Source organism: Lissotriton helveticus, chromosome 8 (genome assembly GCF_964261635.1).
Source record: "Lissotriton helveticus chromosome 8, aLisHel1.1, whole genome shotgun sequence".
NCBI classification, from domain to species: Eukaryota; Metazoa; Chordata; class Amphibia; order Caudata; family Salamandridae; genus Lissotriton; species Lissotriton helveticus.
Window position 1 is genome coordinate 897,979,817 of NC_136069.1, and position 576,716 is coordinate 898,556,532.

Genomic DNA, 576,716 nt, shown 5'->3' on the forward strand with positions numbered 1-576,716 from the left:
GATCAAATTTCATATTTTCAACTTTATTGATCATATCTCCGGTGTCTTTTATATAAGAAGTGATCTTCAAAATATGTGGGCGTAACTGGAAATCAATACATTTGGATAATGGCTCGGTAACAGTACCAATTGTAGACACAATAGGTCTATATGATGGATCAATGATGTTTTTATGTATCTTTGGTAAACCATAGATACAAGCTGTTTTGCCTTGATTATGGTTAAGGTATTCATATTCCTTGTTATTAATCTCACCTGAAACTAAGGCCTGATGAGTCAGGACCTGGATTTTTTTCGAGATCCTAGTTAGAGGATTAGAAATAATATTGGAATAAAAAGTGTTGTCGCTTAACATAGTTTTCATTTTTTCTTCATAGTCGTTAGTATTAATGATGACTATGACACCTCCTTTGTCACAACTTTTTATTACCAAGTCATTATTATGGGCCAAAGAATTCAGTGCTATATGTTCTTCTCTGTTAAGATTGTAAAGGGGCTTAGGAATAAAACGTAGGGCATGTTCTAATTTTTGTAACACCACTAATCCAAAAGCAGCCACTTCAGGTCCTAGTTGGTCTAAGGAAGGACTAAATGTTGAGGGCAGGATCAGATGTCTAACTGAGTCAGTGTAGGTGTCTATTTCATCATGCTGGCCAAAAAACGTTTTTAATCTAAAGCTTCGAAAGAAAGAGATAATATCCTGATGTAAATCAAAGATGTTCACATGTGAATGGGGAACATATGATAAACCTTTGGACAAGAGACTAATACTGTGTATATTTAGATTAGAGGATGACAAATTGAAAATCGGGATTACATCCCTTGTTTCCAGTATTGTCGGTTGCGTGTCTCTTGCATCAGTTGAGGGTCCTGCTGTTGGTGATGTTGAGGTTGATAATTCCCTCTGTTTTGGGTCTGAAATCTCACTCTTTGGCATCCCCTTTGGTTCCCTCGGTTGGCTAAAAAAGCCTGCGGTTGGTTACGTTTGGCTTGAAAAGAGTTATAATTACTTTCAGGCTCATAATAGGTGTTACCTCAGACTCCGAATGTGAGAATAGTATCTGAGAAAGTATTAACTCTCTGTTGTTGGGCTCTACTTTTATCTATATAGTGGTTTTGTTGGTAAAAGTCCTGTCTAAGGTATGGATAGGTGTTTTCTATAGAGTAGAATCTTTTATCTTTGGTGAGTTTATCATTTTTACGTTTATTCAAGTAATTGGTAAAGGATTCTAACTCTTTATTAGACTCATCTAACTTTTTTAGGGCTTCCTCTACACTGTTGGCCTTTCTAATTGTATCTTCTATTTCATCTACTTCCGTTTTAATACTAATGGCTAGTTCTTTCGCCGTTTCAACAATTAAGATCATAAGATCTCGGGAGCACCTACTAGCGATCATACTCTACTTTTCAAGAAATTGTTTATAGTGTACAAATAATCCCGGGACATTACGTATACGTAGACCAGTTTGTATTATACCTGATCTTAAATACGCCAACATAAACTCACCATGCGCCTCCATTCGTTTTAATTTCTTTTTAAGATCTATCAAATTTTTTATGTCATCGTTATTCTGCCTATTATCATTTGTATTTGTCCCGAATGAATTAGTATTACCTACTAGAAGTGCGAATTCCTCGTCTGTGAAGCCAAATGTTTTTAACTGTGCCATATTCACTTTTATCAAAGGGACAATAAGGGGGCATATTATCAAGGGGGTTTATCTCTGCTTTTTTGGCTTTAAAAGCCAAGGAAGCGGAGATAAAATTATCTCCCTATTACCTAGCTGTCGCTAACACCAGTTAGCGACAGCTAGTAGGAGATGGCGACCATCTTGGGCCCCACATTGCATGTCAGTGATATTTATCACTAATGACATGCAAAGTGGGCGTGCCAAGATGTTAGCGACTGGAAACAGTCGCTAACATCGCTATCTCCTATTACCAACGTATGGAGATATTCGCGCTAAGCGCGAATATCTCCAAAAGCTAACACCTGCCCTGAGCAGTTCGTAGCCATGTTATCCAATGGGAGGTGGATAACATGGCTCAGAGCATTAGCTCGGTAATGCATGAATATCGCTGACTTTTCAGCGATATTCATGCATTGCGGACGATTTTTATCGCATTTGCGATAAACCTTGGTAATACCAAGGTTTATTTGCGATAAAAATCGCCGCAGCTCAGCGGTAAATTTTTGTCTCTAACCAAGCAATAGCGATAATTATCGCTATTGCTTGGTAATATGCCCCATGGTAATTTAAAGATGGATGTAAAAGGAGCACTCAAATTCGCAAAAACCTCTGATAAAAAGAAAATGGATGCAGATGAACAGCCCTACACAGACAAGCTGTGGGTAAGATGTGTGTAATTATCAAGGACCCCCTGAACAGTAAATCGTTCAATTCCTAGGACAGGGAAAACTGAATGAAGTAAAAACAATTCCTAGGCAATCTTAAATAATATCAACATGAACTGATAAGGGAGAGCAAATTAATGAAACCAAGAGTAAAAAATATATAGGCAATCATTCATTTTAATAATATTATATAAACAATTCAATTAAAAATTGTATAACAACACAATACATAATGTAAATCAAACAGACATATAACATTTCATTTAGTCTATAATCACGAAGAAAAATACATCTATAATAGGCTAGTGGCAAAAATATAATTTTTTTTATCCGACACGTGTTTCGGCGTACTAGACGCTTTCTTCAGGAATAGCCACCAGTTGTCTGAAAAGAATGACAAACAAAGAGAGAATGACATCTCCATACATTTTGTCATAATTACATTATCTCGACTCTGTATAACAAACACTAATATAACATATTAGCTCAATGGTCTGTCTTCATACAATAAAAACATAATATAAAAACTTGCTTAAATTCAACGTTTTAATGCTCTCCCTATATAAACAGTCATGGATTCAGAAAAACTTAAATCGTTCCTAATATTTGAGTACTCCTATACATCTGAAAGCCATATTTTGATTTATCGGAAGATACGACTAAGAAAGTAAGTAGAGACAGATTTTGTCTATTTAGAATAATTCTATGGATGGAAGAACTTACTTCACTATCTTCAGATGTCAACATCATCCAGAGTAGCTAAAGCTGTGATAAAAATCCTATCCGATCAAACTATTTGATATCTGTAACAAAAATTGTATATTGAGGAACATAAAAAGATAATATCTCTAGCGTAAATCTATGATGTTAGCAGGATAGTTAACTTACATGATGTGTAAATTCACAATGAAAAACAGATAAAGCTCTTATGAATGATGCCCGTTTTTCTTCCAAAATCGATTTAGACCCCAATGATTCTATGATGGAAATTGAATAACAAGGAATATAAAAAATATTTATGTTTCTGTTTTGTGGTCAACCTTATCCTTAATACAGATTTCTAATATAAATTTTAAAAGGAATAGGACTTACATAGTCTTTCCTATGTTGTATGAACCCCCAATGATACTCAGGGTAAACGAACGATGTGTTGGTTAAGGAAATCTTCCCTCTTCCATTTTTAATCCTATTATAAAAAGGTCTATGGTGGAAATCATGTAATTAGATATGAAGAGAATATTATGTCTATGAACAGATTTTACTAAGTTGATTAATAAGATAACGTTTAAAAAAACGTTATTTCGCAATTGTCATTAGAAGTTTCAAGAAGGATGTCTGTGGCAAAAATACTAGTCTGTAATAAAAAGACCATTTCTCTTAGCTCTATATTTTTTTATATATAAGACCATAGCGATTAACTTTCTATTAATGCGTATTTTATTCAAAATGTTTGTCGATTATTCGTTCCTATAATCCATGATGAGCACTTATGAAACCTTTAACAAACACAGCATATCAAGATTACCTACTTGATGTTTTTTAAAAAGGTGGCCTAAGGGGAGCTTGTATCTCCCTGTTTTTCACATGCATCCAGATATGACGCTTTTGTGAGGATATAAAATCTAAAAGAAAAGTAGAGACAGAACGTGACCAATGAAAAATAGTGTCTCATATTATAATAAGTATAGCCACTATACGACTATCATCATCAGATCAGTTACCTGTAAAATAAATAGACTATGAACGAGGCAGTGTTTCGGGATTTTCAGTCTTCTGTTGTTTAAAAAGGACGACAGCAAGCTATTTAAAGACACGAAAAATATAAACAAGGAAAAATCAATAAAGTTATCCCTAATTAAAGAAAAGGAATAGCAAAAACTAAACAAATGCCATCGAGAGTTAGCTATCCTTGGCAAAGTTACCTTTATCGATGTTCCGTACGTATCAAAACCGTGGCAGACAATGGCCTCCGGCGTCTCGTGTCACCTGGGAAGAGGAGGGATGTCTAACCTATCCCTTTCTACTGGGATTTTAAATAGTCGTTAAACTACACACGTGATTCTAAGGAAAACGTGATCGCTCACGTGATTTCTCTACGTATAAGGTTTAGATAGTCACATGATCGTGTGCCGGTAGTACTAGTAAACAACCAAATATTGGGGCTAGATTGTCTCTAGATAGTTTGAATATTAACTAAAATCATGTTTCGTAAAAATCCGGGGGCTGATATACATGTCTTGCATTGGTGACGTAAAAATGAAAAACTAATAGAACAAGTAAAGATATCTCTAAAATAAAATATCTTTACAAATTATTTGCGAAATTCGTGTGTTATAGGCAACCGGAGGTAAACATAAATTTACCTCAATGATGGCAGGACACTCGAATCTGTCCATGATAAATTGTCATGCCGGATAAAAATAGGCATGCGAGATAGAAATTGGACTGACGAGTCCGATGGTAACTACTTCTATTTCCAGACACAAGGCGTAACACAGGTAACGTGTCTGTTGTCAGAAAACAAGCAAGATCGAAAAGGGACTAAAAAGTCCGGTCATGATGAATTATTTTCCTAAATACACAGTACATAGTGTATACATTGAGGAGATACCTATTTCGATCTTCATAAAGATTAAGAGATATATAAAGGTATATATATGTAGCTCGAAGATACATCTATTCTAAAAACAGATCTAATCTAAGGCAGAAACAGAAGAAGGACAACATAGGTCCACTATCCATTCACTTAACCTGTATATATATTACCTACTGGCGGTCGCCAGTAGGTAGTTATAGTTAGGATCGTTTTCCATAGGAAATCCGCAACATTCTATTGGGAATAACTTTGGCGCCGAATGAGGGATCTGCCTGTAATTTTCCTTAACTTTGCCTCGCTGCGCTCCGCTCCTTCCCTGAAAGTTTCGGGGGATCCGTCAAGCGGGGGCCGAGATAAAAGGGGGGTCCCAAAACGTGTTTTCCCCATGTTAATTTCCATAGGGCGGTTGGACTCACTTTTAGCCCGAACGGCTGAATGGATTTCCACCAAACTTGGCAAAATTGTAGGGACTGGTACCCCGATGTGCCTTTGCTATGTCTCAAGATATATGCTCCAGTGGATTTTACGAAAATTAACTTTGAAAAAATATATATTGGGCTACATATATGTTAGAGCCCAAATGTAGCCCAATGTAGCCCAATGTAGCCCAATGTAGCCCAAAGATGGCCACCAGAGACAAAAAAACAAATGTAGCCCAAATATCAGCCAGATGTAGCCCAACTATAGCCCAATGGCAGAATGTCCCAGAGTGTTCTAAGGAACAACTAGAGTATGGCACACCTGAAGTCATCTTGATTGGAATAAAGTGTTAACACTTAAAACATTTAATTTGCAAAGGAACAAAATGAGGGGGTTCATTTTGCCATAGAAATTATGATTAGTGCTGAAGAAAGAAAAATGAGGGCACATTTTGAGTGACTTCTCAAATCCTCTTATATTTCATTAAAAAAATTCTGATATGCAGTCTCCCAAGATGGCCACCAGAGACAAAAGAGCCCAAATGTAGCCCAAATATCAGCCAGATATAGCCCAACTATAGCCCAATGACAGAATCTCCCAGAGTGTTCTAAAGAACAACTAGAACGCTAACAGTCTTACTTATGACAAAAGTATGGCACACCTGAAGTCATCTTGATTGGAATAAAATGGTAACACTTAATACATTTAATTTGAAAAGGAACAAAATGAGGGGTTTCATTTTGCCATAGAAATTTTATATATATATATATATATATATATATATATATATATATATATATATATATATATATATATTCAGAACCATAGGTTTCACACCAGTTATAGGTAGGAATTAGCATTCAAAAAACCTATTAAATTCACTGAAAAAACCATAGGTTTCACACCAGTTATAGGTAGCTGGAAATTTTACTCGCATAAAACCATTGAAATTCCCACGTTATAGTTAGTTGGACTCACTATAACTTGCGCGTGCAATGCACTGCTGATGACGTCACATATTACATCACTCATGACATGGTCAGTGACATCACTCATGACATCACTGATGACACCATCCAGTGAATGTGTGTCTTTCTGAAAAATAAATGTTTTATATATGTATATGTAAAGGTCGATGTAAGAATAAATGTTTAAATAAGTGTCTAAATGGATGTTTTTAAAAAAAAAAATTGATTGGTTAACTGGCTTATTAAGTGTATCTTAGTGAATACATATATTAGCGAGTAATGTTTAAATATTTAAATATATGTATTAGTGTTTCACTTTGTGTATAAGTGGCTGCATGGGTTGGTGAGTAGCTACATGTGTATGTATATGGGTTATTAGATGTTTTTCTTAGTATCAGTATGAGTGTTTGTATGGTTTGGTGGGGGTATTACTTAGCACATAGATGCATGAATGACTGACTCTCTCTTTGTATGTGTTTTGAAGACAGCATATGTGCAGGACTGTATGGGTGGATGAGTGTGTATATGTGTGTGTTAGTGAGTGAATGACTGTCTCACTAATGTCTTTTTCAGTAACTACATATGTTTTAATCTAGTATATGTGAATATTGATGTATATAAGTGAGTATATGTGAGAGTGAGAGATTGTAAGAGTTCCTGTTTAAATAAGTATGTGTTTTTATAAGTGATTGTTTAAGAGAGTAAGTATGTGTAAGTTTCCTTAGAAGTAAGTTGGTAGAGTGTGTATAGCTGTATATGCAAATAAATGGATGTTAAATAGTTTATTTGCATGTGTGAGTATGTGTGAGAGTATCTTTTGGATGACTGTCGGTGTGTAACAGGATGTATAGGTGTATCACTACATATGATGAGTGAGTATATGTAAGAGTGACTATATAGAACTGTTGGTGAATGAGTGGATGTGTATATAGATGGTGGAATTATTGAATTGGTTGTTGTAACTGGTATGGGTATCTCCATTTGTTTGAAAATTTTAGTTTCTATTATTGAATATGTGTTTCAAGGGTTACATTACAGTGAAAGGAGGTCTGTCACTCTGTCACAAGGATGGTGTCATCAGTGATGTCATGAGTGATGTCACTGACCATGTCATGAGTGATGTAATATGTGACGTCATCAGCAGTGCATTGCACGCCCAAGTTATAGTGAGTCCAACTAACTATAACGTGGGAATTTCAATGGTTTTATGCGAGTAAAATTTCCAGCTAACTATAACTGGTGTGAAACCTATGGTTTTTTCAGTGAATATATATATATATATATATATATCACAGTTCCCAAATCCTGAAAATGCCCAGCCGGGTCACAGGAATCAATAAGCACTCACAAGCACGGCAAAGTTCATTCGCAGGGCGGTTTATTTAAAAAACAGACGCGTTTCGGGAGAGCCCTTCCTTTCTCAATGTTTACATCTGACACAAAGTGCGCAGCGCCATTATAAATGTTTGTAAGGACTTTCAAGACAAACAAAGGACTAGTTTTTGTCCGCAGCATAGGGCGCCATCTTAGAGTGTGTACTTTCAACACAATTTACAATTGATTGCTCGCAAGTTTGCCACACCTGTATACTGCCGTGTATCGGCAAAATTGATATCTCAGAAATAAAACCATATTTTGTACAAACATAATACATTTCATGGCCAAGACAACAATAAATTGTTGAGAAATACTCAACTTCCGACAAAAACACAAAACTATAATGTGGTCAAGTCGGACAAAATCTTGCCGTGGATCGGCAATTGCAGCCCAATAGGACTGCCACAACTGTGGTGAGGTCAAAGGGTAGAGCAATTCATCTAGCCAAATTTAGCTAGTGATGATGTCATTCATCACTAAAACAACAACAAAAGCACTCAGAACATTTCAGAAAACATTGCACAAACTGTTAAGCTGTTATTGGAAACTCAGTATTCAACCTAAATAGATCTTATAGCACAGTAACATAATTGGTTAACCCAAATGAGAGGCCAGTTCTTCTCCCATATTCAAGCCTCCAGGTGCTTTAGTCTCCAGGTCAATGATGTAACGGGACTCAAATCTCCTAAGTGTGAGCAATCTATTGCCCCCTCTTGGATTCTCTTCTACTTGGTCCAAACAAAAATACCTGAGGAGATTCCTGTCACTATTGTGTTTCAAGGAGAAATGTCGGGCCACAGGATATGTAAAATCTTTGTTTACAATGGCCCGCATGTGTTCTAATACTCTCAACTTGACAGGATTGATGGTGCTCCCAACATACCGTAACAAACAGGGACACATTAGGCAATATACAGCAAAGTCTGTGTGACATGACATAAACTTCGTTATTCTCCTCCCATCCTTTCTACCCGGGATTTGATATGTCAATGTCCTTTTACTTGAAGCACAGGCTTTGCATTTACCACAAGGGAAAAAACCTTTGGTGTCTTTCAAAGTGCCTAGTGGTTTCTTTATTGGTTGCAAATAGCTATGAACTATTTGATCTCGTAGAGATCTAGCCCTCCTGAATGTAATTAACGGAGTGTTGGGAATATCAGGCCCTACAATCTGATCAGATTTCAAGATATGCCAATGTTTGGACAAGATAGATCGCAGTTTGAAGGAGTCAGCAGCATAGGGTGTTATAATGCGGAATTTACCTTCGGTGTTGGGGCCTGTCTTCTTGGCAAAAAGACTAGCACAGGGTATATTTCTAACCCTATTGAGGGTCTCTTGAAGAAGGGAAGGGCTGTAACCTCTCGTTATAAATCTTTCCATGCATTCACCAGCTGCTTTCTCAAAATGCGTATTTTGGCTGCAGTTGCGCTTTAACCGCAAAAATTCCCCGTATGGGATATTGTTAATCAATTTGCGGGGATGACCGCTGGAAGCGTGTAAGACGCTATTCCCAGCCGTAGGCTTGCAGTAAAGTTGTGTGCAAATGCGTCCCTCATTGACACTAACTTCTAGGTCTAGGTAATTGACCCTGTTCCTACTGATTTCACTGGTAAATCTCAAATGATACTCGTTCTCGTTGAGCAACTGTATATATTGGTTGGCGTCCTCAACTGTACCATTCCACACCAGGAACAGATCATCTATGTATCTGCTCCAGGTTACCACCTTGGTGTTCCATGTGGCAAATCTGGGGGCCCAGGCTACCTGCTCCTCCCACAAGCCAACGAAAAGATTCGCATAGCTGGGGGCGAAGCAGGAACCCATGGCCGTACCAGAGAGTTGACGATACATAGTGTCCTGAAAGAGAAAGATATTATTATGCAGGCAGAATGCGACGAGTTCCAGTAGCATTTTATTATGCATTGCATATTTGAGTTCTCTCTTACTCAGGAAATATTCCACTGTGTGTAGACCATGTTCATGGTCTATACAAGTATATAAACTTGTGATATCCAGGGTAATTAGTATATAAGATGATTGCCACTCCAACAATTCCACCTTTTCAATGAAATCAGTGGTGTCTCTGATATACGATCTCAAGGACAGTACAAAATTAAACAGGTGATAATCCAAGAATTTCGAAAGATTTTCAGTCAATCCTCCCATGGATGAAATTATCGGTCTTCCTGGGGGTTCCTTAATGTTCTTGTGAACCTTGGGTAGATGATAAAAACAAGGTAGTGTAGGGTTAGTAGTTTTGAGAAACAGGTATTCCTCCAAGTCTAACATTTGCTTATCATACCACTTCTTAAGCAAGATATGAAGATCGCTAATGCTGGTCGAATATTCCTGTTTTTTTATCACAGCATAGCAAGAAGTATCCTGAAGTTGGCGCATGGCTTCTGCAACATACTTGGGCCTTGACATGATCACAATATTACCTCCTTTATCAGAGGGTTTACATACTATAGTTTTGTCCTCCAAAAGTGAATTGATAGCAGATTGTTGTTCTTTAGTGGTATTATATTGCGTCTTCTGATTACTTCGTGTACTTCGCAAGGCCATCAGATCCCTGGTGACCACATCAGAAAAGACATCAATAGGATCCACAGCTAGTTGGGGGACAAATTTAGAGGCCAACTTGAAGTCACTCTTTGGTGCGACTTGATCTATGTTGACATTGGCCAGTCTTTGCGTGAGTGTGATATCCACCGTACTGACTTCCATGTCGCTTTCTCGCCTTAAGTTATGTAGTACTTCACAGGCTGTCAGATCATTCACTGTGAGAAGGTCCGTTTCCTTACGATTTAGTCTCAATTGTTGAGCTTCTTTAGCTGTAGGTTTGGTTTTATGAAACTTGTGTAATTTAACTTTCCGAATAAATTTGTACAGGTCGATACGCGTTTGCGTGTACTCCATATTTTTATTCGGACAAAAGGTGAGTCCTAGCTGTAAGACGGACTCTTCGGCTGGCGTCAAGTGTCTTTCAGACAGATTCACAATGGTGAGTTGTTCCAAAGAACTCGCCATCTTCCTCTCCTCTGGCTCCTGGTAACCCTCGTGGTGGTTTTGGTCTGGTTGGCTCCTCTGCCTCTTCCCCTTCCAGCCCCCCCGTCAGGTTTGTTGGCCTCTTCTTGTGGTTTGTTTTTGCCGTCTCTTAGCCAGCTCTCTTGTATGACCGTGAATTCCCGTTGAAAAGGGGTCTTCTGGGCCAGTGTCTCAGATGTGGTCGCCGGGCCAGTTGTTTCATCGCCTGACAATTCACTGGCATTCACATCGGAGTCTGATGTTTCCACTCTGGTTTCCACATTCGCTTTGGGCATTTGGCTTTTCCTTGCCACCTCCTTGCGTGGCTGATCATATTTTTTTGAAAAAGTTAAAATCCTTCCCATCGCGTAGTCCCGCTCGTCACGGTCAAACTTTTCTTGTTTGCGCAATTTAATTTTAGTTTCATATTTTTGAAGTCTTTTCTTCATACTAGCCCTGAGCGCTTCTTGTTCCTCTTTGTCAATATTCTGTGCTATTAAGGTTTCCAATGCTTCAATTTCTTTCACCACTTTCTCGCGATCACTCCAAGCAAATTGGATTAAGATCTCCAACATGCCTTTACATGAACTGGCTATATGGGCAGCCCAAGCTTCTAGTAGGAGGGGATCTGGATTTTCATATGCAGGGACGGTAAAGATTCTCAAACCTCTAGGTACCCTCTGTACCTCGATGTAACCCTGCAAGGAGGTCCCCTCCCACCACTTGCGAAGTTCGCGTTCGTAAAGCTTTTCCAATTTGTGGAACTGCGTTGTCAAGGCATTGGGAGTGGTCACGTTAGTGGCTGGTGTCGATTTAGAAATATCCGGGTTTTTGTTCTTGAACATGCCCCCAGCTGCGTCTCTGCGCTCTGACATATTAAACATGTTAGAATTATTTTCTTTAATTCCGTTTTTAGAGCCTGATCCCAGGATCCAACAAGCTGCCCTGCTGCGAATTAACTGCCGACTTTCGCTAAGCTACCAAAAACAAAGTTCAAACACACATATATATGTTTATACAAATTGCCTGTGGCATGAGAGGCACACTGCAGGGCTCTCCTCTCCGGGCTACAGCGTCTCAGCGCGCTTCCCCACGTGCAATGAGTAATTTGCCCGACGCGTTTCTGGGGGACTCCACCCCCGTCATCAGGGGCTTTTACCAAGTAATCCTCGGTGTACTTCACTTGATTTATGGGCGTTTTTATTGCAAGCAAATCCCTAGGCACGTATGTGGCCAGATAGAATTGTGGGATTTGTAGTCCATAGTGAGGGATACACCTCGTTTGTCTTTGATCAATAAAATGTCAATTAAAAACCTTAAGTAGGCTTGCTTTTCGTGCTTTGGCGCGCTGATATACCATGACGAGTCCTGCGCTTCTTTACTTCCAAGTAGTTTGGTTGTGAAGCTTCATCCTGCCGCTCCTCGTTTCACTTCCAAGTAGTTTGGTTGTGAAGCTTCATCCTGCCGCTCCTCGTTTCACAGCGGCAAGCGATGGTGCCCTCTCCGCGGCCAGGCAGCCGTGAGAAAATGTTTATACAAATTGCCTGTGGCTTGAGAGGCACACTGCAGGGCTCTCCTCTCCGGGCTACAGCGTCTCAGCGCGCTTCCCCACGTGCAATGAGTAATTTGCCCGACGCGTTTCTGGGGGACTCCACCCCCGTCATCAGGGGCTTTTACCAAGTAATCCTCGGTGTACTTCACTTGATTTATGGGCGTTTTTATTGCAAGCAAATCCCTAGGCATGCATGTGGCCAGATAGAATTGTGGGATTTGTAGTCCATAGTGAGGGATACACCTCGTTTGTCTTTGATCAATAAAATGTCAATTAAAAACCTTAAGTAGGCTTGCTTTTCGTGCTTTGGCGCGCTGATATACCATGACGAGTCCTGCGCTTCTTTACTTCCAAGTAGTTTGGTTGTGAAGCTTCATCCTGCCGCTCCTCGTTTCACAGCGGCAAGCGATGGTGCCCTCTCCACGGCCAGGCAGCCGCGAGAAAATGTTTATACAAATTGCCTGTGGCATGAGAGGCACACTGCAGGGCTCTCCTCTCCGGGCTACAGCGTCTCAGCGCGCTTCCCCACGTGCAATGAGTAATTTGCCCGACGCGTTTCTGGGGGACTCCACCCCCGTCATCAGGGGCTTTTACCAAGTAATCCTCGGTGTACTTCACTTGATTTATGGGCGTTTTTATTGCAAGCAAATCCCTAGGCACGCATGTGGCCAGATAGAATTGTGGGATTTGTAGTCCATAGTGAGGGATACACCTCGTTTGTCTTGGATCAATAAAATGTCAATTAAAAACCTTAAGTAGGCTTGCTTTTCGTGCTTTGGCGCGCTGATATACCATGACGAGTCCTGCGCTTCTTTACTTCCTCACTATGGACTACAAATCCCACAATTCTATCTGGCCACATGCGTGCCTAGGGATTTGCTTGCAATAAAAACGCCCATAAATCAAGTGAAGTACACCGAGGATTACTTGGTAGAAGCCCCTGATGACGGGGGTGGAGTCCCCCAGAAACGCGTCGGGCAAATTACTCATTGCACGTGGGGAAGCGCGCTGAGACGCTGTAGCCCGGAGAGGAGAGCCCTGCAGTGTGCCTCTCATGCCACAGGCAATTTGTATAAACATTTTCTCGCGGCTGCCTGGCCGCGGAGAGGGCACCATCGCTTGCCGCTGTGAAACGAGGAGCGGCAGGATGAAGCTTCACAACCAAACTACTTGGAAGTAAAGAAGCGCAGGACTCGTCATGGTATATCAGCGCGCCAAAGCACGAAAAGCAAGCCTACTTAAGGTTTTCAATTGACATTTTATTGATCCAAAACAAACGAGGTGTATCCCTCACTATGGACTACAAATCCCACAATTCTATCTGGCCAAAAGCATGCCTAGGGATTTGCTTGCAATAAAAACGCCCATAAATCAAGTGAAGTACACCGAGGATTACTTGGTAAAAGCCCCTGATGACGGGGGTGGAGTCCCCCAGAAACGCGTCGGGCAAATTACTCATTGCACGTGGGGAAGCGCGCTGAGACGCTGTAGCCCGGAGAGGAGAGCCCTGCAGTGTGCCTCTCATGCCACAGGCAATTTGTATAAACATTTTCTCGCGGCTGCCTGGCCGCGGAGAGGGCACCATCGCTTGCCGCTGTGAAACGAGGAGCGGCAGGATGAAGCTTCACAACCAAACTACTTGGAAGTAAAGAAGCGCAGGACTCGTCATGGTATATCAGCGCGCCAAAGCACGAAAAGCAAGCCTACTTAAGGTTTTCAATTGACATTTTATTGATCCAAGACAAACGAGGTGTATCCCTCACTATGGACTACAAATCCCACAATTCTATCTGGCCACATGCGTGCCTAGGGATTTGCTTGCAATAAAAACGCCCATAAATCAAGTGAAGTACACCGAGGATTACTTGGTAAAAGCCCCTGATGACGGGGGTGGAGTCCCCCAGAAACGCGTCGGGCAAATTACTCATTGCACGTGGGGAAGCGCGCTGAGACGCTGTAGCCCGGAGAGGAGAGCCCTGCAGTGTGCCTCTCATGCCACAGGCAATTTGTATAAACATTTTCTCGCGGCTGCCTGGCCGCGGAGAGGGCACCATCGCTTGCCGCTGTGAAACGAGGAGCGGCAGGATGAAGCTTCACAACCAAACTACTTGGAAGTAAAGAAGCGCAGGACTCGTCATGGTATATCAGCGCGCCAAAGCACGAAAAGCAAGCCTACTTAAGGTTTTCAATTGACATTTTATTGATCCAAGACAAACGAGGTGTATCCCTCACTATGGACTACAAATCCCACAATTCTATCTGGCCACATGCATGCCTAGGGATTTGCTTGCAATAAAAACGCCCATAAATCAAGTGAAGTACACCGAGGATTACTTGGTAAAAGCCCCTGATGACGGGGGTGGAGTCCCCCAGAAACGCGTCGGGCAAATTACTCATTGCACGTGGGGAAGCGCGCTGAGACGCTGTAGCCCGGAGAGGAGAGCCCTGCAGTGTGCCTCTCATGCCACAGGCAATATATATATATATATATATATATATATATATATATATATATATATATATATATATATATATATATGAGAGTCCAAAAGGACTCCAACCCCTTATTGAGATGCTCTCTCCGACCGCTTGAAGAGAGATTAACCCGTATTGAGCAACAACTCTCCAAGTTTGAGCATGTTACAATGGGAACTCTAGACAATATTGTTTCAAATGTGTTGGTTCAGGGTAATTCTCATTTGAATACTGTAACAGGTGGCACTGTATTGCTTAAATCTCCAACTATTGTGGCACAACCACCAGCAGATAACTCTACTGTACCGCCTGTGAGAGCTGCTGTAGCTTTAAATATATATCGTCCAATATTGCTGGTGTGGGACTCTTACCAACTTCAAAACAGGGTGGGCAGAATGCATTTGTTGTGCGCCCTAAGGAGGAGTCCAGGATTGATACAAGCCCGTATTTGGTTGTTTTGACAGGGGTTCCTGAATAAACCACTCCTAACTTGGAAACGTATACCACCCTGAAAAATAAAGTCACCTTTTGGCTTAAGAAGAACAGACCACTCCCCCTTCGTATCACCAGTGAAATACTGATGGTACGAAGGGTGTCTTGGGTGGGTCACAGCCCCAAAGCTGTAGCTGGCGACTGTGTGTTGGTGAATTTTAGAGATCCACGCACTGTAGAATATATTTGCAACTGGAGGCACCATAGTCCTGGGGCACTCATTGAATCTCGGCCGCTCTCTTATTTTTATCCTTCTAATGGTTTGCTAGACACAGAAGGTGGATGGTCCATTGTAACTCATGGCGGCCGACTAATATCTGCACAGAGCCAAATTCTTTGCCATAATAGGTACAGTAGCCTGGAACAGGTTGATTGACTACACTGTAGTGGGATGGAGGCATTAGGTCTTCAACCCAGAATGAGTAATGGTAATATTGGGGGTGATGTGGAGCCAACTAGAGGTCAACTGTCGGATGTTCTGCCAGAGACTCAGGTCTGCAACCAGAGGAGCGAGCTGAGACTCTGCAATGATGGCCTGGAGAATATAGAGCTGGCCCACGTACTGGAGTTGCCTCAAGAATCCCCAAGAGAACTATCCGAGGAGAGTTACTACCTGCTCCAATGCCAGAAATTCGAGGTCTATGCTAATAATGTCATGGAATGTGGCAGGCTTATCACATAAATCAAACTGCCCAGAGTGGGGTTCCTTCGTGAACAGACACAACATATGTCTCTTTCAGGAGACTTGGGCCAGGGAGGAACATCACAGAGTGGGATTTGCTGCTTTCCATGTTCCCGCACGCTGGGGAGGCAAGGGACGTCCTCACCACCTGGGTTGGTCTACACCTGGGTTGTATGGGTGAGTCCATCTCCACCAACTCTGATGATATCCAGTGTGTGCTCCTGAAGTGGCCCAACTCTTTAAAACTCGCTATTGTGAATGTTTATTCACGATCGGTAAGTCCGGCTAGCGAGTCTATTACTATCGAGGAGCTATCACACTTCCTGAATACCCTTCCTAGTGATCTCCACCTTGTGGTCGCTGGTGATCTAAATTGCCACTATGAGCCCCTGTGGGGGCTGAATGAGGGAGCCTTCACGGGTGAGGATGAATATTGGGCAATTCCGCCATGTCAGTCGCCCTGTGCTACGTCATGGTCACCTTTGGCGATTCAGATTATGGCCCTTACTTTAAACAATTCAATTAGGGTCTGTAATGGTCGGACTCCTTCCAACATTCCGTCAAAGTGTACTTTCAATAAAAGGGGCCAAGAATCACGTCTCGATTACATTATGATGGAAACACGGCTGTGGTCCAAGGTAATCGATTTTGAGGTAATTAGCAGGGCCGACAGCGATCATAATGCACTTAGTCTGAGGATGGATTTTTTAGGCCCTAAAGCTATTGAAAGTAAAGACCCGGTAGATCTAGGAGATGGGATGATCTTGACCAATAACAGACGCAGGGTTAAGTGGGGGAAAATTGTGGAATCTCCAGATGAATTACCTAAATTATATAACACAATTTTACCCTTGCTTATAAAGCTAGACGTGCTAACTATTCAACCACCGGTTCTAGATTTCAATGATAAATTACAGTCCCTGCACCAGGAATTGGTAGCCTGCCTAGCTGAAGTTTTTAACCGTCAGGTCCCTTCTTGGTACAACGCCTCCTGCAGGAAGGCTAAAATTGAGCTGCTCAGGGCTCTCAAGGAAGGGAGTGACAAACACAAAAGCCGCACACTGAGATCACTTTATAAGGAAATAATGAACAACGCAAAGAAAGAGTGGGCCATGGATAGGTGGACTAACTTAACCTCCGCCTTGGACTCCAGGGATGCACACAGATTTTGGGCAATAGTCAGCGCAGGGTCTGGAGAACCAAAATCTGCTATAGAACCGAACATTGCGGCTGGGGTTTGGAAGATCACTTCAAAGCCCTATACTCAGCAGAACTGGGCTTTGAAACCATCTTGGCACCTGTAATTTTAACTGCCCAGCTAGATGAGCTGGAATTCACCGTAGAGGAGGTTTGCCATGCCATAGGGAAACTTGCCCCGGGAAAAGCACCTGGCCTTGACAAACTCCCTGGTGACCTTTTCATGAACCAACCCAGGATTTGGGGTCTTTATTTACATATTCTCTTTAATGCAGTCCCAAGAGGCATGGAGGTACCCTGCACTTGGCTGGTAGCAGAGATAGTCCCAATATATAAGAAAGGTTCTCCTCTCCTCCCAGCCAATTACAGGCTCATCAGCCTCATTGACGTTCCCCAAAAAATCTTTTCACGGCTTATTTTGGATCGTATGCAGGAGTGGATGGAGGAACATGATGCCCTCAGCCCGCTTCAAGCGGGGTTCAGAAGGAACACATCCACCATGGATCAGCTCTTTCGCCTGATTTTACTATACTGGAAAACGGCGAAAACAGAGGGTGGCAGCCTCTACATGGTGTTTGTGGACCTTCGGTCCGCCTTTGATTTAAAGCCTAGGGGGAAACTTTGGGCGGTGCTCCAGGATTTGGGCGTCCCGCATGAATTACTGAGGGTCTTGATGAGGCTGCATGAAGGGAATTTTGCTCAGGTCAGATGCGGGAGGAATGGGGCGCTGTCTTCCAGATTCCTCTGCATTGTCTTTAAGGCACTGCATGGTTTAGGCCCAGTGTTGACACTGTGGTAAATAAATAATTAATTACCGGTACTATTTTTCTATGTGTCTATGCATTAACTGGTGGTTCCAGATATATCTTCCCTATTAACTGCCATTGATTCTGAAGCTACGTTCTTTACTGTTATTGATCTCAAGAACGCATTCTTTAGTGTCCCTATTCATCCAGACAGCCAGTTTCTTTTCGGATTCTGTTTAAATGGAAGACGCTATAAATTCACACATGCTCCACAAGGTTTCACGGAGAGTCCTAGTATTTACAGTCAAGCACTCAAAAGACAACTAGACAGTATTCACATGCCAACTGACACTGCCCTGCTCCAGTATGTCGATGATCTATTGATCACAGCCCGTACAGAACGTGACTGCGAACGTGCTTCACTGACAGTATTGTATTTTCTAGCCGAAATGGGGCACAAGGTGTCCCCTTCGGAACTGCAATTCTGTGTCCAGCAAGTGGTATACCTTGGACACTTGCTGTCCAAGAGGGGTAGACAGTTGACACCTGACCGTATCCAGTTAATAGCACATCTTCCACAGCCCAAGACACAGAAGGAGGTACGAGCTTTTATCGGCCTCACTTCTTACTGCAGACCATGGATTCCTCAGTATGCATATCTAGCCAAACCACTGATACAGTTAACGACACAGGAGGCAGCCACATCGACTGTCCTCCCTTGGACCCAGGAACATACACTTGTTTTTAATGAGTTAAAGAAAGCTTTATGTAATGCACCTGTGTTAGCGACACCAAACTACAGTAAGCCTTTTACACTTTTTGTTACTGAACGTGATGGTACAGCATTATCTGTTCTCACGCAAGATCAAGCAGGACAACACAAGCCTTGTGCTTATTTTTCTAGCACATTAGATCCAGTAGCCCAGGCTCTGCCTGCGTGCCTCAAGTCAGTTGCAGCCACAGCTCTAGCTATCAGACAAAGTGATTCCATAGTGTTAGGACACTCCCTGACAGTACAAGTTCCGCACTCCGTGGAAGTTCTTTTAAACCGAACACAGACTCAGCACCTGACAATTGCACGTTTAACAGGATATGAACTGACACTGTTTCAGCCACACATAGAAATCAGACGCTGCAACATTTTAAATCCTGCTACACTGTTACCCTCGATTACATCAAACCCTGCCACACATGACTGTGTGGAAGTTATTAACACCATGACGAAGCCAAGACAAGACTTGACGGACATTGCATTACCTGATCCAGACCTGACACTTTATGTGGATGGTTCATGTATGAGAACAAGTACTGGAGAGTTAGTAGCTGCATATGCAGTAACTACTGAAACTGAAGTCATAGAAACACATCGTATTGACACCCTGTCTGCTCAAGCAGCAGAGCTCATCGCTCTGACCCAAGCCTGCATACTAGCCAAGAACCTGAAAGTAAACATATATACAGATTCACGTTATGCATTCGGAGTCGTTCACGACTTTGGAGTACTCTGGCAAGAAAGAGGTTTCATGACCTCTCATGGAGCCAAGATTCAGCATGGCCCCCTCATTCAAGCTCTGTTAGAAGCAATACATTTACCGAAAGCCATTGCCATTATGAAGTGCAAAGCACATACGAAAGCCACTGACACCATTTCCCAAGGTAACGATCTAGCAGATCAAACAGCCAAGCTTACAGCTCAGACTCCAGACATTCCAGTTAACACGACAAAGACAGATGTTCCAGATCAGACTACTTGTATGACGGTTAAAGACCCTACACAAGATGTACTAGACATACAGTCACATTCTACCCCAGATGAAATCAAGAACTGGTCTGAACAAGGAGGGGTCCAGACAGATCAGGGATGGTTGACGAAGGGAAAAGCCACATGGTTTCTCCCCGACTCTATGGTTCAAGTCATTATTAATACAGCACATAGTCCAGCACATTTAGGAGAGAAAGCCATGTTAGTCAGCATCCAGAACCTTTGGTTTAACAAGCATTTACGAGCAGCTGCTAAGCAGAAAGTACGTACCTGCATGGTCTGTTGTCAATTCAATCCAGGTAAAGGTGTTCCGGTGGAACAAGGTGGATTCCATCCTCCTGACCACCCTTTTGAAGTCCTCCAGATGGATTATATTCAGATGGATCGATGTCGAGGTTTTAAGTATGTCCTCGTAGTTGTATGCGCTTTGTCCAGATGGACAGAAGCATATCCAGTCCCAGATTACACTGCCGCGACCACTGCCAGGCAGTTGGTTCGTGAGTTTTTCCCCCGCTATGGTTTGCCCAGGGTTGTGTATTCAGACAACGGCCAGCCATTCTCATCCGAACTCATGAAACAAGTATCACTTCTGTTAGGGTACCAGTGGAAGTTCCACTGCGTATGACACCCCGAGGCAGCTGGCCTCGTCGAGAGACACAATCAGACTCTGAAAATCCGCATTGCAAAGGTCTGTGCCGAGAAAGGCGTAGATTGGATGGTAGCCCTGCCAGTCGCCCTTTTTTACATGAGAATGGTTGCTCACTCCCGTTCAGGTCTGTCACCTTTCGAGGTTGTATTCGGTCGTCCCCCGAACATGTGGGGTACACCTATGCCACGTAAAATTACCGATGTTGACAGTAATATGCTGACAGATTACCTAGCTTCCTTGATGTCTGCACTACTCTCTTGTCGTTCACAGGTCGCGGCTGCCTTTCCAGACAACACCCAAGTGAAACCGCACGAGGTCATTCCAGGCGACCTCGTTCTAGTGAGGAACTTTGATCGTTCAAGTCCGCTGGAGCCCCGCTGGAAAGAGCCGAAACTTGTTCTGATGACCACAAGGACCGCTGTGAAACTAGAGGGACGCAAGGGGTGGCTACACTCCAGCCACATCAAGCGTTTTCATGGACTCCGTCCAAAGACTTTTCTCAAGGACTGCCCCGATACTGACTCTAAACTCCCCCTGTTAGAGAAAACTCCGCAGCAGGAGTATAAACTTAAACTACGGTCTAGCAAGTCAGACAGTTTAATTGTCTAAGTCCCTCTCGGGTGAAGCGGTTAGACAGGTTCCTGACATGTATGAGATAGACCCCCATAGTGAGAGAGTTAGACGAAACTCCAAGAAAATACGTTATTGTAAAATTCTGCGCAGCAGATGCGTGATTACGTTATTGTTTATGTTATTTCTGAGTCTTACGATTACATGCATAAGTTATGTTTTACATGTATTTTTTCCTCCTCTTGATTCACATGTACATCTTTCCTCTAATGATACAGTAGAGCACACTTTTAGTGAACTACCTCCTCACGAGTTATCCTATCGACTTGCCATGCGCAACAATACTTGTATCCGTATGTTACACTATTCACACCAGACTAGCAATGCCACTAATTGTTGGGTTTGTGGTCGACTCCCCCCTTTCCAGATACCGAAGGGAGTTCTGCCACTCTTTCCCTATCCGTTTTCACACAATGGTTCGTGTGGAGCATGGTTTACGTTAACATCATCCTCGGACGATAAGTCCCTTCTGAATAGAACCTGTTTCCCAGACAAGGAAGGTCTTTCCCATAGGACAGGGTTAGATCTAGAAAATGAAGTATATGATTTAGGTAATTTCTCCTCGAATTTCATGGTTTTGAATGTTCAGTCTGAGACTACTCCAGATTTGCCTGCTATTACAGTTTTACCAGTGAAAGGCGAATTATGTGTCAGAAAGAATGGTTCAGTACATCTAGGACATAGTGATTGTACTACTGTGGTCGAGTATAGTGACAGTGGGAAGTCTAATTTCAAAGCCTCACGTCATTCGTATTTCGTATGTGGTCAGACCGCATATATACGTCTGCCCCTAGATTGGGATGGAACATGTTACATTGCCTTCCTACTGCCACCAGTTTTCCTAGCCCCATCCGATTATCACAGAAATACACATCTAGTACACGTCAGACATAGAAGGGAGATCGAGTCCCCAATTGTCGATCAAACTGAAACTGCATTAGAACAGTATACAGACTTCAATAAAGGTTTCTTTTTCTTCATAGGTCCTATCCAGAATAGTAAGCTAATACGTAGGTTGACCAGAACCCTTGAGGCAGTAGTGAATGAGACTACTTCCGCTCTAGGTAACTTAACAGAAGAACAATCTGCTATGAGATTTGTCGTTCTTCAAAACCGCCTTGTTCTTGACGTCATACTGGCCGATAGGGGCGGAGCTTGTAGAGTCATCGGATCTAGTTGCTGCATTTTCATTCCTAATAACGCACCGTCTGTTTATTCAGCTATAACCAGACTTCATAAAATAGCCCATCAGTTACACCAGAATCCAGGCACCTGGACATGGTCCGGTTGGCTCTGGAGTATAATATCTGTCTGGGGATGGAAAGTACTGTCATTCCTAGGAGTAGTAGTAATGATCATATTCAGTTGCTGTCTCTGTTTACAATGTGGCCCTGCGATTTGCGGCTTGTGCGCTACCTCTTGTATTCCAAGTCCTAAGTCCCATTCCAGAAAGATAAGAGACGAGCAAATGATGCTGTATGAACAGATAGATGGTATCATGAATATTGATGTTTCTTGAAGGAAACGTAGGGAACAAGGAGGGAATGAGGAAAATCGAATTTTGCCCTGTCATGTGTCCCTACGTGTTCCCCATCGTATGTTATATGTGCATGATCGATATGCATATTTACCCCCTTGCCCGAATAAAGACGCATTTATAGTTGTGTCCAACGTTAGTATGCCAGTTATCCAGTCCTCGTGAAAGCAACAAGTATTAGGCCTATGTTGCCAACGTTTTACATTATGCACGTTAATTCATCGAGTTGTCACCTTTTCTAGGCCTCAAAGGGCCCGGACACCAGATTCAAGCCTCAAGTCTCCTGGAACCACTCCGAGGAGCGATGCAGCCCCTCCCGCATCCCTGACCCTTCACTTACTTCCTGCCAAGCAGCGCGGTGCCCGGCCTGGCCTGCCTGCCTGTCTGCCAAGAATATGTTATGCCTCTAGTTATCAGTTCAGCTCCCCGGCTTCACATTCCTAAGCTAACGAACCGCATAAACATCTTCAGCTATAGTCTAGTCTTCCTGTCTCCATGCAAGAGAATTACTGAATTAATATCCATAGAAGATTCATAGCACACGCAATATATGTAGAATATATGCATGCACTAGCCTTAGTGACAAGTAGCCTTTGCCCTGATGACTTTTAGATTCTATCAACATGTACTCCAAACACGAGATGTCAGATATGCTATAGGTACATGTCGTCCTGACATCCCAGACTTTAGTCTCCTCTTCTAGTGCTAGAAGTCAGAGCCCCCAGCTCTCCCCAGTTACACGTCATGGCCCGTTTGCGCGCACCAGTAGGTTAAAGGTTCCAGCTGCCCAGGTAGCCCCCTCCATGTATCCACCCATTTATGACACTTCTGTGATGTTTACATCACATGTCTTCGTGCACGCCCTGTGCATGCCTTCTTTTCACGCCCATATGTTCTTATCTTCCGTTTGTCACTTGTTACGCCTACTGTATTCAATGCAATTGTACTGTTTTACTATATATACTGTATGATGTTAATATGACAGGAGGCTTTTTCTTCCCCCTTGTGTCTGTCCCTTCCTGAACCTTTGCAGGTGATGGAACCCGATGGTCTATTGGCTCGAGCCATCTGATTAAAGCCCGTAATACTCAGATACCACGGATTCTGCCTCTTATTTATTGAGCTATCCTTTTCAGTTAATGCATAGAAAAATAGTACCGGTAATTAATTATTTATTTACCACATAAATGGCGCCCGAACAGGGACCAGCCCCTTCCCCACGCGCCGGCGATGTAACGCAGGCCCCCTGACCCTTCTACAGCCGTGACGGACCCCTACCGTGCACGTGCAGATATTTCTGCTTCAAGTCTCCCTCAGGCCCACGGAGGAGACGGAGACTGCGGTCCGGCATCCAGACGAGGCGGTGAGAAAGGCGGATCATCCCGACCAGAGCCCAAGCCGAGAGAGCAAGGTCCGAGGTATCCGGAGACCCACCTGTTTCCGAAGCCCGAAGCCCGAGGCGCATGCGTAGTGCGTAGCAGTAACCAGACGTCGTAGCAGTCCAGTCCAGTCCGAGGCCTTCAGTTTTGCTTCCCGGTGAGTACCGTTGCTGGGGGTATCTAGACGGGTTCATTAATTTGTGCCCGGTCCGACGGGTTTGGGTACACAGATCCGGTCCGACGTGTCCACCTAGGTGGATACGGTATGACGTGTCTCTTTAGGAGACCGGTGTGTTCTGTACTGTTTTAGCAGTGCATCCAAAAATTCCAGTAAGTCTGTTCTCGAGAAGTTCAAGTATTATGTTTTCAATGTATCAGGTAGTATTCTGTTCGAACTGTTATCTATGTGTTCTTGATGTCGTGGTATGAGTGATTGTTTTGCTATTCATTACTGTGTTCATTGTGTATTGTGTTCAAGTACAAGTACGGTTTAAATATGCCGCTGTTTTCGAAGTTACGTCAGATAAAAACCCGAAAAGGGTTACTCGAAGAATCAGTTCCTTTCCCTCCTAGGGACAGTCCTGGACATTTCATGTATCATAAGCATGGCTTAGATGCCATACTGTATCTAGATTTATGGGTTGACTACACCAAACATCTCGAAGAGAAATATAGATGGCCTGTTTCAGGAACATGGGATGCCGAGTGCATCATGAGAGTAGAAGAAGCATTATGGAAAAAGAAAGCCAGACAGTCCCAGAAAGATGCCATAGAATTATGGCGTAAAGAATCCCATAAAAGAACAGAGAAAGAATTCAGAAAAGCAGAATTAAGTAGAGAATCCTCAGAAAAAGCCCAAGAAAGGGAATTACTAGAAGAAGGTGAACGAGTTAGAGCAGAACAGTCAGACAGACAGACAAATGCCCTCATTAAAGGTATGTATCCCCTTCTCGCCGAGGGTTTGCCTAAGGCGACACCGGAAATATCCTGTAATTTACCGCCGCCCTTGGTCCCGACTAAGCTACGTCATAAACCGACTGCAGCCGAAATTTTCCTTTCTTCCTATTTAGATGACACTGTTCCAGAATATGCTAATACGAATCCTATTCCGCCAGTTATTCCGCCAGTTCAACTTCCACCTCCCGTTAATAATGTAATTCCTGTGCCTCCAGTCGTGGGTCCCGGGAATCCCGTTCATTTGCCAGTACCCCAGGATCAACCCACATTACGTACTCCTACTTTGCCAGTCACGTTACCAGTAGCCGCACATTCAGTATTAACTGACGATTCCAGTTCAGGAGGAGCAGGGGGAGGTACTCCTATCACCCCGCCTCAATCAAGGCGACGGACGCTGAGAGATGTAGCGTTACAGCGTACGCCAAAACTGACTACGTACGAAGCCCTCAGGAAGTATCTTAATGAGTGTGGATCTGATTGTAGATATGACCCGGTACCAGGCGAAGATAGTATGATAATATATTCCATACGTTTACGACGAGTTGCAAGCTTCTTGGTTACCATATCAAATATGGAACAACATCTAGACAGAATATATCACTTCATCTGTACAGGGGAGAAACCAGAAAGTATTCATGAAGCTATGGTACACAGAAAAGTCGAGATTCAAGGCATGATTTTGCAATTTTTAATAAATTGTTTAATAAGAGAACAAGATTATCCTGATAAAAACAAAGAAGATATGAAAGTCCTGACAAGATGGAGTGACAATATAGCAGAGGGAAAACACAGAACACAAAATTGTATAGAAACCATGTACAGAAAAATCCGTAAAGAAATTATAAGTATTCACCAGAAGGAGGAAGCAATGAGAGTAGCCGAGAAAGAGAATGACTCTTCAGACGAAGAGGTAGACAACGAGAATCCCACCAGAATAGCGTATGTAGGTAGGACAAGACCCTTTGATAGACACACACGCCTAGATTACAAGAAAGCTTTTCCTCCTCCCGTACCAGAACAGTGTTCTCTTGAACAAGTATTCCAGGCTACCGATAAAGTTCTGAAACTACGAATAGGTTACAGTGAGCTTAGTACCATGCATGAACAAGAACTAGCCCGTTCAGAAGTTCGATGGACTAGTGATTCTACCACGTTTCCAGACGAAGTAGTGGCTCAAATGTTTCTGAAACTGCCCCCAGCCGAGCAGCGACTGGTGGGTATGTATATGATCCAGCACCTCATTACCCTGTATGAGGATCAGCATTCTGATCCAGGCCCGTTATATAATGTATTGAACGAGTTACTCCTAAACCGATGGAAAGGTCTAGGTACCGATTTAATTAACGTCATTTTAGAACAGTGTCACAAATACAGAACGTTCCTGACTCCACATTATGTTCCTGTTTCAACCCCATTCTACATAGACAGACAGAATCCGTTGCGAGAAGTGCATCCAGTTAAGGGAACGGGGGGTAATCTCGAACGAGTATTTGTTTACACTCCTATAACGAAAATAGAACTACTAGAAATGAAAAAGTTAGTGCCCTGTCACGATAAAGATCCAGCAGGGTTCCACCGTGAATTAAAAGACATGCTCCGTATGGGAGAATACACGTATCCTGATATCATCAAAATGTTAAAGGTCCTGTTGCCTGCGGGCATTTATGAAAAACTCAAAGAAAAGGAATGGGAGGTGGGAGAGAAAAAGATTGATTGGACCGCGTTAGAGAACGAAGATAACACACGAGTCCCAGGTACTGGTCTTGGGGATAAAGCCAAAGAATTGCCCGAATTGTTAATACAAGTCTTGCCAAGATTACTAGCCACGAAAAAGGAAGATTGGGATGCCATCTCAGCCTGTAAACAGAAACAAGACGAAGACACTAGTGATTTCTATTCTAGGTTTGAGAAATGTTTCATTATTAATAGCGGTCTGAAAACAAGTAGTGAATCCTATCCACATCTTCTTGTTACCAAACTAGTTGAGAATTCTTTACCGCAAGTTAAAAATAGAGTATTAAAAGTCGAGAGTACTTGGCAAGCTAATACCCCGTCACAAATGCTCCAGATGTTACAGTATCACCAGAATAGAATCAGGGAAGAGCAGGAACACGAAAGGAGACGTATGAAAGACACGAAAATGAACGTACTAGTTGCACAGTCTGTTCCACCAGATAGTCAGAAGAGGGGTCCGAATCAAACTAGTCATTCTGCAGCTCCCGTTAAAGGGACATGCAATTACTGTAAACAGCCAGGTCATTATATAAACGAATGTGCAGTTCTGAAACACAACATAGCTACAGGTAAGACGAAAGAGAGACCGCGTCCTCCTAGACAAGAACATGTTCCGCAGAATTCGCAGCCACCACAGAACGCACAACAGACAGTTACAGTACCGCAGCCCATAGCTGCCACACAACACGTTACACAACAGATGTACCAGTACGCACAGTCAGATTATCCAGAATATCAGCAGTATTCATGAAACAGCCTAGAGAGGGAGGTTGGCTTGCCTCTCATCGAGGTTCCTGTAGATCAAGAGGGTCCCTATGTACACAGTCAAGTGTTAGGGAAAGACAGAAAGTTTCTGATTGATACAGGGGCAAGTAGGACTACCATCAGTCATGACGAGGTTCCGGGGGCTCCACTCTCAGGCTCAAGAAATGTTTCCCTGGGATTTTCAGGAAAGCCGATTGTTAATGAAATATCGAAACCAGTTTCCCTAGAAGTTGGTCCATTGTCCCGAACTACAGACTTGTTACTTACGAAATCATGTCCTGAAAATTTACTTGGTATTAAAACATTGAAAGAATTAGGAGCGGTCATATGCTGTTCTCCGGAAGGAGTGAGACTGTTTTTACGTGATTTTAAAGGTCATTATGTGTTACGTGATTTTGATCCAAGATTACTGAATGTACCGCAGCATTTATGGGCGCAAGGTCCAACTGATGTAGGTTGTATGCACATTACACCATATCGTATCGCTCTTCCGACAGTACAAATTGCCACCCGAGGCTGTAGCAGCCTTATCGAAAATTATTGACGAGCTCATTGCTCAAGGAGTAGTTGTAGAAACTGACTCCAATGTGTGTTAATGGCAGTTAATAGGGAAGATATATCTGGAACCACTGGGTACTGGGGTATGATACATTTATTAAGTTCTCGAAGGTCAATCACTAATCGATAAACTTGGGGTGCATTTGGATCAGTACGCTCAAGAATCGGAATGATAGGAGAATTACATACATTAAGGTGTCTATGCATTAACTGAAAAGGATAGCTCAATAAATAAGAGGCAGAATCCGTGGTATCTGAGTATTACGGGCTTTAATCAGATGGCTCGAGCCAATAGACCATCGGGTTCCATCACCTGCAAAGGTTCAGGAAGGGACAGACACAAGGGGGAAGAAAAAGCCTCCTGTCATATTAACATCATACAGTATATATAGTAAAACAGTACAATTGCATTGAATACAGTAGGCGTAACAAGTGACAAACGGAAGATAAGAACATATGGGCGTGAAAAGAAGGCATGCACAGGGCGTGCACGAAGACATGTGATGTAAACGTCACAGAAGTGTCATAAATGGGTGGATACATGGAGGGGGCTACCTGGGCAGCTGGAACCTTTAACCTACTGGTGCGCGCAAACGGGCCATGACGTGTAACTGGGGAGAGCTGGGGGCTCTGACTTCTAGCACTAGAAGAGGAGACTAAAGTCTGGGATGTCAGGACGACATGTACCTATAGCATATCTGATATCTCATGTTTGGAGTACATGTTGATAGAATCTAAAAGTCATCAGGGCAAAGGCTACTTGTCACTAAGGCTAGTGCATGCATATATTCTACATATATTGCGTGTGCTATGAATCTTCTATGGATATTAATTCAGTAATTCTCTTGCATGGAGACAGGAAGACTAGACTATAGCTGAAGATGTTTATGCGGTTCGTTAGCTTAGGAATGTGAAGCCGGGGAGCTGAACTGATAACTGTAAGCATAACATATTCTTGGCAGACAGGCAGGCAGGCCAGGCCGGGCACCGCGCTGCTTGGCAGGAAGTAAGTGAAGGGTCAGGGATGCGGGAGGGGCTGCATCGCTCCTCGGAGTGGTTCCAGGAGACTTGAGGCTTGAATCTGGTGTCCGGGCCCTTTGAGGCCTAGAAAAGGGGACAACTCGATGAATTAACGTGCATAATGTAAAACGTTGGCAACATAGGCCTAATACTTGTTGCTTTCACGAGGACTGGATAACTGGCATACTAACGTTGGACACAACTATAAATGCGTCTTTATTCGGGCAAGGGGGTAAATATGCATATCGATCATGCACATATAACATACGATGGGGAACACGTAGGGACACATGACAGGGCAAAATTCGATTTTCCTCATTCCCTCCTTGTTCCCTACGTTTCCTTCAGGAAACATCAATATTCATGATACCATCTATCTGTTCATACAGCATCATTTGCTCGTCTCTTATCTTTCTGGAATGGGACTTAGGACTTGGAATACAAGAGGTAGCGCACAAGCCGCAAATCGCAGGGCCACATTGTAAACAGAGACAGCAACTGAATATGATCATTACTACTACTCCTAGGAATGACAGTACTTTCCATCCCCAGACAGATATTATACTCCAGAGCCAACCGGACCATGTCCAGGTGCCTGGATTCTGGTGTAACTGATGGGCTATTTTATGAAGTCTGGTTATAGCTGAATAAACAGACGGTGCGTTATTAGGAATGAAAATGCAGCAACTAGATCCGATGACTCTACAAGCTCCGCCCCTATCGGCTAGTATGACGTCAAGAACAAGGCGGTTTTGAAGAACGACAAATCTCATAGCAGATTGTTCTTCTGTTAAGTTACCTAGAGCGGAAGTAGTCTCATTCACTACTGCCTCAAGGGTTCTGGTCAACCTACGTATTAGCTTACTATTCTGGATAGGACCTATGAAGAAAAAGAAACCTTTATTGAAGTCTGTATACTGTTCTAATGCAGTTTCAGTTTGATCGACAATTGGGGACTCGATCTCCCTTCTATGTCTGACGTGTACTAGATGTGTATTTCTGTGATAATCGGATGGGGCTAGGAAAACTGGTGGCAGTAGGAAGGCAATGTAACATGTTCCATCCCAATCTAGGGGCAGACGTATATATGCGGTCTGACCACATACGAAATACAAATGACGTGAGGCTTCGAAATTAGACTTCCCACTGTCACTATACTCGACCACAGTAGTACAATCACTATGTCCTAGATGTACTGAACCATTCTTTCTGACACATAATTCGCCTTTCACTGGTAAAACTGTAATAGCAGGCAAATCTGGAGTAGTCTCAGACTGAACATTCAAAACCATGAAATTCGAGGAGAAATTACCTAAATCATATACTTCATTTTCTAGATCTAACCCTGTCCTATGGGAAAGACCTTCCTTGTCTGGGAAACAGGTTCTATTCAGAAGGGACTTATCGTCCGAGGATGATGTTAACGTAAACCATGCTCCACACGAACCATTGTGTGAAAACGGATAGGGAAAGAGTGGCAGAACTCCCTTCGGTATCTGGAAAGGGGGGAGTCGACCACACACCCAACAATTAGTGGCATTGCTAGTCTGGTGTGAATAGTGTAACATACGGATAAAAGTATTGTTGCGCATGGCAAGTCGATAGGATAACTCGTGAGGAGGTAGTTCACTAAAAGTGTGCTCTACTGTATCATTAGAGGAAAGATGTACATGTGAATCAAGAGGAGGAAAAAATACATGTAAAACATAACTTATGCATGTAATCGTAAGACTCAGAAATAACATAAACAATAACGTAATCACGCATCTGCTGCGCAGAATTTTACAATAACGTATTTTCTTGGAGTTTCGTCTAACTCTCTCACTATGGGGGTCTATCTCATACATGTCAGGAACCTGTCTAACCGCTTCACCCGAGAGGGACTTAGACAATTAAACTGTCTGACTTGCTAGACCGTAGTTTAAGTTTATACTCCTGCTGCGGAGTTTTCTCTAACAGGGGGAGTTTAGAGTCAGTATCGGGGCAGTCCTTGAGAAAAGTCTTTGGACGGAGTCCATGAAAACGCTTGATGTGGCTGGAGTGTAGCCACCCCTTGCGTCCCTCTAGTTTCACAGCGGTCCTTGTGGTCATCAGAACAAGTTTCGGCTCTTTCCAGCGGGGCTCCAGCGGACTTGAACGATCAAAGTTCCTCACTAGAACGAGGTCGCCTGGAATGACCTCGTGCGGTTTCACTTGGGTGTTGTCTGGAAAGGCAGCCGCGACCTGTGAACGACAAGAGAGTAGTGCAGACATCAAGGAAGCTAGGTAATCTGTCAGCATATTACTGTCAACATCGGTAATTTTACGTGGCATAGGTGTACCCCACATGTTCGGGGGACGACCGAATACAACCTTGAAAGGTGACAGACCTGAACGGGAGTGAGCAACCATTCTCATGTAAAAAAGGGCGACTGGCAGGGCTACCATCCAATCTACGCCTTTCTCGGCACAGACCTTTGCAATGCGGATTTTCAGAGTCTGATTGTGTCTCTCGACGAGGCCAGCTGCCTCGGGGTGTCGTACGCAGTGGAACTTCCACTGGTACCCTAACAGAAGTGATACTTGTTTCATGAGTTCGGATGAGAATGGCTGGCCGTTGTCTGAATACACGACCCTGGGCAAACCATAGCGGGGGGAAAACTCACGAACCAACTGCCTGGCAGTGGTCGCGGCAGTGTAATCTGGGACTGGATATGCTTCTGTCCATCTGGACAAAGCGCATACAACTACAAGGACATACTTAAAACCTCGACATCGATCCATCTGAATATAATCCATCTGGAGGACTTCAAAAGGGTGGTCAGGAGGATGGAATCCACCTTGTTCCACCGGAACACCTTTACCTGGATTGAATTGACAACAGATCATGCAGGTACGTACTTTCTGCTTAGCAGCTGCTCGTAAATGCTTGTTAAACCAAAGGTTCTGGATGCTGTCTAACATGGCTTTCTCTCCTAAATGTGCTGGACTATGTGCTGTATTAATAATGACTTGAACCATAGAGTCGGGGAGAAACCATGTGGCTTTTCCCTTCGTCAACCATCCCTGATCTGTCTGGACCCCTCCTTGTTCAGACCAGTTCTTGATTTCATCTGGGGTAGCATGTGACTGTATGTCTAGTACATCTTGTGTAGGGTCTTTAACCGTCATACAAGTAGTCTGATCTGGAACATCTGTCTTTGTCGTGTTAACTGGAATGTCTGGAGTCTGAGCTGTAAGCTTGGCTGTTTGATCTGCTAGATCGTTACCTTGGGAAATGGTGTCAGTGGCTTTCGTATGTGCTTTGCACTTCATAATGGCAATGGCTTTCGGTAAATGTATTGCTTCTAACAGAGCTTGAATGAGGGGGCCATGCTGAATCTTGGCTCCATGAGAGGTCATGAAACCTCTTTCTTGCCAGAGTACTCCAAAGTCGTGAACGACTCCGAATGCATAACGTGAATCTGTATATATGTTTACTTTCAGGTTCTTGGCTAGTATGCAGGCTTGGGTCAGAGCGATGAGCTCTGCTGCTTGAGCAGACAGGGTGTCAATACGATGTGTTTCTATGACTTCAGTTTCAGTAGTCACTGCATACGCGGCTACTAGTTCTCCTGTACTTGTTCTCATACATGAACCATCCACGTAAAGTGTCAGGTCTGGATCAGGTAATGCAATGTCTGTCATGTCTTGTCTTGGCTTTGTCATGGTGGTAATAACTTCCACACAGTCATGTGTGGCAGGGTTTGATGTAATCGAGGGTAACAGTGTAGCAGGATTTAAAATGTTGCAGCGTCTGATTTCTATGTGTGGCTGAAACAGTGTCAGTTCATATCCTGTTAAACGTGCAATTGTCAGGTGCTGAGTCTGTGTTCGGTTTAAAAGAACTTCCACGGAGTGCGGAACTTGTACTGTCAGGGAGTGTCCTAACACTATGGAATCACTTTGTCTGATAGCTAGAGCTGTGGCTGCAACTGACTTGAGGCACGCAGGCAGAGCCTGGGCTACTGGATCTAATGTGCTAGAAAAATAAGCACAAGGCTTGTGTTGTCCTGCTTGATCTTGCGTGAGAACAGATAATGCTGTACCATCACATTCAGTAACAAAAAGTGTAAAAGGCTTACTGTAGTTTGGTGTTGCTAACACAGGTGCATTACATAAAGCTTTCTTTAACTCATTAAAAACAAGTGTATGTTCCTGGGTCCAAGGGAGGACAGTCGATGTGGCTGCCTCCTGTGTCGTTAACTGTATCAGTGGTTTGGCTAGATATGCATACTGAGGAATCCATTGTCTGCAGTAAGAAGTGAGGCCGATAAAAGCTCGTACCTCCTTCTGTGTCTTGGGCTGTGGAAGATGTGCTATTAACTGGATACGGTCAGGTGTCAACTGTCTACCCCTCTTGGACAGTAAGTGTCCAAGGTATACCACTTGCTGGACACAGAATTGCAGTTTCGAAGGGGACACCTTGTGCCCCATGTCTGCCAGAAAATACAAGACTGTCAGTGACGCACGTTCGCAGTCACGTTCTGTACGGGCTGTGATCAATAGATCATCGACATACTGGAGCAGGGCAGTGTCAGTTGGCATGTGAATACTGTCTAGTTGTCTTTTGAGTGCTTGACTGTAAATACTAGGACTCTCCGTGAAACCTTGTGGAGCACGTGTGAATTTATAGCTTCTTCCATTTAAACAGAATCCGAAAAGAAACTGGCTGTCTGGATGAATAGGGACACTAAAGAATGCGTTCTTGAGATCAATAACAGTAAAGAACGTAGCTTCAGAATCAATGGCAGTTAATAGGGAAGATATATCTGGAACCACTGGGTACTGGGGTATGATACATTTATTAAGTTCTCGAAGGTCAATCACTAATCGATAAACTGGGGGTGCATTTGGATCAGTACGCTTAAGAATCGGAATGATAGGAGAATTACATACATTGGAGTCAGTTTCTACAACTACTCCTTGAGCAATGAGCTCGTCAATAATTTTCGATAAGGCTGCTACAGCCTCGGGTGGCAATTTGTACTGTCGGATTCGTGGTAATACAACACCTTGTTTCAGAGTGACACGATATGGTGTAATGTGCATACAACCTACATCAGTTGGACCTTGCGCCCATAAATGCTGCGGTACATTCAGTAATCTTGGATCAAAATCACGTAACACATAATGACCTTTAAAATCACGTAAAAACAGTCTCACTCCTTCCGGAGAACAGCATATGACCGCTCCTAATTCTTTCAATGTTTTAATACCAAGTAAATTTTCAGGACATGATTTCGTAAGTAACAAGTCAGTAGTTCGGGACAATGGACCAACTTCTAGGGAAACTGGTTTCGATATTTCATTAACAAGCGGCTTTCCTGAAAATCCCAGGGAAACATTTCTTGAGCCTGAGAGTGGAGCCCCTGGAACCTCGTCATGACTGATGGTAGTCCTACTTGCCCCTGTATCAATCAGAAACTTTCTGTCTTTCCCTAATACTTGACTGTGTACATAGGGACCCTCTTGATCTACAGGAATCTCGATGAGAGGCAAGCCAACCTCCCTCTCTAGGCTGTTTCATGAATACTGCTGATATTCTGGATAATCTGACTGTGCGTACTGGTACATCTGTTGTGTAACGTGTTGTGTGGCAGCTATAGGCTGCGGTACTGTAACTGTCTGTTGTGCGTTCTGTGGTGGCTGCGAATTCTGCGAAACATGTTCTTGTCTAGGAGGACGCGGTCTCTCTTTCGTCTTACCTGTAGCTATGTTGTGTTTCAGAACTGCACATTCGTTTATATAATGACCTGGCTGTTTACAGTAATTGCATGTCCCTTTAACGGGAGCTGCAGAATGACTAGTTTGATTCGGACCCCTCTTCTGACTATCTGGTGGAACAGACTGTGCAACTAGTACTTTCATTTTCGTGTCTTTCATACGTCTCCTTTCGTGTTCCTGCTCTTCCCTGATTCTATTCTGGTGATACTGTAACATCTGGAGCATTTGTGACGGGGTATTAGCTTGCCAAGTACTCTCGACTTTTAATACTCTATTTTTAACTTGCGGTAAAGAATTCTCAACTAGTTTGGTAACAAAAAGATGTGGATAGGATTCACTACTTGTTTTCAGACCGCTATTAATAATGAAACACTTCTCAAACCTAGAATAGAAATCACTAGTGTCTTCGTCTTGTTTCTGTTTACAGGCTGAGATGGCATCCCAATCTTCCTTTTTCGTGGCTAGTAATCTTGGCAAGACTTGTATTAACAATTCGGGCAATTCTTTGGCTTTATCCCCAAGACCAGTACCTGGGACTCGTGTGTTATCTTCGTTCTCTAACGCGGTCCAATCTATCTTTTTCTCTCCCACCTCCCATTCCTTTTCTTTGAGTTTTTCATATATGCCCGCAGGCAACAGGACCTTTAACATTTTGATGATATCAGGATACGTGTATTCTCCCATACGGAGCATGTCTTTTAATTCACGGTGGAACCCTGCTGGATCTTTATCGTGACAGGGCACTAACTTTTTCATTTCTAGTAGTTCTATTTTCGTTATAGGAGTGTAAACAAATACTCGTTCGAGATTACCCCCCGTTCCCTTAACTGGATGCACTTCTCGCAACGGATTCTGTCGGTCTATGTAGAATGGGGGGGAAACAGGAACAAAATGCGGAGTCAGGAACGTTCTGTATTTGTGGCGCTGTTCTAAAATGACACTAATTAAATCGGTACCTAGACCTTTCCATCGGTTTAGGAGTAACTCGTTCAATACATTATATAAAGGACCTGGATCAGAATGCTGACTTTCGTACAGTGTGATGAGGTGCTGGATCATGTACATACCCACCAGTCGCTGCTCGGCTGGGGGCAGTTTCAGAAACATTTGAGCCACTACTTCGTCTGGAAACGTGGTAGAATCACTAGTCCATCGAACTGCTGAACGGGCTAGTTCTTGTTCATGCATGGTACTAAGCTCACTGTAACCTATTCGTAGTTTCAGAACTTTATCGGTAGCCTGGAATACTTGTTCAAGAGAACACTGTTCTGGTACGGGAGGAGGAAAAGCTTTCTTGTAATCTAGGCGTGTGTGTCTATCAAAGGGTCTTGTCCTACCTACATACGCTATTCTGGTGGGATTCTCGTTGTCTACCTCTTCGTCTGAAGAGTCATTCTCTTTCTCGGCTACTCTCATTGCTTCCTCCTTCTGGTGAATACTTATAATTTCTTTACGGATTTTTCTGTACATGGTTTCTATACAATTTTGTGTTCTGTGTTTTCCCTCTGCTATATTGTCACTCCATCTTGTCAGGACTTTCATATCTTCTTTGTTTTTATCAGGATAATCTTGTTCTCTTATTAAACAATTTATTAAAAATTGCAAAATCATGCCTTGAATCTCGACTTTTCTGTGTACCATAGCTTCATGAATACTTTCTGGTTTCTCCCCTGTACAGATGAAGTGATATATTCTGTCTAGATGTTGTTCCATATTTGATATGGTAACCAAGAAGCTTGCAACTCGTCGTAAACGTATGGAATATATTATCATACTATCTTCGCCTGGTACCGGGTCATATCTACAATCAGATCCACACTCATTAAGATACTTCCTGAGGGCTTCGTACGTAGTCAGTTTTGGCGTACGCTGTAACGCTACATCTCTCAGCGTCCGTCGCCTTGATTGAGGCGGGGTGATCGGAGTACCTCCCCCTGCTCCTCCTGAACTGGAATCGTCAGTTAATACTGAATGTGCGGCTACTGGTAACGTGACTGACAAAGTAGGAGTACGTAATGTGAGTTGATCCTGGGGTACTGGCAAATGAACGGGATTCCCGGGACCCACGACTGGAGGCACAGGAATTACATTATTAACGGGAGGTGGAAGTTGAACTGGCGGAATAAGATTCGTATTAGCATATTCTGGAACAGTGTCATCTAAATAGGAAGAAAGGAAAATTTCGGCTGCAGTCGGTTTATGACGTAGCTTAGTCGGGACCAAGGGCGGCGGTAAATTACAGGATATTTCCGGGGTCGCCTTAGGCAAACCCTCGGCGAGAAGGGGATACATACCTTTAATGAGGGCATTTCTCTGTCTGTCTGACTGTTCTTTTATGGGATTCTTTACGCCATAATTCTATGGCATCTTTCTGGGACTGTCTGGCTTTCTTTTTCCATAATGCTTCTTCTACTCTCATGATGCACTCGGCCTCCCATGTTCCTGAAACAGGCCATCTATATTTCTCTTCGAGATGTTTGGTGTAGTCAACCCACAAATCTAGATACAGTATGGCATCTAAGCCATGCTTATGATACATGAAATGTCCAGGACTGTCCCTAGGAGGGACAAGAACTGATTCTTTGAGTAACCCTTTTCGGGTTTTTATCTGACGTAACTTCGAAAACAGCGGCATATTTAAACCGTACTTGTACTTGAACACAATACACAATGAACACAGTAATGAATAGCAAAACAATCACTCATACCACGACATCAAGAACACATAGATAACAGTTCGAACAGAATACTACCTGATACATTGAAAACATAATACTTGAACTTCTCGAGAACAGACTTACTGGAATTTCTGGATGCACTGCTAAAACAGTACAGAACATACCGGTCTCCTAAAGAGACACGTCATACCGTATCCACCTAGGTGGACACGTCGGACCGGATCTGTGTACCCAAACCCGTCGGACCGGGCACAAATTAATGAACCCGTCTAGATATCCCCAGCAACGGTACTCACCGGGAAGCAAAACTGAAGGCCTCGGACTGGACTGGACTGCTACGACGTCTGGTTACTGCTACGCACTACGCATGCGCCTCGGGCTTCGGGCTTCGGAAACAGGTGGGTCTCCGGATACCTCGGACCTTGCTCTCTCGGCTTGGGCTCTGGTCGGGACGATCCGCCTTCCTCACCGCCTCGTCTGGATGCCGGACCGCAGTCTCCGTCTCCTCCGTGGGCCTGAGGGAGACTTGAAGCAGAAATATCTGCACGTGCACGGTAGGGGTCCGTCACGGCTGTAGAATGGTCAGGGGGCCTGCGTTACATCGCCGGCGCGTGGGGAAGGGGCTCGTCCCTATTCGGGCGCCATTTATGTGGTAAATAAATAATTAATTACCGGTACTATTTTTCTATGCATTAACTGAAAAGGATAGCTCAATAAATAAGAGGCAGAATCCGTGGTATCTGAGTATTACGGGCTTTAATCAGATGGCTCGAGCCAATAGACCATCGGGTTCCATCACCTGCAAAGGTTCAGGAAGGGACAGACACAAGGGGGAAGAAAAAGCCTCCTGTCATATTAACATCATACAGTATATATAGTAAAACAGTACAATTGCATTGAATACAGTAGGCGTAACAAGTGACAAACGGAAGATAAGAACATATGGGCGTGAAAAGAAGGCATGCACAGGGCGTGCACGAAGACATGTGATGTAAACGTCACAGAAGTGTCATAAATGGGTGGATACATGGAGGGGGCTACCTGGGCAGCTGGAACCTTTAACCTACTGGTGCGCGCAAACGGGCCATGACGTGTAACTGGGGAGAGCTGGGGGCTCTGACTTCTAGCACTAGAAGAGGAGACTAAAGTCTGGGATGTCAGGACGACATGTACCTATAGCATATCTGATATCTCATGTTTGGAGTACATGTTGATAGAATCTAAAAGTCATCAGGGCAAAGGCTACTTGTCACTAAGGCTAGTGCATGCATATATTCTACATATATTGCGTGTGCTATGAATCTTCTATGGATATTAATTCATTAATTCTCTTGCATGGAGACAGGAAGACTAGACTATAGCTGAAGATGTTTATGCGGTTCGTTAGCTTAGGAATGTGAAGCCGGGGAGCTGAACTGATAACTGTAAGCATAACATATTCTTGGCAGACAGGCAGGCAGGCCAGGCCGGGCACCGCGCTGCTTGGCAGGAAGTAAGTGAAGGGTCAGGGATGCGGGAGGGGCTGCATCGCTCCTCGGAGTGGTTCCAGGAGACTTGAGGCTTGAATCTGGTGTCCGGGCCCTTTGAGGCCTAGAAAAGGGGACAACTCGATGAATTAACGTGCATAATGTAAAACGTTGGCAACATAGGCCTAATACTTGTTGCTTTCACGAGGACTGGATAACTGGCATACTAACGTTGGACACAACTATAAATGCGTCTTTATTCGGGCAAGGGGGTAAATATGCATATCGATCATGCACATATAACATACGATGGGGAACACGTAGGGACACATGACAGGGCAAAATTCGATTTTCCTCATCTTCAGGATCATTTCCAGTGGTACAGACCAGGGAGACAACTTAGGTCTGCCACAATGGGACTGATTAAAACAACTCGGATCAGGAAAGCACGCTGGGGGGGTAGGAGCTTTGTTGTGGGAGCAAAAAAGGCATGGAACTCACTCCCCCTGTTTCTTAAATTAAGCACCAATCTGTTAGCGTTTAGAAAAAACCTCAAAACATGGCTCTTTACCCTCTAGTCCGGTAATATTATACTCAGGGAGTTACCACTTTAGCGCCAGGACACCGATTGGTATTTGTGTGCTCAACAAGTGTTATAAATAAATAAATAAATAAATAAATACAGTCTCAGTTGCGAGGGGGGTGAGGCAGGGGTGCGTATTGGCACCGACCCTGTTTTGCCTTTACGTAAATGGTGTAATATCACCTGGATGCGGTCCCCAATAACGATGCACCCAGGCTGGCTGGCAGGAGGGTGCCAGCGATTATGTTCGCTGACACGCTCCTGTTTTCCAAGTCCCCGATGGGGATCCAACGTGTATTGGATGGTTTCGTGGATTTTTGTCAATGCCGCGGACTGGAGATTAACACGGACAAGACTAAATTTATGATCTTTAATCCGCCGGTATCTACCCGCCCAATGCCAATTTTGGGATCGGTAAGGCTGGAGAGGGTTCTGACGTTCCAGTATTTAGGGGTCACAATAAATGAAAACTTGTCCTGGGGCCCCCAACTAGTCAAATCCCAACTGAAGCTGTCCCAATTGGTGGGGGGAATCCTCAAAATGTCCAACAAATCGTCATTTATACCAGTGAGCCCCGCGCTGGAGATTTACAAAACCCAGGTGAGGGCAGCGGTACTCTACGGTGGGGAGCTCTGGGGGCACTCATGTAGGTCCGAGACTGTAAAAACTGAAAACAAATTCATTCGGCAGCTACTGGCGCTCCCTCAAAGCACACCGCTTCTTCCACTGAGGCTAGACCTGGGATTGAGTTTCATAGAGGACGAGCTAGCACTAAAACCCCTTAGGTTCTAGCGCCGGCTCTGGACAACGCCAGAACTGCTGAACTATAGGCTAGAGCTTAAGGAAGTTTTAAGTTATAATGGTGCAACAAAAATTCCCTGGTTCAAATTTATTAAACAGGAGTTTGCCAAAATAGGTCTACACGCCTTGTGGTATGATTCTGAAAGGGCGTGCCGTGAGGTTTCTGGCAAGTCCCTTACGAGGATTTTTTTGGATAACAAATTGAACACAATACTGTATGAGTCTCATGTTGGCACCCTGACTAATACGTTTTTTATATCTAAAATGTCTTACTGTTTTGAGGAATTTATGGATGTTATCTATCCCATTGGGTCAAAGAAACTCTATATACAATGGAGATACGGTACATTACCCCTAAGGGCTTTCACAAGTAAATTGTCTGCCTCTACGAATAAAAGTTGTCCTGGGTGTTGTTGTAGCAAAGAGGATGAACTTCACATACTTTTCTTTTGCCCGGCCTACAGCAGACCCAGGAAGTATTGGCTAGTTCCGCTATGTAAAAACATGGGTTTTGTACGATGTTTACATGCTTTTAGACTCCTAAAGACAGATACGTCTGGACATATTGTATTTGCACTTTCGAAGTATTTATCAGCTATGTGGTCCAAGCGACGATTTTTAATTGCAAAGGAATGCCAGGATTGATTTACTATTTTTAAAAATTTTATGAAATGTATTATCTTGCATGTACTGTGTAAATACATGTTTTATTCGTACTCTTTTATGGCAAAAAATGCCGAAATAAAGATTATTGAATGAATGAATGAAAAGGACTCCAACCCCACTCGTATATATTACTCTATCTTTCTAAGATGGTTTTATTACTCTAATTACAAATACATAAATACGAAGTCAGTATACTAAAGCTTTATCCAGTTCATATGTACTATTCTCAATAGTTGTTTTTATTAATATTCATATATATAGGATACGAATTATCATGTAATAGCGTTTTCCCTTGGAATTTCGCAATTTAACCCATTTCTGAACGTGTCCAATGAGAAGATCCAAAAAACCTCCCCTTTTTTTCTAATTTTCAAACCTCCTTTAGTATCAGGGGTCTTGATTTTCTCTAGGATTCTCCATTGAAAATCTTCCGGTTTATGGTCATGATCTATAAAATGTTTAACCATAGGGGACAGAATTTTCTTTGTTCTGATAGCTGAACGATGCTCAGTTAGTCTCGTGTGTATAGGTCTAGAGGTTTCACCAACATATCCTAATGCACACAGGCATAGGATAAAATAGAGGATGTTCTGTGTCTTACAGTTCCACATTTGTGTGGCTCTAGTGGTGTAACCATTGTGACTAAACATTTCACCTTCTATGATCATATCACATGATCTGCAAGAGGAGCATTCATAGTAGTTCTAATTGGGAGGTTGCCATCAATTGATTTTTGTACAAAGACGTCATGGTCCGATTTTTTCTCATAGCGAGAATGAACAACAAGATCTTTAATATCTCTGTTACATCGATGGGCAAATAAAGGTTTCGGTAACTTCTGTCCTTGTGTTTGATTGCTGTTCAGAATGTGCCAATTTGCATTAATGAATTGTTTAATTTTGACGTCTAGGGTGGAGTGTCTAGTGACACATACAAGTTGAGTTTTTTCTTTCACAGTTTTTGTTCATAGCAGATGGTCCCTATCAAAAAATCTCACTCTTTTATAGGAGTCCCTCAACAGCCGGTGGAGATATCCTCTCTCTACAAATTTTCTTCTCATTAGGGCTGCTTGTCTATCAAAGTCTGCTAAATCTGAACAATTTCTTCAGACTCTCAAAAATTGAGAAAAAGGGATACTCTGCTTTTGATTACGAGGATGGAAACTCTGAAAATGTAATAGGGTATTCCTCGTTGTGGGTTTTGTATATAAATCTACTTTACGTTTTCTTTGATCATGTAGGCAGAGCAACATCAGCTCTTTCTGTAGACTCCTTTTTCGTGGTGGCATTAGCTGTGCAGCAGCTCCTGTACAAGCAGACCGAAAAAGTACTTTAATTAATACAAGACTAAGTATAACATTAAGTAGTGTAAACCAGGCCCCTTTGGCCCCTTCTGAAATAAAGATCCTTTTAAGAAGGTCTATTTGATAAATAATGAAAAGTCAATTTCTGTGGAGTTTGTTGTGGAGTTCTCAAAGCAAAACCCCTTCCAGCAGCATTTGACAGGGGGTCTGCATTAATAACATCTTTATCAATCAATCAGCCAATCAATCAAAATAAGCTTTATTCGATTTACAAAGTAGATCATAAAAGCTGCAAAATACATCCATCACAAAAATGTAAAAGCAGTATAAAAGTAAAAAATTGTGTACATCAAGCTATATTATATGTAAAACCATAATCAACGGAATGATCATACAAATTATATTTACAGTTGCTTTCTATTTTTAATAACGGCCAGCAAAAATCGTGACATTACCACACATGTATATAAATTCAGCAGCATTTGTAGATGTATAAAAGTGGAGCGACATTGCACAAAGCCCAATTGTGACAACATGGGTTTGATAAGTTTCTTTCTCAGTTCGGAAAAATATTTGCAGAAAAGCACTGTGTGCATAGTACTCTGGGGTGAAATATCATAACAAGGGCATTTCCCAGGTCAGGTGACCAGTTGTTAACAATATGGAAACTAATTAGAGGATGGAAAATATACAATCGGAAGCGGGTTAACTAAACTTATGGTGTGGGTATGCACTTTAACTAGATACGATTGCACGTAGTGGCGGGACAAAATCGTCTGATTCCTCAACACCAAAGGTTTCAAGATTTCAGAAGATAATCTAGTTTCCTCCAATAGTGATAGACATTTCAATTTCAAAGTTTTCCTTTCTACAGTAATCAAATTCTCAGGATTGTAAAAATACTCTATCAAACCAAGATCTTTCAAGATATTGTGGACTTATTTGAGTCATTGAATTTTGAGTACTTGCGTGGCTTTTAAGCAATAAGTAAATATTGCTCGATTCAGGGAGGTATATTCGACTGACCAAATTTTATGCCAAAGAATAACTGGCTGTATTCTGATCAACTCTGTTATAAACGGGGCCCGTAACTCAGCATGGCAAACATAGGTTGAACTACTTTTTGGGAGTGCAAGGAGGTTCCTTAGAAAGGCATTTTCCTCGAGTTGTAAAGCTTCAATCTTCCAATACCCCCAGAGTTCGGCTCCATACAACGCATCAGATCTACATTTGGCCTTATAAATAGTCATCAATTCCCTCGGGTGTTTGATACCAAGCTGTCTCGCAAAGTTTGAGAAAGCCATTATCGTTTTAACAAAGTGAAGCCGTCTTGAATTAATTGCCCCTGACCAATTCCCCGCTTGGCTGAACACAATACCCAAGTACGAAAATGTTGCTGTGAATTGAATTTTCGAGCCATCAATAAAAATGTGACGGCAGCGGGTGGCCTTGTTCCCAATTTTTATAGCAAAAGTTTTACTAATGTTAATTTTTAGTCCACGGATGTGCATGAACTGGGCCAACTCATCACCTGGACGCTGGAGGGCAAGTGGGGTGCGGGCAATTAATACCGCGTCATCGGCATAAAAAGTGCTGGTATTGGCCGATGGCCCACCTGTGGCTGGTCCGAGCACTTGCTTGCCAGCATCTCTCCTACACTGTTGAAGTAGAGGTTGAATAGGAAAGGGGCCAAAACACATCCTTGGCATACCCCTCATCCAATTTTGAATGGGCTGGTGCAATTGCCATTCAGGCCATAGTGAACTCTGCCTCGACCTTGGGCGTACAAATCTCTAAGAAAATTCACAATAGTGCAATCCACGCCCATGATGGTCATTATTGTCCCTAGCTTGTCGTGGGCCACAAAATCAAACACAGAAGACAAGTCGACAAATACCAAAAACAGGTTTCCTCCTTTTACATGCACGTATTTTCCAATAAGAAGGTCCAGATGAATGGCCTGATCTATAGTACCAAGACCAGGCCTAAAGCGCTGGGACACTCTTCCGAGTAGCTGCGCGCATTATGAATTACTGTTAACATAACATAAAGCCGTACTGCAGGTCCGAGAGGATATTATTAGTCTCAGCCCAGTCCTACATGTGACCTAACAGAATACACCCAGCCACCTTTACTAGACAATCCAGAAGGGACATCGGTCTGTATTGTGCCGGGTTGTTACGGTCACCCTTCTTGAATATGGGAACATTGAGAGGCCAAGCTAGCATCAAGAAGTCTGTTCCACATATCCTCCTTCAGGGTTATTTTCCGTTGTCTGATCGCCAGTTTGTATGCTACTCTACATTCCTTGACCTCATTAATAGATCTTGGTTGCTGTGCTAGAGCTATTTTTAATTTCTATGGCTTTTGGTGCAGGCTGAGTCAAACCAGCCACAATGGGCCATCGTGTTTTTTTTCTGATTTATAAGGAGCCCCTCTCCAATAATCTTTTTTTTATACGATTAAATGCTGCAATAAAATCACGCGCCTCCATAGTTTCATCGCGACATGCATCAAAAGCCTCCCTCTCTGTGTGAATTCATTTTGCTAGAAAAATAGATGGATCCACCGGGGACCACCTTAGTGTATATCCACTGCGCCGGGAGATTTCAATCTCCTCCAAAGTGGTAACATTTTGTGCATCACCCCTCTGTGCACAAAGATCGAAATTCAGTGCCACACTTTGGGGAAGTGATCGCTAATTGCTATGTCGTAAATAAAAAACTCTAAAACCAGTGCTGAGTAGCGCTGAGGTAACAATAAAAAAGTCTATCAAGCTATTCTCACCCCTGCCATTAAAAGTGTTTCTCACAGTGACTGGTGTACGAGTGAGTTCATTACAGAACCACAAATTATGTTTAAACAGCAAGTCATTTAAGGTGTTCCCGTAACCTGTATGGGAGAAGAGGGTAATGTCACAGTTATCAGGAGATGTCATCCTACATACCTTATTGGATAACTGTGAACACAGACGGATGTTAAAGTCTCCGCCTCATAAGATAATTGGGTCCCTACAGTTATTGGGGAAAACCTTCTCCGGAACGTGATCTAATTGATTGAGGACTGTGATGATTTCTGAAGCACAAGCATTGTTATAAAAGTTGACAAGGGCCAGCTTCGTGCATGCAGAGATTTGGAGGGAGACAATTTGGTAAAACACTCTTGCGGCACACTCTGTGATGTTTAGGGGGCCAGCGTATTTGATACGTAAATGCACAAGCCCCCTTTAGATTGCCCATAATTGGTCTGAATCGCTGGGCTATGGAAGGTTATAAAGTCATTAAGATGAATTGGATTCACTGCCCATGTCTCCTGCAAACAGAGAATATGGAACTTTGGAGTAAAATCGATCCATTCGCTAGTAATGCATTTATGGCTTAAACCAGCTACATTCCAATAGAAAACTGTGAGCGCTACCGTTGGGGTCCTAGCCACTGCAGATGGTAAATGTACTGTGGAATCAACAGCATCACAGGTGCCCGAGGACTCTAGGGGTTCAAATGCCTTAACTATTTCTATGTGTTGCCCTCGCCCATGGCCTAAAGAATTCCTCAGTCCTTTCTGGATCTCCCCATTCAGAGTAGGAGTAATCTTTAGTCAATCCACAGTGCTTAATGTGGAAAGACAGTCAAACCTATTATGGGTCACAACTGGGTGTCGGTAGACTGAGGATTGCCCTTGGTGGTGAGATACTTGAGGAAATGTTGGAAAGGGGACAGGGGTTCATAGAAAAAGCCAAGTGGTAGAACCGCTATCTTCTTTGTGGTAATTGATGGTAAACTGGCTTTCTCAAGGATTAATTTCACTAAATTGGGAGAGGTAAATGAAAGCACCACACAGTCACCTTCTAAAGTTTTGCTTCCCATACCCTCCCATTTCACTCTCCTAATCATTTTCAGATCTTCAAAAAGTGCCCCGCCAAGCCCTACCTTCATATTTAACCAATTTAGAGATTTGTCTCTAAGAGATTCCCAGGATTCATGTACAGGGCTAGAGACACAAGGGACGTTGGCTAGAATTATTACTTACGGAGTAACAGCTGGCGGAAGCTCTAATCGATCCATTCTTGAGATTGGGAAAGAGCGTGTGAAATCAGTATTAGAGTGGGCGGTGAAAGTTGAGTATTGAAGAACATTAGATGATGTAGTAGGGAGATTGTTAAGTTGGAGTCAAGGTGATGGAATTTGAGAGGGAAGATAGGGACCACGGTCTGGGAGGATGATGTTTGGTATGGAGCTGACCGCCTCGCCCGTCTTGGAAGGTGCTAGGTGACAAAGTTGAGAAGTACCTTGGATACGAAGAGTAAGGTCAGGCAATGGGCAGAATTGAATTGGGACTGTGTTATCACCTGTTTGAGGTGGACTTACTGATTGTAAATGTTTTTTACCCATTCGGTCCAGTCAAAAATGAATGTTGCTCTTGAACCCTTTCAATTGCTCTTTAAGTAGCCTGAATGCGTCCTTCATTGCGTCAGAAAAGGACTACACTAATGCGAACAGGGAGGCATGATCAGAAACCCGCTGTTTGGTTATTATTTTGGGGGGCTTTGTGGATGGCGGTTGCTTTTTAACTGAAGTTGAAGTTTTCTTAGAGCATTTGCCTCCGCCATGTGCCCCATTAATCACTACAGGGACTAAATATGGCGTGTTTGATGGAGATTTAAAGCGTTTATTTGGGGGTTGAATGGCGGATTGACAGTCTGGGAGAGCAAAGGTAAGGGTCTCTGAGGTAAACTTCTCTAACTCCTTGTTTTCTGGCTGTCCTGTTCCCAGTGGGCTGAGCTGAGTGAGGGCAAGCCCCACCCGGGTCGAGTCTTTGATAGTGAGTGAGTCAGTGTCTTCAGTGATTGACAGCCGCGCCGTGTGCGAGCGGCGCCGGGACTGGGAATTAAAGCCAGGGCAGTTGCAGATTGTAACATTGTAGCACCTCACTGACTCTCAGAGCCAGCGACACATATTTAACACTTTAACTATCTGAGGCAGCTCTGCCGGCAAGGAAGTCTGTGCAGTGCAGCGCCCGGTGTGCAGAGCCTGCACGAATTTCTGAGTAGCATTAAAATGCTTGACATTGCATTTCAGTGCGGTGGTGCGGAACACCGCACTGAAATGCGGGAATGTCACACCTGTTGCGTGATACTTGGCAGGACTGCAGCTCAGCAGAGGTTGCTACTGGCTGCGGACCCCGATTATTAATTGGATATGACCCATCCGGCTGCCTGCACAGGAAGTGGAGGGTCCCTGGTCGTCAGAAGTGGCGGGGGACTCGAAAGAGTCAGTCAGTGCGTCGAGTGCCTGCTGCCTCAGCCTGCGCATAAAATTAAATATTATTACAGCGCGATCGCCGACGTGGACAAGACCGTAACGGCAGCATCATCCGCCGACTCACCTGTAGTGACTCACTGTGACTCAGTCACTACAGTCTAAGTCACTACAGTCTCAGTAATGGACTCACACATCAGGCATCGTGATCCTGAGAGGCGAGCCAGGCCGGTGATCGTTCTTCACTCAATTCCCATGATCAGTGGTCCACTGCAGGTCTCCCCTCAATGCTGAATATATGATCTTAAGAGGCATTCTTTCCTGAATTAAGTTAGAACAAAATGCTTTCCGTGGATATTTAAAGACATTTTCATTCAGGAAATACTAAGTAGCTGGATGGGTGTTAAATGTATTTATCGGCAGCGAGGTGCTCTTCTCACACTTTGAAAAGTACGGAGGCTGCCGGCGTCGCATGTATAGAAATACAGCAGCTGCATATTAATTTCAAGTAAGTGTACATAGGGCTATATAAGGCGCTCTGATACTCATAGGGTCTTGTGACAGTGCGCGCTATAGAAGGCAGCAAAGATAAATAAACGTGTAACTTGGAGAGAACCTAATGCTAAACGTAAACACCGTAAGGACTGCTGCACTCGATAGCTCGAGGCCTAAAACTGGTGCTAACAGCCAGACAGAGGTCTTGTGCATGCAGAGTCTGAGCAATGGGGTTTGATGCCAAATCTGAGGCATGGTGGACACAGAATTTAAGGACTGGGCGCACTGTATGTAGTTTGAAGATTGCTACACACAGACATCCAGCTGCATGTAGGCCGAGTCTGAGAGATGAGGACTGAAGCATGCTATCCAAGAAGGTCTGCTGCACACAGCTACACCATGCACACAGACGCAAGCCTCCTGCACGCAAACAGCAGCAGACGGCAGCAGACTCTGTGGTGCCCACAGCCACACACAGAACGAACCTGCAGTCTATAATACACAGACAGTAATGCATACTGCCAAAAGGCAGCACAATACCTGCTAAACAGTTTGAGACCAAGTCAGGCATAGATCAAGAGCACACCAAACTCAGCAGTCACTAGTCTTTTTGAAAAGTTGTGTCACTTGTTTAATTTACTTTTAGAGGAGCGCGTGGGTGTAATTTTATATATATATATATATATATATATATATATATATATATATATATATATTCACTGAAAAAAAACATAGGTTGTAGACCATATATAGTTAGGAATTAGCATTTACAAAACCTTATTTTACTCACACAAAACCATTGAAATTCGCATATATAGTTAGTTGCACTAACTATATATCGCGCACCCGCAATCCACTGCTGATCATGTCACATATTACATCATTCATGACATGGTCAGTGACATCACTGATGACATCACTGATGACATCTCAAATGACATCACTGATGACATCACTGATGACATCTCAAATGACATCACTGATGACATCACAGATGACATCACCGATGACATCTCAAATGACATCACTGATGACATCACTGATGACATCTTATTTGACATTGCTGATCACATCACTGATGACATCATTCATGTGATAATACGATGAACCTCTTCAGACTCTAATATAACCTTAGATACACTCAGTGTAAACAGACACTCACAGACTGTCACTCATCCATGGAGTTACTCACACACCTAGTCAGTCATGCAAAGAATCAATCACACCTCCATTTCCTCAACTATACAGTTATACACACCTTACGTATTCAAACATATACTAACACATATTTACTCTCTTATACAATCCCTGATACAAGTTCATAATGATCCATACAGCCACTCACACATTCACTGGCTCTTATGCACAGTTATTTATATATGTCAACTCTCACATGTACTGTGTTTTACATATGTACTTACTTTGACATGTAGCACTGAGATATCCATTCACTCACCAATACACTCATGCACACAGTCAACCGCCCATACAGCTGTTTCCACATGCACTTTTGAACTCATACATCTAGTGAATCAACTGCTCACACATCTATGCACAGAGTCATACACCTCCCAGCCACCCACACACACACTCAGTCTCCCATACAAATACTTGGGCAACCAATCAATAACCCATATAGTTACTGATATAGCTACTGATCAACACATGCAGCAGTTTACAGAACAACAGACATAATGATGCACAAATTAAGACAGTTTAGTCACTAACCCATGCACTCAGTGAGACACATTTAATCACTCACTCACACAGTCAGTCATGCACCTACTAAATCCTTCATCCAGACACTTATACATCCACTCATTCTTCAATATGTAAGACATATTTTAACTTTACAGAAACATACAGTCACTGGATGTTGTCATCAGTGATGTCATCAGTGTTGTCATCAGTGATGTCATCAGTGATGTCATTTGAGATGTCATCAGTGATGTCATCAGTGATGTCACTGACCATGTCATGAATGATGTAATATGTGACATGATCAGCAGTGGATTGCGGGTGCGCGATATATAGTTAGTGCAACTAACTATATATGCGAATTTCAATGGTTTTGTGTGAGTAAAATAAGGTTTTGTAAATGCTAATTCCTAACTATATATGGTCTATAACCTATGTTTTTTTCAGTGAATTTTCAAGGTTTTGTAAATGCTAATTCGTAACTATATATGGTCTATAACCTATGGTTTTTTCAGTGAATTTCAATGGTTTTTTAATAGCAAATATCAAAAGCTGTAAAATGTATTCTTCTTTTAAAGGAAAAATATATTTTATATGTATTTAATATAATTTTTTTATGTATATAAAGTTTTTGAGGGAACGAATTTATCAACTATCATGCTGAAGAAGAGTGTGGGGAAAAAAAAACAAAGAGGAGGACTAAGAGGAAAGAACAATCAGTTCAAAAATACAATTGCTTTAAAGCATGAAGTGCTTTTCCACACATTTACATTTAAATAACCCATATTAGAACATACAAAATATCTACAGAGGAGACGGTGTACATTGAATTTTAGACTCTTCATTGGTACCTACATGTTGGTACTTACATCACCCACACAACACAACAGCTCTATTCAGAGCTACCCTACCTCAAAGCACTCTAAAATATTATTTTAATATTTCCCTTGGTTTTCCCCTTGTTACGCTTTCCGGAACGCTACCCGGTGCGCGGACCGGGCGCTAACCGTGCAAATTTTTTTTTTTTTTACATATATGGGCCTCCTCAGCCACCCTCAGAAAACCTAGGGGGTCAGGATATGTCTCCCGTGCCCCCTTATACCCATTCCCAACATTGTTTATCCTCCATCTTGTGACTAAATTCGTCCGAAACACAAGATGGCGGACTCCCGTTACGCTACCGGTGAGCTACCTGGTTCGCGTACCGGGTAGCGCTTCCACCGCGAAAAATCGAAAAAAAAATTATTTTATTTTTTTGCCCCGCGAGGCCCTTTAATAGCCCCCACATCAATCCTAGGGGGTCAGGAGGGGTCTACCTTGCCCCCTTTCATTCATTTCCCCCTTCGTTTATTTCCACCTCTTGTCTCTCGATCCTACCGAGAGAGAAGATGGCGGCCGCTCCGGACTGTTTAGAATGTTGACAGTCACCGGAGAGCCAATCCGCTTCTCCTCGCGAAGTTCCGTTGCGCGTCTGGTACGCGAACCGGGGCGCTAACCGGGACGCTGTCACAGATATATATATATTTTTTTAACGTTAATTTCTCAAAATCCACTGGAGCACATATCTTGAGACCTAGCAAAGGCACATCGGGCAAACAGTCTCTACAATTTTGCCAAGTTTCATAGAAATCCATTCAGCCGTTCGAGCTAAAAGTGAGTCCAACCGCCCTATGGAAAACTCAATGTTAAAAACACGTTTTGGGACCCCCCTTTTTTCTCGGCCCCCGCTTGCCGAAACCCCCCCCCCAAACTTTCAGGGGACGCTCAGAAACAAAATGTGCCATTTTCCTAAAAATTTCAGCCAATTCCGTCCATCAACGCCAAAGTTATTCAACATAGGATTTTCAGAAATCCCTATTCAAAAAAATCCTAACTATATATACCTACTGGCGACCGCCAGTAGGTAATATATATATATATATATATGTATATATATATATATATATATATAACACATTTCTATGGCAAAATGAAACCCCTCATTTTGTTCCTTTTCAAATTAAATGTATTCCAATCAAGATGACTTCAGGTGTGCCATACTTTTGTCATAAGTAAGACTGTTAGCGTTCTAGTTGTTCTTTAGAACACTCTGGACATTCTGTCATTGGGCTATAGTTGGGCTACATCTGGCTGATATTTGGGCTACATTTGGGCTCTTTTGTCTCTGGTGGCCATCTTGGGAGACTGCATATCAGAATTTTTTTAATGAAATATAAGAGGATTTGAGAAGTCACTCAAAATGTGCCCTAATTTTTCGTTCTTCAGCACTAAACATAATTTCTATGGCAAAATGAACCCCCTCATTTTGTTCCTTTGCAAATTAAATGTTTTAAGTGTTAACACTTTATTCCAATCAAGATGACTTCAGGTGTGCCATACTTTTGTCATAAGTTGTAGTGTAGTTCCTATTATCCCAATAGGCTCTGCGCATTGGAATAATACCTTCAATAGTATAGGCCTAGACCAGACGTTAACTAGGTCTTCTACTGTCGATATTAGACTTAAAGTTTTGGGTTTGCCAGCTAGCTCAGAGTTCACTAGAAACTTTCTCGAATAGGCAAGGAGGAGTTGAACCTCCCTGGATAGACAAGAAGGGATTTCGTTTCTGGCAACCATAGAACATGACAACTTTGCTCTCCCCTAATCAAGAGTGTATCTCTAGAGTCGTGTGAAAACAAAAGACAACTTATTTTACTCAGTCAGTACGTGCATTCTTAGTCTCACCAGATTGTAGAGAAAAGGAAGAGACGGGCGTGTTCAATAATAGATGGTATTTATTGATCAGTCTCTTTTCTCATACAAGAGAAATGGATCGATATTATCGCAATACTTATGGTTAAGTAAAGTGCATACAATAAAAGCAGAAGTATAAAATAATACTGTAAAACATTTATATGGTTTCTAAGCCATATGCAGGTTTAAAATGGATAAAATATATATATACATATATACATTTGACTAATCGTACTCAACTGGTGTTTCTAACTACGCCTACCCCGGTGTACCTGACCTAAGCCCAATACGTGGGCGGGAATAGAAAGTAGCAGTTTAAGTTAAGTTTGTTTTGCCAAGTGACTGACTCAAGAATTCTCTGCGAGGGGTTATTCAGTTCTGTACCTGGAATTTAGGATGAATGAGGGATGGTATCTCTCGTCTCTGGTCTCGATATTCCAGGCTGCCTGCGAGGGCTGCTTGGAAGCGCCGGAGCTGGATTTCTCGGCAGGAGAAAGCAGCGTCTCGTTCTCAGCGCGTCAGGAAGGCGGGGCTGCGCCAGCGGGGTCTGCTCTGCTCTGGGCTTCGGCAAGTCTGGCTGCTCCGATCTCGTCACCACCGCGTGTGTTTGCTTAAGGCAATACCGGTAATATTTATACCTGTAAGGTGCCGAGATTGACGTAAGGATGGACATAGATACGTCAATAAGGATGTCATACGACTTGGTCGTTAGCACATTCTTTTGCTGAAGTTCTCGGTGAAATCAAAACAATGGCCGCAGGGTTTTTCCCAGGTTGTCATAGGTTTGATTTGTTTTGAGAACTCCGTATGCCTTATCAGGGGCTGGAGGAATATTGCTTGTCTAATTAGATGGCAAGCGTTATGACCTAATCAGATAACACGTTCCTGTGCCGTAGTGTGGCTTAATCAGATAACGGTTTCTGCATCATGGGATGGCTGCTAGTTAACTTGTTAACCAGAACTGGGTCAGGAATAGGGGGATCGATACAGAACCTATAGGAATACATCACACCCACTCCACGCTAACTATGGCCATATTTACGAATCTAGGCATAGTAAAACATAATGTAGAGTAATGTGTATACCTTACCACCCCAAAATACATATAATGCATTTCGAATTTATCTAAAATACGAAAAAATAGTCACATGTACTATATGCACTCAAGCTGTAGAATAATGCCAAAGTAATCAAGCATATGTATACATTATTACTAATCGAATATGAGAATTTACACATGAAATGGCTCTTAATACAGAAGAAAAAGTTCGAGACCATTCCATCACAGAATAAAATAATTATGAACATACCAGCGGGCAGCTAATGTCTATAAAGTATCTAAAAATAGAAATTTTAGTTCTCTAAGAATAGTTCTTACTTTAAGCAGAAGATAAGTGTCCCGAAAAAATCGTAAAAATATTTTGGGGCTGCTGAAAAAAATTGCTGTCCGTGAACTGGAGGGAAAATTGTTCATGCTATTTTGTTGTTAAAGTTGAAGGCCAAATTCAGGGTGTTGGGAACGCCGTGTGCTAGCTTGCTCAAAAGTCTCTATTTCTGCTCTGGTGAGAACATCATATCATTTAGACTGTCGAAAAAGCTGTCAACAGCTTCCTGGGAGAGTTCCACTAACTCGGAAAAAGGTGTAACCATGCATTCGTGCGCATGATTGTCTCCATTGACGTTTTGATTAGTATTGCTGACAGAAGGTCGTACCTGATCAATGCTGCTTTCATCTTGAACTTCACTACCCCTTAATCGTAGCGGTGAAGTCTCCACGAATGCCGTCATCAGGATTGGCAGCCGTTGAGGGCAGCACAAAGCATGAGCCGTTATTGGACTCAACAATGTTTCTGCATCCATTGGCGCATCCGATTGTAGCGTCAGACAGGTGTCCAACACGCATTCTTCTCCGCACAGCAAGCACCTTAATACAGGTAAAACACATCGATGCCACATTGGTCGAAATGAAAGAAACCAAGTCATGTTCAGGTCTCTAAGCCGGGATAGTCCCAGGATTTTTGATATCCGGTCCCGGTATCCAATGGCTCGGATTGTTTCTTCCCTTGTCGCAGGTGTTTTGTCTGTGACACGGTTTGCCATAACGAAATATTAGGACCAGGAATAGGATTCCTGCAATTAGTCCCAAAATGAGGGGAAGTCCGCCAAAAATCGAATGGACGAAATCTGGAAAAATACCCAGTATGGCTTTGAATGGTGTTAATGCCATCGAAAATACTGTCTTAAATACTTTTGAGACTCCACTGGTATCAGAAATATTTAAGATTTCATTCAGGATTTCTGCGAAATGTATGGGGGAATTAGTTGATAACAATGAGTGAATCTCTGCAGTCGTCCTTGCGACTAGGAGATCATACGTTTCTTTTGATGACGTGAGTCTGGTCGGCGTCTGAAGAAGCACTGTTTTCATTCTGCTTAAAGTATCTATTCGTATAGAAGTAATTTTCAAGTTAGGCCATGCCCTTGCCTCCCTGTCTGGAAAGGAGCTGGGGAACAATGAGTGTCCACAGCACATGACCTTCACAGTCGTAGTTACGAGATAAGGAGTCCCGGGCATAAGACTACAACATCTGCGATCCACAATTAGAATGTAACTCCCATTATAGAGTCTTTTAAGGAATGGTTCTATCTCTGTTGCAGGTGCGCCTAGCTGGTGACATGAAAGGTTATTTGAGTTCCCTTCACAGGCTCCATGCAAACTAATTCCATTACACAGAAGTGTACCGCTTAGTGACATCGCACAATTATTGCCACTAAGAAACACTTTCTGTCCTTTATTACTGACACATGCATGTGAATAGGGCAAGTTCCATGTTGTCTTAATGTACCCTTTTCCCAATTTTTCGTACATGCCAGCCTGTATATATTTTTGGCAGTATTGAAACCTGAAGGTTGATATTGGAATATTAATTATCCCATGTGTTATCCATTCACTGACAGGTCGTTCTGACATTGTCACTGGTAATCTCTCGAGTTTCTCAATGCTCAGTATTGTATAATCAGCACCCTTCTGTGCCATACTGATTTGTTTATCAGTAAGGTTAAAGATATTGAATAGTGACGTTGTGTTGATTAAACGCCAAGGCACATAGCCTGAACGCAGATTTTGTAACGTCCAGCCAAGCTGTACAATAGAACGCAATTGAGACTGACCGTGTTGTAACAACAGTAAGTCTTGCGATATTATGTCGATTGCTGAAGACACAATGCTGTCCAGAGAAAAAATTCTGGAGGACAGAGTCATTAACCCATTGTCCACTACAGAAAGTGATTTTTCCAAATTAATACGGTCAATTTCCCGTATATTTTCTGCTGTCTCAATTTGAGTCACCTTCCAGGCCTCGTTGTAAGCTGCATATATAGAGGCTGCTATGAAACGTTTCTGACGCTGTTTGCGCTGTCCCATAATGAAATCACGCAAGTCAGCACCATCAGTAAGTAAAGTTAGGTGTTGCTTAATTTCTGTCAGTGTGGAAGTTTGTAGCCATTGAAGGCAGAGTTTGCCCACACTGTAGGTGGTTATTATCCCTGGGTGTTGTCTTTGGGAATATCTAGGGTCTGGCCTGGTCAATGTGAACCCCTGTGTTTTGTTCAGGAATCTATCTTGACAGTTATTAGTATCTGTGGGCCAGATTAACCATTGTTTCCAATCAGGATGTGTTCTGTTTTGGTTTAATATATAGTTTACGTCTATCTCTTCATCTGTAGAGCTATTGCTGTTCATTGTTGGCTTTGGAATAGACGGTTTATTTAAGTCTTTGATTTTGGCTAGGCCAAGACAGGTAGTTTGTTGAACAGTGTCATTCAAAAATATAATTTGTTCTGGGATCATGCAGGCTCTAAACAATGATTCTATACCTTGTACTTGCCATTCTTTTGTACCCCAAACACTTTTTACTTCAACATTTTTGTCCCAATAATCAAAACCAAAAGTATTCATTTGTTCGAAAAATGAGTCTGAATATATCAATTTCGTGTTTGTTATCATGGTCTTTGTCCCTGTCTTATTTGACAATTTGAAATAAAATGTTTCAGCATTACTTGTATTGAACCCTGAAAAGTATGAATATTTGTCATAAACGGTCCTTGAGCTTCCTTTTGGAGGGGTTGCACAATGTTCCCATTGATTATAATTTAAAACATTTCTAGGTTGTGCAGATTTATGTAGAAAATGGTTACCATAGTGGTTGTAACAGTACATACTATCATAATTAGTCGAACCCTGCAAATAATCATGTTTGGTAAATTTAGCAGACATCACTAAGTCAGACATCATATTATTAATGCTTTCAAAGTCCCAATCATCAGCAAATGAGTTTGTTTTTACAAAGTCACTCAACGAGATCTTGATTTGGTGTGGATATTTCAGGATTTCAACCGGACCATACATTTCGTAGTCAGTATTGTCCCATGCTACCCCACCCGGTATAGGATTGGCTGTGAAGTTGACTGAAGAAAGTTCTCTTTTCTCGACGTGTGAAGATGTGTGTGGCTTGAGGATCAAGTTGATTTTCTGACTTGCTGTGTCTATTTTAGCATATTTTCCCTCAATGAAGCGTCCCAAAGTTAGTACCATGATGAGCCAAAGTATGAGGATAAATGCACCAAAACCCACCCAAAATTCAATCCATGGAGAAATCAGATATGTTTCTTTCAGTTGTTTCAAAAGTTCTTTAGCTTTATCTTTAAAGGTTTTTGTTGATGGCTGTGTTTTTGATTCACTGAGGTCTTCAGAGGAATCATCGAAGTTTATGAAGTAGCCGGATGCAGTTCTGTCAATTGTTCCAATTGCTTCAGGATTACTGTTTCTTGCATATTCGTTTGTTACTTCATTATAGGTTGGTGTGTCTCTACTAAATGTTTTAATTTGGGTTTTTAGAGGTCTGAGTTCCATTGCATTGTTGCATAGTCCTTGTTGTTCTTCTGTAGGCGTTTCGAATGTGATTAGCCTCTTAGTTAGGACCTCTGTATTGGTAGCAAACCTTGGTGTTCTACTACTTATCGGGAGTCCACTTGGCCTACTATTTGTTATCGGCCACATGATTGTGGTTTTACCAGGTCGATGGATACAACTCGGTTCTCCTTTTTACCAGCAAGCGGCGGTAGTACAACTGATCTTGTCCCGTTGATAGACAAGACAGGAACTGCTTTTCTGTAAGAAGGCCCAAATTCCTTCTTTACCGCGATCTTTTCTCTGACTAGATCCCCGACTTTTGGAATCCAGACAGGTCTTGCTGGGACAGGTGGTGGTTCTTCAGTGGTTGTTGGCTGCTGTTTCAACTTTATGTTGCTCAGGTCTTTTCTTGTTTTGTTTAAGTCCTGTAAAATAGCCAAACGATCTTTGATATCAAAGCTTTTTTCCTTCACCACTGAAGTCTGACTGTCAAGATCTAAGACTAACATCCTAGTTCCAAACAATAATTCGTACGGACTGAATCCCTTCAGAGAATTTCTTGGCAAGTTATTTAGACTACGTTGGACACTTATTAGATGTTTGACCCACCCAGCTCCCGAACCTAATACCTTTGCTGTTATAGATTGCTTTATGTCACGGTTTTTTCTTTCTACAATTCCGTTCCCCTCAGGGTGAAATGGACAAGAGTACCGCAATGCAATGCCCATGCTGGTAATGGCCTCCTTATAAGCTCGAGAGCTAAAAGCAGGACCCTGGTCAGAATGCAGCATGCCAATTGCGTATGTGCCGATAAAGACTCGCAATTCTTTTATAACAGTTCTGGCGTCAGCCGATCGCTGGGGCCACATCCATATGAATCTCGTGCATGAATCCACTGCGACTAGGATATATTTATAGTTACCATCCCTTTGTAAGGGACCACAGTGGTCCAGATAAACACAGGCTAATGGTTTATCTGAGATTAGAAGGGGCGTCTGCGCTGGTCGTCTCACCGTTGATACTTTCATTCTTTGACATATTTCACATTCTAAAACATAGTTCCTTGTTTGTCTTCTCATTTGTGGCCACCAGTATCTCTGTTTTAACAATGATACTGTGGCTGAGACGCCAGCATGTACAGAAGCGAGCCCTTCGTGTGCCGCTATTATTAGTCCTAACCTATGTTCCATGTTTGGAATTGCCCTATCCCCCACTCCAGGGATTCGAGCAAAAGGAACATTGTTTGCATCAGTTATGTATGAGTATTTTACTGGAAAGCCTTTCGGGAGTGTTTCTATCGAATCCTTTTCTGTAGCGCTGACAGCCTGTAATATCTCGCTGTCTATTTTTGTTTTCGACCGTGTGATGGCAGCTACGGAAGCCGTTTGCACAGCTCGCTTCGCGGCCTCATCAGCCAATGAATTCCCTGCAACGTGAACGCCATCACGTTGATGACTCAGTGTATGTATCACGTGAGTCTTTGGTAGTTCTTTCTGTAAAAGAACTACTTGTTCCCAGAGCATTTTATGCTTGATTGTGCCTCCTTTTGCGTCCTTAAAACCATTCTGAAGCCAGATCTGCAAGTATTCATTGTAAGACTGAACGCAATAATACGAATCGCACACTATGAGTGTGGGGAATTCTCGATCGGTATTTTCAAGCGCCATCTTGAATGCCAGTAGTTCAGCTCGCTGAGCTGTACAATCTCCCAGAGATTGTGTTTTGGTGATGGCTGGTTTAAATTTCCCTTCGTGCCAGCGACCTTTAACAATCGCGCACGCAGCACTGTAGGCTTTTTTACCCCCCACTGCGGGTTGTGCTGATCCGTCTGTATATATTATACAGCCGTAATGATCTAGAGGCAGAATTTCGGTCGGCAGAGGACATTCGAATTGGTATTAGAGAAATTCTTGTGTTTTTAAATTGGGATCAAATTCATATACCACGTCTGTTGCAGCAAGAGAATTAGCCCACTGTATCCACCTTGGATGTAGTGCTTTAGCATTCGGAATGCTTGCCTTTGTTACCGCCTCCAGGGCTGGTATCGGTGTCACGATTATTATTCGTTTACCTTGTGCCAGGGCTCGTTCTTTTGCTATAGCTGTCTGTGTTGCAGTAAGAATTTTTTCCGTTGGGCTAAATTTCATTTCAGCTTTAGTGTATAAGTGTGATTTGAATGCAATTGGTACCTTTTCTCCCTCATTAGAGGTCAGGTATGTGAATCCGCATCTTCCTGGGATGACTCGAATCACAAGATTGCGTGTGTTATCACGTGTTTCTAATTTTGTTTTAATTAACATGTCTGTTTGTAAGGATCTCAGAATTTCTGTGTGTATTTGAGTCCAATTCGTTCTTTTAAAATCTGATTTTATTAGATCATAAAGGGGTTTGACCCTTTCTGCGTAATTTGCAATGTATGTTCTTCCGAAATTTAGGAAGCCTAGAATTGACTGTAGGTTTTTTAGTGTTCTAGGTGCTTGGAGTACGGCACATTTCTCTAGGAAATTGTCAGCCAGGCTTTTGCCTTCACTTGATAATTCATATCCTAAGAACAGGACTGTTAGATGGGCAATTCTAGATTTTTTAAAGTTGAATTTGTAACCCTCTGCTGCGAACCCAAGTATTATGGTGTTCACTCTCTTCAAGTGAGTATCCAAGTCATCATCTGTTAAGTATATGTCGTCGACATAAGATAATGCTTCGTCATCATATGTTTGTAGTAATTCTGTTACTCTCGCTGAGAATACTCCTGGGCTGTTCTTGTACCCCTGGGCTAACCGACAGAATTGTTTTTGAGTGCCATTTATTGAGAACGCAGACAAATATCTGCTCTCTGGTGCTATGTTTTGACAAAAGAATCCATTAGAGATGTCTAATGTTGTTTTGTATTTTTTGCGCACTATGTTATTCATTAGTGCAGCACTATGCGAGTTTTGCACTGCAAAAGTTTTGCAACATGAGTTAAGGTGTCTGTAATCCAAAACTAGACGATATGAATTGTCTGGTTTGGAGACCGGAAACAAAGGGTTGTTCATTTGTGAGGTGCAAGTTTCAATCACCCCTTGGTATTCTAGCTGATCTAGGATTTCTTTTACCTGTTTTTTAGCTTCTTGCTTAATTGGGTACTGTCTTTGTGCAGTAGGTTGTGATTTTAACTGGATTTTGTGAGGAGGAGAGTCCTCATCCCATCCTACATGATTTTTATATAAAGCAGGAGCTTGAGCTACTGCCCACTTTCTAGCAAGTGTGTATTTTTTATGAATTGGGATATGATTTGAGAAGGCAGGCATAATTATTTCTTCGCCATGAGGGCAGTCCCTGACAAACTCTGGTGGCCAGTCTTTTTCAGCTAGAAGGATGTCATAGCCCTTGGAGAGATTATCCCAAAATAGTCCCCTTATTTTTCTAGTCTTATCCCCTTCTATACGTAAAGTTATTTCATATATTTTGTGAGGTTTGCTAACTCTGGTGTCTGCAGTTTCCACTTGAAGGTATTCATTCGTGTCCACTGTCTCCAGATGATTCATAAGGACTTTGCGAGCTATGCTCACTTCTGCTGCGCTGTCTAGCATTGTCTGAGCCCATTCTCCGTTTTTCAGTTGTGTCCTCAGTATTCTCGGCATTGTTAACTACTTTAATACTGGCTACCTTCTTTTTTGGAAATTGTAATTTCTTTTTTAGATGAGCAGGTTCCTTGTCTTTGGACTTGACGTGCTCTTCTCTTTGTTCTGATCGTCCTCTTCTTTCCGATTTCTGCGAGGAAGTCTGAAAAGATTGAGAGGGACGTGTATCAATTTCTTGATATCTATCAGGCTTCTTTATATTATCCCTATTTCTAAGGTTGTATTTTTTCCCAGAGGGCTCACTTTGGGGAGACCTGTGTCCTTGGTTTGGAGATTTTTCTCTCCACCGAGGAGACCTTCCTCTGGACTGGAATTTCTTTTCTTTAGGATTGGATTGTTTGTTTCCATCCCAGCGCTTTTTTTGTGATGTTAAATTATTATTAAAAAATACTTTTTCAGGACTTTCAATCAGTCGGGGTTTTACTGGTATTCCACCTAGACTATCTCTACCTAGTTCCTCATAGGATTTTTCTATAATTCTGGCAATTTCAGTTGGTTGGTCTGCTAAATCTGTTTCTTTTAACCTTTGGCGGATCGCCACGTTTGCTGCTTCTCCCTTTGTGTTGGCTAGTAATATAGCCGAGACCTGCTTGAAGTCTTTCAGTAATTTCATACCAAGAGTTAAAGCGGGTTCTGGACCGTATTCATCTTGAATTTGTTTTAGCACATCTGGTATTACCGAGATGGATGGAACGCCATGCGTTTTTGTGTAAATGGAAGCAAAGACTGTACCCCAAGTGTCACAGTCCTCCACGTGTGGTGCGATTCCCATTGGAAGACAGATAGTCAGAATCCTGTGTTTTTCTAACGGGGTGGTGTCTGGAAACACCGCCTCTATTTGGGTGATTTTTTGTGCTAACCAGAATGGTATTTGTTCCCGTTTAGCTGGTACTTTACCTAGGCAGGACTGTATGTTCTGTGGTGTAATTTTATTTGTGTTCCCCTGATGAGGGGTCAGCTGTGGAATTTTAATTGCTGGTTTGATTGTTGAAGTCCGCATTACATATTGGACTAATTGTCTATGTACTTTTATTAATTGTTTTAGTTGTATTAAAAGGTTTGCTGCAGACATCCCATCGATGTCTGGATGTGGTGTGTATCCGGCTAGGACCGGCCACGTTGCTCCTGGTCTACCTAATGGACCGAGCCTGGTGATGTGAATATTATGTTTTAGGGCGCCATTAAACAAGAGCAGGTGCTCTTGAAATTTAAGTGGTACTTCCACCTCCTCGAAAGGAGTGTATTCTTCAGGAGGTTCCTCTTTTTTGTAATGGTGGAAGACCTTTGTTACAGCGTTTGCTGCTGGAAAGTGTATCCATGAATAGAACACCTCTGTCTGCCGATATTCGTGTGCCTCTATTACGAATATGACTGTGCCACCTCTAGGTGTCAGTCCATTTTCTATAAGTTTTAAAGTTATAGATTTCCTTATGTTGACCGGGATGAGTATTAAATCCGGGTCTGCTTCTTGCATAGTATTATCAGCTGCTACGAGTTCAGCTGCTACTCTAGCTATCCCTCTTTCTTCTTCAGTATCTGACATTCTACTGTCCAGAAGGTTATTCCGTTTGGTTGCAGATCAGGTTTCTTATGGAAACAAAGATTAGATGCACAATATTTTGGAACAGTGTATCCTTCAACGTTGTCTAAACCAAGAACCATACATAGGAGTTTCCTCCTGCGAGGTTTTGGCGGATATTACCTTTCACCCACTCCAGACGTCTTTGGAGTATTATGGGAAAAAAAGGGGTCTGAGTGAAAAAGCACGACTGAGTTACTCTAATGTCTTGCGTTAGTTTTATCGCCTTTCCAAACGTTTGGGCGCCATGTAGTGTAGTTCCTATTATCCCAATAGGCTCTGCGCATTGGAATAATACCTTCAATAGTATAGGCCTAGACCAGACGTTAACTAGGTCTTCTACTGTCGATATTAGACTTAAAGTTTTGGGTTTGCCAGCTAGCTCAGAGTTCACTAGAAACTTTCTCGAATAGGCAAGGAGGAGTTGAACCTCCCTGGATAGACAAGAAGGGATTTAGTTTCTGACAACCATAGAACATGACAACTTTGCTCTCCCCTAATCAAGAGTGTATCTCTAGAGTCGTGTGAAAACAAAAGACAACTTATTTTACTCAGTCAGTACGTGCATTCTTAGTCTCACCAGATTGTAGAGAAAAGGAAGAGACGGGCGTGTTCAATAAAAGATGGTATTTATTGATCAGTCTCTTATCTCATACAAGAGAAATGGATCGATATTATCGCAATACTTATGGTTAAGTAAAGTGCATACAATAAAAGCAGAAGTATAAAATAATACTGTAAAAACATTTATATGGTTTCTAAGCCATAAGCAGGTTTAAAATGGATAAAATATATATATACATATATACATTTGACTAATCGTACTCAACTGGTGTTTCTAACTACGCCTACCCCGGTGTACCTGACCTAAGCCTAATGCGTGGGCGGGAATAGAAAGTAGCAGTTTAAGTTAAGTTTGTTTTGCCAAGTGACTGACTCAAGAATTCTCTGCGAGGGGTTATTCAGTTCTGTACCTGGAATTTAGGATGAATGAGGGATGGTATCTCTCGTCTCTGGTCTCGATATTCCAGGCTGCCTGCGAGGGCTGCTTGGAAGCGCCGGAGCTGGATTTCTCGGCAGGAGAAAGCAGCGTCTCGTTCTCAGCGCGTCAGGAAGGCGGGGCTGCGCCAGCGGGGTCTGCTCTGCTCTGGGCTTCGGCAAGTCTGGCTGCTCCGATCTCGTCACCACCGCGTGTGTTTGCTTAAGGCAATACCGGTAATATTTATACCTGTAAGGTGCCGAGATTGACGTAAGGATGGACATAGATACGTCAATAAGGATGTCATACGACTTGGTCGTTAGCACATTCTTTTGCTGAAGTTCTCGGTGAAATCAAAACAATGGCCGCAGGGTTTTTCCAAGGTTGTCATAGGTTTGATTTGTTTTGAGAACTCCGTATGCCTTATCAGGGGCTGGAGGAATATTGCTTGTCTAATTAGATGGCAAGCGTTATGACCTAATCAGATAACACGTTCCTGTGCCGTAGTGTGGCTTAATCAGATAACGGTTTCTCCATCATGGGATGGCTGCTAGTTAACTTGTTAACCAGAACAGGGTCAGGAATAGGGGGATCGATACAGAACCTATAGGAATACATCACAAAGTAAGACTGTTAGCGCTCTAGTTGTTCTTTAGAACACTCTGGGACATTCTGTCACTGGGCTATAGTTGGGCTACATCTGGCTGATATTTGGGCTACATTTGTTTTTTTTGTCTCTGGTGGCCATCTTTGGGCTACATTGCGCTACATTGGGCTACATTGGGCTACAACATATATATATAGCTCAATGTAGCCCAATATATATTTTTCAAAGTTAATTTTCGTAAAAACCACTGGAGCATATATCTTGAGACATAGCAAAGGCACATCGGGCTACCAATCCCTACAATTTTGCCAAGTTTTGTGGAAATCCATTCAGCCATTCGAGCTAAAAGTGAGTCCAACCGCCCTATGGAAAACTCAATGTTAAAAACACGTTTTGGGACCCCCCTTTTTTCTCGGCCCCCGCTTGACGAAACCCCTCCAAACTTTCAGGGGACGCTCAGAAACAAAATGTGCCCTTTTCCTGGAAATTTCAGCCAATTCCACCCATCAACGCCAAAGTTATTCAACATAGAATTTTCAGAAATCCCTATTCAAAGAAATCCTAACTATATATAGCCACTGGCGACCGCCAGTAGGTAATATATATATATATATATATATATATTTATATATATACACATATAGGTGCTCCCGGGGACTGGACTCCGGTTTTGGCCCTCATGTTAGTCCTGAAAGTTGGCTAACGCGGAGGAAACTTGCAGCAAAACGTAGCAGTTGTAAAAGCGGTCTGTGACCACAACGAGATAAACTTTGCACCACTCATTGAAAGGTTCAAACTACGAGAAGCGCTAATGAACCACAGGTCCCACAAAGCAAGACACCCAAAAGGAAGTTACCCTCAATGGGGCGGGACTATCGGAAAAAGAATTTAAAAGAACATTGAAAGCATACCTGTGGCACATTGACGTTTGCAGTTGGAGCAGGCATATCCTGAGGAAGTTTCAAGCAGAAACGAAACATGTTGATTTTAAATGCCATTATCCCGTTGTTCCTCTGCACGAATTAAAGGCAAGAAAGCAAAAGTTTTTGTGCGACTCACCTGTCTCTCTTGGGGGATGTTTATTGGAATATGAGTCGGCTTGGTTCTGCCGAGGAGTAAACGCACAGCCATGAAAAGAGCGCCAGGCGTCCCCGCACCGAACCATTTCTTGTTGGAACCGTGACAACGGATTAGGGGATTACGGTGCTCCCGGGGACTGGACTCCGGTTTTGGCCCTCATGTTAGTCCTGAAAGTTGGCTAACGCGGAGGAAACTTGCAGCAAAACGTAGTAGTTGTAAAAGCGGTCTGTGACCACAACGAGATAAACTTTGCACCACTCATTGAAAGGTTCAAACTACGAGAAGCGCTAATGAACCACAGGTCCCACAAAGCAAGACACCCAAAAGGAAGTTACCCTCAATGGGGCGGGACTATCGGAAAAAGAATTTAAAAGAACATTGAAAGCATACCTGTGGCACATTGACGTTTGCAGTTGGAGCAGGCATATCCTGAGGAAGTTTCAAGCAGAAACGAAACATGTTGATTTTAAATGCCATTATCCCGTTGTTCCTCTGCACGAATTAAAGGCAAGAAAGCAAAAGTTTTTGTGCGACTCACCTGTCTCTCTTGGGGGATGTTTATTGGAATATGAGTCGGCTTGGTTCTGCCGAGGAGTAAACGCACAGCCATGAAAAGAGCGCCAGGCGTCCCCGCACCGAACCATTTCTTGTTGGAACCGTGACAACGGATTAGGGGATTACGGTGCTCCCGGGGACTGGACTCCGGTTTTGGCCCTCATGTTAGTCCTGAAAGTTGGCTAACGCGGAGGAAACTTGCAGCAAAACGTAGTAGTTGTAAAAGCGGTCTGTGACCACAACGAGATAAACTTTGCACCACTCATTGAAAGGTTCAAACTACGAGAAGCGCTAATGAACCACAGGTCCCACAAAGCAAGACACCCAAAAGGAAGTTACCCTCAATGGGGCGGGACTATCGGAAAAAGAATTTAAAAGAACATTGAAAGCATACCTGTGGCACATTGACGTTTGCAGTTGGAGCAGGCATATCCTGAGGAAGTTTCAAGCAGAAACGAAACATGTTGATTTTAAATGCCATTATCCCGTTGTTCCTCTGCACGAATTAAAGGCAAGAAAGCAAAAGTTTTTGTGCGACTCACCTGTCTCTCTTGGGGGATGTTTATTGGAATACACATATATATATATATATATATATATATATATATATATATATATATTCACTGAAAAAACCATAGGTTATAGACCATATATTGTTAGGAATTAGCATTTAAAAAACCTTATTTTACTCACACAAAACCATTGAAATTCCATATATAGTTAGTTGCACTAACTATATATCGCGCACCCGCAATCCACTGCTGATGATGTCACATATTACATCATTCATGACATGGTCAGTGACATCACTGATGACATCACTGATGACATCTCAAATGACATCACTGATGACATCACTGATGACATCATCCAGTGACTGTGTGTTTCTGTAAAGTTTAAATATGTTTTACATATTGAAGAATGAGTAGATGTATAACTGTCTGGACGAAGGATTTAGTAGGTGCATGACTGAATGTATGAGTGAGTGATTAAATGTGTCTCACTGAGTGCATGGGTTAGTGACTAAACTGTCTTAATTTGTGCATCATTATGTCTGTTGTTCTGTAAACTGCTGCATGTGTTGATCAGTAGCTATATGATTAACTATATGGGTTATTGATTGATTGTCCAAGTATTTGTATGGGAGACTGAGTGTGTGTGTGGCTGGCTGGGAGGTGTGTGACTGTGCAGATCAATGTGTACTTGTATCAATGATTGTATAAGAAAGTAAGTATGTGTTAGTATATGTTTGAAAATGTAAGGTGCTCTATGTTTAACTGTATAGACAAGAAAATGGAAGTGTGATTGATTCTTTACAGGACTGACTAGGTGTGTGAGTAACTCCAAGGATGAGTGGCAGAGTGTGAGTGTCTGTATAGGTGTATGAGTGCATATGATAGTGTTGTAAAGATGAGTGATTGTATGTATGAATGATTGTATGGGTGAATGAGTGAATGTGTGTGTAGACGTAGGAATCAGTGAGTACGTATGTAGTAACTAGTATTGGTGTGTCAATGGTTTCAAAAATTATACTCTGTATTTAACACTGGGTGAAACAGAGGTTATATTAAAATGTGAGGAGATGCATTGTATTGTCACATGAATGATATCATCAGTGATGTGGTCATTGATGTCAAATGAGATGTCATCAGTGATGTCATCAGTGATGTCATTTGAGATGTCATCAGTGATGTCATCAGTGATGTCACTGACCATGTCATGAATGATGTAATATGTGACATCATCAGCAGTGGATTGCGGGTGCGCGATATATAGTTAGTGCAACTAACTATATATGGAATTTCAATGGTTTTGTGTGAGTAAAATAAGGTTTTTAAAATGCTAATTCCTAACTATATATGGTCTATAACCTATGGTTTTTTCAGTGAATTTTCAAGGTTTTGTAAATGCTAATTCCTAACTATATATGGTCTATAACCTATGGTTTTTTCAGTGAATTTCAATGGTTTTTTAATAGCAAATATCATAAGCTGTCGAATGTCAAGTACGTGGTAAGTGAAAACATTTTCGTGTTTATGCACACTGATCTGCTTTGAATGGTGCCCCCCCCCCTCATTTCTATTAGGAGTACTCTCTCTTTGCACATAGTGAAGGGTAGTTAACGCAGGCCTTTGCCCCCGTTGTAATACGCCGTGCCTTCTTCTCTCTCCATTTGATTGATTGTTATCCAAGTATTTACTGTTTTAGAATTGGTTCTCTTTCGTTCATTCTCTATTTACAAACAAACACAGAGTCGCAATACTCTGTTTAGTCTTTGCAGATAACGAAAAATCGTGTAAAAAAAAAAAGAAAAGGAATCGAGCAAAATCAGTAGGCCACTAATGGGATCTCTTTTTGACCTCGCTAAAATAGAAACATTAGGAACAACCCCTCATGACAAATACAAAACTAGTGAGATGAACTGAACTCCACACAATGATGGCTGCAAAACAGCTCGGCTCCGCCATCCACCCCGCCCAAAATAACGATAAAGAGCGGCTGCCATGATTGGTTGCGGAATGGCCACGACGGAGCTACGAAATGGTGCTGCTCTCATGCTAACCCCAGCTTCAGTCTGAAACATCCAGAAACACTGTAGACTACCAATTCGATCAGTTCCGGTAGCGCCCCAATGTAACCCGGTAGAGAAGTACTAGCCCTCCCCTCTTTGACTAATGGTTCTTGTTGCCTGTCCCTTCTGTTGTCATTTAACAGAACTATTTAGCCTGCTGAAAGGGGTTGTGTTCCGACCGCTGGTTGGTGGAGACATTTTGACTATATTCTGGACCTGCGTTGTCGCGTAATGCGTCATATGACGCGCCGCGTTAGCGCATCCGGAAGTCATCCGGGGCGCGACGCGCAGCGCGTAACGTAAGCATAACAGGTCATGTGACTTGTTAATAAAACTTTTCATTGGTTCATTTTACTTTTCTTATTCTAATGATGAAAGGCTTGGTCATATGACCTAAAAATTACGCTTTTTATTACTTCCGAACATTATTTTTTCTTAAATATATGTTATAATGTTCCAGGCTAATGTACTTTCCCGGAAAATTTACAACTGTCCTGCAAGTAAAATATATTCTTTTTTCGAGAAAAAGAGCGTTTCTTCGTCCCATGACGGAGCCGTTGAGCAAAAGAGGGTCGACCTGCTGTCTTAGTCGCCGATACGCCTGAATATGAGATTCTTATCGATCACTTTATGTTGCAGGAATAGAAAACACAACAGCCCTTGACCATTTATCTTTACTGCGTTCCTTCGTATTATACCTTTTACCCTTCATGTAATTGGTCTGCTTTATTTCACTTGCCTTTTACTGATTCTAAAACAGTGACTATTATTAAAAACTTTACCAATGTATATACTACTACCATGTTTTCTTTTAAAAACCTTTATTGTGAAAATTTCATTATACAAATACGAGCCTATAACCACGTGGGCCGGCCACGGAGCAAACTGTAATCGTATATGATGAGTAGACATTTACACTGTAGAGGAACGTAACTGTGGTATATAAATAAATAATACCGGATCTATTTTTTAATGAATGAATGAATAACAGATAGCTCAATAAAATAAGAGTCAAGATTCGAGGTAGTAGGAGTTTCTGCAGGTTTATTACAGCATAAGGACAGGATCAGGACAACCTGCATAGAACAGGGGTAACAGGGCCCGGCAGGACAACCGGGGCCCAGCAGCTGCTGGGGCTTGATCTGGAATGAGCGCGCTAACTTTTAATAACAATACATCAACTTATATACATAGCGCAAACACATAGCATTACATTGCAGTAGGCGTAACAGTGGGTGGAGCAGAAGGCGTGACGCGTAGCAGTCGCGAGAGATAACAGTAAAAGTAGGTGTAACTGGGAGTATACATAGACATGTGATGCAAACGTAACAGAATATGTCATGAATGGGGCGGAAACATTGGAGGGGGCTACCTAAGGAGCCGGGACCTCTAACCTAATGGTGCGCGAAAACTGGCAATGACGTATTACTAGGAGAAGCTGGGGGCTACGAACTCTGTGCTAGGAGCAGAGACTAGAGTCTGGAGGGTCGGAGCGACATGTACCTAAACCCTATCTGGTATCTGATGTTTAGGGAACATGTTGATATAAACTAGAAGTCATGAGGGGAAAAGCTAACTTGATTCTAAGACTGGACCATGCATTATTCTACATGTAGTGCGTGATGAAGAATATTAAATGACCATTAATACAGTATTTCTCTAACGCGGAGCCGAATAGGCTAGACAATGACGGAAACTATTGATGCAGTTCAGTAGCTTAGGAATGCAGAGAAGGAGGACTGAACTGATAGCTGGAATCATAACATACTTTTGGCAGACTCAGAGGCAGAGCCGGGCTGCACCGGGCACTGCGAGGCAGGAAGTAAGTGAAAGGTCGAGGATACAGGTGGGGGCTGTATCGCTCCTCAGCGAGGCTTTCAGGAGACAGGAGCTGAATCTGATGTCCGGGCCCTTTTGAGGCCTAGAAACGGGGACTTTATTATGGAATAACGTGCACACTGGGAAACGTGGCAACATTACTTTACATAGGCCTGATATTCGTAGTATTCACGAGGACTGGAAACTAACATACTAGAGGTGGACACAACTGGAATTGCGTCATTAATCGGACATGGGGAATAACATATGCATATTGGTCATGCACACATAACATATGATGGATGAGGCGTAGGGACACAGAACATGGCAAAATTTACTTTTCCACATTCCCTCCTTGTCACTACGTTTCCATCAGGAAACATCAATTTTCATGATACCATCTATCATTTCATACAGTACCATTTGCTCGTCTCGAATTGTCTTGGAACGGGATTTAGAACGGGGCTTGGGACTAGGAATACAAGAGGTAGCACACATGCTGCAAATCGCAGGGCCACATTGTATACAGAGGCAGCAGCTAAATATGATCGCTACTGCAATACCTAAAAAGGACAGGACTTTCCATCCCCATGCGGAAATTATATTCCAGAACCAACCTGACCATGTCCAGGTGCCTGGATCTTGATGTAACAGATGGGCAATTTTATGGAGTCTGGTTATAGCTGAATAAACAGACGGCGCGTTATTTGGAATGAAAATGCAGCAACTAGATCCGATGACTCTACAGGCCCCGCCCCTATCGGCCAGTATGACGTCAAGGACGAGACGATTTTGCAAAACGACAAATCTCATAGCAGATTGTTCTTCGGTTAAGTTACCTAGAGCAGAGGCAGTCTCATTTACTACAGCTTCAAGGGTTCTTGTTAACCTACGGATCAGTTTACTATTCTGGACAGGTCCTACAAAGAAGAAGAAACCTTTATTGAAATCTGTATACTGTTCTAGAGTAGTTTCAGTATAATCGACAATTGGGGACTCCCTTCTATGTCTAATGTGTACTAGATGTGTGTTTCTGTGATAATCAGATGGGGCTAGGAAAACAGGTGGCAGTAGGAAGGCAATGTAACAGGTTCCCTCCCAATCGAGGGGCAGACGGACATATGCAGTTTGACCACAAATAAAATAAGAATGACGTGAAGCTTTGAAAACAGATTTCCTACTGTCACTATACTGGATAACAGTAGTACAATCACTATGTCCTACGTGTACGGAACCATAACTACGGACACATAATTCGCCTTTGACAGGTAGTACTGAAATAGCAGGTAAGTCTGGAGTAGTATCAGACTGAACATTCAGGACCATGAAATTCGATGAATAATTACCTAAATTATATACTTCATTTTCTAGATCTAAACCTATTCTGTGGGGGAGACCTTTCTTGTCTGGAAAACATGTACTGTTAAGAAAAGACATATCTGTTGAGGATGACGTTAACGTGGACCATGCTCCACACGAACCATTGTGTGAGAATGGATAAGGAAAGAGTGGCAGAACTCCCTTCGGTGTCTGGAAAGGGGGGAGTCGACCACACACCCAACAATTAGTGGCATTGCTGGTCTGGTGTGAATAATGTAACATACGGATAAATGTGTTGTTGCGCATAGCGAGGCGGTAAGAATATTCGTGAGGAGGCAGATCACTAAACGTGTGCTCTACTGTAGCATTAGCAGACATATTAGCATGAGGAACTGGAAAATACAGATAGAACGCATAGCTGGTGCAGGAAATCAAAATGCTGATGAATAATACGAAACTCAGGAAAACGATACATTGAATTGAGTTATTACTGACTCTCTCACTATGGGGGTCTATTTTATACATGTCAGAAACAGTCTAACCGTTTCACCTAGGGGAGGACTTATACAATCAAACTGACTGACTTATTTTACTAGACCTGAGCTTTAACTTATACTCCTGTTGCGGAGTTTTCTCTAACAAGGGAGGGGTTGTAATAATGTCTTGTGCGGGACAGTCCTTAAGAGCAATATTCTGGCAGTCCTTCAAATCCTGGGAAATGTTTTTAGAAACGGATTTCAGTCCTTTAAAAAGTTTAATATGAGAAAGGTGGACCCACCCCTTCCTGCCTTCCAACTTGACGGCAGTACGGGTGGTCAAGAGGACCTGACGTGGCTCCTTCCAACGTGGTTCCAGCGGACTTGATCTGTCGAAATTCCGGACCATCACTAGGGAGCCTGGAACGATCTCATGCGGTGCCACCTCGGTATTGTCTGGAAAGGCGGCGGCAACCTGTGAACGACATGAGTTGAGGGCAGACATCAAGGAAGCTAGGTAATCTGTCAGCATATTACATGAAACATCGGTAATACTTCGGGGTCTAGGAGTACCCCACATGTTAGGGGGGCGGCCGAATACGACCTCATACGGGGACAGACCTGATCTGGAATGTGCGACCATGCGCATATAAAACAAAGCAACTGGCAGAGCTACTAGCCAGTCCACACCTTTTTCTTTACAGACTTTTGCAATGCGGATTTTCAGGGTCTGATTATGTCTCTCGACTAGACCGGCTGCTTCAGGATGGCGTACACAATGGAACTTCCACTGGTACCCTAACAACAGGGAAACGTGCTTCATCAGCTCAGATGAGAATGGCTGGCCGTTATCAGAATATACGACTCTAGGGAGTCCATACCTAGGGAAAAATTCACGAACCAACTGCTTGGCAGTGGTCGCGGCTGTGTAATCTGGGACTGGATATGCCTCTGTCCACCTGGACAAAGCGCATACAACTACAAGGACATACTTGAAACCTCGACATCGCTCCATCTGAATATAATCCATCTGGAGGACCTCAAAAGGGTGGTCAGGGGGCTGGAAACCACCTTGTTCCACCGGGACACTTTTACCTGGATTAAACTGACAACATATCATACAGGTACGGACTTTCTGTTTGGCTGCAGCTCGTAAATGCTTGTTGAACCAAATGTTCTGGATACTGTCTAACATAGCTTTTTCTCCTAAATGTGCTGGACTATGTGCGGTATTGATAATGACTTGAACCATAGAATCGGGGAGAAACCATGTGGCTCTACCCTTCGTTAACCATCCTTGATCTGTCTGGACCCCTCCTTGTTCGGACCATTTCTTGATTTCTTCGGAAGTAGCATGTAACTGGATATCTATGACATCTTGTGTAGGGTCCTTAACTGTCATGCATGTAGTCGGATCTGGAGTATGTGTCTGATTAACTGGAATGTCTGGAGTCTGTGCTGTAAGCTTGGCTGTGCGATCTGCTAGATCATTACCTTGAGAAATAATGTCAGTAACTTTCGTATGTGCTTTGCACTTCATGATAGCAATAGATGTCGGTAAATGTATGGCATCTAACAGGGCTTGAATAAGGAGACCATGCTGAATCTTGGTTCCATGAGAAGTCATGAAACCTCTCTCCTGCCAGAGCACTCCGAAGTCGTGTACAACTCCGAATGCGTAACGTGAATCTGTGTAAACATTAACTTTCAGGTTCTTGGCGTGTATACAGGCTTGTGTCAGGGCGACTAGCTCTGCTGCTTGAGCGGACAGGGTATCAATACGGTGTGTCTCAATAACTTCGGTGTCAGTAGTTACTGCATATGCTGCGACTAGTTCTCCTGTACTAGTTCTCATACATGAACCATCCACATAAAGTGTCAGGTCGGGATCTGGTAACGGAATATCTGTCAGGTCTTGTCTTGGCTTTGTCGTAATGTTAACTACTTCCACACAGTCATGTGGGTCTGGATTCAAACTGACTGATGGTAACAGTGTAGCAGGATTCAGGACGTTGCAGCGTCTAATTTCTATGTGTGGCTGGAACAGTGTCAATTCATAACCTGTTAAACGTGCAACTGTCAAGTGCTGTGTTTGTGTTCGGTTTAAAAGAACTTCTACGGAGTGTGGAACTTGTACTGTCAGGGAATGCCCTAAAACTATGGAATCACTTTGTCTGATAGCTAGTGCTGTGGCTGCAACTGACTTGAGGCACGCAGGCAACGCCTGGGCGACTGGATCTAATGTGCTCGAAAAATAAGCACAGGGCTTGTATTGTCCTGCTTGATCTTGTGTGAGAACAGATAATGCTGTACCTTCGCGTTCAGTAACAAAAAGTGTAAAAGGCTTACTGTAGTTCGGTGTAGCTAGAACTGGAGCTTGACATAGGGCTTTCTTTAACTCGTTGAAACTAAGTGTATGGTCAGATGTCCAAGGGAGGACAGTCGATACGGCTGCCTCCTGTGTCGTTAACTGTATCAGTGGCTTGGCTAGAAATGCATACTGGGGAATCCATTGTCTACAATAAGAAGTAAGGCCGATAAAGGCACGTACCTCCTTCTGGGTTCCGGGCTGGGGAAGACTCGCTATTAACTGGATACGGTCTGGTGTCAACTGCCTACCCCTCTTGGACAGCAAGTGTCCTAAGTATACCACTTGCTGGACACAGAATTGAAGCTTCGAAGGTGACACCTTGTGCCCCATCTCGGCTAGAAAATACAGAACTGTAAGTGACGCTCGTTCGCAGTCACGTTCAGAACGGGCTGTGATCAGTAGATCATCAACATACTGGAGCAGGGCAGTGTCAGTTGGCATGTGAATGTTATCTAGTTGTCTCTTAAGTGCTTGACTGTAAATACTAGGGCTTTCTGTGAAACCTTGAGGAGCGCGTGTGAACATATAGCTCCTTCCATTTAAACAAAATCCGAAAAGAAACTGGCTGTCTGGATGAATTGGAACACTAAAAAATGCATTCTTGAGGTCTATGACAGTGAAAAACGTAGCTTCGGAATCAATGGCTGTTAACAGGGAAGAAATGTCTGGAACAACTGGGTACTGAGGAATAATACATTTATTAAGCTCTCGTAAATCAATCACTAATCGATATACTGGGGGTGCATTCGGATCAGTACGTTTCATGACTGGAATGATCGGAGAATTGCATACATTGGAGTCAGTTTCTACGACTACTCCTTGAGCCATGAGCTCGTCAATAATTTTGGATAAGGCTGCTACAGCCTCAGGTGGCAATCTGTACTGTCTGATTCGTGGTAACACTACACCTGGCTTGAGAGTCACACGATGGGGTGTGATTTGCATGTAACCTACATCAGTTGGACCTTGCGCCCATAAGTGCTGTGGAACATTAGACAATCTTGAATCAAAATCTCGTAATACATAGTGACCCTTGAAGTCACGTAGGAACAATCGTATTCCCTCTGGGGAACAGCAAATAACTGCACCTAATTCTTTCAGTGTCTTAATGCCTAATAGGTTTTCTGGACATGACTTAGTAAGTAACAGATCAGTAGTACGGGACAATGGACCTACTTCTAGAGTGACTGGCCTTGATATCTCATTAACTATTGGCTTTCCTGAAAATCCAAGGGAAACATTTCTTGAGCCTGAGAGCGGAGCCCCTGGAACTTCGGCATGACTAATTGTGGTCCTACTTGCCCCTGTATCGATCAAAAACTTTCTGTCTTTCCCTAATACTTGACTGTGAACATAGGGACCCTCTTGATCTACAGGTATCTCGATGAGAGGCAAGCCTACCTCCCTCTCTAGGCTGTTTCATGAATACTGTTGATACTCTGGATACTCTGTCTGAGCATACTGGTACATCTGCGATGTAACGTGCTGTGTTGCAGCAATGGGCTGCGGTGCGGGAACTGTCTGTTGTGCATTCTGTGACTGAGGAATCTGTGAAACTTGTTCTTGTCTAGGCGGACGTGGTCTTTCTTTAGTCTTACCAGTAGCTATATTATGTTTCAGGACTGCACACTCGTTTATAAAATGACCTGGCTGTTTACAATAATTGCAGTTCCCTTTAACGGGAGCTGCAGGATGACTGGCTTGATTCGGACCCCTCTTCTGACTGTCTTGAGGAACAGATTGTGCAACTAGCACTTTCATTTTCGTGTCTTTCATACGTTTTCTTTCGTGTTCTTGCTCTTCTCTAATTCTATTCTGGTGATACTGGAGCATCTGGAGCATCTGGGACGGAGTATTAGCTTGCCAGGTGCTTTCGACTTTCAAAACTCGGTTTTTAATTTGTGGACTTGAATTCTCGACTAATTTAGTAACAAAAAGGTGAGGGTATGACTCACTACTTGTCTTGAGACCACTGTTAATACTGAAACATTTTTCAAATCTAGAATAAAAATCACTAATATCTTCATCTTGTTTCTGTTTACAGGCTGAGATTGCATCCCAGTCTTCTTTTCTCGTTGTCAATAATCTAGGTAAAACTTGAATCAACAATTCTGGTAATTCTTTACATTTATCTCCAAGACCGGTACCTGGTACTCGTGCCTTGTCTTCAGCTTCTAGAGCTGCCCAATCGATCTTTTTCTCTCCCACCTCCCATTCTTTTTCTTTTAACTTTTCATACACCCCTGCGGGTAACAGGACCTTTAACATTTTAATGATATCTGGGTAAGTGTATTCTCCCATACGGAGCATGTCTTTTAATTCTCTATGGAACCCTGCTGGATCTTTGTCATGACAGGGAATTAATTTCTTCATTTCAAGAAGTTCCATCTTTGAAATCGGAGTGTATACAAACACTCGTTGCATTACGCCACCCGCCCCTTGGACTGGGTGGACTTCTCGTAACGGATTCTGTCTGTCTATGTAGAATGATTTACTTTCTGGGGGTAAGACATGGACAAAATGCGGGTTCAGAAACGTTCTATATTTGTGACGCTGTTCTAGAATGACACTAATTAAATCGGTACCTAGACCTCTCCATCTATACTGGAGTAACTCGTTCAGGATATCGTGTAACGGACCTGGATCAGAGTGCTGACCCTCATACAGAGTAATGAGGTGTTGGATCATATACATACCCACCAGTCGTTGCTCGGCTGGGGGCAATTTCAGAAACATTTGTGCCACTATTTCGTCTGGAAAAGTGGTAGAATCAGTAATCCATCGGACTGCTGATCGGGCTAGTTCTTGTTCATGCATGGTACTTAACTCACTGTAACCGATTCGTGATTTCAGAATGTGATCGGTAGCTTGAAATACTTGTTCTAGAGAACCTTGTTCTGGTGCTGGATGATGAAAAATAGACTTGTGTTCTAGACGTAAATGGCGATCTGGAAATCTGGATTTTCCTACATACGCTATTCTGGCGGGATTCTCGTTCTCTTCCTCTTCAGGATCAGAGATACTTTCTTTCTCGCTTACTTGTGCCGCTTTACGCTGGTCGTGTAACCTTATTATTTCTTTACGAATTTTCTTGTACATACTCTCCATAGCACTAATGGTCTTGTGCTTACCCTCGGCTATATTATCACTCCACCTTGTCAGAATTCTCATTTCGGCAGAATCTTTAGACGGGTAATCTTGTTCTCTTATTAGACAATTGATCAGGAACTTTAATATCATGAGCTGGATCTCGGCTTTCCTTTGAGACATAATCTCGCCAATACTTTCTGGATCATCCCCTGTACGGATGAAACGATATATTCTGTCTAGATCTTCTTTCATATTCGGTAAGGTGACTAGATACTCGGTCACCCTCCTTACACGTAAGGAATATAAAACCATATTATATTCGCCTGGAACTGGATCATAGACACATTCGTTAAGGGTTTGCCTGATTTCTGTAACAGACTGATGTTTGGGCGTGCGCTGTAACGCTTGAGCATGTAATTCGAGTAATGTTAAACGCTTGTGTGGCGGCGGGGTTTGAGGAAGACCTCCTCCTGCGGCCCCTAGACTAGAATCGTCGACTGACATTCTTCGTCCTGGCAAGGTCGGTAATTGTAACGTGGGCTGGACTTGTATGGCGGACTGGGCCGGGGGAGCTGTTAAGGGCACCCCGGTGTCTGAAGGAGCAGGAAGTGCCTGATTTACAGGGACTGGCGGAGCGTGAACAGGATTTGCATATTCGGGGACTGTGTCGTCCAGATAGGACGAAATAAAAATATCAGCTGCGGTCGGTTTGTGACGTAGCTTGGTCGGAACTAATGGTGGCGGGAAATTACTGGATGCCTCTGGGGTCGCTTTTGGCAAGCCCTCGGCAAGAAGAGGATACATTCCCTTAATGAGGGCATGCCTCTGTCTGTCTGACTGTTCGGCTTTGACTCGTTCACCTATCTCGATTAATTCTCTTTCTTGGACTCGTTCTTGGGATTCTCTACTTAACTCTGACTTTCTGACTTCCTTTTCAGTTCTTCTATGAGCTTCTTTACGCCATAACTCGATGGCATCTTTCTGTGACTGTCTGGCTTTCTTTTTCCATAATGCTTCTTCTACTCTCATGATACATTCGGCATCCCATGTACCCGATACGGGCCATCTATACTTTTCTTCTAACTGTTTGGTATACTCTACCCATAAATCTAGATACATTATGGCACTTATGCCATGTTTCTGATACATAAAATGACCTGGACTGTCCCTAGGCGGAACAGGAACTGCTTCTTCTAATAAACCCTTTCTAGTTTTTAACTGACGTAACTTGGAAAAGAGCGGCATGACTGAACTGTAATCTGGACACAATACAATACACAATGAAAACACGAAATCACATCGCACTCATACCACAACATTAAAATACATGAAGAACATTGTAAATAACAGTTCGAGCAGAATATTACCTGAAATACTGAGAACAGAAACAGAACAGAATTTCTCGAGAACGGAACAGACTAGAATTACTGGATGCACTGCTGTAACAGTACGGAACATACCGGTCCCATAAAGGGACGCATCAAGACCCGTATCCACCTAGGTGAACACTTCGTTTGTGAGTCTGGGCACCACCAACCCACGGACCAGGAGTCAATTTAGATTGGTCCTGTCTAGATACTACCCCAGCAATGGTACTCACCGGGCAGCACGGAACGGAAGGCCTCGGACGGGACTGGACTGCTACAACGACGAACTTCGGACTTCGGACTTCAGTTACGGGTGGGCCTCCGGATACCTCGGACCTTGGACTCTCGGCTTGGGCTATGGTCGGGACTCGCCGCGTTCCTCCACCGTCTCGTTTGGATGCTGGACCGCCTCCTCCGTCTCCTCCGTGGGCCTGAGGGATACTTAGAGCAGAAATATCTGCCAGTGCACGGTATGGTTCCGTCACGACTGCAGAGGGTCAGGGGGTCGGCGTGGCTTCACCGACGCGTGGGGAAAGGGCAAGTCCCTATTCGGGCGCCATTATGTGGTATATAAATAAATAATACCGGATCTATTTTTTAATGAATGAATGAATAACAGATAGCTCAATAAAATAAGAGTCAAGATTCGAGGTAGTAGGAGTTTCTGCAGGTTTATTACAGCATAAGGACAGGATCAGGACAACCTGCATAGAACAGGGGTAACAGGGCCCGGCAGGACAACCGGGGCCCAGCAGCTGCTGGGGCTTGATCTGGAATGAGCGCGCTAACTTTTAATAACAATACATCAACTTATATACATAGCGCAAACACATAGCATTACATTGCAGTAGGCGTAACAGTGGGTGGAGCAGAAGGCGTGACGCGTAGCAGTCGCGAGAGATAACAGTAAAAGTAGGTGTAACTGGGAGTATACATAGACATGTGATGCAAACGTAACAGAATATGTCATGAATGGGGCGGAAACATTGGAGGGGGCTACCTAAGGAGCCGGGACCTCTAACCTAATGGTGCGCGAAAACTGGCAATGACGTATTACTAGGAGAAGCTGGGGGCTACGAACTCTGTGCTAGGAGCAGAGACTAGAGTCTGGAGGGTCGGAGCGACATGTACCTAAACCCTATCTGGTATCTGATGTTTAGGGAACATGTTGATATAAACTAGAAGTCATGAGGGGAAAAGCTAACTTGATTCTAAGACTGGACCATGCATTATTCTACATGTAGTGCGTGATGAAGAATATTAAATGACCATTAATACAGTATTTCTCTAACGCGGAGCCGAATAGGCTAGACAATGACGGAAACTATTGATGCAGTTCAGTAGCTTAGGAATGCAGAGAAGGAGGACTGAACTGATAGCTGGAATCATAACATACTTTTGGCAGACTCAGAGGCAGAGCCGGGCTGCACCGGGCACTGCGAGGCAGGAAGTAAGTGAAAGGTCGAGGATACAGGTGGGGGCTGTATCGCTCCTCAGCGAGGCTTTCAGGAGACAGGAGCTGAATCTGATGTCCGGGCCCTTTTGAGGCCTAGAAACGGGGACTTTATTATGGAATAACGTGCACACTGGGAAACGTGGCAACATTACTTTACATAGGCCTGATATTCGTAGTATTCACGAGGACTGGAAACTAACATACTAGAGGTGGACACAACTGGAATTGCGTCATTAATCGGACATGGGGAATAACATATGCATATTGGTCATGCACACATAACATATGATGGATGAGGCGTAGGGACACAGAACATGGCAAAATTTACTTTTCCACATAACGGGCGGGCCATTAGGTTGCAAGAACTAAGGTGTCTAACAGTTACGGAATCGGTGGACGTACATTTTATAATTAAAATACGACAGGGCCAGTTACAATAAAATTATCTAGATATACATTTGCGGGCAAGTACCATGGGTGAAGTTAATTCGAACTTTCAATAGTACAGTAATCAATAACACATCAGAACTTAATATCAATAGGGATGTCGAAATATTCAATCAATTCTCGTCCCCGCCCGCCATGTGCTTCAAAACTGCATACGTATCTCTTGATTTCAAGGTTCTGCAACCAGTACACAACAAGGAGTTACGAGTCCCATTTATTCCGGCGCCATTTGGGCGAGGACGGGCAGATCCAGGATATAGTCAAAATGTCTCTACCAACCATCGACTATGATGATGTTCATATGCTGTATTTATTAGAGTAACACTCATCTGTCCACATGAAATTAATTTGCCACAATCTAAACATGTCATTTTAATCTTTCCAAAGTTCTTCTAAATATTTGGGACCGTTTCCCTTGCCTCTGATGCTGTCAGTGCCACTTCTTTGATGAATGTACTAGCAGGTCAGGGGTTCTCCTCCAAATCTCTCTTTTATGCAGCACTATAATTAATTGGTGCCACCTCTCCATATGACGATGCATGGTATAGTTACCATAACTATATTTTTTTTCGGTTCCTCTGGAGAGTTCATCGTGGCAGATGAAGCGTGTAACGTACCGGGCATTTACCTTTTTTTGCATGTACAGGAAAGGGAAAAAAAATCGAGCGTCCGAGTTCTAAGGTGTCCCAGGGCCATTTTAGTGGACCAGGCCCAAATCCAAAGAACAGGCCGCCATTTTGAGAGTCCTGTTGCAGCCGCCTGTCGCTGTAGCATCAAGAGCAGCCGAAACTCAGCTGAATGGCAACTGAAACGGTAAAGGGGCGCCCCACTACAGCAGACGAGCCTCCACCTAGGAAGGCCCGTTCACGCCGCCTCCCCCCCCCCCCCTTCGGGCACCCCACGCCGTTATTCGGAGCAGTATTGTAGGATGGCCACACCAGTGCGGCAACTTGCTAGACATCACCTCGGTGGTAACCGAATCTCAGCGCCTTGTGGTGTCTCCTCTTCAGAAAATATTCTTGCGCTACCTTTGCCCCATTCACACATCGGTCCGCTACTGACGCCATCTCACAGGCTAATGGGGCGCCCCACGCCGAGTTTCAGCATTGTAGGATGACCACACCAGTACAGCAACTTGCTAGACATCACCTCGGTGCCATCCGGATCTCGGCGCCCCACTGCAGATGAAGTGCCTCTCAACTATGAAACCACCACGGTGACATCCGGATCTTGGCGCCTTGTGCTGGTTCCGGCCTATTCACACATCGGTCCGCTACTGACGCCATCTCACAGGCTAATGGGGCGCCCCACGCCGAGTTTCAGCATTGTAGGATGACCACACCAGTACAGCAACTTGCTAGACATCACCTCGGTGCCATCCGGATCTTGGCATCTCAACGCCTAGTGGTATCTTCCATACAGAAAATATTGTTGCGCTGCCTTTGGCCCCATTCGCACATCGGTCCGCAACTGACACCATCTCACAGGCCAACAGGGCGCCCCACGCCGACTTTTACCATTGTAGGATGGCCACACCAGTACCACAACTTGCTAGACACCACCTCGGTGCCATCCGAATCTTGGCATCTCAACGCCCAGTGGTATCTTCCATACAGAAAATATTGTTGCGCTGCCTTTGGCCCCATTCGCACATCGGTCCGCTACTGACGCCATCTCACAGGCCAACGGGGCGCCCCACGCCGACTTTCAACATTGTAGGATGGCCACACCAGTGCGGCAACTTACTAGACACCACCTCGGTGCCATCTCGATCTTGGCGCGTTGTGCTGCCTTCGGCCTATTCGCTCATCGGTCCGCTACTGACGCAAACTCACAGGCCAACGGGGCGCCCCACGCCGACTTTCAGCATTGTAGGATGGCCACACCAGTGCTGCAACTTGCTGGACACCACCTCGGTGCCATCCGGATCTTGGCGCGTTGTGTTGCCTTCGGCCTATTCGCACATCGGTCCGCTACTGACGCCGCCTCACGTGCCAACGTATTTTCTCCGCATTTTATACCCTATGCCGCATAACAGGTCATGTGACTTGTTTATAAAACTTTTCATTGGTTCATTTTACTTTTGGTTTCCTAATGATGGAAGGCTTGATCATATGACCTAAAAACAACACTTTTCATTGGATGAAAACTTTTTTTTTTTCCCCAAACGATGAAAGCCCCACCTTGTTTCTGGATGTTTCAGACTGAAGCTGGCGTCAGCATGAGAGCACCACCATCTCGTAGCTCCGTCGTGGTCATTCCGCGAGCAATCATGGCAGCCGCTCCCCACCAGAAGCCTACAGGAGTCGGGGGCCCCCAAAACTTTTGATGAATCCTCAAGGCGGAGGGGACGCTTTCGAGAATGGGGTCCAAGACCTAGCAGACAAGTGTCTGATTTCCAAGGTGTCCCAGGGCCATTTCAGTGGACCAGGCCCAAAAAGGAAACAGCCTGCCGCCATTTTGAGAGTCCTGTGACAGCCGCCTATCGCTGCACCGCAAGAGTGGGCGCAACTCAGCTGAATTGCGGCTTTTGACACAGTGGACCAAAAGCGGACGGAATGGCAACTGAAACGGTAAAGGGGCGCCCCACTACAACAGATGAGACTCCACCTGGAGAGGCCCGTTCACGCCGCCTCCCCCGGGGCGCCCCACGCCGTTATTCGGAGCAGCATTGTAGGATACCAAAACCAGTGCGGCAACTTACTGGACATCACATTGGTGCCATCGTTCTGCTGCCTTGGAACTATTCGCACAACAGTTTGCTACTGATTGTGGAAAAGTAAATTTTCCACATGTTATATGTGCCTACGTGTTCCCCATCCTATGTTATATGTGCATGATCGATATGCATGTATCCCCCTATGATCGATTAAAGACGCAATTACAGTTGTGTCCAACTCTAGCATGCCAGTTTCCAGTTCTCGTGAAAGCAACGAGTATTAGGCCTATGTTGCCACGTTTTACAGTGTGCACGTTAATTCATTGAATTGTCCCCGTTTCTAGGCCTCAAAAGGGCCCGGACACCAGATTTAAGCTCCAGTCTCCTGAACCCACTCCGAGGAGCGAATGCAGCCCCCACCTGCATCCCTGACCCTTCACTTACTTCCTGCCGCGCAGTGCCCGGCCTGGCTCTGCCTGCCTGTCTGCCAAGAGTATGTTATGCTTCTAGTTATCAGTCCAGTCCTCCTTCTCTGCATTCCTAAGCTACTGAACCGCATCAACAGTTTCAGCTATGGTCTAGCCTTTCTGTCTCCATGTAAGAGAAATACTGTATTAATATTCATAGAATATTCCTAGCACACGCAATACATGTAGAATAGATGCACGCACCAGCCTTAGTGCCAAGTAGCCTTTGCCCTGATAACTTTTGGATTCTATCAACATGTACTCTAAACACCAGATACCAGATATGCTATAGGTACATGTCGTCCTGACACCGCAGACTTTAGTCTCCTCTTCTAGTGCAGAAGTCATAGCCCCCAGTTCTCCCTGGTAACACGTCATTGCCCGTTTGCGCGCACCACTAGGTTAAAGGTCCCAGCTACTCGAGTAGCCCCCTCCATGTTTCCGCCCATTCATGACACTTCTGTGACGTTCACATCACATGTCTCAGTACACGCCCTGTGCCCGCCTACTTTTCACGCCTATTTGGTTCTTATCTTACGTTTGTCATAAGTTACGCCTACTGTATGTAATGTAATTATAATGTATTTCTATATATACTGTATACTGTTAATGTGATGCTGCCCTTTTCTTGCCATCTCTCCTCTACCCCGGCGCTGCAGCTGCCTTCCTTCCTTCCTGTTTTATTTCAGGCTGTCCCGTTCCAGTCCCTTCCCTTTTGCCTGAATAAATCCTTCTGACTCGGACACATCGGATCCTGCCTCTTATTTATTGAGCTATCTGTTATTGTTAATCCAGTCAAAAATAGTCCCGGTATTATTTATTTATATACCACATAATGGCGCCCGAATAGGGACGAGCCCCTTCCTCACGCGCTGGCGATGCCACGCAGGCCCCCTGACCCTCTACAGCCGTGACGGAACTCTACTGCGCACCGGCAGATATTTCTGCTTCAAGTCTCCCTCAGGCCCACGGAGGAGAGGGAAACTGCGGTCCGACATCCAGACGAAGCGGTGTGGAATGCGGTTCGTCCCGACCAGAGCCCAAGCCGAGAGTGCAAGGTCCGAAGTATCCGGAGGCCCACCTGTAACCGAAGTTTCCGAAGTTCGTAGTCCGACGTCGTAGCAGTCCAGTCCAGTCAGAGGCCTTCCAGTTTCTGCTTCCCGGTGAGTACCGTCGCGGGGGAAGTATCTAGACAGGATCATTAGTTTGGTCCTGGTCCGATGGGTTTGGGTACGCAGATCCAGTCCGAAGTGTTCACCTAGGTGGATACGGGTCCTGACGTGTCTCTTTATGGGACCGGTATGTTCTGTACTGTTTTAGCAGTACATCCAGTAATTCTAGTAAGTTTCGTTCTCGAAAAATTCATGTGTTCTGTTTTCAGTGTATCAGGTAGTATTCTGTTTGAATTGTTATTTATGTATTTTTATGTCGTGGTATGAGTGCTTTGTTCGCTATATTATTACTGTGATTATTGTATATTGTATTTCAAGTGTATTCCCGAAATGCCTCTGTTCTCGAAGTTACGTCAGTTAAAAACCAGAAAAGGGTTACTCGAAGAAGCAGTTCCTGTCCCTCCTAGGGACAGTCCAGGACATTTTATGTATCACAAGCATGGCTTAGATGCCATAATATATCTAGACTTATGGGTGGACTATACTAAGGAACTAGAAGAGAAATATAGATGGCCCGTATCAGGTACATGGGATGCCGAGTGCATCATGCGAGTAGAAGAAGCATTATGGAAAAAGAAAGCCAGACAGTCCCAGAAAGATGCCATCGAGTTATGGCGCAAAGAATCTCATAAAAGAACCGAAAAAGAATTCAGAAAAACAGAATTAAGTAGGGAATCCTCAGAAAAAGCCCAAGAAAGGGAATTAATCGAAGAAGGTGAACGAGTTAGAACCGAACAGTCAGGCAGACAGAGAAATGCCCTTATTAAAGGTATGTATCCTCTTCTTGCCGAGGGCTTGCCAAAAGCAACCCCGGAAGCACCCTGTAATTTCCCGCCGCCATTGGTCCCGATTAAGCTACGTCATAAACCGACCGCAGCTGATATTTTTCTTTCGTCCTATTTGGACGACACAGTCCCAGAATATGCAAATCCTGTCCCGCCTGCTCCCGTTAATAATGTAATTCCTGCTCCTCCAGCCGTTGGTCCCGTGGGTCCAGTTAATGTTACAGCACCTGTTACAGCACCCACGGCCCAGCCCACAGTACATGTACCAGCTCTGCCAGTCGCTCTACCAGCACGTACAGTATACACCGACGATTCTAGTTTAGGAGCCGCGGGGGGAAGTTCTCCTCGTACCCCGCCTCAACCAAGACGTCTGACGCTACATGAACTAGCGTTACAGCGTACGCCAAAAGTGACTACATACGTAGATATCAAGCGAGCACTTACTGAATGTCGTTATGATCCAGTTCCAGGCGATGATCACATGGTCATATATTCATTACGTTTAAGACGGGTGGCCGGCTATTTGGACACCCTGCCCGATATGGGAGAACATCTAGACAGAATATATCGTTTTATCCGCACAGGAGTGAATCCAGGAAGTATTCACGAAGCCATGGTTCAAAGAAAGGTCGAGACTCAGCTCATGATTTTAAAGTTTTTGATTAACTGTTTAATAAGAGAACAAGATTATCCAGAAAAAGATCAAGAAGAAATGAAAGTCCTGACTAGGTGGAGTGACAATATAGCCGAGGGAAAACACAAGACACAAAATTGTATAGAGAGTATGTACAAGAAAATTCGTAGGGAAATCATAAATATACACGAGAAACGAGAAGCAAAGCAAGCAACCGAGAAAGAGTATGACTCTTCTACTGAAGAGGTAGACAACGAGAATCCCTCCAGAATAGCGTATGTAGGTAGAACTAGACTTTCCGACCGACATTCACGCCTAGATTACAAGAAAGCTGTTCCTCCTCCAGCACCAGAGCAATGTTCTCTTGAGCAGATATTCCAAGCTACCGATCACATTCTGAAATCACGAATAGGTTATAGTGAGCTCAGTACCATGCATGAACAAGAACTAGCCCGATCAGCAGTCCGATGGACTACTGATTCTACCACTTTTCCAGACGAAATAGTGGCCCAAATGTTTCTGAAACTGCCCCCAGCCGAGCAGCGACTGGTGGGTATGTATATGATCCAGCACCTCATTACACTGTATGAGGAACAACATCCTGATCCAGGTCCTCTACATGATGTATTGAACGAGTTACTCCAGTATAGATGGAAAGGTCTAGGTACCGATTTAATTAGTGTCATTCTAGAACAGCGCCACAAATACCGAACGTTTCTGAATCCACATTTTGTTCACGTCTCACCCCCAGAAAGTAAATCATTCTACATAGACAGACAGAATCCGTTACGAGAAGTACATCCAGTCAAGAAAGAGGGTGGTGGTCTAGAACGAGTATTTGTTTACACCCCTATCACAAAGATGGAGCTCTTAGAAATGAAAAAGTTAATTCCCTGTCATGATAAAGATCCAGCAGGGTTCCACCGTGAATTAAAGGACATGCTCCGTATGGGAGAATACACGTATCCTGATATCATTAAAATGTTAAAGGTCCTGTTGCCTGCGGGCATATATGAAAAACTCAAAGAAAAAGAATGGGAGGTGGGAGAGAAAAAGATAGATTGGACAGCTTTAGAAGCTGAGGATAATTCACGAGTACCAGGTACCGGTCTTGGGGATAAAGCTAAAGAATTGCCCGAGTTATTGATACAAGTTTTGCCAAGATTACTAGCCACGAAAAAGGAAGATTGGGATGCGATCTCAGCCTGTAAACAGAAACAAGACGAAGATACTAGTGATTTCTATTCTAGATTTGAAAAATGTTTTATTATTAATAGTGGTCTGAAAACAAGTAGTGAATCATACCCTCACCTTTTTGTTACCAAACTAGTCGAGAATTCAAGTCTATAAGTTAAAAATGGAGTCCTGAAAGTCGAAAGTACCTGGCAAGCTAATTCTCCGTCACAGATGCTCCAAATGCTCCAGTACCACCAGAACAGAATCAGGGAAGAGCAGGAACACGAAAGGAGACGTATGAAAGACACAAAAATGAAAGTATTAGTTGCACAATCTGTTCCACAGGACAGTCAGAAGAGGGGTCCGAATCAAGCCAGTCATCCTGCAGTTCCCGTTAAAGGAACATGCAATTACTGTAAACAGCCAGGTCATTTTATAAATGAATGTGCAGTTCTGAAACACAACATAGCTACTGGTAAAACTAAACAAAGACCACGTCCGCCTAGACAAGAGCAAGTTTCACAGACTTCCCAGCCACCACAGAATGCACAACAGACAGTTACAGCACCGCAGCCTATCGCTGCAACACAGCATGTTACACAGCAGATGTACCAGTATGCACAGTCAGAGTATCCAGATTATCAGCCATATTCATGAAACAGCCTAGAGAGGGAGGTAGGCTTGCCTCTCATCGAGATACCTGTAGATCAAGAGGGTCCCTATGTACACAGTCAAGTATTGGGGAAAGATAGAAAGTTTCTGATTGATACAGGGGCAAGTAGGACTACCATCAGTCATGTCGAGGTTCCAGGGGCTCCGCTCTCAGGCTCTAGAAATGTTTCCCTTGGATTTTCAGGAAAGCCCATTGTTAATGAAATATCGAAACCAGTTACTCTAGAAGTTGGTCCATTGTCCCGAACTACAGATCTGTTACTCACGAAGTCTTGTCCAGAAAATGTGTTAGGCATTAAGACATTGAAAGAATTAGGGGCAGTAATATGCTGCTCCCCAGAAGGGGTCCGTCTGTTCTTGCGTGATTTCAAAGGTCATTATGTATTACGTGATTTTGATCCAAGATTATTGAATGTACCACAGCATTTATGGGCGCAAGGTCCAACTGATGTAGGTTGTATGCATATCACACCCCACCGTGTGACTCTGAAGCAAGGTGTTGTTTTACCATGAATCAGACAGTACAAATTGCCACCTGAGGCTGTAGCAGCCTTATCCAAAATTATTGACGAGCTTATTGCCCAAGGAGTGGTTGTAGAAACTGACTCCAATTTATGTAATTCTCCTATCATTCCGATTCTGAAACGTACTGATCCAAATGCACCTCCAGTTTATCGATTAGTGATTGACCTTCGAGAACTTAATAAATGTATCATACCACAGTACCCAGTAGTCCCTGATATTTCATCCCTATTGACAGCCATTGATTCTGAAGCCACATTCTTTACATTTATCGATCTCAAGAACGCATTTTTTAGTGTACCCATTCATCCAGACAGCCAGTTCCTTTTCGGATTCTGTTTAAATGGAAGAAGCTATAAATTCACACGAGCACCTCAAGGTTTCACAGAAAGTCCTAGCATTTACAGTCAAGCACTTAAGAGACAACTAGACAATATTCACATGCCAACTGACACTGCCCTGCTCCAGTATGTCGATGATCTACTGATCACAGCCCGTTCTGAACGTGACTGCGAGCGTGCGTCACTTACAGTTCTGTATTTTCTGGCCGAGATGGGGCACAAGGTGTCCCCTTCCAAATTGCAATTCTGTGTCCAGCAAGTGGTCTACTTAGGACACTTACTGTCCAAGAGGGGTAGGCAGTTGACACCTGACCGTATCCAGTTAATAGCACATCTTCCACAACCCAGGACACAGAAGGAGGTACGAGCTTTTATCGGCCTCACTTCTTACTGCAGACAATGGATTCCTCAGTATGCATTTCTAGCCAAGCCACTGATACAGTTAACGACACAGGAGGCAGCCGTATCAACTGTCCTCCCTTGGACCCAGGAACATACACTTGTTTTTAATGAGTTAAAGAAAGCTTTATGTAATGCACCTGTTCTAGCAACACCGAACTACAGTAAGCCTTTTACACTTTTTGTTACTGAACGTGATGGTACTGCATTATCTGTTCTTACACAAGATCAAGCAGGACAATACAAGCCCTGTGCTTATTTTTCTAGCACATTAGATCCAGTGGCCCAGGCTCTCCCTGCGTGCCTCAAGTCAGTTGCAGCCACAGCTCTAGCTATCAGACAAAGTGATTCCATAGTGTTAGGACACTCCCTGACAGTACAAGTTCCACACTCCGTGGAAGTTCTTTTAAACCGAACCCAGACTCAACACTTGACAATTGCACGTTTAACAGGTTATGAACTGACACTGTTTCAGCCACACATAGAAATCAGACGCTGCAACATTTTAAATCCAGCCACACTGTTACCGTCAGTTACTTCAAATCCTGCCACACATGACTGTGTGGAAGTTGTTAACACCATGACAAAGCCAAGACAAGACTTGACAGACATTGCATTACCTGATCCCGACCTGACACTTTATGTGGATGGTTCATGTATGAGAACAAGTACAGGAGAACTAGTAGCCGCGTATGCAGTGACTACTGACACCGAAGTTATAGAAACACATCGTATTGACACCCTGTCTGCTCAAGCAGCAGAGCTAGTCGCTCTGACCCAAGCCTGCATACGTGCTAAGAACCTGAAAGTAAACATATACACAGATTCACGTTACGCATTCGGAGTCGTACACGACTTTGGAGTGCTCTGGCAGGAGAGAGGTTTCATGACTTGCCATGGAACCAAGATTCAGCATGGTCTCCTCATTCAAGCTCTGTTAGATGCAATACATTTACCGACAGCTATCGCTATCATGAAGTGCAAGGCACATACGAAAGTCACTGACATCATTTCCCAAGGTAACGATCTAGCCGATCGAACAGCCAAGCTTACAGCTCAGACTCCAGACATTCCAGTTAACACGACACTGACACTCGTTCCAGAACAGACTACTTGTATGAAAGTTAAGGACCCTACACAAGATGTCATAGACATACAGTTACATGCTACTCCCGATGAAATCAAGAAATGGTCCGAACAAGGAGGGGTTCAGACAGATCAAGGATGGTTGACGAAAGGAAAAGCCACATGGTTTCTCCCCGACTCTATGGTTCAAATCATTATTAACACCGCACATAGTCCAGCACATTTAGGAGAAAAAGCCATGTTAGACAGTATCCAGAACCTTTGGTTCAATAAGCATTTACGAGCAGCAGCCAAGCAGAAAGTCCGTACCTGTATGATATGTTGTCAGTTCAATCCAGGTAAAAGTGTCCCGGTGGAACAAGGTGGATTCCATCCTCCTGACCACCCTTTTGAAGTCCTCCAGATGGATTATATTCAGATGGAGCGATGTCGAGGTTTCAAGTATGTCCTCGTAGTTGTATGCGCTTTGTCCAGGTGGACAGAAGCATATCCAGTTCCAGATTACACAGCTGCGACCACTGCCAGGCAGTTGGTTCGTGAGTTCTTTCCCCGCTATGGATTACCTAGGGTCGTGTATTCAGATAACGGCCAGCCATTCTCATCCGAGCTCATGAAACAAGTTTCCCTTCTGTTAGGGTACCAGTGGAAGTTTCATTGTGTACGCCATCCTGAAGCAGCCGGTCTCGTAGAGAGACATAACCAGACTCTGAAAATCCGCATTGCGAAAGTGTGTGCAGAGAAAGGTGTAGATTGGATAGTAGCATTGCCAGTTGCCCTTTTCTATATGAGAATGGTCGCTCACTCCCGTTCAGGTCTATCTCCCTATGAGATAGTATTTGGCCGCCCCCCCAACATGTGGGGTACACCTAGACCCCGTACCATTACCGATATTGACAGTAATATGCTGACAGATTACCTTGCCTCCTTGATGTCTGCACTACAATCTTGTCGTTCACAGGTTGCCGCTGCATTTCCAGACAACACCGAAGTGATACCACATGAGGTCGTTCCAGGTGATATGGTCCTTATAAGGAACTTTGATCGTTCGAGTCCGCTGGAGCCCCGCTGGAAGGAACCCCGCCTAGTTCTTCTTACCACCCGGACAGCAGTGAAGGTCGAGAACCGCAAAGGCTGGCTACACGTGAGCCACATCAAGAAATTCCACGGACTGAAACCTAAAACTTTTCTCAAGGACTGCCCCGCTCTCAAGGACTGCCCAGAAAACGAATCTAAAATTCCCCTGTTAGAGAAAACTCCGCAGCAGGAGTATAAATCTAAGTTGCGGTCTAGTAAGTCAGCCAGTTTAATTGTCTAAGTCCCTCTCGGGTGAAACGGTTAGACAGGTTCCTGACATGTATGAGATAGACCCACACAGTGAGAGAGTTAGTCAAAACTCTAAGAGATGTATTATCATTCTGTTCTTTTTATTGTTCCTGAGCCTTATGGTTACATGCATAAGTTATGCTTTACATTTATGTTTTCCTATTTCACATGTACATATGTTTTCTAATGTTACAGTAGAGCACACATTTAGTGATCTACCTCCTCACGAGTTATCCTATCGTCTTGCTATGCGTAATAACACTTTTATCCGAATGTTGCACTATTCACACCAGACCAGCAATGCCACTAATTGTTGGGTGTGTGGTCGACTCCCCCCTTTCCAGACACCGAAGGGAGTTCTGCCACTCTTTCCTTATCCGTTTTCACATAATGGTTCGTGTGGAGCATGGTCCACGTTAACGTCATCTCCAACTGATATGTCCCTTCTGAATCGAACATGTTTCCCAGACAAGCAAGGTCTTTCCCATAGAACAGGGTTAGATCTAGAAAATGAAGTATATGATTTAGGTAATTATTCCTCGAATTTCATGGTTCTGAATGTCCAGTCCGATACTACTGCAGATTTGCCTGCTATTTCAGTACTACCAGTCAAAGGCGAATTATGTGTCAGAAAGAATGGTTCCGCACATGTAGGACATAGTGATTGGACTACTGTGGTCCAGTATAGTGACAGTGGGAAATCTATTTTTAAAGCCTCACGTCATTCTTATTTTGTTTGTGGTCAGACCGCATATGTTCGTCTGCCCCTCGATTGGGATGGAACATGTTATATTTCCTTCCTACTGCCACCAGTTTTTCTAGCCCCATCTGATTATCAAAGAAACACACATCTAGTACACGTTAGACATAGAAGGGAGACTGAGTCCCCAATTGTCGATCAAACTGAAACTGCTCTAGAACAATATCAAGACTTCAATAAAGGTTTCTTTTTCTTTATAGGACCTTTCCAGAATAGTAAGTTAATACGTAGGTTAACCAGAACCCTTGAAGCAGTAGTGAATGAGACTACTTCAGCTCTAGGTAACTTAACTGAAGAACAATCTGCTATGCGTTTTGTTGTGCTCCAAAATCGTCTCGTTCTTGACGTCATACTGGCCGATAGAGGAGGAGCTTGTAGAGTCATCGGATCTAGTTGCTGTATTTTCATTCCTAATAACGCGCCGTCTGTTTATTCAGCTATAACCAGACTTCATAAAATTGCCCATCAGTTACACCAGAATCCAGGCACCTGGACGTGGTCCGGTTGGCTCTGGAGTATCATATCTGCCTGGGGATGGAAAGTATTGTCATTCCTAGGTATAGCAGTAATGATCATCTTCAGTTGCTGCCTCTGTTTACAATGTGGCCCTGCGATTTGCGGCATGTGTGCTACCTCTTGTATTCCTAGTCCTAAATCCCGTTCCAAGACAATTCGAGACGAGCAAATGATGCTATATGAACAGATAGATGGTATCATGAATATTGATGTTTCCTGATGGAAACGTAGGGCACAAGGAGGGAATGTGGAAAAGTAAATTTTCCACATGTTATATGTGCCTACGTGTTCCCCATCCTATGTTATATGTGCATGATCGATATGCATGTATCCCCCTATGATCGATTAAAGACGCAATTACAGTTGTGTCCAACTCTAGCATGCCAGTTTCCAGTTCTCGTGAAAGCAACGAGTATTAGGCCTATGTTGCCACGTTTTACAGTGTGCACGTTAATTCATTGAATTGTCCCCGTTTCTAGGCCTCAAAAGGGCCCGGACACCAGATTCAAGCTCCAGTCTCCTGAACCCACTCCGAGGAGCGAATGCAGCCCCCACCTGCATCCCTGACCCTTCACTTACTTCCTGCTGCGCAGTGCCCGGCCTGGCTCTGCCTGCCTGTCTGCCAAGAGTATGTTATGCTTCTAGTTATCAGTCCACTCCTCCTTCTCTGCATTCCTAAGCTACTGAACTGCATCAACAGTTTCAGCTATGGTCTAGCCTTTCTGTCTCCATGTAAGAGAAATACTGTATTAATATTCATAAAATATTCCTAGCACACGCAATACATGTAGAATAGATGCACGCACCAGCCTTAGTGTCAAGTAGCCTTTGCCCTGATAACTTTTGGATTCTATCAACATGTACTCTAAACACCAGATACCAGATATGCTACAGGTACATGTCGTCCTGACACCGCAGACTTTAGTCTCCTCTTCTAGTGCAGAAGTCATAGCCCCCAGTTCTCCCTGGTAACACGTCATTGCCCGTTTGCGCGCACCACTAGGTTAAAGGTCCCAGCTACTCGAGTAGCCCCTCCATGTTTCCGCCCATTCATGACACTTCTGTGACGTTCACATCACATGTCTCAGTACACGCCCTGTGCCCGCCTACTTTTCACGCCTATTTGGTTCTTATCTTACGTTTGTCATAAGTTACGCCTACTGTATGTAATGTAATTATAATGTATTTCTATATATACTGTATACTGTTAATGTGATGCTGCCCTTTTCTTGCCATCTCTCCTCTACCCCGGCGCTGCAGCTGCCTTCCTTCCTTCCTGTTTTATTTCAGGCTGTCCCGTTCCAGTCCCTTCCGCCTGAATAAATCCTTCTGACTCGGACACATCGGATCCTGCCTCTTATTTATTGAGCTATCTGTTATTGTTAATCCAGTCAAAAATAGTCCCGGTATTATTTATTTATATACCACACCCCCCACCCCCCGCGACGCCCCACGCCAGAAATCTGGACGTTGTGCTGCGTTGGGACTATTCGCACAGCCGACCGCTACTTCGTTGTTTTTCCCTAAAAATGTTTATATGTTATTACTGTTTTTGTTTTCTTGTATATATTTCTAAGTTATTAAAGTTTTATAATCTTACTACTTTGTTGGAGTGCTATATATTTTTAATGTGACACATAATTGTAAAAACTTTGATGTACAAAGAGTCATCCCTGGAATCTTCCGCTTCAGGCTTGGTCCCCTCCCCAATCACAATACAGGATGGTTTTCAGATAATAGGAACGCGTCTGCTGTGACGGATCTCATCGAGTGTGGGCCTTGATCTACTATAACTCCTTTGAAGAGGGGTGATTCTTTACAGCTGGGGCCATAAACTACATCTGCAGGGCTAGCTGATACCCTAGGACCGGCCTGGACAATCGGACACAGAGGAAAAGGAGTGTCAGAGGGTGCGGTAGTGAATAGGGCGAAAGGGAGGTGTCGGGCGGGCACAGGGTGTGATTCTCAGGGAAGAGCAGCGCAGATGGGGGGTGGTTTATTACCCATGCATAAGACAGAGAGCGGGGGTGACCACTGCCTGGGGGAGATGCTTGCGAGGGTGGGGAGCCATGCTAAGGATCGACAGCGTGCACAGAGTGGGTCTGGTCAAGGCATCTAAAATGACTGCCGTGCACGACAAAAGTGTGGCATTTGAAAAAAGGCAAGATGGCGCAGACAATGTTTTTCAACACTTCCTGATTTCCTTCGAATCGAACGTTAACAGACGTTGGGGCATATTACCAAAGTTAAGCGATATTTATCCCTAACGATGCTTAGCATTGATTTTTTTACCGCTAAGCATCGTCAGAAATTATCGCAGATAAACCTTGCTATTATCAAGGTTTATCGCAAATACGATAAAAAATGACCGCAATGCATTAATATCGCTGAAAACTCAGCGATATTCATGCATTACCGAGCTAATGCTCTTAGCCATGTTATCCACCTCCCATTGGATAACATGCCTAAGAACTGCTCAGGGCAGGTGCTAGCTTTTGGAGATATTCGCGCTTATCGCAAATATTTCCAAAAGTTGATAATAGGAGATAGCGATGTTAGCGACTGTTTCCAGTCGCTAACATCTTGGCATGCCCACTTTGCATGTCATTAGTGATAAATATCACTCACATGCAAAGTGAGGCCCAAGATGGTCACTATCTCCTACTAGCCGTCGCTAACTGGTGTTAGCAACAGCTAGGTAATACAGATATAATTTTATCTCCGCGAAGCGGAGCGCTGTTACAGATATATATCTTGTTTTTGAACGTTAATTTCTCAAAATCCACTGAAGCACATATATTGAGACCTAGCAAAGGCACATCGAGCTACCAGTCCCTACAATTTTGCCAAGTTTCGTGCAAATCCATTCAGCCGTTCGATTATTATTATTATTATTTTTTTTGCCCCGCGGGGCCCTTTTAAAACCTCCACATCAAACCTAAGAGGTCAAGGAGGATCTACTATGCCCCCTTATGGTCATTTGCCCCTTCGCTTTGGCCTCCTCTTGTCTCTCGATCCTACCGAGAGACAAGATGGCGGCCGCTACGGACTGTTTGCAATGTTTACAGACGCCGGAGAACCAATCAGCTTCGCAAACCTCCGTTACGCGAAGCGGAGCGCTGTTACAGATATATATCTTTTTTTGAACGTTAATTTCTCAAAATCCACTGGAGCACATATATTGAGACCTAGCAAAGGCACATCGGGCTACCAGTCCCTAATATTTTACCAAGTTTCGTGCAAATCCATTCAGCCGTTCGATTATTATTATTATTTTTTTTTTTTGCCCCGCGGGGCCCTTTTAAAACCTCCACATCAAACCTAGGGGATCAGCGAGGATCTACTATGCCCCCTTATGGTCATTTGCCCCTTCGCTTTGGCCTCCTCTTGTCTCTCGATCCTACCGAGAGACAAGATTGCGGCCGCTACGGACTGTTTGGAATGTTCACAGACGCCGGAGAACCAATCAGCTTCGCTTCACAAAGCTCCGTACCGCGAAAAGTCCGCGAACCGGAGCGCTGCCCGGTCCGCTGTTACAGATATATATCTTTTTTTGAACGTTAATTTCTCAAAATCCACTGGAGCACATATATTGAGACCTAGCAAAGGCACATCGGGCTACCAGTCCCTACAATTTTGCCAAGTTTCGTGCAAATCCATTCAGCCGTTCGGGCTAAAAGTGAGGCCAACCGCCCTATGGAAAACTCAATGTTAAAAACACGTTTTGGGACCCCCCTTTTTTCGCGGCCCCCCCTTGACGAACCCCCACAAATTTTCAAGGGCTGCTCAGAAACAAAATGTGCCATTTTCCTGAAAATTTCAGCCAATTCCGTCCACAAACGCCAAAGTTATTAGACATAGAATTTTCGAAAATCCCATAGAGAAAAAATCCTAACTATATATACCTACTGGCGACCGCCAGTAGGTAATTATATTACCTACTGGCGGTCGCCAGTAGGTATATATAGTTAGGATTTTTTCCCTATGGGATTTTTGAAAATTCTGTAGTTTATGGCCACAGCTGTAAAGAATCACCCCTCTTCAAAGGAGTTATAGTAGATCAAGGCCCACACTCGATGAGATCCGTCACAGCAGAAGCGTTGCTATTATCTGAAAACCATCCTGTATTGTGATTGGGGAGGGGACCGAGCCTGAAGCGGAAGATTCCAGGGATGACTCTTTGTACATCAAAGTTTTTACAATTATGTGTCACATTAAAAATATATAGCACTCCGACAAAGTAGTAAGATTATAAAACTTTAATAATTTATAAATATATACAAGAAAACAAAAATAGTAATAACATATAAACATTTTTAGGGAAAAACAACGAAGTAGCGGTCGGCTGTGCGAATAGTCCCAACGCAGCACAACGTCCAGATTTCCGGCGTGGGGCGTCGCGGGGGGTGGGTCATCAGTAGCAAACTGTTGTGCGAATAGTTCCAAGGCAGCAGAACGCGCTGAAATCTAGATGACACGAAAGTGATGTCTAGTAAGTTGCCACCCAGCAAATAACGGCATGGGGCGTCGCGGGGGGTGGGTCATCAGTAGCAAACTGTTGCGCGAATAGTTCCAAGGCAGCAGAACGATGGCACCAAGGTGATGTCCAGTAAGTTGCCGCACTGGTTTTGGTATCCTACAATGCTGCTCCGAATAACGGCGTGGGGCGCCCCGGGGGAGGCGGCGTGAACGGGCCTCTCCAGGTGGAGTGTCATCTGTTGTAGTGGGGCGCCCCTTTACCGTTTCAGTTGCCATTCCGTCCGTTTTTGGTCCACTGTGTCAAAAGCCGCAATTCAGCTGAGTTGCGCCCACTCTTGCGGTGCAGCGATAGGCGGCTGTCACAGGACTCTCAAAATGGCGGCAGGCTGTTTCCTTTTTGGGCCTGGTCCACTGAAATGGCCCTGGGACACCTTGGAAATCGGACGCTTGTCTGCTAGGTCTTGGACCCCATTCTCGAAAGCGTCCCCTCCGCCTTGAGAATTCATCAAAAGTTTTGGGGGCTCCGACTCCTGCAGGCTTCTGGTGGGGAGCGGCTGCCATGATTGCTCGCGGAATGACCACGACTGAGCTACGAGATGGTGGTGCTCTCATGCTGACGCCAGCTTCAGTCTGAAACATCCAGAAACCAGGTGGGGCTTTCATCGTTTGGGAAAAAAAAAAGTTTTCATCCAATGAAAAGTGTTGTTTTTAGGTCACATGATCAAGCCTTCCATCATTAGGAAACCAAAAGTAAAATGAACCAATGAAAAGTTTTATAAACAAGTCACATGACCTGTTATGCGGCATAGGGTGTAAAATGCGGAGAAAATACGTTGGCACGTGAGGCGGCGTCAGTAGCGGACCGATGTGCGAATAGGCCGAAGGCAACACAACGCGCCAAGATCCGGATGGCACCGAGGTGGTGTCCAGCAAGTTGCAGCACTGGTGTGGCCATCCTACAATGCTGAAAGTCGGCGTGGGGCGCCCCGTTGGCCTGTGAGTTTGCGTCAGTAGCGGACCGATGTGCGAATAGGCCGAAGGCAGCACAACGCGCCAAGATCCGGATGGCACCGAGGTGGTGTCTAGTAAGTTGCCGCACTGGTGTGGCCATCCAACAATGCTGAAAGTCGGCGTGGGGCGCCCCGTTGGCCTGTGAGTTTGCGTCAGTAGCGGACCGATGTGCGAATAGGCCGAAGGCAGCACAACGCGCCAAGATCCGGATGGCACCGAGGTGGTGTCTAGTAAGTTGCCGCACTGGTGTGGCCATCCTACAATGCTGAAAGTCGGCGTGGGGCGACCCGTTGGACTGTGAGATGGCGTCAGTAGCGGACCGATGTGTGAATGGGGCCGAAGGCAGCGCAACAATATTTTCGGAATAGAAGACACCACTAGGCGCTGAGATGCCAAGATCCGGATGGCACCGAGGTGGTGTGTAGCAAGTTGCCGCACTGGTGTGGCCATCCTACAATGCTGAAAGTCGGCGTGGGGCGCCCCGTTGGCCTGTGAGTTTGCGTCAGTAGCGGACCGATGTGCGAATAGGCCGAAGGCAGCACAACGCGCCAAGATCCGGATGGCACCGAGGTGGTGTCTAGTAAGTTGTCGCACTTCTGTGGCCATCCTACAATGTTGAAAGTCGGCGTGGGGCGCCCCGTTGGCCTGTGAGATGGCGTCAGTAGCGGACCGATGTGCGAATGGGGCCAAAGGCAGCGCAACAATATTTTCTGATTTGAAGACACCACAAGGCGCTGAGATGCCAAGATCCGGATGGCACCGAGGTGGTGTCTAGCAAGTTGTGGCACTGGTGTGGCCATCGTACAATGGTAAAAGTCGGTGTGGGGCGCCCTGTTGGCCTGTGAGATGGTGTCAGTAGCGGACTGATGTGTGAATGGGGCCAAAGGCAGCGCAACAATATTTTCTACAATATTTTCGGAGTAGAAGACACCACAAGGCGCTGAGATGCCAAGATCCGGATGGCACCGAGGTGATGTCTAAGTTGCGGACCGATGTGCGAATGGGGCCAAAGGCAGCTCAACAATATTTTCTGAAGAGAATACACCACAAGGCGCTGAGATGCCAAGATCCGGATGGCACCGAGGTGATGTCTAAGTTGCGGACCGATGTGCGAATGGGGCCAAAGGTAGCGTAACAAGATTTTCTGTATGGAAGATACCACTAGGCGTTGAGATGCCAAGATTCGGATGGCACCGAGGTGATGTCTAGCAAGTTGTGCCACTGGTGTGGCCATCGTACAATGGTAAAAGTCGGCGTGGGGCGCCCTATTGGCCTGTGAGATGGTGTCAGTAGCGGACTGATGTGCGAATGGGGCCAAAGGCAGCGCAACAATATTTTCTGACTGACACCACAAGGCGCTGAGATGCCAAGATCCGGATGGCACCGAGGTGATGTCTAAGTTGCGGACTGATGTGCGAATGGGGCCAAAGGCAGCGTAACAATATTTTCTGTATGGAAGATACCACTAGGCGTTGAGATGCCAAGATTCGGATGGCACCGAGGTGATGTCTAGCAAGTTGGTGCGGTCATCCTACAATGCTGAAACTCGGCGTGGGTCACCCCATTAGCCTGTGAGATGGCGTCAGTAGCGGACCGATGTGCGAATAGGCCGAAGGCAGCACAACGCGCCAAGATCCGGATGTCACCGTGGTGGTTTCATAGTTGAGAGGCACTTCATCTGCAGTGGGGCGCCGAGATCCGGATGGCACCGAGGTGATGTCTAGCAAGTTGCTGTACTGGTGTGGTCATCCTACAATGCTGAAATGTAGTGGGGCGCCCATTTACCGTTTCAGTTGCCATTCAGCTGAGTTTCGGCTGCTCTTGATGCTACAGCGACAGGGGGCTGCAAGAGGACTCTCAAAATGGCGGCCTGTTCTTTGGATTTGGGCCTGGTCCACTAAAATGGCCCTGGGACACCTTAGAACTCGGACGCTCGATTTTTTTTTCCTTTCCTGTACATGCAAAAAAAGGTAAATGCCCGGTACGTTACACGCTTCATCTGCCACGATGAACTCTCCAGAGGAACCGAAAAAAAATATAGTTGTGGTAACTATACCATGCATCGTCATATGGAGAGGTGGCACCAATTAATTATAGTGCTGCATAAAAGAGAGATTTGGAGGAGAACCCCTGACCTGCTAGTACATTCATCAAAGAAGTGGCATTGAGAGCTTCAGAGGCAAGGGAAAGGGTCCCAAATATTGAGAAGAACTTTGGAAAGATTAAAATGACATGTTTAGATTGTGGTAAATTAATTTCATGTGGACAGATGAGTGTTACTCTAATAAATACAGCATAGGAACATCATCATAGTCGATGGTTGGTAGAGACATTTTGACTATATCCTGGACCTGCCCGTCCTCGCCCAAAATGGCGCCGGAATAAATGGGACTCGTAACTCCTTGTTGTGTACTGGTTGCAGAACCTTGAAATCACGAGATACGTATGCAGTTTTGAAGCACATGGCGGGCGGGGACGAGAATTGATTGAATATTTCGACATCCCTATTGATATTAAGTTCTGATGTGTTATTGATTACTGTACTGTTGAAAATTCGAATTAACGTCACCCATGGTACTTGCCCGCAAATGTATATCTAGATAATTTTATTGTAACTGGCCCTGTCGTATTTTAATTATAAAATGTACGTCCACCGATTCCGTAACTGTTAGACACCTTAGTTCTTGCAACCTAATGGCCCGCCCGTTACGTTCCTCTACAGTGTAAATGTCTATTCATCATATACGATTACAGTTTGCTCCGTGGCAGGCCCACGTGGTTATAGGCTCGTATTTGTATAATGAAATTTTCACAATAAAGGTTTTTAAAAGAAAACATGGTAGTAGTATATACATTGGTAAAGTTTTTAATAATAGTCACTGTTTTAGAATCATTAAAAGGCAAGTGAAATAAAGCAGACCAATTACATGAAGGGTAAAAGGTATAATACGAAGGAACGCAGTAAAGATAAATGGTCAAGGGCTGTTGTGTTTTCTATTCCTGCAACATAAAGTGATCGATAAGAATCTCATATTCAGGCGTATCGGCGACTAAGACAGCAGGTCGACCCTCTTTTGCTCAACGGCTCCGTCATGGGACGAAGAAACGCTCTTTTTCTCGAAAAAAGAATATATTTTACTTGCAGGACAGTTGTAAAATTTCCGGGAAAGTACATTAGCCTGGAACATTATAACATATATTTAAGAAAAAATAATGTTCGGAAGTAATTAAAAGCGTAATTTTTAGGTGATATGACCAAGGCTTTCATCATTAGAATAAGAAAAGTAAAATGAACCAATGAAAAGTTTTATTAACAAGTCACATGACTTGTTATGCTTACGTTACGCGCTGCGCGCCCCGGATGACTTCCGGATGCGCTAACGCGGCGCGTCATATGACGCATTACGCGACAACGCAGGTCCAGAATATAGTCAAAATGTCTCCACCAACCAGCGGTCGAAACACAACCCCTTTCAGCAGGCTAAATAGTTCTGTTAAATGACAACAGAAGGGACAGGCAACAAGAACCATCAGTCAAAGAGGGGAGGGCTAGTTCTTCTCTACCGGGTTACATTGGGGCGCTACCGGAACTGATCGAATTGGTAGTCTACAGTGTTTCTGGATGTTTCAGACTGAAGCTGGGGTTAGCATGAGAGCACCACCATTTCGTAGCTCCGTTGTGGCCATTCAGAAAACCAATCATGGCAGCCGCTCTTTATCGTTATTTTGGGCGGGGTGGGTGGCGGAGCCGAGCTGTTTTGCAGCCATCATTGTGTGGAGTTCAGTTCATCTCACTAGTTTTGTATTTGTCATGAGGGGTTGTTCCTAATGTTTCTATTTTAGCGAGGTCAAAAAGAGATCCCATTAGTGGCCTACTGATTTTGCTCGATTCCTTTTCTTTTTTTTTACACGATTTTTCGTTATCTGCAAAGACTAAACAGAGTATTGCGACTCTGTGTTTGTTTGTAAATAGAGAATGAACCAAAGAGAACTAATTCTAAAACAGTAAATACTTGGATATCAATCAATCAAATGGAGAGAGAAGCAGGCACGACGGATTACAACGGGGGCAAAGGCCTGCGTTAACTACCTTTCACTATCTGCAAAGAGAGAGTACTCCTAATAGAAATGAGGGGGGGGGGGGCACCATTCAAAGCAGATCAGTGTGCATAAACACGAAAATGTTTTCACTTACCACGTACTTGACATTCGACAGCTTATGATATTTGCTATTAAAAAACCATTGAAATTCACTGAAAAAACCATAGGTTATAGACCATATATAGTTAGGAATTAGCATTTACAAAACCTTGAAAATTCACTGAAAAAACCATAGGTTATAGACCATATATAGTTAGGAATTAGCATTTAAAAAACCTTATTTTACTCACACAAAACCATTGAAATTCCATATATAGTTAGTTGCACTAACTATATATCGCGCACCCGCAATCCACTGCTGATCATGTCACATATTACATCATTCATGACATGGTCAGTGACATCACTGATGACATCACTGATGACATCTCAAATGACATCACTGATGACATCACTGATGACATCTCATTTGACATCATTCTTGTGCTAATACGATAAACCTCTTCAGACTCTAATATAACCTTAGATACACTCAGTGTATACAGACACTCACACACTGCCACTCATCCATGGAGTTACTCACACACCCAGTCAGTCATGCAAAGAAACAATCTCACCTCCATTTCTTCAACTATACAGTTAAACACACCTTACTTATTGAAACATATACTAACACATATTTACTCTCTTATACAATCCCTGATACAAGTTCACAATGATCGATACAACCACTCACTCATTCAGTGGCTCTCATGCACAGTTATTTATATATGCCAACTCTCACATGTACTGTGTTTTACATATGTACTTACTATGACATGTAGCATTGAGATATCCATTCACTCATCAATACACTCATGCACACAGTCAACTGCCCATGTAGCTGTTTCCACATGCACTCTTGAACTCATACACCTAGTGAATAAACTGCTCACACATCTATGCATAGAGTCACACACCTTCCAGCCACCCCCACACAAACTCAATCTGCCATAGAAATACTTGGGCAACCAATTAATAACACATATAGCCTCTCGTATAGCTAATGATCAACACATGCAGCAGTTTACAGAACAACAGACATAATGATGCACAAATTAAGACAGTTTAGTCACTAACCCATGCACTCAGTGAGACACATTTAATCACTCACTCATACATTCAGTCATGCACCTACTAAATCCTTCGTCCAGACACTTATACATCTACTCATTCTTCAATATGTAAAACATATTTAAACTTTACAGAAACACACAGTCACTGGATGACGTCATCAGTGATCTCATCAGTGATGTCATTTGAGATGTCATCAGTGATGTCATCAGTGATGTCACTGACCATGTCATGAATGATGTAATATGTGACATGATCAGCAGTGGATTGCGGGTGCGCGATATATAGTTAGTGCAACTAACTATATATGGAATTTCAATGGTTTTGTGTGAGTAAAATAAGGTTTTTTAAATGCTAATTCCTAACTATATATGGTCTATAACCTATGGTTTTTTCAGTGAATTTTCAAGGTTTTGTAAATGCTAATTCCTAACTATATATGGTCTATAACCTATGGTTTTTTCAGTGAATATATATATATATATATATGTATATATTTGTTTCTCTTGCCTTCATTGCTTGATTTTGCTTGCGAGAAAGTGTCACTCATAGTCGTTGAATGTCACTCAGAATTACACTGAAATTATGAAAATGTCACATTTAGCAATCTAAAACCTTGGCAGCTATGCCCATTGCGCCTGTAATGTAGTTCATGATAGATGATGGGGGTGAATACTACTTGGGGATTTAGCGCCCCCGTCCCCCCCTCCCCCCCTCCCCCCCTCCCCCCCGGGTGTTTCTTTTTTCCAATATCTAAAAGTTTGTAATAAAACCTTGCAAATGTACTGTGACATGCACATTAATCACTAAACTCAAATAATACAGCAAAAGTATTTATATATAAGGGCAGCAGATTTTGCGCCAAATTTTGACCGCGGTAGTCCCACTATAAGTCCCCAAGGTATCAAAGTCACAGTTTACCAAATGATGAAAAGGGGAAAAGGTCTGCACACATGGATAAAGAAAGTCCGGAGTAAAAGGACCAACCTTGTCTGTTAGACTGACCAAACACAAGTCAGATCTGCTCCCCAGTTTGAGTCTCAGTCAGAGTGGCGGCAAAGTGGCAGCAATAAAATCGGGCGTCCCGCGCTGCTATTTGAAACACCTCAGCGCTGCTGCGTGACATGGTGGCCGCTGGGTACTGTGGGCCTTGGAGTCCTGGTCCCGGTCAGAGTGGCGACAAAGTGGCAGCAATAAAATCGGGCGTCCCGCGCTGCTATTTGAAACGCCTCAGCGCTGCTGCGTGACATGGTGGCCGCTGGGTACTGTGGGCCTTGGAGTCCTGGTCCCGGTCAGAGTGGCGGCAAAGTGGCAGCAAAAAAAACGGGCGTCCCGCGCTGCTATTTGAAACGCCTCAGCGCTGCTGCGTGACATGGTGGCCGCTGGGTACTGTGGGCCTTGGAGTCCTGGTCCGGTCAGAGTGGCGGCAAAGTGGCAGCAATAAAATCAGGCATCCTGCGCTGCGGGAGCCCGCGCTGCTATTTGAAGTGCCTCCTGGCGCTGCTGCATGACGTGGTGGCCGCTGGGTACTATGGGCCTTGGAGACCTGGTCCCAGTCAGAGTGGCAGCAATAAAATCGGGCGTCCCTAGCTCTATCAGTTCTGAGAAATGGAACTGGCTCAAGGGGTGAACTAACAACTGTTGCTAAATCACATGCCCGTAAAGATCAACAAAGATGCTTTTTAATCCTGTTTTTTATGGGTGCTTATATGAGCTATGACAAGCCACCAAAGCTGCATCTAGCAAGACCTAAAAAGTGTGATTACAGCGAGTAAACAGCTGAAACTAGCTCCAATTAATGATAATCCCCAAGAAAATTTTAGAAAGCAAAACTCATGGAAGTTTGAAATTTCTAATCCCATACAAATTGTAGAGGGTGATAGGGGGAACAATGATACTCAACTTGTTCTTCCAGTATCAAAATCTGTGAATGTAGACTATTAAAAACACAAATTAGAGACAGTAATCAAGCTGTTAATAAATGCAATGCTTTACAAAGTGGGAACACCCTGGACACAACTAGCCCCTTGAAAGTGCACACAGTTCTTCTCATCACTACCTAATGATTATTAATGTTTTTATTTTTACATTCATAAGCTCTAACCTCATCGAAAGGTGTATTTTTCATTGAAGTTGACAATTTGTTCAGGAAAGTACTTCTTTTTGTATGATCATTCACCCCAAAGTTGTTGGACTGATGCTGCTAGTCTTTCGACTTTGTAGTTCACTGGGCCTAGCTGTCAAGGCCTCAGTGCCTGTGCTCTGATCCAGAAAGTATTTGTGCAATTGACTAAAACATGATTGACTTATTTAACTGACTTAGAAGTCCCTAGTATGTGGTACAATATGAACCAGAGCTAGTAAGTTAAATGTTACTAGCAGACTGCAACAGTTATAGGTTGGAAAAGTCGCTCTAGTCCTGCCACTGCAACCTAGTCAGGCAGATTTATACCTGCTAACTCGACATGTCAAAATAAACCCTTTTGCCAGGTCACATCCTTCCTTTTTAATGTTCCTAAACCAGCCCTAGAGAAGGCTTTGATAGCCCACAAGGCAGGGCACTTAATCATTAAAAAGAAGGGCAAGTTCCTTTTGGGCTTAACATGGCCTAACAGAAAACACAAAATTGCCATTTTCACTGTAGCATGGCCGGTAGTCCTATTTGCTTGTATGAAGTTTTACTAGCCACCGCGCTAAGAGCAAACTTCCATTTTGGACCACCAAAGATACTACCCCAAGATATCAAATTAATTGTTACATTATCCCGGACGCATTGCTGAAATCAGATGTAAGGTAACTTTTAATAGAAATGTGACTTTAGAAAGTCACCACTTTGTTGCCTTTAACTTCGGTAGCCTTTCCTGTCTATCTGCAGCAGTTGTCACCAGAGAGAATATGCTGTCCCCTGCTAGGAAGTGTGAAGCACTCCTAGGAACAGAGAACAAAGAGAATGGCTGGAGGGAGGAGGTGTGACCTCCTCCAGTAGGATGACTATCAGGTGGTGGCCACAGAAGTCCCATCTTCAAAGAAGGTCCCGCCTCAGTGAAGCAAATGGCGATCACATCTTCACCTGCCCCCCTCCCTTGTTTAGGTAGACATGTTGCATCTCCTTCAAAGGGAAAAAATCAGTTTCAAAATCGGTTTCCAGGAGGAGTGGCTCATTTTGCCTTAGAATGCCCTAGGCGCATGCCCAGGACACCTAACATAGGAAGAAGGTTTGCTCCATCTAGGATTCAGGTAGAGAGGGTTATACTGGGATTGTTTGGTGTCTATACCCCCAGGAAGTGATGTTAAGTGGGAAGGGTAGCCTCATGGGAACTATTGCCCATTGGCTAGTAAGTCCTCCCATTCCTCATCCACCCACAAATGAGAAGATGGCACAAAAAGTGGCACTCGACACCCACAGTTCTCAGATCGCTACTGTTCTGGAAAAAGAAAAAAGACAGATGAACTACTGCCTTCATGCTCTCTGGACCCAGCAAAGAGAGGCTGCAGTGAAGACTGAACTGCACCTGAGGGGCCTGCAAAGAGGACTGTGTCTGCTGTGGCCACTCGTGGAACAGAGCTACACTTGCGCCAGTATGGAAGAAGTGGCTCCAAGGGCTAATCAGCTAGCCTCCTGTTAAGCTTTTAGTGGCCATGCAGCTAACAGAAACTGCACCCATTGAAAGCCCAGCAGCCAGGAACGCCTGCTTGCCGTTAAGTGCTTGCTGGGCGACTGAGTTCTGACCTACCCGAGGTGTCCCCAAGTCTGTGGGACCTATGGTCAATATTGAAGTGGACTCTAGCAGCCCTGCAAGAAAGAAAGAATCACCTACAAGTAACTGTTGAAGACTTTGTATACAACACTCACTGGTAGTAATGTAAGGGAGGCGCACCTCAAGTGCAAGTGAAATCAGATAGGGTCAAAGAATGATGTATTCAAATGTCATTGGATCTCAAAATAACCATTTGAGGTTGGTGCCACTCAGGATAAATATGCACCCTACTACCTAGATGCTAGAGTTCATAGTTCCTGCCAAGCATTTACTATGAGACGCAATATTTATGTACGAATACCCCGGCACTCAAAAGTGATTTATATTCTCTATATTTCATCAAAACAAGATATTCTGTGTGTTAACCCAAATATCACTGGCAACAGACAAGTTTAGGTTCTCAAAATCAAATGAGTTTTAATTCAAAGTTGTTTTTTGAAACATGTTATTCACAAAGAAAAGATTTTTTTAAAACACACATAGAGTACTGTTTCAACAAGAATTCAGAAACATAGACCAAGAGAGAGCACGTATCCCCTAATTAGAGAACTAGTCATAAGACTAAGAATAGTAGTTATGTCCTCTTCATCCTGGTCCACGATAGACAACAGCCGACACGTGTTTCGTCACGTCAAGTGACTTTCTCAAGGCTTTCTCCCCAATTCCAAGGGGTATTGGATACGATAGCAATGCATTAAAGTTTTGCAAGAAAATCAAACGGCTGAGGCAGTAACCAAGAATTTTATAATAATATGTCAGGATCCTCCCAATATTTCAAAAAGATGCCTGCATTACACGATCCAGTATGTGTCACACCAGAAAAGTCTTTTATTTAGCACATTGATCGGTAAATGGAAATATAGTAGACCCAAAGTTCAAAGAAAATTCCAGTGTGTCACCATATTTACTGTTTTATGTAGGCTTTCCAAACATATGGAGAAGTTAACTGGAATATATAAGATATTAATTTTTTTATAAAACAATTTCCCACGTGTGGAGCGCCAAAAATGGCTATGATAGGCCTCGGGTGTATTCCGTTCGGCGTAAGAACAGCATGGACTCCCCAATCAACGTCCAACGAGAATGTGAATAACATGTTTCAAAAAACAACTTTGAATTAAAACTCATTTGATTTTGAGAACCTAAACTTGTCTGTTGGATTAACACACAGAATATCTCGTTTTGATTAAATATAGAGAATATAAATCACTTTTGAGTGCCGGGGTATTCGTACATAAAAACTGTTGAAGACTGCTGGAACCGGAAGACCAGCTGACCAGTGGTGGCTGGACCTGAACTGGATTCACTACCTGCACTGTCTGAGACAAGAACCTGAGGCCAGAGATGACCCCTGATGCTTGTGGATACCAGGGTGGCTCCAGGAATACTCACCACATCTCTGCAGCATCTCAGCATCAAGATCACATCTTGATGAGACCACGTTAAAAAAGGAAAAGATTGTAAGGAACCCAAGGCTGCTGAAGAGCGAAAGGTAACTGTCTCCCTGAACCTAAATGATCCCTGTGACTGGCTAGCACTCCGTTATTGCCCGTCCAAGCTAAAAAGAGTGACCATACTAGCAGGGTGGCTAGGAACTGGTCGACAATAACGATTTATTGCATCTTATAGAAATAATTTCCTTACCTTTGAAAAATTATATTTCCCTTGAAAGAGTTTTGTAATTTTGGTGTTTAGTTTAAGATTAAAATACACTATATTTTTATAAATAGGTGTTGGATTTTTATCGTGTCGTGTTTCTTACTTAACTGTTGTTTGGTACTTTCAAATGCTTTACCCTTGTTCCTTTGATTAAGCCTGACTGGTCTACCCAGGACTGAGCTAAGGGTTTTTATTAAAGAAACATAACTGGACCTGATACAGATTGTGACATTATTAAATGTTGAGGTCTCACAACCACACAATATATTAATCCACTTTCCTACAGTATTCCTACATTCCAGCTCCCTTCTATTCTCCAAATTGAGGGAACTGAGTACCTGTAACAGCTGTCCAACAGAGCTTTGTGTGCCTAGTACCTCACAGACACGTAGGCCTCATTTGCTAGTGCACCCTCAAAACACACTTCACTCACGCTCAGTGACTACCTGCAGAGACCGCAGACCTGTTTTTCTCTCCGATTATTTACTGTTTTTTTTTATTCTCCCAGTCTTATTTCTTCAGTTTAGGTAAATTATGCTGCAGTTATAAGTTGTAGATGTCCATGACTACAGTGTATTTTGCTTGAGGGAGCAGTCCTCTTGGGCATGGCTGTGTTGTGTGTACCACGATCTGTAAACTGTCCCTCCGGATATGCCTAGAGTGCATGCATAGTAAAGCGCTGCCTGCCCAGAAAGATAAACTTTCTTTTATCATTAGGGAAATGTCAGGATATGAGCATGGAGGCTTAGCTCCTGGATGTGATGCACAGCATACATGCTGTAGGTGAAGCAGGCGCAAGCATCCTATTAGTGAGGTAGAGTTAGGAATACTGACGGCCTTGTCCTTTCTAAGCTGAAACCACCTTCAATGAGCCTACTCGTGCAAGGCAAGTAGTAGGCAAGTAGTAGGCCAAGTAGGGCAAAAGTACCATAGAAACACATTGCCGAAGCAAATTAACAATACGTTCAGTCGTATCCAGTGATCCGTGTCCACATAAGTGTGTCAGCCCGGTAGTCAAGGGCCCTTCAAGAATGACATTTTTTATTGCTCTGTAGACATCATTACACGATTATATCCATTTTTCCATTAGAAGTCCCAACTGTAGTTGCACCGTGGGATCTGGTTAATTTCTCCTAGACACTCTGCTGCTGGCTCGTTGCATTTAATGATCAAGGCAAATCTCCTTTCCCAAACCTCTGTAAGCAGACCCTGTCTCAGCCTATCTCAGTAGTTCCATCGGAGAATAGAGTTATCTCATCCTGTGTCCAGCCTCTGTCACAGTCCCAGTTTAAGAGGGTCCATCCAGCTCCTGCGTCGTCGTCCTCTGGTCAAGTCCAGCTCCAGCCCAGTACATGGGTTTGTTGAGGAGAAGCCCCTCCGAGACATATTTGAAAAGCTTTGTTACAGGTAATGGAGACCTTCCTCCCCATAGTTTAGGCACGCTATCGTTATTCCCTGCGGTACAGAAAGAAACAAAGGCACCAGCCAAGTCCTCTCCTCTTGTCAGCCATAGGCAGGCTGTAAGGTGATGCACTTCCAGACCCAGCTCTACTCTGGTCCTTGGAGACGCGTTTCCTTCAGCCGGACACTGCACTTCAGCGAAGTCCGTTTTCAAGTAGGGGGACACAACTCTCAGCTGAGTCCCTTCGTCCGCTCCTCAATGGCAACAACAAACTGCAGGCCAACCCCAGACACAAAGCAAGGGCAGTCTTCTCCTGAGTCTCTTCAGCTGTTACTTTTCGGCAGAGATTCCTCTCGATCACGAAGGTAGTCAATTCAGACTGGTCTAATTCCCTGGGGTTTCGGTTGGTGTACTTATACCCCATAAAGGCTTTGATCTCTTTGTGTGAGGGGTCCAGAACCCAGTTCAAACCAGTTCGGGGTGCCCTCGGCCAGGGCCCGTCATCGTCTCTTTGTGCAGGTGTGCCAGGGTCCTCAGACGAACCACAGGATGTGGAGCCAGCTAGAGGGGAGGCAGGCACAGTTCTATTCAGGTCCGGGCGCTACACACCAGACCCTGTCACTCACGATACCCAGACGGTCAATACACACAAAACCGTCCAAGGCACGTGGAATGGGTGAACACGAAAACAGCCACTTTCTAAAGGTGCTGTCCTCAAACATAGAATTAAAAAACCATCCAGCCTAAAAGATGCGTTATCGAATTCCGAGTACAGGGGTGCCAGACTCCGACTCTGTATCTTGCTCCTATGGGAAGATAGGCAGGTAACTATTATACGCAGCCTTCCCCATTCTAACCTATCGGGCAAGATAGCCCCTCGATAGTGAAAAGATCACTTGGTGGCCTTCCACTATCAGGACCCGTCTCCCACACTTAGGAAAGGTCCTGCCTTCCTCACACACTGCACCCTGCCCAGAGGGGTACCTCGGGCCTACTATAGGGGCGACTAATGTGCAAGAGAAGGGAGGGTCAGGCCTGGTGGGTGTTGACACTGACCAGGTTGTCGGTGCAGTCAACAGACTGTGCGTGGGCACAGTGGTGTCCGGCCCAAGACATTATTTTTGCTCTGCTCGTGTGGGTGGCACAACCATTGCTGCAAGCCCACTAGTAGCATTTGAGTTACTAGCCCTGATACAGGTAGTGCACTTTTACTTGGGATCTACGGGTAACACAAATCTGCCAATCATGGATAATCAATCACATACAATTTCTCCAGGGAGAACTCGCACTTTGGCACTGATCAGCAGTGGCAAAGTGCCCGAAGCGTCTAAACCAGCAAAAACGTAATCCGGCACAGTGTCAAAAATACAGGAGGCAGAGGCAAAAAGTTAGGGGTAACCACATCAAAAGATGCCAAGTCTAACAATGTTGCACTTCTCTCCTACTTCTGCTTAGTTTCCCAAAGGGACAAGAGTTCCCGCTTGAATTCCTGGTTCAGTCACATGTTTCAGGGTCAAGGCAAGTTGCAGCTTTCAAACCCTGCAAGACTGCATAGCTAAAGAGTTGCTCTGGGCATCCCGACTATGAGAGAGTGAACAAGTCTAACCTCTTTGATCCTACGGCATTGTTTTTCCGTGTGCATACAAATATGGTGGCAGTCGGAGGACCTGAGAAGGAGGCCAAGTAAAGCCATTGACTTCCTGTTTGAACATAAGATTTTCCAGTCACCAAAGACGTCCTCAAGCATGCAAAACGGGCACCATCACAGACAAACTGTTGCATCCTCCTTTTGGACTTTGTGACAGAGCCCAAAAAGATTAGGTATGTAAGGAGTAAAATGGAGCTCTGACCTTGAATGACTGAAAAGCATTTACTGGCTGGAAAGATGATTACATTCCAGCTTTTACTGTCTTAATGAGTAACAGCTGGAATGCAATCATCTTTCCAGCCAGTAAATGCTTTTCAGTCATTCAAGGTTTACTCCTTGCATACGTAGGGCCTCATTTATGAGGCCCCTTGCGCCACCAGAACGACACTTTTTGTAAAGTTCCGTGGCGCAGGAGCCTGCTCCATATTTACATGGCAGCACTGAGCCACTTTTTTTGGCTTAATGCTACCTCGTAAATATGGCTCCCTTTAACACAGTTTTCTGCATTAAAGGGGCGTGCAATGGGTGTTACTAGGGGTGTTCCCAGCAACATCCATGGCTTTTTCACACTGTCCCAGATTTATGAGAAATCGTAAATCTGAGTCGGAGCAAAAAACGTACACGACCCCAGGGGAGGCATAAGAGAGGCCCAACAAGGAGAAATATCTTTATTTCTCCTTGTTTTTCCTTTTTCTATGTGTGCTGCATTCTGCAACACACATAGAGAGAGGTAAAAGCCTCCTCTGATTGTTTCTGTGCAGGAAGGTTTCCCTTCCTGAACAGTAATGATCATACCCGCAAAGCAGGCACCAATGCACCATGGTGAAAAGGTGCTCTTCGTTGGCGCACGGCAGCCCATTGTGCGCCGGCACAGGAGAAAAGGACAGGAATGCGCCGGATCTTATAGATACAGTGCATTCCTGCCCTTTTCTTTTACCGTAGGGCAGCGCAGCAGGATAATCTGTGGCGCAGCCGACGGTAAAACCTCATAAATGAGGCCCCTTATCTTTCTTGGACTCTGTCACACAGTCGAAAAGGAGGTACTTTGGAGGAACAACCAGCCATCCCCAGATGTTAACAGATTCAAAGGATTTCTGATTACCTCCCAAGGGATCTACCACTCTTCTTGCCACCATCTCAAAAGGCCCATTTCACTCCACTATTACGGTCGGAACCAAATCACCACTGAAGCATCGGTCAATTCAATTATATGGTATAGCTATGATCGAACTTCCAGCCGCCACCTTTGAAGGCATCTCTCTCTTATTCGCCACACCAAAAACCTTAACATGAGTTCTAGAGATTCCTCCTTTTAGAGGAAGTAAAGCTTTACTCACAAGAGGACAATGAAGGGACCATGAGTGCCAAGCGGGTTTCTAGAAGAAGTAGTCAGTCAGGTAAATGATATTTTGCCATTTTCAAAAATATCCCCTTTCGATCTTATAATTTATCCCATTGACATTCCATGATAGGCCAGTGGCGTCACTGGGGTTGGTGTCACCCGGTGCGGGTAACTCATGGTGTCACCCCCTCACGACTTACCGCATGGACCACCTCTGTCGGAAATGTGCGGCGCTAGGTACTGACTTACTCCCTCTAGTTCCTTCTCTCTGTCTAGTTTACTATAGCTCCCTCTCTCCGTCTTACTCCCTCTAGCTCCCTCTGGTTCCCTCTCTCTCTGTCTTACTCCCTCTAGCTCCCTCTCTCTGTCTTGCTCCCTCTAGCTCCCTCTCTTACTCCTTCTAGCTCCATCTCTCTGTCTTACTCCCTCTAGCTCCCTCTCTCTCTGTCTTACTCCCTCTAGCTCCCTCTCTGTCTTACTCCCTCTAGCTCCCGCTCTCTCTCTCTTACTCCCTCTAGCTCCTACTCTCTCTCCTACTCCCTCTAGCTCCCTCTCTCTCTCTTACTCCCTCTAGCTCCCTCTCTTTCTTGCTCCCTCTAGATCCCTCTCTCTGTTTTACTCCCTCTAGCTCCCTCTCTCTCTCTGTCTTGCTCCCTCTAGCTCCCTCTCTCTGTCTTACTCCCTCTAGCTTCCTCTCTCTCTGTCTTACTCCCTCTAGCCCCCTCTCTCTTACTCCCTCTAGCTCCCTCTCTCTCTCTTACTCCCTCTAGCCCCTCTCTCTCTGCCTTGCTCCCTCTAGCTCTCTCTCTCTGTCTTACTCCTTCTAGCTCCCTCTCACTCTGTCTTGCTCCCTCTAGCTCCCTCTCTCTCTCTCTTACTCCCTCTAGCTCCCTCTCTCTGTCAAGCGCCCTCTAGCTCACTCTCTCTGTCTTACTCCCTCTAGCTCCCTCTCTCTGTCTAGCTCCCTCTCTCTCTGTCTTGCTCCCTCTGTCTCCCTCTCTCTGTCTTACTCCCTCTAGCTCCCTCTCTCTGTCTTACTCCCTCTAGCTCCCTCTCTCTCTCTGTCTTACTCCCTCTAGCTCCCTCTCTCTGTCTAGCTCCCTCTCTCTCTCTCTTACTCCCTCTAGCTCCCTCTCCCTCTGTCTTGCTCCCTCTAGCTCCCTCTCTCTCTATCTTAATCCCTCTAGCTCCCCCTCTCTGTCTAGCTCCCTCTCTCCCTGTCTTACTCCCTCTAGCTCCCTCTCTCTCTGTCTTTCTCACTCTAGCTCCCTCTCTCTCTCTGTCTTACTCCCTCTAGCTCCCTCTCTCTCTGTCTTACTCCCTCTAGCTCCCTCTCTCTCTCTGTCTTACTCTCTCTAGCTCCCTCTCTCTGTCTTACTCCCTCTAGCTCCCTCTCTCTCTGTCTTGCTCTCTCTAGCTCCCTCTCTCTGTCTTGCTCCCTCTCTCTCTGTCTTGCTCCCTCTCTCGTATTCCCTCTAGCTCCCTCTCTCTCTGTCTTACTCCCTCTAGCTCCCTCTCTCTGTCTAGCTCCCTCTCTCTCTGTCTTACTTCCTCTAGCTACCTCTGTCTCCCTCTCTCTGTCTTACTCCCTCTAGCTCCCTCTCTCTCTGTCTTTCTCACTCTAGCTCCCTCTCTCTCTCTGTCTTACTCCCTCTAGCTCCCTCTCTCTGTCTAGCTCCCTCTCTCTCTCTCTTACTCCCTCTAGCTCCCTCTCCCTCTGTCTTGCTCCCTCTAGCTCCCTCTCTCTCTATCTTAATCCCTCTAGCTCCCCCTCTCTGTCTAGCTCCCTCTCTCTCTCTCTTACTCCCTCTAGCTCCCTCTCTCTCTGTCTTACTCCCTCTAGCTCCCTCTCTCTCTCTCTGTCTTACTCTCTCTAGCTCCCTCTCTCGGTCTTACTCCCTCTAGCTCCCTCTCTCTCTGTCTTACTCTCTCTAGCTCCCTCTCTCTGTCTTACTCCCTCTAGCTCCCTCTCTCTCTCTGTCATGCTCCCTCTAGCTCCCTCTCTCGTATTCCCTCTAGCTACCTCTCTCTCTGTCTTGATCCCTCTAGCTCCCTCTCTCTCTATCTTACTCCCTTCTAGCTCCCTCTCTCTGTCTTACTCCCTCTAGCTCCCTCTCTCTCTGTCTTGCTCCCTCTAGCTCCCTCTCTCTTATTCCCTCTAGCTCCCTCTCTCTCTGTCTTGCTCCCTCTAGCTCTCTCTCTCTCTATCTTACTCCCTCTAGCTCCCTCTCTCTGTCTAGCTCCCTCTCTCTCTGTCTTACTTCCTCTAGCTACCTCTGTCTCCCTCTCTCCGTCTTACTCACTCTAGCTCTCTTTCTCTCTGTCTTACTCCCTGTAGCTCTCTCTCTCTCTGTCTTCAGTCTTACTCCCTTTATCTCCCTCTCTCTCGGTCTTACTCTCTCTAGCTCCCTCTGTCTCCCTCTCTCTCTTTGTTACTCCCTCTTGCTCCCTCTCTCTCTGTCTTGCTCTCTCTAGCTCCCTCTCTCTGTATTACTCCCTCTAGCGCCCTCTGTCTCCCTCTCTCTCTTACTCCATCTGTCTTCCCTGGGTTTTTATAAACAAGAGTGCGAGCAACAGGTGGCACTGTAGTGAAGAGCAAGCTGAAATTATTTCCATTGACAACTGCAATGGCTACTAATGGCCAAAGACCAGCTGCATGTTCACCCTGAGATTTTGGCCACCTACTGTGTAGCTGCCCACCTACCAGCACCATGCAAGCACATTTCAAAGTGGTGTACTTTGTTAAGACAATGTTTTAAGTGCTTCTATGGTGTTTAAATGAATGCCACATATTGTGGAGTTTTTACTCTGCAAATGTTTTCTTGGCACCAATTAACTCTACTCAAACACAGTTCAAAAGCATCAAATAGGGAATTACTTACACTGGCTATTTCTGCGAGGCCTGGGAATAATATCAATCATGCTGGAGTAATCAGACTAATTTAAATTCTGCAACACTTTTTAAGGAGAAATTACCAAAAATAACTAGATTACGCCACTTACGGAATTAAGAGTAATTTAGGGGGGGATCCTTAGGTGACAGCACATTTAGAGAATGTGAGCAGCTGCTTGCACCGCAGTTTATGTTCTGTTGCATTTATTGCTATTTTCTCAGCGAAAAATACCCCCTTGCATCCATTTTGTAAGTGATGGTGCATTTTGTGCTAAGAAACTGGCGCTAAATGCCTTGAGTCCTTTGGGGGGAAAATCTTTCTCCACTTTCACATTTTCAAATGGTAGCTCACATTGTAATTAATGTTCTGTTGCAGTTAGTTCTATTTTTAGAGAAAAATGCATCCTCGCGTGCATTTTGAAGGTGAGTGGGTATTTGTGCCTAAAGAAAATGGTGCTAAATTCTAAATTACACTTATGTGATTCTGTGTAATCTCGCTGAATTTTTAGGTAATTCGGAAAGATTACGCTACACAGAATAATGTGAGTTACGCCAACCCCTAATTTCTACATACTTTATCATAGTTACTGAATTCCTTGACAATTGTCCTTCTACAGTGGCCTTGGAATTTTGTAGCTGTGCTAGTATTTTGAAAGTTTTCTCTTCCTTAAACTCTGACACTGCTGGGTGAAGACTGGTGGGTTGGGAGGTCAGTGAATAGATGGTAGAGAGTATTCTGCAATTTTTCTCTGACAGCTGTAGTAAGGCGAAAATGTGGGGCAATAACCAGTTCTGGACTGCAGGCTAGCCAACTTTCTCCCAGGTATATTACCTTTATAGTGGGCACGAATGCTGTGGACCATCAACACCTGGCTGGATCAATCAGGGGTGATTTTATAATGAACATTTGTCTCTCTTGTTTCTTGGATTACCGTTGGGCATTCCCTTATACTTGTGGTCACATTTAAGATCCTGGATGACACTGGCCATGGGTAACAAAGCGTGGCCTACATTCTGAAGGAAACCCACTGGCTCCACTTTTAGGTCAGCACTATCTTCAAAACCAGCTGCATCATAACAAGCACCTATGCATATCTCGATAACAAGCGCTCCGTCTCTGGAAACTCTCTGCACATCCGCAACTAGGGCACCATCATACTGAAAGTAAAGAAGTGGAGAGGAAAAAAACAGCCTGTGTTGATCGATCCATGCACTTCGGATATAGAAATACATTCCATATCAATCAAGATCTCCTCAGCTCTGCTTTCATTTTAGTAAAGCCCTGTCTACCCAACATACACGTTTGTCTGGGTCGATTTAAAGATTTCATCTCTTCGTGATTCTATCACACACAAAAAACAACATTACATTAAAATCCCTGCACCTTCAAAGTTACAATGTTTGAAACGTAGGCATCTGAAAAGCACACAACGCTGCATTTACATCCGAGGTAGTAATACAATCTGGAGAGGGAGGCCTGGCCATGGTTATTGACATTAAGTGAATGTTTCTATTGAAATTACCAAAGTGTTGACATTTTACCTATCATCATAACTGGAATTACATTTTTCTGCACATAACTGGCGCTAAACACCACTACATAATAACCCGCCTGCCCGGGCAGACTCCCCACAAAAACGCAGAGGGCTGCCTTCCATTCCATGGGCGTTTTAGGAATAGTAGTCGTATAGAATGTGGACTGTACAAGTGATGTACGGAATCCACCTGAACGGTCTGTTTGATTAAACAATATTCTACAAAATATGTTGCCTTTGAATTGTCTTTACATAAATGTAACTTTTAATCTTCATTAAGGAGCCTTGCCTTTAACTTCGTGGGGGTCGAGTCTCTGGCAAAGCAAAGTTTAAAACATGAGGCTTTTTAGTTAGTTTCTTTTTCTTCATGTCCATGCATAATTAAAATTGGACAGGAGTACATCCGGAATACAGAAGGTGAGGCTAGACAAGACAAGTAGCGGTAATGCTGGTGGAGAAGGGAATACACACGGAGAGAACCACAGAATCCTAAACCCAGGTCTGGGGAGGGGGCAGATTTTCCTCATGTGTGGCAATCAACTCGTTGGACACCGCCCACACTAAACACAGCATCTGCAAATACATCGGAGAACTTCTTAACTTCCTAACAGAAAAGGTCAATGGGTGGACGGCTCTGAGATTTACTCCAGCAAGACAATCATGCCCTCCCACCGAACACATGTAGCTCCTTCCACCGGCGCCCTGACATCCAGCACACAATGCTGAGGCCTACTTCCCCCTGTTGAAGTAACCCCCAACGACCCTATTCTCCCCATTATAAAGAGCAGCCAGGGGCATGACGCACAATTCAAGTCTGTGACCCCCGTCTACCCACCATTTCTCAGTCGAGACAGTTGCCCAGACAGACTGCCAAATAAAAGTGCAGTGGAGCTCTTAGAGAAGCCCCTAACAAGCCAGGAGCGCTAGCGGCCCCCTGTCCTGAGCCCTATGCCACAGCCGTAAAACAATCTGTCACAATAAATATACTCGCATCTCATTCCCTGCCAGATATTGCTATGAATCTGTCTTGGTCCCAGCGCAGGACTTTTGTTCTCCCCGCCCGTGACTTTGACCTCATTTAAATTATGAATTTAAATCCGATAGACTGCCCCACTTACCCTGCTGCTCTCCCTGGCTGGATGATTAATTAGCGTTGGCCAGAGCTCCCCCAGTACCACTTTAAGGATGAAGAGCTCCCACAGACGTGGAGACAACTGCGCGCCGGGCACCATTTAATTTAAAAAGAGACTGTGTGAGGTGCAACGACGGCGAGCGTAACCACGTAAGTGACGTAACCCGTCACATCCAAGCAAAACTGATGTATTGTGTGTTCTGGCTGCGGAGGGGGGCCCTGGAGCGCTGGGGGCCCCCCCCCCCGCAACTCGTGGGCTGCGGGGGCCTGTGTTATGCCGGTGGCGACAGTAAAGGTGAGAGCAGACTCGAGGCTGCAGTGCAGATTGGTGTCACCCCTAGTGTTGGTGTCACCCGGTGCGGTCCGCACCCCCCTAGTGATGTCATAGGCAGATCAGCAACCTCAATGCCGGTGCCATCTGAAAAGAGCTTGAAACAAAGGTCATTGGGAAAGAAGCCTCTGAAATCCGCCAATATCTTGACTTGGAGTAAGCCAGAAATAGGAAGCAATTAAAACTTCTAGCCCCACCAACCTCACCCCACCCCATATTCCCATGACAGAAGCATGTATCAAGTAAACCCCTAGGACCTGGCCCACCTAGCAGTGGAAAAGGAACAGGTGTAAATATTCCACATGGCTAAGAGCGGCCACAAAACGGTCCAAAAACCATATAGGGCATTAACCTAGAAGTAGAAGTCCGCCGTTGGGTGTGCAAGTAAGGGACACATAATCGTTGCCAAGACAATTCTGTGTGGATTATGAAGGGTTCTAACGTAGGTCTTAAGGCTCATGTTTCAGTTCTTTAAGTATTACCAGTTACATTTTTCTATACCATCAGGCAATCCGACTACAGTGTAAAAGGTTGTGGATTGGGGTGAATAATGTGATTTGCCAATGTATCATAACTGTGTGCTGATGATCCTGTATGTTGGAAACTTAATAAAGGTGGTTCAAGAGCAAAAAATGGCGATTTCTCCCCAACTTTTGACTGCTTCCTAGAAGCACTCGCTGTTAAGCCTGAAGTAAGGACAACATGTATGAAAAACGATGAGATGAAGAAAAATTAGCAGGTTAAGGGAACTATGGTACAAAATGAAAGGAAAATAAAGGCTGTGTGAGAGGAAGTTAAGTTTCGAGGGCCTGAGAAGGAGCGGCCACCAGGATGAACTGAACCCTCCCCCCAAACCACTATTGCGTCTGTGCTGGGATCTCTGGAGTTGGACCAGTGATGTTTCTTGCTCCTCTGCCTCTACAACTCTTTCACAGTGTCTTACAGTATGTAGACATGGTCCAATACTTCAGGGACTCTTTTGCAATATTACATTGGCCCTAAAGGAGCAGGGTTATATTCACCTGGTTTAAGATCCAGAGCAGCACCGAAGTTTGGAGATTGTTTGCAAAATTACGTCTGTAAATGGTGAGCAATCGTGAGGCCCAGCAGAAGAAAACAGTGTTACAAACGCTATTCGCGCTGTTTACCAATTCATAAAGAGAAGTGCTGTTCTTGTTTTGGATACACACTTTGATCACTATTATCACGTGTGTGTCGCCTAAAAGAGAGCACTGAGTCCGTTTTCGCACCTTTACCCACTGCACCATTGTTAATAAGTTTGGTATTCCTTTTTAGTATTTTTTTCGTTTGTTACAAATAAACAACCATTGGTTATTTAAGTTTGCCGATAATGTGTGTCTAGGGACCACTGTTCTGAAATACTATGACACATTTGAGGACATGGCAAGCATTAGATATTAACATCTGTGCTAGATTTACGGCACTGTCTACCATCCCGGTTTCCGGCGGCAGGGTAGGACGCAGACGGAGCCCCCTTGGACGCCGGTGAGTAGATATTCGTTGTTTCCAGGCTTGGACACCCAGGATGTCTAGGACTATAACGGAGGTGAGTCGACATTGCGCGGGCTACTTGGGGTACCGGATTTACAATTGGCACTCCCCCCCTCGTGACCATTAACCCCCGTGCTCTTCTCTCTCTGTATACCGGCCGACACGGCTGTTGGTGTGACTCGTTGGTGGGCATTTGAGACACGTTCTTGCGTCAACACTCCCACCAACGTTTACTCTACACAGTGGTAGTGCCCATGTATACTTGGTTTACACAGGATCAAGGTTGGGCTAAAGGAGCTAGGCCAATACCTCCTGGATCTTTTGCTCTTTGCTTACTACTCACTGAAGGGTCCAGCCACCTAGCCATTTTCTGGTTTGTGTAACATTACGTTTTTTGCTACATCCAGTTGCTTTTCTTTCAACTTACACAGGACCCACATTGGTGTCCATTTTGACCGCTGGATACTGTTGTAGTCATCACTAGACAACAGTAGAGGTGAGCTAGGTTCCTGTCTTGGCCGTTTTGTTAGTTTTAACTGCTCTATTTGGATGCCTCCATCTTGAGCCCTTGATTTTAAAATGTACCTTCTGTGCATGAGAGTCCTTACCTTACCTTTTAATCTTATTCTTACCCATCTCACGGTGGTGTGTCTGTGAGTGTGACTATATTATTCACCTAGCACATGTGCCATTACGGCACCTTAAGAAAAGGTCTATGAGATATGCGTCATGTACAGTGGTTGCATTCCTCTATAAACACAATTTCCTTTTCTTTTTGGTTGCAGATTATTGACCTGGGAATGTGGTATGTAGTTTTTCACTTACCACGTTGTGTAGATAGCGTTCACTTTGGTCCTGAAGAAGTGCCCAGATCCTCCTGACACTCATGGCACGAAGCATGTTGACTGACCGAGAGTAGGACACATACAGCTAGATACATTGCCTCTAGTTCACTGCCACTCTCTATACTTTTAATCAGGCAGTTTACCTTTTGAATAAATGACTGCTAGGACTAACTGACCTGTTTTAACTCACTTCCCTCCCACATCTACACACACTAGGCCCCTCACCCCACTGCACCCAACGGCAGGAACAAAAGATACCTGCCAAAGAGCCCCGTACTGGGTGCCCGTCAGGTATTACAGCCCCGACCTGACGAGGGGCAAGCTCATATGATGAAGCATGACACCTAGCTTGCTTGGTGTGTGAGAGCCCTAGTTCCGAAAAGGGGAATTCCCCTTCCTTTCTCTTCAGTGTGGGGCTACTCATGGCTCATCCCCACCTTTAGTATATCCCTGCTCCTTCACTTGGACTCAGAGGAACTCCATACCCTTCTTGTGTACAGATTTGTCGGGGCTCGTATGTTCATCCTCTTTAAATTTGCATGCTGTCCCTCTCTTTAGAATCATAGTTAGCACGGGTCACGCCCGTGGAACATTTGCTTAGGTTACCAGCGGATAACGGTTGGATCCCAGCTGGCCCTCTCTCTCTAGCACATTTTATTCCCCGTGGATAACCATCACGGTCTAAGCTTCGGTGACAAGGCAGTAACAGACATCTTAGACAGAACCCCTTCCCTTTTGGGAACTGATGATAGCTCAGCTTGTGGCACACAATCTGATGATTGAAATTCTCTAACATCGCTAAAAAGGGAGTGGTTGAAGTTAACCCTCCATGGCGCCCTCATGAGAGAATACCTGCGGGCCAATATCGCCCCCTCTGGCTTGATTGTCAATAATTTCCCGAGACTGTTTTTGGACGATGCAACTTTTGAATAGGAATGGTCCCTAGTCGCGTGGAAATGCACTAGGGACTGGCTTGTGTTAATTATTATCACAGCTAGAAGGTTTGCAGATGCACTCCTAGTCAGGATCCAAATTGCAGAAGGAGCACTCAAAACAACTGTACAAATCACAGCCTATAAAGCCAGACTCGCGGAAATCAACTCTTAGATCTCTGACAATAAGGACTATTTAATGAAGCAAAAAATAACAAAGCTCCAAAAGGACATGCAGAAATTCAAAAAAGAAAAAGTGTACCCTTACCTCAAAGCTGACTATACATCAGCTAAAATGAGCTACTCATCCGATGACAACACAGGCAGGAGAGGCTCAACTGATAGCGACTCTAGTACCGGGAGTTGGGGGAGTCACAATTCAAGGAGGACTCAACGCCCTAATCAGTACTACAACGTACCATCCTAAGAAGGGACCACCAATCTATCAGGGTCCCCCGCCTCCCTTTCTGGCAGTTCCCTCCATACCAACATAGCCCGCCACAATTCATCCACAATAGCAACCCCCCTTTTTTAGACAGAGGCTGGGAAGAGGAAGAGTGCGCAACAGAAGAGGATCTCAGAAACAGGTCCAATGGCAAGATCAACCAGCCAACAGTATTGAAACCCGGAGCAAAACACGAGGCAAGATGAACTAGTAGTTAATCTCTCACACTGAATCCTCACAGAACCAGAGAAAAGAGTGCTAGAGATAGGCTTAGGTTTTATCCCCACACCCAGGGTGGACAAGTTCAGAGACCACTGTGAGGTGCAAAATCTGTTCCGAAAGATACGATTAAAATCTTACTTTCAAGACAGACCCTTAAATGAACAGGACAACTCAGGGTTAAGAAACCCATCCTCCTTTACACCTAATAACAGCATGGTCCTTATAGAGGTCCTGGTCTTTGAGAAAGCAGTACATAAGGAACTAGCCTTGCCTCACAGTCAGACCACTTTTCACAACCTCTCCAATGTAGAGTTGAAAACAGCGACTAATCTCTCAGAAGACACGACTATTATAATCAAACAGGTGGATAAAGGTGAAGCCACTGTAGTCCAGTCCACTGCAGACTACGATGCAGAATGCAATCGTCAATTTTCAAATGACAGATACTATAACCCATCATAGTTGATCCCACCACCCGCTTGACCGCCATCATCTCTACATTGGTGTACGAGGCTAAGTCTAATGGTGGATCAGTTATAAGGAAGTGGACTTTCTAATCACCAAGGAACCGAGGATACCATACTTCTATACCCTACCAAAAATACATAAGGGCAGCACCCCGGTTCCTGGCCTCCCAATAGTCTCTGGTATAGGCTCACTACTTGAGCCACTCTCCAAATTCTGTGACCACTTCCTACAGCCAATAGTGAGAGAGACTCCTTCATTTGTGAGAGACACCACAGATATCCTGAGGATCATTAAAGAGACACAAAACACTGATGAAATAGACCTCCAAGTCACACATGATTTGGAGGCTCTATATGCCAACATTCCGCAGAGAGCTACCTTGTCAGTTGTGGAGGTTTCACTGAATGCTTTGGAGTGGTCCTCACCGACTCCTGTATCTTTCATCATGGAGTGCGCTACTGTCAAGACCCCAGGTGCTCCTCAGGATCTGGCCGATGCTCAAAGGGGTCCACCTCCCGACATCCGGAGAAGTGTGGCTCAGGGGTTAGCGGCAGCAGACCCGGAAGCTGAGATCGGTCCTGGACCAGGGTTCAATTCCCCGCCTCGGCGGGTCTTGGGCTAAAAATTCCACGGACTCGATAATTCTCGGCCCGGTGCCTCCTCGACTCACGGGTTCACACTCTGCGACTCTGGGCAATAGCTTGCTTAATCTCCACAATGGCCCCTCGCGGCGGGATGCCTGACTTTCACCTTGTGGATACCCTGCTATCTCACAGGGGAATACCAGGAAGGGTTCCCTAAGGAAGCGCCGGGAAACCCACTGCGGGTAGCTGTGCGCTATATAAGCTCAACTACATTTACATTTACATCCGCAAACTCCAACAATAAAACATCCAGAGTATTGAGGCGATCAGGCGATCAGGCGAGGGATAGGGATAGGGAAGGTGCAGCGGGGGAATAGGGATACTTGCAAGACAAGAGACATACAATTACTGTTCAGTAAACAGTCTGGCTACTCTCATATGTTCTTGTGAGGAGGGACTCACCGAGGTAGATCCTTGGGTGCTCTATACCCGATATTCATTGGAGAATAAAGTATGTCGGACCGGCATCGGGAGTTCCAATCCTACGTCTGAAACTCCATGCCGTCTTTCCATGTCCATGCAGAGAGCCGGAAGTCAGGACCCGGAAGGGGTTGGAAGTAACCCAGGAAGTGAAGACACTGCTCCAATGAAAAGCCATGTTCAGGACAGGAAGGGCGGGCAGTCTTGGAGAGTGGAATCGGAGGAGAGGACGCCAGGAGAAGAAACGGAGAACTCTCGACGTGACGAACCCAGCGGGACGGAGCCCCTGCGAGAAGTCGGCACTGAAGAGGAACCGGACGAGTCGTGGTGTGAGGACTGGTGGAGTCCCCCGGAGGATGCTGGAGAGCGGCCGTGACTCTGGAGAGTTACGCCAGGGCCAGTGAGTGGGGTGTTACGGGAATCGGAACGGGGAAGCAGTAACTGGGAGGCACTGGGAGGTGACAACACGCGACGGTGTGAAGCGTAAAGCGCGATCCTAATTACAGTTCTTGGCCGTAGTTCATATCCTGATTTCAAGTGCGTATCCTGGTGTGTGTATTGTAACTGATACCGGACGTTGTTTAGAGATTCCTGGGTGGAAGCTGATTTGGTGATTAAATACTCGGGTTACTGGTTAGGTTATGATTGGTGGTTATATACTCGAGTTACTGACTATGATTTGTGATTGAAAACTCGATTACGCATCCCAATAGGGTGTGTTGATCAAGATACCTCTTATTTCCAGCATTAACAGTACGGTGTTATCAACCCTTTTTGTTAAAGCACGTGACCCAAGCACGACCCTAAAAAACAACCTAGAAACAAGCACTATCGGGTGTGGTGTCGGTTTATGATCCTTATAGACACGTAAAGTAACATTCTGACGGCCCCTTTCTTTCTACCTCTTTTATGAGCCTCCGGGCTGATCCTGTGGACTCCGATGAAGAGGAGCATGGAAGTACATCTCTAACTGCCCTACTTCAAGAGGAAGAAACGTCAGAAGAAACATATAGTTACTCATGGACATTTGTAGCCCCTGAACCCAAACCAATTGTTAATAAACAACCTATTCGCACATATCTTCAGCCTCCACGCCTGTTTATCCGACCTGCGCTCCCACAGTTCTCACTAGTATTGTTCCACATACCTTGAATAACTCTTTACTATAAGCAATGGTGATCTTCACGATCTACTGTTTTTTTTTGTCGTAACAGGCTGCCTCTCTTATCGTGGAACAACCTGGACTGATGCCTATGAAATACAAACACAATTCGCTCATCCTGAACCATTCAAAGGAGCCACCATAAAACACCAGAGTACACGCTTCCTCAAACATACCCTATGTCATGCACCAGCACCATACAGCTGAAAAAATAGCCAAAACCCCAAAAGGTAAAAAATAGTCCTAGATTCAAGGTACGTAATCCCAGACAGCAGTATTCTGTTGACTTCACAGAAGATGCTGAACGCCACACACAGTTAGGAAAAAGAAACGAAACAATACGGAGTATTCAAAGTAGAACAAGGAACAGTTCCAGGACATTTTTTCAACCCTCCAGAGGATTCAGAACAGAAGTGCACCCAGTACCTCTTAGTTGTAGATATTCCACGAGTACATCCCGGAAGCACTCGGAGCACAAGGTTCCCTTATAAATCCGCAGGCATGGCAAACCTGCAAGGGAATCCCGCACTCGACGTTTGTCCGAACTTATGACTGGAAAAACACCGTACTAGGTTTCAGCAGCCGCCGAAAACCTATGCTGATGGAAGGAGAGGATTCTCCCCCCTCACGGAATTGAGGTCTCCCGTTGCAGCCGCAACCGAGAGAGAAAACAAGATGCCCCCACAGTGTCTCGCAGCCTCAGCGGGACGCCAGTCTAGTTCACTCCGGGCCAAAGAGGAAAAACCGGAAACACCAGGAGCTGGGATCCCGCGTCTCAGCCGTGAGACCCACGGAACTTTCAGAAACAATCCACAGAGTAACGGAGCAGCTGATCTGCTACGGTACCATTCAGGAACTTCACCAAATCACGTACAACCCTTCTCCGTGAACGTGATGCCTTTATAGAGCCCGCCTTCTGGAAAGATGGAATTCTGGGAGTTGTAGTGCGGTACGGACTAGGTAGGCGCAGGGCTGCTTCAGATCCTGACAGTACGTCCTCCTCCCAAGCGCCTCCTAGAACCTGGTTTCCCTGGATTGCGGGCATAGAACGAACGCACCGCTCTAGGGGCATTAACACCGGACTGGGTTCCCCTGAGTTATCCTTCGACGAATACCCCTTCCAAGATATGAGGTACCAGAGGCGGCCTCGCCGGAACCTAGAATCCAAAATGCAGCGAACCTCATATTTCAGCTGACCATCCCTCGCAACTGGTGGTGCAGCCAGACAACGTGCCCCTCTTGACGGCTTCAGCAGACTACAATTGAACACCGGGTGGATCCTCATAGAGACCCGCAGCTTCAGTTTGTACGCCACAGGTTTAACCTGGCGCAGGACGATGTACGGCCCTATGTATCGAGGCTTGAAGATGCTGCGATAACGAAACCGGATGTTCTTCGTGGAAAGCCACACACGATCCCCCACCTGGTACATTGGTCCAGCCTGTCGATGTTGATCTGCCCATGATTTGTAGGACAGCTTGGCCCGAGTCAGTTCAGCCTGTATCCGTTTGTGTATCTCCACCAGGGCTTCCACTTGAGCAAACACGGTGGGGTGATTCTGCACCTCACTCGGTATAGTTAGAGGTAGGGTGTTGGCATGATATCCAGTGTTAGCTCTAAAAGGTGTTTCTTTGATAGAGCTATGCTAGGTGTTATTATAAGAGAGTCCGCCAACCACAGCAAAGACACCCATGACTCTGCTGCTTCCTTCGCATAGCATCTCAGGATTTTTTTCAGTGTCTGAATTAGTCTCTCGGTTTGCCCATCTGTCTGCGGATGGAAACTGGTGGAGAGGGCTGCCTCCACTTGAAGAGCCTTGCACCAGGTACGCCAGAACCTGGCAATGAACTGAGGTCCTCTGTCAGAGACGATGATTCTAGGGAGACCATGCAACCGAACCACTTGTTCTAACAGCATCTGTGCTGTCTGGCTTGCTGTAGGTAGATTTTTACAGGGAAGGAAATGACCCATTTTAGTCAAACTATCCACGACTACCAATATGGCATTACACCCTTGATGCATGGGTAAACCTAGGACGAAATCAACACTGATGGTTTGCCAGGGACTCGAATGAGTAGGCAGCGGCATCAATGTCCCTTTGCTTCTGCTGTTATCCCCCTTAGATCTGGCACAGGTTTCGCATTGGGATACCCAAAGTTTCACATCTTTTCCCATCGTCTCCCACCAGAAATAGTGCTGCACCAGTCGAAGCGTTTTCTTGCAGCCTGAATGACCCACCAGCACTGCGTTATTACACCAATTGAATGCTTTCAACCGGATGTCATGCTGCGGCAAATACAGTCTCTTATTATGCAGGGGTACACCATGTTGAAGGGTTTGTTGCTTTTTTTTTGAGTGGCCCACTCTCGCCACTGATCCAGGGACCTGTGGTTCTTCACTTGGTCGAGGAATTGATCCACCGTAACCACACAAAAGACTCGATCAGGAGGCACAATCGCCTCCGGGAGGTACTGTCGTGGCATATCGTCTTCGCTTTGCCTAGACAGAAAGTCAGCCGTTTTGTTATCTGAGCCTGGACGGAATGTTATCAAAAAATCGTATTCGGCGAAGAACAGTGTCCAACATATCTGTCTCTGGGATAAGTGCCGAGCTATGGGGTGTCTAGCCCCCCATAGATATTGTCTCCATTCCTGGAAGGCTGACTTGATAGCCAACAACTCTTTCTTTGCCATTGTATAGTTGACCTCAGCCGTATTCAATTTCTTGGACAGAAATGCTACACAATGTAACTGCCCGGTCTCCCTATCCCTTTGGGATAGCACCGCTCCAACAGCCACATCTGACGCATCTGCCTCCACGATGAAAGGGATATCAACTTGAGGATGTCGTAGTATGGGTGCAGAACAGAAAGCTTTCTTGAGAAGAACAAATGCTTCCATGGCTTCAGGTGTCCATAAAAAAGGGACTCCTTTCCTCAACAGTCTGGTTACCGGTGCGGCCAACTGGGAAAAATGAGAGATGAACCTCCGATAATAGCTGGAGAATCCTAAAAAACATTGCACCTCTCTCACATTCCTGGGAACAGGCCACTCTTGCACCGCTTCCACCTTTCTCTCAGCCATACTAAATCCTTGAGGACTCAAGATGAGTCCTAGAAACTCAACCTTAGTTATGCTGAATTCTCATTTGCTTAGCTTACAAAACAAGCTGTTCTCTTGCAGTCGTTTGAGGATCATAATCACATGTTCAGTGTGTTGTTCAGGGGAAACTGAATAGACCAGTATATTTTCTATATATACAATCGCTATGCGGTCAAGGTAATCTTTTAACACGTCATTGAAAAAATACTGGAATGCCGCTGGGGCGTTGCACAACCCGAACGACATTACCAGGTATTCATACAACCCATATCGTGTCTTGAACGCCGTTTTCCACTCATCCCCTTTACGTATGCGCACCAAATGGTAGGCTCCTCTAAGATCGAGACAGGTGTAACCGTAGCCTCTCTCACCTGGTCCAGCAACACGGGGATGAGCGGAAGCGGATACCTGTTCCTCACGGTATTTTTGTTCAAGACGCGATAATCGATGCAAGTCCTCAATTCTCCATTGACCTTAGCTGTGAAGAAGAGAGGAGATGCTGCTGGTGAGCGAGAGGGCCGAATGAACCCTATAGCACTGAAAGGGTCCCAATATTCCTGCAGGTGTTTAGTTTCGGTTTCGGACAGTACATACAGTCTACATGAAGGAGTGACTGCTCCATCTACCAAGCCAATGTGGCAATCATAGTCGCGATGTGGCGGTAATACTTCGACTTTTACCTCACTGAACACCTCATGATACAAAACATACTCGGGCGGAAGGTCAACAGATTTCTCCGCTGCTGTAGCTACCTGGTGGGCATGAGCTAGGGCCAAGGCGATTGAATGATGGTCTTTAATGCAATGGGACAAACATTCCATGGATTGAAAACAAATGGTTTTTCATCTTGGACTGTGTTGCCATGACCATGACATTGTAAACACAACAATGGGAGTTTTGGGATCCAAGGGAATAGAGTTTAGAGACCAGCGAAGAGAAATTTCCCCTTTATCACATATGCTAATAACAACCTATCTCTTCAGGTCTTAGTAATATATATGTGTAATGAGCCTTTAAGGGATCAGAAAAAAGATGAGTGTGTTCTACATTTAATCAACTATCATTTTCAATGCTCATATTGTCATGTTAAATCCTATTGGGAATTCATCCCTTAAGGACAAGAACCCTCACTCATCCTTGGGTGACATGCTTCATCATTTGGGTTCCTCCTTACCAGTAAGAAAACCTAGTCTCACTGGGAGCTACGACTTCTCAGGTATTAATGAAGGAGTCAGAGATGTTTTATTGGTGTTATAGTAGGTAGGAAATACGTCCCAAATGAGAGCTAGTGGGGTGGTTGCAGTGCAGTAGAAAGTGATTAAACTAATTGTGTCAAAAAAGGGGGTATTAAAACTGTCTAGATCAATGCACTAAACAATTTTATTCACGTGCTTAATCGGACAGGATTTAAAACAAAGCAATAAAGTAGTATGGATTTAAAACTACTTAGGGTCAACATGTTTCAGCCATATGATCCAATGGTATCGGTGGCTTTCTTCAGGACCTATAATTTGATGTTAGTTTGCTACTGCTTATAAATGTATACAAAACACAAAATAAGTGATACATTTTGTATACTAAACCAGTATTCCTGTGGCGTGATACCTGGTAATACCGCGTTTATCTAAAAATAAGAGAAAGAAGAAATATATACAAACACTCAAAACTAATCCCTTAATATACAGTGCTCTAATTTTGACATTTATCCATTGTCAATTATTGTTGAAGGTTTCAACATTCATGTACCACTTACCCTCATAAGTAGGATAATAGACCTCACCTCAAACCTGGCAGGCCGCTCAGGGAAGGAGGCCCCGCACTGCGGAAAAAATAGAAGTAGTAAGCTCTTCTAATGTGTCATTTAAAGTGCTAAAGTGAAACATCACTGCTGTAAACTACCAGGAGGCACCCAGACAATGCAACAGGGTAGAAGGCTTTCCTTATCAACATTTTGGAAGGGGAATTGATGTCTACCTTAAAGGGTCACATTACCTTTAGGCAACAACTATTTCTCTAATCTTATCATATATTTAACCTCAAAACATGGGGGTATAGATATATCAGTACATCCTCTATTGCATGTCATGTCAGTGTGAAGAAAAAGGCTCACAGCAAATCATTAATAACTCCCATACTAGATACTTTGATGGTCTGTCTCATAAATCTATATGGGTATCCAAAATTGTTTATCAAAGGATATTTACAGTTTATCCAAGAATGCCAATGAATCTGTGATGTATTATAACACAGATTTTAGACCATAAATGTACGGTATAAAGGTCTCTTAGTCCAGGAACCTTACCTCTCCGTCGGTACCTCGTTGCGAATATAGTCTGCCCCGGGAGGTAAGGTACTGACTGGTGGGGGCCTTCTCTTAGAGTGTTATGTGACCTCATATTGAGGTGCCTCAATAATATTGAACATGATGTCTTCTACATGATCTTGGGGTTCCCCTTGAAGAATCAGTTCTACTGCCTCCGTGTGTTCAGTTATTGGGCCCGATTTTAGAGGAGTGCCATCCACTGCCAGTACAGGTTCTGGCTGGTTACTAGGCACTCTTGTCAACCCCAACCGATGAACCAGACCATGATCGATAAAGTTTACCGTGGCCCCGGAATCGATCATTGATCGAACATGGTGTAGATTGTCCAGTCTTGAGCAGCATTGACAATATGATATGGGACTGAGTTTTTTTAATTTGGTAACCGCCAAAGACGACAGTTTCCATGCTTGCCCCTGTGGACCTGGATCTGCTTCGGTATCACGGGAGTCATCATTCTCTATGGCCCCCACGGCGGTGATGGCCACTTTCTTCCCCGGGAAATATGTAGTCCGTTTCTTGTGTTTTGACGGACATTCTCTTACATAGTTCCCCTTCTTGCCACAATACATACAGAGACCTTGTGTCCGGCGACTCTCCCTTTCAGTCTTGGATAACGGAGGTCTTACTGCCCCTATGTCCATTGGTTCTGGCCCTGTTTCTTTTGAGTATACTAGGGAACGGTTGTCATATTCCTTTCCACCTCCTGCCCGGTCTCCCTTTCGGCGCTACCCTCCTCTTTCCGCCATTCGGTGATCTAACCGCAAAGTGAGATTGATCGGGTCTGTGCAAGAAGTGGGCTGTGGGTCTATTTGGGCCAACACGCCCTTCATTTCTTCACACAGGCCCTGATAATAGAGGGGCATTTGCTTCTCCTCTGGCCAGGCGGTTTCGGCGACCAAGCGATTGAACGCCGTCATGTAAGACACCAAATCCCTCCTCCCTTGCCGTAGCTCCCGTAGCTCTCTTTCTGCACTGAAGGTGGTAGCCCGGTGGTCAAATACTCTCTCGAACTCCTTCCTGAATTCTGTCCAGTCTGTGAGCAAAGGGTCATCATTTCTAACTAATGGAACCGCCCAATCTGCGGCGTCCTCCGTTAGATATGATATAGCGAAGGCTACTCTGGATAAATTGTTAGGGAACGATGCAGGCCGACTAGAGAAATGTAGAGCTATTTGGATTAAGAAGGTTTGTATCTTATGAGGGTCACCTAAATATCTCTCTGGATTAGCGAAGGGAATGGGGGAAGGCACGGTCACCTGTATCTGTGTAGAGGTAGAAGAAGGGTCAAATGGGTTCCGAGCCTGTCTATCCATTCTCTCTCTCAAGGCGGCAGTTTCTGCCCGAGAGGTAACCAACTCCTGTTGCACCAATACCAATGCTTGTAACACATCGTCCAAAGACGTCATCTTTGGGGATCACCCAGACCAGTACGTGATTCTGTCAAGACCCCTGGTGCTCCTCAGGATCTGGCCGATGCTCAAAGGGGTCCACCTCCCGACATCCCCAAACTCCGACGATAAAACATCCAGAGTATTGAGGCGATCAGGCGAGGGATAGGAATAGGGATGGTGCAGCGGGGGAATAGGGATACCTGCAAGACAAGAGACAGACAATTACTATTCAGTAAACAGTCTGGCTACTCTCATATGTTCTCACTAGTATTGTTCCACATACCATGAATAACTCTTTACTATAAGCAATGGTGATCTCCATGATCTACTGGGGTTTTTTCAAAGGAGCCACCATAAAACACCACAGTACACGCTTCCTCATACATACCCTATGTCGTGCACCATACAGCTGAAAAAAAAGCCAAAGACCCAAAAGGTAAAAAATAGTCCTAGATTCAAGGTACGTAATCCCAGACAGCAGTATTCTGTTGACTTCACAGAAGATGCTGAACGCCACACAAAGTTAGGAAAAAGAAAGGAAACAATACGGAGTATTCAAAGTAGAACAAGGGACAGTTCCAGGAAATTGTTTCAACCCTCCAGAGGATTCAGAACAGAAGTGCACCCAGTACCTCTTAGTTGTAGATAGTCCAAGAGTACATCCCGGAAGCACTCGGAGCACAAGATTCCCGTATAAATCCGCAGGCATGGCAAACCTGCAAGGGAATCCCACACTCGACGTTTGTCCGAACTTCTGACTGGAAAAACACCGTACTAGGTTTCAGCAGCCCCCCCCCACGGAATTGAGGTCTCCCGTTGCAGCCGCAACCGGGAAAGAAAACAAGATGCCCTCACAGTGTCTCGCAGCCTCAGCGGGACGCCCGTCTAGTTCACTCCGGGCCAAAGGGGAAAAACCGGAAACACCAGGAGCTGGGATCCCACGTCTCAGCCGTGAGAACAGCGGAACATTCAGAAACAATCCACAGAGTAACGGAGCAGCCGATCCGCTACGGTACCATTCAGGAATTTCACCAAATCACGTACAACCCTTCTCCGTGAACGTGATGCCTATATAGAGCCCGTCTTCTGGAAAGTTGTAGTGTGGTACGGACTAGGTAGGCGCAGGGCTGCTTCAGATCCTGACCACTACCCTGGCTTTGACTGAGAATTTCTTTGAATTTAATCAAAGCCAGGGTACTTCAATGAGCAGCACTTTTTCTCCAAGTTTGGCCTGCTTATGTGGCAGCATTTGAAAAGGATGTCATCAATAACATCAATAACCCACACCTCAAAAATTTGAAGTTATGGAAACGCTTTATAGATGACATCCTCATCTTTTGGCAAGGGACCCGTTCTACTTGTGAATCATTTGTGGGGCGGATCAACAACCAGAATGACTATCTCAGCTTTTCCCACACTATTTCAGAAACTGCTGTCCCGTTCCTCGATTTGAACATCACACTGGCTGAGGGTTCTCTTAGCACCACTCTGTATAGAAATCCCACTCACCGCAAAAGCTTACTTTTATACAATAGCCACCACCCGAGGGCACTAAGAGATAACTTACCCTTTGGCCAGTTTCTGCGTATCAGACGCAACTGCAAGACGGTCGCCGACTACAATAATGAAGCATGTTCCTTGGCATCCAACCTCAAGGCTAGAAGTTACCGGAAAGGCAAGTGAGGGACTCTATGAAAAGTGCTAGGAATAACCCAAGAGAGACACTCCTTGAGGTACACCAAAAATCTACGACCGATACACTGACGTGTGTCACATCATTCACCCCCGATTCAGCCAGAATCAAGAAAATCATCCTAAAACACTGGGGTATATATTAGGGTACAGGTGACCTATGCATACCTTTGCCTAGGTTTGCATACATGAGGACACGCAACCTGAAAGACATTCAGATACACACGAGGCCAAAACAAACCACACCCAACACACAGAGGACCCTGTGGGGACTCCCAGCAGTGACAGGACACCACCCTTGCAGTTCCTGCGCAGTGTGTAAACTCATTTTTGCGGCCAAGGAGATATCTCTCTTGGCCAACTTCAAATGGACACTAAAGAAACACACTAATTGCAACACTAACCATTGCATATACATGATTACCTGCCCATGCAGCTAAAAATACATAGGGATGACCATGCAATCATTCTAGACCAGGATAACCGAGCACAAGAGCAACAAACGGTGCCAAAGGGTTACCACTAGGCTGTACACACACTTCAAGGATGCTAAACACCCCCCTGATTCACTGTATTAGGTTGTGTTGGAGGCACACACACAGATATCCAAGTCATCTTTATTTAGAATTGAGCAGAGATGAGGCAAGATGGTGGTCGCGGATGCGATCGAGTGAGCTGATGGAGGATGCTCCTCCTTGAGACTCTCAAGATTGCTGGGCGAGGCGGTGAGGTTGGAGCGTGCCGGAAGATTGCAGGCTCCTCTCCCGAATCTGCACCGAAGGGAGGCAGCATTGTTCGTAGACTCCAAACTGTTCCCGGGATTTTCAAGAGGCAACAGGGCAAAGGTTAGAGCCCGGCTGATTCTGATATGAGTATTTCTCCGGGGGCTCCGGTAATGGTAATATCAGCAACAATTTCAGTGAAGAAGTTGAAACAAAACCCCTCAATGCCGCCCGGGTCCGTAACTCCGACAGTAAATAATGAGGGTGTCTTATTGCTTGACGCTGGGGGTTTAGGGGATGATTTACAGTGTAATGACGCTGGCGCTGTGGGGGCAGCTGTTTATCAAGATATTCCATCCCAGAGAGAAGCGCCATTGTGGTTAATAGCGATGTGGATAACATAAAGGAGGTGGGAGAAGCACCAGAGATATCCGAGATCATTAAACTGCCCCTTCTTACACCAGCAGTAGAAATGTTGCCTGCTCATTCCCAGGGGGATGCCCGGATTTTGGTGGGTAAAACCCATTGTATTGACAACCAGAATCACGGAAATAGTTGCCGAGAGGATTTACAAAATACGGAAAATATGGAGAGCTCTGATAAAGACTTAATTAAAGATTTGGATTCTGGGGATTCAGGGGTAAAGTTCTATTCAATGTCGGACCCCTCTAACTCTTCTGAGAATGAGAGTTTAGGGGGGGATCGGGCAGATGACAAGAGCGATACCAGTAATTACCAGCCAGGATGATGAGGAAAGGAGCCTCAATACATCCATTGACAAGGGGGCAGTGTGTAAATTAAGGGATGCTGGCAATCCTCTGGATCACTAGTCTAGGATTATTCATTTTCCCCAAAGCTTGGTGAAGATAGGGGTTCTGGCAGTAATACTAGAGAAACTGGAGACACTGATGGTGCTGGTGCTATGGTAGAAGGGGAAATTACCCTCAGTACTATTTATCAAGTTATAATGGCGCACCGGGAAGAGACTAAGTCGGAGGGGCTACGCACTCAGGGTGTTGTACGCAAATTGCCAAACACTGTGCGCCGAGTTGCAAAGACCTGCACAGAGATCTCTTCAAGGATTGGGGAAGCTGAGGCAAGGATCTCAGCGATGGAGGACAAAATAGTTCAGCAGAAGGCGACTATAGCTCCTCTACAATCTTTGAAATATGATACCAACTGGAAACTCATAGATTTGGAGAACCATTCCAGACGGAACAACTTACGAATTTTGGGGGTACCGGAAGGGTGAGAAGGCAAAGACACTCGGCAGTTTGTCATCGAACTATTTTCAGAAGCCTTCCCCAAACTCAAGCACTGGAAGTGGGAAATAGAACTTCAGAGAGCACATAGGTTCCCATTTCATTTGCGTGGTGGAACAGGGGGGCCTAATGAAAAGCCTAGGGTCATATTGATTTGTCTCAACAATTTTTTGCTCCGGGAATATTTATTCGATTTTGCAAGGCCTGACAGGAAGAGAGCAGGGAAGGGCTGTGAATTTTTTGTTTGCCCTGATTTTTGTCAGGCCACAGTTCAAAAGAGATGCCATTTGCGCCAATTGATTCCACTCTTTCAAGCTAAAAGGGCACAGGCCTTTCTGCTAAACCTGTCTAAATTGAAAATAATTTATTAAGATAAAACTCAATGTTTTGTTTCTGAAATAGCAGCGAAGGAATTTTTGAGTTCAATGTAGATTGAATTTTAGTAATAAGAGAACCGCGTGCGCTTAAGTAAGCTGTGTCCCTATTCCAATGGTCCAGACGGTATCGTTTTATAGTAGGGTTTTTTTCGTAGTATTTTTCCTCAGGGGGGGGAGTTGGGGTAGTGTTCATAATCAACTCTCCATCACAAGAAGAATAAGCTAGTCCTTATGCCTTATTTGGGTGGGGGTGGTGGGGGGAGGGTAGTCTTGGGTGGGCAAGGGTGGGCTTGAGGGTGATGGTGAGGGAAGGTACTTTGGCGATATGTTGTTTGTTAGGCATCAAGTTTATGGAACATATTTTCATGTCAGGGATAAAAAAAATAGTTTTTTTGAAACGTAGCTTAGGGTATGGGCACAGCAGTCAAGGAGTGATTGACTTAACTGCATAACTATGACTGGTACATTTTCTATTTGTTCATGGAACATCTGTGGCTTAAACGATAAAAAGAAAAGGGGGTGATGGCTCAAAATCTGCAGGCGATGCAGGTGGATTTACTCTGTGTACAAGAAACTCATATTATGTGGAATAATCGAAACTGGTGGAACGATCTGGGCATGGAAATACTTGGCTATACAAGGCAGAGTTTGACCACCAGAGGTGTGGCACTTTTGAGGAGATATGGCTTGGTGATTTGTAAATGGGTAAAGGAGGATGTTTGGGGGCGCAGGGTTATTGATGAAATATTGGTTAATGATTCCCCACTGATGATATGGTCCTAATTTGGATGAGCCAGAGATGATGTACTCTTTAAGCATTGAATTAGCGGCATGGCCATCTCTATTAATCCAATGTGGGGATTTTAATCTTCATTTGGAGGGAGGATTCAATATTACTACCAATCGTTTAAATGAGGAAAAAAAAACGAAAGTGTTTAAAGCCACTAGAGGTCTAGTTAAAGATTTTGGGTTGATGGATGTATGGTGCATTCATAGTAAAGGTGTCCCAGGTGAAACTTTTTATTCGGCTCCTCATAAAAAACATGTGCTGGATTACTTTTTCATATCAGCCGAAAAGGTAGCAAGTGCTAAGATAGAGATTAAACCCATGATCATTTCGGATCATAACCCGGTTGTATTCGAATTGGACCTTAGCTCTAGGCCCCAGCCAAATGCATGGACTTTTGGATCCTGTATATTGTGAGCATATGCGTAATTGGATTGAGGAATTTTTAAAAAACAATCGTGGTACCTCTTCGGATCCTATTTTTTTGAGACACATTTAAAGCCGGGGTCCGGGGGGGGGGGGGGACGTTATGCTATTCTATAGGTAAGAGCAAAAACAACAGTTGATGGACAGAATGCAGAACAATGTCATACATTCACCCAAGTACAGAGATATGGGCCTAAATCCATCGTTTTTTTGCTCACCACCCCACCCCAGTTCAGACATGGCCATATGCAAATCAGCCTTGACCCTGTGCCTCATGGGAACAGTCCAGAACGAACTGCCAAGCCATGTCTTCCCTGGACCGGAATCAAGCATCCTAGGACCGGTTTCTGGCTATCAGCCATCTTCAGCCAGGATAGCTTGTCTCCAGTGGTGTGGAGAGCACGGGACTCACGTCTGAGCATACCCATCCCACTCGGGGTGACAAATGCAAAAACAACAGTTGATGGACAGAATGCAGAACAATGTCATACATTCACCCCAGTACAGAGATCTGGGCCTAAATCCATCGTTTTTTGCTCACCACACCACCCCAGTTCAGACATGGCCATATGCAAATCAGCCTTGACCCTGTGCCTCATGGGAACAGTCCAGCCCGAACTGCCAAGCCATGTCTTCCCTGGACCAGAATCAAGCATCCTAGGACCGGTTTCTGGCTATCAGCCGTCTTCAGCCAGGATAGCTTGACTCCAGTGGCGTTGAGAGCACGGGACTCACGTCTGAGCATACCCATCCCACTCGGGGTGACAAATGCAAAAACAACAGATGATGGACAGAATGCAGAACAATGTCATACATTCACCCCAGTACAGAGATCTGGGCCTAAATCCATAGTTTTTTGCTTACCACGCCACCCCAGTTCAGACATGGCCATATGCAAATCAGCCTTGACCCTGTGCCTCATGGGAACAGTCCAGCCCGAACTATTGGACTGTTCCCATGAGGCACAAGGTCAAGGCTGATTTGCATATGGCCATGTCTGAACTGGGGTGGTGTGGAGTGCAAGAAACGATGGATTTAGGCCCAGATCTCTGTACTGGGGTGAATGTATGACATTGTTCTGCATTCTGTGTCCATCAACTGTTGTTTTTGCAATTCTATAGATAAGCATCGCAAAATTCGGGGAGAAATTCAGGATGGGATGAATAAGTTAATGTTATTGGAAATAGAACTTATGGAGAAGGTAATCAGGCAACAAAACATGAATAAAACATTAAAAGTCATCGTAGTTCAAAAAATGAATATATATCAACACTTTGCTATGAAACTAGCTGCAAAAATGGCCATGCATTGGTCTGAAATTTATGAAGCAGGTGAAAACTCTGGTAGGATCCTAGCAAAAAGATTACATCAGAAGGAAATTGCTAATAGGATCAATAGGATTCAGGATTGCCTTGGCCAGATACAGGATACCCCAGGCGAATTACTTAATGTGTTTCGCAAATTTTACCACAAATTATATTCGGAAGACGAAACAATAGAGTCAGAAGAGAAAATGAAGGAATTTAGTTCTGAATTCGAAATTAAAAAACTCACACAAAACCAAAATGAGGAATTAGCAGCATATATAACCTGGGAGGAAGTGGAGGGGGCAATAATGTCATTTTTCAGCAGGAAAAGCCGTAGCCCCGGATGGCACCCCCTTTGAATTTTATAGGATATTTCATCAAGTTTTAAGACCAGAACTTATGTCGTTGTTCTTGGCTGCTCAAGGTGGAACTGCGCCAGAGTCATGGCGGAAAACTACCATTATTGGTTTTTTATTAAAAAAAAAGGATAAGCCTGATTTGCTTCCATCATCATATAGACCAATTTCATTGATCAACTCCGATAGCAAGATTTTTTCTAAGATTATTGCTCATCGCTTAGGATTGGTCATTTCTGCTGTAGTCTCTAATTTCCAGCATGGGTTTATCCCAGGAAGGGATACTGCTGATCACGTGAGATGAGTAATATCACTCCTGGACTGGGCCCAGGCTACTGAATCCACATTGGGGGTGATCCTGTTGGATGTTGAGAAGGCATTCGACAGGGTCTCCTGGCCATATATGTGGGATGTTCTGCGATTGAAGGGATTCTGCCCTCAGTTCTGCCAAGCAGTTAAGACACTTTATATACGCCCAGAAGCCACCATACGAATATCTGGACAGGAGTCAGGGTCATTCAATATTAGCAGAGGCACAAGGCAAGGGTGTCCGTGCTCCCTTCTTTTATTTGCATTACATATTGATTTTCTTTTTAATAAACTAAACCAGCACACAGATGTTAAGCCAGCCCATCTTCGACATATGGAGTATAGAGCGTTGGCCTATGCTGACGAGATAGTCATAGTCACAAGTGACATCGCTACTGAACTTCCTGCAATTAAGGTATTGGCCAACCAGTTTGGGTGTTTTTCTGGCTATAAATTAATTATAGCGAAAACTCAAAATCTTTATTCAGGTGCTGACCCCCCGGCAAACCTGGCAATAGTCCCAGAAATAACATATCTGGGATTTAACCGCTTCCGTGCGGCGCCGATTCCGCCCCTGTGCTGGACATTCCAGAACAGGGCGCGGTCGTGACAGAACCGTTCCGTCATCAGCACAGCTCAGCCGTGACTGATGACGGAACGGTTCTGTCACAAGCATGGAAGGGGTTAAAATTACATTGTCGGTCGGAAACATTCCAGAATTGAACATGAACGCAGTGTTGGAGAAAGTGAATGCAACCTTGGAGAGGTTGGACTATCTTCACCTTTCGATTAATGGGAGATATAATGTATTAAAAATGCTGGTCTTACCAAAGTTTTTATACATGTTCAGAACAATCGCTTTAGAGTTTTTTTCGTCGTGTTTTAATAAATTAGAGCGGATTTACTCAAGATTTTTGTGGGGTATCGAAGGCAGAGAAGGGCGTTTAAGAAGATGATGCTGCCTAGACCCCGTGGGGGGTGGGGTATCCCACATTTTATGATATCTTATTGGGCAGCAATGATGCAATACATCAGTCCTTCGGTAGTCGGGGATAAGGCTGAACTTATGCAATTCCATAGACCAGTGGTTCCCAAAGTGTGCGCCGCGGCACCCCAGTGAGCCATAATTTAATTTAATTTAATTTAATTGTGGGTTTATATAGCGCTAGGAATCGACTCCCGGAGGAGTATCTCCACGCTTCGACCGCTGGGGAACCCGTCCTGGCTCACCCTGAGAGATGGTCCCTGATGGGTATCTCTAAGGTGCGACCAAGCATCCTCGGCAGTCTGGGGGGGCCGTTGTGAAGATGAGGCAAGCTGATGCCCAGAGTTGCCGAGTGTGGTTTCTGACTAGAGTAGGCACCGAGGCGAGAATTATCGAGTCCGCTGACCCTGGTCCACGACCCTGCCGCGTCGGGAATCGAACCCTGGTCCCAGGCCGTTCTCTGCTTACGGATCTGCCGCCTCTAACCAGTGAGCCACACTTCTCCACAGCCATGATGCGAAGCCAATGGCGCCGCGCTGCCGCGTAGGATGTGGGTCATGGAAATTGCAGCCGCAGCTGCAAAATGGGGGTGGGGATTTAAAATGCCAACTTTAAAATGGTTTAGCCCAATAGCCCACTGCCGCCATACACATATGTACGCACGCGTCGTACGTGCTTTAAAATGCGTACTCTCAGCATTTCCGGTAAACTCAGCTCCGAGTGTTTGAGGATCGTTGGTGACCGCTGTGTTGTGCCATGCCTCGTGGGACCCTCTTCATCAGGAAATCGGTAAGTAAGGGCTGAGAAATGCTCCATCCGTTCCCCTGTTTAAGCAAATGTGAAAAGAAATTGGATTGCGATTTTTGTTCCATGACTCGTGGCCTTCGGGGATATTATCTCGAAAGATAAACGTATTTAATGTAGCAATGAGATTTTCCCCGCTTCGTTTATTTGCTACCCGACCTCTCTGAAACTGAGGTGACATTTGACCTTCATGAGCTGCCCTAACGTAACTGGTGCTCTTCTGGTCGAGTTCGCGCTATATAAATCCGCAGCAAAAAATAATAATAAATAAATTCCAGCCGACCAAAACACACAAAAAGGGCAAAACTATTCAACTGTCAAATCACATTCACGAACGTTCCTGTTATGACGGCTGTTTCAAATTCATGCGCAACTTTGTAGCAAGTCCATTATCAGGCAAAAAAGGTTAATATTGAAGACATATATTTTGGATTCCTAAATGGTGGAATTATTTAATGATTGGGAGAGAGGGTGTTCGTGCGCTGCTTAATGAACCTGTGGCGGTATCCCAGTGTTCTCTCTGGGAGCACAGATACGTGTAAAATGACTGTCTTTAATCTCCAGCCAAAGCAAGGGACTGCATGGGGCTGCCTCTTACTTATGAGTACAGTTTTGATCCATTATTTGTCCTTGTAAGCACCTGCATTTTGGCTGCAGTTTTCCAGTCGATTTCCAAATGAAAACCCTCGTATCAGGAGAATCACAGCAGTTTAAAATGAATAAATTATGTTATTGCCTAGCATCGAAGGTAATCAGAATTGCTGGATATGTCCACCTGTTTGACTAACCAGTGACCTATGAACCTGGTCGTAATAGGAAGTACCAAAGAATACAGAATTTAATGAAGCGAGGGAGCAGGAGTACAAACCTACATTTCTGCATTCCTGGTTTGCAACTCAACGACTAGACCACATTTTTTCCAAAGGATTGTTGAATGGAATCACCAGCCCCAGCCTTTAACTTCCAATAACATCAGTTGGAAATGGTTTGAAAATGCAAACAATGGCAGCCACATAGACTGAAGAAATTGTAAGTGCTCCTCAGTTAATATACCTTCATTGCATCACAATTAATTTAAGGAAGACAGCAGGAAGTACTCCTGAGGTCGGGCTTACATCCCCCCGCCCACCGGTAAAAAAAATGGTGGGGAGCCATGGCCAACTGCCAATTAGGTCAAGGTAGCCATGGGTCAAAAAAGTTTGGGAACCACTGCCATAGACCATCAATTTACGAATTTGGGCTGGGGGAGGAGACTAATGAGTTTCTAGTCAAGTTAATTGAACCTAGCTATTTTAAAGAAACAAAATTCAAGATACTTAAGGCTGCCTATTTAGTCTGGAAGAACATCAAACGTAAGATACGGGTCTTAAATTTGAATGCCTACGCCCCATTTTCAGCTTCTGCGCTGCTTCCAATAATTTTTCGAGATCAAGTGTCAAATAGATGGGGCTTAAAGGAATACGACGCTTAGGGGATATGTGTGATGAGGGCCAATTATTATCCTTTTTAGTCCTACAGGAAAAATATGAATTAGGTAAACACGAGTTCTTTAAATATCTCGAAATTCATAGTTTCTTTGCTCGGCAGAGGTCAGGAAATGGACAACAGTTTGTAAAGATTCCTTTAATTGAAAAAAACACTAATTGGTCAAGTCTATCAACAATTAATGGAAACATTTTCTGATGATTTAGATTTTTGGAAAATAAAATGGGAAAATAAATTGGGTGTTGAGGATATTAATATAAAAAAATCTCTTGAGCTTGCTAATCAAGTTTTAATGACGAGAAAAATCCGCAGTCAACATTATATGGCCCTTTATGTTCTATATTATACACCAAGGAAGATTTCCAAATGGGGGCAACTGTTGGAGTTAAACGTAACAGGTGCGGCCTATATGCAGCATATTCAATACATATGTTTTTTTCATGTCCTAAATTAGGGCCATTTTCCAAGGAAATTGAGTCATTTTTGGGATTAATAATGGGATCCGCTGTGACAATAACAGTTGAATTAGTCCTAATTGGGGTTGGGTTCGGATAGGGTGGCTAATACTAGATTTAGAGCAATAGTCTCTTTTTAATTTATAAGTATGGCAGTGGTACGTGATTGTATCACAAACTATTGGATTGGCCCTGATCCATCCATCTTTATGAATTGCCGTTCAAGACTGCTAGCAATGTACAAACTGGAGCTATCAATTTATAAAACTAAAGGGAGAAGGAAAAGAACTATGGGAGTGAAAATTTGTCTCCAATATCAGAATGAATTTAATTGATTAATTGAAGTACGAAGCTTATATAAATAATGAGTTGTTGTTAGGAAAACTCTGCCCACCTATAAATCTGACATTTTTTTTCTTGCTTTATGTGTGTTGCCAAAGACATTTTATTTATCTTGGTTTGAACTGTATCATCATTTTATGTTGCCATCAGTAATTATGTTGCCTTGTCTAAAAAAAAGGGGATACAAAACGCTTAATAAAAATATTTTTTTTTTAGATACAAATGAGCAGAGATAGGTCCACAGACTTTCGACCCATAGTGATAGGCTTAAATGATGATATTCCTTGGGGTTCACTCATCTAGATCGTATCCATTTTGGCACCAGGTAATGGTAGTACAAAACATAGACGTCTGTACCTTATGGACTCAGTGCACTTACTGTATCTAATACCTTCTGTTTTGTGCTTCATCTAGAATCCCACACACCAGTCTAGTGCCCTCTGGCACGTGGCGCAAATACTGACTTTTGCCTAGCACACTAGTCATAATGTAGATCATTCCGGTGTGCGCTTTGTTCCTACTCCCCATTTGGATACACACCTACACTTATTCCAGAACTCAAGAAGTAATATTACAGATGGAGTGCGTGATAACCATAACTGCCTTCTGGTCAACGCGACTCTACTTTACCCTAAAGGTACGCGCTTGTTCGTGCAATCGAGTAGATTGGGGTAGTTGACCATCCCAAGATGGCCGCGCCAACCACTCCAGATCCCCGTGCTCTTTTCTCTCTCTGTATACCAGCCCATATGGCTGTTGGTGTGACTCGTTGGTGGGCATTTGAGACAGGTTCTTGCGTCAACACTCCCACCAATGTTTACTCTACACAGTGGTAGTGCCCATGTAGACTCGGTTTACACTGGATCAAGGTTGGGCTAAAGGGGCTAGGCCCAGGGGCGGATTGGCAAGGCGGGCATTCGGGCATGTGCCGAAGGGCCGGTGCCTCAGTGCCCTCTGTGGGTCGTTTTTTTCTCCCCTGTCCCAGTCCACAGAGAGTGGACTAGGAAAAGGGGAGAAAAAAAATGGCCGACACAGTGCACGGAGACAGACAGAGAAAATGAAAGCAGCCTCGCTGTGCGGCCGGACAGCGATTGTCAGCTGTGTGGCCTCTCTTCACCCCTGCCCTGCCAAGCAATCAAGCTGAGGCTGGGCAGGGGAGGGGTGATTGTTTGCAAGAATCGGCCTCCCTGGGGGCCAGGTGTTTCTTTGAGCCATTTTCACCTCGGCCCCCCTGGGGCCCATGCAGCCCAGAAACGGTGTTAGTCTTAACACCTCGCCCACAGCCCTTCACATTCAGGGCATAGTGGGCGAGGAAGAATGGGTCTCGCTGTGGGGGCCAGGTGATGTTTGGAATTTTTTTATTTTATTTATTTATTTATGCGATTTTATATAGCGGGGACTTTACCCGAAGGTGTCAGAGCGCTTCACACTAGGAACAGCAATAATACATGAGGAGAAAAATTACAAGTGGACAAATTACAAAAGCAAACGTTAAGTTACATGAATCAAAAATGACAATAGTGAGAAACCAAAATACATGAGGTAGCAATCGGTACATTACAGGAGGAAAAAGTGATATGTGTGCAGGTTACAAAAGCGTACAAAGTACAAGTAGAGGTATAATACTGCAATAAATGGCAGACACTCCAGCACAAGAACAAACGTTACGTAGGCAATGGTGGCACTTGTGCAAGTATCTAAAGCAAACAAAAGTGAGAGGTAGCATACAGTGTGATACCAGAGAAAAGTGACGTGTGCAAGTTACAAAAGGGTACCATACTCGGGTACAAGGGTAATACTACAGTAAATGGTAAACACTCAAACTGCCAGAACACATTGGGAAGGCACTTCCCATGCTCCAGCTTCACCTCAGCCTCCCCCCCCTGGCTACCTGGCTACCTTGGATGACCCAGAAAGCTGTGTTTTGTGCTCCCCTGCCAGAACATTTTTCTGAGGCCTGGAGGGCTGATTAATTTACTAATTGCAGGGGCCTTACCTCTGTTCATGTGCTCCTGAGCTGAAGGTCTGGGGAGGGCTAAGTAGGTTAGTAATAGCAGGGGCTTTGCTGCTTTTCAGGTGCTCCTGTGCTGGAGGGCTGGAATAATTTTGTGACAGAAAGGGGCCTTGCTATTTTTTTTAGTTGCTCAGCATGTAGGCCATTGTCACCTTGGCCCTGTGTCCTGTGCAAGAACAGTATCCTCCCACTTTCATTCCTTGTCTGTGCAAATGGTGTTTTATGAAAGGGCACGCCCCTTGAATGTGGGCCACGCCCCTTAAATATGAGCCACGCCTCTTGAATGTGGGCCACTTTTTCGTCAGTGCCCGGGCCGAATTGTGATCCCAATCCGACCCTGGCTAGGCCAATACCTCCTGGACCATTTGCTCTTTGCTTACTACTCACTGAAGGGTCCAGCCACCTAGCCGTTTTCTGGTTTGTGTAACATTACGTTTTTTGCTACATCCAGTTGCTTTTCTTTCCACTTACACAGGACCCAAATTGGTGTCTATTTTGACCGCCGGATACTGTTGCAGTCATCACTAGACAACAGTAGAGGTGAGCTAGGTTCCTGTCCTGGCCGTTTTGTTACTTTTAACTGCTCTATTTGGATAGCTTTATCTTGAGCCCTTGATTTTAAAATTATACCTTCTGTGCATCAGAGTCCTTACCTTACCTTTTAATCCTATTCTCACCCATCTCACGGTGGTGTGTCTGTGAGTGTGACTATATTATTCACCTAGCACATGTGCCATTACGGCACCTTAAGAAAAGGTCTATGAGATATGCGTCATGTACAGTGGTTGCATTCCTCTATAAACACAATTTCTTTTTCTTTTTGGTTGCAGGTTATTGACCCGAGTACGTGGTATGTCGTTTTTCACTTATCACGTTGTGTAGATAGCATTCACTTTGGTCCTGGAGAAGTGCTCAGATCCTCCTGACTCTCATGGCACAAAACATGTTGACTGACAGAGAGTAGGGCACATACAGCTAGACACATTGCCTCTAGTTCACTGCCACCCTCTATACTTTTAATCAGGCAGTTTACCTTTTGAATAAATGACTGCTTGGACTAACGGACCTGTTTTAACTCACTTCCCTCCCACATCTACACACACTAGGACCCTCACCCCCACTGCACCCAACGGCAGGAACAAAAGATCCCCGCCAAAGTGCTCCGTACTGGGTGCCTGTCAGGTATTGCAGCGCCGACCTGACGAGGGGCAGGCTCATATGATGAAGCATGACACCTAGCTTGCTAGGTGTGTGAGAGCCTTAAAAAGGGGAATTCCCCTTCCTTTCTCTTCAGTGTGGGGCTACTCATGGCTCACCCCCACCTTTATTATCTCCCTGCTCCTTCACTTGGACTCAGAGGAACTCCATACCCTTCTTGTGTACAGCTTTGTTGGGTCTCGTATGTTGGACCTCTTTAAACTTGCCCCGTTGTCCTATCTTTGGAATCACAAGCATTAGTCAACCACAATGGACAATTCTCTCCCTGAGAGAACTGTCTTATTGATAGGATTTGGATAATGTTTTGTCAGGCTTCTAGCAGGTCAGTCAGAAACATGGACTTGGCTTTGAGGAACGTTCCTTGCTGATGTGCTCAAACCCACTGACCTGCACCCACATTAATCCCCTTTTTCCGCTACCTTAAGAAAGCCTCTCTGAGACTGCCCCTTGCCCAGATAAAGCAACGGTGATACTTTGGGGCTTAATCAATTCTTGATTGGGGTAAGAGAAGTACTAGTAGGTTGGCTGTTGGACTGACACCATTCTTGTTCTGTAGGCTCTTCTCAGTCTATTACAAACAATACACATATTGTGTTGTTACTATATTTCCATATTTTGTATTATCAATTGTTCTTTAAAACTGGCCCATCTAAAATATCAGGCCACTGGTCGACATATTGTCCATGTCATCCACATGAACCCTCATACCTTGGCACTGGACATAGAACAGTGGGTCAGTCTCATGAGAAACACTAGGGAACTGGCTTTTGCTATATCTTGGAACAGCTTTCATTTGAAAGATTTACTTCAAATTTGGTTACAGACATTGGGTCACATCTGCAAAACACTTCCTGTAGCATGGGAGTTTGGCTGCCAGAAAAAGAATCTGCCTTGTCATATAAATCTGGGGTGTTAAAAAAAGACAGCAGATGGTTTGTTTTGTAGACAAATAAGGCGTCCTTCAAGAAACTCCAGGTCTCAAGAGAAAAACTGCTAAGAGTGGAAGCCACAATCATTACGTTAGAAACATCAGGACAAGGGCACAATGTTGACAAAGCATAACTACCAAGCCCATCCTCATATCATAACTTGGGAAAATATTTTCTGCTAGCCACTGTGTGGCTACAATCCTCCCTCTCTTTCCATTGAGATGGGAAGGTGATGTGGCGTTACAGACCTGGTTGCCGACTTTGGAACTGGGAAACCAGGAGGTGCACTGCAAAGCCCCCTGCAGGCACCTGCAAATAAATTGGTTAAATGTCTGTGGCTGATGTCAAAAGTGTAAGTTGACTGGCCTGGGCATGGTGGCCACTTGCAAGAGCAGACGTCGGTCTGTTTTTGTCATGCAACATTAAAATACAGCTGGAGCCGGCATTAGCTGGACTCAGGTTAGTGAAATGATAGCCCACAACTGCAATGAGAAGTGCAACATTTCCCTAAACGTGCAGGGACTGCTGCTTTCCTTTGCCATATATATGTTTCAGGGCATGATTGATTAGGTAGTTGCTACTGCCCTCCAGGCCTTTGAGCTCTGTTTATTTGTAGTCATTTTAAACAGACGTTTTCCCACTGAACCTGAGATCTCTATCAGTCTGACTGAATTGTAAGTATTCATTCAGATATTCTGATGCATTTCCAATCTGCTTTGATTCTTTACATTTATAACACTAATCTTAGTTTTACCAATACTAGGTGACCAATACAAGTGTTGCAGCACTTGGTTAATGTGATCCATTCTTGAAATATCCTGAAAAGTCATGGCTGCTGTATTTTGTTTTAATTACAGAGCCCTAATGCTCTCTTTGGAGGTGAGACCAAGAAGTGTATGACTATAACTTTGTGGTTAGTTGCCAGAATATCAGATACAAAAATACCTTATCACATAAATACTGTATCCTAAATATTGTTTATAAAAAGATTGACCCTATGGATATAGATTTTCTATTAACTATGACAAGGTGGCATTTTTGTAGACAGTATTTAGGACAAAATATTAATATCAGCTGATATTCGGTCAGCACTATTGCGGTACCACACAGTCTGTTAAAATCAATTCAAAGTTCAATGTGCTCATCAGATTGTGATGAGAGATTATCAATTCACCTGGAGGAATCCCCTCATGCTCATTCTACATGTAGTCGCTATAGTGTATCTACTCACTCTTGCTTGGTGTTAGCAGAACTTGAAGTTCACATCATGTCATGCTACTAGTTTTGCCTATGTCCAATCTAAATATATAGGTCTAAAAGCAGCACACTTATATAAACATGACTGTCATAATACTCATCAATATAAATGCTATAAGAAATGTATGGTATCTTGACTCCAATGTTATTCTTGCCCACTATGTGGAAGATTGCTATGATGTCATCCTACAGAATGTTGGGTGTCGGGGGAGTTCGGGGAAAGATGGCGGCCGAGTAGGACGCTCGGTCGGAGAGCTCCTCGACCAAGAGACCTGATGCACAGCATAATTAGCGCTAACACACCATAGGGTTTTTCAGGAAATAAGCAAACCTGAGCAATTTACAAAACAACTACGGAAATATGGAGGCATAATCTTGCTGTTTGCTGTTTGTGCACAACAAAGTATGAGCGCTCTGTTGCAGAGTAAAAGACTTCCCTGCAAAGTTATCGTCAGCTAAATACCGACTAACGTAGAGAAACCGGGATGGTCGGTTACTTATGTTTTGAAGGTTTCTCGGTGCAAGGGAAGCCCAGCGGACGAGGTGAGCAGGCTTCGGCTCTGGCTTCAGCGCAGTGGCGTAAGAAAACTTGAGGGGGCCCCCCTGCAAGATATGTGGAGGGGGCCCCCTGGACTGAATCAGGAGCTTTCCAGCCAGGGTATTGTGCTGAGGGGGTGCCTATATTACCCCACTGGCCTGGTGCTCCTGCTATATGAAAATTAAAGTTGTGCTGTCCCTCTATTTGTGAATACTGGTGCTCCTGCCGCCTTCTCCTTTTTGTCGCTGCTGCTTAGTCTTTGCCCTTAGAGCCAGACATGGCCTCATTCAAGTAGTTCCTAGTCACCGCGTCTCTTCTTGTGAATGCAAGCATTTCTAAATGCTTCTGCAGACACGATGCAGGCCCTTCACTGCTGTTTTCTTACACTCTAAGCTGGACGGAGAGACCACCCCTAAAAATTTTGTAAAGTGGAGCACTAATACCTGAATGCAGAAGGGAGGGCCTTTATCTATAATTTTCTGTTCTTTGCTATGAGCTCATTGCCTCATTTTAACCAAGCTCATCTGCTTTCCAATTCCTGCACCCATGACCTTTCCATGTCCTGCTCTCTGGTCCTCTCTCCTCACTTCTGATGATGCTTTGCTTTGGCACAAAGTTTTGTAAAACCTCGCTCTTCCCTTTGGCCCTCTGTGTGCTACTTTGTTCTTGGAGCAAGAAGACTTCAAGGGCTGTTTTGTGAACTTCTTTTTCGCTTTTATGTGTTTGAAAGAAGTTTGCTCCACTGTTAATTATATTTGTATGCAACTTGTTGAGTCTTCAGAAAACCCTTTTCACTATACAAAAAACAACACAACTGCTGACATATTGGTTGTTATTTTTCAACAGTCTGTTGTGTATTAACTGTGTTAGCCCCAGGACTCATAATGACATAAAGGACAAAAAAAGAGCTGATACAAGAACTTTAACCCTGTATAAGATGTCTACGAAGCCTGGCATTTGGTGGGGGAAATTCTCCAGGTCACAATTCAAAATTAACCCATAGTCAGGCAAACACTGTTTCTCTAATGCAGCTTTGTCTACCCCTTAATAGTGCAGATTTGAGTTTGAAGACTACTCTGGAAAATGTTTGTTATTGAGTAGTAGTATCAGAACACGAACAGAATCAAAAACCTTTCAGTAAATGATCCCAGAACTATTTAGTAACATCGGAAAGTATGTTATGATTTAGGAACAAAACAACAATCATTGGATTTGTCAATGCAAAGTTATAGCATTGCAAAGTACCATTCCCATTCAAGGTGGACAGTTCATTAATTCCTCCATAGTGTTCACAAGTGGCCCTGGAGGCTTCGTTCTACTCCATTAGCATCCAGCCTCCAGTCAACCTCTTGCCTTCAGGCAGGGTAGAGGGGCTGGATGAGAGTCAGTCACCTTGTGCAGCCAGGCACCTTTCAGTTCCCAAACTTCACAGAGTTCCTGGGGCAGAGTCTCTGGCTTGACCAATGGCAAATTAGCAGAATAAGACTTGGATTTATGCTTAGTTGGCAATATTAAGAGCCTAAACATGCAAGCAGGAGCAACTTAACAAGACACACAGTCACAATAACTTGTGACTAACTACAGCTATCCTGCCAGGGAATACAGAGGTCCTCAGGCATAGCTCAGAATTTTGTTAAAAAACATAAACTTCTTTTCTCTTCAATGTAAGCAGACTTCAGAAAGCTGTCTATAAGGAAGCAATAGGTTGGTTCTACAAATACGTGGTAGCGCAAAAGAAAGTGGTAACAAAAGAAAATAGTAGCGATCAGGACCGCTAGTGCGCACTACTCCCAGATTCCCTATATGCAGAAAATTAGAACAAGCATAGGTTTCTACTGCTAGTTGTCTATGACTCATCTGAGGCATGCAGCTCGGTGGCTGGCACAGGCGGGCTGCAGAAGACCAGGCAAATATTAAATTATGGTCTGACCGTCTCAGTGCCTGGAACCCACCGGCCACCTCAAATGCAGTTTACGCTGCGCATGACAATACTGGCCCAGCCCTGCCATACCTTATCCCTCACCATGAGGCTGAAAACCATGCAGCTGCATGCAGCGCACCATGCAGCACATACGCACCATTTAATTTATGAGGCGGTTCGGCAGACGTAACTTTCAAACTGCGTTCCAGACAGACCCTGCTGTCAGCGAATGTACTGTGTGCCGAGGAGGCCCCTGGAGCTCGGGGGCCACCCGCAACGCAGGGGCTGCGGGGCCCTGTGTTACACCCATGAAAACAATGGTGCAGCACTGATTGCCAGTACAGAGCTGAATTTGCCATAGAGTATACCGGCCATTCCCCGACAACGCTGGTTCATGCAGCTCTCTGGAACTCCTAAGCCACTTGAAGTTACACTCCTGCCTCCTTCGGGCCACATTTACAGCAGTAACTGTCACTACCTGCTGTACTTGTTTTGCATCGCTGTTCGTGACCTCCCTGTTGCACTGCTTCCCTGCATATACTCCACAGGCCTGACTGCTACTGGCATCTCTAGAGGGTGGGCAGATAAGGCCCTGAGGAAACTGCCCTTTTTGTATGGTCACCCCGCAATTTTTTCCTCAGTGCTGATGGTATTTACTGGAGCCTGCTAACCAGGCCACAGTGCCAGTGCTCTCTCCCTAATTTATGATGCACTTGAAATGGTAACCCCAATTGTAGCTGCGGCTGGTGCAGGTAAGAGCGGGGGGGAGGAGTCAACAGACGGCGACAAGGGAAAATAACATTTTAAACATCAAAAACACTTAATTCGCGTTTGCTGCATTGCCGAGTTGGCGCTAACAGGAGAAGTGTTTTTATTTCTTCTTTCTTTTCCGACTGTGCATGCGTGTTGCAGTGTTTAGCACACATAAAAAGTGGGAAAAGCTTTTAAAGTTATCTAGGCATATTATTTTGTGCAGGAAAGATACCCTTCCTGTACAAAACCTATGCTAGGCTCACGCACACACCCTAGTGCTATGGTGCTAAGGTGTGTGTGGTGCTCGCCAGCTGAAATTACAGCGGCACTTCGGAAAAGGGAGGAGAGAGACATATCTCTCTAGATATGGCACACTCCTGCTCCCTCCCTGTCAATCAGCGCAGCCTCTTTGGGTGCTGTACTGCGTTGTTTGTAGTTTTAAATTTGGTCCACAGGGAAACTACTACCAGTGGTTAATTTGTAAAAAAAAAATATATATATGTGCCAAAGCTCTCATAAGTTGGCAGCTTGCACCAGCCTAAAACAGAAGCAACTACTTAGCATGAAAGTGGGGAGAAGATGTGGCTTAGTTGCCAGAGCTGCTGACTTCGGACCAAGTTCGAGTCCCAGCTCAACATTTTGCGATTCTGGGCAAATCATTTAATCTCCCCTTGCCTACCATAACTGAATGTGTCTTAACTGGTGCTCATGAAAAGCGCTGGTGTTGAGGATTATGTGCCGGACCTGAGCACCGGAAACCACTGGCTCAAATTAAGCCCTGATTACTACCCTGTATTTCCGAGCTGTTCCGTCTGAAGCTATGCAGTAAACGCCATGATCTTTCGAGTTAATCTATGTGCTGTAGATTGTACAATGTAGAGAAAAATAAACAGAACCTATGTGCATCTGTAGTGCTCATCAAACAGCATCATGATGCAGCTCCAATAGAGAAGGTTATTGCTTGTGCTGTGCACATGTCCCACCCACAGGCGCACACAGCACAAACAAGAACGCATCATCGGCCGCCATGATATTTTCTTTTGAAGAGTGCTTAATTTGAACCGGTGGTTTCTGGTGCTCAGCCCAGGCCCTTTATTGTCAACACTGGCTTTTATGACAGTCTGCCACATGGAGGTGGTGCTATTTGTCTAATTTACAAAACAGAACAACAACAGTTGTTTAAATACCTGCATCCAGGCTATTACTGTTTTTTTGTATTTCTTGAATATTCTGAACTGTCACACTTTTAGAAATGTGATGGTTTGTAGTTGTGTTGATACTGTCATTGGCAGTAATGGCAGGGGCAATAGGGGGGGTGCTAGCTGCAGTGGCCTCCTGACAAGGGCTCTGGCATTTAATTTTCTACCAATTAAGCACTGCTTTTAAAATATTTTCTTTCATGGAAAGTCTGCTAGTTGTGCACATGTGCAGGCACATATTCCCGCTAGTGCATACGCACATCTGCTGGGCTGAATTCACTTCTCGCAGACACCTCGAGAGGGTGTGGGCACTCGGGCCAAAGATAAGGTGAGAGGATGTGGTGTAACAACTAGAGCTGCCAACTTTGGAACTAGGGAACCGGAATCAAGTCTCAGCATCTGCTCAACATCCTGAGATTCTGGGCAAATCACTTAATCTTCGTCTGTCTACAAAAAGATGAATTCATTCTTGTATAATGGAACTTGTGCTTATGTAAAGCGCTCCAATACCATCGGGTCGAGTTCACTATAAAAAAAAGTGAATTATGACAAAATAGTTGAAGTCAGACACTCAAATAATCATTCCAGGCTAGTGGAGCTGATGATTCCTCTGAGCCCTTAATAAACAGATTATATTGCAGTGCATTGCAGCCGAAAAGCTTTTAAACGGGTGTAAGAAATCCCGGCATATTAATTCTGTAAATTTGGTGTGTACAACACATGGTAGCCCGAGCCGGATTGAGAGAAGGCTCAAGACTCTGCCAGAACTGTGCCTCGCCTCCTCTTCAATAGCGCAAAGTACATTACTTTAGACTGCAGGTATGGTGGTTCAGTATGCATTAAAAAAATAGAAAGTAATGTGCGAATAAAAAAAAGTTAAATGAAGGAATGAAAACGCAGCTAACCTTTGTCCATCTCACAATATTTTACGCACCGGCTCCCTCGCTCCCTATTATCAATCCGAAAAGTACAATTTCTCATCAGTCACTTTCTGAAAGAAGACCTGAAATCAAATGCGCCATTGGACAAGTAAACGCTTCACCATGTTTTGGCACACTTTGGATGGTTCATGTCTCTTTGTCTATGACAAGCTCACAGAATGCATTTTAACATTACATTGTTTCCTCTCTAGTGTTTGCTGGTACAGACCTGACATCTTCCAGGTGCTGATTGTACTCTGCAGGCATCCGACCCTGCAGACATATCTCACCTGAAAAGGAATCTATGACGTGCAGCTGTTGCCCCGACCCTCTCATCTATGTTATCTACATGTAACATACAGATCTCCAAGTTGTACTTTGTGTGTATGAGTTTTCAAATTTGGAATGCAAACCAGGACTGATGCAAACACTATCAGATCACACAGGAAGGTGTGATATACTACGTCACATGAGAAGTTGTTGCAGGGTAGAGCACACTGGTGTAATGAAACTCGAGGAGGCCGATAGCTTCCAAGGTTTCAGATTGGCATATGTGACATTTTCATAATTTTAGTGTAAAATATGAGTGACATTTTAACGACTATGAGTGACACTTTCTCGCGACCAAAATCAAGCCATGAAAATGAGGGAAACATATAAGAAGATCTTAAAAATGCAGCAATGCATTTGTAGAAATGGAAAGACACTAACGTAGTGCTCTTTTACTGCAGACAGTGACTCACTGCAATGCAGAGCTATCAGCTGTACTAACTTTTACGCAGCTGAACTCAACTTTGTGCAAACTGCACTTGAAGCTCCAGGCTCAAGGCATTTGCTGTTATTTTAGTGTAATTTTGTGGATCAATTGAGTGTATGTTTGGGATTCAGTGCTTTGCTACTGGTTGCAGGTGTTCTAATTCTCCCTTGTGCCTAAGGGCAGTCTCACAGCACACCAGGTTTGAGTCAGAGAACATCACCCCGTCGCCAGTAAGTTACAGATTCTATATTGTGGAACGGTAGACCCCATTGAGGGCACAATAAAATGTGTCATAGTGTTGCAGGGGAGAAAGCTCGCCAAGAAGGCAGACTTCCAGGCTACTTAGCATGCACGAATCTTAATTATGACAGCTCATGTCCACTGCTTCACATCCCCAAATTCTGTTCACCCTCACTCAACAGGTTTCATTGCTATTCCAGATTTGGGCTTTACTTTAATACTCCCGGCAGTTACTGCCACTCAGAATGGGCTATCTTCAGAGCCAGACAAGGTACGTTTGCTGCCCACTCTAGTAATAATAATAATAATAAAGGATTTTATAAAGCGCCTGGTGACGCCATCTCGGCGTGTCCCCGCGCTGTGGAGAGAGTAGCCGGGGAAAGTGAGCGACCTAAAGGGTAAAGAGGTGAGTTTTTAAGAGTCTCCTAAATAAGGTCTCTGTCTCTGCCAATCTGATGTGCAGAGGAAGAAGGTTCCAATTTTTGGCCGCCAGCGCACGAAAGGAGCGCCCTCCCATTCTGGCTTTATTTATCCGGGGGGCACACAGAAGCCCGGTACCCTTGGAGCGCAATTCTCTGTTGGGCGTATAGGGGATTGCAAGATCCTTCAGATAATCAGGGGCTACCTGAGAGGTGATCCTGTAGCATATGAGGAGCGCTTTAAACAAGATCCTCTTTTTTATAGGGAGCCAGTGAAGGGCCACTAGTGTAGGCTTGGAGGCAGCTCTTCTGGGAAGCCTAAGGACCAATCGGGCCGCCGTGTTCTGGAGAACCTGTAGTTTTTTAATGTTCTTCTCAGTGGTCCCTAAGAGTAGAACATTACCGTAATCGATACGGGAGGTGACTAAAGCTTGGGTCATCGTGCGTCTGGCCTCTAAAGGAAGGAGGTCCAGGGTGCGATTTAAGGTTTTTAATACACCAAAACACTTCCCTGCTAGCTTCTGGACGTGGCTGTCATAGGAGAGTCTGGTATCAACCCATACACCCAGGTTCTTTGCTTCCTTACACGGAGCAGGCATAGCACCTAAACAAGGAGGCCACCAGTCCAGGGTCCAACTAGCCGAGTTGCCCCCAATCACAAGCACCTCTGTTTTAGAACCATTGAGCTTGAGGCAGTGTTGGTTCATCCAGCCTGCAAGCTCCTGCATGCACGTTTTGAAATTAGCAGCAGCCAAGGTGGGTGCCTGGGATAGGGAGATAAGGAGTTGGGTATCGTCGGCATAAGATACTAATTTTATGCCGTACGATTGCACCACCTCCGCCAGCGGGGCCATATAAAGGTTAAACAGGGTGGGGCTCAGGGCAGAGCCCTGAGGCACCCCCTGTTCTAGAGAAATGCTGTCCGAGAGGGAGTTGCCTCTCTGAACCTGGAAGCTTCGGTCTATTAGGAAGGATTTAAGCCATCCCAATGCCGCCTTGGTGACCCCAGCCTGGTTTAGACACTGTAGCAGGATGGAGTGAGCTACAGTGTCAAACGCAGCACTGAGGTCCAGCATTATGAGCGCCATCGTATGCCCCTCATCAGCTCCTGCCCGAAGCGTTTCAGTGGCTCTCAGTGGCTCTCAGGAGGGCTGTCTCGGTGGAGTAATTAGTCCGGAAACCGGACTGGGAGCTATGCAGGGATTTATTAGCTTCAAAGTGAGTCATAAGCTGTTTATTTGCAATTTTTTCGGTCACTTTAGCAAGATAAGGCAATAGAGAGATTGGTCTCAGGTTTTCCAAGGTGTCCTGACTTACATTACATTACTTACATAGTACAAAACAACTTTGTCTTTTTCGGACACCCTTACAGCAGAAAGGCCCATTTTTAACTTTCACACCATCTCCCAACAAATCGAATGCAGTGCTGACTGGTAACTAATCATAGAGATTGAGGAGAAAATACATTTGTGCAACGAAGGAAGGAACTCAGGTCCAGGCATGCAAAAATAAGAGTAACAACTAGGCAAGAAGTCTACAGAGAGGACCATGTGCACAACGAAAGTGTCAGTAATCAAGCGGGTTTTCCTTGTTTCAGAAATAACTTTCAAAATGAGTGGGATTTATATACATAGTGGGAAAGATAACTTAATTGGTTATAGTTCCTGCTGTAGAGACTTGCGTGATGTAGTCCGGCAACCCCCTCATCCCTCCCCTACCACCCTCAGCCTTTGGCTCTTCAGGGATCAATAAAATGTGGCTCTGCTAGTTCAGAGACTTGGTGCTATACAAGCAAAATATTTGTATTATTAAATATCTTTAACTGAAAGGGAATTTCGCAAGAGACTTACGAGTGCAGGCTAAAGCAGGAGACTCTGGAGCTATTTCCTTGAGATGATGGAAGCGTGCGGTGGCGAGGAGGGTCTGCCTCACTGCTTCATCTAAAAGTAGTGAAGGCCTGGCAGAGAGAATCTTTTACAGTGAAAAACGTGATCTGAACTCATCTGACACCGCCTCTTGTGCACAGGAACATAATGGGGCCCCAGCGCGATCATGATTTAAGCTGCACGATAGCTAAGGTTTGAGGCCTCTGCTCTGCAGCTGCAACTTAAAGGATCAAGATCATGAGGCGTCTTCAGGCGCACTCAAAACGAAAGTAAATTACATTATCAGGATAAGAAAGTAGTGACAGGAAATTCAATTAAATAATTGGATATTGCAGAAGGGTGTGACACTTACTGGTAACGAGCAGCGCTTTCACGAAACTGTGCCTGCCTGGCCTTCTTGCAAGGCACATGGAAGGGCCTCCTGCGGGCTCAGTCTGGAGCTCTGTGGCCAGAGAGCAGTGCCGAGGGGGCCCCTGGAGATTTGAGGCCCCCCACACTGCGGGGGCTGCGGGGGCCTGTGTTACGCCCCTGCTTCAGCGGGTGAGACGTCAACCAAAGCGCGAACTTCTCCGGAGTCTGGGCGGAGGCCGGGAGGGCGAGAGCGGCCCACAGGAGAGCATCCGGAAGGCTTGGCTTCCTTTTCCGGGGCATTAGCGGCAGCGGCGGCGGCGGCGGTGGCGGCAGTGGAGGTGAGCAGAGTCCACTCTCAGTTTGCTGTGGAACCCGTGAGAAAGCTCTTTTGGAGGTTTTGTTTGGCAAAGGAGGCATAGGCGAGGGAGAGAAGTGCTTCTGCAGGTTTGAACCCAGAGACTCAGTGAAGTCAGACAGTGATTGGGCATAAAAAAGAGGAAAACACCTTAACTAGGCAACACATGAGTGAAATATCGCCAGAAGAGGAGGGAAGAATTGGAGCGAGCAGGGGGGACAAAGACAAAGACAAGGACACAGATATTCACCAAAAAAGTGAAGAATCACAAAAATCAGCCAACCAGAGTGACACAGAGAAAAAAAGATGCGCGGCAACTGTGGTCTCTAGTTATAGCCTTAGAAATAGGAACTTCCTCAAAAAAGAACAATACCCCAAGAATATTACCCCTAGAGAGGTTAATCGAAGGAAGGCAAAAAAAACACCTCTTGAGCCCATAAAAAAATATACGAACAAGGTGAAATTATTTGGAGACAAACTTGACTCAACTCCGAAAATAAAGATTACACCCTCACTGAGAACTTTCTTTAAAGTACAGAAGCAGCAGACAAACTATGTAAAGGACGACATAAATCGACCTGAAATATTAGTGGATAAACCCGAGCTAGCCTCACCACAGCAGAAAGAAGATCAATCCCCCCAAGTAGAACCTCTCCCCAATTTACAAAGCAAAAGTACAAATATCTCCTCCAAAACAACAATTAAAATCAGACTAGAAAACAAAGAAGTCGAAAAATTCAGAACCCACCGCTATCCTCAAGATATGGCTGAAACAGCCACAACAACGGTCACAATAGTCGTAACAGGAGAAATAGAAGGTATTGAAGAGATGGAACTATGCAAGGAGAAAGATACTGTTGAGACGCAGAAGAAACAGGAAACCGGGAAGGCTGGAAAATCAGGTTCTAAAAGCACTAGAAATCAAACGGATGAGTTTTTGGAGAAAATATGGATCGAAATGAGAGACAAATTCGCCATATCGGAAGCAAAGCAAGATAAGATTCAAGAAGTGTGCGAAAACTGGATTGTAAACTAAATACTTTAGGAGAGAGAGTCACAGCCGTGGAGGGGGAAGTAAGCGGATTGAACAGTAGGGTGGAAAGTAACAGGAAAGAACTACACACGCTGAGACAGGAGGGAAAACATATGAGTGAGAAACTGGAATCTCTCGAAAATCAAGCAAGGAAAAATAATATAAGAATCTTAAACGTTCCAGAAAATCAAGAAGGTACTGATATAAAGAAATTTATTGTAGATCTTCTGGTGGAACACTTTCCATGGAGCGACGCTGAGACTTTGGAAGAGGATATACAAAGAGTCCACAGAGATCCATTTGGAAAGGTCAAAGAGAGAAAAACACCCAGGAAGATTCTTATAAATTTCAAGACTTACACATTAAAAGAAAAGATCCTTGGCGAGGCTCTGAAAAAGGGAGATTTTAGTAAAGGCTCATGGTCCTTCGGAATTAGATCTGATATGTCCAAAGCATCTCAGGACAGACAATGGGAGTTGGGAAAACTTATGCCAGAATTACAATCATTAGGGGCTACAGTACAAATGAAGTTCCCGCCCTCCCTACGAATCATGTGGCGCAATAAAATGAGGAATATCAGAGACCCTGAAGAAGTGAAAAATCTGCTCATTTTAATGAAAGACAATGTCCGAATGGAAAACCCTACATGTTGAAATGGACTCAAAGGCAAAAAATAAAAAAAAAACACAACAAAATATTCGTAAATAACCGTGACTAGGTGACGGCGCAAAGTAAATAAAATAAACATTCCAGGTCTAGTTTCGAGGAGTCCAAAGGGGTTAAGATGGAAACCCCAAGAAAAGAAGAAGGAGGCTTCCCCGGGGAGGGTAAGAGTAAAACACAAAATCAAAAAAGTAAAAAAACTCACAAAACAAAAAATGGGTGGGGAGCAAAATGGGGGAAAAAAACCAAAAAAATAATCCTCAATATCGAAAAAAATTGGAAAAGAATGGAACATCAACAATTCACTACCAAAGCTATTGAAATCGGCAAACAAAAGATAATGAAAATAAGCAAAAATAATGGGAGACACCAGTAGAAGCATAAAAATATTATGCTGGAATGTTAATGGCATGAGAACGAAAAGTAGAAGAAACAAAATCCTAGAATATTTTAAGGCATCTGAAAGCAAAATTATTATTCTACAGGAGACACACCTATTGAAAGAGGAATGGGACCAGATAATGAAAAATCTAGGATGGGTGGATATGCATATTTGCACAAACCAAGGGTGCAATATCAAAGGAGTAGCCATTGTTTTTAAAAAATCCTTAAATGCAATTATGGAATTTTCGGAAGTTGATAGTAAAGGAAGGTGGGCACTAGCAAGAATAAAATTGGGGAACACCGCTTTTACAATAGCAGGCTACTACGGCCCTAACCTTGATGACCCCGAACCCTTACAGAAATTGTATACACATCTGCTACTAACCAACACTCCAGTAATTCTAGGAGGAGACTTTAATCTCATTTTAGACCCTAAAACTGATAGGTCTCCCCCAGGAAGAAATCCTAATCTTCCTAATCTACCAAAAATGAGGGAATGGATTGGTATTTACAAGAGAGATCTAGAGATCGTAGATATATGGAAATAAAAAGGAGATAAGAGCCAACCCTTCACACTACACAATAAAAAATTAGGACATAGATCTAGAATCGATTTTTTCTTAATACATAGAAGCCTACTGGAAAGTGTGACAAAACTAAGCCACATTCCAGCCCATCTATCAGACCACTCCGCCGTACAGCTAACATTACAAATTAAGGTAACCCAGATACATAAAAGGTTTACGGTGGAAAGAGCCATGTTTTTAGATCAGGAAATCATACAAGCACTCAAAGAAGAAACAGAAGCCTTTTCCGAAAATAATAAAACAGGAACATCAAAAAAATTGTATGGGACACGTATAAGGCCGTATTAAGGGGCAAGCTACTTAGCCTTGGAACACATAAATCAAAGAAAGCGAAAAAGGAAATAACAGACTTAGAAAAAATCATAAACACCCTAGACTCCCAAATACTAGTGGAAAAAGATCCAGACAAGAAAGAAAGCTTGCAAAAAGATAGACAAAGCCAGAAGGACTCCCTTAGTGATATTCTCGAAGAAAGAGTAAGAACTAAGTGGGAAGCAAGCAAGCTGGCAAATCATGAATATGGGGAGGGATGCGGAAAATGGCTTGCATGGAAATTAAAGACCGACGCAGTAAGAAACAAGGTAAAAACCCTAATAAAACAAGATCAAGCAAGCATGACCTCAGCGGAAGAAGAAATCAGAAATGAATTTACAAACTTCTTCTCGGAGCTATACACTGAAGATGTCAACCCATCTGAGGAACAGATAGAGGAATATCTAAGAGACATGCCAGTGTTAAAATTATCTGAAGAGGAGAAAAACGAGTTAAATATGGAAATTTCAACTACCGAGGTTAAAAACATAATAAAAACCCTGAAGAAAGGAAAAGCTGCAGGCCCAGATGCACTACCAAATGAGTTGTACCTGTCTTTATTGGATACCTAGGTCCCACATATAACAGAGCTGGTAAATCTAACCCTTTTAAACAGAAGGAAAAGCTGCCGGATACATGGAACGACGCAGTGATAACAATCATTTTAAAGCCAGGAAAAGACCCCAAAAAATGTGAATCATACCGGCCGATATCTCTGCTCAATGCAGATTATAAAATATTTAGTAAAATAATGGCAACAAGACTGGGAAAGCTTACATCTCAACTTATACACTCAGACCAAAAGGGCTTTACAAAAGGAAGACAATTACATGAATTGACACAAGAACTCATTAGCGCTATAGACATAGCCATGTCAAAAAATACCCCTCTCACAATACTAACTGTCGATGCCGCTAAGGCATTCGATAGAGTAAACTGGGCATTCCTGAATAGTATACTGAATAAAAATAACCTAGGGGACTCCTTTCAACACGCAGTAGGAGAAATTTATAAAAATCCTAGATCAAGAATCCTGGTTAATGGCAGCCTTACGAGTAATATCAAAATTGGCAGGGGCACTAGACAGGGGTGCCCTCTCTCCCCCCTGCTTTTTAATTTATATATAGAACCCTTAGCAAACAAACTCAGAAGCTGTAAGGAAATAACTCCATTTAAATACCAAGGGTGGGAGAAAAAGTTAGCACTCTACGCAGACGATCTGATGCTATTCACAGATGAATATGTAAAATCTAAACCAGCTATTGAAAAAATCATTAGTAATTTTGGACAAGTGTCAGGATACTCAGTAAATCACACAAAAACAGAAATAATGACATGGAACACACACTTTAATAGCTCCAACATAAAACAAGAGATAAAATATTTGGGCATCTTGGTAAATCAAAATTTAGATAAAATACCACAAAACAATCTAAATAGAGTGGCCCGAGAGGTGAGAAAACTGCTTAAAGTATGGTCTAGCCTACCTCTAAGCTTTATAGGGAGGTCTAACATCATAAAAATGACCATACTCCCAAAATATACCTTTCTGTTCAATACCATTCCATTGGAATTTAAAAAAGTCGCATTAAAAAAGCTGCAGGGAGAGCTTGCAAGTTTTATATGGGCCTCCAAGGGAACCAGAATATCACGGAAAAAACTCAGGAGGAAAAAAGAGAAAGGAGGAATAGCAAGTCCAGACTTAACAGAATATTATAGGGCTTTTCAATTTAAAAATATACGAGCTCTCCTAAGAATACACCAGTACTACCCGGAATACCTGCAAGCAATGACTGTATCTGGGGGCCACTTTCTTTTTAAATTTGGTCACCAAAAATACTTCAAGAAAATCAAGCTAAAGATACTAAAGGAAGCAGTTAAACTTTGGATGCAAATTAGAACAATCCTAAAAATCCCCTATTACAGTACAATGGCACCGATATGGAACTCTCCCGGAACTCCGGACTGTTTAAAAGACGCAATGGCCACCCCCTTAAAACAAAACGATATTAAATACTGGGGTCAACTCCTAAATGGGTCAACATTAATCTCATGGGAAGAAATGTATAAGATCTCCAATGGAACAATATCAAAATTCAAGTTTTATCAACTAAGCAGCTGGGCAAAGACAATACCAACACATGATAAAGATAGCAAGACATTAGAAAAAGAAATGATAAAAATCCTACCCATAAATAAGGAGGTAGCAAAATGGTATTGGACCCTTATAACGGAAGAAGATGAAAGTTCCCAGATGGTAGACCAAATCTGGGGGAGAGACCTGATTATAGAAGACCTAGTAAATATATGGGAAGATTCAATAGAGAAATGTTGGTCAACATTAAAATCCGCGGCACTGAAACGGAATCATCTTTATACTTTGCATAGAGCCTATTGGACACCGAAAAAACTCTCAAAATTCAAAAACGCAGGAATCAAAAAATGCCCTAAATGTGGGGAAGAAAGGGCAGACGATGTCCATATGTTCTGGAGCTGCCCATCACTAAGAATATTCTGGGAAGAAGTTGGTAAGACGTTAAATTAGATATTTCAAAAACATCTAAAAGTAAGTACAACTCTTATTCTCTTTGGGATTGGTAACACAACAGGGAAAGTTAAATTAACAGTAATGGAAGCAAAGCTACTTTTTGTATTAATGGTAATAGCTAGAAGGGAGATCTGCATTAAGTGGATTGGCCCATCACCTCCGACACATGGAGAGTGGATGAACTCAGCCATCAAGACAAATAAACTAGATAGAAGGGGGAAAACTAGCAAGAGGTTTAAATATTGGGAGATCATGGAAAAACATCTGACCTCTGAGAAAAGGGCAGAACACACTGTCCTATGATTAAAGCGAAAGCATAATCTGGTTAATGAGTATGATACTCATAGAGTAGCCAAGGTGGCTAGCTCCCCTCCTCTCGATTACAGATATGTTTATATGTAAATGGCAAAGGAACTCCTCTGATCGAGCAAGATAAGGGAAAACTCCCCAGACAAGAGAGACCATGGGGCAGTGACGGTACAAAAGCTTCAGAGGCAGAAACCAAATTTTCCATACACATAACATTTTCGCTATATGAGGATAAAAAAAATAAAAAAAAAAAAAAAAGGATGTTGGGAGTCAAATCTTCACAGTTGACTGGGCTGAGGTGCCTGCTCCTGGTGGGGTCTTGCTCTAAATTCCGTATCTCTCGTACCATCTTGAATAAAGCTACCTGAAACTCATCACTTGTACCTGATTCAACTACTACAACTTTTTGGCGACTATCTTCAAAAGAACCTGCATCTATCACCTCTTCAAACCTCAAGCAACCCCAAGTACAGATTCTACAGTATCTCAAGCTAGGCATCTACCTTCAAATGGCATCCTGACCCCACCAGTGACCTCCCATCGGCCATCAGCAGTCTGCCAGTTGTTCTGTGCGTCTGGGGAAGTGCTACTACAAGAGCTATCCTTACAGTTTTGGGTGTCTACTCCCCATCATCTCTATGCATCTCTGCTGTGCCTTCTGTGAGGGTAAGCCTGTCATTCAACATCTGTCTTCTGCGCCACACATTGTTGTCTACATTGTCTGGTGAAGAAGTGTGCTGTTCTATGTGTGCGCCATCCAAGCTGCTTTCTTGAGTGCCACTCACATAACAGTGCCATCTCCTCTCTCAACTGCAGCTCAAGTCTCTGCAAGCTGTCTTTACAGCATCTTTACAAGCAAGATCTCATCCACACTTCAATGATCTACATGCTGTTCCCACAGCTTCTCCACATTTTCATCTGGAACTCAAACACAGCCCCAGCTGTTCTCACAGTCATCTTTTCACTTGGTTTCAATGAAAGGGATATACTTTTTAAACAAAGGACAACCTGTCACCTCGATGTGGATTACAACAAATGTCATCTTTTTTAAAAGAAACCTTCCCACAAGTACCTTTCTTCTCCTTTATTTTTCCATGTCAGTGCTTTTCTTGGGTTTTCATTGTGATCCAGCGCGACCTCCTACTGCACAATGAGTCTTCGTGCTTTCACTGTTTGCTAAAGCATTGTGTACATTTGGGACCCTCATCTCTGTGCCAGATCTCGGCTTGTGTTGCCCTGTCTCCCAGAGTTGCTGTGATCTTTAAGGGGTGACACCATATTTCTTTTGTATTTTAAAAAAATATATATGTTTTAATGATTCTGGCTGTCCCTTTAACTACTGGCAGTTCAACAGCAGCTTAGCGGGTTGAAAAAGAGGCATGTGGCATGTTCCGTGTGCGCGCTCTTACCTTCTCGTGGATCTTCAAGTCGAATCTTCAGCGATGAGTCAGCCTCAAGAATCTTCTTGACGATCCAGCCGTCCAGTGCAGCAACGTTGGGCGCACGCACATGCCGTGAATCACTCTGTACTGGCGTGACTACGTGCCGCCATCTTTCGATTGGAATCTGCAGAATTTTCAACATAGCCTTCAATGGACCGTCTTCTTCCAACCACATTGTCCGCTTGTATGAAGTTTTGTCATTTTCAATGGTGTTGGCTTGTTTCCCGGTTCCTTCCCGGTCGGACATCTGAAGTTGGGAATAACGTGCCTCTGATTGTCTCTTTTCTGCCTGATTTTTGGTCCATTCCAGTCTGGCCTACATGGTGAGTCTTATGGTGTCATTGTGAATTCACCGTTTGGACACAGTAGGCACTCACGCCTTTTCAAGTCTTCACTTTTCCACACTGGATGCTGGCAACTGCGTGGAACTGTGTGTAGATATCTTGAGTGAGTACTCGCTCGCCGGAGTACCAGATTGGACACTTGTTATGTGAATTCCCATTACCATTGTTCACTATGCCTTGTTCATTTACAGAGTTTATTGGCTGATGTTTGTTTTAAAGTGGGATTTTTGTTTACCGCACATACATCTCAACTTCAACAATTTTGGTTACAGAAGGGATGTATTCTACAATAGTATTCTTAATGTTTTTTCCAACTTGAGAACCGGAGGCAAGTCATGGGTTCTTACCCATATATTCTCTCTTTTATACTTTACCTCACACGGGGTGTACACTGAGGTCTCAGTCCCAATGTTATGAAACACAGCAAGAGACTTTTGTCACACTATTCTTATACTTTTGCCCTATATTGGGTGTCGTGAGGGTTATACTCGCATCACTGGAGTACACGTGTCGCACGGGTTCATGTCCCGTTGCTACAGTGCACTACTGGTACACATCGTTTTACCTCCATTCGAGGTGCCTCGCATTCTATTTGCTCTGTGCACATCGTCTGTACCTCTCCATGAGGTGCGTCCTTATGCAAGGGTTTTAGTCCTTTTCGCATTATCATATGGGTCCCTACCCATTTCTGTTTGTTGACATCATTCGTCTTTTAGTTCCATTCTGTTCAGTGTAAACTCGTACATCTCTCACTTGTGCACAACTTATTTCTATCTTCCTCCTGGGAGCTATGCGAGGGTTTTAGTCCTTTTTGTATTATCATATGGGTCCCTATCCATATCTGTACAATGCCAATTTTACAAGGACTATTGTTTCTATAGGTCTTAGTCCCATCTGTAACTTCTATAATCCCTTATCTTTTTAGGGGTTGCTTTTGGGCTATAGTCCTCCCAAACTTCACATAGGTATGTTATTGTTCTATTGAATATTATATTTAAACTGTTGTCTTTACATTATATTTTTTATTTTGTATTGATCATGGTGTTTGACTTGGGTGAGGATTATCTTTTTACTTTTCCTCATCTTTCTTCATTTCTGTTCTCTTGGTGATGTTTACTCCTTGCGCCTCGTGTGGATTCTTAGTTTTCCTCGGCTTTTCTGCTGTGTTTTCTTTCTCTGTGTTTTCCACATCCTGTAGTCCTGAGTTTTGTTGGTTCATTCCTCTTCTGCCTTCTCACAGTCCTGTTCTGGCCAGTGGGTATGTTTCGGGCAGTTATTTGTGAATATTTTTCTCCTTTTCTCTGACGATGTTATTTTGTTCTTTTTCTTTTCTGTACAGAAGGGAGGATGATTCTTATATCTTGGTTTGCCTCTCTTCTTTGCTTCTCTTATCCTTTCGTGTTGCTCTCTTCTTTCAATTGTTTCATGTTACTTATTTCCTCAGTTTATTCTTATCTTCGGTTCTTCTTTCTTGTCCCTCATTGTTGTTTTATTTAAATATAGAAGAAAGGGGGATATGTTGTATCTTGACTCCAATGTTATTCTTGCCCTCTCTGTGGAATCTTGCTATGATATCATCCTATAGAATGTTGGGAGTCAAATCTTCACAGTTGACTGGGCTGAGCTGCCTGCTGGCTGCTCATGGTAGGGTATTGCTCTAATCTTCTTATCTCTAGTACCATCTTGAATAAAGCTACCTGAAACTCATCACTTGTACCTGATTCAATCATTACAAAATGTAATAAAAAAGTAACCAATTGACATACTTCTGAATTGGGCCAAATGTGTCCCATAGGCTGATACAGGCAGGTCAGATCCTCACGTCACACACTGAAGGGGAGAGAAAAGACAATCTCACAACTATTGTTAAATTACTCCTAGTTTTTAAGTCATTCAATTTTTAGGTCAGGAGTTCGCATGTGCTGTCTGCAAGACGTGTTGTATTCAGTAAAAGGACTTTGAACCCGCCTGCTGCTTACTATAGGTTGAATCCAGTGTCCCTCTTCTTAGCTGCCTCCTGAGTGGTTCATGCAAATGCTACCTCATTTCCATTGTTATCTGAAAAGACCCGGCCAAGTACAGTTTAGTTATGCTGTCATTATTTATCTTTTGTGTGGCAAACTCTTTTTTCGCTTCTTGCTTTGGCTTGTTTTCTTTCATAGTGTTTCTGTCCCTGTTCACTTTACTTCCTCGATGCATTCACCCTAAGGGAGTTTGTCTGCAGACATTCTGTATTTCTCACACCGTTCATGGATGCTGGGATAAGTGTGATTCACTTTTTCCGTTTTTGTGTTTCTTGGAATTTTTAAATAATTTTTTGCCCTGGAAAAAGCATTTATGCACTATGATCGAGCTCAAGCAGGGACTGACGTGAGTGCTCCCAATCATCGCGCAATCACTAGTCCTCCCTGGACCAAAGCAGGCATCCACTTCTGTGCTCCCTTGTTGTGTTATCTTCCAGCTGACAAAGAGCACCCAAGCTGCCCATCTCTGCGTCTAAATCAGCAGTACTGCACTGGAAACGCCGCAGGAAGCCCTGGAAGGTGGGTATCATGCTCAGGCTACTTGTTTTTCAATTGTTATCATTTTTTCTCCCTCTTCTGACCACAAAGACCCCAGGACCTTCGTGAATAAAAATACTCACTACATGCGGATAGCATAAGTAGGGCCTGTCCGCAGAGGAAGGCCCCATAGAGAGCACCTTCTCTCTCTTTGTCTCTCTCTTGAAACTTGCTCTCTGGCACAATTTCTTTCAGTCACAAATTCTTATCCTTTCACTCTTTCATGTCCTTTCTTACTTTAACAACATATTTTGTCACTTCCTCATTCTCCAATTTCCCTCTCCTCCTCTTTTTTCCGCCTTTCCCTGTCATTTGCTTTTAAAATATTGTTTTATTTTTATTGTTTATTCCTGTCATTGCAAATTCTTTCTTTTTGTCCGGCGTACCGCCTGGGTCCATGAACAGCGCCACTGGTCGCATATGTCCCTGATCCCTTTAGAGGAACCTCAGTCAGCCCAGGGCCTATGAATATTTGTGAGATATGGGAAACTTAGGGGCCCCTCATCACATTCTGCTGGGCCCCATCATTTCCAATTACGCCTGAAACACAAGCACCAGAGATAATTTCAAGAACAAGTCTTGAGCTGTCACTTGTCAGCTATGAGCGGCTCACCCTGTTCAGATATGCGAGTACATCACCAAACCAAGGGATCTCACTGGGTCCCATGCAGGGGTGCCAATTATAGGGGCTATGGTGAGGTTGGCTTACAGTGGGCTTTTAAGCTGATGGTTCCTTATCCACCCAAGGGAACATCTCTCAGGCGAAAAATGAATCAACACTGCTCTCCACTTCCCTGGAGCAGTGTGAATGTGTTGCTTCCCTCGACACAAACTCCTTGGAGGGGTCTATCTGCATCAGGAAGAAGCCAAGGAGAAGTTCCGGCAAGTGCTGGGAGCACACAAGAAGCATCAGCCTGGCCTGCTTTTTCTTCCATGAATGTTGGCACTGCAATCCAGGCTGAGGATAATCCACGCTCCACCCGAGCTGAAGCAGGCATGTGCAGCCTGGATAGAACGTAAGTAAAAAATGTTGTGAAGAGCATGTGTGTGTGTAAGTACGTATGAGAGTGTACCTGAATGGTGTGGCAATATCCCAGGCATATTTGGCATATTTTGGCACATTAGGGGCATCCTTGGATATTGGTGCCCACCCCTTAGTACATTTCTGGGCCACATCCATATCTAGTCTGTTGGACCCGGCCTCGTGGCGTGGTCCGGCCCTGCTCGTCCGCACCCTGTGAGCGTAGCCCTGCATCCTGGGTTCCCTGCGCAGCGCCCCGTTAGCGTAGCCTGCACCCCGAGCCCTGGTCGTCCTGCCCCTGGTACGCCCAGACCCCGTAACCGGCGACCAGCCCCACGTATCCCGTCCCACTCTCCGGCTCCGAGCGCCTAAACCTGCATGCCCCACAAGGCCCGGCAGCCATTTTCCCTTCCCGTGATCCCTGACTCCAGGGGCCTAGCGTGACCCCAGCCCCCAGTGAAAACCCAGACTCCAAAGGCGCGCCAGTTCCGGCTGGGGGGTAAAGGGCTCCCCGAGTGAGATAAGCCAGGGAGTTTCGATGGCACCTCCGGCCTCCCCTGAGAGACTGGTATCTGTCACACCTTTGGCCTCCCCCTGTGGGCCAGTTTCGTTCGCACCTCTGGCCTCCCCGAGTGCTGGCTCCAGACCCGCTGGCGTCTGGGACGCATCTTCAAAGGATCAAAGAGCCCACCGCCGGACCTCGCCAGCGACCAGCCCCCAAGGCACGAGACCTCCGTCTGCGAGGGTCCGGACATCAAAGGGCGATTGGACTATATCAGGGCCCGCACGACAACTAGCGGGCAGTTGTATCTTGGACTTGAAGCCTGCTGATCTGATCGCGGCTGACCCTGAGAAGAACTCAACCTCGCATCGCTGAGCCCTGCTGACGCTGTCGCGGCTCCCTCTTCGCAACAAGGAACTGAACCACCTGAGCCCTGCTGACGCTGTCGCGGCTCAAGCTAAACTCGCAACCATCGGAGCCCTGCTGACGCTGTCGCGGCTCGTCCTCTCTAAGACCTCAGAGCCCTGCTGACGCTGTCGCGGCTCATCCTCTCTAAGACCTCGGAGCCCTGCGGACGCTGTCGCGGCTCCTCAAGAACTTCTCCGGATAGAGCCCTGCTGACCTCGTCGTGGCTGGAGGAGTACTCTGGTCCGGCTGGACCATCGAGACCACCATGACGACTGAGCCGATTTGACGTGAGTGAAGCAGCCAGTACGACTCCCATCTTCCGTATCCCCCGGCTCAAGGATTGAGAGCTGTGCGTAGGGTACGTCTCGTACTGGCCTAAAGGCTAAAGACTGTCCCGCTTCCCTCTTCCCGACCCTCAAAGACTTTGTGATACCTCGATCAATTGTACATAAGAGTGCTATTTTCTTTTTACTGCTTATAAAGAACTTGTTACTGAAATCCAACGGTGTGGTGTCCGTTCGTAAGTGTGGTGTGAGCTCAGTGTGTACGATCTAAGACTCGAAGTCCTCCCCGGTGAGGACCTCACGATAAGACTCGGCAAGATCTGTGGGAGAGGTGGGTCCAGGGGTGGTCAGGTGAGCACAACCTGGCCCTCTGAGATCGCCCCTTCTAACATTGGTGGCAGCGTCGCGATAAGAACCTACTTCTAGGGATCGTACAGTACTGACACACTACCCGAACGAAGAACAACCATGAGCCTCACGAACGACAAGACCACCTTCCAGATAGAGCTTCTGGAAGACTATACGCACCGAGAACTGAAGCAATTTTGCAAAGATCTCCATATCCTGACAACGGGATTAAGCATCAAAGAAGACTTTCAAAAAGCCCTGACAGCCTGGGTGGAGGCCGGAGCACAACCTCCCCCGCCGACAGAAGACGGTGGAGAGGGAGGGCCACTGACCGAAACCCACGCCCAAGAACATGAGAGAGCAGAGTCCCCGACGCGGAATCCCAACACGGAGAGAGGTCTGTCTCAAGAAGAGATGACAGACCAAGAACGCAACCGAAACCACGAGCTAGAACTAGCGCGTCTGAAGATAGACGGAGAACTCAAGCTGGCCGAGAAGAAGCTAGCCATCGAGCAGTTGCGGCTGCAAGGAGAACTGGAGGAGAAGAAACTCCAGCGAGAACACGAAGGGAAAAGACTCCAGCTGGAGCACGAGCGCGGCCTAAAGGAGATCGAACTGAAGGCCCCGAGCGAAGACAACCGAACCTCGGTGACCCGAGAGTCAGTTCCCCCGGCGGAACCCAAAGTCCACATCCCCAAGGACGTGGTAAAGGAATACTACAAAAACGATGACATCCAGCAATGGTTCAAGGCCTACGAGGTCGCCATGACCTCCCACCGAATTCCGCGGACGGATTGGGGGGCCGGGCTGTGGGGACGATTCCTGAGCGAAGGGAGAGACACCCTACTCGACCTACCGTCCGCCGAACAAACCTCTTACAGCCACATGAAAGAGGCCCCACTCACAAGGTACGGACCCCAGAAATGTATCTGCAGCGGTTTAGAGACTGCAAGAAGATCCCCGGCACCACATGGGTGGAATATGTGAATTTCTACAGCCGGGCCTTGGAAGGGTGGATCAAGGGCAGCAAGGTGTCCACCTTTGAGGGGCTCATCGACCTCATTGCTTATGAACATTTGTCTACGAATTGCTTTGTGGAACTCCGACAGCACCTCCTGGACAGCAAGTTGGCTGACCCCCGGAAACTGGCTGTCGAGGCCGATCGCTGGGTGAGCACCAGAGTCCCCCGGGGGAGACTCTAGTCGAAACGAACAGGGATCTTCCCGCCAGAGGGGAGGGGGGAGTCAGAATAGACAGAGGGGGTCCCAGGTAGGGTCCCCGCGCAGTCCCCCCAGAACCCAGCCCGGCACCTCACCTCCCACAGCGCGCGCAGGGTTTCCCCCAGCCAAGCCAGGGCCCCGAGTTAGCCAAGCCTGCTTCCATTGCCAACAGCCAGGGCATTATGCCAATGACCCCCGCTGCCCTTTGTTCAAGAACCCCGCCGCTGCGGGTCCCCCAGCGTGCCACATAACCTCTGTAGCCCTAGAAGAGGAGGGGGAGGAGGATTTCGAGGGGGCTGACCCCGCCGCAATGATGTTAGTCTCCTTGGGTGATAGGGAGATGGTCCCCGGAGCCCCCCTGCCATACAACACAGAGAAGTACCGACAACAGGTGACCGTCAATGGCCACCGCATAGGGGCGCTCCGAGACACTGGGGCCAGTATCACCGCAGTAAAATGCCACTCTGGGCAATAGCTCGCTTAATCTTCCCGACGGCCCCCCAGCGCCTAGAGACCCTTACGGGTGATTGTGCGCTTTACAAATGTGGACTTGGTTACCGAAGCCCAAATAGTTCCCCACATCTCCTGCAGGGTGATCGCAGCCGACAACTCCGTCCGCACCTGCCGGATAGCTCAAGTCCCGTTCGAGTGGGGAGGCGTCTCCGGAGAGTTACGAGTGGCGGTCCGCACCGACATGCCCGTAGACTGCCTGCTCGGCAACGACCTGGAGAACTCCCCGTGGAAGCGGGTAGAGCGAAGGACCCACCTGGAGATGGTGGGCCTACCCGAATGGGCCTGTGTGAGCACCCGGTCCATGACCGCCCGGATGGCCACCCCCGAGAGGGTGAGCTCTGAGACCGCACAACCAGCCCCTGAGGGCCCCGAGGTCCCCGAGGCATCTGAAACCCCCGAGCTGTCCCCCGGGGAGAGCCCTCCCGCCGATGCGGGTCCTCTCGGCCCTGACGTCGAACCGACCCCGAGCCTGGACGACCTTCCTGAGCTGGCCCAGTGGCGCCAGGAAGGAGGACCGTCCCGAGAAGAATTTTGCCTCGAACAGACCTCCTGTCCGTCCTTAGTTGGGCCGCGGCAGCAGGCCGCCGCCCAGGCCGCCGGTGACCAGTCCGGCTCCCACTTTGTTTATTGGGAAAACGGCCTTCTATACAGCGAACAAAAGTCTGCCGAGCTAGGGTCAGCCCGGGTGCTGGTGGTACCCCTACGCTTCCGCGGCTTCCTCCTGAACCTGGCCCATGATGTACCCCTAGCGGGACACTTGGGACAAGACAAGACGTATCACCGCCTGGTCACGCACTTCTACTGGCCAGGCATGCGCTTCGATGTGGAGGCCCACTGTAAGTCCTGCCCCACGTGTCAGTCCAGCGGGAAGAGCGGCGGGAGGCGCAAGGCCCCCCTCCAACCCTTCCCCGTGGTCAGTACCCCCTTTGAGTGGGTGGGAATCGATATTGTGGGCCCTCTCGACACCCGGACCTCCTTAGGTCACCGATTCATCCTCGTCTTGGTGGACCATGCCACCCGCTACCCCGAAGCCATTCCCCTACGAACGGTGACGGCCCCCGTAGTGGGGCGGGCCCTCATGGGGATCTTCTCTCGGGTGGGATTCCCCCGAGAAGTCGTAAGCGACCGAGGGACCAACTTCATCTCGAAATACATGAAGTCGCTCTGGCAACAATGTGAAGTGACGTACAAATTCACCACCCCATACCACCCCAAGGGTAACGGCCTGGTGGAGCGATTCAACCGGACCCTCAAGGGAATGATCATGGGTCTCGAAGAGCCCCTGAGACGTAAGTGGGACGTCCTCCTTCCCTGTCTCCTCTTCGCGTACCGCGAAGTTCCCCAGAAATCCTTGGGCTGCTCTACGGGCACCCCGTCAGGGGGCCCCTCAGCCTGGTCAAAGAAGGATGGGAGACGGCGGCCCCAGAGCTCCCTCCAGATGTGTTTCGATACATCCTGGCCCTCAGGAACCAGATGAGGAAGTTCCGAGAGCTGGCCAAGGCAAACCTCGAGGCCAGTCAGGAAGAAATGAAGCGGTGGTACGACCAGAATGCCACTCTGGTCGAGTGCCAGCCCGGACAGCAGGTCTGGGTGATGGCCCCCGTGGAGCCCTGTGCCCTGCAAGACAAGTGGACAGGGCCCTTCAAAGTGGTAGAGCGCAAGAGCCAGGTGACCTATCTCATCGATGTACAGTCCCCCAGGAACCCCTTGAGGGTCCTCCACGTGAACAGCCTCAAACCCCACTTCGCCCGGTCTGAGTTGAGCTTGCTCCTCGCCACGGACGATGGGGAGGAAGAGGAAACTGAGCCTCTCCCCGATCTCCTGTGCACCAAAGAAAAAGATGGCTCCGTAAAAGGAGTGAGTCTCTCCTTCTCCCTCTCTCCCGAGCAGCGCGAGGACTGTCGCCAGTTACTGGGACAATTCTCGGACCTTTTCTCCCTCATCCCCGGCGTCACCAGCCGGTACGGCACAGAGCCTACCGCGTCCCTGACAGAGTACGGGCCTGCATCCAGGCCGAAGTCGCTAAGATGCTAGCTCTAGGGGTGGTCGAAGCCTCTGACAGCCCATGGGCCAGCCCCGTGGTCCTGGTTCCGAAGGCAGCCGCCCCCGGTGCTGTTCCCGAGCTGAGGTTCTGCGTTGACTACCGCGGGCTCAACGTGGTCACCAGAACCGACGCACACCCCATCCCCCGAGCAGACGAGCTTATTGATCGCCTAGGGGCTGCTCGCTTTCTTAGTACGTTCGACCTGACCAGCGGATACTAGCAGATCGCCCTCACAGAAGGGGCCAGAGAGAGATCCGCTTTTTCCATCCCGGATGGTCACTACCATTTCCGGGTGATGCCCTTCGGGATGAAAAACGCCCCCGCCACCTTCCAGAGGCTGGTCAACCAGATACTGGCGGGGTTGGAGGCGTTCAGCGCTGCGTATCTGGACGATATCGCGGTGTTCAGCTCCCACTGGTCAGAGCACCTCCAGCACCTCTGGGCAGTGCTGACAGCCCTGCGGAGGGCCGGCCTCACCATTAAGGCAAGCAAGTGCCAGATCGGACAAGGGTCCGTAGTCTACCTCGGGCACCAGGTCGGAAGCGGCCTCGTAGCGCCCCTCCAGCCCAAGATCGATGCAATCGTGGCCTGGGAGGCCCCCACGACCCAGACGCAAGTGCGGGCGTTCCTCGGGCTCACGGGGTACTACCGAAGATTTATCCAAGGATACGACAGCATCGTAGTCCCCCTCACGGAGTTAACCTCCAAAAAACAGCCGAAGAAAGTCAGCTGGACCCCCGCCTGCCAAAAGGCGTTCGAAACCTTAAAAGACGCCATGTGTACTGCCCCAGTCCTACAGGCCCCCGACTACTCCCGAGAGTTCGTGGTCCAGATAGACGCGTCCGAGCATGGCATCGGAGCCGTCCTATCCTAGGTGAACGAGCAAGGCCTAGACCAACCAGTGGCATTCATTAGCCGGAGGCTACTCCCTCGAGAACAAAGGTGGAGCACCATCGAGCGGGAGGCCTTCGCGGTGGTTTGGGCCCTGAAGAAGCTGAGGCCCTACCTGTTCGGTACTCACTTCCGGGTCCAGACCGACCACCGACCCCTCCGGTGGCTAATGCAGATGAGAGATGAGAGGGGAAAACCCCAAATTGTTGCGCTGGTCCATCTCCCTCCAGGGGATGGATTTCACAGTCGAGCACCGGCCTGGTGTTGACCATGCCAACGCAGACGGCCTGTCCCGATTCTACCGCCTCAGCGAAGAGAACCCCCAAGAGGATGGGTAGTTCTCCCCGCCTTCAGCTGGGGGGGACGCGTGTTGGACCTGGCCTCGTGGCGTGGTCCGGCCCTGCTCCTCCGCACCCTGTGAGCATAGCCCTGCACCCTGGGTTCCCTGCGCAGCGCCCCGTTAGCGTAGCCTGCACCCCGAGCCCTGGTCGTCCTGCCCCCGGTACGCCCAGACCCCGTAACCGGCGACCAGCCCCACATATCCCGTCCCACTCTCCGGCTCCGAGCGCCTAAACCTGCATGCCCCACAAGGCCCGGCAGCCATTTTCCCTTCCCGTGATCCCTGACTCCAGGGGCCTAGCGTGACCCCGGCCCCCAGTGAAAACCCAGACTCCAAAGGCGCGCCAGTTCCGGCTGGGGGGTAAAGGGCTCCCCGAGTGAGATAAGCCAGGGAGTTTCGATGGCACCTCCGGCCTCCCCTGAGAGACTGGTATCTGTCACACCTTTGGCCTCCCCCTGTGGGCCAGTTTCGTTCGCACCTCTGGCCTCCCCGAGTGCTGGCTCCAGACCCGCTGGCGTCTGGGACGCAACTTCAAAGGATCAAAGAGCCCACCGCCGGACCTCGCCAGCGACCAGCCCCCAAGGCACGAGACCTCCGCCTGCAAGGGTCCGGACATCAAAGGGCGATTGGACTATATCAGGGCCCGCACGACAACTAGCGGGCAGTTGTATCTTGGACTTGAAGCCTGCTGATCTGATCGCGGCTGACCCTGAGAAGAACTCAACCTCGCATCGCTGAGCCCTGCTGACGCTGTCGCGGCTCCCTCTTCGCAACAAGGAACTGAACCACCTGAGCCCTGCTGACGCTGTCGCGGCTCGAGCTGAACTCGCAACCATCGGAGCCCTGCTGACGCTGTCGCGGCTCGTCCTCTCTAAGACCTCAGAGCCTTGCTGACGCTGTCGCGGCTCGTCCTCTCTAAGACCTCGGAGCCCTGCTGACGCTGTCGCGGCTCGAGCTTGAACCTGTAACCATCTGAGCCCTGCGGACGCTGTCGCGGCTCCTCAAGAACTTCTCCGGATCGAGCCCTGCTGACCTCGTCGCGGCTCGAGGAGTACTCTGGTCCGGCTGGACCATCGAGACCACCATCACGACTGAGCCGATTTGACGTGAGTGAAGCAGCCAGTACGACTCCCATCTTCCATATCCCCCGGCTCGAGGATTGAGAGCTGTGCGTAGGGTACGTCTCGTACTGGCCTAAAGGCTAAAGACTGTCCCGCGTCCCTCTTCCCGAACCCTCAAAGACTTTGTGATCCCTCGATCAATTGTACATAAGAGTGCTACTTTCTTTTTACTGCTTATAAAGAACTTGTTACTGAAATCCAACGGTGTGGTGTCCGTTCGTAAGTGTGGTGTGAGCTCAGTGTGTACGATCTAAGACTCGAAGTCCTCCCCGGTGAGGACCTCACGATAAGACTCGGCAAGATCTGTGGGAGAGGTGGGTCCAGGGGTGGTCGGGTGAGCACAACCTGGCCCTCTGAGATCGCCCCTTCTAACAGAGTCCTTCTTGAAATTCTGTGTCACCCTTGGCATTTTAGTGCTACATCCTAGACAAAATGCTGAACCAAGCATATTGGTGAGAATTCTTGGCATATTGGAGGTATCCATGACATTTTGGCGATGAACCCATTGCAAAATGCTGGGATTGGCGTATTGGTGTTCTTGTCACATTGGTGAGAACAGCCAAGTGCTCGCTCTAATGTATTACGCCCTTCCATCACATTATGGTACAAAACCCTTCGTAAAATGCTGGTGTTATTGGTAATTCTTGATATATATTTTGTCATCTGCACCTTATATAAACTTAACACTGGTTTAATAGTGATCAGTAAGGAGGTTTTGTCAGCATCTATGGCATGATGACTCTGTACACTGTAGGATCTTGCACAATGTTGGCAATTCATGGCAGAATGGTGATAAAAAGACATATAAGGGAGTGAAGAATGTATTTGTGTGTGGTAGCACGAGTAAAAGCTTAATGAAAATGAAGAATTCACATATGGGAACCAAATGTAGTTAAAGTGAAAAGGTAGTATTTCATCAAACGTTTTTTACGAAAATTATACATTTGTCTTTGTGGAATCTCATTTATTTTTAACAAATGAAAACATTTATTTGACAGGAAAATGTGTGCATTTTCATAAGCGATCAAGTTGATGTCTGGAAACAGAATGATTCGTTCTCAAAAATATATATTTAAAGCAGATATGTGAGTGATAATTGGTACCATTGCCTGAAAACCAAGCAAGTGGGATTAGTGTGATCTGCTTCATAATCTACAAGATCTCTGCAAAGTGAGCAGCACCACTGCTAAAGGAGCCTGCACAATTTGTTTTCACTCACTCAATTGCCCGAGAATGTGATATATATGTGCTTTTTTATTTTTCTATGGAGATTCCTAGTCATAACACATGACTGAAAATGCACTTGGAAAAGGCAGGAGAAAAAAGTGACAGGAAGTGAAATATACATGTGTAGAGTGCAATGATGGTAAATCTTGGGCTAAACAAAATTGCATTTTAGAACCACCGCCTGCATCGACTTTGGCTTTTAGATGCCTTTAAAGGGAAATTTTGCTCAAAGATTAACTTTTTTGCCACCATTTTATCAAAATTGCTTTAGGGCAGACATTCCTGCAATGCCCATATGAGGGTCAGGATTACTTTACTGGAAAATGCATCCTTTGATTGCATAATTTCAAACGTTTCTTTGGAGAGAACCCCTCCGCGACAGTGGGGCTCGCATGCTTTGGCGACAGTGGAGCTTGCATGCTTCGTGTCCTCACTAGTTGAAATTTGAGAGTTAAGACCCACGCCTTTCTTTTTTAATAACTGTTTTTATTGTTTAATACATCACAGAGGCAATAATGATAGTGTACAAAGAATCACATAATGCAATTAGACGTTATACATTTGAATATCATAGCGTAAGGAAGCAGTTATAGTTCCACTTTTATGCAGTTTCTCTCATGTTAGTACCTTTCCCGTCCCGCCTACCCACCTGTCCTCATTCTTCATCCTCGCTCTCATCCTCTGATTCTGGTAGTGAGTCACAAATATCTCCCCTATATGCATTTCAGGCTGTCCATATTTTTGTCCCTTTTGTGGGGCTCTTACGACTAGCATATACTGTTCGTTCCGTGACCATTACCACATCCATGTCTCTGCACCAGGTCGCTAGGGCCGGGGTATCCACTGCCCCCCATTTCTGCGCAATATTGCGTTTCGCTACCATGAGTCCCAGCGTGACCCATATTTGACCGTATCTCGTTAGGTCGTTTGGCTCCCATATATTGAGCAAGCATCTGAGTGGGTCAGGGAGGAGCGACACCCCTATCGCCTGTGAAATTTTACACAGCACTTGTCGCCAGTAGTCCATTACTGCTGCGCATTCCCATATTGTGTGAATGAATGACCCTTCCTCTCCACACCCTCTAAGGCAGTAGGGATGTTGCGCTCTGTGTATTTTATGTAACATAGTTCTAGTGTAATAAGATTCTGCACCGAGTGTAAGTTGTATCAAATGGAACCTTGCAGAGATTCCGACCTCTCTAGGAGAAGCCAGGGCTTCCTGCCATTCTGAATCGTCCATATCTCCTATGTCCAACACCCATTTGTCCCGCAGAGCTATTGTTGGTTCTGGCATGTTATTAATAAGCTTTCTATACGTGAAGGACGTGGCACATTTTGGCATGTATTCCGTGAGTAGTCTGTCCTCCAACAAGGCTGATTCTGGGACTGTTGTGTCTGGCGGTATCGCTGCCAGCAATGTGTGTCTTATTTGAGTGTATCTGTAAGACTCGGTAGGACCCAAGTCATATTGTATCTGAAGTTGGGCGAACGGTATCACCGTCCTTCCCTCCCATAGGTCGCCTACCGTGCAGATGCCTATGTTGTCCCACCTGTCAAACCCCTTGCTGTGTCTCAGGTGTCCCAATGTTCTAGTGTCCCAGAGCGGAGTGAGTCTAGTGATGACCCCCCCATCCTAGCTCGGCTTGCGCTGCGTGCCAAAGTGCAACCGTGTGTTTGGTAGGGCCGTCCAGTTTCTGTGCCAGCCCTTTGTTGTAGAGGGCTGCAAGCATGCTGTTAGTGCCCAGTTGGTCTCTGTCTGCTCTATATGCCGGATCATCGTGTGCCGCGTGGACCCATTGGTTGATTACCTTCAAATGTGCAGCCCAATAGTATAATTGTACGTCAGGGAGTGCTATTCCACCCTCGTACCAACTCTTGTGCAATTTTGCTTGTGCGATACGTGCAGGGCTGTGGCCCCAGAGCAGTGCGGACACCTGTGCATTTATTTGTGTAAAATATCGGGGGGGACAGGAAATGGTGTGTTGTCAAGGGCATACAAAAATCACGGTAGGGCCATCATTTTGTATAGTGCCGCTTTACCCAGTAAGGTAAGGGGCAAGGACGCCCAGTGAATCACATCTCTCTTTAACCTTTCCAGGGGTGGCGCCAGGTTTTTGGCGAGAAAGTCTACTGGATCTTTTGTAATGTGTATGCCTAGGTATTTAAAGGAGTCATTAGTTATTACGAGCGGGCAATCAGCCGGCAAGCGCGGCAACTCTCCCTGTAACACATACAGGACCGATTTAGACCAATTTATCAGGTATCCTGACATTTTCCCAAAATTATCGCATATGCGGAGGAGCGCTGGTATAGAGCGGTCTGGGTCAGTTAAGTACACCAATATGTCATCGGCATAGAGGGAGACACGCTCCTCCTAGCCGTCTCTCCACTGTATTCCCTTCAGCAGTGGGGTCTCTCTGATCAATGCTGCCAGGGGCTCTATGACCAGCGCGAATAGGAGCGGCGATAAAGGGCAACCTTGCCGCGTCCCCCTTGCCAATGGTATCTCACCCGACGTGTGACCATTAGCCAGCACTCGAGCCAAGGGCTTTCTGTATAGTAGCATGATCCATGCGCAGAATCTGGGACCAAACCCCAGGCGCGGAAGGATCACAAACAGATATTTCCAGTCTACCATGTCGAAGGCCATCTTCGCGTCTAGTGATAGTATCATTGCCGGGTCTGACAGTAACGGAGCCTTCGCCAGCACTCCATGGAGCCGTCGAAGATTCAGTGTTGTGTTTCTATTAGGCATGAAGCCTGATTTGTCCGGGTGTATTAATTGTGGTAGGCAATTTATCAATCTGGCGGCCAACAATTTTGCTAGAATCTTCGCTTCTGCATTTAGTAGGGATATAGGGCGATAGGAGGCAAAGCCCCACCACTTTAAAAGTTGTCCAGCTGGCATTGGTCACCTGCCAATCTTAACATCTCTTTTGTCCTCTCTTACGGTATCCTTCTCAAGCAATCTTATCCCTGGTAGTTCCCTCAGCCCATCTCTCTTTCAGTGCCCCCACTCGCCTCACACTGCTTTATTTCTGATCATCTCACATAGCTCCAAGGTTTTCCCTTTAGGTTGAGCAGCCAAAGGGAAGTTGGAAGCTCGTTTCTATGGTCCTTTGTCAGGCGAGAATAGCCCACCCAGGCCAGAGATCTCAGTCTGTCCATGTAAAATGGGTGCAGCTCACCCAGGCTAAAGTCTGTCCATGTAAGGTGGGTGTAATTCACCCAGGCCAGAGAACTCCAGCTCTTTCTGGCTGGGTGTCAATTGCTCAACACATCTAGAAGTTCTAAGGCAGGGCCATGTCAAGTGTGAGTAGCTCATCATGTCCTAATTCTTTCAATGCACAATGGAAATTTTACTTTATTTTTCCTTGTTGTAAAAGCATACAGTAAAACCACAATAATGGATGCTGTCATCTGAAAGAGAAGCATGAACAGTCCTTTTTATGATTCTTTCCTAGTATGACAACATTTTTCTCTTCATGTGCTTTAAAATACATAAACAACGTTCACAGTATTAAAGTACAAACCAGGTAAACAGCTGTGTGCATCTAATTACATGTGCTTCTGTCAGTAATTCCTCCATTCCTCTAGATAGCGCTGCAGCCGTGTCTCTGTTACCAATGGTAATTTCCCATTCTTAGTCCTGTAGTCAGTGCTGCAGCTGCGTCTCTGTTCCCAGTGGTAATTCCTCATTTTTAGTCCTCTAGCTAGTGCTGTTAGCGGCTTCTCTGGTCCAACTGGTAATTCTTTGTTCTTAGTCCTCTAGACAGTGCTGCAGCTGCTTCTCTGGTCCAGTGGTAATTCCTCATTCTAAGTTATCTAGGCAGTGCTGCAGCTGTGTCTCTGTTCATACATCAACTACACTCAGATCTAACTCTGGAAAATGCGAGACCTATTGCATTGCAAATGCTCGTTTAGTTTAGTTGAGACGTGTGCCACTCACACCTGCAGTGGATCGCCCAGTAGTTGCAGCTTATTTTGGTTCCATAACTTCTATATATTGGTGTGTCAGGGGCAAAACCCAGTATTTGTGCAGTGGGATGCAGAGGAGTATGACATAATAACATAATCATACGCGAATCTGTGAATCACATGGATATGGATCATGGTGCGTGAACCTTTTCTCCCAGTCCACCTCATTATGTATAGAACCTCAGTGTATTTTAATTGGAAAAAGTGTGTTTGTTTCAAACAGTATGGGCAAGTATGAAAACCAGAGTTAACATAGCCCATATTTTGAGCACTGGTTAGGAATTAATTGTGCTGAAAGAGGTTTCTATAACAGGTGTTCGGGCCATTTCAGGGTTGTTAATAAAATTCTGTGTGTAGAGTTCTTCTACTGTGACCCACAGGGATATAATGCAGGTCTCCTGTAGAATATTCATATGGATGTCTAATATGGTTCATATTTGTCTGTATAGATGTGGATAGACAAACCACTGCCACATTACAAATTACTCTAGACTAAACAAGGAGATGTTGTCATTCAGTCCTTTTATATTTGTGCACAATTTGTACACCCACTTCTGCTCTTTTTCCAGAAGGACCTTAGACACCTATTTAGTCATGGACGTTGTTTTTATTTGTACAAATACACATTGCAACTAAAATCATTTTCACTATGAATGACCATTGTTGATGTTATGGCTGGTCATATTTGTTGTTGCCCCCCTACACATCAAACTACGTGTTCTCTGATGCCTAGCTTTATTTTCCTCTATATCATCCCAATATATTGCACCTTGCACTGACAGGTGATAAGGCATATCAAATTTAAAGAGTTAAGATTTATATTGGATCCATTCTTTGTCGAAACCAAGGTCTAAATTCTAAATGATCTGAGGTGACATGCTGCAGCTTCCGCTGTGGTGATGGCCTGATAATTGTAGAATGCCTCATTGTGTTTTACGATTTTCACGTCTAGTCTTGCTTGAAGTTCTTGAATGTACCTGGAAGTCCCTTAGATGTCAAACACATTTGTGTTAAAAAAAAGTGGCTTCTCGTGTTTGAGGTCTCCTGGATTTAAAAACCTCCAGTTTTTGTTAATGGCCATTTTTAGCTGGTTTGAGATGGTAAAGTATGTAGTGACACACACTAGTCGTTGATTTTCATTCTTCTTGTTGCTAAATTCAATTAGAGCATCCTTGTTAGTCTTAGCTTTTTTCATTGTTTTTCTTATAGCTGTCTTTTGATAGCAATACTACCAGGTTTTCTTTTTTTACAGAGGAGGCCTGCAAGTCTGCTTGACTGTTAAAGTCATCTAGGTGACTTCAATTCCCATGTAACCTCAAAAAGGTTTGCATCCAGTGTTTCTGAGTGGAAGCTGTCGGACCGTAGTTGACTATTTCCTTCGAGAACCTTATGTTGAGTATCTGTGCATAAAGTGCCATTGTCATGAAATAAAAATGTAAGGACGTCTTGACTTATGGAGTAGGTACATTTCATAAAAGTGTTCTGTGTATTTAGCCACTCTGTGAATTGTATGGCAGTCTCAGCATCCCCTTTATTTATGATCAGGATATCCTCTATATACCTTTTCCATTCTTAATAATTTTTTCAGAATGAGTTACAGGTAAGCATGGGCTGAAAATTCATTCCGCTGGCGAAATTTGCGGATTTTTGGCAATTTCGCTAATCGCGCGAAATTTCCAAACAATTCGCAAGTTTGCGAATTTTTTTTGCTTGCTCGTGATTCAAAAATACAATCTTGCGCGCGCTGCGTTGACTTACTTTGATTCTGAGTTTGCCGAGTTGTTTTCCTCCCGCGAACAAGATGGCCGTGCCCAAAAACGACCGCATGGGTACGTTTGCGGTAGCCGCGTTGAAAAAAAAACCCGCGAACATGCCAAAATAACAAAGTTCACACAAATTTGTGGATTTTGCGGACCGCGAATTCGCAAATTTCGCCCATACTTAGTTACAGGCCGTCATGACCTTGGTAACTTTAAAGTGGTATACATGTGGAAGAGGTGTGGCGCCGCGGCCTGGGCGACTGGAATCTGGGGACCACGGTTCGATCCCCGGCTCCGGCGGCAGGTTAGCCCAGCACCATGTGACTCTGGGCAATAGCTCGCTTAATCTTCCCGACGGCCCCCAGCGCCTAGAGACCCTTACGGGTGATTGTGCGCTTTACAAATGTGGATTATTATTATTATTATACTGGCAGTCGATACTAGGTCTCGAGAGTCCAAAGGGATGCACTTGCACACCTCTTAATTTAATCCTCTGCCTAACTTTCCCCATTTTTTTCGAGGCACACTACAACCCTTGTACAGGTACGCAAACAAACTCCTGTATACCCCACTTCATAACAAGAGCACACCTTTCTAGTCTTATTGCAGTGATAACGCGAGAACACACAGGGTCTGCCTACCTCTCAACCCTGCTTATCCTCACCCTTCTGCCTGCCTCCATCTTGATTACTGTATCTCCTATTCAGCAACTGTATTAGCTGTTTCAGTTTCACATTGCTTTCACCGCTCACAAGCACACTGCTTCCAAATTCACTGTGTCTTACGTTTGCTGTGCATCATGCATGAAAACTCACAAATACGTTTTTTTGCAATACTTTACATTTATAGTCTGCATTTTAAAATGCTTTCTGCCTGGAAAAAGCCCTTGGCTTACCAGTACACAAAGGAAAAACACATGTTGGCGGAGGAACAATCTTATGTAAATAACAATGTAGAGTTAACTTATACTTGCTACAGTGTATGAACTTTGGATGAATGAGTCACATCACTTGAACATAGAGAAGACAACTTATCAACTGGTAACTGTTAAATATATTTTAATGAATGTATTTATAAATTTAATTTCAAGTCAAGCTCTTTTGTAGTTTACGTTCATGAAGTAATTTTGTGGAAACTGTATGTTTAGATGAATGTTGGATACATGCATACTTCTTCAAAACACTATATTAGTTCTGTCGCGACTTAGTTGTGAATTTGTAGTTTTTCCCCAAACCCTTGCTTATCAGTAATCTGCAAAGCAAGCAATGTGCTATCTATTTGCAAAGTTCTCACGTTACCCAACAAAAGGAGATTCTGTGATTGTGAAGACTGAAATCCCACGGGCATGCAAATCCACAGAAATGGATCAATTGCCCTGTTTTTGTAGTGAGAACTCCTATTATAAAAGTAGTGTGGTCAATTGGTTAACAGAAGTCAGTGCTATGAGGTGGCATTTCTAGAGTGAATATGTGACAGTGCCTTCAGTACCAGATACACAGTATTACTATGATGAAATTCAGACCTAGGCCTTTTGGGCACATGGATGCTATGTAATGACCTAACATCTTTGGTGTATGTTTTGAAGAAACATTAAAAGTATATGATATGCCTAAAAAGGTAAACATCTGATACATGATGTTTTTTGGCACAACCTACAAACTAAGCACAGTTCCGGTCAAGAGTGCCAACCTGCCCGCAGAGCCACATTCTAAATGAAATATGAGAGCACCTCTGAAGCTGAACAGGACAAAGAGGTGAGTGTGGCCTATTAAGGTTGCATACAACAGTAGGAAAGGAAATGAGCACCAAACACAGCCAAACTTTTTCTTGCAACTGAACTCGCATGATCAAATTCTTGGTGGGGCGCAGCCTTATAGGAAATGCCTCCTCATTCATATTGTAGTTTTTGGAAAGTTTTCACTTTATCTCCTTGAGCAGATCTTGGACATTCAAGATTCAGTTCTTCAACCCTTCCCTCCAATTGAGTTTGCAGGCCCCCCACTCCCCTCCCCCCCCTCCCCCCCAAAGAGAAGTCTGCCATTATTCCTTACATGAGCGTTAACATGTAGCCTACGAGTGATGTCTATATGTTTGTGTACCAGGAGCAAAGCATGAGCTGTGGAATAAATATTCACATTCTTTATCTCTTACATTTAAGCACTTCTGCATTTTTTTTAAAAGGGAAGATTTCTCACTGCTGCATTCTATGTCGGATTTTGTCGCCAGAGGAGCAAGAGGAGGAGCCTCACAGTGCGCAGATCCCAACACTACAGAGGCTCGTCGCTGCTGCCTTCTCGCCCGCCGAAGGTCGGAGCACAGAGGCAGGAAGAAGCACATGGGTAAGGAGCAAAGGACAGCAGGACTCAGGGAATGGGAGGCAGTGTAATTTGCAGCACAGGGTGAGGACGGGGCAAGGCGATTCGACTTGAGATTGGGACCAGAGGCAAAGGAAAGGCAGGAGCCTCCCGGGTGCCCGACGCCCCCGTCATAACGCCCTGACATCTTCCATTCTTTACAAGGCAGTGCCCTACCCGAAACTTACGACTGGCTTGAGGCGCGCAAGAAGAAGCGTCTGAGCAGAGAGGTGAATGCTTGGCGGGGGCGAGGCAAGGCGGGAGAGCGCGTGGCATTAGTGTGTCGTCGCAGAGAGTGGGCTTCAGAACCTCTACGGAGGCAGCCCATAATGCTCTGGGCGAGGCTTGTGGAGCCCCCACTCTGACCCAGCCAGGAATGTTCAACCCATTCGAATGCGAGACCAGCAAGACCAGCATACCAGCAAGCAAGATCAGTGGGACCTGCCGGTCAAAAGGAACATAGAAATAAGTGAGGCGAGACAGAGCTGTGGGCTCCCCCCCCACCCCCGCCCCACAGACATATGCCAAGTGGGGGGCCACTGGACAGTAGACGAAAGAAGGTGGAGAACTAGGTAGAGAACAGCTCATCTCAGGAGTGCCATGGTGAGACTTCTCAAGCGACAGTAACAGTGACAACAATCATAATCACAGCCACTAACATCCAGTTAGGTTACAATGTCCATCTCAGGCAACTTCATCAACAAAACATGGAGCCGACAAAGAAGAGTGCACGAAGTCCAGAGACAGCTGTTGAAATAAAAAAACTCCTCCACTATCGCAGACAATGATCACAAGAAGCATTACTCAGTCACGCACATTAGAGAACCCCGCGGGCCCCCCCAAAGGGACTAATTACTCAATACTTTCAAATATCAGCAGGCATGCATCAACATTTGCCATCCCAATGGAGTGGGCAAAGAAAGAGTCAAAGGAGTCCACACAAGGGGCATGCTTAAGCAAGGACATCACCCACACATCCAGCAAACTCACTCAAGAGTGCAGATTGTACTCTTGCACTGGAGAGTAGGGGGTCACCTGAAAAAGGCAAGCCCAGAGGTTCACAAGGACCCATGGAGAGTACCAACACAACCACTTTGCAAGGGAATGTCCATGAGACATCAGAGAACAAGACCACACAAGATTTAACGAATCATAGGGAGGCTCAATACACAGAAAATGTTCTTCATACCATTGAAGCGATAATTCACTGCCAAAGTGAGCCAGACCTTAAGGACCTAACCCTGTAGGGTAGGATAGGATAACCACCCCAAGATCAGCCCCTCACACAAGCATGCAGAGGAGAGCCAGCATCGAGGCAGAAGATATTACAGCCTCATTCCTTAAAAACCTAGAGATGAAAATATGCCCAAATTATTTGAAAAGCAGAGGAGGCAAAAGATATAAAAAGGGCAGATCAAAGAACGAAATGGAAGACCTCCACCCGACAGCAGCAAGAGAGGCACAAAACACATTAGCCAGGGCACTGCTTTGGCAGTGAACGAAAATGGAGGTCCAAATAGACCTACTACAAGTGAAAGCACAACGCCTTGCAAATCAAAGTGCTAGGATGGAAACTATAGTAGCAAACATCCTCAGCAAACAGGCCGCAAGCAAGTGAACTTGCACATGTGCAAAAATCATCAAAAAATAGGCAGAGCTCCCCGAGATCCTGGGAGAGATAGTCATGATATCGAAGCGCAAGTAGGGCATACTGCAAGATGCAGGTAAAACCACCAGCACAACCACACCGAGTTATACTCCAAAGGACCCAGGAGAAACAGATGAGCCCCACTCAAGCCTGGAGATAAGGTCAGACTTTAAGGGCAACACCGCACAGGAATCCCAGAGTTCCAGCCCCCACATGAGGACCAGAACAGGCGAAGGGAGAGTGGCCACAAGGCCCTGCCAAAGCTCTGAAGAACAGCTTGGCTCAGCTTTGCCAGAAGTTCCACTATCCAGGAGAGCAAAGAAGAAACTGAAGAAACAGCGAAGAAAGACAAAAGCGACACACTTTCAGTCATGGTGCTACACACTCATGTTTAAAGACGCATCCACATTCAACTATTTTAGTCAGCCAACAGTTAGGAGATACACTGTGAGACTTTGAAGTGAATGACAGAGGTGAAAGTAGTCAAAGGTCATTGCATGTCACCCACCAATTACCAGTAAGCCAAGCGGCCACACTCCAAGTGATAGGGGGCCCAACGGTTGAAGAGCGGCAAGAGGTTCTCCAAAGAATCAAGTGGTAAACTAATCTCAGAGATACCTGAAGGTATGGGTAGAAACGCGGAAAAATTGCGTAAAGCTAATCACTCCAATTTCAGCAATTAGCGGATTGGATGCCATGAATGCAGAATTGCAGTAGAACCTGGGGATAGTTCAACACAAGACCCACATAAAGAACGTGGACATTATACATTATGGGCCCCATCAACAGAACGGCCTGGTTCAGAGCAAACGTGCATTCCAAAGGGCATTGAGAGCAAAGAAAAAAGGAGGCAAAGTATTAGAGGGGCTCTCCATAGCTGTTGTAAAGTCAGCATATAAAAATAAATTATGGGAAAACAAAAGGGAACACATGGAAGGGGAATGGTTGAAAGTGTTTTCCATGCTGAAAGAAAAGAACACCACCAGAATGTAGAGGTATATAAATCGGCTAGAAAATCAAGGTTGGTCAAAGGAGAAAGGTGTAGCCAAAAAAGAATGGGAAAAGACACATTAAACAACTATACACAAAAGATCCTGCTGAGGGTCCCGTTGATGGGAGTAGACCACAAGATGTTAGTCATAACATCGAAGGCATTCCAACCACGGAAGGCGAACCCACCGATTCCGATACCAGCGGCGAGGTAGCAGCTACCCTCAACACTGCAGACACCCAAATCACTGAGAGCAAAGTCACAAAACTCATCTAAAAAATGACAAACGATGGTGTCCCAGGTCTAACGGGATCCCAGCTCCAGTATTCAAAACCGCCCAGGCATTTTCACTCTGATTCTGACCCCACTATTTGAACAGGATTATCTAACAACAACAACGCCGCAGTCCCGGAGAGGCTCAATCTTATACCCCATATACAAAAAAGATGAACCAGCAAACCCAGTTAATTATAGGCTGGTAGCCCTACTTCACTTAGAGCTAAGGTATTTGCCCATATTTTACTAAAGGAGTTGGAGTCATTGGAAAAAGAAATCCTACTAATTTATCAGTCAGGATTCAGGCCAAATAGTTAAAAAATGCACAACATTATGGAATTGGCATATTTTTCCAAACAAGTGGTCATGAAAGACAAACGGCCCTTGTGCTGCTGTTTTAAAAATTATAGCACAGCATTCAACAAGGTGAACCGAGGAAGAGTTTGGTGGCAATTATCATCCTGGGGGTTCTCGCACAAGCTCCTGAAGGATTGTTGTAGTGTATCTCATGTTGTGCACCTTTAAACCTGTGATGATGTCTTGTAATGTATTATGCTCTAGAATTTATGTCTCCTGGCAACTGTATGAACCATAGACTTTCTTGTTGGAGCTGTTGGCAGAGCTGGTCCTCCTAGCTCTGCTACTCATGTAACAGCAGAGAAGAGGGGCCCCCTGGTACTAATGTGAAGTTCACCTAGACAGGGAAATACATATTGTAAATAATCTAGGGCAACTTCAAAATAATGAAAATATCAGAACATGTCAAATAAAATTAGTGACACTAGTATTTAGAAAAATACAAAACAATTTATTCAAAATGCATCATTCTATTTTAATTATAAAAACATGATGGATATAGATCTACAGAGACCATAATTTGTGCAACATCCTAACTACAAACATCCATAACACATTCACACTACAATCTGATGCTCATGTCAATATATATAATCTTTTTGATAATAATACAATTCATGGATAGTCCTAAGTCGATATAGCAAAGTATATATTTGAACACATGATTCTTAGCGTGGTTTCCATGTTATCTCTACATGTTTCGGCAGAACACTGCCTTCCTCAGGAGTTCCACCACCGAATGTTGTGCTCTGTAACGACAATATATGTATCACAATAAGGATATATAGTCTAGTGTCACTATTGAGTACAGTGAAAATTATTCACACTATTTTACATACAAAATATAAACATATGCTCACTGCTACCAGTGAGCATATCTTTATAATACCATTAATTTGCACTATTATGATTGACCCAGCTCATTTGAGAACTGTGATTTTCAATATTTTAAGTTTGCTCTGGTCATTGCGATTCTTTCAGCAGGGTTTGAGTCTGGAACTTTTCCCATTAGCCATCCAACATTTTCATCATTTGAAATACTTACCATTTTGGTAAGTTGTTTTCTTTTCCTTGAAAGTTTGTACTGCATTTCAGCAGATACCACACATATATCTTTATTAACTAGGATAAGTTCGATTAAGGTTTCAGACAATATACTGGATTGGACGTTTAGAGCAGTATGATGCATACAGACATTCTTTGTCATTTTTTCAGAAGTCCATGACCTGTTTCTGTCTTACATACTCTCAAACTAAGTGTTTGTCATTATTATTTGTTAGTTATTTTTTTTGTGTTTATGTAAGGTTCTTATAAATATTAAATAGATGAGAGCGCGAATTAATGTATTGTTTGTATGTAAAATAGTGTGAATCATTTTCTGCTACTCATGTAGCCAATAAATAACCAGCCACTATCTTCTGTGTCTGCCTGGTTACTACAAAATTGTGGCTACATGGAAGAACCCACAAAGCTGATTTCATGACTCCTGACTTCATTGCTACATCGACTATCAACCTATGCTGATTTTCACAAGGATTAACATCCCTGGACTTCTACCCACAAGGTATTTGTGCACGTATAAGCTGTACTGTTCTGCGCTGGCATCTATGTTTAACTTCGCCCTTTTCTGCAAAAGAAGGACATTGTTTACCTTTAAACTTCTAGCAACTGCCTTCTTGCCCCGTGCATCCTTCTCGCGCTCCTGTTCTTATTGCGCCATCAGCCTCGTTCCACCCTGCCTCCAGCTTGTGTCCCGCGCATCCATTGTTATTCAGCACCTTCGACTTTGCTTCAGCTCTGTTTGCTCATTACAATAAAATTGTAAAAGTAGATGTTCTGCATCAAAGAGAGACTAACAGAGCGTCTCCGCTAACAGTGAATGAAAAAAAAATCAAAGAGTCAACCCAAAACCAGCCAGTAAAGTAGAGCTCTACGAATCGATCAATCATTGTCACTGCAATGAACTCTACTGAAACAAATGGAACAAAGCATAGGAGAAAAAGTGCACAGCACATACAACCGAAATCAACGAAGGGAGAACCTAAAGAATCAGACAAAAATGGACTGGTATCTAGCAGACTAACATCAAAATCTATTGACCCAAGAGCAAACCAAAGAAATCACACTAAGACACATGCAAGGGGTGCAGGAATTGAATCAGCATTCCACGACCTGGGAGATGAGAATCCAAAGTCAACCTTAGAAGGCCAGGAAGGGTGTGATGATGTAACACCCCTTTCAGACCAAGCATTATTGAGAACACCGCAAGGACATGAATTTGTACAAGGATGAAATGATGACAACAAAAACAGCAGTATGGGAATAATAAAAGGTGCAACAAATAGTGTATGGTTTAACCTGGATTACATCTCAAAAGGAAAGCACGATATATTGAATAGAGGCAACATCTTACGGCTGCTAGCTCACATTCCATCCATGGCAGGTGTGACAACTCGGAACTTGGCTTCTATTGAATTTATAACAGAAGTTGGAATGAAGACTGAGAAAACAAAAACAACATGGATTACACCTTTAGTTGCACAAAACATACTGGCAGAAACTACAACCTTTAAAAATTGGGGAATAACAATTGCCCCCTACGTAAAACCAAAATACCCCGATCTACTAATTCTAGCAGCAACAGATGGAGAACAGAACTCCTCCAATAGGTCCGGATTAACAGTACTCAGAGGAGCCAAAGGGATGGGCGTAGTAAGAAGCGTGGAAGATCTCAAAGTTAGGGGCCGCACTTCAGATGGCGCACAATTAGGATCATTCAATCTAAGATGGATTGCGAGAACAATAAATAATCAGTCAAATTGACCAACGAAAAACCTCCCGAAAACAAGCAGGCAAAACCAATTTAGAATATGCTCATGGAACATCAAAGGTCTTGCCTCTAAAATTTCGGATCCAGAATTTGATAACTATCTACTTTCCTTTGATATTGTGTCCCTGCAAGAAACATGGCAACTAGAGCTCCTGCACCTGCATGGATTGCTACGCTTCTTCAACAGTGCGGTGAAAACAGCAAAATATGGCCATCTAGATCAACGAACTAGGATCAATCAATCCAGATATAAAGATAATACATTTATCCACCTCAAAACTAGGCAGGAAAGGCACACATTTTACACTGATAAACGTCTACATACATCCAAAAAGGAAAGAAAAGGTTGTATAAGAACTATGCAAACGCCTGGAGGAAATTATAAACGTTACTCCGATAACGGACGTTATGATCACTGGGGACTTCAATGTTAATCTGATGGGAACCCCAACAAATGATGAGAATCACTATCAAAACATAGCCTGGAACATACCGTATCAAGAGCCTCCACAAACATCCAAATATTCAAAGCTAGGAGAGGAGGTGTTAGAGAATCTTGAGTGCTATAACCTCAGAGCATTAGATGGGAGATTCATCGGAGACACTCCACCAGCGTGTACATTTCATACAACAAGATATAGTAAAATATTGGATTACACTCTTATGTCACTATCCTTATTTCGTCATATTGCCTCATTCCAAATAGAGGAAAAAGTTGACAGTGATCACTGTCCTCAGGAAATCACACTTAACATCAGCAAACCTAAATTTGAGCAATCGCTGGTACTGAATGATCTAATTCATACCATCAACTACAAAAGGAACAAGTACTCGGTAGCCAAAGATGGAGACCTACAAGAAATGGCAAAGCTACACTTTGATGGGAGAATAGGAGCGAGTGAGGTTGAGAAATGGAAGAATTTTACAACCACCATGGCAGGTTACACTACAACTCCAAAACTCCAAGACGTACAGAAGGACAGCGATAAGACTTCTTTCACAAAAGACAACAAAATAAAGATAAAACGTACAAAAAAATGTATCTTTCAAACAATGCGCCAACTTAGGCATCTCCCAAGAATTACGGCGAGACACAACCATCTGCGAGAATTAAAGGCATACATCGAATGGAATCCCTCCCATTTTCTACAAACTGAACGAAAAGGAATGGGCTGAAGCCCCCGAGCCACTGTTTTTTTAAATTAAACATCTTAATGTACTACCTGTCTCCTGGAAGGGCTCTATTATTTCCCCAATTTTCAAGGCAGGGGACAAATCTCTAACCATGTAACTACAGATTGGTTGCCCTCATGGATAACGAGCAAAGTATTTTGCTGAGATCCTTTTGGAGGAATTGCAGGCCTGGGCCACAGAAAACTCTCTAATTCCTGTAAACCAAACTGGTTTTGCTAAATCTGTAGGGGCAACAACAAATATTTTGGCTATGGGGCTACTAATTGACAAAGCTAAAATAACTAAAATGCCAATCCACTTGTGCTTCATAGACTAAAAGGCGGCTTTCGACCATATCAATCGGAATCTTCTATGGTCAAAATTGAAGAGCTGGGGAATACCAAAGCCTTTGTTAGACCTGCTGATTAACTTGCACAGTGAAACATGGGTACAGCTGAAGCTGGGAGACGGCTCCCATTTGTCAAGACACATCCCAACAAATAAGGGTCTTAAACAAGGATGTGTCTTGGCCCCAGCGCTCTTTAACCTGTTCTTAGGAGATCTCATACCGGTGCTCAATAATTGCAACTCTCATGCACCAAAACTAGGAGGTCAAATACTGCCAACGTTATTATACGCAGATGACTTGGTTTTAATCAGTCATACAAAAATAGGGATGCAAAATCTTGTGGATGCAACACAAAGATACTCTGACGAGAATCAGCTAACAATAAACTTGGAGAAGACCAAAACAATGTCAATCAACAAGAAAGGAAAAACACCACACAGATGGTTCTGGAACAAGACCTGTATAGAAGATACACCAGTATACAAGTACTTAGGGGTCAAAATTGATAGCAGTGGCCAGTTTATCATCCAAAAAGAAAGCATCAGAGGAAAAGGCATTGCTATAGCAATCTCGCTAAAAAAGCTAAATGGCAGGCTCACCAGCCCATCTTTTCTGCCCCTGGCACAAGTTATACGAGCCAAACTCTTGCCTACACTTACCTACGGTAGCGAAGTACAAAGAGGAAGAGACGCAGCAATTCTGGATAAAACTGTGACAGCAGCGTACAGGATCATCTTCGGCCTGCCAAAATATACCTCCCCGGCTCAACTTAGGCTAGAGTTTGGTGGCCAGAAGCAGTCTCTTGCAAGACAGGGGGTGTACATAACCATGTGGGACAAAGTCAGGAAGGCCAAAAAGGGGACCTTAAATTGCTTTTTATGGTCGGAACTACAGCGAAACCCGGCCTCGCCAGCTGCCAAGTACTTGGAAAAAAGCCTGGCGAACCTAGGCATACAGGAGCTGTGGAACACCTCCACTAATCCTAGCACGGTCAAAAGACTGGTAAAGAAACAACAAAATACCTCTCATGGATTGAAGATAAGGCGACTGTTGCCAAGAGGTCACATGGATGGTTTATTTTAAACTCCTACTCTAAACAAGGTCAACAGAGTTTTTTTTTGTGTTTTTTTTGTTTCAAAAACCTTTATTACACCATCACAATCTGACACTGCATTTTGCCAACAACCCTTCGGGCCCGCGGCGTTTAGTATGATCTGTAACCAATATTCTCACTGTACACAGCTTTATCACCGACATCCCGGAGGTCCGGTAGCGTGAAAAAAAGAAACTTCAGTATACATCAAATACAGTGCAGTGCATGGCATTATTGCAACGAAGGTCCCCGAAGTTTAACGTAGTCAACCTATACCCCAGCATGAGCAGCACTAGAGGTGGGGGAGGGGGACCTCCCAGTCACATTTTGAATATAGCAGTAATTTGTATCCGATATAACCAACAATTTCTATGGATCTTAAAAGGCCCATCCAGCAGGCATCAGCATAAAGGTAAATCACTCCCAGACGCAATACACAACAGGAGAAATCTATTACAATAAAAAGCAACGTACAAGGGGGGGAAATGTATAAGACAGCTCCCTCGTGTTTCTAGTGGTCAATCTTGCAGAATCAGCCGTCACCACCAGGCACAGGCAATCATGCCTGGTTATTTTTCGAGGAACCATCTCCACCCCATCCCGAGGCATATATGGCCCAATCTATGCAGTGTTTAGCTATTCCTCTTGTCCGGTCGCATCACCACGGACATCCACCTGGCTCCCATTAGTTGACCCTGCGGTGGTGGCCAGTATTCTCAAAGCGGGCCCCATATATCTTTAGTCTTACTATTCACAGGTTGAGTGTCTGCATATGTTATGTATTGCTCTTGACAATTAATCAAATCCTCCAACCAATCCTTAAATTTCGGGGCTCTACCTCTACCCCACCTGCATGCAACTCTTCTTTTCGCCAATAATAATGCTACATCTATGAATTTCCTCACTGATCTTGGTATTTGCATAGTATATCCTAACAACATTGTGAGTGGATCTTTAGCAATTGTCTCTTTAACCATCTCTTGGAGCGCCGCATGTATCTTCGTCCAGTAGTCAAATATAGCTGGGCATTCCCATGCCACATGCAGGAAGCCTGCCCCTTCCGACCCACACCGTTCACATCTAGCATCATCAGAGAGTCCAAACCGCATCTTTTTCTCTGCCGTGTAATACATCCTCTGTAAAAACTTATAATGTATAATCTTTAGTCTTGAGCTCGGCGAGACATTAGCTGTAAGGCCACAGCAATACCTCCACTGCGCCTCCGTTATAGCCTTGCCAATATCTGTACTCCAGTGTTGGCGTGCCCTATTCTCCCCACTATCGCATTGTCTGCGTATATTTTGGTAAAGATGCGACACCAGATGCCGACCATCCGCCGATACCAGCATAGCATGTAGTGGGATCATCACCTCAGGTTCATCCGGGAATCGTGGTAGGATACTTGGCAGTCCCTGCCTTAATCTAATATAGTAAAATAGCTCCAATGGTGTAGCTGAATGTCCCTGAAATATTTGATCGCGCGTTTTAAACTTCCCGTCTGAGAACAGTTGTCCCCAAGTATGGATCTGTAGATTATGACACAGCATCTGAAATCCCCCTTCCTGCAGAAGAGATAGTCCCGGATGGTACACAAGAGGCATATTTGGTGCATATAGGAACTCGACTGCCAATATATTAAGAATTCTATTCCAGGCGTCTACCGTACATGTCACCGTAGTGGCTGGTGTTTCTAGAGCATTGACCGGACCAAAAATAACACCTCTAAGTGGGAGAGGTCGGGCAATCCAGTCCTCTACAGCCAACTGTGGCATGAACGGTGTGGGATCAAACCAGTGATACGCATATTCAGCCACATGCATCAAGCGATTTAGGAATCGCAAACGGTGCGAATCGCAAAAATCGGCCGTTTGCGATTCCTAAATCACTATTTGGGATGCATCAAACAAAAATACAAGAAATCGCTATTATTTTGCGATTTCTTTAAATGCGATTGCATTTAAGGAATCGCAATTTGCGATTCCTTAAATGCAATGCATGACATCTTTAGCAATTGCGAATTCGCAATTAGGAGGGAAAAAATTACCATGAGGTAGGACCTCATGGTAATTTGCAAAAAATCAAAAAAATGCATTTTTTTGATTTTTTCAAACTGTCATGTTGTGCACACACATGCACTTAGGGCATGTGTGTGCACAACATATGTGCATAGATTGATTTCAGGGGTGCAACAGGGTGTCCTTTGGACACCCCTGCACCCTTGAAATCGCAATCTCAATTTGCGATTAGCTAATTGCGAATCGCAAATTGAGATTGTCTTCCCATTCATTCCTATGGGCCTTTTGGCCCATAGGAATCAATGGGAAGGGATTCCTTAATTGCGATTCGCAAATTGTGAATCGCAATTAATAAGGAATCGCTAAATACATTGCCGTTTGCGATTCCTTAATTGCGATTTCTTAATTTTCGCAATTAAGGAATCGCAAACGGCAACAATGATGCATGTACCTGATTGGGCTTGAGCACTTAGATAGTATATCAGAAAATCAGGGACATCATATCCCCCATTCACATAAGGTTGGGTAATGACCTTCCATGCCACTCGCGGCTGTTTGCCTCCCCAAAATAATCTCAGCAATTCCGACCGCAATGTTTTTAAAAAAAAAAGGGACCTGGATAATATGGGATATTCTGAAAGAAATATAACAATCGAGGGAGTACCACCATCTTGATGAGCGAGGCCCTCCCAGCCATGGACAAAGGCAGTGATATCCACCGCATAACATCATCTCTGAGTTTGGTAACGGCGTGCCATAATTTAGTCTTATCGTATCATCTTTTACAAGTGAGACCTGGATACCCAAGTATCGGAGGTCGGAATCACACCATTCCAGCGGGTAATCCAGAGAAAAACGGGAAACAGCAGGAGTTAGGGGAAAAAATTGGGATTTAGCCCAATTAATCTGTATGCCAGATAGTTGACCAAACACCAAAAACTCTCTCAGTAGTGCATTCAGGTTGTTCTGCGGATCCACCACATATAACGTTAGGTCATCAGCATATAGCGATATATCTATTTGTCTTTGAAAACATTTAAAGGCGCTCTGCTTGTGCAGTTGTCTGATACGACAGGCCAGGGGTTCTATCGCTATGGCGAAAAGCAATGGTGACAGTGGGCACCCCTGTCTGGTGCCCCAAGACAGCAAAATTGAATCCGACAACGCACCATTAATCAGCACTTCCGCTTCCGGATCTGTATATAGGAGCCGTATCCAGGCAATAAATATTTTTGGGAACCCCATTCTGGCTAAAACTTCAAATAGGTAGTTCCACTCGACTGAATCGAATGCTTTTGTAGCATCAAGAAATATAGCCGCTACAGGCAGTTCAGGCGCTATTGTTTGGATCAGTGAGAAGAGTGTACGGAGATTATGGCTAGTGGACCTGCCTGGAACAAACCCTGCCTGGTCTGGGAGTACTATCATCGTTCTAAGCAATGACAGTCGTGTCGCTAGGACTTTCGCCAATATCTTAGCGTCGCAATTTATAAGGGAGAGCGGTCTATACGAATCACACTCCACGGACTCTTTTCCGGGCTTTAAAAGAGATGTAATCACCACTTCCCTCATTGATTTAGGCAGTATACCCACTTCTAGTGATTCTTCAAAAATTTCCTTTAGCACCGGGGCCATTATATCTACATAGCATTTATAAAATTCGGCTGGTAGTCCATACAAGCCCATCGCCTTACCAATATGAAGGGACATAATAGCGTCACTAATCTCCTCAATTGTGAATGGATCCCCAAGAAATTGCCTATGTGCATCACTGAGCCAGCACAACGTTATCTCGTCTAAAAACTCTCCATACCTTACTTCGCCAGCTCTTTGCGTGGTATATAATCTTTCATAATGTGCTGTAAACCTAGCTAATATACCCTTTGTATCTCGACATGAACCCCCCTCCTGTGTGTGTATCTCAAGTATGTGTGTGTTACCTCTTGGATGTCTGGTGATTTCTGTCAGCACTCGACCCGGCCTTTCCCCTTCACAATAACGCCTCGCTTGCCAGTGTTTACCTCTGAACTTGGCTTCTCTGGCCGCCTCCTCCTCATATTGCGTGAGCTTTACTCTAAAGTCCTTATGTATAGGCCCCTTCGGTTCCCCAGTCATCCTTACCTCCAATTCCCTCAGTTCCTGTTCCAGTTTCGTAATTGTTCTTTTAATGTCCCGCAATACTCCAAAGCCTTTTGATATACAGTACCCCCTAATCGTCACCTTAAACGCTTCCCAGATAGTGTCAACACTTTCAACTGAACCCCTGTTTCGAGGGAAGAAGTCTTTGATCTCCTCTCCCAACTCTGCTTTGAAGACTGCATCTAAAAGCATTTTAGGTTTCATGCGCCATATGGGCCTCGCCTTATCATACCCAGGGACAGCAATTTGAACTAATATTGGACAGTGGTCTGAATATGTTCAAGGCAAGTGGGCAACCCTACCCAGGTCAAGTGCCAACCCGCGAGACAGTAAGCAATAGTCTAGTCTAGCCCAGGTATCAGCATGTGTCGTAAAATGGGTTCCTTCACGAAGCCCAGCATGCACAAACCTCCAGCTGTCTATCAAGGCTCCCTCCCTAATTATACCTTGTAATGCATCCCTAGCATGTTTATTATATTGATGACAACCATCAGATCTATCCAGACCCGGAATCATGGCAACATTAAAATCTCCACCCCAGATAATGCGCATTGAGCCTGTGCTCAGTATCTTTCTCCACAGATTCATGAAGAATTCCGGTGTATCCACATTAGGTGCATAGCAATTTACTATTGTGACCGTTTCAGTCCCAAGTCTGCCCCATAGCAATACATATCTCCCCTCTAAGTCAAGCATCTCCCCTATCTTCGCAAATTGCAATGACTTTTTGATTAGCACTGCCGTACCTCTGGCATACCCAGAATAAGAAGAGAAGCTTCTGACATTTACCCACTTGCATGCATACGTGTTGTTAGAGCGGGGCGTAGATGTGTTTCTTGTAACAATGCAATTTGCACATGATGCCTGTCCAGATATGCAAGTACCTTCCTGCCTTTCCTGGCGTCATTTAAGCCACGAACATTCCATGACATAACAGTTATTTTAGTATTTCGTTCCATGCACGCCATTACCATATTATGTCAGCTAATCTGCCTTCAGAATGACCATCCCCGCTTCTTCCTCCATTCCAACTTGCACTGCTGTGCCTGCCAAGCATAGGACCATGAATAGTAGTTATACTTGTGGATACGCAACAAATTTTATCTGCTTTTCTCAAGCTAATCGTCTTCCAAGGAAATTCTCCCCCGTCCCGCTGACCTCCACCTGGCTGCTGTACTTCCCTTGTGTCAAATGTCTGCCCCCCTATAACCCCACCTGCTCTTTCCTTCAGGGTCACCAACTCAAAACAGCTTATTCCCCCTCCCACCCCCTGTGGCCACCCCAACTTGCCATATTTTTCAGCCCTTCCATCAGTCACGCAACCTGTAGCTTCTATTCCAATCTTAAGCCATCATAGTATCGTGAGACATGTCTTGTCATACATCATTAATGCAACAGCTCCCATTTCCTTTGGCTCAAGAACCAGCATCCTGTCTCTATCCCAATCAATCACCCTCACAAATTCCTGTTCCTCCCTTGTAAGCAACAACCCCAACAACCCCTCTTGTCCTAGATGTATACTACTCTGCTCACATCCTAGCCTACTACAATTATGCAGTTGCTTTGTACAACCAAAGGTCTGCTCCCACCCACCTCCCACTGAAGCAACCCCAACTTGCCAGAATCCCTGTCCCTCCCGCAACAAAAATTAAACACCCCAACATTTGCAATGCAGTCAACATGTCCAATCGGGTACACCCTATGGGGTTCATCTAGGGTATGCACATAGACACCCCCTACACCTTGCCCTTCGTCCTATTCGGCCTCAGGTGGGCACTAAGAAGGAAAAGGGGGTGGTGCCTGGTATACATTACCACCAATAGTCCAATACTTGTCCATGGTACACTCGGACAGCAGCAGTGTCTTTGCACAGGCGAAGTCCTCCTGTAGGCCCCCATGACAGGGGCAGTAGGCCAACAATGCACATCCGCAATCAGTTCTCCAGTCTATTCGTCCCCATTCAGGGGTTGTGCATCTTCCTGCTCTTCTCCGCCATTATTCCTATGTCTAGTACGTGCCTGTCGGAGAGTTTTCAAGAAATCGTCTACTTGTTGCGGGTTTGTGAAAAAATGCTGCTTTGCTTGGTGGGTCACTCTTAATTTAGCTGGGTACAGCAACGCGTAGTCAATTTGGAGCGATCGAAGTTTCCTCTTGACATCAAGGAACTTACGTTGCTGTTCCTGCACTATGGGCGTGAAGTCCGGGTAAATGGAAAAGTTGACACCATCACATGAGAGATTTTGGTTGGTGCGTGCCGCCCTTAATGCAGTATCACGGTGTCTATAATTTAAAAGCCGGGCAATGATAGGCCTTGGTGGGGCTCCAGGCTTAGGTCGTGGGCCAATCGAGCGGTGCGCTCTTTCAACGATGAATTGTTTAGAAAACGCATCCGGACCGACCGCAGCAAGAAGTATCTTCTCCACGTATTCCTCCATGCGTCCGGTATTTGTGGATTCCGGCACGCCTATGACGCGGATATTGTTTCTCCGGCTGCGCGCTTCCAACTCCTCATTCTTTGCAGCTATTATTCTTAGTACGTTGCCCATTCTGGAGTGTTGTGTGGTATGCGAGGCCGTGGTGTCGTCGTTATCAGATATTCGCCTTTCCACCCCCGTGATGCGCTCCTCGTGGACGTCCATTTTCTGTGCGATGGCGTCCATCCTTGATGAGATCCGGTCGACCTTATCCACTATTGTGGCAAATCCTTGCCGCATCTCCTGCATCAGTTGCTGTATGTCCGATGTTGAGGAGCCAGAGGTCCCACCAGTGGACGCCGGGCTTTGGGATCCCCCAGTGTCTGGCGCAGTTCTTGGCCCTCTTTTGGGGGCTGTAGATTTGAATGATAGCTTATACTGCCGGTTCTCTGGCTTCCCCATAGCGAGATTCTTGTAGGGACTTGTAGCGGCTGGCGAGGATCACTTCCCACTTTCTTCTCAAAGAGGGAGGGAGTTCGTACCTATCCGCACAATGCAGTGCAACTGGGTGTCCCCACCTTCAATGCAATGAGAATTCTGAGCTGATTGTACCCGACTCGGTGCGCTGGCGGGAAAGGAGGTTCGGCCCCCCTCGTCTAGTGGAGTAGTTCCGGTTACACACAATCACGTGGCATTTACTTCTATATTATTGGGTGGACATGCCCATAAAGGCAGCAGGTGACCTTCACCGCGACGTCTCTGTGATCAATGAAGCATTCCAACTAAACGCCCTTTCTCAAGTCAGTAATTGGGGAGTGTCAGGCGATCCCCTCCTGCGCAATATGTCAGTTCTTAAGCACAATCCGGTCGCCGGTGCTGTACGGTGTCCCCCCTCCTCCACCACAGCAGTATGAAAGTTTGTGTAGACGCTCTATCCAATTCCTATGAGCCACACTACAGTCGCGTAGTTTCCTTGTGAAACTGTCACGGGCAGCTTCAGAGCGTATATCCCGTTTTCAGCCGTTATTACACCATGGCATGCCAACACACAGCCTGTAGTTCTCGTAGCTTTGCCGCTCTAGGTGGTGTGGCCGTGCAACATCCTCGCAGCTACTCCCATAATCCGCCCAGTGCTAAAAATTGCCGGTCCAGTCAGCAACGCGCCACTCACCAGCCGCGTCCAGGCCTTGTCACAAGTATGTACATGGGCCGCATAAACTCGTCAAGGCAGCACAGCCGGAGAGCCGCGCCTCACCCCGAGCCGCTCCCGTCACCGTCAAAAGCACTTCGATCACCTGTTAGTTGCACAGGGAGGGGAGGGGGGCCCGCCATCAGCGTTCGTGTTCCACCGAACGTGGATCGTCTCCCAATGTGTCGCCCTGCCCCTGCAATGCGCTGTCGCTCACAGTCCCGCTCCACGGGCGCCCCTCTCACCGCAGATTGACGATGCCCAGCCCTGCACAGTGCAGCCGTCCGCTGTATAGGAGCTACGTCGGGGTCCTTCACCCAATGTCGTTAGCTGGCTGCAATATGTCTGTTTCGTGCCGTGCGTCTCACTTAGTAGCGGCGATCAGAGAACGCTCCGCCGGCTTGCAATCTCTCCGGGGCCTACGCGCCTCGTGGCGCGCCGCGGCCTGGCGTGATCTTCCGGTCCCCTCAGCCCGTCATACACAGCTCCAGCCCACTCGCCGGTAAAATCTCCACTGCCTCTAACTTCGTCGTGGGACGTCGTGGAGCTCCCAAACTTTCACCGAGTGTACCGAATAGTAATCTTCACATTTGCATGTCGTTTCCGTTGGGCGAGGAATTGGTTTAAACGGATAAAAGAAGGATTATTGTACCAGGCTGCAGGAGCCTCACATCAGTGCGGCCATTCTGCGTGTGCGCCCTCTAGCGCCCCTTCAACAAGGTCAACAGAGTTACCTTGACCTGGGATTTTCAAGAACTACCAAATTGAAGTTTTTAAAATTCAGACTGGGCCTCTTACCTTGCATAACCCATCTCCCACACTGGCTGAGGGATAAAAGGGGCATCCTCTGTCGTCTATGTGGCAGGGCAATCGAGGATATGCCACATTTGTTGTGTTCCTGCGACAAACTGCTAGAGGAGAGGAAACGCATGTTGAAACTCCAGTTCAACCAACGAGGAATACGCACTCGAAGGCATGCAGTTCTTGCCTGCTTCGCTCCTGACGACCCGCAGTTGAACTGCAGCTTGGTGAAGTTTATGAACGAGGTGGAGAAAAAGATGCAGAAACTTGATACTTAACTTAGTTTGAACAACTTGAACAAGATGACCTATACTTAAAATGATGGTTAATATTACTAAATCTACGATGGGGGCGGAAAGGGGCTGCTGGAACTCGACCTTCTCTTTTAAAGCTTACAAACAAGTCAATCTGTATTTTCATGATTTTAAAAAAAAATGAATTATACAATTTTATATGTAATATTAAGACTACGTTGATAATGTACAGTATGTATATGTTTTTTTAAATGGAGAAATTGCAATGGTTTTTATTAACTATGCAAATAAAATTTACTTACTAAATTTACTTACTCGTTCCACCCTGCCTCCAGCTTGTGTCCCGCGCATCCATTGTTATTCAGCACCTTCGACTTTGCTTCAGCTCTGTTTGCTCATTACGCCGTGACCTCATCGCATCACGCCACGCAACGTCAGGGTGCCCATCTTAATAGTTTGGGAAGCATTGTTTCGATCATCATGCAACGTCCCGGCCATCTTTGTTTAGTCGGGAAGCATTTAACGTGACTTTTACATCGGGCATCACGTTGCCTTGGCAACACAAATACGTGTGTCTTTATCGGAGCGTCGGTGATACACATACCCTTTATTATTGCTTTTAAATAACCAAGAAGTCAATGTTTCAATTTTGCATCACGTTGCTTTGACAATTTACCCACGTGTGTTTCTATTGCTGCATCGGTGATACGCATACCTTTATTTAAAAAAAGGAGTAGAAGTCAAGTGTATTACCGCAAAACAAAAAGTGATACATAGTTGAAGAGCCCAACAACGTGTATTTTCTGCAATGCACGGTGATACACATACCGTTCTAGTTTGTTCATCAACGGTCAAACAGTGTTTTAATTATCAAACAACGTTCCTTTTGCACTGCACCTACTTAATCATTGGTGTGCTTCAGCTATTTCATGAATCGTGTATCCTCTGTGATACACACACCTACAAGTCTTGTATTCCCATTTGTCTCTAGCGTAGCCTCCAGTTGTTACTTGCGCTACATTTTGACAGTGTATTTCCACTGTCCATCAACGGTGATGCGCACACCTTCTCTAAGTGTCCTGCTCTACATATGCAGTGTTCATTAACAGTGTGGAACACTCATTCCTTTTCCTCTGATGTTTCACTTATCTCATCCTCATTGTTTTCTTTTCTTCCATTTTGGTTGTCCTTCCGCACCATTTCTTTCTCAAATTGACCCACCTGAGCTGAATTGTGTACAATGCAATCTGTCAATTCTCCACCTTGAATCCTCGACTCACCCGGTGATCCTCCAGTCCAGTGGGAGATCTGGTATGACGCTTTTCAAACATACCTAGGTGTCATAGGCGCTCTACGTTTCACCGCATAGAGAAAGAGATATCTTCTTCTCCACTCCCTAGGATTCAAGGGAAGGTCCATCTACAAATATTTACCACCTCTTTCACATGAACAACTCTATGTTATTGATGAATAGGAGGCAACTATCATTAAATTAAAAAACAGATTTGACAAACAACCGAGCCTTATGGTTTAAAGGCACAAATTCTTTAAGAGGAAGCAAGCTGAAGGAGAGGATGTGGAGGCTTACATTTCTTCCTTGTGCAGATTAGCTGCTGACTGTAAGTTTGAGAACTTTACGGATCAACGCATCAGAGACCAGTTCTAAAGATTCTTGGAAATGAGGTAAAGGCTGAGGGTGGTCATTGGTGGAACCTTAAAAAGGTGGTGAAGGTTCGGGTAAGAGATGCCGCCTCATGTTCGGAGAAATTGGTTTTCTGTAATGACAAAGCCTGTTCAAGAAAAAGTTCTATGTAATGAAATGAATCTTCATTAGTCGAGGTATTTTCAGGAAGGTTTATCGAGGAGATAAGTTTTATAATGAAAGAGTGAGAGTCCCACCAGGAGCAGCCTGTGTGGTGCTCATCCCTGTCAGCAGCTGACAACAGCTTACATTCTAACCTTCTACATCCCAACATTCTAAACTACATTCATAATGGATGAGTGTCATATTACAACATCTCCCTCCTTTATAATGAAGAGGGAGAAAGTTACAAGGCATAATATTACAACATCTCCCTCCTTTATAATGAAGAGGGAGAAGGTTACAAGGCATAATATTACAACATCTCCCTCCTTTACAATGAAGAGGGAGAAAGTTACAAGGCATGTTACAATGAAAATGGAAGAATGAGAAGACGCCAAGAGACAAAGAGAAAGTAGTGGAAATGAACGACAGCAGACAGAAGGCACAAAAGACAACACACTCATGCACCATCCATCTATCTCACACAAAGGCAAACACACACTCCCTCACACAAACAACAAAACAACCTAAATACAGATCATGAAAGCTGGCCAGGCTGACACCAAGAGTAAAAGGTGCTGGAAGGAAGTGATAAGTGAAACAAACAATGAAGTACAGAGAAAGTGTGAAAGACAGCCGCAGACAGAGAAGGCGAGATGGTGGCTGTAAATAAACAAAGAAGAAGAATGGGGGTAGATCCCCCAAAAGACAGCAAATGAAGATGCAATGAACTCACATGAGTGGAAGAGTAGTAGGTGAGCTATAACAGAGTTTTTCCCCCAAAGCAAGTTGAGGTGAAAGGTGTGCGTAAACGGCACATGGCACAGTGTACAACATGTAACTGTGAAACAGATGTAGAGAAAACCACATAAAGCAGTAAAATTTCCCTCAAAGCAGGTTGAGGTGAAAGGTGTGCTAACAAGGCGCATGGCATGGCACAATACATCACATGAAACTGTGAAACAGATGTGGAGAAAGACCGCATGAAGCAGTAAAAGTTCCCTCAAAGCAAGTTGAGGTGAGAGGTGTGCGAACAAGACACACAGCACAATGTACCACATGGATAAGATGTGGGGACGTACTACATGACACAGTAAAACCTCCCTGAAAGCATGTTGGAAAGACAATACCGCATGTTACCATAAAAGTGTGGTGGAGAATTCCACACAGTGCAACAGTAACAAAGAGGCTTAGGAGCTTAACGAACAAGCTTAAGAGCTTCATGTGGCAGGGTGTGCCCCACAGTAACAGTAAAATATTTTTTTTTGTTTTATAACCACATGTTATAACATGAAGAAAATAATTGTAGAACTACCCCCTTTTTTTTTTTTTTAAATACAGCGCAGTAAAAATGCAATTTGCCGCAACTGAAGGGGTTTGATTAGGCATGTAGGAATACTTTGTAAAAACGGAACATGCAAATATTGTAATTATGACTGTAAAGATGTCATAAATTACTTAACTTAAATATGGCTGTCCACATATCATGAAGTACTTATTCTAAAATGACTGTAAAAATAATATCTCTAAGTACTTATTTTGAATGTAACTGTAAAGATATCATAGTACTTTTTTTAAATATGACTACCAAAACATATATCATTAAAAACTTATTTTAAAAAAAATGTACGTAAAGGTATCATGAAAAGTAAAGTACACAGGATATTATTTGATGATGGCATCTACGAAGAAGAAAACTGATGCTGAAGGAGGCAACACAGGTAACACTTGCTGGAAACATCAGCCGAAGTTGAGTTTCACGTAGAAAAGTTGAATTAATGGATAGGAGATCTACATTTACAGTCTCTAAATCGCATGGACATATATTTTCCTTATTGGAGTGCAATGAAAAAAGATAACCACTAGGTGGCACTGTTGGAAAAGTGACAGTACAGTACTTCAAGCCGTCATATTACAACATCTCTCTCCTTTATAATGGAGAGGGAGAAAGTTACAAGGCACAAAATTACATTCTAGAAACAATGTTAAGCCTGTTAGGTACAGGTCGTAATTTAGTTTTCTGTGGGTTCTGTGAAGGGTTTTGGAGTATACAGGAAGATTGGCGCCTGAGCTTGTAGCGGTATGTGTAAACAGAATGGTCAAATTAGAACGGTGCAACGCGGTCAGAGAAGACCCCAAACCTCTGTGAGTGGTGGCAAGGGCCCACCCAATAGCTTAAATGAAAGTCCTGTGCCCACGTTGGGATGAGTAATAAATAGTGGTTATTCAAAAGCAAATTAAATGAAAATTATATTTATATAGCGCATAAACTACCCTGAGGCCTCGCAGCGCTGATGGCTAGAATCAGAGAAGCAACAGGGCGGGCGCTAGCAGGTGGTTCCAAACAGATGAGTTTTTAGAAGCTTTCTAAATGCCAGCAGGTTACTATTCTTTCTAAGGGTAAGGGGAAGGGAGTTCCAGATTATTGCAGCATTAAAAGAGAACAAGCGGCCACCCCAACGAGCCTTGTTTATCTTATTGGAGGTGGCCAGGTGTAATGAGCTGGAGCGCAAGGCTCTGTGGGGGAGATAGGGAGTGGCTAGAGAATGCAATATAGCTGGACCAGTCCTCCATATAGCTTTCTGAGTCAAACACATGGCTTTAAACTGTATCCTGGCTGCAACAGGAAGCCAATGCAGTTTCTTCAGGGCAGGTTTGGCAGACCGCCAGCAAGGTATTTGATAGAGTAGTCGGGCTGCGCAGTTCTGGGTGCCCTGAAGCTTATTAATTGCAGCCGGGGGGGGGCTCCCAGATAGAGAGCATTACCGTAGTCCAGGCGAGAGAGTATCAAGGCCTGGACCATGATTCTCCTCGCCTGAAACGGCAGCAAAGGGAGGATCTTCCGGAGCATTCTCATCAGACCATAGCAGGTGGATGAGGTTTTAGTGGCCTGAAAAGTAAAATCGAGGGAACTGTCCAACCAAATTCCCAGGCTTTTTAATCTGTGTTTTGGGGGAGGGGGGAGGTCCCAGACAGGTTGGCCATAGGGGGACGAGAATGTTGGGCAGTGGATTGCCGAGCAACATAATTTCATTTTTTTTCCCGTTTAGCCTAAGGCAGGAGAGTTCCATCCATCTGGCTACTGCCTCTAGACAGGGACCCAGACCCAGAGTGCTAGACGACCCCCCAGCTTGGTTTAATGAGACCACTAGCTGGGTGTCGTCTGCATAGGTGACAATTGTAATGCCAAATGGATGGACCAACTCCGCCAGGGGCCTCATGTAAACATTAAAAAGTGTGGGGCTCAGGGCAGAGCCCTGAGGAACCCCACAACTAAGTGGCTGCTTGGTGGAAGTGGCCTCTCCCTCAAAGACCTGAAAAAAGCGCTCATCAAGGAAGGAGGTAAGCCATGTCAGTGCTGCGCCCGACACCCCCATGCCACTAAGTCGGTGTACTAAAATGGCATGGTTAACCGTGTCGAACGCAGCACTGAGATCTAACAAAATAATAGCTGCCTTCCCTCCTTGGTCCAGCAGACTCCTAGCTTCCTCTGTCACTGCCAACAGGGCTGTCTCGGTCCCATGTTGGGGACGGAAACCCGTCTGGGAAGTACATAGCAGGTTGTTAGACTCTAAATACTCAACTAAGATGTTATTAATGCGCTTCCCAGCCAATTTGCTCATCCAGGGCAAAAGGGAGATGGGGCGGTAGTTGGATATATTGCTGTGACGAGGGGGGCCCGGACTCGGGTCCCCCGGGCCTGCCTATTCATATGTCACCTCTTTTTGCACAGAACACCGACTCGTGGACCACCCCGGATGAGGACAGCTGCCAGCCCTGGACCTACGCAGAGGAACCCTGTTTCTTTAATTGGGCGGACCCTGTTCGGGGCCCCGCCCACCTTCAGACTGTAAAGCCCGGCCCAACAGACACACCGGTGTGTGATACACCTGGAGGAGGCGAGTGGAGACTGGAGAGCGAAGGCGGAGCGGAGCGCAGGACGAGCGAGGAAGGAGCGGAGCAGAGGACGAGCGAGGAAGGAGCGGAGCAGAGGACGAGCGAGGAAGGAGTCGAATCGAGGAAGAGCGAGGGACGGAGACAACTGCCGGAAAACCAGGCGGAGCAGACAGCGGAGAGCACCAGAGACGGACCCGGGGAAGAGCGAGGACGCAGCGACACGCCAGGAGGCCAACGTGAAGGCGCATCGCCCAGCCACGCTTCCCGGGAAGTGTGGCTAGGACAGGTACGGTCACGTTTCCTGGGCTGGGTGGGACGCAAGTGGGACAAGCCCCCTTGACCAGTTTTTAGGAGCCACGGTGCTCTAACTTAAAAACCCTTTCCCTCACGTCCCCTCACTGAATTACGGGGTTGTTTAACGAGCACGTGTGCCTACTCACCACCCCTTCCCTACATACAATTGTACAAACAGGGACGTTACAAGGAGTGTCCGTTTTCTTTCTTTCTTGGGTTTTGCTGACCTGCCGACCCTGCTGCCGCTACGGCGGAAGACCGGACTCCAACACCCAGAAGACCTCGGGAGTTGAGACGGCGGGGAAACCTCCGAGAGGCCACGGACGACGTCGACTCTCCCCTGCCATACTATAGAGTCCCTGTACAGAAAAGGAGACTATATAAAGTAATAAAACCTGCGCTTTCTAAAACCCAAGTGTCTGTGAATCTGTTCGACGGACCCCCTGAAACCCCACAATTGCGTTGGTCCAGATTGGGTTTCTTTAAGAGGGCCCTAACCATTGCACATCTCCATGATATAGTAACTACGCCTGAGACAATTGAGGTGTTGAGGACGTCCAGGATGGCTGGGCGAATCGAATCAATAACTGAACTAAGATGATGTGGAGGTGCTGGATCCATAGGGGAGCCTGAGGAAACTTTGGGAATTATTTTGTCCAAAGAGACAGTGTCCAGAGGTGTGAATTGTTCCAGCATGCAAATGGCCGGGATACTAGAGCTAGCCATTGCCATTGCATCTAGCTCAGAATTATCAGAGGAAAAGGAGGCATAGATAGTTTGAATCGTCTGATAGAAGAATGTTACTAGATTGTTGCAGCATTCAAGTGCTCCTTCTGATGGTACTGATTCTTGAGGGAAGTAATCCATGATTTAGCTATTTGAAAGATTTCCTTTGGTGAGTTGGCAGCTATATTAATTTTTGTTTCGTAGAAGAGAGCTTGTGCGGCCTTGATTTCAGTTTTGTATAGCCTAATCGCTGTTCTATATTCTGCCTTCCTACACTGAGAGCGGTCGTGTCTCCAATTCCTTTCTAGCCTACGGCATGATTGTTTTAGGTTTCTCAATTTGGGTGTAAACCATGGGGCTACCTTTTGCCTATTTATACAATGCATGGATTCCTTAGGAAGGACTAGATCAAGGGAATTTTGGATCAAGTTGTTAAAATTACTACTGGCCGTGTTGGGATTAGAAACCTTCACAGGTTTAAGGTCAGCGAGAGCAGATTCCCATAGAGTGGGAGAGAGTTTGGCCCACTTTATGCCCCACTGTTTTTTAGGTTCTTGAACAGATAAAATCTCCCAGTTACCCAAATCAGAGGAATTAAGTAATGATCTGTCCAGGGAAGTGGCACGGGCGCTTCAGTGGTCAGGGTTTCGATGTTACTAAACACATAATCCAAGAGATGACCTTTAACATGTGTCGGGGAGAACCATTTTTGTGCGAGATCGATCGCTTGTAGGCTCAGTCGAACATTATTGGCTGAGAGATCAAGAGAGTTATCTAGGTGTAAATTTACATCGCCCAGTACAGTGAAGTTGGCCGAAGTAAGCGCTAAAGTAGCGGCTAGGTCAGCAAGGTTCGAAATAAACTGACCTAAAGCTCCTGGCGGTCTGTAGATTAAGAGCCCTGAAAGGGTATTTATCGGGGAAAATTCTAGCGAAAAAGACATACTTTCACAGTCTGAGAGTGTAGTGGGATTACTGCGACACTTATATAGATCTTTGTAAATAATTGCTAAACCGCCGCCTCTACCAATAGTACGGTCAGCTCTCTTTATTGTGTAGCCTTGGGGGACTGCCCACACGGCGGCCAGGTCGGCTTCCAATTGGAGCCATGTCTCCGTTAAAAAAAGTACATCTGGCTTGAGTTCTTCTATTAGTAGAGCTATCTCTGTGATGTATTCCTATAGGTTCTGTATCGATCCCCCTATTCCTGACCCTGTTCTGGTTAACAAGTTAACTAGCAGCCATCCCATGATGCAGAAACCGTTATCTGATTAAGCCACACTACGGCACAGGAACGTGTTATCTGATTAGGTCATAACGCTTGCCATCTAATTAGACAAGCGATATTCCTCCAGCCCCTGATAAGGCATACGGAGTTCTCAAAACAAATCAAACCTATGACAACCTGGGAAAAACCCTGCGGCCATTGTTTTGATTTCACCGAGAACTTCTGCAAAAGAATGTGCTAACGACCAGCTCGTATGACATCCTTATTGACGTATCTATGTCCATCCTTACGTCAATCTCGGCACCTTACAGGTATAAATATTACCGGTATTGCCTTAAGCAAACACACGCGGTGGTGACGAGATCGGAGCAGCCAGACTTGCCGAAGCCCAGAGCAGAGCAGACCCCGCTGGCGCAGCCCCGCCTTCCTGACGCGCTGAGAACGAGACGCTGCTTTCTCCTGCCGAGAAATCCAGCTCCGGCGCTTCCGGGTAGCCCTCGCAGGCAGCCTGGAATATCGAGACCAGAGACGAGAGATACCATCCCTCATTCATCCTAGATTCCAGGTACAGAACTGAATAACCCCTCGCAGAGAATTCTTTAGTCAGTCACTTGGCAAAACAAACTTAACTTAAACTGATACTTTCTATTCCCGCCCACGTATTAGGCTTAGGTCAGGTACACAGGGGTAGGCGTAGTTAGAAACACCAGTTGAGTACGTTTAGTCAAATGTATATGTGTATATATCTATTTTATCCATTTTAAACCACCATATGGCTTAGAAACCATATAAATGTTTTTACAGTATTATTTTATACTTCTGCTTTTATTGTATGCACTTTACTTAACCATAAGTATTGCGATAATATCGATCCATTTCTCTTGTATGAGAAAAGAGACAGATCAATAAATACCATCTTTTATTGAACACGCCCGTCTCTTCCTTTTCTCTACGATCTGGTGAAACTAAGAATGCATGTACTGACTGAGTAAAATAAGTTGTCTTTTGTTTTCACACGACACGACAAGATACACTCTTGATTAGGGGAGAGCAAAGTTGTCATGTTCTATGGTTGTCAGAAACTAAATCCCTTCTTGTCTATCCAGGGAGGTTCAACTCCTCCTTGCCTATTCGAGAAAGTTTCTAGTGAACTCTGAGCTAGCTGGCAAACCCAAAACTTTAAGTCTAATATCGACAATAGAAGACCTAGTTAACGTCTGGTCTAGGCCTATACTATTGAAGGTATTATTCCAATGCGCAGAGCCTATTGGGATAATAGGAACTACACTACATGTCGCCCAACGCGTTTGGCATAGGCGATACAACTAACGCAAGACATTAGAGTAACTCAGTCGTGCTTTTTCACTCAGACCCCTTTTTTCCCATAATACTCCAAAGACGTCTGGAGTGGGTGAAAGGTCATATCCGCCAAACCTCGCAGGAGGAAACTCCTATGTATGGTTCTTGGTTTAGTCAACGTTGAAGGATACACTGTTCCAAAAATATTGTGCATCTAATCTTTGTTTCCATAAGAAAACCTGATCTGCAAACAAATAAAATAACCTTCTGGACAGTACAATGTCAGACAGTGAAGGAGAAAGAGAGGCAGCTAGAATAGCAGCTGAACTCGAGGCAGCTGATAATGCACTGCAAGAAGCAGACCCGGGTATAATAATCATCCCGGTCAACACAAGAAAATCTATAACCTTAAAACTTATAGAAAATGGACTGAAACCTAGAGGTGGCACAGTCATATTCGTAATAGAGGCACACGAATATCGGCAAACAGAGGTATTCTATTCATGGATAAACTTTCCAGCAGCGAACGCTGTAACAAAGGTCTTCCACTATTACAAAACAGAGGAACCTCCTGAAGAGTACACTCCTTTCGAGGAGGTGGAAGTACCACTTAAATTTCAAGAGCACCTGCTCTTATTTAATGGCGCCCTAAAACACAATAATCCCATCACCAGGCTCGGTCCTTTAGGTAGACCAGGAGCAACGTGGCCGGTCCTAGCCGGATACACACCACATCCAGACTTCGAAAGAATGTCTGCAGTAGATCTTTTAGTACAACTAAAACAATTAATAAAAATACATAGACAATTAGTCCAATATGTAATGCGGACTTCAACAATCCAACCAGCAATTAAAATTCCACAGCTGACCCCTCATCAGGGGAACACAAATAAAATTACACCACAGAACATACAGTCCTGCCTAGGTAAAGTACCAGCTAAACGGGAACAAATACCATTCTGGTTAGCACAAAAAATCACCCAAATAGAGGCGGTGTTTCCAGACACCACCCCGTTAGAAAAACACAGGATTCTGACTATCTGTCTTCCAATGGGAATCGCACCACACGTGGAGGACTGTGACACTTGGGGTACAGTCTTTGCTTCCATTTACACAAAAACGCATGGCGTTCCATCCATCTCGGTAATACCAGATGTGCTAAAACAAATTCAAGATGAATACGGTCCAGAACCCGCTTTTATGAAATTACTGAAAGACTTCAAGCAGGTCTCGGCTATACTATTAGCCAACATAAAGGGAGAAGCAGCAAACGTGGCGATCCGCCAGAGGTTAAAAGAAATAGATATTGCAGAACAACCAGCTGAAATTGCCAGAATCATAGAAAAATCCTATGAGGAACTAGGTAGAGATACTTTAGGTGGAATACCAGTAAAACCACAACTGATTGAAAGTCCTGAAAAAGTATTTTTTAATAATAATTTAACATCACAAAAAAAGAGCTGGGATGGAAACAAACAATCCAATCCTAAAGAAAAGAAATTCCAGTCCAGAGGAAGGTCTCCTCGGCGGAGAGAAAGATCTCCGAACCAAAGACACAGGTCTCCCCAAAGTGAGCCCTCTGGGAAAAGATATAACCTTAGAAATAGGGATAATATAAAGAAGCCTGATAGATATCAAGATTTTGATACACGCCCCTCTCAATCTTTTCAGACTTCCTCGCAGAAATCGGAAAGAAGAGGACGATCAGAACAAAGAGAAGAGCACGCCAAGTCCAAAGACAAGGAACCTGCTCATCTAAAAAAGAAATTACAATTTCCAAAAAAGAAGGTAGCCAGTATTAAAATAGTTAACAATGCCGAGAATACTGAGGACACAACTGGAAAACGGAGAATGGGCTCAGACAATGCTAGACAGCGCAGCAGAAGTGAGCATAGCTCGCAAAGTCCTTATGAATCATCTGGAGACAGTGGACACGAATTAATATCTTCAAGTGGAAACTGCAGATACCAGAGTTAGCAAACCTCACAAAATATATGAAATAACATTACGTATAGAGGGGGATAAGACTAGAAAAATAAGGGGACTATTTTGGGATAATCTCTCCAAGGGCTATGACATCCTTCTAGCTGAAAAAGACTGGCCACCAGAGTTTGTCAGGGACTGCCCTCATGGCGAAGAAATAATTATGCCTGCCTTCTCAAATCATATCCCAATTCATAAAAAATACACACTTGCTAGAAAGTGGGCAGTAGCTCAAGCTCCTGCTTTATATAAAAATCATGTAGGATGGGATGAGGACTCTCCTCCTCACAAAATCCAGTTAAAATCACAACCTACTGCACAAAGACAAAACCCAATTAAGCAAGAAGCTAAAAAACAGGTAAAAGAAATCCTAGATCAACTAGAATACCAGGGGGTGATTGAAACTTGCACCTCACAAATGAACAACCCTTTGTTTCCGGTCTCCAAACCAGACAATTAATATCGTCTAGTTTTGGATTACAGACACCTTAACTCATGTTGCAAAACTTTTGCAGTGCAAAACTCGCATAGTGCTGCACTAATGAATAACATAGTGCGCAAAAAATACAAAACAACATTAGACATCTCTAATGGATTCTTTTGTCAAAACATAGCACCAGAGAGCAGATATTTATCCGCGTTCTCAATAAATGGCACTCAAAAACAATTCTGTCGGTTAGCCCAGGGGTACAAGAACAGCCCAGGAGTATTCTCAGCAAGAGTGACAGAATTACTACAAACATATGATGACGAAGCATTATCTTATGTCGACGACATATACTTAACAGATGATGACTTGGATACTCACTTGAAGAGAGTGAACACCATAATACTTGGGTTCGCAGCAGAGGGTTACAAATTCAACTTTAAAAAATCTAGAATTGCCCATCTAACAGTCCTATTCTTAGGATATGAATTATCAAGTGAAGGCAAAAGCCTGGCTGACAATTTCCTAGAGAAATGTGCCGTACTCCAAGCACCTAGAACACTAAAAAACCTACAGTCAATTCTAGGCTTCCTAAATTTCGGAAGAACATACATTGCGAATTACGCAGAAAGGGTCAAACCCCTTTATGATCTAATAAAACCAGATTTTAAAAGAACCAATTGGACTCAAATACACACAGAAATTCTGAGATCCTTACAAACAGACATGTTAATTAAAACAAAATTAGAAACACGTGATAACACACGCAATCTTGTGATTCGAGTCATCCCAGGAAGATGCGGATTCACATACCTGACCTCTAATGAGGGAGAAAAGGTACCAATTGCATTCAAATTACACTTGTACACAGAAGCTGAAAAGAAGTTCAGTATTAAAGAAAACATTGTTCATGCAGTTCAAACCGCAATAGCTAGAGAAAAAGATAAAGCTGACGGTAGACGTATCACAGTCAGAACAGCAGAATCAGCCTTTGAGGCATTAACAACACCATGTAATTTACCAACAACAGCATTGAATCCGGAATGGATACAATGGGTGAATTCAATTACAACGGACAGAGTATACTACTATTTTGATCCAGAATTAGAGAATTAAAAAATCTAGAATATGAAAGAACATTTCCTCTGCCAATCGACATTCTGCCCTTACGACAATACGCTTGTGTAATCTATACAGACGGACATGCTCAACCCTCCGTTTGGGGAGAACAAGCATACGACCCCACATGTGAGATTAAAAAAAAAGTGTGGCGCGGAGGAAAACTGAGACCTCTGCTAATAAAAACACATTCAGTAGAAACTAATTCAGAACAACAGACTGAAATAATAGCATTGAAAATGGCGCTAGATAATGCAGATCGCGAATTCCCGACACTTATAGTGTCCGATTCATATTACTGCGTCAAATCATATAACAACGATTTGCAGACATGGATTCAAAACGGTTACAAAGATGACACAGGTGCAACAATAAAGCAAAAACTGCTTTGGGAACAAATAGTTCTGTTACAAAAAGAACTACCAAAGACTCAGTGATACATACACTGAGTCATCAACGTGATGGCGTTCACGTTGCAGGGAATTCATTGTCTGAGACAGCCACAGCGGTAGCAACTAAATCGGCTTCCGTAGCTAGAAAAAAGCGTACAATGAAATACATTGACGGTGAAACAGTGCTGGCGGTGAAAACGTCATCAAAAGGCGACTGCTCAGCGCTACCGATCAACTATCCACTCAATTATACATACATAATCGATGCAAACTCCGTCCCTTTTGCTCGAATCCCTGGAGTGGGGGATAGAGTAATTCCAAACATGGACAGGAGAACGTTGTTAATAGCAGACGCACATATGGGCGAGGGTCTTAGACACCTCAAACTAAAAGATTCTCTGGAAGAATTACAATCAGTGTACTGGTGGCCAGGCATGAGCCTGCAGCATCACATTTATGTAAAAAAATGCCCGGACTGCAACAGAGATCGCAGTGGCGAGAGAAACGGTATACTACCGTAGCGTTTCACTCCAGAAAAGATCAACAGTAAAAAGCAAAGCGTCCGATTAACATATACAGGCTAGTTTCCACTTATAATGTAGATCCCCAGCACTCGGCTGACGTCTGGACTGTTATACAAAGATTTGCGAGTCTAAATGGCATATACGCTAGGAGCATGCTACGTTTGACCAATGTTTTCACTTTAGCCCTCAAGCCTGTGGGGAAACATGGCCAAATGAGCATAGCACAGCGGGATTCTTCTCACTTCCTTCCTGAGGGATACGGGATGGTGTAAAGAAAAAACCAAGGCATAAAGCTATCTATAACGGAAAGGATATTAGGTTCGGGAGCTGGGTGGGTCAAACATCTAATAAGTGTCCAACGTAGTCTAAATAACCTGCCAAGAAATTCTCTGAAGGGATTCAGTCCGTACGAATTATTGTTTGGAACTAGGATGTTAGTCTTAGATCTCGACAGTCAGACTTCAGTGGTGAAGGAAAAAAGCTTTGATATCAAAGATCGTTTGGCTATTTTGCAGGACTTAAACAAAACAAGAAAAGACCTGAGCAACATAAAGTTGATGTGTAACAAAGAAGGGGTAACAGGATTCGATCAAGTGTTGATCCTTAGGCTCAATTTACCATTCCAAGAGAAAATATAAAGTAGAATGGAAGGTCCAACCTGAGTCAGAGCCCCAAGTAGCAATGATTGACAAAAGGGGACTCAGTTGTTCCTGAGAGAAGAGTAACACGGTCAAGGAGGGAAGAAGATTGGTAGGAGGGTAGTGCTCAGTGGAGTGCTACCCTGGGCATCCCATTAGTTGGAATGAATGGCCTCACACACTCTTGCAAGTGTCATGCTTCATCATCGGCCGTTGCTCCTCGTTGGACAGGCGGTGCAATGTCCAACGGGCTCACCTCTAGGAGGGGCTCTTTATCGGAGATCTTTTTTCCAACAGCCTGTGGGTGAAGTGCAAGTGAGGGGCCAAGTAAGAAGTGAATAGTGTAGGTGGGTGAGTTAAAATATAGCAAGGGATACCGGAGAGCAATTTATTCTGGTGGTTCCCATACTATAAATAAAACCAGTGGGTGGCCTATGATCGCCAGAAGTTAGGTTCTGTATTACGATCTAGGACTACACAGCGTTCAGTGGGGTCAACATGTTTCTCGCTTCTGCAATTATGCTGCGATTCTTCAGGACCTTATATACATCTATCACAAGGAAAGACCTAAAAGTGTCAACCTATAAACATCAAATTTACTATTACTGTTGTACTACCTGATTGTAACCGCTCTTGCCTAGTGGAGACAAAAGGGAAGAGTTATCAAAATACAAGGACAACAGTTACCCATTCTTGACCGTGAGCACACTGTGATTACGTGAAGAGAAGTGACTCTGTGTCTGTGACATTCTGTGAGCAGTGACCAATAAGTATCCACTATATTCACTTTTATCACATGTCACCTCTTTCACAAAATCAAATAAATATAATAATAATAATAAAGGAAACTAAAAACAGGAAAGTTAAATTAAAAACATGATAGCAGCAGTCTTATTCAAGGTGTCTATTTTGTCTACCTCTAGGGACTCCTTAGATACTCACCTACAGGTCAAGGAGTACAGGTGTCAACAGTACCCGGTAGGTGTGACATCAAGGGAGAGAGCCAATAGGGGTTTAATGGCTACAGGGAAGACAAAGATACGTTTTTTCAAAATTGTCAGGGAACACCCAATGTCTGGGTGTTTCATTGGTGGACTGATTTATCTATGTACTGAAGATCTCACTCCACCAGTATGCACCAATAGTGTTATAATACATTCATCTTGTGTGGGCTTCTATGCGGGTATGTAGGCACATATAGGTTATCATTGCCGTAGATCTGCCCCTGTAGAGTGATTGCCAAATTCATATTCATATTAATATTATATTAATATAGGGGTCTCAGAGATGAACAAACACCACCATAGTACAGCGTGGGTACTTAGCAGGCGCCACTTGCAGCATGTTGAATATTGCGGTGTTGCCTAGTCTCAAATTGCATTAGATTCGATCTGGAAATCAAAAACACGGAGCCCTCGTGTTCAGTCGGATTGGCAACGCCCAATCCGGCTGCGGAAGCGCCCGGTTGTACACCAAGCGCCTAGTGTCCGGGTCGGTCTACTAAACCCGCTGCGCTCCCAGGGGGTCGCTACAACAAGCGCGCCATGTACTTACTTCTCAGAGCCTCGGTCAGAGCTCTTGCGCCTACCCATCGCTACCGGGATCCGGATAGTATCGGGTCCCTGGTATGCTGCTGTATTTGTTTCTCGTTTGGGGCGTCACCCTCGTGACTCATAGGTCACGTGTTAGGATGTGTAAACGTGGTCGCCATCTTGGAAGGGGGATTCCAAGTGCGCTCACACTGAGAAACTCGTGGTTACATTGAAGGGAGGTGTTAGGTTCATAGTACTCTTTGGCAGTGTTTATTAGTAAGTGTAAATGTACAAAACCGAATGGGTCAGCCCTCTTATATTCAAGATATGATCAGGCACATCACATCTCTCGTGTAAACCGGCGTTAATATGGGCGCCATCTTGGAAGAGTGAAAAGGTGAACAGCGGACCCCTTCTTGTTTTGTTATTGCCCCAATGAAGCTCTATGTGTATAATTACAGTAGTCAAGCTAAATCATTGGGAAACACTACGTGGACATGGGCTGTATGCGTTCAGCTCCCTGTTGGTACCACCACTCTAGATATGGGAAAAATACTGCAGAAAATTAAGTACCACAACTGGGACATAGACAGTCGATATGTTTACAGACTGCTCCACGGGATGTCTTCGTTGAGCCCCCGTTTGTCTGATGATAACCTATGTATCCAACGCTGCTCTTTGTGGAAAAGGTCCTGTTTGGATCTGCTGTTAGGTGTTTCCAGGATGACCCACCAAATAGAGTCAGCAGTGTGGTTATGTTCCAGGAAGTGACGACACATCTTCGTGTTAGTCTTTTTGCATCGAATATTACTGCGATGCTCCGATATGCGAGTCTTGACCGATCTGGTGGTCATGCCCACATATTGTAATTCGCAAGGGCACCTAATGAGGTAGATACAATTGGAGGAATTACAATTGGTGTGATTGCGAATTTCCCAAGTGAATGTCTCGGTCAAGTTGATAGACTTGGTGACTTTGGTAAAGGGGCAAACGCTGCAGGAGCCACATGGGTAGTGTCCCTTCACTGGAGGGAGTTGCCAGAGTGTGTTCTGTCTGCGAACTACACTTTGTTTTGGTCTGGTATGAACCAGGACATCTTTGATGTTACTGGACCTTTTGAAGGCAAACCTGGGGATCTCCAGAGTCAGCTCTCCTGTATTAAGGATTTGCCAGTGCTTCTTGACAATTCTCTTAATGTCATTAGAGATCGGTGTATAGGTCGTAACACACGTCAAGGGCATGGTCTCTTGTGAGGTTCTGATGTTATCCTCCAGGAGTGCCTCTCTATTGTTGTTCTGTGCCCGCTTCCGAGCTTTGTAAATCTCCCTGGTGGGGTAACCTCGTTCTTTCAAATTTCGTGAAAGAATACTGGATTCACTCCTGTAGTCAGTGAGGTTGGTGCAATTTCGCCTTACCCGCAAAAATTGCCCGAAGGGAAGGTTCAATCTCAAAGCTCTTGGATGGTGGCTGGTAAAAAGTAACAGACTGTTCCGGTCAGTAGGCTTCCGGTACATTGTGGTGTTGATCTTACCCCCTTCCAGTCTGATAGTGAGGTCCAGGAATGCAATCCTGGAGTCTGAGGCAGTGATTGTGAAGTTCAAGAAGTTATTCAGGGTGTTCAACCACGCAAAAAACTCCAGGTATTGGTGTGTTGTCCCTGTCCAGAGTATGAGGATGTCATCAATGAACCTCCTCCATAGTATGATGTTAGACTGGTAGGGGTTCATTGGTCCATTAATGTATTGATCCTCAAAGTCTGCCATATACAGGCATGCCACCGAAGGGGCGAAGGTACTGCCCATAGATGTACCCTGGGTCTGTTGGTAATATTGCCCTTTAAATTCGAAAAAGTTCCTAGTCAGGGCAAGTTCAGCACATTCCATGATGAAGGAAGGTGGTGTTGCTGATGTCCATACTTCCATGTTGAGCGTCCTCTCTATAACCCCGAGTGTGGCCCTCTGTGGGATATTAGTATAGAGGGCCTCCACATCAAGGGTTATGAGGAAGTCAATGTGGGTGCCCTCCTGCAGATTGTCAAGGAGGCATAAGACATCTTTGGTGTCCTGCACATAGGAAGGGATTCTCTTCACCAGTGGTTGCAGGAAATAATCACAAAATTGTGATAAAGGCTCCAAAATGGAACCAATCCCTGACACAATCGGGCGTCCAGGTACCGGTGTTGTGCCCTTATGAATTTTGGGAAGGGTGTAAAAGTACGGTACTCTTGGATCCTTCTTAACAAGGAATTCAGCCTCTTTCTTGGTAATCCATTCCTGACACTCTGCAGATTCCACCAATCCTGTAATAGTGGTTGTTAGCTTTGCGGTGGGGTCAGCCGGGATAGGAGTATAGTAACGTCTATCCCCTAGTTGTCTTAGGCATTCTGTTTCATAGTCTTTAGTGTCCATTAAGACGGTGGCCCCACCCTTGTCAGCCTGTTTGATCGTGATTGTTTCGTCATTACCCAAAGAGTTGAGTATTTGTTTCTCCATGTTGGACAGATTCTGGAATTTCTTGCATGGTCTCAATGTCCCAATGTCCTTGAGCACAGCCTGCTCATATGTTAGGACTTCGTTGGGTATCATCCCGCTGTGTGGTGTAAAAGTAGATGGATTGTGAAGACCCGAGTCAGTGCGTGTCTCAACGGCTTTTCCATCAAAGAAAGCTCTCAATCTAACTTTCCTGAAGAATTTCTGAATCTCACAAGTCAGTTCAAAATTGTCTGTTTTAGGGGTGGGCACAAATCCCAATCCTTTCTGGAGGACCTTTTCTTCTGGTATCGTGAGTTGGTGTGATGAAAGGTTCGCCACAAGGCTTACTTTCTCCCTGTCCTGCTCCTCGTTTCCACCCCCGTGGTTTGTGTGTCCTCCCACTGGACCCTTTTGTCCGGAGCGTTTCCTCGCCTGCGCCCGCGCCCTCTGCCCCAACCTCTGTCTAAAAAAGGCTGTTGGTTCACATTTTGCGGGGCAAACTGAGGGGGGTATACGGGTCCAAAGGGGTTCATGGGGTGTTGGAACTGTGGAAAGTGCCACATCGGAGGACCTTGGTAGGGGGGCGGTTGATAAAAGGGTTGTCCCCTTCTCCCTCCTCTATTGCCTCTCCGGGGTCTGGGTTGCCATTCGTCTCCACTGGAGTTATCATCGGTGTTGGAGCCTCGCTTTGAAGAGGAGGCACTTGAGTCGGAGAGATACCCTGTCCCCGTGGGGACAAAGTCGTCCTTGAGATAAGGATAAACTTTCTCTTTGGAGAATCTGTCAATATCCTTTTGTAATTTTGCCACTTTTTGTTTCATCAAGAAATCCTTGTGTTCTGTGATTTCTTTGTTAAGCTCTGTCAACTTGGTCTTAAAACCAGTGTTCTGTCCAGAGTTTTTTAAGGCGCTTTCTGCTGCCTGGATTTTGGTCAGGAGCTCATCAGCCAACCGTTTGGCTGTGTTAACCAGAAGAATCAGTAAGTCATGCGTGCATTTCCAAGAAATGAGAGACCATTCTATTTTAAATTGGCCGTCCTCCCAGAAAATTCTGGGGAAGTTCTTGACAATGAGACCGTTGGGTGCTATTTTAGCCTTAAAGTATTCTGCCATTAATGCTCCATGTAGTGTGATTCGGACCCACTCTCTTTTCATGTCGGAGAGTGCTTTCCAATCAGTGGAGTTGCTCCCTGTTGCAATTTCTAGGTCCATGCCTAGCATAGATGGAAGCCTATGAATAGCTGCTGCATCATCATCACCAAAACTGAGTCCTTGTCCGTCCATCGTGGGACAGTACGGAGCTCTCTGGTGAAAGTGAAAGGAAAGATCAAGGGGGATATTACTCAGGGGTATATCAACCCGGTCCAAGATACATTGGTCGAGGACTCAGAAAGAGGAGGGGGATAGAGGAACACTTACCCACCAAGTAGTATATATATACCCCACGGTGATTAGCCGTGCAAGATATGTAACAAAGAAGGGGTAACAGGATTCGATCAAGTGTTGATCCTTAGGCTCAATTTACCATTCCAAGAGAAAATATAAAGTAGAATGGAAGGTCCAACCTGAGTCAGAGCCCCAAGTAGCAATGATTGACAAAAGGGGACTCAGTTGTTCCTGAGAGAAGAGTAACACGGTCAAGGAGGGAAGAAGATTGGTAGGAGGGTAGTGCTCAGTGGAGTGCTACCCTGGGCATCCCATTAGTTGGAATGAATGGCCTCACACACTCTTGCAAGTGTCATGCTTCATCATCGGCCGTTGCTCCTCGTTGGACAGGCGGTGCAATGTCCAACGGGCTCACCTCTAGGAGGGGCTCTTTATCGGAGATCTTTTTTCCAACAGCCTGTGGGTGAAGTGCAAGTGAGGGGCCAAGTAAGAAGTGAATAGTGTAGGTGGGTGAGTTAAAATATAGCAAGGGATACCGGAGAGCAATTTATTCTGGTGGTTCCCATACTATAAATAAAACCAGTGGGTGGCCTATGATCGCCAGAAGTTAGGTTCTGTATTACGATCTAGGACTACACAGCGTTCAGTGGGGTCAACATGTTTCTCGCTTCTGCAATTATGCTGCGATTCTTCAGGACCTTATATACATCTATCACAAGGAAAGACCTAAAAGTGTCAACCTATAAACATCAAATTTACTATTACTGTTGTACTACCTGATTGTAACCGCTCTTGCCTAGTGGAGACAAAAGGGAAGAGTTATCAAAATACAAGGACAACAGTTACCCATTCTTGACCGTGAGCACACTGTGATTACGTGAAGAGAAGTGACTCTGTGTCTGTGACATTCTGTGAGCAGTGACCAATAAGTATCCACTATATTCACTTTTATCACATGTCACCTCTTTCACAAAATCAAATAAATATAATAATAATAATAAAGGAAACTAAAAACAGGAAAGTTAAATTAAAAACATGATAGCAGCAGTCTTATTCAAGGTGTCTATTTTGTCTACCTCTAGGGACTCCTTAGATACTCACCTACAGGTCAAGGAGTACAGGTGTCAACAGTACCCGGTAGGTGTGACATCAAGGGAGAGAGCCAATAGGGGTTTAATGGCTACAGGGAAGACAAAGATACGTTTTTTTAAAATTGTCGGGGAACACCCAATGTCTGGGTGTTTCATTGGTGGACTGATTTATCTATGTACTGAAGATCTCACACCACCAGTATGCACCAATAGTGTTATAATACATTCATCTTGTGTGGGCTTCTATGCGGGTATGTAGGCACATATAGGTTATCATTGCCGTAGATCTGCCCCTGTAGAGTGATTGCCAAATTCATATTCATATTAATATTATATTAATATAGGGGTCTCAGAGATGAACAAACACCACCATAGTACAGCGTGGGTACTTAGCAGGCGCCACTTGCAGCATGTTGAATATTGCGGTGTTGCCTAGTCTCAAATTGCATTAGATTCGATCTGGAAATCAAAAACACGGAGCCCTCGTGTTCAGTCGGATTGGCAACGCCCAATCCGGCTGCGGAAGCGCCCGGTTGTACACCAAGCGCCTAGTGTCCGGGTCGGTCTACTAAACCCGCTGCGCTCCCAGGGGGTCGCTACAACAAGCGCGCCATGTACTTACTTCTCAGAGCCTCGGTCAGAGCTCTTGCGCCTACCCATCGCTACCGGGATCCGGATAGTATCGGGTCCCCGGTAGGCTGCTGTATTTGTTGCTCGTTTGGGGCGTCACCCTCGTGACTCATAGGTCACGTGTTAGGATGTGTAAACGTGGTCGCCATCTTGGAAGGGGGATTCCAAGTGCGCTCACACTGAGAAACTCGTGGTTACATTGAAGGGAGGTGTTAGGTTCATAGTACTCTTTGGCAGTGTTTATTAGTAAGTGTAAATGTACAAAACCGAATGGGTCAGCCCTCTTATATTCAAGATATGATCAGGCACATCACATCTCTCGTGTAAACCGGCGTTAATATGGGCGCCATCTTGGAAGAGTGAAAAGGTGAACAGCGGACCCCTTCTTGTTTTGTTATTGCCCCAATGAAGCTCTATGTGTATAATTACAGTAGTCAAGCTAAATCATTGGGAAACACTATGTGGACATGGGCTGTATGCGTTCAGCTCCCTGTTGGTACCGCCACTCTAGATATGGGAAAAATACTGCAGAAAGTTACTCTTCTCTCAGGAACAACTGAGTCCCCTTTTGTCAATCAACATAAAGTTGAAACAGCAGCCAACAACCACTGAAGAACCACCACCTGTCCCAGCAAGACCTGTCTGGATTCCAAAAGTCGGGGATCTAGTCAGAGAAAAGATTGCGGTAAAGAAGGAATTTGGGCCTTCTTACAGAAAAGCAGTTCCTGTCTTGTCTATCAACGGGACAAGATCAGTTGTACTACCGTCGCTTGCTGGTAAAAAGGAGAACCGAGTTGTATCCATCGACCTGGTAAAACCACAATCATGTGGCCGATAACAAATAGTAGGCCAAGTGGACTCCCGATAAGTAGTAGAACACCAAGGTTTGCTACCAACACAGAGGTCCTAACTAAGAGGCTAATCACATTCGAAACGCCTACAGAAGAACAACAAGGACTATGCAACAATGCAATGGAACTTAAACCTCTGAAAACCCAAATAAAAACATTTAGCAGAGACACACCAACCTACAATGAAGTAACAAACGAATATGCAAGAAACAGTAATCCTGAAGCAATTGGAACAATTGACAGAACTGCATCCGGCTACTTCATAAACTTCGATGATTCCTCTGAAGACCTCAGTGAATCAAAAACACAGCCATCAACAAAAACCTTTAAAGATAAAGCTAAAGAACTTTTGAAACAACTGAAAGAAACATATCTGATTTCTCCATGGATTGAATTTTGGGTGGGCTTTGGTGCATTTATCCTCATACTTTGGCTCATCATGGTACTAACTTTGGGACGCTTCATTGAGGGAAAATATGCTAAAATGGACACAGCAAGTCAGAAAATCAACTTGATCCTCAAACCACACACATCTTCACACGTCGAGAAAAGACAACTTTCTTCAGTCAACTTCACAGCCAATCCTATACCGGGTGGGGTAGCATGGGACAACACTGACTACGAAATTTATGGTCCGGTCGAAATCCTGAAATATCCACACCAAATCAAGATCTCATTGAGTGACTTTGTAAAACCAAGCTCATTTGCTGATGATTGGGACTTTGAAAGCATTAATAATATGATGTATGACTTAGTGATGTCTGCTAAATTTACCAAACATGATTATTTGCAGGGTTCGACTAATTATGATAGTATGTACTGTTACAACCACTATGGTAACCATTTTCTACATAAATCGGCACAACCTAGAAATGTTTTAAATTATAATCAATGGGAACATTGTGCAACCCCTCCAAAAGGAAGCTCAAGAACCTTTTATGACAAATATTCATACTTTTCAGGTTTCAACACAAGTAATGCTGAAACATTTTATTTCAAATTGTCAAATAAGACAGGGACAAAGACCATGCTAACGAACACAAAATTGATATATTCAGACTCATTTTTTGAACAAATGAATACTTTTGGTTTCGATTATTGGGACAAAAATGTTTAAGTAAAAAGTGTTTGGGGTACAAAAGAATGGCAAGTACAAGGTATAGAATCATTGTTTAGAGCCTGCATGATCCCAGAACAAATTATATTTTTTAATGACACTGTTCAACAAACTACCTGTCTTGGCCTAGCCAAAATCAAAGACTTAAATAAACCGTCTATTCCAAAGCCAACAATGAACAGCAATAGCTCTACAGATGAAGAGATAGACGTAAACTATGTATTAAACCAAAACAGAACACATCCTGATTGGAAACAGTGGTTGATCTGGCCCACAGATACTAATAACTGTCAAGACAGATTCCTGAACAGAACACAGGGGTTCAAATTGACCAGGCCAGACCCTAGATATTCCCAAAGACAACACCCAGGGATAATAACCACCTACAGTGTGGGCAAATTATGCCTTCAATGGCTACAAACTTCCACACTGACAGAAATTAAGCAACACCTAACTTTACTTACTGATGGTGCTGACTTGCGTGATTTCATTATGGGACCGCGCAAACAGCGTCAAAAACGCTTCATAGCAGCCTCTGTATATGCAGCTTACAACGAGGCCTGGAAGGTGACTCAAATTGAGACAGCAGAAAGTATACGGGAAATTGACCGTATTAATTTGGAAAAATCACTTTCTGTAGTGGACAATGGGTTAATGACTCTGTCCTCCAGAATTTTTTCTTTGGACAGCATTGTGTCTTCAGCAATCGACATATTATCGCAAGACTTACTGTTGTTACAACACGGTCAGTCTCAATTGCGTTCTATTGTACAGCTTGGCTGGACGTTACAAAATCTGCGTTCAGGCTATGTGCCTTGGCGTTTAATCAACACAACGTCACTATTCAATATCTTTAACCTTACTGATAAACAAATCAGTATGGCACAGAAGGGTGCTGATTATACAATCCTGAGCATTGAGAAACTCGAAAGATTACCAGTGACAATGTCAGAACGACCTGTCAGTGAATGGATAATACATGGGATAATTAATATTCCAATATCAACCTTCAGGTTTCAATACTGCCAAAAATATATACAGGCTGGCATGTACGAAAAATTGGGAAAAGGGTACATTAAGACAACATGGAACTTGCCCTATTCACATGCATGTGTCAGTAATAAAGGACAGAAAGTGTTTCTTAGTGGCAATAATTGTGCGATGTCACTAAGCGGTACACTTCTGTGTAATGGAATTAGTTTGCATGGAGCCTGTGAAGGGAACTCAAATAACCTTTCATGTCACCAGCTAGGCGCACCTGCAACAGAGATAGAACCATTCTTTCAAAGACTCTATAATGGGAGTTACATTCTAATTGTGGATCGCAGATGTTGTAGTCTTATGCCCGGGACTCCTTATCTCGTAACTACGACTGCGAAGGTCAAGTGCTGTGGATGCTTATTGTTCCCCAGCTCCTTTCCAGACAGGGAGGCAAGGGCATGGCCTAACTTGAAAATTACTTCTATTCGAATAGATACTTTAAGCAGAATGAAAACAGTGCTTCTTCAGACGCCGACCAGACTCACGTCATCAAAAGAAACGTATGATCTCCTAGTCGCAAGGACGACTGCAGAGATTCACTCATTGTTATCAACTAATTCCCCCATACATTTCACAGAAATCCTGAATGAAATCTTAAATATTTCTGATACCAGTGGAGTCTCAAAGGTATTTAAGACAGCATTTTCGATGGCATTAACACTATTCAAAGCCATACTGGGTATTTTTCCAGATTTCGTCCATTCGATTTTTGGCGGACTTCCCCTCATTTTGGGACTAATTGCAGGAATCCTATTCTTGGTCCTAATATTTCGTTATGGCAAACCATGTCACAGACAAAACACCTGCGACAAGGGAAGAAACAATCCGAGCCATTGGATACCGGGACCGGATATCAAAAATCCTGGGACTATCCCGGCTTAGAGACCTGAACATGACTTGGTTTCTTTCATTTCGACCAATGTGACATCGATGTGTTTTACCTGTATTAAGGTGCTTGCTATGCGGAGAAGAATGCGTGTTGGACACCTGTCTGACGCTACAATCGGATGCGCCAATGGATGCAGAAACATTGTTGAGTCCAATAAAGGCTCATGCTTTGTGCTGCCCTCAACGGCTACCAATCCTGATGACGGCATTCGTGGAAACTTCACCACTACGATTGAGGGGTAGTGAAGTTCAAGATGAAAGCAGCATCGATCAGGTACGACCTTCTGTCAGCAATACTAATCAAAACGTCAATGGAGACAATCATGCGCACGAATGCATGGTTACACCTTTTTCCGAGTTAGTGGAACTCTCCCAGGAAGCTGTTGACAGCTTTTTCGACAGTCTAAATGATAGGATGTTCTCACCAGAGCAGAAATAGAGACTTTTGAGCAAGCTAGCACACGACGTTCCCTGAATTTGGCCTTCAACTTTAATAGCAAAATAACATGAACAATTTCCCCTCCAGTTCACGGACAGCGATTTTTTTCAGCAGCCCCAAAATATTTTTACGATTTTTCGGGACACTTATCTTCTGCTTAAAGTAAGAACTATTCTTAGAGAACTAAAATTTCTATTTTTAGATACTTTATAGACATTAGCTGCCCGCTGGCATGTTCATAATTATTTTATTCTGTGATGAAATGGTCTCGAACCTTTTTTCTGTATTAAGAGCCATTTCATGTGTAAATTCTCATATACCTATTAGCAATAATGTATACATATGCGTGATTACTTTAGCATTATTCTACAGCTTGAGTGCATATAATACATCTGACTGTTTTTTCCGTATATTTGATAATTTCAAAATGCATTTTATGTATTTTGGGGTGGTAAGGTAAACACGATACTCTACAGTATGTTTTACTATGCCTAGATTCGTAAACATGGCCATAGTTAGCGTGGAGTGGGTGTGATGTATTCCTATAGGTTCTGTATCGATCCCCCTATTCCTGACCCTGTTCTGGTTAACAAGTTAACTAGCAGCCATCCCATGATGCAGAAACCGTTATCTGATTAAGCCACACTACGGCACAGGAACGTGTTATCTGATTAGGTCATAACGCTTGCCATCTAATTAGACAAGCGATATTCCTCCAGCCCCTGATAAGGCATACGGAGTTCTCAAAACAAATCAAACCTATGACAACCTGGGAAAAACCCTGCGGCCATTGTTTTGATTTCACCGAGAACTTCAGCAAAAGAATGTGCTAACGACCAGCTCGTATGACATCCTTATTGACGTATCTATGTCCATCCTTACGTCAATCTCGGCACCTTACAGGTATAAATATTACCGGTATTGCCTTAAGCAAACACACGCGGTGGTGACGAGATCGGAGCAGCCAGACTTGCCGAAGCCCAGAGCAGAGCAGACCCCGCTGGCGCAGCCCCGCCTTCCTGACGCGCTGAGAACGAGACGCTGCTTTCTCCTGCCGAGAAATCCAGCTCCGGTGCTTCCGGGCAGCCTGGAATATCGAGACCAGAGACGAGAGATACCATCCCTCATTCATCCTAGATTCCAGGTACAGAACTGAATAACCCCTCGCAGAGAATTCTTTAGTCAGTCACTTGGCAAAACAAACTTAACTTAAACTGATACTTTCTATTCCCACCCACGTATTAGGCTTAGGTCAGGTACACAGGGGTAGGCGTAGTTAGAAACACCAGTTGAGTACGTTTAGTCAAATGTATATGTGTATATATCTATTTTATCCATTTTAAACCACCATATGGCTTAGAAACCATATAAATGTTTTTACAGTATTATTTTATACTTCTGCTTTTATTGTATGCACTTTACTTAGCCATAAGTATTGCGATAATATCGATCCATTTCTCTTGTATGAGAAAAGAGACAGATCAATAAATACCATCTTTTATTGAACACGCCTGTCTCTTCCTTTTATCTACAATCTGGTGAAACTAAGAATGCACGTACTGACTGAGTAAAATAAGTTGTCTTTTGTTTTCACACGACTCTAGAGATACACTCTTGATTAGGGGAGAGCAAAGTTGTCATGTTCTATGGTTGTCAGAAACTAAATCCCTTCTTGTCTATCCAGGGAGGTTCAACTCCTCCTTGCCTATTCGAGAAAGTTTCTAGTGAACTCTGAGCTAGCTGGCAAACCCAAAACTTTAAGTCTAATATCGACAATAGAAGACCTAGTTAACGTCTGGTCTAGGCCTATACTATTGAAGGTATTATTCCAATGCGCAGAGCCTATTGGGATAATAGGAACTACACTACATCTCAGTGCAATGTTTAGGCAATGATCTACAATTATGAAGGAACATCTTCCACAGACTGCCACTAGAGTGTCCACCGATAGTACTGGGTGACAGCTTCCAATTGCAGTGTGTTCAGAGGGTCATAGCAATAGGGCACATAGAATGTAAGCTTTTCGGATTGACAGGAGGTCTTGACTCCCATAGGTGTGAGGAGTTGTAGATGTGTACGCTTCCGGCCCCAGGACCAGGGTTTATGGCCCCTGGACCCGGCTGGGCACGGACTGGCGCAGACTGGCTTCCCTTAGGCACGGCTTTGAAGCGCCCGCTGCGCGTGTCCGCTGCGCGACAGTGTCATGTGCCTTAATATAGATTGGGTTCCTAGAAAAGCTGGAGCGTCACCCTGCCAAGATGGCCACCTGCTAATGGCACCACCAGGAAGTGCTATGCACTGTAATCTCCCTCCACACAATCAGCACCAGTTAGCTGCGATGGACCGGGGAGTCAGCGCGTGATTAGGAAGTGCCCAAATTCAATTTTAAAAAAGGTGAGTAACAAGTTAAAAACAATGGCAGCAGTATGGTAGTTGCCTCTGTGGCGCTAGCGCAGCAATGACCTGAAGAACTCAGATTCTAGATCCTGCGCGTCGGCGCTCTGAGGCTCTAAATAGTCCGGGTTCCCAGAAAAGCTGGAGCGTCACCCTGCCAAGATGGCCGCCCGCTAATGCAATTAGTATTCAATGAGACAAGGTAGACTCAGGTGTATGGATTCAAAAAATGCAATGTATTAGGCCTTCCTTTTTATGGAAGGTTGACATCAAAGAAAGAAGCTACCAGCCGACACGTGTTTCGTCAGACGGGCACTAGACTCGTGACTCTTCAGGGCTGTATGTAGTTAAAAGTAAACGGTTTGTTTAGCCGGTGATAATTCCAACCCGGCGTAAAAGCGGGTGAAAAACGGGAGTGTAAATCGCATGGGAATTATGCGTATATGAGAGCGAGGACGGGCGGGTACATCCGTCTTCGTGGCGATCTGTATGAAGGCCAGTGTAGATAGACCGGTGTTGTCTCTCTTTAGTGTAGGGAAATTTAGTTTTCTGTTTCTTTGTTTGTCCGTTTTTCCTTGGTAGTTTTTTTCTGTTTTTTTTAACGTTTTTGGAAGAGAAGATATGTTGCAGTTTATCTCATGTTGTGCACCTTTAAACCTGTGATGATGTCTAATGCTCTAGAATATATGTCTCCTGGCAACTGTATGAACCAGGGACATTCTTGTTGGAGCTGTTGGCAGAGCTGGTCCTCCTGGCTCTGCTACTTATGTAGCCAATAAATAACCAGCCAACTATCTTCTGTGTCTGCCTGGTTACTACAAGGTTATCATATCCCCATCAAGAAACATGGGTACAGGTTAAAACAAGTCCTACTACAGTAACATCTAGAGTAGCCACTAAGAACGGGCTTAAGCAGAATTTTGTCTTGGCCCCCTTACTCTTTAATCTATACAACACAGATCCGGGGGCCGCCGTGCAAGGAGCTATTCTAGTTGCTCCAGAGCTGAGGAAGGTGAGGTTCCCAATCCTACAATATGCGGATGGCACTGAAATAATGGATCACACATGGGTGGGCCTCCAGAGAGCCCTTTATGCACTCCATGGCTTTAACGAGGAACACCACCTGCAAGTGAACCAAGGTAAAACCAAGATAATAGTGTTTGGAGAATACCCAAAAACAGAAGCATGCACACTGGCAACTGGGTGGCTATCAAATTGGGACAACCAGAGCTTACAATTACCTTGGGGTATGGTTTTCTGAGAATGCAAGAGCTGGCAAACATCTAATACACCTAAGGGGAAAGGCAGACCAAACCATCCGTTCATTGAGGCAACTGGGGCAATGGCTGCTGAGTCCAACAGCTGATCCACTGCTGACAGTCTTGAAAGCGAAACTTACCCCGGCAACTAGTTACGGCCACAGGGCCTATCCAGGTGTGTTGAACATTGTCATAACAGTGGAACAGGCCAAAGCCTATAAATTGGTGATGCTAGCCCCGCGGCAACCCAGAAGAGCAAGTCTAAGGCTGGAGTTTGGCCTCGGGAGGTCTGAGTTGGAGCTCCAGGGGGATCTCATTAAGTTGTACATCAGAATTTCGAGAGCTCCAGAAAACTCACTCAAACATTACTTATGAATGATCTTCAAGAACATTCACCCTGGCGCCTTTTGATGGAGCAAGAAATCGGCAGCCTGAGGATAGAAGCTGAAAGCCTGCACTTACCCTCAATCCCGATATCAGGGTGAAAAAAATTGGTGAAGAAGCAGATACAGATCATCTCGTCTGAAATAGATATAGGAACATTTCAGGTCAAAGCCATCAAGGCGGTACTGGACAAAACATATATTCCGGGGAAAGCCCAGCCTATCTACCTGAAGCACTGTCAGTTCAGGCACGCAGGAAAATTCTTTTTATGCAGGCACAGCTCTAAGAATCACAGACTTTAACCCAGTCTGGGCACATAAGGGGGAAAATGCTTCATGCAGGTTATCCTCACACAGAAAAGAATTGTGGTTGCACTTGTTGTGCTGCTGCCATAACCTAGCCAAGGGTAGCCAATGGTTGCTTCGCCCAATCTTTAACCACTTGCATGCTAATGACAAGGTGAACTCGTCGTGAGGCACACTGGAGCTGTGCTCATGACAAGGTCAACTCGTCATGTATAATGGGAAACATCAAAGCTCAGCGCAGGAGGGGAAAACCCCTTAGCAGCCAAGTGGTTAAGGAAAAAGGATTAAAAACTTGCAAGGAGGTCTCAGAGTTGTGTTTCACCAAAACTGATGCAACCAATTTAGCAATAATGGAAAAGTTCACGCACATAATCAGACTGGCACTTGACTAGTTGTCTCTGGCTTAATATAACCGGGACGTGCTAAGAGACTGCATGCACTAACAAGCACAAAGCACTTTAACTGCTTCAATGCTGATGACGGAACCGCTCCGTCATCAGCTGCGGTGGCGCTGTGCTGATGACGGAGCGGTTCCGTCATGGCCCGCTCGCCGCGCCTGCACGGCGCGGATTTCGCGCCTGCGCGGCGCGTTCTATTGAGCTGGCGGGGCCATGACGGAACCGCTCCGTCATGAGCACAGCTCAACCGCGGCTGGTGACGGAGCGGTTCCGTCACCAGCATGCGGCCGCCGCGCGGCCGCCCCGCCCCCTTAGCGCTGCGGCGGAATAGCCGCCGCAGCGAAGGAGTTAACATATGCGAACACCAAGAGGCATGGACAAAGCCCATGAATAAGACCGAATAATACATCTAGAATCTGCAGGCAGGACCAGTACCACCGCTCTGGGTCACCAGGTATTGTAAACTAACAAAAGTTGAGGTATGAAGACTAACGATAGGAAGGTCATACATGCTATTTCAGCATTTAGGCAACACCATAAGAACCCTTTTAACAAACTTAGATAGGGGCAACCACACTTATTAACCTTCCCACCTGCTTGAAGCACTTTACATTACTTATGAAATCTAGACCAGACGATGAGGGTCAACTACTGTGTGCACTGGAAAGCTATCTCAATGTAATTACATAACTTCTCAATCTTGCTATGGTCACGCTCAACTTCTTAGTGGTTCATCGTCATCAACCACTCCCACTAAATACACACAATTACAGAAGGAGCGGTTTAGTATTTAAACAGGTTAATTTTGTCACATTTCCATATTATAAAAAAGTCCCAAAGAAAAATCCTCCAGTAGAATGAAGTGTAGTACGTTTTCTTTATTCAGTTACTTCATCAATATCAGCCAACTCGACACAAAATTAGTACAATTAACAATGATGCGTTTCGTCCCCATCAGGGACATCATCAGGGCTGTAAAACAAAAAATATATAATCATTATCCCAACATCAGAAGGGGGGTGGGAACTCAGGATTAGGCAGGCAGAAGCCAGATGGATTAGCAAGTGCAGAACGGTCACATTAGGATTGAACACTGACTCAGAATTACATTATTTTCTAAATTAAAGATCAACGGGTCAGGGGTAGACTTGAATGTATCTACAGATGAGATATTTAGAGGTTGTTCAATGAGTATGCCCTGTTGGGAGGTTGACACTGAGCATAAAGACACGTTGTACTGATTATGGGAGCAACGGACTTGAGTAGCGTTTTTTTTGATCTTATGAACAGAACAACAGGACATTATTTCAGTACAATAGTCTTCACAGCCTGCGGTTTTCTTGGTAAATGCAATACACTATGCTTAATAGGGCGGTGTAATTGGACGTTCTAGACTATTTAGAGTATGCTTGATGATGAGGGCGCATTATAGATTGATGTAGTTTGTGACGTGGTACCCTAGAAGTTTACCAAGGATTATTATCTTGATGTCTCAAAATGCGACAGTTGGTTCTGGCCTCTGATCCTCACATGATATGTTATGGATTTCAAGTGTGCAGTAGAAAGCATAGTTCTGGCGGGGTTGATGATGTACAAGGAGTACTGTTATCAGATTACCAATGTGGACTACAGTGTATTTGGGATAGGATATGAATGGCGATTGGTTACGTCCGCATAGTTAAAATGGCGGTATTAGGTCAAGATGAATCCCAGCAGCGAGGTAATGGGTGTGGGGACATCAAATCGGAAATACGCTGATCGGTAGTTTATCCGATCGGGCGGTGCATTGCCACCTTTGTCGTTTTGTTTGACGTTTTTATGAAATATTGAGAATCACTCAAACTAAAAAAACATGTCGTTTCGCATGCAAATTTGGTGATGTACGCATTTTTTACTGTAAAAGAAGGAATAGTCACGTGAATAAGTGGTTCTGGTAAATAAACTTGGTGGTGTTATTCGGCGGCACAAGGCCAGAATGAAAGGGAGTTTTGGATTGGGCGACTGATATGATACATACTCGCTGATTGGCTGTTTAGCATTTACGGCCGAACGGAACGCGTTGAAGGTTACGGGGAAGCGGTTCAAAGTATATAGCTATACTGACTGTTCAGGAAGATAGTGTTGCTTTGAGTACATATTATGCGTCATAATTTGAGGGGCATTTGAACATCTAAGTATAACCAGAGGTTCATTTAGGATGCGTTGTCACCAATATAGACGAGAATACATGGGCGGACCAGAGGAGGAACGGCGTTTTCGGAAGACATGCTCAGTACCAGCGCTGTTATATATATATTTTTTTTTGGGATAGCGGACGGAAGAGGAGACAAGTGGGCCCTTAATTGAGGCTGTGAAGTGATTGGAGGATCAGGGGTAATTGGAGATAGTACAGGTGTTATTGGTTAGGAGGGGATTTAAAAGGCAGCTTTGCGGTCTTTTCCAAGCATTCCGGATTTATCGTGCCGGAAGCGAGGCACATGTTGATATTCTGATTGATAAAGGTAAGAGGGAGGCATCGATCTTGAAAAATAGGTTGCGGTAGTTCTAATCACATGACAATACTTTTTGTTATTTGGTTGCAGTTGATATATGGAATTATAATAACGATTGGCGGATTTGTGGAATAGTATTATTCAGATATTTACAGCAAGAAGCGCTCAGAGATTTGGAGCAGTAATAATATATGGAACCGGCTGGGGATTTTTGTTTTCTACAGAATAGGTGAGCTGATGGGGATCCAGGTGGATACTCATGAGGGGGTGTGAGGCTGCAGTAAATTTTGTTGCAAACCAAGTAATATTCACTGTGATCGTGGGGTGTAGGCGGACCGGAATAACAGGTGTGGAGGCCGTATATAGTGGGTTTTTATTGTCAATACACAGTTCGAAGGGGGGGGGGGAGAACAGTGTCCTGAAGCGGTGTTTGGCCCGATGTCGAGACGATGGTTCTTCACGGAGGAAAGGTGCTTGGCTGGAAGTCGTGTTGAGGGCTTCTTCCAGAGGGATTAGTCGGTTGGTCACCGGGATGGCGGCTCCTCGGAGGTATGGGAAGGAGAGAGAGAAAGAGAGCCGTTAATCCGACTAGCTATAACAGGCTGATGTCTTATACCTTCACCAAGGGGGTGCGGGACTTCGAGCGAACGTGAGGAAGGTAGGGGACGGGTCAAGAGGTGGATAGAGGAAGAATGGGAGGGCAGAAGGGTGACTGAGTGCCGGGGGAGTGTGAGGATTTTATATACAACTGTGCCGGTGACTTCAAACGGATAATATACAGAGTTCTACAGTGCTGGGTGCAAGGTGTGGGTTTGACTACTTTACACGCTAATATTTACACTCTCTGTACAAGGGGAATCGGTACTCACTTGCCCCGCCGCAACTCTCCCGCAAGTTGCGGCCGCTCTCCAGCCTCCTCCACCGGACTCCACCAGTCCTCGGTCCAGACTTCGTCTTCTTCTTCCTCTTCACCGCTCGTCTCCGTAGGTTCTCCGCACGCTGTCTCCTGCCACGAGTCCTCCTGCTTGAACACACTGCTCTCTTCGGTTCCGGCTTTTCCGCACTCCGCCTCTGGGTTGAGGGAGGGACTTCCGGGGTTACTGGCGAGTCCTTCCGGTTTTCCGCTTGTTGCTATTGGCTCCTGCAAAGAAGGAGAGATGAGTGGAGTCCGGGTTGCTATGGACGCCACAGGGTCGAATGGCGAGGTCCGGGGCTTCGAGGGATGAGGTCGCCCGGACGAGGTAGGGGACGTGGATCCGTCACATCCCCTTCCCCTAGCTGTCCTTCTTGATCGGGTTGGAGGGGGAGGGTAACGGGAGAGGTAATCGGCATTACCCTGATCAACGCCTTTCCGGTGTAAAGTCCTGAACCGATAGGGTTGTAGGGATAAGAACCAACGAAGGACGCGGTCGTTGTGCCCTTTGTTACGGGCCATCCATTCCAACGGGGCATGGTCGGTGTACAGGACAAAATTTCATCCGTCCAGGTAGTAGCGGAGGCTTTCTACAGCCCATTTAATGGCCAGAGCCTCTTTTTCTACTACGGCGTAGTTCATCTCCCTTGGAAACAACTTTCTGCTCAAAAAGAGGATGGGTCGTTCCTCCCCGTTGTGGTCCTTCTGGGATAGGACTGCCCCCAAGCCCTGTTCTGAAGCGTCAGTTTGGAGAATAAAGGGCAGGGAATAGTCCGGGCTGATAAGCACAGGACCAGACATCAGGGACTGCTTAAGAGTGTTAAATGCATGTAGCAAAAAGGTGTCAGGTTGTCTCAGAGCCTCTTCTGTCTTTGTAGACTTTTTTAAGAGATCGGTTAGGGGTGCTGCGGTCTGGGAAAAATTAGGGATGAATCGCCTATAGTACCCTAAGAGACCTAAAAATGCGCGGAGCTCCTTTAGTGTTTGGGGGAAAGGGATCGACTGTATGGCGGTGATTTTATTGTTTTGGGGTCAGATAACTCCCTCGCCTAAAAGATAGCCCAGGTACTTGACTGTTTGGGTGGCTAAGGTGGTCTTTGAGGGGTTAATGGTGAACCCAACAGAACCCAGGGAGGAAACGACTTCTTGTAGGTGGCGTAGCTGTTGACCCATATGTCATCCAAATAGGCCCCCGCGTATCGGGAATGAGGCCGTAACACCTGATTCATGGCCCTCTGAAAAGTGGCGGGGGCGCCGTGAAGGCCGAAGGGCAACACGGTGAACTGATACAGGCCTTCGGCGTAGAAAATGCAGTTTTCTTTTTGTCCTCGTCTCTCAATGGGATTTGCCAATAGCCCTTGCATAGGTCGAGCGTGCTGATGTACTTGGCCTTCCCTATGCGCCCAATCATCTCATCAACACGAGGCAAAGGGTAGGTATCAAAGGACAAGATCTTATTGACCTCGCGGAAGTCAATGCAAAATCTGATCGACCCGTCAGGTTTTGGCACCAACACAATAGGCGAGTTCCAACTGCTAATAGAAGGTTCTATGATCCCCATACGCAGCATCTGGGCTATTTCATCCTTAATGACGTCTCTGCGGGCCTCAGGGACCCGATAGGGTCGTTGACGTACCATTTTACCGGGTTCCGTTTGGATGGCATGCTCAATAACGGATGTGTGACCAGTGTAGGATGAGCACACCTGTTGTAGTGGCCTCAAAGAGTAGCGGAGTTCTTGTTTCTGCTTTTCCGTCAATTCCGGATCCATACAGACCTCATAGGATAGGACGTTTTCTGGTTCCGTACTGGACAGAACGGGGCGAGGGCCTACCCATTCCTTTAAATGATTTACATGGTATATCTGGGAGATCCGCCGGGTAGGGTCTGTTTCTATCTCATAAGTAACCGGCGTCACCTGCCGTAGGACCGAAAAAGGGCCCTGCCATTGCCCCAGCAGTTTGTGGTCTGAGGAAGGCATGAGGAGGAGCACCAGGTCTCCAGGGTTAAAGGACCTTGGTTTTGTGCCCTTATCATATTGTTGTTTCTGGGCTGCTTGTGCAGTCACCATTGTTCTGTCTCACAATGTCCCTTATTTGTCCCAGATGGGTTCTGAGGTTCTCCACATACTCAGGGAGGGGTCTGGTTCGGTCGGGTTAGGCCTCCCAGGCTTCTCTGGCCATGTCTAACAGGGTTCGCGGGGGACGCCCATATAAAAGCTCATAAGGCGAAAACCCCGTGCTGCTCTGCACCTTGCAGCGGATCGCAAATAGAGCTAGGGGCAACATCTCCTCCCACCTTTTCCTCTCAAGGGCCAATAATTTCTTCAAGGTGGTCTTTATAGTGGCGTTGTATCGCTCAACAAGCCCATCCGTTTGGGGATGGTACGCGGAGGTTCTTATCTGCTTAACACCTAGTTGGGAACACACCTGTCTCATGAGGGAGGATACAAAGGGGGTCCCCTGGTCTGTCAAGATTTCTCTAGGGAAGCCTACCCTAGAGAAGATCGAGATCAATGCCTTAGCTATGTTCTGGGTGGTGGGTTGTCGTAGGGTTATGGCTTCGGGGAAACGGGTGGCGTAGTCGACCAGGACTAAGGCATATCGACACCCGCTTCTGGAGGGTAACATGGGGCCTATAATATCCATCCCTACCCTACTGAAGGGTATGTCTATAAAGGGCAGGGGTTGAAGAGGCACTCGGGGGGGGTCGATATCTACTGTTCTTTTGGCAGATCAGACATGCACGGCAGTACTGCTTCACTTGCTGGTAAACGCCTGGCCAATAGAACTTTTCCAGGATCGCCTGACCAGTCTTCTCATCGCTAAAGTGGCCCCCCAGTAAGTGACTGTGGGCGAGAAACAATACCTTATCGCGAAAGGGCCCCGGGATTATCAATTGGTGTGTTTGTTGGGCCCCTCCCTTTCTATACAAAAGTCTGTTCTTTTTATAGAAGTAGGGACCTACTTGTAGGGGGTCTTCATTGTCCAAGGCACGCCCCCACGCCTCTTGTAGGACGGGGTCCTCCTGTTGTGCTGCGCGGAATTCCCTGTCTGTTTCCCAGGGGTGTTCTTCCAAACGAACCAGGAATGCTGTAGCGTAGTTCCTCTTCTCTTTCTTCTTTTGGGTTTTTGTTTTGTAGGGTCTGGCTGTCGTTTCGGGGGACGGATGGCCCTGGGGAAACGGGGCTTCGGACCACCACTTCTTCAAGGAGTCTGTTGAATCATGGAGAAGACCGGCGTAGTCGCTGCCCAGTATTACCTGTTCTGGGAGGGTAGGCACTAGACCAACAGTCAGCGTGCTTCCGTGGTCCATGGGGTGTTGAACCCGAACTCGGGCGGTGGGGTACAGTTTCGTATCACCGTGTACGCACTGGATGGTTACTGTACCGGTCACTGGTCCCACCGGGGTTGGCATCTCTTGGGGCCGGAGCACGCTCTGCCTACAGCCCGTATCAGCAAGGGCTAAAACCGGGTGTCCATCAACTCCCACTGGGCAATGAAATTTGGGAGGGGTAGCTTCTGCAGTGCGGCAAACAAAGTTCCGGGCCAGACCCACCTCCATCGGTTCTTCTTTCTGGGGGCATACTCGGGCGATGTGTCCATATCCCCCGCAGTGATAACACTGAGGTCCGGGTGGAGGTGGTCAAGGCATAACAGGGTAAGGAAACAGAGGAGCGGGCTCCGATTTCTTGGGTGTAAGAGGTCTCGGGGCCCGGTTGTGGCTATGGGTTTGGGGTCGGTGGGTATGTTCCTCTTTCGGTTTCTGGAAGTCTTGTGCCCGGCTGTAGGCACTGGCGATCTCTATCGCGTTCTCCAGTGTGAGGCAGGCGTGTTGACGAACCCATTTTTGTGTGGTAGGATGTAGACGCTAAAAACTGCTCCAGATATATTTTAGAGAGTATTTCTTCTTTTGTGGCCGTGGCGGGTCGCAGCCAGCGATCGGCCAGATCTTTGATGCGAAAAGACAGGGCCCGAGGGGTTTCTTGTGGCCCTTCTCTGGCCTGGCGCAGCCTCACCCTATAAGTTTAGTCGTCTATACCCAGGCGCTCTAGGATACATGTTTTGATGTCAACATAAGGGGTCTGTCCCTGGATATTGGCCTGTTGGTAGGCTGCTTGTAACTCGCCGGTCAGTAGAGGACCCAGATAGTGACCCCAACGGTCAGGGGCCAAGCAGCGGCTTGGGCCAGACGTTAAAAATTAGTGAAGAAGAAGTCCGGATCTTCTCCCGGTACATACTTTTGGAGGACCACAGAGGGAAGAGAAGTGACTGGTCTTTGTTGACCTAGTACGTCGGTGAGCTTGCCTAATGCTTGGTCCTGGGCTGCGCCCTGGCCTTTCAGGACATCGTGTAACTGTCCCCGGTCGTCCTCGGCCGTCTTGAGGAACTGCTCCATCATCTTACCCAGTTGCTCCTGGGTCTCCGCCAGTTTTTTAACAGCGGCCTCCATGCTTCCGGATAATCCCACTTCTGACACCAACTGTGATCGTGGGGTGTAGGCGAACCAGAATAACAGGCGTGGAGGCCGTATATAGTGGGCTATCTCTTAGCCGGTTTTTATTGTCAATACACAGTTCGAAGGGAGGGGAGGGAGAACAGTGTCCTGAAGCGGTGCTTGGCCCGATGTTGAGACGATGGTTCTTCACGGAGGGAAGGTGCTTGGCCGGAAGTCGTGTTGAGGGCTTCTTTCAGAGGGATTAGTCGGTTGGTCACCGGGATGGCGGCTCCTCGGAGGTATGGGAAGGAGAGAGAGAAAGAGGGCCGTTAATCCGACTAGCTATAACAGGCTGATGTCGTATACCTTCACCAAGGGGGTGCGGGACTTCGAGCGAACGTGAGGAAGGTAGGGGACGGGTCAAGAGGGGGAAAGAGGAAGAATGGGAGGGCAGAAGGGTGACTGAGTGCCGGGGGAGTGCGAGGATTTTATATACAACTGTGCCGGTGACTTCAAACGGGTAATATACAGAGTTCTACAGTGCTGGGTGCAAGGTGTGGGTTTGACTACTTTACACGCTAATATTTACACTCTCTGTACAAGGGGAATCGGTACTCACTTGCCCCGCCGCAACTCTCCCGCGAGTTGCGGCCGCTCTTCAGCCTCCTCCACCGGACTCCACCAGTCCTCGGTCCAGACTTCGTCTTCTTCTTCCGCTTCACCGCTCGTCTCCATAGGTTCTCCGCACGCTGTCTCCTGCTACGAGTCCTCCTGCTTGAACACACTGCTCTCTTCGGTTCCGGCTTTTCCGTACTCCGCCTCTGAGTTGAGGGAGGGACTTCCGGGATTACTGGCGAGTCCTTCCGGTTTTCCGCTTGTTGCTATTGGCTCCTGCAAAGAAGGAGAGATGGGTGGAGTCTGGGTTGCTATGGACGCCACAGGGTCGAATGGCGAGGTCCGGGGCTTCGAGGGACGAGGTCGCCCGGACGAGGTAGGGGACGTGGATCCGTCACATTCACTCTTTATGCATACAGTTTGAATTGAGTGTACTGAGGAAAAAGGGTAGCTGATTTGGGTGTTATGAAGGATTCTTTGGACCAGGGACACGGTTCAGGTGTTGGAAGGATGACGACCGCAAACTGAGGTGAACTAAGGGTTAGGCAGTTCTTTACAAGCAGATCATCAGTGGAGCACACATGTATAGATGTTAGTCTGTTAAGTGAATTTGTGCAACGCGAAATGTACAGTTCTTTGTTTCTTGACAGAAAGATTTTACACTGGGGACCTATTGTTTGCTATTAATAATAAGGCTTCGAGGCCATATATCGATCTGCGGATTCTCATTATTTGGAGGTGAGGGTCTCCATCTGTGTGGGTTTCTTTTTCACATGGGTTCCAGCTGGTTGTATACATAACAATCATTAAGAATGAGGCTTCACATGTTTTTCAGTGTTTTTGATCTTTTTTAGGGAGACTGGGACTTAAGGGTTAAGTAAAACGGAGATTAATTGTTAGGAATCCACCCTCTGTTTTAATTTTTGTTTTCATGCGAGTTTTGTTTCTCCACATGATGAATGTAATTCTGTTAAATTGTTTAAGTTTATGAAATAGGATGCTTAGATTCTTCAATAGGCAGAGTAGACACTTTATGCTTGCGTTGATACCATCCGATCTTGATATGGTATAAATTATTTCACTTGGATTATGATAATATATTTTTTGTTTTACAGCCCTAATGATGTCCCGGATGGGGACGAAACGCGTCGGCTGTTAATTGTACTAATTTTGTGTGCGTTGGCTGATATTGATGAAGTAACTGAATAAAGAAAACGTACTACACTTCATTCTACTGGAGGATTTTTCTTTGGGACTTTTTTATCATTTGGAAATGTGACGAAATTAACCTGTTTAAATACTAAAACGCTCCTTCTGTAATTGTGTGCACTTTACATTACTCTCTTGGTCTCTATAGAACGCTTTAACAAACTAAGACAGGGGCAATCACACTTTATAACCTGCTTGAAACACTTTACATCACTCCCTTGGTCTCAGTTGAATGCTTTTGACACACTTGCTTTTATATTGGGACAATTTAAATGTATGAAAAGTATCACAAGATCAATTGAGGATGAACTTATCCGCAAGGAAACTAAGAAGTATTTTAGAAGACTTTTGTATCGAGGAAGCAAGCTGTCATGAAACTTGGGGAACAGGTGGGGTGGAGGGAGGTAACAAATTCTCGTTTTGTTTTTTGTTCTCTTTTATGGTCATGTTACAGTAATGATTTTAATTATTCGAACGGATAATAACATTTCCCCCATTTCTGCAATAGAGAATCCCAACCCTCTCAACAGAGACCAGTGTAGCTTCTTTCATGTATTCCCACTGACGTTTATCTGTAATTCGGGAGACAGTATTTTCAATGAGCCAAGTGATAGACCACACAGTATGATGACATATGGGTATCTGGTCATTGCTGCATGTAATTTGGAGGATTTCAATTGCAGACATGTCCCATTCCAGGCAAATTCTTTAGTTGTGTAATATGTTCTAGCAGTGTGCAGGCACTTTCAGCAACAACATTCCAAAGGCATAGTTGAACTTTGCAGATCTAGTTATTTTTTAACCATTTTGGGTCTTCTCCACATTGATAGCAGTAGTTTTTGACCACCTAGAGAAATCAGCTACGTTTTTTCACTAGTAATTTAGAACACATTCTCATGCCCCATAAGTTTCAGACCAGGGTTCACAAGAACACCCAGATATTTCAGGTTCTTTAGTACCAATTTCAAGGGGTAACCTGTGATGTTGCAGCACCATAAACAAAACATGAGGAGGATCAGGTATGTGCCCCAGGCAAAACATATTTTGGGGGGCCCTATACAGAACTACTTTGAAGTTTATTGCACTTTTCCTGCTAATTCAAGTCTGCATGATGGCAAACAATTCTAAATTATTTGCTAATATTTAACAGGGTCACGAAAATACAGTTGAAATGTGTCTTGCCTGTGTAACCAAAAATCCTTAAGCAGACACTACATGCACGTAGTCAGATGAAGAGGCAGGCTGAGAGGCTCAGATAGCAAAGTAGAATAGACAGAGATCAAATAAAGCAAATATCCACTTTCCCATGGGCCCTGTTGGAAGGTGGGGGCCAGGACAAATGCCCACTTGCCCATGCCTTAAATAGTCCCTGCCTATAGGAAGTGCTGTGCATTTGGACGAAATTGTTTAGCTTCCCGAGAACTCAAAATCAACTAAAGTAATGTAACCATATATTGTATTCTATTTTTATATAGTGTCTCTACGCATTTGTATTTACTCTACATGTATCTCCTTTTATTATTGCTGATATATCTCTGTCCTAACTATACTTCCAAGAGGCGACCACCACAAATTATTTAAAAAAATTGATTAAAGAAAAAAAATCTGTTGACGCAGCGTTTTGGTGGCACTTGCAATGGTTCACCCCACCTTCTTCAGGATACAATATTAGTGCCAGAAGTGAGATCACATCACACCACTCCCGATCATCCAGCTAATAGCCAGCTCTTTATAAGAGCAAGATGATTGCCTCTATACTGTATTGTTATTCATTCTTTTTTATTGGACTACCTCAATGCTGTATTGTATGTTTTCCTTTTGGTGTTCACATAACCTGTAAAACACTCCGATACCTTCCGGTCTAGCCAGCGATATATAAAACTCAAAATAATAAGGAGGCCTGAAGAGAATGTTCAGACATGCAAACGTCCCAACGCTTCCATTTCTTTCCACAATCGCTCTTTTTTTTTTTTTATACGAAAGCACATGAAACACTATTTGAAGAAAAGCGGTATATTGCTCAGCTATGGTCCCTGTGATGTACTTGTCTTTTGCCAGCAGGTGAATAGCTCTTCCCATAGTCAGAACTCAGCTGCCTCCTGCCAGGGAGCTTATTAACGGACTACGCTTCCAAAGATTCAATGTGCAACGTTAGCCGAGACGGTATTTTGACCATCTGCGCATGCGTACGATGACACGCATGCGCACTCGTAAGGGACACAAACAGATGGGGAGTTTAAAACGATGGTATAACGGCTAGCGTGTTGTTGGGGCAGTTATTCCGGCGCAAAGGATGATCTCTTCCGGTGCAACAAGGTTTCTTCGGATCAAATTCTTCTTCTTTTTGGTGAGGATTATGTTTGTTTTTTAACCAACCTCAAAGCATTTCTAGGGAGTTACACCCACCACAGACCTCTTAGTTCCGTCTCTTAGACTTTGAAACCAGCCTGGTGGTTACTCCACATCGTATGAGCAGCATGTTGTTAATCAGAAGAAACCAGGCAGAAATTAGATGTTTTTAGATCTTCTGTTGGTAGATGAGGGGCAAAACTCACGTGCAGAACATTCCTCCTGTTTGTGGTGCTTTGGCATGGAGACTAGGCTAAATTTGCTTCCGGAGAAGGTTCAGCGCTGTTTACGATTATTTAAATAGGTGAGTTTCAATGTTATTTTAGATGGAAGTCAGTTAATGCATTTTCGTATTGGTAGTTATGGGATATTCTCTAGTAACCAGGATGGCTGAAAATTCCATTCCGCATCTAAAACGTTTGTTGCCAGGCTCGTGCTTCCCATTAGTTCGTATCAATTTGAGTAAAAACCCTGGATTACTATAAATGTAAAATAAAATCCCAGGAGCGGAGCAATCTATAGAGTGAAGTAGGATACTGGAAGGGTTCTTATCTTCATCTATTTAGTCAGAACTCTCATAGCTGCAAAGGTTTCAGATTGCTATGTGTGACATTTTCATAATTTCAGTGTAATTATGAGTGACATTTCAACAACTCTTGAGTGACACTTTTAAGCGAGCAAATTCAAGCAATGAAGATGAGGAAAACCAATTATCAGAAATTCCACCCCTCCCTCTGTTCTTTTAAATTCATGAAGAACTATTTTAAAACACTGGAAAGTTTGCAAGCATGTTTTTTTAATATTGTCAGAGCTGAAGTTAATGATTAAAAAATACTTCAGTTGCTAAAGCTTCCTTTTATTTCCTCTGCAACTATTACGAGGGGTTTAGCATTTAAAATACCTAAGTAACAATGAAGGAGGCCCCCTACTGGTAATGATTATGGACCAGGGGAGAACAAAGAACAAAAGAAATGGGGTCCTATGGGGAGCCACAAAAAGTGGTATCAGTGGAAAAACTACCCGTACTTAGTCGCACCTTGGTCAATGATACCAATCACACAATGGACAAAGAAACCTCAAAATGTTCAGTTGTGTTTACCTTCTAGTAATCAAAGTAAAACATTTGGTTGGACCTGTTATATAATATTCAAAGTGATGCATGCAGCAGACTTAGTGCAAGTTAAGTACATAAGTGACAGTAAAAACGACAAAAATATTTATCCGGCAAGAATATTTTTTAATCATAAAGGGGTAATTTATTTATACAAAAAAGTACACAGTAGAAAAATCAAACACAATGCATCATATTTAAAACGAATAAAATAATGTAAAAAACTCAAGATGCACACTACAGAATGAGAAAATGATAAAAATGTTCAAGAGGAACAGTTGTCGACGCGGCGTTTCGGTACAGTGTTAAAAACCTTCATCAGGACAGTTTCTGTTAAAGAAACAACAAAATTACTGTGTGTTTGGTTTACATAAATCATCATTTTTTTAAAATACAGACAAGCTATTATAACCCAAAACATAATTCCAAACTGTTTGTTTTACATATTTTTGTCTTGTTTATTCTTCACATTGCACTGCAACAAGGGGCCAACACAAAAAGTAATCGGGCAATGGTTCGAGAGAGGTTTACGTTATTGGTATCATGAAAAAGGTGGGGGTAACTAAAGGAGTGTTAAGCACTACTATTGTGGAATTACATATATCCTTATTCTCAATATACATGGTAAGGGAATGCTTACCTCAGTCATTAAGAGGTATGATGGTCTTAATGGTGCACTTTGATAGCGTGCAGGGTATTGGGTATAAGAAGTACAACCAAATTCATCAATTTTTGGCTGGGTTTGAAGATAAAAACAATCTAAAGAATAATAAAGAAAAAAGGCCGTCAGCAAATAATAATTGGAGGTATAGTTGCTGGCACAATGCGTTTTGTGGGGCAGTTTGAAAATACACCCGTAATCAATACCTTTCTTAGTTAAAGAGCAAGCTCACACTGGAGTAACAGGAGCCACCGATCTCAAAATCCTGTTTAATTGGGTGTATTTGAATATCCTGTTTGATTGGATATACCTGAGACGAAAAAGAGGAGGGCAAGGCGGATTTATTAGTTCTGTTGCTGCCTATTTAGTATCATCAAAAACCCTCTGACTCTGATTTTGACTTACCCCGGTTATTTACTTGGGTAAGAAGCAATGCGACCACGGTTTATGAATAAAAGCCTGTGTGTGCACTGGGAGAGAGGGGGAAGTGACAGCCTCCCTCGTAGCCACCGAAATCTGTAAAAAGAGAGCGCTGTTAGTTTGCAGTTTGTAACTATATTAAGCGCATGAGATATGCTGTTTATTTACTTTTAGTTAAGTGAAAATGCCAAACGAAGACCCCACGGGTCAGGGGCTGTTTGTACAAAGATTTGTTATTAATCGAGTGGCCACGTCTGGTTCAATCAGCATGTGGCATCACTCGTGATTATCAGCTCTTAAAATATGCTGTTTGTTTGGTTTTAGTTGAGCAACGAGGACTTGTCTATTAAGAAATTATTATTAATAAAATAACCTCGTAGAGCTCGCTAGACACATGGCAACATTAGCGTCTACTGGTACTTGGTTGTACTAATTCAAATGACGGACTTGGCAGAATGGCAATATTCACGCTGTTGTCCGTGCGTGCAATTGCATTTGCCCGAACCGCTGTTAAGCAGGGCTACAGATCTAAGTTAGAGGTTAAAAGTCCCTATCGTTTACCTCAATCAACGGGCCGGCCTCCCTGCTCCTGTCAACTTCAGCGTTTCGGGGGTTCTGGAAAGGTGTTTTTGTATTACCGCGCATAGAGCGACTTATATCAGAAAGAGCCGCTCATTGGTTTGTTAAGATCTACAACCTGATTGGACTCAAGAGGGTCACGTGTTACGGGCGCTTTTTTTTGGGGATTGCGAGATTTGAGAGACAGACTTTATTGTTTGTTACGGGGACATCCATGGCGGCTTATAAGCCTTAAACCCCGCACTAAAGTTAGAAAGAATCAAAATAATGTTGTTTGGTCAAGTGCAGTTATGCAAATTATAGTGAACCGAATTGAAGATATTGGCACCCGTTTTCTTGGTAAAGAGGTGGTATCTGGGTGCAATTCAGATACATGTGTATAGAATTTTTTTTTTATAAAAATAAATTTATTAATAATAAACCATGTTCCAGGGCGTCTCTTTGTATAGAGAATAGGCATTTGATCTTTATATTCCTACTAACAGTAACGTAAGGGCATTAGGAGGTGCTCTCATAAATGCATTAAAAGGTCCTATACTATGCGCTCCCAATCTTCTCTACTGTTTAACCCTTGCCTGACACTATTAAACTTAGACATATAGAATTGCTCACGCTTCTTTCTTTTCTGGTTAAGGTCACCGCCTCTCGTTGTGATGGTGACAATTTCAAGGCAGCACCACTTAAGGTCACTGATGTTGTGTTTCGCCTTGCACCAGTGTTCTGTAAGCGGTGCCCCTTTCTTATTGGTGCGGAGGGCTGACCTATGCTCATTCATCCTAATGCGAATTTCTCTAGAGGTCTCCCCAATGTATATGAAATTGCAGGGGCAGCGGATCAAATATATAACATTTTTAGACCTGCAATTCATAAAACTTTTGGGTTTACAGGTTGCGTTATTATTGGTGATGGTGCTGCCGCGGATAATATCATTGCAATTACTGCAACCAGAGCAAGGGAAAGTTCCGGTTGGCAGAGGGGCATGGTCAATGCATGGCTGCTCATGTCTTTTGGGTTCACTATATGTATGCACGAGGTTATTATGAATCGTGCAGTTTCGTCGGAAGGAGAAGATAGGTTTAGGAAGTCGACTCTGATGTTTGTCGCTTACTAGATGCCAGTTTCTGTTAATTATGGTCTTGAGTTTGTTGGTGACATGGTTAAAATTAGTTACAAAGATAATAGGTTTAGGGGAATCATCTCTATTTGTCTTACCATTGAAAAGACTTTCTCGATCATAATATTTCGCACGTTTATATGCATGCCTGACCATTCTTCTCGGGTACCCTCGTTCGATGAATTTAGTTTTTAATATGGCTGCATGTTTGTCAAAGTCTTGGATGGTAGTGCAGTTTCTTTTAAGCCTAAGAAATTGGCCAAATGGGATGTTGTTGACCTGGCAGGGGGGATGGTTACTCGTGTAGTGTAACATAGTATTCCTGGCTGAAGGCTTGGTAAAAAGTTCGACATTTAGGACACCGTTAACATGTTTGATGATAATGTCCAAAAATTCACAGCTTTGAGAGTCGAAATGTGATGTGAATTTGAGGTTATCATCACCTAGGTTGAGCCAAGCAATAAACTCAATGAGAGTCTCGCTTGTGCCTGTCCAAATAAAAAAAACATCATCGATGTAGCGGGACCACATCGATACGTTTTCAAAGAATGGGGAAACCTGATTGTATATATGTTTCTCTTCAAATTGTGATACATACAAGCAGGCCAGACTTGGAGCACAGGTAGCCCCCATGCTGGTCCCCTTGATTTGACGATATAAGTCTTTATTGAATAAAAATAAATTATGTTTAAGGACCAAAGTGACACAGTCAATGATGAAAAGTTCATGTGCGGTATGATCCCTGTCCTCAGAATTGAGCATAGAGTTGATCATTCTAATAGTATCGTCTTGGGGTATGTTTGTATATAACGCCTCGATATCCAGAGTGACTAGCATCTGGGTATCGGGGTTATATTCCACACCTTCTAGTTTTTGAATAATGGCCGTGGTGTCTTTAATGTAGGCCTTTTGGGCTATCACGAGAGGCTGTAAAAAAATGTCAGCATACTTGCTGAGTGGTTCGGTTAGGGAGCCTATGCTGGACACAATTGGCCGCATGGGGGGATTGGTAAAATCTTTGTGGACTTTGGGTAGCCCATATAAAGCAGGAATGGTGGGGTTCAGATTGTTTAAAAATGAGAACTCTTCCTCACATATAATCTCATCATCTTTTGCTTGAGTTAGAAGGGTATTAATACTTGTTTTAAGTGAAGCCCAAGCTTGCATGTTTGCTGCTTCGTAGTGGTCTTTGTTCTGTAATAGTAAATGCATCCTATTGATGTAATCGGTGGTGTCCATGATTACAATGCCACCACCTTTATCTGCTGGTTTAATCGTAAGGTTGGTGTTTTCTCGCAGGGCATGGAGTGCCAATGATTCATCTTTGCTGAGGTTAAAGTTGATCCACTGTTTTTGTTTAAGTAAGTCATCTACGCTTTTATCTACAATACGCTCAAAGACTTCAATGTCTTTAGGAACCATGTTAATATTAGGTGTCCATGTGGACTTATTTTTAAGGCCAGATCTATTACTGTTGGTGTGCCTATCCTTGCCGTCAAAGAAGATGGACAATCTTATTTTTCTGAAGAGGCCTTGAAGGTCTCTTTCAAGTGAGTATCTGTCCACTGTGGAAGATATAGCAAATTGATTGAGGTAAACGATAGGGACTTTTAACCTCTAACTTAGATCTGTAGCCCTGCTTAACAGCGGTTCGGGCAAATGCAATTGCACGCACGGACAACAGCGTGAATATTGCCATTCTGCCAAGTCCGTCATTTGAATTAGTACAACCAAGTACCAGTAGACGCTAATGTTGCCATGTGTCTAGCGAGCTCTACGAGGTTATTTTATTAATAATAATTTCTTAATAGACAAGTCCTCGTTGCTCAACTAAAACCAAACAAACAGCATATTTTAAGAGCTGATAATCACGAGTGATGCCACATGCTGATTGAACCAGACGTGGCCACTCGATTAATAACAAATCTTTGTACAAACAGCCCCTGACCCGTGGGGTCTTCGTTTGGCATTTTCACTTAACTAAAAGTAAATAAACAGCATATCTCATGCGCTTAATATAGTTACAAACTGCAAACTAACAGCGCTCTCTTTTTACAGATTTCGGTGGCTACGAGGGAGGCTGTCACTTCCCCCTCTCTCCCAGTGCACACACAGGCTTTTATTCATAAACCGTGGTCGCATTGCTTCTTACCCAAGTAAATAACCGGGGTAAGTCAAAATCAGAGTCAGAGGGTTTTTGATGATACTAAATAGGCAGCAACAGAACTAATAAATCCGCCTTGCCCTCCTCTTTTTCGTCTCAGGTATATCCAATCAAACAGGATATTCAAATACACCCAATTAAACAGGATTTTGAGATCGGTGGCTCCTGTTACTCCAGTGTGAGCTTGCTCTTTAACTAAGAAAGGTATTGATTACGGGTGTATTTTCAAACTGCCCCACAAAACGCATTGTGCCAGCAACTATACCTCCAATTATTATTTGCTGACGGCCTTTTTTCTTTATTATTCTTTAGATTGTTTTTATCTTCAAACCCAGCCAAAAATTGATGAATTTGGTTGTACTTCTTATACCCAATACCCTGCACGCTATCAAAGTGCACCATTAAGACCATCATACCTCTTAATGACTGAGGTAAGCATTCCCTTACCATGTATATTGAGAATAAGGATATATGTAATTCCACAATAGTAGTGCTTAACACTCCTTTAGTTACCCCCACCTTTTTCATGATACCAATAACGTAAACCTCTCTCGAACCATTGCCCGATTACTTTTTGTGTTGGCCCCTTGTTGCAGTGCAATGTGAAGAATAAACAAGACAAAAATATGTAAAACAAACAGTTTGGAATTATGTTTTGGGTTATAATAGCTTGTCTGTATTTTAAAAAAATGATGATTTATGTAAACCAAACACACAGTAATTTTGTTGTTTCTTTAACAGAAACTGTCCTGATGAAGGTTTTTAACACTGTACCGAAACGCCGCGTCGACAACTGTTCCTCTTGAACATTTTTATCATTTTCTCATTCTGTAGTGTGCATCTTGAGTTTTTTACATTATTTTATTCGTTTTAAATATGATGCATTGTGTTTGATTTTTCTACTGTGTACTTTTTTGTATAAATGAATTACCCCTTTATGATTAAAAAATATTCTTGCCGGATAAATATTTTTGTCGTTTTTACTGTCACTTATGTACTTAACTTGCACTAAGTCTGCTGCATGCATCACTTTGAATATTATATAACAGGTCCAACCAAATGTTTTACTTTGATTACTAGAAGGTAAACACAACTGAACATTTTGAGGTTTCTTTGTCCATTGTGTGATTGGTATCATTGACCAAGGTGCGACTAAGTACGGGTAGTTTTTCCACTGATACCACTTTTTGTGGCTCCCCATAGGACCCCATTTCTTTTGTTCTTCGGCATTTAAAATACCCCCTTAATCAATAACTCTGTTCACCAAAAGGTCGTATTGTCCCTTTGTTACTATTAAGTCATGAATCTTGAGCGGCCAAGAAGTGGCCTCTTATTATAACAGTGCAGCCTAGGCAGTCAGATCTTTTAAGATCTTGTCTCATCAGAGATTACTATAAAAGCTTATCTGCTCTCCCAATGGTCGGCATGAGAACAGCCCTCAAACTGGCCAAACACAAGGAGTGGCATTTCACAGCTGTCTGACCGAGGGGGTGAAGTAGTATATGCTGAAAATTAAGGTGTACTCGCTGAGGAGTCAATTGCCAGTCAATACTATGTGCATAGAGCTCGTGGCGATAGGCTCATGGTCTGCACTCATTCACCTGAAACGCACTGAATTTATATTCTTCAATGTATATGCAGTCACAGACAACAATCTGTGCATCGACCTCTACACATCTGAGTTTATTGACGAATGTGCACCCATGCTCCTGGCATCGCCACATGTGAGAATACCATGAAACCTGCAGTGCACCCACTCAATATCTTATGAACATGCACCTGAAATTCTGACATCACCTGTACCACAATACACACGCATGGTTATCTAAATGTGCGCTCCCATACCTATGAGCCAGCATTCCCACAAGTCGCCACCAAACCACTAGCACGCAACCTCAGGGCAAGACAGCCTCAGACTGCGGTACATTCTGAAGGTCAAAGTCCCCAGGCTGCAGCCTCGAGCCCGAGCAGAATTAAGCTGGCAGTAAGTAACCGGCAGCTGAAACACGCTGCCGCAAAAATGTAAATTTGCAGATGATTGGCACCTGGTTGACACGGTCTCAAATGTGACACTTACTTGCGAGGCGAGCCATTCTGTTTATGGGCTGCCGCCGCTTCCTCAGACTCCTGGCCTCGATGTCTCACTGCACTCCGTCAGCAAACATGCACTGACGGTGCGCTGTCCCCGCCCGGGCATGATGAGACTCTGGCTCAGCGGACGCAGCAGCTGCGGTACAGTGGGCACCAGCGGCCGCCACAGGTGCTCCATGGCTGAGGCTGGGTTTTGCGGTCAATGGGTGTCCATTGGATTGGTTTAAATTTACCGCCACACGGCGGTGCGAGCAACACTGCCCATGATTTGCAGATGAATGCCTGGCTGTGAGCCAGTAGCATTGACTGCTGAGAGGGCGCCACCCCCGTAATTATTGGCAGCAGTGAGTGTGTGTCACACTGAGCCGCGGCGGGCGCAGGCACTATTGTTACATTGTAGCCTAGCGCTCTCAGCCACCAGAGCTGAGAGCAGATGGTGATTAACTATTTATGAACTAGAGCCCAGCAGCTGCTGGCACTGGCAGCACATCTCTTGGGCAGCAGAGCCGTGCGCAGATGCCACCGGCGGCGCGAGTTGGCAGAATGCGTGACAACGCTTTTCAGTGCGGTGATGCGGAACACCGCACTGAAAAGCGTGAGTGTCACACCTGATGCGTGATGCTTGGCAGGACTGAACTCTGTGTTGTATAATGTTATGTTCATTGTTTACCGGTTGCCAGAAGATACATATTCAAGCTGCTTTGTATCACCCACAAAGCAATACATGGAACACTTTTCACCAAGAATAAAATCACCAACACATTTAACAAAGGAACCTCTGCTCCAGATCGGCACCTCGCCTCAAAATCTCTACTTTACAAGAAAAAAACATTGGTGGCATATCCTTCGTGCAGCCAAACCATGGAAATCATTATCCCCATACATAAGAGCCACCTATAACTAACCTATCTCCAGAAGACAACTCAAGAGTTGGCTATTTCCTGCATAATCACCATACTCAAACACAAATGTACATCATATTCCTGTGTGTATGTAAACAAGTTATTTGATTATATGTATGTATCTAGATATGTGTATTTCTTTGTATAAATATGTATCCTCATATTGTTTAAATATATAGATATTCTTTAGGTATGCTAAATAAATGTACATATTACTTATGATTAAATAAATATAGATTATTCTATTCTTAACTTGTATTTAGGTCAATGAATAGTTTTCATACGTTACTTGATTAGATACTTATGGTTCACTGTTTATTTATCTATCACAATATGCAAATATTATAACTTATCTACTGTTGCTACACTATTGAAATATTGGAAAACATATTTATAACAATATATACATAATAAATTAGCATAAAGTACAGCTACGCTTACAAGAGTGAGTTCATTAAATACAACTTAAATCTTGATAAATTACCTTTCTTATACAGGTATGCCTTCTATGTACTTATGTACCTACATATTTAATACTTTATTCCTACTCTAAATAATGCACTACTCTATGCTTCACCCTATACCTCTTTCAATATATCCTCTACCTCCACTCTGACTCATCCCACATCTCATTCTACTACTGTGATCTCCAAAATACCCCTTTCTAGGTTTGTCCTTCTTCTATCCCATTATCCATTATCCTTTTCAATCCAACTAACAGAATCACATGTCTCCTGCTCAGATTAACTCCTATTTCCCTATACTAATTCACCACTAATCCTTTTTGGGTTCCGGAGTAGCGTGCTACTTGCCCAAAAGCGCTTCAGCGCCTCATCAGGAGTAGTAAGCGCTATGTAAATTCAGTTATAATTGTAATATGTCATCAGTTGTGAATGTCCTGCAGCTTACCGAGTATTCACAGCTGAGACGTCCTATGGAATGGTTGTTGGTTTTCTTGGTGAATAAACTACACTTTTTGATTTCACACCACACCATGTTTCCAGTCCTGTGATTTTTCTTTAGTAAGTCACCAAGGGACATAAAGTCGTCGGTTCACCAGGGACTACAACAGCTCCCATTATAAATTATGTTATCATATTAAAAGCTAGAAATTGAAACTCTCTAGTATCGACTGCTAACTAGTAGTAAGCTACTCTCCTTTCTGGGCTACCATTCTTGCGGATATTAAGTTCTCACGTAGGTTACAAACTGCAACTGACAAATTGATTATGATGAACTTTGTAAACGTAAGTTGTTTTCCTTCATATAACTTTGAACAATTTGGTATACTTTTTTTTCTTTCTTTAGGAGGTCCCTCATGAAGCTGCAGTCGCAAAGTATTGGCATGTGGCTTACCCTGTAAAAACTCTTAAACCATAATTGATAGCAATAGGACATTTATAAAGCTAGAAATGGTACAGTCAACAGTAGGCAATGAGATGGTCTAACCAGCAAGGTGCTGTAGTACAATTCTATAAAACGGTTTCTTTAGAGGTCCATGCAGCTGTTAAATTTGCGTCCTTTGTTATACTGTGTAATTTTCTTCTTTTCATACTGAACACACTATTTTGGTGAAGACTAATGCCATATGATCTCAAACTGTAAATCTTTCTGACTCTAAAGCTCATTGAAAGAGTTTGATAGATTTCTTATCTTTTCTTCACAGTACTGAACCAAGCCCTCCCCGTCTTCGGTCTTCGTTTTCTTCCAATTCATGGCGCACATCACAATAAATCAGTATTTACAGCAGGTACTACTTATCTATTCTAAGTGGTTTCTAAATATGCTAATGTATCCTTACTGTACACTACATCCACCCTGAATGTTGTCATATGTTGTATATTTACCTTGAGGACTCCAAGGAATGCAGACTTTGCAGACTGTAAAACTTAGTGCAACGTACCAGGTAAACCTAGAGGTAAAGATCTGGCGTAGCTGTTTGAATATGATCAGGCTTTAAAAATAATTCTTATACTACTTGGTAGTCAGTTGAGGGTCTGCAAAACAAACGGGTTATGGTATCTTTTAATACGCCTGCTGTCCGCCATGCAACAGTGTTTTTTACTAGTAAACAATGTAGTATTGTTTTATTTGTGATTAAACAAAACTGGTGCTATACAGATGTGATTGAGTGTTTTGACAACTGAAATATGTAGTGAGGGTTGGTCTGGCTTTAGATTATGGTTTGAAATTTTAACTGACAAAAATGTACTCCCTACTTAGACATTTAACTAGAGTTTTTGGCCAGTGTCGATGTCCCGGTTTTGTACACATTTAGAAACATGCATTATCTTGCTATAAACGGTCCAATGTTATCATACCAAGCAGTCTGAACCCCAAATGTCAATAACACCTTGGTTTTACTAGGGTTTAATTTTGAAGGTTGTTTGACATCCACCACCTGTCAAAGGCCAGACTTTAGATAGTGAACATACTAAACTGGAAACCACTATTGCTTACCCCTATCTTGGAATTTTAATTGACAATAAGTGCACCTGGAGGCAGGCTATAGAGGCTAGGAAACTGTCGTTTATTAGGGCCAATACGGCATTAGTTAACTTCGCACATAGGCTTGGTAAAAGATCACCAGTAGAAATGTTACAAATCTATCAAGCCAAATGTGTGAGTGTGGCATCTGGGGCCACGAAAGAGAGGAGGCTCTACAAAAGGTAGAAAATATCTTCTTGAGTGGTACCTCTTAGCGGTTCCACATGGCACTTCCACCTTTAGTTGCCACATAGAGTTGGTTTTGCCATATATCATAGACTTAGCCAAACTCCAACTGCTCTTTTTATGGCACAGAATCTGGTCATCGCCAAAACTAGTTTTTAACAGGGAACTCATGAGCGATTGCCTTGCTCTTGATAACTCACATAAAATAGCCTGGCTCTTGTATGTTAAAAACTTTTTCTCAGACCTAGGCTTAATAAAGTACTACCATGACCCCCTGCTGATAATTGAGATTCCCAGGTTCAAAATTAAGAAAATATGTTTGGTCCATATGGAAGATTTGCGGCTAGCCACGGAGTCAGCTAAAAGTTCAGCCCAATATATTTTATCGGTGCAAACTACTCTCACTATCCAGCCTTATTTAACTTTTAGACTGAATGGATTTGACAGGTTTGTGCTCACCAGTCTTAGAATGAACACATTCCATCGCCTGGTCACATTCCCCAAGGTCAATGACTGGTCAAACTCATTGTGTCTTTGTCCTTGCAATGGTGTATCCCCACAGTCTACATTCCATGTGGTTATGTTCTGTGGCTTTTACCGGGAAGCAAGGATACAGTGGTTTGTACCAATCCTAAAGATCATGGGGTTGCGACAATGTCGCCCAGCCTTCCTGGCAATTCTATATTTGGAAACGGAGTGTTTTGCAAAGAATGTGGCTAGATTTGTGAAACTCTGTACAAAACATTGACCAAATTTAGAATAGATGCACTGAAGGAATTATTGTTACATATTTTAGGATATTTCCCTTGTACTGTTTATTCAATTTTTAAGCTTGACCTAATTTTTAACTTGGCTTTTTTGCACTATTGCACTTTGGAAATGGTACGCTTAGCAGTCTCTGAATATGAACTACGTTTTTAAAATGTATTTATTATGACAACCATGTAATTGGTTCTGCATTTTTATAATGATTATTTTAATTAATGAACTTTTATGGTTTTTCTACCTTAAAAACCGAATAAAGGAAATCTGAATAGTGAACAAGGTTGCTGGCCAATTTGTTGCTCTCAGTATATATGTAAAAACGGACCCCAGTTGGGTTCAAAAGGGGGTGAGGTGCTGTAAGTAGATGTTGAATAAGTAAGGTGATGGGCTACAACCTTGTTGGAGACAACTGAGTTTCTGCTGATAGCGAATCAGCTTCTTGAAATTGGCTAGTACAGGATCTTTCTGAGGTTGCAACTTAGAGGGTACCAGAGTAAATATCCTTGCTACCCATGGGTCTTGCCTATATTGCTTGATCCCATTTTTAACCAGTTGAGTCTGTTCTCTTTTTTTCTTGGCTGATTTTATGCACATTGTATGCTTTATTTATCGCAATATCTATTTTCTACCCCCCTTTTTTCCTACATGTTTTTATTTTTTATAAGCCTCACTCTCTTTAATTCAAGATTAGACTATCTACCTTCTTTTAAAAAGTAAATTAAAATGACACCACTAGTTTTTCAGGTTATGGCCAGCCAATCTGATCATGTTATTTAAGCTTGTGAATCCACACATCTTTTTTGATCCTCCGGGGAGGTAATACCAGTGTAAAATATACATACTTTTTTAACCTTGATTTTTCTAAAATCCTGATCGGATTTTCTTCAAATTAAAATCCGCACTCCTTTTTTTTTTTTTTTTTTTTGGTATAGATCTTGCTTTCTGGCAGATTTGGTGTAATTGCGTTCAGCTTGTTTGCGGGTTCTGGGTGCTTGTTGCTCAAAAGGTTTCATTAAAACATGGGCAGAATCATTAATAATCCCAATATATAAAAAGGGAGATAGGGAAAGCCCATCAAACTATAGACCCATATCTCTGTTAGACTCATTAATGAAAATCGCAGGGAGAGTGGTTTTGACTAAACTACAGTCATGGGCAGAGGAAAATGACATTTTAACACCCGTACAATACGGGTTCAGGGCCGGGATGGGCACAGTCGAACAAGTCTTAAACTTTGTCCTGCTACAAGGGAAGTACACCAGAGCAAAAGAGGGCTGTCTCTATGCAATCTTTGTCGATCTCTCCTCTGCATTTGATTGTGTAATACATACCAAGCTTTGGGAAACACTAGAGGAGATGAACGTGGACCCAGCTATTGTTCTCTTTTTGAGACAATTATATTCAAATGCTACCGCCAAAGTTAGGTTTGGTCTGGGGGGGAATGTACCGGGTCTTTCCGCATACAAAAGGGGGTGAGGCAAGGCTGCGTGCTGGCTCCATTCCTTTTTTCACTATATACCAACAGTCTAGAGAAGGAATTAGGAGCCTGCAATATTGATTCACCAAAGTTTGGAAGTAGGCAGATATTCTCACTCTTGTATGCGGACGATGCCGTGTTAATGGCTAGAACGAAGGTCGGAGCTCAAAGGGCCTTAACCAAATATGTAGACTACATGGAAGCAAGGGGCCTTAAACTCAATGTTAAAAAGTCCTTTGTGATGCGCTCTGGTAAAAGTGGAGCCAGGTTTAACCAACTTGATGCAGCAGGACTCCAAGTACAAGCCACTAAAACATTCCCATACCTAGGGGTCACAATTGAGGCATCCGGGGCTTGGGTTTCCGAGGTGAAAAATAGAACTCTAGCCTTCAAGCGATCCATCGCGGCCATAAAACACTTTGCAAGTAAATTGGGCAAAAAACGACCTGAAATTATGCTCAACATATATGTGGCAAAATGCAGAAGCATCGCACTGTATGGAGCAGGCGTATGGGGGTACCAAGATGTAACATTGCTCCAAATTGTAGAAAACAACTTTTTAAGATATCTTCTGGCCCTCCCGAAGAGCACATCGGTCTACAATTGCCATGCGGAACTGGGAGTGGAACATTTGACAGACTTGATTAGAATTCAGCCAATTCTGCTCTGGCGCAGAGTATGGGCGACACCAGAATTGGGCCTAAACCGAGGACTAATCAGCGACGCTATGGCCCTAGACAATGCAAAACGTATTAAATGGCTGGAGTACGTTAGGAGAGTTCTAATGGACATTGATAGGCCAGAATGGTACAACAACCCCGAATCAATTGGGGAAATCCCGAAGAAAGCTCTGAAAAAACTATGCATGGAGCACTTTAATATACTAAGGTTTGGAAGTGAAGTCAGCAAAAAATCTGTGCTTGACCACCAGCTGTTGCTGACTACCCATAAAATACAACCTTACCTAAACCTTGTGACTTTGGGGTTTGAACGTTTTATCCTCACTAGATTTAGGTTCAATATTTTTCACCATATAGTTTCATTCCCAATCAAAAACGACTGGAGCAGAACTCTGGCTGTCTGACCATGCGACAAGGTGTCTTCCCAGACCACTTTTCACCTGGTTTTGTTTTGCAAATTGTATAACAAAGAACGCTCCAGATGGATAAAACAATATTTGAGAGGTGGGGCCTGGCGGCAGTGTAGGCCTGCGTATTTGAACTTGCAACTACTGGGAAACCCTCTATGCATAATGACTATGACAATGTTTTTAAAAAGTGTACTGAAACGACGGAGCTCATTATGAACTATTAACTATTCGATTGAATCACACTAATGGATTTAATACTTTAAAAAAAATATTATGTATGTTTGTATGGATATATCTTTTGTATGAATCGCTTTTATGATTTTTAACATGTGAAAATCGAATAAAGCTTTTGAAACTAAACGTTCAGCTTTATTTTCTGAACTAGTGTTCAATTTTCCTATGGGACATTGCATGAGGAAAACGCGGTTTGGGACCCCTCCTTTTAATTGGGCCCTGCTTGATCGATCTCCCCTCAATTTTCCAGGAAGTAGCTGAAGTGGATGAGACTGTTTTCTTTTTTTTGGTGATAGATTCATGAAGTTTCGCCAAACAGCACTAACGTTATTAGCAAACCAAAAAAAACAATTTCCTGTGGAAAAGTGATCCTAACTGCCACAGCCAACGGGTAATAAGCAAGGCTGCATTTCTATGGTAAGAAAACATGTGGATAGTGATGCCAGTGGGGGTGTGGAATGTGTAATTTACAGAGATGGCATATGTTTAATTTCAAAACAGAAAAAGATACTCCTTGACCGCGTAGTGGTCAGTTGTGTTAGAAATTAAACTGTACCCGAGGTAGAGAAATAGAGATAGAGGGGGACTCTCTAGTGTAAGGTTGTACCTAACCCAACCATGAATGTAGGGAAAAAACTATTTTGTTTATATTACCCTCACGCACCCTAGTGGTGTCATGCTTCATCATCTGGTCACCCCGACCCCTAGAAGTCGGGGTGGGCTCAACCACAGTGTTGGGAGCTCTTTGAACAGATAAGAGGAGAGGGGGCTCTAAAGATAAAATACCTCAGGCAGATCCCCGGTTTCCCTTTATTTTTGGGTCTGTCTGGGTAATTAAAAAATCTAAAAGTGGGTCTTATTAGGATATTATGGTCCTAAGACCCTAGTGCCGACATGTTTCAGTCCATAATGGCCATAAAGGTCCAGGACTTTCTTCAGGGCAATTGGACCCCCCTACCACCCATCTTGATAAATTCCAGCTACGATGTGAACTCAGTGAATTTTTCAGAAAGATCAGACTGAAAACCTTCTTTCATGATAAAGATGAAATCCCCAATGATGGCAACTACACTGGCCTGAAACTCAAGTCTACGTTTTATCCACCATCATCCATGATGCCTCCTGAGATACTTGCTTTTGAGGAAGCAGTCGTAAAAGAAGTAGAAGAACTCCAACCACGCAAGAACACTTTAAACAACTTGAGCAATAAAGAGCGCATGGCCCTAACCCAGAGGTCGTCAAACTGTGGAGCGCGCCCCCCTTGGGGGGCGTCGATGGGTTCCCAGGGTGGCGCAAATGCCTCTGAAAGTACATGTAAATGAAGATGGCCTGGAAGTGCAGCGATGTTAATTTGCTGCATTTCCAGGCTGTTTTCATTTACTCGGAGACAAGAAGTGTGAACTGTGATCAGAGTGGCTTGGGGGTGGGAGGGTCAGTGAGTGTGCTAGCAGGGTCAAAGAATGTGCTAAAAAAAAGCCGATCTAGCCTCCAGCTGTAGCAGTGTAGGCTATTTTTGTATTGCTACTTGTTTGCACGCTCTGTAAAAGGTTGAATCCCTGTGTTCTATGTTTTCCCATTGGCTGTAATGTAGTAGCAGTTAAAAGGGGTCTGAGATTACAAGGTGCCACTGAGGCGAAGTCTGTTCAGTGGGTGCGCCCCAAACCAGCTATTTAGTGCCTAATAGTCTTTATAGGTCCCCCTTAATGTGGTGCAGCTGTTTAGAGAAGATTTATCCTCTGCATGTTGCAAGAGGAGCACTCACCAGCAAGTCCAAGCTGCCTTGCTAGTGCAAGTCATCAGCGATTGTCTTGAAGACTCGGCAAGTTGGCAGCAGGGTGAGTTCGAGTTCCAGGGCCACCGTGAGGCCTTGTTTGCATGTCCTGTCCCACTCCAGAGGGCCAGGACTGGAGGGTACGAGCAGGCCCACAGTCAGTGGTTGTATGTGAATAACACATTTTGAAAACTACCAAAAAACAGTGTGTTACTTTCAACAAGTCTGGAAGATTGTAACTCCATAAGAAGAATATTCTAGCCATTGCGCTTTGTTTGGGAGCTCATTGCCCTAATTTGTGAGCATTGTTTGGGCTCTTCAAAATAAAAGAAATAATATTTTCTGAATATTGGCATAAATAATGAAACACGTGCCAGAGGTTTTTCATTCGTGACAGAAAACATCTGACCCCTGGAATAATTGGAGTGTGATTAAAACAACCTGGAAAATGACTGACTTGAGTAAATTGAGCTGCATCCACCATACTAATTTGCTGGTAGAAACCTAATATCACTTATTTACTGGCTTTCTTCTTTCTTCAAACGCCAAGGCTTTCATCTTCTTCAAGCTGCTTGTATCACCCATGTGTATACTATGTCAAATTTTTTTTTTTTTTATGTTTAGGACCATAACAAATCAATATTCTATTCAATGTGCTGTAAAATTAAATACTGCCTCTTCTAGGTGCTGTGCTACAACTGTCATAAGCCCCACCCCGTGCACGCAACCATATACCTCCTGCTCCCCCGATCCTTGCAATAAATTTTGGAGGGGGGCCCGACCTCAAAACATTTTGCTTAGGGGGGGCTCTGAGCAAAAAAGTTTGAAGACCTCTGCCCTAACCCAACTCAAGAGCAGAACAGAATTGGTTGTCAAGCCGGCTGACAAAGGCGGTGAAACGGTGATACAAAGTACCAACGCCTACAGGACAGCAGGTCTCACCCTGTTGGCTGACAACAAATTTTACAGAAAGATCAACCGAGACCCAACACAACGTCTTAAAAAAACCATCTCGACAATAACATCAAACGCCCTTGAGAGGGAGTGGATTACCAAGAAAGAACACAAGTTCCTCAATCAGGAAGATCCACGAACACCAATGTTATATACCATCCCAAAAATCCATAAAGGAAAAATACCCCCCCCCCCCGATAGACCCATTGTCTCCGGAATCGGATCAATCCTCGAGCCTCTTTCACAATACACCAACTGGTTCCTGCGCCCTCTGGTCGGACACATAACATCGTATGTACAAGATACCAAACACCTTTTGAACCTCCTGATGGATGTGGAATACAACCCGGGAGAACACTGCCTGGTATGCTTAGATGTCGAGGCACTTTACACCAGTATACCCCAGGCACAAAGCATTGAAGTCATCGAAGGACTTCTCAGGAAGGAAGATTGGCAGTGGACTGCCCCCATTGAATGGGTGACTTCTCAAATGCGGCTGGCACTAACTGAGATTTTTTTCAGATTTGAGAATACACTATATATTTACAAGTCCATGTGTTAGACCTGTCTGGCTTTTTGGCAATGTCCCTCCTAATTTTTATTTATTTTGTCCCCTTTTTGCCCCTCATACCCTTATTAATTTTTGTGTCTACTGACTTTTTATAGGTGTTGGCCAGGGGGATAGGTGTTCCCTCTCCCCCTCATAGTTTTTTACCTCAGGTCCAGAGGCCTGTTCTGACAGGAAAGTTGGCACCACCTAAAATGGTGGCCACCAACTGCCCCAACTGTCACCAACAGAACTTGGCCATAGCCTAACATAGGGCATTCCAGAACCTTCTGGTCCATTCTGGACCACTGAAGGGCAGCCTATATAAGGCGGAATGCGGGGCAGCCATTTTGTCTACCTGTGGAAGTCAGCTGGAGGACAGGCTGTAGCCAAGGGTGGGAGAGGTCAGACATAGGGTTGACCTCCTAGATAGGGAAGCTGCCTTGGGTTGTCACCTCAAAATTCCCCTTTTGGGTTATTTGTCCTGACCCCGCTGTGTAGGATTACTGGAGACCCTGGGCGCCTAGCTTGCCCCTTGTCCAAACTGTACAGGGGAGGTTTGAGGAGAAGGAGACTGCAGTGCTGCGGTGCGCAGTCCTCTGCCCAGCAGAAAGAGACTCAGGAAGGATAACCTTTCTCCCTAAAATCCCAACCCCTTCTTCAACTCAAGTGCTAAGAGGACTTTGTGAGGAGAACTGGGTACAGAATCAAGCTAGCGCTGTCCCTACCTTCCTGGGTGCTGGGGAAGGCTGGTGTCCTGAGGAGCCCTGGCTGGATCTACAGACAACTGGTCCCTGGAGTCCTTGGTGGAAGGCATCAAGCGTTTTGGTAAAGCGCCCAACCCCGGGATCCACTGAGCCTGGGAAGCTTGTCAGGGCTTCCCTTCGAAAGCGGGACCCCGGGGGCACCTTCCGCGCTCCAGTCGCGTTACCGAGTGGAGTCCCGGTTTGCCAAGAAGAGCCTGGGCGAGACGCTTTGCTGAGGCGCAATCGCGCATGCCCAGTCGGCTGTAATAATCCCTCAGGAGGGGCCTAGGTCCGAGCAGGCCCAGTGCGGTGTCGCTTCTCCCCCGCGCATGCGCAGGAGAGCCCGGGGGCGTGTGGAAGCGCCGACGCGACGCTGAGGAGAGCTGTCCGGAGGCAGCCTCGGCGAGTGGCAGAGATCGAGTGGGGCGCCGAGGGACCGATCCTGGACGGTGAGGAGCAGCCCTGTGGCGAGGCTGCATCACCGTGTCTGCGCTCTGTTTTCTGTGTGCAGAAGAGGTCTCCGCTCCTCTGAGAGGGAGCGAGGGGGCCAAGTAGCAGCGGTGAAGAGCCCTCGAGTCCAGAGGGTGAGCGGAGGACTCGACTGTTGCCTGCTCATACAAAGTAAGCGGTGAGGAGTGAGGGGAGGCGAGGGAGAGCTGGTTAGGCCTCCTTTTCGTCTGGGTTCCTTTCCACACTGGTTGAGCCTGAAAAGAAGAAGGAGGGGGGAAAAGCCTGGAAAACGAGGGGCTTAACTGTGGAAACACTGCTTATAACAAGGAGCCTGGTTAGCTGAGGGGTGTAAAGAATATAAGAGTCCCAGTCAACCCCTGGCTCTTGTTCATTAATGACAGTTGCCCCCCCCCCCCTCTGATGGAATAGAGTGTTTGGAAGGCAAAACAGAAGCACATTGCATCATTAACTGTCCTATGGACTTAGAGGGGTTATCTACCAGACCTGGTTGTGGTGCACATTCAACTGTAAGGCGCTATTGGAATTAATTATCAATCTGCATAGTAATTTAAGAGTGTTATTGCTATTGCTGAGACCAGTTATAGAGTATAGGTCATCTTTAGAAACTATGCCTAATTAAGCGCTAGAAATGCTAGGAATGTACCACTGATGATTTAAGCTAGCACCTTGATAGAATCTGTAACAAATTCCCTGACTAATAAGATTTGTGCTTTCATCTCATAAGGAAATCTACTTGTATTTAGGTGTTGCTGGGGTTTTTCCTCCCAAGGTTCTAGCAGAAGTGATAAATAACCTGATTGATTCTAAGGTACAGGTTATCCTTATGTACAAGTGTAATAGGAGTTCAGGGATATAGCAACTGCTTTAAAGACAACGTGTTAATCTGCTATTAATTTCAAAAGTGTAACTGCTGATTCTAAAAGTGATCTGAAATGTTTTGAGCTAATTACATGTGAGATACTTATATTTGACAACCCAGAGAACATTATTTTTTATATAAAGCAGTACGTATTTTCACATAATTATGATGTAGTGTTTTCTTTTTGAGTGCTATTGTGTGGAATTACTTTTGGGTGGTCTGCAACCTTTACACTGTGCCTCTGAATGTTAGTCTTGCCCTAGGCCAGGCTACCTAATTCCAACATATTGGTGCCTAGCGGTGGGATTGCGGACTTGGTTGCAGCTACTTACTAGTAATTTGACGTAATACACCTAACCTACACCAGGAGTTTTCTCCTTGCGGCCCTCCCAATTAGTCCTTTTGTTTTTTCTAAATTTATTCCTGGTGGTGGGTGGAGTTGGTTTTAGGTTACCCTTACCCCTCTGAAATTTCTGGTGTGTATCCAGGTTTGCCAGACTCACAATGGAGTTTGCAGTGGAAAACCTGGAAGTCTATTCCGTGCCCCAATTGAGAATGTTCTGCCAACAAATGGGGGTCTTTTTCAAACAGGGTGCCAGGAAGGGGGAGCTCCAGACTAGCCTTAGGGCCTGGGTGGAGGCACACCAAGAGACAAAGGAGGAGGATGAAGAGGTTGACCAGGACTTGGTGGGGGAGGTAGAAGAGTTATTCCGCGATGAGGGGGAAAACTTACTCACCGAACCAATGTCCTATTCCAGAAAGGGCAGTAGCATTTCTGGGAAAAGCCTAACAGAAGCCGAGCTCACCGATAGGAGGGAGAAAAGACAGCTAAAGTGGGAGTTGGCTAAGTTGGAGCAGGAGAAAGAGGAGAGGAGGATGGTCCACGAGTTTAGACTGAAGGAACTGGAGCTCCAAAGTCTGCGACGGGGGTCCTCTCCTGTTAGGAATGGTGGCAGCGAACCAAAAGAGTCAGCCAGGGAGACCAAACCCTATATCCCAAAGGACCTGATAGCGAGCTTCAGTCAGGGGGATGATGTAGCTAAGTGGCTGGCCGCTTATGAGGTTTCTTTGAAGGTTCATGGAGTGCAGGAGAAGCACTGGGGGGGTAGCTTGTACAAGTACATGCCTCCTGCTGGTCGGGACACCTTGCTGGCCCTGGATCCAGAGGAACAGACAAACTACCCCACCATGAAGCTGGCGTTATTGAGGAAGTTCGGGCTCACCCCAGAAAGGTACCGACAGAAGTTTAGGGGGAGCCACAAGATGGGCACTCAGAACTGGGTGGACTTCCTTGATTATGCCAGAAAGGCCTTAGAGGGTTGGGTCAAGGGCAGTGAGGTAAAGGATTATGAGGGGCTGTACAATCTATTTTTGAAAGAACACCTCCTCGAGAAATGTTTTCCCGAGCTGCGCCAACACCTGGTAGACAGCAAGCTGACCAATCCCCGGAAGCTTGCAGAGGAGGCGGACATCTGGACAAGTACTCGGGTGTCCTCCAAGGGGACTGGAGGGGAATCTCAAAAAGCCGGACAGGGCGCCCCCCAGAAGAAGGAGGGGGGGGAGAAAAAGAAAGAGTTCTCTAAAGGTCCCCAAAATAACTTCCAAGGGAAGGGAGCAGGTTTTACCCCTAGGGCAAACCCGCCCCGGAACCCTTATCCTGGCCAAAGCCAGCAGCCCAGGGTTCCCCACTGTTTTGAATGCGGTGGCGTTGGACATTATAAGGGAGATGTCAGATGCCCAAAGAGACCACCCCCTCCCACCGGAGGAAAGTCACCGGGAGTAGCTAGTGTAGCGCTCGGGGAGGAGTTGCCCTTAGATAAGGGGGGTGAGTGGGCGGGTGTCACCTTAGTGTCCCTGGGAGAGCGGGAGATGGTGCCAAAGATCCAGGTGCCCCCAAATACTACAAAGTATGGGCAATGGGTTACCATCAATGGCCAGAGAGGGGAGGCTCTGAGGGATACAGGAGCCAGCATGACTATGGTGAGAAGTCAGCTGGTGTCCCCAGAGCAGGTTGTTCCTAATGTACTCCACCCCGCCGCGATGGCTGACGGCAGAATGGGCCACTATCCAGTGGCTGAGGTTCCCTTTGAGTGGGAGGGGGTTGCAGGTTCACTTCGAGTTGCCGTAAGCCCTGCCGTGCCAGTCGATTGTCTGTTGGGGAATGACATGGAACACAACACTTGGAGAGAGGTGGAATACCGGACGCATTCTGCGATGCTGGGTACACCTAACTGGGCCTGTGTCAGCACAAGGTCTGCGACTGCCCGGAGAGGGAGTTCGCCTGGGTTGGAGCCTGGAACAATGGCCCAACCCGCTGCTAAAAAGGGTCAGAAACGGAGACAGGGACGGCCTGCTCCGGCTTCCACGCCCCATGAGACAGATCGGCCACCTGCAGTGGTAGGCCAGGAGTCCGTGGAGGGGGAAGTAGACTCTCTGGAGGATTTGCCCATCCCTGCTGAATGGCATGTGGAGGGAGGTCCTACCAGAGAGGACTTCTGTAGGGGGCAGAGGGAGTGCCCTACCCTTGAGGGACTGAGGCGTCAGGCCGAAGCCCAGGCAGCAGGTGATGTTACGGGACACTACCATCTTTACTGGGAGGATGGACTCCTCTACAGTGAACCCAAGGTACCTCTACCTGGCTCATCAAGGGCCTTGGTGGTCCCGCAGCAGTACCGAGCCTTTCTGCTGGAATTGGCTCATGCGATACCACTGGCAGGACACTTAGGCCAGGACAAGACCTTTGCACGGCTTGTCCTCCACTTTTACTGGCCTCGAATGAAAGTGGCGTCCGACACATACTGTAGGACATGTGTAACCTGCCAGGCCAGTGGGAAAACAGGGGTGAAGCTAAAGGCTCCCCTGGAACCGCTTCCAGTCGTTAGCACCCCCTTTGAGAGGGTGGGCATCGACATTGTAGGGCCATTGGATCCACCAACAACAGCTGGTCACAGGTTCATCCTGGTTCTGGTGGATCATGCCACACGGTACCCAGAGGCCATCCCTCTGAGGACTGTTACTGCACCTGTGGTGGCTAGGGCCCTGATGGGAATCTTTACTAGGGTAGGATTCCCAAAGGAGGTTGTGTCCGACAGGGGGACTAACTTCCTGTCTGCTTACATGCGGACCATGTGGAAGGAGTGTGGGGTGACCTACCGGTTCACCACTCCCTATCACCCCCAGTCCAATGGACTGGTTGAGAGGTTCAATAAGACCCTGAAGGGCATGATAAGAAGTCTGCCAGAGAGTTTACGGAGGAAGTGGGACGTCCTCCTACCTTGCTTACTGTTCTCCTACAGAGAGGTGCCACAGAAAGGAGTGGGCTTCAGCCCATTCGAATTGTTGTATGGGCACCCGGTGCGTGGGCCTCTCAGCCTGGTGAAGGAAGGATGGGAGAAGTCTCCCAGAAAACCTCCCCAGGATGTGGTGAGCTACATGTTGGCCTTCAGAAGCCAGATGGCCAAGTTGTGGAAGCAGGCTGCTGACAACTTGGAGGCCAGTCAGGCAGTCATGAAGGAATGGTATGATCAGAATGCTCACCCGGTGGAGTTGGAGCCTGGCCAGAAAGTCTGGGTGATGGAACCGGGAGAGCTAAGTGCCCTTCAGGATCGTTGGACAGGCCCATTTGAGGTGTTGGAGAAAAAGGGTAAGGCCACCTACTTGGTGGATCTTAAGACCCCGCGGCAGCCCCTACGGGTGCTGCATGCCAATCGCCTCAAGCCCCACCATGAGAGGCCAGAGGTCATCCTGATGTTGGTGACTGATGGTGCTGAGGAAGCAGAAAGCGAACCTCTCCCAGACCTCTTTTCATGTCAAGAGAAGGATGGGTCGGTGGAGGGAGTGATTCTCTCCCCGTCTCTCACTCCTGAGCAACGAGAGGACTGCCGACAGGTATTGGGGCAGTACTCTTCACTGTTTTCCCTTGTCCCAGGAAGAACCCACCTGTGTACCCATGATGTGGACACAGGAGACAGCCCCCCAGTGAAATCCAAGACCTATAGGCTGTCGGACAAGGTGAAGGCAAGCATCCATGGCGAAGTTGCCAAGATGTTAGAGCTAGGAGTGATAGAACCGTCCAGCAGCCCTTGGTCCAGTCCGGTGGTGCTAGTCCCAAAAGCCGCCCCACCGGGCACCACACCAGAACTGAGGTTCTGTGTGGATTACCGAGGACTGAACTCAGTTACCAAAACTGATGCTCATCCAATCCCCAGGGCGGATGAGTTAATTGACCGGCTAGGAGCTGCCCAATACCTCAGTACCTTTGACCTCACCTCAGGGTACTGGCAGATCTCCTTGACAGATGGAGCAAGGGAAAGGTCAGCCTTTTCCACGCCCGAGGGACACTTCCAGTTCTGTGTGATGCCCTTTGGTCTCAAGAACGCCCCTGCCACATTTCAGCGACTGGTGAACCAGGTCCTCTCTGGAATGGAGGGTTTCTCGGCTGCTTACCTGGATGACATTGCTGTCTTCAGTAGCAGTTGGGAGGACCACTTGCAACATTTGCAAGCAGTTCTCCAGGCGCTGAAACAAGCTGGATTGACCATCAAAGCCAGCAAATGCCAGATTGGGCAGGGGTCGGTTGTGTACCTCGGACACTTGGTGGGTAGGGGGTCCGTGCAACCCCTACAGGCGAAGATTGAGGCAATCATGGCCTGGGAACCCCCCAAGACACAGACTGAGGTCCGAGCTTTCTTGGGCCTCACAGGTTACTACCGTCGCTTTGTGAAGGGGTATGGCACTATTGTAGCGCCCCTCACAGAGCTCACATCTAGGAAACAACCTCGACGGGTAGTTTGGACAAAGGCTTGTCAGCACGCCTTTGAAAAGTTGAAGCAGGCAATGTGCGAAGCACCGGTCCTGAAGGCTCCCAATTTCTCCAAGGAGTTTATTGTGCAAACAGATGCATCCGAACATGGCATTGGGGCAGTGTTATCGCAACTCAATGAAGAGGGCCTGGATCAACCTGTAGTCTTCTTATCCAGGAGACTGCTTCCCCGGGAACAGAAGTGGAGTGCCATTGAGAGGGAAGCTTTTGCGGTGGTGTGGGCTCTGAAGAAGCTGCGGCCATACCTCTTTGGCTCGCACTTCCTGGTTCAGACTGACCACCGACCCCTTCGTTGGCTGATGCAGATGAAGGGGGAAAATCCCAAGTTGTTGAGGTGGTCCATCTCCCTACAGGGAATGGACTTTCGGGTGGAACATCGGCCTGGAGTGGACCACGCCAATGCAGACGGTCTCTCCAGGTATTTCCGCCTTAGTGATGAGGACTCCCAAGGGGTTGGGTAGTTCTCCCCACTTTCAGCTGGGGGGGACGCGTGTTAGACCTGTCTGGCTTTTTGGCAATGTCCCTCCTAATTTTTATTTATTTTGTCCCCTTTTTGCCCCTCATACCCTTATTAATTTTTGTGTCTACTGACTTTTTATAGGTGTTGGCCAGGGGGATAGGTGTTCCCTCTCCCCCTCATAGTTTTTTACCTCAGGTCCAGAGGCCTGTTCTGACAGGAAAGTTGGCACCACCTAAAATGGTGGCCACCAACTGCCCCAACTGTCACCAACAGAACTTGGCCATAGCCTAACATAGGGCATTCCAGAACCTTCTGGTCCATTCTGGACCACTGAAGGGCAGCCTATATAAGGCGGAATGCGGGGCAGCCATTTTGTCTACCTGTGGAAGTCAGCTGGAGGACAGGCTGTAGCCAAGGGTGGGAGAGGTCAGACATAGGGTTGACCTCCTAGATAGGGAAGCTGCCTTGGGTTGTCACCTCAAAATTCCCCTTTTGGGTTATTTGTCCTGACCCCGCTGTGTAGGATTACTGGAGACCCTGGGCGCCTAGCTTGCCCCTTGTCCAAACTGTACAGGGGAGGTTTGAGGAGAAGGAGACTGCAGTGCTGCGGTGCGCAGTCCTCTGCCCAGCAGAAAGAGACTCAGGAAGGATAACCTTTCTCCCTAAAATCCCAACCCCTTCTTCAACTCAAGTGCTAAGAGGACTTTGTGAGGAGAACTGGGTACAGAATCAAGCTAGCGCTGTCCCTACCTTCCTGGGTGCTGGGGAAGGCTGGTGTCCTGAGGAGCCCTGGCTGGATCTACAGACAACTGGTCCCTGGAGTCCTTGGTGGAAGGCATCAAGCGTTTTGGTAAAGCGCCCAACCCCGGGATCCACTGAGCCTGGGAAGCTTGTCAGGGCTTCCCTTCGAAAGCGGGACCCCGGGGGCACCTTCCGCGCTCCAGTCGCGTTACCGAGTGGAGTCCCGGTTTGCCAAGAAGAGCCTGGGCGAGACGCTTTGCTGAGGCGCAATCGCGCATGCCCAGTCGGCTGTAATAATCCCTCAGGAGGGGCCTAGGTCCGAGCAGGCCCAGTGCGGTGTCGCTTCTCCCCCGCGCATGCGCAGGAGAGCCCGGGGGCGTGTGGAAGCGCCGACGCGACGCTGAGGAGAGCTGTCCGGAGGCAGCCTCGGCGAGTGGCAGAGATCGAGTGGGGCGCCGAGGGACCGATCCTGGACGGTGAGGAGCAGCCCTGTGGCGAGGCTGCATCACCGTGTCTGCGCTCTGTTTTCTGTGTGCAGAAGAGGTCTCCGCTCCTCTGAGAGGGAGCGAGGGGGCCAAGTAGCAGCGGTGAAGAGCCCTCGAGTCCAGAGGGTGAGCGGAGGACTCGACTGTTGCCTGCTCATACAAAGTAAGCGGTGAGGAGTGAGGGGAGGCGAGGGAGAGCTGGTTAGGCCTCCTTTTCGTCTGGGTTCCTTTCCACACTGGTTGAGCCTGAAAAGAAGAAGGAGGGGGGAAAAGCCTGGAAAACGAGGGGCTTAACTGTGGAAACACTGCTTATAACAAGGAGCCTGGTTAGCTGAGGGGTGTAAAGAATATAAGAGTCCCAGTCAACCCCTGGCTCTTGTTCATTAATGACAGTTGCCCCCCCCCCCTCTGATGGAATAGAGTGTTTGGAAGGCAAAACAGAAGCACATTGCATCATTAACTGTCCTATGGACTTAGAGGGGTTATCTACCAGACCTGGTTGTGGTGCACATTCAACTGTAAGGCGCTATTGGAATTAATTATCAATCTGCATAGTAATTTAAGAGTGTTATTGCTATTGCTGAGACCAGTTATAGAGTATAGGTCATCTTTAGAAACTATGCCTAATTAAGCGCTAGAAATGCTAGGAATGTACCACTGATGATTTAAGCTAGCACCTTGATAGAATCTGTAACAAATTCCCTGACTAATAAGATTTGTGCTTTCATCTCATAAGGAAATCTACTTGTATTTAGGTGTTGCTGGGGTTTTTCCTCCCAAGGTTCTAGCAGAAGTGATAAATAACCTGATTGATTCTAAGGTACAGGTTATCCTTATGTACAAGTGTAATAGGAGTTCAGGGATATAGCAACTGCTTTAAAGACAACGTGTTAATCTGCTATTAATTTCAAAAGTGTAACTGCTGATTCTAAAAGTGATCTGAAATGTTTTGAGCTAATTACATGTGAGATACTTATATTTGACAACCCAGAGAACATTATTTTTTATATAAAGCAGTACGTATTTTCACATAATTATGATGTAGTGTTTTCTTTTTGAGTGCTATTGTGTGGAATTACTTTTGGGTGGTCTGCAACCTTTACACTGTGCCTCTGAATGTTAGTCTTGCCCTAGGCCAGGCTACCTAATTCCAACACCATGGAACTTCGATAGGCAGTACATTTGCTCCAAGCATCACATGCCTCTACATGAGCCACTTCGAGGACCAACATATATGGACTACAAACCCATACACCAATAACATATGCAAGTGGTACTGATACATAGATGATATCCTTGTCATCTGGAAAGGCGATGACCAGAGTCTTGATGAATTTACAATCTGGATAAATGGGTTAAATCCACACTTACGCTTTACCTTGAATAAAAACAGAGAATCGATCCCATTTCTAGACGTCAATATAATTGCCAACAATGGGTCACTTGGCAGCTCTCTCTAAACAAAACCAACCGATAAAAACAGCCTGTTAAGATTTAACAGCGCACACCCACGGGCCCTTAGGGAAAACTTACAGGTGGGACAATTCTTAAGGATTCGTCGAAATTGTTCTGAAGTCCAAGATTACAGGAAAGAAGCAGTTACTCACAGAGAAACTAAAAGAGAAGGACTATCCTGTTGAAATCATTGAGAAGGCTAAAAAGAGAGCACGGAATACCCAGCGAGAAGCCCTCCTCGAAACGAAAGAGAGAACACAACCACAACAAATGATCTGTGTTACCACATTTATTTAATCTTCAAACGACCTAAAGAAAATCATAAATAAGAAATGGCCCCTACTGACATCAAACAAATTGACGTATGAGAACCCTATGTTCTCATTAAAAGAAACCAGAGTCTGAGAGATGCCCTTGTCCACACAGACATATACAAACCAAAAAACGAGAACCAAACAACACTTTGGAGCACTGCACCGGTCACGGGACACTATCAATGCGGGTCGTGTGTGGCCTGCGAATTTACTGAACAGACAAAAACTTTAGAATTGGGACTACGTACACCATGGGAACAGAGATCCCACACTAATTGCAATTCTGAATCCGTGGTCTACCTCATTAAATGTCCTTGTGAACTGCTCTGTATAGGCATAACTAGTCAAAAAGTAAAGATACGAATTAGTGAACATAGAAGCACAATCAGGCGAGCAGTCACAGCCACCAGATTGACAGCACGCTACGTTGAAAAACAACATAAAGACACAGACATACGATGGACAATAATTGAGCAGGTTAAAGGCACGGGCAACCTTCAGAAAAGACTTCTAGAGGGGGAACAACGCTGGTTGTACCGCCTATAAACCCATATCAATGGTCTTAATGACAGTATACCTTGGGGCCAACTCAACAAATGAATCCATCAGACCCCATTGCTCCTAACACCTTGTGCCGTAAATTTCCCCCTCTTGGCCTAGCCCTTCTATTCCCTGACTAGCACCAACACATGCAATAATCCTGCCACCCTTGCCTACTACCGTCCACTCACAAGCATATGAGACCCCCACAACTGTACTCTCATACAGGGAAGTTCCAATGGTCCGCTACCCTAAAGTAATCACTATCTGGCCTCGGGACACTATTTGATCAAATTATGGTCCTCCCTCAGTGTGGTACTTTAATCTCCCAGACTCATCAATCCGTTAACACACTTTCGTATAGCGTTTTATGATTCTGCATCACCTTCATTCGGAGTTTGCCACTTCCACATATGAGAGTACTATGGCACCTCCCACACTGCAGCTAGACATATATAACTTACCCCCGGGTACTACTGGTAATACGAGGTGATTGGTTCCTTTCCATGGGTCATTTTCACTGAATCTTGGACTACAATGTTAAAAAGAACTGCAATTCCCATGCGGTCGCTTCCTCGGTGCACGCACTGACACGTACACACTACGTCATTTCCTGGTGAAAGCGGAGGGGCGTCGCCAAGGGACTCCAGCGGCCACTCGCGCTCCTGTATTTTAACTTGAACATCGATCACTCAGGCTGCAAGAGCCGAGAACCGGGACCTACTTAGGTTGAAATGCTGGGTGAGACCTCTAATTGAAGTAACTAGCCTCCACGGGGATATTCTTGACCCCTCCCGTACCACGAGTACGAAGCCCGTTTTTCCTGTAAATTCGTTCTGTGAGCATTTCCATAGGGTTGACTTCGCTCCTATTACACAATCCCCAGGCCCACCCACATTATCGTACCGGTCCTGTGTGAAAAAGGTCGACTTCCCTAATTGGGTAAAGTATTCTTTAACAACGTGAACTTGCATGAAATATACGTATGAATGAGTATATATCCGCGTTGACTTTTAATCACCAGAGTGATATCAGTAGGTTTTTCACGAGAGTTGATGCAATTGAGACTAGCTATCGATTGATGCATGCTTTTTAGGTTTCGCCTCGCCGTAGCACTGCGAAGCAGGCCGTAGCACTGCGAAGCAGTGCTCCGCCCAGGCGAAATCTTATGATCCTACAGTATGGGGCTGTGTCCCGCCTCTGTCTTCCATTGGCTAGCTCCATAAATGGAGGCTAGCCATTGGAAGAGATTGGCTGTCAATCACTCTTTCCCCGTCGGTACGCGATTCGGGGGCGTTTCCTTGTCTTTTTTTAAGTCCCGCCCTCTCCTCTTCCCATTGGCTGAAATTTGAACTTCCAGCCAATGGGAAGGGGAGAGCACGAAAAACACGCCCCCGAGCTCTCCTCCATCGCGCTCTCGTCTCCTTTTTCACTATTACCCACTCGCTTTCCTCGAAATTTGGGACTGCTCAGCCATGCACATGTTTTTTCTTTTAAACGTTTCTTGAAATGTGATACCCCAAGCACTTTATCTTCAATGTTGTGTGACCCACTTACTTGCTGGAATCCTACTGCCCCGCATAATTTGCTTACATTAAAATTAAAAGAATAGCCTGCTTCCACATGGCTTCAAGAAATGCGTGCTAATTAACCACACGCGGTACTCGTCCGCTTGCATCGAGGCAACTCTCCCCTTCTCTCCTACAGCTCTTGATCACTGCTGGCATAATTATCCCATTAAAGTGCGTGATTAGAGTGTTTTAAAGTCCCGAAGCCCCGCTTGTGTGTGCCCTTTAGCCTTCCTTCCTGGCTGTGCGCAATGATGATCAATGCGCGCGCCTGTGTGATCGCTTGAGGACCAGCGCGCGGCTTCGATTTGCTGCATTCTTGTCTTCCAGCAACGCGGCTTCCCAGGTATTTAGTGCAGTGAAGTGGCGCGAGGCAATAAAAAACTGTCCTCTGGTGAGTGACGCAAAAAGGACTGGTTCATTATTTCCTGCGAGCTATGTTTGTTTCTTTCTCTCACTTTGACACTCACTGTTTTCTTTGCTTTTGACATCCCTATAGCCTTTATTTTAATTGTATTTCTGTTACTTTGTTCTTATATTTTTCTTTCTTGCTTTCTGTCTTCGTTCCCTTTCTGTACCTCTTTTTCCCTGGCCCCTTTCTCGTATAAACCAGACGTGCTTGTGTCAGCATTTTAAAAGTTATGATAACGACGGCTCCCAGTCAAGTTTCCCTCCCCGCTCAATTTGCAAGGTGGCAGAAAACACTATCTCCAGATGCAGAAGGGAGTTTTCTGTTCGCGCTTCGCCCTCTGAAGCCTGCACTCTGGTGCAAGCGCAGCCGTGTAAGAAAATACATACATGCTCAGGAGACACTGCCCCGTGCTGGCCTCGCCGAACATGTATGTATGCCCAACGCATGCATGGCTGATCTCTGGTATACACAATCCAAAGGATCTCACCCTTGTGCCCGCGTTTATTGTATTTGATTAAAGTCTTGTGCACATAGAGAAGCACGACCTGCCATTTGTGGAAATGTGTTTTGAACCCCTCCTGCACGTGACCCGGCGTGTCACGAGTAAGATCGCCTGTGCCTTCCCCTATCAGCATTGTAAATAGTATTTGAATGCTGTACACGTGGTTACTGATAAACCAAGTTGCACGGTACTATAGTTCAACGGGCTTATGCACCTGCGGCATAGTAGAGCTTTACGGTATCTGCTGTTGACAGGTTTGAAACAACACAAGCCGAGCCAGCATTTCATGTGCCAGATGCCGAGTATGGATGGCTAAGAGTGGCTAAATCTGCGCAGAGCTGACCTCAGCCTTTCATCTGTTAGACTTTGAGTACTTTGAGGTTGCTGGTAGTGCCACGTTTCCTAGAAGCAGCTAGTCCTTTTGTGTTAAGTGCTGGTTGGTTAAAATTCCGATATGCCCAAAAAAGTGGTCCAGTGATGTGGTTTTCCTGTTCCGCCCATCTAAGCCCCGCCCGACCTTTAATTTAAAGGTTTTCCTTTGAGCTGTGCGGATTTCTCTATTTTAGCAGAAGTCCGCTCAGATGATGAAATGCGGTGCCCTAACACCCTGGGTGCAGTAAAGGTGTGCGTCCTCCATGTTTTGAGGGGTCCCCGGATGTCTTTAGTCTTCGGGCATCGCTTTGCTGGGATCGTGCTGCCTTTGTGTCCGCCACAGGAAACCCCCGAGGGTAGGGCATTGTCATGGAGACTAATCTGACGAGTGGGACAAAAGTCGAAAGCACATGCTGGGACTCACGTGAACCCAAGAAGAAGTCACCTTGTCAATGTCTATACTTCATCATAGTTGAAATACAAGAAGCGCCCACGCCCGAGGTACCCCGGCTTGCTTGTGTTCACCTTAGACGCGAGGAGAAAGTGATTGCAAGTGTAGCTAAAAAGCGGGAGATTTAGAGGTGAGAAATAGGGTAGGCGATACAAAAACATGTCCAGGTATCAAAGAATGAATACTTCGCAAACAATGTGCCGGGGAATCAAAAGTACAGAGAACAGACGCTTGGCACAAAAAAAGGCATCAAATCAAAGTGATGAATAATCCCTTCGGAAGTGGCTGAAAGGGACACACGTACACATAGATGGGAAGTCTGTCTGAAAATCCGTTCTGCTGTCCTGTGCGAAGAAAGGAGCCCAGGCCGATGGTGAGACGGCCAAACGAGGCACAGAGGCTGTGAACCGTGCCCCAGATTATAGCCGAAGAGTTTCACAGTTCGGTGTTTTGGGACCTCTGACGTAACGCCAGCAGAGACGAGGCGCCCACCGCGAGACCTTCAGGGAGCACAGACCTGCAGCGTGGGTCAAGAGACTCGGTGGGTCTGTCAGAACGAGACCCCCTGCCTGACAGAACTGTAGCGCCTTGGACAGGACGCGGAGATTCGAGGCGCCTCCGCCAGGCAGCGAGAAGAGAACCCCGTCTGCGGTGCAGACCTACAATGGGACTGGAAGTTGAAAATCCCAACGGAGGGGGCTCTGGTGAACCCACAAGCAGGGGCTGCAGTTGCAGGTACTCGAACTGTAGGGGGCTGGGTCGGGTAGGGTACACTCTGGCTCTGGTGCGGGAAATACTGAGGGGCACTCACTGGTTACCAAATTACTCCATGTGGTCCGGGACAGTGCTCCAGTCGAGGACTTTCCTTTTACTAATCACTGTTTTCAGGTGTGCTAGTCAAGTCGCTTGAGGGGAAACGAGACAGTACTTCCCTTTGCCAAAATGCATTAAGGGGGTTAAGAAAATCCTAGGAGTAGGAAACGGTGTTAATAATGGCATGAACTCACCTGGTAACCGGAGTGAAGGTGTCTGATGGTGTGCATGGGTGTGCTGGCGCGTGTGCTTGGAACTCCGCTGCCTTTGCAGGGGTCGGTGGTGCACACAAGGGGTCTGTGGTAGGATACATGATGTACATTGAGAGGGATGTGCGTTTTAGACTGACGCTTACTCTTGGGGCTATCGTAGGCTGAAGTGGTCTGTGATGGGATACACCGGTATGACGTAACATGTACTGGGGCTCTGGTGAGCTGAAGTTGTCGGTAATGTCATGCAGAGCTGTGATAGAACATGCACTTGGAACTCTCTTGCTTTTATGGGGGAAGAGGGCTGTGATGGGCTGAGGGGGTCTGTGTTGAGATACATGTGGAGGTACTCAGGACTCTGGGATATAATGGGGGTTGTAATGGATGAGGCCTGTGATGGGAATACTGACGTACGAGAGGTGTGTACTTCCCACTCTGATGTATGTACTGGGGACTGTGGTTCACTGGAGGGGTCTGTGAAGGGTTGAGGCTGAACACTGGACTGTGGCACTTCTACTGGGGCTGTAGCTGCCGGTCACATCACATAGGGTATATTTGTAGGAATCATGAGAGATGTGGAAGGGGTGTGTGGTTTTATTATTGGAATAATATTATAGTGTTGTGATTTTAGTTTACGGAGGGCTGTGATTTGAGTGTGTGTTCGTGCAATTGTGCCAGTGTATGTACTCTGGATTGTGAGGGATATGTCTGTACTGGGGTTGGTGAGTTATGTACTGTAACTGAAATGTGCTTTAGTTTTTTTGGAGTATAATTAAGGCTCCGGGTTTATGGCATTTGTTATTTAATATTTCCGTCAGTATTTATCCATAATTATGTTTGGGCCATTTTTATAATTATTTATCCATATTTACTGTATATTTCGGGGATAAATGTGGATGTAAAATTGTTTCCACATTTATTTAACTGATAAACCTGCACACATACTTCGATGCCTGACGTGTTTTAGAAAATTAAGAGGGCAAACATTACAATACACCCTCATCTAAATATTCGCATTATACTACACATGTATGCTGGTGAGCACCCAATGTTGGGGGGGCTCTGTGTGGGTGTGTGGGGGGGGCTCGCAGTGTGTGGGGGGACTCTGTGTGAGTGTGTGTGGGAGGGCTCTGTGTGGGTGTGGGGGGGCTCTGTGTGTGTGTGGGGGGCTCTCTGTGGGTGTGTGGCATTTGCGAGAGATTAAGCTATTGGCATTGTAAATGACAATGCCATTTATTTATCTGTTTTCAAAACCAACACATAAATAAAAATGTTGTCATTTAAAATGCCAATAGCTCTAACTTTTGCAAAGGCGAAACCGTTGCATTGTAAATGCTTGTTCTATATATGTATATACATAGTCGGACTACCACGCAATTTGTGTTAGAATGCGATTAAATCGCCACTGGGACAATACTTCTGTCACATGATTTACAATATGTTACAGCGGAATGAATTTGAGTGGCACAATGAGGGGTTAGACACTTCTATACATAGGCATGGCACTACATGTTTGGGCATGCTCACTCACGTGGCATTCACTTTAGACCACTTATTATGAAGCAGGGCAGCAAAATTGCCTGTGAATATGTATTAAATGTTGTTTGTCGGTGTCCTTTTTCTTTCAGATGGAGCCTGGCAGTTGACCCACACTACATTTTACACTCCACGAGGAGCAGCTACTCTGCCCTTGCCTTACTGATAGGATAAGGAACTCCCATCCTTTAATTCCCTCACATAGGGGGTCCAATTGCCCTGAAGAAAGTCCTGGACCTTTATGGCCATTGTGGACTGAAACATGTCGGCACTAGGGTCGTAGGTCCATAATTTCCTAATAAGACCCACTTTTAGATTTTTTAATTACCCAGCCAGACCCAAAAATACAGGGAAACCGGGGATCTGCCTGAGGTATTTTATCTTTAGAGCCCCCTCTCCTCTTATCTATTTAAAGAACTCCCAACACTGTGGTTGAGCCTACCCCGACTTCTAGGGGTCGGGGTGACCCGTTGATGAAGCATGACACCACTAGGGTGTGTGAGGGTAATATAAACAAAATAGTTTTTTTCCCTACATTCATGGTTGGGTTAGGTACAATCTTACACTAGAGAGTCCCCCTCTATCTCTATTTCTCTACCTCGGGTACAGTTTAATTTCTAACACAACTGACCACTACGCGGTCAATTGGAGTATCTTTTTGTGTTTTGTATTTACTTAGGGAGGATATACTCCGGTTACTATTACCTCTCAAACCCTTCGGGCATCTGGATCTTTCCAGTACCCATACGTGCCTATATATGTTTAATTTCTTCAATTTTTATAGTTGTGCAATTTCTACTTTTTGCAGTAATCATGATCAAAGGAAAGGCTGCCGCTTACTGCTTATCCTGTAATCTGGGAAATTACAAAAAATTAGGAAACAACTGAATATATATACCTGGGACTGTTGTTTGACAGGCTGGGTTCCTTTAAACGGCATACGGAGGGCATGTGGATAAAAGCCAACAGCCTTTCATCGCCTAAGAGGAGCAATTGCTGAGTCAACTTACACTCTTCTGCTGGAGTTAATACAGGCCAAACCACTACCGACCCTAGCCCATGGCAGCAAGGCATTAAGGGGCAGAGATACCCTTAATCTAGACAAACTCATAATAAGGATTTTCAAGTCAGCATTTCACCTTCCAGTGCATACTTCATTGGCTCAGCAGAGACTGGAGTTTGGCCTTAAGAAACCATCCCTTGCCAGGCAATGGGAGCTTGTCAAGTGCGGTTACAAACCAAAAAACGCTGCCCCGAAAACACTCAATCACCATCTCTGGGAAGAAATTGTCAAAAGGAACAATTTCCCAGAAAGGAGCTACCTCCTCTCGGTCTTAGCATCCCTCAGCCTGAATCAACTATTGGACTCAGCCGCCAGCTACTCTCAAGTTAAGAGCACTGTAAACAAAACATTCAAGCAGGCCGCTGCTGGCTGACAAAGAGGTAGCCTCAAAACAACAGCACACCTGGCTAATAATAGCTACTTACTAAACGCAAGTACCTGGACCATACCTGGATGCATGCATCAGCGCTCCTACCAAAAGAAGCCTCTGGAAATACCTCCTAGGCTGCCTGCCTTCGCTTCTACACTTGTCCTTGTGGCAACACACTGACAACATGGAGGCATGCCGCTATGCGGTCAAGGTCCAGAAACCATGGTAAACCAAATTTACATAACAAAGTGAACATTGGAGGATTGAAAAGTTATACTAAAACCAGCATTCAACATCAGAGGGCTACACCACTGCAGACAGGCAACTAAAGCCTAATTTATTCCTTCAGATATACAGTTAAACTGCTGATTGGTGAAATATCTGGCAAGAGTTGAGCAGAAACTCCGAACTCTTGGCAGTTGAAAACAAATCAGAGGCCTATGCAGAGAATCGAATTTTGATCTCTAAGCTCTTCTGCGCTCGTGACTAGGTCAGCTCGTCATGGGCGTTACCTGCGCTGCACGCGTGACGAGCTGACCTTGTCACGTAACGAGGGTTTTTGCGAATCGCAGCGCGCAGCGGGAAAACCGCTAGTGCGCATGCGGTTAAGCATAAGATCAGTTGAGCTCTCTCTGTCACTTACCGCATCTTCTTGCACAACCAAGCACAGACACTTTATGCAGCTTGGCCTCAATTGATCTTTTTATAACGGGAATTCTGTGGTACCTGCTTTTTAAGAGCCACATGTCCTGATGCTGCAGCGAAACCTGAACTGAGATCCACGCTCTACAATTCCAGTTCTCACCGCTGCTGGTCATGAGTTCACAGACAACATTACCATTAATTAACTTTTCAGAAACATTTCTATTGCTGTATTACACAGCTTACAGCGGTTGCTATCCTACACAAGCTGTACAACGTTTTTAACTCCTTTTATTTTTAAATGCTGTACATGATTTCCCCAACTGGTGCAATGGTTTTAATTAATTATGCACTTATATAAGCTTGAAAATACTTTTTGCAATAGCGTTTTAGTGTGGTTTGTAGTTCTAGCCTGATGATTAGATGTCCTAAGATGGAGGGTGGTCCTTCGGATGGGTTTGGTTCTCTTGGCCCTCAACCCCTATCTGTTTATATGCCTATTTTAATTGTGCGGACTTATCCTGAAAGAGTTTATCCCTATTGATCAAGTTGTATTTATTGCTCCAATTTATGGTAGTCTATTCTCGCTCTTATTTGCCACGTTATCTGTTCCACTTATTGCTGTTTTCTAGTTATGGGTGATAATGGAGCTTAAATTAAGATGAGCGGTTTTTCTTTTGTCTTATCAACAACCATTGTGATTGTGTGCAGGTGACAGATGTGTTCTGTGCCATTGGCTTTGTCGTTGGGATTTAATGTGTGTATCTATGTACTTGATTCCACAGTGGCACTGTGTAACTCAGCCTTGTTGTAAGATTGTCCAACAATCCATCAGTGGATTGCTGGTCCGCATATAATCTCAATGGAATTGTGGGAATGGGAAAAATGGTGCTGTGTCTAGTGCAAGTTTGACCTATTGCACCTTGGCGAAGACTGTTGGCTAACTTCCACTGGGAATTCATATCCCTCATTGGAAGGCTGTAGCACCAACCTCAAGATATAAATGCCCCAGTAGTTGTTACCAATGGAAATAGATGTGTATTTTCCCCAACAGCATCTAAATGTGTTATAGAGGCGTCATTTGGGCCTTCGGTGATTTTATTAATTACATTTATGATGTGTTATGAGATTTCCAGCTTGAAACCATGAGCATGGCGTCGGTTTTTCTTTGTGTATCCATCAACATTGATAAATTGCAATAGGGATTTGGCTTGTAACCTTTAACCAATGTTTTTAATGGAATTCTACTTTCTTTTGCGTTGATAAGGACTAATTTTACTAGATAAATATATTTTTCACAGAAAAACGTCTGTGTATGCACATGCGCATCTATAATGCAAACTGAGCTAAAGCCAATTTGTGGTAATGGTTGAGTTGAAATGTTCATATGAAATTGATTTTAAGACTTGCTAATACATTTGGTGTGAAATTTGACTGAAGATCCCAGCCAAACCTGGTTCCTACATTTCAAATTTCATGCAGATTGGTCAAGGGGAAAAGTTATTTGGGATGATCTAAAAGTAGGAGGTCCCTTGTAAAGCCTCCTGGTAGTTTTTGCTCTTCAGTACAGCAAAAACTGCCAAAGAGAATTAGACCTAGATTGACACGAAAGTAAAATGTTACTCCGGATATGCATTTTGTTTGTGGCTTGGTATAAGTATTTGTGCTCGAGCAAGTGATTGGGTTGGGTCTAAAGGGGTTATTACCGTATATTTGTGCCATTAAATTGTATATTATCCACAATACTGGATCCATAGAGGGTCGGAGGATAACATTTTAAAATTATTCAACCCTATTTGGATGAGAAAGCATTTTCTTCTGTGACTTCATGAATAGGTTCTGGAAGCTGTGAGGTCTACACATGAAGTCCCACACCTGCCAGTGATTAGGACTTACAAATGTCAAAATTGTATCTGCAAAACTTGTGACATATAATACAGACTTTTTTTAAAATTTGGTACAAAAGTGCAACCTGTTTCTGAAAAATATGCAGTTTCTCTAGGCTTACTACTTTGAAGGACACTCTCTAATACTTTGTGAGCTGGAAATGAGTGTTTTTAAAAGTATAAACCAAAGTAGTTTGCTAAATTTATAGAGGCTAATTTGGAAGAGCAGCTTTCTGCAACACATATATGTCACTTAGTGGAACTTAATGATTTAGAAAAAGAATGATAAAAAAAGTCATGATTGTAAAAGAGGAGGGGGATGATACTGTGGGGCTGGTGCAATCAATTGTGCAAAAAATGTTTTAACCTGCAACAAGTAACATGCATAACTTGCTAATGGTGCTTAAGCAAGGAGAGCTCTGGCACAATTTCTTGGACACTTACAATGTGCTAAAGCATCTGGCAGAAATGCACAGCGTTGTATATTGTATGTAACGACAAGCTATGAAAACCGAAATGAGGAGGGTGCTCTGCATTGTCCTGTATGAAACATTCTACAGAAAATGATGACCAAGAAAAGGATACGGCGATGTACTACATGAGGTGCAAATCCCATTTCTGGGGCACGCAATAAAAAAAATGGAAATCTCCAACTACTTTTATGGCTATCCAGTAGTCATTTTGTGTTTTTTCCATCACCTGTGTTTAGTTTTTGTATTCCCCCAGGTTTTGAGTTTTTTTTGTTTGTTTTGTTTTTACTTTTTGTTATGTTGTGGATGAAAACATAAAAACAACCACAAAAAAAACCAAAGGATGTTTCCATAATCGCCTCTTCCTCTTAAGTGTGTATATTCTTCTATCATATTTTCTTTCAAAAAGGCTTAACACCCTGACATGTCTCACAATATGTTGTGCACGTCTCTGACAAGCAGATTGTGGTGCTGTAGAAGCTGGACACATAGCCCACTATGTTCAGTCTTTTCAAAGTTCTGTGTCAAATTGGAAAATATGGTGTAGATTGGTCTACAGGATTCAAAAGGTATTGGGATTCCAAATCAAAATGTGCCATTTCTTTATAACACTTATTCCGACTTTCAATACAGATACGCAAATGCTGCTTCTAAAATATAGAGTTTAAATGTTATGACTGTATGATGAATACTTTCAGTGGTAACAAGGAAGCATGTAGGAAAAATGCAAGTTCTCTTTCCTTTTGTGGTAGTACACTTAGAGTCTAGGGATATACTCACTGAAATATGTTGTGTGGCTAAAAATGAATAAACGTCTTTGATTTTGCAAAGATAGAGCATACACTACAGGTGACTACTGGGCTTTATGATAGAGGGCGAGAGAGGTGGATGGAAAAGGAAAAGAAGTCTGAGTGGAGGTCAGGGAAAGGATGACACTCGTCTCTTCTATTGCAGAACAGAATGAAGGAGAATATGACTGGGAACTCATCAAGCCTCAAAGGAGAAATAACATATTGTCTTTTAAAGCTTTCTCTTTCCATTAGAGGATCATGACAAAGTAACTGTCCACCTCTATTCTCAGAACGCAGCTACCGATCCAGTTACCTTTTGACTGTATCCCTGCCTTTGGCCCTGTACATCAGTCTGCTGCCTTTTGTGTAGGCTCATGCTATACAAATACTTCATACAAATGTAATTTTTTCCTTAAGCAGATGCTTATGGACAGTTTGTAATGGTCTGATTGACACATACCTGGATGATCCCAAATCATTGGTCTACAAAATCTCTGTGACGTGTTCAAATTTGATGTTTCCTGTTTGAAGGAATAAATATGCATCAATTGTGGTTTGAGGAGATTAAATTGATTTGATTAAAATCAAATTATTTATAATCTAGCGCTAGACCCAAGATTAGAACCCAAGGTTCCAAAGTCAGCAGCTGGGCCACTAGGCCTCATTTGAGGTAGACACTTTCCCAATAATAGGCTTTGCAGATTACTTTTTAAACTCTGTCCTGTGTGTGATTTGATTAAAATCAAATTATTTATAATCTAGCGCTAGACCCAAGATTAGAACCCAAGGTTCCAAAGTCAGCAGCTGGGCCACTAGGCCTCATTTGAGGTAGACACTTTCCCAATAATAGGCTTTGCAGATTACTTTTTAAACTCTGTCCTGTGTGTTTGGGTGATGGTCAAAATCACTTGGTGAAGGGTTTATGCAAATTAGTTAGGTATGGTGTGCAAATGCGCAGAGCCTCAAACACTTTTGGATGTATGTCATAACTACCCAGGCAAGGCCCTAGCTTTCTCGCATAGTCCTCCACTGTATTTCGATGCTGTATTTTTAATGAAACTACTCATGGAAAAATATTTTTCTCTCCAGGTACTTGAAGCAATTGAAAGCAAAGATGGACTATTTTGTGCAGAACTTGTTTCCTTTAAACATCCTCATGTTGCCAATCCAAGGCTTCAGGTAAAAATCTTTTTTTGGGGCAAACTACATGAATCTATGTTCATCAGGCAAATATCTGGCAAATATGCATCTTTAACTGTGCTCTTTAGAATGAAGAAGCTGATGATCTATGTTTAGCACTAAAAATAAAATGTTCACATGATATGAGACGGGCCAGTGCTGATTTTACTATGCATAAATGTGTTCCCACTTTTACTTGCTGCATTAAAAATTAAGGAGACAATTCTCAAAGTTATACAATAGACAATCCGGACGGTTCAGTTTGAGGTTTATGGAGTTGCATTAAATAATTTGAGTAAACTTCGGTAAGCTACCCTATTAATCACTTATTGTTGAATCTTTCTCAAAGTGACCAGGCAGCCAGGAACTGAAAACATAGATCAATAAGCCTAAAGAAGTGCCATGTCACATATTCATAGCCTTCCATGGTCAGTTTGCTGTCCCTGCCCCTCCTACCTGCCTTCTGTTTTCCGTGTGCTGGCACTTTCCCTACTTGCATGCCCCCCATGGTCACCTTGCTACCCTGCCCTCCTGGTCCACTTGTTACCCTCTCGACTACAATTTGTGGTCCTTGTGCTACAACACCCCCTTTCCCCACCCTCCCACCTCCCTGTGGCTATCTTGCTACTTGTACCCCTCCAGTCCGCCCTCTGGTGTCCATTAAAGTGACACAATTTTGTGAATTTCCTGGAAACATGAAAATGTCTGCATAAATTATGCAAGTGAAAACGTTGTGTGAAATGGTGAGCCACCTTATATGCCTTAACTGGGAGTGAGTAACTGGCTGTGAAAGCTGATAACCTAAGCAAAATGTTTCCCCTCCTTCCTACTGTCTGCAAATATAGATTACATATTCCCCAAACTCCGCTCCCCATTTTTTTTGTTCAACTGTTGATTTGACCTTTTTGTCATAGCATCTGTGGTCAGTGGTAAAAAAGGATTGAATACTGTTTCTTATGGTCATGACTCTTTGCAGTGACTTGTGCTAATTCTTTTGGCTAACATAACCTTGAGGCTTGGAGGTCTTACTGCCGTACCACGTCTGTTGCTCTACTGTTACCTCATTTATAATTGCATTGCTTGTATGATGTAGAAAGTGTTGTTGTACATCTGCTCTCTCCTTTCCCCCTCATGCCCTCCCATTCAGTTTGTCCTGACATTGAGTACATTTTCAAATATACCTGTGAGTGCTCGGTTGCAGCAGGAAGACCAATGTTGTACATCGCTTTCCCCCGTACTTCACTGTGTATTCCCAGCTCAAATTAAAAGCATCATGTATCATACCATGTTTTTTTTAACCATGTAAATTGTACATTCATCAGTCACCCACTATGAAAAATCCTGGGAGTAACTTGGGTAACTTAAGTTTGGGGACAGATCAAAATTATACATTTATTTATCAAAGCATAAAACAAGCAGCAAATATACATAATTTAAAACCAATAACAGTTAAAATAAATAAGCAACACCCAATAGTTCCAACATTACATGAGTAAAATGTTTTTTTTCTAAAAGACATAGATAAGTGGTCACAGTGCACATAAAAGTTCCAAAGGCGAGCTAACTGATTGTTCCTAATAAGCCAGGCTGCCTGCAGGAATTTAGATACAGCCACCACAATCAGTCGAATAATCTATTTTGAAGATCCTAAGGGCATATATTTGATAAGTTAGGCGCAAAAGCCAACAGAGTGGGCAATCCGACCTCAGCTTTACATCCCACGATCAAGTGTACATAGCAATTTTGTGAGAGTCCCATACCTAAATGGCAAAAATAATGAATGGGCTCGTAACAGGCCTTATGTAATTTAGAAAGCCCTCTGCCCTAGGCACGGATTTGTGCATAAAACATGTCTTGTAAGGCTCCCTGTGTGGCAGGACAATTCATGTTGGGCAGCATTTCACTCCCCATATCTAGATTTAACCACCACACCCACAGCGGCCGGGATAGATGATGGGTCTTCCCAGAAGTTGGATAGGCATAGCCCATACCATGATTTTTCAACATAGGCCAGCCACTTGTTCTTCTTGTAACAATGTAGTTTAACAGTGTCAATAAGATCCTCTCTATAGAGATGTAGGTCTTCAGTGGCTCAAATACATACCCAGTAAATTAGCGGCCTAAGGGCAACCAGCGCAAAGACCGGGTTAGCCCCTTCCATGCTCATGACGGAACGGTTCCGTCATGAGCGTCGGTTGAGCTGTGCTCATGACGGAACCGTTCCGTCATGGTTCCATAAGCTCAATGGAACGTTCAGCACAGCGCGAAAATTCGCGCCGCGCTGAAGCGGTTAAGATCAAGGTCCAGTGTTAAATGTACCATGGGTGTCCCCCCTCACCAGACCAGTAAGAACTCAGATAAAGTTGTTTTGATTACTACTCCGAATTCCCTTATTTATTTATTTATAAAGGATATCGGAGCGCTTTACATTGGCAGTATCTCCATGATTCAGCACCATATAGTGCTGCACTCTTGCTTGGATCATGTAGATCTTCATTACAGGAAAAGTTGGTAACCATGAGGCCATTTTAGCAAACCTGAGCATTCTTCATGCTATATGATTTAACTGATATGAGCGTTTGAGGATCCACAGGGGTCTCAAGAGGCCGAGTGCACCTGACCGATCCCCCCAATAATCAAAGTCCCTGACCCTTTCTAGTACTTCCCTTTCCAGGTTTACAGTGCCCTTCATCCTTTTCTTTCTGGAATAAGTCATCTGCTTTCATTTAGAAACATTATTTTCAAGACCATTCTCAGAACAAAACCGATTAAATTTGTCTACAAGATTCCGGAGATCCAGCTTAGTTTTAGCCTATGAAAGGTTATCATCAACAAAAAAAGAGCCGCAACTTTCTGTGTTGCAAGAGTGGGGGAATCATTAGCACAATTAGTCAAAAACTTGACAAAATTGTTGATATAAAGGAGGAAAAGAATGGGAGCCAAAACACTGTCCTTGCGCACACCCATGTCTACAGAAATTGGCTTGGTTAGTTCTCCTTTCCTACCACATCGGACCCTAGCAAAATTCTCCCAGTGGAGGCACATAATGTTAAGCAAATTACAAGGACACCCCGTCTCAGTTAGGGCTTCAATAATTTCTTCTCAGGTACCAGGTTGAAAGCCGCACAGAGATGAATATGTACTACAAAAAGCCCCCCCCCCCCCCCCCCCCAATCCAAAATCTACCTGTCTTTTACTTAGACAAAAGGAAGCGGAAGACCTGATCAATCGAACTGATCTTAAATCTAAATCCTGCCTGGAGATAGAACCGGATATGGGTTTCCTCGATCCAATCCAAAAGTTTCTCCAGGATTTGTTTGCAGAAAAACTTTCCAAGTTATCCAAAAGGCTAATAGGGTGGTAGTTAGTTAGGGTGCTTGGGTTTCCCTTCTTGAAGACTGGGACAATCTCAGCCCCTTTCCAAGTAGTCTGCATAGCTGCCACTGCTGCAATTGTTTTTGTGACAGTATTAATTCAGGGGACACATGTATTAGGGTCAGATTTGGAAAGGTCTGCTGGGATCTGATCTAGTTCAGGTGCCTTCTCACGCTTTAGCGATGCGACCGCATAAGCAGTTGCTGCTAAGGTAAAACTAAAGGAGTAGAGAGCTCCCTCAGTACTGCGAAGCAAAATTGGGTTCATGTGTACAGGAGTAAAGTTTCTCAAAACGGGCTACCCACTCACAGGACAAAATAGACATCTTAGCTGGCTTCCCTAAATATTCACCACTCAGACTTACTAATTAGCAAAGTTTCTTTGGGTCATTATTAGAGGAGACTCCTGAAAGGTCAGACCATTTATTACACTTGCTTGCTGCTTTGGCTTGCCTTATTTTGACCGGATATTATTCTCGACATAACCATATCTCTTGGTTGGCTCCTTTCTTGATTGCCCAAAGGAAATTTCTCTTAGCTTCTTTACAACGCTTTGTAAACCACTCATTCATGGAACCCTTTACAGGAGCCCTCCTGAACTCATTGAGAAGGGAAATCTTTAGGCCCATCAAATAATTACGAGTGCTCGGCTATAATCATTAAGTTGTTCGCCCAGTTGTCGGACATATACTCCAGGTGCGAAACAACCACTACGTACATATCTGAAAGTACCTCGAGAGAGGAACACACATGCCTCTCACTTCATATTTTTACTATTGTCCGTAACCTCTAATTGTTGATCATGCAGCTTAAAGAAAGAGAGTGAAACGAGGAGACAAACTCCTTCATAGTTAATAATAGGGGATTAAGGTTACTCTTGTCCCTTTCAGACACTATCATATCTTCCATCAGTCTCCATAATTTTAAATCTAAGATGATATAATCAGTAAAGCTTACATATAACCTTCTTCTAAAAGTGGGTACAGGCATAGTATCGGAAGGATGGTGACCGTTGCATGCTCCCAGTCCTTAGAGTAAGGCTTACCAGTTGGAGAGCAGCCCTTGTAATGTTACTGTTCATTAGAAAAGTTAATTGAGGCATTTCCTACACCAAGTCCTCCTTGTGGCACAAGTCCTGAGTTATACCATTGGGTTTATATGTGAAATTAAAGTCACCTGTCACAATGACCTAACAGAATTCTGAGTGACGGACCAAGATCTCATTTAACAGGTGGAGCGAAAGTGATTCTAGCCAACTGCCTAAACTCCAATTATATATGCTGATTAACGAAAGAGACGTGGCCTTAGAGAAGGAAAAAAGTAGCCAGTTTGGAGTTCTACTACAGAACCAGAAAGTGTGGTTTTTACCCAGACAAACAACCCACCCGATGGACATCCTCCTAAGGACCTAACTGCAGGGATACAAAAACTCTTGAAACACCTTCTATGTACTTGTGCTGTCAGCCATGTTTCCTGGAAGAGACAGACCTCATGGTTGTCAATATATGATCCCTTTGCAGTCATCAAGCTTGTGCTTGATCCCAGCAATGTTACAACCAGCAGCTGTGGAATTGGGCACCAGTGTATCAGAGGAGGTTACATTTCCAGGTAATGTCAGTTGCTGCTGGACAGTAATCCTAGGTTGGGTTTTTCCTCAGCAGACGGATGGTGACAACTTCTTGTAGTCGTGCACTGTCCGCTATGGATTCTCGAACATAATCAGGAGGTGCCAATGGTCAAGGTCTGGAAAGATGAATGAGAGGATTAGAAGGAGCTGGCCTTAGAGGTTCCAGTACTAGAATAGAAGCTCCATGAACATAAATGGGCGAGGTACCTATAAAACTATGTTCTACATGCATTCAGTCAATCTCATGAAGGGTCAAAGGCGACAGTTGATGGTTAACTCTATCGTTGCTTGGGATCAGTGATCGATTAATGAGTTTGGGACACAGACCTAGGCCGCAGATGGCGTTAAAGAAATCCAGTGGCAGTAGAGAGATGACAGAACTGGGTTTACTAAGGGAATGGCAATTGCCCAGTAACATCTGCACAATGGCAGGAAACATGAAACTAGCAATTTTACTAGTATGTAAACCACGGAGGACCTAATTTTTGAGCTGGGCAAAAGTGAAGGGTGGCAAGCACTGCACAATTTTTTTTTTTTTTTAAACTCTTTTTTTTTTTTTACTAACCGTGCTCAGTCTGACATATCCATCCATAGGTCACATTGCATCAGTTAAACAGGCAGTGTAAGGCAAACCGAATAATCACAGTTAGCCAGCATCAAGACAATCACAGTGGAACCCATTACCCTAGGCCTCCCCCATTCCCCTGTATCTTCTCCAAGGCCCCCATATCTTCTTCCAATTTTTAGGGAACCCCCTGCTCTTATAAATGGTCTCTTCTGCCCTCTGGCACCAGTCCAGGTCCCGCTCCCACTGGTCACACTGTGTGGGCGCCGACGCCCCCCAAGCCCTGGCGATATTCCTTTTGGCCACGCCAGCCGCCATGGCCAGCCAAAGTTCCCCATACCCGGTCCAGTCAGTGGGTCCCTTTATCATTAAAAGCAGCCATTTGGGTTCCCTCGGGACCGGAAACCCCACCACCTCTGACATTATGTCAGTGACCTTGGTCCAGAAGGTAACCATCTCCGGGCAGTCCCAAAGAATGTCGTAGAAAGACATCCCGAGCACACAGAGAGGACTGGCACCCCCTCCCCCCAGGTATACGACCGAGTGCGGGGGTAGTACACCCAGTGCAGAATTTTAAGTTGCACCAACTGGAACGGGACTCTGATCGCAATTTCCCGCGGGCTTTGTAGGGCGTCCTGCCAATCGTCGTCATCCAGGGGGCCCAGATCCCCCTTCCAGGTTGCCCTTAATTACACCAACGGGTCCAGCATATTGTTGATTAACTTACGGTAGATCGTGGACATTGGCCTGTCCAGAATGGGATCCAATAATAACCGATCCTCCAAGGGGGAGTATTCGGGGACGGACACGTCCCCTCGAATATGGGATCGCAGTGCGTGTACAAGACGCGTGTAGTGGTAGTGATGCGAGTCCCGCAGGTCATATGCTTTCTGCAAGTATGCAAACGAGCGGGGGGCTTCTCCCTTCCACACGTCCCCCAAGTAGTCCATGCCAATAAGTTGCCAGCCTTTGAGGCCCTGCAGCCTGGTCACTTCACGCAGCTGTGCCAGGGATCTATCCGCAGGAACGCGGCCTTATTCACAACTGGCCCCCTCAGGGTGACACCCACCGGCGAGTGGTCGGAGAGACAGCGGGCCATAATTTGGGGGTCTGAAAATTCCCCCAATTGATCAGACCGAGTGAGGAGGTGATCCAGTTTGAGAAGGACCCGTGCCTGGCCGAGTAGAACGTATATTGACGCGCAGAGGTATGATGTGCCGCCATAGATCGTTTAGGCCAAATGACTCCAGAAAGCCCTTTAGACCCAACTCCCCCCGATATCCCCGCCCCCACCCCAATCTGTCAAGATCCACCATGAGGACTGCGTTCATATCTCCACCCACCAGGAGCGTCCCAAGGGGAAGATCAGTCAAGAAGGCCCCCAGTCGGGCATAGGTCGTGGAGTGGAGGCCCGGTGGGACATAGCTTGAGCAGAAAACAATTGTGCGTCCCTCCCAACCACCCGCCACTGCCACCATGCACCCCGCATCATCTGTCCATTTCCCAGAAAGGACTATCGGGAACGTCTTGCGTATGAGGATGCCCACCCCCCTGGAACCAGATGTAAAGCCAGAATGGGCCACCATTCTGTACCCAAAGCGATCCAGGGCCTGGCAGCTGTTACCCCGCACATGCGTCTCCTGCAGGAGAACCACGTCGGGGGGAGTGCCGCTTCAGGTACTGTAGTACAAGCGTACGTTTAATCTTATTACCTAGGCCATTGACGTACTGTCAGATACTCTCACCAACACAGGTCTCCGGCTGGTTCCGCACCGCTCCCTCCTCCCAGGCCGGCCACCTCCACAGTCAGGCACCCACTCCGCTGCTCCGGGCCCCGCTCACCGTCCAAACAGCTCGCCGCAGGATGTAGCGTGATTGCACAGGCCGACTGTTCACACCCCCAGGGTCCGGGTAGCCACGCTGTCCGGCTGTAGTCTTCCAACCTGGGGCCGCCGGGGGACGTCCATGCCCCAAGCAACACTCCCCCCCCCCCCCTTGCCGGCTTCACTCGCAGCCAGGCCCTGGTGTGCCAGGGCCCCACAGCAGTATCTCTCGGGGGAGGGGGGGTGCAGCTCCAGAGCCCACTCTTGCTGCTATTAATCACGCCTCCGGGGAGCCGCCGCTCAATTCCGCCTGGCGATCACCATTGTGGGGGGACGGCCGCCGATACGCCGATGCTTGCAGGCTGCGTCCCGGGGCACTCTGGGACACTGAACGCACCGCCGCCGGCTGCCCAACCGCTCCGACAGCGGGATACCTTCTGCAGCCGCGGCGGTGCACGGATGTTGTCGGATGTCGGGAAGATCACTCAGGGCCTCTGACTACGCCGCCATCTTCTACGGCTGCAAGCCACGCCCCGCAAGCACTGCACATTTGACAGTACAACCACATAGGGACAAACCTCAGGGGGAAGATTGTTTTAGATGGAGATAGATTTGTGGGCAGATGTATGAACTGCTGTCCCTGCTGGTTCTCCTCTCTCTCCTCCTCTGGCCCCACCCAAATGGACCCGTTCACTATCCAAGGGTTCTGTATTAACCATAGCAGATTGTTGCTTTGCCACCCTTTTGAGTAGGCAGTTTTGTATAAAGTTGGAGTTGACTTCTGTGGGGGTGGGGGCTTTCAAAATCGTTTCCACAGGGCCATAAGTAGCAAGTGAGAGCAGATTTGGAGGCTGCCATTTTAAGACCAAGATTAGTTTACATAGTTTTACCTCAGTTGCACTCAGCTGCTCATAGATTGGCTTTAATGTAACTTCGATACTATCAGTGACTTTATCACACAAAGCTCTCATTACATCCGCAAGCCTGTGTTCGTCACAGCCAACGTAATCCCTGCTAGAGCTATTTGTGGTTAAGTGTGAATGCTTGGATTTGGCACACTCTTCAGTCCTCTTTCTTTTCACTGCCTGGCCATTGGTTGTGGAACTTGTCAAATTAAGTTGTGGATCCAAAGGCACTACATGCATTAAAGAAAGAGGATTGGGAAAATAAATGGAGGGGCCTGTTCATAGAGTAATATCCATGGCTGTGCTTTCTGTTTCAGTGTCTGTTAGAATGGCAGAGGCACGGTGCCCAGGAGAGGAAGATGTAGGAGTAGAATTTCACTGTGATGATTCTTGTTCAGCTCTATTGAAAGGGGCTCCTTATTCTCTTTAATGCCATCTTAGGAGGTATGGCGATCCCCTGTTCTTGGCTGGGGGCAGAGATTGTACCCATATACAAGAAGGGTTCTCCTCTGCTCCCAGTCAACTACAGGCCGATCAGCCTTATAGATGTCCCCCAAAAGCTATTTGCGCGCCTTATTCTGAACCACTTGTTAGATTGGGTGGAGGACAATGACATCCTGAGTCCCCCTCCAGGCTGGCTTCAGGAAAAATACGTCCACCATGGATCAGATTTTCCGCCTCGTCCTGCTTTACTGGAAGACGGTAAGGATAGAGGGGGGAAGGCTGTACATGGTGTTCGTGGACTTGAGGTCAGCCTTTGACCTAGTCCCACGTAAGAAACTGTGGGAGGTCTTGAAAAAGCTAGGGGTACCAGCTCAGATACTTAGCATCATAATTGGGTTACATGACAACAACTATGCGCAGGTCAGGAGTGGGAGGGATGGCGTGCTGTCCTCAAGGTTCCCTGTTCGTAGAGGGGTGAGGCAGGGCTGCGTACTGGCACCGACCCTGTTTTGTCTCTTTATTAACAACGTTATATCCCATCTAGAAAACGTTGAGGACAATGATGCCCCACGTTTGGCAGGCAGGCGGGTCCCGGCAATCATGTTTGCCGACGACACCCTCCTGCTTTCCAAATCCCCGATGGGGATCGAGAGGATTCTGGATGGATTTGGTCTTTTCTGTAGACAACATGGCTTAGAGATAAACACAGAGAAGACCAAATTTATGATATTCAATCCACCAAAAAAGCCAGACCTAATCCCACTTTGGGTACTGCCAGTCTTGTGAGGGTAACCACCTTTATGTATCTGGGTGTAACATTGCAGGAAAATCTATCATGGGACCCCCAGATAGTAAGATCTCGGCTCAAATTGTCTCAGCTGTCGGGCGCAATCTTGAAGGTGGCAAATACCTCAACCTATAAGCCCATCAGTCCGGCTCTCGAAATGTACCAATCCCAAGCCAAGGCAGCCGCTACATATGGGAGTGAACTATGGGGGCATAAAGCGGGCCAAGAACTAGCAAGAGTCGAAAACAACTTTCTTAGACGCCTCCTGGCTCTCCCACGAGGTACGCCACTCCTGCCACTGAGATTAGATATGGGCCTCCCCTCCATTGCTGAGGAGTTAGAGTCAAAGCCGGTGAGGTTCTGGCACAGGCTATGGTCTACGAATGAACTGCATTATTATAGGCAGGACCTTATCCATGTCATGAGCCTGAACCAAAGCAATAAAATACCCTGGCTCACTTTCGTTAAAAAAGAACTGTACTCCGTGAACTTATCCGAGCTATGGGAGGATCCCGAACAGGGCTGCCGAAGGGTTCCACGTAAAAGCCTGGTCCGAATGTACAAAGACCATAGATTATTACTATGGCTGAACGCACAAAACAGCGGCACTCTTACAGACCGGTTCCTGCAATCCAAAAATTCTTATGTATTTGAAAGTTTATGGATTTTATTTTCCCCATCCTCGCGAGGAAACTGTTTGTACAATGGAGGTTAGGTACATTGCCCGTTAGAACATTCACTCATAAATGGATCAAGGATGGTGACAAGATGTGCCCATGCTGTAACACTCATGAGGAAGACGAACTCCATATTATGTTTGTCTGCCCGGCCTATCATAGATCTAGAAAATATTGGATAGCGCCTCTCTGCAGAAACTTGGGGTTTTGTAACTACTCACAGGCATATAGAGTAATGAAAACTAGCACTCTTGGCCATATTGTGTATGCAATAGCCAAATTTCTAATGGCAGTTTGGCTGATTAGGAAGAAAAAAAACCTCTAACGCATGGACACTTATGATCTGTTTTTAACCTCCTTCGCTGTTTAGGTGGGGAATTATTTTAAGAACTGTATGAATTATGTTTTTAAAATGTATGTTACTGTGTTTTGTATTGTATCTTTTATGGTCTATACGACCGAAATAAAGAATTTTTGGATTGGATTGGATTGGATTGGCTATCTATTATTATGCCAACTGTAAATGTGTATTTATTTGTAATTCTATAAATGTATTGCTGGTGATTGCTAGCTTCTGTAAGCCTACGAGGTATATAGTGTCAAGCTACTGGCAAAGGGCAGCCCTTATCAGCTAAGAGGGAAAATTATGACATATTCCTTGGGTTTAGATTGTTTATAATGAAAAGTAATAACAAAGCAAGTAGGCCTTGCTCATTGTTAAAGTAAGTGCTGAAGGCAAACCGCTTCTAAGGGTGGATTGTTATTAAACTGTGCTAAATCCTGTAGGCAGTCATGTTTTTTACATTGAATCATGCAGATATCTGTAGTAGGCTATTGATTTGGTGCTCGTGACCCAACCAAACAAACTCGTGGGGTACAAGATTTGCACTATGGCAATACTTATTAGGCTCTATTGTTGGGGATTTTGTATTGTTTTGGCAACTGTATTTTGTGCATATTTGTAATTTTATTTCAGCATACCGGAGGGCTGCCTTGTGGGAAGGCTTATGAAGCAACACAGTGGTCTGAGTTGCTTATGCTGACAAGCTGGTGATAACTTTTATAGGCTTGATTGTTTACAAGGAAAGGTTATTTTAAAGTCAGTAGGCCAGACATATGGGTTGTGAAAAGTATATGTTAAAGTCAGGCATTTAATGGTAGATTGTTATTACTCTGCTTTAAAATCTGCAAAAAAAGTATTTTGTTTCATGCAATGTCACAGATTACCACAGTAAACAAGTATTGTGGTGCGAAGTACCCCTGTGACAAACCATGGGAATAGAAGATTTGTACTGTCAGAATCCTTGTTAGGTCCTCTTAGGTGAGAGAGAAAGAGAGTATGTTGCTTTGCTAACTATACTTTTGCACAGTATGCAATTCTATGACTGCATGCCTCATAGTTGCATTGTGGAAATACTTATGTTCAGTACAGGAGGCCCCGGCAGGTTATGGCGGTAAGCCATAGATAACAGCAACATGCCTGATAGGGTTGCTATGAAAAGGTAGGTTAAAAACATTGGTGGAATTGGTATATTGATTGTTAGAAGCGTATGTTAAAATCAACAGGCATTTAATGGTGTATTGCTATTGCTCTGTATTAAAAACCTAAAGATAGAAATTTAGTTACATGAAATGTCAAATTACCTTTGGAGGGAATGATTTTGGTTTGGTCACTGTCTGAGACAAACCTTATCGGGAGAAGATTTGCACTGTAATATTTATTGCTAGAATCTTTTCTTGGCTGTTTGTCAGGATCTTGTAATACATTTGTGTATTACATAATGAATAAAACCATACATATATAAATCCATACACTCTGCTTCTCTTCATGATTCCGAACTGCATGGGCTAATAATTCTGCCTCCTTCTGTCATTGGCTCTTTTGCTTTATGAATGATGGCATTTTCTTATCACATGTTTACGTCCACCTGAAAAAGAGTGCACTGCAGTGTCAGGGCTGGTTAGCCAGTCCTTTAGTTTTTATTTTTCCTTTTTATAGTTCCTCTTTCATTTCTTTTAATTGCCTTTTTTTATTTGAATGTTTCTTAAGAGGATACTACAGCTAATCGGGCAGTGCTAACAGGTTAATTGCCACTCATTTCCTCTGCAGGTTTCTGAGCTCTAAGTGGCCACTTCCTCGAAACCAGGAGATTATTATGGAATGCTGTTGTGCATAATAACATTATTTTATGATTCCAAGATGGCCAACATATTGGTTCCAAGTATGGTAGTCATACTTAAACTTTAAAACAATGATAGACTATTTACCATACCGTTCCAAGACAAACACCCACTGCTATATTAGATTTTGTTATTGCAAGGATATGCCCACTTTGTTTAAAAGGAAGTATGTTTTCCTTTTTAGGTCTCACCTGTCGATGCGCATGCGCATCGAGCTTGCGAGCCTATTGCGGCTTAAACAACGTTTAACTAAGAAGCAAGGAATCGTGGCGATTCCTTGCAGTGCCCGTGACTTTTAAGCTCAATGCGCATGTGCATTGAGCTTAAAAGCGCGTGCACAGCCGCAATCGCCGTCTGTTCCCTCTGCCGCATTCCTCCGACACCTTTTGAAGTGAAGCTTAGCTTCACTTCAAAGGCCCGGCTTCTTAACACCCACATGCCGCTCTCCCCGCTCGCCGCATTCCTCCGACACCTTTTGAAGTGAAGCTTAGCTTCACTTCAAAGGCCCGGCTTCTTAACACCCACATGCCGCTCTCCCCGCTCCGCCCCCTCCCCTGCCCGCCGTGTGCATTTCTCCTCCACCCCCTCCCCACAGCAATGCCCTCCGTCTTGTTTCCCATTTAAAGCACTGCCTTCAATACAATGGCGTAATTGCTTGTTGGTATTTTCTGTAAGTCACGTTCTAGCCCGCAATGCATACCTCCTAAAACCCAATTTACAGAAAATTACAAGCAATTCCGTCGTAGTAATAATTCAAAATGGGTGTTACTTCGCCTCCCCCACCCGATTTGTTTTGTCTTTCCCCCGTCTTGCTTCACCTAATCCTGCTTGTTGTGCTTTGCGACCTTTTCCGTTTGTCCTTAAATCGCAAATACGGGTTGGTCAAAGATTGTTTACACCATAGGGCCTTTCAACTTATAGATGGCTAGGTCAACTTGGTTAAACATAGTGTACAACACAAAGCCTTTCAACTCGATGCCACGCCGCACCTCTGACTGACTATGCCCCAGCCCCTCCTTACAATGCAAGTGGCATCCACAGTGGCTCATCACCTACAAAACTCCTCGGGTACCCTCCCAGTGGACACGCATTGAAGCCAGTACCGCAGGATCCTGCCAGAGAACCCATCCACTCCTTCCTCTGGCCGGATCTAAGATTTCTAAGATTGAAAAAGGTAAGTATAGAAAAGAAGCTGCCCACGTCATACCCGCATCACCCGCCCCCACTCCTCTCTCGCGCAATCCTTCTTAACCAACCCTCCCTTCACATGCTTGCCTATCCGTCCCCATAACCCCGACCTAATGTCAATTTTACCGTCCATATTCACCTTCACTTTACCACTATGGCTCTCTTCTCTCTACCCCTCACCCAGCCCATCTCACTGTGTTCACTATGTCTTTCCCCCTCCCCAACCCCCCACACACACACCCCTCCTGCACACATTTAAATCTCCCATCACCCTTGGGAGAAGCCCGCATCCTGCTCAGCTCCGAGCTAGCAGCTAGCAATATGAGACATGTACTAAAAGTGAAATTTTAATCTTAAATTCAAGTAAACAAAAAGAACTTTCCTGGAATGTGCTGTGTTTTGAAACGTCTTGCCCCTTACACCTGGCATGCACACATAACTGTGCCCCGCAGACAGTACGCTGAAGGCACTATTTGTTTAATCCTTTCTAACTAACCCCCTTGCCACGCCGCACCTCTGACTGACTCTGCCCCAGCCCCTCCTTACAATGCAAGTGGCATCCACAGTGGCTCATCGCCTACAAAACTCCTCGGGTACCCTCCCAGTGGACACGCATTGAAGCCAGTACCGCAGGATCCTGCCAGAGAACCCATCCACTCCTTCCTCTGGCCGGATCTAAGATTTCTAAGATTGAAAAAGGTAAGTATAGAAAAGAAGCTGCCCACGTCATACCCGCATCACCCGCCCCCACTCCTCTCTCGCGCAATCCTTCTTAACCAACCCTCCCTTCACATGCTTGCCTATCCGTCCCCATAACCCCGACCTAATGTCAATTTTACCGTCCATATTCACCTTCACTTTACCACTATGGCTCTCTTCTCTCTACCCCTCACCCAGCCCATCTCACTGTGTTCACTATGTCTTTCCCCCTCCCCAACCCCCCACACACACACCCCTCCTGCACACATTTAAATCTCCCATCACCCTTGGGAGAAGCCCGCATCCTGCTCAGCTCCGAGCTAGCAGCTAGCAATATGAGACATGTACTAAAAATGAAATTTTAATCTTAAATTCAAGTAAACAAAAAGAACTTTCCTGGAATGTGCTGTGTTTTGAAACGTCTTGCCCCTTACACCTGGCATGCACACATAACTGTGCCCCGCAGACAGTACGCTGAAGGCACTATTTGTTTAATCCTTTCTAACTAACCCCCTTCCCCCTCCCCACCCCGGGAGAAGGGAACTACAAATATTCTAACTTCTCAACAGCCCTGCCCCCACCCCACCTCAGTGTCTGCCTGCCTTGCCATTCTACGAGAAATCTCACCAGCCCCGATGAAAGTCCATCCTAGCCCGACCAATCACCTCAGTTCTGATCGGTAGCATGCAGCACTGCCATCACAGGGAACCACAGGCCGCCGCCAAGGCCCCACAGCCTTAGACTGCAGTGTTGGCAGACGGATACAACTGAGACCTCACACAGCTCCGTTAATGTATATTTCATAGCGGAAAACAGCAAAACAACAGAAATTATACACAGGCTGCACGTATGTTCTCAACCTTCAATTGCTGCATGGATGGGTAATGGATGTGTAGGTGGATAATGCAGGTTCAGGGGTGGTTAAATGAATGCACAAATGATTAAATCAGTGATTAACAGGATCGTTTAATGAATACATGGTTGTTGGTGCACGGACGGATACCTGGATTGTTCAAAGGATGTACATGCATCTACCCAAGTGTCTCAATGCTCAGCCGCAACCCTCCCCAAGCCCAGATATCTGACTAGACACCGATTCCAAAGCAGCAGTGTAGACAGGTAAGCCTGTAGACAGTGTTGTCTGGAGGGCTGGGCGAGGGGTGGTCCTATGTCGGCCTGCCTTACAGAGGCACCAGCCACTCACCTCTTCAGCTCCTGCCAAACACTTATGCCCTCACTCTACCGCCCTCACTCTACCACTCTACTGCCCTCACTCTACCGTCCTCACTCTACCACTCAACCCCCCTCACTCTACCGCCCTCACTCTACCACCCTCACTCTACCACTTTACCACCCTCACTCTACTGCACTCACTCTACCACTCTACCGCCCTCACGCCCTCACTCTACCACTCTACAGCCCTCACTCCACCGCCCTCACTCTACCACTCTACCGCCCTCACTCTACCACTCTATGGCCCTCACTCTAACACTCTACTGCCCTCACTTTACCGCCCTCATGCCCTCACTCTACCACTCTACCGCCCTCACGTTCTCACTCTAACGCCCTCACCCTACCACTCTACTGCCCTCACGCCCTCATCTACTGCCCTCACTCTACCACTCTACTGCCCTCACGCCCTCACTCTACCACTCTACCGCCCTCATGCCCTCACTCTACTGCCCTCACTCTACCACTCTACCGCCCTCACTCTACAGCCTCACTTACCCTCAACCCCTCAGCCTCACCCTCACTCACCCTCACCCTCACCCTCACTCACCCTCAACCCCTCACCCTCACTCATCCTCACCCTCACTCACCCTCAACCCCTCACACTCACTCACCCTCACCCTCACTCACCCTCAACTCCTCACCCTCACTCACCCTCAACTCCTCACCCTCACTCACCCTCAACACCTCAGCCTCACCCTCACTCACACTCAACGCCTCACCGTCAACACCTCACCCTCACTCACCCTCACCCTCACTCACCCTCAACCCCTCACCCTCAACACCTCACCCTCAACCCCTCACCCTCACTCACCCTCACAACACATATTGTGTTACAATAGGTGTCACATTTGCGGAAGATAAAACTATCTAGAGATGTAGCATAACGACCAGAGCTGCCATATAAGTCACGTAAATACTAAACATGTTGCATTCCAAATGCTATAGGTGTCACATTTGCAAACGTTATAACTATTGGCATTGTAAATGACAAAGCTATCAATATAGCAATTTTAACATCGCAAAAATAAACAAATTATGTCATTTACAAGACCAATAAATACAACTTTTCTAATGCGATACTTATTGCATTCCGACCCCACTCATCCACGCAACGCCACTCACACACGCAACGCCACTCACACACGCAACGCCACTCACACACGCAACGCCACTCACACACGCAACGCCACTCACACACGCAACGCCACTCACACACGCAACGCCACTCACACACGCAACGCCACTCACACACGCAACGCCACTCATCCACGCAACGCCACTCATCCACGCAACGCCACTCATCCACGCAACGCCACTCATCCACGCAACGCCACTCTTCCATTTGCAAAAAGAAAAATGTCTAACTATTCTATTGCGAGACCTATTGCATTTCCAATGCTTGTTCTACTTCTATTCTTTTTATTTGTCTTAGACATTTTGTTTACTTTAAGAGTGTAGGTTTGCGGTTGTGTCAGAGAGTGAATGGTAATATCAGTCTATGGATTGATGAATGGATGCATTTATTTATTTATTTGTTTTATTTATTCAAAGTTTTATATAGCGCGAACAAGATCCTTACAGATATCAGAGCGCTTCACAGAGACAGAGTAGGGGCAGTAGGAAAGAACAGAGAAAATGGGAACAGTATAATAGTCCCTAACATGGTAAGATAATAATAATAACATACATAGAACATATCAATATACAATCAGGTAACCAAGTAATATAAGAAGGCACAAGTCATTGATCCCACTACAGAGGTGTTCAGGTACACCCTGGGTGTGTGGATGGTTAACACCAATGTCGTAGTATAGAGAGAACACTGAGTGTGGGCATCGGGAGAGCGAGTCAGTAAACCACAGTGAATCATATATTGGTCTGTAGTAAGAGAGTAGCGTAGGAGTGTCCCCTTCAAGTAGAAGTATAGTGCCAAAGGACAAGTGAACAGTGATACAAAGCAATGCAGAGTCTCTGATCCAGTACCTATAGTGTTAAGGAGATCTTGGCCAGAAGGAAGGTTTTCACCTCTTTTTTGAAGAGTGCAGTGGAGGAGATAAGCCTAGTTTCAGGAGGGAGCGCATTCCAGATCCTGGGTGCCATTCCTGAGAAGGAGCGCTTGTATGTTTTCTCTTTCCGAAATCTACAAGGTTTCAGGAGTAGATTTTTTTTTACTTCTATTGGATCTAGAACCTCCTGATATAGACAACTTTTGCGCGAGGTAGTTGGGTGCATTGTGGTGCACGGCCGCGTGTGTCATAACTGCAATTTTTAGTTGTATTCTGGCTTCAAATGGCAGCCATTTTAGAGACTTTAGGCCTGCACGCCAGCACGCCAGCACTCTGCCATAGTCCCTGGGTTGCCTACGCTGTGAGTCTCGCCGCCATCAACATCCAGGAGCGGCTAGAGACTACAGCTCCCAGTGGGCTTAGCGCGGACTTCCTGCCACCGCTGTTCTCGCGCCCGGAGGCGCTACAAAGCGGAGCCTCGACCTCGGTGGAGCGGGGGTCACGAGCAGCGCACACAGCGCTCTTTGCCTACCTGGAACACGCCTGCACGCCAGCACGCCAGCACTCTGCCATAGTCCCTGGGTTGCCTACGCTGTGAGTCTCGCCGCCATCAACATCCAGGAGCGGCTAGAGACTACAGCTCCCAGTGGGCTTAGCGCGGACTTCCTGCCACCGCTGTTCTCGCGCCCGGAGGCGCTACAAAGCGGAGCCTCGACCTCGGTGGAGCGGGGGTCACGAGCAGCGCACACAGCGCTCTTTGCCTACCTGGAACACGCCTGCACGCCAGCACGCCAGCACTCTGCCATAGTCCCTGGGTTGCCTACGCTGTGAGTCTCGCCGCCATCAACATCCAGGAGCGGCTAGAGACTACAGCTCCCAGTGGGCTTAGCGCGGACTTCCTGCCACCGCTGTTCTCGCGCCCGGAGGCGCTACAAAGCGGAGCCTCGACCTCGGTGGAGCGGGGGTCACGAGCAGCGCACACAGCGCTCTTTGCCTACCTGGAACACGCCTGCACGCCAGCACGCCAGCACTCTGCCATAGTCCCTGGGTTGCCTACGCTGTGAGTCTCGCCGCCATCAACATCCAGGAGCGGCTAGAGACTACAGCTCCCAGTGGGCTTAGCGCGGACTTCCTGCCACCGCTGTTCTCGCGCCCGGAGGCGCTACAAAGCGGAGCCTCGACCTCCGCGTCGCGGACGCGCGCGGGCGACGCCGGGCGGAGCCCGGGCAGAGGGCGGGCCGTCTAAGGCCGTCCAAGGACGACCAGGGACGGGACGGGCCACGTCCTTAACATCTTCTACAATGGGTAAGCGTAAATTGCCAACATCATCGGCGGATGAAGCTAAGGCGAAGGTGCCTAAGTATACTACAAGTATACTTACATATTTAACTACCAAGGTGGGGGAACTATCATCTAAGATTGCTGAGTCCGAGCGTGAACTGGGCCTTGCTTCTAGTCCCGGGACTGCTGATACTTCATATGCCTCATCCTTAAATTGTATACCTTTGGAGCCTCGGGTTATAATTGAGGCTTGTAGACCCACCTTGTCACTTCCTGCTACAGTTCTTCCATGCCCGGCCATACCTGAAATTGTGATACCTAACCCCCCTTTGAGTCCCGGGGTTGCTGGAAGGTCGGTGTCAACTATGGCTGGCTCTACCCAGCCAGCCCTTCTGACGGAGGAAGTCATTATGGCCTTATTGGAAAAACTGTTTACAGATAGACTTGAGACTGCTTTAATCCAGATTGCTTCGGATATTAATGAAACTCTGAAGGACTGTGTTAAGAACCTTATATCAAAATGTGATCGTATAAATGATGTTCTTAATGCTCGGGCCCCTGCATTTTCTATGCCTTTGGCGCCATGTCCTTCAGTTGTAAAGGTCACTATCCCTAAAGTTGGTGACCCACCTGTAAATAGACCAGTTAATATCCCTCTTTTACCTGTGCCACCAAAAGGGAAAGTAGACAATGGAATATACATCCCCACGACAGAGGTTGCCCTTGGTTCAAATTGTTCCACAAGGCCTAGAGGCCAGTGGGGGGCCCCGGAAAAAAGGGTACCACCAATAAATTTACCACCGGATTCAACACCCTTTGTCGCAATTCTGGTTAACGTGCCTAAACTCGAAGACGGAGCGATAGAACAACATGAGTCTCTGCTCAGGCACGTTAAAAAATGGTGTAATGCCAACTGCACGGGAGAAAGTAACATCGCGGATAATATTGTAACAAGTAGACGGGTAAACTGGGTGGGTAAAAGCAAGAAAGAGGTTGCAGGAGACTGCGTCATTGTAAATTTTAAATCTAAGAATGTCGCGAGTCGACTTTTCTGGGATGACTCCCCTTTGGATCCCGTAAGTAAAGGGGTGCGGGCGATGCCTCTGGGTTTCTTTTATCCCCGTCCACATAGGTTAGTTGTAAATGAGAATATTAAGTTACAGTCTATTGATAACACTTGGGCAGAGGACAACCTTATCTCACCTATGCCTTTTAATGTCTGGATGACTAAGCCAACTAAAGTTAATGGTGCAGTAAATGTTACAAGGAATACACTCTCTAATAATCTACCATTGTCAAATATGTTTTCAGCATTAGCTGATAGAGTAGACATTGAATGACTAGCACCTGTACCCGACCAGGATAACTTGATTTGCCCAGTCAATACTGATGTGGCCCTACCTGTTGTTAGAGTCGAATCTGTTATTAATGACCCATTACAGTTAGGGGGAGTGCACATACGGTTATTATCATGGAACATCGCAGGCCTACGGGCAAAACAAGATGACTTTATTTGGTTACAATTAGTGAAGAACCATGATATTGTCGCATTACAAGAAACTTGGTCGAAAGATAAAGGTTTCTGGGTAGAAGGATATATTTCTTTCTTTGTTGATGCTCTGAGTTCCACATCGGGTAGGGACAGAGGGGGTTTGTTATTCCTTGTTTCAGTTAAAATTGCTGGTAATGTTAGAGAAATCCCTAGTTTTTCTCACTATTTCCAAATGGTGGAAATTAGTTTGGCTGATAAGAATAAGATTGTATTAATAAACTGTTATAACTCCATGCAGGGGGGACCCCCAAATTTTGTTTTAGATGGTCTATCAGACTTTTTAACCAAATATATGTCAAAACAAACCACTTTTGTCCAGTGTATAATGATGGGCGATTTTAATGTTCATTTGTGTGAGTCCCATTGCCAGATTATTGATGAAAATGGTCCTGATCATACTTTATCGCCACACTTTGAACATAGTCCAAAGGGTGTGGCAATGGAAAACATGCTCTCATCAAATGATCTATATGAACCAGGGATCGCAGATACATCAAACCGTGTGGTCACATATAACGCTAGGGGCAGTGAATCAATTATAGACTATTTTTTTATGTCTTCAGGGCTCCTTCGTTATGTATTATTTTATAATGCAATTGTTAGTGGATTTAGTGACCACAACCCTGTGTTATTGGTTTTAGATACTCTCTCTGGTTTGCATAAAGGAGTAGCTAGGACTACCTCTATAAGGGACGTGAGGAGCAAAGACCAAGGCAGACGCCTCAAATGGTGCAAAGTCTGCCCAGAGGATTTTCATGGTCGTATTGTGCAGGATATGGGAGCTGAATTTGGGATATGTTTGAATAGAGAGATGAGGGGAGGGGAAGTTGTGAGTGCCTTTGAAGCTATTTGTGCTAGAGTGGATAAAGATCTCAGAGTCAAACCAGGGAAAGGTTCGGTCCCAGTGTGTAGATGGTTTGACCATTCCTGCTCACAGGCACACGCAGCTCTGCGGAAAGGTCTTAAACAATCGCCTAGAGATAGAACTTTGGTGGCAGATCTAAGAAGACAATACGCTTTGGCAGTCAAACTTCGAAAAAAAGCCATCAAAGATGAAGCCTGGGACTCTTTGATGGACCCCATTACCCTTAAACATAGTTCCAAATTTTGGGCTATAATTAATAATCCCTTGTTTTCTCACACATCTAATCAGGACCTTGAAATTAATATATCTGAAGCCGATTGGATTAATCATTTTTCCAACATATATGGTTCAAACGAAATTGCTGAGGTGTTTAAAATACCTTACTCCTCGGCTTCTCATATTAAGTTAGATTTCACCAAATCAGAAGTAGAGTTGGCAATTTTAGGCTCAGCTGCAAATAAAGCCCCGGGCCCGGATGGGGTTCCCCCGGACTTATACAAACTTAATTCAGAGTTGTGGGCTGAGATTTTAGCTAATGTTTTTAATTGTGTGTATGAGGGGGGGTTGCCAAAATCATGGTCATGTGCCATTATAGTTCCTATTTTTAAAAAGGGCCTAAGAAGCGACCCAAAGTGTTTTCGGCCAATTTCGCTATTGGATTCCTCAATGAAGATTTTGGGCAAAGTCCTGCTTGCTAGAATTAACACCTGGTCCACAGTTAACAATATTCTAGTTGATGCCCAATACGGGTTTCGTGCTGGGAGGGGGACTGAGGACCAATGCCTAAATCTTCATTTGTTAATCTCGAAATACACAACTGTCAAAAAAGGGTCAATTTATGTTGCATTCATGGACCTATCCACAGCTTTCGATTTGGTGAATAGAGCTCGATTATGGACTATGTTGCTAAAGCTGGGTTTGGACCCCCCCCTTGTACATTTTCTGGCAGAATTACATAAAGATCTGAAAGCCTCAATCAGAATGGACCAGGAAGGTAATCGTACCGCTTGGTTCAAATCAAGCAGGGGAGTGCGGCAGGGCTGCATTCTTGCGCCCATGCTATTCACCTTGTATATAAATTCACTTGAGGAAACTCTTTTATCGGCGACCTTGGATACTCCGCGTGCAGGGGAAACTCGTATTCCGGTTCTCCTGTACGCGGATGATGCCGCTTTAATAGCTCGGACTCCTATAGGTCTACAAAAACTTTTAAATGCTTTTAATGATTTTATGCTATCATTAGACTTAGTGATAAACAACTCCAAATCACACGTCATGGCTTTTGGGGCTGGTAAAAACAACTCCAGACAGTTTTATTGTAATGGCGACGTGATCACCAATGTTAAAGTTTTTACATACCTGGGTGTAATTTTTGATAATAAGGGGAGTTGGGCTCCGCAAATTGTAGCTAAAACTAAGGCGGTTAGAAGCTCAGCCACTGCTATTTTAAGTTTTGCTAGGAGACTGGGCGGGAAGCCAACAGGTGCCTTACTTAACTTGTACAGGGCAAAATCAGTGGCAATAGCCAGGTATGGCTCTGGTCTGTGGGGCTATGTAAATAGTGAATCAATTCAAAGGGAAGAAAATAAATTCTTGCGTTCTACCTTAGGGCTCCCCCAATCTACAGCCACGTTTTCAGTCCACCAGGAAGTTGGGTTTGGTTATATATCGGACACCCTTCTTATGGCCCCTATCCTGTTATGGATAAGGCTTTGGACAAATAAAAACTTGGGCCTAAATCATAAAATACTGGCGGACTGTTTAAAACTGGATAATTACAAAAGTATAGATTGGCTTTCACATATAAAGAAGTGCTCCTTGGATCTGGGCCGCCCTGATATTTTTCTTATTCCTCAGGGTCTTAAGAAATCAGATTTAGCCTGGGTGAAGGCCAACTTTATAACTAGGAAAAACGTGGAGAGGGAAGAATGCCAACTACTCAAGCCCACGGTCAGAGCCCACTATCTGACTATTACGCGTCTTACCATCCAACCGTACCTTACTATTGTCACTATCCCCTTTCATAGGTGGCTTCTGGTTAAACTTCGGTTTAACCAGATTTATACGGTTTTGTGTGACAGTCACGGTTGGTTTAAGGAGGAAGATGCCCCTGTCTGTAAGTGTGATAGTTTTTCTGCTCAAAATAATATGCACTTTATGCTATTTTGTAATTTTTTCATTGAGCCCAGACAGAAATACCTTGTACCATTATTGAAGGAAAAAGCTTTTCTTCAGGCAAAACCTGCTCTCCTGTACCTCCAATTAATGGATTCTACGTTGGCCATGTTTAGCGTGGCCAACTATCTTGTTGCTGCGGTTAGGAGCAGGAGGAAAAGACTTAAAGATGTAAATATTGGTGCCTTGTGAAGATAAATGAAATGGATGTTGTTTTCATTTTAAAATGTCTATTTTATTGAGTATTCTCTCTTTTATGATGTATTTTTATAATGTATATTAATTAATTATTATTGTTGTTTCCTCATACCATGTATTTTTTATGAAATTATCACTGACTGATGCTTTTGTATATGTTTATGAATTTGTTCTGCCTTTTTGTGATGTGATTGTAGAATGCTTTTATGATTTTTAAACTAAATCGAATAAAGTGGTTTTGACTTGACTTGACTTGACTAGAGACTTTAGGTCTGGGGAAATATGCGAATGTTTTCTTGAGCCAGTAATGAGTCTCGCGGCAGCGTTCAGGGAGGCTCTTAAGGGTGCTGTTGTGGATAGCGGGAGTCCGCTGAGGGCCACAATTCCGTAGTCGATTCTAGGGATGACTAAGGCTTGTACGGCAGTTCGGAAGTCTTCGGCAGGGAGGAAGGGTTTAATTTTCCTCAGTGTGTTGATTTGGAAATTAGCTCCTTTTGTGGCTTTGCTAACGTGCTGCTGCATGTTGAGCTTGGCGTCGAGTGTGATGCCTAGGGATTTCGCCGAATCCACGATGGTAGGTTGGACATTGAATGCTGTTAGGTTATTGAGCCAGGTTTGGGTGGCGAAAATTTTCGCCAGGGGTGAGATGAGTAGGAACTCAGTTTTCAGAGCATTTAGTTTGAGGTGATTATCGGCCAACCAAGATTGAGTGTTAATAAGCGTGGAATTCAGGTGTTTGATATCTTCCGGGGATTGTAGTTTTAGGTAAAGTTGTGTGTCGTCAGCGTACATATGGAATTGGACATTGGAAGCTTGGAGCAAGGTGGCGAGCGGTTCCATGACGAGGTTGAACAGTGTGGGGGAGAGGGAGGATCCTTGTGGAACACCTAGATCTGCAGGCACAGGTGTAGATAGCACATTGTCGATCTTGAACTTCTGAGACCGGTTGTGAAGGAAGGACGAGAACCATTTGAGAACAGTTCCCGATAGACCCATTCTAGTGCTTAGCAGCTCCAGCAAGTTCTCATGTTTGACCGTGTCAAATGCTGATGAGAGGTCAAGAAGGATGAGGAGGCAGGACTCATTGCGATCGAGAATTTGGAGGGCGTCATCAATTATGTGTGTCATAGCTGTTTCCGTGCTATGTTTCGCTCGGAAGCCTGATTGATGAGGATTGAGGAGGTCAAATTGGTCAATGTGTTTTGTTAGCTGGAGTTGGACACATTTCTCCAGCAGTTTGGCCAGGGTGGGGATATTGGTGACGGGCCGGTAATTGTTGAGGTCAGATGGATCTGCTGTAGGTTTCTTGAGTATAGGTGTGACTTGCCCCACCTTGAGGGAGTCTGGAATGAGGCCTTGTTGTAGGGAACTGTTGATGATTTTGGTCCAGAGAGGGAGGAGCAAGGGGATGAAGTCTTTTACAGCATTAGCAGGTAGAGGGTCTGTGAGGTGATTAGAGGGCTTCAAGGTGCAGAGTAGTTTGTGTATTGCTTCTTCCGAGTAGGTATCGAAGTACAGCCAGGATGCCTTGTTTTTAGGTTGAGTGTTTGACATTCTGGTGTGGTTGGGGAGTCGGCTCACATCCATGATGAGGTCATTTCTTATATTGTCAGTCTTTTGCTTAAAGAAAGCAGAGAAGGCTTCACAGTGTGGGGTGTCGCTTGTTGTGCTGTTTGATTGTGAGGGTTGTGTCTTTGTTTGGGTCTTGATTAGTTCGAACAGCTTTCTTGGCCTGTTTTTTGCTTGGTCCAACTGACGGCTAAAGAAGTCCGACTTTGTGCGCTTTATTTTCCTGAAGTAGGCATTTCTCTTGTTCTTAAGCCTTTTGAGGTGCAGTGTTGAAGGGTCCGATCTCCAGGTGTGCTCTGCCATTCGCATAGTACGCCTGTCGTCATTGAGTCTATCGTCATACCAAGGGTTAGAAATTTTGGTGGAGACTCTCTTCAGTTGCAGTGGGGCGACTTCATTGACTATTGTATTCATAGAGTCAAGGTAGTGATTGGTCAGTGATTGGACATCTGAGGCACCTGAGGGGGGAACGAGGAGATTGCCGATGTGGGGGGGTAGGGTTGAGGGGTTAAGATTCTTCATGTCCCTTTTCCATGTTTTGCATTTGATTGGTTGACCCGGGTTAAGTTTAACTTTTTCATTGATAAAGAAGGTGATAATGTGGTGATCTGACCAGTCGCAGGGTTGGATCGCCTCCAGTTGTGTCGTGTTCTCTTTGGCAATGATGAGATCGAGTATCGAGCCTTTGTCGTGTGTTGGTCTATCGCATATTTGGGTGAGGTCAAGCGCATTGAGGAAGTTTTTGAGACTATTCACTACTGTGTCTTTCTTATCGTTCCAGTGGAGGTTGAAGTCACCTAGGTAGACTTGGGTGGTCTGCCGACCGGCATTGGAAGAGATCATGTCCATGAGTTGTTGGGTGAATAAGAGATTGTCACCAGGCGGGTGATAGATGAGATGTAGAGCACAAACTTGTTTGACCTCGCTGGTGATGTCGAGGCAGAGGAGTTCACAGGAGGAAAGGGAGGGGGAGGTGACTTGTGTAACGGAGAGGTTGCTCCTAAAAATGCATGCAATTCCCCTGCCCGTCTTGTCTGGCGATCTGTCCAACCTAATGATGTGATAGTTGGGGGGGAGTAGTATGTCCATAATCGGGGTAGAGGCTTCAGAAAGCCACGTTTCCGTTAGAATGGCTAGGTCCAGATCCATAGCTGAGACGAGATCAGCGATGTCGGAGGAGAGTCTCTGGCCCGATCTGCAATTGAGTAGGATGCATTTGAGTTTGGGAGAGAGAAGGGTGGTCGAGCTTTCTAGTGTGAGGGGAACTTTTCTGAGGTTGTTAGGGACGGAGCCTCTGTTGTTGAGTGTTGGGAGCCTCACAGGGTTTGTGAGAATTGTGGGTATGGGGATGTGTGTGTTGGATATGTGTTTTTCCGGACCTGGGCCATAAGAGCGTAGGAGAGAGCATAAGTCGCGGTCCGATAGTGGGTTGAGGACACGACGTGGGCGGTGGTAGTTATTACGAACGGGGATAGTCGGCCAGCGCGGATGTCGTTGGAGGCGAGGGTATGTAGGGAGGGTGCGTCGTTTGTGGGGTGGAGGGACGGTGGAAGATATAATGGGCTGTGAGGAGAGAAGGTCTTTGATTGCGTGGACATCCTTTTTGATTTGTAGAATATCCTCTTTGACTTGTTGGAGGGTGGATAAGGTCAGGTCAGGAGGTGCATTGGGGATGGGGTTGGTGGTGAGAGCCATTGGTGAATGGTTGGGTAGTGAGCTGGAAAGCGGGCAGGGTATCGAGGGGGGGGATATACTAGTGTTGTTGGAAGGTTCTGCGGCGCTAATGGGTGGGATGGCATTGAAAGTGTGGGCGTGTTTATGGGCGAGGGGTGGGGGTGAGGTAGGTGAAGTAGACAGTGGGTGGGAGGCGAAGGTAGTGAGGTCAGTGGGAGACGGTGCCGGTGAATCGAAGAGTGAGTGAAGGCTGAAGACAGTGGGGGAGACAGGAGGGTAGTGAGGGCTGAGAATAGGAGGTGGGAGAGAGGGGGATGCTAAGGTAGGGAAGGCGGTATGTTCTGATTGTTTTGTTGGGAGGGTAAGAGTGTCGTGGGTGGGAGTGGGGAGGGGGCTGGGGGTGGAGAGAATAGGAGGTGGAAGAGAGGGGGATACTAAGGTAGGGGAGGCGGTATGTTCTGTATGTTTTGTTGGGAGGGTGAGAGTGTCGTGGGTGGGAGAGGGGAGGGAGCTGGGGAGGGCGAGGCGTCTGCCATGGGAGGGGTGGGCGGGGGGGGTGGATAAACTCCGAGCGGTGGTGTATTCAGATGTTGGCGTGTTGTGGGTGAGAGTTGTTGTGTCAGAGGGGAGAGGGATGAGGGGGGTATGAGTGGGGGTAAACGGGGTCATGTTAGAGGGGCGGCTAGTATGTGTGGTGGAGAGATTTGTGACTGTGCTTGGGGAGTGTGGGGCGTTAACAGCAGGTGGGCCATTTACTGGGGAGCTGGGGGTAGAGGTGTTGTAGGTGGGGGCTGCGACGACCGGGGAGATAGTGCTGGTGGAATTCTGGGTGGAGGTCCGCAACTTGGAAAGGTGCTCTTTGAACTTGGGGAACAGGTTATCTAGTAGTTCCAGGTTCTTGTCCGTGGCTTGAATTAGGACAATCCCGTTATTGTAGATAGTAATAGTGGTTCTGCCATGGAAGAGTAGGGAAGGTGTGATAGAGAGAGTTATGCCATGAACTGTTTTCCTGGTGGTGGAGACGGTGAGTAGGGTTAGAAACGTTTTTCTCCATTGGGCTGTGCGTGAGGTGTGGAAGATGAAGTCAGTGTTCAGGGCTCCATTGCCCGGTGAGAAGTAGGTGTCGGCAAAGGGTGTTTCAGGGTGCGACCTCAAGAAGTTATGTTTAAAGCGTTTGGCGGCTTTTTTGGTGAGAGTGGAAGGGTAGTTGATTCTATATGTGTGTTTACCTATGAGATCCATGATAGGATGGCTGTGACGTTGGGTGTGGGAGAAAAGATGACAATAAGACTGTCAATCGTTGGTTCCAGACCGTGTGCCTGTAAGCTCCCCTATTGAGTGTCTACATAGATCAGTAACACAGAAGCCACTTTCATTCATAGACCAGACTTATTGGCATTGCCAATGCTTCTCTGCTTTGTACTTCATGAATGTGTGTTCTCAAGCTCAACTCTGCTTTGTATTGCAGCTTTCAAATCCAGAGTATAAATGTCAGCAACTTTTGGAAGTCCCTTTTGATGAAATATTTGCTGCTCACCTAAGGTAAGGCTCCAAATCAAGTTCAGCAAACATTCAAAATTATGATGCAATGGGAGGCATTATTGACTAACTTCAATACAGAGTTTTTTTGGGGTTTTGAGCTACCATTGTTTTTTAGAGGATCACTCACTGATAATACATATTTCTGCCTTAAATTAGATTTGATTCTTTTTTTCATCACTGCCACATTCCAGTCTTTATGAATTCTAGACCAAACACTGGTAGTCATATGCCTGCCTAGCACAAGAGCTGCTGAGTAGCCTGAGAACTATGGGCCATATGTATGAAAAGTACCATTTGCGATTCTCAAATAGAGTGTTTGCGAATCGCTATTTGAGAATCACAAAACCCTATGTATGTAGGATTCGCAAATAATTTTGTGAATCCTACATATTCCTTAATTGCGAATCGCAATTAAGGAATACCTCCCCATTCATTCCTATGGGCCTAGAGGCCCATAGGAACGAATGGAAACACATTTTCAATGTGCGATTCCCAATTAGAGAATCGCATATTGCGAATGCAATTTTAAGGGTGCCAGGGTGTCAAAAAGACACCCTGTATCACCCCTGAAATGAGCATGGGTGCAGATGTGAAGCACATACATGCCCTAAGGGCATGTATGTGAGTCACATGGCTTTTTGAAAAATGCATAAGTGCATTTTTCAAGGAAATCGCAAATTACCACCAACTTGAAGTTGGTGGTAATTTGCGATTCCTTAAGTCCAAATTGCACTTTTTCTGTGCTTCTTACATTGCATTAAAGGAATCGATTCCTTATTTTGTGAGCAAACCCAGAACTTCTGCGAATTTCGGCATTTGCGATCGCAAAATTGTCTTCATACATATGGCCCTATGTTCTCAAGCACCTATCCTATGATCACTTTGGCTATGAGAAAAACAGATAGTGGCCTGATACCAATTTCTTTCTTTTCCTCACAGACTCGTGGATTTTCTATGGCCTCTGTCTGGGCCATAGGATTGCCAGATCTTTCCTTTGGTACTCCTAACTTATTTACCCTAGACACAATTAGTGAGGTATTCTTGACTGAAGCCTCTGTGGTACTGTATTGCTTTGAAGTTAAAAAAAAACCAGCCAAATTAATGAAGAGGGTTGATTGGGCACTAGCTTCATTAGCAATAGTGGTCTTTTCTTTATAGAATGTTCCTTATCAACTTCTACAGTCATGGTACAAAAATGTAAAACACCTGCTTCAAGTTAATAAAAACAAAGGCCTCTCTCTAAGTAATCGGGTATCCTCCCTGTCTATATACAAAGTTTAATACAGTTTAGAAATGAGGAGACCCCAAACGCCATTATCACTACAGGACAAGAACTTATTTGTGCAGAGCTAGTGACACAGATTTTACTAACCGCAAATCTTTGCACATCCAGCAGAACAGAGATGGGACCAGTGAGGTCCAAAGAATGGGCTGCTATTGTCTGCAATAGTGTTCTTTCACTCTACGTTACCACCAAACAGAGGATACCATCACAGATGCACTGTAATTTACTCATTTTATCCACCTGAAAAGTATGAAAGCCTTAGTGACCACTACCTAGTTTTGATTGTGTGCTGGCCTCTAGAAAAGCACTAGGCCTCTTAAATCTTAAGAAGAGACTGAGAAAATTCCGCTAGGTGGCGAAGTAATTCGAGAATGCCATCTTGTTCAGTAAATAGATGGTTTCTTTGGCTTTTGGAAAAAATTGGAGGAGAATGAGTAGGAGACCATGTTCAGATAAGCTTTAGATGAATTGTTTAAAAGACTTTTCCACCCATCCAGGTAAGGATCCTTTTACAAGTCCTATATTGACTCCGAAAGGAAAATTGCCATCAGCAGGATTTCTGCAGTTTATATTTCAATGTGCTACAAGGTCCATTGTTAGTTTTAAATAGTTTAAACTGCTCCTTTGAAAGATCCAAGCATCATGGAGAAGAGTAGAAATGTAGCTTCCCATGGTCGCTCACTTTTAGCCTTTGTAGACATAACCTTGTTGTTTGTTTTACTTTATAATCATCACATAATTTGGCTAAACCCATATGTTTTTCTTGCACAGAAGAACCTTCATTGGGTAATTTTGTTACGTTATCAACGTTTGTAAATCAATTATAAGTGTTTAAGGGAATACATGTCCCTTTCTGTTCTAGTATCTACCTCTGTTATGTTTCCTATCATTGTTTCATCAAAGTCTGAAGAACTTCTATTGTCTCCTCCGATCTAGAGGTGGTGAGTGACCACAGGGGTCATATGTAGTTGCTAAAAACCTACAGGATCTGTTAGGTATGGGGGTCTGTAGATGGCAGTGGTATGCACCCTGGTCAAGTAAGGTTCCTTCCTTTTAGTAAGCATAAGGGAGTTACACCCCCAAGATAACCCCTGCTCACCCTCTTTGGTAGCTTGGCACGAGCAGTCAGGCCCATCTCAGAGGTAACGTGTAAATCATTTGTACATGGAGTATCCAGTAACACAATGAAAACACTACAAATGGATACCTCACAAGTTTAGAAAAAGAACCAATCTTTATCTAAACCGAACAAGACCAAAATGACAAAAAATCCAACTTACAGAAGTAGAAATATCACTTTTTAAAAGGTTTAAGTAATTCTGTCCATAGAACTCTATGGATGCATTGATTTTAGCACAAAGTACTTTTGATGCGTAAAAATCCAAAATGAAAAACGGGTGCAAAGGAGGGAAGCATTAGAACACACAAGCAATGCATTGATTCTTGAATCCAGGAGAATTGAAGTGTCGGTCCTGCTGCACCCAGGAGAAGTGTTACGTTTATTCCTTAGTTAATGAAGTGTTGCGTTGAATTCCAAAAGTGGTTCCTTTCTGCGATGCGCTGGAAACATGGTACCCAGACATGATGCGTGGAATATCCAGACATACTGGGGTCGAGCCGGCGATGCAGTCGCTGCGTGAATTCTTTCAGCCACAGGCAGGTGAAGCGTTGATTCCTTTAGCCGCACAACAGGGCCTGTGTCTAATTCGGAGCGGGGGTCTCGGGTGTCGGAGATCGTGCTCTGGACTTGGGCTGCAGCGGTTCTCTCAGCCACGAACAAGCCCTGCGTTGTTTATTCAGCCGCACTGCGGTGATGCGTTGATTTTTCAACTACACAGCAAACGTGCAGCGGGAAAAACGGTGCTATAGCACGATGCATGGATTTTCTGCTCTTGAAGCAGCAACACTACTTCCCGGGGCCCAGAACAGGAGTTGGCACCACTTGGAAGGTCAGAACTCCCAGCAGATGAAGTCATTGACTTCCAACTGGAAGCAGGCACACACAAGCCCTTGGAGAACCGTTGGACTTGGGCCCTTAGGGCAGGTTCACCCCTAGACTTTTTGCGTGAAATGGTGACCTGGCAATGGTGATTTTTGGGATTCTGCGCACTTTCACTGTGTCCCAGTGGAAAGTGCGTGCGCACTCTGAGTGCATGTGCTGAGCTAGGCCTGCCCGCCCATAGGAATGCATGGGGAATGTATGTGTCCCTGGTAGTTCCTGATGCGTGGGGTGTACAGGCTTGAGTCTGGTATGTGTGAACTCGCGAGAGTGAGTGCTGCGCAATGGTATGTGCGGCTTGTATGTGTCTAGAAGGGAAGCGCCATTTCTAGACATGGCTGTACGTGTGCAGTGAGGGTGCTGGAGTGTGATTGGCTGGAGCTGGCTGGCATGCCAGGCTCCAGAAAGTCTGGATGGGTCTGCCCGGTGGTGAGTGTGAGATTAGCATGAGTGATGTGTGGGAGGAGTGTACCTGTGTCCTGGATGGGCTGGGTTTTCCCCACACAATGCTGGCTCCGCCCCCCTGTGGTGTGTCTAATGACCCAAGCCCTGCCAGTGAATAGAGAGGGTGGTTGAGGTAAACCGAGTACTCAAGAACCAGCTGCGACTGGTTCCGCCCCCACCCTGCACCTTCAGACAAAGGGAAATACTGTATAAAAATGGGGCTGTTTCCCCACTGAAGTTGTTCTTTTCCAGGATCTTGAGGGGGCTGCTGCTGCTGCTGCTGGGCCAGAGGATCGCCACTTGGGGTGTCTCCCTGCCTGGAGACCCAGTGAGCTGGCTCTGGCCCCCCCCCTGCCTTGCTGAGGACCTTTTGCTGGACTTTGTTGTCCTATTGCCCCTGGGGGCGCTGTACTGGATTGATAGCGCTGGGAGCGCTTTGCTTTCCCTTTCTAGCACTTACGAGCGCTTTATTTTGCATTTAGCGCTGAGGGGCGCTTTACCCTTGGAAGCCGGAGCCCACCCGGCGTTGGCCCCGCTCCGTGACAAGTCTTGAGCCCCCTGGCAGGTGCCCACCCTGCCGGGGACATTGCCGCCTTTCGAGCGCGTGCCCACCGCGCTTTATGGTAATTAAGGCCGGTGCCCACCCGGCATTGCCCCTCGAGATTCACCGCCGCAGCCCGGAGTGTTTTTAAAACGTTGCCGGGCCGCTGCCAAGTGCGACCCGGAAGTGTTCTCGCCGGCCGGCCAATCGGAGAGCGGGCCGACCGGAAGTCCCGCCCCCGCAGCCGCGACCCTGAAGTCAGGCAGGCCGGGGGCAGGAGAGAGGCAGGCGGAAGCTGCTGCCTGCAGGGAGAGCCCCGGGGAGAAGAAGAGCCTCCGGGCAGAGGAGACGCGCTACTCCCCAGACCGAGGGAGCATCTAAAGAAGCCGGTGAGTGCACCAGACAAGGGAGGGGCACCGGGACACATTGTCGGTGTCCGCCCCCCCCCCCCCCCCTCGGTAGCGCGACCTCGCGCTTTGTGCTTTGAGCCCAGAGGAGGCTCACGGGGGCCTCTGTCTTCCTCAAGAGCCCCGAGAGGCTCAGTGCGCACCATTGCCTTGGGAGTCCCCAGGAGGGGGACCCCCGCTTAGAGTGCCCCCATTTCTGTGGTCAAGAGCCCTGAGAGGCTCTGGGAGGACCATTGTTGCTTTGAGCCCAGAGAGGCTCGGGGGCATTTTCTGTTTGCGAGCCCCGAGGCTCAAAGGGGGCAATTATTTCACGAGCCCTGAGAGGCTCAAGGCGCCCCAGTGTTAAGGAGCCCAGAGAGGCTCAGGGGCAGTCCATTTGCTCTTAGAGCCCAGTGAGGCTCTGGAGGGCCACAGTCATTTCTTAGGGCCCGGAGAGAGGCTCCAGGCGCCAAAGTTGTGTTGAAGAGCCCAGAGAGGCTCCCCCATTGGCCCCACTGTTGTTCTTGAGCCCTGGCAGGCTCAAACATTGTTGCACCAGTTGCCCAGCACTTTGTGGGCAACTGCTACGTTTAGGCCCCCCCTGACATTGGACACAGGGCGTCCTAGCCCCAGAAAGGCCAGTTGGCCTAGGGACAGTCACAGGTGGTGACGTACGTGAGTTTGGCGCAACTGTACTCTTTCTGCACCTCTGAATGTGTTTTTATGCGTCATGTGCCTTACACCTCTGAATGTATTGTGATGCATCATGTGTTTTCCTCCCTTACACCTCTGAATGAATGTTATGCATTGCATCATGTGTTATGTGCTTCCACCCCTATAGGTACTGTGATGTGTAGGTGGTTGTTTTCTCCCTAGTACAGGTGGTGCTAGTGAGGTCCTGTTACCAGTGATTACTGGTTGTGTGCTCTACTTTTATATTTTGTGCTAAAGTAATTTTACCTTCAAAGTGCTATTTCTGAAAGTGTTACTTCTGATTCCTGACAGTGGTCCAGGTGGCCCTGTCTTGTAAATAATCCCTTGTAAATTCTGCCCGTGCCTCTGGCACATTGTAAAGTGTGTGTTTTATCTAATGTGTTTTGGTGTAATACAAAGGCTATTTTTATATAACCTTGTGTGGAGTTTCCTTTGTGGTGGGCCTGGGTGTTGTTGCTGGGGTGCGTGCGCAAATACTTAACTTACATCGCCTCCAAGTTTAGCCTTGCTGCTCGCGCCACGTTACCTAGAGGGTGAGCGGGGGTTATCTTGGCGTGTAACTCCCTTGCCCTGACTTGGGAGTGGTGGTCTCTGACTGACTTTGGCGAAAGCCCTGGCCAGCCGGGGATCCCATTTCCAACAAGAACTTTGGAAATTATGATTCAAGAAAGCAAAGTCCAGTTTTTCACTGCTTACAGACAGAAGCTGCAACTGCAGGCCGACCCAGCAAAGCAGCGCAGCAAAGGGGCAGTACTCCTCCTGACAGCTTTTCAGCTCTTCTTCTTGGCAGAAACTCAGTCGGAAGTGTTTTAAAAATTTGGGGTTCCAGGTCAAAAACGTATACCCCTTTTGGCCTTTGAAGTAGGCATAGTTCAGAGTATAGTCTTTATAGGGCTCAGATTCTGCCTTTCCCTGTCCTACCTTTAGACACACTACTGGGGGGTGGAGACAGCACTGTGAGAGGACAGGCATAGCCCTGTTCAGGTGTCAGTGACAACTCCTCCCACCACTTTAGCTCAGAAAGGCCCATCAGCTTGGTGATGGGCAATCCGGATATGCAGGGCCTCCTCAGCTCCTTTTGTGCGACTGTCTAGAGTGAGTGAACAAACAGTGAACTGTCAGTCTAAACCAAACATGGAATCCACGTGCAGGCAGAGGCACAGGTTGATAAAGCAAGAAAATGCCCGCATCCTAAAAGTAGCATTTTCAAACGCACAATTTAAAAACCACCTTCACAGAAAGATGTGTTTTTAAATTCTGAGTTCAGAGAACCCAAACTCCAAATCTCTATCTCTACCCACACAGCAAGACCAAGTACCCGACCCTTGAGCAATAAAGGCTGGTTTAATCATGACTGTACCCAGGCTCATTCCAAACTTAAGATAGCACTAAATAAAGACGATAGGGATCCCCATCAAATTGCCACCCTAAGAAAGGAATACCTTGTAACAAGGAAGAAGAGAAAGGCAGAACTGAAGCAGGCCCTATGGGACGAACTCCACTCTAGTGCCCAAGAAAGAAACAGCGAAGCATTCTGGAGAGTAGTGAGAACCCCATTCTTGGCAGATGAAAAAACTCCAAAAATTGAAGTAGCCATAGACGAGACAGTATGGGTATCGCACTTTTCCAGAATCTTCCAAAAGCGAGTAATAAACCAAGAAGCTGAACGAGAAATACCCCCAGACGTCACATATCCCATCCAAATAGAGTTTGAATTCCCGGAGATCCTTCTGGCCATAAAAGCAAGCAAAAATGGAAAAGCTCCTTGGCCGGATGGAGTCCCGGTCGATCTTTTTAAAGACAACACAGACCTCTGGGCCCCTATCCTTACTAGGGTATGCACGGCAGCCGCAAAGAAAGGACTCCTGGAGTCCTGGACAAGGTCAGTGATGGTCCCGATTTTTAAAAAGGGAAATCGCCAGGACCCTGTCTGCTACCGCCCGATATCCTTGTTGGATTCGTTGGGCAAGATAGCAGGCAGGGTAATCCTGGAGCGACTACAGCAATGGGTGGAGGAGAGAGGCATTCTGTCTGATTTGCAATTTGGATTCCGGGAGGGCTTCGGGACAGTGGAACAGGCCCTAAACCTCTCTATCATCATTGGAAAGTACATACACGCAAAGCAGGACAGACTCTACATGGTCTATGTGGATCTTTCTGCCGCATTTGATTGTGTCTCCCATGAAAAATTACGGTCCGTGTTGTCTCAAATGGGGGTGGACTTGCCACTTTTAAACTTTTTGAGGGAACTGTACTCCAAGCCTTCCGCGAGAGTCCGTTTTGGTACAAAGGGCGAGCTATCGACGTCATTTGGAGTGGAGCGTGGAGTCAGGCAAGGATGTGTCCTGGCTCCCTTCTTATTCTCCCTCTACACTAACAGCTTGGAGGTTGAGCTTTTGAGGGGTGCCCAGGACCTCCCACAGGCAAAACGACGCCCGATTCCCGCTCAACTCTATGCGGACGATGCCGTCCTGCTGGCACGGACTCCTCGCGAACTTCAGAAGGTACTCTGTAGATATTCTTCGTTTATGGGTAGCCTTGATCTCCATATAAATGTGACGAAGACTTTTGTAATGACGGCAGGCACAGGGAGAAAGCAGCCTAAAGACTTAGTGCTAAAAAATCAAAAAATAGAATTTACTTCTGATTATTGTTACCTGGGCATCACGATAGATGACAAACTGTCTTGGAAGGCGGCAGTCGAGGCCAGGAAGCATTGTTTTAAGAGAGCCATAGCAGCCTTGGTGTCCTTTTCGCAAAAACTAGGCAAACGGCCACCCCTTGAACTATTAAAAATATACAGAGCCAAATGCCAGTCAACAGCATTGTACGGGGCTGGCGTCTGGGGCCATACAGATGTCTCCGCGCTACAGGTTGCAGAAAATGCATTTCTTAGGTTCCTCCTGATGGCCCCAAAGCGATCCTCAACATATGCGTGCCACGCTGAACTAGGCACCCCATATGTTGAGGATCTGGCAAGAATTCAACCACTGCTCCTATGGCGGCGCATCTGGACCTCGGGGAAAAAATGCACTTACTAAGAGGATAGTGGTAGATGCCATGTCATTGGACCATTCCCTAAAAATAAAATGGCTCGCCTATATCAAGAATTTCTTTACTGATCTAGGATTGGAGACTTACTACTCCACTCCGGAAAAGATTTGTGAAATCTCCAAGAAAGAACTAAAAGATGTGGCCCTGCGCCACTTGGACAACCTGAGACTCCTTACCGAATCAGGCAAACCCCTCTGTCCATCACGCCATAATGGTCCAGACCACCTTCACTATTCAGCCCTACCTAAATCTTGAAATGAGTAATTTTGACCGTTTTCTTTTGACGAGATTCAGATTAAATCTATTTCATAGGCTAGTAGCCTTCCCTACAATCAATTCTTGGGACTCGCCCTTACCCCTCTGTCCTTGTGATCAAAACTCAGCACAATCCACCCTACATGTAGTCATGTTTTGCAAATTTTATAAAGAACACTGTAAATTGTGGTTATTGTCTTTGTTAAAATCTTGGGGTTTTAAGCAGTGTCGTCCGGCCATGCTATATCTACAGTTTTTAGAGACAGAAATTACCTGCTATCATGTTCTTAACTTTTTGAAATGCATATTTAGGCACAGGAAAAATTTGTAAATGTAATCAATTAATGTATTTAAAATGAACTGTGAAAATAATCTCTGTATGCTAAATCCTACTGTATTGCAAAACTTTGTGTTCACAATTTTTTCTATTTAAAACGAAAAAACATATGTATTTCCTTCATTTTTGTAAAGCGCTCTGATATCCTTCGGGATCTTGTTAGCGCTATATAAAACCTTATAAATAAAAATAAATAAATAAATACCCAATTGAAAGTTACACTTGTGATGTGTTACAAGGCAGTTCCGGTGATAACATTTGGGAGAGACAGTCCTTGCAGTAGTGAAAAACGAAATTGTCATTATTTTCCGATCAGGAAATGTAAAGCATACCAGTACATGTCCTACCTTTCACATACACTACACCCTGCCCACTGGGCTTTCTTGGGCCTACCTTGGGGTGCCTTACATGTAGAGAAAGGGATGGTTTGGTCCTGGGAGGTGGGAACACTTGTCAGGTCGACATGGCTGTTTAAAACTGCACTTTCAGACATTGCAGTGGAAGGCATGAGACCGGTTTGCAGGGCTGCTCATGTGGGTGGCACTGTCAATGCTGCAGTCCCACTAGTAGCATTTGATTTACAGGCCCTGGGCACACACGTTGTTTTGTTTTTTACAAGGTTCTTACCAGTAAATCAAACATGCCAATCATGGATTACCAAACATAATCATAATTTACTCAGGGAGCACTTGCACTTAAGCACTGATCAGCAGTGGTAAAGTGGCCACAGTTCATAAACCAGCAAACACAAAGTCCAGCACATAGTCAAAAATACAGGAGGCAGAAGCACACTAAGGATGCCAGGTCTAACAGGAACCTCTTACTGCTGGCAAAGGGTTGTCAGTTTCCTCTGAAAAATCTTGCTGCCTCTTGTATGTTGTGTGACAGATCTGCAACCCCATTCTTGCAGTTTCTATTGCTGCCATTGTGTCTCCTGAGGCCTCAAAGAATGAAGTTAACAAATACAGGTCCATCTTTCATAAGGCATCCTAACCCATAATTGTCCAAATAGTTGTATCTCTAGTTCAAAAGTAAGTACCCATAAAATATTCTGCTGTGCCAGGAAACTGGTAGAGGATCCACTTTCCTGTGCCCCCACTAAAGGCTTCATTAGTAATGGCACTCCAGATTATGGATTGACATTCACAGTGCGCAAAAAGTTAAAGGAAACCACCTCTGGTCTCCAAATTTAGGGCTGTGCTTCTCACCTGTTTAGAGTCAGCCATGAATCTTCAGGCTTTGAAATATCTTGAGTGTTTTCACTAGCCCTGCAGTGCTCCCAACATCCCACCCTTTTAGTGTCCATCGTGCACTGAATCTTTTTTTTCTTTTAGTCAATCTTTTATTGACATTTAAAGAAGTACCCTTTCCCTGCATTGGGGATTATGGCAGTCCATGTCTATTTCACTAGGGCAAACGTAGCAACTGTGGCTTGCTAGTGTCCTGATCCACAACTCTTGTGTGAGTCTACCTTGTTTATTCTGCACCTAGTTTGTACGCTTTATATTATGAATTCTAGAGTATGTGCTTGGTCACCATGTTGTTTTTTTTGTAAATCGGTACTTTAAATGCTCTGTTTTTGCTTATGCTTTTGTCCTGTTTTAGTACTTATTATATTTTTCATAAGTTGCTTGGCTCCACCCTTTTCATATAATCAAAGGCATCCCATGGGTTTGCATGGGCACAAGTTGTTTCCTTTCATTAAGGGACAGAAAAAGAAAGCACATAGGGTAGAGCAATGGATTAAGTGTATGTGTGAGATGTATAGATTCACAAATACCACTGGTGCAAGTAAACTTTCCAGTCCCAGTTTAAGGATCCTACAAGTCAGTATTGTGAAGTATCCTATCTAGTTGAATTGTGATACTAGGGGGAATATTTCTTCCTTTTTATTGCACACTGCCTTCCGAATAATACTTTGCACATTGGTCTTTCATAAGTCATGACTGAAATACTTGAAGACTTTAGAGCAGCGTGTTAGGATTTAAGGTATATTCTTGAGGTTCGTATCGGATGCAATCTGGGATGGGGTTTTTGGTCTGAAGAAAGGGAGTGATACAGTCTCATGAAAAGGCATATCTTTGATGCATATTGGTGTGTAGCTCATACAGTGTTTCAATTGAAGTATTATTTCGAGATCATGCTGATGTTTAATTTTTAGACATTTAATGTACTGCTGCAATTCACAGAATGACAATATAATTGATTTTATCCAGAAATGTTATTATGGTATTGATATCTCCAACACTTTATTTTTCAGGTGTACATATGCTGTTGCAAACCATGATTTTATAGAGGGATACAAATTCCAGACAGTCGTAGTCCAATATCCTTTTCTTCAGTGTTTGGTTGGAAACAGAATGCTGTATTTTATTTATTTTGGTATATTTCTTTTTATTTACCTAGTAGAACACCATTCATATCAGAATGTGCTTAATTGCATTTTTAGTTTAACTTTAGCTAGACAACCCTGGAGAAGTAAATAACCCTACCTTGGCATTTCTGGCATTTTATTGCAAAGATTTAGAACTGTATTGAGTTCTGTTTTTTTATTAAACTGATTAATTTGTTAGATTGACTTGCTTTAGAAATTCAATAGGAGGCTTCCAATCTGCAAGTCGACCCAAATAAAGCAGTGTAGTGGAAGTTGTGCAATGAGTATGCTTAGACCACTACTCCTGTTTAGCAATTTGCCATTCCATTCCATGAGGGTGAAGAGTGACTGCTTTGGAAAATTGACCTCTGTTTGGTTGGTTGGCCAACAGTCTCTCCAGAGGCTAACACACCTGAGGCAACGTGGGGGCAGAAGAAATAGAACATGACCAATAAGTGTGTGGTTTTCTATCTTATTTATTTTGAAGTCACACATTGATCGTCCCAGTTTCTGTTACTGCCTCTCTGATGGCGAGCATTTTTCTTCCGCACAGCACAACAGACAGCATTGTGCACCAAGGTGAAAGCTCTACCGCTCAGAGAGAAGCCTGCTCTCCTCTAGCCACCGAACACATTTGCGGGGTAGGACTTGTGAGGCACTATGTACATGCTCTGTTTCCTGATCCATCTTCCATTCAATTACTACTTGGTACTACAAAAAAATAAGATCCATCACTGGTGGAATTCAGCACCTCTGTATGCTTTTATTCATCTAATAGTCATGTAGAACAGTGAATGTTAATGTGCTGCATTTCTGTGTAAATAAATGCAGTGCTGTTTAAATACTTTTCTTTACTTTGGGTGTGTGGGGGAATTTATCTAATAGATCAATATTTTTCTCTAGGAAACACGTTTTAATTCATGGAGGAACAGAATGATTGAAGATTAGATAGTCCTCCATCGTGATCGTTAACTCATGACTGTACAAAACACTTGGTTTATGACTCTTCCATTATAATGGATAGGTAAAGTAGTTAGATGTGATGCGCTTGGTAAAAAGCCAGATGCTTGTGCACAAAACCACACTCCTGATGCCTGAAACTTTTTGACTATATACAATATTGTTAACAATTACTTTTTTCGTCACAATTACTGCATAAGATTGATGACTGAAGTTGCCCTGCATAGCACAAGACTCTTAGTGTGTTGCACTGGAGACCTTCAAACAGCCTTCAAGAACTACAGTTTTGCTTCTGTCTACAAAATTGTTAATTGTAGTCTATTCAGAAACTTCAATTTTTAGACACTGTCTTGGATATAGCCTGTACTCTTGAGAGAGAGCCCACAGTGGCCTTCTACGTACACATACATGTGTGTCTAGAATCACTGTAAAATCAAGACTTGTGTGTGTCCTCATGCTAACTTAATGAGTATCCTTGTATAGCATGAGCGTCTATCTTCAGGCAGTCAGTAGGCATCCTAAATGTTTGCAATAATATGGTTTTGCTTCAGTCAACCAAATTATTAATTGTAGTGTATTCAGAAACTGCACTTTGTAGACTGTAACCTCTCCACCAGTCTATACAATTGCCAGGTATTACTGGGCCGACAAGATGGGGGGAGGGTTTGCCATCATTGTGAAAAAGATTTTAGACTCAAAGTTCTCTCCAGTCTCAATTCCAGGCAGTGAATGCCTGTCATACTCTGTCAAACTCTCCCGTACATATACATTCTCAGGACTGCTTGTCTACCGCCCACCAGGATCAGCTTCAGAGTTTGCAAATAACGTCCCAGATGTACTGGGACCTTCCCCCTCCCCTATAACTTTGCCTCCAGCCAGGCCTGATTCTGAGCAACTTTCCCCTTCGGTCTATTGTCAACCCAACCCTCTGATCAATGACCCCCTCCCTTGTGCGAAGGCTCCTACCTCACCATCGAATGGTTCTCTAGTACTTTCCGATCACTCACACCGTCATCCCCCGACCATTACCCAGTTTTGGCTGCACACCTTGGTGATCTATCTCTACAACTGTTTCATCTCTTGGCTGAGTTACATGACGTGAAAGCCCTTTAGGATGATCTTTTCACCATGTTCAGTGGTAATAATTGGCCCAGAGTCTCTACAGGGGTTAGCTATCACAAAGGACAGTTTTTAGCCCCCTCCATCTCGAAATCTTCTCCCTCTCCAAACTCACCACCTTGCCTCAGAAGCAGTAAGCCCTGCCCAGCGTCCACTGATCCTCAAGACCATCTCACTTCCTGCTCCTCCTGGACCAATGCTAACCTGATCCCTCTGAGGCAAATACACTCCATCCTTCCCAACCCGAACAGAGTTCCTCCCAGCAATCTGAGATGCAGCATTTCTGACAACCTCACTAGGGTGAATATCACCCAGACTTCTTCCCCCTCGAATCCGCTTCGTCTCAAGTGTGTACTATTAAACTGCGTATCAGCCAGTAAACACGCCTCAGATATATGTGACCTCATCCAACACAATGATTTAGATATTATCATCCTCACCGAAACTTGGCTAAATCCGGCTTCTACTCTTATTTTAGACCTCCTAGTACCTCCCACTCATGATATAGTCAGGATTGACAGAAACTTGAAATTGTGTGGTGGTATAGCCTGCATTTATAGGAATACTCTCTCCATCTCCCAGTTGGAGTCCTCTCCCCCCTCCTCATGTGAATACCTTTGCCTCAGCATCTCAAGTAAGAACCTACCGATCTGTAAACTTCACACCTTTTGCGACCCACCGGGAGACAATCTCCCTTTCATTGAGCAGTTAATGGAAATCGTCTCTAGCAATGTCGACTCTGCAGTATCACAAATCTTCCTAGGGGACTTCAACCTGCATTGGTCCAACCACAATGACCCCGCGGTATCCTGCCTCAAATCATTTCTAAATGACCTTGATTTGTCTCCGCACTGTGACCAACCAACCCACACGAAAGGGGAACTCCTAGACCTCATCATCTCCAAGAAACAGTCCATCTCTTTAGAATCCATAACCTTTTGTGACTGGTCGGACCATCACAGCATCCTCTTTTATATTAACAGGGAGGTGATATTTGTTGTATCTTAATATATTCATAATGATGCAGTAAAGTTCCAAGTGTCACTCAGTGCTCACTGGATTCCAGAGTGTGGAATCCAAGGAGCAGTCCAAGGAAAGACAGTTGCAGAGGAAGCTGTCTATGGATGTATCTGGGGTTGTTTTATACTGAATAAAGTACTTTCCTCCATCATCCACTGTGTCCATGATCTTTACAGTGGCCACGAGGATCGGATTCACCAAAGCATTCAAAGAAAAGAAAGAAAGAAGTTGAAAAACCATCCTATATGAAGATTGGAGAAAAGACTTTATCTTTTGAAGACGTGGAAGTTTCTACAACAACCCCAGATAAACACGGTATGAACTCTTAAAATATTTGATGAAAAAAAAAAAAAAATTCCGGTTGTTTTATACTGAATAAAGTACTTTCCTCCATCATCCACTGTGTCCATGATCTTTACAATATTGAGGAAGGCCCAACCGCTTAAATCAAAGATTTGGAAACGAGATCTCAGATCAATAAACCACGACAAACTAGCTGCCCAATGTAAATACGTCCTTTCCTCCCAAGCTGACCTGGTCGAGGTTCAAACTCTCACGGACCACTACAACTCGAGCATTTCCAAAATCATGGATAACATTGCTCCACTCCAGCTTAAAAATACTTCATCAAAAATTTCCAAACCGTGGTACAATGAAAACTTAAACTCGGAACGCCGCAACTTTAGAGCAGCTGAATGTTCGTGGCAATCCAATCCTTCCTCGGATCAGCTAAAACTCCTGAGAGATATCAGAAACCTCTGCAATAAACAGATCAAGAAAGCTAAGGTTGATTATTTCAGACTACAACTAGACCAAGCGGCAAATCGCCCCAAGAAACTCTTCGAATTGGTCAAACAGCAATCTGTTACTGGTCCAAGCCTCTCTGATTCGAGTTGTAACTCACCCTCTTGTTAGGAATTTGACGCTTTCTTCACTGAGAAATCACAACTCCTCTCAATCGACCTTGCCTCTAAGAAGGCCCTAATTCCCCCCTCTATAGCTGCCTCGCCCTCCAACTTCCCTGAAAAGGGTATCCAGACCGTCTTCGACCCTAAGAACAATGCGTCATGGGGCACCTTTTCCTCGTTTAGTGCAAAAGACATTGAAAAAAATTCTCCAGACTATCAACCCGTCCAACCACTTCGGTGATCTTTTGCCTCTGGCCATCTTCAAAAAGATCGAGCACTCTCATCCCCACCTGGACCAGGATTTTAAACGCCTCCTTATCTCAAGGCTCAATCCCCGACTGCCTAAAAGCAGCCCAGGTCTCTCCTATTCTAAAAAAAAATCAACGCCGACAAATCGGATCTCTATAACTTCCATCCTATCTCCAAAATCCCCACCCTAGCGAAACTCCTTGAAAAATGTGTCCAATCCCAGCTCTGTGCTCACATTGAGAATGACCAACTCCTAGACCATCATCCAATCTGGTTTTCGGAGGGGTGACAGCACCGAATCGGCCCTCATACTCATTATTGATGACATCTTGAAAATGATTGACAAAAAGGAATCTTGCCTTTTGATCCTCCTTGACCTTTCCTCTGCATTCCTTACAGTTAATCATGACATTCTCCTATCCATCCTACAAAACAGAATGGGTTACTCTGAACGGGTGCTCCACTGGTTCTCATCCTTCCTTCATCACAGATCTCAAAGAGTCAAGGGAAACCACTCTCTCTCTCAGCCCTCTCCAGTACTCGTGGGGATCCTCCAAGGATCCACCCTTTCTCCTATCCTCTTCAACCTTTTCTTGGAACCTCTTGCAAACTCACTTAACTCCATGAACATTCTCTTCCACATGTATGCCGACGACACACAACTCTATTTGAAAATGTCATCCCCGGAAAACATCATCTCACTAAACTCTATCCTCACGTCTACTCAAAACTGGTTAATGGAGAACCATCTCCTGCTTAACGCCTCCAAAACTGAGTTCCTGCTCATCTCCCCTCCGAACCACACCCCCAAGATCGATCTCTGGATGTCTCACCTCCCTGCTCTCAACTGCACTCCGATCATCATAGACTCAGCCAAATCACTCGGAGTCACTGTAGAAAAGCACTTGAGTATGAAGACTCATATCAGCAGTGTTTGTAAGGGAGCGAACCACTTGACGAGGGCACTCAGAAATATCAAACCCTTCCTGCCACAAAATGATTTCAAGCAAGTGGTACAAGTGCTTGTCTTACCAAGGTTAGACTATGGCAGTGCAACTCTTCCCAAATATGCCTTGGCTCCACTAAAGGCCTCTTTGAACTCTGCAGCAGGACTGATTACAGGCTCCAAACCCTCCACTACAATACTCCCACGTATCTGGCGCAAACACTAGAACTATCTTGTGGGGAGAGGGCCTCAAGAAGCGCCTCTACTCTCCTCCTGAAACCGATCATCCTTAGCAAAAAGAGAACTTATCTCCTAGCCTTTTCTGGTGCTGCCCCTAAAATATAGAACTCTCCTCCCCCGGACGTACGCAGACTCTCCTTGACGGCGGCTTTCAAACTGGAAGCCAAAAGATTCCTAATGAGCAAATTCTTACCATAAGGGGTGGAAGTTCTCATAAGGTGGTTGTTCTTGGTTTCTATCTCCATGGCACAACTAACAGTCACGGATCGTCTCTTCTGCATAATATTATACTCTATACATGTACCACTGTTTAATGTTTACTGTATTTTTACAATTGCTGTGTACATTTCTTTTTTGTCCTCTCTTCTAACCTATTGTAAAGCGCTCAGATATCCTTCGGGATCGTGTTTGCGCTATATAAAACTTTATAAATAAATAAATACTGGCAGCCCAGTCTCCAAACAACGAATTGTACACTACTGGGCAACTTAAATATCCATGTTGAGGACTCTGAAAGTACTCAGGCTGCTAATTTTGTGCAGGTCCTGTCAAAGATCCATTTATCTCAGATTGGTAGCTCCCTAACGCATAACAAGGGTCTTCTTTTGGACCCAATTTTCACAAACATACCTAACATGGTTGTAGAACCCCCTCTGCCAGTTGTAAGGACGGACCACTACTTTGTTCCTTTTTCCATATCGAAAGTAGGGGCATTTACACCCATAATTATTTCAGTTTCATTTTAAGTAGGACATCCTTATTTATTCACATAACATCCCAGTGTAGTCTTAGATGCAAAAACGAAACATACCTAATATGGATTAACAATAAGTAAAAGTAATGAAACTATCTCCCTTCATGTAGATCAAGAAGGTTTCAAATTCTCCTAGGGCCCGCACTTTTTCTAAAGAAATTATTAAAATACACTGTAAGTGTCCAATCCTTGTTCATTATATCGTTTGCAACATTTCCCTTCTCATGTCAACAACACTATTATTCACAAATCAGTACAGTTCATCTTACCTATGTAAGTCTATTTCTTGTCCAAATAATCCAAGTGTATCCCTTTGTAAGTTAATTTTATATGAAACTACAAGAGCGAAAAGACAGACTTGTTCATTACGTTTTCAATAATACATAGATTGTTAAATAGATAGGATAATACTGTGTTCTTTTCAATAATGATTAAGTTGGAAAAATAAAGCGTGAAATTTGATATTGTTAAACGCTTCTAATTATACATTTTGTTTTGGATTGTGAGGATTGTGATAATGGTTCTATAGCTCTAAACTGATATACCATTTTGTTATTTTTACAGCCCTGATGATGTCCCCTCGGGGACGAAACACGTAGGCTGTCTTTTCTTTTCTACAACAAGGAATATTATTGAATCATATGCTCAGATTGGATTATTTACATTGGATTGAATCATTTTTCTGTTGGAAGATGAACGTTTCTGTTGGAAATTAACTTTCGGTTACAAAATTGAATAAATAAATAAAAAAGATAAGGACTTCAACAAGGACTGTTGACCGGTTTACTTTATTACTGTGGTGCTCCTTCCCGTAATATTTACATTCAAACTTCACACAGTTAGTAGGCATGTTAAATATTTGTAATAATCAAGCTTGTCAGCAAAACATGTCACTCTTGATACGCAACCTGAAATGTTGGCTTTAACTGCAATCGTTTTTAATGATTAATGAATTGTGGTTCTACAGAATGTTAGGCTGTAGTTATGTAATGATTCATGAAATGTTTTCCTTAACAAAATACATCTTTCCTCAAAGCATTTCAAGCGCACAAAGAGGAAAATTGGTAAGTAGACATTTCTTCATGAAGATGAGGTTAGCCTCTTTATTCTATTTGCAACATTTTTCAAATATTGTTTTGTTTCTGTTTAACTCGCCAACTTATTCTATTATTTCAAGTAAAAGTCGTGGATACTCTAAATTTGCATGGAGCTAGCAATATTTGAATATAAAACTCATACGGCCAAATCGCCAACACCTTAGAAGTACAGCATACAACAACATGACCATAGGTTTAGAGTGATTCTAACTTCATTTGATGTAAAGATCCTTAAAGTGGATTGAAAGTAAAGGTTATCGAGGTGATTAAACATTGAAGTGTCCATATACAATGTTTATAGCATATGCAACCTCTTCTCTTGCAACAGCATTTAGCCACCCTTGCCAGAGCAATACATCAAGCATAACTGTGTTACCGTATTGCTACACAGACTTAAACACAGGAGTCCCAGGCTCTGTCTTTTGCTAGGTTACCTTTTTCCTCTAACATAGCAGCCAAGACGCCATCCACCATTGCCTTTAAGAACGTAGAAGTTGCCCCATATCACTATAAAGTATGCCTTTAACTTCTACCCTGTAGGGGATTGATTCCACGAGTTCAGTCCCCAACACTCTAAAGGTTTAGGCATCGATAAGCACGGATGCAAATAACATCAAATACTTTCACTAGTCAGATATGCAATTCAGCACAGTGTCTTTAACTGCTTTGGCATTCATGACAGACTAGTCTGCAGGTGCTTCTCTTTTGTCACATGTGTAGGTTAAGCCCTACATTTGCTTGGCACTTATTATTACAGTTTTAGCACTGCAATGAGCACTGTTTATGCCCCGCCTCTACGATGGCAATACCTTTCCTCTATGGGTGGCTGTGGTGACCGCTTTGAGACCGTGTTCATGGGATGAAATCAGTGATGTGGGTCTGTGCAGTGGCACTCGTCTTAAGCAGCAGTGATCTTCTTGGTTAGTTATACACAGGTGCTCAGCTTGCCCAGTTGCGGCCTCTAGGCCGATCGGGTTCCCACTTTGGTGGTTCTCTGCAGTGTCGCAGCATCAGTCTTTTAAGCCCTCGCATACTGCTGGGCGATGCTCTGGTACTTGAGTTTTGCAAATGTTAATGCAACTCTCATAAGACCTGTACAGAAAGCACTGGGGCCCTTTCATGATACTGGTTATTTCTAACTTTGCTCTCTGAGTAGTCTGCCTTCTCTGTTTGCTGCTCATGGTGGGAATAATTAGACTTCTCCTGGACAGCCTGTACATCTGCAGGACCATTTACACTTCTTCCATCTGTCAGAAGGCCGGTTTCTACGCACTTGACAGACCCTCAGCTCCTCCAGCAGAAAGAGAAAAATTCAGATGATGTCCCCTTAACTCTGGGAGACTGGCCATCAGGCAGCTACCTGAAGAATGTGGGAATGAAACAAAGTGGAGGGGCTTGGATCCCATGTGTATAGATCTTTCAAATGTCATTTTGAGGTTGCACCTGAAGGGTTTTACAGGGAGTTGCACTGGTGCAGGCTTAATGCAGAATATCCTAAATATGGGCACCGTGCAATGTGAGATACCTGCACTGTGTTGCCATCAGCCTTCCTAAAGCAGTAAAAAGAGAAGGGCCTGCCTAAAAACTTCCACACATTGAGCAATATAAACTTCACTCGTACCCCTTGCCCCTGTCATCCACCAAATGGCAGTGCTCAGAAAGAACTAGTTGGCAGTCCTTTCCTAATAAGGCCCTCATTGAATTTCTAAAGGAAGCCATGTCTCCATCCTCCACCACAGAAATGCAGGCAATATACTTAAACTATCTGGGGAAACTGTCCTTATCCTTCTTCTTGTGCCTTACTAATCCAGGAGTATCCAAAATGGATTCCACTGGCCCCAGTACTCACTCACTGCACTCAGTTAGTGCACATCCACGCTCTCTACATACACAGAAACTGCATTGCAAAGTTCACAGTGTAACGTTATACAAGAGGGATCAGTAGAGCCCACATTGACTGACACTGGAAAAAAGTTCTGGAGACAGTACAGATCCAAGTCAAGTTAAGATCCGCTTTATTCGATTTTAAAAATCAGATCATAAAAGCACGCAACACGTCAATTAACACAGACAAAATATTACAAGCAAATAAATTAAAATAAAAAACGTAAAACATGTAGCAACAAATACAATTTACACTGAAAAACCACCATCTCCGTTCAGTGCACCACCAAAACATGATTGATAACCATTCTCATTTAATCGTGGTTCGGGCCTTGCATCATTTTTCTAGTTCTGATCACCCCTTTCGGAAACTTAGTAATATGGTCACTAACAATTTCATCATACAGTTACAGCTTGATAAAAGCGGGTCGGCAAGTTCTCAAGCCTTGTGTTTTCAGGAAAGACAGAATCCATCTTTTCCTGAGTGAGTTAAACAACTTGCAGAAGAACATGATGTGGATTGTTGTCTGTGTTGAAATATTGTCACAGGGACAAGGGCATAGAGAACGTGACCAATCGATAATCTGGGGAAAGGTAACCAGGTTGTGAAAGTTGCCTAAACGTAGCCGCGTCAATAAAAACATGTCCTGTTTACTGGAAGTACGTAATAAATATGGTTGTATCCCAGTCGGAGTCAGGAGCAATTGGTTAGCTCTCACTGAAGGTTTCATGATATTAGAGGACAGCCTGATCATCTCCAGGTGGTTTATGCATATTGATTTTAATTCCCTCCTCGTAATAAGGGACAGGCTTTAAGGATTAGCAAAAAACTCAGGATGGCCTAAGTCGCACATAAAGTTTTAATATAGGCAAGCCAAGGGATACTTTTTACTTGTGGCATGTTCAGGCAGTCTAAAATCACATCCCTGTTAAAACCTGTGGTCACATCTGTCCAGACCTTATGCCACTCGGCTGTATTTTAATAAGATCGGACAGGTATAGCCATCCCAATTCAGAATGACAAATATACGTACCGTACTATCAGGAACAGCTAATAGGTACCTTAAAAACTGATTCTCAATTCATTGAAGGGACTCCACGTTTACATATCCCCAGATGCTGGCTCCATACAGAGCAACTGAGATGCATTTGGTTTTGTAAATTGTCAATAGATCATTGATGGGACGCTGACCCAGTCTCCTAGCGAAATTGATCTAGGCGCCTATAGCTTTTGTGAAGAGTAGTTTTCTACAGTTTACGGCTTTTACCCATGTGCCCCGTTTATCAAAAACAATGCCCAGGTATGAAAAATTATCAACAAATTCAAGTTTTCCTTTACTTTTTTGGCGGCCAGGAACAGAGCATTTACAACCTTCCAAAAACCTTTCATATCCTTTAAGGCAGAAGCCTGCTTAAGTGCCTGCCATATTTCAAGTCTAATGGCCTCTTTGCGTTTTTTAAGAGGTTATATGCCGCCCTAGCCCATTTAACTGCTTTCCGATCTCTTCGACTCATTCAAGGCAGATTTCAAAGCTGCTTGTGACTTGCTGCACTGGGAATCATACCAGCCTGACCTACTGTTGGTTGTGCTTTTAAGTTTGTTATAAATTGCCTTTGAGATATTACGAAAGGAGTTACAAATGATTAGGTCTGTGGCCGTTTCATCCAAACAATTCGAGAAGTCTGCTTTGCAAGTAGTCGGAAGTGACTTGGTTAGTTGTAAAGTGTCTAGCCCTGCCCATATGATAGTATATCCGTTGGGCCTGTTAATGACAATATCTTTTAAGGGCTCGATTGGCAGAGATCCTGTGGATAGTGCTCGAACTGGCAATACTACATCATTAGTGTTAAAATTGTAAATTCTATCAGCGTATCTATTTGATATTAAAAAAAGTCAATGTTAGATAACAACCCACGACCGTTAAAAGTGCTACTAAACGGTATGGGCGGTGAGCACAGATTATTGACAAAGCCTAGGTCCATGGAATATTTAATCAAATTTAACGTTTCTCCAGCAGGAGAATGAGAGAAATGGGAGAAATCTATACCATCCTCGGGTAGCAAGCCACAGTGACCACCTTCCATATAATACAGGGGCCCACGTTAAAATCCCCTCCCCAAATTATGCAATGATCTTTGGATGTGTTCCCTAGGCTTGCGACCAGATCCACCTGTACCTCCCTAATAACTTCCCTCATACCTGAGGCAGGGATATTATTATAAAAGTTTAAAAGGACAATACTATGATGTATATAAATATGTATTTTTAAGACCTAGTAATAGATATTAGATGCAACAAGGGACATCCTACTTGCATTCAGCCTGTGGGATATGAAGATACTTAATCCGCCCTTATTCCTCCAGTGGCTGGAGGGCACTGCCGCAGTAAAGAAAGATTTAAACCCATTAATATGTATAATTTCAGTTGCCCATGTTTCCTGAAAGCATAAAACGTCAAAATCATAAATGAATTTAAACCAATCGTGAATAGACAGTTTGGAAATGAGGCCAGCCACGTTCCATTAAAAGCACGTTTAATAGACCAGACCCGAGATCTCCCTAGCTTACACGCTTGGTAGAACCGTTATCCGCGCTGGTTACTTTGGGATAAAGCACAGCGTCACTTGAGGAGCATGGGTGGCTAATGTTTACATCTATTGTGTGGAGTCCCAACTCATTATTATCAGTAGCTGGATTAGCATCCGCCACTGGGCCCGCCGGTAAGACATTATCAGGTGGACCCAAATTTTGATAAGTGGGAGGGGACTCAAGTAGATTTTCAACACTAAGTCTGATGTTAGAAATGGGATTCATTTGATCCATAGATACCAAATTTAAGATGGGGTGGATATTTTTTGTGGTCCTGCTTTGTGCCACAGTAAGTAAACTAGTCAATCTATAACTTCTAAAGAAGGTAAAATATTGAACCTGTTGTGAACAGGTAAGCTAAACTGTTGATGGGTATTAGTGGTTATCGGTCTCCCCTGTAAGGACTGATAAGATTGATTCCTAGGGGGATACAAATACCCCAGGGGCAGGACATGTATTCCAGATGTTGCTATCAGATCACTACCAAGTCTACAGAGAATCTCGTGTACCAAACATGTTGATTTAAAAGTACGAACAACACAGTCCCCAGGGAGTGTTTTTCCCCTTCTTCCTACCCAGCCTACCCTTCATGCCATTTTAAATTCAGTGAACAAGGACTCTGTTAGCCCGGTTTTAGTCCCGAGCCAGCAGCGTGCCTTGTTTCTCAACTCCTCCCAAGATTCGGTTGCCTGAGGGACGAGGGGCGGTACATTAGCTAAAATTATGGTCAATGGAGTGGCTTCAGGAGGCAGGCTCAAGTTTGCCTCTACTTTCTGCATAGAGACAGCGGACGAGATAAGTGGCAGGACAGTGTTAGGGGGCTTAACATGAGCAGGGACAGAATTTAATGTTGGCCTGGAGGTACTCTTTTATTCTATGGGTACGTTATATAGAACATGAGGGGGCTTGCCCTACAAGGGGGAACTATTATTCTACCATCCGATACTGAATGGTTAGGCAACACATTTCCAGCATATACTCCTTGACCACTACGTAACATGTCCTGAATTGCCGTTATCCTAGCTAACACATTTTCGAGTGGGGCTATGGCTGATGTGTGTGTGGTGCTACTGGACCCCGACTCTCCCCCGCGACAGTAGCAGGCTGTAATGTCTCATGTAGGCCGATCATTTTGCTAATAGCAGAGTCCAAATGTTCCAGGCGCTGTTACCAAACAAGTCGTTTAATTGTGCGAAAACATTGTCCAGGGTTAGCCCCGATTTTCCCCCCCCTCAATGTCCACCGCAGAGTGCCCTGAAAACTGCATACAGAGGGGGTATCAGTAGTTTGTATGTCAGTTTGTGTGCTGATAGTACGAGTTTGAAGCGCCTCGTGGGCATTTTAACAGCACCGTTTTTGTTGTTTTCATTTTTGGGTGCCCGCGCCTCTCTTTGCTTCTCTATAGGCTCTCTCAGCTTGTCCTTAGGATCCTCAGTGTCCTCAATGGGAGAGGTAAGGGTCTGCGACCTTGTTTGTCCCGGATGGAATAATTGTGATGGATTTCAGGGGGAAGGCTGAGGGTGGCCTTGACGGGGGATTAGGGCAGTTCAAAGGGTCAGCGCCTGCATCAATAATGCCTAGAGAATGGCGCCTCGACACAGCTAAAGGTTCTAGCAATAAGCGCCTCTCTGTCAGTTCAATCACGTGACAGAGCATTGATTCTGCCCTAAAAATGAGGGCATCCAGGGTGCCCACCACTCCCTTGCTCTTGCTCATTTTACTTGTACCCCTAAGCAACGGCTCGCAGCCGAGAGTGAAAATCCAAGGAAGAGAATTAGAAGCACACAACAGTCAAACAAAAAGGCAATAGGTCAAGGAATTAATTCCAGAAGTTATTAGTTAGTAAAGTCATGTGTGATCCAGTTGGAGAAATATCAATAATCAAGACAGTACCTAGTAAACGGCAGTTCGTGAGCAGAAACTATGAAAGTTGAAGGGGTGGCCCAGCCCAGCCTCCTCTGGGCGATGATGGGCAAGGACAGGCCCGCCCTTGGCCCGCGCGCGTCCTGCGTAGCAGGGGCCGCGCCAAAATTTAAAGCGCCTCCAGGCGAACAGGCAGCATCAGCGTCGGCTCCTCCGGGTGCGGTACCAAGCGTTATGGGGCTTAAAGTCCCCTCGGCGTTGCAGCTCGCGTTGTCTGGCTGGCAGTGCCATTATGAGGGCACACATTGTGCATCCTTCAAGGTCACAGATCAGTATTTGGACCTCATATTAGCATTGACAGACCTAGATTTGTGTATCGGCAGGGCCAAAAATAAAGGTCAGGAAACCAATTTCACATGCATTTGGGTATGCCTGTTTACCAGGCAAAGAACATTCCCTTCTCAACAGCTAGGTTTAATTCATAGGGTACTAGTCCCCATTGATTTACCATATTGCCATCTAGACTTTACCAACAGTATTTAAATATATAGAGCTCCTCTTCATCTGATTTGCAGACTAGAGAGAATCCAGAACACAGCTGCAAGACCATTCCTAATTTACTTATCGGGACCGTTTTTTCAATAGCCCCTTAAATGTTGCAGTGACCGCCTGGCTGTTATCGTTAAAGAATTGTGTATCACATATTGATTTATCCGCAGAACTAGGCCCCTCTTTCTCCAGCACAAACAGTACCTGTTGCCCGTTTCCAACTGCCTTTTTAGGTTAGATGTCGAAAATGGAACTAAATTCCTGCTAGAAGAATAATAATTGACAACTACTTCAAATATTCTGGAGAGCATTAAATACCTAGCTCATCTCACTATAATCTATGGCACCGCCAATTAACAAAAACAATAAATTGGGGAAGGGTAGGCATCCTCATACACAATTTTATGTACTCTCACATTTTTCTGCAGCACGTCCTGCTTATGTATAGCTAGCTGTTCGCCACGCCATGTATTGAGAACATCTCTACACAGAACTATCCATATAATCGTAACTACAGTCAACCACCTATCTACCATGAACTCTGAAAATGCCAATGTGAATTGTCTTTGCTTTACAGCCTCCATAGCAGTATGAAGTGCTATATAAATAGTACAATGCAAGTAGTATGCGAGACTTCATTATATAGAGATTGCAGGTATTTCGGCTTGAAAAAAGAATAAATCACTTAGTGAGCAACTAAATCCTTTCATAAACTCATGCAAATAATAAGCACCTAAGCTTATAATAGAACACCCAGTGTGTGGCATAGAAATGGAGGTAACACAAATATGATGATTGTTATAAGCCATTGTAATTAGAAAAACATCTGTGTGCTTTATCCCCTCCCAACCATAGAAATAAACCACAAACCATAGAAATAAAACACAAACTAGTGTTATAAAATGAATGAGTCCATGTTACAGATATCTAAGGGAGACATTAAGAGTTTGAACCAGTCATGCATAATAAGCTGGAAGTTTAGGACTTCCGTCATGGATTCTACAAACATGTTAAGGAAGAATACAGAGGCACCTTTATTAAGTTTGGCAGTACTCGACTATGTTCAAGTAAACATTTATAAACCTGCATGGACTCTTAGGCAGTCAGAATAAATGTATGTGTCTTTTTTACTTCACAGGGCTTTGCCAATTTTGTATGCTGTCACACTGGACCTTCGAATATTTGCAAATAGTGTAAGTAAGTGACAGTGTAGTGTTTTACTTGTGTTTTTTGTGTGTTTTTAAACAGAATTTGGTGGGGATGCCACGTCCCAAGGAAACCATTGTGTAAAACTCCAACAATATTTTCCCTCTCCTCACCCAAGAGTAACTATTTTAAGACTAGCTTCATTTTTTCCAGCAGTGGAACAAGAAGTACCGTTAAATTCAAGCTATTTCTGTTTCTCAGAATCACACATGCTTTTTACATTGAGAAAATAGGCATTGGCCTACCACCAGCCTAAATGTACATATTTCATTTCGGATTTTCACCCAAGTCAGAAAATATTTTCATAACCATTCTGCTCTACTGCTTCCCAGAGTCGTTGCTCCCCAGTCAAAGCACAAAGTCTGCGTTTTTAATAGATAATACATAGAGGGGACTTTATCTTTAATATGTTGACTGTTGTGGACCTGCTCCGGGCATACCAACTACCTCTGCCTTCAACTTCCCCTTAGATGGCCTTTTTTGCAACTATTTGTTGGATCATTCAGGTGCCGATTCCTTGCATCTTAAAAAAAGAGAACATTCACCTAGCACTATCCTCCACAGGGAAAATAACCCATTAAATTGTATTGCTGTGGCTTCAGATAGGTTTTTTTCCTCAAATATTTACCATTTACAAAAACCAAGCTAAATCTAATTTCTCTTACATGAGAATATGTGCAATGTAGCCTATAAACATTTGGGATTAGTAAATGCTGCCATGAATTTGGAGCAAAATGTATGACTCCTATAGTAGTCAGGCCTTTTTGCCTAATTTTCATAATTTCGAGCAAGCAGGACTTTTTTTATATAATAGACATTTTTAAGTACCCATCCCAGGAAATATGTATGTATATATGTTTTTGTGTGTGTAGACAAGTGTATATGTGTGTATACAAGTGTATGTGTGTATACAAGTGTGTGTGTGTGTGTGTGTGTGTGTATATATATATATATATATATATATATATATATAATGTGTGTGTATGTATATGTATGTATGTATATGTATGTATGTGTGTATATGTATGTATGTATGTATGCATGCATGTATTGTGATTGTATTTCAGTCTAGGTGTTTTTGTATTTCAGTCTAGGTGTTTGTTATTCTAAGGTTTGCAGAAATAATTAGAAACCCATATGGAAGGTACTCTAATTTAACAAATGTATGTTTTTTTAGAATTATCCACTTGGGAAAGTTGAGTATAACTGGGGATGAAGACATTTAAATGGCACAACTGTATTGAGATACTTACATTTGAGTGGGACGCAGTAAGCCCAGAATTGATTGTTTTAAGGCCCACTGAGGTCTACAAGTTGTTGTTAACTGATACTTGATAAATTACGATAGCGGCGATTGGGCACAATGTTATAGATATCGACATGTGTTAAACACTAGGAACATGAAAAAAGTATATTTATGTTTGTATTTATATTTTGGGCACAAAAACTTAAAAACTTAAAAAACTTTTACGTTTTTTCAAAATGTATCTTTTCTATGGTGAAAACTTGTGGTGTGATGAAAAGATGTAATGTTACATAAACAAAGTGCCGTCCATCTTGTAATGTGTATCAGTCTACTTTCTATATCATGTTTTGGCCACATGCACGTAATATGTTTAAATGTCCGTTTCAGAAAGCAATGAATTAACCCGTGAGCAAGGCGGTTTCCGCCGAAACGCGTAGGGTGTTTTCTTTGGCTTATGATGCAAATAAAGAAACTTCTTTAAAGCATATCTTTGGATTGATGGCGCTATTTTTCTGAGAGGAGTGCACAGTGGCTTTGCTGCGTTGTGAGGAATTTTGACAACCGGACCGCCTCTGATCCTGAGGTGCACTGTGGCAGTAAGGGTCCCGGCTTTTTCTCAGAGGATGTGGAAAATGAGTATATGTATGTATGTATGTATGTATGTGTGTGTGTGTGTGTGTGTGTGTGTGTGTGTGTGTGTATATATGTATATATATATATATATATATATATATATATATATATATATATATATATATATATATATATATATATATATATATATATTCACTGAAAAAACCATAGGTTTCACACCAGTTATAGTTAGCTGGTCATTTTACTCATACAAAACCTTTGAAATTCCCCTGTTATAGTTAGTTCAGCTAACTATAACTCGCGCGCCCGCGATGCACTGCTGATGATGTCACATATTATGACATGGTCAGTGACATCACTCATGACATCACTGATGACATCTCAAATGACATCCCATGAACCGGAGGCGGGGCTCCATAAACCACCGGGAGCAGGAGCCCATAAATGAGAGACACTGGAAGCACGCATTTGGAGCATCTGACGAAGGCGAAAGCCGAAACTAGTTATGCAAAATCCGAATAAATAAGCCCCTACGAAATCCGCAGTGTCCTTTGCTTTCTTTCACCGTCAAGGAGGAGAAGCTGATTTGCATATTAAACGCTCTGCCTATGGAGCGTACGGAGGACCCTCACAAAAAGTGGACACGGATACATGGGTAATCATTTGAATGTATTCAGGGTACTGGACTAAAGCCGTGACCCGCCTTGAATACTTACCTATTGAGAACTAAAAGGGGATAGGTCCATAAACACGTAGTGGGGGCTAGACCTTATATTTAAATTGCAAAAACACACAGTGCCCACACCACAATTACTCATTCAATATTCAAGAAGGGTAAGAAACCAGTTTATTGTAACCACCCTTAGACAGCATTACTCAGTGTCTATCATTTTATGCTTTTTTTCAAATTTTCAAAAAATCATAACAGAATAACGGACTACGTATTGGAATATTTACAAGACTAAATACACTTTGTACATACATCAAAAAACAAACATTATTTACACACTAAAAAACGTTTCTGCATCAAACATTACAAAAAATTATAATTACATCACAACCAACAAATATTACAATACAAAACATGAAGAAAAATGATTTCCAAGGGGATATAAGCAACTTAATAGCTTGTAAACGCTTAAATACTGGACCAGCCGGTCCTAGTGTCGTGAAGTTGACAATTTATTCCACCCAAGAAAAACTGCCGACGCGTTTCAAGAACCAGGCACAAAGTCACTGGTCTATCATCAGGGCTGTTTATTCTTTGTATCTGAAAAGATGCAAAGACATTGTTTTACTTTAACAGGCAAATTCATAGTGAGTGCCTTTCTCCAATCGTGGGCAAGGAGTGATAATAAAGGATAGCTACATACCAAAATTGTTTTAAAGAGGGGCGTGATGGTTAATCTTCTTGTGGTCCAACTCGCTAGTTATTGTGGTGGCCAAACAGAGATGTCTAAAAAAGATGGAAAATTGGTTTTCAATTTAACCCACTCGGGTCTTTTAATTATCAAGCTCCAGTCAAAGATGTAAAAAAAAAGGGAGAAGCGTAGCTTATTTTTTGTGAACTGCCGTAGCCCGGCGAATTTTGCTTGTACGACGTCACCATCAAGGTGTAATTCTACAACAGTAATGGCAAGGTTTCAATCATGTGGTTTTTTCAAAACATTCTAAGTGAGTGGATATAACTCACAGAAGAATTAGCCTACCTTACTGAAGTATCTTGTTCCTAAAGATTTAAAGGGAGAAACCGCAGTCACCGTCCTGTAATAGAACGAAACGCCGATTTCAAAAAAAGATCTCTCAAAAATATTGAATGAATGCTCAGACCACGATAAGGCGGTGTTTGTAAATACCTGCTCCTCTGCCACAGCACGCCCGCGCTCGAGTCTGCTTTCTTTCAATAAAGACGGCAGCCGCACTTTTCTGTTTGTTTTATACTTCCTGGTGCAAAATTGCATTATGGGACTTGTTTTATACTTCCTGGTGCAAAATTGCATGATGGGACTTGTAGTCGCATTTAATCAAATCGCATATTCTAGGCGCCATAGAGACACATATATACGCGACATTGCCTATCCATTTTATCGTGCTAATGCGATCAAACTAATGAAATTTTTGGTGTATGCGCTGATAAATTATGAAGCGCATTGGTACTGTACCCCATGCTAAAGGTACTTCTCAAGATTTGAAGTATATTGCAGCTTGAGCATCATACGATGTTATTCTCAACACATCTCATGGCCATAGACCACAATTTTTAAAATTATCGAAATAGATCGAAAGGACCACAGGTCAAACCAGGGGTGTCAAACCGATGTAGGTCAGCTCTGGGCTTCTGGGAAATGTAGTTTTTGTTTGAAAAACATTTCTATCATGTCATAATTTACTGCAAAAACAAATATATATGTACAACTTTGTCTCACAATTCGTGATATTGTCCTGCACAAGATAAATTTCAAACTTTTTTAAAATTCATATTCCTGGTCATGCTTTCTGACCTCCTTCAAATTATCATTATGAGATATACCCAAGAGGTACCCAATCTTTCAAACAAAGTTACTACATTCACTCCCTCCAGTGGGCTTTTAACCATATATTTTTAAAAAGTTTGAAATTTATCTTGTGCAGGACAATATCACGAATTGTGAGACAAAGTTGTACATATATATTTGTTTTTGCAGTAAATTATGACATGATAGAAATGTTTTTCAAACAAAAACGACATGTCCCAGAAGCCCTGTGTAGTTAACAGGAAGTGATGTAAGAGTAATGTGGAAGCACTTTATTTAAAACTGTGTAAAAAAATGCTGATTTGGTTTTCCTGTGAGCAAGGTCTCCGTAGAGACCGAAACGCGTAAGGTGTTGCTGGCTTGCTGTCATAAGATGAAATAAACCAAACAAATCTGCAAAAAACGTGTGGTGTAATTTGGGAGCCCCGAGAGTGCATGAAGAATTAACTCCCCGAATCGGAAAAACTGAACTAATTTAAAACGCGGCTGGGTCCCGCCGCGCTTCGCTTGCACCGCCTCAGAGCACCCGGAAGCCTGCAGTTCGGATCAGACGGGAGGTGATATATATATATATATATATATATATATATATATATATATATATATATATATATATATATATATGTATGTGTATGTATATATGTGTGTATGTATAAATATGTGTGTATGTATATATGTGTGTGTATATATGTGTGTATATATGTATATGTATGTATATATGTGTGTGTGTGTGTATATATGTGTGTGTATATATATATATATATATATATTTGTGAGCAGTATCCAAATCTTTAGAGCTGTAGTCTTGGTGAAAGGTCTATACTCCTGCTGTTACTGTATGTTTTGCAGACATGAAAAGATTACCACGGTTTGTACTGGTGTTGGCAGAGTCCTTACGTTGTGTTACTATCATTTCTGTTGCACACCTTTACCGTTTGTATTTTACCCCAGTCTTACAGAAGTCTAGGTGGTGCTCTATAGTGCCATGCACATTCCTGCAGAGCATATTAAAATGGAATTTATTTGCTCCAGATTCAGTTAGTGGTCAAATTCCCAACCACGCCCCAAATTTGAAAGGTTCATTGTTCAGCTGAAAAAGTTTAACCAGGAGTCTTTATTCTTTTGGCTGCTAATGCCAGAGCTCATGTTTATTGTGGCCTGCATCAACCTTTTTATTCTGTTAGATACTAAACTCTAGTAAGACAGTCACCATCCTTGTCACAATACCGCATATATAAAAAATTTTCTCCTGGTGACTACCAATGATCTAAACTAAGAATAATAATTTCACTTCCTCTCTTGAATGCTTGATATGTAGTAGGTTATTCCTTTCTGCTAGCTCAACCGTATGATTGAATCCTGTACCTTCTTGTGCTGCAGTGAGGTGATCCAACACTGGAGACGGTAGTTAGTGTACAGGCACATTACAAGAATAGAGGCAAAAATTGATGCAAGTACCCCTCTGTCAAAATATATTCTATGAAGACACACCCAACTGATGGTGGTGCTTTTCCCGATAATGACAGTAGAAATAAGGTATGCAAGTAATTAAGAAGAAGAATGTGATATTTATGTGCAACTCTAGTATAGTGGATGAGTTAATATCATTGCTGCTGCACTTTAATGTGCACACACACCTAGCATTTGATGTAGCACCTATGATCAGGCTTACCTAGTCTGATGGTCCTGTATGTTGCCGCCATGCGTGACCACAAATACAGATGTCCCATGCATTCCAAAGCTTTAAAGACCATTTTGGAAACTTCTTATGGATTTTGGTGCCGCAGATTATGCCTAATCGCTTCTCTATTCAGTGTGGAATGATGTTACATGCAAAACTAAAGATAATCACTACATATGAGCTGCTGCATTCTGTGTTCTCATCTGGCCCAAGATGAGCATTGCCTACAGGCTATTTCCAAACATGTAAACAAGAAGTTGAGGCCAAATGATTCGAAATACTAGAGTTGATCGCAGTGGGCAAATACACCTGCACATTCTACTACAGAATAACTCTGTCCTAATCAGAAATGTGTTTTAAGAATAGTGGTAAAAAAAATCAAAGCTGTGAATCAATTGCTTTGTTTGGTTGTACATTACTAATAAGTGTGGTTGTACACGACAAATAAGTAGAGCCTTACACTTTTCCCAGCACCATCATCTGTGAAATATTGAAGGGTCTTATGACCGCAAGTGCCATACTGCAAGTGCAAGACTTTAACCCTTTGCGTGCGTCGGATGGCCAGTGGCGTCCGATGTCACAGTGGGAGTGTATTGAGGTTTTACAAAGCACTGTATCTCTCCTTTTGGCAACTTCACTGTGCTTAACACAGCTGGAAACTATATATAAAGGCAATAGGAAGCCCTTGTGTAAACTTTGACATGTGAGAAACCATTTCCGAAATTCTTTCTTTCCAACTTTTGTATTTTGTTGAGATCATTTAAGGCTGGTCTGAAAAGTTGAGGCTTTAGATGCTTCCTGAACCTCTTGTAATTGGTTTCTGTTCCTTTGCTAAGGGCATTTCTGTTTTCAGGTTTATGCACACCCAGTAATCTATTTGTGTTCCATCCTATTAAACTGTGTTTGTTTATCTGGCAGGCAAACATTGGTCATGAGGTCTTGGGGCATAGTTGTTAAATCTAAGGTCAAGGGACAATCGATATTTGCCCGGCGGTATCGCCTCTTTAACCCACGAATTATTATCAATGAAGAGGCAGGCGCTGGAGACGGGAAGGCAGGAAACAAGGTTTATTCTCTCCGGAGGAGAACACATCAGTTCAGACAGCAGGTATCGTCATGAGGTGCTCTAACTGCATCTCTGAGGCCTGGCCTCTTATACACAGGTTTATTGCTTTATTACATACAACATATTCTTGGCAATGCTTTGATGTCCGGAAGAATATCCTCCGAATCTCCCCTTCAGGCCCGTTCCCACACACATTTACAGTTGAAGTCCCCACCCCGGTCACAACAGGTGATGATTACCGCGCAGCTGGACATTCTGCCGATTCATGGAATGTGGGGGTTTGATCGGATCTCATAGGGTGGGGGCTTTGATCAACTCGGGGGTCCTTTGATGAGGGAAGCTTTCTACTGTACGGGGAGGGGCAATAAACAGTATCGGCAGAGCTAGGTGTCGGCCTGGGAACGAGGAAGACAAACGGGCACACAGGAAAAGGGGATTTGTATCAAAGAGGGCCTGGGACCATGAAAGGAAGGAAGGGAGGTGTCGCGCTGGGGACAGGATGGGGTTCTGAGGCAGAGCTGCGCTGAAGAGGGGTTTATGACCCAACGCATGTGCGAGCGGGGGTTGTCAGAGTGCGGGCTTTGTGAGGGAGGAGGGCTATGCTGGGGGCCAGTGGCATGCAAAAGGGTTGTTCTGATCGAGGCACCTAAAATGGCGGGTGCGCACGACAAAAAGTGTGGCATCAGGGGAAAAAGCAAGATGGCGCAGATAATGTTTACCAAACCGTACTAATTTTCCACAGTCCTCCCTTTAACATGTTCAAGACATCTTGCTGGCCTATTTCCTATTCATGTCTACTGGGGCGGTCATAAGAAAAGAAGTAGGTACCCAGGTGAAGGAGTTATAAACATTACATTTTAAAATCTTTCATCTTAGGAGGCGGGTCTATCGATAAAAAAACTCGTTTGCAGGAAAGCCATAGTAATGCAATAACAGACAAAGATGATTCTGTAGTGAGAGCATTGGGTACATTTCATAGCTACTTATAGTCGTTCGGAATGTAAATTGATAGGTCATTACATTTGTGAGTTCTGTTCATGTTTGGTTGGACCATAATTAATACAATGGTGGCTGGGGGAGAAATGAGACGTAGTAGAAACGATAATTGAGGGTGTCAATGTTCGAAGTTAATGAGTTCTCAGCATTCTTTGTCGTCTTTTGTTGGCGCTGTGGAGCACCGGCGGTGGAGCTACGGGTCCAGCTCTATTCTAGGTCCCGCGTTGCAAGGCACGACCTTTTCCTCGCGTTTCTGGTCAAAAAGGCCCTTTTCGCCGTGTGTCCTTCGAGTTGATTGTCAAAAAGGTTCAGATGGAAGAAGAGTGTGTAGTCCATAGGGTAGGTCGGAGAAAAAGGGGGGATGGAGCTGGGCCAAATCGGGAACAGATCAGGGGGGCGGAAATTTCAGGTAGGCGGGCTCATGACCGAATTCAGAGAGCGGGGACTTTTCGGCACACGTTGTACATTGAGCAGGGGCATCAGGTCAGCCCTTTCCTCTCACTTTGACGGAAACAGTGCCTCGTCCTGCAACTCCTTTCTGTCGCGGTCTCGCCTTGGCCAATGTCGCAGATGTTCCACGATCTGTAGTCAGGCCACGTGCTCCCACATCCGGTCCTTCTTTCCTCCGACAGTCGTACCCTTAAATGAGTTTGAAAAGACAGTCTTTAGAGAATTGGCAGAGGAAGGTAATCACATAAGTCTATTTCTCTCCCAGCTCCAGGCAAAAAATGGAAACGTCCGTTATATTAGGGTTCGCAATTAACATATAAATGAGTGATGATGGGCCTGCTGGATTTACTATAACTTTCCTTCACAGCTATTTCTTTGGTGTTTGTTGGTCGTGGGACGAGATCTGGCACCTTTTATTGCACTACAGTTACGTCAGTTCTTCTGACGGAGACCCACCTTCTTAATACGAGCCTTACGAAGCTATACCGTTCTCCAGGGCTCTATATTTAAAAAGGGTGCTGTGTGCTATCACCATGGTCTGACAGGTATCTTGCTGAGGGACGAACATAGGCTAAACATTTTTCATTCTATCAATGCATCCTGCCTTTCAACTAAACATTTTCGCTTTCAACAGGGTTCATTGCAATGATTTCTTCGCTTCGGTCTAATCTTTAACTTTGTAAAACATCATTCTGGTTCCTACGTAGCCTCTTACGGCCTGACTACTTAATTAGAAAAGACAGGGGTCTTATGGGAAACAACTAGGGACATAGAAAACTGTGGTAAGGGCGTAAATCGACCCATCTCTTACCACCGGGGGTGAGGGACAGTTTTATAACTCTCGTCTGGGGCAGCTGATACGAAACAGGGGGCGTTCCGGGAACATGAGGATGTTTCGATCACCTTTACTGTTTGGGTATTGCGACAATTCGGGACGGGGAAGGTCGCGTTATCTGAGGCATCTTTTTATAACACAGGAGCCGCTGACATGTAGTTCCCTTATTTCGGGTCAGATTAGGGAACCTCAGTCGTCTTACCTGTCCTTTCCCTAATGGCCAAATCTCGGTTTCATCAATTTTAGCAGAAAGGAGAGGTAGTGACACGGCGTCAGGGTGATTTTTATTTAGGATAAATTTTGAGCAAATACTTGTAGTATTTGGAGCCAATTGGGTGGTGCACTAGGGGTGGCGGTTTTGCCAATTTAGGTGCTGGTCGTTCGGAAGAGCGAGAGAGAGAGAGAGAGAGAGAGAGAGAGAGAGAGAGAGAGAGATGTGCAACAACAGGCTAAATAGTACACGTGCGACATGGGGAGTGGCCGTGCATTAAGATAGGCTATTCAGCGCATTATACAACATAAGACATTACGGTCTGTGTTAGAATGTTGAAAGCATGCAGTTTGGGATGGACGAGCATTAGGCCGGGTACAGGGGACATGCATCGAGTAAAAAAGGCACCATTGTGTCGCATTTCTTGCATTCTCGGTCCTTTAACCAGTTAAGTCAAAGCGTCAGTCATACACAAACATCATCTCATAGTTTCAGACATACGTGACAGGTGTCCATTCACGCAACACGGATTAAGGGTGATCGCTTTCATCATGTCATACAATTTATTGGCTCTTTTGGTACAAGAGCAGTTTGTGGGTGTGTTTAGGTGCCACCAGGCAGTGTTAGTCCGCTTCATGTATCAGACATGGCGAGGCTTCAGATCTTCACCATACCTTGGTCGTGATTCCGAGGTGGCCTCCGGGGGGGGGAAAAAGAGGGGAGGGGAGGGGGACAACATTCGAGCATATCAAAAGCACGGGTACGAAGGTCTTTTACTTACCTCATACTCGTCTTATCTCCTCGGGATAGAACCTCTGGGGTTGTGGTTTCTGGAGCCAAGGGGGGGGGGGGCAGTGTGTCCTTATAGGCTGTGAGTAGGAAAACGTTAGAGAATCAGAAGCACTTAGCGCGAGGTTTCTAGTTGGTAGGTGTATTTAGCTATCGGGGTCCTTAAATCTCTTCCAACGCTGTGATGTTCTAGGGTTTATCAGCTCTTCGGTCAACTCTGTTCCCTAGTACCTTTGAGTGTCGTATCTTTATAATATTCTATCATTTACATCGTTTCACTTTACCCACCCTTTATATTCCATCTTTTACACCGTTTCGCCTTACCCAACCCCAGAAATCGAGGTCTTTCTCCATGCGCGAGTCCCTGAGTCAGTCGCATATTTGACGGCAGAGTGTCGTGTCTTAGATTCGATCCTCCATCCGGGGCTGGGCAACCACTTCTATTAACCTTAAAGAGAGAGCAGAGTAGGGTGCACAGAAAAAAACTCTCCCGCCGATCCCACATTTTAAATAAAGCATGCAATACCCGTTCATAGTTTCGAAAACCTTTATTTTCACAATTGTTCAGCATGTTGATAGGACAGTATGATCGGGGTTGGCCGGATACGGTAATGGCTAAAGTGCGTACAGTAGAGGGGGGGGCTATTTTGTAGGATTAAAAACATGTTAAAAAGGTTCATTCATTCATTTGCAGGGAACTAAAAACGTCTATCGAATAGTTGAGGGACCAAGGGGCATTCATTTCATATTTGGAAACACAGTTGGACTAGTTGTAATCAAATTCCTATAGGTATACCATGGGTGTGTGTTATAAGCGAGGTTACATGATAATATCATAATGAATCGTACATTGAAAAACATTTTTCACGGGGTCCTTTTACATGTTCGTCGAGTGAATCCTCCCTCTTTTCCGTCAAGTGTACAAAGGATCATAACATATCTCGGAACATCGAGTCTTTTTAGCAAAAGAAAACACCACGAGGCGTTCGTAAGTTCCTATTGTTACCGGCGCCATTCTGGGCGGGGCCGGGTTAGTCCGGAAGTAGTATCAAGGAAAAAATGTTTCATACAACCGGCGGTTGGACCAGAGTCCTTTTCGGCAGTTCGAGAATTCATGCTAACAGAAGGAGTGGCTATGTCATGCTTATTTCGTTAGTGATCAAGGCAGTTGTCCCTCACCGGAAACCTGCAGGGGCCGAGGGCTCCGGGGACTTTTGTAGAATCTTCAAGGCTGCGGGGGTGCTGTCGGAGGTGGGGGCTCGTGCCCCGGTGGGCAAGCGCCCGAGTTACATTGCTGTTCAAAGTTACTCTAGCGGCCGAGACCCGCCTTCCAGCGGACCCAGACGCCATTTTGAGGCCCTGCAGCAGCCCCCCTCGTCGAGTCTGCTAGAGTGGAAGAGACCTTTCTGGGGACAAATAGGGAATGGAACTCCGTGTTGTGTAAGCAGGACGTTCGGCTAGGGTGCAGCTGTGGTGCCCCCACCTGGGGGGCGAGGGAGACTCGTTTGCGCCGTCTCCTTCTCCCGGTGCACTCCATGCCGCTCTCTTTCATGGGCATGCACGATGGCCTCTCCACACCATATCCTATGGGCTTCCCCACTATTAGTTAGAAAGGGGGCAAGCTAGGCGCCCAGGGTCTCCAGCAACTTCTCACAGCGGGGCCAAGACAAGTAACCAACAGGGGAATAGTGGGTTAAACCAGTAAGGCAGCTTCCCAGTTCAGGAGGTCCACCCCAAGTCTAACCTCTTCCCACCCTCAGCTACCACCTGTCCTCCAGCTGACTTCCACAGGTAGACAAAATGGCTGCCCCGCATTCCGCCTTTTATAGGCTGCCCTTCAATGGTCCAGCATGGACCAGAAGGTTCTGGAATGCCCTATGTTAAGCTATGGCCAAGTTCTAGGTGCGACAGTTGGGGCAGTTGGTGGCCACCATTTTAGGTGGTGCCAACTTTCCTGTCAGAACAGGCCTCTGGGCCTGAGGTAAAAGATTATGGGGGGAAAAAGAACACCTATCCCCTTGACCAACACCTAAAAAAGTAGTAGACACAAAAAATAGTAAGGGTATGAGGGGCAAAAAGGGGACAAAATAAATAATAATGAGGAGGGACAGCGCAAAAAAATCCAGACAGGTCTAACACCTCTCCACACCCCGTGCTCCACAAGTCCCATGCCCAGTGCTGCGGAAGTATGGCTACCTGCGGCGCATGTTCGGTACTGCGCAAGTACTGGGGCGCCACCATGGTATGTTCGGTGCTACGCAGGTATTGGCACCACCGCCTGGCTGGAGGAGTTCGGCGCTGGGCCGGGGGCTGGGAAACCTCCTATCCGCGGAGGTGGGAGAGGCTCGTCCGCGTCGCCTCTCCCTCCCAGCCCGACCTGGACTAATTTTCGCGGAGGTATGTACAAGACATTCCTACCCCCCAGAGTTGTCGCAGCCATTATTCAAGTGGCGCCTGGCGTGCTGCTGCGGCCATTACGGAGGGGAAAAGGAAGAAGTGTCCCGTCCTTCTCTGGGCCGGGCTTCCGGTGGATGTCGGCCGGACGCCCCTTGCTCTGGCCCCATGAACGGGTTCCTTGGCTCATCGGCTGCAGCCGGATCCAGTTGGCCCCAGTCCCTGGCCATTGGTGGCCGGACCGGGAAGACATGTGGCGGGACTATCTGCAACTCCCACACGCCACCGTGGCCGGACTGGGGGAGAGAGAGAGAGAGGGGGGGGTCGAGGACATAGACATTCCTCCCCCCTACAACTCTCCGGTGTGGTCAAGGTGATCCCCTGGCTGGGTCCCGCTGGCCCTTGTCTCTCCTCCGGCTCCACCCTATGTTACGATTTCCTGGCCGACTGTTGGCAGCAGGACCCGACTTATATGGGTTGCTGCCGGTTGGGCGTAGCCGTAACCCTGCCCTACCTTGGAAGGTTCCAGAATGGGGGGCGAATGTTCTGCTGACTTTCGTTTTCTAGTTTACCATTCTTGTTTCAAACGTTTTCTGTTGTTGGGGCATTAATAGGTGTTATTATTACGTACTGTTATTTGTTTCTTGTTCGTTATGTTAAATAAAAGTTCACGTTCATCAGTGGCCTACGGATTTCGTTTTCCCATTCCTTTCTTTCCAGGTTGTTCCATGCTAAAGCTTCTGTTAACAGAAGTTTAAGTACCACGGTAACACAGGCAGAGAGATGACGCAGATTCATGCATCACGTACACACAAACTCAGACGGGGAGACAGTACAAATATTATATAAAAAGACCCAAGACAAACATAAAACAGTTATTGGCCATAATTATCTTATTTCTATATGCTGCGCATACTTTTTGTTAGAGCAATGGGGCAGGCTTTAGTTATATGCCTATAAGGATGCGTTCGGAAGGAGGTAGTAGGTTTTCAGACATTGGCAATATCCCTAGTCCTCTCGGCGAAGGATACTTGTGTAACCCTTACCTCGAAATACCCTAAACTTTTCCCTACTTGGCTAAACGTAAGGATGCTTGATCATGTGTGTACATTATTCTTTCTGGTTTCTTCGGGGTTTGTCGTCTGTCAATTTAGAGCTACACTGGGTTTTCCCGTCTTATCGTTGTTTGATCTATGAGGACTCGAACATGTCGCTGAAATCGGCTTGGCGAAATCTGTGCCATCGGGCATAATCGAACGTGGTGGTTCTATCTGGCCTGTCCAAGTCAGTCTGATTCATCTTTGTCTCGCGCCTTTTCCCTTTCTGTCGGCCTGTTATTCCTGTCGGTCCTCTGCTCCTACTCACGTTCAGTAGAGTCGGGCATTGGGCTTTCCAGTGCCCGGCATATCTACAAAAAGCACATTGGTTTTGCCCTAAGTCTGGCCGTCCTGTGCGTAGTGTCGGGGGATTACTTTCGGGACGTTGTGTCCTGGGGTCGTCCTGTCGATATGTTCCTTTACCTGCTCTGTCCTCGTCTCTATTCTTTTGTGGTATTGCTTCTTTGCGCCACATACCGAGACAGTCGAGCATAATCGGCGTTGTCTTATTATCACGAAGGGCTATTTCTAACGTTTCTATTTTATCAAGATCGAAGGATCCTATCAGTGGCCACTGTTTCTCTTGACTTTCTTTGGTATACCTGTGCCACAGTTTACTATAGGCTATGGTAACTAATCCATAATTTATGAACAAGTCTTTATTAGGGGTGCCTTCCAGCGGAGCTAGATGATCCACCTCTAATAAACGGTCCGGGCTGAACCAGCTATCGACCAGTGGGGAGAAGACAGACATGACAGCTCACAACGAGGGACAAAAAGTCAGCACTGCCTATCTTATCACTGTGTGCAAAGACTAGACAGAATATTTCTATTCTACGTTGTTTGCACGCAGTGAATACCTCATGAACCAATAACAAAACAATAAATAACGACCAGTGGGGAAAATAAGTAGATCCGCAAAGGTCTGCGTCCTCTACCCTTTCACTATCTACAAAGGGGAACCTGTTCTTTCCTGTTTGTAGACAGAGAATCTCCAGAAAACAATCCGCGAACAGTAGTTCGGGGTGAAAAAAAACGTTAATCAGTGTGGGAGAGGGAAATCTCCCGAAAACAATTCGTGAACAAATGAACAATTCAGTGGGGGAGAAAGATAGGCACGCTGGCCGCTTTACCTATCCTTCACTGTTTGCAAGGAGAAAGAGCCTACTGTTTCTCCGTTTGCAGACAGTGAATCTCCAAATAGGTCAACAAAGAGTAATACTAGTATTTTCTGAACAATTAAACAATTATTTCGCAGTTCGTCGTGTTTACACGACCTTACCCGGACCGTGTGGACAGTTTCTTGTCTTCCGAATCCAGCGCCCGATCGTCCTCTTTTCTTTGTATTCCTCGCAGCACTCCTGATGGTTCCCAGTCAGGACCGTAGATCACTCGGGAGAGGTCTGTTCGGAACCAGTGAAGTTCGGATGATCGGCTGCCAGACGAGGGTCTATTGGGCAAGAGCTCTCCCGATCGTTGCAGTCGTTCACTCTGTCGTCAGGACCTCTCCCACTGGATCCACGAGTCGCTGATGGGCCCCACGCTTGGGACGCCAATTGTTAAATCTAAGGTCAAGGGACAATCGATATTTGCCCGGCGGTATCGCCTCTTTAACCCACGAATTATTATCAATGAAGAGGCAGGCGCTGGAGACGGGAAGGCAGGAAACAAGGTTTATTCTCTCCGGAGGAGAACACATCAGTTCAGACAGCAGGTATCGTCATGAGGTGCTCTAACTGCATCTCTGAGGCCTGGCCTCTTATACACAGGTTTATTGCTTTATTACATACAACATATTCTTGGCAATGCTTTGATGTCCGGAAGGATATCCTCCGAATCTCCCCTTCAGGCCCGTTCCCACACACATTTACAGTTGAAGTCCCCACCCCGGTCACAACAGGTGATGATTACCGCGCAGCTGGACATTCTGCCGATTCATGGAATGTGGGGGTTTGATCGGATCTCATAGGGTGGGGGCTTTGATCAACTCGGGGGTCCTTTGATGAGGGAAGCTTTCTACTGTACGGGGAGGGGCAATAAACAGTATCGGCAGAGCTAGGTGTCGGCCTGGGAACGAGGAAGACAAACGGGCACACAGGAAAAGGGGATTTGTATCAAAGAGGGCCTGGGACCATGAAAGGAAGGAAGGAAGGGAGGTGTCGCGCTGGGGACAGGATGGGGTTCTGAGGCATAGCTGCGCTGAAGAGGGGTTTATGACCCAAGGCATGTGCGAGCGGGGGTTGTCAGAGTGCGGACTTTGTGAGGGAGGAGGGCTATGCTGCGGGCCAGTGGCATGCAAAAGGGTTGTTCTGATCGAGGCACCTAAAATGGCGGGTGCGCACGACAAAAAGTGTGGCATCAGGGGAAAAAGCAAGATGGCGCAGATAATGTTTACCAAACCGTACTAATTTTCCACATAGTGAGGAACCAGTTACTGAAAGTACACAGAGCACTGCACAGAACCTCACATTTTATCTTGGCATTGACTAGGATTCAGCAGAGTACTTTAAGGTCGGGTTAATTTGATCTTGCTTTCACAGAATGAGGCACTGTCTGGCAGCCTCGTTCTGAATTCTTTGGAGCTTGACAATGAGTTGTTTTTGAAATACTAGAACACATAATATTGCAATAGATATGGTGTGCTAGTAGGAGGGCTTTAGTCAGCTCAACTCTGTGGTTGATATGAGGAAGTGGGAGGGATTTTTAACAAAAGTGAGAACTGCATATTACAATCATTAGAAATAGGGTTGATTTAGGCAGCAAAAGCATTGTTGGCATCAAAATAATCTCTAACTTCTTACTTTAGGAGAGTTGGCAGGTGGAATCTTAAAACGTGATCACCAGCTAAACAGTAGTTAGTTGGACTTAGTGTCATATGACTGATTTCAGTCATAGCACCGTTCATGCACAGGAAGCTTTCCTTCATACTGTGGAAAACGACAAAAAAATGTTTATGATTCTCTAGGCCATTTTTCAAGAGAAAGTGGATGTATGTGTTGTCAGCACACATGTGGAAGTTCACCCGGTATAGTAGAAAGAGCTGAACAAAGATATGTACATAAATATTGAAAGGAAGGCATGAAAGGGATGATCCTGGATGACGTGCTCCAGAGTCCTTGCAGAACTTGTACATTATTGAAAGTAGAGAAGACTCCTTATCAGTCCAAGCAAGGATGGAGTGCAGGTGAAAAGTCAGGGAGAAGGAATGTAGGAGAAAATGATCAGGTTTAACCTGCGGGAATGAGGAAAATCCTGAGAGTAGTCTTTTGATTTGTATTGCTGAATTGAGAATGCTAGCTGTAAAGTAGGTTTTATGTGGTTAGGAATATGCAGCAATTAGTTACAATTTGAAGTGATTATGCACTAGCTCACTTAAACTTCCACCAGTTCACGATTAGCGTGTGTTTCCATACAGTGAGAAGAACAGGCTGGTGAGACACTGAATTGCACTTAAAATATTTTGTTGGAAGATAAGAAATTTAGACACCAGTGTAAAAAATGCAATGCTTGTTCAAACTTTCTTTAGGTAGTCTTTAGCTGCTGTATGCTGATCAGCCTGAGCTTTCGGCTGTTTTTGTGTGGCACTGTTTCTGAAAATTTAGCACACGTTTGAATGTTGTTTTGTCTCATAAGGGCTTGAATTAGTTGGAAGTGGGTAATACATTAAAAGTTGTTCCGAACAGGGCTCCTCCAACTATGAGTTGCCTGGTGCCCTGTGGAATGCCTTGAGATTGCATTAGGATATCAATAACCATGTCCAAACTGATGGTTCCTTCATAAAGAAGATTGTTTTCCATTTCCTGGCTCTACTGTTACCGGTATATGGCAACATAATGCATTCATTAATTTCCAGCAGAGTTCACTTTGATCAGGTGTTTTTAGGTGTGGTGTTGGCCAAAACCATTAGATTCTAATAAAGTTTTATGTATATGATATACTAACAGAGTTTCATTCAGCCCACTTCATCCATTGGTATGCTACTATGTCATTCACACACATTCCAGCTTACAGCAGTGGCAGACTTTTGGCTAACTTCACTCTTCTTCACAAAAAGCAAATTTCTACACAAAATAATTCTCTTAAGTGAAAGGCAATGAAATCGTAGCGTGGGCTTTGAGACCAACAAAATATTTTTGCCCCCGGCAGCATCCCCAACAGTAAAGGTTTAAAACTATGACAAAACAAAACCAGCATTGACAAAGCCAAAAGACTGGTGCCCAATGCCAGACCTCTTGACTTTACCAATGCTTCTTTCAAGATGTGGTGTGCACTTCCTAGAATATTACAGTCAGTTGTGCTGGAATGTATATAATCAGGACTTCATAATTGGTTGTCTAGTCTAAATGCTGTCTTAATTTCTCACTAGGCTGATCAGCAGTTAGTAAAGAAAGGAAAAGGAAAACTTGGGGATATGTTGGAAAAGGCAGCGGAACTCCTAATGAGTTGCTTCAGAGTCTGTGCCAGTGACACGTGAGTAATTTCTGGTTTTTCCTGTATTTTATTGTTTGCACAACCACAGTTTCTTTATAATCATTGTGAGACTCTTTTTATGCGTAAACCCGTACACTTCCTTCTATACATTAGAACTAAAACTGATACTGTGCCTGTCTGAGAAATAAACATTATTTAAAAATGTTCACATATTCAAAAAGGTGCAACTGCAAAATGTATAAAATGTTCATGGAATTGATCCCATTGCAAGTTTGCCGATAATCCATTTCGGCACAGTCTTGTTCTGGTAAAATAACTAAATATGTAATAAAAGCAGGATACTAGGGCAAGTAGAAATAAACATTTAGTAGAAACTCAGATAATATGAATAGTTTAAAAATAAGAAAATGTGTTGAAGTGCGAGTTCAACAGGAAATAGATGTACTAGAGATCACATAGTCTTCTGTGCTTTGCAAGGCATTCCTAAAAAAAAGGAAAACAGGAGACAGAAAAGCTCTTTGTAAAACGATAACAATAATGGATGTTTATGAATCTATTATCAAATGTAAAGTACCAAGGAGCAAACCCAGGGTCCGCCCCAAAATTAAATTACTTACAAAGATGATACCTAGAAAGCTGAAGATTTTTAAAATTAAATATTTATTTCTGTAGTAGGGGATCTGTGTGTAGTCATAATCTAGTGAATAGTCCCGCCCATGTGCGTGGACCCCGGCAATCAAAAATAATCTCTTAAGTTGTCAAAAAATTGCAGAACGGCAAAGATACTTAAGAGAGAATTTAAAGACAAATAATGCAGCCTATATCCACAGGCTACACTGTCCAGTACTTCAACTAGAAATTCCACCAAAAAACACACAAATAGCACAGCCTGCCCAGTTTCTTCCATAGAGAAACTTGCCTCTACCAGTAAAAGCTTATGGAATGATAGAGAGGAAGGCATGGACAGACAAGCCCCATAGGCTGCCATTATGTGGCTTAAATAGGATACTGTGCCTTTAAGAGAACATTCCAGAACTTCTCCCAGTATCCCAGAATGCACAGCAGGTACCTCTTACTTTCAGTTCTTTTTTCCGGCTCCTGCTAACAGGACCCTGGTGCATTGAGCTCTCCCTTTTTCAATGATTTATTGGATTTTTGTGCACTTCTTTGCTTTAAAGTGCTTTCAGTTTGTGTACTTGGTGTTTCCCTTCACTCCTGTGTATTCGTTCAGGCTTTTTAGGGCTCTAAAATGCCTGCTCTCTTCATGTGGAAGGAAGAAGGCCAAGACTGATCCACACGACGTCTGCATACTCTGTCTCCCTGCAGCACATGTCCCTGAAGAATGTGACATCTGTCAGACCTTTTCATCGAGGACCCTGAGGGACCGGCTGAAGATTAGGCTTCAAGGCCTGGAGGAGAGACGGCTGCAGGCTGCAGGTGGGTCTGGGCAGGCTGGAAACTGCCTCTGCTGAGGCCTCTGGGGGGGCTCCCCAGAGGCAGGAAGCCCAGCAAACGGTCCCGGTCTCCGTCGACATCGATTGCATCGACGACGTTGAGAGGGATGACGACGGTGTGTTCCCCATCTTCCCGGGGCTCCGGGTTGAGACAGCGTGGAAGTTCGACGTCGAAAGGCTGGGGTAGGCCTCCGTCGATATCACCGTCGACGGCGTCTTCGTCGTCGACGTCAGCGTCGAGTCATCGACGTTGAAGAAGGACCGACCGGCACTGGCGCTCGCCGTCGAAGTCCGCGAGAAAACGGTCGGCGCAGAGGAGAAGTCGGCGCTCGTCGTCGAGGACTGACCGTTCGTCGTCGCGGTGGCGACGTTCGGCGTCGAGGAAGAAGCACTCAACGTCGAGGAGGCGGCGTGCGTCGCGGGGTCGACGTTCGACGCCGGAAAAGCGACGCTCGACGTCGAGAAGCAAGAGATCGGCGTCTCTGAGACTTTCCACCTCTCCTAAACGGCGCAGAAGGAGTTCTGGTGCCAGAAGTCACGCTGGGTCTGGTGAAAGACGCCGGAGGCGCGGCGCTTACATACTGGAGGGGCTGGTTCGCAGTCACCTCCCCCCGAAGAAGTCACCGGGCTCGGTGTACTCGGTGGTTTATACACCACCTCGAGCTAAGTCGCCTCCGCCTCTACCTAAGGAGGATCCTCCCATCAATCCTCCGCTACCACCACTTCCTCCCGCGGGGGCAGCCACCGCCACCGGTCCCGCCTCATGTGCCCGCTCCTCGGTCGGAGATACCTCCTGTACTTCCGCCGAGGTCGGTGTCACTGCCTCTGCTCCCTACACCGCCTAAGGGGACCCCAAAACCTTAAACCCCAGGATAGGCCACGGAAGACTCCTCCACGGAAACCTGCGGAGCGTCCACGTACTGGGAGATCGCGATCACGTTCCAGGAGGAGGGGACGATCGCGCAACAGGTCGTCCACACGGTCGAGACGGCGCCACAGGAGGCACAGGTCTCGTTCCCAGACTAGGTCTTCAGGGACCAGGGACTATTCTCCGACTTTGTCGGAGTCACCGGAAACAAGGGTTTCACCGGTTGATGATCTGGTGTCTTTCCAGGATGTCCTTTTACGAGGCGCAGCAAAATTGGGCCTCTAGTTGACGGTGCCCACGCCCAAGACATCGGTGATCTTCGAGACGTTGCACCAGAAACATCTATCTCGGCCATTACTACCACTGGTACCGGGCCTGGAAGATCTGGCCATGGACCTTTTTCTCACCCAGGCGGTGACTAAGGCGGCCCCCTCGAGACTGCAGAAAAAATACCTGGCTCCCAACTCTGATCCGGCTTTTCTATGGGTGGAACCCCCTCCAGACTCTGTGATTGTGACGGCAGCTCGTAAACTGCATGCCACCACTCCTTCATCCACAGTTCCACCAGATAAGGAGTCTAGGTGGCTGGATTCGTCTGGGAGACAGGTTTGTGGGACGTCGGCGACTTCCATGAAGGCTGCAAGTGCCACAGCCTTGTTGGGACGGTATGACTGAGCACTCTGGGAATCCCTCCAGCAGTTGTGGAACATTTGCCGCGTGATAAGGTTGAAGATTTCCAAGGGGTGTTGAATGAGGGGATGTTGGTGGCGAATCAGGTCATCAGTGCCGCAGCCGACTCTTCCCTGCTGGCGGTGCATGGTTTCTGCCATTCGATTAACCAGCGAAGACACGCCTGGCTCCGCCTCACGTCGCTAAAACCTGACGCACAACAAAGGGTTGCCAATCTACCATTCTCTGGCGAAACCCTATTTGGAAAACAAGCGGATGATGAAATGGCCCGCATGAAGGCGGAGGCCGAAACGCTCATGGCTGTGGGTTTGGAAAAACCCAAGGATAACAAGAAGTCGTACCGCCCGTTCCAGAGACGGTTCGGTGGACAGGGCAGAGGGCGTGGCCAGTCTTCAGGACAGCAGCAGCAGCAACAAAAGCAGCAGTTCCGAAGACCGTTCCAGAAGCGCCAGAAAGGCAGAGGCGGCCACCAGTCGGCAACAGCGACTAAAGGCCCGGCCGGGTTTAGGCCCTGAGCGCTTACTTCCCCTACATCCGTTACCCACTCCGGTGGGGGGAAGCGTTCAATTTTTTCTGGCAGAGTGGAGAAAAATTACTCAAGACAAGTGGGTGCTGAATATTGTTTGCAATGGATACAGTCTTCGGTTCACCAGCCCGCCTCCATCAATCTCTCCGGTCAGCTCGCAGTTTCAGCTGCGCGAGCTCCAGGCGGAGGCCGATATACTGTTAAGGAAAAGGGCGATAGAAGACGTACCTCTGTCTCAAAGAGGAAGAGGTCTGTACTCCCGGTTCTTCCTGGTTCGCAAAAAGGACAAGAACGAGTTCTGGCCCATTCTGGATTCGCGGCAAGCAAACAAGTGGATTCGCAGAGAAAAGTTTTCCATGCTGTCCTTGCATCAGATTTATCCTAAGCTGCAACGGGGAGACTGGCTGTGTGCCATAGACCTACAGGATACATACTTCCATGTGCCCATTGCACACAAACACAGGAAGTTCCTGCGATTCCAAGTCGGCGCCAATCATTATCAATACACAGTACTGCGATTCGGACTGAAGTCTGCGCCGAGAACCTTCTCGAATTGCATGGCGGTGGTAGCAGCACACCTGAGGAAGAACAAGGTGTTCGTCTACCCACACCTGGACGATTGGTTGATCAAGGCCTCCTCCTTCTCGGAAGCGCAAGCACACTTCCAGAAGACGTGCGTTCTCTTGAACAAGCTGGGGTTGCACATCAACATGTCCAAGTCTGTCCCGACTCCGGTCCAGTGCATACAGTACTTGGGAGCCTCCATCAATACGCTGTCAGCAAGCGTGTCTCCTTCGGAGGAGCGACGATCATCACTCCTTCGGAAGGCTCAGGCTCTTATGACCACTCCATCTACAACAGTGAGGACGGTGCCTTCTCTACTGGTATCGATGGCCTCTTGTATCTTCCTGACCCCACACGCACGGCTGCACATGAGACCGTTGCAAGAGTGCTTGGAGGACCAGTGGGATCAGAGGAAAGGATCGTGGGACGACAGGATACGACTGTCTCTGCATGCTCTTCAGTCCCTGAAGTGGTGGTGTTCAGCGGAGAATCTCCTGAAAGGGGTTCCCTTCCACAAGGACATATCGTGACGGATGCATCTCTCCACGGCTGGGGGGCGCACTCCGGAGACTTACAGATTCAAGGGACGTGGTCTCAGACGGAGTCCACATATCACATCAATTTCCTGGAACTCAGAGCTGTTCACTTGGCGCTGAAGGCTTTTCTTCCGTCCTTCCAGACCAACTCTCTGCTTGTGCAAATGGACAATACGACCACGATGTATTACCTCAACAAGCAGGGGGGCTCGAGATCGCGCACCCTGTCACAGGAGGCGCAGACGATCTGGCACTGCCTTCTGGCCAGAGGATTGACGATAACGGCCACCCATCTACCGGGTGTGCAGAATGTTCAGGCAGACGCACTGAGCAGACTGATTCAGGAAAACCACGAATGGGTCATAAACGACGAAGTACTAGGAGAAGTCTTCGCAAGGTGGGGGACTCCAGACGTAGATCTGTTCGCCACCGCCGAAAACAGCAAATGCCGAGACTTCGCCTCCAGGTATTACCAGCAGGGGATGCTGGGGAATGCGCTATGGATCAACTGGTCGAACAGCTTTCTGTACGCTTTTCCACCTATTCCCCTGATTCCGACGGTGCTCATCATTGTCCCGGTCCCGGGTTCGGATGATCCTGATTGCCCCGGAATGGCCCAGACAGTGGTGGTTCACGGACCTGCTTCACCGGTCGCTCCTTCCTCATATTCGGCTGCCGTGCAGGCCGGACCTTCTCACGAAGTTCGGGGGACAGATGTTGCACCCCAACCTCTCGTCTTTGAGTTTGGCGGCATGGCTCCTGAGATAGTGCAATATGGCCATTTGAATCTGCCCGAAGATTGCATGGACATACTGAAGGAATCTAGGCGACCTTCCACTCGGACTTCCTATGCTTACAAGTGGAAGAAGTTCTGTATCTGGTGCAAGTCCAAGAACTATGACCCAACGACGTACAAGGAAGATGTCATCCTTCCTTACCTTCTATATTTGGCGCAGTCTGGCCTTAATGTCCATTCCATTAAGGTTCATCTCGCTGCATTGACTGCCTACAGGAAATGCCCTTCGCAGACTTCATTCTTCCAGATCCCTGTGATTAAAGATTTTCTGGAAGGCTTGAAGAAAGTGTTCCCTCCTGTCAGGCTTCCTTCGCCTTCATGGGAATTGAATGTGGTGCTGTCCAGATTGATGAAGGAGCCTTTTGAACCTATTCATAAGGCTTCGTTGCTGCACCTGTCCTGGAAGGCGGCGTTCCTCGTGGCCATTACATCGGCCCGCAGGGTGAGTGAAATTCAGGCGTTGTGTTGCCAAGAACCTTATACTGTATTTCATGCTGCTAAGGTTGTTATGCGTACTCACCCTGAATTTCTTCCCAAGGTGATTTCTGATTTTCATGTCAACCAGACCATAACTTTGCCTACGTTTTTTCAGAATCCTTCATCTCCAGCGGAAAGGTCTTTACATTCCCTGGATGTCAGGAGGGTGTTGAAATTTTATCTGGATAAAACCAAAGATATTCGTCGGTCAGACCAATTGTTTATCAATTATGGATCAGTCAGGACAGGTCTTGCGACCTCTAAGCAATCCATCTCTAGGTGGATTGTGTCCTGCATACAGTTGTGTTATCAAAAAGCTGGTAAGACCTTAGGGGGTAAACCTAAGGCTCATTCCACCAGGGGCAAAGCTGCCACAACAGCTTTGCTCCGTAATGTTCCAATTGCAGAAATCTGCAAGGCGGCCACTTGGAAGCCGGACCATACCTTTGCTAAGCATTGCTGCCTGGACACTGATGCCAGGGCAGACGCTCAGGTTGGGCAGGCTTCGCTGCCAAATCTGTTCGCACAGTAGTGGTTTTATTTCTCTTTTCTCCACCGCCGCTTTGGTTGTGGGGATGGGCTTGCCATTCTATTCACTAGATTATGACTATACACCGAGATCCCCTACTACAGAAGGAGTAGTTTCTGTCCTGTAACTCCAGTTCTGTAGTAGGGGTATCTCTGTTATAGTCCTAAGCGCCCGCCCGCCTCCCCGGTGGAGAGAGATATTCATGTAAGGAATGCTACAGGTCTGGCGTGTTACGCCTTCAAAAAGAACTGAAAGTAAGAGGGACCTGCTGTGCATTCTGGGATACTGGGAGAAGTTCTGGAAAGTTCTCTTAAAGGCACAGTATCCTATTTAAGCCACATAATGGCAGCCTATGGGGCTTGTCTGTCCATGCCTTCCTCTCTATCATTCCAGAGGCTTTTACTGGTAGAGGCAAGTTTCTCTATGGAAGAAACTGGGCAGGCTGTGCTATTTGTGTGTTTTTTGGTGGAATTTCTAGTTGAAGTACTGGACAATGTAGCCTGTGGATATAGGCTGCATTATTTGTCTTTAAATTCTCTCTTAAGTGTCTTTGCAGTTCTGCAATTTTTTGACAACTTAAGAGATTATTTTTGATTGCCGGGGTCCACGCACATGGGCGGGACTATTCACTAGATTATGACTATAACAGAGATACCCCTACTACAGAACTGGAGATACAGGACAGAAACTACTCCTTTTATATTTACATTGTTTGTGAAGTCGACATTTGCCTACGTTCATTTTCAGGATTTGGTATGAAATTATTCAGTGATTGTCTCACCAACGCAAAAATTTGGTGCATATTTTTTTGCAGTAGTGTCAGTTATTTTGGATGTTTCAAACTTTTACTCGCAATGACCCAGACATTACTTTGAACTGCCATATTTGCCTTTCTTTTTCTAGTTTGCGTTTCTTCTCTATCACTAATTAGAAGCCCTCCAAATGCTCTTCTAATCTGATATATTTCGTGCATAAGAAAAGAGACCTTTGTCTGGCTTACGTAGACTTTCAGAGTCACCTGTCATGCAGGGGGCGTGTTATGAAAGCTCTGATGTATTTTACCATTTACTTCTCCAGACACGTCACCTGGTAGTGTCTCCAATATATTTTCTTTCACACGCTCAATCGGTTGTGCCTGAATACTTTTTTGTTTTTCTTAATCTTGATCTCGTTAATTTTTTTGTTAAGAACAGTAGTGTTTTATTTTTTTTCTTACCGATTTGGTATGAGAAATATCATGGAATGAGGCTATTATTGTACTTATTATCAGTGGGTATTGCTTTTTTATTTGCAATCTGCTAGCCAATTTAGCAAGGTGTCTACGGGGGAATGGATGGAAAATGAGAGCCTGCTAATTGGAAGGTTAGTTTGCTCTTTAATTACCAAACAACCTGGTAATTCTAATAAATGCTGTTCCATTAAAACAACTTAAAGGTGACCACCTGCAAGAGCATTCATATCTGCATATTTCCTGTTGGCTCTGCCTCTGACCAGGTCGTGAACTTCCATTCTGTGTCACTATCCTATTCATATGGCCAAAAACTGACTGTGCTACCAATTTCCTTTGTGACCATAGTTTTTACTCCTGCTGTTTTAATTAGTACTGCAGGTAGTTGTACTGGCTGTTATGTCTCAGTCTTGATATCAACGTTTTTCTGATGGATACTTATAACCCTAGATTCCCGACTTTTTGAATAATCCATGGGTGTCATACTGGATCTGAAAAGTGTCAGAGCACGTCTCCGGTGCGCTGGTAGGATCATGTGGATCTGCACCAATGTCGCTCCACTTTAGAAATGACAGGTGGAGCTTCGTATAAGTGTCCCACCTGCACGCTGATAGCAGTTCCTTTCTTCCCGTGCCTTCCGACGTGTATCAGGAGCCTCTCCCCAGGCCTTGACCATAAATTTTGTCAACTAATTATCCGGTGAGCAAGAAAAATGTCACACCCTAAACCACCGGGTTTAAGCTGTACAAGAACGGTCACAAATAAACGTTTGTGATGGACCTGCACGAAGTCTGTTTATGATGCCTCTGTAGCCATGACTCCAAGGCATGTGGAAACTGCTCCCAGAGGAACTTGAAAGCTGTACGGAAACACAAAGCCAAACTCTATCTCGCCAAACATAAGAATTCCAAAGGATGGTCCTGTTCCTGGTTCTGAAGTTCCTTGTTTTGGGTAATTCAAAGAAGAAACATTAGAAATTAAAACTGAAAACAACTCTCACCCACTACTCGCAAACTCCAGAGAGGTTATGAGGACAACAACGGCCCTCTTTGTTGCAGTCCCGATTTCCATCTGAGCCATTTCCATCTCTGGTCCCGACGCTCTGACTTTTCATGCCTGTTGGCAACGAGCCAGCTAGGAGATGCCTTCAGAGAGCCTATGCTATAGCACTTTACGGGTTCTCTCTGGTGCACCTTCAGGTGCCAAGAAATCACATGGGCTTCCAGTCGGACTTACGCCTGCACTATCTTTACCCCGTGTATCCACTCCGGCTCTAACACTGACTTTGGTGCCTACCCGCATCGACGCCAGATGAACGTGTACAGCCTACAGTGCTATCTAACTCCGAACTAGTGACCGAAGTTGCACCAGGCGCCGAACGGCTTGCAACATCTTGTAATCCTGCTGACTCTGATTCTTTGCCCTTACTGCATGGTAGGACTCAGACTCTCTACATCACTTTATTGCGCAGACTGAAACCGACAACTATGATGACTGGGATGATTATGTTCCCCAAAATGATGAGAACAACTGGTATAGAAGGTTTCTGGATGCTTTTGGTCAGGACACCTTGCCCGAGGTTCCTTCTACAGAGTAAGGCACCTCTTTCTCTGGCAGCTGAAGTATTAGACCTTCAATTGCCAACCATGGAAGTGAAAGCCAATGTATTGACCAAAGCCGTGCAAACTTCTCCGGGCCCCATTGACTACTGTTAACCATTCAACGAAGCACTTACTGATACCCTTTTGGACACCTAGACCAAGCCCTATTCAGAGTCGCCCATTAATTGACTGGTTGCCCATCACCATTGCCCGGTGCCTTGTTTACCCTACCTTCCTAACTCAACATCCCACTCTGGAGAGTCTGTTGGTTCAAACATCCGCCATCCGGGTCAAACCGAAGGCTTTTCCTACCACTCCTCCCGATTGCAAGTCCAAACAAATAGAGATTTTTAGGAAAATAATGTTCTCCTCCTCGAGCCCTGCTGTAAGATTGGTTAATTCCAGCTGCCCCCTTGACCGTTATCCCCATTCCCTTTCCTTTGGGATGTGATCTTACTGGCTGTTCCAGATGACTTTCGACTGTCTCTCACACAGACTGTTCAGGATGATCACAATGCGGCAAAGTTAGTAGTATGCTCCGGACTGGACACTAGAGATTGCTTATGGCGTGTAGTAGGCACCATTGTGGCTCTCCGCCTCATGTCTGGATGAGGTACACTGTTTTTTCCAGGGACGTCCAGGCTTCTTTAGTGGACATGCCCAGTGGCAGATCTAACCTTTTTTGATGCATAGCTGACTCGCGTTTGGAGCACTTTAAAGAGAGCCGAGCTAAGGCACCTTCCTTGGGCCTGTCTGTTTCTACAAAGCAATCCCATGACCAGTTCCGTCCTTCAACACCTCCTCTAGCACACCAGGCTTTTAAGACTTTCATGGCAGAGGTTGCAGCTCACAGAGACCAGGAGGACAGCAGGGACTGCCTGCAGCTCAGTCCTCCATCCTTGCTGTGACCGCTACATTCAACCACATTAGTGTGTCTTTGCCGGCACACAGCCACCACGTTGGTCGGAGGCAGTATCCGATATTGCTTCCAGAAGGGGGCAGGCCATTATGATGGACAAGTGGGTCCTTCAAATTATCCTCCTGGGCTTTGCTATTACTTTCCTTTCTAACCCACTTCACCTTCCACTTCCTTCAGGGTGGCTGACAAAGGACCATCTGTCTGTCCTCTGGAAGGAAGTCCAGGCAATTTTGTGCAAAGAAGACCACATAGAAGGATACAGTCTCAGAAGTAGGAACTGTATGCTACTCCTGCTACTTCTTTGTGCCGATGAAGGCAATAGGCCTTGTCATGTTTTGGATCTTAACCCTCAACACCTTCATGCAGAAGTATAAAATCAAGATGCTCACTGTTGGACCTGGAGTTGTCAGGTCACATAGGGTACCCTGGCCTAGGGCAAGACAATCAGTTATTAGAGGCACATGTGTAAAGGTTGCTCACCACCCAGCAGTAACTTATTGCATTTCCACACAAAAAGGACACCACACCACAATTTTGTAGGAAAATACGTGCTGCTTTATAAAAATAATATTTTGTTGATTTGATGACTTAATATCAGATTTCAATACATCAAATAAGCTTGCATGTCATTATTACTTTTCCTTTCTTGGTCAAAACATTAACAATCACATTGGGTTCAGCTCCTGTGGGTTAAATAGATTTTCCCACACACTCTAGCTCTAGTACGAATTTCTGTAGTTCACAAGCACTTTTACAAGACCAGCAAGGCTGAATTTTTATCATTCCAGTCTCAGAGATATTTCATATGTGTCAATTCAGCTCACAACTCCAGCTCTAGGGTTAACATGTACTTGTTCCCTTACATACAACCCAAAAGAAGGGGAAGGATTGATAGTTACCCCCTTTTTCTTCTAATTCCGGATTACTTCAACCTGACCTTGAGACTCACTTCAGGTTATACCCCCCCTGGTGATAGAGCACTGGATACCTAGGACAGTTATAGCCCTGCACTCTTTCTCTATCCCCAGATCGGCCCTTCTCTCCCTCCAGAAGCCGGCTAGGTAGTCACCATAACGTAATCTAACTCAGGCATAAAGTATCCCAGATACCTAGGCAAGGGACTCTCCTCAATGCTCCTTCTTGGAAGTTAGTCCGCTACCTGAGGAGGGCTTTCTGTGCTCCTTAGGCATTCCGTCACGCTCCTCGTGACGAGTCCCACCTCCCTCCAGAACGGCAGCCCCGGCTTACTTGACCCTGCTGCCGTTTACCGGTGGAAGTCGAGGCGCCGATATCCGGGATCGGAAGGCGCTTGACGGCCCTCCGGTTACCTGCCGCCTCAGTCTGTGGTAGGAAAGCTTCTGCCTCAGGGTGCTCTGTGGCCGCAGTCCTCGCCGCCCGTCACTCTCCTCACACGTCGGGCCCCTCTCAGACTGCGCAGCTGCCGATGCGGGGATACTTCCCCTGGTGATCCTTCTTTGACTGCTGGGCATGCGCAAAGACGTCGCGGCCGCACCTCTTCCGACGCTCTCGCCTGGCTGCTTCCGCCTCGCTGCTCCTCACGCCGGGGTCCCTCCTCTCTCGATCCGCCTCCTCAGACACGTCTCACTTCCGCGAACCCTTCCCAGTACTTCACCAGCTCGTCGGGGAAATCGGAGCTAGACAGAACCTTTACCCCTCGCGGAGCTTCCAGTTGGGCAGGCCAGGTTCCCGGACACGGTGAGACTTAGGAAAGGATAGCGCTAGCTCCTTGAATACTTCAGGGCAAACTCTCAGCACTGCAGTTGATGAAAATGTTCTTCAGGGTTACACTTCTCCTCACCAGCACGTCTCCATTCAATGACTTCAGAGACTTCAGTATGTGCTAGCGAGGTCATTTGAGGCTTTTAGGAATGGGTTCCCTGGTAGGGCTTGGTCAACATGGGTGGATACAGGTCAGCGCAGAAGTTCAATCCGCCCACAGGTCAGTTTCACTCCTGGTCAAGCTCTGTTCTCTCCTCAGTGTCGCCTCCCTCCTCACCAGATCCACTCTCTAGCAATCACTGGACATCACAAAATGGCTGCCTTGCATCCTGCCTTATGTAGGTCTCCCTCTGAAGGTCCAGCAAAGTCCAGAAGGTTCTGGAAAGGCTCTATGTTATCCTATGGGGCTTCCACAGAGGTTGGCAGTTATGGCAGTTAGTAGCCACCATCTTGTGTATCCCTCACTTTCTAGTCAGAATGGGCACCTGGGCCTGAGGTAAAAGACTATGAGGGCAAAAGAGCATCTATCCCCCAGGACAACACCATAAAAATCCAGTGGACACAAAGATAAAGAGGGTACGAGGGGCAAAAAGGGGACAAAATAAATAATTAATAGGAGGGGCTACGCAAAAGGCCAGACAGGTCTAACACTCACGCTAGCCCAGGTCCTGTCTTCCCAGGTGACAAGATGGTTGTGTTGGCCCTGTAGGATGCCTATTTTCACATCCCCGTCCTGCATGCCCACAGGTGCTACCTGTGGTTCTTGTTGGGCCAGGTGCATTTTCAGGTTCCGCTCCATAGGCCTCACCAATGTCTCTCTGCTGTTCACAAAAGTGATTGTGGTTGTTAGAGCACATCTACAGAGGTTGGGGTACCAGTCTTCCCCTACCTCAACTGTTGAAGGCATGCCCAGCTCTGGTTGTTGTTAACCACCACCAGACCCAGGCAAACCCCCTAGCTTTGTTGGGGTTTACTAGAAATGAACAGAAGTCATACCTTAATCCTTTGCATACTCTTCTTTCATCTTAGCCGTTCAAGATATGGTGTGATTCCTTGTCTTTTTCCCGTAACTGAGAGCACATGCCATTCTGGGTAAGATTCCGATGTTTCAGCCTCTGCCCTGGATCTCAGTGCGGATGACTTTGAGGGTGCTAGGATTGTCGGCATCCTACTGGTGTGGCAGGCCAGATGGCACAAGCGGGCTCTGCAGTGGGACCTAAAACTCCAGTGGGGATAATATTAGGGAAATCTGTCAGTTTGCATCCTGATTACAGAGGAGATTGCAAAAGATCTGCAGTGGTGGCTACTAACCACATTTAGGTCTATGGTAAGGCCCCCTCCTTGCCCCCCCATTCAGAGCTGACCGTGGTCCTGGTGCATCACTGCTGGGTTGGGGAGGCCATCTCTGAGAGGTGGAGATCAGAGGGCACTGGTCACCGGCAGAAACTTGACAACTTCAACTTGTTGGAGTTGACGATGAATCATGTGGCACTGAAGGCTTTCCTGCCCGTCATCAAAGGAAAGCTGGTGCAGGTGCTAATGGGCAGCACCACCACAATGTGGTACCGCAACAAGTAAGGCGGAATGAGGTCCTGGATGGACCCTGTGACGAAAGGCCTTGCACCTCTGGAAGTGGCTAGACTGCCAAGGGATTACTTTAGTGGTGAATGACCTGTTGGGATATTTTAATGCCAGGGCAGGCGAAATCGGCCCCAGGTGCCTAGCAGATCACAAAGGCTTGCATCCAGAGGTGTCACAGGCAATTTTCCAGCAATGGAGTCACAAAGACCACCCTCTTAAGAATGGAGACAGCAACACATCCTCCCAGGATGTTCTTGCACTTGTAATCACCATGCTCGAATATCTTGGTGCGCCCAGTTTCATCATACACCAAAACAACTAATCCAAAACACTCCTGCTATACTACTACTACTCCTTCTTCACCCCAGAGAATGCATGACACTTGTCCTGCAAGCACTCCAGTGTTCAAGGCACTGTGCATTGTCCACCGAACCTCCCAAAGAAAATAGACCTCTATACCTACAAATTAAATTAAAGCAGTGCAAACAAAACAGGCTAGGAAAAAATGAATCTTTCTACTGTTAATATAACGCTCAACGGTCATAGAGGTGCTTGTAGTTCAAATAGGCTGCACATTAACGCTCTTAAACTACTTTGCCCTCATCCCCTCACATAAGACCGAACCACTACAGGTGAAGTCTGTTGTCTATTTCCCAGTACTGTACCAGTGCACAGTAACAAACACCCCATCATTATTGGAATAGACATGTAATAACTGAAGAGATCTACCACTAACCGCTGGCCACTTGAGGACTGTTATTTATTCCACCACTGCAGGTCCCAATTAACTACATTCTATGATTGCTTCTTGACATCTCACTCTGGCATCTATATAAGGTATGAATATAACAAAGTGCATCCCAGCTAATATTTTCACCATGTCCCCCTCCATCTTCTTACTTCTTACTTCTCAGGGCCATAAACTTGAATAACATTTTCAGAATGAAGAACCCTGTGTGGCAAGAAGCTTAGTGGACTGTGATCATAAGATTAATGGATCTGCAGAGTTGATCAAATCTGCCAGCTTACGGAAACTCATGTTCGAGGCATATGAGCTGTAGATCGTATACTTGTGTATAGATCCTCATCTGGTGTTGAGCTGGGATGTTTGCACTTTGTTTTTGTCTTGGAAGAAGTCTTTGTAGTCACGAGGTAGGTGACCCCTCCTTAGGACGATTATGCGCGTGGGCATCAACTCCATTTCCATGTTGTTTTTTTCCGCCATCGGGTTTGGATGTGTATTGCTGCGCTCCAGTTCGGTATCATCTTCGAACCTTTTCGACACACAATCATTACCCCTCGACGGTGTTGTTTTGATCACGTTTCCCCTTCGACGCGCATCATTGAAATCCAACAACTTCATTCTCTTTTAAATGGATCACCAAAAAGTCCTCCTTAAGCCACCTATCCAGCCTCCAAGGTGGCCAACTCCCCCCCCAATTTGAGGTTGATCTTAATCAGTAGTGGCTTGTGCCTCTCCGTGGAGAGGGTGCAATTAGCGTTACCCATATTGTTGACCAGGTGAGCCCATCCCAATAAGGTGTCCGGGGAGATGAGTGAAGCTGAGGCTTTGGCATCCTCAGCCATGTTCAGGATTTTAGTCCGAGGTCCAGCAAGGTCAAGCAGTTTGTTGGCCAGTCCCTTTTTTGGTATCCCTGATATTTTTGGCTAGGAAGGTAGCCATTTGGGGGTTGATTTCGGGGTAAGGGCCACTTTGCCCTTTAGGGATGGATGGGGGCATTCCGCCCTCAGGCTGGTGCCCAGTCCGATGAGCGTGGATGTAGCAGATCATCTAGGTTCATTATCTCTGATCCCTTAGTTTGAGTATCATTGCTATCAGACCTGGGGTCTGAAGACTGGTGCCAGGGCATGTCTGGTTCGATATCTCAGTCTGAGTGGATGGAAGAGTCTTCATCATCTAGTGGCTCCTAGGAGGCAGGGAAGCTCGCTCCGGGTTCAAGACCTTCTTGTCAGGTACCCCTGCCATGGTAAGGGAGGACAGTTTATTATTTATTTATAAAGTTTTATATAGTTCGAACAAGATCCCGAAGTATATCAGAGCGCTTTACAATAGGTTAGAAGAGAGGACAAAAATGAAATGTACACAGCGATTGTAAAAATACAGTGAACATTAAACAGTGGTACACGTATAGAGTATAATGTTATTCAGAAGAGACCAACCCAAGGGGGTGGCCTGGTCTAGAAATGCACGTTTGAGTCTGTCGAAGGTATCAAAGTCGCCTCTGGGTCGCAGGCACGCTTCCCTCTGAGCTACGGGCGTTCTGTGTCTAACGACTGTGGAGGTAGAGGGGTCGAGGGCCCGTGTGGTTCTTCCAGCTGGCTAAGGCATCTTTCTACCATTTTAAGGAGTTTCTGCTCAAAGGGTGCCACTGATTGGGAGACTGCTTTATTGATAGAGGCATCAGTCACCTCGCAGAAATTGTCATCGATGGGGAGGTATGACACACATTCCTGCGACTGCATAGGGGTGATTGTCACTGGTGAGTTTCCAGGCAAGTATAGACCATGAGCTAAGTAAAGGGAAGAGCCTGGGGTACACAAAACGCCCTCTGTAAATTGATAGGGCAACTGTGGACTTGTGGTACTGGGAGTGTCTGGGTCCTTGTCCCTGACAGAAAGAGACGCTCTAGGAGCACTTACACCAGTTTCCCTGCTGTCATCGGATGCAAGGCTTCTCTAATACAGGCCCTGTGCTAGGGCTTCAAATTATATCCAAACAGTACTTGCCGAATTTAGATACCATACCAGGTGTCGGTGCGTAAAACTCCAGACGAGTGGGGTTAACGATTGTGACACAGCCGGTTGCGTTGATCCGAAGGATGGAAAACCACCGGGCAAGCGCGTCAGTCGTGCATCACGGATGCACCTCAGTACGAGGGCGTGCCAAGAATCATGCAGGCACCCTCTAACGGTCGGAAGACTGCACAGCGCCAAAGCACCTCATAGGAATGCAGAGGGCCTAATGAGGGCCCTCATAAGGAGTGCTGAGGCATTACTGCCGCTGTGCACCACCTGTAAATAAGAATGCAGAGTACAATGGCAAATTCTGGAAATAAAGCGCGATCTGAAAGCCACGGGCACTAATTTGCAGGCTGCTGGAGCAGCAAAGACAGGACGAAGGAGAGTCAACAAGGTGCTATGAAAGTGCTGTTACATGCTGATTGAATGAACTGATGGTTTCCTGTTTCCCATTGATTCATGGGATTTGTAGTTTTCTTTATAATGTTGAAAATGGCTGCTGTGAATAGAGTGAAAGCATGAACCTCGCCTCCGGTCCTGATATAGAATTTTTTTTTTTACTTGCTGTACATACAGGTAACATGCTCTCCTAGACCTCTAAATATTATTGTTTGTGCCAAATAAATTCTAAAAACATTGGCAACAGGTGCCCTCTAACAGCGTGGAACCTCTTTTGCACTCGCCCATGGGGAAATGACAAAAATGTACATTACTGACTGTTCCCGTGATATAAGGCACTATGGTAAAGTGTACTTAAAGGTACTGTATTTAGTTGAGGTTATGACCCTTGGAACAGATGCCCTCTAACAGTGTGGAACCTTCCTTGCTCTTACCCTCTCACTCATGGGAAAATTACAAAAATGTAAGTTTCTGGCTGTTTCCGTAATATAAGGCACTAGGGTAAAGTGTACTTCAAGGTACTGTATTTAGTTGTGGTTATCACCCTTGCGTATTGAATAAAGTATTCTATGCTGTACAATATAAGAATATTACAAGTTACCAAGAAGTTCCTTCAGTAAGCACAGAATTCTGAGGGAGGTGACTTGAAATATCCTTTTAATGTACTGCTGAGAGTATTTCATTGATCACCAACCAGTAGCCTTTCCAAAAAAGCCTAAATCCTTGATCTCTTATGGTCCACTTTCGACATACTTGGGATTGTGAGCTGAGAGGGGCACATGAGGCAAATAATCCAGTGCTGAATTGCGGAGACACTGAGAGAGCTACTGTTGGAACTCGCCTTCAGATGGCTGGTCCTGGGGCACCACGTCTCTAGAAAATTTCCTCTACGTGGGTAGATATGCAGTTCCTGAAGAATACTGGATAGTGGGTAAGGCGAAATGTGATTTGAGTCTACTGATATATGCTGCAAATCATTTGACACCATTACAATTGCGATGCTTTACTGTTAGAAGTTATGCAGCTGTGCAGTATCGCCACATAATTGTAAATGACAAAATCATTATCTGCACCTAAGAAACTGTACTGTTTGTTCTGAATGTCATGATCAAAATCTCAATATAAAATAAATCCTTGATCTCTTGCGTTTCTTGTATAGAATAGTTACTGTTGATGTAGACAAGTAGAGTAAAAGCCGAAACCTATGGCACAATATTTAGCGCACTAATATGCAGCTACTACTTTGCTGCAAAAACAGAGCAGTTTAATGTGAGTTGCTTCGAAAAACAGCTATAGTTAGAATGTGTGGTAACATGCGGGTGGTATTACTCCTCTCTGGTTAAAATTCGCCTTGGAGTGTGCCTACCTGGTGCTGCTTATCGTCTGCTTTGCGGTGGGAGAGCTGGTCGCGTTGTGGAGCATAAGGAAGGAACCCGCTGCAAACAGAGTGACTGCCCCTGAGATCACCTGCGGGACTGCGAGGACCAGCGTCCACAGCGGCGCTGATCAGCCGCAGCTGGTCCTCTTCCCGCCCCCACCTCCTCTCTGGTTAAAATCCGCCTTGGAGTGTGCCTACCTGGTGCTGCTTATCGTCTGCTTTGTGGTGGGAGAGCTGGTCTTGCTGCTGGGGACCTTCAGTAACTGCGGACTATCTTTGGGACTGACAACGACCTCTCGCGGCCCCCGCTGCGCGGGCGCCGCTCGCGTTGTGGAGCATAAGGAAGGAACCTGCTGCAAACAGAGTGACTGCCCCTGAGATCACCTGCGGGACTGCGAGGACCAGCATCCACAGCGGCGCTAATTAGCCGCAGCTGGTCCTCTTCCCGCCCCCACCTCCTCTCTGGTTAAAATCCGCCTTGGAGTGTGCCTACCTGGTGCTGCTTATCGTCTGCTTTGCGGTGGGAGAGCTGGTCTTGCTGCTGGGGACCTTCAGTAACTGCAGACTATCTTTGGGACTGACACCGACTTCTCGCGGCCCCCGCTGCGCGGGCGCCGCTCGCGTTGTGGAGCATAAGGAAGGAACCTGCTGCAAACAGAGTGACTGCCCCTGAGATCACCTGCGGGACTGCGAGGACCAGCGTCCACAGCAGCGCTGATTAGCCGCAGCTGGTCCTCTTCCCGCCCCAAACCTCCTATTATTTGACTACCAACTTGTACGCGCACGTGGGACGCGCGTGGGCTGGTGCCGGGCTAAGCCCGGGCAAAGGGCGGGCCGTCTGTGGCCGTCTGTGGCCGTCTGAGGCTGAGGAGGCTGGGCTGGGCCCTCCCTCTAAGTCCCTTGATATCTTACTGGTGTCTCTTTATATGTTGTGGCTGTTTCATTACTGATAGTAGGTCAACTTGCTATCTGTTATACCTTTTGTATATTGTTCATATTGTCGCTAGGGTATTGGCTTAAATAACATGGCAACCCTACCGGTCAAAGATGGGAAGTTGGATTCAAATCTGCCAGTGGGAGTCTTTTGGGAACTCTTGATAATTACATCACCCGGGTCTCAGCCGCTTTGGACCAAGAAATAGTCGATGTAGAAAAAAGACTGTCAACCGAAATATTTACAAAACGGTCTTCCTTGGGATTAATACAGCACTGCTTAACCCCGGAAAATCGTTTAAGCCAACGGTTAAGTGATCTAGGGAACGTTTCCACCGAGATTAGCTCACTGATTTTACAGACAGGTAGCGCTATTCAGGTAGAAGCTGCCCTTAGCACGGTGCCCCCCCTCGTGAATCTACTAGTCACATAGCGGATTTGTCGTCCTCAAGTAACATGATGACTGGTAAAAGAAAGCGCGGGGGTGGAGGACAGAAAGGTAAATGCGCAAAAATACCAAAGTTAACAAACAAAGGGGCTAAAACCCCGGGGGTTTCGAACCGCACACAGGCTGATAATTTGTTACAGAATGATAAATGTAAATCTCTTCACACGGAAAATGTCCAAATGCATTCAATGCTAAAACCTATAGTTGCCGCTCATGGAGATCATCCACTGTTAGGGCACATAGAGCAGATAATTAGATCTTTAATTCTCCCTATAATCGAGAGACTGAAAGTAATCACTGGTAACCTAGGCAAGTTAGAACAAGCCTCCATTGATAATTCTAAAATGTTACATTCTTTAAATGACAATCTGAAGGTGGGAGTTGATTCTGTACAAGTAATTGAACGGGTAGATAATCCTCACCCCCCTACATTAGTTCCACGTGATCTAGTATCACAACCAGACAAAGGGCCGGTGTCCAATAATGACATTAGTATAATAGATTCAAGGGGTAGAGTCTCGGATAATGGGGGTAGCCAGCGTTCCCTAGAGGGCCGGCAGTTACACCAGGAGGGCGGTGTACATTTAGCTACACGAACGTCAGGTTCTAATGACTCCATCAAGCTGCCCCAGGGTCTAGGTAATCGATCTGTCTTGGATTTACCCCCTCAGAGTACACCTTTAGTGATAGTTTTGGCTAATGTTCCCCCCTCTACGGCAAGGCGAAAGAGGATTTTTATCAATTGAAGTATAAGGTTACCCATTGGCTTTTCCAAAACACTGCTGGTGGCTACGCGGTAGGTCAGAATATTATTATGGCCCGTCGTGTTGCATGGTTGGGCCGCTCTAGGAAGACCAGTGCAGGTGACTGTATAGTTATAAACTTTAATAATCCTATACCCGTAGCTAGGATTCTACGGTAGGTAGAGTGTAGTACAATGACGGGGGGTCAGAGCATCGAAATATTGCCTGTTGGTTTTTTTTTATAGGCCAGTGAATCAGTCCATCTTTAGCAATAGGAATTATATGAATGGGATGCCTGCTAACAATACTCCTTTTCGTAGGGAAATAGGAGGGTGGAAAACAGTACCTATGAAACTTTACAAAGCCTGGCCGAGAGGTGACTTGGGAGACATCACAGCTATTGAGGTCTCGAATAGATTCAATGCTCTTTCGGACCTCAATGACTGTGACTGACTGGGTGATAAAACAGCATGCTGCAATCCGCAGGCTAACCCTGCCTACCGACCTGATCATCCCTTGACCATGGATGCCACGGGGGATGGAAAAATTGATCACCACACAGCTATCCCTAATACTATTTGTAGGAGAGTAGGGTCTGCTATCCTATGGTCACCCCAAATTTTTGCTTTTTGCTTCACTGGTTTTCAACTACTGAGGCTGTGGGCCTGCTGATCAGACCCCCAGCCTGCTGTTCTCTCACTAAATTAATGATACATGTGCTATAGGCACATACCACAATTGGAAATGGACTCCTTGTCAGCCCCTGTATAATGCACTATAGGTGCCCAGGGCATAGGGGCCACCAAGGCCTACCAGGGGCTGCAGCATATCTTTTGCCACCCCTGGCTGGTTCTTAAATTGACACAACTGGCTGATCACTCAGCTGGGGTAAGGTGGTGTAATCACCCCTTACTTAGATATAGTATACATATATCTAAACCTATATCTGGACACATATTAACCTGTGAGCCACTCCTAGGGAAGGCCTCATCAATCCTGGAGGCAGAGTGCGTGGTTTAATGTGAGATGGAGCTCTAGCATGAGCTGAGCCTGTCTGCAGCTGTCGGGAACAACTCCCTAAGCTGTTTCAGGATAATGCCATACCATATACTCTTAAGCGCCTTATAATCCTCGCGGTTATATAGCAACTTTGGTTTGGCTTTATCAAAACATGTCGTGTAAGGTGTCATACGATTTGGAATACTATCCCCTCGCCAGTTCTGGCGACGGGGATAGCATTCCACCCCTCTAGAGGGGTAAGACATGTTACTTTACTTAAATGCGGTTAATTTCTAAAAGGACCTTGGATCCACAAAATGGATGCCTCTGCCACAGACACGAGTCTGACCCCCTGAAGCTGACCGAAACTCAGCCAAATGGGGCCTGGACAAAGGGTTTCCTGTCGCAGGGAGGTGTTACACCCCCTCAGACAGGAGATAGTGGATTGTAGCGGGGAGGTTTGAAAGAAACCAGACACTGCCTGGGGAGCACAAGGCTGCTCCTTGCATAATCCGGCCAAACCGGTTCTGGGGCACTCCAGCCCTCGTGCCAGGGCGGCCTGGATCAAAGGAAAGGGGTGTACCCACCCCCTTCCTGGGTCCCACCCATAGGAGGGGACCTAGCAGGTAATCCAGCCCCCCAGATTCGAATAAGAGTGGGAGCAGTGCCAAGACACTTCAGATTATCCTGATGAAACATAAGAAACGAAACTCTGGACCCTTCGACATCCTACTCGACGTAGAAGCCCGAAGAATCTCCCTTGTGGTCAAGGAGTGACCACCCTGTGCAAACAGGCACCATCCAGCCATCGACGTCTGCTTTGTCGCAGTTCCCGCCGGAACTCGAGCGACAGAGATCGACGAGATCAAGCTTGCCTGCCTTCTAACAGCCCGATCCACAGTCCCTGCAGAGCTGAGACCCGTGGAGGCGACCGGAAGCGTGGGGCACGCCATCTTGGAAAGACCACGAGACGCTGACCGTGCAGCCCACGAGTGACCCTCGAAGCTGTACACCGGGGTTTGAGAAGCCCCAACCCTGAGCCACTCTTGCATCGAAGCTCACCCCTCTACACTCACCGAGTGCTGCGTGGGGCCCTTCTGCTACTTTTGGCTCAACACGTTGGCCCGGTCACTTGCCAGCCGGCTAGTGGCCCCTGTGCCGACGAAACTTGAAATTCGACCTGCGAATCTGGTTGCTCCAGATCTGCACCAGCTCCCCTGAAAAGGAGCCCCCACTCTGACCCTCCTGGTTCGAGTGAGAAGCAATCTCCCGGTTCCGCGTGGATTGCTTTTGCCAAGTGTTGTTTGCTCCAATCTTGAAGCCGACAGCGCCGACGTCGAGAGCCTGCGTGGGACAGATCGTGACCTGCTCCTGGACGTCGTAGATGCCCCAGAGCCCACGTGACAGCGGAGAGAAGCTCCTCGACGACGACCTGATTGCGCCCGACATTGCCTGGTTCCGTCCTGGTTCCACCCTGGTCACTGCTGAGTGACCCAGACTCTGTCCCCTCTGCTTTCAGGTACTTTTCGACTTGAGTCCACCCTTGGACTCCACCGGACACTTCTCTTTCACCCCGCCTGCAGCCCTTTCAGCTTCAAGCACCAAGAGCCTGCGTGACGAAACCCGACTCAACTTCGACCCTGTGCACCCGCTTCCTGTGGGTGAGGTAACTTTGCTCCGCCGGTGTTCCCACACTGGTACACATCTCTAGGGTCTGTGTCTTAAGTTTTGTTCCTCTAGGTTCAGCGGAAGTGTCCTTAAACTTTAACTTTACAACTTTAACGCACCATTGGTTAACATTGGTGCATGCGTGCGCTTTCCGCACTGCACCCGAATCCCGTGGGCCTTTCCCAACTTCAGCATTGCTTGTCCCGACTGCTCCCAGCGATGCCCTAGGCCTAACCACTGTTCGATTGGTATCTCTTATACCACTTGTTTAGTATATGGTTTGAGTGGCCCCCCGCCCTCATCCATATTTGTGCAACTTTATATGTTTAAACTGTGCTTTTGATTTAACGCTTGTGCCCCTTTATTCATAAAGAATACTGGGGATTGTTTTTAGTAATAAATACATATATTTTTATAATATATACTTGTGTGGTGTCCTTTCATTTGATATTACAGGATTGTATGTGGTAAAACAGCTCGCTTAACACGACCTCTTAAGTTAAGCCTTTAGGCTGCTTAGTCCATGCTACCCCTAGGATAGCTTGTCTAATAAGGTTGACTTACAACCAGACACCATAAGGGATTGTTTGGTCTGATAACCGGTGGTTCCAGAATTGGAAACATCACCTATCAGGCCAACTTCTCACACTATTGTTCCTATTAGTCCCCCTATGGCAACTCCCCTGGGATTTCCTGCCCGTCTTAGCGATAGCATGGGTAAACTACTGTCATGGAACATCGCTGGTATGTGCACCAAAATGGAATCTCAGGAGTGGCTAAATTTTATTAAAGCTTATGATGTGTGCATTTTTCAGGAGACATGGCTCTGCGAACCATCTTTTGCACAGGGGTTTTTGAAATATTCAGTTCCAGCAAGAAAAGGTCCCAAGGGGCGACCCATGGGTGGTTAACCATTTGGGTGCGTCAGAGTCTGTCCCTTCTTGTTAAAGTAGTAGACGTTGGAAGTAATGATATCCAACTTATTAAAGTCGACTTTTGTGCTTTGGGACGGCTTGATATCTATAACGTCTATGCCAGGGGTAACAAGGGTGGGAGTTCAGAAGTTATAGTAGCCTTGAGTTCCCTCCTTGAAACCCATTCTTTGGATAACAACATCATAATAGCCGGTGATCTGAATCGCACTTTCGAACCTCTGGCTATTTGCGATGACTTTGCTGGTGATGAAGAGGATAGCCTACGGGGGATTCCTAAATTAGATCTGAACCCCGTTACTCGATGGACCGAGGATATCATATGTTTAAATGCAATTTGCTTTGAAAGGGGTCTAAGGGCATTAAATGGGAGCACCGCAAGTGATAAGGCTGGGGCATGCACCTTCGATAATGGGCGACACAGGAGTAGAATAGACTATGTTTTGTGTAGTATGGAACTTTGGAAACTAGTCTGTGATATGGAAGTGAAGTGTAGGATCGAAAGCTATCATAACCCGTTGTGCGTAGTGCATAAGTGGTGGACACTTGACAACCTGTCCCCAATTTCTGAGAAGGATGGCCCCCCTTCGATTGTTCCTACAAACGATATGCGTAGGTTAAAATGGTCATTTGTTGTGTCCAATCAACAGTCCATGGAAAACATTAATAATGAGGTGGACAGAGCTATAAGTGCCATGGAGCAAATTAGCACAACTGAAATAGGTAGGGGCAACGTTACCAAAATCCATGAAAATCTCTTTTACATCATTAGGAATTACTTTTTGAAACCAGTAAGGAAAGCCAGAGGGGAAATCGTTAAGCCAGTAAAATGGTATAATACCCAGTGTAGGAGTGCCCGTTTAGCTCTAGGTATTGCAATTAAAAGTAGAGAGCTGGCGGCCATCCGCATAGCCAGGAAAGAGTATAAAAATAGCATATCTATAGCAAAAAAAACTCTGGGACGAGCTTCACTGGAATGAGTTAATGGAAGCCAGTGGGAAAAAAGATTCAAGGCTTTTTTGGAACATCGTAAAATGGGGTAGGGGTGGTGTACCCGTCCCCCCAGACAACAACATAGCAGAGGAGGAATGGGTTAATTATTTCAAACCCCAATATGCAGAAAAGCAACCTGGATGTAAGATAGTAGGCTTCGGGCCGGTTTACTACAAAGAAGTGACAAGTGGTAGAGCCCCAGGTCTAGATGGGGTGCCGGCGGACCTCTTTATCAATGATAAAGAACGCTGGACCAAGTACATCTCCCTCCTTGTCAATGCAGTGTCGCAAGGGACTCCTGTGCCTCTATCTTGGCAAGGGGCGGTTATAATACCCGTATTTAAAAAAGGAGATCGATCCCAACCAGGGAATAATAGGCCCATAAGCTTAATTGACACAATCCAAAAGGTGTTTGGGAGAATGGTAGTCAATAGGCTATTAGACTGGGCCGAGGCGAACGACGCCCTGTCTCCATTCCCAGCGGAGTTTCGAGCATCCATTAGTACGGTGGACCAGGTTTTCCGTTTCACACTGCTGCAGTGGAGAACTGTGTTGCTGGGCGGGGGCAGCCTGTATGCGGCATTTGTCGACCTGCGGGCTGCCTTCGACCAGGTTCCCAGGTCCAAACTGTGGACTGTGCTAAAGAACTTGGGTTTACCTGTCGATCTACTGACACTGATAATGTGGCTGCATGAGGCAAATTTTGCCAAAATCCAGTGGGTAGAATGGGGAGTCCGACAAGGGTGCTCGATGGCTCCAACACTCTTTACCCTGTTTATCAACGGAGTTGTGGCTCGTATGTTGTCTGTTAACTTGGATGCTCCCTCTTTAGCTGGCAAAAAGACACAGATTTATTTTTTTAAAATGTCTTTATTGACAGCATAAAGACACCATAGCATAATTATTACCATTTGCTCATTAGTACATAACAGTAGGGCAGTGTCTACATCAATATATAACCAGCATTACCATTTTCCTTTTTCGGTGTGATATGAAAAACCTCCCAACTCCCTGTCCACCCTCCCTCCCCTCCCCATACAGCACTTCCTGATACATAAAGAATATCGAAATCGGCGTTGACCCATTCACAATGCTCATGAAGTGATCTTCGGGCCTCTCTGACTTCCTCCCGATATAAATCCCATCAACATACAATGTGATCATGGCCTGCATCTTGTGCAAGGTGGATACCCTTCTGTTTGCAAAGTCCGTGTATAAACTACCATCAGCATAGGTGGCGTAGTCCTATCCGGGCCGTGGCCTCCCTCTCAGACCAGCACCCGTATCTAATCATCGAGGTCTCGCATCTTTTGTTCGAACTCCAGCAAAAGTGCGTTCCAGTCTAAGGAAATGGGAACCTTTCTAAGGCCTCTGCGCTCCTCTCTGCATAGTTCCTGTCCCTCCGCCCTGCCCCATCTTTCCACTTCCACGCTCCACGACTCCACTTCCGACGGTCTAGCTGACTTCCATCTCATAGCTACCGCCCGCTTTGCCAACAATAATACCAAATCCACAAATCTAGTAGCCACACTCCTCTTTTTTTCCTTGTGACCCAGCCCTAGCATGCAATAGGAAGCGGATGTGTATGGTCTGCCCGGCACTACTGCACTCAGGATGCGGTGAACTGTTCCCCAGTAGAATCCCAGTTTGGGGCAATCCCAAAACATGTGTAAAAGGCCTGCATCTTCCCGATGGCATCTGGGGCAGGTGGCGGCTGCATCCGGGAACATGACCCGTATCCTGTGAGAGGTTAAATATGCCCTATGTACCACCATGAGTTGAATGAACTTAAACTTAGGGTTTTGGGACACTTTCTTAGGCATCTTTAGTACCCTCTCCCACTCTTTGTCACTAAGCTCCCTGCCCAGGTCTTCCTCCCAACGCGATTTAAGGGGCTGCAAAGATAAAGGTGGTCACCTGTGCGGATACCGGCGGTCAGCTCCCTCGTCAGGTGACCACCTGTCCCCATAAGGTACTGCATAGTTATCAGTGCGTTTGTGTCAGGCTCCGCCCGGCGCCCAGTGTGTGCCAATGTAACGCGCGACTTGAGCGTGTTGTATAAACAATGCGTCCGGCGTGTGGTGTAACCGGGTGAAATCAGCGTTCGTCAAAAGCCTACCGTCCGAGAAAAAATCTCCGATCTGTACCACCCCTGCATCGTGCCACGACCGCAACCTCCTCTCCGTTAACACACCCGTTCCCAGGGGGAGGCCCAAGAGCGGTATCGACGGCGCGTAGGTTGTCCACCTGTCCGTGTACCTGACCGCTCTCCTCCAGTATGCGATGGCCAGTTTAAGAAGGGGCGGTGCCATGGGCGGTACCCTAGCTTTAGGGAGCAGTAACCTGTGTATCTCACCTCTGCCTCTGTCCGATTCCGTCATACTTAGTTCCTGCAGATTGCGGCCCGCAAGCCAGTACGCCAGCCACTGAAGCTGACACGCACAGCTGTAGGCAAACAGGTCGGGCACACCCAGGCCACCCCCGTCCGTTGGGAGTTGTAGTTTAACCATGCTTATGCGGCGTCTACCCGTCCCCCACACCAGTTCCGTTAGTAGCGCGGTCAGGGCTCTAAAAAAAGGCATAGGCACCAGTACCGGCAGGTTCGTGAAGAAATAGAGTAGCCTCGGTAGCACCACCATCTTTGATATAGCCACTCTGCCTGCTACCGACAAAGGCAGGGTGTTCCAGAAATGGACCTGTCGTTTCAAATTGGTCAGTGCTTTGCCCAAATCTTGTGTCTGCCGGTAAACCTGTATACCTAAATATTTAAAGGTCGCGGGTGCCACCTGGAATCTGTACGGTGGGAACCGGGCGTGTGACTCTGCCGCCGGGCTATGGAATCTGAACCCGTACGACTTCGCCTCATTAATCGTGAGGCCCGATAAGTTACTGAAGTCGTTAAAGATCCTCGGCAGCGGCGCCCGCGGCCAACTCACAATCTTAAGGAACAACAATATGTTGTCGGCATATGCCGAGATGACATGGTGAGCGCGGAGTCTAGTGATCCCTATCTCGGCCGCGAATGTTCGTGCTTTCACCAGGAGAGGCTCGAGAGCGATGATAAATAATAAGGGCGATACTGGGCACCCCTGCCTCGTGCCCTTCCTTATCTCAATCTGTCCAGATATGCACCTATTGGTCTGGACCCGCGCCGTGGGCTTTCGATAGAGTAAGGAGACCCAGGCTATGTAGGCCGGCAGGATCCCAAATCTGGTCATGGCCGCAAACATATAATCCAACCGAAGGGAGTCGAATGCCTGCCGTAGGTCCAGGGAGATGCAGCCCTCCGCGTCCGCACCCTCATCGCCCGGAGACATCAATTGACTGAGCCTCCGTAGGTTCAGAGCCGTGCTCCTGCCCAGTACAAACCCGCATTGGTCAGGGTGTATCATGTCCGGAATATAGTGGGAGAGGCGCATCGCCAGGATCTTACTCAGGGTCTTAGAATCAGTGTTGAGAAGCGACAGAGGCCTGTAGTTTTCCAACTGCATGGCATCCCGTCCGGGTTTCAGGAGAGATACAATCAGTGCCTGGAGTGTCGTGGCCGGCAACGCGCCGTTCTGCATCGCTGCACCGTACAATGCGTGCAAGCGGGGGGCCAGGAGGTCCATGTATGCCACGTAGAATTCCGTCGGAAGTCCAAAGACACCGATTTTAATGTTCGCTGATGATACCTTGATTTTATCAAAGACTCCAAGTGGTTTACAGCGTGCATTACTTATTTTCGATCAATTTTGTATGGAGCATGGCCTAGAAGTTAATATGGCTAAAACTAAGCTTATGACTTTTAATTCTCACCGTAGTTTTAGATCTAAGCTAGTAATGAATGATCGCCCCTTAGAGACAGTCAATGCCTTTATGTATCTAGGTATCTATGTATCTAATGATCTCAGATGGTCCCAGCATGTAGACATCGCAGTCTTGCGTCAGACAACTGGCTGGTGCCCTTAGTCCAGAGCATAGAAAATCTAGTACCAAACCAATCAAACCGGCATTGCAGGTCTATGAGGCCAAGGCCCTCGGCTCCGCATTATATGGTGCTGAGCTGTGGGGCTTCGAGAAACTACAGTCCTTACAATTATCGGAAAACAAGTTTTTTAGGAGCATCACCGGTCTTCCTAGAGGTACTCCATTGCTCCCACTCGGGTACGATCTGGGAAGGAAGGCGGTAGTAGACCTGGCTAGACTTCGCACTATTTTATATTGGAGAAGGCTCTGGACTACTCCTGAGCTCTCTCCTTATGCTGAGGGGTTTTTAGACATAATTAAAGCGGATGTGTTCCACAAAATTGGTTGGCTGAATGTTCTTAGAGTGACGTTGGGCGAACTCGGCCTTCAAACGCTTTGGGATAACCCGACAGGTGCTGCATTCCCCTCGAAAAAAGCCTTAAAAGAAATATATTGGGAGAATGTGGCAATTTGAAATTGGAGAGGCGCTAATGCCTTATCTATGACAGGAGGTTTTTTAGAAGCAAAACTGTACCCCAGTCTAGAGCTTTATTGGGATGCCATAACCACACCTCGGGACAGGAAGCTCTTCTTTCAAATTAGAGTGGGCGCCCTCCCCATTAGAACTTTAACAGGCAGGTGGGGAGGCTCATTGAATAGCAATTGCCCTGTTTGTGGAGTACATAAAGAAACAATTGGCCATTTCCTATTTGCTTGCAAGTTTTATGCTGAACCGAGACGTATTTGGTTATCTCCGGCGTCTGAGAATCTTGGTACCACTAGTAGCGATGTAGCTCTAAGAATTATACGTTCCAGCACTTTACTGCCCTTAATTATAGCTACAGCCAAATTTTCAGGATGGGCCTGGAATATAAGACAGAAGACCCTAGGCAGCTGATTGTTTTTTGCATTTTAAGATTGTCCGTATTTTAATACTTGAATATTTTTATTTTTTGTAATTCTTTTAAACTGTGAATTTATTTGTCATTATGGTTTCTTCATGTTTTATAATGTTTGATCTATTTTCAAGTCTAATTTTAATTGTTGGATTTGTATGATTTTTTTTATAACTGTGATTGTATCTGCTTTTATGAGGAAAAAACTCGAATAAAGCATCTTTGACTTGTTGACTTGCTTTCATGTATTGAACTTTAACAATGGAAAATATATATAGTTCAACAAATATCTCCTTTCTTATACTGACTGCTTATTTCAGAGAACTTAGTTCAGAAGATCTAAAAAGTTGGCTCTCACAGCAGTTGTACTTCTGTACCATGACCTGCCTTTCATACTGGCTTTGACAGGAGGCATCATAACGTTACAACTTAACTATAGCAGGTTATTTTAATAATATACCCTTCTCATTTTTTATTACAGGTGCCTAGAGATACTACTACTAGACTAATACGTAAATAAGAGGCAGGTTTTTATTCAAATATTGCAGCCTTCCATGTAGTCTAAACAAATAGTTATGTATGGAATAAGTAAATGTTACAGTCTAAGGAGGATTAAAAGAAGCACTGATTAATGTGGGTTTTCTCAATTGTTTTTAGTACTGTATGCTGTTTATTTTATACAAAATGTGAAATATGTATCATATTTGACAGTCTAATTTTTTTTTCTAACAGTCGAGCTGGCATCGATGACTCCAAAAAGTGGGGAATGTTGTTCCTGGTGAATCAGCTGTTCAAGATTTACTTTAAGGTATGAACCTGTTCTGAGTGACGGTTTCTTCTTTTTTCACACATTTATTGTACTTTTTGACTTGTTAAACACTATGCTTAAACGTCAACATTTCTCTTCTTGCAGATCAATAAGCTTCACTTGTGTAAACCTTTAATTAGAGCTATTGACAGCTCAAATTTGAAAGATGAATACACTATGGCACAGAGATTGACATTCAAGTACTATGTTGGGCGGAAGGCTATGTTTGACAGCGATTTCACACAAGGTATGTGAACAAGGCAAACACTCTGTAAACCTTTTGGTATCAAATACATGATAGGGTGCTATCCACTTGAGAGTAGGTGGCACAGTCCATATTCCAATTGAGCACTGCCTCTAGCACACACATCTGTGTATGAAAATCTAAAATTGCCTGTGAGTTATTAGCAATCCCAGAGTGAGTTGGAAAATAGAACAATCAACAGCTTCTTGCCATCTTATTGCATGATCTTTACAAGTTGTCTTGAACTGTTTTGCTTCAACCCCATCATGTGTTGCAATACAGCAACTTTATGTATCACATTGTTCATAAGGGAATCTTAGATCTTCTGCAAACATACCAGCTCATAATTTCGATTTTTGTCGGTCGACTAGTCAGCTAAGTTAGGTTGTTATGCATAATCAGTGTAGCTTTGTTTTCGGGCATACAATGTCAGAAAGTCATTTAAAAACCCCTGAACATAGTTGCAGTGTACCTTTTTCATGCTTTCATGGATTGCTGTGTGTCATTCATGGATTTATATGTGTTAGGCATACATTTTACTGATATACCAGTAGTCTTCAACATGTCTCTTTTTACATCAAGCCTAATGGACAGAGAATATATGTCTATTTGTGGCGAGGCATATTGTGGCATATATTGGCAAAAACAAAGAGGCTCTTGGAGCATGCCAATTGCTTACCATTGGTTGGGTTTTCTTGCCACTCATTTGCATGCATGATCAAGGATGTTGTGCAGTGTGAAAAAAAAGTATTGCCAAAGCCAATAGGTCACAAAAGGCAGTACCAATTGGCTTTGCCAAGGCTTGTTTTTTCCCATTAGGGGTCATATAATTTCATGGCAAGTACCTCAACCAGTCATTTTATTTCTTGGACTCTTTTGTAGGTTTGAAGCACAAAATGTGGCCTTCAGTTTTTTACACAAAACCCTTTCGAAATACAATAACAAGAAGGAAGTGTATAAATCTTTGTTAAAAACTGGGCAGAGAGCGAGAGGAAGGAATGCAAGAGTCATTCTTCGGAAACTAAATTTAGCTTTCTCACCAATTATAACACAGCATCTAATATCATTGGTTGTGCAGTTAGGGAGAAACCCGTCTTCCCAAAAGTCACAAAAAATTTAAGAGGCATGAGCAGTCTGTCTGTTTTTTAGTGTCTGAATACTGCTGTAACTAATCTGTAACACAAAACCCAAATGTTCCAATTACAAAGATTAATTTGCAAAATTCATTGTCTCTGGTGCAGTATAAATACATTCAAGCTAATTTAAAAGTTCAGAGCTCAACATGTGAAATGATCGAACAGCTTCACTTCTTTGTTCCCAAACTGCATATATTCCAGGGAATAAAGCAAAACAAAAACAAATCAAATTGTCATTGCAAAGAGTGAATGTGTATGTGTTCTGTACATTTGCTATCCATTTTTGCTTGTGAGAATTTGTGCATGAACGTAGCTGCCAAGTGTGACCAGTTTTTATTTTACACAGCAACTTCCTTTTAACATTCTATTGAAGGGCTTGAGGTTGAGCTGGCAAGGTGAAAATATTTTGAACAAAACCCAGGATTTACATAAACACTCACAGATGTTTTCTATTTAACAGTTTTATATAGTGCTCCTCCACTGACCACATTGGTGCACTTTACATCTGAACAGTTTCAAAGCATTCATGTGAATAGAACCGCTCAGCCCTCCACAGGGCTTGGTCGCCCCACTCACTGCTGCCGCTCCTGCCTGCCTTTGCCGCCTCCTGCCTGCAGATTCCTTCGCTCGCTGCCCGCTGCTCCTGGGAATTTCCCGCTGCTACTGGGAATTTCCCGCTGCCCGCTGCTTCTTGGAATTTCCCGCCGCTGCCTCCCTGCGGCCCCCCCCCCCTGTGATTCCATTCGCTGCCCCGCTCCCGCCACCCAGCTGCTCCTCCCTCCCGGCTCCTTACTTATGATGCCCCCAGAGCGACCGCGCAGCGGACGCGCCCAGCGGGAACGCCGATTGAGCGCCGATTGAGCGCCAAAGGTAAGCCCGTCTGCGCCCGTCCGCGCCTGGCCCGCTCCCAGCGCCAGGACCCCTTGCCCTCCCCGCCGAGGCAAGACGACCCGACTGACCTACGGCGCCGCCACTCTCAACGCACTCTATGCCGGCCGGACCCACGCCTGCTGCCGAGCCACCCCGAGACGCACCCACGGACCCTTCACCTGCTGCACCTGCAAGTTCACCTGCCTACGAACCTGCCCCGCACCCGCCAAGACAAACACCAGCAGCAACCACCTCAAGTGCATCCTGATCAACACCTGCTCCGTCCACAGACACGCCGTGGAACTCTGGAACCTCCTTGACGCTACATCACCGGACGTCGCCTTCCTCACGGAAACCTGGATGAACGCCTCCTCTGCACCCGACATCGCCATCGCCATTCCGGACGGGTACAAGATCATCAGGAGGGACCGCATCAACCAGACCGGAGGTGGCATCGCCATCGTCCACAGGAACACCATCCGCATCACGACCGACGCCAACGACTCCTTCGCCGCAGCCGAACATCTCCACTTCCAGATTCACACCGACCCTAAGACGACCCTCAGAGGCACCCTCGTCTACAGAACCCCGGGACCACGCACACAATTCAGCGAAGACATCACAGACTTCATCAGCCCGCACGCCCTCCCCTCCACTGACTACATCCTCCTCGGGGACCTCAACTTCCACCTGGAGAACAACAAGGACCGCAACACCACCGCCCTGCTGGAAAACCTCGCCAACCTCGGACTCAAGCAACTGGTCAACACCCCCACCCACTACGCCGGCCACACGCTTGATCCAATCTTCTCTTCCAGCAAGTACATCACCTTCAGCCACGCCACCGGACTCCACTGGACCGACCACAGCTGCGTCCACTTCAGCTTCAAAAGATCCACGACCCACCACCACCCGCAACAGGTACCTCACAGGAATTGGAGCAAGATCACCGCAGACCAGCTCACCACCTCCCTCAGCCAGAGCCCACCCGCCAACACAACGGACCCCAACGAAGCAGCCCGTAACTTCACACAGTGGCTGACCGCCTGCGCCGACGACCTCGCGCCACTAAAGAACCCTCCCAGCAGACCCAGAAGCAAGAAGGCATCCTGGTTCACCGACAACCTCAAGGACTCCAAGAAGACCTGCCGCAACCTCGAGAAAGCCTGGCTCCTCGACCGGACCACCGACAACATGACCGCCCTCAAACACGCTACCCGCAAGCACCACCAGCTCATCCGCACCACCAAGAGGAAATCCCTGAAGGAACGACTGGACAACAACGCCCACGACAGCAAAGAGCTCTTCACTATCGTCAAGGAGTTCTCCAACCCCGGCACCAACGAAATCACTCCGTCACAAGACCTCTGCGACTCCCTCGCCTTGTTCTTCCACCGCAAGATCGCCGACATCCACAACAGCTTCGGTGCCCCACCCACGCACCCAACCGTCGAACCAACGCCCCCCCACCGCCACCCTTCGCACCTGGACCACGGTGACCACCGAAGACACAGCCTGCACGATGAACACCATCCACTCCGGATCACCGACCGACCCCTGCCCACACCACGTCTTCAACAAGGCCGACTCCACCATCGCACCCCAACTCCGGAACATCATCAACGCCTCCTTCAACACCGCCACCTTCCCGGAGAGCTGGAAGCACGCCGAGATCAGCGCCCTCCTGAAGCAACCTACAGCGAACCCCACCGATCTAAAAAACTTCCGCCCCATCTCGCTCCTCCCTTTTCCTGCTAAAGTCATCGAGAAGATCGTCAACAGACAGCTGACCGCCTTCCTCGAGACGAACGGATCCCTCGACCCCTCGCAGTCCGGCTTCAGAGCCAACCACAGCACCGAGACTGCCCTCATCGCAGCCACCGACGACATCTGGACCCTGCTCGACAAGGGGGAAACAGTGGCCCTCATCCTCCTGGACCTCTCCGCTGCGTTCGACACGGTCTGCCACCGCACCCTAGTCCAGCGCCTCAGCAACATCGGTATCCAAGAGAAGGCACTGGAGTGGATCATCTCGTTCCTCGCCGGAAGAACACAAAGAGTCCGCCTCCCCCCGTTTCGCTCCGAGGCCACCGAAGTCATCTGCGGCGTCCCGCAAGGATCTTCACTCAGCCCCACCCTCTTCAACATCTACATGAAACCTCTCGCAGCCATCGCACGCCAGCACAACCTCAACATCATTTCTTACGCCGACGACACCCAGCTGATCCTCTCCCTCACCAGAGACCCCGACACCGCCAGAACCTGCCTACAAGAAGGGATGAAAGACGTCGCAGAGTAGATGAAGGACAGCCGCCTGAAACTGAACTCGGACAAGACGGAAGTCCTCATCCTGGGATCTTCGCCCTCCGCCTGGGACGACTCCTGGTGGCCCCCAGCCCTGGGCACCGCACCCAAGCCAACCGACCACGCACGCAACCTGGGCTTCATCCTGGACCCCTCCCTCTCGATGACCAGACAAGTCAACGCCGTCTCCTCATCGTGCTTCAACACCCTGCGTATGCTTCACAAGATCTTCCGCTGGATCCCGACCGAGACCAGGAAGACTGTCACCCAGGCACTCGTCACCAGCCGACTGGACTACGGAAACGCCCACTACGCCGGAACCACAGCCAAGCTACAGAAAAGACTCCAGCGCATCCAGAACGCCTCCGCCCGACTCATCCTGGATGTCCCCCGACGCAGCCACATCTCCAGCCACCTGAGGAACCTGCACTGACTCCCCGTCGACAAGAGGATCACGTTCCGGCTCCTCACCCACGCACACAAGTCCCTCCACGACCTGGGCCCCAAGTACGTCAACGACCGCCTGACCTTCTACACGCCCACCCGCCAGCTACGGTTCACCAGCCTCGCCCTCGCAGCCGTACCACGCATCCAAAGAGCCACCGCCCGAAGGAAGATCCTTCTCTTACCTGGCTGCCAAGACTTGGAACTCCCTCCCCATCCACCTTCGGCTGACCCAGGACCATCTCGCCTTCAGGAAACAACTCAAGACCTGGCTGTTCGAGCAGTAGCATACCCCTCCCCCCAAGCGCCTTGAGACCCTCCCGGGTGAATAGTGCGCTATACAAATGGCATGATTGATTGATTGATAATGCTCACATAATTTGCAGTAAACTGGAAGCCAGGGATTAAGATAAGCGTTAGAGTTTTTGCTTTCTGACCTCCCGGTTTTGACTCTGTTTTTGCTGGCGTAGTGTGTCTGAGCACTTTTCTCACTGCTGATCAGTGGTAAAGTACAAGTGCTCCTGTGGTAAATTGTGTTATGGATAGTATTTACATGATTGGATATTTGATTTACTTGTTAGTCCCTAGTAAAGTGCACTGAGTGTGCCAGGGCCTGTAAATCACATACTACTAGTGGGCCTGCAGCTCTGATTGTGCCACCCGCGTGAGTAGCCCAGAAATGTCCTCAGTCACACCATTGCGAAGTCTGCACGCAGTGTGTAACTGCCATGTCAACTTGGCCAGTGCACACACATGCCAGATCCCTCACCTTCCCTTACATGTCAGCCACCCCTAAGATAGGCCTAATTCACCCCTGTGGGCAGGGTGCAGTGTATGTGAAAGCTAGGACATGCCCTGGTGTGTGAGTGTGTGGCATCTCCTGATAGTGAATTACGGCCAATTTCGTTTTTCGCTATTGCAATGCTATCTATTCCCATAGGACAGAATGGGGAGTTTGTTTATAACATCTTACAGACATAACTGGTCCGGGGAATTAGGTAGGAAAATAAAGTTTAGTATGCCTGAACTCAGAATCTAAAGATGCATCTTTTAGTGAAGGTGATTTTTACATTCTGTGTTTGAAAATACCACTTTTAGAAAGTAGGTGTTTTCTTGCTCCGTCATCCCGTGTGCCTTTGCTGGAATGTGGATTGCCTATCTGGGTTTTGGATGACAGAAGGCTGGGCAGCAGGAGTGGCTCCAGATAGTCTAGGTGTGTCAGGAAAGGGCTGAATAGACCTGGGCTGCAGTGGGGGAAGAGATTTTCTTGCACCTCAAAAGGCCTGGTCTGCCTCTGACCATGCCGTCTCCACCTCCTGCCAGGAAGTCACACCAGAGAAGGCAGAACTGGTTCTAGCTGGGCACAGACACTCTCTGCCTAAGAGATCAAAGGATTTTAGGATATAAATATTGGGGCCCAGACCCCTGAACTTTAGAACTCTTTTGGACCATGAAGACTGCCAAGAAGAAGAGCCGGAGAAGCTGTGGGAGGAACTACCACATTGCTGTGTGCTTTGCTGTGTTGGCCTAGAGTGGCTGCTTCTGTCTTGGACAGTGAAAGGACTGAACTTTCTGGAATATACTTTTGTGAGTTTCTCCAAGGTCTTGAGGTAGAGCTTGCCCCCTGTTCAAGAAGTCTCAGGAACCGCAAAAACTTAAAGCTCTTCTGCCCTCAGCACTGGGAACTGTGCTTTGTGCTGCAACAGAAGGTAAGCAACCAGATGAGGTCTACGAATACGCTGCCGACTCCGTGTCCTGATGGCACTGCAGAGGGCACCGCCACTCTGGTCTCAACGATGACGCCTGCTGACGCCGCCACCGAGCCGTTGCTCGCACCTCAACCCGTGGGCACAGCACAGCCTCGCTTCACAACGGCGCCTTGGTATCCGCGACGACGACGCCCCATTCCAAAATATATGCTGCTGCTTGTTCCGTGATTCAAGGGTAACACTCGTAAAGTTACATGATGCACCGCTCCCATCTCGCACCACAGCCTTGGCCTACCTAAGCCGGCCCCATTGATTCCAGTTCGTCAGCCGATGACGCCGCTGCGTGCACCGCGAACTTCCAGCACCACGACGAACACCTAATTCACTTTGCACCGGGACCCTGGTCTCACCGACGATGCCATCACTGAGCCGCTGCTCGCACCACGACCTGAGGGCACTGCACCGCTGTATGTCACACTGCTAAAGAGAAAAGAGAGGTGCCAGGGCTCGAATTTGAAACACCAAAACTTATTTATTCAGCTGGTGTAAACCTTCCTTTCAACGATTCAGGAGGCTATGTATTTGTCATCTGTTACCGTATTCAAAATATACTCAATCTTATACAATTTTCAGAGTGAGAAAACATTCCTTAAGCTGTGGAAACAGTTTAAACACATTTTTACATCCATTACAATACTTTCATTATAATCAAAAACAAAACAAAGCAGAAAAAATTCTTCATCAATATTTACATACAAAACTTTTTGGTACATAAAATAAAGAACGGCGAATCATGTACACCTAGGTTCATTCGGGTACATTTGATTGTGAATACATTGCCCTATTTAATTTATGCGTCTCTTTTAGACAGCCAGATAGCCGACGCGTTTCCAAACCCTTCTCTCTAATCAATGGGGTTCTTCATCAGGGCTGGGCTGTGTACCTGTGGTGTAAGATTTAAGGGACATTTAGTATCTCCTTCTCTCTAAATCTATATCATCTATTATATGAACAGGCGAAGCCTTTACATTGATTTTACCTGGTTTCGCATTATTCTTGGGCGATGTTTTTCTGAGCGGGGCATCAAGTAAAACTTAAATTTTTCACCACTACCTAGAAAAAGTGAGGGTAGGCAAAAGTTGTAAATTTTTGGGCTTATATCTTTACTTGTTACCTTCACTACATTTATAGAGCACTGGCACTTACTTTTATGTCTGTTCGTGTGGTCCTTCACTACGTCAATATCACCATGTTTAAAAATTTGGCTGCGCGTTCCGCGGTGCTAGTTTGTCTGTAAGTCAGAAATTAAATATCAATTCATGTTCGGAAATGCTGTGTGACTGTGTATACGTGCATTCTCTGTTCTGCTTACTTGTGCGTATAGCGGTGGAAGACCCAAGCGTTGCTATGTTTCTGCCTGGTTGCGCTATTACCACTCGACGATAATTCAAGTTTCTAAAAGAAAGTAGGGAGGGGGGGGCACAACAATGGTTGCCATTACTCTGCGGTCAAATTTCTTTAAGTTTAGAGCTTCGGTTCGGTAACCGAAGAGAAGCTTACCCTGATTAGTGTCTTTAGGCGCCGCAAATTGGGGTCTGCACGCCGCGTAAATCTCACTCCGTTTGTTAATCTCCTGGGCGGATTACCACGCTCGGCGAGGTGCGGTTTCCCATTTACATATGCTGCTAAGCATTGTGGGATATGTAGTTTTGACGGATTTTCCGCATGTTTTTTTAAAGAAGGAAAGGTTTCTGAAGGTGGTCATTATTATAAGTGCAGTGCTCTAATTCTGATTTTCTCAAAGTGTATGGTTTGGAAGGTGGGGTTCACAGAGGGCTCAGTAATTGGACCTTTGTAGTTCGGACATTTCGTTCAGGCCATCCATCACACAATTATACTTTAAAATTAGATATGCTTCTTTTTGAAGTAACATGGCATCGATGTTTCCTCCTCTTGGGGGGATTTTCATGGCTTGCAAGATTGTCCATTTAAAATCTGTCTCATTGTGATTTAGTTCAACAAAGTGCTGGACCATGGGTGCGGACAGCACTTTGTTTTTGATTCTTGATCTGTGTTGAGCTATTCGCTGATTAGCTCTCTGTGTGGTTTTCCCTATGTACAACTTGGGACAAGGGCACATTACTGCGTATATGACGTTGGTCGTTTTGCAGTTTGAGAATCCTTTGTGTATCCATTTTGTATTATTGAATAGGAATTCTTCACCTTCCATTGTATTGGGGCAAGAGACACACGAACCACATTTATGGTGGCCTGTTACAGGAGGTAGTCTCCATAGCGTACGTAAATCGGTTTTTGCTTGACTGATGCCCAGGTCGGCTCTGACTATATGTTGCGCAATACTTCTGTTCTTTTTTAGGGCAAACAATGGCTCCTCCATTGGGACTTCTGAATTCTTGATTAGATGCCAATTTCTTCGAATAATTGATTTCAACTTGTTCGTATAGGGCCCGAACGTGGTGACACATATCGGCCTTTCGAGGGGTTTGATTTCTTTCATAGAGTTCAATAACTCCTCCCTTGGTGTGTTCCATGCCCGTGTGGTGGCATGTTTCAAAAGTTTATGAGGATAGCCTCTCTGTTGCAGTTGGTCACTTAGTATTTTAGAGTGGATCAAAAAATCTTCCTTCCTAGAACAGTTCCTGCGGATTCTCAACATTTGTCCGTACGGCAAGTTGGATTTTAGGCTTTTGGGATGGTAACTTGCATAATGCAAGATCGTGTTCTTATCAGTCTCTTTACGATGCAAGGTAGTTGTCAATTTGTTTTCACAGGGAAAAACCACTACATCAAGGAAAGTCAAAGATGTTTTACTAGATGTTACTGTGAATTTTATATCCGGATGTCTGGTGTTTAACCACTGATGGAATTGGGCAAGCATTTCTTCAGACCCTTTCCATTGGCACCAGATATCATCAATGAAACGATACCAATTGGTGATGTTCTGTAGAAAGGGGTTGTTCCGGTAGATGTAACGCTCCTCGTACAGGGCCATGAAAAGCACCGCCATTTCTGGGGCATAAGGACACCCCATGGCGGTGCCCTTCACCTGCACGTAGAACGTGTCCAAGAACCGGAAGTAATTCCTTTTGAGTGCTATTCTCGCCAAGTCAATAATAAAGTTTGTGGGGACTCTATGTGGTCTGGGTCGTGTCTCAAGGTAATACTCCATTGCTTCAAGTCCCTCCTGCTGGGGTATTTGAGTGTATAGGCTGGTGACATCAAAGGATACCATCATTTCTTGATCCCCATCAAATGGGGTCCCTTCTATCTTATTGATAAAGTCCCTTGTGTCTTTCAAGTATGATTTTACTTCGGGTAGAAAAGGCTTTAGGAATACATCCACGTACTTCGCCAGCGGTTCCAATAATGAATCGCACCCGGAGACGATAGGTCTCCCGGGAGGTTCAGTCAAGCTTTTGTGAATTTCATGGCCCTGTACGAGGAGCGTTACATCTACCGGAACAACCCCTTTCTACAGAACATCACCAATTGGTATCGTTTCATTGATGATATCTGGTGCCAATGGAAAGGGTCTGAAGAAATGCTTGCCCAATTCCATCAGTGGTTAAACACCAGACATCCGGATATAAAATTCACAGTAACATCTAGTAAAACATCTTTGACTTTCCTTGATGTAGTGGTTTTTCCCTGTGAAAACAAATTGACAACTACCTTGCATCGTAAAGAGACTGATAAGAACACGATCTTGCATTATGCAAGTTACCATCCCAAAAGCCTAAAATCCAACTTGCCGTACGGACAAATGTTGAGAATCCGCAGGAACTGTTCTAGGAAGGAAGATTTTTTGATCCACTCTAAAATACTAAGTGACCAACTGCAACAGAGAGGCTATCCTCATAAACTTTTGAAACATGCCACCACACGGGCATGGAACACACCAAGGGAGGAGTTATTGAACTCTATGAAAGAAATCAAACCCCTCGAAAGGCCGATATGTGTCACCACGTTCGGGCCCTATACGAACAAGTTGAAATCAATTATTCGAAGAAATTGGCATCTAATCAAGAATTCAGAAGTCCCAATGGAGGAGCCATTGTTTGCCCTAAAAAAGAACAGAAGTATTGCGCAACATATAGTCAGAGCCGACCTGGGCATCAGTCAAGCAAAAACCGATTTACGTACGCTATGGAGACTACCTCCTGTAACAGGCCACCATAAATGTGGTTCGTGTGTCTCTTGCCCCAATACAATGGAAGGTGAAGAATTCCTATTCAATAATACAAAATGGATACACAAAGGATTCTCAAACTGCAAAACGACCAACGTCATATACGCAGTAATGTGCCCTTGTCCCAAGTTGTACATAGGGAAAACCACACAGAGAGCTAATCAGCGAATAGCTCAACACAGATCAAGAATCAAAAACAAAGTGCTGTCCGCACCCATGGTCCAGCACTTTGTTGAACTAAATCACAATGAGACAGATTTTAAATGGACAATCTTGCAAGCCATGAAAATCCCCCCAAGAGGAGGAAACATCGATGCCATGTTACTTCAAAAAGAAGCATATCTAATTTTAAAGTATAATTGTGTGATGGATGGCCTGAACGAAATGTCCGAACTACAAAGGTCCAATTACTGAGCCCTCTGTGAACCCCACCTTCCAAACCATACACTTTGAGAAAATCAGAATTAGAGCACTGCACTTATAATAATGACCACCTTCAGAAACCTTTCCTTCTTTAAAAAAACATGCGGAAAATCCGTCAAAACTACATATCCCACAATGCTTAGCAGCATATGTAAATGGGAAACCGCACCTCGCCGAGCGTGGTAATCCGCCCAGGAGATTAACAAACGGAGTGAGATTTACGCGGCGTGCAGACCCCAATTTGCGGCGCCTAAAGACACTAATCAGGGTAAGCTTCTCTTCGGTTACCGAACCGAAGCTCTAAACTTAAAGAAATTTGACCGCAGAGTAATGGCAACCATTGTTGTGCCCCCCCCTCCCTACTTTCTTTTAGAAACTTGAATTATCGTCGAGTGGTAATAGCGCAACCAGGCAGAAACATAGCAACGCTTGGGTCTTCCACCGCTATACGCACAAGTAAGCAGAACAGAGAATGCACGTATACACAGTCACACAGCATTTCCGAACATGAATTGATATTTAATTTCTGACTTACAGACAAACTAGCACCGCGGAACGCGCAGCCAAATTTTTAAACATGGTGATATTGACGTAGTGAAGGACCACACGAACAGACATAAAAGTAAGTGCCAGTGCTCTATAAATGTAGTGAAGGTAACAAGTAAAGATATAAGCCCAAAAATTTACAACTTTTGCCTACCCTCACTTTTTCTAGGTAGTGGTGAAAAATTTAAGTTTTACTTGATGCCCCGCTCAGAAAAACATCGCCCAAGAATAATGCGAAACCAGGTAAAATCAATGTAAAGGCTTCGCCTGTTCATATAATAGATGATATAGATTTAGAGAGAAGGAGATACTAAATGTCCCTTAAATCTTACACCACAGGTACACAGCCCAGCCCTGATGAAGAACCCCATTGATTAGAGAGAAGGGTTTGGAAACTCGTCGGCTATCTGGCTGTCTAAAAGAGACGCATAAATTAAATAGGGCAATGTATTCACAATCAAATGTACCCGAATGAACCTAGGTGTACATGATTCGCCGTTCTTTATTTTATGTACCAAAAAGTTTTGTATGTAAATATTGATGAAGAATTTTTTCTGCTTTGTTTTGTTTTTGATTATAATGAAAGTATTGTAATGGATGTAAAAATGTGTTTAAACTGTTTCCACAGCTTAAGGAATGTTTTCTCACTCTGAAAATTGTATAAGATTGAGTATATTTTGAATACGGTAACAGATGACAAATACATAGCCTCCTGAATCGTTGAAAGGAAGGTTTACACCAGCTGAATAAATAAGTTTTGGTGTTTCAAATTCGAGCCCTGGCACCTCTCTTTTCTCTTTACTAATGTTATTGTCCAGCCAGGACCCGTAGGACAAAACCCCCCTATTTATATAAGTATGTCACACTGCAGCACCCGACGCAGCGCTCCTGACTTCTACTGAGAGGAGTTCGATCTGCAACGTGTGTGACTTTGAGGGCCCCGCCGACTCCTGCACTGGCCTCCGGAACAGACGCCTGCGGACGCCGTGCTTTCGGAAGCCCAACGAGGGGTCGCCGACGCCCTGCATTTCTAAAAAGGTACTGTTTGCGGGTCTTCCCAACACGGTAGCTGACCCAGCCAAAACTGTTTGGATTTGTTTGCTCATGACGCCGTGATAGCCCCTGACGGAGCTATCGACCTCAAGGAACTATTTTTCAAGCATATTTTGATGACCGAAGATTTTCAAGTACTCTATTGTGGATTTTATCATGTTTGGTCTTGTCTTAAGTACATAAAAATATTGGATATTTTTCTAAACTGGTGTGGTGTCCTTTTGTAGTGCTTACACTGTATTACTGTTGGTTATGTGCAAATGCTTTACACACAGCCTCTAAGATAAGCCTGACTGCTCGTGCCAAGCTACCAAGAGGGCGAGCAGGTGTTATTTTAGGAGTGTAACTCCCTTATCCTGACTAGAATGGTGGTTTCTGCCTGGCTTTGGCACATGCCCTAGCCTCCCAAAAATCTAATTTCTAACAATAAGCGTTAGTAATGGAACAAACAGGAGTCACTCTTACGTCAGATAATACCAAAAAGGGATTTTAAATGATTTCTGAAGAACATAGGCAGTGATTCGGTTCTTAATGCAGCAGGCATAGACTTCCAAAGAGCAATTGCTGCTCTTCACAACGATTAATTTTGTACTTAATCTTGGTACTTCTAAACAGAGTGTTTGCTAATGAGCTGAGATAGTGATAAGATTGGGTAGGTAAGTGGACTTATTTAGGTGCATAGGCTTTATTGACTTAGCAATGCTATTTACTCCTGGATTAATGGGGCACCCCCAAAATTCCCCAAAAATCTCCTCCTGGCATTTAGATAGTTGGCTTGTTTTCTTTAGAAATGTAGGCCAATAGTTCTACAAAAAATATACAGTGTTTTCTTTCACATGCCCTTGAGCAAAGCGATTTCCTACGATCCAGGCTGGGTAGAATGCTAGTTCTCTACATTCATGTCTTCAGCTTCAAGTCCACTCACTGAGCTAGCATTCAGTACTAAGAGGCGGCTTGGATCCAAGAATTGTTCAAGAGTCTGCCTTGCTCAACAACGCCTGGCTTTTTATGCAGGTAAATTGGTTTTATCAGGGTCTCGACCAGACCAGCTAAAGTCCATCCTTTATCTCAGTTGCTACCTGCAGTTGAAACCAAAGTCTTTGCTGGTACACTCTTCTTTCAGTCAGTAAGGATAACTCTTGTGACCTCACTAATCCCTACCAAGTTCTTTGATGTCAAAAGAAAATACTAAAGCACACACAGATGTCTAAAAGCATGAAATGCATTGAAATGATCAGGACGTAATAGCCAGGCAGCAGACATGTTTGATCAAGGAATGTGAATAACGGTGGAAAATAAAAAAGCACATGCAATACAACTTCAACTTTGCAACAAACAAAAAAGTCTATCATTTGAATGCATTTCATGCTTTTGGAATTCCGTGTGTTCTTCTGTATTTTCTTTTGATATTTGCATGCCACCCAGGGCTTCCCTGGTTTTGGCTATCACGCCCCAGGTAGCAGGGTGTGTATACCAGGAGTGCACCAATTCAGAATCTTGTTTGCTGTTTATATTCACCTCCCTAAATATTTTGTGCGACTTTAGATGTGCCAAAACTTTGGCATAGCCATCATAATGCTGTGCAAGTTCTTTGATGGTTTGGTCCAAAATTAGTTTTCCCCATACTATTTCAAATCTGAATAACTGCCTACAATTGACCTACCTTAGTAATGTGTGTACGAGTTTAATCATCTCTAATATACCTGTTCTTATTATAGCATCAAAAACGTGAAGACTACCTCAGTCTAATCCAAGGCGACCATGACCACCTCTCATGAGACCACCTCAAGGTTCACCCCAGACTCTCTGAAGGACTTGCAGCTCTTTGCTATTAAAGTATGTTCAGCAACGTCTCACTGGCCCATTGGCCTAAATTTGTGAGGATGACCTGCGAATTAACTCAACTCTAAAGCCTTCTCCCCCTATCTTAAAACAGAACAGCTCATAACTGCCTGTAAATGTACAGGGTCCAGGCCAGTCGACTGACTACTAAACTCTTCAAGGACTATTTGCCCATTATTAATGCAAACTTGAATACATACATTAACGTATTTAAATCTTTGCTGGCTTGAATAAACCCTGGGCTAACCAATGTAATTTAAACAAGTGTTTTCCTATCAGTAGATTGCTGTTTTCTTTCAACTGCTTTAAAGGGCTTTCACAACTCCGTTGTATGAATACACAATGATAACCAATATCCTCTGTACTAATTATGCTTCATTTAGAGCAGGGCACAATAAAGAGTCAGTGTTGATCGCGGTTTTCAAAGATTTGAAGTACATTTCTGATGAAGATGTCATTGTGTGATTTCTTTCGCTCCTGAAATCTGTTTTCCCCTTTTTGACCATGACCTTCTGCAGCAGCATCTCATTGAGCTTTGCATGCAATGAACTTAGTTGCTTTGAATTCAGTTCTTACCGTTCGTACACAGAATTTCCCATGATTATTAAATTTCATAAATCAAATGTGTAGATTCTCTAACATCTCTGTGCTTTCCTTGTTGTTTCAGATTTAACTCTGTTTTATCACAATCCTGATTAGGAGCTTGGGTCGTTGCTCTACAATTATGTAGGCAACTTGCAAGTTGTAATTAGGCTAAATCCAAACGTACATATTGATACTGTCACGTTTGGCATCTGTTTAATAACCATTCATGACTCGATTAACAAAACAGTATACATTTGTTTAAAAACTGCGAATCTAAAATCTCGTTCTTCAGGAACCAACATAATTTCACCAGAGATCCCTCTGTTTTCCTGTTCCCCATGTCCCTGATGTTCTTTTCTTCCATCAGATACAGATGGGTTGAAAGCCCATTTCAGATGATGGAGCTTCTCCTTGGATGACAAGCTACTCTTCTTACAGATAGAAGTCCCCAACTTTTATAATTCTTTTTTTTTTTTTTTAAACCTTTATTGACATTAGATAATTACAGTCAAAGTTCACCAACCGTCACGGTCGAACATAGGTACAGAGGTAGAATAAACAAACAATGTACTACAGGAGCAATGCGGAGGTACACCTCATAAATCTATGCTGTAATTCAGAAGATCTAAGGACCAACATGGCCACAGGATTAGTGAAGGTTTGAGTTTTTTAAATGAAAGAAATTCAGGATCCGATGTCACACAATGAGACCTCACCAAGGCCAAGGTTACACATGAAAAAGGATATTCGCTGCAGGATCACCATAAGCAGGACATTATATCAGGACGTAGAAACAGGATATTCAATAAACATTACATGTCCCCACCTAAACAATATCCGCCCGCCGTGCAATAAAACAGTATAAAACATACCCCAAACACCCGCTACAGAAAAACGCACGGCGAGTTACATCTAGTCAGACCCGCGAAAAAGAAAGCAAAAGAAGAAAAGGAGAAAAACAAAAATTAGAAAAGAAAAACAAAGGCCATAGAACAGAAGGGAAAAACAAAAATACCCCACCCCTATCCCCCCACCCTGCACCTCTGCATACGACTACGGCCTACCCCCCAGCAGCGTGCCTGTCGCCCCATGTCTAAACCCGAAATATAGAGAAGAAAGATAAAGAGAAAGGAAAAAGACAATATTCCACACAAGATAAAGAAAAACAAAGAAAAAGGGAGAAAATGAACCAAAACCCCACGTTAGGGGAAAATGAAAACAGGGAGGGACCCCGATACAGGCCCCCGGCCCCCCCCCCCGCCGCCCCTCGTCATCATTATATTACCAGAGCGGACAATAATCATCAAGAAGCAACAAGTTTAGAATCAGGATTACAGCCCAGCCCCTCAAACTACCCGAGCAAGATGGAAATCACCCCACGATGATACAGGGAACAGAACGTCATTGAAGCACATGAATCACGTAGCCCTGAGCAGAAGTATGCCACAAATGTCAGGAAGCGGGAGAAGGCAAAGAAAAATCGTATCAAATGGGCAGACCAGGTCGGAAAAGAACAGGAAGTCTTGCAATGTTCCAGGCCGTTGCGTTATCAAAGTGCATCCGCCGCCATTTTATCCGTCTGCGATCCGGAGAACAGTGCGTAGCATAACAAGGACGGCCATTTTGTAGCGTCCGGCACCCACAGTAAGACTCTTCACCAGGAGATACGAGCCTCCCCTTTCGCCGCAAATAAAGTCAAAACAAGGTCTCACCATAGTGCCTGCACAATAAGGCCGAGCCGGGGCCACAGGAACAATGTCCCACAACAAGGAGACCAGCGGCAGGTTGTCTTCCCCAGTCCGGTGATAACGGGCTCATCCCTGTAGCAATCCAGATCCGGGTCCGCCCTTCCAGCGCACGGGAGGCATAAGATCCCTCTCCCCTCGATCTATTGTGCTCTTCACCAACGTCATATGCGGACACACCACCGTGCAACACTACTCACAGGAGGGACCCCCAATAGAACGCCGCATCGACCAGTGTCGGGGCCGCCCGCCCTAGGATCGGAGAAAGGGGGACGGCGTCAACAGTTCCAAAACGTTAGCACACAATAGAGGCATCGCCCCCACTTCGTGGCGCGGGAGCCCCGACGGGCCCCCCCCCCCACAGTCAGGATGGTGCAACAGCGATACAGCTCCGCAATCAGCTCCAAGGAAATGTGATGCGGAGTATAGGCAGCGCGTCGCAGGCCAAACAAAGTCCCATCAGAGTAGCAAAAAGCAGTCGGTAAATGACAAACTCCATTGGGGGGGGGGGGACACCAAACCAGCTCCAAAGGACAGCATATGTCGTGCCCTCACGCTCCACGGGCAGCACTGACGCCAAGTTCTTGGGGGCGGGTCGACCAGCATAGCGGTTCACCGGTACCTTCAGGGTCCGCGCAGCCGTAATCGTTGCACTTCCAGGCGGCTGTGAGATCACGCGGGGTCCCGGCTGCAAGGCTCGAACAGGCCAAAATCACGGAGGTCCGTAGCTTCGCTTCCAGGGCACGAAAATCACTCGGAGTCGGGCGCATCTGCTCAGCGCACCATCCGACACCCGGGGGCACCGGAGCTGTGCGGGGCGGGCGATGGGATCAGGCGGCGGGAGAGGAGAGCCGGCGGAGCCGGGAGCCCGGGCGACCATCTTGGCCGCCGGTCCGGCTCCGCCCCCAACTTTTATAATTCTTGAAAGGTGGAAGACCTGGCTATTTATGCCGTAGTATTCACGGTACTTTTCCTAATCTGCTTCTGTGCTACAGGAAACAGATTCTTTTGTGTACATTGAAACAGGGTAGAGCGGCTGCCTCACTCACACAGAGTTTTCTCTGCCTAAATCTCTGTTCTAGAGCTGGGGCTGCGTGAGTTACGGATTCTGAGGCAACAGATGACTCACAGAGTGCTATAATGACTGAATTTCACCTACTACTTGGTTGGAAAATACTAATGTAGTATTATTGATATAATTATCATGCAACCATTCAGACACAGAAGAGCATTTAAATCTCTGATCAATACATACTTTACTAATGTGCTTACTGTTCACGTGCACTAGATCCACAAAAATTGAAAGTCCAAGTCTTATGCTAGCTTTCCACTACTTGTCTTAGGTATCTATCAAGTCCTCATTAGCATTATTCTTTGTGCTTCCCACTACATGTTGTGCATCTGCTGCCTTCAAGTACAAACATAGCAAGCAAAATCCTGTTAATAATTACATTTTTGTTTCAAATGTTGGTATACTTCTCTTCTTACTGTACTTTAAAGGAATCGAGTGTTTTGTTTTGTATAATTGCAACTTGTTTCTCTTCCACGCCTATTTTCTGTTTTAATTGCAACACATATAGAGATCATGACCCCTGAAATTCACATGGACACAGACCCCACCTTCGAAGCCCTGAAATTATAGTGTAATTTTAATAACGTTTGGACCTCTGATATGTTCGCAAAAAAGCAACAAGCAAAACAGTAATCTCACTGTTTGAATTTGGCCATTGGAGTCCAGCAGGACAACACCACTAACTGGAATTCTTCATTCACATACTGTGGAGAGAAAACTTAATACAAATGAGTTCTTGGAAAGTTTGATTTTAAGGTTTTTCCTTAAAACAGAGGCAGATTGACCTAGCTGTAGGTAGGGGATGCTGGCATTCTACACCTGCAGACAAAACATCCTCAGAGTGGCTGTGGTTTTCGATTAGTCAAAATGTTTTAGAAGGATCAGATGCAGAGAAGGTGAACTATGGATCCTATCGGAGATACAGTGGTTGTACCAACTTTTCCAATCATGTTGGAAGATTTTACACAACGTAGTTTAACCAGAGCAAACATTTTGTAGTTTCTTTAAATGGTTCTATTTTCACAGATTGTGTAAGCCTGTTTTACTTACATTGTTTTGCTAAAATTGTTTTTGTTACCACATAGCTGAAGAATATTTGACGTTTGCTTTTGAGCACTGCCACCGCTCTTGTCAAAAGAACAAAAGGATGATTCTCATTTACTTACTTCCAGTGAAAATGTTGTTGGTGAGTTAAAACATTGATAGCGTGCCTTGTTAAAACCATTATTCTACTCATTTTGTTGGCATTTGGCATAATACACAATGTGATAGTTAGGAGTTCTTAATGTCCATGTATAGTAATGTATATTTTCCTTTTTAACACTTTTTATGGAAAACAATGGTATTTTATTAATGGGCGTTTCTTATTTTTCTTCATTTGGTTTAATCAGTTGCTTTTCCTGATTGTTCATAATAGTCTGAAAATAATTTTATAGAAGTGGAGCAATTTGTGTCGGCCTTACTCAGTAAGAGAGCAGTGGCAAAATTGGATCTGTAAAAGGTAGTCTTCTACTGTGTGGAAGCAGCCACAACTGGACCCCAGGTTCCTTATAGCAAAATAATGGTATATTTCAACACGTTTTCCAATACTTTAGCAAAGCAAGATTGGTTTAAACTACATGAAAAATTATATTTTGGGTAGAAATTGTTAAATGTTAATGATCCTTCTCCTGTATATGTTCCATGAAACCAACATTGCAGCCATAAGCGGCAGAGATAGCATTGATCACAAACAGTATTTTCCATTTTAAAATATACCTGATTACAGTATTTGTTTCATAAAGTGGATCCTAATTGTAAGGTGCCAGAATTCTGTACGTAGAACAGCAATATGGCCTAAATAATTCTGTAAAATGGTATTCACCAAAAACAATACAATATTAAGGCAAAATGACTAGACTAACCAGAGCACATCAAGGATGATGGAATGTGGTTTTACTGAATGCCAGAGTGGCTCTTGAACTTCAAGATTTTAGTGACAATGTGAAGGTCTCCTAGAGCTTTTACATTGAAAACGTTGGGAAGTTAGTTTGATCACATGGAAGTTAATGTGCAAGCCTCATATTTAAAAATGGCTTGGGGACTTAAGAGCTCCATGGTAATGGAGGAAGACCTCTCGGCTGCCTTTCACACGGTTGACCATGACACTCTGGTACAAAGACTCTACGAAGCCGGCATAGAGGGGACTGCTTTAGACTGGATCACGTCCTACCTTTGAAACAGAACTAATGTCATCCATACCCCACTGTGGAAAATTAGTACGGTTTGGTGAACATTATCTGCGCCATCTTGCCTCTTCCCCTGATGCCACACTTTTGTCGTGCGCACCCGCCATTTTAAGATGCCCTGAGCAGAACAAACCCTTTTTGCATGCCGCTGGCCCCTGACATAGCCCTTCGCCCTCACCAAGCCTGAGCGCTGGTCAACCCCCCCCTGCTTGCACCTGCCTTGAATCATAAACCCCTCTTCAGCGCGGCTCTGCCTCAGGCCCTCATCCTGCTCCCAACGCAGCACCTCCCTTCTTCCCTTTCATGATCCCCGGCCCTTTGATGCAAACCCCTTTTTCCCCGTGTGCCCGTTTGTCTTCCCCGTTCCCAGGCCGACACCCAGCTCTGCCGATACCATTCCTTGCCCCTCCCCGTACAATAGAAAGCTTCCCCCATCAAAGGATCCCCGGGTTGATCAAAGCCCCCACCCCATGAGATCCGATCGACCCCCACATTCCATGAATTGACGGAATATCCAGCTGCGCGATACTCATCACCTGTTGTGACTAGGGTGGGGACTTCAACTGTAAATGTGTGTGGGAACGGGCGCAAAGGGGAGATTCCGAGAATGTCTTTCCATACATCAAAGCTTTGTCATGAATATGTAATCTGCAATAAAGTCATAAAACAGTGTATAAGAGGCCAGGCCTCCGAAATGTAGTTAGAGCACCTCAGAACGATACCTGCTGTCCGTTTTGCTGTGTTCTCCTCCGGAGAGAATAAAAACCTTGTTTCCTGCTTTCCAGTCTCCAGCGCCTGCCTCTTCATTTATTAAACAATTCGAGGGTCACAGAGGCAATACCGCCGGGCAAATATCGATTGTCCCCGACCCAAAACTCTAATTTAACAATTGGCGTCCCAAGCGTGGGGCCCATCAGCGACTCGTGGATCCAGTGGGAGAGGTCCCGACGACAGAGTGAACGACTGCAACGATCGGGAGAGCTCTTGCCCAATAGACCCTCGTCTGGCAGCCGATCATCCGAACTTCACTTGTTCCGAACAGACCTCTCTCGAGTGATCTACGGTCCTGACTGGGGACCATTAGGAGTGCCGTGAGAAATACGAGAAAAAGAGGACGAACGGGCGCTGGATTCGGAAGACAAGAAACCGCCCATACGGTCCGGGTAAGGTCGTGTAAACACGACAAGTTGCGAAATGATTGCTTGATTGCTTGTTTTACAATATATACTAGTATTACTCTTTGTTAACTTATTTGGAGATCCACTGTCTGCACGCGGAGAAACAGTAGGCTCTTTCCCTTCTGCAAACAGTGAAGGATAGGTAACGCAACCGTCGCGCCTATTTTTTCTCCTCCACTGACTCTATTATTTCTTAACGGTTTTTGGGAGACTCACTCTCCCTCACTGATTAACTGGGTTCTTTGACCCCGAACTACTGTTCGCAGATTGTCTTCTGGAGATTCTCTGTCTGCAAACCGGAAACAACAGATTCCTCTTTGCGGATAGTGAAAGGGTAGAGGACGCAGACTTTTGCGCCCTACTTACTCTCCCCATTGACCTTACTCTATCTTATTTATTTATTGATTGTTTGATTGTTCCTCGTTATTAGTTACTCTTTTTTATTTTTGTTCATGAGGTATTCACTGCCTGCAAACAACGTAGAATAGGAATATTCTGTCTAGTCTTTGCACCTAGTGATAAGATAGGCAGTGCTGACTTTTTAGTCCCTCGTTACGAGCCGTCATGTCTGTCTTCTCCCCACTGATTGATAATTGGTTCAGCCCGGACCGTGTATTAGAGGTGGACCATATAGCTCCACTAGAAGGCACCCCTAATAAGGACATGTTCATAAACTATGGATTAGTTACCATAGCCTATAATAAATTGTGGCACAGGTATACCAAAGAAAGTCAAGACAAACAGTGGCCACTGGCAGGATCCTTTGACCTTGACAAAATAGAAACGTTGGAAATAGCCCTTCGCAATAATAAGACAACGCCTATTATGCTCGACAGTCTCGGTATGTGGCGCAGAGAGGCTATGCAACGACAGAGAAAAGACGAGGACAAACCAGGTAGAGAAATATACCGACAGGACAACCCCGGGGCACCACTACTCAAAAGTTATCCCCCGACACTACGCAAAAGACGGCCAGACTTAGGGCAAGACCAATGTGCTTTTTGTAGATATGTCGGACACTGGAAAGCCCAATGCCCGACTCTACTGAGCGTGAGCAAGGGCAAAGGGCCGACAGGAATGACAGGCCAGCAGAATGAGAAAAAGCGCGAGACAAAGAAAAATCCGACCCGCACGGACAGACCAGATAGAACCACCACAGTTGATTATGCCCGATGGCACAGGTTCCGCCAGAACGATTTCAGCGACATGTTCGAGTTTTCCTAGGTCGGACAATATAAAAACGGGAACCCAGCCTAGCTCTAAATTAACAGACGGAAAAAGATAATTTTGGCCAAATAATCACTGTTTTATGTTTGTCTTTGGATCTTGTGCGTCATACTTTTCTACTACCCCCCGTCTGAGTTTGTGTGTACGTAATATATAAATCTGCGTCATCCCCCTGCACGTGCTTCCATGTTACATAAACTATGTTAATAGAAATTCTAGCATGAAACAACCTGGAAAGAAAGAAATAGGAAACGAAATCAGTAAGCCACTGATAAACACGAACTTTTATTTTAACATAACAAGCAAGGAAAAACACAATAAACGCTAGAAAAACAAGAACGGTAAAACTGTAGAACATGAAAGTCAATGGAACATTCGCCCCCCCCACCTTCTGGAACCTTCCAAAGTGGGGTAGGGTTACGGCTACGCCCAACCGACGGCAACCCATATAAGGCGGGCCCTGCTGCCAACACTTGGTCAGGAAATCTTAACGTATGGGGGATCCGGAGGAGAGGCAGGGGCCAGCGGAGTCCGGCCGCAACGGCCCTAGGTAGTTGCCGGTAGTCCCGCCACATGCCTCCTCGGCCCAGCCGCAACGGGCCTGGATAGACTTAGGTAGTCCCGCCACATGTCCAGAGAAGAGCGAGACACCCTTTTTTTTCCTTTTCTCCTCCGTGACAGCTGCAGCAGCCCTGGGCGGCGGGACGTCCTGTCCATACCTCTGCAGGAATGCGTCCAGGTCGGGCTGGGAGGGAGAGGCGACGCGGACGAGCCTCTCCCACCTCCATAGATAGGAGGTCTCCCAGCCCCGGCCCAACGCCAAACACCCCAGCCAGGCGATGGTGCCCCAATACTTGCGCAGCACCGAACGTGCAATGGTGCCCATATTTTCGGAGCACCGAATATGCAATGACTGCACCGATACTTGCGCAGCACCGAGTGTGCGCCACAGATGGCCATGCTCCCACAGCACTGAGCACAAGACTTGGGGAACACCGGGCGTGGAGAGACCTTCATGCGGGCCGATGAAAAAGAGCAGCCTGGAGTGCACCGGGAGAAGGAGACGGCGCGAACGAGTCTCCCTCGCCCCCAGGTGGGGGCATCACAGCTGCACCCCAGCCGAACGTCCCGCTTTCACAAAACAGATCCCTCTTCCTTTCACTCCGAAGGATCTCTTCCACTCTTGCAAACTCGACGAGAGTGGCCCCTGGAGGGCCCCAAAATGGCGTCTGGGTCCGCTGGAAGGCGGGCCTCGGCCGCTAGAGTAACTTTGATCAGCAATGTAACTCGGACACTTGCCCACTGGGGCACGAGCCCCCACCTCCGACAGCATCTCCGCAGCCTTGAAGATTCTACAAGAGTCCCCGGAGGAGCCCTCGGCCCCTGCAGGCTTCCGGTAAGGGACGGCTGCCTTGATCACTAACGAAACAGGCATGACATTGCCACTCCTTCTGTTAGCATGAATTCTTGAACTGCCGAAAAGGACTCTGGTCCAACTGCCAGTTATGGGAAACATTTCCCCCTGATGCTACTTCCGGACTGAGCCGGCCCCGCCCAAAATGGCGCTGGTATCAATAGGAACTTGCGAACACCTCGTGGTGTTCCTTCGTGCTAATACAAAATTGATGTTCTGAGACTTTTTATGATCCTTTGTACACTTGGCTAGAAAAGACAAGGAGAGCTCACTCGACGAACATTGTGAAAGGATCCCGTTAAAAATGTTGATTACAAATGTACGGTGTATTATATTTTTATAGCTGATGTATAACCCCATTTATGAGGCACACATACGGTTTGCATATAGGAAATCTGATTGCAACTATTCTGACTATGCTTCTAAATTATGAAATAAATGTCCCCGAACCCCCAGCCAATTAATAGACGTTTTAGTTTCTTACAAATGAATGAATAAAACTTTCCAATTTTTTTATTGCTACAAAACGACACCCCCCCCACTGTACGCACTTTAGCCATTGCCACATCCGGCCAAATACAACCGCACCCTCATAATCCACGTGCTGAAATGATTTTGCTAAATAAAGGTTTTCGAAACTCTGGACGGGTATTGCATGCTTTATTTTAAAAATGTGGGATCGGTGGGAGAGTTCTTTTCTGTGCACCCTACTCTGCTCTCTCTTTAAGGTTGAAAGAAGATGGTTGCCCAGCCCTGGAGGACGGGTCGGATCGACAACACGACGCTCTGCCTTCAAAGTACGCGACTGACTCATGAACTCTCGCATGGAGGAAGACCTCGACTTCCAAGGATGGGTAAAAACGAACGGTGTAAATGGGGGAATGTAAAAGAAGGGTGAAATAAAATGATGTAAAATGTTATAAAGTACGACGTTCTAAGGTATTAGGGAACGGAGCTGACCCAAGAACCGAAGAACCTTAGAAACGTCACAGCGTTGAAGGAGGTTTAAGGATCCCGATAGTGAGATACATCTTTCGACTAGATACCTTGCTCTAGGCACCTCTGTTTCCTTTTTACGTTTCCCCGCACACGACCTATATGGGCACCCCCCCCCCCCCGACTCCAGAAACCATATCCCCGGGGACTCTGCCCCGAGGAGGAAAGCCGAGTAAGAGGTAAGTAAAGGACTCTTGAATCCATGTATTTGAATATGCGCGAATGCTGTCCCCCCCCCCCCCCCTTTTTTCCTCCCTCTGCAGGTTACATCAGAGATTACAGCCGAGGTGTGGCGAAGATCTGAAGCCTTGCCATGTCTAATACACGAAGCAGACTAGCGCTGCAAGGTGGTGCCTAAACAGGCCTCAAACAAACCCGAAAAATTAGCATGACCTGATAAAAAGTGATCACCCTTAAACCAGACCGCACGAATGAACCCATGTCACGTACGATGCGAAACTATGAGAGAATGTGTGTGTGTGACTGAGGCATTGACTCAACTGGTCGAAGGACTGAGAATGCAAGGAAGTGCGACAAAATGGTACCTCTCTTTTCTTTTCCCTTTTTCTCGAAGCATGTCCCCTATGCCCTGTCTAATGCTCGGACTGCATGATTTCAAGATACTAACGCAGACCCGTGAATGTCCTTTGTTGTGTAATGCACTAAATAGCCTTTCGTAAATACACTGCCACTCTCTGTCGCACGTGTACTATTTAGCCTGCTGTTGCACTCTCTCTCTCTCTCTCTCTCTCTCTCTCTCTCTCTCTCTCTCTCTCTCTCTCTCTCTCTCTCTCTCTCTCTCTCTCTCTCTGTCTCTCTCTCTCTCTCTGTCTCTCTCTCTCTCTCTGTCTCTCTCTCTCTGTCTCTCTCTCTCTCTCTCTCTGTCTCTCTCTCTCTGTCTCTCTCTCTCTCTTTCACACTCCCACTCTTCCGAGCGATTAGCCCCGAAATTGACAGACTGCCACCCCTAGCACATCACCTAATTGGCTTCAAATACCGCTGGTATTTGCTCAAACTTGGCTTTAATAAAATCACCCTCATGGTGTGACACCACCTCTCCTTTCCGGAAATATTTTGATGAAACCGAGAATCGGTCATAAAAGGAAAGGACAGGTAAGCTGACTGAGGTTCCCTAAATCTGACCCAAAATGAGGGAACCACAGGTCAGCGGCTACTACTATGAGATAAAAGTGCCTCAGATAACGCACCCCTCCCCGTCCCAAAATTGTCACGATACCCAAAACCATAGAGGTAACCGAAACCCCCCCCATCTTCCCAGGACGCACCTAGTATTGCGTTCAGTTGCCTCCCCTCCGATAACTATCCTTCATCCCCCGATTGTAAGGAATGGGTCGACTCGCGACTCACCCAGGCTAGCTGTGGCCCCTAGAAATGATTTTTATATATATATATATGCAAATTTCAGAGTTTGAAAATCCGAGAAATGCCACTGAATGCTCACCAACAGAACTATGGCCTCCGCCGCCAGTACCCCTATAAATCAGAATGAGATGATGCCCACCCCCACCACAGTTTTCTATGTACCTATGTGTCTTCCGATGAGACCCCTGTCTTTTTCTAATTAAGTAATCAGGCCGTAGGAGGCTACGTAGGAACCAGAACGATGTTTTACAAGGTTAACAGACTAGACCAAAGTGAAGAAATCGTTGAAAAGAACCCTGTCGAAAAGTGAAAAATGTTTAGTTGAAAAGCAGGACGCATTGATAAAAAGGAAATGTTTAGCCTATGTTCGTCCCTCAGCAAAATACCTGTTTAGTACCATGTCGATAGCACTCAGTACCCTTGGTAAATATGAAACCCTAGAGAACGGCATATCTTTGTCAGGCTCGTCTTACGAAGATGGGTCTCCATCCAATAAACTGTCGTAACTGTAATAAATGATTGTGCAGGAAAGTCATAGTAAACCCAACAGGCCCGTCATCGGTCATTTATATGTTAGTTGTGAACCCTAGTATAACGGACGTTTTCATTTCTGCCTGGAGCTGGGAGAGAAATAGACTTTTGTGATTACCTTCCTCTGCAAATTCTCTAAAGACTGTCTTTTCAAACTCGTTTAAGGGTACGGCTGTCGGGAGAAAGAAGGACCGGATGTGGGAGCACGAGGCCTGACTGCAGACTACGGAACACCTGCGACATTGGCCAAGGCGAGACCACGACAGAAAAAGAGCTGCAGGACGAGGCACTGTTTTCGATAAAATGAGAAGGAAGGGCCGACCTGATGCCCCTGCTCGATGTCCAGTGTTTGCCGACAAGTCCCCGCTCTCTGAATTCGGTCATGAGCCTGCCTATCTGAAATTCTCCGTCCCCCTAGTCTGTACCCGATCTGGCCCTGCTCCATCCCCCCTTTTTCCTCCGACCTACCCGAAAGAACTGCTCACATGCACCCTTCTTCCATCTGAACTTTTTGACAATCACCTCAAAGGACACAGGGCGAAAAGGATCTTTCCGACCAGGAATGCGAGGGAAAGGTCGTGCCCTGCAACGCGAGACCTAGAATAGAGCTGGACCCGTAGCTCCACCTCCGGTGCTCCACAGCGCCAACGAAAGACAACAAAGAATACTGATAACTCGTTAACTGCGAACTTTTTGACATCCTCAAATCACCGTTTCTGCTGCGCCTCATTTCTCTCCCAGCCGCCATTGTATTGATTATGCTCCAATCCGAATATGATATATGTAATAACCTATCAGTTATGAAATGTACTCACTGCTCTCGCTACGGAATCGTTTTTGTATTGCATTTCTATGACTTTCCTGCTAAACAAGTTTATCAAAATTTATCAATAGGTCCGCCTCCTAAAACTAGAAATCTTAAAATGTATTGTTTACTACTCTTTCATCTAGGGTTCCTACTGTTTTCTTTCCCTCTGCCCACCATAATAGACCCGAATTGAAAATGAACCAGCAAGATGTCTTGAATATGTTAAAGGGAGGACTGTGGAAAATTAGTACGGTTTGGTGAACATTATCTGCGCCATCTTGCCTCTTCCCCTGATGCCACACTTTTGTCGTGCGCACCCGCCATTTTAAGATGCCCTGAGCAGAACAAACCCTTTTTGCATGCCGCTGGCCCCTGACATAGCCCTTCGCCCTCACCAAGCCTGAGCGCTGGTCAACCCCCCCCCTGCTTGCACCTGCCTTGAATCATAAACCCCTCTTCAGCGCGGCTCTGCCTCAGGCCCTCATCCTGCTCCCAACGCAGCACCTCCCTTCTTCCCTTTCATGATCCCCGGCCCTTTGATGCAAACCCCTTTTTCCCCGTGTGCCCGTTTGTCTTCCCCGTTCCCAGGCCGACACCCAGCTCTGCCGATACCATTCCTTGCCCCTCCCCGTACAATAGAAAGCTTCCCCCATCAAAGGATCCCCGGGTTGATCAAAGCCCCCACCCCATGAGATCCGATCGACCCCCACATTCCATGAATTGACGGAATATCCAGCTGCGCGATACTCATCACCTGTTGTGACTAGGGTGGGGACTTCAACTGTAAATGTGTGTGGGAACGGGCGCTAAGGGGAGATTCCGAGAATGTCTTTCCATACATCAAAGCTTTGTCATGAATATGTAATCTGCAATAAAGTCATAAAACAGTGTATAAGAGGCCAGGCCTCCGAAATGTAGTTAGAGCACCTCAGAACGATACCTGCTGTCCGTTTTGCTGTGTTCTCCTCCGGAGAGAATAAAAACCTTGTTTCCTGCTTTCCAGTCTCCAGCGCCTGCCTCTTCATTTATTAAACAATTCGAGGGTCACAGAGGCAATACCGCCGGGCAAATATCGATTGTCCCCGACCCAAAACTCTAATTTAACACCACCTCTCTCATTCAGATCGTACTCTACAAATGCTGCGGTCCCTCAAGGCTCTATCATCTCGCCCATGCTTTTCAACATCTACATGAAGTCATTACCAGTACTGATCCATCAATTTCACCTCATGTGCTATAACTATGCAGATGACACGCAAATACTACTATCATCTTTACTTTATTTCGATCACACAGATCCACAAAAGTACACAGCACAAGTATAAAAACAGAAGTATAACAACTTTGTCATATAAATATGTTAAAAAGGAATACAAATTTCTGTTAAAAAGGAATACAAATTTCTTCCGAGCACTCAATGTCCATGAATTACAGTCTTCCAAATTTTCGAAATTCTCAATTTATTTTCTAAATTGAAAAGTTCATTTCTAATATTCCATAACGTTCTGACTCCTGTTAAAAAGGAACCAAGTCCCGAAAATAATTGTGCAAAATACAGGGTACAGTGACTTTGAAGAGAGTAAAATGCTTCATACAATGATTTCCCACACCTGATCCACAGTACAACATTTTCAGGTAAATATGGTAGGATAAAAGGAACCCAGGCCATAAAAATTATTGTGCCAAAAATACAGGGAACAAGAACTTTGAAGAAAATAAAGTGCTTCATGCCAGTGCTTTCCCACTCCTGATCCACAGCGCATACCAATATATTGAGAGGCCAAAAACCATTACTCTTTGAGTGTCTGTGCACAAAATTCTCAACACCTCAAGATAATGACCCGGGCCTGGCAGTCTACACAGTGGAAATATCCATTATTTCCTCTGAGATGAATAATGTGAGCAGAAGAAAAGTAAGTGAACAATCTATCCCGGGCAGGCTTTACATGCAGGACACAAATCGTCAGTAGAAGCACTATGGCACCACCTAGAGCAAAAACATCTGGTAGGCAAAGTTTTATACTGGAACTGTAAAAAAAAGTTTGTGTGCCAAAGGGGGAACTATTTCATCGATACTAGACTCAAAACAGGGGACTGATTTAAAATTCAAAAGTCATTGGTCACAGGATTTACAAAGTCCTTTGCAAGTGTCAGTTACCAGTACATTTCGTTTAACTTTGCCCTCAAAGTTCGGACCCTACTTTGCGGGTTGGACCAGAATGCCTCCATTCCTAACCTCCCCAATAGTTCCCTTAGGGAAGTGAACCACCTGATCGATGTTGCCCTAGGGAATTTCAGAAGGTCAGACAGGGCCTCTCGATAGGTTTCAAGTTTGTCCACTGTCCGTAGCCTATACCAGAACATTAAGAGTTTGTAATTTAACTTGTGTACCAACTGTCTGTGAGCAAGGTCCTTATACAGGGTTGTCAAAGGGAGCTAGAGGGTAGATCTACCAATGATCTTAGAAAATGGTTTTCAATGTTAGTTAGGCAGTTTGAATTGCCCGTACTCCACAGCTCTGCACCATAAAGTATCCCCCCCATTGTAGTTTTACTTTCTCGATATGGGCTCCCCAGGGGATCGATGGGGACAGACGGATGTACTTGCTCCAGTTCGGAGCTACCATCCAGGACCGGTCTTTTTGACAGTTTGGTCATTCCTCTATTAAAAATCATGTACTTGGTTTTGGCCTCATTTAAAACGAGACCCCGCTCATCACAGAACTTTATAAAATCCTTTAAAAGTTGTTGTAGACCCAGCAGAGATTTAGAGATTAAAGAGTATCATCGGGGAAGAGTAGTGCAGGTACTCTTCTTATTCCGAATTTGTGGGCATCACAGCCATCTCTATCTAAAAAATCAACCACCCCATTAATTAACATAGTAAAAAGAGTGGGGACTAACACACATCCCTGTCTCACCCCACGTTGGACTGGGAAGTTTCCTGTCACTTGGTTGTTTACCCTCCACATAACCTGTGCTGCATTAGACGAATGTAGTCTGAATAAAATGTCTAAAAGGTTCGCTGGCAAACCCATCTCTTTCAATACTCTCTCCAGAGTCTGGCCCGGGGGACAAGGTCAAATGCTGTGCACAAATTAACAAAGGCTACATATAATTTCCCCCCACCTTAACAGCCACTACCTTCCAATAAATACAGAGAAGACGGAAGACCTGCTCCAGGGTACTGACTTTTCTACGAAAACCTGCCTGGAAATCACTCAAGATTTGAATATCAGTCATCCAATCCTGCATCCTTCCTAACACCTGCTTGCAAAAAATTGCAATCTGCTTGTAGGTCGCCGGATTTGCTCTATCGCCTTTTTTGTAAATAGGCACTATCTCTGTAATCTGCCATGATGATTGTGTGGGAGCGACACCAGACATGATCAAATGGGTTACCAGATTTATATAAGAATCCCAGAGAGATTTATCCTATCTATACAAATCATTGGGGATTCTATCTGGTCTGGGGGCTCGCGCGGTGATACAGGATGAAATCGCCATTTCGGTTTCCTCGATGGAAAAAGCCAGTATTTCACCTTCCCCACCAAGGGCCTCGATCCACCTCTCACTAGCCTCATTGCTTACAAAAGTGCCATTACCATAGAGAGAGCCAAAGTGAGCAAACCACTCTTCTGGCTGGACAGTGTATTCCAGGGCCGCCCTATTTCCCTTAAGCCAGTACGCTGCTTTTCTCCCAAAAATCTTAGTGTCTTTATTTGTCAATGCGGTGTATAGGAAAAGCCAAAGAGACCCCTCCCAATCCTTCATGGCCTACCTATACTTGGCTCTACAAGTCACAATCTCAGGGCAAGCCTTCTGTTTTATTGCGCAAATAAGCGCCCCCTTAGCTTTCCTACAGCCCTGATTATACCAGGCGCTCTTTGGGTCCTGCATCGGGTCTGTACTATGCCCCCCCCCCTTTTCCCCAGTTTAGGAGGCTGGCTAAGCTTATCCCTTAACTCACTGAAAAGTAGCTCATGGCAAGGTCCCAGACTCTCCACAGCTTCCTTGGTGGGGAGTTTTTATAGCTCCTCAATCACCCACCGCACTTTGCTCTTAACTGCCTCGAGGGCTACCGGCTGCTCGTCCATCCAATATCATTTGATTGATCTTTGATTGTTTGTGACAGAGGGGACACCCAAATCTGAACACCCCTGATATCGGGTTGTGGAGTGTCAGGTTTTAATAAGGGTAAGAGGGAGAGCATTATGATCACCTACATCTCACCCACTAGGGGTGAAAGATTGGGAGTGACTAGGCAATAGTCAGTTTTGCAGCGTGAATCTTTCTGGATTCACTATGCTGTGCATTATTCCGCGGTCTTGTGGTTGGGTCCGGATTCGTAGTCTTTTCTTTTTTTTTTTAATTTTTTATTTTTTTTTTGTAGCCCAGGTGGGCGTCGGCGTCACACCTCCTAGGTGTATTTTCGGTGACGTCGGCATGCTTCCTGCGGAAGCTCCCACTCTTGGGCGCCATCTTCAGATTCTTTTTTTCCGCGGTCGGGTCTGGATCGTTCCCGTTTGGGCTCCAGACATTTTTGGAGAAAGAAGAAAGAAAAATACAGAAATCACAAAGAAAGTCATCTGAAGACTCCAGGGGACTTCATCGACGAGGAGTCTGCAAAGGAAAAGGCGAATTCATTGAGATCCTCGACGACCGTTGGCGAACACGCGACCAGGGAGGCCCTGCGCGCTCGATGATGGACAACACGCCCTTCAAGTTCTGCCGTAACTGCCACCACAAGTACGCGCAGAAGGACCAGCACCCGGTATGCAACCTTTGTCTACCGGTGAATCACGAAAGCGAGGACTGCAACGCCTGCTCCGCCTTCGCCCCGAAGACCCTTCGTGTGAGAGAGAGACAGAGGGTAGCGCACGCCACCCTGCAGGGGAAGGCCCCGACTCCGTCCCTCTACGATCTGGGGATGTCTTCAGAGGAAGAGGACAACGCTGCTGCCGAAGACAACAGCTACACGGTCGTAGAGACCGATTACACGAAGACTTCTGATAAGGTAGGAGACTCTCCGGCCCCCAAGAACCCGAGAGACTCTGAGTCTCGAAAAAACGAGGGCAAGGCCCCGAAGCCGCCGACGCCGAAACACCAGGCGTCCGCGAGTACTCACAGGCCCAGCGGATCCTCTGAGAAGGAGTCCCCGGTGCCGAGAGCCGTTGAACAGCAGAAGTCGTCGAAAATCGTCCCCGAAAAGGATCGATCGACGCCGAGGGACAAGGACCCTAAACTACCGACGCCGACCAGAGACCCAAAATCCGGTTCGACGTCGACGTCCAACTTCGGCACCGAAAGGCACGGCGCCGAGCCAGCCGCCGAAAAGAGCGGCCGAACCATCCGACGCGGAACACGCGGCAGAGATGGAGAAAAAGAGAAGGCGCCTCGAGGCCGAAATGGAAAACATCGTGCAGCGGAAGAAGGAATTCGACGCAAAGATGAAAGCCTTCACGATCCCTCACAAGACCAAGCCACCGGTGGTGGAGGTGGTCGAGGAGGAAGACGAGGTCGTCGAAGAACAAGAACCGGACGTCGAGGTGGTCGACGACCAGGAAGAGTACGAGAATCCCTACGATAGTTACAACTATGGGGAGGAAGAGGACAGCAGGACGGACGCAGAGTCGGCCCCCTCTGACTTACAGGAGGTGGATTACCTGGATGTCGAGACCGACAGCCCGGAGGAGGCGGTCGACACGTATCCCTCGAGGCCCTCGCCGCCGGACGACATCAGGGCCGACAACTCGGTGATAAGGTCTGCAGCAGCGGCATTCAAGCTCAAGCTCGACGAAGAGAAGCAGAAAGCAGACTTCCTTCTAGAGACATTGTTTCCCACACAAACAAGGAGCCAGTACCTGCCAATGCTCGACAGCGTCTTGGCCCAGGGGAAGGAAGCATTCAGGGAGCCCGCAACATGCAAGGCAGTAACTCCCAGAACAGAGAAAAAATACAAACATTCCTCAAAAGACCCACCCTACATTCAGGGGACGGTCTCCGCAGGCTCCATTATCACGGCGACAGCACGGAAGAGGGCTAACGTACCCACTACCTCTGGACCACCACCGGATAAAGAGAGCAAAAGGATCGATCTGGTGGGCAAAAAGATCGAACGGAATGCCGCGACCCAATGGCGCATGGCTAACTCCAACGCCCTGATAAACAGGCACATGTACCAGATCATGGAGGAGCTGGGGCAGTTGGTGAAGGACCTGCCCCAGGATGCCAGGCAGAAGGCCGAAAAACTGGTTGAAGAAGGGAAGAACGCGGCAAATTCTTGCCTCAAGACGGCCCTGGATGGAGCAGACACCTCCAGCAGGCTCATGATGATGGGTGTCACTGAAAGAAGACACGCCTGGCTAAGGATTTCAGGTTTCAAACCAGAGGTGCAACACAGCATTCTGAACACACCGTTCAACGGAGACACGCTTTTCGGAACAACAGTTGATGAGAAGCTCAGCCAACTGAAGAAAGATAACGAAACCGCAAGGTCCATGGGAGCATTGCAGTTCAGAGGCAGCAGAAGGGGCACACCGTCACGGAGGCCTGGCGGGAGAGGTGGAAACCAGCCAGGTACATCACACCAGGCTTTCCAACAAACGCACCAGGCAGACTCACAGGCCCAGCAGTGTCAGCAGAAGCAGTCCTGGCAATACCAACAAAGAGGCCAGTCCTTTCGAGGGAGAGGAAATGGACGTGGCCAGAATAGAAGAGGGGGACAGCTGCCCGCTTCTAAGTGACTTCAAAAAACTCCGTGCGCCCACCCACAGAAAAGATCCCAGGGGGCAGCACGTACTGAGGGATCAGGACAAGCTAGACATCTACGACCACATAACACCAGTGGGAGGAAGATTGAGATTTTACCTCCAGGAATGGAGAGAAATCACATCAGACAAATGGATCCTCAACATCATCCAATTCGGATACTGCATAGAGTTGGAGGGAAGGCCAACAAGCAGAAAACCAAAAAGAAAACAACTAGCAAGCAAGCAGCTAGAGTGTCTTCAGGAAGAGGCAAAGGAACTCCTGCGGAAGCAGGCCATAGAACGGGTACCCTTCAAGGAAAGAAACACAGGAATATACTCAACGTACTTCCTGGTGCCAAAAGTAGACGAGACAATGAGGCCCATTCTGGACCTAAGGTTCCTGAACAAATTCATAAGAACACAAAAATTCAAAATGACCTCCCTGCAAGAGGTGCTCCCGCAATTACAGATCGGGGACTTCATGGTCACAATAGACCTCAAAGACGCCTACCTGCACATCCCAATGAACAGAAGGCACAAGCATATGCTCAGGTTCACCATCGGAGAAAGCCACTACCAGTTCACGACACTAGCCTTCGGGCAAAAATTAGCACCAAGGGTCTTCACAAAGTGCCTCGCAGCAGTCGCAGCGCACCTACGAAGGCAGGGGATACACGTATACCCTTACCTGGACGACTGGCTGGTGAAAGCAAACTCATACCAGAAATGCAAGCAGCACGCACATACAGTGACGAGCACGCTCATAAGCCTGGGGTTCTCCATCCATTGGAAGAAGTCATCAATGGAGCCGGAACAAGTGAAGATCTTCCTGGGAGCACAGATCAACACCTTACAGGGCAAGGTGTTCCCCAGCGAGAAGAGGGCGAGGGCGCTGGTGAAGGAAACTCGCCTCTACCGGAAGGGACAAGCTCGGACAGTGAGGACTGCGAGCAAGATCATGGGGATGATGGCATCATGCATCCACCTGGTACCGAATGTACGTCTCCACGTGAGACCCATTCAAGAATGGCTACAGGAGCAATGGTCACAAGCTACAGGCAGTTGGGAGGATCTAGTGGTTGTAACGCACGCAGTGCAGAAGGAGATGGCATGGTGGACCATGGAGAACATAACAAGGGGAAAGCCTCTAACGCCCCCAACGCCAACAGTGACCATCACCACAGACGCATCCCTGAAGGGATGGGGCGCTCACATGGAGGAGCTCAAGGTGAGGGGACTGTGGACGCCAGCAGATGCGACAAAGCACATCAATTACCTAGAATTGAAGACAATCTTCCTTGCACTGAAAGCTTTCCAAACAAGACTGTACAAACACAAGGTGCTGCTACAGACAGACAACACCACCGCGATGTTCTACATCAACAAGCAGGGGGGCACACAGTCAGCCCCGCTTTCATCGCTGGCGCAGGAGATATGGAGATGGGCCATCCCTCTCAAAATAGACCTGCTAGCCATACACCTACCAGGGAAGGACAACATACAAGCAGATTGGCTCAGCAGACAGACATCGGCATCCCACGAGTGGGAGCTCAGTGCTCAGGAGACAAGGTGGCTGTTCGACAGATGGGGAACACCATCAGTGGACCTGTTTGCCACACGCCGGAATGCAAAATGCCAAAACTTCGCATCCAGACAGCCCGAGGAGAGGTCACTGGGGAATGCCCTATGGATAGATTGGTCCGGGACATTTGCTTACGCCTTTCCCCCGATACCACTGATGCACAGAGTGCTGAGCAAGTGCAGAGCGAGCAACATGACCCTGATACTGGTCGCGCCACAGTGGGCCAGACAGACATGGTACTCGCAGATCATGGAGAGGAGACAGTGTGCACCCCACAGATTCGGCAAGAGGAAAGACCTACTCTCCATGCAGAACGGAGAGGTGCTACACCCAGAGCCAGAGAGCCTGAGCCTGGTAGCGTGGCTCCTGAGGACATAGAGTTTGCACATTTGAAATTGCCAGAAAGCACCGTGAGGGTCCTTCGTGAGGCACGGAGGCCCAGCACTCGGAAGTGCTACGTTGCGAAGTGGAAAAGATTCACAATGTGGTGCAGGAAAGAAAGACTTCACAATAAAATGAAGAAGGACTCCACAGTGCTAAAGTACCTGACACACTTGCTGGAGAAGAACCTTAGCTCATCCTCGTTAAGAGTTCACTTGGCAGCGATAGTCGCCTACACAAGGGGAGAAACGTGCAGGAGTTTCTTCACATCACAGGTGGTGAAGAGATTCCTAGAAGGAGCGAAAAGGATCGCACCACCCAAGCGGGTGCCGCCACCGGCATGGAACTTGAACATAGTCCTAACGGAACTCATGAAGGAACCCTTTGAACCACTTCACAAGGCCTCCCTAAAGATGCTAACTATGAAAACAGCTTTCCTGGTTGCAATAACGTCCTTACGAAGAGTAAGCGAGCTTCAGGCGCTGACGCTACAAGAACCCTACATACAAATACACAATGATAGGGTTGTTATGAGGACTGACCCACACTTCATGCCGAAGGTGGTATCCAAATTCCACATGAACCAGTCTATACAGATACCGAGTTTTTTCCAAAAACCAACAACTAGCGCAGAGCGAGCCCTGCACACCCTGGACGCCAGAAGAGCAGTCATGCACTACATTGAGAGGACGAAGGGACACAGGAAGACAAAACAGTTCTTTGTGTCATTCGCAAACAGTTTCATGGGAAAGGCAGTAACCAAAAAGACTATTGCACGATGGATCGCACAGACAATTCAACTCTGCCACAAACGTGCAGGACAAGAGCTAGCAGAGGGGACACGTGCCCACTCCACTAGGAAAAAGGGTGCTACAATAGCTTTCCTAGCTAACACACCCATACAGGACATATGCCTGGCGGCAACATGGGCTTCGGTGCACACGTTCACGAAGCACTACTGTGTGGATTTACAGATGAACAAGGAAGCACAAGTCAGACAAAAGGTGCTCCAGCACATATTCAATAACCAATGCTCATCTTCCACTCAGCCGCCACAGAGATGAGAAACCGCTACAAAATCTATGCACAGCATAGTTAATCCAGAAAGATTCACGCTGCAAAACTAATAGTTTTCTTACCTGTCGGTGTAGTTTTGCAGCTTGAAGATCTTTCTGGATTCACTAGCGAACCCACCCACCTCCGCCAGAAAGATGAGGCTGGAGAGAGAAGAGGTGGATATATAAAAAAAAGAAAAAAAAAAGATAAGGTGAAAGGAATTGAAAGTACAAAGCGGTAAAATATCACCTAAATAGGACATTGCCATTACTTCGAAAACGAAAGAAACATGGGAAAAAAGAACCCGAAGATGGCGCCCAAGAGTGGGAGCTTCCGTAGGAAGCATGCAGACGTCACCGGAAATACACCCAGGAGGTGTGACGCCGACGCCCACCTGGGCTACAAAAAAAAAAAAGAAAAGACTACGAATCCGGACCCAACCACAAGACCGCGGAATAATGCACAGCATAGTGAATCCAGAAAGATCTTCAAACTGCAAAACTACACCGACAGGTAAGAAAACTATTCGTTCTACTATTGTGGCCAGGCCTATTAAAAGTACACTCCCCATAGGGATTAGACCTAGTTCTCCGATTTGTTGCTCTTAAATCATGTTGTAGGGTAAGGGCTAGCACGTGACCTCCTCTCTTTGTTCATCTCACTTTCGGTAGGTCTAAAGATGGGATTGACCACACACGATCCCAATCCTCAGTCAAGTCTAGAGGAGTAAGAGCAAACGGTTCAAAAGTTGAATTAAAATGGCCCACCACTAATACAGGAACCCCATCTCAGTACTCAACCAGAGCATGATCTAGTATGTGGATTGTGTTTGTTTCCTCTAGGGCACGGACCACTCTATTATAGACATTAAAAATTCTAAACTTCCAACCACTGTGAAGACTCAGCTCAACGGCTAAAATGTCCTGTGAGTCAACATGGAGGAACTTGACTTTAGACCCCAAGCATTTTTCACCCAGACTGCGAGACCTCCAGAGTGTCTACCCTGCTCTTTCCTAGTGGCATCAATGGCATAAGAAGAAAAGCCACTCCTAAAAGGAGTGGACATACTCCATGTTTCCTGGAATAGGATTGCATCATAGGCATCCACAAAACGACACCAATCTGGATCAGGTAGCAATTTTGAAATCCCTGTCACGTTCCAAACTAGGACCCTTAAAACAGGATGGACAGGGGCCCCTTCTTCTGCAGTGCCGCATCTAAAATCAGTAGCACTAGTTGTAGTAACAGTGGAGGGCTCATGGCCAGTCTCCGTATTATATGCTGAACCTCTGAGTATTGGAGCTTCTGGTGGGGGTGGAGACAATAGGGGCACAGGATGCCCTGTCTATCTATAGAGGATCGATCTGTCACCCGGCTGCAGTCATCTTTGGCCACTCTCCACTCCATGAGCGCATTGAAACGGACTGACCTCATTAGCTCTATGGAACACTGGCTCCGGTGTTGGTGGGCGTCTATACCTGATAGAAATAGATGTGTTTGTAGGCGGGATAGTGCGAGAGTCAATTGCCAATAGACCAGTGACCATGTCCTTATAAAAAATAAAAAAAAATCTAACTTCAATCGTGTCCCTAGCAGCCCCAGGTGTGCTATATATTTCTACAGATTTGATGTCCTCTCTAATAATGGAATAGCAGTGACAGGTGGATCTCAACTTGTGAGTGACTTTGTTTTTTAATGAGTCCTGATCGTCATGACCAACCCGAGAGAGTATAGGGACTTTAGTAAGATAGACCACATCTTGCGCACCCTGATCACTGGGTCTCATACATACTCCATCTCTTACTGACCCCATCCCCTCTGACCCCCGTACCCCAACCTAGATGTGTACCCTTCATCTAGGATCACCTTACCACTATCTGGGGCCCCAAGTCCGGCCCTAGTATTAGCATGGCCAACTCCCAGCATATTTCTTACAGCTAATAGAGATGTCTCATTTGGGCGGTGCTTCCTAGTGTAATCTGAGGGTTGGTATAAGGTACTTTCGGGAGCATCTTTGTGAGAGGGTTGGGATCCTAAGCACCTATCATCTGTTGTTAATTGTGCCGCTGATAAAGGGGCCAACAAGGACCCATGTTGCACCCCCTTCCTACAGACTGTTCTCTGAATTAGGGTAACAACCTCCATTCTAAGGGCAGCAACCTCCTCTCTCAGTGACTCTATTAGTGAGAGAGAGAGAGAGAGAAACTCTGTTTATTTAGACCGTAGTCTTTAAACATTGAGATCGGATAAAAATGCTGCTCATCAATATAAAAACCGTACAAAATTTATAAAATCAGGCTGTTACTCTCTATGCCGCTTCCTATGTGTTATACACATTTAAAAGAGACATTCTATGGGTAGCACAAACATAAAATCGTTAAAAAAAAAACCTGCTATACATAATAAAACTGGAAATTATTACATTTAAAAACTAGGCAATTTCAATGCGATTCTCATTATTCACTTACAGTGCTATCTGATGTATTATGGGCTTGCATCCCCTCGTATATTAACTTTTACTTATTTCTGGAAATGGGATATAAGTAGGTTCCTCAATTTGATTTCTTTAGCTGTTCCTGTGCTAAGCGATTCACCCCTTTCAGATAGTTACCAAGTGCAATTGCTATACCCAGATGTTCCATTTCTATCAGTAAGTTCATTGCTTGTACACGTTGTCTTCTGCCATATTTTGTAAATAAAGGTCGTAAGAACCGTTTTCTCACTTATAGACATGTCAAGCAGTCAAGAAGTATGTGCAACATTTCACACTTGACCCCCAGGCCACATTTACATGTACCATTTGGATATAACATTTCTGCCTTAACTCTCCCCTCCATTAGCCAAGGAATGGTACCAATTCGGATTTTCAGTGCCTGTATCATTGTTGACTTTGGCAGTGACAGTAACATTTTTAGGGCCTTACCTTCCTCCCGATAGGTAAGGCCCTAAAATTGTTACTGTCACTGCCAAAGTCAACAATGATACAGGCAATTAGACTGGAAACAGATACGATGAGGGTTGGGATCCTAAGCACCTATCATCTGTTGTTAATTGTGCCGCTGATAAAGGGACCAACAAGGACTCATGTTGCACCCCCTTCCTACAGACTGTTCTCTGAATTAGGGTAACAACCTCCATTCTAAGGGCAGCAACCTCCTCTCTCAGTGACTCTATTAGTGATTTCAAAACATACTACTCACAAACAGGGACTTTTCAGAACTCCTCTGGATCAACAGGTCCGACTACTGGCCCCCCTTCCTCCTCATGTACAAGGGCATCAAATCTATTGTGACACTCCACTTGAGTGTCATGTACCACACTAGAGGACCCACTTGACTCGTTGCGTAATACAGATGTAGCAGAAACAGATTCTGGAACAAATGTTTTTTTTTTTTTTGCCAGGCCCTTGCTCCTCCCCTTACTACGTTGATTTAATTTTTGTGGTATTAACTTTGCTGATATTTTCCCATAGTAATGGCTTGGGTGAAATGATTGGCGGGGTTCCAGAGTTTGCGCCTGTACTTGTGGCTATTCTGGTGAGCTCCCTGCCTGAATATGCACTCGGAGAAGAGTAACTCAGTCCAGTCCTTGGTCTCGTGGCAGACTGTCCCAAGGGATTGCTTTTTCTTTTACTCCTCTTTCTAGTGGCCCACTCGATAAAAAACAGCCCCTACACTCAGGGGAGTGAAACTCAAACCTCCAAACACAAAAGGGTATTGTTAGAACAAAGCAGATTTTCCCCAGATATCCTCAAGCACTGCTTGGCATTAGTCTCCTCTAGTTCATTCGTATTTATCAAATAAAGAGGCGGGCGCTGGAAATTGGAAAGCAGGAAACTGATTTATTCTTCGAAGGAAAGCGCGTCAGATCAGACAAGCAGAGTGTCGTCTCGAGGTGCTCTCTCCGCATCTCTGTGGCCTGGCGCTTTATACACAGGTTTATGTCTTTATTACAGTGTAACACATTCCTGACATTTCTTTGATGCATTGTGAACCATCTTTTGGAATCCCCGCTTCAGGCCCGTTCCCACACATATCAACAGTAATGTACCCACCCCCGGTCTCAGTAGGTGATTGCTATCGCGCAGCTGGGCGTTCCGGCAGGAGCTGAAATACGCGCAATCGGTCGGATCTCATGGGGTTGGGGCGTTGATTAATTCCGGCTCCTTTGATGAGAGGCGGAATCCTACTGTACGGGGCAATAAACTGTATCGGCAGGGGTTGGTTATGGCCTTGGATCGGATCAAACAGCCAGGTGCAGGGGAGGAGATTATCGAAGGGCCTGTTCGTGCAAAAGGGATAAAAGGGCATGTGGGTTCGGCACGGGAAGTGGCTCCGGGGCAGGGTCGCGCTGAGGATGCTTTATGACTCTAGCATGTGTGCTTGGGAGCTGCCAGCGCGAGGGGGATGATCGTGGAGTCGGGGAGACGCGCAGGCGATCGGCAATGTTACAAAACTGGCCACAGTATCTAAAATGGCTGCCGCTTACGCGCTCGCAAAAGGCCTAAGCGGGACAAGATGGCGCCGGTGATGTTCACATCGTAATCTAATATTTAACAGTCCTTCCTTTGAACATGCCTAGTCATCTTGTCAATTTATGTCAATGTTCATCATTTTCTGTATCTCCTTGTCATACAATGCTTTCATATTTTCAAATTTTGTGTCCAAAGTCTTAGGGCATAATCGAATTCATCAAAAGAGAGCATAATGGTGGTATGCATTGTATTCCTAAGCAGCAACCACATATTACAAAAACTGGCACCAATATTATTATCAACAGTTTCCAGCCCCAGTCTTTCAAAATGCTCCAAACCCAGTTTCCAAGTGTCCAACCTTCTTGTTCCTGATGGATCTCTGATGTCCATTTGTGAAGGTGTTCATTTGCTTTGTAGACGGAAGGTGAGTAGTCTGGGACGAAGGTGCAACAGCTGATGCGGCATGCTCCTCCACAATCTGCCAGTACCACATCAAGCACAAGGCGGTTCTGCAAAGCCACAAGGCGGACCGCCTGTAGTTCAGCTGTGTTGTTGGTGAGGATGCCAGCCGTGATGTTCAGAGCTGTTACGACTGCTTGGGTCAGATGTCGGATGGCTCGACTGTTTGCCATCGGACCCCACAGAGGGATGAGTCCCTTTGCTGCATCGAGGAACTGCGCTGCGGTTGAGTCTGCTTGCTCTGTGTCCTTCGAGCATTTCTGTCTGTGATAGGCTGCTGGTGCCACGTACGGTGGAGGTAGGACAAAAGCGATGTAGCATGTGCCCCCCCAGCTTTTTGGAAGCCAGGTGTAAGCCTTTGTACTGCAGACAAAGTACATATTTGGTGATGCCACAAATGAAGGAGGGTCGATAGTGTTCAGAGTCCTTTTTATGGGGCAGGAACTTTGGCCCACCATTTTCGTCCCATGGCCCTCAATGCAAACAAGGCCTGAGACGTTCACCACAGATAGGGCCACAGTCAGAGTTGCCGCGGTCCGTTTTCGTAGATATGAGAAGGTGGGTCTGGCTGGGTTGTTGAACACTTGCATTTCGATTCGTTCTTTTTCCGGAATATTCATTTGAAAGGTAGCGTTTGAGTTAAGAGGGTAAAAGGAAGCAGGGGTTTTTCCAGTTTTGTTCAGCCAGAACTCGTTGTAGAACTGCGTCATTGTTCTGTCAGATGTGGAATTGTCTTTGTAGCTCTCCTGCAGGAGCATTAGCCAGGCAAGTCGGGACCCATGAACAGAGAAGGGTGAAGGGATGAAGGGAATGGAGTGTTCGGTTGCATGTGGTAGCAGCCCACAGGTCCAGCAGTTCGTGGTATTAGCAGCAAGGTTGTTTTGATGCAGCAGTTGTACAAAGGAGTTGTTCCAAAATTCTTTGCGTCGTTCTCGGAGATGGGGTGACAGTGAGACCAGATAATGTTCTTTCTTGGTGGTGGGCTGCATAGTGGGTGAAATTGTCTGGTGAGCGGGAGTGTTCTCTTCTATGATCCAGACTGTGACCATCAGCAAGAGGCAGAGGAGGGATATGATAAAAAGTACAATTGTCTTTGTGCTATGCAGTTTGGCAGTCTTGGGGTCGTTACTGTGGGTCTTCGGTTGTCCGGGATCTTCCATCACCTTCAAGAGGCTCGTGACTGGCAGGACCACATACTTTGTCTGGCGTCTCTCCTGGTAGCCTTTGTGGTGTTCGCTACCGCTCTAAGATTTTTGACTCAGTTAGTGGTCTGCTTTGTCGAGGCACTCTCCTTTCGTCGTAAGTTGTACCCTTTTCTGGATGGCACAGTGGGATCGGGAAATTCTGCCAATTAGAGTGTCTCTGGTTCCGGGTAACAACTCAGGGTTGGTCTGTCTTTGTTCAGGAGCACTTCTTGGGTGTCCACGTCTTCCTTCGTTGCCAGTGTTGGGGGTATTCTCTTGCAGTGATGTGCATGCAGCTAATTCTTCTTCCCTTCCACTCGAAGTGCAGTTCGGGTGGTGATCAAGACGTGCCAGGGGCCCGTCCACCTGGGTTCCACACTCTTCGATCTCTGAAAGTTCTTGATTAGGATGAACTCGCCAGGTTTGATGTGTCCAGGGCCCCTGGATGCGTCTGGTATGGCTTGCTGCACCTGTTGGTGGATAACAGTTAGTTCTTTGGTAAGGTTATGCAAATAATCAGACATTAGGATGTCTGGGACATCGTGGATGGAAGTTGGCTTCGGCGCGGCCCAAATGTTCATTGGCCGGCCAAAGACAACCTCGTACGGAGTCAAGTGGTGTTTGGTTGGGGTGGAGCGCATTGATAGCAATGCCAGTGGGAGGGCGTCAGGCCATTTCTGTCCTGTGGTGGCAACTATCTTTGCTAGTTTTAGCTTCAGTGTGGCATTGTGCCTTTCTACCAGGCCTGCAGATTGGGGATGGAAAACTGCGTGGAACTTTTGTTTTACACCCAACCCTTTCAATATGAGTTGGATAACTTCAGCTACGAAGTGGGGGCCATTGTCGCTCCATAAAATTCAGCAAAGGCCGTAGCGTGGGAAAAACTCTTTTAACAACACCTTTGCAGTAGTGGTGGCGGTGTTGTCGCGGGTGGGGTAAGCTTCTACCCATTTGCTGAATGCGCACAGAATAACTAGGGCGTATTTCAGAGCATGGCACCTTTCTAACTGTATGTAATCCATTTGGAGGACCTCAAACGGATGGTCAGGGACCCCAAAACCTCCCCGTGGTACTACGGTCCCTTTCCCTGGATTGTGTTGCAGGCATATCATGCATTGCTGAACTAGGCGTTTCGCTGAATCTGCTTTCCTGTCATTATGCCATACTGTAGTGATCAGTTCGGTCATGGGAGCGGAACCTGTGTGTGCCATGGTCAATATGGGGATCAAATACGCATTGGGTAACAGCCATTTGTCTTTTTCCTTTGTCCTTCAGCAGCCTTCATCGTCTTTTAGTCCCACCCGAGCCCATTCTGTCAGTTTGTGTGGTGTACTCGTCAGTTGGATGTCCCTAATAGTGGTCCTAGTATCTGTCCATTTCTCTGCTTGTGACCTGGTCACATACATTCGTCGTTCTGTTTTCAGCTGTGGCTCGGGCAGTAACGTCAGCTAGTGCGTTTCCCTGTCCTACAATGTCCGTTACTTTCTTATGTGCATGGCATTTCATTACTGTTAGCTGCTTGGGGAGGAGGACTGCTTTGGTCAAGGCGGAGACTAGATCTCCATGTAAGATCGGTGTGCCGTGTGAGGTCAGGAATCCTCTTTCCCTCCAAAGAAGTCCGAAGTGATGAACTACCCCGAAGGCATACTGGCTGTCTGTGTAAATGTTTACTGTCGTCCCTGCTGCTAAGATACATGCTTGTGTGAGGGCAATCAGTTCTGCCGCCTGTGCGGATCGCTGGGCAATTTGGACTGTTTCAATAATGGTTCGGGCTGTGGTGACGGCATATGCAGCTGAGGTGGTGCCATCGGGGAGTTTGATGCATGAGCCATCTACCCATAATTCTCCGTCAGGTTCTGGGAAAGCAGTGTCTCGGAGATCTACTCTACTCTTAGTCTGTTCGTCGGTGAGGGTCACACAGTCATGTAGGGGAGTTACATTAGGGTCATTTTCAGGCAGTGGGAACAATGTTCAGAGTGGTGCATCGTTTCAGAGTAATGTGTGGTGCTAATAGGGTCAACTCGTATCCGGTCAATCGTGCACTAGTCAGGTGCTGGGTCTTGGTTTGGTTCAGGAGGGTGTCAACAGCATGGGGTACTAACACTGTAAGGGGGTTGGAAAGCACAATTCCTTCACTCTGTCGTATCGAGACTGCTGCGGCTGCAACAGCTCGTAGGCAAGCTGGTAATGCTCTGGCTACGGGGTCAAGAGTAGCTGAAAAATAGGCGCAAGGGCGCTGTTTGGGGCCAATCGATTGGGTCAGGACAGATAATTCACATCCCTCTTTCGTGTGTGAAAAGGGAGAATGGTTTGGAGTAGTCTGGGGTTCCTGGAACGGGTGCCGAACAAAGGGCGTCTCGCAATTCTTAGAACGCGGTCTGGCACTCAGGGGTCCAAGGGAGGGGAAAGGGAACATCTTTGGCTAGAAGGGAAAGTAGGGGCTTAACAATGAGACCGAAGTTCGGCAACCACTGTCTGCAGAATGAGGTGAGGCCTACCGGGGAGCGGACTTGCTTCTGGTTCTTAGGGATGGCAGTATCTAGGATAGTCTGTATTCTGTCAGGTGTGAGTTTCCTTCCTTCCTTTGATAAGAGGTGTCCTAGGTATGTTACTTGGGATTTACAAAACTGCAACTTCTTTCGGGAAACTTTGTGACCATTCTCTGCAAGGAAGTGTAGGAGCTGGATAGTGGCTGTGACTGCAAGTGGAGTGGTGTCGGCTGCTCAAAGGATATCATCGACATACTGTATTAACACCACTCCGTCCGGTAACTGAACTGCGTCTAACTGTCTTTTGAGTGCCTGGCTACAGATACTCGGGCTTTCGGTGTACCCCTGGGGTGCTCGACAGAATCTTTACGAGCGGGATCTTGGGGTAAATCCGAAGAGGTAGCGGCTGTCTGGATGAATGGGTATGGAGAAGAAGGCATTTTTGAGGTCGATGACAGTGAAGGTGGTGGCAGTGGACGGGATCAGGGTCAGGATGGTGGTGATGTCAGAGACTACAGGGTACTGTTGCACAACTATCTTGTTGATTTCTCGTAGGTCGATAATGAAGCGGTACGCTTTCTCGTCTCCCTCTCCCTGTCTTTTGATGATCGGTAGAATTGGGCTGTTGCAGATGTTGCTAACTACTTCTTTTACTACTCCTGCGTCTACTAGTGACTGTATTATTTCAATTAGTGCTTTCTCGCCTTCTGGTGATATCTTGTACTGGGGTACCTTCGATAGGGTTGCGTCCTGTCGTACAGTCACATGCACTGGGTCTATCATCATTCGTCCTACGTCCGAGTCAGCTTTCGCTCATAAGTGTGATGGCAAGGTATCGAGTAAGGATACGTCTGCGTCAGCAATGGGGTACATGTGTCGTGGAGGGCAAGATCTGAGTGGGCCAGGGTTGTCATATAGGAGGACTCGGACTCCGTCGGGCGAGCATCTAATGGTTGCTCGAAAATACTTCAGCAAGTCAAGACCCATAATGGCGTCTGGGGTATTGGAGGAGAGGAGAAATGTTGTGTCAGTGATATTGTCTTCAAGATCAAAAGGGATCGGTTTGGACAAGGGGTTGGTGGAGGGCGTACCATCAAATCCTATTGATGTCACGTGTGAGCCAGACAAGGGTGCCCTTGGAATCAGTTGTTTGGATAATGCACTACGTGTTGCTCCCGTGTCTACCAGAAATGGAGACTTTGTACCTAGGACCTTTGCGGTAACATAAGGACCTTGCTGGTCAACATAGCGCTCGACTGGATTCCTCCCTTGCCCTTGGCAGTGATATGCATAATCGTATGCGTTGTCATAGTCAGACTGCTGGTACTGATTTTGTCGGGGACGGTCAAATGTATTCGTTCTACCTGGTCTTTTGTCACTAGTGTCATTTGTGTACCCTCGTCCACGTCCTCTATTTCTCGGCCCATTCGCTAGCTCTCTTGTCTCTTTGTTCCTATTCATTTCTAACAGGACCGGACATTGAGACTTCCAATGCCCTTACTCTTTACAAAAAGCACATTGGTTCTCGCCTAAGTCTCTACGTCCAGCGTAGGGTGCGAGTGTATTGCTTCGGGGCGCTGGAGTTCTCGGGGTATTCTGTTGATAACCTCCCTTATACTGTTCTTTCCCTATACTCACGCCTTGTAATTGGGCTATCATAACCCGTTCTTTTAAATCTTTCTTTTTCCTTTCGGAAGCTCTATCGCTTTCATTCTTTTGGTGCTCGGAATACTGAGCCATTTGGAGGATGGCCGCGGGCTTTGAGGCGGCACAACTGCTTTCACTAGTTTGCAATTTCTGAGAAACTTCCGGTAACAAACCTTTAACATAATTTTGTACAAAGAAGTGATGTCCGGTTGCAGTGGTCATGTCCTGTCCACTGTAATCGGAAAACACAGTTTCAAACCGGGAGAAGTATTCGGAGATATCTTCTTGGGGTTTTTGGCGGCAAGCTGTCACTATAGACCAGTCTACCTTTTTCTCGGGGATTAGAGTCTTTACCTTTTGTACGATTTTATCTGGAAGGTCTAATATTGCTTTTAGGGGTTTCTGTCCAGGATTTCGTTGTTTATCTAGGTTGCCGAATTGTTCCCAGGTATGTCCGAACAGATCAGTGTGGTCGACTTTCCGGATTTGCTTCCATACGTCAGCTGGCAGACATAGCCCAAAGAACAAGTCGATGTCGGCAAGGGTCATGATCGTTGATCCCAAAGCGGTACCTAATTCCATATAGAATGCGGTGGGATTCTTCCGCAAGTCCGGCAAGGATTTGCTGAACGTCAGGATGTCCTGTCTATCCCAAGGCTGATATACCCAGTTGTATACTCCTCTTCCTTTTGCATCCTGGTGATTTATGTCATCGTGAGTTCCTTGTCCTCTTGGGGAACCCAATAGGGGGCAGTTTCTTTTATGGGCATCATGTTGTCCTATCTTTCTATCGGGGGTTCAGTTATCACAGGCGTGACGTTTTTAACTATTCGGCCCTGTTCTATAAGGTGGCGGAAGACTTCTAAAGTGTAGGAGAAGAGTTCGGTTACGTTACATTCACTCTCGTCCCCTGTGTCCACCTTCCTATATAGAGCCATGAGTCGGTCAGGTCCTGTTTCCTTATATTTCTCTTCGTACGCTGTGAGGGTGTGATAACCAAAACGCACAACGAAATGCCGCTTATAATTGCCAGCGTATGAGCTACACGTGTCTGTTATATGCTCTTCGGTTTCCTTCCTATTGACGAAGGTCTTAACTACTTTGTCGATGCCGGCCCACTCAGTTGTGCTCAAACGGGGAATTCTCACCGGTCCTTTCTCTTGTGTTTCAATCCTTTCTGATGTTTCTTTTGACGAGGTGTTTAGTACGAGAGGCTCGGTCGGCGTGGAGGCCGTGAGCACCGAGGCCCTGGCACTACCTTCTGTTAAGTTCTGGGGTCCTTGGGGCTGTACCAAGGGATGAGTGGGGGCATAAGGAGGAGGCATGTCGATGATTGGGGGACCTAAGAGTAAATCATTGTCCGTCCTTTGCTTTGATGGGAGCTCAGGGTAAAGCGCTGAGGGTGTTCTAACAGGGCATTGGCCTGGGGTTTCTGATTCTCGTTCCTTTCTAGCGTTTTCTTTTTCTATCACTTCCTCTTTCAATTTTTTTATCAGCTACGTGAGCTGACTTTCGTAGTTCTTTATCACTCTTTGCTTCGTCTCTCTTTTTACGTTGTGTTGCTTCTTTGCGCCACATGCCGAGACTATCAAGCATGGTTGGCGTGGTGCTATTTTTGCGAAGGGCTATTTCTAGCGCTTCTATTTTGTCGAGGTCATAAGATCCTATCAGTGGCCTCTGACTTTCTCGATCTTTCTTGGTATTTTTATGCCATAGTTTACTGTAAGCTACGGCGACTAGTCTATATTTAACATACATGTCCTTATTAGGGGTGCCTTCCAGTGGAGCTGGATGATCTACCTCTAATAAACGGTCCGGCTTAACCAATTTCCAATCAGTGGGGAGAAGATAGGCATGACGTATATCGGACAAGTGAAGATCTCAAATAATGTTGGACAAAGGTCCGCACTACCTATCCTTCACTACCTGCAAAGACTAGACAGAATATTTTTATTCTTCGTTATTTGCAAACAGAGAATATAATAACCAATACGTCGAATAGCAACAAAGGCTGAACGAACCAAATAAATATAAGCAATACTAGTATTTTCCAAACAATCAATCAATCAATCAAAAAAGTTGTGCTGCACGACCTTCCCGGACCGTATGGACTGTTTCTCGTCTTCCACTTCCAGCGCCCGATCGTCCTCTATTCTCCGATGTTGCCACGGCACTACTGTGGGATCCCAGTCAGGACCATAGATCACTCGAGAGAGGTCCGTTCAGAACCAGTGAAGGTCGGATGATCGGCTGCCAGACGAGGGTCTATTGGGCAGGAGCTCTTCCCGATCGTTGCAGTCGTTCACTCAGTCGTTAGGACCTCTCTCACTGGACCCACGTGTCGCTGATGGGCCCCGCGTTGGGACGCCAATTGTTAGAACAAAGCAGATTTTCCCCATATATCCTCAAGCACTGCTTGGCGTTAGTCGCCTCTAGTTCAATCGTATTTATCAAATAAAGAGGCAGGCGCTGGAAATTGGAAAGCAGGAAACGGATTTATTCTTCGAAGGAAAGCGCGTCGGATCAGACAAGCAGAGAGTCGTCTCGAGGTGCTCTCTCCGCATCTCTGTGGCCTGGCTCTTTATACACAGGTTTCTGTCTTTATTACAGTGTAACACATTCCTGACATTTCTTTGATGCATTGTGAACCATCTTTTGGAATTCCCGCTTCAGGCCCGTTCCCACACATATCAACAGTACTGTACCCACCCCCGGTCTCAGCAGGTGATTGCTATCGCGCAGCTGAGCGTTCCGGCTGGAGCTGAAATACGCGCAATCGGTCGGATCTCATGGGGTTGGGGCGTTGATTAATCCCGGCTCCTTTGATGAGAGGCGGAATCCTACTGTACGGGGCAATAAACTGTATCTGCAGGGGTTGGTTATGGCCTGGGATCGGATCGAACAGCCAGGTGCAGGGGAGGAGATTATCGAAGGGCCTGTTCGTGCATGGGAAGTGGCTCCAGGACAGGGTCGCGCTGAGGATGCTTTATGACTCTAGCATGTGTGCTTGGGAGCTGCCAGCGCGTGGGGGATGATCGCGGGTCAGGGAGACGCGCAGGCGATCGGCAATGTTACAAAACTGGCCACAGTATCTAAAATGGCTGCCGCTTACGCGCTCGCAAAAGGCCTAAGCGGGACAAGATGGCACAGGTGATGTTCACATCGTAATCTAATATTTAACAGGATGACCACCTAACAATGGTAGGATCTACTTTACAGCATAACAATTCAAAATAGGAGGAACGGGGAAAAGATACCAATGAAGAACAATTCAACCCACTGTACCAAAAGGAGAACCGGCTTACTGTAAGGCCAAGGAGGGTATCCCCGCCCGCCTCTTCCTGCCGCTGACTGGTGCAGACGGGCCCGCCTTTGGCCCGAGCGTGGCCTCGGACTCGCCTGCACGCATCCTGCGCTGTGGGAGCTCTAGAGTGTCTTTATGCGCCTTCGGTGCGAGGATTGTGACGCGGGCGCCTCCGGGCATGAGGATCGATGGGGGATGCAGTCCCCGGCTAGCCCCAAACAGGAAAGTGCTGGTGCAGGCAAGTCAGTAATATGCAAATACTCCTTTAACTGAAATGCCCCAAAGACATTGGAATCTTCAGTTGTCTCAGAGCCGTGGATCAATGGATGACGTGGAGCCACCTCAAATTGAATGCTTCCAAAACGGAAATACTCATGTGTGGCGATTGGAAACATTATGACCCGCTTGCCGCCTGGCCTGATGAACTGGGATCACTGCCTAAAGTATCGAAGGAAGGAAGTAAACCGCGGAATGACCATGGACTCCAAGCTGTTGCTCAATGCCCAAGTGGACAAACTAGCAAGACCAAGCTTTGTTACTATAAAAACTCTGTGAAAAATCTTCTCCCATTTGGGATTTCCATACAAGGTCCAATCTACCATCTCCCTTGTTCTGTCCAAACTCGATTACACCAATAGCCTCTACCGCGTATCACCTTTAACGACTATGAAAAGACTACAATGGATTCAGACCTCGGCTGCCAGATTACTCTTGCATATCAAACTACGAGAGCACATCTCCCATGCCTTGAAAGCCCTGCATTGGTTACCGGTTGCCAGAAGATCCAAGTTCAAGCTGCTTTGTATCCCCCACAAAGTGATACATGGAATGGGACCGATCTTCATCAGGAATAAAATCACCAAACACATTCATCAAAGGAACCTCAGCTCTAGAGTGGCACCTTGTCTCAAAATACCAAGATACAAGAAAAAAATCACGAGTGGCACATCCTTCTCTGTTCAAGCAGGCAAAATATGGAACCCTTTACCCCACAACAAAAGATCCACCGGCAACCACCTTATCTTCAGAAAACTACTCAAGAATTGGCTCTTCCCCACATAAGCACCATACGCAAACAAAAATATACAGCATATCCCTCTGTATATACGCATTTATTTGTACAATAGATAGGTACCTATATATGTGTATTGCTTTGTATAATCATGTCGAATAACTATGTTAAAAAAGGAATAAATACATTTTTTAAGTACAACACTTGAAAACCAGAGTTTATCGGATGCATCTTTAATCTACTTATACTTCCTTCCTTTATGCATCTTTATACCTTCCATGTACTTGGATCTTTGTATTTATTACCCCTCCCCAAAAAAGCATATTCAATGCACTACCCTATGTCTCATCCATTACCTCTATCAATAGCTTTAATCTACATCTACTTACTTCCTTTATGCATCTACAAACTTTCCATGTACCTATGGATCTATATATTTATTACTTTCTTCTAATTCAGCCTATCCAGTGCACTACCTATACCTCTCTCAATATATATTCTACCTCAACTTTCTGACTCAACTCAAACCTCTTTCTACTACTCTTTCCAATGCTCTATCCTATTTCTCACCCTATACATCTATCAATATATCATCTACATCCACTCTCACTCATCTCAAACGCCATACCACTATTATGACCCCCAAAATAGCCCTTTCTAGACTCTCCTCTACTCTACCCCTCCTTGCACCATCTGACACCTCTTTTTTACTATACTGTTTCCCCCAAAACAAGCCTTTCTAAACTCTTCCCTCTGACTCTTCCCCTCCACATCCCTTTTTTACTCAACCCAAGCTTCCCACTATGGGTCCCGGAATAGCATGATACTCGCCGGAAAAGCGGGTAGTAAGCGCTATATAAATGCAATTACAATACAATACATTATACTAATTCAACTCAACATGGAAAGTATTTCAATATATATATATTTGTTATTCTTTTTATTGAATCAAGGCATCAAACAAAGACACAATACAGAAGAATCACATTATAATCTGCAGTACTTTGGGGGGGGGGGGGGGGGGGAGAAGAACCAGATTACATACTTGTCAAAAACTTCACGGGGATGGGGGAACATCAAAAACAGAATCTCTAGGTGGCACACAAATCTCTCCTCTATACTTATTCCATTGATCCCAAAATGAGGCCCATTTTCTGGGACGTCCTCTCGCCATGTACACAGTTTTGTCTCGAAACATACTCCAGTCTAGGTCATTTTTCCATTTCTCAAGGGTGGGAGGCAACTCGGAACCCCGCTGTTGGGCAATATTCCTTTTCGCTAGAGTTAAGATCAGTAGGCTCCCATATATTAAGAAGGTATCTTCGCGCCTCCGGCAGTAAGAAGACACCCGTGACCTCATGAATAGTGTTATGAATCTCACCCCAGTACTCGGCTATGTATCGGCACTCCCAGATGATATGGAGGAAGGTACCCACGAGACCACACTTACGTCTACACAGTCCAACATCTGACAACCCCATCTGTACAAGGCGGAGGCCGGTGACATAGACCCTGTGTAGTACCTTTTAACTGTACAAGCCGCAATCTTGCAGGAATTTCGGGAGGACACAGCTGATTGCCAGTCCTCATCATCCAATTCTATTCCGTCTCGTGTCCACTTATCCCTCAACTCCCTAAGTAGATCTGCCCTATTATTGATTAGTTTCTTATAGATCAGGGAGATCGTTTTTTCGGGGAGATGACTATCTAAGATTCTATTTTCAAGGGGTGATGCCTCTGGCAGGTCTACCTCCGCAGGCAAGGCCGCCTGTAACGAATGTCGAATTTGCGCATAGCGGAAATATTCAGAGCCTGAAAGCTGAAATTCATCCTGCATTTCTTCAAATGATTTATTCTGCCCCTTTGCCCACATGTCCTTAATAGTTGAGATCCCTATCAGCTCCCACTTATCGAATCCCTTTGTGTTCCACAGCTTACCCAATCGTTCCGATTCAAAAAGTGGGGTAGCTAGTGTCAGCTTGTCCCTCCACCCCAAAGAACTTGTGGCATCATGCCAGATCTTCACTGCATGTTTAGTTGGTCCGGTCAAACCCAGCTTCACTGGCTTAGAATACAGTGCCCTGTTGTAACTACCCCCCGGGAGGAGCCACTTGCCCATAGCGTATCCGGGATCAGCTACGGGTCCATATGTTCCATGGTTAATTGCAGCCAGCTGGGAAGCCCAATAATAACGCTTGATATCTGGGAGGGCAATACCTCCGTCATACCATGGGAGTGTCAGCTTGGTTAGAGCAATACAGGGCCTCCCCTCCCATAACAGACTACGTTGTAGCCCCTCTACCTCGCGGAAATAACTAGCGGGCACTACATCCAAAGTATTCTGATGGGCATAAAGGAAGCGAGGCAGAGACATCATCTTGAAGACCAACAAAGAGATCGGAAGCCTTCGCCAATGAGCGGAGTGACTCCTAAGCCTCTGCAAAGGGGTAAGAAGATTTTCGACGTATCTGACTGCCGGGTCCAGAGAAATAAAAATACCCAGGTATCTGAATCCACTCGTATTAATCTGGATGGGACAGTTTCTAGGAGGAACCGGGGCCTCCCTCCTGAGGACATACAACAGAGATTTCCCCCAATTAATGGAGAGTTCGGAGTTTTTACCAAAAGAGGCTAGGACATCGCACACCACCATGAGGGACTTCCGAGGGCTGGTTAGGTAGAGCAGAATATCATCCGCATATAAGGAGATCCGATCTTCCCAATCCGGGGACCACCGTATTCCCCGGATTGATGGTTCCCAGCGAATCCAAGCCACCAGGGGTTCTAGAGCCAGTGAGAAAAGGAGGGGGGAGAGTGGGCAGCCTTGCCGAGTGCCCAGACCCAAATGAAAGGGTGCCGAGACCCGGCCATTAACCACTATTTGGGCGAGTGGCTCAGCGTATAATAAACGCACCCAGCCAATAAAATCCAAATTTAGCCAGGACCGCCCACAAATAGGACCATTCTACGGTATCAAAGGCCATGATTGTGTCAAGGGAAGCGATCACGGCTGGTTCCTGCAGAGTGTGAGCTCTAGCTATCACGCCATGCAACCTGCGTAAGTTCAAGGCCGTATTTCCATGGGAAATAAAGCCTGATTGGTCCGGGTGGATCAATCCACTAATCACTTTTACCAGCCTATTAGAGAGCAGCTTGGTCAATATTTTGCGCTCAGCATTTAATAAAGAAATAGGCCTATAAGAGGCACACTTAGTCTTTGGCTTACCTTCCTTATGGATTACCACCGGATTACCACCACCGACGCCACTCTCTGGTCCCGAGGCAGAATTCCTCTCTCCCATCCTCGACAAACATACCCTTAACGTAATGAGCCAGCTTATCTGGTCTGAGCTTATACAGCTCGATTGGTAGCCCGTTAGGTCCTAGCGCCTTGCCCGAGTTCAACGAGCGAATGGCTTGAGCTATTTCATCCACTGTCAGGGCACTATCCATAAAATCACTATCCTCTTTGGACAAACAAGGGAGCTGTATATCACGAAGCAGCAAATGGGACATCTCCTCCGGCCGATCCGAGACCAAGGTATACACAGTTTGAAAATACGCCGCAAAGCTATCGACAATACTCTGGGGGTCGATAAGCAACTCCTCCTCATCTGTAACAAGTTCTGGGACGACACGCCTGGCACTATCTTTTATCCAACCAAGCAATAAGTTTCCCTGCCTTTTCTCCGAGATCGTAAAGTCTACCCCTCTGCTCCCTGCCGAGAGCTCTGGCCCTATCAGTGACCAAAGATTTATATTCATGTTGTTTAAGGCTCAGAATATGTAATTTATCTCGTGTCACCCCTCGCTCCAATTCCTCCTCCAGCCTACCAATCTCAGTCTCCGCCTCAACAATCTCTTTATTCCTTTCCTTTTTTGTTTCAGCTATCAATGATCAAGCTTGACCCCTGATGACTGTTTTAAATGCCTCCCAAAGAGACACCAAAGAGGGCACCGATCCTTCATTATCTATAAAATAATCGTCTAGAGCCTTAATGAGGTCCTTACGGATTTTGGGATTCCGCATATACCAAGGGTTAATAGGGGCAACCCTACCTGCTGATTTCGGAGCAACACAAAACCGAGCCAAATTGGGGAGTGGTCAGAGATACCCCTAGCAAGATGAACCGCTTCAACGATATAAGACGCTTGAGCCGCTGGGACTAGACAATAGTCCAGACGGGAGAGGCTACCGTGCACCACCCAAATGAAATGTGTATTGCTTCTTGTCTGGGTGGAGCAGTCTCCAACTGTCCACCAAACCCATTGCATCTAGAAAGTTGGGCAACCACCTCTGGGCGCGCACTGTATCTATCTAAGACACCAGAAACTACAGCATTGAAATCACCACTTAGGATCAAAAGCCCCACCGGCAGTTCGAGTAATAGCTTTCCCAAATCAAAGAATGAGGCAGACTGCAGACCCGCGGGGACATAGGCCGACAAGAGGGTAAGAACATGCCCCTCCCAACGACCCGAGATCCCAACATCTCTTCCCCCTGTCATCCGCCCACGTAGAGTCTATCGCCAAGGGGAGTGCCTTTCGAATCAGGATACCCGCCCCCTGGACCCAGGCGTGAACCCTGCATGAGCCAGCAACTTGTACCCCATTCTATGCATCGCCATGCATGAATTTCCAACTAAATGCGTTTCTTGGAGTAAGACCACGTCCGGCGCCTAAAATATTGAAGAACCACACTGCGTTTAATTTTGTCCCCCAACCCATTCACACTCCTACTTAAAACCTTGAGTTCACTACCCCCCATCGTCATATGAAAAAGCAGCAAATCAAGAGAGAACGTTACGTACCCATTCCACCCCTTGATCATAACATATTACTATTTAAACCCACTGACACCATTTACACTTTGTTATTGTTCTTCTGTCTCGCCCCGGTTTTGGCCCTCCATCTCAGTCGCAATCACACTGTCCAACTAATCCGCCACCACCTCAGGATTGTCAAAGAACCAGACCTTCCCATTGAGTTCTACCCGGAGACGGGCCGGAAACATCATAGCATATTTTAGTCCCTTGTCTCTCAGTTTCTTCTTCACCGATAGGACGTTCTGCCGCTGTTTTTGAACCATCTGGGTAAAGTCTGGAAAAAAGGAGAGGGTCGCGTTTTCATACTTCAAGGGGGGTCCATTTCGTGTAGCTTGTAAAATCACATCCCTGTCCCAAAAAGTCAGGACCCTTGCGATCATGGAGCGCTCCCGGCCTCGGCCTACCTCCCGGTACTCTATGTGCACTTTCAACTGTGAATAAGTTGCTAAGGCCTTTAGGCTTGAGGTGGTTGAGGACAAGAGTTTCAACAAACAGATCCGGTGTTTGGCCTTCTGTTTTCTCGGGTACCCCAAGAATGCGGATGTTATTACGCCTGACCCTTCCTTCACAATCGTCCAGCTTGCGATCCGTGAGGATCCTCTAGGCCTTGAGGTTCCGCACCTCTTGCTGCAACTGGCTCACATCGTCAATTAGGCTGTTAGTCTTAAGCTCAAGTGATTTGACCTTTTCGTTGGTCTTCGTGAGGTCCGTCCGCATCAGCCCCATCTCGATTGTAACAGTGTCTAGTTTGGAATCTAGGGCTTCCATCTTCTGGCCCAGTGACGCTTGCATCCCGTCAATAGCCGCCATCAATCAATCAATCAATCAGGTCATTTATAGAGCGCACTACTCACCCGTAGGGTCTCAAGGCGCTGGTTTGGGGGGTGGGGGGTGCCGTTACTGCTCGAACAGCCAGGTCTTGAGCTTCTTCCTGAAGGAGAGGTGGTCTTGGGTCAGGCGCAGGTCGGTTGGGAGTGAGTTCCAGGTCTTGGCGGCCAGGTATGAGAAGGACCTTCCTCCTGTTGTCGCTCTTTGGATGCGGGGGACGGCGGCGAGGGCGTGGCTGGTTGATCTGAGGAGGCGCTTGGGGGTGTGGAAGTTGATCCGGTTGTTGAGGTAGCTCGGGCCTTGGTTGTGTAGGGCTTTGTGTGCGTGGGTGAGGAGACGGAAGGTGATTCTCTTGTTGACCGGGAGCCAATGCAGATCTCTCAGGTGTCCGGAGATGTGGCTGCGTCGGGGGATGTCGAGGATGAGTCTGGCCGAGGCGTTCTGGATCCGCTGGAGTCTCTTCTGGAGCTTGGCAGTGGTTCCGGCGTAGAGGGCGTTGCCGTAGTCCAGTCGGCTGGTGATGAGGGCCTGGGTGACCGTCTTCCTCGTCTCGGTGGGGATCCACCGAAAGATCTTGCGTAGCATGCGCAGGATGTTGAAGCAAGACGAGGAGACGGCGTTGACTTGTCTGGTCATGGAGAGGGAGGAGTCCAGGATGAAGCCCAGGTTGCGTGCGTGGTCCGTCGGTTTGGGTGCGGTGCCCAGGGCGGGGGGCCACCAGGAGTCGTCCCAGGCGGAGGGTGCGGAGCCCAGGATGAGGACCTCCGTCTTGTCAGAGTTCAGTTTCAGGCGGCTGGTCGTCATCCATTCGGCTACCTCTCTCATCCCTTCATGCAGGTTGGCTCTGGCGGTGGCGGGGTCGTTGGTCAGGGAGAGGATCAGCTGGGTGTCGTCGGCGTAGGAGATTATGCTGAGGTTGTGTTGGCGTGCGATGGCCGCGAGGGGGCTCATGTAGACGTTGAAGAGGGTGGGGCTCAGTGAGGATCCTTGAGGGACGCCGCAGATGACTTTGGTGGCCTCTGACTTGTACGGTGGTAGGCGGACTCTTTGTGATCTTCCGGCGAGAAAGGAGACGATCCATTCCAGTGCCTTGTCCTGGATTCCGATGTTGCCGAGGCGCTGTATTAGAGTGCGGTGGCAGACAGTGTCGAAAGCCGCGGAGAGGTCCAGGAGGATGAGGGCCGCTGTCTCTCCGTTGTCCATCAGAGTTCGTATGTCATCGGTGGCAGCGATGAGGGCGGTCTCGGTGCTGTGGTTCGCTCGGAAGCCAGACTGTGAGGGGTCGAGGGCTCTGTTCGTCTCGAGGAAGGCGGCTAGCTGTTTGTTGACGGTCTTCTCGATGACTTTGGCCGGGAACGGGAGGAGCGAGATGGGACGGTAGTTCTTGAGGTCGGTGGGGTCTGCTGTGGGTTTCTTGAGAAGAGCGCTGAGTTCGGCGTGCTTCCAGCTCTCAGGGAAGGTGGCGGTGTCGAAGGAGGTGTTGATGATGTCCCGCAGGTGGGGTGCGATGACAGCGTCGGCCTTGTTGAAGACGTGGTGGGGGCAGGGGTCAGTCGGAGATCCGGAGTGGATGGAGTTCATGGTGCGGATGGTGTCTTCGGTGCTGATCGGAGTCCAGGTGCGGAGGGTGGAGGTGGGTGGCGTGGTTGCGGTTGTGGCTTGCGTTGGTTGGTTGCTGAAGCTGTTGTGTATGTCCGAGATCTTGTTGTGGAAGTAGGATGCGAGGGAGTTGCAGAGGTCCTGCGACGGGGTGATGTCATTGTTTCCGGCGTTGGGGTTGGAGAGCTCTTTCACGATGTTGAAGAGTTCCTTGCTGTCGTGTGCGTTGTTGTCCAGCCGGTCCTTGTATGTATTTTTCTTGGTGGCGCGGATCAGTTGGTGGTGTTTCCGGGTGGCGAGCTTGAGGGTGGTCATGTTGTCCGTCGTTGGTTCCCTTCTCCAGACTTTCTCGAGGGCTCGACAGTTCTTCTTGGAGCTCTTGAGTTCGTCGGTGAACCATGGTGTTTTTCTGCTGCAGGGTCTGCTGGGCGGGGTTCTCAGAGGGGCGAGTTCGTCCGCGCCGTTGTTGATCCACTTCGTGAGGTTGTCGGCGGCCTGGCTGGGGTTCGCTGAGCTGGCGGGGGGGTGCTGGCTCAAGGAAGCGGTGAGCTGGTCGGCTGTGATCTTGTTCCAGCTTCTTCGGGCAACCTGTTGCTGGTGGTGGTGGGTCGTCGTTCTTTTGAAGGTGAAGTGGACGCAGCTGTGGTCCGTCCAGTGGAGTCCTATGGCTGAAGGTGACGTCTTTGCTGGATGAGAAGACAGCGTCGAGTGTGTGTCCGGCGAGGTGGGTGGGAGTGGTCACCAGTTGCTTGAGTCCGAGGTTGGCGAGGTTGTCGAGCAGGCTGATGGTGTTGCGGTAGCTGTTGTTCTCCAGGTGGAAGTTGAGGTCCCCCAGGAGGATGTAGTCGGCGGAGGGGAGGGCATGCGGGCTGACGAAGTCGGCGATGTCCTCGCTGAATCGTGTGCGTGGGCCCGGGGGTCGGTAGATCAGGGTGCCTCTGAGGGTGGTCTTCGGGTTGGTGTGGATCTGGAAGTGCAGGTGTTCAGCGGTGGTTAGGGTGTCGTCGGTGTTGGTCGTGATGCGGATGGTGTCTCTGTGGATGATGGCGATGCCTCCTCCCGTCTGGTTGGCGGTGCGGTCCCTCCGGATGATCTTGTAGCCCTCCGGGATGGCGATGGCGATGTCTGGGGCTGAGGAGGCGTTCATCCAGGTCTCGGTGAGGAAGGCAACGTCAGGGGCGGTGGTGTCGAGGAGGTTCCAGAGTTCTACGGCGTGTCTGTGGACGGAGCGGGTGTTGAGCAGGATGCACTTGAGGTGGTTGCTGCTGGTGTTCGGCTTGGCGGGTGCAGGGAAGGTCCGGATGCAGGTGAACTTGCAGGCGTGGCAGCTGAAGGGTCCGTGGGTGTGCTTTGGGGCGGCTCGGTGACATCCTGGGATGCGGCCGGTGTTGAGTGCGATGAGATCGGCGGCGCTGTAGGTTCGGCGGGTCGGCTTCCGTCGGTGGGGGCCAGGGGCCATAAGATCCGTTAATGTTGGTTCAATGGGGGCAGATATGATCTCCTCACCCACCAACGGTGTCTTCTTTAATTCCACCGGGGACCCCTTAGGCAAGGTATAGTGATCTGTTTGATTGGATAGTCCTGGATCCCTTGGAGAACCGCGATGATAAAGGCATAGGTGCAATTTACGTGATAGCTTAAACGTTTGTTGCATGCCTTTATCATTTATACTCGCTGTAATCTGTGTGTAGTGAACCTAACCAACTAGTCTGAAACAATCTATCATGACAATGCTAGATACTATCTGCTAATATGTATTATTTACAGGCACATCTAGTCTGCAATTTACGTGATAGCTTAAACGTCTGTTGCATGCCTTTATCATTTATACTCGCTGTAATCTGTGTGTAGTGAACCCAGCCCGCAGATAAACCAACTAGTCTGTCTTCCATGCATATGAATAGTAGAACACGTGACTGTATTTAAAGAGCACTTTATGTTAGGTTTCCGTCTCGTGAAAAAGCAGGTTTCACCTGCGAAACGCGTCGAGAGAGCCATTTAATAAACGCACTTTGCATCTTCAAGTGGCCCGGATCTCTTTTCTTGAATCGGAGAAGGCTTTCTGGTTGTATATATATATATAATATATATATATATATTTTTTTTTCCTCTCAAATGCCCTGAGCTTTGCAGAGGTCACACAAAGCAGCTCCTTACCATCCGGTTTAGAAGCCTCGAGGCTGCTTGCAGTTTTTTGGATCCATTTCTTTTCTTGGTTCCTTGCTTGATTCCCCGACGCGTTTCGAGGCAGAACGCCTCTTCCTCTTGGGGGCTGCACAGAAAAAATGAATGCCTCACCAGTTTTGTCTCACTGATTATTTTATTGAGAACATCGCCTCCATGGGCGTGGCACACAGTTGCCCAATGGCATGATGGTCCGTGTAGTTCTTGGGGTGAGTATTATATAAAAGTTCATTTGAAAGTTCATTGTCTCTGTGTTTTTGTTGAAGCTTATTATATCCTTATGTAGGCTGGATTTCAAAGACTGCAGGCTTCGTTTTGCCTAGAGCTACATGCTTTCACGGAAAGAAAGGGTTTCCTTCCTAGCCTTTCCATATAGTTATCGGAAATGGTGCTCCTCTGCCACGGCCAGGACTGCTGTGTGCTTAATCTTCCTCTCAAATGCCCTGAGCTTTGCAAAGGTCACACAAAGCAGCTTACGGAATTCACACGCGCATCCAGAACCCTACCAAGGGAAATGCAATGCTTTCAATGAATACATGCGAGTGACACCTACTAAAGGGAGATAGCGTGATGCTTTGTTACTCTTCTGCACTGGTGTTACCAGCATGCACCTTGCTGTAACGAGGACGAAGTACGTCCCACCCAGGGCGTGACCCAATCAGAACTGTGCAAGAACTAAATAAAAGAAGAGTAACACGCCACTCGTGTGTAATGAGCTGCCTCTGATGAGAGACGAGAGGTCTCGAAACGCGTAAGGCAAAACAAATTGAAATCTGCGTGCAAGTGTGAACAGTCAACGTTAATCAGAGGGGGGCCCGCTGCAGTGTGCGTCCTACGAAGCTCCAGGGCATTTGGTGAAGACTATTTAAGCACGGCGGCCCCGCCGTGGTAGGACAGCACCACCTTGTAAGAAGAAGAAAAAGAGGCTGTTGTTGGAAACCATTCCGGCAAAATGCAGTGCAGCGAGCCAGACTTACGGAATTCACACGCGCATCCAGAACCCTACCAAGGGAAATGCAATGCTTTCAATGAATACATACGAGTGACACCTACTAAAGGGAGATAGCGTGATGCTTTGTTACTCTTCTGCACTGGTGTTACCAGCATGCACCTTGCTGTAACGAGGACGAAGTACGTCCCACCCAGGGCATGACCCAATCAGAACTGTGCAAGAACTAAATAAAAGAAGAGTAACACGCCACTTGTGTGTAATGAGCTGCCTCTGATGAGAGACGAGAGGTCTCGAAACGCGTAAGGCAAAGCAAATTGAAATCTGCGTGCAAGTGTGAACAGTCAACGTTAACCAGAGGGGGGCCCGCTGCAGTGTGCGTCCTACGAAGCTCCAGGGCATTTGGTGAAGAATATATATATATATATATATATATATATATATATATATATATATATATATTATGTATATATGTTAGCTTGTTACAAAGTAAGTAAATAGAATTGTGCATATAAGGGTATAAACTAAGAGAGAGCATAATTGTGACTGGATTAATACTTAACTAATTGACTGTCCTAATGATTCAGGCATATGCCATGCCTGCATGCCATAAATGTCATAGAAAAGTTCCAGATATGTTTGCACTAAAACAGACTTAAATCCCAGTGTATTAGAACCTCCTCAGTAAAATAGCACACCACAAAATACATGCACAATTTAGGTAGGTTCAAACACTACAGTGGCGTATTGGACCTAGAACTGCTACTGTATTTATCACGGATGCATGTCATGTTGAGGCAGAAATTAATCCCAAGATACAGAATAGAAGGGCTTTTTAATGTCAAGGTTTGGAATGTTTTGCAGGTGTTTAATGGGAGGCTCAAAATAAAGGTTGTCTATCTTAGTTGGTGAGTTTTGTTGTTGTACAAGCCATGCGCCGTTAAGTCCTCGATATATAGCTGGCAATAATCCAGTGCTATAAAGAGGCCACATCTGAATCTCTGATAAAGCAATAAATTGGACATTGAACCAGGTATCTGAGTGGCCCTCCATTTCTGTCCTTCGCCAGCTAAAGAAAGAAAAAAAACTTTAGTCACCTGCCTGTTGCCCATCGGTGGTGCAAAGCAACATAACTAAAAGTACCCTTTGTGACATGGAGACAAAATAGCACAGTGGATACTGTTGTTTACCATTGTGTCCCAGAGTCTAAGATAGCATTTCAGTGCACTTGAACAAGTACTTTATCACCTCTTAATTTTACGCTTACCATTGTCAAGTGTTTGTCTAATGGGATAGACAAAAGGAGCTAAGTAATCTGTTCATTAAATAGTTCGTTTTCTTTTTTGTCCAGGAAGACAGGAGTCTGTTTCCTATGTTTTATGTTGCACTCTTAGTTAAACCGCTCCTTTGCCCACACATGTTTTTTTTCCATTCGTTTTTTTTTTTTGGGCACCCATCCCAACGGAGGCTCATCCCTTTTCTTCTCGCCTAAAGCACTGAAGCTCTTTGTCACAAACAGGGTCTAAATTGTATCCGGTGAAGGCATAGCAGTAGTATTGTACTAAAAAGGGGTTATGTGTGAGAGTACCTGGACCTTACTGGAGAGGGAAAAAGAGGGAAACATTAAGTGAGGTAATCTTCAGCCTGATACAGCAGGCGAGTAAACTAAAAGTAATGGAGAGACTGCACTTGTATCAAAAGACGTTTAAATTAGTGAAATTATGATTCTGGAAGAATGGCGGTGCCAACATAACTAGAGTTGTATAATGTTTTCATCTCAGAGTATCTGTGTGTGTGTGTGTGTGTGTGTGTGTGTGTGCGCGCTCATTTTCATGGCAGTACAGCACTGTACATATACTTAACTACAGCTTCCCGAGGCTGGTTTTGAAAAAAAAACTTGCTTGCTCACATTCAGAGTATTAATTGTGAGCTGAACGTTAACATCCTGGAAAGAGAGGTTAAATACTCACAAATAATAGTTTCAATACACTTTGTGCAAACCTAAGTAGGCAGCCCCTTCCATATCAGGGTACGGTAAATTTTAATCTTTGTGTCCGTTTTTCATTTATGCATATTTAGTACATGAAATTGGCTGAGGACTAAAGTGGGTAAGTGGTGAACATTGGCAAACATTTTTCTAATTTTGTATTGTGTAATTGTACCTTTTATAGCTGAGTGTAGAAAGGGCAAGTGTTAAAAGTGACTTCTCGAGAAAAGTGATTTCAGAAATGAATTGACCATATGATAAAGCATGAATGTCTACTTTTGTTTACCATTCCAGGGTCACATGCCAACCATTCAGCTCTTGAAAAAGTATGACCTCATGCAGTTTTCGGAAGTAACCAAAGCCGTGAGGTAGAGTGGAATTAACTTGCATGCACACATGTGTGAAATTAATACTATTGATTTTTGTGCTCCAAGTCCTCTAACTTCCTCTTCTGTGTTTAAACCCCAAACAGTGAAGGGAACGTGCTGTTATTGAATGATGCTCTAACAAAACACGAAACCTTTTTCATTCGCTGTGGTATTTTCCTTATCCTCGAGAAGCTAAAAATTATAACTTACAGGAACCTTTTCAAGAAAGTGTAAGTGCTTGTATGTTACAATTATTATCAGAGGACATAATCTGTAGTTCTTTTGTAACCGAAAAGTTAATATTTCCTAGTTTCTCTTTACTTCTCATTTTCTTTGCTTAGGTATATGCACCCAGATATGTTTGCTCTTTAGTGCTTGGTGCATGAATCCTCACTTGATCTTGCTTGTATTTACCCATCAGATCACATGAACTGCGACCAGCGGCAGTATTTATTTTCCAGGACAAAATAAGTGGCTATGTTTTTTGCAAAGTCTGACTCTTGAGAGTCTGTAAGTCTTGAAGTCTTATTTCTGCATACAGTTGGCAGTGCTATGAAGTTTCCTGATTTCATAAATGGCTAAAAATAAAATACAATTGAAAAAGCATTGCTGGGTCATGTCATTCAAGGGAAACATCCTTTACAACGCAACTTTTACCACGCAGTGCTATAACAACGCAGGTTTTACAACGAAAACCATTACAACGCATTGCGCTGGGGGGCGCTCTTGGATAGGGAATAGATTTAATTTACTATTCAACACCTTCCCTAGTGTCCACGGGGACTGGAGTTGGAATAGTAAATTAAACTATTCACTATCCAGCACCCCAAAGTGCTATGCGTTGTAATGGTATGCGTAGTAAAACCTGCGTTGTAACAGCATGCGTGGTAAAAGCATGCGTTGTAACGTCATACATCCATCATTCAAAGTGCTATGGGTAAAGAAACCAGAGGAGGAGAGTAATCTAATAGGATGTTCCTATTAGAAAAGTAATTTACAAGAATATTATAGTCAATAGTATATTCTTAGTTTACATTCTTGACATTCTGATTTAAAATGTTTAGACGTGCATTTGCGAACTACATGATGATAATCAATGTCAGCTGTCCTTGGAGGCTGTCTGTATATACACTACGATTTATATTGTTTGTGTGATGTAATTTGGGAAAATAGTATGGGTGAGTGCAAGGGAAACCTGGGGAGGAGGAAATAAGGGACTCAAATAAACAAATGGAAGGATAGCGTCAGGCAAATGATTAACATATTTAACTTTGTACGTGATGTGAGTTTGATCAATGTGCTTTGTTGAAATTCAGTTTTGTTTAACTCTTTTCCCTGAAGTAAAGTATTGTTAAAACGAAAAAGCTTTGCTGCTGCTGAAATATAAATGACATTTGACAGTGGTGGGGGTTGATGTCAACCTTGTCTCACCATAGTAAATTTAATAACTCAACATCGCTGGTGATGTGGTAGCCAAGAAGACAAGGTAGAATGTAACTGAAGAAATGCATACATGTAAAAGTAACACGGTGGCTGGTGCTTTTAGTAACAGGATTTAAACCACAGTTAATCAACACTTTGAATAAAAATTATATTTTTTATACAACCTAAATCACTATTTTAATAGTGTTCTTAATCAAGACAGTTTTCTTGTGGATCCTTGATTTGGAATTTGACAAACTAGAATGACCATAATACTTACTAATTAAGCTGTGTTCAGTTACTGTGTGTATTTCTCCAGACACATCAAAGCTGGCTACAGTGTCAAAAATGAAACCAGCGTATTTGTTGTTATTTCACCATTGCAGCACCTCTTTAGCTCCGAAGTACAGTAATGCACGCTGTTTATGAGCCACAAAGTGATAGCAATGGGATCCATAAACTCCTGTCGACTATATCTATAAAAGCATTGTAAAAAGTAATTGTGTTATGACTATTCCATGCACTGCGTAGTAAGTAGCCTGCCCGGTGTCACTGCTAAAGCTGTGAACTTTCCATAGCCTGTACATTCACTCCAATGTATCTACTCTTTCCTGTTCCCTCAACACAAGCCTGCATTTTGCGGTTGTTCAAGTAGTAATCGGTCAATGATCATCTCTTGCTTTAAACAATTGTTGCTAGCTCATCAACCCCAACATGGCTAATTGCTGATTTTAGCAATATACTCATGCACGGCTCTATTGCACCAAGCACTGAATCATCGGTACATATTATTTTCAATAAGCCTTTATTGAAACCTGGAGTGTAGGAAAAATAAAAATGTGTCTAAATATAGCAGAAAGATTTGTTTTTGAGACTCCATTTTAAATCCACAGATATTTCTGTCCTGTAGCCACAAGGACTAATATGCTAGAGCAATAGTATGTCAAGAAGGACAGCATTGACAGATGTCCATATCTGTTAAACATGGAGTGAGTTGAAATGTTTTTTCTTAAAGCTTGACATTTGGTTGATACACAGCAGTATGTGTGATGCAATGTGTTTAGCTCCAAACCCAACCCCCACTCAGGTGCATTATAGATAATCCTAATGACTATCAGAGGTCTTACATACTTATAGCAATACATGATCCTATTAATGTGCATCTTGGAGTACCGTAAAATGCTCTTACTACTAGAAATTAAGAATATGATTCAACCTTACCTTGATCCTGTTTGATTTTCTCACTAGGAATCCAATCACAAGAATAATGGCAAATATATTGAGGAGAATTATGATTCAACCTCTGCTATGTTCATGTAGTTAAAAGCAAGCCTGGTTGCTTTTGTCTTTCCCCCCTTCTTCACTTTGTGATAACACATTTACGTAGCTTCCATCAAACCCTAAATTAGCTACAGTGGTCTTAAACTTGTGTTATATGTGACCTCGCTGCTGCAAGAAAAATTGTATGATGCCAAGGCGGTATGTAGAATAAGTTTATGAAGAGTCTTCTGGGCATGACCACCAATGTACCAACGTAATCAGTGAAATTTTGTTGGATGCCATGTCAGAATCGAATTATGTTTTTGCTGCGTGTGATTTTAAATTCCATCTGGACCTGCCAATCTTTTCTAGTGTCACATATATTATTGACAACGTAAATAAGTGAAAGAACACGCTCTAAATTCTTCAAAGGTTGCCTAAATATTCAATTTGTAGCGTGCTAAAAAAGGTAGTACTCTTTGATAAAAGAGTGTATTCTTAAATCACAATGTAGCGTCCCCTGTTAGCATCCGTCCCCTCTAGGAGTGCACTGCCGGACATTCGGAAGCGCATTTACGACCACAACAAACTAAACCGATATCCCCTGACTAAGGGCTTCTGCCCGAAATGCATCGGGATGGAGGAATGTAATTAACAGTTTGGTCTGAAATATATCACTGTTGTAGCAATGTGATCTTGAGAAATTGAAATAGAAGATGGCGCATAACGAATAAAGATCGCCCAACAACAAGGATTACTCATTGTCTGAATTTATGTTGAATGATAAGATAGTTGAACAGCCCCGGGATGACGGGACTACACAGTGCTAGAGGGGATGGACCCTAACAGGGGACTCTACATTGTGACATATATTATTGACCACATGGGGGTCCTCAGACCGAAGCAATATGTTTAGGATCCCATTTGCAGTAGATAAAAAATTCTAGTGTTCGGCTTTGTGATGGATATGATGTTTCAGTCTCCTCCTCAACATCGGGAAGAGATTATAGTACACAGTTTACTCATTAACTGGCCAGACTTTTTTTTTTATTTAAACAAAAACCTACCACATTAGGTTCTGTTATACACTGCAATTACCATTATGAGTGGTATTGTATCCATCTCTGATAGGTTGGCTAAATTTGAAACAGCTTACATCAATAAGAGGTAACAGGTTAGCACCCAATGTAAAGGGAAGTGTCCGTACCACATTGCTTCTTAGTGCACTTCAGTTATGAACATATTGAAACAACACTGTTTGGAAGCCAAATTGCAAACAACTACATGGAGATGAAAAAATGTCCGGCGAAGAATGCCCATTGCTCCATTACAATATTACCCAAGTTGAAAAACATATTGGCTTAAGATCATGCATCTGTGATTATACTTGTGTATTATTCTGTATTCCAAATCACTTAGCCATATATTGTCCTCTGGCTCACCTTTAATTTGTAATTCCCATCCTAGTTCACCCCAGGTATATTTTATACAGTCTTGAAATACTTTCAACCCTAGGTTTCGAAGATAAAGGATAGCATTGTGGAAAGGGGCAAACCTCACGGTGCCACAATGCATTGTCGTCCTCTTCTGAAACATCATCAAAAACTTGTCCAGTTGACTCCCCTCTCCCAGTACCACCATTTTATTTTTTGCCACTGGCTGTTGACTGAGTGACATCCCGCTTGAAGAGAATAAAGCCTTCAGGCGGCACTATTTATGCAGCGCTGTGGTTAGTTCACTTTTCAAATCCGGATATATATTATGTAATGATTCAGGCCATCATCAGTGCATGCCTATCACACTTTGGTGATTCATTGGTCACAACATCATTGAAACATGCAATCTCTATGCCACTGTTAGAAATAGTCCCTTTCGGATCCTAATTCTTTCCACAGCAGGGCTGCTCATTACCAGGTAGATCCTTAGAGGGGATAATAAAGCAGCACCAGTCATATTGGACAGACGTAGCTTACTTGACATGTTTTAGTGCAAGAATGTGTTTAACCTCTTATTCGTATGTAACCTCTTTCTATTTTCTTTGCAGATACTTGATACTAAAAACCCACCAGTTATCTCTTGATGCCTTCTTGCTTGCCTTGAAATTCATGCAGGTCGAGGATGTGGATATTGATGAGGTCCAGTGCATCATAGCCAATCTTATATACATGGTATTGGTTTATTTCATTTGTTTCCATCTATATTGAATTATTGGACAGAATTTTAAATTTTAAGGTTTAGTGAAGCTATGTTTTATACCGTGCCATTGAACAACAGAACTTCTTAACAATGTCATGTAGATGAAGGAATCTGTTACCCGATGCATTAAGATCTATTTTTTCAACTGATACCTTCCTGGTAAGCATGGAAAACCTAGGGGGCGTGGCTTGCTGAGCTACGGAATGGCCACTTAGTGGGCGAGCTCCGTCGGCCGAGGATTAATCCTGAAGAAATCTGTTTATTAGGGGGAAGCGGTCCAGCCGGAGTGCACCCTAATTTTAGAGTAATACTTGTGGTACACAGTCGGGCCAAGATATCCCGCCTTCCGTCTCCAGAAGAGAAGATACACGCCTGAGGAGTTCGACCCGGGAGTCAGCGTGGACTCTAATGACGTGAAGCCGGGGACTGGGTCCAAATCAAGGCTGAGTCCTTGGTGGAAACATAGCCCCCACCGGGAGGCACTGGCGACCGGCGGCTGACCTTTGGGCCCCTCGGCTGAGGGGGCGGGGATAGCAGAGGTTCAGGCATGACTGTGGCAATACCCTGCCGCGCGGCGCTGTGGCTTGAGCACGTGATGGCAGACATTGGGCTCTCCGGGCTGCGCGGGCACCATCTTGAGCGGCAAGTGACCCAAGCTGGATCTGGAACCAGCCCTGATTGTTGTGTACACCTCCCGGTGGCGCTGGCGGGTGGATACTGATCCGGACACCTCCCGGTAAGAGTCAAGGAGCGCTTGTGATATGTCTGCTCCGAGGCGAGGCCCTTGTATTGTCATCCAGCAGTGTGTGGACAGTTTGTGGTATGCGGGGGCTGCGGGGCAGTCTTAGTCATAGGGGCACCTTCCTGATCCTGTACGAACTCTTCTATGAACTTTCGCCCTCATAACACCCCTGCAAAAGTGGTGGGATCACCAGCATTTGAGTGCCATTGAATTACCTGGAGATTGGTGGCGCTGCAATTGAGGAGCTCCACTGAGGGGGGCAGCTCATGCTCTCTAGTGAGGTGTAGGTATGGTGACTCTGCGCTGTTGCTGCTGTCTGGGTGGCCCGAAGATCGGCGATAGCCAGGCGGCCACAGGGAGGTGTGTGAGTGTCGCGTATGGCAGGCTCGGGCGTGGAGGACAGACAGCTGCTGTGGTGCACATCCACATAGCCGATATGGGTAAGCAAGACGCCAAACAACCCAAGATAAACTTTGAGCAAAGGAGAGCAACCCGGCTGACAGAATCCGAGCCTGAGACAGGTGCGGGAGGTTCTGTTGAAAATCAGTCGGAGGACCAGGGGGAAGACATCCGCACGCTCATGCTAGAGATGCGCTCCAACCTCCGTACCATCTATGCCAAACTAGACACGCTGAAGACCCAAATGGAATCCGTCAAAGCTCAGGTGGGTGTCCACGAACATTTTCTGGACAGACGGACTGAATTCCATTAATTTCAGGTAGAAATGAAAGAACAGCTGTCGCAGATGGACAAACTGCTGGGTATAATTCACGCGAAAAATTAGGATTTGGAGGCGCAGTCGCGCCGATACAAACTACGCATTACTGGCATATCGGAGACCACGGCCATTGTTAAAAGGGAGGCATTCATAACAGACCTGCTGCAAGAACTTTTTGATGCCCACCTTTCACCAGTCTTTGCGGTGGAGAGAGCTCACTGTGCCTTGGGGCCTAAACCTCCGGTCGGGGCCACTCCTGGCAATATTGGCGAAAATCCTAGATTACCAGGACCGGAAACTCATTTGGAGGCAAGCGAGTGTGAAGGGGGAACATAACGCATAAAAGAAACCAGATCTCCTTTTATCCGGTCTTCACACCGGCAGTCCAGGCAGTGAGACGGAAATTTCTACCAGCCAAAAAAATCCTCATGCAGGCACAAATCCCCTATTCGCTACTATACCCTGCTAAGCTGAAGGGGTCACGTGGTTCCTCTCATTTCTTCACCGACGCCAAGTCTGCACTAAAATTCGCAAAACACGTAGGGGGAAAAAAATGCGACAAGTTCCTGGCTGGAGTCATCTGCAGGCAACCAGCTAAGTGACAATGACTGAGGGCATTTGGGTTTTATAGATGGGACATACGTACTTCGTATTCTCCTAATGTATTGTTTTTTTGGTTCAAGATGTCTGTATTTTGGATTGTGGTCCTCTTCCCTTTGTTATGGGTTGGCCTCTGCAAGTTGAAGCTACTATCTCTAAACTCACACTTCAATCGGGCAGGGAGTCGAATTGGATGGTGGGGAAGATTATTTTCTATGTTCAGGAACTGAGACACGTCGCCTTCAGGTGGGAGGTATGGAGATTGGGTGGCTAGGGCGGGCAGATATACCATGCTAGTACTTGGAGATTAGGCACTGCTGTGTGTTATTTTCCAGTTCGGCTGTAGACCTACCTCCCTGCAGTTTCTTGGCCGCCCTTCCCCCATGGGAAATTTCCCATCTGTTGGTTGTTCACATGTTTGTTATCGGGGGTATCTTTCAACCTGTTTGGGGGTTGGAGTGGGAGGTGGGCGGTGGGTGGTGGGTTGTTGTTTGTTTCGATCATGTGCCAGACCAATGTTGGATCCATTGCACAGTCAAAGAATATGGGGATGAAGCGGGAACCTAGCTATTGTGACTACATGTTAATTGCAACATCACAATCACGCTTAAAGCGTGAGTTTTCTCACATGGAACATTAGAGTGTTAAACGATGAAAGATAGGCCAGACTCATACACACCAACCTAGCTAGACACAATATAGACATATGCCTACTGCAGGAGACCCACCTTAATGTGAGGCCCTCTTCGAAACTCAAGCACAACAAATGGGGGCATGTATACTCCTCGATATACTCCAACTATGCCCGAGGGGTGGCGATATTGATTAAGCGGGGACTGGACTGGAGAGAGCGGGAGGAGCATATAGATCCAGATGGCTGGTGGTGTGGATATTGTGCTGATAGCTCTTTATGGTCCGAATGTGGACTCCCCTGCGTTTTTTCAGGATATCTGGGCTAGGGTTAGGGCGATGGGGTGTGGTACGGTTCTGTGGGGGCGGGGGGGGGGTACTTCAAGCTGTTCTAGAAGATGGACTGGACAGGCACAGGACGCCGCGTACATTACATCCTGCTGCGAGCGCAGCTTTACACACTGTCCTTGAGGATGGTGATCTGTGTGATGTATGGAAATTGCATAATCCCCTGACTAGAGAGGGCACCTGTTTTTCTGAACATTATAGAGCTTGGGCTTGGTTGGACTTTTGGCTGGCTTTCCGCGAGGTGGCCAGTTGGGTCATAGATGTGGCGCACTTGCCGCGCACCTCATCAGCCCGTGCCCCGTGCTTTCTACGGCTAGCTCTCCCTGGTTCAGTGCCATGTGCGTTTTCATAGGGACTCCCCCCACATGCCCTATTGGACAATGCTTTTAAAGAAGAAATATGTACAGATATAATGTACTATTTAGCTAATAATATTGGCTCTGTCGATACAGAGGCCTCACTGTGGGAGGCATTCAAGGTAGTCATCAGAAGCCAATGTATCGCTCGCCAGGCCGGAGTGTTGAAGGCCATTAGGGGCACGCTTACTTCCCTGGAATCCCAAATTTAAGAACTTAAAGCGCAATTCTGTGCGTTGGATAATTCCAAACCCCTAGCTCTCCTAAAAACCAAATTACTGTATTACGCCGAGGAAGCACAACGTGAGGTAAAGTTTATTGGGAAGCATGCGGAGGCGCGCAGATATGGGGAGGGCGATCGACCGGGGAGAACACTTGCCGGTATGATTGGCACCCCACGGTCCGCAGCATATATCCCTGAGATCACCGACCCGCAGGGAGACACAGTTAGAGGACAAATGGATATTCTCAGGGAGTTCTCCACATTCTATTCTTCCTTATATATATATATATATGTATATATATGGCCACTCAGGATAGCTGTCTGGAGGGCATGAAGGAATTCCTAGATTCCCTGGCACTGGTCTGGTGCAACAATGACTACAGGGAATATATGGACATCCCTTTTACCGTTGAAGACGTGGCTGATGTTATAAAAGGCATGCCTCCAGACAAAGCACAGGGATCTGACGGCCTGACAACCGCATTCTATAGAGCATATGCGGAGGAGCTGGCGTCTCTCCTGTGTATGAGGAGGCTCAGGAGTCTGGCATTTTGCCCCCAACCATGCGGGAAGCGATCATTATTACTTTGTTAAAACCAGGAAAACCTGACACAAAGTTAGATTAATACAGACCGCTGTCGTTGATCAACGTTGATGTCAAAATTTTAGCGAAATTGATAGCAAACAGGTTGCAGCTTTTGCTCCCCCGCATTGCCCTCCTGGACCAGTCTGGGTTATTCCTGGCAGGTCAACTTCTCATAATCTTCGTGTACACTTCTCGGTAATATGATACCTACACCCGAATGTACAGGCCGCGGCGGTGTTTCTCGATGCCACTAAGGCCTTTGATACACTGGAGTGGCCTTACCTCTTTGCGATATTGGGCCGCATGGGGCTTAGTCCCCAGTTCAATGGCCTGATCTGTTTATTATACACTCAGCCCTCTGCTCGGATAAGGGTCAATGGGCTCCTGTATGACCCCTTCCCAATCTCACGTGGTACGAGACAGGGGTGCCCCTTGTCTCCATTACTTTTCGCTGTGGCAATGGAGCCTCTAGCCACACGGATAAGGCAGCATCACACGGCCAGAGGAATTGGTTTTAGCACCAGAAGCCTACTCATTTCATTGTATGCAGATGACGTCCCTCTTTATCTTACAGACCCGGAGTTAAATTTATATCCCCTGCTCAGAGAATTCATTCAATTTGGAGGACTATCCGGTATATCCATCAATTGGGCGAAGTCAGTCCTATTCCCCCCTGACAGACAACACGAGAGTCATGGCTACTGAGTTTCCGCTAAGATGGGAAAACGAGAAGGTTAAGTATTTGGGCATATGGATTAGCCGTGATCTGCTGGATTTATGGAGACTGAATTATGGTCGCGCTGTTAACTGGCTGGAGGATAAGGTGGCGATATGGTCGAGGCTACTGTTATCACTGGCCGGAAAGATTGCCCTGGCTAAAATGGTAATTTTACCTATATTTGTATATCTTTTTGTTAACCTGTCGCTCATCCTTCCGCAAGCCTATTTTAAAACGATACGCTCTCTTTTGATATCGCTGGTGTGGGCTGGAAGACAAGCCAGAGTGTTTTGGGAATTATTGACATTACCGTTGACGCAGGGGGTGATGGGGGCTCCAGATATGAAGCTATATGCCCCATGTGCGCAGGCACAGTTTTTATACTACTGGGTTCACCCTACACCGTTCCAACTGCATGTTGCAGTTGAGACTGACATGGTTAAGCCTGTACCTAATAAGGGTAGCGCTGTATCTGTCAAATAGACATCCAAGAGAGGACATTGACACTGCTGAAACACTACCCTGGGCGTGGGATGGGCTGAGAAGACAGGCGGGTGCTAGGATACTGGACGCCCCCTCTACACCAATAGTGAAAAACCCAATGGTACCCGGTGTCAAAGACTGGATAAGCAAAACGATGGCTCAGAATCTGACATTGCACACGTTTGTGGACTTATACCCTAACAACACATTCAGGCAACTCCCAGTCGAGATTGAAGGTCACGGTGTGTCATTTGCTGACATGTTTCTATATCAGAAATTACGCTCTGCTTGCCGTGCCTTACATAAAGACTTCCCGGGCAACTCTCTCGGCCCTGGAAAATCCAGTGCGCTCCCCTTCACCACGCAAACTAATCACACGCCTTTATACACGCATGCAGGCAATTGCTCCGATACTACGGCCCAGCGCGCTTCAGACTGCTGGGCCATGGCGCCGAAGACTTTGCGGGAGCGGTCCCGAAAGTTGCTTGAGGTCCAGCAGTCGGCTCTGCGCCGCTCAAGGTCCCGGTCCCTTGGGAGGTCGAGGGACCGGTCGCGGAGCCATCACCATCGTTCGTCAGGATCGAAGTCTTCACACTCTGGGTCAGGCCTACCCACCCTTCCCGGGTCGGTCGGAGACTCCGGCCCAGCTGCAGGAATTTCTGTCAGCTATGACCCGCCTCTTTGGGCCGTTGGGCCCCGCCGGCGCACATTTGGGCCCCGCAGGCCCGACTTGGGGCCCTTGCCCTTCACTGTCGGCGACTCCGGCTCTGGCATCTTTGTCGGCTCTGGCTCCAACCCCACAGGGCCCCCAAGGATCCAGGCCTGGATCCCAGTCGACGCCGGGTGACCTTGTTACACCTCCACCAACGTCGACTCCACCAGCACCACCTCAAACGTCGCCTGTGGCACCGGATGACGTTGCCCCTGGTTTCAGCCCCGACATGGACATGGAGCCGGAACGTCGTCGCTCGACACCGATTCCGATGCTGGCAGGGCCTTTCTACCCCTATGTCCAGCCTCCTTTTTTTCGGCCTGTACATCAGCCTTCGGAGGAAGGGGAGGACTGGGGGGTCTGAGGACCCTCTCACAGCTCAGTGTGAGTATGACCCGGACTAGGCAGAGGAACTGGGGGGGGTGCCAGTGGTCTCAACACCTCTCCTGACCTTGGCATGCTCACTCCTCCTACCGTGGCTACGGAAGAGGGTTCAAGATACACAGTGGTGTTGCATAGGGCGGCGGAGGCCCTCAACCTCCAACTCCCTACGGTGGCCGTCAGGACTAACCTCCTGACAGAAGTGCTTCAGCCGGCGGCTACCTCTGCCGAGCCACTGCTGCCGTTTAATGAGGCACTTTGACGTTCTTTTGGCCACCTGGTCCAGGCCCAACACAGGGGTTCCTGTGGATAGGAACGTTGCCCGGCGCCATCGCCCGGCCCGGGTGACCCTATTTTCCTCTCACAATACTCCCCACCCCTGAGAGCTTGGTGGGCCAAGGCTCAACGTCCAGAGCGCATTCCCTACCTCCCCGCCCCCCCCCCCCAGACAGGGAATCCAAGAGACTGGAACAATTTGGGAAGAAGATTTTTTCTTCCGTCAGTTCAGGGCTGCGGTCTGTGAACACCACATGCCTCTTGCCTGTTATTCCCACTCTGTGTGGATACGATGGCGCAAGTGATGCCTCAGTGTCCGGAGTGCTCTCTAATGCTATTGCTGAGGGGAGAGATGCAGCCAAGTTCACAGTAGGATGTGACCTTGACACCGCCGACTCGCTGCGCAGAGCGATTTCCATGACAGTGGCGCTCCGCCGCCACGCCTAGCTGAGGACTACTGGCTTGTCGGGTGATGTCCAGAACACCCTGATGGACATGCCCTTTGATGGCATTTGCCTTTTTGGCAACCAGGCGTTGGAGCACTTTAAGGACTCGTGGGCTACGGCCAGGTCCTTGGGCTTTTCGGCCACTCGCCCTCCTCCACCTTCTGCTTTTCGCTCCTTTCGTGGCCACGGAAGGGGCACCCCAGCATGTTCGCTTCAGAGCCACAGGCTGCAGCAACAGCAGTCTCAGCGTGGCCATGGGACCCGCAGAGGAGGGTAAGGGGGCCAGCGGGCGGATCAGTCCACTTCCACCCCGACCATCACTGCCCCAAAACCTTCCTAGTTCGGTCTTTCAGGTCCATAAAACGCCAGTGGAAGGCAGGATTCGCCATCATCTCCCCCACTGGCTCACCATCATTTCGGACAGGTGGGTTTTACAAATAGTCCGAAGGGGCGACTCCCTCCCCTTCGAGACTACCCCTCCAGCCATGGCACCCCAGTACCACCGCATGTCAGGGGATCACTTCGCACTTCTTCAACAGGAAGTCGCAGCCCTCTTGGCCAAGGGGGCCATTGAGCACGTTCCTTTGCCAGAAGTACAATGTGGTTGTTATTCCCACTACTTTCTGGTGCCCAAGAAGAACAAGGACCTGCGTCTTATTTTGGACCACAGGGATGTCTGTAGCTTCCTCTGGAAGAAGAAGTTCAAGATGCTAACTCTGGCTCCGGTCTGGTCTGCTCTCGACCCTGGAGACTGGATGGTAGCGTTGGACTTGCAGGACGCATATTTTCACGTTCCCGTCCTGCCAGCCCACCTGCATTTCCTGCAGTTCACGGTAGGCCACGAGCATTTTCAGTTTACCGTGCTCCCCTTTGGCCTTACCAGCATCCCTCGGGTGTTCACGAAAGTGATGGCGGTGGTCGCAGCTAATCTGCTCAGATCAGGGATTCCAGTCGTCCCCTATCTCGACAACTGACTGTTGAAGGCAGGCTCGCCCCAGGCAGTCGTCTTCCCACCTCCAGACTACGCCCGACCTCCTGCATTTGCTGGGGTTCTCCATCAATGTGCCGAAGTCGCACCTGATTCCCTCTTAGCAGCTCCTCTTCATCTGAGCGGTTCTGGATACGACGCAGTTTGGGGCCCATCCTCCGGAACGGCGAGACCAGGATATTCAGGCTATGGTTCCGATCTTTCAACCTCTATCCTAGGTTTCGGTCAGGATGATCCTGAGGCTGCTGGGCCTCATGGCCTCCTGCATCCTGCTGGTCACTCATGCCAGATGGCATGTCCGGGCTCTGCAGTGGGACCTGAAGTTCCAGTGGGCGCAAAATCAGGGGAACCTGTCCGATTACGTCTAGACCTCGGAGGGCACTGCTCAGCAGCTGCAGTTATGGCTCATGAACCGACATTGGGTCCAGGGCAGATCCCTCTCCCTTCCCCAACCGGAGCACACAGTAGTGACTAACTCGTCCCTCCTGGGATAGGGCGGCCAGATGGGAGAGGCGGAAATCAGAGGCCTCTGGTCTCTGGCGGAGTCCAGGCTCCATATCAACCTTCTGGAGCTTCGGGCAATCCGACTTGCACTGAAGGCATTCCATCAAAGGGAAAGTGGTGCACGTGTTCACAGACAACACCACCGCCATGTGGTACTGCAACAAACAGGGCGGGGTGGGTTCCTGGACCCTATGACAGGAGGCTCTGCGCCTCTGGACATGCTGGAACAGCAGGGCATTTCCCTGGTGGTTCAACACCTGGCAGGTTCATTGAATGCCAGGGCGAATGAACTCAGCCGCAGGTGCATGATGGATCACGAATGGCGTCTTCACTCTGAGGTGGTGCAACATCTCTTTGGTCAGTGGGGAGAGCCTTGGTTAGATCTATTTGCCACTGAAGAGAATGCGCAATGTCAGCAATTCTGTGCGTTGGAATTTCCAAGGCGGAACTCGCTAGGCGACACTTTTCATCGCGAGTGGAGTTGCAGTCTGTTGTACGCCTTTCTGCCTATTCCACTTCTGCCCAGAGTGCTGAAAAACATCAGCGCGACCAGGCCCAAGTCATTTTTGTGGCGCCGGACTGGGCTCGAAGAGTTTGGTATCCCAAGCTATTCATTATGACCATGAATCCCCGATCCAACTGCCTCTTTGGGAGGATCTTCTGTCGCAGCAGCAGGGGAGGGTCCTCCACCCGAACCTGTCCAGTCTCCACCTCTTTGCGTGGAGACTGAGCAGCGGCAATGGATTCCTTTTGACTTGCCTCCTGTGATCTCATTCTGGCAGCCAGGCGTCCCTCCACTAAGTTGGTATACGCCTGCAGGTGGGACAGATTTGTGGCATGATGCACAGCAAAGGCTGTGGATACCCTTTCTGCCCCTCTTTCAGAAGTTATTCTGTTCCTTCTTTCTTTGGCCCAGCGGGGCTCTGCTCTGGGCTCTATCAAGGGCTATCTTTCTGCTAACTCTGCCATTCTCAGACTCCCTGATCAGCCCTCTCTTTTCAAGTCCCCTGTTGTAAATAGATTTCTCAAAGGCATTACTCATCTTTTCCCTCCTATTCCTTTCATAATGCACAGTGGGGCTTGAATCTGGTTCTTACATATTTAATGTGCACTCCCTTTGAGCCTCTTCACAACTATCCTCTTCGCTTGCAGACTTTGAAGACTGCTTTCCTGGTTGCCATCACCTCTGCCAGGAGAGTGATTGAGCTCCAGGCTCTTTTTTGTAAACCTCCTTTTCTATCTGTCCATGCGGACAAGGTTGTGCTCAGAACACATCCATCCTTTCTGCCGAATGTTGTTACTGCCATTCACATCGGGCAGACCATCACTTTGCCCACCTTCTTTCCGCCTCCTTCTAGAGAGGAAGAGAGGCTCCACCGTCTTGACCCAAAACGTGCGCTCTAGTTTTACTTGAACCACACACAACAGTTCCGGGTGGATGACCAGCTCTTTGTTAGCTACGTTGGCGCCAAGAAAGGTCGGGCCGTACATAAGCGGACTATCTCCTGATGGGTCGTCTTGTGTATTAAAGCCTGTTATTCTCTGGCTAAAAAGGAAGCTCAGTTGGGGCTGCGAGCCCATTCCACTAGGGCGACGGCTGCCACTACGGCGTTGGGACGTGCTGTCCCCTTGCAAGACATCTGTCAGGCAGCTACATGGGCTTTGCTGCGCACTTTCACTAAGCACTATTGCCTAGACAGCCAAGTCAGGAGAGGGCTTCTTTGGCCGTTCTGTTCTCCATGACTTCCTGGTGTGATCTTCGTTCGCAGACCCACCACCGGGGTTGGTATTGCTGGGTTATCTATTCTAAGGTAAGGAATCTATCACTAGTTTCTTTCAGATGAACAAGTTACTTACCTTCAGTAACGATATATCTGTAAGAATATTGTTACTGAAGGTAAGTAACTTGTTCTTCACTTCATGCCGGAGGATTCTGATAATTATGGCAACCAATTCCAGCGCCCTAAGCCTAATCGTGATTAACTGTTTTTTCAGCTATCTTCATTGGCTCAAGTGTCAGCTGATTTTCTGGACACTTTGAGACCATGATGTTGGATCTTTACAACTGGCCGCCACTGCCTCAGTATTTTTAGACCCTGTGGCACCTGTCTTCATGCCATGTTGGTGACTGACCCGCACCTCCTGTGTCTCTGGTGTCCAAAACGTGACTACGAGTCCAAGTTATGATCAGACTACCATTCCAGGGTGCCAAAGGGTTTAAGGGAGCAGTCCCCGAAGCTGCTAGCAACTGGTCATGCAACTCCTCGAAAATCACGGTCCCACTCAACAGGAAGGTCCCGGTACCTTCCAGGAGTCCACACTCTTCTCCATCCCACACAAAATCGTCGGGGCACTCATGTAAAAGGTGCAGAAAACCACAAGAAGTAGAAGCGTGTTTCATCTTTTCCTCATCTGATGTCTGACACGACGAAGGAACATCAGCTTTTGAAGCCTGGTTCCTCGGTCCCTGCTTGTGCCGCAGACCACGCGCTGCCTCAGTTTTGCCGGAGCGACCCCTGCTGAAATTAGAGTTCTATGAGACAGTGCATCTATTTTTTTTTTAATTCTTTTTATTGAACTCCAGGTATGACATGTGAAAAAGGCAATGTACACCTATATCGGCAGCAAAGGTGCGGAGCAGTGGTATCAAATAGCAAAGTAATGGCAATATAATATTATAATAATCACAACGTATTAAGATCTCGTGTGACGGTTTCTTCCCTCGTCTTGGGAGGATCACAAATTCCTCCCCTGTAAGTGTTCCACTTGCCCCATATTTGAATCCACTTGGCGGGGCACCCTCTAGCTACATAAATGTTTTTTCTGTGTCCATGCACAAGTCTTTTCTCCAATCCTCTTTGTCCGGTGGGTTCTGGGCCTTCCACAGTCTTACGATATTGTGCTTGGCCACCATCAATCCCAAAGTCACCCAAATACGCTCTTTGGAGTTTAGGTCAGTTGGGCCCCAAGCGTTTAGGATAGCAAGCTTTATATTACAGTTGACATTCCGCCCCAACACTCCCTCCATAAATCTCACCACCGCCGCCCAATACCTTTGAATAGTAATGCATTCCCAGAGTGTGTGGATGAAGGTACCCTCTTGCCCACAATATCTAGAGCAACCACTTGGGACCAGACAGTTCAGGCCTATGCAGGAGATTTAGCTGTATTAGGCGGAGCCTTGAGGAAATAGCCACCTCACAAGGAGAGGCCACTGCTGCGATCCACTCCTCATCGTCCAAGCCAGCTACGTCATGGTCCCATCTCACCCGTAGCTGGAACAGCGGATCGGACATGTTATTGATCAGGCTCTTGTAGATTAATGATATGGCCTTCTCTGGCAAATTGGCGTCTAGTACTCTATCCTCCAGCGGGGGGGACTTGGGGAGTGACTCTCCCCTGGGGAGCACGCCAAACAAAGCATGTCTAATCTGCTGGTACCGAAAATATTCGGACCATGCCAGTTTGAATTCCTGCTACAACTGATTAAAGGGAATAATATTACCAGACTTCCATAGGTCCCCCACCCTGGATATACCAATAAGATCCCAATGATCAGAGCCCTTTGAGAGAATCAGCCTACCCACTTTCTTTTTGTGCCAGAGTGGTGTGGCCTGTGTAATCCTGCCCTCCCACCCCAAGCCCTACGTGTCTGCTTTCCACATTTGCACTGCATGACTGGTGGGGCCAGTCAAGGCTGGCCTTAGCGAGCGCACATAAAATGCACCTTCAATACTCCCTCCTGGCAGGAGCCACCTATCGATCTGGAAGGCCGGGTCGCCCTGTGGTCTATACGTACACTGGTTAATAGCTGCAAGATGGGATGCCCAGTAGTATTTCCTGATGTCCGGTAATCCAATGCCCCATCGAACAACCCAGCTTAAGCTTGTGTGGCAATCTGGGGGGAGTTGCCCTTCTAGAGCAGGTCTCGTAGGAGACCATCTATTTCCTTAATGTACGAGGAGTCAACATAGTGAGGAGTGTTCTGCAAAGTGAAGAGGAATCGCGAAGGGACATCATCTTAAAAAGGGCCACACGCCCCAAGATGCATTCAATTTTTGAGCGGCCCTATCCCTCTGGTGCATCATTTGGCCCGCAAGGTCAGAGGGGCCCCATCGGGTTCCACAGCTCCTGCCTCGATTTGTCTCCAGAGATCCAGTCATGGATCGGTACGGGTGCCAGTCGTGCCACTACTACCTGTGCCGGCCCAGTGCCGCTAGTGCCAGACCCGTTGTGACCCCCAATTACACAAAGCCATAGCCTTATTGACCAACGGCGATTCCGGTGCTGACCGGAGTCCGTGTCCTAGGCCCGAGCCAGAGCCCTATTCTGAAGGACATGACCTCAGGGAGGAATGGAAGGTGTCGCTGAACGCTGTGGAATACTAGTATGACCAGGATGTGGACTGGTGTGAGGACCTGGTGATGCCAGTTGTATGGATACATCTCCAGATACCAGCAAGATTTCTCCCCCTACTGTGTCTTAGGAGGAGGGAGCTATGTACACAGTGGTGGTGCAGAGGGCGGCTGAGGTCCTCAACCTTCAGTTTCCCTTGGTGGCAGTCAAGACCTTGACGGAGGTGCTGCAACCGGGAGTCTCCTCCTCTGAACCCCTACTCTGTTAAACATAACCCTCACGGACGTCCTTCTAAGGACCAGGTCCAAGACCAGCAAAGAGGCTCCTGTGATTAGGACGACTGCCTGCCACCTCAGCCCTGCTCCAGGTGACCCAAATTTCCTCATCCAACACCCTACCCCAGAGAGCTTGGTAGTCCAAGCCTCCCGTTTCCCATGATGTGTTCACTGCCGTTAACCAGGACAGGGATTCTAGGTGGCTGGACAGTTTGGGAAAGAAAATGTTCTCTTCCGCTAGCCTTGCATTGCGGTCAGTGAACACCACATGCTTATTGGGCCGCTATTTCCATATGCTGTGAGAAACGGTTGCACAAGTGCTGCCATAGGTCCTAGAGGAGACCCGGGCCATTCTCTCCCAAGCAGTTACAGATTAAAGAGATGCAGGGAAGTTCACTATATGCTGTTGTCTTGGACATAATCGACTCGCTTGGCAAAGTGGTTTCGTGAATGGTAGCCCTCAGATACCACGCCTGGCTGAGAACATCTGGCTTTTCGGGGGCTGTCCAGGCTTCCCTCATGGACATGCACTTCGATGGCACCTGTCTCTTCGGAGCAAAGGCAGACTCAGTGCTGAAGGGCTTTAAGGACAAGCGGGCTGTGGCAAAGTCCTTGGGCCTCTCAGCTGCCCCACATTCCAATTCTGCTTTTGCTCCTTTCATGGCCACGGAAGAGGCTTTCAACTGCGCCAATCCTATTCCAGCCAACCAAGCCGTTCCCGCTTTCCAGCCTCTGCATGGACGAGGGCGCAGTTTCTACCGGTCTTGTGGGTCGGGTGCTAGTGGTCTGTTCCAACCACTACCCTCCCAGTAGCTGCAGCCTCTTAACGTTCCTAATATTGCCCTTGTAGATCATGGGCATCCAGTTGGTGGCAGGACCCGCCATCACCTCCACCACTGGCAGTCCATAACATCAGACAGGAGGGTTCTGCAGATCGTCCGAAGGGGCTACTCCCTCCCCTTCAAGAATACCCCTCCCTACATGCCTACATCTTACGACCGGCTGACAGAGGATCATTTTTCCTTGCTTTGTGAGGAAGTCATGGCTTTCTTAGCCAAGAGAGCCATAGAGAGGGCTCCGGTTCAAGAAGTAGGCTATGGTTGCTATTCCCGCTACTTTCTGATCCCCAAGAAGGACAAGGATCTTTGTCCTAACCTAGATCTCTGAACCCTCAACTGCTTCCTCAATCCTCAAGAAGATGCTCATATTGGCTCAGGTCGTGTCTGCCCTGGTCCTAGAAGACTGGATGGTAACATTGGACTTTCAGGACGCCGATTTTCTCATCCCCCTCCTGCCTGCTCATCAACAGTACCTGTGGTTTACAGTAGGCCACAAGCATTTTCAGTTCACTGTGCCCCCTGTTGGGGTTACTAGTGCCCCTCTGGTGTTCACCATGGTGATGGTCACAGCTCAGTTGCACAGGTTTCGGGTGGCAGTCTTCCCAAATCTCAACGACTGGCTGCTGAAGGTGTGTTCGCCCCTGGCTGTCATCGCCCACTTCCAGGCTATGGTGAACCTCCTGCATTTGCAGGGGTTCACCATCAACTTGCTGAAGCCAAACCTGACTCCCTCTCAGGCCCTCCCTTTCACCGGAGCGGTTCTGGACACAATGCAGTTTTTAGCTTATCCTTCCCAGTGGGAGTCCAGGATATTCAGGCTATGATACTGATGTTTCATCTTATATCCTGGGTTTCAGTGAGACTGACTTAGAGGCCGTTGGGCCCTATGGCCCCCTGCATCTTGCTGGTGAAGCAGGCCAGATGGCATATGCTGACTCTGCAGTAGGACCTGAAATTCCAGTGGATCCAGCACCAGGGAACTCTCTCCAGCATGGTCCAGATCTTGGACGGAACTGCAAAGGACCTGCAGTGGTGGCTAACAAACTGCAATTTTGTCAGAGACAGACCCCTCTCCCTTCCCCAACTGAATCTCACAGTAGTGATGGATGCCCCATTCCTGGGATGGGGCGTCTTATCTGGGAGAGGTGAATATCAGAGGACCCCAACAGAATCCGGACTCCACATCAACATGCTGGAGCTCCGTGCGATCCAACTGGCATTTAAAGGCTTTATACCCTCTATTACGGGAAGGCTACTGCAGGTGTTCACAGACCACTGCCATGTGTTACTGCAGCAAATGGGGCTAGGTGGGTTCCTGCCCCATTGTCAAGAGGCCCTGCGTTTCTGGACATGGCTGGAACAGCAGGGAATATCCCTGGTGGTTCAACACCTGGCAGGTTCTCTGAACGCCAGAGTGGATGAACTCAGCCTTCGAGGCCTAGTTGATCACGAATGGCGTCTCCACTCGGAGGTGGCACAAGGTCTCTTTCAGCAATGGGGAGAGCCTATGTTAGATCTGTTTGCCTCTGCTGAGAACGATCAATGTCTGCAGTTTTGGTGTTGAAGTTTCCAAGGCGGCTCTCGCTCAGACGCTTTTCAGCTCGAGTGGATCTCAGGCCTCATGTATGTCTTTCTACCCATACCAATTCTGCCCAGAGTACTCAAGATCAGGAATGACCTGGCCTAAGTCATGCTTTTGGCTCCAGACTTGGCATGGAGAGTCTGGTATACTGTGTTTCTGACCATGTATAGATCCTTCGATCAGGCAGTTGATAGCTTTCGACCTTTCTCCCTAAGTCTGCAATGTTATTCTAGCAGCTAGGCGTCTCACCAAGACTGTATACGCCTACTGTTGGAAGGGATTGTATCCTATTGTACAGAAACGTCCATTGACCCACTGTCTGCCCCCTTTCTGGTAATATACTTTTTATTCTTATCTTTGCCCCGCAGGGATCTGCTTTGGGCACTCTGAAGGGTTACCTTTCTGCTCTGGCAGCCTTCTTGCGGCTGCCTGACCAACCCTCTTTATATATGTACCCTATTGTAAATAGATTTTTAAAGGGCCTTGTGTATACATGTTCCCTCTTCTTTTACTATGGCTCAGTGGGACCTTAATTTGTTTCTCACATTCTTGATGTGTGCTCCTTTTGAGCCTCTTCCCAGTTGTCCCTCAGGCTGCTATCAAAACAGCCTTTCTTATGGCAGTTACATCAGCCCCAGAGGTTCAGTGAGCTGCAGGTTTTATCTTCGAAGCTTCCACTCTTCTCCGTTTATCCTGACAAACTGGTATCTCTTTCCTGCCCAAATTTGTGGCAACATTTCATGATTGCCAAACTGTCATCTTGTCCACCTTCTATGCTACTCCACATTCCTCTAACAAATTGGAACAACTCCGTCTGGACCCAAAAAGAACATTGTTGTTCTACCTTGACAGCACATGAGAGTTCTGTGTGGACCACCACCTCTTTGTGGGGTATGTTGGTGTGAAGAAAGGTCAGGCAGTGCAGAAACAAACCATCTCTCGATGAGTTGTTCTCTGCATCAAGATCTGCTACGCACTGATAAAGAAGCAGCCTCCTGAAGGCCTAAGTGCTCATTCCACCCCAGCTAAAGCTGCGACCACTGCTTTAGCAGGTGGAGTCCCAGTCCTGGACATCTGCTAGGCAGCAACGTGGGCTTCCCTGCACTTGTTTACCAAGTATTACTGCCTGGACAGTCCGGTCCGCAGGGATGGGCATTTCGCCCATTCGGTCCTGCAGGACATCCTAGTTTGAATTTGTCTGCAGACCCTCTACTGGGGATGAAATTGCTTGGGTATCTATTCAAAGGTAAGTAACTTGCAGCTTGAAGTCTCTATCAGATGAACAAGCTACTTAACTTGGATAATGACTTATCTGGTAGAAACAATATCTAGCTGTAGATTCTTTACCGACCCACCCATTCTCCCCGTTTAGCGGACACATTTCTAAGGCCAGGGGTGATCACTTTTAGGACCCCAGTTTGGACACACCAGTGTCAGTACACTTCAGGCATGGAAAGTTGTGAAAAGTAACTAACGTCCGTGCACAAAGGTGGTGCCTACGTAGGTGACAACTATATCACTTCTGGCACAGACGATGCCATGCGGAGCTGACAGACGCCACCAACCAGCATGCAGGGGTAGTGCTCCCAAAAATCCTATGGATCCAGATTGATGCCTGGGAAAATTCAAACGTAAGGAAACTGTGCCTAGATATTGTCTCTACCAGGTAAGGCATTACTGAAGATGTTCTTAACATGGAGGAGAATTCTCTCATCCACGATTTGAGGAGCAAACATTCTTCTTTGACAATAGTGCGCATTTAAAACAAATGAAAATATCTTGAATAAAAAGTCAAATATCACTATTGAGAACAGATATAACTCTTTCCCAATATATTTCTGTTTTACCACTCCACAATGTTACTTAAGCAGAGTGCAATGTTTCGGATTAAAAAATAAAAAATATTTAGCTTTTATTAACGGTCTTTATATTTTTCAGGGTCACATGAAAGGATACATATCTCATCAGCATCAAAAGCTTGTTGTCAGCAAGCAAAATCCGTTTCCTCCACTGTCTAGTGTCATAAATTAGAGTCCATTTAATACCCAAAAAAGAACTCCGTGAGGACTGAAAATACAATTTCAACATGATTATGAAGCTGACGCCTGGTGCTTCACAGAAAGATGGATTCTCATATTTCTATTTTCTACGAGATTCCGAGAAATGTTCCAACTGGTATTTCAAATGAGGATAATTATACTCCCATCAGTGCAATGGCACTTCGAAGTTTTAGGTTAAAGGATTTTTAAGCTTTGCTACAGACAAAACGAAAGCATTCCAGTTATATTCGAACCCTGCACTAAACTTGATAAATGTGCCTGTTTGAAAATCATCCAGGACTACTTTTACAAAGAAGTGACTGCGCCGAGTACCTGTGTTTTTCTGCTGGTGCTTTGCACACAGCTTGTCAGTTTGGAATCTCTCCCTCAGCATAGAAGTAACTATGGTTAGTTGTCTGTTCATTACATGTGTGTATGTTCTGTAATCATTTCTTAAATAAAACAAACTTCTGAAACCTTTTTATAAATGAAAGTGCAATAGTTTGATGCCTGAGCCAATGGGCGAACTTTCTCTCTTTTCAATTTCAGCTTTTTGCTATCCAAGCTAAGCATTGGATTGTAGAATCTGCCATTTTGGTGTTGTTTACAGCAAGTGCTTTTGGTGCTCGAGTGAATTGATTTGCTGCATATGAAGTCAGTTTCTGCAGTCCATCAAACCTACTCCATCTTTTCTTTCCTTGGTATGCGGTAGAAATCAAAGCAGTGGCATTCTAAAAATGTTAAAACATTGCCTTAACTTCTGTTTTTTTTTAATTGTACATAAAACAAGATTACATGCAAGTGATCATTTTATTTTACACGATTACATGTTAAGCCAACTGTAAGAGTTTGCCCCCATCTACACCATTTGTTTCTTTGCGAGTTTTAGACATGCCCTGTGACTGCAGACCTTTGTCTTTCGAAAATCACTTAAGCAGGCTAGCATTTTTTGGCTGCTCTTTATTTTATGTACCACAAAATAAATAGCAGGATTCAGTAAATCCGTTCTGCTGCTCTTTTGTAACACATTGTGCATTGTTGAACCCATCCAGTATGTGCGTTTTGTAGTATTTTTATATTTCTTATGTGTTAGAAGAGAACATGCCTGCTTCTTTTAAGGTTCAGCTATGGAAAAGGTGTAACCTCTTTTTGACTGTTGTAAAGGTTGATAAAACAAGTGAAAAAACTACATAGGGTAGAACGCCAAAAGGAAGATGAAATTGACTCACGAGAAGTGCCTGAGATAACAGATAGTGTAGTTGGTACATTGGTGAGATTCTGATTCCTTCATTCGTCAGTTTCCTTCTCCCTGTCCGCCTTCTTCTCCTCCATCCACCTTCTGATACTTTATCACCATTGCTTGTGCTGCACGTACTCACTGTGCAACAAGTTATTGCAATGCTTCCAGCCAGGAAAAACTGATGCCCGGCGGTGCCCTTACATTGCTCACCCAGGCACCTGCCAAACACCTGTCAGGGAATAACAGAGGCAAGTATGGATGTTCTGCTTTCTCATCAACTGCTGTGGCAATGCCCTGCACCCAGGGGCCAACCCAATCCCTTACATCAGTTTAAAGCAATCATGCCTGTTTCAGGTCTGTGAACTTAGGATAAACCTTTGCATTGCACAAAGAAGGATGCCAGTTTTGTGCAGCAAGGTGTTTGATCAATGCATATAATGAAGGGGATAAGGGTTTCGAAGGAGTGAAGGTACAGGGGTATAGACCCTGACTCCTTCCAGTACATAGCTGGACTAATAGCCTAAGAATAAAACAGCATTGGCAAAGAGAGTAAATCTTGCCTTTTTTTGCCATTGCAGACCTACTGGCTTTGGAATTGGGTTTTTTGGAAACTTATTGTTGATGCTGAACAGCATAAGCCAGAAAAAATCATTCAACGAAGTATACACTTGCATATTGATGCAGTGTCTATTTTGTTTTCATTTACTGTTCCAAGATGGCATATTTCAATATTGGAGCATTAAATAATAAAACAAGCCTTTGCAAGGGTTTCGGCTATTGGCATTGTAAATGACAATGCCTTTTCTTTAAGTGTTGGTTTTTTAAAACAGATAAATTAAAGGCATTGTCATTTACAATGGCAATAGCTTAAACTCTTGCACATTATGCTTTGCAACAAGTGTTGGAAAGTCATTCCAGTCTTAATAGGTCTAACTATATGAGAGATACTCGCAAATGTTTCCATGTCTCTAAAATAAAACGTATAGTCCCGTTTGAGACTTTGCCAAGAACTAAAATGCACATATGTATCTGTCTCACCCCCCCACAATCTTTTAGTGTCTGACGTTTGACTTAACATGGGACTGTGGGTCTCTCTTCACAAATGAACTTATAAATGTGGAGAACAAACGTGTGATGTTGTCACATCACGATGTATATATGTCTTTCAAGCCCTGATGAAGTCGCGGGAGACCTACCCATTAAGCGACGAAACACGTGTTGGCAGGATCAACTGGAATAAAGACTGAAACGATTTAGAAGAACAATTGTTGCTGCATTATATATATATATTGTGATAAGCATTATGAAATCTGACTGTGTGCTAGGATATTGTAAAAATTGTTTATAGGATTTCATGCTGAGATCTGATTGATGGGGTTGTGGATGATGACCCCCTCCCTAAGCACCATAACATACTTTATTTAGAGAACTAATAGACCGGGAACAAGGGAAGCGCCATTATCACTAGACTATACTAATCATCCCCTTGGTTAACCTCAGTGAATTGTGGTGGATCAAAAAACTCACCTCAGTACCTAGAAACCCCAACCGACTAGCATCAGTGTCACATTAGCTCTTCGTCCTATAGCAAAGGAACCAATGATTAGACAACCCAGAACATGCGACTTAGGTTATACACTCAGGAATGGTGGGAAGCAAGAACACTCTTTTGTTTGTTATTCTCATACAGTCCACAACATGGGTCAAAAAGAGACCCGTTTAAAATGTTTATTTTTAATGACGTGCTCTAAGATGCAGTATTTTTGCTAGCATATGATTAAAAATAATACAAGCAGCATTGTTACAATTCCATAAAACACAAAAGGGGAGATCATATTATAATGATGGTGGGAACCGGTCCTATAGTGCCTTGTATGCCACCCCCCCCCAGCTATGAACTATGTTTTATAAAATATAGAAGGTCTCTTAGACTTGTGTGGAGTCCCCATACGTCTAATTCAGCAGGAGTGTATCACATCAGGATCTGCAAAAGCTCTCTGACTCTCTGGAAAACTGAATTCTTTCAAGTGTGTAAAATCATGTATGCAGTGCCATATTAAAGGCGCCAGAATTCCAGTTTACAGCAGCTGCATGTATGTTATGTCCAAGTGTGAGCCGATCAGCCCGAACAACAGCTAAACATTGTTATGATAACCTTGGAGGCTTCAGTACTCACTGTGCAGACTAAGGTCGCGATGTAAGTCTAGGGATGTTGAAAACAAGCCCTTCTCATGTGAAGATATTCACGAATTCTAAACTTGCAATAACAGCTACCTGTAGTGTTGTGTGCAAAAGCGGCAAAATGGCGTTTAAACGTCTAATAAGCTTATGCTAACACAACAATGTTCGCGAGCAGAGGTCTAAGCTCACTACACCCTCCCTTGATCGGAGAACACACATAAAAGGGGGGCAATTTCAGAACGCAGAGTTCAAGTTCGAATGAGACAGAACCAAGTTCAAAATTTTGCCAAACGGGATAATTGGGAGTAACATTCCAAAACAGTAATCACAAAAAAATCTCAAAACACAACAGGGGCAGAAAGTGTTTAAAACATGTAATGCGTAGAAAGAAAAAAAACTAAGAGAAATAATCACGAGTCCAGTACCTGTCTATGAAGTAGATTTTCTTTTATCACTTCAATCCAACAGCGTATAGGCACAGTATGTTGCAACCGCCTCCAATAGGAAGTCGTTATCGTCAGTGAACATTTCCGTCATCCAAGTCAGTAAAGGAAAAGAACACACATGTTCTTCAACAGCCGGAGCCTCTAGCACCATCAGAGGACAGCTCGGGTGTTCTTCGAGATAACTGCATGCCAGAAAGTCATGGGCTGCAGTCCATATATTCCAATTACCTAGGACTCCATGAGCCGCTGCGCAGGCCATAATCCCGACAACAGAACAGTCTAGTTCATGAGTTACTAAGGGACTCCTTAGTAGATCATAATCCGGGTTAGGAGACACCATGTTGCAGAGACACAAAACCAGAGCCCATTCAAAACCGCAATCCAGGCAATGGAAGACAGGCTGCACGCACGTAAAGTACGCAAACTTGAATGATAATCCATACGCCACACTCAATGTAGCCAGAAGTAGCGATCCACAGTATTCAAGCATCCGGTTAGGAAGCTGGAGCAGCCAGTACAGGTTTCTGTTTGGTACAGTATGTGCAATCATTTTGGAGCAAGCAAATTAACAGCAGTACACCAGCAGCCAAGGCGAGAATTAACGGTAAACCGCCGAAGAGGCTGAAAAAAAATAGAAACGGAAAAATGCCCGTAGCACACCAAAAATAATTTGGAATGATGTCACAAGGCCAGAACGTACCACTTTAAAAAAGTGCGCCAAGCCTGAGGTCGAAGAGGCATTGAATATAGTGTGAATCAACGCTCCAAAATGCAGGGGGAGATCGGTATTTAATAGCGCATGTACCTCGGTACGAGTATTAGCAACAAGGAAGAATGTTTCACGCGCAGATGTAAGGGCAACTTCTTTTTGAGACAAAAGAGCCCATATTCGACTCATCTTGTTGAGCTCTACTTTCAAGGTCGGAATGGAAGGCCAGATGGATACATCGAGCTTCCCATTCGGAGGAGGAAACAAGACATTCTTACAACAGACAAGACGTTGGGAGACAGTCACTAAGTATGGAATCCCTGCCAACATACCACAGCAATCTTCATTATTTAAAAGTAAATAACTACTGTTTACTAACAACGTGAAAGTCGGTGTAATAGCCGGGGCGGGTGTAACTTTTCAAAATACAGGCCTAGTTCGGGGCTTCTGAAGTACGAGAGCCGTGCAATTGTATATTCCTACAGACCAATGAGTGATCGGGTGTGGAAGTGCAATCTTCACCTTTTAAATAAACTTCTTTACCTTCCCTTAGTCACCTATAGGTAAACGGTATAGACCAAACTTCATGGAGATATGCGCTACCTAATGGTTGATCTTTTTTACCCATGTTGTGGACTGTATGAGAATAATAAACGAAAGAGTGTTCTTGCTTCCCACCATTCCTGAGTGTATAACCTATCTGTCTGTGGCATAATGTTTCATGCATGCTTCAAATTTAAACAGTGGAAAAGGTAGCGTTATTAATCCATGAATAAGCCAAACTGCAGAATTTGTTTCGTCCACAGAAAACGGCAAAGGTTCTAACTTTTCAATATGCAATAGAGAAAATGTTGCATCTTTCATTGACATAAATTGTTGTTTAACAGTCAGATTAAATGGAAAAAACAACGAAGAAGTGTACATATAGTCCCAAGGCACTTTCCGAGCCTTCAACGTTTGTAAAGTCCATGCAAACTGCATAATAGACCGCAACTGATTTTGACCATGGTACAAAACTGAGACATCATCTTGCACAATATCAACGACAGAAGAAACAATATTATCTACTGTGTAGATTCGGGGAGAAAGTGTGTTAATGCTATTATCTACAACTGCAAGCACTTTTTCTAAATTAGCTTGATCAATAGCCCTTAACCGAGAAGCAGCTTCAATTTGGGACAGTTTCAAAACTTCGTTGTAAAAAGCGTAAACCCATCTTTTAGATCTGCCTGTTGCAGGACCTTTCACAAAGTCATTCAAATCAACATCGCCAGTCAATTTAGATAAATGAAGCTTAACTGACGCTAAAGTGGAGTGTTTGAGACAGTTTGGGCATAGCTTGCCTACTGAATAGGTAGTGACAGAATGGTCCCCCTCAAAACTTGGATCTACCCGAGCCTGTGTATAGCCATGGGCCAAACCCAGGAAACGATGCTGGCATGAATCTGCACTTTTTTGCCATAATAACCAGCCTTGGGGATCAAAACTGGAAATGTTAAAGGACGAATTTTGCAACAGAGTCTGTAAATCACTAAGGGACCTACTGGTGTGATTATCCCATTTGGCGTATTCTCTCAAATCAGGAACAGAAGGAGCATTTAATTTTTTAGATGTAGCCAATCCGAAGCAGGTGGTTTGTGCAATAGTCGAATTCGGAAACAACATATGGTTCGGGATGATACATGCACGATGCAAAGCCTCAGTGCCTTGCACTTGCCAACTTTTAGAACCCCAAACAGATTTAAGATCAATAGTATCCTTCCGCAGCTCATAGCCTCTAATAGTCAATTGGACAATAAAGGCCTCTGAATATAATAATTTTGTGTGGGTAAATCTAACTTTGGAAGAGGACTTTTCAGTCATCTTAAAATAAAATGCACCAGGATTGGACCGATTAAAACCAGTAAAATAAGTAAAGTTCCTCAAAAGAGTTTTGGAGCTGCCTTCAACAGGGGCGGTACAATGTTCCCATTGTGTGAAATTAACCATATTCCTAAATGTGTTCGCTTTGTGCAAAAAATGATTGCCATAATGTTGGTAACAAAACTAAGTCAGCATAATTTGCAGAATCTAAGTACAAATCTTCAGCATCAAAGGCAGCATAGTATTTCAAATCAGAAAACAGAGCCTCTACGGATTGGACATCCCAATCATCCGAGCGTATATTTTGTTTATCCACATCCCCCATTGAAACATGTAGTACATTGGGGACATTCATAACCTCTGTGGGACCATGTATCTGAAATTTTACAACATCCCATACAAACACATCTAAGACAGGCCAAGCAGTGATATTCACATAAGTCTGGTCCCTCTTCATTCTTTGTGATGAGGAGTGGGGTGCCAAAGTTCCATCAGTTAGTCTAATTGTAGTTCTTTCTTTTGACATAGTTTCCATTTACGAGACGGAAAAAATGCACCACAAAATCAATGGACATGAATAAAAAAATAGAAAAAAGCACTAGCCAACCGCCATGTTTAGACCCTCAAGGTCCGGAACAAACATTTTGATGCCAAAGGGCATTTCATATGGGGTCCGCCCACCCAGAGACCTTCTAGGGAGATTATTAAGTGCACGTTGCACGCTATAGAGATTGGCTAGCCAGTTCCGGCCTGTACCTAAAACCTTAGCTGTCAAGGATTGCTTTAAGTCACGGTTCATCCGCTCCACAACACTATTGCCCTCAGGCCTGTATGGAGACGAAATGCATGGCATCCTTGAGGTGAACGCTGGACCCTGGTTCGAATGAAAGGTACCACATGCAAAAATTCCCACAAAGACATGCAAATCCCTGATGACAGTGCGGGCATCAGCACTCCTTTCTGGCCACACCCAAACAAAGCGTGTGCTCGAGTCAACTGCAACTAAGATGTACTTATACACAGTATCTGAGGAGAAAGGACCGCAGTGATCCAAATAAACACACCCAAGTGGTTTATTAGATATGTACAACTGTGTCTTGGGCGGGTGCGCCGCAGTTGAAGGCTTAATCTGATGGCAAATATCACAGTGAAGGACATAATCACGCGTCTGTTTGTACAAACCGTGCCACCAGTAAAGCTGTTGTAGGAGAGATACAGTAGCCGACACTCTGGCATGGGCCAAGGCCGTACCCTCGTGAGCCGCTGTTATCATCGCTTGCCTGCGGTCCGCGTTGGGAATCAACCTGTCACCAACGTCGTTATTTCTCACATAGGGAACTTTATCAGGACTTAAATTATAAGAGTATTTAGAAGGGAAACCTTTCGGGTAATTACCTCCCTTCTCTGTTGCGGAAGTGCTGCCAAGATGCCATCATCATTCTTACTTTTGGAACGTGTAACTGTCGCAACTGCCGTCTTTGCCGCTTCATCAGCGAGACCGTTACCAACAGCGTGTACCCCCTCGGTTGGTGACCAAGAGTATGAATTACAAGCACAAGTGGGGAGCCTTTCTTTAAGCTCATCCACTCAAACCCAAAGTATTTTGTGTTTAATCGTGCTATCTTTGGAATCACAATAGTCATTCTGCGTCCAAAAGAATAAGACCCGTAAAACATTACAGCCTTACCTGCGGACAGGAGCGAGGCACATGAGAAGTGCATTCCAGGTGTACCAACAACCGGGGAACACGGACACCGCTCCCTTCAGACGCGCCCGCCGCCCCGGGACTCCATATCCCGGCAGCCTTTGCGGCGGCGCGTTCCCTGACGCGGAATACGCGCCAGGAGGGGCTAGATAAGCAGCAAGCCCTCGGGGGAGCGGGGGGACCCGTAAAACATTACAGCCTTACCTGCGGACAGGAGCGAGGCACATGAGAAGTGCATTCCAGGCGGACCAACAACCGGGGAACACGGACACCGCTCCCTTCAGACGCGCCCGCCGCCCCGGGACTCCATATCCCGGCAGCCTTTGCGGCGGCGCGTTCCCTGACGCGGAATACGCGCCAGGAGGGGCTAGATAAGCAGCAAGCCCTCAGCGTCGCGGGACGCCCGGGGCTAAGCCCGGGCAAATGGCGGGCCCTCTGTGGCCCTCCGGGGACCGAGGAGCCAGGGCCGGGGCCATACCCTTTTCCATCACCGTTCCATGTCAGATACCAGCAAAATAAATATTTGAGTGAGAAACTACTGCTCATAACTTACTTTTGTTCCCTACTTGAGTCTGGAACTATCCCCCATTATGCCCTCCAAACTGGTAACTATGGACAATTATTTAATTAAAAAGGTTGCGCAAATCAACAGCAACAGAAGGGCGTCCTTGGGGCTGGAGCATTCTCCTACAATTACACCGGAGCTTCCATTTACTGTCACAGACGCACCTTTGTCAGAGGAGCCGCCTGCCCCTGCAGGCAAAGTAACTACCGTAGTTGCCATGGTCCATGCGGGTCAGCACGATGAGGATTCCAACGTTCAAGTCCTCATGGGGACAGGTATAGGTTCTTCTGAAATATATGTGCCTGCAGCAAAGGAATCCCCTAGAAGATTTAAGAAAGCCCGAGTGAGACGCAGGGGGAATCAAAGGAAAATTAGCCATAAAATTATACAAGGAGGGGGGGTGAGCTTGGAACTTTACCACTATTTACAGAAACGAGATCAGCCAAATCAGGAGAAATAGGGGATGTCATTGCGCCCAAACGCCTTAGAGATTCTTTGCTGCTTATCGATCTATCACACTCAGGGGTCACAGATAATATTGAAAGCCCTTCTGATGACCCCACCATGATAAGCAAGCATCTCTTGTCTAGTACACCTGCTAGTTTATCCTTATTGGACTTACCTACTGGGAATGATAGTGTTAGGCTATCGGGCTCCCCAAAACTCCCTAGTGAGCCATCGCCCAAGCCTCCTGCACCCCCCCTTATTACGAGAAACAGCAAAAAAAGGGGGGGCGAGCCATTGGGTAATCGAGCACATAAAATAAGGAAAGGGGTTGTTCACTCCCCCCAGTCACAAACTGGCCAAACCCTAGTATGTGAGGCGGCCATGATGGCCAAAATTGTAGAACTTATCAGGGGTGTGACGCAACCACTTCTAGATAAGACTATTACAATGTGTGCACATCTAGATCAAATAGAGAAGAAGGTTGAACAGAATTCCCTCCTCTTATTTGACCTGGTAAAGGGGCTAGAAAAAGCTAAGACGAACTCTTTATTAAGAGCCAACCCACCTGTAAAATCCATAGTAACGGCTCCCCCTCCAATACTAGTACCTATAACACCAGCATCCATAACACCGGCACCTGTGCAAAAACAGAATTCTGTGCAAGAGGGGGTAAGATTGGGTAGCCCTGCGATTACGTTAATAACTCCAACTCCACAATTGGCCACACCTCAACTGGCGGCTCCAGTAACCAAGAAGCAAACACCTAAACCAGGGGGAATTCAAAATCAAGGTGGTAGTAAGGACTTATTAACGACTGAGTCTAGTAAAGGGAATGTTTTGGCCATCGCTCCCGAAAAAACTAGTTGTGTCATAGACTTAACCCCTGATTCTGCCCCTTATGTTATTGTAATGGCAGGGGTCCCAGAATTGCCTGCAGGTAAATGGGAAGATCACGGAGCATTACGGAACAAGGTTGTCTTCTGGCTCCGTGATAATAGACCGTTACCTGCATCAATAAATGGTGAAATTATAAGTCTAAGGCGTGCCAACTGGGTGGGAGCCAGGCCAAAGGATAGAAATGGTGATGTTATAATCATCAATTTTAAGGATCATAGGGCCGTGAGGCATATTGGGGATTGGTTTGATGCTAGAAGCAGCGATTCCATATCTACACATCTTCTATCCTATTTTTATCCCTACGCACCCCCAAAAAGTTTTAATAACTGGGGCAGGGACAGGCAGCTTATTAAGAAGCCAGTCCACCAACGTCAGGGGCTTGGAAATGTAAGACCATGGGATAGGGTTGGGCCTGGGGGGGTACCGCCCGTGCTGGGTAGTTCTGTTTATGCAAGTGGTCAAGGCCCCTCTCTTTACACTCAGAGGCCGGAGGACTTTTATCCCAGAAATCAGCATCAGGTCTACCAATACCCCCCTTTCAGTAATCATTATCCACCATACTTGGGACCCAACCTTACTCAAGGTAGACCATGGAACAATAGAGGATTGCTTCCACATATGTATAATCTACCGATCCAAAACCGCTTCCAGATCTTCTCCGGGCTGGATGGGGTAGATTGACAGCAAGCCCAGATTCCCATAGAAACTGTGGCTGGGAAAAAACCCTCTCCCCCAGTTTCTCAAGTTCTTACTAGGGGTGGGGTTTCCTCTAATAGCACTGAGGCCCCCATTGAGTCATTTCAAGAATCTCCCACATTAAATAAGACCTTCACTCTCGATAAGTTGGCACCTTGTGACAGTGATATTCTGGAGCAGATGCAATCTATCGCAGGTGATAATAATGGGAGCAGGGAAAAGACAGGAAATGGCTCGATACAGGTGAAGAGTGACCTTTGTGCACTGCTTTTCTGGAACGTAGCAGGGTTGAGGCAAAAAATTATTAACCCAGCCTGGGAGTCCGTAATAAGCAGCCAGGATATAGTGGCCCTGCAAGAAACATGGATTCAGGACCCAATCCACGTAAATGGTTATAGAACCTTCTTTACCCCAGCAGTTGGAGGCCATTTTGGAAGGGCAAAGGGTGGTTTGACTACGTTTGTTTCAAATCAACTCAAAATCAAACAGGTTCAATGTCATTTATATTCCAATTACTTTCAGCTCCTAATTCTAAGAGATTTTAAAGGAGCAAAGGTGATCATTATTAATTTCTACAATAATGTCCCGAGGGAAGAAATAGTGGTTGCGATGAAGCAGCTCAAGGAGGAAGTTCCGTTAGAGGTAGATAAAAATGACAGAGAACTAGTAATTTTATGGGGGGGGGGATTTTAACTGTTCACTCTGTACCAAAGGGAGCCAGGGCCTATGCGGCCTAATGACAGAGAGAGATGCGTATCTGACTCACTTTGATCACACTTTGATGGGGGATTTGTTGAACGAATTACTATTTATGTTTGACTTGGGGTTTGCTAATGAATCAGCGCTAAAACCCACACCCTTTGCCCCGACCTTTGTTGGTAGAGGTTTGGTGTCAACCATTGATTTTATTATCTCCTCCAGTAATCTTAATCATAGAGTGGTGGGGGTTACAAATATCCAATTGCCCATAAGTGACCATCTCCCCCAATGCCTTAAGGTAGCAGATTTATTCCCAGACCCATCTTCGGCCGCGCCTCTCCTTGAGGCAGCGGTTGATGTGGTTCTTGGGAGACAAAATGGGTACACACTTAATTGGAGCAAAGTAATCCCCGCAACATTCTTCAAGGAACTCTGGGAGGTGTGCTCTACTAGCTTTATGACCTGTCTGGGAGATAATTCTAGTAATGATCAAATAATTGAGCACTTTGGTATAATAGCCACAAACATAAAAAGTAGCTTAAGGGTGGAGTCAAAACGTAGAGGTAAGGGATCCAAGAGTTGGTTCGACAACGAATGTACCAGGGCGCTGAAAAATCTAAAACATGCAGTACACAGAAGCCCCAGGGACATAGGTGAAATAAGAGCATGCAGGTCTGCATATAACCAGGCCCTTAAAGTAAGGAAAACTGTGCTAAATAAGGAGGCAATAGATTCACTCTGCGAGGCTTCAAAAACTAAAAATTCCGCCGCATTTTGGAAAGTAATTAACACCCCTTTCCCTTATGAAACCCATACGGCGCGAATTGAGATCGCAATAAACGAGGATAATTGGGTGGATCATTTTTCCAATCTTTACAAGGCACAGGATGATACCTGTAGTGGAGGTCCTCAGATTAGTTTGGACTTACAACCAGGCCCTAATTTGGTTGTAACACTTGATGAGGTATTGCTTGTCCTAAGAGCTACCAAAGGAGGCAAGGCAGCTGGGCCTGATGGGATCCCTGCGGACCTATTTAAAGTAAGCACTGAAATCTGGGGCCCAATGTTGGTACAACTTTTTAATGCGGCTTTATCGAGGGGCTTGAAAGATTCCTGGTTTACCTCTGTCATCGTCCCTATTTATAAGAAGGGGGATAGTAACAGCTGCGCCTGTTACAGGCCAATCTCCCTTCTTGATTCTTCAATAAAAATCCTGGGACGAATAGTGCTGGCAAGACTCCAAAGCTGGGCGGAGGAAAATGAAGTCATGAGCGACTTGCAATTTGGTTTCCAAAAAGGGATTGGCACAATCGAGCAAGGCCTAAATCTAATGTTATTGCAACATAAATATATAAGGATAAAGTCGGAACGCCTGTATTTTACCTTTGTGGACCTTTCGTCAGCGTGTCACACACCAAATTGTGGGCAATAATGAAAAGTTTAGGAGTGGACAACACCATCATCTGTTTCCTGAGGGAACTTTATAGTGGAGCCACAGCTTCTGTTCGCTACGGTAGGGGGGGCGAATGCTCCAGACAATTCAGTGTGGGTCGTGGAGTGCGTCAAGGTTGTGTATTAGCACCTTTTCTTTTCCTTCTCTACATTAATGGGCTTGAGCATCACCTGCTGCAGGAGTGCAGAGATATGCCCAGGGTGGGGAGGAGGGCAATCCCTGCGCTCATGTATGCGGATGATGCCGTGCTTATGGTACGTACTCCTCAGGCTCTGCAAAAACTAGTAGTAAGTTTTGAGAACTTCATGCTGAATCTAGACCTGCTAGTAAATTGTAGTAAAACTTTCACAATGAACTGTGGTCCAAAATCGGGTAAACCGATGAAACAGATGTTTTTAAATAATGTTCCACTAGATAACACCCCAACCTTTTCTTATTTGGGCATTTTATTCCATGAGTCAGGTTCTTGGACAAGCGCAATCAAGGCCAGAACTCTTTTATTTATGAAAACGATCATGGCCGTAAAGAATTTTGTTACAAAATTGGGCAGGAAGCCGATAAAAGAAATGTTAACTATATATAAAGCAACATGCTTATCCATGGCTATGTATGGTTCAGGCTTGTGGGGGTACGCAAATGTTGATCCAATACAGGTGGTGGAAAACAAATTTATGAGGGAAGTCCTTGCAGTCCCACAGTGTGTTGCCACATTTAACTGTCACGCTGAACTTGCTCAACCCTACATAACAGACATTATTAAAATTCAACCTATCCTGTTGTGGCACAGGGTATGGACCACAAATGAATGCGTTATGAATCGGGCCCTATTGCAGGATACCCTCAGCCTGGATCACGTGGACAGAGCGGAATGGCTGAGATATGTTAAGTGCTTCCTGACTGAGATCGGGTGCTATTCTTATTACTCGGATCCATCTACAATGGATAGCATCTCAAGGAGTACACTGAAAACCCTCTGCCTGGACCATCTTGAGGATAAGAGGAGGAGAGCTGAAACTCTGAAACATTCAGTACATTCCCACCTCCTTACTCTATGTGAGACTAAGTCTGTACAGCCATACCTATCCCTCCCCATGACAAACTATGATCGCTTTCTTTTAACTCGTTTTAGATTTGGTATATTTTTTAGATTGGTGTCTTTTCCTAGTATGAATTCATGGATACGTACATTGCCCACTTGCTCGTGTGATGGCATCTCACATCAATCGGATATCCATATCCTTTTCTTTTGCAGACTTTATAGTGCCTCTCGTAGAAAAATTATCGTCCCTTTTTTAAAAGAAATGAATTTAACCAGATGCCGCCCAGCTTTTTTAGAAGTACAGAGAATGGATACGGTTTTAACTGTAACTGTGGTTTTAAATTTTTTAAAAAGTGTTTTTAAATTACGGAAACAAATGGTAACGGAAATGGTTTAAATCTTTTCCTACTGAATAACTGTCTATTGATCCCCCTCACTGAACTTACATTAAGAGCTGTAATCATGGTAATCTGTTTTTATGTCTGTTACTTTTATGGTTACTTGTTTTTAACCGAATAAAGTTCTTTGAATTTGAATTTGAGTAGTCACACCAGGATCTGTGTACTCCAGTGCAAGCACCAAAGCACGAAGCTCTGCCAATTGCAAGTACTCTTGAGTCTGCAAAGAGCAATCAAAAATGAAGTTGACATCCGGGGATGTCAAAGATGTGGCCTATTGTATCCACCGGGGATGCAAAGCTTTCGAATTAGGTACACTGGCTTTCGTCACTGCCTCCAAGGCAGGATACGGAGTAACAACCACCATTTGTTTCCCCTGCGAAAATGCACGTTCTTTGAGAATAGTCATCTGCACTCCAGTCAAAACTTTTTCTACAGAGGAAAAATGCATTTCAGCCGAGGTGTACAAGTGTGACTTCTAAGCGATAGGGACTGTGTCACCCTCATTAAAAGTCAGGTATGAGAAACCCACCGCCCCAGGCACAATTCTTATGACCAGTTGGTGTGGTTGTCACGAGTCAGCAAGAATCTAGATTCAAGAAGATCAGACTGCAAAGATCGCAAAATTGCAGAATGTTCAGACAGCCAGGAAGATTTGGAAAAAGTAAGTTGTACCAAGACATATAGCGGCTTCATACAATGGGCATAATCGGGAATGTAAGTACGCCCGAAGTGAAAAACCCAGCAAAGATTGTAGTTTTTTCAGAGTTGTCGGAGCGCGCATCTGTGTGCATTTCTCTAGGAAGTGAGGTGTCAAACCTCGACCTTCGTCGTTGAACTCATTGCCCAAGAACAACACTGTGTACTCTGCAATGTGTGATTTTGCAAAGTTACATTTGTAACCGAAGTCTGCAAACGCACAAATGATGTGGTCAACGCGACACAGATGTGATCACAATTCGTCTGTGAGGTAAATGTCATCCACAGACGAACAAGCATCAGGGTCGAGCCTCTCCAAAAGAGAGACTATTCGGGCGGTAAAGACGCCAGGACTATTCTTGTAGCCCATAGCCAATCTTCGTAACTGTTTTTGTTTACCTCCACAGGTAAAGGCTGTCCATTGACTACTAATCGAGGACAGGTTATGGTTAAAAAAAGCCATTGGATATGTCAAGTGCGGTCTTAAACTTTTCACGCACAAGACTATCCACAAGGGCAGAACTGTGAGCATTCTGTACCGCGCAAGTCCGACAATGGGAGTTTAAGTGCGGGTAATCCAATGCCAAATGGTACAAACCATCAGGCTTGGTCACAGTAAAAAGAGGGTTATTCATCGGAGACACACACGTTTCAATCACACCTTGATATTCCAGTTGTTCAAGGATTTCCACCACTGGAGCCTTCGCTTCACGTCGCATGGGGTATTGGGGTTGCGGCTGTGGCATAGACCGTAATGGTATCTCATGTGGGGGGGGGGGGGAATTTGTCACATACACATTGAGTACGGTACACTGCCGATGCAAGCACCTTAGCCCATTCTTCAGCAAAATGCAGGGCCTGCTCCTTAGGCACTGTGCACGAAAGCAGGGAGGATTACCTCCTCCCCTTGTGGAGCGGCTAAAACGAAAGGCGGTCGCCAATCTACTTGCGCTAACAAAATGTCATAGTTAGTCGTAAGATTTTCCCAAAACACCCCTTTTATTGTGCGTTGTATGCCACCTTCAATTAAAAGGACAATTACAAAAAGTCTTTTAGGGGAGCCACTCCAATGAACAACAATGAACGTGTCAGTGGCTGTCACCTTCAGAAGTGGACGCAATGCTTCCCGCACTATGGTTATTTCCGCCGTGCTGTCTAGTAGCGTCAGCGCCCACGTCCGGTTCCGAAGCTGTGTTCTCACTATCCGTGGCATATCTCACTGTCAAAGCTGCAACTTTCTTTTTCTGAAACTGGGGCCTGTGACGTGAAGAGTCGTCCTGCTTGCCTTTACCGTCTGCCTTGCAAGGCTGCTCACGGCTTAGCTGGGCACCTCTACCTTTTCCGACGTCGCCTCCACCGGTTGGTGAGACCGATGTTTCCTGCAACGAGCGAGGAGAACGTTGTTCAGGAACCTGAAAACGATCAGGTGACTTTATAGTAGTGCGGTCAAGCAAATCATAAGTGCGCTCAGTAGACACAGGTATTGGTGAAGCAGGACGGGACCCCTGTTTCTGTTGCTTTTTCCCCCGTTTCTTATTCTTATTCCAATGCTGCTTTGGAAAATCAGATTGGTCGTCTTTATTAGACTTCTGCTCCTGTGTTTGCTTCTGTGCTGCTTTAGCAAAAGGCTTAACACCCAAACTATTGCGGCCAGTGGTCTTATAAGCTTCCATAATAATTTTCGGTCACTGACGGGGTTTCTCGCATCGGGGACCTCGCGCAAACCATTAGACACCTGGAAGCTTACAGCATCTCCCTTAACATTAGAAAGGATGAGATCGGAAACTATGTCAAACACTCCAACGAGTCTCATTCCCAAATCAACAGCCGCCTCCGGGCCGTGTTCATCTTGAACACGCTTAATGACAGAGGGTAGGACAGCCATAGACGGAGTGCCGAAGCACTTAGCATAGACTGCCGCAAATATCATACCCCAAGTTGCACAATTAGGCACTTCGGGCACCAAGTCTTTCTGCAAACTACAGCCTCCAGCTGGTCAAATTTCTCAGCAAGCCAAAAACGCATATCATCCTTATCCTGGGGACGCTTGCCCATAACTGCATTAACCATGACGGGACTAAGCTTCATCCTGCCTGGTCCAACTGGATGCGCCGTCGATCCAGGGGCCTGCCCTGGATGTTGCGGGTAATATATTGAACTAAGGCCCTTATAACCCCTACAGCAGAGGTATAAAGAGGCCTCAATTCACCAACGTGAACTGTCGCGGCACGGGGGTGTGGGGTAAATCCAACAGGCCAAGTAGCGTCTGGGATGGACAATGGACCTAACCGAACCGCCTTTAAAGAGTGGGGGAGGGTGCCATTAAACCAAATGCAGAGCTGCCAAGCTGAAATCGGAATCTCCTGTGTCCTATAAGGAGTATACTCCAAAGGCACAGCAGTGAGAGTGTAAACATGAAATGTATTGCTATCTGCATTCACTTCAGGGAACCTAACCTATGAGTAGCAGAGCTCAAACAGGTATGCCGCGTCAGCCCTCACCACAAAAACAACTGCTGTGCCTTCCAAGGGGACGGCATAAGTCTGCAAATGGTTGCGGACCGCCATTCGACTCTGCTGGGGACTTTCAACATCAACCATAATGACACAGTAGAGAAGACAATACTAAGAAAATGTAGCACAACACTGAATGGGTAGTAACTCAAAGATCAAACCTTTTTAAATTATCAAGCTTGAATAAACCTATGTAACTATAGGCAGGCTATACCGTCACCACTGTCAACCAGAAACAATAGTGATGGCGTCGTGGACTGATATAAGCACTACTCAAGAGTCTCAAATTAAGACCACTAAGTTGGGTGCGCCATGTTGCAGGAATTCTGCTCAGACACAGAAGTGTGCACAGAGACCCAGAACCTCAGTGAATTGAGGTGGACCAAAAAACTCACCTCAGTACCTAGAAACCCCAACCGACTAGCATTGGTGTCACATTAGCTCTTCGTCCTATAGCAAAGGAACCAATGATTAGACAACCCAGAACATGCGACTTAGGTTATACTCCGGGATGGTGGGAAGCAAGAACACTCTTTCGTTTGTTATTCTCATACCAGACCACAACATGGGTACGAAAGAGACACAGTAACGTTTAAAATGTTAATTTTTAACGATGTGCTCCAAGATGCAGTATTTTTGCGAGCATAAGCAGGCATATGATTAACCCCTTCGCCGCGGGGCTAATTCCCCCGCGGCGCTGGGGGGAGGGGGGCACGCGCAGCGCCACAGTGCTTGTGACGAACTTGGCTTGTCACGCTGCACGGTGGCGCTGTGCTCATGACAAGCTGAGCTCCTCATGACCACGCCCGTTTTTTGGAACGCTCAGCACAGCGGGGGAATTAGCCCCGTGTGTGAGCACCGCGTGTGTCATGGCGAGCTCAGCGCAACCATCAACCATGCCTCATGAGCTGAGCTCGTCATGAGCACGGGAGGGGTTAAAAATAATACAAGAGGCATTGTTACAATTCCATAAAGCACAAAAGGGGAGATCATATTATAATGATGGTGAGAACAGGTCCTATAGTGCCTTGTATGCCGCCCCCCCTAGCTAGGAACTATGTTTTATAAAATATAGAAGGTTTCTTAGGCTTGTGTGGAAGACCCCATACCCCTAAGATCAGCAGGAGTGTATCACATCAGGATCTGAAAAAGCTCCCTGTCGCTCTGGAAAACGGAATTCTTCCAAGTGTGTAAAATCATGTATGTAGTGCCATATTAAAGGCGCCAGAATTCCAGTTTACTGCAGCTGCATGTATGTTATGTCTAAGTGTGAGCCGATCAGCCCGACCAACAGCTAAATATTGTTATGATAACCTTGGAAGCTTCAGAACTCACTGTGCAGACTAAGGTCGCGATGTAAGTCTAGGGATGTTGAAAACTAGACCTTCTCATGTGAAGATATTCACAAATTCTGAACTTGCAATAACAGCTACCTGCAGTGTCGTGTGCAAAAGCGTCAAAAAGGCAAAGTTTAAACGTCTAATAAGCTTATGCTAACATAACAGTGTGTGCAAGCAGAGGTCTGCCCTCACTACAGATGCAGATGATCTACATCTGTTTGTAAGCTCTCCGGTGGTACAAGAATATTGGCAAAAGATTGGTTAAGGCAGCCTCTTAAATCTTAGGACAGAAAATAGAGGCCTTACCCTGATTGTATTTGGGACATCAAGTAAAGAGGAAAAACTGATAAGCCTATGCATATGATTTAAATCAATTGTATGAATGAATGGAGAGTAATATTAACTAACTGGAGTTCAAAATTAGCTCCTACATAGTTAGGGGGATCTTCCAGCTAAACAACTGACTGCCGGCTTCAGCCCTCAATTTTTTTAGTTCTTCAATTACTTGCCAAGTGATATTTTCGACAAATTGGCAACATGGCCTGGGGGTCATGTTGCCAATTAAACGTGTAAACATAGGAATAAAACGTGTACTAACCATCTTTCACATGGCCTGGGGGTCATGTGAAAGATAAGAAATCCACTGGGGAGTAAAGATTCAAATACAGGCTAGCAAGACTCAACCTTTCATCCTTCAGAGCTGGGTAAAACAAATATCAACTTCGGCGAATAGCATCCAATTTTAAATGCAGTGCTATGGGAACACAGCACGTATAAATATATTGTTATTGCCTTTGATAAGCACTTCAGCTAAATCAGTAAATGTATGATATCGCCTTTTGTAATCATTTGTTGACAAGATAGTTTACAAAACTCATGAGCACACAATACAGGAGCCTCAGTGGTATAAGAAGCAGAGGACTTGATGTTTACCAACAACAAATCCATTCAAACATGCAGTTCAATCCCTTTAAATGTATTAATGCTGGAAAATATATTTTTAAAAAGACATGGGGGAAACAAAGACTTGCATACATTTGATAGAGGGGTATTTTACTTCTGGGTTTGTTTGTCCCCAGCCTTAAAACATCCTCAAAGGGTATATCTGAATCAATGTCCATAAGGAGTGACATACAGAGAGAGCTCCTCTTTTTTTAGTCTACATACTATTTACTCTCGTGAGACAGTGGGTACTGCGCTGCCATTTACGTACATGTGCTGTGGTGGTTAAAAATGGCCGCTCCTACACACGCACAGCCATTTTGAGCAATAAAGAAAGCAATATTAACATTTGCAGATGACCAGTTGTTGTGGGAAGCTACTTTCTGTTTATTTTAGTGATTGTCACTGCAGGTTCTCCTCTGAGCGTCTCACTCAGATAGCAGCCTGTCCAACATTGCTAGCTTATTTTTCAGGGCTGTCAGTTGTCTATTGTTTTTCCTGTAGAAATGAATTTCTCTTCAGTGTTAGAAAGAACCACTGTGAACTGGAGAGTGCGCCAAAATGGCCACAGTGGCGGGGTCGCTTATGTCCGAAAGTTAATTTTGTGAACTGTATGCCTGAATCATCAGTAGTTGCTATAATGGAAGCCACAAATGTTTGTGAGTTGACCTTCTAAAGTCTTCACTGTAGTGCTCTGAAGTGATGTGATGGGGCTACGTGAAACAATAAAGGATGTTGTAGGAGCGTACCCAGCACATACAGCCAAACACTGGAACTAACCCGTTCCAGCAACTTTTTTCCTCGTTCTACACATTTTAATTCCCCAAAAAATAGTATCAAATACTGCCTTGCGGTCCAGCTTACATCTTTAAGCAGAAGGAAGGTACTTTGGTCGGGAGGCGCTGTGCTGGAAGGCCAAAAAGATGCAACCGCAAATTAGACTGGCTGCCTCGTGGATTAATAAATGGAGCCCCACAGGAGGGTGATGCACCCATATTCCCCCATCCCCCCCAACAAACACACACATACCATAAAGGCAGCATGACATCTCGCTGCTGCTGCAGCAGTTGCCACTTTTTGGTCCTCTCGCTAACAACCATAATATATAATATTACCCTGTGGTAAACAGCTGGCATGTTAGAGCAGGAATGAAATCCCGATGTGTGACGAACTAGGAAATTCATCACTTTTGTGGCCGACAGCTTGAAACAACCAACTGAAGCAGCTAACATTGTGCATGCACATAGAGAAACTCATTAAAGAAAAGACTGCTAATAGACTCAAAAACACATACCGTGTAATAACCCAAGTAAAGGGGTCAGTCGCCTTGGGAGGTAACGATTGAAGACAAGGAGGGACTAACAAGCATACTAAGAAATCCAAAGCCAGCATTTACAAAGGACAATGACACAAGCCAATCACAAATATGGGCGGAGAGTGGGTGGGGCTTCTCCTCCATACACCAGAACAACAAGTCTTGCAGAGCAGCAAATGTGCGCTGACTGAGGCTCGACTTAAAAATAGTGGGTCGAACTGCTTCTTTTGTTTGTTTGTTTTGTTTAAGATTATGCCGGAGTAAGGCGGCAAGCGATGGAGAAGAGGGTGGTGGGAGGAGCACAAGATAACAATAAAGGAGCTTATGGTTTAAAAGAATAACATTTACAAAAAAGACAGACTGAAGGGGGGGCGCATTGATGAACTGAGGTGGGGAACGGTAGAGTAACATGGAAGGCCGGGGATTTGAGGGAAAAAGCAGCACAGAAGAGGGATCGGAATAAAACGTGTACTAACATGGAGTGCTAAAAGAAGAAAGTAGTTTTGTAGCGAGATACTTTTTCTGGATTCACATGCTCTGCATACTTCTGGCATCTAGTGGTTGGGTCCGGAATAGTCTTCGTTTTCTTGTTTGTGTGCTTTTTTTCCTGTTTTGGGCGCTGTTGACTGCCATTTGGTGCTAGGTCCATCCCTTGTGTGACGTCAGATGGTGCCCCTGAGTTCGTTGTGAGTAGTAGCCATCTTTAGATTATTTTTTCCGCTGTTGTGTCTGGAAGCAAGAGGGTACGCTGCGAGGAATAGCTGAAAACCCCTGAAAAAATTTAAGATTTTAAGAAAAAGTAACACAGGACATTGACTATGCGACCGGAGAACACAATTGGCCCCCGTAGATGATGTCTTAGATACTGAACACCTCTACTACGCGACTCCGCATACTTCGACAAATGACGAGGTAGTGGCCATGGAAAATACGCCCTTCAAATTCTACCCAAAGTGCCACCACAAATTCTTCCAACGCGATCCACACGACGTGTACGATCTCTGTCTAACCAAATATCACAAAGACAAGGATTGCGAGTCCTGCACGGTGTTCCTGTCGAAGACTCTCAGGGCACGCCGAATGCAAAGAGAGGGCCACTACATGACAATGTCATAAGGACAGAAGAAACCTTCCTTGAAAGACTTAGGTCTCTCCGTGACGATGAGGACCAAGGGGTCCCAGAAGGGTCGACGCACGAAGGATCGAACGTCGAAATACTCGAAGGAGGCTACGACCAAAATCGCGCCCAGAAAAATGTGGCGAAAGACTCGGGGGGGGGGGGGGGGGACAAGGTAAGACACTTACACCCATCGGAATCTAAGGGCCCAAAAAAAGGCACAGCCTAAGGCATCCCGACACCAAAAGAAAAGGCGATCGAATGTCATCTGCGATCCAAAGAACCCCAAGGAACCTTGCCGAAGGACTCCGACGAGGGAAGATCGCATAAGGCGTCGAAGTCGAGCGCAAACCCGCGAAGGGAACTACGCCACCCTTGAACACGGAGTCCACCACTTCAAAGAAGAGGAAATGAATGAAATTAGGCATTTATAAAGCGCACAGATACTCGCAGGGAGTGTCCCGGCGCTAATCTCAAAGACTTCAGCAGAAAAGAGGCCCTCCCCGACACCAGGAGTTATTGTTGGAACAGCCACTTTTTAAGTTGTTTCCTAAAAGACAGCAGGTCCTGAGCCAGTCTAAGGTGTAAGGGTAGTTCAACCCACAGACGAGTGGCTAGTACCTGAAATGACCTTCCTCCTATCTGAGATCTCGTGATCTTGGAGATCACCATGAGGGGTTGTTTAGAGGATCTTAGGACCCGTTGAGGCTGGTAACATTGGATCCTATTCCTCAGATAAACTGCACCCGTATCGTGAAAGGCACGATAGGCGAGCACTAAGGCCTTAAACTAAACCCTCTTCCTCACTGGTAGCCAGTGCAGCTCCTTCAGGTAAGGTGACATCTGTGTTCTGGTGTTTGCCATAAGAATAGCTCTGGCTGCAGCGTTCTGTACAACCTGCAGCTGATTGAACAAATACTCTGGTAGCCCCAGATACAAGATGTTCACGTAATCCAGCCTGGATGTAATTAAGGCTTGCACTACGATCTTATGGGATTCCATCGGGAGGAGGGGAAGAAAGTTTTTACCATTCTTATCAAGCCGAAGCAGGCACCAGCCGCCGCTTGAATTTGGGCCTTCATCGCTAGGCTAGAGTCAAGCTTGACTCTCAGGTTTTTAACCATACATACGTGCCGAGGGAGGGGACGTGTCGCCGGGCCACCTTCAGTTCCAATCCACACAAAGAACGCACATCCGAAAAAAATAACTTCTGATTTTTCTTGATTACACTTAAGCTGGTTACGGCGCAGCCAAGAAAAAACCTCTGTTAAACATTTATTTATCTCCCTTCCTTGAAAACTCTCACCTATGTCACAGGTGAACAGGAGTTGAGTATCGTCGGCGTAGGAGATAATCTTTGCTCCATGCAGTTCTGCCAGACGAGCGAGAGGAGCCATATAAATATTAAAAAGAGTGGGGCTCAAAATAGAGCCCTGTGAGACTCCTACTTGCATTGGGGGAATGGCAGCTGTAAATGGCAGAGACCAAATTTCTTGCTGCCGCTCCGTGAGGAAGGAAGCAAACCAATTGTACACCGTGCCCCCAACACCACATTCTGCTAACCTGCACAAAAGCCGGTCAATTAGCACGGTGTCAAAGGCTGCGGATATATCCAGCAATATTAAGACAGCACTGCCCCCTTTGTCCATTTGGGCTTTAATGGTTTCTGAGACCTCCAATAGGGCAGTTTCTGTACTTAAAGTGGCTCTAAAGCCCGACTGGCTATCATGAAGCACATGGTTTCTCTCTATTTAGTCTGTTAACACAGAGTTAACGTACTTCTAAAGGACTTGAGAAAAAAAGTCCAGCAGGAAAATTGGCCTATAGTTGGATGCAACTGCAGGGTCCGCTGTAGGTTTTTTCAGGAGAGGAATGATTTTAGCCCTAATCCAGCAAATGGGTACCGTTCCATGTCCAAGTGACAAGTTCAGAACGGAATTGACTGCAGAGTTTAAAGGTTCTGCAATCTTTTTCAGAATACTTGCTGGGCCGGGGTCAGAAGGGGAGCCTGACTTCAGAGTAGCCATGACGTCCAAGGATTTTTCTAAGGAAATGGGGGGAATTGGGAAAGTGTGCCACTAGCCCTAGGAGACAAGGCCCTCCATATCTCATCAGTTTTGGTTGTGCCCGAAAGGGCAAATAAATGTTGAATCAGGTGGATTTTGTCGTGGAAGAAACCGGCCATCTGATGAACCCAACTGGAGGTAGGAGTAAAAGCCTTGGCTACAGCACTGGGAGATGAAAAATCTTTAACATTTTAAATGTTTCTTTACTCTTATTCGCGGCCCCTTTTACTTTTAAGGTAAAGAAATGTTCCTTTTCAGCGCGCACATTGTAAAAATAAGCTTTCAAAGCTTGCTTACATATGGCTTTATCCTTAGAGTCGTGCTTAATTCGCCAGGCTCTCCCTAAACGTTTGCAGGCACTCTTGCTTTTCCTGAGGGTCGCTGTAAATCACGGCATAGAGGCGAGGTCACTTGTGGCTTTACGCGTTGAGAAGGGCACCAACACTGCGATCTGTTCTACAAGCCATTGATCTAGACCAGGAGCATCAATTTCTGGGTTTCCACTAACGGGGATCGGGTGCTTACCCAGGGCTCTCTCCAGGCTATCAGATTTAAAGGGTCTGAAGGTGACAGAGGGAAGCTTCTCCCTAGGTTGAACATGGGATGAGGACTTCAGGATTTTAAAAGTCAAGAGGAAGTGGTACGACCATACCATTGGTTGAGGAGCATCAGTTTCCATACTGACGCTGGAAAATAATTGGTCTAACGTGTGGCCCTTTTCATGAGTGGGAAGATTAATATAAGGGGACAAATCGAAAATTGCTAAAGATTCCAACAGCCGAGTCACCTCGGGGACTGAGAGATCATCCATATGAATATTAAAATCACCTAACAAAAGGCAGTGCCTGTATTTAACTGAAATGGGGGAAATAACTTGAGTCAGAGATTCAATAAACTTGGAGCTCTGACCTGGTGGCCTATAAACTAGAATGCCCGCAATAGATTGATGATCCGATATAGTGATCACAAAACTGAGGCTTTCTGCCTCAGCGATATCCTGAGCAGGGAGAATAGAGCAGGACAGTGAGGTTTTAAAAATTATGCCAACTCCACCCCCCTCTTCCTACAGACCGATCCTTCCTCAAGATCTGATCGCCTGATGGAATAGCCCCTGCTATTGTGGGGTTCGAGCAGTCATTCAGCCAGGTTTCTGTTACAAACATAACGTCAGGGTCGGACTCAGCTAATAAGTCATGTAGTTGGACTTCATGTTTTTTTATAGAGCCGGCGTTCAGGAGGAGAAATTTCAGTGGGTCGTTATCTTGTAAGCCCGGGCCCAGAACTGAACCCTTGCTCGCCTCAATAACGCTTCTGCCCCGCCATTTGGTACCAAGAGGGTCCGCTACCCAGTCAGCGGGGTCTCAGACATACTTTTCGTACCATTATAACAGCATATTTGTACCTGATCCCCAATATCAAGGAGTTCTGATTTGCTGTAAACGACAGAATTCCCCGGTAGGGGCTGTTAAGCGGCAGCATTTCCGGCTCCGGACTCCTCCGGAACACTGACGGACGCAGACGGGCTTGTCTTGGGCGCGCCAGCGGCGCAAGCGTCTCGTTTTATAGGCGCCAGGTCTTAACAACTAGACCACGCTGGAAGTGAAGATGGCGTACTCGGGCAGGTCGGGAAAGCACTAGCATCCGGTGCCCCCAACCGCAGTGAGGTAAAGTGAGTGATTAAAATCAGTTCCCGCAATTCCCCACAATTTAAAAGAGCCTCAACTCAATTTGCGATATAAATTTTAAGAATAGCAAGTCCCCGTGATTCCCACGCGATAGCAGCAACATAAGTTTAAAAATAACAAGCACACAATAATTCAAACACACTAGCAGCAGGACAAGTAAAACACTGTCAGTTTCAGATTTTCGCGATGTCTCCGGTCACCAATGCCAAGAGAGCCCTCGAGGTCGAAAGGAAGAAAAAACACCTCGAGGCAGAAATGGGGGTACTCCTTCAAAAGCAGAAGGAGTTCGACGAAGCGCTCCAGAGATTCCGTATTCCCACGGTTTCCACAGCCGACACTGAAAATGTTGACGCTGAAGGCACAGAGGACGCCGAAGAGGAAGAAGTAATCCTCGATTTGCCTCGAACCCCTGAATCACGTGCCGAGGACGTCGAAGAGTCGAAGAGTTCATAGATGCACAAGAGAACGAAGATGCCTCTGAGACTTTTGAGGATCAATAGAATGAACTTGACAAAGAATACCCAGAAGAAGAGATATGCTGCTATCCCGCGAAGGCTTTACCTCCAGATGACATTGCCTTCTATAACAGCCTCGTGAAAAGAGCAGCTGACACGTTTGGGGTCACCCATGAAGGGGAGTAGGATGAAACATGCTTCCTCTTATAGACATTAGCCCGTGCCAACAAGGGCTCACAGTATCTTCACGTGCTACCAAGCATCCTCGACCAAGGCAAGGAAGCCTTTAAGGAGCCAGCCTCAGCCAAAGCTGTGACACCAAAGGTTGCGAAGAAGTATAAACCCTCCTCCGAATACCCTAAGTATATACAGGGGAATACTGTACCAGACTGTTGTTGTCACCACAGCAAGGAAGAGGGGAAACTCCCTCTCCAACACTGGCCCACCTCCAGAAAAGGAGAGCAAAAAAATGGAGATGGTAGGCAGGAAAATAGAGAAGGAGACAGCGACTCAATGGTGCATCGCAAAATCAAATGCCCGGTTAAACAGATATGGTCACCAGCAATGGGATGACATTGAGGATCTCTTCAACCAGCTCCCAGGAGAGGACAGGGAAAGGGCAAAATCAGTTGTCCAGGAAGGCAAAAATATTGCAAATACATGCCTAAAGTCAGCACTCAACACGACAAGTAGACAAATGTTCGCAGGTACCATACTAAGGAGACATGCTTGGCTATGAATATCCGGCTTTAAGCAAGAGGTGCAGACCTCCATCATTAACAGGCAATTCACAGGGAACGCTCTGTTTGGAAAAGAAGTCAACAAATCCCTCCAACAAATAAAGAAGGACAACCAAACCGCAAGAGTTATGAGAGCCCTGCAGCAAAGAGGAGCTTTCAAAAGAGGAGGTTTTAGCGGAAGGAAACCCACAGGAAGAGGAGCCTTCGCGCAAGGACAACAGATGCCTCATCCACAACAAGGCCAAGGGCAAGGACAGCAGTAGGACCAACAGACAGGTTATCAAAACTGGAAACAACAACCAATGCAGTCATTTCGAGGAAGGGGAAGAGGCAGTGGCCAGCCCTCCAGAGAAGGAGGAGCTGAATCAAATTGACTCCTGCACAAAGAAAAAACCCACACACAACACCAGTGGGAGGCAGGATAGCACAATTCCTCCGACAGTGGCAAAATATCACTACAGGCAATTGGATATTACATTTATAAAATACGGGTATTGCATAGAGCTGACAGCCACCTCCAGCAAACCATCCGAAAATAAAAAAAGTATCTCAATTCAGAAATCACACAATTGAGATCAAATAGCTTCTTCAAAAGCGAGCAATAGAAAATGTACCAAAGGAAGGCCATTTAAAGGGAACCTACTCACCATACTTCCTAGTTCCCAAACAACCTTACACCGAGGCCTAGCCTCATAAATAAGGTTAATTAATAAGTTCTTCTAACGCAACATTTCAAACTTTTTACACTTCAGGAAATAATACCGCAGACTATGTGGAAACAATAGACCTCGAAGACGCCTATTTGTACAACCCCATGAACAAAGGCCACAGAAAGTATCTCAGGAGGAGGAGAACACTACGAGTTCAAGGTACTTCCTTTCGGAATAAAATCAGCACCACGTGTCTTCACCAAGTGCCTACCCGCAGTAGCAGCACACCTGCAAAAGGAGAGAATGCATGTTTACCCATATCTAGACGACTGGCTTATAAGAGCAAATACAAAACAAAAATGTCACAGCCATGTTCAAACAGTAATCATCACACTTGATAAACTAGGATCCTCAATAAATCACAAGAAATCATCCACAAAGCCAGAACAAGAAAAAATCTTAGGTGCAAGACTCACCTCAAAACTCGCATGAGCTTATCCAACACAAAACAGGATACACGCCATCAGGCAGGAAACTTCACTATACCAGAGGGGTCAATCTCTGACCGTGAGTCGAGTCATGAAACTCATGGGCATGATGGCATCATGCATCCCACCTCATGCACGCCTCCATATTCAACTCTTCCAGGAATGGCTTTCCAACAATTGGTCACACGCCACTGGGAGTTGGGGGATCTAGTAGTTGTTACACACAAACTGCAAGCACAGATACAATGATGGACTTCCAGGAACATAGCACTAGGCAGACCATTCAAAAGCTCAACTCCCTCTGCGACAATCACAACAGACACATCCCACAGCAGAAGGGGAGCGCACCTCGGCCAATTGAAAATAATGAGGCTAGTGGAATAATCTCAAATCCATTAAACACATCAATTACCTGGAGATAAAAACAGTCCTCCTAGCACTCAAGGCAATACAGAAACACATTCTTAGGAAGACTTTCTTGATTCAAACAGACAACACCACCACAATGTTCTGCCTCAACACACAAGGCGGTATGAAGTCAATCCACTCAGCAAGCTAGCACAACAGATCTGGAAATGGGCAGTTTCACAAAGAATCAATCTGCAAACAATACATCTACCAGGAATATACAACACAACAGCAGATCAACTGAGCAGGCAGAACAGCTGCTCCACGAGTGGGAATTGCAATAGAAGACAATACAATACATCTTCAAACTCTGGGGGTCTCCAGAGATGGGCATGTTTGCAACAATACAGAACAAGAAATGCCAGTTCTTTGCCTCCAGGTTTCATCACCACCTGTCAAAAGAGAATGCCCTGTTGCTGGATTGGTCAGGGACATTTCCTCCAATACCCCTAACCCAAAGAGTCCTGTAAAAAGCTAGAAAACCACGGACAAACCTAATCCTCATTGCTCCACAATAGGCCAGACAAACATGGTACTCGAATCTGCTAGAACTGTCCAAGGAACAAATAATCAGACTCAAAGTGGACAAGGACCTACTAACAATGCAACAGGATAAAATCTTCCACCCGGAGCCAGTGACGCTACGCCTAGTGGCCTGGCACCTGAATACCTAGAGTTTGGTCACCTAAACTTGCCACAGAGAACAATGGAAATCCTAAAAGAGGCAAGAAAACAAACCACAAAGCAATGCTATGCCGTAAAATGGAACAAACATCCTGATGGACTCAATCACCACACAAGAAATGCTGGTCATATACCTAACACACCTCCTAGACAGCCACATCAACTACTCAAGCCTAAAAGTACTCCTCGCAACTATCGTTGCCTACATCAGAGGAAAATCATGCAACAGTTTCTTCATAAGACTGGTCATAAAAAGATTCCTAGAGGGATCAAAAAGAATTGCACCTACTAGGTCATCTCCATGTGGAGTCTAAATACAGCCCTCGCGCAACTTATGTCAGAACAATTAGAGCCCATGCACAAAGCGTACCTTAAACACATCACTTTAAAGACGGCATTCCTAATGACCATTACATCCTTACGAAGAGTAAGTGAACTACAAGCATTAACCATAGAAGAACCATACGTTAAAATCCATAAAGACAGTTATCCAAGAACTAATCCTCAATTCTTACCAAAAGTTGTGTCCAAGTATCAATCAATCAATCAATCAATCAATCCTGGGTTTTGTAGAGTGCGCTACTCACCTGTGAGGATCTCAAGGTGCTGGGGGGAGGGAGGGAGCAGCTCCGGATCAGTTGAAGAGCCAGGTCTCGAGGTCCTTCCTGAACGTGTGCAGGGTAGGGGAACGTCTGATGTTAACAGGGAGCTCGTTCCAGGTCTTGGCTGTGATGTAGGAGAAGGCTCTCCCGCCGGTTCTGTTTCTGCGGATGCGGGGGACCTCTGCCAGGGCGAGGTTGGCGGAGCGGAAGTTCCTTTTGGATACGTGGAAGGATACTCTGTCGTTGAGGTATTTGGGTCCAATGTTGTTAAGGGATTTGTAGGCGTGGGTGAGGAATTTGAAGGTGATCCTCTTCTTGGCAGGTGTAATGACAGAGGAATTGGTACTGATTAGCTCGGTTATGACCGTTGCCCACCACCATCTCAGTATATGTTGCTGTCACTCGAACCCCTATGATGTTCTTTTTGTTTCCGACTTATACCTCACCTATTAGCAGGGCTTGCCTATTTGCTTTGGCATGATCTTATGCCTTCTTGTATACTGCTTTTGTTCTATTTTGGGCCTAAAGGCCTATGCTCGAGCGATGCCATGTTCTTTTCTGATACCATTTTGCTGAGCCTCTTCAGGTGAAAGGCAATGTTTTAGTTTTTATGTGTTGTTCGCTAGCAGTGAACCAGAGAGGACCGGTTCTTATCGGTGGAATGTGCTCTCTTCGCGCCGGAGCCACAACAAACGCTTGGCCAGCTGCTGTTGTGTGCTTGGTACGAGGTGGTACAGGAATCCTATGAGAACGGTAGGCGGGTTCTTCCAGAAGCTTTGAGAAAGAGACACATTTAATATTAGTGAAAGCGGGTCCAAGTGAGGGTGAGATGCTGGTCTGGCGGTTTTGGCGGTCTGGTGAAACATCACGGTGCAGACGTGCAGTCGTGTTTGTGGAACAGAGAGTCCTGACCCAACCAGAGAGGGAAAGAGAATCTGACCCTTGTAAAGATGCCTACAAATATGGTGAAGTGTTCCATGTATGTCTAATTATTTCTAACTACACCTTTTATTTTCAGGTTCTATGTATATGTATGTGCTGATGATTGACTGTGATATTTAGTTATTTCTTCTTATTCCTTGTCACTCTGTTATCATGTAATAAAGACCCTTGAAGCATATATTAGTGTCCTTATTCCTTGTGGAGGAAGGCCGGGCCCCTGTTTACCAAGTGCTTATAGAGGGATTGGCTATTTCCCCTCTAATGGGTAATTGTCGATACGGGAGGGAAATCGGCTCTGAAACAGGAATATCCGAATTGTAAGTAGACCAGCCCAACATAGCGCAAGAGGTATGTACTGATTTTCACCGGAAGGTGTTGCTCGCGTAGATTTGCGTTGTTCCTCGGGAGACGTTGCTGATTCTGATCTTGTTCGTCAGGAGACGTTGCGGATACTGATTCGTCGGGAGACGTTGCTGATTCTGATTTTGTTCGTCGGAAGACGTTGCTAATCGTACTTAGGTGCGTTGCTTTGTTCGTCGGGAGACGTTGCTATACATTCCCTCGGAGCTATGATTTATCGTACCTTTAGCTGTTCGTGTTATTTCTTTCTCAGACAGGTATTCTAAAAGTGTGGTGTTTGCAGGCATTCTGAGAAGGGACTGTGATAAGTAATGACCCCATAGCTAACTAAGACACCTGTATTTGAGAAAATATCGGTCATTACAGCGGGGCCAGTGGAAGCCTCGTAGGTGTTGGGTAATGTGCTTGTGATGCAGTGTCCCGAGGACGAGGCTGGCTGCAGCGTTCTGGATGGTTTGGAGTTTGTGTAGAAGAGTTCTGTTGAGTCCGGCGTAGAGGGCGTTGCCATAGTCAAATCTGTTGGTTATGAGTGCGTGGGTGATACTCTTTCTGCAGTTGGGAGGGATCCATTTAAAGGTCTTACAGAGGATGCAGAGTCAGTTGAAACTAGTGGACGCGACAACGTTGATCTGGCGGTTCATGGAGAGGGAGGAGTCAAGTATGATGCAGAGGTTCCAGGCGTGGGCTGTCGGGAGGGTGGGGTCCCGAGGGCAGAGGGCCACCAGGTGTTGTCCCTGGCGGAGGTGCAGGGTCCGAGGAAAGAGGACCTCGGTCTTCTCTGAGTTGAGCTTCAGGCAGCTGTCTTTCATCCAGGCTGCCAGGTTCTTCATTACTTCCTGCAAGCAGAGTCTGGTGTCTTCAGGATTGTTCGTGAGTGAGCGGATGACCTGGGTGTCGTCGACTTAGTATGCAATGCTGAGCCTATGCTGTCTGACAATGGCGGCGATGGGGGCCATGTAGATATTAAAGAGCGCGGGTGGAGTGATGATCCTTGGGGTACTCCGCAGTTGATGTCAGTGGGTTCGTAGAGGAAGGGTGGGGGAGTCTGATCTTCTGGATTCTGCCGGATCCAGTCGAGGGCGGCTCCTTGTATCCCTGCGTCGTGGAGTCTGGCGGCTAGCGTGCGAGGCGAGACGGTGTCGAAGGCTGCGGAGAGGTCTAGAAGGATGAGGGCCGCGGTGTGTCCCTGGTCTAGTAGTATGCGGATGTCGTCAGTGGCGGCAAGGAGGGCGGTCTCTGTGCTTGAATCAAAGCATTCTCCTACCAGTCTTCTTCAAAGACCCGCAAACAAAAGGGGAAAAGAGCCTCCATAGCCTGGATGCAAGGAGGGCTTGACTGTACTACCTACAGAGAACAGAACAAGCTTGCAAGAGCAAACTGCTGTTTGTTGGATACTCACATACTAAGATGGGAACGCCTGTCACAAAGGCAACAATTGCATAATGGGTTGTCCAAACCATCCAACTATGCTATGCCACCGTAACTAGTACCAAATGGTGGTCGATGATGGCCAAACCACGAAGAAGAAAAAACTATTCTGGACCCGACCTCTAGATGGCGAAATAATGCACAGTATTTGAATCCAGAAAACTCTTCAGGCTGCAAAACCACTTCTGCTGGTAAGTAACTATTTTGTTCCCTAAATATAAGCAGTGAAAGGATACAAGTCATCCAATAAAAAGGATTGTAAATAGGATATTCTGCATGAGATGGAGAAACCATAAGAGGAAGGAAAGCCACGAAATAAGATGCATGCAAATAACTCCAATCAATGTTAGGCAATTGGCTTATCCGAAGCCCACTGTAATCAGTATTGGTATCGAACACACTAGGGCTTTGACAACAGACCACCGTTTGCTGTCTGTAGGGGATATCTAAAAACTGCTCACTATCACTTGGTCTGACTAGTCCATATAAATGCTTCTAGCTCCTTTCGCTACAAGCGCATGACAAAAAGCAAAAATTAGGAGTATCCATTGTGTAATGCAATCTTGGTAATCACTAGCTTTTTTCCTCCATGCTTAACTCAAATTGATGTTAGTTAGCACCACAAAATACCCCTGTTACTAGATGTTCTTTGCAATGATCAGTGTAAGAACTCTGCACGTGCCTGTGAGTCACCATATCAGCATGTCATATCCACTCAAAACAAAAAGAGACCACATAGTGGTAGGTTTCCAAAACTATTGACTAATTGCACGGGTTTTAATGAATAGTATTTCGCAGAATGTATTACAATGTTTTTGTATGTTTAATTTTCATTCTGTGGCACATGACATCGTGACTACTATCAATAGCTGAAAATTAGTTTGTAGATAAAGATACTGGGTGTTGCTCTTTGTCATACTTGCATTGTTCGTTCTGCTAGTGTGAGATCACTACATTTTAATTGCTTTTATTAAAGAAAACTCACATACCATTAACAAATATTTTGACCCTGCCCCACCATATTTGTGAAAATACATTTGTTGTTACAAGTACCCTTGGTCATTCAGCATAAAATCAGCCTCCCATTAATATTAGCACTAACGCAGAAGCCAGCATGCTGATTTGACCTCTGTTAGTGAGTGTAGTCCATTTTCCGGCTTCTGCTTGCTTAAGCTTCTTTTGTCTGTTTCTATGGGACATCAGTTAACAGCGATAAGAGCAACTTCCATGATGGCAGTAGCCACCTGGATGAAGGAGAGCTGCCTCAAACTCAACTCCGACAAAACCGAAATCCTCATCCTGGACTTCACTCCCTTTGCATGGGATGACTCCTGGTGGCCAGCAGCGTTCAGAACCCCCCCTACACCCACCGACCAGGCATTCAACCTCAGCAATCATCCTCGATTACTTGCTCTCGATTACCCGCCAATTCAAAGCTGTATCATCCTACTACTTCCCCACACTCTGCTTGCTGCGGAATATCTTTAAGTGGATCCCCCACCGAGACCAGGAGAACAGTCACACAGGTGCTCGTCAACAGCAGACTCGACTACGGCAACACACTCTATGCCGGTATCTCGCAAAAACTCCAAAAGAAATTGCAGCACATTCAGAACGCCTCCGCCAGACTTATCCGGTGCCATAGCCACATCTCCGGTCATCTGAGAGACCTCCACTGGCTCCCGATCAACGAAGGAATCACATTTAAGCTCCTCACTCACACCTATAAAGCCCCCCACAAGTCCGGACCTGAATACCTCAACCACTGTCTCTCCTTCTACTCACCCAACAGACCTTTCTGCTCCATCAACTGGCCTTGGCCGCTATCCCAGGGATCCGCATTTCCTCCGCTGGAGGAAGATCCTTCTCCTACCTCGCAGCAAAGACCTGGAACTCCCTGCCTCTCAGGCCTTCACTGTCACTGCCTCAATTCAGGAAGGACCTCAAGACCTGGCTCTTCGACTGAACTTCAGAACCTTCTCCCCCTTCACCCCCGCCAGCACCTTGAGACCCTCATGGGTGATTATCTGTGCTTTACAAGAACCCTGATTGATTTGATTGGCATGGACATACCGAAGGCCTATGGGCTTGATACTTCACCTAGTATGGGGTTAAAGTTACCTCTTGGGCCCCCAAGGGAAGAGAGTACTTCCTTTGCTTTGGTATTTCGCATGAAGTCATGACAGCTGTCCTTATAAACGTTCTGCAACCTGGGCCAACTTCATGTGAGCCCTTACTACCTTTCAATTAAGTCCTTGTGACGCAATAATGAGCACTTGGTCAAAGCACAGTTTTTACCCACTAGTGAAAAGGCAGGTAGCCAGAGGCCACAGGCTAGCACCTGATGAATCCTGAATTTCCTTTCACAGCATTCTACTCCAGCAAGTCAGGTTGTTCAGGTTCCACCAGCAAAATTGCCCACTGTTCCTTTCCTATGACCTCTCAGACAGTGATTCAAAGAGGATTGCCGCATTTGGTAAAAGATTGTTGAGATGCGCCGAGTGCATAAATCTGTTGGCCTTGATACCAGTGATTATCTAGGATGAGCAGTTGGCCCCACTGTGATGCACCGTCTCCATGCATTTATGCAATCCACAGGCTTCCCAGTAGATGTACAGACCTCTCTTTATGATATGCCTTTCGATGACTGCCTTTAAATGTTTTAAGGAGCTTACTGCGTCTTTCAACCCCTGCTAAATAGTTTGCTCACCGGTTTAGGAACTTTTGAGATTACTCCAGGGTCTTGGCATACAGACATCAGCCTCCCCATCCCCCACTGTAGTCACCCTAGTCCTCTAGAGGTCACAATGTGGAATTGATAAGGAATGCTCAGGCCACCAAACGCTCCAGTCCTCCTAGTGTTCTTCCCCAACAGTAGCCGCCACCAAGCCACTTTAGCTTGCCCTTAGTGGTGCACAACCACCCTGTGAGAGTCAGAATCCAGTACTTTCTCCCAAGGTGGTGATCCATCACACCCAACAGACGTGTCCTTCAAATTGTTCAGCACAGCTATGCCCTACCATTTTTTTTACCTTGCAGCACCTTCCTCCCACTCCAGAACAGCTTTAAGAGTAGATCCTGTCCATTCTCATGCAAGAGGTATGAGTTTTACTCTCCAAAGGATCCATCGAGAGGGTTCCAGACTCAAAATAGGAGTGGATTGTTACTCTAGCGGTTTCCTTATGCCAAACAAGGGTGGATGGCTTCGGCCTACCTTAAATCTTCGCCCCCTGGATGCCACCCTACAAAAGGACAAATTAAAAATGGTCACGCTGGCCATAGTTCGATCTACCCTGGAACCAAGCAAGTGGATGGTGACCTTGGACCTGCAGGAGACGTATTTTTGAATACCTGTCCTGCAGCCCAATGGGCATTACCTGCGATTTAAGGAATGCAAAAAGCATTTTCAGTTTGTTGTGCTTCCCTTCAACCTCACTCGTGCCACTTGGGTGTTTAGGAAAGAGATGGTGCTGGTTGCTGTCCATCTCGGAGGAAGGGAATTTCAGTCTTCCCCTTACCTCAAGAACTTGTTGTTGAAAGCAGGCTCACCACAGTCAGGTGTGCACCACCTCCAGACAGTAGCAAATAGTCCTGACTACATTAGAGTTCTTGATCAACAAGCTGAAGTTGCACCTGACCCCATCTCCAAGGCTTCCCTTTATAGGGGCTGTTGTGGACATGTTGTCAATCAATCAATCAATCAATCATGACATTTATATAGCGCGCTACTCACCCGGAGGGGTCTCAAGGCGCTGGGGGAGGGGGAGCCCGCTACTGCTCGAAGAGCCAGGTATTGAGCTGCCTCCTGAAGGCGAGATGGTCCTGGGTCATCCGGAGGTGGATGGGGAGGGAGTTCCATGTCTTGGCTGCCAGGTAGGAGAAGGATCTTCCTCCGGTGGTGGTTATGCGGATGCGTGGAACGGCGGTGAGGGTGAGGCTGGTCGATAGTAGCTGGCGGGTGGGAGTGTAGAAGGTCAGGTGGTTGTTGAGGTACCTGGGGCCCAGGTCGTGGAGTGCTTTGTGTGCGTGGGTGAGGAGTCTGAACGTGATCCTCTTGGTGACGGGGAGCCAGTGCAGGTCTCTCAGGTGTCCGGAGATGTGGCTGTGTCGTGGGATGTCCAGGATGAGTCGTGTGGAGGCGTTCTGGATGCGTTGGAGTCTTTTCTGGAGTTTGGCTGTGGTTCCGGCGTAGAGGGTGTTTCCGTAGTCTAGTCGGCTGGTGACGAGAGCTTGGGTGACCGTTTTCCTGGTTTCGGTGGGGATTTACCGGAAGATCTTTCGGAGCATGCGCAGGGTGCTGAAGCACGATGATGAGACGGCGTTGACTTGTCTGGTCATCGTGAGAGAGGAGTCCAGGATGAAGCCCAGGTTACGTGCGTGGTCCATTGGTTTGGGAGCGGTGCCCAGGGCAGGGGGCCACCAGGAATCGTCCCAGGCGGAGGGTGATGATCCCAAGATTAGGACTTCCGTCTTGTCTGAGTTCAGCTTCAGGCGGCTGTTCTTCATCCACTCAGCTACGTCTTTCATCCCTTCGTGTAGGTTGGTTCTGGCGGTGGCAGGGTCGTTGGTGAGGGAGAGGATCAGCTGGGTGTCGTCGGCGTAGGAGATGATGTTGAGGTTGTGTTGGCGTGCGATGGCTGCGAGGGGGGTCATGTAGACATTGATGAGGGTAGGGCTGAGTGATGATCCTTGTGGTACGCCGCAGATGACTTCGGTGGCCTCGGATCTGAACGGGGGGAGGCGGACTCTCTGGGTTCTTCCGGCGAGGAACGAGATGATTCACTCCAGTGCCTTCTCTTGGATTCCGATGTTGCTGAGGCGCTGCACTAGGGTGCGGTGGCAGACCGCGTCGAACGCTGCAGAGAGGTCCAGGAGGATGAGGGCCGCTGTTTCCCCGTTGTCGAGCAGGGATCTGATGTCGTCAGTGGCTGCGATGAAACCTGTCTCGGTGCTGTGGTTGGCTGGGAAACCGGACTGCGAGTGGTCGAGGGATCCGTTTGTCTCGAGGAAGGCGGACAGCTGTCTGTTGACGGTCTTCTCGATGACTTTGGCAGGAAAAGGGAGGAGCGAGATGGGGCGGTAGTTCTTGAGGTCGGTGGGGTCCGCTGATGGTTTATTTACGAGGGCGCTGATCTCGGCGTGCTTCCAGGTTTCTGGGAAGGTGGCGGTGTTGAAGGAGCTGTTGATGATGTCCCGGAGTTGGGGTGCGATGATGGAGTCGGCCTTGTTGAAGACGTGGTGGGGGCAGGGGTCGGTTGGTGATCCGGAGTGGATGGTGTTCATCGTGCTGGTGGTGTCTTCGGTGCTGACCGGGGTCCAGACGCGGAGGGTGGTAGTGGGGGGCGTGGTTTGAGCTCCAAAGCTGTTGTGTATGTCGGCAATGTTGTAGTCGCTCTGACGCTTCTATGCCCATTAGCTTAATGCATCCTGCTTGTCAACTAAACCCAGGAGGCACATGGCAACTCTGCTGTGCAGTCTGAAGTCTCAGTGAGCCCAGCATCATCTGTCAGGTTACATCCAGGTTTCGGAGGAGATTGCACACAATCTGCAAAGGTGGCTGCTCTACCGCAAGTGGACTAGCGGTAGACCCCTGTGCCTTCCCCACCCAGAGATGATCATAGTGACAGATGCATTACTACTGGGTTATAGAAGTCACCTGGGGGAAGTGGAGATCAGAGGACTCTAATATCCTGCAGAAACCTGGCTCCATACCAGTCTGTTTGAATTGTAGGCCATTCCAGAGCTGAAGGCTTTCTTGCTGTTCATCAAGAGGAGCTTGATGCAGGCAACCACAGAGAACACCACTGCCATGTGGTACTGCATGGGCGGAGTGGGGGTCCTATACCAAGAGACTCTGTGCCGTTGGTGGTGGCTGGGGTCTCAAAGCATCTCTCTGATTGTGAACACCCTGGGGAGATCCTTGAATGCCAATGATGATGTGCTAAGTCACCGGCACCTTATGGCTCACGAATAGCATCTATTCAGACAGTGGGGGGACATCTTTAGATCATCACCACCGTTGAAAACAGGCAGCGTCAAAATGTTTGCTTGTTGGAGTGGCCGTAAAAACTCTTGCTAGGAGACTCAGGCCTGTTGGAGTGGCACAGAGAAGTCCTGAATGCATTCCAACCCCTGCCTCTCCTGCCCCGGAGTTCTGAAGAAGACAAGGAACGACTGGGCCAAAGTTATCCTAGTGGCTCTGGATTGGGCCAGGAGATTGTTGTCCCGGAACTTCTGAGTGTGAGTGTCTGTCTGATCAGATTTCAACTTCAGGAGGATCTTATTTTCAGGACAGGATATGCACCCAATCCTGTGCAATCTACGGCTCCATACGTACAAATTGAGCAGTGGCAGTTGACTCTGCTCGATTTACTAACTGAGATTCTGGATGTCATCCTTCCTTCCAGGCATCCATTTACAAAGTCTGGTACTACTGGGCTCTCTGACAAGTTTGTGGCATGGTAGGGAGTGTGAAAGCACTCCCTACCATGCCACAAGCAAAATTGTTGGTTGTTTTATTGTTTGTTTTGTCTTCAGCAAGGCCCTGCAGTAGGCACTGTTAGAGGTTTGTTGTCAGCCTTTTTGCATTTGTCAGAGCAACAATCCTTTTTAGTTCCCAACTATTCTATCCCGCAGGGATAGATAGGCGAGAGTATAGTAGGCACTTCAAAAACTCTACCAAACTTGCGGATCACGCACAGTTCATGTCAGCTATGCGCGTGCACAAACCAGCCACGTCACACCACCATTTGTCTGTGCCTCGCATCAGACTTCAATGGATCCGCTCCCCCGCATCAGACTTCAAAGGAATGCGCTCCCGCTCCGCTCCCCCACCCCCGCCACAGCAATGCCAAGAGCTTGTTATTGTTTGTTCACCCCCATGGATCACCATGATTACTTGTGGCATACAAACTTCTCCCATTATAGGCTCTGCATGCAAGTGTTCGTGTTTCCTTTCCCTTAATCAGCGCAGCGCCTCTTCACGGCTGCCCACTTCATCTTTCACACCAGAGCACTTACATTTTTTCCTGATTAGTGCCCACATAGGTACATGCGACAATGCGCTAGTCCTTCCATCTTAAACTTTTAAAATGGAGGTTTTCCTTGCATTTCCACCGAAATAAACACAGAGACAACAGAGGAATTTCTATTTGCAGGAGCTGACTCTGCTCTGATGCTTCACGACGTGCTGCCACTCTGCACCACACATTAACTGTGGCCACTGCACGGTGTCGGCAACAAAAGGCAGAACCACTCCTCCTATAAACGTAGGACATCTGTGCTGCTTCTTCAACCATGGCCTGGGCTTTAATCAACATGCAAACATTCCCATAAGTTTCAGCTACAGCCCCCTCCCCCCCACCCCCCAGTAACAAATTTGCTTTCAAGGTGAGGCATTGTTTTGGGTTTTGTTTTAGTCTAGCTTCCCCACATTTGTTAGCCCGCATTATTCTTCACGCCACACACTGCTGCACGCCACACACTGCTGCACGCCACACACTGCTGCACGCCACACACTGCTGCACGCCTCACACTGCTGCACGCCACACACTGCTGCACGCCACATTCTGCTGCACGCCTCACATTGCTGCACGCCACACACTGCTGCACGCCACACACAGCTGCACGCCTCACACTGCTGCACGCCGCACGCCACACACTGCTGCATGCCACACACTGCTGCACACCATACACTGCTGCACGCCACACACGGCTCCCCGCCACACATTGCTGCACGCCACACATTACTGCACGCTGCACGCCTCACACTGCTGCACACCACACACTGCTGCACGCCTCACACTGCTGCACGCCACACACTGCTGCATGCCACACAGTGCTGCACGCTGCAGCCCTCACACTGCTGCACGCCACATACTGCTGCACGCCACACATTACTGCACGCTGCACACCACACACTGCTGCATGCCTCACACTGCTGCACGCCTCACACTGCTGCACGCCTCACACTGCTGCACGCCTCACACTGCTGCACACCACACTCTGCTGCACGCCACACACTTCTGCACGCTGTATACCACACGCTGCTGCACGCCTCACACTGCTGCACGCCTCACACTGCTGCACGCCACACACTGCTGGAAGCCTCACACTGCGGCACACCTCACACTGCTGCACACCACACACTGCTGCACGCCACACACTGCTGCACGCCACACACTGCTGCACGCGACACACTGCTGCACGCGACACACTGCTGCACGCCACACACTGCTGCACGCCACACACTGCTGCATGCCACACACTGCTGCACGCCTCTCACTGCTGCACGCCTCCCACTGCTGCTCGCCTCCCACTGCTGCACGCCTCCCACTGCTGCATGCCTCCCACTGCTGCACGCCTCCCACTGCTGCATGCCTCACACTGCTGCACGCCACACACTGCTGCACGCCACACACTGCTGCACGCCACACACTACTGCACGCCACACACTGCTGCATGCCATACACTGCTGCACACTGCACGTCACACACTGCTGCCCGCCTCACAGTGCTGCATCCCTCACACTGCTGCACGCCTCACACTGCTGCATTACTCATACTGCTGCATGCTGCACACTGATGCCCGCCTCACACTGCTGCCTGCCTCACACTACTGCACCCCTCACACTGCTGCACACTGCTGCACTACTCACACTGCTGCACACCACACACTGCTGCACGCCTCACACTGCTGCATGCCTCACACTGCTGCACGCCTCACACTGCTGCATTACTCTTACTGCTGCATGCTGCACACTGATGCCCGCCTCACACTGCTGCCTGCCTCACACTACTGCACGCCTCACACTGCTGCATACTGCTGCATGCTGCACACTGCTGCACAACACACACTGCTGCACAGCTCACACTGCTGCACGCCTCACACTGCTGCACGCCTCACACTGATGCACGCCACACACTGCTGCACACCTCACACTGCTGCACGCCTCATACTGCTGCACACTGCTGCATTACTCACTGCTGCACGCTGCACACTGCTACACGCCTCACACTGCTGCACGCCTCACACTGCTGCATGCCTCACACTGCTGCATGCTGCACACTGCTGCATGCGGCACACTGCTGCACGGCACACTGCTGCACGCCTCACACTGCTGCACGCCGCACACTGCTGCATTACTCACACTGCTGCACGCCTCATACTGCTGCACGCCACACACTGCTGTACGCCACACACTGCTGCATGCCTCACACTGCTGCACGCCTCACACTGCTGCACACCTCACACTGCTGCATGCCTCACACTGCTGCATGCTGCACACTGCTGCACTGCTGCATGCTGCACACTGCTGCATGGCACACTGCTGCACGCCTCATACTGCTGCACGCCTCACTGCTGCACGCCTCACTGCTGCACGCCTCACAGCTGCACGCCTCACAATGCTGCACGCCTCACAATGCTGCACGCCTCACAATGCTGCACGCATCACACTGCTGCACGCATCACACTGCTGAACGCATCACACTGCTGAACGCATCACACTGCGAGAAGTGTGGCTCAATGGTTAGAGCGGCAGACCCTGAAGCAGAGGTCTAGCCCGGGACCAGGGTTCAATTCCCCGCCTCGGCGGGTCTTGGGCTCAAAAATTCCACGGACCTGATAATTCTCACCTCGGTGCCTATTCCAATCATGGAGTCTCACTCTGCAACTCTGGGCAATAGCTTGCTTAATCTCCACAACGGCCCCCACAACGCTAAGGATGCCTGGCCTCCACCTTGGGGGTGCCCAGGAGTGGACACCTCACAGGGAAAGCGAGGATGGGTTCCACAGCGGTATTCGTACAAGCGCCTTGAGACCCTTGCGGGTGAGTAGTGCGCTATACAAGTATCAATTTACATTTTACATTTACTGCTCCACACTGCTGCATTACTCACACTGCTGCACGCCTCACACTGCTGCACGCCTCACACTGCTGCACGCCTCACACTGCTGCACGCCTCACACTGCTGCACGCCTCACACTGCTGCACGCCTCACACTGCTGCACGCCTCACACTGCTGCACGCCTCACACTGTTGCACGCCTCACACTGCTGCACGCCTCACACTGCTGCACAACGCACACTGCTGCATTACTCACACTGCTGCATGCTGCACACTACCGCATGACTCACACTGCTGCACGACTCACACTGCTGCACGCCACACACTGCTGCACGCTTCCCAACACCACCACATCACTCAGGGACACCACCATATAACTCTAGGACACCACCATATCATTCTAGGACACCACCACATCACTCTAGGACACCACCACACCACTCTGGGACACCACCACATCACTCTGGGACACAACCACATCACTCTGGGACACCACTACATCACTCTGGGACACCACCACATCACTCTGGGACACCACCACATCACTCAGGGGCACCACTACACCACTCAGGGGCACCACCACATCACTCAGGGTCATCATTCAGGGGCATCACCACATCACTCAGGGGCACCACCACATCACTCACGGAACACCACCACATCACTCACGGAACACCACCACATCACTCACGGAACACCACCACATCACTCACGGAACACCACCACATCACTCACGGAACACCACCACATCACTCACGGAACACTACCACATCACTCACGGACACCACCACATCACTCTGGGACATCACCACATCACTCTGGGACACCTCCACATCACTCTGGGACACCACCACATCACTCTGGGACACCACCACATCACTCTGGGACACCACCACATCACTCTGGGACACCACCACATCACTCTGGGACACCACCACATCACTCTGGGACACCACCACATCACTCTGGGACACCACCACATCACTCACGGAACACCACCACATCACTCACGGAACACCACCACATCACTCACAGACACCACCACATCCCTCACAGACATCACCACATCACTCACAGACACCACCACATCCCTCACAGACACCACCACATCCCTCACAGACACCACCACATCACTCACAGACACCACCACATCACTCACAGACACCACCACATAACTCACAGACACCATCCATCACATCACTCACAGACACCACCACATCACTCACAGACACCACCACATCACTCACAGACACCACCACATCACTCACAGACACCACCACATCACTCAGGGGACACCACCACATCACTCACAGACACCACCACATCACTCACAGACACCACCACATCACTCAGGGGACACCACCACATCACTCAGGGGACACCACCACATCACTCTGGGACACCACCACATCACTCTGGGGACACCACCACATCACTCTGGGACACCACCACATAATAATAATAATAATAATAATCCACATTTGTAAAGCGCACAATCACCCGTAAGGGTCTCTAGGCGCTGGGGGCCGTCGGGAAGATTAAGCAAGCTATTGCCCAGAGTCACATGGTGCTGGGCTAACCTGCCGCCGGAGCCGAGGATCGAACCCTGATCCCCAGATTCCAGCATCAGCCGCCCTGGCCGTGGCGCCACACCTCTCCCACATCACTCTGGGACACCACCACATCACTCTGGGACACCACCACATCACTCTGGGACACCACCACATCCCTCACGGACACCACCACATCCCTCACGGACACCACCACATCACTCTGGGACACCACCACATCACTCGGGGACACCACCACATCACTCGGGGGACACCACCACATCACTCTGGGACACCACCACATCACTCTGGGACACCACCACATCACTCTGGGACACCACCACATCACTCTGGAACACCACCACATCACTCGGGGACACCACCACATCACTCAGGCCCACCACTCAGGGGCACCACCACATCACTCAGGGGCACCACCACATCATTCAGGGGCACCACCACATCACTCAGGGGCACCACCACATCACTCAGGGGCACCACCACATCACTCCGGGGCATCACCACATCACTCCGGGGCATCACCACATCACTCAGGGGCACCACCAAATCACTCAGGGGCATCACTCAGGGGCACCACCAAATCACTCAGGGGCACCACCACATCACTCACGGAACACCACGACATCACTCACGGAACACCACCACATCACTCTGGGACATCACCACATCACTCTGGGACACCTCCACATCACTCTGGGACACCACCACATCACTCTGGGACACCACCACATCACTCTGGGACACCACCACATCACTCTGGGACACCACCACATCACTCTGGGACACCACCACATCACTCTGGGACACCACCACATCACTCTGGGACACCACCACATCACTCACGGAACACCACCACATCACTCACGGAACACCACCACATCACTCACAGACACCACCACATCACTCACAGACATCACCACATCACTCACAGACACCACCACATCCCTCACAGACACCACCACATCCCTCACAGACACCACCACATCACTCACAGACACCACCACATCACTCACAGACACCACCACATAACTCACAGACACCATCACATCACTCACAGACACCACCACATCACTCACAGACACCACCACATCACTCACAGACACCACCACATCACTCACAGACACCACCACATCACTCAGGGGACACCACCACATCACTCACAGACACCACCACATCACTCACAGACACCACCACATCACTCAGGGGACACCACCACATCACTCAGGGGACACCACCACATCACTCTGGGACACCACCACATCACTCTGGGGACACCACCACATCACTCTGGGACACCACCACATCACTCTGGGACACCACCACATAATAATAATAATAATAATAATCCACATTTGTAAAGCGCACAATCACCCGTAAGGGTCTCTAGGCGCTGGGGGCCGTCGGGAAGATTAAGCAAGCTATTGCCCAGAGTCACATGGTGCTGGGCTAACCTGCCGCCGGAGCCGAGGATCGAACCCTGATCCCCAGATTCCAGCATCAGCCGCCCTGGCCGTGGCGCCACACCTCTCCCACATCACTCTGGGACACCACCACATCACTCTGGGACACCACCACATCACTCTGGGACACCACCACATCCCTCACGGACACCACCACATCCCTCACGGACACCACCACATCACTCTGGGACACCACCACATCACTCGGGGACACCACCACATCACTCGGGGGACACCACCACATCACTCTGGGACACCACCACATCACTCTGGGACACCACCACATCACTCTGGGACACCACCACATCACTCTGGAACACCACCACATCACTCGGGGACACCACCACATCACTCAGGCCCACCACTCAGGGGCACCACCACATCACTCAGGGGCACCACCACATCATTCAGGGGCACCACCACATCACTCAGGGGCACCACCACATCACTCAGGGGCACCACCACATCACTCCGGGGCATCACCACATCACTCCGGGGCATCACCACATCACTCAGGGGCACCACCAAATCACTCAGGGGCATCACTCAGGGGCACCACCAAATCACTCAGGGGCACCACCACATCACTCACGGAACACCACGACATCACTCACGGAACACCACCACATCACTCACGGAACACCACCACATCACTCACGGAACACCACCACATCACTCACAGAACACCACCACATCACTCACGGAACACCACCCCATCACTCACGGAACACCACCACATCACTCACGGAACACCACCACATCACTCACGGACACCACCACATCACTCAAGGACATCACCACATCACTCTGGGACACCTCCACATCACTCTGGGACACCACCACATCACTCTGGGACACCCCCACATCACTCTGGGACACCACCACATCACTCTGGGACACCACCACATCACTCTGGGACACCACCACATCACTCTGGGACACCACCACATCACTCTGGGACACCACCACATCACTCTGGGACACCACCACATCACTCACGGAACACCACCACATCACTCACGGAACACCACCACATCACTCACAGAACACCACCACATCACTCACAGACACCACCACATCACTCACAGACATCACCACATCACTCACAGACACCACCACATCACTCACAGACACCACCACATCACTCACAGACACCACCACATCACTCACAGACACCACCACATCACTCACAGACACCACCACATCACTCACAGACACCACCACATCACTCACAGACACCACCACATCACTCGGGGGACACCACCACATCACTCACAGACACCACCACATCACTCACAGACACCACCACATCACTCACAGACACCACCACATCACTCACAGACACCACCACATCACTCACAGACACCACCACATCACTCGGGGGACACCACCACATCACTCTGGGACACCACCACATCACTCTGGGGACACCACCACATCACTCTGCGACACCACCACATCACTCTGGGACACCACCACATAATAATAATAATAATGATAATCCACATTTGTAAAGCGCACAATCACCCGTAAGGGTCTCTAGGCGCTGGGGGCCGTCGGGAAGATTAAGCAAGCTATTGCCCAGAGTCACATGGTGCTGGGCTAACCTGCCGCCGGAGCCGAGGATCGAACCCTGATCCCCAGATTCCAGCGTCAGCCGCCCTGGCCGCGGCGCCACACCTCTCCCACATCACTCTGGGACACCACCACATCACTCTGGGACACCACCACATCCCTCACGGACACCACCACATCCCTCACGGACACCACCACATCCCTCACGGACATCACCACATCACTCTGGGGCATCACCACATCACTCAGGGGCACCACCACATCACTCAGGGGCATCACTCAGGGGCACCACCACATCACTCAGGGGCACCACCACATCACTCACGGAACACCACCACGTCACTCACGGAACACCACCACATCACTCACGGAACACCACCACATCACTCACGGAACACCACCACATCACTCACGGAACACCACCACATCACTCACGGAACACCACCACATCACTCACGGACACCACCACATCACTCTGGGACAACACCACATCACTCTGGGACACCTCCACATCACTCTGGGACACCACCACATCACTGGGACACCACCACATCACTCTGGGACACCACCACATCACTCTGGGACACCACCACATCACTCTGGGACACCACCACATCACTCTGGGACACCACCACATCACTCTGGGACACCACCACATCACTCACGGAACACCACCACATCACTCACGGAACACCACCACATCACTCACAGACACCACCACATCACTCATAGACATCACCACATCACTCACAGACACCACCACATCCCTCACAGACACCACCACATCCCTCACAGACACCACCACATCCCTCACAGACACCACCACATCCCTCACAGACACCACCACATCACTCACAGACACCACCACATCACTCACAGACACCACCACATAACTCACAGACACCATCACATCACTCACAGACACCACCACATCACTCACAGACACCACCACATCACTCACAGACACCACCACATCACTCACAGACACCACCACATCACTCACAGACACCACCACATCACTCAGGGGACACCACCACATCACTCAGGGGACACCACCACATCACTCAGGGGACACCACCACATCACTCGGGGGACACCACCACATCACTCTGGGACACCACCACATCACTCTGGGACACCACCACATCACTCGGGGGACACCACCACATCACTCGGGGGACACCACCACATCACTCTGGGACACCACCACATCACTCTGGGACACCACCACATCACTCTGGGACACCACCACATCACTCTGGGACACCACCACATCACTCGGGGACACCACCACATCACTCAGGCCCACCACTCAGGGGCACCACCACATCACTCAGGGGCACCACCACATCATTCAGGGGCACCACCACATCACTCAGGGGCACCACCACATCACTCAGGGGCACCACCACATCACTCCCGGGCATCACCACATCACTCCGGGGCATCACCACATCACTCAGGGGCACCACCAAATCACTCAGGGGCATCACTCAGGGGCACCACCAAATCACTCAGGGGCACCACCACATCACTCACGGAACACCACGACATCACTCACGGAACACCACGACATCACTCACGGAACACCACCACATCACTCACGGAACACCACCACATCACTCACGGAACACCACCACATCACTCACGGAACACCACCCCATCACTCACGGAACACCACCACATCACTCACGGAACACCACCACATCACTCACGGAACACCACCACATCACTCACGGACACCACCACATCACTCAGGGACATCACCACATCACTCTGGGACACCTCCACATCACTCTGGGACACCACCACATCACTCTGGGACACCCCCACATCACTCTGGGACACCACCACATCACTCTGGGACACCACCACATCACTCTGGGACACCACCACATCACTCTGGGACACCACCACATCACTCACGGAACACCACCACATCACTCACGGAACACCACCACATCACTCACAGAACACCATAACATCACTCACAGACACCACCACATCACTCACAGACATCACCACATCACTCACAGACACCACCACATCACTCACAGACACCACCACATCACTCACAGACACCACCACATCACTCACAGACACCACCACATCACTCGGGGGACACCACCACATCACTCACAGACACCACCACATCACTCACAGACACCACCACATCACTCACAGACACCACCACATCACTCACAGACACCACCACATCACTCACAGACACCACCACATCACTCGGGGGACACCACCACATCACTCGGGGGACACCACCACATCACTCTGGGACACCACCACATCACTCTGGGGACACCACCACATCACTCTGGGACACCACCACATCACTCTGGGACACCACCACATAATAATAATAATAATAATAATCCACATTTGTAAAGCGCACAATCACCCGTAAGGGTCTCTAGGCGCTGGGGGCCGTCGGGAAGATTAAGCAAGCTATTGCCCAGAGTCACATGGTGCTGGGCTAACCTGCCGCCGGAGCCGAGGATCGAACCCTGATCCCCAGATTCCAGCGTCAGCCGCCCTGGCCGCAGCGCCACACCTCTCCCACATCACTCTGGGACACCACCACATCACTCTGGGACACCACCACATCCCTCACGGACACCACCACATCCCTCACGGACACCACCACATCCCTCACGGACACCACCACATCACTCTGGGACACCACCACATCACTCGGGGACACCACCACATCACTCGGGGGACACCATCACATCACTCTGGGACACCACCACATCACTCTGGGACACCACCACATCACTCTGGGACACCACCACATCACTCGGGGAACACCACCCCATCACTCACGGAACACCACCACATCACTCACGGAACACCACCACATCACTCACGGACACCACCACATCACTTAAGGACATCACCACATCACTCTGGGACACCTCCACATCACTCTGGGACACCACCACATCACTCTGGGACACCCCCACATCACTCTGGGACACCACCACATCACTCTGGGACACCACCACATCACTCTGGGACACCACCCTATCACTCTGGGACACCACCACATCACTCTGGGACACCACCACATCACTCACGGAACACCACCACATCACTCACGGAACACCACCACATCACTCACAGAACACCACCACATCACTCACAGACACCACCACATCACTCACAGACATCACCACATCACTCACAGACACCACCACATCACTCACAGACACCACCACATCACTCACAGACACCACCACATCACTCACAGACACCACCACATCACTCACAGACACCACCACATCACTCGGGGGACACCACCACATCACTCACAGACACCACCACATCACTCACAGACACCACCACATCACTCACAGACACCACCACATCACTCACAGACACCACCACATCACTCGGGGGACACCACCACATCACTCACAGACACCACCACATCACTCTGGGGACACCACCACATCACTCTGGGACACCACCACATCACTCTGGGACACCACCACATAATAATAATAATAATAATAATCCACATTTGTAAAGCGCACAATCACCCGTAAGGGTCTCTAGGCGCTGGGGGCTGTCGGGAAGATTAAGCAAGCTATTGCCCAGAGTCACATGGTGCTGGGCTAACCTGCCGCCGGAGCCGAGGATCGAACCCTGATCCCCAGATTCCAGCGTCAGCCGCCCTGGCCGCTGCGCCACACCTCTCCCACATCACTCTGGGACACCACCACATCACTCTGGGACACCACCACATCCCTCACGGACACCACCACATCCCTCACGGACACCACCACATCCCTCACGGACACCACCACATCACTCTGGGACACCACCACATCACTCGGGGACACCACCACATCACTCTGGGACACCATCACATCACTCTGGGACACCACCACATCACTCTGGGACACCGCCACATCACTCTGGGACACCGCCACATCACTCTGGGACACCACCACATCACTCGGGGACACCTCCACATCACTCAGGCGCACCACTCAGGGGCACCACCACATCACTCAGGGGCACCACCACATCACTCAGGGGCACCACCACATCACTCCGGGGCACCACCACATCACTCTGGGACACCACCACATCACTCTGGGACACCACCACATCACTCTGGGACACCACCACATCACTCGGGGACACCACCACATCACTCGGGGACACCACCACATCACTCAGGCGCACCACTCAGGGGCACCACCACATCACTCAGGGGCACCACCACATCACTCAGGGGCACCACCACATCACTCCGGGGCACCACCGCATCACTCCGGGGCATCACCACATCACTCAGGGGCACCACCAAATCACTCAGGGGCATCACTCAGGGGCATCACTCAGGGGCACCACCAAATCACTCACGGAACACCACCACATCACTCACGGAACACCACCACATCACTGTGGAAAAGTAAATTTTGCCATGTTCTGTGTCCCTACGTGTTCCCCATCTTATGTCATGTGTGCATGATTAATATGCATATGTATTCCCCATGATCGATTAACCCCTTCGACGCTCATGACGAGCTGGGCTCGTCATGCAGTAGCCTCCCAGCACGCTCATGACGAGCCCAGCTCGTCATGAATAATGGGTTTTTGTAAATCCCAGCGCAGCAGCAGAATATGATGAGCTTCCAAGTGGTTAAAGACGCAATTACAGTTGTGTCCAACTCTAGTATGCCAGTTTCCAGTTCTCGTGAAAGCTACGAGTATTAGGCCTATGTAAAGTTACGTTGCCACGTTTCACAGTGTGCACGTTATTTCATTGTAGAAGTCCCCGTTTCTAGGCCTCAAAAGGGCCCGGACTCAGATTCAGCTCCTGTCTCCTGAACCCTCTCCGAGGAGCGATACAGCCCCCACCTGTATCCCTGACCCTTCACTTACTTCCTGCCTCACAGTGCCCGGCTCGGCCTGGCTCTGCCTGCCAGTCTGCCAAGAGTATGTTATGATTCTAGTTATCAGTCCAGCTCTCCTTCCCTGCATTCCTAAGCTACTGAATCGCATCAATAGTTTCCGTCATGGTTTAGCCTTTACGTCTCCATGTAAGAGAAATACTGTATTAATGGTCAGTTAATATTCCTCAACACGCACTACATGTAGAATTATGCATGCACCAGTCTTAGAGTCTGTTAGCCTTTACCCTGATAACTTTTGGAATCTATCAATATGTTCTCTAAACATCAGATACTAGATAGGGTTTAGGTACATGTCGCTCTGACTCTCCAGACTTCAGTCTCTCCTTCTAGCGCAGAAGTCATAGCCCCCAGTCCCTCCTAGTAAACACATCATTGCCAGCTTGCGCGCACCACTAGGTTAGAGGTCCCGGCTCCTTAGGTAGCCCCCTCCATGTTTCCGCCCCATTTATGACATATTCTGTTACGTGTACATCACATGTCTATGTATACGCCCTGTTCACGCCTCTTGTTACACCTACTTTCTGCCTTATCTTTCGCGACTGCTACAGGCCCTGCCCACTGCTACGCCTATTGTATTGAACATCATGTATTTTGTTTAACTATATATCCTTGTGTCCTGTTATTAAAGGTTGTGCAGCGCTGCCATCCTCTTCCCGTGCAGGTTGTCCTGTTCCTGTCCTTTATGCTGTATTAAACCTGCAAACTCCAGCTACCTCGAATCTTGACTCTTATTTATTGAGCTATCTGTTATTGTATATCCAGTCAAAAATAGAGGTATTATTTATTTATTTACCACATAATGGCGCCCGAATAGACCCTTGCCCTTTCCCCACGCGCTGGTGAAGCCACGCAAGCCCCCTGATCCTCTGCAGCCGTGACGGAACCATACCGTGCACGTGCAGATATTTCTGCTTCAAGTATCCCTCAGGCCCACGGAGGAGACGGAGGTTGCGGTCCAGCATCCAGACGAGGCGGTGGAGGAACGCGGCGAGTCCCGACCAGAGCCCAAGCCGAGAGTCCAAGGTCCGAGGTATCCGGAGGCCCACCCGTAACAGAAGTCCGAAGTTCGTCCGTCCGGCGTCGTAGCAGTCCAGTCCAGTCCGAGGCCTTCCGTTCTTGCTGCCCGGTGAGTACCGTTGCTGGGGTAGTATCTAGACAGGGTCAATTGCATTGTCTCTGGTCCGTGGGTTTGGGTACGCAGATCCAACACGAAGTGTCCACTTAGGTGGATGCGGGTCCTGACGTGTCTCTTTATGAGACCGGTAAGTTTCGTACTGTTTCAGCAGTGCATCTAGTTTCTGTTCTAGTCCGTTCTGTTCTCGAGAAATTCATGTATTCTGTTTTCAGTATTCCAGGTAGTATTCTGTCCGAACTGTTATTTTAAATGTCATTCATGTATTTCAATGTCGTGGTATGAAAGTGGTGTTCTTCAATAACTATCGTGTTCATTGTGTATTGTATTGTGTCTAGACTCCAGTCCAGTCATGCCATTGTTTTCCAAGTTACGTCAGTTAAAAACTAGAAAAGGTCTGTTGGAAGAAGCAGTTCCTGTCCCGCCTAGGGACAGTCCAGGTCATTTTATGTATCAAAAGCATGGCATAAGTGCCATATTGTATCTAGATTTGTGGGTGGAGTACACCAAACAGTTAGAAGAAAAGTATAGATGGCCCGTATCGGGTACATGGGATGCCGAGTGCATCATGCGAGTAGAAGAAGCATTATGGAAAAAGAAAGCCAGACAGTCACAGAAAGATGCCATCGAGTTATGGCGCAAAGAATCTCATAAAAGAACCGAAAAAGAAATCAGAAAGTCAGAATTAAGTAGAGAATCCTCAGAAAGAGCCCAAGAAAGGGAACTAATCGAAGTAGGTGAACGAGTTAAAACCGAACAGTCAGACAGACAGAGGAATGCCCTTATTAAGGGTATGTATCCTCTTCTTGCCGAGGGTTTGCCAAAAGCAACCCCGGAGGCATCCAGTAATTTCCCGCCACCTTTAGTTCCGACCAAGCTACGTCACAAACCGACCGCAGCTGATATTTTTCTCTCGTCCTATTTGGACGACACAGTCCCAGAATATGCAAATCCTGTTCCACCAGCTCCTGTAAATAATGTAATTCATGGTCCTCCAGTCACCGGGGCACCTGTTGCAGTACCTGTTACGGTACCCCCGGTCCAGCCCGTAGTACAAATTCCCGCCACATCAGTCACTCTGCCAGCACGAAGAGTATCAGTCGACAATTCCAGCTTAGGGGCCGCGGGAGGAGGTCCTCCTGGTACCCCGCCGCCAAATAGACGTCTAGGGCCAGTCGAGTTACATGAACGTGCGTTACAGCGTACGCCTAAATATCAGTCCATTGCAGAAATCAGGCGAGCTCTTACTGAATGCTGTTATGATCCAGTCCCAGGCGAGGACAGTATGGTTATATATTCCGTACGTATAAGGCAGGTGTCCGAGTATTTGGTCACCCTACCGAAAATGAAAGAAGATCTAGACAGAATGTATCGTTTCATTCGTACAGGACAAGATCCAGAAAGTATTGGTGAAGTCATGTCTCACAGAAAATCTGAGATCCAGTTCATGTTATTAAAGTTTCTGATCAATTGTTTAATACGGGAACAAGATTCCCCGACTAAAGATCCGACCGAAATGAAAATTCTGACAAAGTGGAGTGATAATATAGCCGAGGGTAAGCACAAGACACTCAATAGTATAGAGAGTATGTACAAGAAAATACGTAAAGAAATAATAAGGTTACACGAACAACGCAAAGAAGCTCTAGGAAGCGAGAAAGAGAATGACTCTCCTACTGAAGAGGTAGACGACGAGAATACCGCCAGAATAGCGTATGTAGGTAAATCTAGATTTCCAGACCGACATTTACGCCTAGAACACAAGAAAGTCTTTCATCATCCAGCACCAGAACGAGGCTCTCTAGAACAAGTATTTCAAGCTACCGATCACATTCTGAAATCACGAATCGGTTATAGTGAGTTAAGTACCATGCATGAACAAGAACTAGCCCGATCAGCAGTCCGATGGATTACTGATTCTACCACTTTTCCAGACGAAATAGTGGCACAAATGTTTCTGAAACTGCCCCCAGCCGAGCAGCGACTGGTGGGTATGTATATGATCCAGCACCTCATTACGCTGTATGAGGGTCAACATTCTGATCCAGGTCCGTTACATGATATCCTGAACGAGTTACTCCAGTATAGATGGAAAGGTTTAGGTACCGATTTAATTAGTGTCATTCTAGAACAGCGCCATAAATCTAGAACGTTTCTGAACCCACATTTTGTTCATGTCTCACCTCCAGAAAGTAAACCGTTTTACATAGATGGACAGCATCCGTTACGAGAAGTACACCCAGTTAGGACAACGGGTGGTGAAATGCAACGAGTATTTGTTTACACCCCAGTTACAAAGATGGAACTCTTAGAGATGAAGAAATTAATTCCCTGTCACGACAAAGATCCAGCAGGGTTCCACCGAGAATTAAAAGACATGCTCCGTATGGGAGAATACACGTATCCAGATATCATTAAAATGCTAAAAGTCCTGTTGCCTGCGGGCATATATGAAAAACTCAAGGAAAAGGATTGGGAGGTGGGAGAGAAAAAGATCGATTGGACAGCTCTAGAAGCTGAAGATAAGATACGAGTACCAGGTACCGGTCTTGGAGACAAATGTAAAGAATTACCTGAACTGTTAATACAAGTTTTGCCTAGATTATTAACAACTAAAAAGGAAGACTGGGATGCGATCTCAGCCTGTAAACAGAAACAAGACGAAGACACTAGTGATTTTTATTCTAGATTTGAGAAATGTTTTATAATAAACAGTGGTTTAAAGACGAGTAGCGAATCATACCCTCATCTTTTTGTTACTAAATTAGTCGAGAATTCAAGTCCACAAGTTAAAAATCGAGTTTTGAAAGTCGAAAGTACATGGCAAGCTAGTACCCCGTCACAGATGTTACAGATGCTCCAGTACCACCAGAATAGAATCGGAGAAGTGTGGTATATAAATAAATAATACCGGATCTATTTTTGAATGAATGAATGAATAACAGATAGCTCAATAAAATAAGAGTCAAGATTCGAGGTAGTAGGAGCTTTTGCAGGTTTATTACAACATAAGGACAGGATCAGGACAACCTGCATAGGAACAGAGGTGACAGGGCCCAGCAGGACAACTGGGGCCCAGCAGCTGCCGGGGCTTGATCTGGGATGAGCGCGCTAACTTTTAATAACAATACATCAACTTATATACATAGCGCAAACACATAGCATTACATTGCAGTAGGCGTAGCAGTGGGTGGAGCAGAAGGCGTGACGCGTAGCAGTCGCGAAAGATAACAGTAAAAAGAGGTGTAACTGGGAGTATACTTAGGCATGTGATGAAAACGTAACAGAATATGTCATGAATGGGCGGAAACATAGGAGGGGGCTACCTAAGGAGCCGGGACCTCTAACCTAATGGTGCGCGAAAACTGGCAATGACGTGTTACTAGGAGAAGCTGGGGGCTACGAACTCTGTGCTAGGAGCAGAGACCAGAGTCTGGAGGGTCGGAGCGACATGTACCTAAACCCTATCTGGTATCTGATGTTTAGGGAACATGTTGATATAAACTAGGAGTCATGAGGGGAAAAGCTAACTTGATTCTAAGACTGGACCATACATTATTCTACATGAAATGCGTGATGAAGAATACTAAATGACCATTAAATACAGTATTTCTCTAACATGGAGACGAGAAGGCTAGACAATGACGGAAACTATTGATGCAGTTCAGTAGCTTAGGAATGCAGAGAAGGAGGACTGAACTGATAGCTGGAATCATAACATACTTTTGGCAGACTCAGAGGCAGAGCCAAGCTGCACCGGGCACTGCGAGGCAGGAAGTAAGTGAAAGGTCGAGGATACAGGTGGGGGCTGTATCACTCCTCAGCGAGGCTTTCAGGAGACAGGAGCTGAATCCAGGGTCCGGGCCCTTTTGAGGCCTGGAAACGGGGACTTTATAATGGAATAACGTGCACACTAAGAAACGTGGCAACATAACTTTACCTAGGCCTGATATTCGTAGTATTCACGAGGACTGGAAAATGACATACCAGAGGTGGACACAATTGCGTCATTAATCGGACATGGGGAACAACATATGCATATTGGTCATGCACACATAACATATGATGGATGAGGCGTAGGGACACAGAACATGGCAAAATTTACTTTTCCACAGAAGAGCAAGAACACGAGAGAAGACGTATGAAAGACACGAAAATGAAAGTACTAGTTGCACAATCTGTTCCACAAGACAGTCAGAAGAGGGGTCTGAATCAAGCCAGTCATCCTGCAGCTCCCGTTAAAGGGACATGCAATTATTGTAAACAGCCAGGTCATTTTATAAACGAGTGTGCAGTTCTGAAACACAATATAGCCACTGGTAAAACTAAAGAAAGACCACGTCCGCCTAGACAAGAACAAGTTTCACAGACTTCTCAGCCACAGAATGCACGACAGACAGTTCCAGCACCGCAGCCTATCGCTGCAACACAGCATGTTACACAGCAGATGTACCAGTATGCACAGACAGAGTATTCAGAGTATCAAGCGTATTCATGAAACAGCCTAGAGAGGGAGGTAGGCTTGCCTCTCATCGAGATTCCTGTAGATCAAGAAGGTCCCTATGTTCACAGTCAAGTATTAGGGAAAGACAGAAAGTTTTTGATTGATACAGGGGCAAGTAGGACGACTATTAGTCATGACGAGGTTCCAGGGGCTCCGCTCTCAGGCTCTAGAAATGTTTCCCTTGGATTTTCAGGAAAGCCAATAGTAAACGAGATATCAAAGCCAGTTACTCTAGAAGTTGGTCCATTGTCCCGAACTACTGATCTATTACTTACGAAGTCATGTCCAGAAAATTTGTTAGGCATTAAGACATTGAAAGAATTAGGTGCAGTTATTTGTTGTTCCCCAGAGGGAATACGTTTGTTTTTACGTGACTTCAAGGGTCACTATGTTTTACGAGATTTTGATCCGAGATTGTCTAATGTTCCGCAGCATCTATGGGCACAAGGTCCAACTGATGTTGGTTTTATGCAAATCACACCCCATCGTGTGACTCTCAAACAAGGTATAGTCCTACCACGAATCAGACAGTACAGATTGCCACCTGAGGCTGTAGCAGCCTTATCCAAAATTATTGACGAACTCATTGCTCAAGGAGTAGTTGTAGAAACTGACTCCAATGTATGTAATTCTCCTATCATTCCAGTCATGAAACGTACTGATCCAAATGCACCCCCAGTATATCGATTAGTGATTGACCTTCGAGAACTCAATAAATGTATCATTCCCCAGTACCCAGTTGTTCCCAATATCTCATCTCTGTTGACAGCTATTGATCCTGAGGCAATATTCTTTACCGTAATCGACCTCAAGAATGCATTTTTCAGTGTTCCAATTCATCCAGACAGCCAGTATCTTTTCGGTTTTTGTTTAAATGGAAGGAGCTATAAATTCACACGAGCTCCTCAAGGTTTCACAGAAAGTCCTAGTATTTACAGTCAAGCACTTAAAAGACAACTAGACAATGTTCACATGCCAACTGACACTGCCCTGCTCCAATATGTCGATGATCTACTGATCACAGCCCGTTCTGAACGTGCTTGCGAGCGAGCGTCACTTACAGTTCTGTATTTCCTAGCCGAGATGGGGCACAAGGTGTCCCCTTCAAAGCTTCAATTCTGTGTCCAGCAAGTGATCTACTTAGGCCACTTACTGTCCAAGAGGGGTAGGCAGTTGACACCTGACCGTATCCAGTTAATAGCGAGTCTTCCTCAGCCCAAGACCCAGAAGGAGGTACGTGCTTTTATCGGCCTCACTTCTTATTGCAGACAATGGATTCCTCAGTATGCATTTCTAGCCAAGCCACTGATACAGTTAACGACACAGAAGGCAGCCGTATCGACTGTCCTCCCTTGGACATCTGAACATACACTTAGTTTTAATGAGTTGAAGAAAGCTTTATGCCAAGCACCTGTTCTAGCAACACCGAACTACAGTAAGCCTTTTACACTTTTTGTCACAGAACGTGATGGTACTGCATTATCTGTTCTCACACAAGATCAAGCAGGACAATACAAGCCCTGTGCTTATTTTTCGAGCACACTAGATCCAGTAGCCCAGGCGCTGCCTGCGTGCCTCAAGTCAGTTGCAGCCACAGCACTAGCTATCAGACAAAGTGATTCCATAGTATTAGGTCACTCCTTGACAGTACAAGTTCCACACTCCGTGGAAGTTCTTTTAAACCGAACACAGACTCAGCACTTGACAATTGCACGTTTAACAGGTTATGAACTGACACTGTTCCAGCCACACATAGAAATCAGACGCTGCAACATTCTAAATCCTGCTACACTGTTACCGTCAGTTACTTCAAATCCTGCCACACATGACTGTGTGGAAGTTGTTAACACTATGACAAAGCCAAGACAAGATCTGACAGATATTCCATTACCAGATCCCGACCTGACACTTTATGTGGATGCTTCATGTATGAGAACAAGTACAGGAGAACTAGTAGCCGCGTATGCAGTGACTACTGACACTGAAGTTATTGAAACACACCGTATTGACACCCTGTCCGCTCAAGCAGCAGAGCTAGTCGCTCTGACACAAGCCTGCATACGTGCCAAGAACCTGAAAGTTAATATTTACACAGATTCACGCTACGCATTCGGAGTCGTACACGACTTTGGAGTGCTCTGGCAAGAGAGAGGTTTCATGACTTCTCATGGAACCAAGATTCAGCATGGTTTCCTTATTCAAGCTCTGTTAGATGCAATACATTTACCGACATCTATCGCTATCATGAAATGCAAAGCACATACGAAAGTTACAGACATTATTTCTCAAGGTAATGATCTAGCGGATCGAACAGCCAAGCTTACAGCACAGACACCAGACACTCCAGTTAACAAGACACCGACATCCACTCTAGAACAGACTACTTGTATGACAGTTAAGGACCCTACCCAAGATGTCATAGATATCCAGTTACATGCTACTCCCGAAGAAATTAAGAAATGGTCCGAACAAGGAGGGGTCCAGACAGATCAGGGATGGGTGACGAAGGGAAAGGCCACATGGTTTCTCCCCGACTCTATGGTTCAAGTCATTATCAATACCGCACATAGTCCAGCACACTTAGGAGAAAAAGCCATGTTAGACAGTATCCAGAACATTTGGTTTAACAAGCATTTACGAGCTGCAGCCAAGCAGAAAGTCCGTACCTGTATGATATGTTGCCAGTTCAATCCAGGTAAAAGTGTCCCGGTGGAACAAGGTGGGTTCCAACCCCCTGACCACCCTTTTGAAGTCCTCCAGATGGATTATATTCAGATGGAGCGATGTCGAGGTTTCAAGTATGTCCTTGTAGTTGTATGCGCTTTGTCCAGGTGGACAGAAGCATATCCAGTCCCAGATTACACAGCCGCGACCACTGCCAAGCAGTTGGTTCGTGAATTCTTCCCCCGCTATGGACGCCCTAGGGTCGTGTATTCTGATAACGGCCAGCCATTCTCATCCGAACTTATGAAGCACGTTTCCCTTTTGTTAGGGTACCAGTGGAAGTTCCATTGTGTACGCCATCCAGAAGCAGCCGGTCTCGTAGAGAGACATAATCAAACCCTGAAAATCCGTATTGCCAAAGTCTGTCAAGAAAAAGGTGTAGACTGGTTAGTAGCTTTGCCAGTCGCTCTATTCTATATGCGCATGGTCGCACACTCCAGATCAGGTCTGTCCCCTTATGAGGTCGTATTCGGCCGCCCCCCGAATATGTGGGGTACACCCAGACCCCGAAGTATTACAGATGTTTCCAGTAATATGCTGACAGATTACCTAGCTTCCTTGATGTCTGCCCTACACTCTTGTCGTTCACAGGTTGCTGCTGCATTTCCCGACAATACTGAAGTCAAGCCACACGAGGTCCTTCCTGGCTCCCTGGTTTTAATCCGGAATTTCGATCGTTCAAGTCCGCTGGAGCCTCGCTGGAAGGAGCCAAAGTTAGTCCTTTTGACCACCCGCACGGCCGTGAAGTTGGAAGGGAGAAAAGGCTGGGTGCATCTGTCTCATGTCAAGAAATTTCATGGACTAAGACCTAAATCTTTAAATGACACTTCTACAGACACTTCCAAGCCTGAACTTTGGCCTATTATCAAGGACTGTCCCGCTATTGACTCTGATTCAAAGGATCCCCTGTTAGAGAAAACTCCACAGCAGGAGTATAAACAGAAGCTACGGTCTAGTAAAATAAGTCAGCCAGTTTAATTGTCTAAGTCCCCCTGGGTGAAACGGTTAGACAAGTATCTGACATGTATGAAATAGACCCCCATAGTGAGAGAGTTAGTCAAAGCTCTATCCGATGTATCGTTTTTCTAAGTTTTATATTGTTTTTGAGCTTGATGATTACCTGCACAAGTTATGCATTTCATTTATGTTTTCCAATTTCTCATGTAAATAAGTTTCCTAGTGCTCCAGTAGAGCATACGTTTAGTGATCTGCCTCCTCACGAACTATCCTATCGTCTTGCTATGCGCAACAATACATTTATCCGTATGTTACATTATTCACACCAGACCAGCAATGCCACTAATTGTTGGGTGTGTGGTCGACTCCCCCCTTTCCAGACACCGAAGGGAGTTCTGCCACTGTTTCCTTATCCGTTTTCACATAACGGTTCATGTGGAGCCTGGTCCATGTTAACGTCATCTTCAAATGATATGTCCCTTCTGAATAGTACATGTTTTCCAGACAAGCAAGGTCTTCCCCACAGAACAGGGTTAGATCTAGAAAATGAAGTTTATAATTTGGGTAATTATTCTTCGAATTTCATGGTCCTGAATGTTCAGTCTGATCCTACTCCAGACTTACCTGCTATTTCAGTACTACCAGTCAAAGGCGAATTATGTGTCAGCAATAATGGTTCCGCACATGTAGGACATAGTGATTGTACTACTATTGTTAAGTATAGTGACAGTGGGAAATCTATTTTCAAAGCTTCACGTCATTCTTATTTTGTTTGTGGTCAGACCGCATATGTTCGTCTGCCCCTCGATTGGGAGGGAACCTGTTACATTGCCTTCCTACTGCCACCAGTTTTCCTAGCCCCATCTGATTATCACAGAAACACACATCTAGTACACATTAGACATAGAAGGGAGATCGAGTCCCCGATTGTCGATCAAACTGAAACTGCTCTAGAACAGTATACAGATTTCAATAAAGGTTTCTTCTTTTTTATAGGACCTATCCAGAATAGTAAGTTAATCCGTAGGTTAACAAGAACCCTTGAAGCAGTAGTGAATGAGACTGCCTCTGCCCTAGGTAACTTAACCGAAGAACAATCTGCTATGAGATTTGTCGTGCTCCAAAATCGTCTCGTTCTTGACGTCATACTGGCCGATAGAGGAGGAGCATGTAGAGTCATCGGATCTAGTTGCTGCATTTTCATTCCTAATAACGCGCCGTCTGTTTATTCAGCTATAACCAGACTTCATAAAATTGCCCATCAGTTACACCAGAATCCAGGCACCTGGACATGGTCCGGTTGGTTTTGGAGTATAATTTCTGCCTGGGGATGGAAAGTATTGTCATTTCTAGGTATTGCAGTAGCGATCATATTCAGTTGCTGCCTCTGTATACAATGTGGCCCTGCGATTTGCGGCATTTGTGCTACCTCTTGTATTCCTAGTCCCAAGTCCCGTCCTAAGTCCCGTTCCAAGGCAATTCGAGACGAGCAAATGATACTGTATGAAATGATAGATGGTATCATGAATATTGATGTTTCCTGATGGAAACGTAGTGACAAGGAGGGAATGTGGAAAAGTAAATTTTGCCATGTTCTGTGTCCCTACGTGTTCCCCATCTTATGTCATGTGTGCATGATTAATATGCATATGTATTCCCCATGATCGATTAAAGACGCAATTACAGTTGTGTCCAACTCTAGTATGCCAGTTTCCAGTTCTCGTGAAAGCTACGAGTATTAGGCCTATGTAAAGTTACGTTGCCACGTTTCACAGTGTGCACGTTATTTCATTGTAGAAGTCCCCGTTTCTAGGCCTCAAAAGGGCCCGGACTCAGATTCAGCTCCTGTCTCCTGAACCCTCTCCGAGGAGCGATACAGCCCCCACCTGTATCCCTGACCCTTCACTTACTTCCTGCCTCACAGTGCCCGGCTCGGCCTGGCTCTGCCTGCCAGTCTGCCAAGAGTATGTTATGATTCTAGTTATCAGTCCAGCTCTCCTTCCCTGCATTCCTAAGCTACTGAATCGCATCAATAGTTTCCGTCATGGTTTAGCCTTTACGTCTCCATGTAAGAGAAATACTGTATTAATGGTCAGTTAATATTCCTCAACACGCACTACATGTAGAATTATGCATGCACCAGTCTTAGAGTCTGTTAGCCTTTACCCTGATAACTTTTGGATTCTATCAATATGTTCTCTAAACATCAGATACTAGATAGGGTTTAGGTACATGTCGCTCTGACTCTCCAGACTTCAGTCTCTCCTTCTAGCGCAGAAGTCATAGCCCCCAGTCCCTCCTAGTAAACACGTCATTGCCAGCTTGCGCGCACCACTAGGTTAGAGGTCCCGGCTCCTTAGGGAGCCCCCTCCATGTTTCCGCCCCATTTATGACATATTCTGTTACGTGTACATCACATGTCTATGTATACGCCCTGTTCACGCCTCTTGTTACACCTACTTTCTGCCTTATCTTTCGCGACTGCTACAGGCCCTGCCCACTGCTACGCCTATTGTATTGAACATCATGTATTTTGTTTAACTATATATACTTGTGTCCTGTTATTAAAGGTTGTGCAGCGCTGCCATCCTCTTCCCGTGCAGGTTGTCCTGTTCCTGTCCTTTATGCTGTATTAAACCTGCAAACTCCAGCTACCTCGAATCTTGACTCTTATTTATTGAGCTATCTGTTATTGTATATCCAGTCAAAAATAGAGGTATTATTTATTTATTTACCACATCACTCACGGAACACCACCACATCACTCACGGAACACCACCACATCACTCACGGAACACCACCCCATCACTCACGGAACACCACCCCATCACTCATGGAACACCACCCCATCACTCACGGAACACCACCACATCACTCACGGACACCACCACATCACTCAAGGACATCACCACATCACTCTGGGACACCTCCACATCACTCTGGGACACCACCACATCACTCTGGGACACCACCACATCACTCTGGGACACCACCACATCACTCTGGGACACCACCACATCACTCTGGGACACCACCACATCACTCGGGGACACCACTACATCACTCTGGGACACCACCACATCACTCTGGGATACCACCACATCACGCACAGACACCACCACATCACTCACAGACACCACCACATCACTCACAGACACCACCACATCACTCACAGACACCACCACATCACTCACAGACACCACCACATCACTCACAGACACCACCACATCACTCACAGACACCACCACATCACTCGGGGGACACCACCACATCACTCTGGGACACCACCACATCACTCTGGGACACCACCACATCACTCTGGGACACCACCACATCCCTCACGGACACCACCACATCCCTCACGGACACCACCACATCCCTCACGGACACCCCCACATCACTCTGGGACACCACCACATCACTCTGGGACACCACCACATCACTCTGGGACACCACCATATCACTCTGGGACACCACCACATCACTCAGGGACACCACCACATCACTCTGGGACACCACCACATCACTCTGGGACACCACCACATCACTCTGGGACACCACCACATCACTCGGGGACACCACCACATCACTCGGGGACACCACCACATCACTCTGGGACACCACCACATCACTCTGGGACACCACCACATCACTCTGGGACACCACCACATCACTCTGGGACACCACCACATCACTCTGGGACACCACCACAACACTCTGGGACACCACCACAACACTTTGGGACACCACCACATCACTCGGGGACACCACCACATCACTGGGGGACACCACCACATCACTGGGGGACACCACCACATCACTCTGGGACACCACCACATCACTCTGGGACACCACCGCATCACTCTGGGACACCACCACATCACTCTGGGACACCACCACATCACTCAGCCCAACCAAAACAGCATCACTCAACACCACAACAGCATCACTCAGCACCACAAAAGCACTGTCCTTGCTTGCTACCAACAAGCATTGCCATAGCCAATAGGACTCGCATTAGGATAGTGTAAGCTATTGGATTTGTGAATGACAATGATAATAATTTATACATTTTCAAAGCCAACACATATTGAAAAAAGTGTCATTTACACTCCCAATAGCTCACACTTTCCTAATGCGAGACCTATTGCATTGCAAATGCTTGTTTAAATCACCTATTGTGATGTAGTTTAATAAAGGTTTGACTCGTTCTTTCCCAAACCATTTGTGATGCCACATTGGGACCTTAACTCTGTCTTGACGTTTCTCATTTTTATTCCCTTTGAGCAAATGCACAGCTACTCTTTGTGAATTTTTACCGTAAAGACTGAAGTCCTCATTGCAAGCACTTCACCTCGTCATGAGAGTGTCCTCCAGGCTCTATTGCTACAACTGCCCTAAACCACCTTTTTCAGATGAAGTGGTGCAGGGGAGTTGGGCTGCCTTTTCCCCAAAATGTGTGAGTCCTTTCCACTTTAAGTAATCCATCAGTCTATGTGTTCTTTGCCCCACCTCACCCATCGTATCAAGCTGCAAGGTGGGCACTGGTGCACACATTTACAAAACACTTCTGCTTTGAAAATCAAGTCCGATGAGAAGGGCATTTCGCCCATTCTGTCTGGCAAAATGTTTTGTTCTGAGCCCACTCCACAGATCCATCTCCTTTGAGTGGTACTGCTTTGGTATTAAAGGTGAGGAAACTATTATTATAAGTATACATCAGAAGAACAAATTACTGACCTTTGATAACACTTTCTGGTGGATAATCTATCTAAAGGCAGATTTTTTACTACCATCTCAGCTCCCGATTCTGTGAAGTGGTCTCTTTTTACCAACTAAAAAAGGTCGCAGTTAGAGGTCTTCACACTAGCACTGACAATACTGACAAATGTTTGTGCTCTGCGTCCAAGGGTGTAGAAAGTCAAGAGAGAAATTGACGATGTATAAGGGTGGCACTTATATGTGGGCCTCTGTGTTACTTCCAGGCTGGAACAAAGCCAACCAGGAGCCACCTAGTGGTGCAAGAGAGTATTGCTATGAAAAGGTTACAGATACAGACTGGTGTCTGGGGAATATTCTAAAGGTAAGGAATCTGAGGTTTGACAGAATATTCACCTGAAAGAGCATTACTGAAGTCCCCTTTCATTTTGTGAATATTGTCAAAGCTCTTTTTCTGAATCCTTTGCTCACTCCTTCTTACAGTAAGTGCCAGGAGCAGTTCTGTTCACTAGGTTGCACCATTTGTTTATTTAATCATTCAATGGGCCAACGATAAATGATGATGATAGTAAGTTCTTCAGTGCCCTATGTTTTTCCCTTTTAATAGTTATTTCCATCACAGGAACATAAGTTAAAAACTTGGGTGGGTGGCCTGAATGATGACAATCTCACATTTGTACAGTAGATGGCACATAGGCATAAAGGATGCAGCTTCATCTACCTTTTGTGAGAAAGAATACTCTTACAAACACTCTTCTTTCCCCCTTCTGTGAGAACACCTTTGATTAAGCACTCATTCTTTTGGAATTTAATTATTCAGCTATTGAGATGCCAGCATGTGCAGTACTGAAAGATAACACTATATGAGGAAAGGTACCCCCTGAGAATACTTTGTAGGTCAAGGAGCTAGGGGGAAAACAGAATACACTCCCACATGACCTGTATTGCTTCTTTATAAGCTAACTGGAGCTCTATGGACTGTCCATCATAGAAATTATTAGGTCATGAACACTATAATTTGTATATTTTTATTATATTCTTAAAAAAAAAATGTTTAGACTACCTTATATTGATACAAAAAAAGAAATAATCTAACTATACAAGGTTAAAAACATGTTTGTGAGACCACAAGTTATTCATAAATGCACATATGCTATTATTCTTCATTGTAATACATCAAATAGTTTTGCCTATCACGCTAAGACAGATTTAGAAACTATGCAAATGCAGTAGGATAATTAACAGTAATAACATTTGATGTGCCCCCTATATAATCAACCACACAGCCATTCTGACCTCATACGCAGCAGCACGCTCACACACTCACATCTCGCACTCAAACTACCCAACCACGCCGACATACACCACTGAAAATAACGGAGAGAAAGCTTCTAACAATATCCCTAATGGTGTTGTCAGTAGGGTGTTCAAAGCAACCAGATCAACACACGTTTCGGTGACAATGACAATTACCATCCACCTTTGTCAGGACCACCCATTTGCCTAATTTTAGGTGAGTGGTGGGGGGCATCGTCAAAAGCCCCTTGCTTATTATTTTCGGTCGGCGCCAGAGGGATCTGGTCTGAACGCCAGGGTGAGGGCTGGATCCAATATATATATATATATATATATAGCCAAAAGTAAGGGTTCAGTTTGTGGCTTTCTTATTTCAGTTCATCCAAAGAATTGCAGGAATATCTACAAGTACGGAACTATTGAGATGCAGTGATATGATCCCAGCTATCATATCTGGGGTGTCATCTGCTATGACTACACCCTTATATGCTAAAAATGGGCTGGTATATGTGCTGAAAGATAATTGTTTGTGAAGATTTCTCATTTTATGAATATTATCCAGGTGTCGGAATGAATCCATAAAGTTTCCCCCCAGCAGTATTATCTATCCTGGCAGCCATGTGGTGCCATGAGGCTTAACCTGCAGCTTCGTCCTTCCATGATGTCACAACACCGTTACAAACAAGGTGTCAGCTGGTACACTGGAATCCGTTCCTTTTTTCGATGTCTCTTTTGACAAAGGTCGAAAGCTTCAACGAATAGAACAAGTTTCTGGGTTTAGGCAGTGCATTACATACCGTAATAGGATGTCATTGTCTGATCCACATGATATTGCCGTGCGATGAACTAGATCTGACACAGATCCATCACAATGCGATTCATGCTTCTCAATTCATCCAAAGGCCATCAGAGAATAGAAGGCCTAATTGTTTTTGGCAAAGGCCCAAGGGACAAGCAGCAGTCACCAAGGAGGCCTTGCCAGAAATAACATCAGTGGAAGGAGATGTATTCTACACCATTGAGAAAACATTCCCACTCTACAGTCAGAGACTCAACACTGTTCCCCAATGCCAGTCTCCTCCTCCTCATCATAACTGGTTCCAATATTTAAAAAATGAAACTGGTATTCCTGATTCCATCTGCCAATACTGTACATATCAAGGCCTTTCATCAGGCTATGCTGGATATATTCAGAACGGCCCACAATTCTCTGGGCAACTCTTCAAAGGCTAGTCCATTGCAGAGTATTTTCAAGATGGCCGATGGGTAAGGAGCTCCGGCCAGGAGATCCCGGGCCAGGGATCGCCTTTTGGCTTTAATCCTAGTTTTTGGACTTCCAACAATCCTCTCGCTACACCATTGCTGTGGTTTTAACAGTACTGCCTAACGGAACTGTGAAAGATCTGAAAATTCAGCCATTAAGAGGTGGATGCAACATGACGAGGCACCGAGGCTGACGCATGGTTTGAATTAAGCTAAGCTCAAGTAATTCCCAGAGCAAGCCGTTATGACCCTTACAGCCCCTGGATCGCCGACACCGTAAGAGAAACCGAAGCAACCAGCAGGGAGTGAACGAGAGATGACGACGAAACGGGCTGGCATGCAACTTCGAGTGACTCTGGAGGGGGGCAGTGACACCTTACAGTGACCATAGCCTTCCTCACAGAGCAGAGCAGTCCTGATGAACTGAACGCCACATCGGTGAGTGCTCCCGAAAGTGGAAAACAGACGCTACTCACCAGGTTATCGTAGCACCGACCACGAGAGGCGAACATTGAGGAACAGGCGATCCGGGCTGCCTGACTCAAAGATGGCGGCTCCCTTGGACGGAGATGCGGGTTGGGAGCCGTCTCTCCTCTCTACTGTCTGTTAAGAGGCTCCAACGCAGCACCTCTCGAGCACTGCAGTATTTACCGCCTTGCTCTACTGAAGGTAGGATTGCTCCTGAAGAACGGGCGATCCTGGCTGCCTGACGCCAAGATGGCGGCTCCTTGAGACGCGAATCAGGAGCTGGCTCGCCTCTCTACTGTCGAGTAGAATCCCTTGACCTGGACGTGCACAGTGAGGGACTGGGTGCCCCCTTTAGTATCAACATCAGCGATTGCCCTGCTGAGAAGAGCTCAGCTCTTAGACGGAGGTGAGGAGTGTGATTCTGCTGGTGGGGTGACGGACCGGAGCTGTTCCGAGGAGATGCACCGCTTTAGCCGCCATAAGAGTGGCAGGGTATGCTCAGACGTGAGTCCCTTGCTCACTTTGCCACTGGATTCAAGCAAGCCGGGCTGAAGAAGGCTGTAATGCCAGAAACAGGTCCTCGGAAGCTTGTTTCCGGTCCAGGGAAGGCATGGCTTGGCAGTTCGGGCTTCATTGTTCCCATGAGGCACAGGGTCAGACTGATTTGCATGTAGCCATGTCTGAACTGGGGTGGCAGAGTGGGCTAAAGAACGGTGATGGATTAAACCCAGATCTTTTGACTGGGTGTGAGTGTTTGATTGGTTCAGATGCTCCGTCCATCACCACCCCCTTTTGTACCGCTTTGGCCGCCATGAATGTGGCAGGGTATGCTCAGACGTGAGTCCCTTGCTCACTTTGCTACTGGATTCAAGCAAGCTGGGCTGAAGAAGGCTGTAATGCCAGAAACCGGTCCTCGGAAGCTTGTTTCCGGTCCAGGGAAGGCATGGCTTGGCAGTTCAGGCTGCACTGTTCCCATGAGGCACAGGGTCAGACTGATTTGCATATAGCCATGTCTGAACTGGGGTGGCAGAGTGGGCTAAAGAATGGTGATGGATTCAACTCAGATCTTTTGACTGGGTGTGAGTGTTTGATTGGTTCAGATGCTCCGTCCATCACCACCCCCTTTTGTACCGCTTTGGCCGCCATAAGTGTGGCAGGGTACGCTCAGACGTGAGTCCCTTGCTCACTTTGCCACTGGATTCAAGCAAGCCGGGCTGAAGAAGGCTGTAATGCCAGAAACGGGTCCTCGGAAGCTTGTTTCCGGTCCAAAAAGGCGCATGGCTTGGCAGTTCGGGCTGCACTGTTCCCATGAGGCACAGGGTCAGACTGATTTGCATATAGCCATGTCTGAACTGGGGTGGCAGAGTGGGCTAAAGAACAGTGATGGATTAAACCCAGATCTTTTGACTGGGTGTGAGTGTTTGATTGGTTCAGATGCTCCGTCCATCACCACCCCCTTTTGCACCGCTTTGGCCGCCATAAGTGTGGCAGGGTATGCTCAGACGTGAGTCCCTTGCTTAGTTTGCCACTGGATTCAAGCAAGCCGGGCTGAAGAAGGCTGTAATGCCAGAAACCGGTCCTCGGAAGCTTGTTTCCGGTCCAGGGAAGGCATGGCTTGGCAGTTCGGGCTGCACTGTTCCCATGAGGCACAGGGTCAGACTGATTTGAATATAGCCATGTCTGAACTGGGGTGGCAGAGTGGGCTAAAGAACGGTGATGGATTAAACCCAGATCTTTTGACTGGGTGTGAGTGTTTGATTGGTTCAGATGCTCCATCCATCACCACCCCCTTTTGTACCGCTTTGGCCGCCATAAGTGTGGCAGGGTATGCTCAGACGTGAGTCCCTTGCTCACTTTGCCACTGGATTCAAGCAAGCCGGGCTGAAGAAGGCTGTCATGCCAGAAACCGGTCCTCTGAAGCTTGTTTCCAGTCCAGGGAAGGCATGGCTTGGCAGTTCGAGCTGCACTGTTCCCATGAGGCACAGGGTCAGACTGATTTGCATATAGCCATATCTGAACTGGGGTGGCCGAGTAGGCTAAAGAACGGTGATGGATTAAACCCAGATCTTTTGACTGGGTGTGAGTGTTTGATTGGTTCAGATGCTCCGTCCATCACCACCCCCTTTTGTACCGCTTTGGCCGCCATAAGTGTTGCAGGGTATGCTCAGACGTGAGTCCCTTGCTCACTTTGCCACTGGATTCAAGCAAGCCGGGCTGAAGAAGGCTGTAATGCCAGAAACCGGTCCTGGGAAGCTTGTTTCCGGTCCAGGGAAGGCATGGCTTGGCAGTTCGGGCTGCACTGTTCCCATGAGGCACAGGTTCAGACTGATTTGCATATAGCCCTGTCTGAACTGGTGTGGCAGAGTGGGCTAAAGAACGGTGATGGATTAAACCCAGATCTTTTGACTGGGTGTGAGTGTTTGATTGGTTCAGATGCTCCGTCCATCACCACCCCCTTTTGTACCGCTTTGGCCGCCATAAGTGTGGCAGGGTATGCTCAGACATGAGTCCCTTGCTCACTTTGCCACTGGATTCAAGCAAGCTGGGCTGAAGAAGGCTGTAATGCCAGAAACCGGTCCTCGGAAGCTTGTTTCCGGTCCAGGGAAGGCATGACTTGGCAGTTCGGGCTGCACTGTTCCCATGAGGCACAGGGTCAGACTGATTTGCATATAGCCATGTCTGAACTGGGGTGGCAGAGTGGGCTTAAGGACGGTGATGGATTAAACCCAGATCTTTTGACTGGGTGTGAGTGTTTGATTGGTTCACATGCTCCGTCCATCACCACCCCCTTTTGTACCGTTTTGGCCGCCATAAGTGTGGCAGGGTATGCTCAGACGTGAGTCCCATGCTCACTTTGCCACTGGATTCAAGCAAGCCGGGCTGAAGAAGGCTGTAATGCCAGAAACCGGTCCTCGGAAGCTTGTTTCCGGTCCAGGGAAGGCATGGCTTGGCAGTTCGGGCTGCACTGTTCCCATGAGGCACAGGGTCAGACTGATTTGCATATAGCCATGTCTGAACTGGGGTGGCAGAGTGGGCTAAAGAACGGTGATGGATTAAACCCAGATCTTTTGACTGGGTGTGAGTGTTTGATTGGTTCAGATGCTCCGTCCATCACCACTCCCCTTTTGTACCGCTTTGGCCACCATAAGTGTGGCAGGGTATGCTCAGACGTGAGTCCCTTGCTCACTTTGCCACTGGATTCAAGCAAGCTGGGCTGAAGAAGGCTGCAATGCCAAAAACCGGTCCTCGGAAGCTTGTTTCCGGTCCAGGGAAGGCATGACTTGGCAGTTCGGGCTGCACTGTTCCCATGAGGCACAGGGTCAGACTGATTTGCATATAGCCATGTCTGAACTGGGGTGGCAGAGTGGGCTTAAGGACGGTGATGGATTAAACCCAGATCTTTTGACTGGGTGTGAGTGTTTGATTGGTTCACATGCTCCGTCCATCACCACCCCCTTTTGTACCGTTTTGGCCGCCATAAGTGTGGCAGGGTATGCTCAGACGTGAGTCCCATGCTCACTTTGCCACTGGATTCAAGCAAGCCGGGCTGAAGAAGGCTGTAATGCCAGAAACCGGTCCTCGGAAGCTTGTTTCCGGTCCAGGGAAGGCATGGCTTGGCAGTTCGGGCTGCACTGTTCCATGAGGCACAGGGTCAGACTGATTTGCATATAGCCATGTCTGAACTGGGGTGGCAGAGTGGGCTAAAGAACGGTGATGGATTAAACCCAGATCTTTTGACTGGGTGTGAGTGTTTGATTGGTTCAGATGCTCCGTCCATCACCACTCCCCTTTTGTACCGCTTTGGCCGCCATAAGTGTGGCAGGGTATGCTCAGACGTGAGTCCCTTGCTCACTTTGCCACTGGATTCAAGCAAGCCGGGCTGAAGAAGGCTGTAATGCCAGAAACCGGTCCTCGGAAGCTTGTTTCCGGTCCAGGGAAGGCATGGCTTGGCAGTTCGGGCTGCACTGTTCCCATGAGGCACAGGGTCAGACTGATTTGGATATAGCCATGTCTGAACTGGGGTGGCAGAGTGGGCTAAAGAACGGTGAGGGATTAAACCCAGATCTTTTGACTGGGTGTGAGTGTTTGATTGGTTCAGATGCTCCGTCCATCACCACCCCCTTTTGTACCGCTTTGGCCGCCATAAGTGTGGCAGGGTATGCTCAGACGTGAGTCCCTTGCTCACTTTGCCACTGGATTCAAGCAAGCCGGGCTGAAGAATGCTGTAATGCCAGAAACCGGTCCTCGGATGCTTGTTTACGGTCCAGGGAAGGCATGGCTTGGCAGTTCGGGCTGCACTGCTCCCATGAGGCACAGGGTCAGACTGATTTGCATATAGCCATGTCAGAACTGGGGTGGCAGAGTGGGCTAAAGAACGGTGAGGGATTAAACCCAGATCTTTTGACTGGGTGTGAGTGTTTGATTGGTTCAGATGCTCCGTCCATCACCACTCCCTTTTGTACCGCTTTGGCCGCCATAAGTGTGGCAGGGTATGCTCAGACGTGAGTCCTTTGCTCACTTTGCCACTGGATTCAAGCAAGCCGGGCTGAAGAATGCTGTAATGCCAGAACCCGGTCCTCGGAAGCTTGTTTCCGGTCCAGGGAAGGCATGGCTTGGCAGTTCGGGCTGCACTGTTCCCATGAGGCACAGGGTCAGACTGATTTGCATATAGCCATGTCTGAACTGGGGTGGCAGAGTGGGCTAAAGAACGGTGATGGATTAAACCCAGATATTTTGACTGGGTGTGAGTGTTTGATTGGTTCAGATGCTCCGTCCATCACCGCCCCCTTTTGATGCTGCGTCGGACCCTGGTGGACCGGTGGCTACCTGGGCTCCCTGGGGGGAGTCAAATTACATGGGTAGACGGCGCTGGCCCTCAGTGTGGGCCCCGGATCTGGTAAGGCCCGCTGGGCCGTGTGAGACGCCCCGGTAGGGCTGGACTGCGGAGCCCTCTGGGCCGAACCCGTGATCTTGGCACCTGGAACGGGATGCTCACAGCGGTGCTACCCGCTACATTCCTCATTAATTGACGTCCTTAAGATGGCCGACGGAGGATTAATTTGACCGAAAACCCCTTAGCTTGGGACTGCCTTCTAGACCTCAATACCCTGGAAGATACCCCCCTTCGTGGACCCCCTCCCACACCTTGGTTTAGTCTTGACTGCTTTTTCTCATCTCACCAACTCCCCCATTTGATCTCGACATTTTACGATTTACCAGTTTCCTTACCCTGACATTGGAGACCGAGCAATTATGGCTGATGCCCATTGGAGCTGCTTACACTGCTATAGAGGAGATTTGCCCTGGTTCACCCCCTTGGCCGTCACCTACCCAGCTGGACATTGTGCAGTGTTATCCCTGTCTCCATGCTGTGTCCCCTCCCCCTACCCCTGACGAACTCCCATAACTGCCTCTTTTTTTCCTTATGCTTTACTATGCTTTTTGTAACGTATGTAATTTGTAACCTTGTAACCCACAGATCCTCATGTAAAGCGCTCTGATACCTCCGGGTCTAGCCAGTGCTATATAAATGAGGGTTTTGCAGTTCCAGGGGCGCTAAGTCACCTGACATTGTGTCACCACAAGCTCCAGCCTCAGCATTACCTTCAACACTATCACGGATGCTGCCTTTTGATCTGAGATTGACACTGCTTCCACCTTAGAAGTCTGCAGACATTATTTAACTGGTGAGCGACAAGGTTTGCGCATACTTGATGTCTAACATTTTTCCTGAAATCTTGCAGCCATCCTATGCAGTCTCAGAACTGCTGTTGCAGTTCAATGAGGCACTCTTAGAATTGGTGTTGGCTGCCTGCGAAAACACCTTCTAAAGTCCAGCAGGCCACAGACTGCTTTTATTTTTGTGGCATCCCTTTCCATGGAGTATGATAGTTGAACCGGCTACCTCTAAACCTGACCCATATTGCCTTTCCTACAGCTTTCTAGAAGGATCTAAGATGATTTGCTGTTTTGGGCAAAGCACAAAAATGACTGCTATTAGCCTTACGGACTCGATGTAAAAGCTGTTTTTGGATCTAGTCAACAATAAGCTAGACAATTCTAATGCCTTTTCAACAAACCGTCAGGAGGATTGACTCTTTTGGCGAAAATGCAAAAATGATCACCATCAGCCTTCCTGACTAGATGAAAAAGCTGTATATGATAAAGACTATTCGTTGTAGATTCCTTACCTTAGAATTTCCTCCAGGCATCAGTCTGGAGCTGGAGATTTTTCAGCAGCAGTACCCCTGTGCATCAGTAGGTGGTGTTGGTCTGCTCTGCGTCCGTCATCGTAGGCACCGGGATGACGTTGTGGGACCTATATAGACGCTGCTCATGCAATCTGATGTCAGTCCTTTTTTTTCTGCGCCAGCCTGAGCACAGATCCAGAGGGAGCTACCCCAAGCCATTTTTTGGCTACCCTTTTTTGACTTTTTGTTTACTTCTTTTTTGAGTCTTAGACTCCTAGTGCACTGAGGATGTCCCAGCGTTGGAAAAGCTTCAAGTCCTGCGGCTCCTGCCACCATATGAGGTTCGTGACATATCAGCACCTCTGGTGTCTGACGCGCGACCACGACCCATAGTCGCGCTCAGAGTGCTGGGCAATCAACCCAAAGACTTTGCGGTAGCAGTCCTGAAAACTGCGTGTCACTCCCATTCTCGTTCGAGAGGAAGGTCTCGAGGAAGCGGAGCCCACACTCCTCGTCGCACTCCAAGTTGTCATGGAGGTAGTAAGGTCAGGCAAACACATGAAGAAGTCAAAGAAGCACAGGCATTCTTCAACTTCTCCCCGTCTGTCAGCTGACGTGACGCAGAACTCTCAGCATCGTCGCTTGAAAGCTCAGTCTCCGACGACGTCTCCTGAGACAACTCCGTGCCTCCCCGCCAAAGCCTCTCCTGCCCCAATCTAAAAGATCAATGAGGCCATGTATCTCATTTGTGGGCAGCCCGGCTACACTAGTGCTCCTCCTGGCCCCATGGAGTTGGTTGGGGGTCCTAGGCCTTCAACACCGGCGGCTTCGGCCCGACTCCGGGGGGCCCCCATGGATCGGTTATCATATTGATGCTGATCGATCCCACACAACCTTCCCCAGTCTCGATGACGATGCTCCCAATGTCGACCGTGGCCCCGGTCGGTGCCAACCCAATCCTTGTCCCCGAAGTGGACATAGAGCCAGATCGACGGCGGTTCTCACTCCTGAAGGGACATTAGTCCCTGTGTTTATCCCTGGCATTCAGTTTGGGCCAGAAGGTGGTGCAGAGAAATGGGAGGGGAAGCTGGACCCTTTAATTGACCAGCTTGAAGAACCAGACTGGCGGATGGAACTGGGTGAGGCCAGTGGTCTGGACACTTCCTCTGACACTGGCTTGCTTTCTCCCCCTACTGTGTTTACGGAGCAGGGAGCTTCCTACACTGTGGTGGTGAGGAGGGCAGCCGAGGTCCTTGGCCTCATGCTCCCTACGAGGCAGTCAGGACTAACCTCCTGACAGAACTGCTTCAGCCGGCGGCTTCCTCTCCTGAACCCCTTTAGCATTCAATGAAGCCCTCACTGATGTTCTTCTGGGCACCTAGTCCCAGCCAAGCACAGGGGCTCCTGCGGACAAGACAATCATCCGCTGCCATTGCCCTGTTCCAGGTGACCCAGCGTTCCCCACGCAACATTCCTCCCTTGAGAGCTTGGTTGTCCAAGCCTCATCTGCGAAAGGCGCATTCCCTTCTGCTCCCTCAGACAAGGTATCTAAGAAGCTGGAACATCTTGGCTACAGCCAGATCCTTGGGCCTCACTGCTACCTCTTGTCCACCTCAGTCTGACTTTTGCACCTTTTGTGGCTATGGAAAGGGCGCCCAGCCACGTCCTGTCCAGCCCAGCCAACGAGTCATGCGAGCTGTCCAGCCTCTGCATGGCCTCGGGCATCCTCGTGGGGCAGGAAGCTAGCGGGTGGGCCAGTCCACCCTTTTCCTCCTGCCACAGCCTCCAAACTTTCTTAGTCCGATGTTTCAGGCCCATCAACAGCCAGGTGGGGGCAGGATTCACCATCCCCTTCTCCGCTGGCAATCCACCACATCAGACAAGTGGGTTCTGGAAATCATCCGAAGCGGCTGCTCCCTCCCCTTCAAGATTACCCCTCCTGCCATGCCACTCTTCTATGACCGAATGTCAGATGGTCATTTGGCGCTTCTCTGCAAGGAAGTTATGTCTCTCTTAGCCAAGGTGGCCATAGAGAGGGTTCCAGTGCCAGAAATAAGATGTGGCTGCTGGTGCCCGAGAAAGAAAAGGGCCTGTGTCCTATCCTAGACCTCCGGACCCTCAACCACTTCCTCCGGAGGAGAAGTTCAAAATGCGCTCTTTGGCCCAGGCCCTTTCTGTCCACGACCCAGAGACTGGATGGTAGGGCTGGACTTGCAGGACACTTATTTCCATATCCTCGTCCTGCCTGCCCACAGACGTTACCTACGGTTCACAGTAGGCCATGAGGACTTTCAGTTTACCATGCTCCCCTTCAGTCTTACCAGTGCCCCTTAGGTGTTCACAAATGTGATGGCAGTGGTCGCAGCTTATCTGCGCAAATCAGGGGTACCACTCTTCCCCTATTTTGATGACTGGCTGTTGAAGGCAGCCCCACCCCAGGCTTTCGTCTTCCACCTCCAGACTACGGTGGACCTTTTGCACTCGCTGGGGTTCACTATCAACATATCGAAGTCACACCTGCCTCCCTCTCAGACGCTCCCTTTCATTGAGATGGTTCCAGACACAGTTCCGTTTTGGGCCTTTTAAGTCCGGGATATTCAGTCTATGATACCAATGTGATGTTTCAGCCTCTATCCCAGATTTTGGCGAGAATGACTCTGAGGTTGCTGAGCCTCATGGCAACCTGCATCTTTCCAATGCTGAGATCTCAGAGGGAACTGCGCAACAACTGCAGTGGTGGCTAATGAACCAAGATTGGGTTATAGGCAGATGAGTCACTCTTGGGATGGGGCAGCCACCTGGGAGAGGAGGAGATCAGAGACCTTCTGGAGCCCCGGGTAATCAGACTGGCACTGAAAGCATGTCTTCCCTCTCACAAAGGGAAAGTGATGCAGATGTTCACGTCAACACCACCGCCATGTGGTATTGCAACAAACAGGGCGGGAGGGGTCGTGGATCTTTTGTCCGGAGCCTCTCCACCTCTGGACATGGCTGGAATATCAGGGCATAACCCTGGTGGTTCAACACCTGGGGGGGATTTCTCTGAATGCCAGCGAGGACGAACTCAGCTGTCGGTGCCTGGTCGATCATGAATGGCGTCTCCATCCAGAGGTGGCGCAAGATCTCTAACAACGGTGGGGAGAGCCTTGCTTAGATTTGTTTGCCTCCAAAGAGAATGCACAATGTCAGCAGTATTGCACGTTTGAGTTTCCAAGGCGGTGCTCCCTTGGCTGCGCTTTTCGTCGTCCTCCTCTACGCCTTTCCGCCTGTAACACTTCTGCCCAGAGTGCTCAAGAAGATCAAGCACAACCAAGCCCAAGTCATTCTTGTGGCTCCGGATTGGGCACAAAGAGTCTGGTATTCTGACCTTCTGAGCATGGCCATTGATCCTCCAATCAGACTTCCCCTTCGGTAAGATCTTCTGTCGCAGTAGCAGGGGACGGGTCTTCACCCGAACCTGTACAACCTCCCCCTCCTTGCGTGGAGACTGAGCGGTGACAGTGGACAGCTTTCGACCTTCCACTCAAAGTCTGTGATGTCATCTTGGCAGGCAGGCATCCCTCCACTAAATCGGTATACGCCTGTATAGGAACAAGTTTGTGGCATGGTGCAAAGCAAAGACTGTTGATCCCCTTTCCAACCCTCATTCAGGGATTCTCTTGTACATACTTTCTTTGGCCCAGCAGGGCCCTGCCTTGGGCACTCTCAAAGGTTATCTTTCAGCTATCGCTGGCTTTCTGAGACTTCCAGATCAGCCTTCCTTGTTCAAGCCTCCCATTGTAAATAGGTTCTTTAAGGCACTTACTCATTTGTATCCTCCGTCTCCTTTCATAATGCCCCAATGAGATTTAAACTGGTTTTGACCTTTCTTATATGTGCTCCTTTTGAGCCACTTTATAATTCAGGCTCCGTCTTCCAAGCTTTCTTATCTGTCTGTCCGCCGGGTAAAGTTGTGCTTCAAATGAAAGCTTTGTTCCTCCTAAAGAGATTATGCTCTTTATTTATTTATTTATTTATTTTTGGGTTTGTATAGCGCTAGAATCGACTTCCGAAGGAGTATCTCTGCGCTTGAGCGGGCGCTAAGGAGAGTAGGAATTGGCGAAGTTAGTAAGTGAGAAACAAGAGAGTCTTTAGCAATTTCCTAAATGTCGTATGTTCTGAACCGAGTCTGAGAGAATCAGGAAGTTCATTCCAGAGGCGAGGACCGAGGTAGGAGAGGGCCTTCCCTCCCAATCTTGTCTTCTTAATAATAGGTACTTCAAGAAGATTTTTACTGCTGGAACGCAGGGTGCGCGAAGGAGTGTAGGGAATAAATTTGTCGGCCAGATAGGATGGGCCCAGATCATGGAGTGCTTTGTGGACAATGCAGCAGACTTTAAACCTAATCCGTTAGCGGATGGGCAGCCAGTGGAGCTTCACTAGTAGAGGGCGCAAAGGTGACCTAGGAGGTGCATTCTGGACCAATCTAGCTGCAGTATTTTGGACTATTTGCAGTCTGCTTAGTAGGGAGTCATTAGCTGAGATCAGGAGCACGTTACAATAGTCCAGTCGATTGATGACTAAAGCCTGGGTAGAGTCCGGAAGTAATGGAAAGACCCTCCGGAGCATTCCGATTATGTGGAAGCATGAGCCAGCAGTCTATGTCACTTGCTCTTTTAGGCTAAGGGCCTGGTCTAATCAGATTCCTAAGTTTTTTAGAACTGATTTAGGGGCGGGATTGGGGCCCAGATCTGAAGGCCACCATTCCGGGGTCCACATAAGAGGAGCATCACCGAACAGCATCACTTCTGTTTTCCCTACATTGCATTGCAGGAAGTTGTTTACCATCCACTGGAACACAGCTCGCATTCCATCAGAGAAGGCCCGTTGGACCGTCGTAGTAAGTTTGCTGAATGGAAAAAGGAGCTGTGTATCATCAGCATAGGAAACTGGGATGACCCGAAGGTCCTTAGGAGACTGGCCAAAGGGGCGAGATAGATATTAAATAATGTAGGGCTCAGACAGGAGCCCTGTGGCACCCCCTTGGTCAGTTTCATGGGAGTGGAGCAATAGGGACCGAGGCTGACACTTTGCGAGCGACCAGACAGAAAGCTCCTCATCCACGACAGAGCTGACCCTCTTAGTCCACCTCTTCCAATCTGGATAGGTCCAACAGCACCAGAATCATAGAATGTCCCTTATCAAGGGACAGTCTGATGTTGTCAGTCACTGAGAGAAGTGCGGACTCGGTGCTGTACCTGGGCCTGAACCCAGATTGGGAGGGATCAAGACAACCAGTTTATTCAATAAAGTTTGACAGGTGCGTGTTAACATATTTTAAAGTCAATTTGCTCAGGTATGGAAGAAGTCAGATGGGGCGGAGTTTAGACAGCTCTGACCATGGAGTGCTGGAATTCTTTTGAATGGGTCCCACCTGGGCCACCTTCCATTCCTGTGGCACAATGCCCTCAGTGAGGGGAAGGTTGACCAGGGACTGCACTATGGGGCCAAGTTGTTTGACCAGTAGGGGGATGGTTATGGCTGGGATATAATCAGACGGAGATCCAGATTTGATCTGGCACATCAAAGTCTCAACCTCAGTTGTAGTAATGGCAGGAAAATTGCTGAGCAGCACAGAGTTAGCTAGTATAGGGGTGGGAGAGAGTACTGTATTACTCGCCAATGTTCCTGTCATTAAGATTTTGTCATATATCACCGCTATTTTATGGGAAAAATAGGAGGAGATATCATCACACATCTTTTGAGATGGTGCCTATAAGCTTTCACATGCCTTAGGTTTGGTGAAAGATTGTAAAATTTGGTATAGCATTTTTGATGAGTTTCCGGCCTGTGTCAATTGTGATATGTGCATTTTTCGTGCTGATCTTATGTTTTTGTGGTAGTTAGTCAAAGAACAATAGTATTGGGTTCTATCCTGTTCGGTATGTGTGGTCCTCCAGGCTCTTTCTAGCTTCCTACATACTTGCTTTTGTGTGCGCAGCTGGTCTGTGAACCATGCTTCCTGGCGTTGATTAGGGCGATTCCTACATACTTTAATAGGGGCTATCTGCTCAATCGCCTTAGTAACAGCCAAGTTGAATTTGGATAGAATTGTTTCAGTACTGTCAGCAGCATTGAACTGAGGGGCTATGAATACATTTTGGAAAGTATCCGCTGTGACCTTGTGCCACTGTCTTCGCGAATAAGATGTAGCCTGGGTCCGATATTTGGGCAGAGTTAGATCATGCACATGAAATTCGATAATAGAATGATCTGACCAATTCACCTGTCTGGGCGGGTCACATTTAATTTTTGTAGAGTTCGAAAGGATTAAATCCAAAGTATGACCCGCTGTGTGTGTAGGGCCTTCATTATGCTGAACTAGTCCTAGAAGAGACATATCAGTCAGGAGAGTCTGAGCATCCGAATTATCTGTGCATTCACTATGAACATTAAAATCGCCGAGTAACAAAAAGTTGTTACCCGAAATGAGGCGAGGAGCCAACAATTCAACTAGTTGCAGGGGAAAATTGTTTATAGGCCCCGGGGGCCAGTAAACCAGTGCACCTTTACAACAGGCATGAGTGGGGGCATCAACCCTAAACACCAAAACTTCCATGGTGGCCGAACTGTGTTGGTCTAGGACCGAGATATTGATGCCATTTTTTATAGATAATGGCAATACCACCCCCAGTTTTGAGTGGTCTGTCCAATCTAATCATTTTAAAACCTTCCAGGATACCCAGGGTGATGGCCGGGACTGAGTGGGGCTTAAGCCAGGTTTCGGTAAGGAAACCAGGTTTCGGTAAGGTAGCCCAGTTCCGGCTGGACTGAGGAAATTAAGTCCCAGACTTCCGTAGAGTTCTTGGGCAGGGAGCGAATATTGGCCAGCAAATTTTTCCACCCTCTCTGAGTGGAATTAACGGAGGGCATAAGAGGAGGATCTGGGTGGTCAGGGTGGGTAAGGGAGGCTTGAAACCAACAGTGTCGGCAGGAAAAAGGCCCTTCCATGCATGGCCATGTGCCTCAGAGACAGCCTAAAGATGCAGTAGGCTGTAGACTAAGGAGATCTGGTCTGGTGTACTTAATTCGTCAGGAGGGATAATAATCTGTAGCAATAAGGCCAGAATCTCTGGCATCTGGCGTCGTCCTGGTGCGGACGGGCGCAGACGGGCTTGACTCTGGCGCGCCGCCGTCGCGCCTGCTGTGCGCGTTAGCTGCGCCTTCTGGGACCATTTGTAGAAGTCCCCGCAGCAACACTAGAGCGCCGACCACCCGGAAACAAGCCCTTCCCTCCACTCAAACGGGATAGGAGCCCGCGGTGGACCAGGGAAGAAGACCGGGGGAGGGGTCTAGTGAGCAAAATGGCGAGTGATCAGGTAACAGCAAGGAATATTTAAAATGACTGGCACAAAATGAAATTAATTAATTTTTTAAATAGCGTTCTTGCGAGTCGGCAGCTAGCGCTAGGTAGGCAATATTTCAACCACAACAGTCCCACTACCTTAGTCGCGTCCACACCTAAGGGACAATCCACCACTCTGCCAACCTTTTACCCACCTCTGTATCCCTCCAAGGAAGAGAAGAGGCTCTACCGTCTGGACCCAAAACGTGCATTGTCTTTTTATATTGATCGTACCAAAGACTCCTGGGTGGATGATCAACTTTTCATAGGCTATGTGGGCTCCAAAAAAGGCAGAGCTGCGCAAAAATACACCATCTCTTCATGGGTTGTCTTCTGCATTAAAATATGCTAAGCATTAACGAAAAAGGAGCCTCCTGTGGAGTTGCATGCTCACTCCACTAGAAAAACAGCAGCAACAACTGCGTTAGCACATGGAGTCCCAGCCCTGGATATTTGTCAGGCAGCGACATGGGCATCCCTGCACATGTTTACCAGACACTACTGCCTGGACAGCCAAGTCCGTAGGGACGGTTACTTTGCCTGTTCAGTCCTCCAGGAATTCCTAGTGTGACCTTGGTTTGCAGACCCTGGTATATCCTGGGTAACTTTTCTAAGATAAGGCATCTACAACTAATAGTCTCTATCAGATAAACAAGTTACTTACCTTTGATAACAATGTATCTGGTAGGGACATAAATGAGGTCACAAGTCACTTTTCTAAGACAAGGCATCTACAACTAATAGTCTCTATAAGATAAACAAGTTGCTTACCTTTGATAACAATGTATCTAGTAGGGACATATATGAGGTCACAGGTGAAGTACTGTCATCATGGATGGTAGTCAGCATGTACACATTCCTCCTGTCCACAAATTCCACAACTAGCAGATCCTCACTATGCAAGGTTCTGCACTGTCCCCTCTGAAGCTCTTTGTAAGCAAGCTCTTTTGGATACCCTTTACGATTAGAGCGGATTGTGCCACAAGCAAAAGTGTCCACTTTGAACAATTCCTTAAACAATTGCACAGCAGTGTAAACGTTATCAAGGTACAAATTGTGATCCCCATTAAACAGTCCTCTAGCAAGTTCCCACACAATTTTCTCGGAAACTCCAAAAGTGGACGGACAACCGAGGGGGGGTCAATAGTGGAATCCCTACCAGAGATCACCTGGAAGTTATAGACATATCCTGTCCTACTCTCAGACAACATATACATCTTAATTCCAGAACGTGCCCTCTTGCTAGGAATGTACTGCCTAAAAATCAAATGGCCCTTGAACAGGATCAAAGACTCATCAACAGCTATTTCTTTCCCTGGAGTATAGATCTCTGAAAATCGAACTACAAAGTGATCAAGAACAGGCCGAATCTTAAAAAACTGTCCCAGTCAGGGTGATCTCATGGCAACGCCAAAGCATTATCATCAAAATGCAGCATCCAAAGCAAAAGTAAATACCGATCATATACAAAATATAGGAAATATGTCTGTGCCATCAAGGGACTGGTAGACCAATATGAAGCCAGGGACTGCTTCCTTATCAAGCCTATCAAAAAAGTCAAACCCAAAAACCTCTCCATCTCATCCAGGTGTGTGGGAATCCACCGGTGAGCTCTTGAGCAGGGCGTAAGTCTGGCACTATTGTCCCTCAAAAACTGTTCAGCACGCAAACTAGTCTACCCAACAATCTCATCCAAAAATACACCATCCATCAACAACTGAAAAAACCTGTATAGGCAAAACATTTTCACAATCTGTTCTACACCCTAAATCACCACTAAAGGCAGGCAACACCGTCTGCACCATGTTTGGATCAACCCAGAGTCCAGCACTTCCAGTAGGAAGCCTTGCAGCCCCAGGCTGCAATCCAGATGTCACTTGCTGCACCATCAACACATCAGTGTCCTCTAAAACAGGCACTTCATCCGCACTGAGAGTTGCTTCATCATCAGATGATTCCTCGTGGACAGAAAACTCACTGCCAGAATCTTGCACTCTCTCCTCTCCATTAGACGCACTGTCATTCTCAATAATCCTGCTCAGAGGAGGATTCAAAAAGCATACCAACCCCCTTTTGAACAGTACACCTAAGACTAGCCATAATCCTTACTAATAAAGGTAACTTGCCAAACAAGTCAACATCAACAAACACTTTGTAAAATAAGTAATAAACAAAATGTGGCTTTATCACAAAGACCTATATACTCCAAAACTTTACCACTCAGTTGCCATAGCAGGTAGACTCACCTCCTCCTACTCTGCACAGACAAAGTAAGGATCAACATTATCCCACTAAAAAGAAAAAAAGAAAAGAAAATGAGCGACCCTTGCCCATGGGGCCACCCCCCACAAATAAATCCCTGGTGGTCTAGTGGGCCCGATTTCTTTTTTAAAAATGGCGTGATCTGCCCCCCTGGGGAGCAGACACAGCCAAAAACATTGCCCCCAAAAGGGGAGCGACCTGCAAACAGTTAATTACCTGCACAATTTAAAAAAATTCTCTGGTGTCTAGTGGCCATTTCTGCTGCACGATTGTGCGATCGTGCAGCAGGAATGCTCAAAAGAGGCATCGGAAGAAAGGAAAACTCTTTCCTTTACCCAATGCCCCTTTTGTTAAAATGCCCCCCTCCCCAGAAGTGAAACTCACCTCCCGTTCAAAGGATGCACTGGAAGCAAATGCCTTCCAGCGCATCCGGTATCATGTAATGACATCAGCACGCGAGGCGCGCTGACGACATTAGATGACGTGGAGGGGGGCGGGGGAGGCAGGGGAAAGGCTTCCCTGCCTTCCCCGGTGGGAGCAACATAAAGGGCGGCCCACAGGGGGAGCGCCAAAGCTTCCCCCATTGGGTGGGTGCTAGGACGGCCAGGAGCCGTCCGACGCACACACGCCCACCGTGACGTCGGAAGGCTCCCAGCCGTCCGACGCACGGAAAACGTTAATGTACTGAGGAGCATGAATGTTTGAAGCTGGTTCCCACGAGTTCTCCTCTGCCCCTTATCCTTTCCATGAAACTAGATACCACACCTTCGTACCTCTTTTCCTTAAATCAAGAATGCTTTGTACCTCATATTCAGGTTAATCATTAACCCAAATAGGGGGAGCTTTCTTCCTGATAGATGTGTAGGATGCCCTTAGCAGGAAGACGTGGAGCACTGGATGACTACGCAATGTCTTAGGCAGGGATAAAAGCATAGGAACAGGATTAATGCGTTTTTTGATTTTGTACGGGCCTATGTATCTGGGCTTAAAAATGCTATATTTCCGAAATCTTAAATTCTTTGTAGACAACCAGACGATGTCACCAGGTTTTTATTCTGGCAGGGTCTACGGTGTTTGTTGGCTTGTAGTTTGTTCTGGACTTTGGCTTCCTTGAGATGTTTTTGCGTTTATTGTATGGTCTTTTGTATGTGACCCACCCTCTGATTGACACCTGGGAGTTTAGCGTTTAGTCTTGGATGCAGAAAGGAAATAATCCTGGGGTGAAAACCATAAATGCTGTAAAAAGGAGCCGTTTTTGTGCATTGGTGCCTTGAGCTGTTATAGGCTATTTCTGAGATCCACAACAAGTCCACCCAGGAGTACGTATTCTCTTCCACAAAGCAACGGAGGTATTGTTTTAACGTCGGATTGACATGTTCAGTCTGCCTGTTGGTTTGGGGGTGGAAACTAGTGGATTTAGCTGAGGCCATGTGTAAAGCTTTATACCATGTTGTCCAAAACTGTGCAGTGAATTTGGATTCTCTGTCGGATACAATAGTCCTAGGTAGTCCTAGGTAGGCCATGCAGCCATACTACGTTTTTAGGAGCAAGTGAGCCAATTGTCCCGCAGTTGGCACTTGGAGAAAGGCGATAAAATGCCCAATCTTTGTTAGACTGTCTACAACCACCAGTATAAAGGAACATCCTTTGTCCTTAGGTAGTCCTACTATGAAGTCTAAGGACATCGTTTCCCATGGTTCTTCAGGTGTGAGTAGAGGTTTTAACAACCCTGTGGGTTTTCCATGTTCTGTCTTTGCTTGATTGCATTTGGTACAAGTGTTGACAAAGTTTTGGACATCCTTACGTACTGAAGGCCACCAGAATTGCCTTAACACCTTGTCTAAGGTTTTCTCCACACGTTGTGTCCAGCACTGGGTAAGTGGTGACAACAATGGAGTACTTCCTGTTGTCTAACTCTAGTAGGGACCAATAGCTGGTTATGAAGAATGGGAAGCCCTTGTATGATTTTCCACTGTGTATGCTTTTTCAACCATTCTTTCCAAATGGGTTTTTTGATTGCCTCTTAAATTTTTGGGAGGAATTCCTCCGTTTCTACCACCCCAATTACTTGGACAGGTTTAAAAATAGAATGCATTTCCTGACTTTTTTCCACTTAGTCAGAATCCTGTCTTGATAAGGCATCTGCCTTCCTATTTTCTGATTCAGGGCGATAGGTGGCCACAAAGTGAAATTCTGTGAAGAACAACATCCATCTCAACTGTCTAGGCCCTAGACTCTAGGGGATAACATATGAACAGATCTCATAAATTGGAGGTTGCGATGGTCCGAATACACCGTGACCATGTGTTGTGCCCCCAACAAATAATGTCTCCATTTTCCAAACACCCCTTTGATGGTAATAACTCCTTTTCAGCAATGGTGTAGTTGTGTTCTGCTTCATTAAGCTTACAGGACATTTATGCTACCGGGTGCATTTGACCAGTGATTTCATTTCTTTGAGACAGGATGGCCCCAGTGGCCACATCCAAAGCATCCACGTCTACAATGAACGGTCTCTTAGGATCAGGATGTATCAAAACAGGAGCGGTCGTAAACGCCCTCTTCAATAGTTCAAATACCTGTTGGGCTTCTTCTGACCAGTGAAAGGATATGTTTTTTCTTAAGTGGTTAGTTATGGGAGAAACCACCTGAGAGAACTGATGTATAAATCACCTGTAAAAGTTGGTGAATCCCAGGAAACACCGCACTTTATGTTTTAGACATGGGCGGATCCCATTCTTTTACTGCTTTGATTTTACTCCCATTTCCTGGCCATTGGGTGTTAACATGACGCCTTGTAATACCCTTTGCACATGAAATACACACTTGCTAAGTTTGCAGTATAAACCATAGATTCGCAAGGCGCAGAGTACAGAGATGATGTGATGGCAATGTATGTTTTCATCAGGTGAAAATATCAAGAAGTTGTCTCTATATACCACTGCGAAGACATCCAGAAACTCCCTCAAGACTTCATTTAGAAAAAACTGAAAGGCTGCGGGGGCATTGCATAGCCCAAAGGGCATAACTGATATTGGGTACGGAATGCTGTCTTCCACTCATTGCCCTCCCTCGTTCTAACCAGATGGTAGGCTCCCTTGAGATCTACTCGGGTGAATATCCTAGCATCTTTAACTTGATCTCGGAGAACTGGGTTCAACAGCAGCGGGTATCGATTCTTTATGGTTATATTGTTATGGGCTCTAAAGTCGATGCACGTTCTGAGTTCGGCATTTGCCTTTGGAATGGAAAATAAAGGTGAGGAGGCTGGTGACTTATATGTTCTTATAAACCCATTCTGTAAGTACTTATCCAAGTACTGTCGGAGATGTTCATTCTCCGGTTCTGTCAGGGCATAAATACTTCCGCACGGAACCCTAGCCCAGGGAAGTAGTTCTATCTGGCAGTCAAAAGGTCTGTGAGGGGGTAACTCCTCTGCTTGTCTCTCACAGAAGACATCCTGAAACTCGTGGTAGTACGATGGTAGTGTGATGTCCTGTTCTGCTACAGTGGCTATAATGTGTGTAGTGGCTAGGGCGGTAATCGGTAAGGGCAGTGCTATTCCACAATTCTCTTTGCACTAAGGAGATTCAAACTTCAAGGTTCTAGAAACCCAATCAGCCATAAGTATTATGTTTGACTAACCGTGGTAGGCCTAGGATAATTCCATATTGGGGTGCTTTTATAATGTTGAATCTGATTTCCTCTCTATGGTTTTCATCACACACCACCTCTAGGTTTTGTGTGCGAAAACAAGTCAGACCGACACCAAATCACTCCCATCTACTGTATACACCTTTTCTATTTTCTCCTTCTTTTCTAGTTTAACATGCAAGTCGAGAGCCTTTTGTTCATCCATAAAAAGGCCTGTAGCCCCTGAATCAATCATGGCCTGAACGTTTCCCCACACTTTAGTAGTACATAAATTTATCGGCAAGAAGAAGTGGTCACTAGTAGATACCTTATATTCACTAATGGATGGGATTGCAGTTCTGCTCAAGAATTCCCCTTTTTCTGTTCTTGGGCTCTTCAGTTTCCGGCCTTTTTCTCAGAAACCTCTTATACGGGTTTACCTGTCTTGTATTTCGATCTGACCATACAATATTTAGGGAAATGGTCCTTACGTCACAATATAGACAAAGTCCATTTCTCCTGAGTATTCTTGGTTTCACCTCATACCTTTTAAATCTACAACCAGGCACTTTCTGGCTCTTCTTTCAACCTTTCTCACTTTGTCACTGTTTTTCCATTTTGTATTCCTCCTTCATCCTTCTTTTTTGTGTTTTTGCTTCTCTCTTGCTCTGGATCAAAACTTGTTGAGAAAAAAACAAGTTCTAGTCCCACCAGTTGGCCCCATCTACACAACCACTGGTGCACTGGTTTGCTGTCTGGGATGTTGAAGGACACATTTTAGTTCCATTTTTCTTCCCACAGCAATTGGCCTGCCACGGATCAAGAGAGTCGCAGTGGCATTTGAATAAACTATCTGTGATCAGACCATAAAATATCAAGGACTTTGTTTCAATAGGAAACCAACCGGTAAGACAACTTTCCGGATAAGACTTTACTTGTGTCTGGCAGGACGAAATTCTAACTTTTGCTCTGTTGGCATCAGTTTCTCTCCACCAACTGGGTATGAGCGGGTCACATCTTCAAGCCCAGGTCTTGGTAATTACAAGACCTTTGAGCAAGTCTGTGTTTTATCAGAAGTAGGACTTTAGGTATTATCAAAAAGAGAGTACGGGGTAAGGCTTTATTATCAGGTACAGAGCTGTAGCATATGTATAACAGCACCGAGGGTGCCCTAGTCCTATTGAAGACAGAGCTCCAAGTGAGTTTGGGTATTATTAGAAAAAGATCTCTCATTTAATCTTGGTACTCTCAGGATCAGAGCTCTAAGTGAATATTGGTGTAATCGAGGCAAGAGCTCTGAGGCACTTTCATTCTTCTAAGTATCAAATCTATTGAACGCATATTTATATTATCAGGAGCTGAGCTCTCTCTATGAGTCTTACCATTAGTAGAGCAAAGCTGTGACAGAGCCTGGGTGTCATCAAGAACGTAGCGATAGCAGAAACACATGTGACTCTAAACAGACGTATGAGGGAGTTTGTATTTTATCAAGAGTAAAGCTATAAGTAACTTTAGGGATTAACAATCGAAGATCTCTGAACTACTCTATGATTCATTACATACACATGTATGAAAGGCACCAACTCTAATTAAGGCTGGCTAGTATCAGGGGCATTGTTAATGGCGGGTTTTGGGATTACCAGAAACATGGCTACAGTGAGTCTGGTTATTTTCTGAAGCACAGCTGTGAGCGAGCCCTGGCAGTGGGCATTCTGACTGCTCTAATGTAATTTGGAGCTCTACCGAAAAACAGACCTGTGGGTGAGTTTATTACTTTAAAAAAGTGTACTTTGAGTAAACAGGACTCTTGATGAAATGAGGCTGGACATTATAAACAACAAGGTTTTGCATGACCCAGGATATCATCAAGAGCAGATTGTTAGTAAAGCCAGCTGTAACATATATTCACAGAATCATAGTGGAAATAACAATAGCCTTTGATGTCTTCACATTGCTGCATCCTGCAGAATCCTTCGTCTGAGCTAAAAAAAGGAAAAATCTCAAAAACTCTTTCTTCTCCATTTTTATAGAATATGACAATCTTAATGATTTTAGTTAACGAGGATGATCGATTAGTATTTTATATTTCAGTGATTGTTGCAAAACATTTTTTTCAACAAAATATTGTAACTAGGATTTTTATTTGCCTCAAAATATTGCACGGTCAATGTTTGTGGTCGAGTTATTTATGAACATTGGGCATACCCAATATTCGGAGAGGCACTGCAGAGTGCTGACAGGGAGCATTATGTATACAGGTTGAACAATATTTTTGTATTGCATTGTTACTTCTATTTCTAATGGTGTTTCAACCATTGTTGATGAATACATAATATTGCAGATCGCCAATATTTTTCCTGGTAACTTAGATATATTGGTATTACTTCAGCTGTGGCTCTATTTTCTGGAGAAAAAAAGATTTTGGCATTCCCACCAACGCTTTTTTGCAATGTATGAGGGCTCCCACTGGGAGCAAAGTATTTCCCACGTTAATAGGAAAGATTTAGATTGGGACAGAAACAATGTGTTGGGGTGTAGTTGAATATTACATTTATTAGATTAATTTATACTCTCCCTGTCAGCTCAGGTGTGAAAAACAAATAGGACCCGGATGTTCCCCAAGTACGACTTTGTGCAGTTATCCAGTAGGCATTTCTGTTCAATAATAATTAGAACACAGATGCCATTTCAACCACATAATTCACCCATCTCGAACTAGTTCTCTAGCCCCAATTCACAAGCTCACCCTAATCTCTTTATGGTATTTTATTCATTTGCTTGACTCGCCCTTTTGGTACACTCAGTAGTATATTAACAGTAGTGAGCTGATGCAGCTGGCCAGCCAACCCCTTCAGAAAATTGTTTGAGCACCGTTGAATGCTGTTCCACCTACATTTTACTTATTGAGTTGTGAGCCCTTTGCTGTAATTGTGGAATAATTGTTTATTATATCATGCTGGCGTTAAGTATTTATTGAATACAATGCTTCATTTCAGTAGTTTGTAATACATTACCATGTCTCTCGCAAATGCTTGCTTTTTTCTCAGCGCTTGGAGAAATACAAGCAGAAAAATAGTATAGCAGCTGCTTTTTTCTGAGGCAGACATAAAAGTGAGACAGAAGTTACTTTCAGTCATGGATCAATATGGTGGCTGAATACAAAATGGTGCAGCGAATGCTAACTGAAGTCATACAATGCATAGAGAATTCAGCTAAAAGCATTTCTGTTCCAACAGACCCTTCTATTAGCATTAGCAAAAACATTTTGTTACTGCTGAAGAACAAACAACCTCATACAGAAGATGTATAGTGCAACTACTAGCTGATATATGCATTGGCAATATTAAAAAATACCTTCATCAACTAACACAAGACCATTGATATCCTGCATCATTATGTTAGTGGCATTAGTGTCATGTACTGCTATTTTTTGTTTAGGCTTCAAAGTGTTCACACAATAAGCACAGCAAACAGGGAGGCAGTGTATGCCAAGACAACATGTGAGGATAAAACCAGCAAATACCACCAGAAAGGTAAGAATCTTCCGACCCCAGGGTTTGAATATACCCCAGAACCATCCAGAGAGTGTCCAAGTACCATTTTCTCTGTGTATGTCAGATGAAAGCCTATGCAACTTCTGGATGGCAGCATATACATTGGGGGCGTGGTCTGGGATGTACATGCAGCAGCTACTGCTAATAATGTGACAAGTCCCACCCCGATTAGCAAGGATGACGTCTAACACCATCCAGTTTTATAAGGTAAAAATACTTGTGGCCTGGAGCTCAGCAGTGATGTTTGTCAGTATACCATCCGTTGTGTTAATAACCCCTTCAACAACCCTTGTTAACCAACGAATGTTAAGACTGTTAGACATGGGGCCCAAAAAAGGTACTATTCCTTTCATGGCATCCTCAAACTGTTGCAAAGTGGTATCTGTCTGATCTACATCTTCTGTGTTAATAACCCTTCTAACTCAGGGCAAGTGTACACTCCGACGCTGAAGCCGATGGTCTTTGTGGTAATTTGACGGAGCTATATACAAGGGGGTAGGAGGACAGAGAGATAACTCCTACCCGATCATCCCTCCAGGAGCCAGACATAACCTTGGGATCCACAGACAAAATAGATATTAGGGGGTGGTATTAAGGGCGGGCTATCTGTTGTTCTCAACTCATATGTGGAATTGCACCTACTCTCCCCCACCTTTATCTTCCCAGTCCCCTGGACACAGAAACTGGCTGTTGTGTTGACCACTGACAGTGGTATTGGCTTATCCTCAGTAACATTACAAGCCTGGAAAGACTGGAAATACTCTGAAGTGTTGAACCCCAGAAAATCAGCTATTTCCATTCAAGATGACATTCCATTCCTTACCCCAATTTATGCATACATGCAAGATCTTAAGAAACCAAACATCTCTTGGCTTGTTGAAGGCCTATGCTGGAAATGTACATTCTGTACCATGGTGCGAGAATCTGCACGTCTTCTCTCTAGAGTATCGAATTGGGGATGGGGACACACCATACTGAGCAATGCAAACCAACCCTTGCGCCTGCTAATGTAGGACAATGGCAAGGACAATAAGTTCTCACTTTTATGGGTCACTGAGGGAAGTAGTCTGCACACCCAGCAATTAGTTGTGTTAGGTGCATTATGATCCTGATGCAACATTTGTATAAACACATTATCCTTATAAGACTTTCAGTGCTCTCCTTTGTGAGGGGCCAAAGGAACAAACATGTGTTCAGGGGGAACAGGTGATGTCCCAATCAAAGAGTTTACAGGATACCTTTCCTCCAAGAACCAAGATATTCCTAATACAAATATCAATGCAATTGCAATCATGGATGCAAAAACTATTTTACTTTTTGTGGACCAACCCCACTCTGGATGCGGAGGTGCAAATGGCTGTTCCTCTTCAGAAATGTGCCGACCAAACGGATACATTGTGAAACCAGGGAAAAAGGAATGCAATAAGACTAATGGCAAAGGCAAGAGTTCCCAGTGTCTGTTAGAGCCTCACTGGTAGACTCTTGTTGTTCAGCAATATTGGCGATCCTAGCTCTTGAGGAAATCCCACATCACACAGGATAATGTACCACCTTCCAGGGGAGCACCTTCGATCTATCCTGTCCAATATCCAAACAATGCACCAATCTCGCCTCTACCTAAACTACTGTTGGTACTATAAGCAAAGTACACCATGATTTGTGCAGTCCATCCCTGCTAATCTGACTTCTCCTAGGGTGCACTGTTCCCCCGTTGGGGGCGCAAATTGTACCTAGCTACTCCAGTCACAGAGGGGTCAGTAAAAAAGGGGGCTCAGACACAGAGGGGAAAGTGGAAAGAGGCTCTCAAATTGCCTTAATCTCTGGGGGTACTGCCGCATTTAGTAACTCATTGTTCTCGACCTCTATTTGGGTCCGCATGAGCTTGGCATACGAAAAGGGGACAAATCGTGTGACTTGCTCCCACTCCAAGTCCTCTATTCCCTCCTTGACCCACTGATCATAGGGTAAGGGTCGATGCACTCTGCGGCAGTGTTGACTATGAATCCAGTTCTTTCGGCCTGTGACTCTGACTGCAGTGCGGGTGGCAAGGAGCACCTGAACTGGCCCCTTCTAACTCGGCTCAAAGTTCTTCTTTCTTTGAAAATTCCTGATCAGTATAAAATCACCAGGCCAAATATCATGTCCTGGCCCCTCGGGTACTGGTGGAAGAGAGTCTTGGATCTGTTGATGAGTAGAACGCAAACTTTCAGTTAACTCACACAGATAGTCCCCTAGCAGAGGATATTCAATTTCATAAAAACTACGAGGGTGCAGGATGCCCCAGACATTTGCTGGGTGCCCAAACACGACCTTGTAGGGTGACAGTCCTGTTCTAGAATGTGCTGTAGTTTTTGTGGACAAAAGGGCTAATGGCAAAGCATCTGGCCACTGCAATCCTGTGGTCTCCTGAATCTTTCCAAATTTCAGTTTGAGAGTACCATTGTATTTCTCAACCAAACCTGCGGACGGGGTGGTTTGCAGCATGAAACTTCTGTCTGATATGTAGCCCCTAACAAACTTACTAAATTACTTTGGCATTAGTCAGTCAGTCAGGACTTGAGGAGCCCTGACCAAGTTGTTGGGGCCACAACCTCAACTGATCCTGGCATATTCAGGATTGCAGTAAACAAAAGTGTGCACATCAAGGGGGGGGTTTAGACACTTTATGCCCTCTGCCTTCCAAAAAATCCAAGGCATCTGGCAATCCTAAGAAAGACGTTGTGCCCCCTGCCCGAGAAAGAGAATCCCGGCGTCCTATATAAGGAAAGCAGACAAGGTGATAGCCACAGAAACTTTCTTGAGCCCCAATAATATGAAACCTACTGGGGACTCTCTGACACACCATACCAGCATATTGCAGGTTACAATTAAGTCACTCCTTGAACCATTGATGGGAGTGCTGAATAGTTTAGATACATCTTTAAAAATACTAATTGGTTCTAGCATTGTTGGACTTGGCCCTTCTGGCAGGTTCACCCCTAATCTTTTTGCTTTTAATATGTGATCTGTGCTAGTGATTTTTTTTCAAAACTGTAATGATCTGTGCTAGTGATTTTAGGGTCTCTGCGCACTTTTTCCCTGTGTCCCAGGGTAAAGTGTGTGCGTGTAGTATGGCTGGCCTGCCCTCCCATAGGAATGCATGGGGAATGTGTGTGTCCATGTTAGTTCCTGATGTGTGGGGAGTGCAGGCTCGAGTTTGGTATGTGCGAACTCGTGAGAATGAATGCTGCGCAATGGTATGTGCGGCTTGTATGTGTCTAGTGGGCAAGTGCCACTTCTAGACATTGATGTGTGTGTGCAGTGAGGGTGCTGGAGCGTGATTGGCTGGAGCTGGCTGGCAAGCCTGGTTCCAGGAAGTCTGGATGGGTCTGCCCAGGAGTGAGTGGAGAGATCAGCATGAGTGATGTGAGGGAGGGCTGCACCTGGTTCCTGATGGGGCTGGGCTTTCCCCACACAATGCTGGCTCCACCCCTGGAGAAGAAAAATATTTACAATACTCCTTCTCAGGGGTCTTACCAATAAGTAGTCCATTCAAAAGTGGCAAAGAAATCAACACAGAATCTGAAATATGAAAAGACATCTTTATTATTAATTGTGAGGCTCCGTCGCCCAGCCACTCTTAAAGCAACTGAATGAGGGAGTCTGCTGCATGGCCTTCGCACAGGCCTTTTATACAGAATATTCCGCCTTAAGCACACATTCCTGCTTTGAAGTGCATTATGTTGGAGATTCCCAGGACGTGCATACAAAGCATCACTTTCAAGATAAGTCCAGGCTAAAAAAAGGATTGCACACATGCTTGGTTTCCTGTTCAATCAGGCCGGACAAACCCACCATAAAACCTTCAACTAGATCGATGAACATGTCTTAAAGGAAAGGCAGCAACAGATGGGACGGAGATAGGAGTGGTGGGAACAGTGCCATAAAAGA

The 576,716-nt window shown here is 45.8% G+C and overlaps 1 protein-coding gene and 1 long non-coding RNA gene across 5 annotated transcripts in view; one reads left to right on the forward strand and one right to left on the reverse strand.

The window, feature by feature from the left end:
• Positions 1 to 141,887: 141,887 nt before the first annotated feature.
• On the forward strand, positions 141,888 to 481,532 carry PCID2 (PCI domain containing 2). 4 transcript variants are annotated; one of them, XM_078657680.1, is made up of 16 exons: positions 247,131 to 247,256; positions 247,447 to 247,562; positions 257,967 to 258,050; positions 288,879 to 288,968; positions 317,260 to 317,333; positions 328,609 to 328,674; positions 335,941 to 335,982; positions 344,039 to 344,093; positions 362,345 to 362,448; positions 392,748 to 392,823; positions 392,929 to 393,070; positions 412,092 to 412,192; positions 457,778 to 457,851; positions 457,956 to 458,081; positions 462,578 to 462,701; positions 480,431 to 481,532. In XM_078657680.1, the coding sequence occupies exons 3-16, from the start codon at positions 258,015 to 258,017 to the stop codon at positions 480,521 to 480,523; spliced, it is 1,203 nt and encodes a 400-aa protein (XP_078513806.1). In that variant the 5' UTR covers positions 247,131 to 247,256; positions 247,447 to 247,562; positions 257,967 to 258,014; the 3' UTR covers positions 480,524 to 481,532. The 4 variants fall into 4 exon arrangements, with proteins under 4 accessions (XP_078513808.1, XP_078513807.1, XP_078513805.1 ...); XM_078657682.1 differs by lacking the exons at positions 247,131 to 247,256; positions 247,447 to 247,562 and adding an exon at positions 141,888 to 141,951; XM_078657681.1 differs by lacking the exons at positions 247,131 to 247,256; positions 247,447 to 247,562 and adding an exon at positions 166,452 to 166,606.
• A 94,816-nt stretch (positions 481,533 to 576,348) lies between these two features.
• The window catches only part of LOC144772970 (uncharacterized), a 5,447-nt gene continuing 5,079 nt past the window's right edge, over positions 576,349 to 576,716 (reverse strand). The window contains exon 2 of the long non-coding RNA XR_013599886.1: positions 576,349 to 576,716. This exon is cut by the window's right edge and continues 1,998 nt beyond it. This is a non-coding gene — a long non-coding RNA (uncharacterized LOC144772970).

What these genes read in the sequence shown, in the direction of transcription:
- PCID2 (XM_078657682.1), top strand. Translation starts at nt 258,015, where the DNA reads ATGGCGCACATCACAATAAATCAGTATTTACAGCAG. An exon ending in TTCGAATATTTGCAAATAGT is followed by an intron (nt 344,094 to 362,344) that starts GTAAGTAAGTGA and finishes ATTTCTCACTAG; the next exon opens with GCTGATCAGCAGTTAGTAAA. An exon ending in TGACAGCGATTTCACACAAG is followed by an intron (nt 393,071 to 412,091) that starts GTATGTGAACAA and finishes GTTACCACATAG; the next exon opens with CTGAAGAATATTTGACGTTT.